This window comes from Polypterus senegalus, chromosome 5 (assembly GCF_016835505.1).
Source record: "Polypterus senegalus isolate Bchr_013 chromosome 5, ASM1683550v1, whole genome shotgun sequence".
Classification (NCBI taxonomy): Eukaryota; Metazoa; Chordata; class Cladistia; order Polypteriformes; family Polypteridae; genus Polypterus; species Polypterus senegalus.
In genome coordinates, this window is record NC_053158.1 from 143915149 (window position 1) to 144491864 (window position 576716).

Consider the following 576716-nt stretch of genomic DNA (forward strand, 5'->3'; position numbering starts at 1 on the left):
CGCCAAAGACGGCAGGGGGGCTTGCCCCTCTAGTTACAACATATAGTTATAATATTTATATGTTTTTTTGTCTAACGTTTATAATACATACTTAAATTTAGAATATTACATTAAAAATTTTCTCAAATGTTAGAAGACATTCAATAATGAATATTAATCACTGAAAATTAAGTGATGTGGCAAACACGTAGATGTCTTCCTTCCTTTGCCAGCTTGTACTGTAGTTGATTACCATCTTTTCGATTCCAGAAATTGTTTGGCTCTGAATGTTCATGGACTTTAGCTGTAGTACTGACAAGTCCAAAATGCCAAACTGAATCAAATTTCTGCATTAATACAAACTTCATCATAATTGGTAAAGTCCTTTTTTTCCCTTTACATCAGTAGCAGCTTCCTCCAGTTTGTCTGACTTCATTGACAAGGAACACTGATGAAAACTTTCACTTTCATCAATGACAGCTTTACACCTTTTACTGAAACTTGAAAACTAATGCGTTGTAATGGCCTCCTGAATGTAAACTGGCCTTGATAGTACAGTACATTAAGAACAGTTCTTGCCCTTTACATTTTTAACTAAGCATTAATACAAATTAATTGTCACTTATGCAAACAATATGTCTAATTATAAAAGAAGAATTACTGAAGTGAAATGTCAGAATACTCTGGTGAGAAGCCTCTGCAGAAGGCAAGGCTGTCAGAATAAAAAGAAAGTTGTAACTGCAAAGATAGACAGAGGAAAATGTGTAGACTGTAGTTCAGAGCGAAAGGCAAGGCACATAAGGGGAATGTCCAGTTATAGCCAGGCTGTAAGAAGTCGGGTGTGCTGTTATCACCGTTTGAACACATGAAAGTGTTTAGGTAAGACACGACATTCCCCACAAAGACGTGTATTGTTTTACTGAATATTAATTATATTGCTTAAGTCTGGAAACCTATTTCCATTTTCCAAGCTGGAAGGAGCAAATGGACAACTTTCATTAAATCTGATGATTGATTATAGCTGTAGCACAGCTAACGACTTGGTACAGAGTGGCAGAAAGATGGGACAACACACTATTTTCATAATCCTTACTCTGAAAAACTACAATACTATTTATTTTATTGGATATAGACATTCAGTCATGGTGCTACTAGCCACTTAATGAAGAGGCTGAGGGAAGTGCTGATACACAGTTTTCATTTGTTTTACATCCCAGCTATGTGTTTTTATAGTATATACCATGATGGCTGTTTTGACGTTTTATGCTAAATAGTTACAGATGCATGTTTTAAATCTAGATTATTTGTGATTCACTACTAGAGAAGTTTTCCAACCTGTACTGTTGAATCCATTACAAGTTATAGCTGTTTACATAAAAGCTTAGAAAACTCTACCAAAACTATTTGATTATGAATGGCCAAAAATATGATGCAAAAAAATTATTTCCAGTTTCTTTTGATTTCTATGAAAATAAATTACTGTGTACAGGAAAAATAATGAAAATCTAGTGCATCGCTTTGACTTAGGCATTAATTGGTTTTGCAAATATATACATAATTTTTTCTATATTCACATATTTACTCTTTGTTTAAGCTTACATGCAAATATGTTTGTGTTTTGCTTTTAGAGTCACTATATGAGAGGTAGAACAGAGCCTTTTGTAGTGCAAACACTGACAGTTAGAAAAATAAGAAAACAAATTTATAGCTACAGGCTTAGATATTAAAACATTTCTGAATACAGTGGCATATATGAAGTGTATTGCTTTTTGGGTAAGTATTGTAAATAATATTTGCATAAGATGATAAAAACGGGGCAGCCACGGCTAGACTTCTACACAGGCTAAAGATGCTCAGTCTTTGTTTTTCAAAGAAATGTTCCTACTGCTAGACTGGCCGATCTAGTCCTCTTTACCCCTTTCCCATCATCCCAGAGATAACTCATTGCATGCACCGAGTCACCCAGGATTAAAACGTCTCCAGTGAATTACAGGCAGTGACTGAGGGTGGCTGTTGCACAGCATCTGTGGCAGCAAGAGAGCTGTCAGAACAGAAAGCGTGTTATTAGGGGGACAGAACTTCATCAATGGTCAGTGGCAGCATTATAAATTCTAAACAGATATATCATTGTTTTATCATGTACCAACCTTTTGTGACCCTGTTTCTCTTTTTATATTTTTATGGTGTAGATCTTAATAGAATGTCTAAAATTCTGTTCACTAACCACTCTATGATTATGTACTTTAAGACTTCCTAACCCCTTCATTTCTACATTTGTAACCTCGGTCAGTCAGAGTAAAGAAACAGGCAGGAATTAAGCAATACATTTAAGTATTATTTATAAAATTACCAGAAATATTAAGTAGGCAGAATACTAAGTGAATATTGGCAAACCATACCCTTACAGCCTAAGTAGCACTGTATCTTGCATCCATAGGCGGCTCTCGACTTCTCCTCAATCTAGCTTGTTTTGCTAACGCATGGCATTTAAATGGAGTATTGAAACAGACCACATGTCTGTCTTGATATGGCTGCAGAGAAAGAGTTATCTTCATCATGGTCTTCTCTTCACGGCCAGATAGTGAGAGAGAGAGGTAAAGTCAAGGTGACTAACTTTATACCATTCATACCACAAAACACAAAACAATAGGTTTTCACAGTACAGAATGGCCTCTGATTCAAAAGCAATCATAAACAGCCATACTTTTGATTAACATAACAGAATTAATTTATATGTCCCTTCCTGTCTAGTTACCAATAAAAGCACACAGGTACAACTCATCCCCCAGTTGCTTTGTTTAGTCAGTTTATGGCCTTCCTGTGGTGGATGGCTTATAGGCTCTAAGTCCAAACACAGTCACCCTTGCCAAGCTCGTCTGATACATATTCCATCTCCCCCTCACCATAAATATCACTTTCTGAGTCAGTCCTAGACATGCCTCCTGAAACACTAATATTACATTTGCTTCATCTAGCTTATAAATAAAGACAGTAGTAGAACCCTAGTAGTTGGGTGTTGTGTTGTGTTAGCCATTATGAATGCAATAAGAAGTCAAGCAAAATGTATTTATCAGCTTATATGCTGAAATTACATCACCACCATCATGTTTAGATATTAGATATAATTTCAACTGAACCGAACAGGCAGAGAAACTTGTCCTGCATCACACATTGAAACAAATTGGGTCTGATGTCATTTATGAGGAGCTGTTGTCTTTCATGGCACTTATAGTATTAGACATTAAAATGTACTAATCATAAAAACCTTTACATAAAATGCCTTAATGACTATCCTGTAAATGGATCACAAGTGAAATGTGTTTCAGCTTACTTGTCAGGTGTTTGCATTTTGTTGCCAACAATTTTTCTGTCACTTCATACAGTAGTAAAAAATGATTTTTGAAAATAAAATCTTTCTGTACACCTTAAGTACCTGAGCAGAATGTTGTTGTTGAGAAACTAAAATTGTATCTAATACAATTACTCAGTTGGTCCTATTTATGTGTAATGAACAACTGGTAAAATTTTTGGTAACTAACCAAAAGTGCCCAAAGATCTGAAAACTGGTGCAAAACAAAACCAACTGATGTGTTTCTATTTTTATTTTATTAACAAAATTATCTACAGTACTCTGACATTTGTTTTCATTTTTCTCTTAATTTTACCTTAACAGGTAAAAATACCCGATTTTGTAACAATTCGTGGTGCCAGAATAATGTTTAAATATTTTTTCCACCCCTCTCTCTTGTCACTCTTTTTCTTTCTCACAATTGAAATTGACCAGACTTTCTTGTGTGTACTCTTTGACTTGGCTTACTCTGTTCTGATGGTTGTCAAGTATAATTTTAAGCTTTGGCATTGCATACTCTGTCACTGTTTACCTGTTGTGAGGGACAACATGCCGGAACCAGCATTCTAGCCACAGTTGTTTTGGGGTCCTTACCTAGATAGGACACCCATAACATGGAAGGACAGGGGGGACCAGTAATTCCTGCATATTGTATCCCCCCATACACTAGATGGCAGAACTCCTAGATATTAGTACCCATTTGGACACCAGCAGGGAATGACAGGAATTGTTTTCCAGGAGCGCAGCCTTGCTGGGGTCCATGGGTGATGCTAGAAGTCCTACAGGGAGTTAGGCTCCCTAATATCTGGGACTTCCGTATGGCCTGAAAGTGCTTCCAATGGGTGAAGTCCTTTCACCAAAGTATTCCCAGGTTCTCCTTCAAAGGGACAGTACTGCCATTGCCAGGCAAGTTGGAGCTGAAAGTGAAGATAGGCAACACTTGACTGGAGGAATAGCAGTGTAGTAGGGACAGAGAGAGAGAAGGAAAAGAGAAGAAACTTCCTGTGTAATCATTGTATAAAAGGTATTTTTGTAATAAACTCCCCTTTGTTTAAACCCAGGACTGTTTTGTTCATTTGTGTTTGGGTGTCCCCCCACCCCTCCAGCCTTCACACTATCATAAAGTAAAGGAAATTTGAAAATGGCATGTTAACCACAACAGATAGAAGCTGATGCAATACAATACATTTATGATGGTTTATGGGTAGTTTGAACACGCACAGAGCAGCACATTGCTGTTAGCCTAATTGAAGCTAAGGTCAAATGAACATGGATGCTCTGCTTTGGAATTTCACCATTGTTGAACAATGCGCTATAGTGATATTTCTTTGGGCAGAAGCAGTGAAACCCCAATTTGTAGCAAAAGAAGAGGAATGCTTTCAAACACAGTTTTGCTGCTCCATGACAACACATGCAATGGCCACAACGGTGGAGGCAATTTAACAGCTGCAGTGTGAATGCTTTGTTAAAAAATGCACAAAATATTTTTTCTGATTAGGGGGATCTTTGGGTCTGAAGGTCCCCACCCAAGGCTCTCGTGGCTTGTGGGGACATCTACTACTTCAGTGCTCCCTATTAAAACTACACTGTTCAGGAAACCCTGTCATATGTATGTGGTATGATAAAAATTGTAATCTTATAAGACAAGGACATTTCTATGTTATGCCTAGAACATTCTGTCAGGGTTCTACAATTTCATTTTTGCTTGTCACAATTTATCCAGCACAAAGCACCCAAAATTGACCCAACAGTACACAAAATGTGCCTCTCAGGCTTTACATTTTTAGGAGAAATGGGTTGTCTAGACAAGACCTTAGAATGTGATGCTAAATTCCTAAAAAACTCTTAACAATAAGCAGAAAAAAGGAACTCAAGTAAGGCCTTATTGTAGAACCCGCAAGGGCTTTCTTTCTTTACCTGAGCCTACACAGTTAGATGGAACAAAGAAATAAAAGAACAAATACATGCTGGAAAATATCAGTCTAAATGCAAATGTCCAGATAGAAATGTGCTTTAAAAATATCCCTAAACTAATAAAAAGAGAGAGTCCCACAATTCGAGCAAGTGGGTTCCAAAAATGGATGGAGAGATGAGAATCAATTTATATTAGTATAAGGTCCTCAAACTCAAAATCTGCACACTTTAGAAATTTTTATTTTTTATTTTTGTGAATTTCTTACCTTAAGGACAAGCTGTTATGGTAGCTGACCTTTTTAGTAAATTTGTATAATTAGATCCTTCCTAGAGTTTTGCCTCTGTGACCTGAAGCTAGAATAAAGTCACTGTCCTTCTTGTGTATCATAAAAGATGATTTGCATCCAAAAGGGCACCTAGCCATAAAACATTCTGCTCCAGTACCACTGAGACTGAGGACAAATGGACAACTTGACTGAACCCATAAAATGGCTATCAAAACTGGAAAAACATGAGAGAGAGAGTAAGAGGGATGGTCTCTAGAGACTCAGAAATGATCAGTATTTGTTCTGTCCATTCTATTTTTCACATTAGCTTTATTATTGCATGTAGCACTGTGGAAATGGGATTAGTGCTGCTTTCTCATGGGTCCACCTTTACTGAGACCTGCCTGCATGATATCACATCTAGAATTTCCAGATGAGTTGCCAGATGGTTGGGAAGAACCTATTCAAAGCCTTTTGAAAGACATTCTCCAAGGTGAGTGACGTGAATATTTTTTGTGTATATCGTCTGACTCGCATTTGTCAATCACCTTTTCATAGAGTTGCTTGGAGTGTTCTTCATTGTGTAAGTTGGGCCATGGCACTGATTCACCATAAGTTGGTTCTTCCAGACACAGGTGCATTTATTCTATCATCAGTATACATATGTTGACTTCACACAGGTGATCTCCGTTTAAATAATTGTGTGACTTCTAATTGGCTGCAGAGGTGATGATTTAAATGTGTCATATTAAAGTGGGTGAATACTTTTTTTTTGAATAATTGTTCATGTTTTATATTTAATTCATTTAGATCACTTTGTAGAGATTGGAAAAAAGTCAAATGTGTTTCATTGTTGTATAATAACATAATATGAAAATCTCCAAGAGGAGGATACTTTTTATTGGCACTGTAGATTAACTTGAGTCTGAATTACATTTATTTTAGTTATCACATCTAAAGTCAATTTAAAGCAAGTAACTACATTGCTCCAATTATGAAAATAAGTGCATTTTAATTCAAACCACTCTGTCCATTTTTTGAAAAGTTACTTGATAATTGCTCTTGGATTGTATTTATGTAGTATAAACCAGGACTCAAACCACTAAGTCTGTATATCATCACTGTAAAAATTCTAGAAATTTGGTTTAGAAATACTGCAGTTCTACAGTATACTTTAAATATTAACAGCTTTGCCAGATTCCTTGTAAAAGTACAGCACAGTGATGTAACACTAAGCTTAGCAAGATGCCAACTAATTAAAGACGGAAATGAGCTAATGGCAGCAGCTTCTATTTGACTGCAAAATGGATTTGACACAAAATTAGTACCTGCAGTCATTTCGTTGTGCTTGGAGTTCAGAAGCCTGTCATGGAAACATTAATGTGACTTTTAGGAAGGCCCTCACCCAATTTGCAAGGACTTGTTATGGGAACCACGGCAGAGGTTTAACCCAGTGCTTGTTAAAAGGTGCTTTCCTTATTTTGAACAATGTTAGAGGAAGTCTGCAGAAAGCTTTCAAAATAAATGTATAATGTTGGTTCTGTCTGCCCCCTGCTGGATGAAAAAGTCAGTTGTCTGATCATGTCACAATTTGTTTTGAACTGCAGAATTTTTTTATCAAATTTTTATTGATAAAATAAAAAAGGAATACAGCAAAAGAAAACTAGCAATAATAACTGAGATTATTTCACATTTAATATAAATGGACGTAAATGTAGAAGTTTGGTTGCATATGTTTCTGCCATCTATATATCTGAAAATGTTTCTAATTTAATTTGTTGCCAAATTAGGTGCTGAATGTCTCTGAATAATTGAAATGATTGGTTAAAGGGTAAATTTCATGACAGGGTCATCATGTCTCTTCAGAATAAGGGATGAGACCAGCAGGTCCTGTATACATTAGAAGTTCTAAAACACTCAGTGGAGTTGTGTAACCAATGGGGCACTAAAGCTCTTGGATCCTGATCTTCAGGCAGCTAAATCTTGAAAGATGAATTAAACAAAATTGATAGCTGTTTCCAGACTCTTACAGTCTAGAAAAAAACATTTCACAATATTGGTAAAAACCGGTACCATTTGGAGATGTTTTGGTATGCAACTGTAAAATCAGCAGTTTTTATTCTTTAAAAAGGATTGTTTTTTCTGCAATCCATGGCATTTATTTTTTTTTTGTTTGTTTGTTTTATTTTAATGACTTAATAAATATGCTGTGAGCAACAAGAAGCTTAAAAAGTGACAGAAAAGGTTTGGGAACCAGCAAGTCCTCTTTTTAATGCAGGTGAATTAAAAAGAAAAAAACTGAAATAACACATGAGGGTGCTCAAAACAATGGAAACCAAAAGAAGAGCTGCTGAGTGATCCTCTCAATCGTAGTGAGTCTGTATGTTGACAACCTCCTTCCAGTGCAGGATGGAATTAAAGGGCTGATTCCTGGAAGGGCTGGGGGCTTGGCCACAGAGACCTAGAAATGCCATCACTTCTCCTCCAGTCAATGTCCCTTTTAACTATAGACAGAAAAAAATGCTGCTTTAGCGAGAGTTCCCCCTCTCACCCCAGGGGTTGTATTGCTTACCTGTCAGGAGACCTAAAGATGTCTCCTTCTCTCACAACTTGATAATGCATAAATTAAACATGCTGAATTTGATTGTCTGTCTGTCTGGATTTTCCTCTAAGGATTTCTTTTTTTTTTCACCTTAAAGATATGCAAATTAGAAAAAGTGGTTTTTGAATATGTATATAAATGTTTGTGATAGACTAGTGTCCCATCTGGAAATGGTTTCTGCATTGAACCAACACAGGCACCAGCTTCCTGCAATCATTTATATCATATTATATTATATTATATCATATTACAGTATATACAGGGACATGGCGGCACAGTAGTTAGCAGTACTTCACGTATCATTCGTCCTGAGTTTGAATCATTGTTCTTATAGAGATTGTATATTTTCCAAGTCTAGATGGGTATTCCACCTACATCCCAAAACATGTGTATTAGGTTACTTGCTATTTCTGATATGGTCCTTATGTGACTGAGTGTGGGTGTACATGTGTGTCCTGCAATGGACTGGCTTCCAACCTGTACCCCAAATGTCCTCTAAATTCAATACAACATTTTCCAGAGTCTGCATCCCATGGTTCGATTTTCTGACCAATAAAACACATGCTTTTGAAGGTCACTTGTCGCTTTGAATAACAGATCATTTGGTTCTTTGACACTAGTATGTGCTGAGGTCTTCTCCTTCTTTCGGATGCTCCCATTAGGGGTTGCCACAGCTGATCATCTTCTTCCATATCTTTCTGTCTTCTGCATCTTGTTCTGTTACACCCATCACCTGCATGCCCTCTCTCACCACATCCATAAACCTTCTCTTAGGCCTTGTCTTTTTCTCTTCCCTGGCAGCTCTATCCTTAGCATCCTTTTCCCAATATACTCAGCATCTCTTCTCTGCACATGTCCAAACCAACACAATCTCACCTCTCTGACTTTGTCTCCCAAACGTCCAACTTGAGCTGACCCTCTAAGATACTCATTTCTAATCCTGTCCATCCTCGTCACACCATGAGGTAACTGACATATGTCCATTGCATACTAAAACCTTTAAACATCACTCATCACACACAAACAGAACTGGTTCTCTTTTTTATTGATGGTGATGAAAAATAATTGCATATATGTGATTTCCTTTGAAAAATGTATTGTTTTTAAAATTCACATAATCCCACCATATAAGGCTCTTTCCCTGAACAGGAAGTCTTTTCAGGAACCAGAAACATTTAAAAATGCGGGAACGTTTTTAGCATTCCCAATGCAAACTCTGTCCATTTTTAGTACACGGAACTATTTTTAGCTCCTAATTCAGAGTATGTACTTTTCGTTTAACAATGAACTATTGTGGGCGGGGTCCAGATGATGAATTGGGCTGATTGGTTGGCCACAAGCACTGGTGCCATTTTTAGACTCTATTAGTAGTTTAGACTTAGATTTAGTGGTAAAGAGAGAGCGTCATGCTTTACACAGCATCACTCTTCATGGCTGCCTCCCGGGTGTGCCATGCCATGCACAGCACTGAACCAATGATATCCTCAGTGAAGTCACGATTGCTTTGAAACAATATGGTGGGGGTCCCCCATGAACTCCTGATTACAACACACTATGCACGTATCATTCTACATAGCCACCTCCCTATGCGCCATACCATGCACCACATTGAAAGAATAACCTTTCCCTTGAAGTCCTGTGGGGGTGAGCGGTAGGTCCGTCCCACTTCACACCACATCACTCTTCTTTGCACATCAAATACTGTGTTCTGCATGAAGGTTAGGGGGAGTGGCCCAGGGTCTACATCATACAGGATCTGATCGGTTCCTGAAAACAAAGTTCCTGTAATGTGAAAGTGCCTTTACGTTTACAATAATCTTAAAAACAATGATTTAACTGTATACAGCAACAACAAAAAGACTCAAATTATTTTAGTTCTAATACTTAATGCTCAACCACCCATTTAGACCCAGAGCACTAGAGAGTTATTCTCATTCCAGCAACATCGGGTGGAAGGTGGGAATGAAACTTGGTTAATGTAAAAGTAGCAACATTTGTTGTTCATCTAAATTTTCTTTTTCAGTTTTTTGAGCAAAATAATAAGCAAAAATGTGAAGCAGTTTCATAAGGTCTACTGCTGTATATTTTTGAAATGTTATTTTAGTTTTAATGTCTATTAATGGGGATTATAATGGTATCCACATATTGTAATGAGAACATAAAGAGTGAGTAAAGAAAGCTACCTAATCATTAATGTAGTGTTCTTTTAAAAATATTGAAGTACTGCTTTTTATAATGATTACAAATTTTCCAGTTATTTTACAATGCATATTCAATGAATCTGTATTGGCAGAACATCCTGACAAATGATGAAATGCACATTGGTGCTCTTGTTTGTCATGTTCATCTGATTCTGATTATCCTGTATAGTTTATACAGAACTTCTGGTTCACTGCAGAGTGTGTATGCAATTATGCTCATTCAGGCAAACAAGGATAAATAAAGAAAAACAAGCTCATTCAGTTCCTCCACAGTACCAAAGTTGTTGATTTCAATCATAGAACAGCGCAAATCTTTTGGGAAATGAATCATACAAGAAATGTCAAAGCTTCATTCAAGATTTCATTTCATGAGTCAAGGTCGTCTTGTGTGAGAAAACAAAAGCTTTTGCAGTGTTTTAATTTTTCCAAAGGACTTTATATCAACCCAGCAATTGACAAAACAATTTTCAGCAGACAAATCTAGTAATGCAATGAACTCATTCCTTAAATATGGTGAAGGACCAATTTATGAAATAACTGAACTCTCATCTGAGGAAATAATACTACTAAAAGCAGGTAGACTGGTGTCAGAGGATTATGTGTGTGTGATTCAGATTATAGGAAAGATGGAAGATTTTATGATTTTGGAACACAACATGGTAGAGCGTGCCAGACATGCCAACGTGAATGTGTCAGGAATAGCAACCCTGTTGTGGCATTGTCTTTTTATTTCTTTGCCATGGCACATGCAACATTGATTGCAGCACTCAGATATGAGCTGCCACCTTTGACTGTACACCAAACCCAGACTGATTTATTTTTCTGTGGTCTTTATCTCATCATTTGATAAGTTAAAATTTGGTAATTCAATATTACTAATATCAAATCACACTCTTGCAAGCATATCCTGGACAATAAGGCACTTGTCTTGGACTGTTTTATTGCCATGGTCAACAAGGAGTGTCCAAGATTACTTTTGCTTTTACCTTGAGGAGCAAATGTTTGAAGTAATTTATCAAAGAAAAGGCTAGACTTGCCTCCCATGAAACTAATGGCAAAACAGTTGCTCTTTCTTTTATAATCCATAGTCACTAATTAATTTCTGCTTTCTGTAGCATCGGGTATGACTTTAAGTTTCTGCTTTCTATAGCAGATTCCCTGGTGCCTAAGGCGTGGCCTGTAACAAAAGTTTGAACAACCCTCTGCCCCAAGGTTAAAGTTAGTGTCACAGCTGAGCAGTAGAATACAGCCCATAGTGGAGCTAAGTTTGGGTGCTACACTGAGTGCGGCCAAAATAAACGAGCATGGAGTGCACGAGCAGGGAACACCATATGTGAAGGAACTGATCACAAACTCTAAGAGGAAGTGCTTTATGCTAGCAAGAGATGATTATAATATGAAACCTCAAAAACTGTTACTCGGGTACAGCCAGCCACGACAATGTGCAACTAAACCAATAGAAAGAAAAGGTTTATATAAAGAAAGAAATTTTTCCATGGGCCCTGAAGACTTCAGGTCAAAGTATCACCTCTGTCCTTTATAATGACAGGAACAAACCAAAAACAGTTTCATTACTGCCTTGTACTTTTTGCTCAAATGCTTAAAAATCTTGTAACCTTGTAGCTATGGTAAAAGCCAGCAAATGTATCAATATATATATATATATATATATATAGAGTGGGATGCAAAAGTTTGGACAACCTTGTTAATAGTCATTATTTTCCTGTATAAATCGTTGGTTGTTACGATAACAAATGTCAGTTAAATATATCATATAGGAGACACACACAGTGATATCTGAGAAGTGAAATGAAGTTTATTGGATTTACAGAAAGTGTGCAATAATTGTTCAAACAAAATCAGGCAGGTGCATAAATTTGGGCACCACAAAAAAGAAATGAAATCAATATTTAGTAGATCCACCTTTTGCAGAAATTACAGCCTCTAAACGCTTCCTGTAGGTTCCAATGAGAGTCTGGATTGTGGTTGAAGGTATTTTGGACCATTCCTCTTTACAAAACACAAAATTTGGGCACCGTTGTCATTTTATTGATTCCAAAACTTTTAGAACTAATTATTGGAACTGAAATTGGCTTGGTAAGCTCAGTGACCCCTGACCTACATACACAGGTGAATCCTATAATGAGAAAGAGTATTTAAGGGGGTCAATTGTAAGTTTCCCTCCTCCTTTAATTTTCTCTGAAGAGTAGCAACATGGGGTCACAAAACAACTCTCAAATGACCTGGAGACAAAGGTTGTTCACCATCATGGTTTAGGGGAAGGATACAGAAAGCTGTCCCAGAGATTTAAGCTGTCTGTTTCCACAGTTAGGAACATATTGAGGAAATGGAAGACCACAGGCTCAGTTCAAGTTAAGGCTCAAAGTGGCAGACCAAAAAGATTTCGGATAGACAGAAGCGACGAATGGTGAGAACAGTCAGAGTCAACCCACAGACCAGCACCAAAGACCTACAACATCATCTTGCAGCAGATGGAGTCACTGTGCATCGTTCAACCATTCGGTGCACTTTACACAAGGAGATGCTGTATGCGAGAGTGATGCAGAGGAAGTCTTTTCTCCGCCCACAGCACAAACAGAGCCGCTTGAGGTATGCTCAAGCCAGCTTCATTTTGGAATAAGGTGCTGTGGACTGATGAAACTAAAATTGAGTTATTTGGGCATAACAAGGGGCGTTATGCATGGAGGAAAAAGAACACAGCATTCCAAGAAAACACCTGCTACCTACAGTAAAATATGGTGGTGGTTCCATCATGCTGTGGGGCTGTGTGGTCAGTGCAGGGACTGGGAATCTTGTCAAAGCTGAGGGACGCATGGATTCCACTCAGTATCAGCAGATTCTGGAGACCAATGTCCAGAAATCAGTGACAAAGCTGAAGCTGCGCCGGGGCTGGAACTTTCAACAAGACAACGACCCGAAACACTGCTCAAAATCCACTAAGGCATTCATGCAGAGGAACAAGTACAACGTTCTGGAATGGCCATCTCAGTCCCCAGACCTGAACATAATTGAAAATCTGTGGTGTGAGTTAAAGAGAGCTGTCCATGCTCGGAAGCCATCAAACCTGAATGAACTAGAGATGTTTTGTAAAGAGGAATGGTCCAAAATACCTTCAACCACAATCCAGACTCTCATTGGAACCTACAGGAAGCGTTTAGAGGCTGTAATTTCTGCAAAAGGTGGATCTACTAAATATTGATTTCATTTCTTTTTTGTGGTGCCCAAATTTATGCACCTGCCTGATTTTGTTTGAACAATTATTGCACACTTTCTGTAAATCCAATAAACTTCATTTCACTTCTCAGATATCACTGTGTGTGTCTCCTATATGATATATTTAACTGACATTTGTTATCGTAACAACCAACGATTTATACAGGAAAATAATGACTATTAACAAGGTTGCCCAAACTTTTGCATCTCACTGTATATATATATATATATATATATATATATATATATATATATATATATATATATATATATATATATATATATATATATATATATATAAACTGCTCAAAAATTTAAAGGAACACTTTGAAAACACATCAGATCTCAATGGGAAAAAGAAATCCTCCTGGATATCTATACTGATATAGACTGGGTAATGTGTTAGGAACGAAAGGATGCCACATCGTTTGATGGAAATGAAAATGATCAACCTACAGAGCCCTGAATTCAAAGACGCCCCAAAAATCAGAGTGAAAAATTATGTGGCAGGCTAGTCCATTTTGCCAAAATTTAATTGCAGCAACTCAAAATTGTACGCAGCACTTTGTATGGCCCCTGTGTTCTTGTATACATGCCTGACAACATCGGTGCATGCTTCTAATGAGATGACAGATGGTGTTGTGGGGATCTCCTCCCAGATCTGGACCAGGGCATCACTGAGCTCCTGGACAGTCTGAGGTGCAACCTGGTGGCATTGGATGGACCAAAACATAATGTCCCAGAGGTGTTCTATTGGATTTAGGTCAGGAAAGTGTGGTGGCCAGTCAATGGTATCAATTCCTTCATCCTCCAGGAACTGCCTGCATACTCTCACCACATGAGGCCAGGAATTGTCGTGCACCAGGAGCCACTGTACCAGCATAGGGTCTGACAATGGGTCCAAGGATTTCATCCTGATACCTAATGGCAGCCAAGGTGCCTTTGTCAAGCCTGTAGCGGTCTGTGTGACCCTCCATGGATATGCCTCCCCAGACAATCATTAACCCACCACCAAACTGCTCATGCTGAATGATGTTACAGGCAGCATAATGTTCTCCATGGCTTCTCCAGACCCTTTCACTTCTGTCACGTGCTCAGGGTGAACCTGCTCTCATCTGTAAAAGCACAGGGCACCAGTGGTGCATCTGCCAATTCTGGTATTCTATGGCAAATGCCAATCGAGCTGCATGCTGCTGGGCAGTGAGCTCAGGGCCCATTAGAGGACATGGGGCCCTTGGGTCACCCTCATGAAGTCTTTCTGGTTGTTTGGTCAGAGACATTCACACCAGTGGCCTGCTGGAGGTCATTTTGTAGGGCTCTGGCAGTGCTCATCCTGTTCCTCCTTGCCCAAAGGAGCAGATACTGGTCCTGCTGATGGGTTATGGACCTTCTATGGCCCTCTCCAGCTCTCCTAGAGTAACTGCTTGTCTCCTAGAATCTCCTCCATGCCCTTGAGACTGTGCAGGGAGACACAGCAAACCTTCTGGCAATGACACGTATTGATGTGCCATCCTGGAGAAGTTGGACTACCTGTGCAACCTCTGTAGGGTCCAGGTATCGCCTCATGCTACCAGTAGTGACACTGACTGTAGCCAAATGCAAAACTAGTGAAGAAACAGTCAGAAAAGATGAGGAGGGAAAAATGTCAGTGGCCTCCACCTGTTAAACCATTCCTGTTTTGGGGGTCATCTCATTGTTGCCCTCTAGTGCATCTGTTGTTAATTTCATTAACACCACAGCAGCTGAAACTGATTAACAACCCCCTCTGCTACTTAACCGACCAGATTAATATCCCATAAGTTTCATTGACTTTATGCTATACTCTGATTAAAAAATGTTCCTTTAATTCTTTTGAGCAGTATATTTATATATATACCACCGTGCCACCCTGTGCACATATATATATATATATATATATATATATATATATATATATATATATATATATATATAGGGGAATAAGGAACTGTGGACTGCTGGGACAGGAACACCTCCGGTCAGGGGCTATAAAGGGCGGTGCCTCAGTCCAGACACTGAGCTGAGCTGGGAGGTAGAGGAGCAAGTGTCTGGGCGAGGAGGAGTGTTTGTGTGTGTGTTTAAAGAGATTTGTTTGTAGTGTGGAAGGTGCTTGGTGCACTGTGAGAAAAATAAAAGGTCTTGGACCGTTACCTGGTGTCAGGAGTCGTACCTGAGGGTTCGAGGGTGCACTACTGCCCCTACTACAATATATATATATATATATATATATATATATATATATATATATATATATATATATATATATATATATATATATATATATATATATATATATATATATATATATTATAATATTAATTGACTCTTCACCACAAAAAAGGGTTGGGGAATGACTCCGTGTATTGTCCAGCAGACAAGACAAAAGAAAATATATGAAAAAATGATCAAAATACTTCAAGAAAGTAATTGACAAATGGCAACAGAAAAATGGCATTTTTATACAGAACAAAATGGCTGGAGGAAATGATGTGGCAGGAGATGACGACATAATGGATAGACGGAAATGAGGCTATCATCTGCAGACCCGAAGTTACATTGTTATTGCAGCGGCATAAGTGACGTCATCAGAAGATGACTGAAAGTGATATCGTCTTAGGGTGTCGGAAGTGACGTCATTATCAGGGGATCAAAAGTGACATTTTGTTGAAGTGACATTGGGCAGCCTTCTTGGGAATCCAGAAGTTGAGGTGGTCAGTAAAATGGATTATTTGTCTAATTATGGTCTGATGAAAACGAGAGAGATGTCTCACTTACATCAGGGTTTGTTGTCTACCTCCTAAGCGCATGTGTGTGCCAATATAAACAGTAAGTATATATATATATAAATATATATATATAAATCCAGAAGTGCTGTTGGAAGAAGGTCGTGGGGCATCTTCAGCACTTCCGATTGTCCTATAAAACGGAGCCACCTCACTCCATTTTGGGAGCCAGAGTTGGGTGGAAGAGAAGGAAGCTTGCCAGGAATAGGGGAGGCATACAGAGAGGAAAGAAAAAAGAAAGAAGACAACTATACTTCTGTGTAGTGGTTTGAACTGTGCTGTACATATGAGAAACAGGGGAAGGTGTTTCCCAGAAGAAAAAAGGAAAATATAAAAGCGTGTGTTGCACTTGTGTCCTGCTTCTGTCTGTGTCGGGTTTGGGCAGCGGGAGCACCCTCTGGTGGCCACAATATATATATCATCTTACATGTGTGTATGGGAGACAGGATAAGGACTCTGGTGATGGTAATTACCTGCTAAATCAGTGGTTGGCGTTGTCGATTAATGTCTCCTCTCTTCCTTTCTCTGGAGAATAAAAGACTGAACGCCACTCCAATGCTGACGTCACTTCTTTTTTTCAAAATCTTGGACCCACCATTTCCTGCCCAGTCATCACATAATCCGGAACCAGCCATCTTGCTTCATTTCTACTCTGAGTTTCTGTCTGAAAAGGCGTAATCTGCAACCTGTTACGTGCTTTGTCTTTTTTCAGACTCTTGCAGTTATACGTGAGTCACCAAGGTTGTGCTCCTACTATTTAACATATTTGTGTCTCCTTTTTGACAGTATTTACAGTGCTATTCCTTTATCTCCATCTCCTGAACTATATTTTTCTCACTAAATGAGCACTGGCCTCAACTTACCTTCTGACTCTTCATTGTATGTGTTATAGGCAAAGAGATGGTTTTAAATCCAAAGCCCTAGAACTATTCCCATAGTCTGGTGCAACCCTTTTTCTGCATCAAAGCAACCAGGTTAGAATTATCTCCAGTGGCTCCTGTACATCCGAGCCCTTAATTGCAATACTATTGTGTGAAAATATGTACTGCATGCAGTTATTTACTGATTCATTGATATTACTTTGCAATAAATTAGGTCTAACAAGCACTAATGAATGGGAATGCATCTGACATCCATCTATTTATTCATTCTACTTTATTAAACATGCTTAATCCAATTCAGGTTTTTGAAAGCAAAAGGCCATCCTGGCAGCACTGGGAGTGAGGCCAGAAAATGTGTGTGGCAGAAATGTATTGCAGGATTATGCATACATACAATTAATATTTTTTTCCAAAAGCTGTTAACTGCCAAGGTCAGCAAAATAATTTGGAACAAAATGTATTTTTAAATTGTGCAGTAAGTTATAGACTTATTTTGTGTACCGTAACTCTCCCAAACCCTTACTTTAAAAATAGAATATAAACATTGGAAGAGAGCAGGAAATAAATTCTCAAATGATCCTCTTGATTTCCTTATCAATGTAAGCCCCCATTTTCAGCCATGGTCATGAACTTTAGGAAGAGAACTAAAGAATGATGTTGTGCACAACTGTTGGTCTCGCTCTCCATGACAGGAAGGAGCTGAACAATTGAAGAGAAAATCCTACATATATTTCCTATAGGTTTTTTAACTACAAGGGAAATATGACCAGAATTAAGAATGAATTTAACCATTTCAGGGAGTTTTTAATATGGATCATACAATTAGGGACAATCATTGAATGGAATGACATTTGATTATAATACAGAGATGATGCAAAAACAAATGTTCTTTCTAAAGAAACAATTGTTATAAAATAGATAAAGCTGTAATGATACATTGTTATACCTTTTTCATTATTGAATCTGTTGTCACATTTGCTTTTTTTTGTTGGTTTGGGAATTTTGTCTAAACAACAGTATTAAAGTTAACAGTAAAGTTACTGGTTTGCAGCAGTCCTCTGTCATTGTGTGGAATCACAAACAAGTTAGAAAGAGGGCTGAATCACTTCTGTCAGACATCCATTGTTTGTTTCCAGAGTTTCATTTGTTGACACCAGGCTCTAGATTTAGGTTCCTAAGGGTAAGAAGTATGAGATTTAGGAACTCTTAACCATAGGGGTGAATTGTGAATTGTGAATTTCCCCTTGGGATTAATAAAGTATCTATCTATCTATCTATCTATCTATCTATCTATCTATCTATCTATCTATCTATCTATCTATCTATCTATCTATCTATCTACAGTGGTGTGAAAAACTATTTGCCCGCTTCCTGATTTCTTATTCTTTTGCATGTTTGTCACACAAAATGTTTCTGATCATCAAACACATTTAACCATTAGTCAAATATAACACAAGTAAATGCAAAATGCAGTTTTTAAATGATGGTTTTTATTATTTAGGGAGAAAAAAAATCCAAACCTACATGGCCCTGTGTGAAAAAGTAATTGGCCCCTTGTTAAAAAATAACCTAACTGTGGTGTATCACACCTGAGTTCAATTTCCGTAGCCACCCCCAGGCCTGATTACTGCCACACCTGTTTCAATCAAGAAATCACTTAAATAGGAGCTGCCTGACACAGAGAAGTAGACCAAAAGCACCTCAAAAGCTAGACATCATGCCAAGATCGGTCAGTGTTCACGACTCCACCATAAGAAAGAGACTGGGCAAAAACGGCCTGCATGGCAGATTTCCAAGATGCAAACCACTGTTAAGCAAAAGAACATTAGGGCTCGTCTCAATTTTGCTAAGAAACATCTCAATGATTGCCAAGACTTTTGGGAAAATACCTTGTGGACTGATGAGACAAAAGTTGAACTTTTTGGAAGGCAAATGTCCTGTTACATCTGGCGTAAAAGGATCACAGCATTTCAGAAAAAGAACATCATACCAACAGTAAAATATGGTGGTGGTAGTGTGATGGTCTGGGGTTGTTTTGCTGCTTCAGGACCTGGAAGGCTTGCTGTGATAGATGGAACCATGAATTCTACTGTCTACCAAAAAATCCTGAAGGAGAATGTCCGGCCATCTGTTCGTCAACTCAAGCTGAAGCGATCTTGGGTGCTGCAACAGGACAATGACCCAAAACACACCAGCAAATCCACCTCTGAATGGCTGAAGAAAAACAAAATGAAGACTTTGGAGTGGCCTAGTCAAAGTCCTGACCTGAAGCCAATTGAGATGCTATGGCATGACATTAAAAAGGCGGTTCATGCTAGAAAACCCTCAAATAAAGCTGAATTACAGCAATTCTGCAAAGATAAGTGGGCCAAAATTTCTCCAGAGCGCTGTAAAAGACTCATTGCAAGTTATCGCAAACGCTTGATTGCAGTTATTGCTGCTAATGGTGGCCCAACCTGTTATTAGGTTCAGGGGGAAATTACTTTTTCACATAGGGCCATGTAGGTTTGGATTTTTTTTTCTCCCTAAATAATAAAAACCATCATTTAAAAACTGCATTTTGTGTTTACTTGTGTTATATTTGACTAATGGTTAAATGTGTTTGATGATCAGAAACATTTTGTGTGACAAACAAGCAAAAGAATAAGAAATCAGGAAGGGGGCAAATAGTTTTTCACACCACTGTATCTATCTATCTATTTAGTGGTGTAAGATTTTTGAAGTCCAACAGTTGTGGGGATCCTGCTGAGTTCTGAATTATTGCAGTTAGAATTCTTTGTTCTTATTAGCAGAAACCTCTTTGAATTGGGTACTGATTGTAACAAAGATTGTTATATGTTGTCTCTCTTCTTATTTTCTGGTATCTGGGTAGTAATATTCTATGTTTCGCACTTCCCTGATGCAAAAAAAATTCTGTCTGAGATAATAAAAGTTTACCTACCTACAATTTGAAAGAATAAATGTTTTCATTAATATACTACAGTGCCTGAGTTGAGACAGTAAAGTAGAAATATATCAAGTAGGAATGAGGGAGCTGAAGGAACATGAAAAGTTTATACAGTTTTCATTATTTAAACTTACATCTACTGAATAACAAGATAGTAGTTCTCTGCCAACTAATATTTCCACAATATCCAACCAAGATGTAACCTGATTATCCAGTACAGTGTCATGAGGAGCTCATAACTATCCCAGCAGCACATGGCAGAAATCGATCAAATGCACATTCACAGTAACGTTTACAGTGACAATTAAGATTCACCAATTAATTTTACACACAAGTCTTTTTTAAGAAAGCCCAAAGAAAAATGAATGTAGATACAGTATACAACAAAAAAGCAAAGTCTACACAGCCGGTGAAATGATTTCAACCCAGAAGCTATGAGACAGCAGCATGAACCACAATGCCTCTGTCAGCTCCTTTGCTCTAAATACTAGCAGTGAAATTAGGACATATTGTTATATAAAGAGTGTGAAATAAAAGAAAGGAATACCACCTTTCGCTTATTGGCTGTAAAACTTGTTTGTCTGTCCGGAGTGATAGGGGGTCAAGGCAGGCCAGGTCTTTATTTTACCATTTATTGTAAACAATATTGGAAAATGCATTACCTTGGTAAGAAAAGCCTTGGCAAACTAAGGTGAAAGCTGCAAGCTGTTCCTTTAGGGGCACACACTCCACTAAATTTTTAGCATATAACAGATGATTAGAATTACAGTTCATCTGGATCAATATCTAATTATTTTTCATGTCAACTTTATATTTGTTAACTTAGCCAAAAAGCAATTCTCAAATAAAGACAACAGACAATTACCCAAAGACACAAATGATAATTTCCAAAAGGGTTTCCTTTTTTATCTGGGCTGTAAAAACAATAAATCTTGCACAAAATGGTAAAAGAACAAGCCTTTCTTTTCCATGGGGAACCATAAACATATTCTTTGAATACGAGCTGCTGGCAAGCTTTAAGTACCTCTGTAAGATGTCAAAAATATAACACAACACACCAAGGATTATTTTTGCCACAAAGAAATCTCTCAAAATGAGCCATATTTAAATAAACGGCAAGACTTACTGTGTTAGCATTTCAATGCTTTAAGCTGCACTGATCAACTTGTCTTTGTACGCATTATATCTTAAGATGACACATGAATAAAATATGTAATGTACTGACACAATTATACATTTGCTTTCTTGTTTTGAAGAACTGCCTTGTGCTATGATTAAATACACATCAATCAGTTCTCTTGACCCATTATTTTGAAAAAATTTAAGAAATATAAATAAAAAACCAAAACCTACAATATCAGCAACACTCACAGCATAAGAAAGGGCTTCTCATACAAAGTAATGTTAAAAAGAAAATGAATATTAAAGCAGGAATATTGTTACAGCTGGAAAAATAAAGTTGAGAATTCGTTCCATATGCTGGTGGTCACTGACAGATCTTTAGGTCAACATTTTGTATCAGAGCATTACACTACATAAATGTGTTGGTGATGGGCTGTTTTATTTGCTATATACTGTACACCTCCTGCTTCTTGTTGCACAAAATGTTTGTGCTTTATTTTACGTAAGTCACTATTCATTGAATTTTCACTAACCCAGTAATGATTCCTGACATGTAAATTGATTTAAATGTAATCAATGCAAACCTGAAGCAGCAGGGGACACATTTTTAAAAATGTACATTATGTTTTATTTTAGAAATTGAGCTGTCAAGATATTGGGGAAGTTACATTTTAAATTTTTTGAAATATTTCTACAATTAATTTCCACACAAAAGAAAATCTTTGAAACAAAGGGTCAGCATGTACTATGATCCCCTGACTTGCTAACTTTGTATTAAAACCTAATATTTCCACGTTCCTTTAACACGATACATATTTTTTACATGGTGAGTTTTGTAGATAGTGTAATGGATGTACAGTTGTTACACTAAGTGCGCCACACTTGTCCAGAACAAACATGCCAAAAATGTTTTTTTATCAAAATTAATACGCTTATTATGCAAAAAGAGAGAGACAAATGATGGAGAAACACAAAGTAATAAAATAACAAACTGAAACCAAAACCCTGATGGTTCCCTGGGCCTCACAATAAGGTGTTCAGTACCTAGTCATGTGGGTGGCTGGTCCAATTACGCAATTGCTACAACTAAACTCTGTGCTGCAAGTGCCAAATGTCTTCCCTTCTCATCTCCCAGACTCTCACTCCTTCATTGTCTCCAACAAACTGGCTACACTACTTCCCTGCCAGATTGAGCCCTGCACATATAGACTCTAAACTCAGAGGTATTGTGACTAAGGGATTTAGGCCTCAGTTAAGAGTTTATTTCAGGCCAATATCCAGAAAAATGTCAGGGTCAGGAGTAATGCCATCACGCCTTCTCCCAGAGCTCCCTCTCTTGGACTCATATCCCCCTGAATTCCTTGGCACATTAAAAGGGCAAAACATACTTGATGGCAAAAGATCCCACTAAACTCTGCAGAAGCTCTCACCCACTTGGTGGCTTTTAGAGGTTCTCCTGGAATCCTGAATGTCCTCAAAGACTTTCTGGGAAATAATTACTTTTGGGACACTCCCTAAACCTCTAGTATGTTATGAGCTGATAGTCTGAAAACACCAGAGAATCAGAAAAATATTAAAAAATGCCAACTAGAGGGGGATATACCATTATAACCCTGGCTAAATATATTTTATAAAATAAAAAGATGTATTCTTCAAAATTGCTTTACAAGATCAAAGTAGATCCATGAAGCACAAAAGTAAACAAATTCAGTAATTTGAGTCTATTATCAATACACGTAAGCAGTTCATGAGAAAACTGGTACAATTACTGTAGAGCACAGATTACATCACCAAAAAACAATAATAATGACACAGTCAACAGGCATTTGAATAGCTGATGTTCTTAATACCTCAATATCACACTTCTGTTTGAATCTGAAGTAGGTGCTTATGATGATGAAGAAGAAGCTGTTTTCTTCAATGACTTAATACCTTTGTAAAACTTGAAAACCGTATTTTTTTTGGTATTGGAATAAAGACCAAAAAGAAAAGGGTCTGAAAACAAATGCAGCCAAATCTAACTAATGCCACAATGGAGAGTTGTGTCAAGCAGGAGTCTTTCATACTTCTGTCATTTCATTGCTCCCCTAATGGCTATGGTATTTAAGAACATGTATTGTATTATTAACTCCATCACTTCTATCTTCAAGCTAAAAAATAAGAAGGAAAAAAAAAAGGTGAAAACGATTCAGCAGCAGATATGATATAACCAAAATCCTGGCACCAGTAGTCTGGTTTTCATCCTGCAATTCCAAAACGCTCAGGGTGAGCATCTTTAAAATGGCTCTGTGTGATTGAGCATGTGTGTGACTGGGTCGTGAGACAGAGTAAGGAGTTGATCCTAATGGCACCCAACACACCATTCTTAGCAGTGAATGTTTCAGTAGAAACTATACATGCTGAAATCTCTGACAAACCCAATCACAGGTCTGAACTAGGACCTAAATATTAATGTTTTATAAATGAGCCCACAGAGCCTTGATTTATTAATTTGTCATGCCTTATCTTATGGTGAGTGTGTTATCTAAATCAGTTTTATCTTATTGGTATATATACAAGGGTGGTCTATGAAAAAGTGGCCATGAAAAAAGTGTATGCAAAGAGTGTACATGAACATGCTGAAACTGGCACAGAGATGTATCGATACACAAAGAGATTACTTTTAGCATCTTCTGTAAATGTAAATACCAAATTTGATAATTTTTTCTCTTCACTACGTAATGCAGTCATCTTGGTGGAGGTGGGCCACTTTTTTGTGGGCCACCTGGACCATTATGCTAGGACAAAAGATATGTAAAAGACTGTGCTTAAGCACCAAATAAGAGCAAATTAATTTTGTTTGCAGTTAAGTTTATATGCTAGCATGCATATGGAAATGAAGAATGGTAATAAGCTTCTATCTCCAATCTATAATCTTTAATATTCCCTTATTCTTATTATATGTCTTTTCATAACACATCAAATAGCCATTTTTGGAGAGGGAAGATGATTTGTGTGGAGGACTCTCAGGTTTTGATTGTATTTTGCCTCGAAACCCCCTACTCTAAAACTGACTTCAAGTTTTCTAACTAAAATTTGTATTCAAAAGAGCATATAAAGGATAATTTTGAAGCCATTTCTCCATCTTAGAGTATGGTAATGCACCAGCCTTACCTAACACTTACCCTGCAAAATTAAATCTAAGCATATTAAAAGTATTTATATCAAGCCATAAAATCTTGCTTTCCTTATTGTAAGATTTAATGACTTATGGAGAAATTTGTATTTAATATTGTTTAGTTTATTTTAAGAAATCTTGTCAAATAAATGTTCCTTACCCCATTGGCAAATTTGTTTGCTAAATAAAAGCAAACCAACTCCTTTTTCAAGTTTTATTTTTCTTTCTAGATTTTTCATATGCATTTTTGCAGTGAAATCTTGAGTTGATGTTGATTATCTTGTCTTGCACTCTTTAAATCTCTACACTGATCCAGCTAATTCACAGCTGTGAAGTAAGTCATGGTGGAAAGATTAAGTCAAGAAAGAAACTACAAGTAACTACAAAAGGCTGAAGAATGTATACCCAGATGCTGTAAGCAAAATGACATTCTGATGTCCAATGGGCCTGAAAAAGCGGAGTGGTGGCTCTGAGGCTAGGGATCTGCACTGGCAAACAGAAGGTTGCCAGTTCGAATCCCATAAATGCCAATAGGGACTCTGCTCTGTTGGTCTCTTAACCTGCAATTGCTGAGCACTTTGATTAGTGAGAAAAGAGCTATATAAATGCATCCATTATCCAACCCGCTATATCTTAACACAGGGTCACGGAGGTCTACTGGAGCCAATGCCAGCCAACAAGAATTATTATTATAAAAAAAAACAGTCAAGTGGTAAATTGGGTTAAAGGTAAAAAAAAATGAACGTTTTAAATCTATGACGGAAATAAATGAAGAGTTTTTTTTTTATTTCTTCTAATTCTTACAGTATCCCCCGCGGTGACATTTCTGTCAATCGCAAGTCACGAAGCATATAAGAAAAAGCTTTGAAATCTAGTAGACTCATTTTCTACATCCAGACAGCATATGGAAACAATAAAAAACAAATAGAAAGTTATTATTTATTGGGTGGAAATGTAAGTCTACCAAACTGAGCTCTATGTTACATAATGCATTTGTAAGGTAACTTCTAAATACTTTTCCTACAGGGAAAGAAGAACTGAACAATGCTAGTGGTATACTACCGAAAATAGCAGATTCAGTTTTATCAGCCAGAAACAAAGGTTAAAGCCTAAGCAACTATAAGACATGACAGCTAATAAACAGGATGAAAATATTACTGTCTGAGGTTGGCCGGAGCTCCTTCATTGGCCTAAACCTTTGCCTTTGCCTTGGCCCTCACTATCATTCTAACATTAATCAGGTGTTAGTCAGATAATGGGAGGGACAAAGGAAATAAAAGAGGTATTTAGAGCAAGCACTGAGCACTCTGCCTTTGTAAGGTCTTTTATGAACCTTCTTGGAAATTTGTTTTCTTTTGATTGTTGACTTTTTTGGCAATTTGCGGTTTGTTTCTGAGATTCCCTTTGGGATTGTTTATTTTAAATAAAAAATAACATTTTGCCCTTTAATTATTCGCCTGCCTTGCTTCCTCATTCAGGTCTGCATTCTAACCCAGGTTTACTCTGGTAGCCATGCTATACAGCTTTTCCAGCAGGAAAACCAACACTAAAGGACTGTGTAACACAGGCTCACAACTCTGTTAACACATGCCAAACACCTGAGACTATTGGAGGCCAGCAGCATCTAGGTTCTCTTAGTTTTGCTCCATCTTCCCTTCCTCCAGAAGACCATGACAAGTTACATGCTTTCTGGCACATTTCAAGTGGCTAAATCTTACAATACATTGTTGTAAGTTTTATAATTTAGATTAGTCTTTGATCCAGAAATGTAAAAAAGTAGCCTGATAAGAGACAAGACTTTAGTTCTCTTCAGGAATATGTTGTGAAATGGAGTCCTAAGCGCATAAAAATGGGTTTGAGGCCTCTAAATATAGGCACAAAGAAGGCTAGGATCTTGACTGGCCATCTGAGAAGAGACTCACCTCAGATTATTAATTGCTGGATTTGGCTTGGTTAAGTTTTAAGAGAGGAAAACTGGTTTAACAGTTCAAAATATTGAGAAAACCTCCTATTGACTGTAAACCACACACAGGGGCAAACAAAACATCTTTATAAATAAAGGATTTATTAGAAACAATAGAAAATCAGGCAAAAATTGTCAAAAGAGCAAAACAGGGCAAAAAAAGTTGTCTAATAGGCAGTCCTACAGCAGACAAGTCAGAATATGTAATCCAGCAGTAAAATCCCCAAATATTACAGATAATACTCAAAAACAAGGTAATCCAACCAGAATATAGCAGTTCCAGACAACTGCAATGACCTCCTGATCCGAGACCTAGCCAAAGAAAGGCATAAGAAGTGATGATAACATGGTGGCCCCACCCCCAAAACACAAGAAATGGTGTCCCTTTTAAAGAGACAATACATAACTAGAAACACAATGGAATGTACATAAAATGAAAAATAATAAATTAAAAAATGACAAAAACAACAAAAAAAGCATAAAATAGAGAAAATTACTGACCCATACATAGCAGGAATAAGAGGTCACCTGGAAAAGAAAACCTGCAGATACAAAGTCTTCAGTGCAGAAGTTGATGGGGGTGATGGGGCAGTATGGTGGAGTAAAGAGCAGCAATCTTAAAACTGCAAGGTTCAGATCTTGGTTTCTACACTTTTAAATTGTAAATGCAACTTATGTCTGCCAGGATTTTTCTTCATTATTTCTAGTTTTCTCCTAACTTTTGTGTAAAGAAATCTTTTTTATCTCATCATGGGTTAAGTTTAGCTGTGTTGAAGTTCCAAAAAAATGTTTTCCATGTTTATTTTCATGTGGACCATTTTCTGATAAGCATAAGGGTCCAAACAGGTGGCACACTGTTGCCAAACCCTTAAGAAGCCATGTTTCTTTTTTTCCAACCTTGCCAAATATTTATAACACTCCAAAACTCTCTTTTTAGTGAGTTTAACAGTTTTATAAAACTGTATATAAAAGGAAACTTTAAGGGTTTCATTCACTTCTATCTATTATTTTGTGATGTTATATTACAGTATACATAACCAATAGAGTGGTCACCTGCACCATGTTCATCAAACATGTACATATGAATTTCATTGCACTGTGTACACATGGCAATAACTCTGAAAGGAAATGATGACACTACCTTTTTATCAAAGCAAAACTTTACATTTTTGAAAAAGCTAATGCTATTGTACACCTTGTGGCCTGCAGAGGGCACTCCAGCCACCTAAACACAACCAAAACAGATGCAGGACACAAGTTCACCACACACTTTTTTACTTTTTTTCTCATGGGAAATGTTTTCCCCCATCTCCCACCTGCACAGCATAGTCCCAAGCACAATCACTACTAAAGCACACCTTTTTTCTTTGTTCTTCTCTTTGCTTTCACTCTTTCTCATGTCCTTCACCTCCACTACTCCTCCGGCAAGCTTCATCTCTCTCTCCCTCCTGGCTCTGGCTCCCAGAGTAGTGGCAGCTCTCTACTTTTATAGAGCACCCAGAAGTGTTCCAGGTGTCCAGTGATCTCTTTCCAGCAGCATTCCAGCAGCAGGGTGTGGCAGCATTCCTGCCATGAAGGGTTCAGCTGATCCCACAGATCTACCTGGCAACATCCATGAACTCCAACTCCCAGCATGCCCTATGGGAATCCGTGAAGCCACAGCAACTCAAGGGGGCTGCCCTCTAGAGTCCTGGGGAGATATTGTCCTGAGCCCACTCTCTTCCCTGATCCTTACATCACATAGACATCCCGTCCGCCACAACCTGCATATAGTTATTATGTGTGATAGAGATAAGCCATCATAAAACTCATTGAAACGCAATTTTTTAGCAAATGCCGAGTCACTGTTCTGACTAAGGATGACAATTTACAGTTTCTTGATAGCAGACATTAATTCCAGTCTGTTTTATGATGGGATACTTATAATTTTAGTCATTTTTTCCAACCCAGTGTCATGATTTGTAGCAATTTTAAATCAACATTAAATAAGTCATCGTTGAATCATCTTTGTAAAATGATCAAATGCTACTACTTTTTCCTGCTGTCTATAGGTTAAATTATTCAAGAAGTCATCCAGTTTATTAATATATAATTAGATATGTGTATTTGTTAAACCACATTAAACCAGGACATACAAACAAGCAGAGATTATGGTTCCAACCTTGAAAGGAGTTATGTCAATTATGGAATTTAATCCTGAGCAAAAAGAACAAATTCTCGATTCATGAGAGCAGAGAATTTGATTGTTATGAAAGATGTAATGTAAATGCATTTCAGCCAGAAAAGATAAAAAAAAAGCTAACATTAAAAAAATTACTTTAGATCACTATACAAATATAGGATACCCAGGAAAACAGGTATATTTATAAAATATGGAAAGTATATTTTCAGTTCCCATTTTTTCAGTATTGTTCCAAAAAGAAGATGGAGTTACACAGCATATGACCTACAAAAAAACTCTGACATACTCTTTGACTTATTTTTTCTCTTTATGGAGCAATTGCAGAATCCAACTTCCAAGAACTTAAGATAAACAGGCTCATTCAATTTGGCCACTGAAGTGAGACTACGTTTTTTTCTTGACTTTTATTTTTACTGTGTGATTCTTCAGTTTTGACAGAAACCTGGATTGTGTTGCGTGTAATCTATTCAGCACCATAAAAAACACATTTTTCTCACTTTTCTCTCCATTCCTCTTTCTCTCTCAGTTTGTATATTTATACAGTTGCAAGAAACCTTTGTGAACCATTTGGAATTACCTGGATTTCTGCCTTAATTACTCATAAAATATTGTCTGATCTTCAGCCAAGTGACAATAATAGACAAACACAATCTGCTATAACTAATAGCACACAAACAATTGTACTTCCTCTTTCTTCTTTAAAAATTCACAGTCCAGCCTGAAAAAATTATGGGAACGTTTCTATTTAGCCACTGATAGACCATCATTTAGCATCAATAACCTCTATTTAACCTTTTCTATAGGTGCTTGCTTTACTTACACAACAGTTAGCTGAAACTTTAGAATATACCTCCTTATATGTTTTTTCAATTCATTAACATTTTTCAGAGTTAAATGTTCTCTTTAGGCCTTGGCAAAACATTTTAACTGCATTGAGGACAGAACAGTCTCATTTGCCATCCTGTGGAAATACAGCAGTGCAAAATTCAGCATTACATCACAGGTATGGGTGGCACGGTGGAGCAGTGGGTAGCGCTGCTGCCTCACAGTTAGGGGACCCGGGTCCTCCCAGCATGGAGTTTGCATGTTCTCCCTGTGTCTGTGTGGGTTTCCTCCGGGAGCTCTGGTTTCCTCCCACAGACCAAAGACATGCAGGTTAGGTGCATTGGTGATCTTAAATTGTCCCTAGTGTGTGTGCCCTGTAGTGGGCTGGCGCCCTGCCCAGGGTTTGTTTCCTGCCTTATGCCCTGTGTTGGCTGGGATTGGCTCCAGCAGACCCTTATGACCCTGTAGTTAGGATATAGGGGGTTGGATAATGGATGGATGAATGTATGGATAAAATGGAAGACCAGTTAGGCAAGATTTTAATAATCATGCAGCAGAGTTGTATGAACAAAAACATATAATAAGAAGAAAGTTACTGTCATTGCTCGATTGTTATATGGAGAGTCATTGTGCCTTTTCAACAAATCCATATTAATAGTCAAACATGTTAAGTCAAAACTAAGACTAATTTCCTCCTGATTCTTTTTTGAAAGTTGCTTGAACACTAACCTTCTCCATAAGTTGTCTTTAAGTTCAACCATCTTTTATATTATCGTTGTCATGATGCTAAATGTCACATTAACCAGAAATTCAAGCTGGCAGGGCCCATGCAAACAATCACATGGAAAGGTGGCATCCATAAGAAAAAGAGACGTACCATACTAATGATAAATGATTGTAACAATGAAAGTAAAAACCAGGACTATCAGGAAACAACAGAAAAGAAGGCAATCTAAGTTCTAACACATTACTAACAACTGTGATGTTCTTATTTTAGCTTTCATAGCTTTGAGCTGTAGCACAAAGAAATAATTAGGCAAGATTTTTTACTTAGTGTATAAAGTTGACGATGAGTGAATACATCCATGCATCTGTTTTCTACATTCTCGTTTTTCTGTTCATAGTCACCGAGAGTAAAAATATAGAACAGATCAAATTGTTTATACTTTAATGCTGTACTCAATGTACAGCACTTCGGGCCTGTGTTTCTTAGAACAGACTGTAATTTAGATGTGGCTGTCCACATTTAACCCTAGGACCCAATACTCTATTTATTAATGATTCTGGCCACTGGCTTTCAGGCAAGATACTGAACAAACACTGTGGGTGTTTTAGAAACGAATCCAGTGTTTGGAGTGGATCTCATCACTTTGACACTTCAACTTCATCACCCACACATTAAACATACACTTAGCAGACAGAAGAAAGCGATGAGAAAGACTGCTGACGCAGATCTGAGGCCTGAAAATTACAGAAGAACACCAATGATGTTAAAAGTCATTGCAGTTGCTTAGACCACAGTGCTGTTTATTGTGACTCATTTGACTATTTTCTATATGGAGTTTACCATGCTAGTGTCTCTAAGATGTACTGTCCTAGTCACTTTTCTAGTGTAGAGCTGACTATATATAGAAAAAAGAGATTTTCTTTGCACTAAAATAGCTATTATTGTTAACAAAGATGGGTATTTTCTGCAAGCAAAAATGTAAATATTCTTTTCAAATGAAATACACAAGAAGGGAAATTATAAAATAAAGTAACTTGCAACTACTTTGAAAACACATTACATAGATTTAACTGAAAATAGCAAGAATGTTAGTTAACCATTAGTTCATTCATTTTTTACATTAAACTTTTTGAACTTTAAATTTGCTCAAAAATACAAAGAAAAATAATGTATGAAAGTATACACACAGATTGAAAAAGTGCTTCAAAATACTAAAGTAATGGAATGTCAAAATGACACAGTCTGACTTCTCTGAAAATTTCAGCAGAGATGACAATCTCATCACTCTTCTAAGTCAGTTTACTGTATAGTGTCTCAAAAAGTGAATATTGTCCCTAGCAACTCTCACATCTTTACATGGTCATGTCCATCATATTTTTTCATTACTCCCCATTACTTAATGGCATGTTGATCATTCTGCGCCCCTGGAAACAACAGGAGATCACAAACAACAAAACTTTAAAAAAATCTTAAAAGAACCAACAATGGATGAGACACTTGTCAATGGCAGGGTATACTCGCAGGATCATTATCATGATGTGTACAGATTAGCACTAATCAACGTGATACATCAGCACTCATCCACTACACTCAATCTAAAGTCAATTTAAAGTTATTAATTAATGTAGGTGCATTTTTTTGACAAAGTAATGGTACAATATAAAGTGATACATTTTGGGGATAGCATTCATGTACTGTGTACTGAGGAGTCAGGAGTACTGCATTAATAAGTAAGAGGAATTATTAACATTTTTACATTGATAGACAGCGTTTAAAAATCCTTAAGATGGATGGCTACGAGAGCTGAAAATTTGGATTCCCTAATTACCTCCTCTGCTTCGATATTAGATCTGCAGCTTTTTTCATATTACAGCTCTTAGTTAAGTCAAGTCAAGTTGGGGAGCATGTACTGGTACAGTGCATTGCCGCACCCACTACATGACGAAACAACTCGGGATCCCGGCTTGCAACCCCAAAGGCAGACATGTGGTCCAGTCGCACCCTCTGGAAATGACACTCTATCTGCCGCAGCCAAGTTTTTAGGTGCCTCATTCGGGACTCCATGAGCAACCACTCATTCGACACAAAGTCAAAGCAACGGCACCCAAGGATTTTCTGCAGAGACAAAGTACCAAAGGAGTCCAGTCTTCGTTTCAGGCAACCATATAGCAAGACAGGAAGCACCAGGACTCTAAAGACTTGGACCTTATTCCTTTTGCATAGATATCGGGAACACCACACACCCCTTTCCAGCGACCTCATGACACCCCATGCTCTCCCAATCTGTCTACTGACTTCACAGGAAGAGTCACCAGAGACATGAATGTCACTGCCAAGGTAAGTAAACCTCTCAACAAGGTCAACTCTCTCTCTGCAAACAGACACTTTGCTGATGGCTGTGTCCAAGAGGTCATTAAAGGCCTGGATCTTGGATTTTATCCAGGGCGCTCACAAGCCCAGACACTCAGACTCATCACTCAGTCTCTCGAGCACCCCGATTAGAGCTTCCATTGACTCCGCAAAGATCACAGCATCATCAGCAAAGTCAAGATCCGAGAATCTTTCTTCACCAACAGATGCCCCACATCTGCTGGACCTCACGACCTTGCCCAACACCTAGTCCATACAAGCATTGAACAGAATAGGAACAAGTACACAACCCTGACGAACCCCAGAATCAACTGGGAAAAACGCAGAGGTTCTGCCTCCACTCTGCACAGCACTCTCAGTAGCAGTGCACACCAATCACATCCACCAACCTCAAGGGGATCCCGCGAACCCTCAGGATGTCCTACAAGGCAGCTCGATCAACTGAGTAGAACGCTTTGTGAAAATCGACAAAGGCTGCAAAGAAACTCCGCTGATATTTGCGTTTGCACTGCATGAGAACCCCCAGTTCCAGGATGCAGTCGATGGTAGACTTCTTAGGTGTAAAACCAGACTGTTCCGGTCGCTAGTAGGTGAGCAAATGATCACAGATCCTATCGAGGACGACCCTAGCAAAGAGCTTATTAGATCATGATATTAGATCTGTAGCTTTTTTCATATTACAGCTCTTAGTTCTGATTTAAATCATTAAAGTACAAGAAGTTGAGATTGGCAGGAAGTTGTAGCTGGGTAAAGGAAAAGACACACTGCTGTGATTCCAGAACCATGTGACCCCAGAAAAACACAACATAAACACTGAGCTGAGATAAGGGATAGTGTCTCTTTTAGAAAAATGCAGTGAGTAAACAACACTGTGTTGCTTTTTTGTGAGAGAAATAGAAATACAGTAATATCTGGCAACATGCTCTACATATATAGAATTTATTATTTATAAAATTCCTATTAATTTAAAATAAAAGAGATCTGAAAAACATCATTCATTCATCTCTAGGGATATTACACAATCTCATAGATTGTGGATCCGGCTGTAATCCCATGAGTTTTGAGTTTCCCTGTCATGTTATACACTCAAATGTTTTGTTTTTATAGTATTAGGAGTATTTAGAATGCATAGAATTTTCTCTTTGGTGGACTAGGTAGTATAAAAAAGAGCAACACACACTTTTGCACCTGTTTGGGGCATGGCTTGATGGAAAATAAAAGTGAAGTGCTACTCAACGCCAAAGGAAAATAAAAAGTATTTTTTACCTCTTACACAACATTTCTTCCATAATTTAAACACTATGAAATGTCTGTTTTAAATGAAAGGTATGGTGAGATACTGCATTCACATTCCTATTTGATTGTCAGGTATTTTGCTGGAGACTGCATTAATTACCACCATTCAAGTAAATACTATTATGTTAATGGTTAATTTTTTATTCAGTCCGGTGTGCTCTTGAGAAAGAGGGGAAGTGTGTATGTGTGTGTGCGTGTGCGTGTATGTGTGTGTGTGTGTGTGTGTCAGTGCACCTTGTGAGGGCCTACATATTACTATGATGAAGAGTTTCTTAACCCCACGAGCATAGTAAATTACCTTGCACTTAACAAGAAGTGAACAATACACTGCAACACATGATACATTTTGTAATACATATAGTACTCAATATTTCAATCCCCTAAATCAAAATTCACTAAAAAGTCAGTCATGCTTGTCTTTTTGAGGTTCCTAAATGATTCATGATGGTCAAGGCTGAAGATATTTTTTAATGTTTGCTCTCAGTCATGAAACCCAATGCCACTCTTCAATGGGCCACCTTGAATCTTTCATCTCTCAGGCTTTTGGAAATTACAAATTGCACGAGAAAGTTTTTAATTTTTTTTCAATTTTGCAGACTGAAATACTGCACTTGGCAAGTTTCTCCTTGTTTCAGTTTATTTAACTGAACTGTCCCTTATGCTTGGGCTAAAAAAAATCAGTGAATCCTAAATCTGGACATTTGTTATTCATTTAAATTTCATCAGCACTGTAAACTTGAGCTGTGTGGTGCCTTTTTAAAAAAATTACTCTCAATTGACTATCTAGGGAAAGTAAAATCTGCAGGAAATGAAAGCAGTTTTAAATCCAAGACTTGGAAAATGAAGGTTGTAACTCTTAATAAGCTCATTTATATATTGTCAAATTCACTGGTTGAAAATCATATCACCTCTGACAATTTTGAAAAATGCAAAAATATCTCAAACATATATTAAATGCCTGCTATTGACAAATTTTGAGTGAGGTCATGCAACAATAAATTACTTTTGTATTATTGCTAGTGGCTCTCGATAAACTCTTGCACTATCCAGGGCTGCTTCCCAGTTTCTACCCAGTGATCCTGGGATATACTCTAGGCCCCCGCGACCATGAATTGAATTACTGTAAGTGGATGTGAGAATATAATGTAATGTGATTGTTACCAGCAAATGGTATGATGGCATAATGCTTAATGCTATGGCTCACAATTCCTTGGCTCTAGATTCAAGTGAATATTTACATGGCTTGTTAAACATTCCTACTGTGCTCATGGGAAGTTTCTCTGGGTACCTCACTAAGTTGTGTATGTCAGTTTAGAATGGGTGCATGTGTAACTATGTCTCTGAATAGACTGGTGTTCTGCTCCATCCAAAATTAGACCTTATACTACCAAGACAGCGCCTTGTTCTTGTAGAGCTGATTCAGGTAATGGACGGATAGATGAATGAAGATATTCTCTAAGGGCATACGGACTGAGGGTACAATATTAAGTGGCGCAATGTATTTTTGTTTACTGCATATTTCCTGTAAAAGCCAATGGGAAAAAATAATGATAATGATGCTAACAATACAAAAGTAGCCCTCACACCATGTTTACATTATAAACTACTAGGGGGCTCTGCCCCCTGCTCATTTCACTTGTCCACCCCTATGTTTGGTTTACTGGATATATAAATTAAAGAGATTGTTATTTTCATGGGAATTGTTACATATGCATTATTTTCACTTTTACTTTAAAAACTTTTGTAAAAACAATACTTGTCCTTCATTTCCGGCCCGAGCGCGGTTACATCTCTTTCTCGCAGAATGTATAAAGCTACTCGCATTATGAAGGTGAGGCAGCTGAACGCACACAAAGGAGATGCCGTTGGATAATCTGCTATCTTTCTGCTGCTGGCGAGCTGCCTGTTCTGCTTGTCGCATGTTTTAAGAGCTGGGTGCATATGATGCGTGTCTGCCAAAAGCAATCCAACAACTGCTAGGTTAGATGTCCGTGGATTTGTTTTAAATTATGGCTCACTGCCTTGTCTCGCGTGACACTGTAAAAAACAATGCCTTTATTTCCGACCCCAGGCGTGGTTAAATCTCTTTCTCGCAGGATGTATAACGCTGCTCACGTTGTGAAGGCGGGGCAGCTGCTGTTGTGCTGCCCGTCGATCATTTTAAAGCCTGCACAGTCGCTGTCCTTTTTGCCACTTCGTGTCTCTGCTGCTCACGTTGTGAAGAGGGGGGTTTAGGATGGCTGAACGCATGCAAGGAGGAGTGGTCGGATCATCTGCTGCGAGCTCCGTGTTTTGTTTGTCGCTTGTCATTGTTTTAAGAGCTGGGGGCAAGTTAAAGTGTCTCTCGCGGGTAATCGGATATACAATTTGAAAAGCTTATTTTTTTCTTTGGAATTGTTTCAATTTCATTATTTGCACTTTTACTTTAAAGCTTCATTAAAAACAATATTTGGAATTACCTTTTCTTCAAGATCACATTGAATTTTGATTCAGTTTTTGGAGACACATTGTGACAACGTTTAACTGCCCGTGAGTGAATATTTTCTAATTTATTTTTCTATTTTTCTAATATTTGTCCCTGTAATTTGTTAATTGTCATAGCAAAAGCTATTCTCATGGGAAACTGTAAACATTTTAATACGAATGGCACATCAAGATCTCATTTGGTGTTTAATGTAATTTGCGGAATATATACATTACCTTTCTTGTCGCCTGTTAAAATTTGCATCGCTTCTCCGTGATCATAAATATACACCTGACTGAATTGTGTTTTCTTTAAATTAATTTTGTTGTTGCTTAAACTGTTGCGGGACCACAGCTTCTTATAGTGTATGGTCCATTATTGTCTAAATCTACATTTTGTGCATTCAATGATGCAAAGCTGAAAAAACTTAGTTTTCTGCTATTTTTTCAATTACACCTGGTCCTGATGATTAATTTCCTTTTGTTAATGCTAATACAATCTTTACTATCATTTTTTTGATACTGTAGCGACTGACGTAATAAAGTGTCACAAAAGTTTTATTTGAACAATCGCCGACTTCATAACCCCAAACACAACTTTCTAGCACCCTCTGCAACCCCTCATCCCCCAGGTCTCAACCTCCACCCCCTTACCGCATCAATCAATACCCCGCTATCAGTCTTCCGTGCTGTTCTCCGCCCTCCCTCAATCGGACCCAACAGTCATTTAAAACAAAAAATGCTTCAACCTGGCTGGGAAGCTACAATACTTTCGAATTTTACTGCTTTCATATTCTTTGCCTTTCTCTGGATGTGTATAGCAACATTGTTTGTTTGAGCCTTTTGAATTCCACTGCTTTCATAATCTCTTATCTGCCTTTTTTCTCTCCAGCACTTTTGGGTCTCTTTTCTCCATGCTGCTCTTTCTTCTTTGCTTAGTCATTGACGTTTCATCTAGAACGCATTGTCCTTATACACTTTATATGTGCTGAGAGCACTGGATCTGTGTGTGCTACATGCCTTTACAAGACTGAGTGTTTTGCTGGCCGTGCTCTTATTTGATATTGTTTACGTCTCGTGGGTCTTTTAAGTGTTCTTCCGAGAACTTCCGAGAAGATCACGTCTGGTCGCCCTGTTTTTCCTTTCCAGGATTTTTTTTTTATAATAGAGAGAAATATTTTATTATCCAGGATCCCACAACTTGACTGCAGCTTTTTCCTTGTGTGTCACTATTGTGTAAGCATTGTTTAACTCAAAGTAACAATTTTAGATCCCATGACTTAACCCCCTAATGTGTAAATTGATGCATGCATATATCTTATTTGTAGGCTGCGCTTTATAGTACTCTGCTTTTGTATTGGTGTCACTTGTACATTCTCATTTTTTTCAGATTTTTTTAAGTTAGTTTCATATATTTTTGTTATTTTTTCTCTTCATGTGAGGTTTTGAAATACAAGAAATTAAATTGTTTCATTCTTTTTTTTTTCATTTTTCCCATCTTGTTCTTCATTTGGTGCTGCCATTTTTGGAGCTTTACTGTCTTCTGTGTTGTTACAATATAATGGCCACAATTTGTGATGTTTGACATCATCTAAGTGACAGGATAAAGACTGGGATTGCTCATTTTTAAATTGTCTGTGAACCTGGACACAAGCAAACTTGAACAATATTATTAGTGATATTTTTCAATTCATGATAAAAGATCATTTGTTTTTTCATTAGAGTTAACAGTGTTTGATTTGGGTTTGGGTAGAAGGTTCACAATCTGACTATTTATTTACAACTTTAGTTTTATATTTTGATTCCAGTTTTATTTTTTGTTTGTTTTGTCTATCTCTCTCTTATTAAGTTTCCTTTATGCATTTTAATCCTTTTATTTGTTCTTTAGACATGATTCTTTTGGACTCTGCTATTACATCTTGCCCTTCTAGAATTTGTTGCTGTTGCTTACTGCTTGACCCTCTCTATTCGGCTTGATTTTTGATCATTCTTTAGATTTTGCATGAAATTATAAAACAATGTCTAATGTACCTATTCGTAATGCCTGTTCCCAGACCTGCTGTCGTACTTCCAATTTTTGCTATTTGAAGCAGACAACTTTAAAAATAAATATATTTAACATGTTTAAAATTCTTTTTTCTATGACTTTCCTTTGTAATTTTGGGTGTTTAAAATATCAGGGATCATTTCTGGATGCGTGTTTTATTCATTTATAACTGTGGTGCATCACACTGATGGCACCTGCCAGCAACGTCCACAACTCCGGGTGCCTGGGCATGAGTATGGTGGCTGACCAGAGGAAGGGGGAAAGTGCCATGGGGAAGGAGAACATGCTGAGCCTCCTACGGATCCATTTGTGCAACACCCCACTTCTGGTACCACTTGACAAGCTTGGGTCACAGAGTTGCACAGGAGATTGGAAAAAGGGACCAGGTTTCCAAGGTACAAAATTGTTACTGCTGAACTGGCAGTTACAGACACAAGACTATTCAAAAGGGGATTATCTTCAGCAGGCAAGCACACAGGTTGCAACTGGAAAACTGGCAAATGTTGCAGTCCAGCTCCCCTCTCTTGGTTAAAAGTCTTTTTCTCAAGCATGTTCAGCAGCTCGGAAGCAGGAACTGGGCAGACGCAGTCAGGAAAGTGAGCTATTAGGTTGGATGGGGCTGGGTCTTTTAAATGTTCTAAACCTCAGGCAAGAAGCACATTTTGCAGTAAGCCTGCAAGCCTGCAGCTTATCCTGCAAAGGATGGGTAAGAGTGTGTTTGTTTCTCATTGAACTACTGTTTAAGAGTGAGTTTCTGAAGGGCAGCTCTAAGAGCGTATGAGTGTGCAGCTGCCGGCACTTTACAGTAGGAAAACAGAGTTTGGAACTACTGAACTGCACAAGAACGATGGTCATCGCCATTATGGGCCGCTAATTGATGGTAACAACAGTCACAATATTTTCAAACTACCACAGAAGCATTTTGTTTTCTTTGTTAGCTTTTTTGGTGGGTCCTTTGTCAAGATGCACAGTCCTGGAAATTGTGCTGTTTGTCATCTTTTAGCAGTAAAGACTGTGTAATCACCAGGAGAGCCACTGAGCCCCAAACTGCAGACACAATAAAGTCCAAACACACGTCATGCTCAGACAAACAGTTTTTATTGAGTCCTAACTCCTTTTTCACAATAATAATGACAAAAAAACACACCAAGCACAATTCTCCTTCCTACTCCAAGAGTATAGCCCACTGCCTCCCAACTCTCAGTGGGATTTCTTTTATGCTCAACCCAGGAATTCCAGTCTCTTGTCCCAGTCATCCAGAGCACTTCTGGGTTCTGCAGAAAGTCAGCCCTCTCCCAGTAGCAGCCTGAGGTGGTCCCCAAAGTCAGGGTTGTGCTTCTGCAGTCCATTTCCCATACAATCCTGTGGGTGTCTTTATTGGGTTTAGCCCTGAGGCACGCTGCCACCTGCCATGTGGGGGAATAACCTGTGCTGGCAAGCCCATTCTTCTGATCCTTCCATTGTGGCCTCCTGGCTGGGTATGAAACCTTCCCAAGGATGCCTTCCTTCTGGACACCCACAATAGCTAATAAATAAAAGAATTTTGTGTATGTGAATATAATGAATTATGGTCTGGAAAAATTTTTGACTGTGACTTTTGGTTAGTATTTGGACTTTGGCAATGATTATTTTGAGTTCTTGGCTCTTACATCATTGTTTCTTCTTCAAGCATATTTCAGATTCTTCATACTGCTCTATTCATAGCTCATACACCAACCAGCAATACTGAGGAGTATTGTGATTTTAATTTTTTCTATGGTGCCATTGGACTGCACTGTGTACATGTTCATCTCTGTGAACACAGCTGAGTATTGCATGCCTGACACTAAGAACCTCTGTGCTTAACGATGAAATTTAAAGGCCACCACTGGGTGATAGCCTACCTGAAATAGTTTACAGCATACCTCAATGCAGAGAAAACATTTTGAAAAAGGAATGCCTAGTAACAATAGAAAACAGTAACTCATATGGTAAATATTTAGACAGTAAGTAGTAGACATTGTATATGTACAGTTTCCTTGGGCATGAACAAGAATAGCTCCCAGGGGATGTGAGAAGAGTACATCATAACTAAATGCAATACAGCTTAGCTTGGTAACAGGTGTAAGGCCACAGTATGAACATGACTTACTTGGGATAAACTTTTGTGCATTTTGTGATGCATACATATTGGCTTGTATTCGTTGCAGTTTCTGGGGCAAATAACAATATTTATTTTTATATAGTGTGGAGGACTGCCGGCTTCCCATGCTGGTCCGCACCCCCAGGCCGCCAGGAGGAGCTCTCTCGACGTGCAGGATCGTGCCCCGAGGTCCAGCAGGGCCTTATGGACTTTGTAGAGTTTATACACAGCCCTGCTGGATACCTTGGGGACCACCAGGAGTTGCTGTGGTGGGGCTTATAGGCACGTGACAGGAAGAAATGTCGTGCTCCCGGGTTGAAGTAAAGGACTGATTGCCCTGACCCGGAAGGAATAAGGAACTGTGGACTGTTGGGACAGAAACACCTCCGGGTCAGGGGCTATAAAAGGGCGGTGCCTCACTCCAGACAACGAGCTGTGCTGGGAGGGAGAGGAGCAAAGTGTCTGGGAGTGGAGGAGAGAGTTTATTGTGTTTATTATAGTTAGTAGTGTTTTGTATGAGTAGTGTGGAAGGTGCTTGGTGCACTGTGGAAAAAAATAAAAAGTCTTGGACTTTTACCTGGTGTCTGGAGTTGTACCTGAGGGTTCAAGGGAGCACTAGCGCCCCCTACTGCCACAATAGCAATATATTGTGTATTATGCTATCTCATGGCATTTTACAAGTACAGAGTTAAAGAATAATTGCTTGCAAGATTGTTTTAGTTGAAATTATTATAATGGAACATTCATTCAGTCATTCATTTATTCATTCATTTATTTTCTAGCCCTACTATCAAACACAATAGGCATCCTAATCTGTACTTACTTGGAATGAAAGAGGAAACCAAGTTACCCATGTGGACATAGGAGAACATGCAAACTCTACACAAACTCGCACTTTTTACATGTGGCTCATGATGAAGAAGGAAGGAACCACTTAGCCATCAAAACTAAGCCAGGAGTCTCAAAAACAATTTAATCAAGATTGATATGAGGTATGCAGTTTAATTTTAATATAAGAAATACTGTATCTGAAATGCACTTTAATGTTTACTTTTTTGTTGGGACAGTAAAAAACAGACAGTTTTGTCCAAGTGAATGTTCAACTTTTAAAAATACAGATTTTATATGATATTGTTTATTCCTTTTACTACTCTATACAAAAAAGACGTTGCACCATGGTGGCTGATTTGCTTATTTAACAGGGTGTAGTTCAGAGAATTATATGCATAGGTCTGATCATGATCACAATCTGATAGTTCTATGGTTACCTACCAGGTAAGGCTCTTGGTTGTTCAACCAGCCAACAGACATTTGCCACGTCCTCTCAGCTGCGAGAAGCAGATCATAGACATCTTATATAGTACCTGCCAAATAATACTGTACAAAGAGTATATGACACATGGTTGGTCCTATTTGGGACTCATCTGGTTTATGTACTTTTGCTCCTACTTATGGCGATCTACACTCCGTCAAATAAGCGAAACAACCTATGTGAGAAAACATCTGACGCTTCGCCTCAGTCACTTACGTCCAAGGTTCAATCCCTGCAAGGGGAAGCAAAAGTACTGTAAACGCTGGCCCCGGCACAGACAGACGGACATCATATTGTCACCACACACCATTTATTTACAGTATTATTTACAAAGTTTGTGCTCACGTGCACCCCCAGTGCCTTCTCGCACCGATCTCCCCAAGTCCAGGCCCACAGTCTTTTGTGCCTTCCTGGCCGCCTCCCGTCCTCTCTCTCCAGTTCCGTCTGCTTCCTCCCGACTTCCACCTCTGACTGGAGGGAGGCGGCCCCTTAAATAAGGCTCCCGGATGAGCCCCAGGTGTTTCCGGCACCTGTTCCTTGGCCACGCCCCAGCGTGGCGGAAGTGCTGGGTGCCTTCCTGGCAGCTCTCCGGGCGCCACATAAAGTCTTCCCCCCGGCACTTCCTGGTGTGGCGGAAGTGCCGGCTCCCGGATAATTAGGCACAGGGGCGCCGCCTGGCGGTGGCCACGGGTCCCTACAGGGCTGGGCTTCCATGCCCTGTACCCGAGACCCCCTGCGTAACCAGGACGGACGCCCCACTCTGTCTGGAGGAGGCACTCGCCCTCCTCTTGTCCTCAAGCGTCCGGCGGGCTCCAGCCCCAGCCGCGGACCGTGCGGGACAAACCGGCATCGGAGCGCCGCCTGGCGGTGACCACGGGCCCCTACAGGGAAGGGCTTCCATGCCCTCAACCCGTGGCCCCAACAGAACCAGGACGGGCGCCCTGCGGTGTGGAGGAGGCACAAGCCCTCCTCTCGTCCTCCAAGGCGTCCCGGCCGGGCTCCAGCTCCGGCCGGCGACTGCATGGGATCAACCGGCATCGGGGCGCCGCCTGGCGGCAACCACGGCCCCTACAGGTAGGGCTTCCATGCCCTCGACCCGTGGCTCCCAATAGAACCAGGACGGAGCCCCCTCGCGGTCTGGAGGAGGCACAAGCCCTCCTCATGTCCTCCTGGGCGTCCCGGCGGGGCTCCAGCCCCGGCCGGGGGCCACAGTACGTATACCTGATGAGCCGCAAATAGGGCAAAACACACGTTGTGTACTCGTTATATTATTTGGCAGGTACTATATAACATGTCCATGATCTGCTTCTCGCAACTGAGAGGACCTATACCGGATGGAGCAGGTTGTTCGGCTCTTGGAGGCTAACTGATTGCTCATACTGGTTCACCTGTTGTTTGGAATAACTGTGGGTATTTCCATTAACCTGAGGTGAATTAAAGGGTATTCCTTTTGTGCAATCTTGAACTGAGCTGTTTCTGTACTTGGATGAGATTCAACCCATTAAGGGTAAAAGTAGAGGTGCTGGAAAGCCTTTTTGACAAAGGACAAAATGTGTTGATTCCACTTCAGTTCAAAAGTGATAGCCACACCAACAAATCTTAAGCTACTTACTCTTTCAACAGCATCCCTGCCAATGTAGATGGTATTGTGGTCATCCTTCTGGTTTTCTGAAGTCTATGACCAGCTATTGCATTTTGCTAACATTAAGGGTGAAATTATTGCCTGGCACCACTGAGTCAGCAGGTAGACCATTTCTCTGTAAGCCATCTCCTAATTGTTGGTGGTCAAACCAACTGCAAATTTAATGAAAGAATTTGAGCTACGCTTGGTCATAAAGTTAGAGATGAACAAGGACTACAGGAAAGTGCTTAGCATACTACCCCGTGGAGTCCCTGTTATTCTGTCCAAAGGCTAGAAGAGGATCAGGAGATGAAACATAATCAAAACCAGAAACAAATCGAAACAGAGATGATGAGACCTGTTGCACCAAAAGGCAATCTGAATGAACTTCTAGGGTTATGGTATCTTTAATTATTCTGATCTGCGCCACAAAGCAACACATTATCCATGGCATTTGAAACCACACATTCTCTAATCCCTTCAAGTCTTCATGAAGGTATTTTCTTTTCTAGAAACTTGTAAAATGTCATGGTATTACTAAAAACTTATTGTGTTCAATAAAATCATATTACAGTGGTGATTCATTGTTCTTTGTATAAAAACACACCTGGAAGTAATGGGTAACAATAACCAACAATATGCCAAAGTACATTCATTATGTATCATCTTTGTTTGGTTCTTTTCGATTTTCTGTTATTCATTATGTTTTCCTTCACTTCATTGTACTTTTTTAATATGTCGAGTGTCGAGTTCTGACCTTTAAGTCGATTAAAAGCAATGTAATCCATACCACATCTTCTAAACTTTTATCATGCAGGCTATGTCACTCTCAGTCTTCTTTCGGCTGCTTCCATTAGGGGTTGTGACAGGGGTTATTATTTCAATGCCCTCTGCATATTGTTCTGTCACATCCCACCACCTAAATGCCCTCTCTCGCCATATCCATTAACCTTCTCTAAGGCCTTCCTCTTTTCCTCTTGCTTGGCAGCTCCATCCCTAGCATCCTTATGCCAATCAATATACCCAGCATCTCTCCTCTGCACATGTCCAAACCAACGCAATCGCACCTCTTTGGCTTTGTCTCTAAACCATCCAACCTGAGCTGACGGAGAATTTTGAATATTGGCAACCATACAACCTGATAAATGGTGATGTGTAGTTTCAGGCGGCACACAAACTTGTTAGTTACTTAAAAATGTCTCTAGTTAAGGCATCATTTGTGGTCAGCTTTCTTCTGAACAGGCTGCATGCCTGTCTTAATATGGCTGCCGAGCTGTGCTCTCCATTGTGTTGTCCTTTCAGTTCATAGTGTGAGATGGTTATTCATCAGTTTGGTAAGAGAGAGAGAGTGAGGGAGTGAGCAAATTTATAGATTCTCTGTCCAACCCCTAGAACCAATAGGACGTCAGTTCCAAGCAGCCATACTTCAGACCAATGGGGGAATAGAACGTCTTCACACCTGCCACCCCCCCAAGACCATTTGTTGAGCTAAAGCTTGGCAGTTAGGCAGCCTGGCTTGCCTGCGGGAGGTTGACTGAGAGACTTCAGAGAAACATTAGCCAAACTTGTTTAGGACACTTCCCCCCAACTCTGTTGTAAAATTCAAAGAGACTCAGTCCTGGGGTTGTAAACATGAATGCTTCTTACTAATGTAACACTAATATTCCATTGCTTTGCCTAAGTTACAAATAAAGACATACTAAATATTTATCAAGTTATATGCAAAATCTCACATCATAACATTCTCCTGCATAGGATATAATCCACCTGTGTGCATCTTCCTCCACTCATGTACGTCACCCTGCGTTCCTCCCTCTTCTTAAAATATGTATTCACCACAGCCATGTCCATCCTTTTGACAAAATCTATTACCATCTGACCTTTTTAATTCCTCTCCTCATACCTACCTATCACCTCCTCATCCCCTCTGTTCCCTTCACCAATATGTCTATTGAAATCTGTTCCAATCACCACACTGTCTCTCTTGAGTACACTCTGCACCACTTCATCCAACTTACTTCAGAAATCTTCTTTCTCATCCATTGCACACCCAACTTGAGGGGCATGTGCACTAATAACATTCATCATCACACCTTCAGTTTCCAGCTTCACAATCAACACTCCGTCTGACACTCTTTTCACCTCCAAAACACTCTTGACATACTGTTACTTCAGGATAACTCCTACCCCATTTCTCCTCCCATTCACACCATAGTAGAACAATTTGAACACGCCTCCAATCCACCTGGCCTTACTCCTGTTCCATCTGGTCTCTTGCACGCACAACATATCAGCCTTCCTTATGTCCATAATATCAACTAACTTTCTCCCTTTACTAGTTATACTGCCAACATTCAAAGTTCCTACCCTCACTTCTAGTCTCCTAAATTTCCTCCTCTCCTCCTGCCCCTGGACACACCTTCCTCCTCTTCTTCTCTTTCAGCCAACAGCAGCCCAGTTTCCCCTAGCACCCTGTTGGCTAACCAGCAGCATGGAGTTAAAGAACTGCCTTGAAAAGGCTGACCTCAAAGGGAATTTCAAAGAGAGACCACAGCAGTGACCAAAATGGACTAAACTGGAAAGAGACTGAGGATGAAGACATGCCGAATGTAAGAGAGAGAGTGTGTCAGTGAAATAACAGATGACCACAACAAACAAACAGAAGTGGAGCAGGAAGGAGTGGAATTGAAGTAAAAGTTGGAACAGTCTGCAAGAAAGTTAGACCGTGTGTTCCATGGTGGTAGTGCATCTAACTATCCTGATTTATTAATGCTAATGTTACAACCTTGATTATTACAAATAAATGCTTAATAAAGTATATAACCAGACTAACATATCTGAGTGATTTGAAATTACTTTACCCTGATAACTGTCAACGTGTGGACCACTTGACTCACACTTAGGCACTTATGGTAGTCTAAAGACCACACTTTAAAAACTATTGTTCTAGATACAGGGTGTATGCATGAATGGGCCCTGTGGTGGACTGGTTCCTTGTCCAGGACTAGTTTCTACCTTGCATTATTAGGTGTAAGGATAGACTTTGCATCCCCCACAAGCCTGAATTGGATTAAATGTGTGAGAATGTTATGTTATTCCATTATTCAGTACCTGTAATTTTATTCTATAATTTGAATCTTCTATACCAACTGTGTATGGCAGTGTTACTGCTTCAGAGCTTCTGGAGAATGGGTTCTAATTCTGGTCTGACTACATTCTATGTGTCATTTACATTGTCTGCCATGTCTATGTCTGTTTTCACAAGGTACTCTGGATTTCTTCATGAAGAAGTGCACTTTAAGTTAACTGGTAACTCAGAATTGGCTTTACTGTATGTGAATGAGTGTGGATGTATACATGAGCATACCTTATGACTAGTACCACATCTAAGACTGGTCTCTGATATTGTCTTGACATGGATTAAGAAGAATTAGCAAATGATACAATGAATGAAGCCTGTGTATCATTTCTGAATTTACTGAATTATCAGTCTGTTCCCTTTCAAATAAACAAACATTTAATGATCCTGGATTTATTCTTATTAGTTTGAATTGCATTCTTGCTTTCTTGGTGACAGGATGCACTGTGAGAAATGTTATATAAAATGAATGATGACGCACTAACTAAAGCTGTGGAATGTTGTAAAATAAGCAAACAAAAATAGATGTAACCAGATTATATTGGGATTTTATGGTGCTCAAAACAAAGTGGAGCAGAGAACTGATTAAACAATGTATAATATTTTCCAGTTTGTTGTGACATACTGTATCATGAGTTGGCATGAAATTATGAGGCTTAGATCACAGATAGAAAAAGATTTTTTTTACCAGCTCTTTTCATTCAGTATTAGTTAAACATACTTCAAAACAATTCTAACAGTTTCTGAACTTTGAACACATTTCACTTTTCAGTGGTATCCAGCAGCCAGTTGGAGTTAAATTAAAATTCTTCAGGAAGGAAAAGTAGCTTACTGTTCACATGCTTGATTTGGAGCTTCTAAAATGGTGAACAGGATTTCACCGCAGTAATTACAATGGTGACTTCCTTAAATTGGCTGCAGGCCCATGGGAAAAAGCAGCAGACATCCAGAAAACAATGGGCCTTGAAATAATGAAGGTGCTCATTTTTTTACGTTCAACTTGGATTCCACATAGGGGATTGAAAATGAAGAGTAGACAGCTGATTAGTAGCTAATAATATATTTACATGGCCATCTGTGCCAGTCTCTTTCTCTAATACAACTGAATAACTCACATTTGGAAGCTTTGTTACAGTATCTATTCCACTTTCATGTAATTAAAAGTAAAATATAACATTTAAAGTGATGTGTGGCATGATGATGCACTTGCTAGTACTTCTGTCTCACACCTGCTAAAGCCTAGATGTGAATCCCTGTGACATTTCTACATTCTCTACATGTTTGCATGGATTTCTCTTGTGTTTTTATACCATATTCCTAAGAGTTACTTGTTGTGTTAGTTGACACCTTTAAATTGGTGGATATGTGTGCATTTGAGTGCTGTGTGAGAGACCAACATTCTATGTAGGCCCTATTCCTCCCTTGTGTCCAGTGCTACTGAGGTGGGCTTTAACCCATGCAACCCAGAACTGGAAACAATAGAACTAGTACAGAAAAGTGATACAGTAGGTGCATTCACTATGATTCTCTCAAACATCTCTTGAGTCTGTCTCCCAGCCTGAGCGCAGTCTGTGTGGAGTTGGTACTTATCATGTCTGCATAGTTCTTTCTGAAGTTTTTGATTTTCCCCCACTTCCTAAAGATTCACAATTTAATTTTTGATTGGCATACCTAGGTTAATCAAAATATTAATTTCTATGAGAATGTGCACAGGTGGACACAACCATAATTCAATTGAAATATTCACTTATTCATTAATTCATTCATGTTCCAAACCTATAGTATAGGGATGGGGAGTAGCAGGGTAGTAGCACTGAACTCATGATAGTAATCACCCTTACATAAGGTGCAAGTCCATCACAAGGAACACTGTTGAACACATTCACTTACTCACTATGGACCAAATTAGATTTGCCTGCCAGTCTAAACTAAAGTGCCAATAAAAAGTACACTACCTTGGGAGTTTCACATTTTGGATTTAATTTGGCTTTCTGATACTGATCAACAAATAAAACACTCTTTGATATCAGAATGAAAACAGATTTCTGCAATGTGGTCTAAATGATTGATAAATATAAAAAATAATTGATTGCATAAGTATTCAAGTCAATATTTAGTAGATGTGCCCATTTTAGCCATTCCATCCTTGAATCTGTGTATACAGGTTTCTCTATCATCTTGAACATCTGGACACTGTAATTTTTCTCCTTGTTCTTTGTAAAACTGCTCAAGCTCTGTCAGCATGTATAGGGTTTGTCAGTGAGCTGCCTTTTTCCAAGTTCAGCCACAAATTCTCAATTGGACTGATATCTGGACTTTGTCAGGGCCACTCCAAAAACATTAACGTTGCTTTTAAGCCACTCCTGGGTAACTTTGTCTTTATGCTTATGATCGTTGTTTGGCTGGAAAACAAATCCTCTACTAAGGCACACATTTCTTGCAGACTGCATTAGGTTTTCCTTCAGGATTTCTCTGTATTTTGCTGCATTCATTTTACTCTGTACCCCCACAAGCCTTCCATATCCTGCTACAAAGAAGTATCCTCGCAGCATGATGCTGCCACCACCATGCCTCATGGAGCTGATGGTGTGTTTTTAATAATGTGCTGTGTTTGGCTTATAAACATGTAGTCTGATGGTCAAAAAGCTTGTTATTGATCTCAAAAGACATTCTTCTGAGTGTTCTATGTGTCTTCTGTATATAATGTAACACTGTCTTTCTCTTTGCCACTCTCCCATAAAGCTGTGATTGGTGAAGATCCTGGTGAACAGTAGTTGTATGCACAGTCATTCCGGTCTTAATCACTGTAGTTTGTAACTCATTCAGAGTTATCATCAGTTTTTCACTTGCCTCACTCACTAGATCTTGCATGATCTCTCAGTTTTTGTAGACTGCCTGCTCTAGGCACATTAACAGATATACCACACTTTATCTATTGATGATTGATTAAACTGGACTCCAGGGAATATTTAGTGATTTGTACATTTTCCTGTAGTCATCCTCTGACTTGTGGTTTTCAATCACCTTTTCAGAGAGGTGCTTGGAGTGTTCTTTTGTCTTCAATTTGTAGGTTAGGTCTCACCACAAGTTGAACCTTCCAGAAACAGAACTGATACTCCTTGACTACAGACATTTAGCTGCAATAAATTAGGTGAGTTCTATTGTAAATCCAATTGGTTACTTTTATGTTGAGTTAAGTGTGTTATATTATGTCATATTAAGTGTGAATCCATCCATCCATCCATCATCCAACCTGCTATATCCTAACTACAGGGTCACAGGGGTCTGCTGGAGCCAATTCCAGCCAACACAGGGCGCAAGGCAGGAAACAAACCCTGGGCAGGGTGCCAGCCCACCGCAGGGCACACACACACACCCACCCACCCACACACCAAGCACACACTAGGGACAATTTAGGATCTCCAATGCACCTAACCTGTAAGTCTTTGGACTGTGGGAGGAAACCAGAGTACCCAGAAGAAACCCACGCAGACACGGGGAGAACATGCAAATTACACACAGGGAGGACCCAGGAAGTGAACCACTGCGCCACCGTGCTGCCCTAAGTGTGAATCAATTATGGGATTAATTATGTTGTGTTTTATTTTTGTAATTAATTTAGATCACTTAGCAAGGGTCTGTTTTTGTTGACCAGTGTCAAAAAAGACAAAGTAAACCCACTGTGATTTAATGTTGTATAAAAATAAAATATGAAAACCTCCAAGGGGACACATTTTTTGTAATATTAAAATTGTGTATTCCTAGTCTTTATTATAGACATAGAACAAAGAACCATTTGACACATAAAATATTAATATATTGTATACAGTTACACAATTGGAAAGTGGTTGCAAAGGCTGGAACAGGCCAATTAGTAGAGCACAGTTGAGACTGGACCCAGCAGGTTCATAAACTAAAAGTAAAAGTAACCCACACTGATGACTAAACAGCATCACAATTTCCAGTACAGGTGGATGGAAATCAACAAGGAACAGTCTGAACATTTGTTTAAATGTTTGTTCCAGAGGGAGAGAGAGGTCATGAAAGCCTGGGCAAATGGCGAGTCAATTCTTTCAGACCAAGAGGTGGCAGTCAAATCTTCCCACATGTGGACCCCTGCACTATAATATGGAGGCCTGGCAGTATGAATGGTAACTTAAGATTGCTGGGATATGTGAGGTAATCTGAGGGCGTACTGGTAGAATGGCCAACAAATTTATAAGGGTGTTGCAAACTCTAGAAGTGATTCTAGAATTATACTTTGGAGGTATTCAATTGGTGGGTATTAAGGGTTGCTGCTTGACAGTACGATATTAATGTTTGTATTTAAACATTGTTTGGGACAATAACTCAGTGGACAAGGAAGTAGTGCACCCAGAAATCCAAAAATAAAAAAATAGAGGAAGAAAAAGATATGAGTGGAAAAATATGTTGCTGCCTTGGCACTGTTTTAGTCAAGGGGGTTGGGGGGGGGGCTAATATTATGGGATCAGACCCTGTGTAGTCAAGCCAAGTTCTTCTTGTTGATTTCTGTTCTTCATTTGATTATATCTCTGTACAGTAAAGTGTTTTTTTACATTAATAATTATTATGTACTCTTGAGCCCCTTTCCCAGTTAAAATATTGTTCTCATAATAATTAGCACAGTATAGGCATTAAACTTAATATTACTAGGTCTTCTCCAAACTGATTTGATAGGATACTAGGTTTTAAAAGTAAACTGCATCCAAATTGAGAACGACTATTATAGAATAATTGACTATTGAGAACTCTTTTCTTTCTTAAGTTATGGCATGTAGGGCTCTACAGTTGTGTACTACTTTGGGATGGTCCACTATAAAAATGGAAAAGTAAAAGTAAATTTTGTTTGCTTGTTTACTGGGGTAAATTGACAAGATGTTATTATTACTCAGTCTATGATAACCTCCAGTAACTATTCACCTAGCTACAGTTGCTGTTCAGAAACAACAACAAGACTAAATATGCAGTAGGAATGTGGTGAAGATCTTATAAATCTACTGAATGCAACCTGGCATAGAACATTGCAAAGGTGGAAGAACTAAAGAAAGACTTCAACAAGTATGGAGAAGACTATATTCCAAGTACTTTTGGGAATCCATGGAATAAAGCATAAGGACTCCAGTATGCTCCCTGGAACATGCCTTCTTAATGTGTTTCAGATATACTTTTTTCTTTGCATTGGTACTGAGCACACAGATTGGCACAGTTTTGCAAATACATATTTCATTTGATCCATAATACAACATAAGGAAATCCGCTGTGGCGGGAAAAGAAAGACAGAGGTTAAGAGAGAAGAAGGCAGGAGGTGAAGAAGTCGGTGCAGGAGTGAGTGAGTGAGTGAGTGCAGGCTTGCTGTGATAAGGAGTGGCAGCTGGGATGCAAGCCCTAGTGGGGTGTTTGGCCAGCACCCAGGGGCACCCAGGGGCCCAGTTTTGCAGAGAAACCACAATCGAGGATGGTTTGCCGCATAACAACAACAACAACAACATTTATTTATATAGCACATTTTCATACAAACAGTAGCTCAAAGTGCTTTACATATTAAAGAATAGAAAAATGAAAGACATAATTATAAAAAATAAATCAACATTAACATCGAATAAGAGTAAGGTTCAATGGCCAGGGGACAGAAAAACAAAAACTCCAGACGGCTGGAGAAAAATAAAATCTGTAGGGATTCCAGACCATGATACCGCCCAGTCCCCTCTGGGCATTCTACCTAACATAAATGAAACAGTCCTCTTTGGATTTAGGATTCTCACGGAAGGGCCCGATGATGATGATGGTCACGTAGACTTCTGCCTTTTAATCCATCCATCATTGTTGGAGCATCATGAAGCTTTGAGTAGGTGGAGGTGGCGCAGGCCACCACCACAAAGAAACCGGAAAAAGAAACAGAAAGAGAGTAGGGGTCAGTACCGATTTTAGAGCCACCATGAATAGTTGTTATGATGAATTGAACATACAGAGTATCAGGATTAAGTTAAATTACGATTAAAATGAAGTTATAAAAAGGCCATGTTAAAGTAATGTGTTTTCAGCAGTGTTTTAAAGTGCTCTACTGTATCAGCCTGGCGAATTCCTATTGGCAGGCTATTCCAGATTTTAGGTGCATAGCAGCAGAAGGCCGCCTCACCACTTCTTTTAAGTTTTGTTCTTGGAATTCTAAGGAGACACACATTTGAGGATCTGAGGTTACGATTTGGAATATAAGGTGTCAGACATTCCAATATATAAGATGGGGCGAGATTATTTAAGGCTTTATAAATCATAAGCAGAATTTTAAATTCAATTCTGAATGACACAGGTAACCAGTGTAGTGACATCAAAACTGGAGTAATGTGTTCTGATTTTCTTTTCCTAGTTAGGATTCTAGCAGCTGCATTCTGCACTAGTTGCAAACGATTTATATCTTTTTTGGGTAGTCCTGAGAGGCCATGGATGGTAGCGGGAGTCAGAGGCTTGGGAGGGTGAGCCCCAGCATGAGCGCCCTGGTCGCTGGGAGACTCAAGCCTCAGTCTGGTGACAGCCCTACAGAGCCAGGGATCGAAGGTTACCAGACCAGTAGGAGAAGGTCAACTGCAGGTAGGGCATCTCCTCTGCTGCAGGGCCCGGATGGGAGAAGCAGGGGAGACGCCAGCTAAAGAAGGCACCGGGTTTTTAAAGGAGTGCTTCCTGGCATTGTTGTTTTAACCTCGCTTTAATGGATTTATTTATTGGATTATTTTAACCTCCACATTTCACCCTGGTTGTATGGATTATTCATTTATTGACTTTAGGCACTGCATTTTATTTGGACACTGTTTGGTTTTGACTGTTTTTAAAAAAAACACTGTTTGCACTTTGCAGCTTCCCTTTGCTTCGTTTGGTGTCCTCATTATCTAGCTCATCTAGTTACATTACCGACTGTGTTGGGTTCAAGGGCTCCCAAAAGAGAAGTGGGAGCATGAAGCAGAACCAGCATCATCAGACTAAGGCATTTCCACTTTTCCTGGATATTGTACAAGATAATAAACATAGAAGTAAAACACAAAAAATAATAGAAATGGCCTAGCATTTCAAAGTCCTGATTACTGACAAACTCTCTTATCTATTATTTTATTATTGGAGGAAGTGGGTTTTACATTGTACAGTAACATACAAATAAAGGATAATTCATCTCAGAATAATAAAGGAGACTTACCACAAATATGCACTTAGTCCCTGAGTTGCACATATCATGAAGTACATACATAAATATTTAAAAGATAATATGTATAAATAAAAAATACTTTTTAAAAACCACACTTAAATTAAAAAGTGTACTAAAAAGTGCAAAATAAGTCTCTCATACATCACTCACAAAATAAAAACACCCACACTTTTATTTTTCTAGTAATGTATGAGAGACTTATTTTTTACTTTTTAGTACACTTTTTAATTTAATATAAGCGTGGTTTTAAAAATTATTTTTTTATATATATATTATTTTCAACTTTTTAGTCTTGGGTTTGTTTTAGTATAATTTTGCAATCAATATTTTAACACTTCCTTTAATATTTCTATCTGTTACTAGCACCATCTATTGGTGAAATCTTGAACTATTCTTGATATGAAAATTTCATTTCTTAATTAACATGGATTAATTAATCAATTAGTGAAACTGATTCATGTATTGTCATCAGGAGTGAGTAAGTGTGCAAAATTTCAAGTCATTTGGATAATAGGAAGTGGGTTAAATATTACAAGATTTGTACCTCACCCTCCCAAGCCTCTGATTCCCGCTACCTTCCATGGCCTTTAATAAACAGGTTTTAAAAGAAGTTAAACGAAGCGTGGTAATAATAATAATAAACACATGGTAAAACAGAAATTAATCTCAATGTTTAAAGATAATAACATAAAGCCTGTAAAAACTGTAAGAATAAATCTGAATTCTGATGACCATGGATTTCTTTCTCTCTCACTCACTCTTAGGTTAGTTAACCACCCTATGACCTCACAATTGCTACATACCAAAGACATGTTCTCTTAAAATACTAGACACTTACAAATGTAAAAGAATATAACATTTATTAGAAAGTTTAAAGTGCTTCTGGTAAATCCTGTTGACAAATTAGTTGATAAAAAAATATTTTCACATTATACAGTGTACAGTACTGCTACTGAAATTGTTACTTTTTATTTTTAAAACATGGTCATTACAAAAAAATGCCTTTACTTTGATTTGAAGAAGAATTTTTTTTTAAATAACATATTGAAATGCATACAAATACAGTATAACTTAATTGATACACATCAAATGCATCAAAACAGAAGGGATACATAATCTGTCACAAATTCTGTGCAAAAAGGCATAAAACAGTGTTACATACGTCCTTTATTAACTAATGCAAAAAAACAGACTCATTCTGATTTGGTTGTTTTTGAACCACAAAAATGCATTTTTTATGTGATCTGGAGCACAGAGCAAACACTAAACATACACAGGATAAGGGGAAAAAAAGTAAACACAGCTCAATGCAAAACAATAAAGCCTGGAAGCCATGCGGTGGGCCCTCTGACAGAACACGGTAGATACCAATATTCATCGACTTTCTTCTAAGGTGCAAAATTACTTCTTATTTTCACCCCATTCTCCTTAAACTTCTACAGATTCTGCTCCACCTTGCAAGATAATCTTTACCTCTGGTCAGCTAAACTGTTGCCAACTGATGCCAACTGCCTATTAAACATTGCTCTTCAAATTCTAATATTGATGTTTCTGGAAAGTCTCTCATTTCTACTTGAATAATGGATTTTATTTCTATGAATATTAATATATTTGCCTAGTGCCAGTTAAGCAAAAACAGGAAACAAAAAACTGTCAAAACATAGGTGAGGTGGAATTGTGCTCAGACGTAACAAAGCTGTAAAACAAGAAAAATGCAAAAGATGCAGAACAAAGTAGCTGTTTTTAACTGAGAACAAGAAATCTGTTTAAATATTATTATAGGCATCAGACAACTTTTATGGATTACCCAAGGTTTTCTTTTAACTGGCTGAAATGTATTTTCTTTTAATTTGATATTTTTGTCTTTCTTTGAATATTATTTTTATATATATTTTGTTATTACATTATGATTTGAGTGTTTTGGCATGTTATATTTTGAACATTATTTTGGTTAAAATAGTTTTTGTTTAAAAATTATTTAGCATGTATATACACTGCTTGAAAATATTAAGGGGACACTTAATCATCACAGTCTAACACCAAGTCAATTAAGCTTTGGGGATATCAATCAGTCCAGTTAGGAAGCATAAGCAATTATGAATTAACTTCACCTGCTATGGTGCAAAATGAAATTGATAACCAGTGAATGGGAGAGACAACAGCAAGACAACACCCAAAAAGGGAATGGTTTTGCAGGTGGTAGCCACAGACAACTGCTCTCTTCTTATCCGTCTACAATGATTTTTCATTATTTTTGCATTTTGCTTTGTCTTTGTTACTACTGGTATCATGAGGTGGTACCTGCAGTCGATTTGGTTTGCACAAGTAGTCCAGCTCCTCCGGGATGGCACATCCATATGTGCCGTCAGAAGAAGGTATGTTGTGTCTCCCAGCACAGTCTCAAGAGCATGGAGGAGATTCCAGGAGACAGACCATTACATGAGTAGAGCTGGACAGGGCCCTAAAATGGCATAAACCCAGCAGGAGGACCAGTATCTGCTCCTTTGTGCAAGGGGGAACTGGAGGAGCACTACCAGAGCCCTACAAAATGACCTCCAGCTGGCTACTGCTGCGCATGTTTCCGACCAAACTGTCAGAAACTGAATCCATGAGGGTGGCATGAGGGCCCAATGTCCTCTAGTAGGACCTGTGCTCATATTCCATCACTGTGCAGCTCGATTAGCATTCACTAGAGAATACCACAAGTTGGCAGCTCTGCCATTGAAGCCCTGTTCTCTTCACAGATGAGAGCAGGTTCACACTGTGCACATGTGACAGACATGAAAGAGTCTGCAGACGCCGTTGTGAAGGTTTTGCAGCCTGCAACGCCTTCCAGCATGACTGGTTTGGTTGTGGGTCAGTGATGGGATAGGGAGGCATATCCTTGAAGAGTCACACAGACCTTTACATGCTAGGCAACAGTACCCTGACTGCTGTTAGGTACTAGGATAAAATCCTCAGAGCCATTGTCAATCCATGTGCTGGTCCAGTGTGCTCTGGGTTCCTCCTGGAACAGTACAATGACTGGCCTCATGTGGCCAGAGTGTGCAGGCAGTTCCTGGATGACAAAGGTATTAATGTCATTTACTGGTCCGCTCATTCCCCAGAGCTGAATCCAACTGCGAACCTGTGGGACGTTATGTATTGGTGCATCAAGTGCTACCAAATAGTGTCACATACTATCTAGGAGATAACTTTTCTATTTATTAGTTTATTTATATATATGCTTTGTCCCTTTTATGTGAAGACTCAGGGCATATGACATACCAGCTGCAGAACAACCTTCTACCTATAGGGTGGTCCAGATCTAATTATGCAATTTTCATTATACTATAACTTACTGTATTAAGTTTATTACATAGAAAATCACCTGAAAAATCCCGGACCATTGAGAAGTGTGTGAACTGACGACATGAAGAATCTTCTTTGCGCCGAACTCGAATCGTCCCCGCATAAATCAAAATCAACCAGATGATATGGATCTGCATAATTAGATCTGGACCACCCTGTATATATTCAAGGCAGAGGGGCCAGAATCTCCAGAACGGCATTGAGTTTTGTATTGTGAACATTTTCCTTGAGAATATTTTGATTTCCTGTTTTTCTATCTTTTTGATTATTGGACCTAGATGTATTTGCTCTGTATTGCCTTTAGACATACCATTTTGTGTTTAATTTGTTGTTCTTGTTAATAAAGTTTTAAAAGTTTAAAAATTTTCAGTCTGGGCTTTTCCTTTTTGTGTCCTATGATTTAGGGAAAGCCCATTTGAGATACTAAGCTTCAGAGAAGCATGGCTAGATATGGGAGGCAAGGTCTAATTTTGGCCGTTTTGAGTTTGGAGTCTGTTGGTAGGAAACCCTAAAACTACATTTGGAGGTTTAGGCTTCAATTTGTATTTTTAATATATTGTTGTACCTTCAAGCCAGGAAAACCACAACAACAAAAACTGCTAACTAATTATGACTACCAAGCATGTGAAAGTGATGGGTATGGCCATGGAAAAACATCAGGTAAAGAAAAATAAATGCAAATTAACATGCGACAGAGCATGATAACAATAGTTACTGCAATGAATAAAAAACAGGAAACACCAAAGTGAGGTGGGGGGTGGGGTGAATTAATTTTTCAGCTTTGCTTCTGACAGTGCCAGTAATTAATCAGACATTTTGGTAGAGCTCCCATTTTACTTCCCTTACCTTTCCCTCTATGATTGGGGGGGAGGGGGGTTACTAGTCATTAGATTTATATCAAGGTAACTGAAGTACACTCATTTTAAGAAAGAGAGTAATACAATTTATTAGTAAATGCAAGAATTACAGAATTGTGATAATTGTTTACATGAGGACTTTAAAGATGAGACTTACGACATATGAGATGGACAACCATATAACATGAAAGAGATAGGTCTTTGTTAATTGAGAGGTTTCCTCATGTTTCTTTATTTTAAAAGCCGTCAGTCTTGGTGTTTTTCTTTTGCAATCTTACTGTGGCATCATAGTCAGCTTGCCCTTGCTCACTTGATTGAAAAGACTTGAGTCGAGAGTGCTAATCTCCTGTGATTCAAAGTGATCTTGTTTCCATTTAGGCCTAAGCCTATAAAAGTGAAAACTTTGTTTGAGGAATTACTCATGACCTTGTTACACACTAAACATGAGAAACAAGTTTTTCTCTGAAAGTTTACTAAGTTTACTAAAAGTCCTAATGTATCTTGGCAGAGATAAAAGAGTTTTACAATAACCAGCTTTTAAGAAAATATCCAAATTATCTAGACTTGCCGTCTTGTTGCTCTGGGCTCTTGTGAAGGACTTTGCTTGCAGTGGAGTGCACTTGTGTTTGTAATATGGTGTTTTGTGGCATTCTTCAAATCCCCACCTCGCTTTAAGTGTTAATCACGTTCCTATGTCCTGACTAAATTCATAGAGAAGACTATGAATCTTTCTGAAAGAACAGTTTAGGCACTGAGGTTCACTTTTTGAAGTCAGGCTTCTTCTCTCACATTGAGATCAGTCACTGGTATAGTATTAAAACTTGGAGGAGCTGATCTTAAATCTAGTGGTCACTGATTGTATTCAGAGGGATTCAAAAGTAACCAACTCCATGTGCTCTAAGAAAAATACACTTTCAGGCCTCTAAGCAGGATTATTTCAGTTACCAGAAACAGTTAGGTGTATGGCCTCAAAGAAAGCAAAGAAATGCATGCACCTAGTTTAACATTAGAATTACCAGAGCCTATGAAAAAACTCGTAGATCTGTCTCACCTTAAATCGCTTCTCACCTCTCTGTCAGCATCTTTTGTCCCTTAAATGTGTTGATAAGCAGCAAGCAGTCTGCTATCACATCCCCCACCGGCGTACAGTTTTCTCAGCTCAAGTCTGTTTACCTTCGTGTCAGCTGCTTGGAGTTGTATAGAGTGAGAAGTCAAGCAAAATCACACCTTTTACAAATACTATATCGTTATTTGGAACACATGCATTTCATGTGTGTTCCGTGTCTACAACGATCTTTGTACAGTAAACACATTGTTAAAAAAGAAATGTTTTTCATTTTTTCGGTGGGGCAACGGTATCAACTGTTGACTGGTAATCAAAACTTCACGGGTTTGATCCCCGCCGAGTCCATTTTGACAAGTTAGCTGCTTTTATTCTTACTATTTTAGAATAAAAACATACATTTGATTTCAGTCTGTAACAGCCAGTGTAAATGTATGATACTTGTAAAGGTTAGCTTTGCTTTTTTTTTATTATTCAGTTTCATTCTTTCAGTCGCGTTGATGATCCTACCCTGCCCCCCCTCCCTATCTGACACTGCTATTTTCACATAAAGACGTGCTATAGCTATGCACTCTGTAGGAAGTAAGTAAATAAATCCAAATAAATAATTCGATCTGGCTTTTATGTAAGTAACATATAAATGTTGATATAAAAGTATAAGAAAACAAGTGCACTTTTATTCAAGACTATAACCGAAGAAAAAAGAAAGTCACAAGTACACTGCAGATCTTCCTGTGTTTGAGCGACACAGGCATGCTCAAAAAATACACATGTAATGCCACGAAAAGTGCACGCAGACACTTCAGTTTTCGCAAGCATTGGTACAAGAATGCAGTCAGTAAATAAACCAAGGACGGTGTATGTGCTCTAAAAAGAAGTCTGACTTGAACATGGCTTGGGAAATTGAAAAGTAAAAACTTTAAACACCTTCAGACAGGTACTGTGCCACTTAAGCAGTCATCAGACTGGTATTTGTGCCTCCATATCATAATATCATTTTAATATTAATCACAAAACTAATATCAAAAGCATAACATTAGCATCATAAAAAGACAAAAATAAAAGATAAAAAAGTCACAATACGATCTTCAACTGCCTGATGGCCACCACAAATGCCTATTTGCAAAGCTTAAGTCCTTCCATGGCTAATCAAGAAGCTGGAGCTGATGGAGATGATCTAACTGAACACATACTAATACATACTGGTAAGTATGTGTAACTGTATTTAAATTTACCATAACTTCTGCATATTTTTAATTCTTTTAGCAAGTTTAAAACTAACCATAAAAACCTATTGTATGCCAACAGCAGAAAATGGGTGAGCCAAAAATAATGACAAGAAATTAGGTGTTAGCCTAGCATGCGTTTGTGCCCATAACATTGTGTTGTAGAAGTCTAATTGTCTCTCTATATATATAAAAAAATCCTGGAATGGAAAAGCAAGGCGATCTTCTCGGAAGTTCTCAGAAGACATTTAAAAGACCCATGAGACAAAAAAGACTGGCCACAGAGAGTCTCGCGGGGACCGTAAACATGAGACTTGGTGCCAAGAGATTGTCCCAGGGCAGTCTCGCGGGGACGTGGGACATAAGATTCTTTCAAGACACGCCCTTCTTATCAAATAAGACAGCCAGTAAAACATTCAGTCATGTAAAGTCACGTGGCACACACAGATCCTGTCTCTCAGCAAAGAAGAAAGAGCAGCGTGGAGAAAAGAGACCCAAGGCATGATACATATGCAGAGAAAGGTACAGAATATGAAAGCAGTAAAATTCAAAAGTATTGTAGCATGCCAGCCAAGATGAAACCTTTTTTGTTTTAAGTGACTATTAGGTCCGATCGAGGGAGGGCAGAGTGCAGCACAAAAGACTGATAGCTGGGTGCTGATTGATGTGGTAAGGGGGAGGCAAGTCCCGTGGGAGGAGGGGTTGGAGAGGATGCTAGAAAGTTGTGTTTGGGGTTACACAGTCGGCGATTGTTAAAGTAGAACTTTTGTGACACTTTATTACATTAGTCGCTACAGTATCAAAAAAAATATAGTACAGATCGCATTGACGCAAACAAAAGGAAATTAGTTTAAGTCAGAGAATTCAAAAACGGTGTTTAACTCACATGTATTTATTGGTTACTTTGCAAAAAAACAAATTATTAACTGCTGATGATGTGGATCGTTTTGTCTGTGCTGAAATTCCAAACAGAGAAAATTATCCTAAATTATAGTACAAAGTCATTAAACACAAGTCTCACAGACCTCATTTAAAAGATTCAGCATATTGGGACACAAAAGATTCCAAATATTGTTTTTACAGAAGTTCTGAAATAAAAATGAAACTAATGAAATAGCAACAATTCAAAGAAAAAAAAATCTTAGAAGTGTGTATCTGGAAAACCAAACATGGGGGGTTGGCGAGCGAAGCGAGCAGGGGGCAAAGCCCCTAGTTTAATATAAGTTAATAATAATATAAGTGAATATTTGTGTGTTGTTATCTTTTTCAAATTACTGAGGGCTTTTCTGGAACATAACTTTACATACAGTCCAAATACTTGTCAAAATCCTAATCCTACAAAATCATAAATTTGTCCATTTTTTACCCACTATCTGTATACAACATGTTTTTATTTTTGTCCTATACTCATTTAATTCGGTAAATTGTCAATGAAGGGGTAATTTAACTAACAACTAAAACTTAACCTGAAACTGCAAAATTTCAAAGTCGAAGAAATTAGGGGAAACAAAATGAAAAGCTAAGCCTTTTGACTAAAAAAAGTTACAAGTGAAAGAAAAATTTAAAAGATGTAATATTGTACGTATACAAAATCCTGGATAATAGACTGTCTGGCAGACCACTGTATGTGAGAATCAAGGACTGAGTCTCTGATACGGACATGAGCAACACTGAAGCACATTAATGAACAGTCACGTCTCCTTTCCTCTTTATTCTATATACTTAAGACTATAAATCTAACACCAGGTCATGTCACTTGCCGAAATTCTTAGATGATTCTGAATAAATGGGATATATCTAAAAAGGGAATGAGACAGAGTATAGAAGTCAGGTGGAGAACTTTGTTTCTTAGTAAAGAACAAATTGCCTGCAACTTAACATCAACAAAAACAAGGAACAGGTTACTGACTTACACTGCACCAAAGACCCTCTCTGCTCGCTCACTATTCTGGGAGTGGATGTAGAGGTTGTTCACTCCTGCAAATACTTTGGGGTCCAAATCAATGTCTGGTTGAAATGGTCTTGTGACACAGGGAGACTACAGAAGAAAGAGCAGAGCTGACTCATTTTTTTCTTAAGAGACTGAATTTATTGAATGTGTGTAGTGACTTCCTGTTCTACAAGTCTATGAGGGCCTGTGTGATTTTACATGATATGGTGTGCTGGGCCAATAGCATTACGTTAAAAGAAGCCCACTGATTTAACAAACTAATTTAAAGGGCAATCTCAACTATGGGGTGCACTTTCAACCCCCTGGAGATAGTAGCAAAGGACAGAATAAGAACAATGCTGCACACCCAGAAAAGCTAGAATTCCCCCCTGTGGAAAAATAAAATTCTATCTCTACCTATTAGACATTAGGGCACAGTCCACAAACTTCACAATAATCCACCTTAACACATCAAAGAAAAGGTATTGTTATTTTTTCCTTAATAAACCTGTAATTTCAAATAATTCAACTTTAGATGGTAAATTTAGTTTTAAAGGAAAACATGTTCCTTTTGAATTTCAACTCTTCATTAGTTTTTCAATGCTTTTATATGCTAAAGCTAATAGATTCAACATCACTGAGATAGTAACTAGTTGGAATACCTACAGTGTTAACTAAATAAAGCATTCTGAAAACTTCAGAATAAAGTAATTACTTAAAGGCTTTCTCAAAAGTAAAATCAAGCAAATGGAAAATGCAAAACTCATCTAGGAGATAGGTTCTCAGGATCAGTGTTTTTGAATTTTGCATGTTCTTTTAATATTTGCTTTGATTTTTTTGTTAGTGCTCTCATTTTTCACCCTCATCTCAAATACCTATGAGCAAGGTTGTTTGGTGACACAAAAATGATTAGGTGTGTGCTGGTATAACAGTGCTCTGCAGTAGACTGGTGTCCTGGTTGGAAATGGATCCTGTCTTATGGCTGATGGCGCCTTTATAGGTTCTGGTAATCTGTGGTACGATCATTGGATTGTGTGAAAGAGAAAATGCATGTATACAGTGGTTAGTGTTGCAGTCTCAAAAGTTCTGGAAGAATAGGTTCAAATCTTGTTATGATCTTGCTGACTGTGTGGAGCCTGCATGTTCTGTCCATGTCAGTGTATGTTTTCTCTGGATAATCTTGCTTTCTTTTCACATCCCAAAGTAGGGCGATGGTGAGTCTTTATTAGCCTGTAAGGACAGTATGGTATATCATCCCATAAATGCCAAAAGTGACTCTGCTCTGTTGGGCCCTTGAGTAAGGCCCTTAACCTGCAATTGCTGAGCAATTTGAGTAGTGAGAAAAGTGCTCTATAAATGCAAAGAATTATTATTATTATTACTGAACCCCAGACTCCAAATACAACTACCACAGTCACAGTCCTGAGTCAATAAAATACTTTTTACTTACAGAAACAGTGCACCTTTTACAGGCTTTATTTTCTAATTGCCCAGCACAAACAGAACATTTCCTTTTCCAATTCTTTGCATTCTACTTAACTCATCCCAGTTGAATGTTGCCTATCCTTTCCCCCACCTCCAAATCACCAGGCCAAGTGGAGGACTCTTTTAAATCCCAACATGAGAATACTTCCAGTGCTCAATCAATTGCCTCCAGGAAACACTTCCATGTTACTTAGGATCACAACTGTCCTTGTGCCGTCTATATCTGACAGCTCCAAAACAGGGCAACTCAATGTAAGCACAAGTCCTATGTTGCCCTGTGGATGTCTATGGTGGGGCTAACCAGATGGGGTACTGCTACTCAGAGTATCAAGTGATGCTCTGCACAAAGCAGGCAGCCGCCCACTGTCTTGTCTTTTCAGGCTCCAAACCCTGTCTGATGTATCCTTCCATGCCTGCTGAGAGGCCAGCTCAGATGTAGCTGCTTCTGTAACCACATCCAGGAACAGAAAGGGAGTATGCCAATCCACCACTCACTCCTGGTATACCAGATTATGTCCAGTGATGAATTGAATCCCATTCAGGTTTGGTTCCTCCCTAGCATCTAATGCCTTTTGGATAGGTTCATCACATTCACACCCCTATATTGAAATATATAAGTTCTAACAATTTATTATTGAATATGTTAAAATGGACCTGAGAAAAAAATCTTTGAGTTTCATTCATTTCATTAAATATGAGGAGATGAAGTTAAATAATCCTTAGGGTAGAAAGATTTTTAGTTAGTCCTACCACTACATGACAGAAAAAGAATTTTGACATATGATGAATGCATAAAATGTGTCTAAATAAGAAAAAAAGCCATTAGACCCAGCTGTCCGTTCACATTAATAACATGAAAGTGAAAATTTCAGTCTGGTATGCATTGTGATAAACAAAAAAATAAAAAAAAATTCCTAAAACCAACCTGTGAGGTCACAACAGAAGTAAAATGTGGTAATGAAATCAAATGGTGTGGAAAATGGACACTTACATTTCCACTTTAATCTTCCAGGAATTCCACCACTTTGCATGCTTGCTAACAGTTTTCGTCACGTTTCATAGGTGGCAATCAAGATCATCTTGTAAAATCACTGAAGGCTTAATGCAATCTTAGTGGGCAATAATCAGACAAAATGTGTGATAATCAACTTTTGGGTCCTTGCGGAGTGAACAATTGCGTGTCATTTCATTTCAGCAATGCTGGCGATCCTCCAGAATAATTAGCCTAATTTAAATGTTTACATTTACAAATACTCCCTCTAGTATTGTGTCATTAACTTCAATCAAGAGCTAAGCTAGAGTGAGCGTGAGGGACGATTTCTTTGCAGGCTATCTTTGTTTGGTCTGTCAAATATCAATTTATCCTATCATAATTAGAAAACAGATTAACTCTAGAGATTTTACTATCAGCTATTAAGGTTTTTCCTTTCATTTGGTAAATTTAGTGGAACAGCTATCAACTCTTTTATTGGCTGTGAGGCTTTGGGTGGTCTTTAATGATGGTAGGCTGTTCTCAGAACACAAGAAAGAGTAATATAAGATAAAACCCCAAGAACAAAGTAATTCCCTTGGCTTTTACATTTTCATTGCCCTTTGTGATAATGGTTACAATTATATCGCATGAATTGTTATGACCACAAAGCATCCAGGTGAGTTTAACAGGTTTTATGGCATCTTGGAAAGGATATTATTCTTTATATAGAAAACCAGGCTTACTTACTATTTTATATAGTATATATGTAAAGATATAACAGTCACCAAAAAACAAGTATGCAGAAACCATTATAAATGGCAACTCAAATTTATTATCATGGACTTGTGTTATTTTTCATTAAGGAGAATACCATTAGGTTATTATATCACTACTCCTTTTCATTTGCACAATTATGACACTGATAAATAGCAGGTAGCAGGCCTTGCTATATTTAATATATCTGTAAATGATTCTGGAATCAAGTATGGTTAGAGAAGACAAGGAAACATTAGATTGATGTTATTTTTACACAGTGAAGTTTCTATAGAAATATTTAAAAGATAATTAATGCTACTAATTGTGCAGGATGTGAAACTAACTTCTCTGAGCACATCTAAGTAATGGTTCCAATTATTATTTTTTTTTATGTTGTCACTATAGTAATTTTATTAGCAGTAAATAAACATTATTTAGTAAATTTTTGGCTATTTGGTGGTAGACTCATGATCTTCAGAGTTTGGTTCCTGTATTGAGCCCCATGCCATTGGGAAAGGTTAGAAGAATCTGTTTGAAGAAATGAATGGCGATAAGTAGGCCTGATGGACTAGCTCTGGAATTCCAGTTCCATTGTCAGCTAAGCTGTTTCTACTGTGGTGTTTTCATGTTCTGCAAATATTTGTGTAGGTTTAGACTGGTGAATCAGTTTTCTTGTACAGTTCTATATTTTCAAACAATTGATGACTTTAAATTAAATTAATTTAAGTAACTAAAGAAAAATGTCAGGCTCTTAATAAACATCTCTTCAAAGGATCATGGCTATTGCCTACTTTGTGTTACATGTTGTTACACTGTGTTACATGCTGAAAATCATTATTATCTGGAAAATAAAAAATTGATATGTAAAATGTTATCAATAATATGCCACACACTGGTCACAGGAATCTTTGTAAGCAATTAAAGACATCAGAGATGAGGCTCTCATGCACTAAAAGACCTAGAAACACAACAAACTTAATTAGGCCAACCCTAATTAGGATAGGTTTCCATGAAGCTATCTTGTACCTTAACTGAAAGCAACCAAGCACTGTAATTTAATACTTATTTCATTAATAAATTATAATTTAAGAAAAAACTAACATAGGAAGAAAAAAACAACATAGAACATATGAATTTTATTCAATACAATAAAACAGACAGTCTCCTAACAATATTGATAATAACATGAAATAAAAAGTAAACTAGGAAAACTGAAATTACTAAAAGTATAATAGGAAAACTCAGATTACCTTAAGTCTTAGACAGGCACCTCCCAAAAGGACAAAGGCAGGAACACCAAAGCAAAAGAATGGTCTCAAATCTGAGAAACTGAATCGTTTAATAAAAAGTAATGCAAAAACGTAAAACCAAAGAAAACACAAACCTAAAACCAGAGAGGAGGGAAAGATAGAAATTCAGAGAAACAAGGAATCCAATAAGGAGGTACAGCTAAGCAGCAAACAGACTTGTTTAAAAAACCTGAAGCTGTACAGCTTCATAGTATAAATTGGGAAGATATGATTGAGCAAAGCTCTTTTTATTATCAAAACTGTGCCAATTGTACAATTGTTCCAGAAGCAATTCCAATAAAATGCACCTAGAAGGTTAGATGTGCAGGAGAAATGCTTTAAAAATGTACTTAATGGCTGGGGCCCAAAATAAGCCAGTGCTTAGAGAAGGCCACATCAAGACTTTAAAGAACCAGAAAGAAAGATCTGTGGGCAGAACTCCGAACAAACCATAATAGAAGGTCAGGATTTATGAACTGTGCATTCGGTTCACCTGTGGTGCATTGGCATAGGCAGTCACAACCAATTATCTAATCACATCACAGTTTATTATTTCACAAGCAGAAAAATTGTGGATTCCATATTGACACATTAAGCTCACATCCTAATTTTCAACATTTTTAAAAGGCACACAATAGTTTCTTCATTGTGATATTTTCTACACTCTATTAGCACATGCCTAGAAAACTCCCAAATACCTCCTTAGAGTTTACATTAAACAGTATTAATTGAACCTCATTGCAATAATACTGTCCAATGATACTCCATGCTAAAATAATCATTTCCTTTTATTTAGTTAAGTCTATAATGTGGTAACTGAGAGTCTTAAAGCCGAAGAAGACATATAGTAGGAACTTATTGAACACAGTGTAATTTTTACTTACATGTGCTAACAACATGCATCACTTCGCTGCTCTCCAGTGCCCATGATATACAAACATTTAGTAAAACACCTAACTTCAGTTTATTTATTGGAATATACAAATCAGCTTACCTAATGTACTACTTATACCTGTTTAAACATACCAAAAATAAAGGAGAAAAATAAACAACAAAATTCAACGGTCTTACAAACTATAATCCACTTCCACTTCTGATGCTGTGCAGTGATACACATTTTCTAACCCTTTAAAACAAATGAATGGAAATGGAAAATGAAATACAAAAGCAGCCTAATTGCAACATGAGAAATGAGTTTGGTGTCAATGGTTATTAATATTTGCTCCACTCCACAACTCCATAGTATACAACTCCATAGTATATGGAATATATATATATATATATATATATATATATATATATATATATATATATATATATATATATATATATATATATATATATATATATATATATATGATATATATATATGTACATATGGAAAATGAAAAGTGAAAATTGGAAAAGTAAAAAGAAATTACAAATGTCACATTAGTCTCAAAAATACACTGCAGGAGTAACAAAAGAAGCTGATCTTGGAGACTGGCTCTGTAATTGTACTTGGAAAAATTGGCTAACCTAAAGTATACAGTATAATTGCAACTAAGATAATAATTGGTGTATGCCTAGTTTTTTTCTGTCTTTCCCAACATGTGCATACATTATGATCATCTTTATAACTCCAAGGTCAATCATTCCTGCGTAATTAACAGAGATTTCCCTTTCTATGTCTGTTTATTAATGAAACATTTAAACACATATCATCTGACTTATGCTGCTGATTTTTTCACTCACACTCAAGACAGAATTCTGATTATCTTCACTGAATCACAGTTACTACCACTGAAACAATGATTTTTTTTATTCACAATATTTGGTCCTCTCTGCTTAGTCATATATTTTTGCAACTTTTATTATAGAGCCTGCATCACTGAATATTTACAAGCTGGCAGTAACAGATCAATCCTTTCAACAGGACTCCTAGTGTCTATACTCACTATTCCTAGATGATGACTTTTTGAATATGTGCCCTTACAGGTTAGCTTCTTGATTGAATTCTTAAACTCCAAATCAAAGATTTTAAGTTCATATCTTTTTGATTCTTTTAAAACATAACTGGAGAAGTCAAATAAAATCTTAATGTGTGTTAAGAGAAAAAAAAAACACTAGTGGGATATTACAAGTGACTGAATTAACTGTACCAAATGATGAGGAACGTGCATAGGAACTCTCCTGCAACTTTCAGATGCATACATAGAGTAAATAGAATAGCATTAACCATTTTAAATTCACTTTACAATGTTGTATGCAGAATCAAATTATAGGCCGTTGACAATCTATCAGGAGTTTCACACTTTCTCCCTGTGTCTGCATGGGTTTTCTGTGGGTGCTCTGATTTTCTCCCACATCCTACATTCTGTATGTATAGGTTATGCTGATTGATAGCTCTAAACTGACTCAGTGTAAGTATATATGTGTGTCCTGGCACAGTAGTTCATATATGCAGCTGTTATGGATTATCAATTTTTTGACAGGCACTTTTCCTTTTGCATGTTTTAACAGTCAATTTATTATTGCCATTATTTTTTTAGCATTATGAGAGTGAGATCACTGTGAGACCACTGTGTATTCTTTTTTGGGGTGGTTGCTACCATTTTGTATCATTTTGCATGGTCACAGTTCATGGTCACTATATCTCTTGCCAGTTGTGTGACGTAGAGGTATCATATTGAAAAATTGTGTCATTCATGGCTTACTGTCCTAGTTTTAACCCAATTTTGCACTGTATAGTCTCTTTCTTTTTTTGTCTAGGGAGGTTGCTAAAAGATGTTACCAAGAAGACTTGGAGTCAGGATTTTCTACTCATTTTATGACACCATTCATGGTTTGTGTATTGGGATTGGACAATTGTCATTTTACTGTCATTCTGCCTGTCTCAGACTAAGCCCCCGATCATCTCTTTTAAAATATGTTTATATCCATGGTATTAATTCTGTATAAATACTCTAGGCACCGGTTACAAAATGAGACACAACACCTACTATGCACTCAGTGCAGCTTGGATAGACTCTGCCCCAGCCACAAACCAATCCAGACAAACATTTATTTGAATACACAGGATTAAGAAATGGACAAAATAACATTTTTTTTCTTGATTACAGAATGGTGCATTCTGCATCTTCACTTAGATTGTAACATCTCAGTAATCGTAAAAATAAATAAACTTGTTAATTAGTTCATTTGGGATCATCAGCATAACTCAGGATACTTAAATCATTTACTTTCAATTTAACATTCCAATTGTTTTATAAACGTCTTCACTGATTGACCGTACTTCACTGTTTAGAAGCAAAAGTTCTTTACCATTTACTCTTACTTGACAATGGAAGACTGTTATTGCTCTTTAAGAGTTAATTAATAATGCTCCATTTAACACTGATTTCAAAAAAATTGCTGTAAGTTATACTATACATTTTTTCACCAATATTTGCAAAACTTTACTTTATATGACTGGTTTTGTTAATCAAGAAAGCTTTGAGGTCTACCAGAAGGACTATACAATTGGCAGATGTTACCCTTTAAAGCGCCATATCACTGTCTTTATAAAGGCCTGATATTCTAAAAAGCTACACAGTGTCAATATATAAAAATAGCTAGAGTTTTACTTTCTGCAACTGTAATATTGAGGTGACCATTTTGGCATCCTGAAAAAGCTACTCCTTGCTCATGAGCAACCACAGACAGGATGTTGTCAGTATGAACACACCCAACTGGGGCCCTCCCATAAGTAAACCCAGAGTAGAAAATCGACTACTTTGTGGAGATTTCTGGATTGAGATCTAACCATAACAACAACATATACCTAATACAGTAATAACAATACCAATAACAACAACAACAATAATAATAAAACGCCACAAAATTCTACAACTTATTCAAAATGAAGTTAATTATAGTGGGCACTTCACAAAATGTAAAATATATCATAAAATGTTATCTACTTATACTATCAGGTACTCACACTGTGCAATGGATGGCTCATATACTTAATATAATGCTATTTAGCCTTACCCAACTCTTTATCACTTTTTGCAAAAAGCCATTAATAAAATGTCTTAGGAAATGAGTTACATTGTTGTACTATATCCATTGTTCTGTTTGCTGAGTATTTAGTAATCAACACCACTCACAATGTTGAAATCCTTTATTTATTCTTATTGCTCTGACCATCTTTAAGAAGACACATCCTCTTTTAACAGGAAATCCAAGAATTCAAAATGGCATAATGTCATTATGGAAAAAATGACTGCTTCATTAAAAACCATGTCACATAAGTTTGAATGATATATATTTAAATGTTAATTTAGGAGCCAAAGCATTGAATTGTACACTAATAATAAAAAAGGCAAGTAAAAAACTAGTAAGGAAAATGAGACAGGGAAAAAAGGAAAACGTCAGAAAACATACAGAGAAAAAAAAGAAATTATGAAAAACAAAGTGAAAAGAAAGGAAAGGAAAGGACAAAACCCTAAACATCAACAACACACACTAACTGGAACAGCTACAAAGTGTGTTTTGAGGTTTTTTTGCTACCCCTATTCTTGGAAGCATTATTTAGTTGTGTTATTTCAAAACAAATATAGAAATTGTCCTAATAAATTCACATATAAATTTTAATTAAGTAAACCCACTGTGAATTTTGAGTAGTTTTACAGGTTTATCCCTTTGTTTATCTTTGTCAAAATTTCTATGGGATATCTGTCAACCAAGGAATCTAACTGGAAACTGAGAGATAAGAAGAATAAGAGAAAGTGCAAAGGACGAGAAAAGATACACTCTTAAAAATAAAGGCGCCAGAGCATTTTTTCATTGCAGTACTATAGAGGTACCTTGGTTCCCAAAAAATCCATCCACATGAAGGTTCCAGAAAGAAATTTTATTTATTTAGATTAGTGACAGGCACCATACAATAAATAACCATGGATAAAAGGTAACAGATTTGTGAAACATTAATAAACCATGAACTTAAAAGTATTCTTGTTGCATACAATAACACAGGTTTTCTAAATCTGTTAGTGTCCTGCTAGGTAGCCTGCCTTACATTAGAAGTTTCACTTTGTTTTACTTGTTAGTTTTTCGGAGTAGAAAGAACCAAGTTCATATGCAAAGCACCCTTCCCAGAATGAAATGCCGTTTTATCAAGCAATGGTCCTATGAAGACCCACACACCCCAATATATTTGCACCACATCTAATGTTAGTTCCTGCCTGCACCAATTGCTATGCGATTGGCTCCACCTCTCTATGACATTGAAAGGATAAGCATGTTAAAAAAATGTATAGATGGATATTCATTTTGTTTGTACATAGCCATCCATTCATTTAAAAAACCTCATAATTCACCTTCAGGATTAAAAGGAGTGAGCCTACTTTGGATGTATGGAGTGTGTTGACTTTGGACAGGGTAATAGCATAGCATGGTATACTCCGTTAGATTGGTAATACATTTAGAGGTGCAAATCAACCTAACCTGTGTGTGGTTGAAAACATCCACAATTAAATAGACTGAGCCTTAAACTATAACTAGGGCTCTGAAGCTGTTAAGCAACAGCACTACATCACCTTGGCCCCAGAAGAGAAATATACAAACTATTTTTGGTGTTTGAACGAAATACAAGACGCGTTAAGTACAGTTGTTTTAGGGCAGACTTATTGATCACGGGTTCCAAACCCACAACCCGTCCCAGTCAATTTGTATTTTCCCCCATGTCTCCGCATGTTTTTTTTTAATATGCACGCCGATTTTCCTCGCACTTCAAAAAGATGGTCAGGTGTTGGATTATCCTAGTGTGCGCACAAACTGTATTGTCGAGCTTGGGGTTTACTTTATTGACGTAGCGCAAAGTGGCACTTTAGAGATGACGTTGCCTCACAGCTCACTTTTGGGTATGAAGTAAGTTCTGAGCATCTACATTTCTGTATTTGGTGGTGGTTGGGAGCGAGCACTGATAACAACACGTTGTATTTGAAGAAGAAAAATCACATAACAATAAAACAAAAATATATATACATGTTAACTTACGTAAATCAGAAATCATTCATGTACCACAATAAAGATGAAGACATAACAGAACAGCTGATACCTGTATACAGCAATACAATACTGCACATTTATAAATCACAATATTATCCCCACTTTATTTTTGCTTTGCTTTAAAAGTAAACTGCGAATCCTTTGCTTCATTATGCTAATTTATTTACAGCTTTTACACATGCCGTCCTAAGAAAGACACTGTTTTTGTAAGAACAGCAGCTTTTGTAAGAACAGCAGCTTTTGTTCTAAAGAACCGGATAGAAACTTGACCAATCAGCGAGTCGAGAAAGGGTTCGTGCGGCCCCTAACTGTTTCATGATTGGTCATCATTTGCCAAAAGTCATAGTTTATCCCACCTCTCTCTTCCTGCTTTCGTTCTTGGCGCTGGATGTTGTTGAAAACAAAACTGTCAGCTGACAGGAACTTTAGACCTGGAAGTTGATATGAGAAGACTACAAAGAGGTCAATGGTGCTGAGTCTCCACCAGGCTAGTGCAACGGTAAGGTGAAATAGCAGAAAACGAACGCCTTTTCTGTAAACAACAATGCCTGTGGTGTGTTTCGTGCTTTCCGTAGTGTTTTGCGGCTGGAGATAATTAACGGGGCGGCGGAGAGGTGAGCTTCCTGTTTGGACAGCTGCTAACGTGCTGGTGGTGGATGCTTGAGGAAGTGTTGTGCTGAAGACAGTGGAACAGCACTGGGCCGTTAGCGCTGCTCATTCCTGTGTTCTACGAGCCCTTTCCTTTAAAGTAAAATATTGGTGATCAAGTCTTTAATCTGTTTCTAATAAAGTATTTTACACAATCTTTTATTTTGCAGTCATTAGTTGTTACAGTAGTAGCTTGTCTTTTACAGGATTGGTTTGTCGTGTTTTTTTGTTCATCAAGAGTACAATATAGCGCTTTGAACTTCCCCAGAGCTCCACATCAGCGCGAGCAAAGAGTCTTTCTCATAGTCACAGTGGTCTGTGACAATGTAGTTTCTTACTTAGCTTCTTACTTGTTGCAAAACTATTAACTGATTGACTTTGCCACATCGTCGTTGAATTATTATTTCTGTAGCTTTTCAAGCGCTTTAGAAATGATTAGTTTATAATTGAACTCTTTTGAACCATGAACGTATCACCTAGAAATGGACCAGAGCATTTGATGGGGCTTGCTTAGTGTCATTTTTCTTTCGTTTCTTTGTCGGTATTACATATTAATACGTGTTTGATACCTTTTACTATGTAGCATATGTAGTTACCTTAGTTTTCAATGTTTTACTATGTGTTGTTTGCTGTATACTGTAAACCGTGCCTCACATGATATCACCCCAAATAATAAATTAAAGCTTATGTTGTGTCAGTAGGTAATGAATATACATAATATAGTATATTTTTCTATAGTCCTTTTCAAAGAACATACCATTATAATAACAGTAATTTGTATAGCACTTTTTATACACAGGTTATAGCTCGAAGTACTTTACAAAATGTCAAAGAAATAGTTACAAGAAAAGAAAAAATAAATTATGTAAGAATAAAAATGAATAAGTAACAAAAAATAAGTCCATGCCAGTTCCCATAATGGAGATATATAATTCGTAGAAAAGTAGGGGCCTTATACACTACCCATCAAAGGTTTTTCTTCAGCTTTAATCAGTTGAAATTCAAAGAATGACCTAAATGGGGACAAAGGTAAGCAGTAAACTCCCAGTTTAATATTTTAAAGTTTAGGTTAGCAAAAACTGAAAAAAAGGAAATTTCAGAATATTACAAATAGGCCTTCTTCTAATAAGTTACAACCTAAACCTGTTCTACAGCAGTTAAAGTAAATTAAGCCTTTCAAGTTGAAGTAAACAATTTGCACAGGTGTCTCAACTTCTGTTGATTACTTAAAAACCCTGTGCCTGCCTTAAAGCAGTGTTGAAACAGAGAGGTCAGAGTGTTTAGGATCTTCTGGTCATTATAACTCAATAATGGAGTGTAACCAGTGCAATGTTCTACATTACATGCCTAGGTTCATGGGACCTCATGTATAAATGGTGCATACGCACAAAAATGTTGCATAAGAATGTTTCCACGTTCAAATCGCGATGTCTAAAGCCACGCGCATTTCCACAGTAGCTTATACCCTGCCGTATGCAAGTTCTGCGCTCGGTTTTGCAGACTGGTGGCATCCAGCATCAAAGCAGTGCTACTGTTCCTGTGTGGTTACCCTTTCTTTTTTAGATCCACGTCCCTGATGCGGCTTTTTAAATACACTGAAATTAACCGCATATTGTTTATTAGTTTAATGGATCTGATTGTAATTAACCTGTAACAATATAGTGGTCCACAGAATGGATATACTATTCCAAATACCATAACTACTTTAGCATTGTTACTCTCACTGCACCTTCTTCTTCTTCTTTCAGCTGCTTCCTTTAGGGGTTGTCACATAGGTTCATCTTTTTTCATATTACTCTCACTGCACCACTTGGTGTATTTATATCACTGTATCTAAGTGTGGATCACAGCTGTATAGCAGCTGATCGGAAAGAGAATTATCGGTATACAGCATCAAGCACACGCTGCCTCAGCCATGCTTTCTATTGAACTGCTCTTGTGGTTCAGAAACAGTTTCATCCCAAGAACTCTAAATGCACTCAATCAGTCCATCCAGTGCTCATTGTAGAATTGTTTGTACTAATAACTACAATTACCTCACTGTAAACTTGAAAATAGTTATATTATTGCACAACCTGAGCCACATTATAAAGAGCGTATTTACATATGATGACGATATCATTTTTAAAATGAAATGCAGCAAAATACAGTGGTGTGAAAAACTATTTGCCCCCTTCCTAATTTCTTAATCTTTTGCATGTTTGTCACACAAAATGTTTCTGATCATCAAACACATTTAACCATTAGTCAAATATAACACAAGTAAACACAAAATGCAGTTTTTAAATGATGGTTTTTATTATTTAGGGAGAAAAAAAATCCAAACCTACATGGCCCTGTGTGAAAAAGTAATTGCCCCCTTGTTAAAAAACAACCTAACTGTGGTGTATCACACCTGAGTTCAATTTCCGTAGCCACCCCCAGGCCTGATTACTGCCACACCTGTTTCAATCAAGAAATCACTTAAATAGGAGCTGCCTGACACAGAGAAGTAGACCAAAAGCACCTCAAAAGCTAGACATCATGCCAAGATCCAAAGAAATTCAGGAACAAATGAGAACAGAAGTAATTGAGATCTATCAGTCTGGTAAAGGTTATAAAGCCATTTCTAATGCTTTGGGACTCCAGCGAACCACAGTGAGAGCCATTATCCACAAATGGCAAAAACATGGAACAGTGGTGAACCTTCCCAGGAGTGGCCAGCCGACCAAAATTACCCCAAGAGCGCAGAGACGACTCATCCGAGAGGTCACAAAAGACCCCAGGACAACGTCTAAAGAACTGCAGGCCTCACTTGCCTCAATTAAGGTCTGTTCACGATTCCACCATAAGAAAGAGACTGGGCAAAAACGGCCTGCATGGAATATTTCCAAGACGCAAACCACTGTTAAGCAAAAAGAACATTAGGGCTCGTCTCAATTTTGCTAAGAAACATCTCAATGATTGCCAAGACTTTTGGGAAAATACGTTGTGGACTGATGGGACAAAAGTTGAACTTTTTGGAAGGCAAATGTCCCGTTACATCTGGCGTAAAAGGAACACAGCATTTCAGAAAAAGAACATCATACCAACAGTCAAATATGGTGGTGGTAGTGTGATGGTCTGGGGTTGTTTTGCTGCTTCAGGACCTGGAAGGCTTGCTGTGATAGATGGAACCATGAATTCTACTCTCTACCAAAAAATCCTGAAGGAGAATGTCCGGCCATCTGTTCGTCAACTCAAGCTGAAGCGATCTTGGGTGCTGCAACAGGACAATGACCCAAAACACACCAGCAAATCCACCTCTGAATGGCTGAAGAAAAACAAAATGAAGACTTTGGAGTGGCCTAGTCAAAGTCCTGACCTGAATCCAATTGAGATGCTATGGCATGACCTTAAAAAGGCGGTTCATGCTAGAAAACCCTCAAATAAAGCTGAATTACAACAATTCTGCAAAGATGAGTGGGCCAAAATTCCACCAGAGTGCTTCTAAGGGTGGCCCAAACAGTTATTAGGTTCAGGGGGCAATTACTTTTTCACACAGGGCCATGTAGGTTTGGATTTTTCTTTCTCCCTAAATAATAAAAACCATCATTTAAAAACTGCATTTTGTGTTTACTTGTGTTATATTTGACTAATGGTTAAATGTGTTTGATGATCAGAAACATTTTGTGTGACAAACATGCAAAAGAAAAAGAAATCAGGAAGGGGGCAAATAGTTTTTCACACCACTGTATATTGTTAATAATTAAACATGCAAGGCCATGGTGCTGCAGCGCTAGTGAGCCGCTGGTGCTCCGTTCACGGATTGTTCCTGCCTCGCACTGTATTCTTGCTGGTGCTGACGTGACACTGGAAGGATACATGGATAGAATAATTAAACTCCTGGACTACGGAGATATTTCAGTGTTCCTTAAAAGTTTTGAAGAATCAGCGTTCTAAGCTTACAGATGGCTTAATGTCTATTACAGAGCTGATTGTATGGTGATTGGGTATTTCGAGAAAGAAAAGTAAGGACAGGAATTGGAGGTTAGTACATTTGAAAGACAACAATAAAGTATTTCATTGAAGGTCGCACATGTCGCAGCAAGCATCTTGCGTGATTAAAATGGAAATTTCGAGATTAAAGTTGACATTTCGTGCTTTTTCCCCCCACTGCCTTTTTTTTCCCTCTGTACCTTAATAAGCTTTCATATGACACTCAGATGGTGGGCTACAACTCGCCTATTCACGGCGACTTTGATATCTGACAACTTCTTTTTTTCTTTTGGGCACCATGCGACTTTGTGAACTTGAGCTTTCGAGTTTCTCTGACACACTATGTCACTCAATCAGCTTCATTTTGTTGTTTATACCACTGTTTCAACCAACAAATAGTAAGTTTTTCCTTGCCTCCACTTGGTATTCGCTGAAATTCTATTTTCCCTCGGGCTTTTGCCATTGGCTTTTCATAGAACACTGAGCTTAAGGGCTATTTATATTGATTTGCATATTCAAAGAGGCATAATTCTGGGAGGAGTTGGGGTGGGGCAGCAGGTGCGTGCATTAATTTTCATGCAGACTGAGATTTATGTAGTGGAAGAACGTAGAAGCTGGCGTTCACACAGATTTATGCATCTGGATTTTTTTGTACGTAAGAACATTTTCGCTTTTGTGCTTACGTCATGTTATAGTGCGAATACTAAGCACGGCGTTATGCATGAGGCCCCTGGTGAATGTGGTTATGCATGAGGCCCCTGGTGAATGTGAACAAGACATAACATGTTGGTTGAATGTTTGTGGGTTTACTATTTGTAGAATTCTGAAGGTAAATGTGGTTAAAATATTTATAGTTCAGTATTGTACAGTATATCATTGTATAATATTATTTGGTTTCTACTAGAGCAGTCAAATATTTAAAATTTGTGCCTTTTGTCCCATGTGAAGGTAATATGTGAAAACTTCCATACCTCACTGAATATCTCTCAACTCTGTTTCATCAACTTTTTTAGAGGTCTGCAGTATATGTGTTACATTTTTCAATAAACAGAGGAAGTTAATGCTTTAGATTTTCTTTGATTCATAGACTTAAGTTGCGCTTACATTCATGGATTATAGTTTGCCGTAGATTTTGCTGCCTGATATCAAGAGTTTTTGACAGCAGCATCATGCATGTCTACTGCTATGTGAAAATTCTGTAATTCTGTAATATGGCACTCCACTAGTGTGGAGAATTGCTCACATACTAAAGTGATTTTAGCTGCAGGTGGAAGTTCCCGTCCCATTTTACTTTATGGTCCCAAGCAGAGTTGTGTTGTGGTGCAGCAATGTATTTTATTTTTATTTTATTGCAATCACCCAACATGCCATACAAGTAGATCAATTTTTACGAAAAATTGGATTGAAAACAAATCAACCTCCACCCCTGAGAAAGAGAGCATGGCCAGCAGAGTAAAACTTAAAGCTAGTAAAAATAAGTAAATAGATGAATTAATAAGTGAATAAAGATGAATGGAGAAGAAAAAGAAATGGGGAGAGAATCTGCTTCCTCAGTGATTTAAAAGCTTATTCTTAAATGTTATTGATTAGATCCTGCCAGGTTTTGAAAAAGTTCTGCACAGATATTCTAAGTGAGAATTAGATTTTTCCCAATTTCAAATAGTATATAACATCAGTTACCCACTGACTTAAAAGAGGAGAGTTAGGATTCTTCCAGTTGAGCAAGATAAGTATACATGCCAATAGTGTAGTAAAGGCAATTACAGTTTGTCCTTCTCTACTTTAAGCCCATCTGGAAGAACACCAAACACAGCTGTTAATGGGTTAGGAGGGATTGTGATACCAAGGCTGTCTGAAAGTTATTTAAAGATTTTGGTCCAGAATGATATTAATTTGGTGCAGGCCCAAAACATGTGACCCATTGTGACTGGAACTTGATTGCAGCGTTTGCAGTTTAGGTCTTGCCCTGGAAACATTCTGGACAATTTTTAAATGAGATAGATGTGCCCGATTATATAATTTTGAGTTGAATAATTGTATGCTTTGCACGTATGGTGCTTGAATGAATTCTGTGCATTGCTACCTTCCACTCCTTTTCTGAGGTATTGAGTGAGAAATCCTTTTCCCACTGTACTCTGGAATCTTTGAAAGGGAGGGACTGTAAAATGGTTTTATATATTGCAGAAATGCTCTCTGAGTCCTCAAAACAGCAATATTTTTTTCAGCATAGAGGGAGGTGAGAGATGAGGAAAATCGGGCAGGTTCTGTTTAACAACGTTTCTAATTTGAAGGTAGTGAAAGAAATGTGTTGCTGTAAAGTTAATTTGGGAATGTAATTGTTCATACACTGTGTGCACAATTATTAGGCAAGTGAGTATTTTGACCATATCATCATTTTTAATGCGTATATTCCAACTCCAAGCTGTATTAACTTGAATGCTTATTGGATTTAAGCACGTCAGGTGATGTGTATTTGTGTAATGAGGGAGGGTGTGGCCTAAGGAGACCAACACCCTATATCAAGGTGTGCAGAATTATTAGGCAGCTAGTTTTCCTCAGGCAAAATGGGCCAAAAAAGAGATTTAACTGACTCTGAAAAGTCAAAAATTGTAAAAGTCTTTCAGAGGGATGCAGCACTTTTGGAATTGCTAAGATATTGGTGTGTGATCACAGAACCATCAAACATTTTGTTGCAAATAGTCAACAGGGTTGCAAGAAACGTGTTGAGAACAAAAGACGCAAATTAGCTGCCAAAGATTTGAGAAGAATCAAACGTGAAGCTACCAGGAACCCATTATCCTCCAGTACTTTCATATTCCAGAGCTGCAACCTACCTGGAGTGCCCAGAAGTACAAGGTGTTCAGTGCTCAAAGACATGGCAAGGTAAGGAGGGCTGAAACCCAACCACCACTGAACAAGAAACATAAGTTGAAACGTCAAAACTGGGCCAAGAAATATCTGAAGACAGATTTTTTCAAAGGTTTTATGGACCGATGAGATGAGAGTGACTCTTGATGGACCTGTGGATCAGTAATGGCACAGAGCTCCACTCCAACGTGGAGGTGGGGTACTGGTATGAGCTGGTATTTTTAAAGATGAGCTAGTTGGACCTTTTTGCATTGAAGATGAACTCAAAATCAACTCCCAAACCTACTGCCAGTTTTTCAAGACACTTTCTTCAAACAGTGATACAGGAAAAGACCATGATTTTATGCAGGCCAATGCTCCATCACTTGCATCGAAGTTCTCACTGCGTGGCCAGCCAGTAAAGGCCTTAAAGATGAAGGAATAATGACATGGCCCCCCTTCCTCATCTGACCTAAACCCTATCGAGAACTTGTGGGCACTTCTTAAACGCTAGATTTACGGGGGAGAAAAACAATACACCTCTCTGAAGAGTGTCTGGGAGGCTGTAGTCACTGCTCCACAAAAAGCTGATCGTCAACAGATCAAGAAACTGACAGACTCCATGAATGGAAAGGCTTATGACTGTTATTGGAAAGAAGGGTGGCTATATTGGTCATTGATTGATTGATTTTTTTTGAAATGTCAGAGATGTTTATTTGTAAATTTTGAGGTGTTTGTTTATTATTCTCACTATAACAGATGAAAATAAACAAGTGAGATGGGAAAATTTTCATTTTTCCTTTAGTTGCATAATAAATCTGCACACTAATAGTTGCCTAATAATTGTGCGCACATATGTATTCCCCTGATGATGTTCACACTCACATTTCCGTTGTGAAACATTCAGGTTTCAGGTTTATTAACATTTTGGATTGACTGATAGCACTGTGTTTGTTCCATATTAAAATTAATCCTCAAAAATACAACTTGCCTAATAATTCTGCACTCCCTGTAGGATGCAAAGACGTTGTCTATGTACAGATCTCTGAGTGATTTAATCCCAAATGTTTTCCATATATTAAAAACTGCATATGTTTGCAAGGTTGGAAAAAGGTGGTTCTCATACAGAGGTGCCACAGATAAAACCTTCTCTATCTTAAAGTACTTCCTACATTGGTTCCATATTCTGATTGAGTGAAGCACAATTGGGTTGTTAGTAACTTGCATTAATTGGGGAACAAAGCTAGGAATATAAAGAAGTACTGCAGGATTTTATTTCTATTGTGGACCAGGCCTGTGTATGTTCATCTATTTATGTCCAGGTTTTTATAGTTTGCTGCCCAGTAATAAAATTGAAAGTTAGGTAGAGCCATGCCACCTTCTGCCTTAGGTCTTCGTAGGGTCGTTCTTTGGATACGTGGATGTTTTGAATTGTAAATAATTGAGGTTATGGTTGAATCCAATTTCTTTAAAGATATTTATTGATATATATTGGAATGTTTTGAAATAAAAAGAGAAGCTTCGGAAGTATATTCATCTTAACAATGTTAATTTTTCCAGCTAAAGTGAGATGAAGGGTTGACCATCTATGTCTTGCTTAATTTTTTCCATACACACAGCAAAATTGTTGATAAACAGCTTTGTGTTTACTTGTGATGTTCACCCCTAGGTATTTTAAACTGAATTGCAATGATAAAAGGGAAGGTGTGCTTGAAAATTCACTGGAAAGAGCACACTTTTATTCAAATCAATTCTGAGACCAGAAATCTTTTGAAATTCTGGTAGTGCTATTAGGACTGCAGGGGCAGTATTTAGTGGGTCTGATATATAGTACCATATCATCTGCATATAGAGACATTTTTTGTTGAAGTCATTCACTGATAATCCCTTTTATCTCATAAGCATTTCGACAGTGAACTGCCAGTTGGTCAATGGCGATTGCGAAAAGTAGTGCTGACAAGACCTTGTCTGGTACCACATTCTAGTTTAAAGTAGTCTGAATTAATGTTGTTAATACAAACTGAAGCTTCTGTATTGGTATACAGTAGTTTGATCCATACAGAAATGTATGGGCCAAACACAAATTTCTCCAATGTAGTGAAAAGGTAGTTACATTCAGTCATATCAAATGTGTTTTCTGTATCCAATGATAATATAATCTCTGGGGTGTTTGAATCTCTTTGCTGGTGAATATATTACATTAAACAGGCGTCGAAGATTGGAAGCTAAGTTTCAGCCTTTAATAAATTCAGTTTGATCTTGTGATATTACTGAAGGCAGCACTTTCTCCATCCTTCTATCTAGGACTTCGGAGAGTATCTCAACATCATTATTCAGAAGTGAAATTGGTCTGTATGATACACATTGTAATAAGTCCTTATTTTGTTTAGGAAAGACGGTGATTAATGCTTGGCGAAAGGTTTAAGGTAGAATTCTATTGTCTCTAGCTTCTGTGAATGTTGCTAATAAAAGGGTAGCTAGCTGAGTGGAGAATTTCGACAGGGTAGCCATCAGGGCCTGCTATTTTCCCACTCTCAAGTGACTTTATAGCATCTAGTGATTCTGAAAGGTTTATCCAATTCCTCTGCACTGAGTGTATCTATTTGTGGAATCAGTAATGCATCAGTGTATTAGCCAGTGAAGACATTGTGATAAAGCTGTATGTTACAATTCTGCTTTTGACCTGAAACAGCTCCATAAACTTTATGACCACCATCATGGAAAGTCTTTCTCCCATGGGATGACTGGGATCTTTTCCTAAATAAAGGAGTGGCATTGCACATATACTTTGTCTCCAAATCTGCTGCAGTCCAAAACTTTGTCACATTTGTCTGGCTTGATTGAGATGAAAGGACAACAGACCTTGGTTGGAAATGTTGTGGTGAAAATTTCATCATCAGAAGGCTTTTTACCTAAAATAAAAGCGATTAGGACTCGAGATAGACAGAGTTTCAAAGCTTTATTGCAGTAAAACAACACAAAAAACAACAAGGACTCAACCCAAATACGGCCAATTTGAGCTGAGCCCTGAACATTGCCATAATCATAGTTTTTATAATAATTTCTTATAACTTTAACCTTGTTCAATTAGCTCATTCTGCACATGGCCATGCTGTCTGTTGTTTATTCCAGTTTCTGTTTTTCTTATTCTTGATTGGTTCTTCAACTGGGAAGATGTCCTCTATTCCATATTTGGTCTTTCATGGTGTCACTTGCTCCTCTAGCCTTTCAAGCTATACTATAATATTGGCCTAAAGCTAAACTTTAATTAAAAAGAAATATTGTATATGCTTTCATTTAATCATTGCTTGGCATACTTGATTTGTCTTGATTTCTAATTTCTACACTAAAGCTAATTTCTAATATTTTTCCTAAAGTCTGAATTTACTAAGATTTTCTCTTCCTGCATTACAGTGTGACTTTGCTTACAGTAATAGCCTTTTGTTGCCTTTCTGCTGATTCATCAACCCAACTGGTTTCGCTACGTGCCTTCCAGAGCCATCTTCTCTGTGTTATCTCTTCCTAGCTTCCTAGTCTTGAATCACAGGTGTTCTCAAACTCTTATCCTGTTCTAAGCTGGTTTCTGGGTGTTAATTTCTGTTCTTTACTCACTCTGGAAATTTTGCTGTAAGCTTAAAAATAATGTAATATAACTGATTTTTAGTTAACTATTTGCTTGACCTTTCTTATTTGCTTAACACTCTAATTTATGCTTAATCTAATGTTTTAGAAGCTTTTAATTACTTTTTATGGCTCTTTATGTTAATGTGCTATTCTGTATGCTAATATAAAACAATTTCCTTCTACAGAAACAGTTGCTTGTCAACAGTGATATGTTGCTCTGGGTTGTAACTCAAAGCATAGTTCTCAACCAAATATTGTCCGAAATCTAAGCAAATCTGTTGTTTTTGACACATTCTGCATGGGTGTCTTTGCTTTCAAAGTGCAAATGCCACATAATAGTCTGATAGTGGTCATGGGGCATCGAATCTTTGATTGCCGTTACAAGGCAATTGGAGGGGTACAGGCAAGCTCGTTGTATCACATGAGCGTGACTGACAGATAAAAATGGAATAATTAATAAAAAAAACAAAAAAAAGTGGTAACTTTTACAAGTAACTAAAATTTACACCGGGTGTTGCTGGCTCAAATCAAATGTTATATTTTTATTATATTATAGTAATAATAATCGCAGCTCAACACTCAAAATGAGGAGCACCCGGATTCGGACCTGGAACCTCTTGGTTATAAGGCAGCAGTCCTTACCTCTGCCCCATCCAAGAAGACATATCAACTTTCTGTCGATTGACATTTGAGATTGGGTTTTTAACTCATTGACAGTAACATGTGAATTGAATGATTTTTTTTTCTTTGGTTATATTCTTAAATGCAAGGATCACATGTTTATTTCATATTTGGACTAAAGTCTTCACACATTATACACTTCACGCCATTACCAACATAACATGGAATATTTTTCTGTTTTAGGTGTTTGTTTGGCATTTCTTGCCCCAGATTCATTACACACAGATTAATATGTTTGAAGCATTTATTTCTTTTTATTTTGCTGATTGCGGCCTACAGGTAATGAAAACTCAAAAATCAGTATCTCCGAAAATTAGAATATTACATAAGACCAATAAAAAAAGATTTTTATTACAGAAATGTTGGCCTACTGAAAAGTATGTCCATGCATGCACTCCATACTTGGTTGAGGTTCCTTTGATGCAGTAATTCATGCAAATGCGGCGTGACATGGAGGCGATTAGCCTGTGGCACTGCTGAGGTGTTATGGAAGCCCAGGATGCTTTGATTGTGGCCTTTAGCTCGTCTGTATTGTTGGTCTGGTCTGGTGTCTCTCATCTTTCTCTTGACAATACCCCATAGAGAAATCAGGCGAGTGTACCTGCCAATCAAGCTCAGTGGTACCATTGTAATTAACACTAGAATCCCTAATGCCTATGAAAAAACTTGTAATCCTGGACCACCTTAAATCTCTTTGTACCTCTACATTCAGCGTCTTTTGTTTTGTAAATGTGTTGATTAGCGCAAGCAACCTGCTATCCCATCCCCCCTCAACCGCTGCTGCTCAACTTGGGCAAAAAGCTCTCCCAGCTGTATAGGGTAAATAATATATCATTATTTGGAACACATGCATTTCATGTGTGTTCTGTGACTACAAAGATCTGTGTAAGCATAGAACAGGGCCGCTTCTGGCCAAATGGGTGTCCTAAGCAGAAACTTACTTTTGTGCTCCCTCCCCCAAATATTACAGAAGTAAAAATAAAATAATAAAAAAAACACCTACTATAGGGGCCAAAATAGAACTTTATTCAAATAAAAGTAAATACATGAGGGCGCGTGCGTCATCACATGTGCTTAGCCTACTCTGCGTTCACCGTAAAATGCAATATATAATGCTTATATTTTTGTTTATTTGTATATGTATATTATTAATATTAATTTATTATTATAATATATAAAACGATTTTTGAACAGCTGGGATGGTGCCCCCCTGGGAGCTGGTGCCCTACGCAGACTGCGTACTCTGCGTATAGGGAGTGGTGGTACTGGCGTAGAATGACAGGAAATACAAGAAATGTTGAGCACATACGTAAAAGACAAACTTTTCTCATGTTTTCGTACTAACGACAACATTTTGACATGAAGTGTATAATGTGTGAAGACTGAAGTGTAAATATCAAATACACACTTTCACAAAGGGTACAAGTATAACAAAACAAGTGTGCTTATATTCACAAACATAATCAAAGAAAAAGTAATCAGTTTAGTGTATTTTGTTGGAACGACTGCTTTGGTAATACAGCGGTAAGAACTGCTGTCTTATAACCAACAGGTCACGGGTTTGATCCTGATTGCTTCCCAGAATTGACAATTTGAGTAGTGAGCTGCTCGTATTGGTACTATTATGTAATAAAAGCATACATTTAATTTGAGTCTGTAACAGCTGGTGTAAATGTATGGTATTTGTAAAGGTTAGTTTTTTTTTTTCTTTAATTCAGTTTTATTCTTTCAGTCCTGCTCTCCCAATCTGACACTGCTGTTTTTAAATAAAGATGTGCTATAACAGAGGTGAACTCTGATGAGGGTTCTACACCAGAAAAAGGTAACAGAGGACCTCTGTTACAAAACAGGACCTCTCACAAAAATCCTGTTTGTGATTACAGGTGCCGGTCATAAAATTAGAATATCATGACAAAATTGTTTTATTTCAGTAATTCCATTCAAAAAGTGAAACTTGTATATTAGATTCATTCATTACACACACACTGATGTATTTCAAATGTTTGTTTCTTTTAAATTTGATGATTATAACTGACAACTAATGAAAGTCCCAAATTCAGTATCTCGGAAAATTAGAATATTGTGAAAAGGTTCAATATTGAAGACACCTGGTGCCACACTCTAATCAGCTAATTAACTCAAAACACCTGCAAAAGCCTTTAAAATGGTCTCTCAGTCTAGTTCTGTAGGCTACACAATCATGGGGAAGACTGCTGACTTGACAGTTGTCCAAAAGACGACCATTGACACCTTGCACAAGGAGGGCAAGACACAAAAGGTCATTGCTAAAGAGGCTGGCTGTTCACAGAGCTCTGTGTCCAAGCACATTAATAGAGAGACAAGGGAAGGACAAGATGTGGTAGAAAAAAGTGTACAAGCAATAGGGATAACCGCACCCTGGAGAGGATTGTGAAACAAAACCCATTCAAAACTGTGGGGGAGATTCACAAAGAGTGGACTGCAGCTGGAGTCAGTGCTTCAAGAACCACCACGCACAGACGTATGCAAGACATGGGTTTCAGCTGTCGCATTCCTTGTGTCAAGCCACTCTTGAACAAGAGACAGCGTCAGAAGCATCTCGCCTGGGCTAAAGACAAAACTGCTGCTGAGTGGTCCAAAGTTATGTTCTCTGATGAAAGTAAATTTTGCATTTCCTTTGGAAATTAAGGTCCCAGAGTCTGGAGGAAGAGAAGAGAGGCACAGAATCTATGTTGCTTGAGGTCCAGTGTAAAGTTTCCACAGTCAGTGATGGTTTGGGGTGCCATGTCATCTGCTGGTGTTGGTCCATTGTGTTTTCTGAGGTCCAAGGTCAACGCAGCCGTCTACCAGGAAGTTTTAGAGCACTTCATGCTTCCTGCTGCTGACGAACTTTATGGAGATGCAGATTTCATTTTCCAACAGGACCTGGCACCTGCACAAAGTGCCAAAGCTACCAGTACCTGGTTTAAGGACCATGGTATCCCTGTTCTTGATTGGCCAGCAAACTCGCCTGACCTTAACCCCATAGAAAATTTATGGGGTACTGTGAAGAGGAAAATGCAATACGCCAGACCTAACAATTCAGAAGAGCTGAAGGCCACTATCAGAGCAACATGGGCTCTCATAACACCTGAGCAGTGCCACAGACTGATCGACTCCATGCCACACGGCATTGCTGCAGTAATCCAGGCCAAAGGAGCCCCAACTCAATATTGAGTGCTGTACATGCTCATACTTTTCATGTTCATACCTTTCAGTTGGCCAACATTTCTAAAAATCCTTTTTTTGCATTGGTCTTAATTGATATTCTAATTTTCCGAGATACTAAATTTGGGAGTTTCATTAGTTGTCAGTTGTAATCATCCAAATTAAAACATTTGAAATACATCAGTCTATGTGTAATTAGAACATTAGAACACTCTAGACGAGAACAAGCCATTCAGCCCAAAAAAGCTTGCCAGTCCTATCCACTTGTTTCCTCCAAGAAAACATCAAGTCGAGTTTTGAAAGTCCCTAATGTCTTTCTGTCTACCACAGTATTTGGTAGCTTATTCCAAGTGTCTATTGTTCTTTGTGTAAAGAAAAACTTCCTAATGTTTGTGCGAAATTTACCCTTAACAAGTTTTCAACTGTGTCCCCGTGTTCTTGATGAACTCATTTTAAAATACAAGTCTCGATCCACTCTACTAATTCCCTTCATAATTTTAAACGCTTCAATTATGTCACCTCTTAATCTTCTTTTGCTTAAACTATAAAGGCTCAGCTCTTTTAATCTTTCCTCATAATTCAACCCCTGTAGCCCTGGAATCAGCCTAGTCGCTCTTCTCTGGACCTTTTCTAGCGCTGCTATGTCCTTTTTGTAGCCTGGAGACCAAAACTGCACACAGTACTCAAGATGAGGCCTCACCAGTGCATTATAAAGGCTGAGCATAACCTCCTTGGACTTGTTCTCCACACATCGTGCTATATATCCTAACATTCTGTTAGCCTTTTTAATGGCTTCTGAACACTGTTGGGAAGTTGATAGCTTAGAGTGCACTATGACTCCTAAATCCTTCTCATAAGGTGTACTCTCAATTTTCCGACCGCCCATTGTGTATTCAAACCTAATATTTTTACTTTCTATGTGTAATACTTTACATTTACTGACATTAAATTTCATCTGCCACAAATCTGCCCAAGCCTGTATGCTATCCAAGTCCTTCTGTAATGATATAATGGATTCCAAATTATCTGCTAGTCCACCTATCTTGGTATCTGCAAACCTAACCAGCTTGTTACTTATATTCCTATCTAAATCATTTGTATATATTAAAAATAGCAGCAGCCCTAGCACTGACCCCTGTGGAACACCACTCTTAACATCGGCCAGTTCTGATGAGGTTCCTCGCACCATCACCTTCTGCTTCCTGTGTCTGAGCCAGTTCTGCACCCATCTAAAAACATCACCCTGAACTCCCACTTCTTTAACTTGATGCCCAACCTCTCATGTGGCACCTTATCAAATGCTTTCTGAAAGTCCATATAAATAATATCACATGCTCCACTTTGATCGTATGCTTTTGTTGCAACCTCATAGAATTCCAACATGTTAGTAAAACACAACCTCCCTCTTCTGAACCCATGCTGGCTGTTCAGAATAACTCCTGTCCTTGCCATGTGTTGCTCAATCTTATCCTTAATAATTCCTTCCATTAATTTTCCTGCGATGCATGTTAAGCTTACTGGCCTATAGTTGCTTGGACCTGCCCTGTCGCCCTTTTTATATAATGGGATGATATTTTCCATTTTCCAGTCCTTCGTTATCTCTCCAGTGCTCAATGACTTCCTAAAATGAATGAATGAATGAATCTAATATACAAGTTTCACTTTTTGAATGGAATTACTGAAATAAATCAACTTTGTCATGATATTCTAATTCTATGACCGGCACCTGTATGTTTTATGATGGTCTTTATATAAAAACATTTCCAGACTCTGGGACCTTGATTTCCAAATGAAATACAAAATTTACTTTCATGTGAAAAGAGAACTTTGGACTACTGAGCAATAGTCCAGTCCATTTTGTCGTTAGACTAGGTAAGATGCTTCTGATGTTGTCTCTGGTTCAGGAGTGGCTTGACACAAGGAATGCAACAGTTGTAGCCAATGTCTCGGATACGTTTGCTTTACATTGCTCTCAAGGCTGCTGTTAACCCTGTTGCTTATGTACCTTTTTCTCCCACATTTTTTCCTTCCACTCAACTTTCCATTAATATGGTGCGATACAGCACTATGTGAACAGCCAGCTTCTATAGCAATGACCTTTTGTGGCTTACCCTCCTTATGGAGGCTGTCCGTGACTGTCTTATGGACAACTGTGAAGTCAGTAGTCTTCCCCATTATCGTTTGGCCTCCTGAACCAGACTGAGAGACCATTTAAAGATTCGGGATACCTTTGCAGGTGTTTTGGGTTAATTAGCCGAGTGGAGTGTGACACCATGAGTCTACAATATTGAACTTTTTCACAATATTCTAATTTTCTGAGATACTGAATTTTGTGTTTTGTTTAGGTATAAGCCATAATCAGCAAAACGAAAAGAAATAATTGCTTGAAAAACATCAGTGTGTGTAATGAATCTTTATAATATTTGAGTTTCACTTTTTGAATTGAATTACTGAAATAAATTAACTTTTCGATGATATTCTAATTAATTCAGATGCACCTGTATACATCTCCAGGCACCTCACACCCAGATAAAGAGACTTGTGCTGAGAGAACTTCAGCTGCATTGGTGGGGGATGGGATAGCAGACTGCTTGTGCTGACTAACACATTTGCAGACAAAGACACTAGAATTACCAGAGCCTATGAAAAAACTCATAGATCTGGCCCACCTTAAATCCGTTAGCACCTCTCCACCAGCATCTTTTGTCCTCTAAATGTGCTGATAAAGACAAGCTGCAAGCAGCCGCCTATTCCATCCACCACCGACTTAGAACGTGCACAACTTCTCCCAGCTCATGCCTTGATTACCTGGGAGTGAAGTGGAGTTTTAGAATGGAAATAATAGATTGTTATTTGGAACACATGCATTCTATTACACATTTTTAAAATGAAACGTTTTTCATATTTTAGTAGTAAATGACAAAATGTAGGCATAAACTATAGAATGTATGAAGCCTGAAGTCCAAAGATCATGTAAACACTTTCACAAAAGGTTCAAGGAAAAGACAACAGCTTCCGTGGAATAGCGGTAAGATTTTCTGACTTGTAATCAAGAGTTCCTGGATCAATCTCTACTCACTCCTATATTTGCCGTTTTCAGCAGTGAGCTGCTCTTTTTTTTTCTTTTCTTCAGTTTTATTGTGTTCCTGCTCACGTTGAATTAATATGCACTTTATGGTCTATGATGTCAAAAAAACCAGAGACATAGATATATATGATATTTGGAATTATTAGTTTTATGACCTGTATAGTACATTTTGGAAAACTTTGTGGCACTGATGCAACATTATTCATATTCATTCGCATTACATCTTGCAGTTTGTAATCAGTGACCGTTTGTTTTTTTTTTTTTCCCCTTGCTTGTCCCTACATGTTGCTGTATGCTGTTTCTTTTATACTCCAGGACATGCAGAGGAAAGAATAGTACAGAGCAGCAACTTCAGCGCTATATGCAATCATCAGATTCAAATGTTAACAATTCACACACACGCAAGGATCGTCCTTCCTACATTTACAACGAGTATACCTGTTACAATGTACACACTTCTCTCTATGCTGTGGTTTCTATTACACACCTGAAAGAAAGAGACAATATATGTAAAACATCATCGCACTAATGCAATATTATTTGAAAGCAAACAGGGTCAGATCGGGTGTAAATTTATGCTGCCGCTGTTACTTAGAGTCAGATCAGGAGGAGTGGGATGACACTGACTAAGTTTACTTTCCTGGGGAATGCGGCTGTCTGGAACAGAAGCTTGTTGATGTTGAATCCTCTTTTTCTTTTTCCATCGTCTTTTCTAGTAAGATGCGACAACGAAGTTCCTCTGCAAGCTGACCCATGAACACTCTTCTTTTCTCAGTGATCTAATTATGCAGTTGTCATTACGCTATAACTTATTAAGTTTATTACATAAAAAATCACCCGAAAAATCCCTGACCATCGAAGTGTGCGAACTGACGACCTGAAGAATCGTCTTTGCACCGAACTGGAATCGTCCCCGCATAAATCAAAGCCATCCAGACGATCTGGATCTGCATAATTAGATCTGGACCACCCTGTATATGTGCGTTGATCACCGCCAGCATGTTGTAGCACACAGCAACTGGCCACGTGCATGTTCTTGTGCGTACTGAATAAGCTCCTGATCTGACTCGAAGTAATATCTATAAAATATAATATATATAATATAATATAATATACAAACCGGATTCCAAAAAAGTTGGGACACTATACAAATCGTGAATAAAAACTGAATGCAATGATGTGGAGGTGCCAACTTCTAATATTTTATTCAGAATAGAACATAAATCACGGAACAAAAGTTTAAACTGAGAAAATGTATCATTTTAAGGGAAAAATATGTTGATTCAGAATTTCAACAAATCCCAAAAAAGTTGGGACAAGGCCATTTTCACCACTGTGTGGCATCTCCCCTTCTTCTTACAACACTCAACAGACGTCTGGGGACCGAGGAGACCAGTTTCTCAAGTTTAGAAATAGGAATGCTCTCCCATTCTTGTCTAATACAGGCCTCTAACTGTTCAATCGTCTTGGGCCTTCTTTGTCGCACCTTCCTCTTTATGATGCACCAAATGTTCTCTATAGGTGAAAGATCTGGACTGCAGACTGGCCATTTCAGTACCCGGATCCTTCTCCTACGCAGCCATGATGTTGTGATTGATGCAGAATGTGGTCTGGCATTATCTTGTTGAAAAATGCAGGGTCTTCCCTGAAAGAGATGACGCCTGGATGGGAGCATATGTTGTTCTAGAACCTGAATATATTTTTCTGCATTGATGGTGCCTTTCCAGACATGCAAGCTGCCCATGCCACACGCACTCATGCAACCCCATACCATCAGAGATGCAGGCTTCTGAACTGAGCGTTGATAACAACTTGGGTTGTCCTTGTCCTCTTTGGTCCGGATGACATGGCGTCCCAGATTTCCAAAAGAACTTGAATCGTGACTCGCCTGACCACAGAACAGTCTTCCATTTTGCCACACTCCATTTTAAATGATCCCTGGCCCAGTGACAACGCCTGAGCTTGTGGATCTTGCTTAGAAATGGCTTCTTCTTTGCACTGTAGAGTTTCAGCTGGCAACGGCGGATGGCACGGTGGATTGTGTTCACTGACAATGGTTTCTGGAAGTATTCCTGAGCCCATTCTGTGATTTCCTTTACAGTAGCATTCCTGTTTGTGGTGCAGTGTCGTTTAAGGGCCCGGAGATCACGGGCATCCAGTATGGTTTTACGGCCTTGACCCTTACGCACAGAGATTGTTCCAGATTCTCTGAATCTTCGGATGATGTTATGCACAGTTGATGATGATAGATGCAAAGTCTTTGCAATTTTTCGCTGGGTAACACCTTTCTGATATTGCTCCACTATCTTTCTGTGCAACATTGTTGGAATTGGTGATCCTCTACCCATCTTGGCTTCTGAGAGACACTGCCACTCTGAGAAGCTCTTCTTGTACCCAATCATGTTGCCAATTGACCTAATTAGTGTTTATTGGTCTTCCAGCTCTTCGTTATGCTCAAATTTAGTTTTTCCAGCCTCTTATTGCTACTTGTCCCAACTTTTTTGGGATTTGTTGACACCGTGAAATTTTGAATCAACATATTTTTCCTTTAAAATGATACATTTACTCGGATTAAACGTTTGATCTGTCATCTACGTTCTATTACAAATAAAATATTGACATTTGCCATCTCCACATCATTGCATTCAGTTTTTATTCACAATTTGTTTAGTGTCCCAACTTTTTTGGAATCCGGTTTGTATATACATACACCAGGGGCTATTATTATTAGTTCACAGGGGCTCCATACTCTGACTGTGCTAGATACAATAATAAACATTTAAATATGAGTAATTTCACCTTGTAACATACCCTGTAAAAATAGTAGCTTTAGTCAGATTTGAATATAACTCTTTGATCTGTAATCTTGTATTGGTACAGTGTTTGGGAGGGTTAATATCAAAAGCAATATATAATAAATCATGTTTTTCATTAATGTGCAACACACAGTATTTACATTTACAGGCCTCATTTGCAATGAATTGAATGTTTAAACATTGTACAGTGACAAACAAGTAAAAAGGAATAATATGGTGAACTATGTCCACCCTTGGATTGTGTAGTATTTTGTACTGGAAAAGTACGAAAAAGAACCAAAAACAGTACTATACCAGCATTTTGAGATTTTTGGTAACCAAAATAAATGTCATCTTACCTCCTTCCCATTGCTTTGTGATGATTGGAAATTCTACACACGCGTCTGTATCTCTCTCGCTCACGTGTGTGTGTGCGGCTGTCTCTCTCTTGTGTGCATGCGCCTACCTGTGTCTCTCTCTCTCTCTCTCGTGTGCATCTGCCTGTGTCTCTCTCTCGTGCGTATTTGTGTGCGTGCCTGCCTGTGTCTCTCTCTCTCTCTCGTGTGTGTGTGCGTCTGTGCATCTGTCTGTCTCTCTCTCTCTCTCTCTCGCGCGTGTCTGTGTCTCTCTCTCTCGTGCGTGTGTTTGTTTGCGCACGTGTCTCTCTTTCTCGCGCATGCATGTATGTGCATGTGTGTGTGTGTCTGTCTGTCTCTCTCTCGCTCTCTTCTCTCTTGCTGCACTGGGAATGCACAGGGAGAGACTGAACACTTGTGGAAATCATCAGCGCGCACAAACCGAAAGGGAAACTGGCTTGTTCGTATACCTAGCGTGTGGTCGTGAACAGATGCAAAAGTTTGGCAAACTTTTTGGTCATAACTCGATTTGTACGTGTTCAAAGATATTCATGAACCAAGGTTCCACTATATTAGGTTCGTAATGTGTAAAATGATAACATAGTTTGACATTTAATAGGCTTTTTCTTAACACCTCCCACTATCCGACATTTTCGCTTATCCGATGTTCTGCCGGCCTGTTTATGTCGGATAAGCAAGACTCTACTGTATATCAAAATGGCCTTTCTTACCAAATGCATACTGGCCTAGTTGTACAATTCTGCCACATTTCAGCATTTAAACTAAACACAAAATAGTTTTTTTGTTGATGAGAGAGGCAACATATATAATGTATGTTTTTTGGCAAAACCTACTATAGGTTTTATTTCCAAATTAGCCTTCCACTGCAGCTCCACCTGTGTAGTAGTGAAACAGGACAAACTTTAAAACAAGAAACAAGTATCGCTAACTAAGCGGAGGCAAGTTACACTCCAAAACGTGGCGACTGGTGGAGCAACTTGAATGGAGGTTGGCACTGGTGTGAAGAAAGCCCTGCCTGGCTTCCTACTCCTGACATCATGCTTACCACTCCGCTCTGCCCGCAGCTGCTCTCTTGGATTAGCACAAATAAATCGCTCCTGCAAGCAAATTATGATTTTTAGCATGACGAGAGAAGGTACAAAATTAACTGGAATGTTCAAGTAAATTATAATTCTCTTGTGAAAAGCAGACAGACATTGGATTTATAAAATATGCATCCGGAAAGTATTCACAGCGCATCACTTTTTCCAAATTTTGTTATGTTACAGCCTTATTCCAAAGTTTTAAATGATTAAATTCATTTTTTTCTCATAATTCTACACACAACACCCCATAATGACAACGTGAAAAAAGTTTAATTGAGATTTTTGCAAATTTATTAAAAATAAAAAAATTGAGAAAGCACATGTACATAAGTATTCACAGCCTTTGCCATGAAGCTCAAAATTGAACTCGGGTGCACACTGTTTCCCCTGATCATCCTTGAGATGTTTCTGCAGCTTAATTGGAGTCCACCTGTGGGAAATTCAGTTGATTGGACATGATTTGGAAAGGCACACATCTGTCTATATAAGTTCCCACAGATGACAGTTCATATCAGAGCACAAACCAAGCATGAAGTCAAAGGAATTGTCTGTAGACCTCCGAGACAGGATTGTCTTGAGGCACAAATCTGGGAAAGGTTACAGAAAAATTTCTGCTGCTTTGAAGGTCGCAATGAGCACAGTGGCCTGGAAGAAGTGGAAGAAGTTCAAAACCACCAGGACTCTTCCTAGAGCTGGCCATGCATCTAAACTGAGCGATCGGGGGAGAAGGGCCTTAGTCAGGGAGGTGACCAAGAACCCGATGGTCACTCTGTTAGAGGTCCTCTGTGGAGAGAGGAGAACCTTCCAGAAGGACAACCATCTCTGCAGCAATCCACCAATCAGGCCTGTATGGTAGAGTGGCCAGACGGAAGCCACTCCTTAGTAAAAGGCACATGGCAGCCTGCCTGGAGTTTGCCAAAAGGCACCTGAAGGACTCTCAGACCATGAGAAACAAAATTCTCTGGTCTGATGAGACAAAGATTGAACTCTTTGGTGTGAATGGCAGGTGTCACGTTTGGAGGAAACCAGGCACCGCTCGTCACCAGGCCAATACCATCCCTACAGTGAAGGGTGTTGGTGGCAGCATCATGCTGTGGGGATGTTTTTCAGAGGCAGGAACTGGGAGACTAGTCAGGATAAAGGGAAAGATGACTGCAGCAATGTACAGAGACATCCTGGATGAAAACCTGCTCCAGAGCGCTCTTGACCTCAGACTGGGGCGATGGTTAATCTTTCAGCAGGACACAGCCAAGATATCAAAGGAGTGGCATCAGGACAACTCTGTGAATGTCCTTGAGTGGCCCAGCCAGAGCCCAGACTTGAATCCGATTGAACATCTCTGGAGAGATCTTAAAATGGCTGTGCACCGACGCTTCCCTTCCAACCTGATGGAGCTTGAGAGGTGCTGCAAAGAGGAATGGGCGAAACTGGCGAAGGATAGGTGTGTCGAGCTTGTGGCATCATATTCAAAAAGACTTGAGGCTGTAATTGCTGCCAAACGTGCATCGACAAAGTATTGAGCAAAGGCTGTGAATACCTATGTACATGTGATTTCTCAGCTTTTTTATTTGTACTAAATTTGCAAACACCTCAAGTAAACTTTTTTCAAGGAAAAGTGATGCGCTGTGATGCTTGCACTGTATATATAGCTTGCACTGTGTGTGTATATATATATATATATATATATATATATATATATATATATATATATATATATATATATATATATATATATATATATATATACACAGCATCACTTTTTCCACATTTTGTTATGTTACAGCCTTATTCCAAAATGGATTAAATTCATTTTTTTCCTCAGAATTCTACACACAACACCCCATAATGACAACATGAAAAAAGTTTAATTGAGATTTTTGCAAATTTATTAAAAATAAAAAAGCTGAGAAATCACATGTACTGGGGGGAAGAGGAGCAAGGAAACCCGGAGAGCTTCTGGGAGAATAGCCGTCACTTCCGCCACACTGGGGCGTGTCTAAGGAGGAGTGCCGGGATACACCTGGAGTCCATCCGGGATGAAATAAAAGGGGCTGTCTCCCTTCATTCGAGGCTGGAGTCGGGTGGAAGCAGGACAAAGCAGGAGAGAGAGTGGAGGCGGCCCGAAGAGGAAGGCATTGTGTGGCAAGGACTGTGTGAGGGTTTTGTGTGAGCACTTTTGAACTTGTAAATATAGTTGTAAATAAACGTGTGGTGGTGATGAACAACATGTCTGCCTGTCTGTGTCCGGGCCGTGTCCATAATATAAATATATATATATATATATATATATATATATATATATATATATATATATATATATATATATGAGATATACAGTGGAACCTCGTATACGCCCTTAATCCGCTCCAGACCCTTTGACTTGTACCAAACAGGACGTATACCAAACAAATTTTTCCCATAAGAAATAATGGGAAAATGATTAATCCGTTCCCATGAAAAAAAAAATTCCTATTGCTATTGGCATTTTATACATTGATGGGGTTGTATAAAGTAATTTAAACACTGCTTAATACTAAAATACATAAATACAAAAGCAATTAGATGAAATAAATGAAAATTTTACCTCACTTTACTTTTTAATAACATCTTTGTTTTTCACAATCGAGATACCGCCATTCTCGGCAAACGGTATGCAACAGCCATGTCCCAGTTACGCATGCCACCTTCATACTTTTCAACAATCAATTCAAATTTACATGAACAAAACACAAAATCACGTTGTGACGATGCAGGTTTGCTGTATGCTCCCATCTGGTGCCGGGGAGCCCTTGAATCCTACACCGTCGGTAATGTGCCTCACTGCTAACCTCATCGGTAACAACAAAGCAAGGGGATAGTGAAAAAGTATAAAGTGCTTTTATTAAAACAATTAACAAAACAAGGTGTTCAAATTAAAGTGCAGTCTCCAAAGTTCCAATAAATAATCCATAAAATCAGAAGTGAAACATGGAGGTTAAAACAATAGAAAAAGTCTTCTTAAAAACAACAAAGTTAAAAGCAGGAAGCATTCTTTAAAAAAAAAAAAAAACAAGAAGCCCGGTGCCTGCTTCCCAACTGGGGAGTCGCCCTACTTGCAGCTGACCTTCACTCCGCCTGCTTCAGCCACTTTATCCATGCGCTCTCTCTCTCTCTCTCTCTCGCGTCCGTTCTTTCTTTTTATTCCCCTTCAAGCCAAGGCGCTTCTGTTTATCAAGATAAGCAGCCCTCTCTCTCTCACTCACACAACCTCCTGTCTTTTTTTTCTTTTTACTGCCGTTCTAGTTGACTCGCGCTTCTGTTTATCAAGATAAGCAGCCCCAGGAACAATCATGAATGCGGACGGTCCCTTAAAAGTGCACTTTGGTGAGAAACGTCCACATCGCTAATCGCTCTGACAACCTTCAGCCACATAACCACCACGCCTCACCAAGCTGCGAGCGGTGATTATTTATTTTAAAGCTGGACTTTGACAGGAGCTGTGGACCCGCTATATCACACATGTGAAAGTTCACAGAGAGTTATAGCGCGGGTTGTTCACTGAATGCTAGCAACTGGCGTACTAACACTCGTGGGCAGTTGTGGTTTTGTCTCGAGAGAGGTAAACAAGGTTAGCACGCAAGTCGTATTCCAAACAAAGGTCGTATACCAAGCAAAATTTTTTGTGTCCAAACAGGACGTATACCAAGTTGGACCAAAGCAGACGTATACCGAGGTACCACTTGTAGATAGATAATACAGTGGCTTGCAAAAGTATTCGGCCCCCTTGAACTTTTCCACATTTTGTCACATTACAGCCACAAACATGAATCAATTTTATTCGAATTCCACGTGAAAGACCAATACAAAGTGGTGTACACGTGAGAAGTGGAACGAAAATCATACAGGATTCCAAACGGCCCCCTTAAACTTTTCCACATTTTGTCACATTACAGCCACAAACATGAATCAATTTTATTGGAATTCCACGTGAAAGACCAATACAAAGTGGTGTACACGTGAGAAGTGGAACGAAAATCATACATGATTCCAAACATTTTTTACAAATAAATAACTGCAAAGTGGGGTGTGCGTAATTATTCAGCTCCCTGAGTCAATACTTTGTAGAACCACCTTTTGCTGCAATTACAGCTGCCAGTCTTTTAGGGTATGTCTCTACCAGCTTTGCACATCTTGAGACTGAAATCCTTGCCGATTCTTCTTTGCAAAACAGCTCCAGCTCAGTCAGATTAGATGGACAGCGTTTGTGAACAGTGGTTTTCAGATCTTGCCACAGATTCTCGATTGGATTTAGATCTGGACTTTGACTGGGCCATTCTAACACATGGATATGTTTTGTTTTAAACCATTCCATTGTTTCCCTGGCTTTATGTTTAGGGTCGTTGTCCTGCTGGAAGGTGAACCTCTGCCCCAGTCTCAAGTCTTTTGCAGACTCCAAGAGATTTTCTTCCAAGATTGCCCTGTATTTGGCTCCATCCATCTTCCCATCAACTCTGACCAGCTTCCCTGTCCCTGCTGAAGAGAAGCACCCCCAGAGCATGATGCTGCCACCACCATATTTGACAGTGGGGATGGTGTGTTCAGAGTGATGTGCAGTGTTAGTTTTCCGCCACACATAGCGTTTTGCATTTTGGCCAGAAAGTTCCATTTTGGTCTCTATCTGACCAGAGCACCTTCTTCCACATGTTTGCTGTGTCCCCCACATGGCTTGTGGCAAATTGCAAACAGGACTTCTTATGGTTTTCTGTTAACAATGGCTTTCTTCTTGCCACTCTTCCATAAAGGCCAGCTTTGTGCAGTGCACGACTAATAGTTGTCCTATGGACAGATTCCCCCACCTGAGCTGTAGATCTCTGCAGCTCGTCCAGAGTCACCATGGGCCTCTTGGCTGCATTTCTGATCAGCGCTCTCCTTGTTCGGCCTGTGAGTTTAGGTGGACGGCCTTGTCTTGGTAGGTTTACAGTTTACAGTTTACAGTTGTGCCATACTCCTTCCATTTCTGAATGATTGCTTGAACAGTGCTCCGTGGGATGTTCAAGGCTTTGGAAATCTTTTTGTAGCCTAAGCCTGCTTTAAATTTCTCAATAACTTTATCCCTGACCTGTCTGGTGTGTTCTTTGGACTTCATGGTGTTGTTGCTCCCAATATTCTCTTAGACAACCTCTGAGGCCGTCACAGAGCAGCTGTATTTGTACTGATATTAGATTACACACAGGTCTATTTAGTCATTAGCACTCATCGGGCAATGTCTATGGGCAACTGACTGCACTCAGACCAAAGGGGGCTGAATAATTACGCACACCCCACTTTGCAGTTATTTATTTGTAAAAAATGTTTGGAATCATGTATGATTTTCGTTCCACTTCTCACGCGTACACCACTTTGTATTGGTCTTTCACGTGGAATTCCAATAAAATTGATTCATGTTTGTGGCTGTAATGTGACAAAATGTGGAAAAGTTCAAGGGGGCCGAATACTTTTGCAAGCCACTGTAGAGAGAGAGAGATGAAATGGAGGAATACATTTATGAAAGCATCTGCTGCAATGCCACATCTGCTTGAAACTCAGTTTTCTATATTTCTCAGTATAGTATAAAAGCATGACTACTTTCACAGTTTCTTTAATCACTGACACAGCAAAAGCAATATGGCTCATTCTCTTGGTTGCTAATTGGCGTTTTTGCAATTGAACAAACTCATTTTGAGTTTTTTGATAAGTTTGTCTATGTGGGGGAAAATTTGCAGCTGAATTGCTTAAAACAAAGGATAATCGTGCTAGTTTCTTCAGTTGTCTGCCTATTAATGCTGTTTCAGGTGGCTGAGAAAATTTGCACAGTTCATGTTTTTAATAAATTAAATTCTAAAATGTTAAATTCTACTAGTGTTCTGTGCACCAGCATGGTTATAGAAAAGATGGATTTGTTTTGGGGGAAATTGAATTCCAAAATGTAATAGCTAGATAGCATGTTTTAGGAAGTTACTATTAACCCATTAGTGTGACGTTTAGATTGGAAGAGAGCCATCTTCACACTGTTTCTGCTTGAAGCTTTCCTGTTGCTGTTCTGTGTGCTCGACCCAGCCTAAGGCAGCCTTTAAACGGATGGCTCACCATTTCCTGCATTCTACACCAGCACTAATTGAAATATGGGTGGCCTTGCTTATTTATTTTTATGGAATGCAGTGGGTTACATTTTTCATGGCATTTTCTCAGCAGTGCACAATTTCATATCCTGAAGTATTAAAATCTGATGTGGCCAGCACATGACGGTCTGTATTCACAACAAAAGTACATTATTTGGTGTGAATGTTCAGATGATTTAATTTTTTTTGTATTTTTTGCTTTATAGAAAAACTTATTAAAAGATTAGTTCATATTTTTACATAACTGAAAAAACATTTGGACTTGTGTTTTTATGGCCTTAAAAGAGTAATTGAATTTGAACAATAAAATTATTTAAATTAATTCAGCTCTATGTGCCTTTTCTATTAACAATTCCTTTTCTAATGATTTGTTTCATTTAAGTTTGTAAACTTACAGGGGGAGTAGAAACCTACACCTTCTTTAATACAGCTAGGATAGATTGGGGCTACCACCCTCAACTCAAGGTGCAGAGTTAAGAACTCAATGTAGGAAATCTTTTTAGAACAAAGAAATTAAGTACTTGCCACAAACATACAGACACCCAGTTAAATTAATAAAGGCATATAATCAATGCTTCTTTGTAATTCGAGTTTGGCTGCTATAATTGCTGCATTTGAAAATTTCAGTGTTTAAAGTTTGAAGATTGAGTTTTGTATTAAAATCAAAATTCACAAAGGTTTTTCTTTCAAAGTTTATATTAGTATGCCAGATTTTGTGGCATAGGTCAGTATTGCCACAGATACAAAGTACGATGAAATTCTACTTTCAGATGCTGATCAAAACTGTTCAAAGATTTGGCTGTTTTTATTATTGGATTTCAAAACTTTAAATGCTCATAATTGAATAGTTTGAATTCTTCCAAAGCCTAATCCATTTTTATACTAACAAGTGCAAGTTGTCCACAAAGTTTCATAAGAATTGGTTCATTTCTTCTTGAGTGACAATGTTCACAAAATTTTATCTTTAGATACATAAACTACACAACTGGAATGGATTTTTTGTTACTATCCTAGATTATTTTTTAAGTGTTTTTCAATCGAAAATCCGAAGTAATTTATTTAATGAAAACAATACTTGAAATATGGACAAAGTAACAATGCATTTTGAGGGTATAAATGTATTTTATACAACATGCATTGCAGAATGCTTAGTGTTATTTCAGTACAAAAATGTCATAATAATCTTTGAGTTATTATTTTATTATTTTAATAGTACCAAATTGGTACTTTTATATTACTCTGTTTTTTTCTTGTCAATATTTGCAACATACTTGCATCCAAATCTTAAATATCTATATAATTTATACAGTATTTCATTTATATTAGACATTGAAATAGTAGATGTTCTAAACTCACATTTTTCTGATATTTTAACATGTGAGGAAGTATATACCCAACCAGTGGTAAAAGAGACTACTAAGGAGGTACTGAGTGATTTGGAAATTGTAGAGGGAGAAGTACTGCTTATATTAAATAAGCTGAAAACAAACAAATCACCAGGACCAGGTAATATTTACCCTTGAGTTCTTAAGGAGGTTAGCGAGTTAGTTTATACATGTATAAACACTAGACGGATATTTTTAGGAAGTTACTGCACACTGAGGAAATTTTGAAGGACTGGAAAATGGCAAATATTATCATGTTTATATAAAAACTGTGACCAGGTATCACAGGAAAATGAATGAAAGGAGTTATTAAGGATAATATTGTGCAACAAATTGCAATAACGGGTTGTACTGAACAGTCAGCATGGGTTCAGAAGAGGGTTCTAAGAAGAAGCAACGAAAGGATATGATCAAAGTTAAGCATATATTATTTATCTTGACTTTCAGAAACCATTTGACAAGGTTCCAAATGAGAGATTGGGCATCAAACTAAATGAAGTGAGAGTTCAAGGTATTGTTCGTGGATTGGTGCAAAATTGGCTCAGACACATGAAGCAGTGGGTCACCTTCATACTTTTCAACAATCAATTCAAATTTACATGAAAAAAACACAAAATCACGTTGTGACGATGCAGGTTTGCTGTATGCTCCCATCTGCTGCCGGGGAGCCCTTGAACCCTACACCGTCGGTAATGTGCCTCACTGCTAACCTCATCGGTAAAGCAAGGGTATGGTGAAAAAGTTCAAAGTGCTTTTATTAAAACAATTAACAAAACAAGGTGTTCAAATTAAAGTGCAGTCTCCAAAGTTCCAATAAATAATCCATAAAATCAGAAGTGAAACGTGGAGGTTAAAAACAATAGAAAAGTCTTCTTAAAACAAGGTTAAAATAGAGCAGGAAGCATTCTTTAAAAATAAAAAAAACAAGAAGAAGCCCGGTGCCTTTTTACCTGGCGGCCCCCCTGCTTCCCAAAAGGGGAGTCGCCCTACTTGCAGCTGATGTTAACTCTACCTACTTCACTTGCTCGCTCTCTCTCACTCACTCACTCACTCACTCAACCTCCCGTCTGTTCTTTCTTTTTACTCCCCTTCAAGCCAACTCGCGCTTCTGTTTATCAAGATAAGCAGCCCTCTCTCTCACTCACTCACTCACTCAACCTCCCGTCCGTTCTTTTTTACGCCCCTTCTAGCTGACGCTTCGGTTTATCAAGATAAGCAGCCCCAGGAACAATCATGAATGCGGACGGTCCCTCACAAGTGCACTTTGGTGAGAAACGGCCACATCGCTAATCGCCCTGACAACCTTCAGCCACATAACCACCACGCCTCACCAAGCTGCGAGCGCGGTGATTATTTATTTTAAAGCTGGACTTTGACAGAAGCTGTGGACCCGCTATATCACACATGTGAAAGTTCACAGAGAGTTATAGCGCGGGTTGTTCACTGAATGCTAGCAACTGGCACACTAATGCTTGTGGGCAGTCGTGGCTTTGTCTCGAGAGAGGTAAACAAGGTTAGCACGCGAGTCGTATTCCAAACAAAGGTCTTATACCAAGCAAAATTTTTCGTGTCCAAACAGGATGTATACCAAGTTGGACTTATTCCAAAGCAGACGTATGCCAAGGTACCACTGTGTGTGTGTGTGTGTGTATATATATATATATATATATATATATATATATATATATATATATATATATATATATATATATATATATAATAAAAATATTCGGATAGGAACATAAATTACAATCTGGTTAAATTTGCAGATGAAACGATACCAAGCTAGATGGAATGGCACATAATCAGGCAAATTATTGCAGAAGGTCTTAGACAGCATACCAGCTTGGGCAGATTTGTGACAGATGCAATTTATTTTCAGTAAATATAATGAATTACACATGGGAAGTAAAAATGTTAGGTTTGAATAATACTGGGCAGTACGACCAAAATTCTATTTCATGGTACTTGTTTTGCTTTCATACTAAAGTGTCAGCAGGCACTTTTCGTGGCGTTACACACATTTTTGAACATGCCCTCTGCACACTACTTGTGACTTTAGGCTTTAGGAAGTAAGTAAATAAATAAAGGTTAATCGTGTCATAAAATGATTTCTTCAAAACGTCGAATGTTATTTATTTGGCACGGACATGCTCAAAAAATACATGTGTAATGCCACAAAAAGTGCATGTAAGCAGCGCATGTTGTATGTTGCATGGTATGTGCATTCTTGCTCCGATGTAGAAGGGAGCTGAGTTTACCTCTGTTACAGCGCGTCTATTTGAAAAGATGCGGGGGTGGTTTGTGTTTGGGCTTGTGAACGCGGCTGAGATAATAAAACTGACTAAAAAAAAAAAAATAAAAACCAAAGCTAACCTTTACAAGTATCATAAATCACATTGGCTGTTACAGACTGAAATCAAATGTATGTTTTTATTCTAAAATAGTAAGACTAAGAGCAGTTTACTTCTCAAAACGGAGTGGTGCAGGATCGAACTCGCGAATTATGATTCCCAGTCGGCAGCTGATTCTATTGCGCCACGGAGACAGTCATAATAAACAGGTGTCAATGTCGAATGTTGAGGCTTTTTGTTCCTGCTGTTATATTTTTAAATAGAAGCGCAATTGTTGTGTTAGATTTGTATCTTTTGTGAAAGTATTTCTTGGATACGTCAGGCTTCATACATTATATAGTTTATGCCTACATTTTGTCATCTACTAGTAGAATATAAAAAACGTTTCTGTTTTAACAATGTGTTTACACAGATTACTGTAGAAACGGAACAGACATGAAATGCATGTGTTCCAAACAACGATCTATTATTTCCACTCTAAAACTCCACTTCACTCCCAGAAAATCAATCAAGGCATGAGCTGGCAGAAGTTTGTGCACGTTCTAAGTTGGTGGGGGGATGGAATAGCCGGCTGCTTGCAGCCTGATTTTTATCAGCCCATTTAGATGACAAAAGACGCTGTTGGAGAGCTATGAACGATTTTAAGAAGCGATTTAAGGTGGGACGGATTTACGAGTTTTTTCGTAGGCTCTGGTAATTCTAGTGTTAATCGCTACACACTTCTTAGTGCAGAGGAAGTTTAAGAGGATGTGCAGGCAGCGATTGCTGCACAAAATACATTCACTTCATGATATTCCTGCTCTTTGACAATGTAGAATGCTAAGATAAATTTTCATGATGAAATGCATTAAAGCAGGTATTAAACATGCATGGTATTGCTGCTCCCTCGCAGTAAGCAGGTATTAAACATGCATGGTATTGCTGCTCCCTCGCAGTAAGGGGTCTCCAGGTGTATGTTCAGTGTAGAGAACTTTATGGCAGGTGTGACGAGGCTCCAAAAAACTGGATGTATGAATGGGTATCGCACAGGTTTAGCTTAAATATTGTGTAAATATTGCGTTCGTGATCTGGTGGTCGGAGACATGAACACAGAATTCAATGGATGTTTTTCTGAGTGGGCTTTCTTTATTTCATACATGCTGTCTCTGTCTGACGTACCTAACCCCCATTTCCTATCCTTCCTTTTTCTTTCTCCACATAACCAATCACCACACGATAAATGTCTTTGTGAAATTAAATCTAGTTATAAACTTAGACCATGGAGTGTTCAGAAGTTTAAAAAAATCTTCTTTACACATGTTTAATTATGCCATCCACTCAGGGTTGCACCCATCCCAGCAAGCATTGTGTGTGAGGCAGGAGCAAATCCTGAACAGAGCGCCAGCACATCGCAGGGTGAATACGAGCAATACATACACTAGCAGGGTCAATATAGCATAACAAAACCCCACATCCTACATGACTTTGAATAAAACTGAAGCATGGCGTTTAAACCTACCAGAAAAACATGTGAATTCAAGGCACGGAACACCCGGGACCCCCTTGCTGTGACGCATCAGTGCACCCTCCATGCCACCATGCCCCTACATGATTAATACATGCTTTAATAAATTTCATCATGAAAATGATATCAAGTATTTATCTAGGCATTCTAAATGTTCAGGGAACAGGAATATCATGAAATTAATGTATTTCTAATGGTGATCGCTGCCTTTGCCTCCTCTTAGTGCAAGAGGAAGTCAGTTCAAGAAGCACGTAGCGATTAACATGGCTCAGGGAACACAACACAAAGCATTTAATGTACTACATAACTTATGACGGGGTTTGAGAGAATCCAGTAAATTAAATATTTATTTTAAGGTGAAGTTTAGTTTACGATGTTCTACTTAAATGGCAAATTACGAGAATAAAATCAACATGTCGACTTTATTCTCGTTATAAGCATCAAGATTAAAATGGAAATGTTGAGAATACATTCAACATATCTTTACACTATTACACATTACCCAGGTACATTACACAGTATTGAAAAAAAAATAAAACAAGTACAACTTGGCTTGCCGTATTATCCAGTAGTATAGAAACAGTATTCACACATTTGAACATAATGGTCCACATCCGACTTTTTAAAATCAAAGTATTTTCAGACAAAAGACACGGCTCCTTTTTTCGACAAAAGTTCTTCTGTGTCATTATGTTTAACTTTATCGTCTGCTACAGCTTCAGTTTCAGAATGTTCTCTGTCCATTTTCACCATTCAATACCTACACTAATGCATGTACTCCTGTGCAGCAGTGAAAAAGGTCCCCCCTTAAACAGTTTCCCACTGCGCCACGTTATGAACATTATTTAGGCTATTTAAACCGGTGCTGCGGTATAAGAAAAATCCATATCATAACAAAAATAAAAAATGTTTTTTTTGTATGAACCAGTATACCGCCCAGCACTAGGTTTGAATACACAATGGGAGGTCTGAAAATCAAAAGTATACCTTTATGAAGGAGTATATAGGAGTTATAGTGGACTTGACACTATCAACTTCCAGACAATGTTCAGAAGCCATTAACAAGGCTAACAGAATGTTTTATTATATGGCACGATGTATAGAGTACAAGTCCAAGGAGGTTATGCTTAACTTGCTGGTGAGGGCTCATCTGGCGTACCGCATACCGTTTTGGTCTTCATTGTATAAAAAGGACATAGCATGCTAGAAAAAGTCCAGAGAAGAACGACTAAGCTGATTCGAGGGCTACAGGGGATGAAGGAAGTTTTTTCTTTACACAGAGAACCATAGCCACATTCAATAAGCTGCCAAGCATTTTGGTAGACTTTATGGTCTTTTAAAACTTGATTTTTTTTTATTTATTTTTTTTTGTATAAGAATTAGCTCAATACGACTGGTAAGCTTTATTGGGCTGAATAGCCTGTTCTCATCTGGATTGTTCTATTGTTCTAATGTTATTGTTTGAATATTCAAAAACTATTTATATTTTCAGTTAAATAATTTCAGTTTTCAACAGTGGCACCGAAAGTCTTTTTGTGCAGTAAGTTGAGGTAATAGATCATTGTAGGCTCTCCTGTTGAGCTCATTTGCACTAAACATGTTGGCACAAATAAGCAGTATGACTTTTCAGGTTCAAGTTTATTGTCACATGTGCAGAATACAGTAAAATTCATACTTGCATATCTATAGTGCATCCAGAAAGTATTCACAGCGCATCACTTTTTCCACATTTTGTTGTGTTACAGCCTTATTCCAAAATTGATTAAATTCATTTTTTTCCTCAGAGTTCTACACACAACACCCCATAATGACAACGTGAAAAAAGTTTACTTGAGGTTTTTGCAAAATTATTAAAAATAAAAAACTGAGAAATCACAATATCTTAATGACCTTATCTTAATGTTAACATCAAAACATTATCTGGTTTGTCCTGGGCCATTTAGCTTGAAGAATGAAAAATATTTGATTTACACCAAGCATTAACATTGGCTTCATATCTAGATTCCATCCTTATACAGTATACTGCAATTTATGATGATTACATTTGTACATGGCATTAAAATGCATCGCCACTGTCTGGATAAAGGTTAGATATAGAGGTCTTTGTATGTGTGTATAGCACTCTTGTGTAGGATTTGGGGCTTTAGTGGTTGCTTACATTTATCAGAACAGCACAGTACAGTACAGCTATTAACATTCCATTAGAGCAGAAATCAGCTACCTGTAGTGACTTAGCATAAAAATGTGAAAAAGATGACAAGCCAAACATGCAACAGGCTTATAAAGATGATTGGTAGCTAGACACTGCAGCCTCTACTTTGTTTACTTTTTAAAGCTGCAGAACTATCTGTGCTAGTCAACTTTATGTGCCTTACCTGTCTGTTACCACCACCCTTAGTGATCCCTTTTGGTTTTGGTTTGGAGTTTTGATTTTGTCTTAAGTCCTAGAGACAGGTTTTTGCATTTGAGAGCTGACAGACCATGAGTGCCCAACCACAAGTACAGTACTTTTAATGTGACTGTGAAGAATAAGGTGTTTTGGACATGACAAACCGAAGAGAGACTCAACTGTATGTGTGATTTATGTATAACAACAAAATGTGAAAAATTAAAGTCTGACATTGTGGACATTCTGTGAACTTGCCATACCTGTAAAGCCTTAGTGTGTTGTGTAGCATGTTATTTGGCTATTAGAAAAAAGGCAAACTCACAATACTTTGGAAATGTAAAACAGTGCTGGAAAGTAGTTATAGAGTCATCTAATTTGACGTACTGTGCAATAATTAATCTTATAATCTGACATACTGGGGCGATCTGTCACTATTTATAACTTTATCTTTTGTTAAAGGAGTCACACGTATTAAAAAACATTTATTTTGTTCTAATGGGGATGTGTATAGTGATGTGATGATGGCACAATGCATATTTTTCTCTTTAAGCTTGCTTCTCTCAGTTGTCTCTAACTAGGGGTGGCATTATTACCCAGGAGGTGATTTTTTTATTCCCTTTCCCTTTTTACCATTGTTACCCCCTTTTGTTTCTCCTTTAAAATCAATTAAATCAAATGTCAGTGTTGTCTATGACAGCTCTTAAGGAGGATAATAGGATGATAAGTTACATAGTCCAGTATGTCTAAGGAGGTTATACTTAAGCTATATTACAGACTTTTCAGACCTCATCTGAACCTTTAAGGTCTCTATATTACAAAAAATACATAGCCATGCTTGAGTAGGTCTAGAATAGAGTGGCAATGCTTATTCCAAGACTTCAAGTTCTTCTTAGTTTTAACATTTGGAGAGTAAGATGAACTGCACCTTAGTATGGTGAACCCCATCTGTTAATTTAAAATGAGTTATTTAACAAGACCATGGGATCAGAGATGGAAGCAGTGCCACCAAGAAATTATTCACAAACAGATAATTATTAAGGGTATTTGGAATTGTTACACTTTGGTGAAGGCAAGTTAATTTTGTATGTGATTTGGAGTGTGATTTGTAAAATGTAAACACTGTAACAGCCCCCATTAGAAGGATTGTGAACTCGGAATAACAAATGCATTTGGAGATATTTATTCATAATTATTTTATATTTTAAATAATTAAGTTTTTTTCACAAATACTTACTAGTCACTTGAAAAGAATATGAAAGAAATCAGATTTTGATGTGGGTGTTTTTAAAAATTAAGGGTCAGTTTGTGCATTTTGTTGGAAATCTCATTTCCTAATTGGTCAATCTCATACTTATCCAATTATTTTTGCAAATGTACAGAAGGACAAGAGACTGGAGAGTAAAGATTAGAGGTAAAGCTTTAGTTTTATTTTCCTATTTATGAAAACCAGTAAATGATAAGTTTATATTTACCCCTACCTGCAGAATTAATGCTATGTAGAGTTGAAGAACAGTAAATGTATATTGCAATATTGTAAGAAATAATTGATCCATTATGAAACTGTTTTATATTTTTTGATATGCACTGGAACAGTTTGCACCATATTAATCACTAGGGAAGAGAACTGGTTTCTCCAAATATAAGCATATTGTCCTTTCTCCAGAAGAGATTAACTTGTTCCCTGTAGCTAAGGTGTGAACAGCTGTCTGAATTGAAGGAGTTCAGTTAAGGTTGGCTGTTAGGCCAATATAGACTTTATAGTATTACCCATGGATCTTTTGTGTAGATGGCACAACAAAAATAGGATAGAGGTTGAGGCATGTGGTTTGCTGATTTAGTTGCACTGAGCTAGCTGTCTGGTGCTGCTCTGTTTAACCTGAGAGTACAGCTCAATATTTTCAACTGTTGCCATTATTGGTGGTCTGTTTTCTTGTTGTTTACAAGTTTGCTGGCAAAACCTTAACCTGTGCTATAACATTAATTTATCTTGTTCAAGCTGGAACTTGGAAAGGAAGGTTCCAGGTAATTAAGCAACAAAGCTACAATTTTGTTGTGATTCATATATTTTACTATGATTCATTTCATCCATTGTTTAAACTTGCACTGTAACTATTTCTGTATCTACAGTATTTACACTGAGCACTGGAATTTCACATGTATGGCAAGCTGTTTATAAAATGTAATGTCTTACTTTAAACAGTCCTAATTGCATTCTGATCTAAAATAAAATATATTGGATCTAAAATATAATTATGACTAGTTAGAATGTGAATTAGAGATACAGTATGTACAGCTGAAAGATATTTTCAGCTCACTTCCATGACGTTTTCAAGAGATCTATAATGATATCAGATATCTTTGTTTACATTTTGAATAGTTAAAATGGCATTTTTGGACATCAGAAATTACATTGTATAAATCTTCAAACATGTTAATCTTCTCTAGTCAAAATTTAATTAAAGACATGTCTAACTGAAAACTCTTCATAAGTCAGTTGGAAAATCCCTTTAGTTTTCACTACTGTTGATTGATGAGAATGACCAAAGTGTTTTTTACATTGAATCTATTGTATACACTTGTGACCTTGTTCACTGAATATTATCCTGAAAATTCACTTTGCAGCTGCTTAAATGAACATATTTTTTCCAGTGCCTTATGATAATTTGATAAGAAAATCGTTTATTGTTCTGCATAGTTTCATTGAACATTCTATCTTCACTGTTGCATTAAGCATTTTATGCTTCTTGTTATATAGCAGATCAGTTACTGATAGACACAGACCTGCCTGAGAGTGTCTGGGGAATTTAAGTGGAGGATCTTTAGAAAGTTGTTAAGGGTAGCATGATGTGGATAGTCCAGCTCAGTATTTTCCACTGTAACCTTCATAAATAGATGGAGTAAGAATAATATGATAGTAAACAAATAATTTGTGACTGTTGAGTATGCTGAGAATATAGCTTTATATTTTTTGGTTTTTACTTTTTGTTACCAGCATATATGGAGATGTTCTTTGATTTAATGCATTTGTTTCCAACTACTGCTTACCCATTGGACAAAAACAGTACATCTTGAAGAATTAGATTGTGCATTGGTGTTAATGTACAATTGCATTGCTAAGCATTAAACAAACTCTTATCATCAAGTTTGTTGATGACCCACAGTAGTTGATCTGATTACCAAAAACAACGGGGTATGGAAGTTAAGATTTCCCATGAATGGTTTAATGGTAACCCTTTGTTCTGATCATCATCAGAATTAAGCTGATTGTGAATTTCAAGAGTCTTAGAGGATGGTTTGTGCCTATAGATGTTAATGAGGCTGTTGTGGAAATGGTGAGTAGCTTGAAGTCCACATCATTGACAATCTATCTTTGTCCTTCAACACCTTGTGTCTTACAGTATAAGGAACGCTCAATAATGTCTTCACTTCTCTTTTTAAAAGGCTGAATAATGTCCATCCGTTTCTGCAGCTACTTAAACGTATGTATAGATGCATAGAATGAATAGTGAACAGCTGCATCACAGTTTGTTTTGGCAACAGCACTATGGCAGATCCCAAGACTCTGTGTTGGGTAATTGAAATGGACCAATTTGTCATTGAAAGCCATTTGGGCTAAAGTCTTCACACATTATACACTTCACATTTTTATTAGTGTAACATGGAAAAAATTTCTGCTTTAGGTATGTGTTCATTTCTTGCCTCACAGTTCCTTTCATCCTGTACTTACCCAGATCTTTGTGCACACGGAACACACATAAAATGCATGTATTACAAATACTTATATACTGTATTAGTTACCCTATACAACTCCCAAGAACCTCACGCGCAGATAAGGAGCCTTGGCTTGAGCTGTGAGAGGCGGGAATGGGACAGCAGGCTGCTTGCTGTTTGTGCTGATTGACACATTTACAAAACAAAAGATGCGAATGGAGAGGTGCAAAGGGATTTAAGGTGGGCCGGGATTATGAGTTTTTTCATAGGCTTTGGTGATTCTAGTGTTAATAACACTAGAAGCCTTATATTGTCTCAGACACCATACACCCTGGCAACAAATTGTTAGCCCTCCTGTTGTCCAGAAAATGGTATCACTGCATAAAAAATTAACCTGTTCTCAAACATTTTCTGTCTCCAGGTTATCACATTTTTAAGCAGTTTGTATTTCTAGGCTGTGAAACATGATACAGCTAAGTAATTGATTTAAGATCAAGAATTGCACTATGTAAACACCAACATTAACATCACATTGCACTGAGGAATGAATTATAAAGTATACAGTGGAACCTCGGGTCACGACTGTAATTCATTCCAAAACTGGTCGCAACCCGATCTGGTCGTGACCCGAAGTAATTTCCCCCATAGGATTGTATATAAATACAATTAATCCATTCCGGACCGTACAAGCTGTATGTAAATATATATTTTTTTAAGTTTTATAAGCACAAAAATAGTTAGTTATACCATAGAATGCACAGTGTAATAGTAAACTAAATGTAAAAACATTGAATAACCCTGATAAAACCTTGAACAGTGAAAACTAACATTGCAAGAGTTCACGCTATAGCCCTTACGAACCGCTCTGTAAACACTTTTTTTAATGAGTTATAAGCACAAGGGAAAAAAATGAACATTTGAAAAATCCATAATTTATACAAAAACTAACCATAAACAACCAAGAAAACTAACCTTGCATGAGTCGAGTTCTGGCATGAAGGAAGTGAGGAGGAACTGGGTGGAGAGGAAATTACAGTTTTGAGGTTAAGTCTGTGAAGATGCATGTTCGCTGCATGCTCCCATCGCTTCCAGGAACCCTTAAACCTGTCGCCATCGGTAATGTAGTGAGGCACTACAATGGAGCAATTGGATGGTGCAAAAAGTGCCAAGTGCTTTTATTAAAATCAACAAAACAACAAAACAAAACAATCAAAAATAAAGTCCAAATTAAAGTGCAGTGCTTTCAGAATCCTTCAATAAATAAATGATCCCATAAAAACAGAAGTGAAGTAGAGGTTAAACTCCATTGGAAAAAAGTCTTCATTAAATACAACGAGATTAAAACAATGCTCGAAGCATCTCTTTATAAACAAACCTGGTGCATTCTTTAACTGCCTTCTCGGCCTTACTGCCTTCTTTAACTGCCTTCTCGTGCTCTCTCTCTCTCTCGCTTGCGCGCTTTCTCTCTCGCTGCACAGGGAATGCAGAGGGAGAGACTGAACACGTGCGGAAATCATCAGCACGTACGAACCGGAAGGGAAACTGGCTTGTTTGTTACCCGAGTGTGGTTCTGAACAGATGCAAAAGTTTGGTGAACTTTTTGGTCGTAACCCAATTTGTATGTGGTCCGAGATGTTAGTGACTAGAGGTTCCACTGTATGTGGTTTATTTTTATATTTATTTTGGTTGTGTATTATTTTTATTAATTAATTAATTTATTTTTTATTATTTAATGGACATTGTTCTCTATAGAAATAATAATATTGTATGTTTAATAAATTGTTCCTTCTGTTCCTACAATATAATGTACTAGCCGATGCCCGCCGTGGCATACGCCGATGTAAGAATAAGAACGGAAAACGGTAAGAAAAGAATTCAGAAATCAAGAAGAAAGAAATACTTATTGAAAGACGCAGTTGTGAATAGGTGTTTTGCTGGAGACGACAGATAATGAGTCGAAAGATCTAACCCTAGAAAAAGCTATGTACAACTGACCATGGCAGAAGACTGGTTGTTGTAGATTAACGCAAATCTTTGCAAACGTTTGTCCTTGGGACTTGTTGATAGTCATGGAGAAGGCGAGTCTGAGTGGGAATTGTGTGCGTTTAAATTTAAAAGAGAGATTGGTGTTGGAAGGAAGGAGAGAGATTGTGGGAATGAAGATTGTTTCAGAATTTTGGATAGCAATCGGTTTGCACTCAATATTTGTATGTATTCGGGTAACGATGAGTCTTGTTCCGTTGCAAAGACCTTTTGACGGCATAATATTTCGGAGGAGCATAACTACAGCTCCCACCTTTAGATGAAGGATATGGGGAGGCATGCCAGTTGGTGTGAGGGTGTGTAAAAACTCCTGTGAGTACGTTCGTTGATCATTAGCATCGTCACTGACCACTGTATCTACCCTCATGAAGGTCACTTTTTCACCCTGTGTAAGATCAAGAACTTTGTTGTTAATATGTAGAGAATCGTCGTTTGTGATGCTCAGTACTGCTCTTGCAGCAAGTTCTTTGGGCGTCACAGTTGAGAAATTAATATCACCATAAAGTTGAGCAACTGTTGTTGTGGTAAACATTGAGAAGAACAAAGGCTTAGGAAACAACCATTGCAGTATAACGAAAATAGCAAGGTGTATGGGAGGCCGCAGGCAGCATGGGGAAGGGTTTGTAAGAGGACGAATAGGAATCGAGAAATGCTGTGTCAGCTGCGTGTGGGCGGGACCTGTTTTGAAGAGGAAGGAATGCGGTAGTCCAAAGGAGGAATAGGATTCGAGAAAAGCGGTGTGGGGGTGTATGGGAGGCCGCAGGCAGCGTGGGGAGGGGTTTGGAAGAGGATGAATAGCAATCGAAAATATGCCGTGTTGACTGCGTATGGGCTGGACCGTTTTTGAAGAGAAGCCGCAGGCAGTGTGGGGAAAGATTTGGAAGAGGACGAATAGGAATCGAGATACAACGTGTCGGCTACATGTGGGCGGGACCAGTTTTGAAGTGGAAGCAGAATGAACCAGAAGAAAAATATATATAAGAGATTTTCCTTTGTGCTCTTGCACCAGTGGGACTAGCAACTAATGCGTTTCATAGTACTATAAGGTATAATGGCAATAATAAAAATATATTTATATGAATAGCTGGGCGGCACGGTGGCGCAGTGGTAGCGCTGCTGCCTCGCAGTTAGGAGACCCGGGGTCGCTTCCCGGGTCCTCCCTCGTGGAGTTTGCATGTTCTCCCGTGTCTCGTGGGTTTCCTCCGGCGCTCGGTTTCCTCCCACAATCCAAAGACATGCAGGTTAGGTGGATTGGCAATTCTAAATTGGCCCTAGTGTGTGCTTGGTGTGTGGGTGTGTTTGTGTGTGTCCTGCGGTGGGTTGGCACCCTGCCCAGGATTGGTTCCTGCCTTGTGCCCTGTGTTGGCTGGGATTGGCTCCAGCAGACCCCCGTGACCCTATATTCGGATTCAGCGGGTTGGAGAATGGATGGATGGATATGAATAGCTAGTGAAAAATGTTTCTGCTAATGATGATTGGTTAAAGTCCTTGGAGTTGTAGTTCTTGTTATATTGCAATCGTACCCTCTATTCTTTAATCTATTATTGACTTTTTAAAAATATAACACATACTGTAAAATAGCTCAGCAGCCCTTGGACAAAAGTTGTCAGAAAAGATGTCCCTTATCTGCTTAAAAATCAGTACATTCAAGGCATTTAACAATAATTTTTGTATCAGAATGTGTAACATTTTTTCATTTTTTTTTCTTAGTGCTACACCACTGTTCCTCTACCATGCCAACCATTAGTGTATTTTCAGGTTCTATACTTTAAGATTCAAATGGTTTATATTTAACTGACACTCCTACTATAAGCATAAGGACTCCTCTCATAAACAAAATCTATAGCTAATGTTAAATTATATATTTAATTATTAATTTAATAATTTAATTATATATTAACAATTTATGTTGTGTATCATAATTAAGTATCCCTCGTCTTATTGCAAAGACCACAGTGATGTTCGCAATCCATTTTCAAAAGGAGAGAGCTGAGTCATGGCTTTTTCTTAATAGCGATAATCTTCATAGGGATATAATTGCAACTTCATCTTCATTCAAACAAAATGGGAAAAGTAAATTGTAGTATATTGCAGAAGAGAATCACAGTGTTTAATATGCTGGAAAACATAAAGAGAAAAAAAGGAAATATAAATTTGTGACCATAGTTTTGGGATATCGCAGTGTATCTGAAGATTCCCATTCTACTGGACCAGATAAAATTTCTGTAATAAAACTGAAACTGCAGACATGCTGAACTGTTACAGTTTCCTTGAACAGTAATATTAATTGGCATTGCAGTTGATCTTGTATGTATGTAATTGTCATTTCTCACAGGTGGCGTAGTGGTAGTGCTACTGCTTTGCAGTAAGGAGACTGTGGAAGATTGTGGGTTCCCTTCCCGGTTCCTCCCTGTGTGGATAGCGCTTTGAGTACTGAGAAAAGCGCTATATAAATGTAATGAATTATTATTTTTCCATCTTGCTTTGAATGCACATATTGCATGCTTTAGTAAAAGTACATACAATTGTATGTATTTGAATAATATTGAAAAATACTCAATTATTGGTTTTGTACATTAGTTAGTTGTGAAGTGCTTTCTGTGTTTTTAATACTATTGTCTTCATGAAACCAGTCCAGATAAGCAAAGTACATGTTAGTTTTTTGTACATTGTGCAGGTTACCCCTTCCTTTTTTAAGTGAAATGTTTGAAGTTCAAAGTGTTTTGTCCAGGATACAGGATCAGAAAGCATTGTGTTTGATTATGATTATAGTCTAATTCTCCATAGGTGGCAAAAATGAGGGAAAGCAACTTTGCCACTGAGGGGTTTTTTTTTTGTTTAATATAGTTTCAGAAGGAGTTCCTGCCAGAAGTAATTGTGTGAAAGAAAATTTGCATTTCTGCATTATATACCATATTTATGGTATGCCTCTATGTGAACAGTGTCAATTGTAATAATTTTATATTTAGATTTTTCAGTCAATAACCACTGCATTTAACAGATTGAGGCATTCTCTATGAAAATAAAGTGTATTTCCGAATAACTGGATGGATATCCAGACATGCCTTTTGAGCAAGTTCTACTGGGATAATTTTTAAATAGTTTTAGTAAGTTGCATTTAATGTACGATATGTTTTAATCATTTTATATTATTAAACTAGACATTAAGCCCGTTACAATAACGGGCGCTAGAATATTAGTGCATAAACATTAGTAGGAACAGTCTATATTAAATGGCAAGGGACCTTGACCTCATTCTGTTTCTTGTCTTAGTTTTTTTTTTGTCAAAAATATTTTTTCAAGAAGCCTAAAGTAAAATAATATAAAATAGAAACGTACATGACAATACAGTAAGTATAATTAATATTGCCTTAGTGTAAAACTTTGTAACAATCTGTAAGACACAATATCTGAAGAAGATATTTAGGTAAAATTTTCAGTTTTTTTACCTCATGAAATTTTTCTATACAATTTCATTATAGACAACATTTCTTGTAAATATTCTGTCTGAGTTTGGCAACAGTTTGCCTTGTTCAGGAATCTCTACAACCTTGACAACAACATCTGGACAACTCAACATAAAACTGACCATGGCTGAATACTGGTTCTGGCAAGTAAATGCCAACCTTTTCTAAGGTTTGCTCTTCTGAGTCTTTCTCTTTTAGCGTTTTTCTGACAGTCATTTTCTTTTTCTTCAATCGATCTATTTGCTCGTATTTTACTTTGTCTTTCAGTGTTTCTTTTGTTGATGTTTACTTGTTGAGCTGACCGTTCTTCCAGGAGATGTTGCTTATATAGGATTTGATTGTCTGTGTCTTTTGTCCTACTTGACGTGTCCTTTTTTTGGGTGGCATGTTGTTAGTAGATACATTCGTAATATTTTCTCCTACAGTAATACTGGCTTGTATGCGGCTGTAATTTGCATCATTTAATATGTCTTTAATTTTCTCTCCCAGTAATACTGGTTTGTATTTCCATAAAATGCCTGTAATTTTCTCTGACAGTAATACTGGCTTTGATGTCCGTAATATGACTTTAATTTTCTGTCACAACAGTGGGCAATCAGCAGAGTGTCCCCAGCAACTGATGTAATGTGTGGCGTTCTGCTTATAATCGTGCCGGTGGCATCTCCCCAGCAAGTATTTTAATCTGTGGGGGCGTGCAACTGATTATTTTGTGTGACGTCTCCCGAACAACGGATTTTATGTGCGCTGCTGCAACTACCCAATCAGCACTCTCCCCAGCAATGGTGTCCTTTATATCTTATCATACGCGGCCATTCACTGTGTGCCCAGCTTCCAGTGTGTGTGCTTTATTTGCTTATCGTGCGCGGTGGCGGCTAGGCCATTCACTGCGTCGGCCCACCGCGCCGAGCGCATGGGCGGGGCACGGTACAATGTGCGGCGCGGCCCACGCATGCGCACTTCACCAGAAGACACACACACACGGACACCTGGATGCACACAGGGGTTTTATTAAAGAGGATTTGGACTGATTCATCCTTCAACACTAAAGGCTACATATGCATAGCATGTTCTAATTGTTCTGTTTACGCTTCTATATATTACTATGCATTTTCCAGGAGCACTTTCAATTGTGCTGCTTAGTATATGTCTAGACACGGGCAACTAGAGTAAAGCTTCATGTTTTCAGTAAAGCTAGCCTCTTATTTTTGTCACTTACTAAACTGAATCTTAATCAGACTTATTTTTGCCCCACTGTTTCTAAGTGCAAGGTGCTGTTGTAAACAGTTTAAGGGTTGTAACAGAAGTACCCTTTATTTTAAATAACTCCTACCATGATTAATGCTATACCTAATTGCTTTATACATATAGTGTTTGTTTGGCCTATTTCGGAAATAGCAGGCAGGGAAAGCGGCTTACTTACTGTACTTTTATAGCTATATTTTTTATCATTTCTAGGAATTGAGCTTGATACTTGATAGGATTTGGATTCTCCTGACTCTGCATTTAATCTATATATTGGATTTATAACATAGACAAGTTATAGCCAAGTAGCATTCACATTGTGTTAAACCAAGTTGTCAGATATCAAATTAGTTTTCTTTCAACATAAGTTGAGTCAGTCCTTATTTGTCAGGTTATTGTTTTATTGTTTTCAAAAGTTCTCATTTGAAATAATTGTTTGTGTGTGTATTTTTTGATATTCTTAAACCTGCTTAATCCAGTCCATAGTCACAAATTTGAAAATGTGGTGTTACAAATATTTTGGGTACTAAAACCTTTGAATTCTAGTTGAAATCTAACATATTTTACACTGCGTCAATTGTTCAGCTGTTTAGAGTTCAGAGTTTAAATAAGCAGTAACAGTGTCAAGCTTTACCTGTTGAAATTCAGCTTTAAAGGGCAAGTATCTGTATTCTCATTTATGCTTTAATTTTATTTATTTAGTTAGTGCAGATTACAAGAAAAAATGTCATGAGTTGAAAAGAATATTCTGAGTAGATTTAAAATATGATTCCTGTAATTACTCATCAAGAGAAGTTCCTAAGGACTATTCCAGAGCACTGAAAATGCCTTAAAACAAAGTTAAGCACTTTTATTATGAAACAAAGAAAATATTGTGAGCCAGAAGTGCAATAATATAATTATTTTAATGTTTGCAGAACAAGTCATCCTCCAGATGCAAGTGTTTTGGTGTGAAGGATATTAAATAGGGAGGGCAAAACAAGGCATCTGACATAAAATTTGAAGAACTTTGCATACGAAAGCAATTGCTCAGGTGTATAACAAATTGTGTATTCACACAAGAGCAGCTTAAGTAAAGCTGTCATTGATAAATCAAGATCTAGATCTTTAAAACACTTGCTAGGTGTCATGTGGCAGATTCAGAAATTATAATAAGTTGAACACAATTTTATTATATGATAAGAAAAATATTTCAATTTATTTGGCCTATTGCTAAATCGTTTTGATACAAATATTAACTCTGCACATCCACAGGAGAGTTTTCAAATCGTGGAGGAACCTACTGCAGCCTAAAACAGATCTCAGATCTAAGAGATTTGGTTCTTTTGAAGAATGTGTCTGACATGGCTACAACCACATTAGTAGAACTTAAAAGCAAAAAAAAAAAAATCAAAAGTCAAAATCCAGATCTTGACGAAATTAAGAAAGTATGGGAAATGATCAGATCATTGATTCAAATTTAGGTGTCTTTTGCCAACTATATCTGTACTTCTGCAGTTTTAGTATGCAGTAGGGATACTCGATCATTTAAATAATGGTAGGAAACTAGAATTTTCCAAAAAAAATCCACCTGACTGTGAGGAAAACCTTTAGGCAGAACATGAAGGCTACAAAGAGATCAGCCTGAAATTAAAAACCATTCTTTTTTTTCCCTTTATTTATTAGCACACAGCACTGTACACATTTATAGACATCCATCCATCCATCCATTTTCCAACCCGCTGAATCCAAACACAGGGTCATCGGGGTCTGCTGGAGCCAATCCCAACCAACACAGGGCACAAGGCAGGAATCCAATCCCGGGCAGGGTGCCAACCCACCGCAGGACACACACAAACACACCCACACACCAAGCACACACTAAGGCCAATTTAGAATCGCCAATCCACCTAACCTGCATGTCTTTGGACTGTGGGAGGAAACCCACGCAGACACGGGGAGAACATGCAAACTCCACCCGGGAAGCGAACCTGGGTCTCCTAACTGCGAGGCAGCAGCGCTACCACTGCGCCACTGTGTCGCCCCCATTTATAGACATAATTAACTGAAAATGTGTTTTATGAGATTTTATTCTGTGCTACAAGAACAGCATGCAAAATGCGTAAAATATAGTTTAAGTTTTGAAAGGTTCTGGTAGTAGTGTAAATGGCTAATACATATAATTGTGGTGGAAAACAATTAAGTTCTAATACCAATGTCACCCATCTGCTCTGAGATTGAATAATAGCTCTTCATCAATTCACCACATTATGCTTTGGAGAATTTGAGCTATTTTGAAAAGAACATTCAAAAATTCCATTCTTTAGATGTGGTGAAGACTTGTTCTGAATGACTCATGGCTGAAATTTCTGTTAGATGTATAGTAAATGTATACATGTAGGATTTTGTTTTCCTTTTGGTAGCATAGAGGTTTTGCATTGATTGTTGGCAAACGTTCTTATTAAGTATGCTAAATTGCCATACTGAATAAAGAGTCCAAAGAACGTAATTACCCTATCGTCACTACCCCATTATTAACGCTGCATGTTTTGTTGTTTATGCATTCTTTATTTGTATGAAGCAAAACTAAACCATAAAAACATGTAATAGAGGAACAGGGAGATGCTGCTTTGCCAGATTAACCCGTAAGGAAAAGATTGGTACCTTTGTTGGAATTTAATCTGGATTATTAAATTTTCAGAATGATGCTTACCAGGGCGGGAGTATGGGTAGAGCATTCAGGATTGTTTAAGGGTTCAGATAGACATTTTTTGAAAGATTGTCAAATCTGAACATGACAGTGTTTGTGAAACATAAAATCTTACACATGTTGGTAAATTGAAAATCTGGCTATTGATACCAAAGTGTATTCCGAATTTAAATGTTTGCATAATAGTATTTGTAATCACTTTTATATTAAAACAATGTGCCATCATGGAGACTAAGAGAATGGTTTAAGTTGCCAGGTGCTACAAGCTATTGTCATAGTTGCCTCTTGTAGTTTACCTGTTTTTTTCAGCTAATTGTGAAAATCTGAAATTGCATTCCATTGCATTGATAACTAGGCCAAAGATAATTTTCATTTTAGTTAACTGTTAGTTTTTTATTCATTATCAAGAGATGCATTTTTCAAAGGAAAAAAAAACCTTTATTTATTAATGTTAATTTTGTAATTTCAGTTCTAATTTTTATATGTTATTGTGCTACTAATACCTTTTTAAATCTCTAAGTGTAATTATTTTACTAATTTTTTGGCAAATATATTTATTAATTTGTAATTATTGTAACAGTGAACTTTCAAAAGTTGTAATATACATATTTGTTGATTTAATTATGTTTGTAATAAATTACCTAAAAGTTAAGATTTATTGGAAAGCTCATGCCCTAAAAAAAAATTACAAAAATGAACAAACTGAAAAGGAATGTCAGTATGATCTCTATGTAGAATTACTGCAAAACTTCTCACTCCAGCTGAATTTTTAAATTCATTATATGAGGGATCAGTGTCTTGGCTTTTGTCAATAAAGAACAGATTTAATCCACTAAGCATGCATTTTGTTTAAGCATATCGAATAAATATTTCCATAATTAGCATGAATTGCAGTATTCAGTATTTAGGGCCCCCTTTAATTCTGTAATGTTTAATTGAATATTTTTTTAATTATAATAAATGTAGCGCCTAATGAGAACTACAGACAGTTTTTATTTTTAGTTTGAAAGTTAAATATAAGCTTTCTTTAGTGGTTGTTCTTAAATGTTAGGCATTTTTTATAAGTGCACCCTTTGTAAATGAGTTTCATTTCTATAATGTCATTTTCTTCATATTAGAAATAATGTACTTTTTGGCTGTTTTATATTACAGTTTACTGATAAATACTGTACAGTATATGTGGTGAAGATAGGTGGTTAAATTGCACCAATTGGCTTGTTATATTCTCGGTTAAACAAGCAGTTAGGTTTATGGGAGGAGAATGTTGCATATTACTGCAAAAGTCCATGACCAGTATGTTTTCCCAGCAGGGGATAGGCAAAAAACAAACACACACACATTCATGGCCCTGTCTGCACCCCCTTAACTGGGGTAGCGGCTGCGCAGAGTGACAGCTCCTAGACATTGCGTGCGAGAGAGTGTAGCCTGTGCTGTGTGGTCTGGGTGTGTGGTCTCCAGACTGGCCGAGAGGCTGCTAACAGGGTGGACGAGAAAAACCAACTATGTTTACTTTTCATTGGGCCTTTTTTGGATGCAGGAACTGTGCCCAACTGTTTTCTGGCCTGCTTAGTTCTACAAGAAAATATAGAAAGCAGGTTTATGGAGTCAATTTTAAGTGTATGATGCTATATCTGTTTTATATAGGCCAAGGTGACACCACAAATCTTTTATGCATAAAAAATGCTTTTTTAATCCAGTTTAGTGGTTTTTTTTTGTTTTTTTTTCTCTATTTTGGCATGTGTATTCATCTGTTTTTAGGGATTTAAAAAAGTCTTTGCATTAGTATAGTAAATATATTAGTACTTGTTTATAGTATTGTGTGTGTATTTACACACAAACTGTAGTTTTTTGGTTTTTCTTTTTAAACTTGGTTATTTTTTTTCCAACTCTCTGTATAATGTCTGTCATTCTCTTTGCCTTTCATGTGATATGTGGAATTCATTTTACTTGTTTATATGAGTCTTGTTTGTCAACAGTATTTTCCGAAGTTCCACTCAAAGAAAATAGAGTGACATTGGTTATATCACATAAACAGTTTTGTTTTAAAATTTTCTGCAGGGATATGTTTTCTTATTTTAATTGACATGAACTAAAATACCTTTTCAATTTTAATGCAGAAGGTAAAAATGACTGTTTCTGATAGGTTAATGACACAATCTAACAAACACTCGTATATGCCTCAGTACAATAATTCATTCTGCATTATGCCAATGAAGGGAAGAAAATTGTACTGAAATATTTGTGTAACTTCTGTTGGAAGTACTTAATGAAACAAATTACATATTTTTAAAGCTCTCACTTTTTAATGGTCACTTTTTCTAGCTGTATTTTTATAATACAATACAATAAAGGCTTAACTGATTATTATTATTTTTTTAATATTATGAACATTTGTGGTACCGGCGAAATATTTTTAGAAATATACATTAAAAAAGAAAAAAAAAAAAACAGCACCTCACTTGTCAGGAGTGAATTACTATAAGTGCATAGCTAAGTGTATTGTTTGTATAGCTGTGATAAATTTAATTGACAATGTTCAATTCAAAGTTTTGCTCTTGAATATAAGCTTCACCTTTAAAAACTGTACTTAAAGTGATGATCATAATGAAATGTTAGCAGCAATGTAATTTATCAGTTTACTTTATCACATTTTTGTCATTTTCTTGTTCGCATACTGTTATTAAGATTTGAGTCTTTACCTTACTTTTTTGGTCATTTACTGAATTTTTTTTTAATAAGTTAGGATTTCATTAGGTAATGCCAAAATTTAAACGTGTTAGTGCTGTCTTCAATTCCTTTTCACACTAGTTGAGAAACAGAAATGAAGTACAGATGTTTATAATATAAATATGATGAAGCTAATGCCAGTTTTAATTCGTTTTTCTGTATTTAACATTAATAAGTTTCATGACTTTAAATGAATTTTGAACAGTAATATTGCATTGATAACAGTAAAGAACAAGAAATAATACTTAATTTTAGAAAGCGCTCTTTTTATGCTGTTTTTGTGCGTCAGATTAACTAGATGCGTAAAAATTTGTGATTACTACAATGAATATTTTCCTTTAATGTTCACATGCTTCATCTGATTAAGCATTCCATTGGGTTTCTTCTTTGGGTTTGTGTGTGTGTGTGTGTGTGTATTTTAAATTTTTTTAAATATACACATACACAAACACATTGTTTATATAGTACAACAGTATCTGATGTATATCCAATACATATGCTGTACAGATACATTGGTACAGTTTGTTTTAAATAAAATTCTATAGCCAGCAAATTCTTTGAACATATTTACAATTATTTCACTGAGTCATATTCTTTTAGGGTGAATAGTGTCACAGCTAGTTTGCTTTCTTTTTTAGACAAGCCTGATTTCAAGGATTATAAGTTTATATTTGTTGATTTCAGATATTAAATGACATTTTTTTTTTTTTTTACTTTACTATTCTTTTGTGATCACTGTTTGGTTTTGCTTTCTTTATTTAGTATGTTCAATTGCTGCATTTGTGTCTGTGCTTCATAGTGTAATATTTAGTTGAATTTTTACAGAAATCTTTTGTACAAATTCGGTCAGAAAACAAAGATCCACTAAATGTGTGCATAAAATATAATAAAAAGTATGTGCCTGTGGAAAACTGTGAAAAGCTTGAAAATGTTTATTCATGGTTTAAAAAAGATTGAATGTTGTATGTTAATATTATGAAAACAGCATTCACAGAAAAATGTTTTAAACCAGGTGATGTACAGATAGAAAAATTATGATACTTGGTGCATCATTTTCCCATCAGATGCCTGTTTTTTAAATTAATATTAATGTTATATATATAATAATATGAAGAAATCAATTTATGGTATCCCTCATGTAACAGTTGTTCTTATTTGTAAGCATATTTGTAAAATTACAATTAAATTGTATAATAATTTATAGTATAAAAGATAATTCCAAACAATTTTGATTTATACTTCTGTGTGTTTTGTATTCAGAGCAGGTCTTCTAATGAAACATGAACATTTTCTATCTAAACACATACATTTAAGTTATATCTTAGCACCTATGCAGAGAAGCACTCAAATGTTGTGAGTCTATTCATTGTAATTATATACTATGTTTGTTTGTTTGCATTTGAAGGATTTATTTTAAAAGTTAACGTATACCTTTTTTAAGTGTTTGTTCATCTTTAACCCAGCTGTCATTTTAAGATCAGTATGCTGTGATTGTTTTTGAAGCTATTTTCTTTAACAGTTTAATTTGAACAATTTATTATGTTTCTAAATGAAAAAGTAACTAAATTATCCCAGCATTTGCATAAAGAGAATAGTACATTTATGTGGCCCTCCCACTGCGTAGACTTTTGTTAAAATGTATAAAGTAGTACTTTCTGTAAGACTATTCTTTTACCTAGCACTAAAAAACAATTCAGTAAGATTTTGTATTATGTGATTGCTGCTGAGATTTTATTAAGAACCACTGAAAATTAAATGATGGTAATAGATTTTTTTCTGTTTTCAACTAGGCAATATCCGAGTGTATTTTTATGTGCCATGCACAATCCATTTTATTTTCGTTAGTCATGAAACAAAAAGTGTTCATTTTCTGTCTTTACAGTTGTGTCAATTATATCAGGTTTATTTTTTTATTATTTTTATGCATTTACAGTAGTATCATATACTATCCACATTCTGTAATTTTTCTTTAATCCATGCCTATACAATTCTGGAAAAATAGTATAATTTTAAAAATTCACTAGTTAAGCTTTTCATCTTACTTGGTTTATGTTGTAGAAAATATATTCTTCATAAATTAACATAAAGTTTGTTGTATCAGTAGGTTCTGGAAGTTTGCAGCACCTATACTATTGCATCTGATCATGTCACGTATCCGTCAGCCTCCACTGGTCACTGGCATTTCTCCCAATGAGGGTGTGCCATGGACGAAGGTTACAATCAGAGGGGAAAATTTGGGCACAGGCCCCACTGATCTGATTGGTAAGTTCTACAAATGACAATGCATTGATTCTTGGTTTTTGAAAAATAGTCTGCATAGAAGTTTTTTGCAACTGAAGCAATAGTAAAATGACCAGTACTTTTATTTCAAATATAGATTTTTGTTTTATAGTTTTATCAGCTTTATTTGTTACAGTAGAAGAATAACATAAACAGAATTAAATATTATTGTACTAAAGATTGTAAGGATGAACTAAATATGTATAGAAATTATAGCTTTTTTTAAAAAATAAAATTTATACCTTAACTTGAAGATTTTAAATTTTACATTCATTTCATAACTTTGTATATAAGTAAGAAGTGGCCTTTCTTTTATTAATGAATGCTATTTCTGAATCTATTTTTATCATTTAATTGTATTGTGCTATGATTACTGTAATAGAATTTTCAATAGCTTTAATATTTATTAAATGTTACTTGCATATTAAAATCCACTTTAAATATGTATTAAAAGAAAGTTAAAAGAAAAAATGAGGTTTATGGGTTTCACTTTTTATTATATATAATCCTTGTTTTTACTATTAGCTTATATTTCTAAATGCAAGCTGTACAATAGTGGTAGAATGCAGACTGCAGCTTGATGGAGACAGAAGCTGCATTTATTCAGATTCTCAAAGTGCTGTTAGATTGTAAATGTCTTTGAAAATCAGTACAAGTTTTCTTGCCAGGAATGATTATATCCACATTGCACAATCCTCTTGTATGTAGTACACTTCAGTAGTATGTTTAGAGTAAATCTGCCATTCCAAAAAGTTACAAAAATGAACTTCTTTCCTATTGGCAATAATTCAAAATGAGTATTTTAAATTGTGACATTGTACTTCATGCCATGTTGGATTATTTTCGCTGGAATGGTTGTTAAAGCAACTTTTGTGCAAAGAGAAACTACTAGCAGTGAATATGTTATTGAATCCTTTTTATCTATGCAGAAATTTTGTTTTTGTGTTTTGTTTGTTTTTGTAAGTATATATAGTGATAATCTTTGTGTAAAGAAATACAGTTTGTTATTGGCTGAAAAATAGATAAATGGATTAAACATTTTGTATAAGTAAAAAAAAAAAAACACCCCCAAAAACACTGTGACCTAGCCTACTGTGTGCCTGGTTATCTGGTGCTTATTAGGCATGCTCCTATTTATGTTAGGCGCGTAACTGATAACTAGGAGTGATGCTATAAATACTACTGTGCTAAGCATAGGATTTAGTACCAGTGAGCTGCATAGAGAATAAACTACATTTTTATCTGGATTTATAGAATATGTCAAGTTTAAAATATAATTGTGTCTTTGCCACCAACTGTTTACTAAAAAGCATGTTACTGTAAGACAATGTTTCATTCTGTTCTTAATTTTTATTGTTATTGAGCATATAAATTTTATGACTTACAGTTATGACCACAGTAATGCTGCAATAAGATTAGTAAGGACATAAAAAGCAACATCTTTGAGTTAAAAGTTATTTTTAACAAACACCTTTCTCTCAAACAGAAATAAGTGTTGTGCTTATTTTAATAACTTTCTATAATATTTGAAAATAGACAAAATCTTTCACTTGGATTAATCCAGTAAAATTTCATGTGCTGTTTATCTGATAGCAATATCTACTTTTAGACTCCTCATACTGGATGCTATTAAAAAAATCTCCCTTTTGTCTTTTAAAATGCTTTTTGATTATTTAGATTTTTTTTTTTACCAATTTTGGCCATGTTATTGCATTGTCTAGGGTTATCAATTTGTGGACACAATTGTCTGTTGACTGCTGAATGGATGTCAGCCAGCAAGATAGTATGTCGCGTTGGACCTGCAAAAAATGACAAGGGAGAAATTATCGTTACAACCAAGTCTGGGGGCCAAGGGACATCGACTGTTTCTTTCAAAATTCTGAAGAATGAAAAAATAGGTAATGTCAGGATTATTCATTCAAAATTGCTGCATGCCATTTTGCTCGAAATGTTTTCCAATACATATGAATGATAATTTAATATACTCTTAATTATAGGTAAAAGAAAAAAATCACAAAATAATAACTTTTTGCTCTGAATATATTATTGATTTACTGTACTGTACTCATTCTCTTAAATATATGATCTTTTAAACTTTGAAGAACTGACACATTTTAATTTGTGCCCCTGCAAATGTTTTTTTTAAATAAAAAGTGTCTTTTAAATAAAAGAAATATAGCATTTTATGCTATTGTGACCCACAATAGGTTTACTGAATATAAATCTTGGGTACAGAGTAGTAAATTATTTGGGTATAGATGCCACTGTATTAAATGTATAGGAATATGCAAAAGTGGGCCCTGCAATGAACTGCTTTTTGTTTTTTTTCATTTCAAGTGTATGTTGAGTACTCCTGAGACAGTGGTAATAACATACTCAGGGTCAACACTGGCAGTTATTTAAAGCAGAGGTGAAAAGTATTTACATATGGTTGTTTTGTGTTGATGTGTATATGTTTCCATTTTGTTTTCTCTGTTTCTTAACATCAACAGACTGCAATTTGGAAAATAATTACAATAATAATTCTTTATTATATATTTGTACAACGCTTTTCTTACTACACAAAACACTTTACATCAAAAGTGTGGAGTCATTTCAATCCCCACTAATTTGCAGCATTCACCTTGATGATGCAATGGCAACCATTTTTCACCAGTATTCTTGCCACACATTAGCTGATGGTAGTGAAGGAATGAGAGACAGGGGATGATTAAGAGGCCAGAATGACTAGGCCATGGTGGACAGTTTAGTTAGCACATCGAGGTACCTTTAAATACATTTTTGTGGACCAATTCATAACTTTCCAGAAAAATTACAGTTTTAAAATACATTTCAAGATTTTTTTGCAATACAGAGCAAATGATTGAAATGTACAGATTTAGCTGAGATTAGAACTGAAATGTACATGTCCACAATTTAGATAAGCTGTTCCTGCCATGGAAATTATAAACATGTAGCACAATCTAATGTATTAGAATTTAATCAGTTTCAGACTTCTGTAGTTTGTTTTAGATATTCAATTCTGGTATAGGCATCTGTGTATATCAACATTGTTTTTTTGTGTGGCAGGCCTATCATGTTTGCCATTTATACTTAAGCTCTAGGCCAGGGAACTTTTGAGATTGTATGTTAAGGTTACATATTTCACAGTTCTGATTAAACAGAGCTTGTGTAAATTTGGGCCTCGACATAAAGCTCATAGTTTGGGAGATATTTAGACTTTTAATAACATCCGCTATAGCTTTTTATTTTTTATACACAGTCATATGAAAAAGTTTGGAAACCCCTCTTAATTGTTTGGATTTTTTTTTTTATCAATGGCTGAGGTTTTTAAAGTAGCAACTCTCTTTTAATATATGACTTGCCTTATGGAAACAGTAGTATTTCAGCAGTGACAAGTTTATTGGATTAACAGAAAATATGCAATTTGCATCATAACAAAATTAGACAGGTGCATAAATTTGGGCACCCCGACAGAGGTATTACATCAATACTTAGTTGAGCCTCCTTTTGCAAATATAACAGCCTCTAGTCACCTCCTGTAGCCTTTGATGAGTGTCTGGATTCTGGATGGTGGTATTTTTGACCATTCTTCCATACAAAATCTCTTCAGTTCAGTTAAATTTGATGGCTGACGAGCATGGACAGCCTGCTTCAAATCATCCTATAGATTTTCCATGATATTCAAGTCAGGGGATGTTCCTAGAAATTGAAAGACATACCACTGTTATCTTTTTTGTTGAAAGTAGAGTAAATTTATTATGCAGGTTGAGAGGGGTCCCCAAACTTATACTTATATATGATTAGAAGTACAGTTTAATGCCCAAATAAGAAATTATGTTCAATGAAACAATCCTTTGCTGCAGAGTCGGTCCTGAAGGGCCATAATGGAAACAGGTTTTTGTTTAAACCTGATTGCTTAGTTCAAAACCAGTCCTTGCCATAACAAAACCTATTTAATTGTATGGTTTATTAGTGTTTTGCCCTTTCCAGGTCATACTTACAGTGTAGATTTTTGTTTGCCTTTCCAAGGATATCATCCAAATGGCTTCTAACCTGAAGCTGATAAGTAATTCCCAGTCCTTCACTTTTTTCTCTTCAATTTCTTTCCAAATATTTAATTAAAGTAGACATTTCACAATGAATACACACAGGTGTAAGTGGATAAACAGGTTAGATGGAGAACTACAGGGTCCTTTGTGATTTGCCTCTTTTTGATAAGTAGGAACAATTTAAAAACAGTGAATGCAGCTGTTTATAACTAAAATAAGCAATTAATCTTAACAAGTGAGCCAACTAGAATGAAGCATAAAAATGTTGTTACAGCAGTAAGTACTTCAACTACAATAATTAATGATTAACTAAAAAGTTGAGTTGAACGTAAACTTGTACCGTGGCTCTTCAGGACAGATTTTGCAGGCCCCTGATGTAAAACAAACTTTTTGAGGAAAGTCCAAAACACATTTAAATTTATTACTGATATAGTTTATTCTTACTTAATGCAAATAATTTTAGACTCCATGCAGTAGACACAGTTTCTTGCACACACATCATTGGAGGCAAGGTAAAGTTTAGTTTATGTATTAGAAGTATTAACAAGAGGGATGGACATTTTCCATCACCTATGATGTGGGCAGTACAATGAGAAATCTTTTTCAATATACTACGTACAGTAAATGCATGTTGATTGGTATTTGGCAATAGTTAGTAAATGTATGACAAACGCAGGGCAAGGCTCAAGTGGACCTATGTAATGCTCCCTGTCTTGCCCTAGAAGAATTAACCTCAGATTTTTTCTGGAGTTGCCATCTGCTGTTAGTAGTCTTGTTCATGGCATAAAGCATCCAGTATTAAGTACTTGCCTTAGCATATGTACTTTTTACTCTTTTCTAGTTAATAACGTGCACAGCCACAACATAAGCACTGGGACAATGTGTAAACTATATTTTTCATGTTGATGTAATGTAATGATGTAATATTCTTGAAATGCATCAACTCATTGTCAGATAACATGCTGGCTTAGAAGGACATTGCTGCCAGTGGGATGAGTCTTTACTGTGGTAAACTCATGTTTTACTTTTAACTGTAGTGTTTAGATAACTGTTGATTGCCTTTTCCTGTAGTTACAAACTGAGTCATGGTGAGATTTTCATTTACATGAAATTTCAACCTTTCTTTTGAAGACAAATTTTTAAACTTTGTATTAATTACTTCTGTTAATGGAACATATGATTTATTAAAATGGCTTGTTTCTACTTTCATTTGCACATATTATACAGTAATGTATATGTTTAAGAACATAAATCTATTCTGTGATATCAGAAGGCATAAAAAAGCAAGTAGACATGGAATTCAGTTTATTTCCATGAAGTTTTTATTCTAATGTCTCAGAACCTGTGATAGTGTGATAGAACCTTATACTTAAGGTCTCATTTTGTCTTTTTTCAGATCTTGATCAACCTTCGGCAGTTTGGGTTGAGGAGATGGACTGTAGTACCATACGTATGAATAGGAAAAAAGGAATTTCCCCCTTATCCATCTCACCAAGTGATCCTCTTGGAATTAAACCAGAAAAGTGGGTATTATCTGTTTCTATAGTATATAATCAGATAATTTTATAACATTTGTATTGGGTTGTCAAAAGATTTTTTCCCTACTGTTATTGATAGAATAATATTAACAAAACATTGACGTGCCCCGTACCCTATGCTTGGCAGTATTTTGACATAGTTGGAGAGTATATTCACAAGTAAGCTAAAACGATTCAACTCACAGTAAAACATAAGCTGTACAAAATATAGATGCATGTTATGTACACCAAGCTCTCGATCACAGTTATAAAATTCTAGGACCCTGGCACCAAATTTTCAGACCATATATGGTAGTTATAAATGCAAATTATTTGAAAAATTCAGATCCCATTGTGTTGCAGTTCTTGGACATTTTTTGTAAAACACAGCATTAATTTATCATTTGATGCTTCAGCATACCATCTGGGGGATTGGTGTTTGAAGACATGTTTGAAATGTTTCTAAGTGACATTAGAATTACTGATAATGCATGAGCATCAAATTTTTAAATTATTATGAACAAAAAGCAGTAATATTAATACTACTTGAAGCATTAAGCCTTTTTTTTCTTTTTAGCTTAGAAGACGTTTCACCAGATGAAGGATATTTTTTAAATGGGTTAAAGGGTATCTGGCTGCTGATCAGCCATACTTGTTAAACTTACGCAAGGGCCTGGGTGTCTGTGTGTGAATGTTAAAAATAAATAAATAAGAAAAAGATTGCTCCATTTTGCTATGATACTGTATTGCCATACATGCGCGAGTAATGTGATTGTATGTACTGGACGTGCTGGTTTTCCAGCTACCAGCAGTTAATCCATGGCTATTCAATCACAAGTTTAAACTTGTTGCAATGAAGACCCATTGATACTGCAACTCTGAATTTTCAAACCCTGACCCCTGACTATTATTGTACTTCTCACTTAATTATCTTCTCATCTGCTTCATTCTGCACTCTTGAAGTAAATCTAAAAGGTCCCAGATGTCTGATTTACTTTTGAAAGAAATATAAGTGACAAGAGCTAAGTTAGAGGTTTTATTTTTAAAACTTTATATTGTCTCTGTTGCTTTGAAGGCAGATAGTTAAAAAAATGTTTATATAGAAATGAAATTCTGGTAAAGCTTTATTTTCAGTCACACTATTCTAAAATTTGCTTTGGTTAAATAATACAGTTTATATAGGAAAAAAACAGAGTAATATTTATGATTTATATGTAAGGTAGTCAAATAATCTCTATTGTCATTACTTGCTCATTTTGACAACTTGCCTACTGAATTATTTTAAAGTGTTGTTTGCACTTTTCTGGATTTAAAATCTTTTTCTAGAGAAGCACTTTTGTGCATTAAAGGATATTTAAAATAACACATTTTTAAAGACATAAACAGAGTGGGATTAAGAGAAAATAAGAATTAAGACAGGAGCAACATATTTTTTTCCATTTAAGTAATTTATTTCCTTACAAACCTAAACCTAACCACTCTGGCAGACATAATGCAATAAATAATGTTGAGTAAGCGGTGATAGTACTAAATAAAGTACTAAAAATAAAAAGTGGATTTAAGTTTTGCCTAATTATATTTTAATATGTTGTTTATGTACTAATCTAATATAAATTTTGACTCGTCATTGCAATGTTTGTAGATGCTGTAGAAATTCCAATGTAATAGCTGGTTTCTGAAAAATTTGTATTTGAACGTCAGGGTTCCTTCTCGTTATGACAGAAGTAATGTAATAACCTATTTTTTTGCATAAATTGAACAATAGTTTACTTGGTTCTTTGTGAGTGTGTCAAAGTAGTTAAATAAAATAAAATAATCCTTTTTTACAAGCAGTAAATTAAAGTGTTTAAGCACATATGAAATATAAAATTAGCAAAATTAATTGGTAATGTAGCCATTCTTGCTCTGAGGGTTAGTGTAATTTCTGTATTAGATACTAAGTAATTCAAAGAAATACTGCAATATTAAAGTGATTTTTGATTTAAAGAACATCTGAGATAAGATCCTAAGGATTTCTTGATGATCTAATTAATAAAGTGGTGAAAGGAATGAGTCAGCATCAGTAATTACAATGAAAATGTTCATGGAAATTTCTTCTGGCTAATACAGGAAAACATTTAACTCGCATGGAATATGGCGCAATTTTCAGAAAAGTGCAGAAAATAAGGTAGTATAATTCCAGTGTTTTATAAACAAGGCACATGACAAGCTCTGCTCATTTATTGTCTGCTTTAAAATCTTAAAGTGCAAGGTCTCTATTCTTTCTTTAATTATGTATCTTGTTCAGTTTATGTTTTGGACATAATGTAATGAAGAGTTTTTCCTCAAAGTTTAAAGTGCAAGGGCTTTCGCTTGAATTTGCTAAATAATGCTTTGTGAGACCATTTCTTTGCAGAATTAAATCCTTAAAAGTGAGATGGACTTTTTCTTTTCTTTTCATTTTTCTGTTTCTTTTTTTTTTTGATTTCTTGCCAGTTATGCAGATGAATGGAGCAGTCCCTAAATGCATGAAGTTTCCGTCTGAAGAAAATCCTTTCTTTTTTAAAATACAAATTAGAGTTAGTTGTCAGTCAAACAGGGTTCCTGTATGTCCAGTTTAAACATTCAGAAACGGAATAGTTGAGCTGGCCTGCTGGGATTTTTGCTTCCTTATCGTTCATGTTCTTTCATCTGCAGCCTTTATTATTAACAAAGCATATGTTTATTTAGCAGAAGTGCCTGAATATTGTTTAAATCATTTAAAATGAAGTACCTTCTTTCTTCCTCTCTTTCTCTCTCTCTCCCTCTCTCTTTCTTTCTCTTATGTGAGGGAGAGAACTTGTCATTATATAATATCAAGTTTCCTTTGTTGCTGTAGTATATTTGTTTTCAGTTCCATGTGATCCATAATTACTATCTTTTTTTTTTTTTTTTTACTGTGTCTAATAAAAGTATGATTACAGTTGTATTATAGAAAATAATCTGATTAAAATCTTGTTGATAATTTCACAATAATTTGGTAAATATTTTAACACTTTAAAAGTTAATCTGTCATCAAAACATTTCATTTAATTCTTTCAGGTAAACAAAATTCAGGCAGTCCCAAAGTTACATAGTACTTTAGTTCTTTAAAAATAATAATATTAAAGTTATTCTGGAGTTTCTGGTTTAGGTTCAGTAACATAAAATATCCAGAAATAATTCTAATTAAATATAATCTCTCACTGCCGCCTCCTTTCTCATGAACTCTCCTCTCTTTCCTAGAATTGTTTCCTTTCATACATTAAAAATGTATAATTTCAGATCTCTTATTAAAGAGATGGACATGCCCTTAACATGTGTAAGGCTATTACAGTTTAAACCTGCTATCAAGTGTCATTATTTTGAAATGAAACCTGTCACAGTAATCTCAGATAAGCATTTCTAATTTGGATAAAAACTTTAATATGTAGAGGTTGCGGGGGCATAATCCCTTCTGTAAAACGAGGCCTCTCCATAATGCTTAATGTATTTTAATATCTGTATTTGCTTATAGGGTTATTTAAAAATGTTGTTTCTGATTAGCATAGTTTTCTAAATGCTGTTGGCACTCAGTTACACTGCTTTAGGTTAGGCATAGTGTCACAAAATCAATATAATCTTCACACTTTTGGGATATGCGAGTAAACACAAATACCCAGAGAAAGCCCATTATAGATGTCCAGCTCTAGGAGTTAAATAGACATCCCTGAAGTTGGAAAAGCAGTAGAGTTAAATGTTATGTTTCCAACTTGTTTCAAAACAGTCTGATGCAGCTAGCATAGTGGTAGTTTTTCCATCTCCCAGTCTTGGAATTCACTTTAATTCTTGGCAAGTGTGCTTTCTGTGACATTTTTCACCCAAAGTCTAAAGATATGCAAGTTAGGCAGGCCAGTGTCTCTTAATCGATACAGTGTTAGTAAGTGTAGGATTATTACAGAGTTTGTCTTAAAGGGTACTAGTCAATTTTTAATAATAATAATACATTTCATTTATATAGTGCCTTTAAGTAAGTTTTACTTAATAATGTACTTGTACATGAGTCGTATTTTGCCACCTGATTGGGTGCTGTACATTAGTTCTGCATATTTGGATTAGATTAGAGCAACTTAGCTTTGTTAGTGCTGCTGCCTCGCAGTAAGGAGTTTGCATGTTCTCCCCATGTCTGCGTGGGTTTCCTCCTGGTGCTCCGGTTTCCTTCCAGTCCAAAGACATGCAGGTTAGGTGCATTGGTGGTCCTAAATTGTCCCTAGTGTGTGTGTGTGTGCCCTGCAGTGTGCTGGTACCCTGCCCGGGGTGTTTTTCCTGCCTTGCGACCTGTGCTGGCTGGGATTGGCTCCTGCAGAAACCCGTGACCCAGTAGTTGGGATATAGAGGGTTGGATAATGGATGGATGGATAGAGAAACTTAATTCAGCTGATTGGACTTAGCTATCATAATTTTCAGTAAATTCAACCACTTACATTCATTAAACTCTTATAATAACAAAAAATGGCACTTCTTTTTTGCTTTCTTTACAGAGCTCTTTGCCTATGCCTACGAGATGTGCTTTCTAAAATAGCTTTATAGAGCAAGAGATTAGTGACAGTCTTTATTAGCAGCATCAATTAAATTATAGGAAATAAATGAAAAACTGTATCAGGTAAGCTGGCCATTCATTTTTCTAACAGGTTATTTCATTATACAGTAGGCTTATGGTAAACTAGAAGACAACTTGACTGAGTAAGGTTGTAATAAAAAACCTTTCCCATAAATAAGTCTATTGTAAGATAACCTTATTTACACTCATTTTGGAGTTACTGATTCACACATCTTTGAAACTGAATTACCTGAATTAAACCTACAAGAACACTAGAAGAACATGCCCATTTCACATATTTATTGACTGTTCTAGTGATTCATGCTCAGGTGTCAAAATTGTGATCCATCAGTCCTCTCCATTTCAACAGGTTGCTAATTTAGCTCTTTAAAAAATATGAAAATCAGGGAAAGAAAAAAGTGTGTAAATCTGTCAACATACTGTGTACTGAAGTTCTGTTTTACTTCAGTATTTGTGCATTCTTTTACTGTAGGCCTATCATGCATTGCCACCTAGTGGCAAGTACTCAATAATATAATAGAAAAGCATTTTATGTCAGTTAAAACTGCACAGATACTTAATGAAGTTAATTAATGTCTTTGTTTTCTTTTTGAATATGATTATATAAAGAATATTAGTTTGACCTTTTCAGTTGTGTGAATTTTGTATATTATAGGCAAAAAGTCATTAGGTCTTTTTAAAGTAAGTCTAATTAGCAATAATTGCTTATTTTTTTCACCGATTTGTATGAATTGTGTGTGTATTTTGTGTGTGTTTGTTTTTTAATTTAATTTTCCTGAATCTCATTTTAATTTAAGAATGCTTGGGAGGAGAAAAAGATTATTTAAGTGCTGGCTCATTTCTACAGGTAGTGTCTTATTTAACTGCTTGGCTGCTAAAAAAAAGAAACTGTTTGGAATAACTGATAAAAGTAGTTTTTATATTAAAATAATTCATTATAGTTTGGTTTGTTGTAACAAGTATTATAGTAGACTAAGCAAAGCAATTTGGTTTTTATCCTCTGACTGTTCCCCATTTTGTTTTTCATTTGTAGTCAGTTGTGTAATAATACAGGTCTTCCTTTTTTGTTAGTTTGATTGTTTTTACTTGTTAAAAGCCTGGTTTTGTGTTCAGTTCTTTTAATAATGTTATTCCAAAACTATGGAACTTTGTCACTTCCCTCCTCCCATCCCCCTTTCGTGTACTCTGTAACTTGAAAATCCCTTCATTAACTGTCAATCCGGTTTGCTTCAGCCAGCCAAGAATGTAGCAAAATTTTATCTGGGAATCTGTCTTGAAAAATAAACTTAGGCTGTACTGAAGCAATAAATACATTTTACTGGCCACCCTTGTTCGTTTGCTTTTGGCTTAGAACGATTTCTGGATTGCAATTACAATAGAGTTTTTAATAACCACAGCATTAAGCACATTTTACTTTGTATGCTTTGAAAAAAGCTGCAAATATTTCTGAATTTTAAAAATAATCCTTCATATACTCGGGTTTTGGCAATTTTTAAAAGAAAGCAGCCTTACGTAGTAAAAGTATAACATTTGTTTCTTACAATAGCTGTTAAGGATATGGAATAGTTTTGTTCATGATGATAGTCCTACCAATCCTGTCAGAGATCTAACATTTCTATTATTTTATTATGATGTGTATAAAAATAATTATATTGTCATTCAATTAAATGACAATGGAAACTATTTTTTATTCAATATTATAACAGAGTATCTTTCTGAAGAATACTTTACCCATTGTATACATTCATTTATGTTTTTTTAACTCTAAACTATCCCTCTGTATACTTGTTGAAGAATAGGGCTTTTCTTCTAGTTAATTTTAACATCATTTCTTGCTGGTCAAGACCTTTGATGTTTACTGGTTTTCTTGGCATTATTGCGTCTAAATTTAATACCCAAAAATGGATAGCAATTATTCTGCTTATGTAATTAAAGAGCTGCCAATGACTGAAGAATGGTAAGTATAACACTCCAAATCTTTAAAAGAAAGTATTTCTATGAATAAAAATCTTTGTTTACACCAATGTCAACTAAATAAAACAAAAAAGGCGGCTTTAGAGCTTTCTCCCCAAAGAACTGGAATTTATATTACTTAACAAGACATTTTATGATGCATAACCCTAGAATCAATTTTCTTTTGTGCCCCATCTGTCTGTCAGCTATCATTGTACCAAGTTTAGATTTCCTATTCCATAGCATTACAAAGTTACACTGCTTTGCACAAGGTGCCCTTCCTTTTGGAAACATTTAGTCTCTTACATCAAAACAATCTCTCCAAATAACTGTTTCAGTTGCAGTTATATATTTTTTGTTTGTTTATTTCCAATAAACAAATGTTTTTTTTTCGGGGTCAACAAAGCTGTTGCACACCCAATTTATTACTTGCTTTTTATGCACAGCTGTGACATGTAGTATGAATGGCAACTATATATTATTGGAATGCTCTGAACCTCAGCTATTCAGTAGTAATGAACCTTTCACTGTATGTGGCCCAACTCAGGTGGGATCTTTGATAAAAGCAGATTCATTAAGCTGTGATGTATTGCTGGCCTCAACATAGCATGTGCAAATATTTTAATAATGAAAGAAAGCAAACAACGTAGGAACTTATGATTTATTTGAAAGACGGCCTTCGGTATGTAAAAATACCATTATTGCTTTTGATTGACTTGTGGATTTATTGCGACATACACAAAAAAGTTTGCAATAAGGCGGTGTACCATAAGTTAGATCAAGGTGGGCAACGTTGGACCTGGAAGGCCTCAGGTGCTGCAAGTTTTCATTCTAAACCAAGTGCTTAATTAGAAACCAATTGTTGCCAGTCTTATTAAATTTTATGGCTTGTTAGTCTGAAATTTTAGGTTCTTATGCATTTTTTTCCTTTGCAAAGATGTCATCCAAATGATTTGAAGCCAAAACTGATAATTTTGTCTGTGTTTTATTAAAGCAAATAGTGCATGATGAATCCCCACATGTGTAAATGGAAGCAAGTCAGATGGAGAACTGCGGACTCCTTTGTCATTTGCTTCTTATTGCTAATAAGGAGTCATTAAAAATGGAGAATGCAGCTGTTTAAGACTGAAATAAGCAATTAAGGGTGGGGAACCTTAACAATTGAGACCACTAAAATTAAGCATCAGAATGTCACTTGAGTAATAAGTGCTTCATCAGCAATAATTTACTTTTCATTAAGAAACTGGGTTGGAACAAAAACCTGTCATCACTGTGGCACTCCAGGACTGACTCTACCCACCACTGTGTTAGGTGATAGAAGTAAAGGTAAACTTATTTTTTCATTTTGGAAGTTTAATTTTTGTTGATTGCATATGGCCAAATTAGATTTTTTTATGGTATTTTTCAAATATAATATTTTTAGTGTGCATTGAGGTTGTGCTGATACTATGTCATATATTTTTAAAATATTTTAAGGATTTTCTCTTTGTCATACTGTGTAATATATACCACTTTTGTGAAACGTGGTTAGGAATAATTATTAAACATTGCCCTTGGTTCCTCTTGGAGGGTAAATACTGGTCTTGCGAGCATCACATCTGATTTACCTATTCGGTATGACATGATATAATACAGTATATTCACCTTGCAATACTGGGACTGCAGTTTGATTCCCAAAAGGGACAGATTGCATGTACTCCCCTTGCTGATAGGGGTTTTCTCTCATAACTTTCCTTGTGGACAATGTTGCTCAAATTGTAGTGTGAGCATATGGGTGAGGGAGTGCCCTTCAGTAAAATGTTATCTTTTTCATTTGGTTTCAGCTTTATCGCTACTGCTTCCAGCATCAGAACCTGAAAGTAGAGGGTTCAGAAAGTATATGATTTGAAGTTTCATGTTTTTCTTTGGTTTTTTGTTTTACAATCTTTCCACATAGCAAAACAGGTGTGATCAGGTGTTAACACTATGCAAAGTTCAGATTCTAGTTATTAGAGGTTTTTTCTATTGTAGCTTTGTAATGCTAACTGTTTTTCTTCCCTCTTCTCAGAGGAAAAGTAACGCAAAAAGAGCTGGAGAGTTTGTTTCCAAATATGAGTGGAGATTTCACCAATGAAAGTTTTTCTGCAACTTGGTACCTAATAGAGAATCATTCTGCAGCAAGGTATGTGTTCAAATTGCAGATGGCATGAAGTTATTGACTTTTGTAGTCTTAGTTTTTACAACCGTTCTCCCTAAATGTTCTTTAAAACACTTCTTTTACTTAGTTTCACTTTTGTACTGTAAATAATTGCTCTTAATAGGAGCAGTGAAAAGGAAGACAAGTGCCAACAGCCAATTGAAATATGTCCATGGCTTTCTTTTGCTAGGCTGACTTCTCAAATCTGTGTTCACTTATTTATAGAATTAAAACATGATCAGCATACATGACATTCAAGCATGCAACTTTATGATAAATAAATGTTTGATACAAACATTTTGCAGAATAAAGGCAAACACAGCAGGCAATTGGTTTTGTATCAGCCTTTCACTATAATCAATCATTCTTATACAGATTAGTCTATTCAACTATAGCTTAGTCATCTGTTATTCACTCTGTGAAGTTCATTCTGGTCTTATCAGCCAGCTGGTTCTCAGGAAATAATAGCTTTATAGTTATTTATTATGTAATTCTGTCTTTCTATTTTACAAAGGAATTGTTATATGGATTTTAAACTGCTAATCAATAAATTAATAAATAAATAAATGTTTAATACTTTCTTTAGGTCCTTTTCACATATAGTAGAAATATTTATACATTTGTTATGCTAGCAATCTGGCTGTTCCCCCCCAGACTTTAATTGCAGTGACCTATGTAGAAGAATAGCTATGACTCAACACCAACTAGCTGGGTGACTCTGAAAGCAATGATCAGATTATTAATTTCCAATTTTATTTAATTCCAATTTCCTTGATTAAAAAAATCATGTAACAAAACTAAGAATGTGTTTGCATTGTCTTGCTTAACACAAGTATATTTTTTCCTTGAAGGAAGACCTACTTTTGCCCAGAATTATATTCATTACAGAACTTTGTCAAATTTCTAAACAAATTAAAAGGGTCTTGAATTTGTTCACCAGGTACAGTAACAGGAAATGGACATTACATTTATCGTCTGCATGAATATACAACAAAAACTGGGTGTTGGCAACTTACAGATGTTGAATGTAGAAACAAAAATGAGATTAATGAAACGGAAAGACACAAGCAGGATAAATATTTATAGTTGATGGTGATCATGCATTGCAATTTAGACATTCTGTTTTAAACTTTATATATTTTGGTACTTTATCCTTTAAATATTTCTAATTAAAAATACTGGTGATTGTTTTGATTAGTGTAATTTATCATAGATGTTTTAAAAATAATGCTGTTTTACAATACATTTTGTTAACATTTTGCTTGATGATCTTACAACATTTGACACCATTTACTATAAAATAATATATTTTAATTGATTCTTTCATATGCACAGTGCTTTTCCCTGATTTCCTACATTATATGTGATATTTAAATCTAAATTCTCAGCTTGGGTCTAATGTGAAATCTTATGGTAAAAAAAGACATTATTTTGTGTAGCATCTAATTTCAAAGCATACATTTTTGCGTGTCACTTGCTTTCTTTTTTGTTCAGTTTTGCATTAATGTAAAAAAGAATTTATGTTAATTTACAAATGATAATTTAATGACCTTATAGCTTGAAATGTGGATGAAAAGAATGAAGACATTTAATGAAAGTTTTGTGACTTTGTTTAATTGAGGTAATTTTACTCTCTTCTAGTAATACTTTTGTGCAGTTTAATTTAAGCATGAAAACTAGTGATATCTTTAACTGAATCTGCCACTTGTATTACTTAATGTTTTTATAATTTGTTATATCTTCATCAAAGGTCTTCATTTTATGTGTAGCAAATGTAAATTAGTTTAAGAATAGCACTTCAAGATTTTTTATTTTGCACCATATACATTTAAACTTTTATGCGTAAGTTGAGGTCAGATTTTACAATATAGATGATGAATGAAGGAATATTTGAGAACAATGGATGTAATTCCATTTTAGTGTTACTTTTTAACTTTTTGTATTTCTTTTCCAAAGGCTCGGTGTACACTTTTTCTTTTTTATTACTTTTATTTTATAAAGAACATTTTTTTGTATTTTCTATGTCTTAAAAATTAATTTCTTTGATTTTTCTGTTATTTGATATCATATTTCCTCTAGTCACTATTTTTGTAATAATTTCCTTGCCAGTTTTGTTTTTTTATTTTATTTTAAAAGGCATATTTTGAAAATACAATATGATTCTCCTTTTCTGTTTTTAGCATGTAGGCAATGACAGCTTTGTTTCTGAAAGGAAATGACCATTCCTCCTGGGAACTAAAGATAACTAGATAGTTTGTTCATACTGACCTGCATTTCTAATAAAAATTAATTGCTAAAGCAATGAATGGAGTAAATTTTATAGTACATTTGTATGATCAAATATTGTGGAAACATTTGTGAGGTAAAGCATAAGAGGTTCCTTAAAAGTCACAGAAGGAAGTTTTAATATTTCAGATAACAAGAAGCATGCTTATAATAGATAAACAGTTAATAAGCTAGTCTCACTAATTTCATTCACCTGAATTTTTAAAAGTCCTATCTGTTTGTATCTTTTAACTAGCCTACAAGTAGTTTATACCTTTGGTAACAATCATAAACATGTGCTGTTTGCAAAGATGGAGAATAAAGTTGTCTGTCTCATTTCAGCTTTGATTAATGACCTTTGATACATTGAGTTACTGTGATATGGGGCTAAATTCAGCTCTTCAGCCTTTTGGCAAATTGTCATTTTCCTGCTATTAATGTATCAAAATGCCAGATGCTCTTCATCACCTTGAGTGAATGTATCTTTTCAATTTCTTTCAACTTGCTGTGAATAAAAAGAAGCTACATTTTCCCCAACTGTTTTTAAATTTCAGTTTTGATCAACTGAAAATGGCTGCCAATAACCTGAGAAAACAGGCCAGTAAGAAAAATGAAGGAAGCCTTTCATATGTGAAAGGAGGTCTAAGTACATTTTTTGAAGCACAGGATGCACTAGCAGGTATATTATCTAATACTGGCACTAATGTATTTGTTGTGTGTATGTGTTTTTTTTTTTTTAAACATTTTGGAAGCTTAATATTTCAGTCAGATTGAAGCTAAATGTGCAATATATACTAGTATATTTTATAAAAGTGAGTTTCACTTTCAGAACATGTTTAGCAATAATGGAGTTTAAATGGAATTTGATGTGTAAGTAAGAATATTAAAATATATAAAGTATTTTGATATACTGTATGTATCATGCATTACAAGAAAAACGTTCAATTTAAGTGAAACATGGCAAGTTCTGAAACATTCTTAAAGCACCCATTTTGTTTCTACACACATTGTACATGAATCAGTTTTTAGAGTATGGTGTTCTTGATTACAGATTAAAGAACGTAGAATGTTTTCAAACTTTCACTTATATTTTTATAGCATCTTATACAGCTTACACTTGCAGAGACCTGAGAACTTTAATCGACACATCTATGCTTGGCAGGGTTGGTGCATGTAGATCCAGAAAAGGAGCAAGGTGGCAGAAAGTTTGGCTATGATCAAAATGTTTTCAAAAGATGTGTTTTTTGAGGCACTTATCACATGTTTATGTTTAAATTCATCTTTAGGTTCCTTAATAGCATTCCAGTGCTGTATTTACTCTCTTCCTAATCAGCCAAAGCTTTCTGGTGTCCTTTTCCCCATTGCTTAGCTATTTCATTATCATCTCTGCCTAAAGTTCTAAAAGTGGAGACTTAAAACTTATAATTGAATCCTATACACAGCTGGCTCCTAATTACGCAGTATAAAATCAGATGGTCAATTTATTTGGTCATTCCCATTTATATTTCTCATTGGAATTCATAAAGGCTTATCTGGTTTTTAAATCTCCATTTACAGTGGTGTGAAAAACTATTTGCCCCCTTCCTGATTTCTTATTCTTTTGCATGTTTGTCACACAAAATGTTTCTGATCATCAAACACATTTACCATTAGTCAAATATAACACAAGTAAACACAAAATGCAGTTTTTAAATGATGGTTTTTATTATTTAGGGAGAAAAAAAATCCAAACCTACATGGCCCTGTGTGAAAAAGTAATTGCCCCCTGAACCTAATAACTGGTTGGGCCACCCTTAGCAGCAATAACTGCAATCAAGCATTTGTGATAACTTGCAATGAGTCTTTTACAGTGCTCTGGAGGAATTTTGGCCCACTCATCTTTGCAGAATTGTTGTAATTCAGCTTTATTTGAAGGGTTTCTAGCATGAACCGCCTTTTTAAGGTCATGTCATAGCATCTCAATTGGATTCAGGTCAGGACTTTGACTAGGCCACTCCAAAGTGTTCATTTTGTTTTTCTTCAGCCATTCAGAGTTGGATTTGCTGGTGTGTTTTGGGTCATTGTCCTGTTGCAGCACCCAAGATCGCTTCAGCTTGAGTTGACGAACAGATGGCGGACATTCTCCTTCAGGATTTTTTGGTAGACAGTAGAATTCATGGTTCCATCTATCACAGCAAGCCTTCCAGGTCCTGAAGCAGCATAACAACCCCAGACCATCACACTACCACCACCATATTTTACTGTTGGTATGATGTTCTTTTTCTGAAATGCTGTGTTCCTTTTACGCCAGATGTAATGGGACATTTGCCTTCCAAAAAGTTCAACTTTTTTCTCATCAGTCCACAAGGTATTTTCCCAAAAGTCTTGGCAATCATTGAGATGTTTTTTAGCAAAATTGAGACGAGCCCTAATGTTGTTTTTGCTTAACAGTGGTTTGCGTCTTGGAAATCTGCCATGCAGGCCATTTTTGCCCAGTCTCTTTCTTATGGTGGAGTCGTGAACACTGACCTTAATTGAGGCAAGTGAGGCCTGCAGTTCTTTAGACGTTGTCCTGGGGTCTTTTGTGACCTCTCGGATGAGTCGTCTCTGCGCTCTTGGGGTAATTTTGGTCGGCCGGCCACTCCTGAGGAGGTTCACCACTGTTCCATGTTTTTGCCATTTGTGGATAATGGCTCTCACTGTGGTTCGCTGGAGTCCCAAAGCTTTAGAAATGGCTTTATAACCTTAACCAGACTGATAGATCTCAATTACTTATGTTCTCATTTGTTCCTGAATTTCTTTGGATCTTGGCATGATGTCTAGCTTTTGGTCTACTTCTTTGTGTCAGGCAGCTCCTATTTAAGTGATTTCTTGATTGAAACAGGTGTGGCAGTAATCAGGCCTGGGGGTGGCTACGGAAATTGAACTCAGGTGTGATACACCACAATTAGGTTATTTTTTTTAACAAGGGGGCAATTACTTTTTCACACAGGGCCATGTAGGTTTGGATTTTTTTTCTTCCTAAATAATAAAACCATCATTTAAAAACTGCATTTTGTGTTTACTTGTGTTATATTTGACTAATGGTTAAATGTGTTTGATGATCAGAAACATTTTGTGTGACAAACTTGCAAAAGAATAAGAAATCAGGAAGGGGGCAAATAGTTTTTCACACCACTGTAAATATTTCAGTTGGACTTTTTGTTACTCTCTGTTTTATTGTTTCAATCTGATGGTAGCTTCTTCTCCCTTGTGTGTCATCACAGAACACCAGCAAGAGAAACCAGCATGAGGAAAGATTAGTAACAGTTTATAACAATAATGGTCATGGTAATTAAAAATCATTATAAACAGCTGTACCAGCAATTCTAATAGAAGTACAACTTTCTAAAATAATGGACCTACAAACTTGTGTAATTATTCTGGCTAATAGTGTACCTTTTTAGTGTATGTGCTCTATAGCTAAAGAATGTATCTACAGCATTTCAGATTTTTTATGATATGCACTTATTTTAAAAAAAAAAATTTTTTTTTTTTTGTTTTTGAATCTGGCGAAGGCATTTTTTTTTTGCTATCATTTTACACTTGCTTTATTTTAATTCTTTTATTTTATTTTGGGTGCTACCATTTTCTGGTCCCACTATCACAAAGCAAAAGTCCGTCACAACGAGGTGTGTCTTGGAAGTTGAGTTGTATGATATAATTGATGGCAACTGTATTTAAACTGGCACTGCATTGGTATGTGGAATATGGATGACTCTCTTAAGACATTAGTGCGCATTTTTGTGAAACAATCAATTTTGGTTATTATTTCCTGTTATTGACTATGATTAAGAGTTTACAACTAGGATTTGATGTTTTGGTTTAGGATTGATATAACTGCTTTGACCCTGCCTTCAGACCATCGGTTTCTTTTCCAAGGCCATTTATTATACATCATAGTATCCTGCTATTGAAAATCTTCTTGCCAGAACTATACTGCCTTATTCATCTTACAACAAAAATAGAATTGGGCAGACCGTTTGATTTTAGTTATTTCTTTATTACTGGCATGAACTTTGAAGGTGGCGTTACTTGTACCACATACCTTAAACCGAAACAGTGGACTTTTCTGCTTACCCACTAGAGTTGTCACAGTACCAAAATGCCCAACCTCTATACAGTACTTTGAAAAGTATTGTTATTCAATACCATTTCTGATATGGCAAATTAGGGGGTGTGGGATGCACATTTAAGTGAAGGTTTGAATTCTTTATTTACGAATAAAAAGAAATACGATATTTAAGATAGATTCTGCTTCACTGAATGCACTTTATTATAAAATGGCAAAAAATATCAGTAGTGGTTTTTTGAGATACTTCAGTACTAATTTTGTACCAAAGCTCTGAAAATGTAATGGTACCAGCTTTTCTATATTATCAGCAGTACCAAGAAAGTCTGTACTGCTCTTAGGTGACTGCAAGTAGACAAATTACTTCGGAAAGCACAATAATACATAAGTAAACTACATATAAAAATGCTTCACAATGGTAATACTACCAAAATAAAATGTATTTAGTGTTTAATTAATCGAAGAACAAGGCACAGCTCCCCTGTTAATACATCATGTTCTGTGTTAACAGAGATGTATAATCGCCAAAGTGCACAGTTAGCAGCATATACACTACTGATCAAAAGACTTAGAACTGCAGTTTTTCTTCATATGTATTCAGTTGAAATGCAGTGGATGACCTAAAATGGTGAAAAGTAAGTAGTAAATTGCCAGAGGTTTAAATTTAAGGTTTAGGTTAGCACAAAACTGAAAAAAGAAAATATCAGAATATTACAAATAGGCCTTCTGCAGGGAACAAATAATAGGTTACAACCTGCAGATGTTCTACAGCAAATAAAATACAAGTTAAAGCAAACAATTTGCACAGGTGTCCAAACTTCTGTTGGTTATTAAAAAGTCCTCTTTCTGTCTTAAAGCATAGTTGGAACAGACTGTGTTACTACACCCCCTAAAGTACTACTTGGGCAATATTCCAGTTATAATGGCAAGAAAAGGGCAGTTAACCAATGAAATGAGACAGAGCATTATTACCATTAGAAGTGTGGGCATTTTGTTTAGAGAAATTGCAAAAAAAAAAAATAATCAAAGTGTCCGAGAGTATTGTGTCCTATACAATCCAAAGGTAACTGGAAACTGAAAGAAACTCTGATAGGATGAGATCTAGCAAAACCAAAGTCACAACCCAATCTTAAGACAAGATTCTCAGGGCCACCAACTTGTGTTATAGGTGCATTACAGCACAACACCTTTTAAGCACAGCTTAACAGTGGTTGAAAAAAGCAAGTCTCAGTCCACAGCTGGGGCCTCATGTATAAACGGTGCGTACGCAAAGAAATGTTGCGTAAGAACTTTTCCACGTTCAAATCGCAATGTATAAAACCTACACTTGGCGTAAAGCCACGCACTTTTCCACGGTACCTCATGTCTTGTCGTACGCAAGTTCTCCGCTCGGTTTTGCAGACTGGCGGCACCCAGCGTCAAAGCAATGCTACTGTTCCTGTGTGATTACTCATTATTTTCATGATGCGGCTTTATAAATACACAGAAACTAACCGCATATTGTTTATTAGTGTAATACATCTGATTGTAATTAACTCGTAACAATATAATGGTCAGGAACAGCCATAGTATTCCAAATACCATAACTGCTTTAGCGTTGTTACTCTCACTTCTTCTTCTTCTTTCAGCTCCTCCCGTTAAGAGTTGCCACAGCGGATCATCTTTTTCCATATTACTCTCACTGCACGACTCGGAGTATTTATATCACTGTATCTGAGTGTGAATCACAGCAGCAGCTGATCGGAAAGAGAATTATCGGTATACAGCTTTAAGGACACGCTACCTCAGCCACTGCAAAATGTTTTAAAGCCTTTCCTGTACGGACCTCGCGGTTCAGAAACAGTTTAATCCCAAGAACTTTAAATGCATTCAATCAATTGCTCCTTGTAGAACGGTTTGTACTTATAAGTACAATCACCCCACTGTAAACTTGCACTACAGTTATAATATCTCACAACCTGAGCCACTTTATAAAGCGCGTATTTACATATGATGACGATATCATTTTTAAGGTGAAATGCAGCAAAATATGTTTGTTAAATTATACACATAAAACTTTAACTTCATTTAAATAATCTATATTCTTCACTGGGAGTGTCGTGAAGGATAGAATAATTAAACATGTACTACAAAGATATTTCAATGTTCTTTAAGCGTTTTGAAGAATCGGCTAAGCTTACAGATGGCTTAACTTCTATTACAGAGCTGATTGTGTGGCGATCGGTTACTTGGGGAAAGAAAAGCAAGGACTCTTGGGGCGGCCACGCCAATATATATTGAATATAAAACAGAAAGAAAATAACAACACAGCTAAAAACGCAGAGACAAATTTCGACAAAAGATAAATGCTTGTCATGAGCACGAGGCTCATGAAACACATGTTTAATAACGTGCTTTAGCTCCTATCATCATGAAAATGACATCACGTATACATCTCAGTATTTTAGTTATTCAGAGAGCTGTAATATCACTAATGTAATGGACTCTGTGTCCAGTTGGAGGAAGAGAGCCAGTTTAAGAAGCAAGTAGTGATTCACACACATAGAGCACATACGGTAGAAGATCAAATACAAAACAAAGCATTTAACGTGCTACTTTAATTACGATGTAATTTTGAGAAACTGGTTAATTAAACGATTTTAAGATGAAGTTTATAATGTTCTACTAAATGACAAAATAAACTACGTGATTAAAGTGGAAAATTCGAGATTAAAGTTGACATTTCGTGCTTTTTCCCCACCGTGTGCCTTTTTTCTCTGTACCCTAATAAGCTTTCATATGACACTCAGACAGTGGGCTTACAACTCTTCTTTTCACGGCAACTTTGATATGTGACTTCTTTTTTATTTCCGGCATTGTGCGATTTTGTGAATGTGAGCTTTCAAGTTTCTCCAACACGCTATGTCACTCGATCAACTTCATTTTGTTGATTATACCACGGTTTATTTGAACAAATAGTATGTTTTTCCTTTGCCTCCACTTGGTATTCGCTGAAATTCTTATATTTTCCCCGTGCTTTTCTCATTGTCTTTTCACAGAAGGCTGTGCTTAAGGGCGATTTATATTGATTTGCATATTCAAATAGGCGTAATTCTGGGAGGATTTGGGCGTTACAAAATCTTGGCGTGCACGGCGTTAGTTTTCACGCTGATCGGGATTTATGTAACGAAGAGCGTGGAAGTTGAGATGCACAGATTCCTGCATCTGGATTTTTCTGTGCGTAAGCACATTTCGGCTTTTGTGCTTACGCCATGTTATAGTGCGAGTTCTACGCACGGCGTTATACATGAGGCCCCTGGTGTTTCAAAAGCCAATTTTCTCCTTTAATGAGTGGGTTTCTTACTGCCACTTGCTCCGTCAAACCTGCAGCACAAATTCTTCAAAGTGTGCCGAAATGTAATATTGTCTACAGTTGACTAAGGAAGTGAAATCATTTCTAACTTCTTGGTCCATTCTTTTTCTGTCCCTACTCTTGCATTAACCCAATTCCACGGTTTACCTTATTTTCATGATTTTCTTTCTCTTCATGTTCTCCTGCCAGTACAGCCTATGCAGTGCCTAAATGTGATGGCAGAGGTCAACTGGGTACCTTGTGGGTCCAGATGAAACTGCAGGGAAGTCAGGAGTTTTCACTCCACTGACAAGTCCACACAGGCCCAGAGGTTTGAGGATACATCTTGGTGCCCTTGAACCAAACCCTCAGCTATCACTAAATATTCTCACTGCCTTGTGAGAGCACTAAACTGGTTGAATGATGTATTCTATCACTTTCTGGGAACTAATGTAGCTGCTCTGATCCCAAACTGCACTTGTTTATCATTTCCTGTGGACACTACCATCAGAGGGGTGTTTTGAGGTAAGCTACTTTTGATGTGACAATAAACCAAGATCAACTTGTCTAGGCTAGCAGTTCCTGGGGAGGACACTCTATCAATGTTATAAAACACTGGCATAACACAGGAAGTAGCAGTTATTGGAAATTATGTCATATTTTCATTTCTGGGGCCACTTTTGATGCTGGCAGAGATCATTACACCTCACTGGGCATCTCCTACCTGCCTTAAACTGGGCAGCACCCAGGCAGTAAGGTGCTGTCCCACTACAGTTTGCCTGCCTTGCTGGTGCATGGGGCACAGAGTTAATTTCAAAATGCAAGCTGCTATGCTATACTCCAGCTTCCTGTTTGGCAAGGTGAAATTACCAGACAATGTGTCCTGGACAATATTCATAAAGTGCAAGACACACGTAAACCAGCCTTCATTGACTGAGTGCTTGCCAGACTAAACAGTGATGTTACATGCCTTTAGGAGACTTACCTGGCAGACAGTAGTTTGATTAAGACTAACTACACCGTTTTTCTGCCTCAGTCAGACTTATGTTTACTTGCTACTTGTCAGCATTGTATGGCTCAGTCGATCTCCTTAGTACCTAAAGTTTTGAAATGTAGGAAGCCCATACTATTTAAGCACCTGCACAAGCTCCTATGTCTATGCTGGTAGAAGAATTATGTTTCATACAAAATGTGTTATGCCAGAATTGTCACCCTTTAAAAGAATAAAATAGAGTGAAGTGACTTTAACAACTATCGTGGAATCTTATTTCTCAATGCTGTGGGCATAATCTTCACTTGTATTTTCCTGGCACCCCTTTAGTGTCTTTCTCCCTAAGTGTTCTCTGAGTCAAAGTATGGGTTCAGGGCTGGCAGATCGACCATTGTCATGCTCTTTCCTCTTTCACAGCTGCAGACAAAGTGCAAGGAACACCAGATGACACTCTGTTGTATTTATAGATTAGAAAAAGGCATTTGAGTTGCTTGGTAGGATCTGACTTTTCTTGATTGTACAGAGGATCAGCTGTCCCACAAGGCAACTTAGCATGATTTTATCATTCAGTGATGTAGTGGACAGCTTCACTAGATTAAACAACAGAGAATAGAACCACATCTTTGTAGCACAACACAGAACAGCAAGATACTCCTGGTATAACAGGCTTGCGCACTCAGCAACCTCCAGTACAGCGGTGAAAACTGGACAGCATATTTTAACCAAAAATAAAGTTCAACAGCTTCCACCTATGCTGTCGCAATTACATTTTACATGTTACTTGGCAGGACCAAGTGAGCAATAGAGAGACACTCAAATGTGCTGGCATCCCAAGCATTTTCACTTTGCTCAACTAACGGACTCAGACATCTGAGCCATGCATGTTAAATAAAGCCACTGCCAAGAGTGGAGTACAAATTTCACTTGTAGTCAATTCACAAGAAAATTACACTCTACAGTGGAATTATCCAGCCACTCAGTGAAATGTGCCGTTTTTGTTTCTTTACTATTGTCTTTCGAGACACATGAATGCCGACTAGTAGTCATTGATATGAAATTCTGATTTAAAGTCTTGGGTAGATTATTCAATATCATATTGTTGAAGATTTTACTTGGCCTCACCCTGTACCATGTCAAATAATAGCACTCGTTACTTACCCTCTATGTAGTGTCTACTTACAGAAAGAAACCAGCACAGGTTATTTCTATAAGCAGTTTTCTCTGTGGAAAGTAGATGTTCTATAAAGATTGTATTGTTTCTACTCTTCTGTTTTCCCCAATTTCTTATATAATTATTTTCTGGCTGAGTAAGTACTAATGTCTTCACATCAAAACAGCAGAACAAAGAGGAAAGAAAAATTGAATTGTTAGTGATATACTGTATGTAATATCCTACATGTATTTTGAATCATGGCACAGAGAACTTCAAAAGGCTTAAATAGCCATGAAGCCTACAACGATCACTTAAGAGGAGAGGAGAACCATAAATCCCTTGGCGCAAAAGAAAGAAAACTTTTTACATTTATTAAATTCAATAAAGAAAAAATTTCCAAAGTAACAAAATTAAAAAAAAGTGCAAAATCCCAAAATAAGAAGGAATTTCAAAAGTAACAAAAGTAACTACTGAACAGTAAACAGACCACAAAAAGGAAATGCAATAATAAATCAAACATGTCTGCAAAATCAAGAAAGATAACCAAGACTAAATACCAAAAAGGGTTGTCAATGTCGCACCCTAACGCAGGTTTTTTTTCTGCAGTTACATTCTTGAATAGAAGTGCACTTGTTCTGTTATATTTGTACCTTTTGTGAAAGTGTTTATTTGATATTTGGACTTCACACATTATACACTTAATGTCTACATTTTGTCAATTATTACTAAAACATGAAAAACGTTTTTGTTTTAACAATGTGTTTACCTAGATTGTTATAGACATGGAACACACATGAAATGCATGTGTTCCAAATAACGATATAGTATTTATAAAAGGTTTAATTTTGCTTGACTTCTCACTCTATACAACTCTAAGCAACTGACACGCAAGTAAACAGACTTGAGGTGAGAAAACTGTGCGGCGGTGGGATGTGGTAGCAGGCTGCTTGCAGCTTATCGACACGTTTACAGGACAAAAGACTCTGACGGAGAGGTGTGAAAGGATTTAAGGTGGGACGGATCTACGAGTTTTTTCATTTTTTACATCATGCAAGAGCTCTAATAACAATCCTTAACAACTTTATTTAATAGCTTTATTTAAACAGCAGCTTACCATACATTTACATGCAAATGAAGGTGCTTTCCACAGATTAATCAACAAAAACAAAGATTTAACACCTTTACTATTTTTATTAAATTATTATTAAATACGATGATAGTTTCTAATAGTGGGTGGCACGATGGCGCAGTGGTAGCGCTGCTGCCTCGCAGTTAGGAGATCTGGGTTTGCTTCCTGGGTCCTCCCTGCGTGGAGTTTGCATGTTCTCCCCGTGTCTGCGTGGGTTTCCTCCGGGCGCTCCGGTTTCCTCCCACAGTCCAAAGACATGTGGGCTAGGTGGATTGGCGATTCTAAATTAGCCCTAGTGTGTGCTTGGTGTGTGGATGTGTTTTGTGTGTGTCCTGTGGTAGGTTGGCCCCCATTCCGGGATTGGTTCCTGCCTTGTGCCTTGTGTTGGCTGGGATTGGCTCCAGCAGACCCCTGTGACCCTGTGTTCGGATTCAGCAGGTTGGAAAATGGATGGATGGATAGTTTCTAATAAATGTGAGTATACTAAATACAAAATCATTCAGTTATTGTTAAGCAAAATGTAACCACTAAAGTGCAAAATAAACGTTCATTTTTATCAGAAAAAGGTTCTAATTAAAACATGTATACATTTGACCGTAGAACAACCAGGTCTAATTAATATTTATAAAAAATACAGTATCTACATTTTACCTAATAATAAAGATAATAATCATTTGTATTTATGTAGTGCCTTTCATACACTCAAGGACACTTTACAGTTCAATAAGAACATTAACAAGACAGTAGAAATGACATACAAGAAAATGAATAATACTCATTGAAAAGATGTGTTTTTATTAGGAGTTTGAAATGAATAAAAGATTTTTCTTCGCAAAAGCTGAGTGGAAGAGCATTCCAAATGTTAGGGGCTGTCACACTGAAAGCTTTGCCACCCATAGTTACTAACCTGTATTTAGGTACAGTGAGTAAGTTAGCGTCCGATGATCTTAATGCACGGGCAGGAGTATAAGGAAGCAGCAACTCAGACGATAATGAGGGGTTAAACCATCTTGGACTTTAAAGGTGAGAAAAGTAAGTGATGTGAGCAGATTTCTTAGTGTGTGTAAGTAAACAAGTAGCAGAACTCTGAACATACTGTAATCTATTGACATATTTAGTCGGGAGGCCATAAAACAATGCATTGCAATAGTTCAGACGGGTAGTGAAAGCACAAATGAGTTTTTCAGTACCTTTCACACTGAGAAAAGAATGGAGATGAGCAATGTTGCGAAGATGAAAAAAAGCTGTCTGTACTGTTGAGCTAATGTGTGTTTGAAAAGTAAGAAGCTGATCAAAGATTTCACTCAAGTTACGGACTGATGCTGAGGGTTCAACCAGGATCCATTGACGTCAATGTCTAGCCCACGAAGGGTAGAGAGGACAGATCTGGTACCAACTAATAAGATTTTTTATCAGGATTAAGTCGTAAAAAATTATCTGTCATCCAGTGATTGATTTCCTGAATGCAGTCAGTCAGTGCAACAGGTGAAGATGTTGCAGTTGCACCAACACATATATAAAGTTGTGTGTCATTGGCATAGCAGTGGAAGCTTAAACCATACAATGAATAATCTCACCATATGAGAGCATATAGATGTTAAAGAGAATTGGACCTAGAACTGACCCTTGAGGGATACCTTGTGTGAGTGAAGTAGTGGCTGATTTGTATTCCCTAATGAAGACATAATACTTGCGATCACGGAGGTATGATGTGAACCAAGAAAGAGCAGCACGAGAGATACCAATAGCTGAAAGTCGGGACAGTAAAATATTGTGGTTAACTGTATCAAACACTGTGCTTAAGTCAAGGAGAACTAGAACAGCGGCCATCCCAGAATCTGCGGTTATAAGTAAGTCGCTGGTTACCTTAACTAAAACTGGTTCAGTTATATGTTGGGCTATGATTGAAAATGCTCAAGCAGATTATGCAAGTTTAAATAATCATTGAGTTGAGCAGCAACAACCTTTTCTGAGATCTTAGCCGTAAATGGAAGATTACAAATTTTAAATGTAACGGATCTGAGCCATGTTTTTTAAAACAGGTTACAGTGGCAGTTTTTAAATCACTTGGAACAACACAGGCGCGGAAACAGCAAATGATAAAGTAAGAAATGGAAGCAGAAAATTTGTCAGTGCAAGCCTTAATCAGTAAAGTAGGGGTAGGATCTAGGTGGCAGGTAGATTGATTTAATTTAGCTATTACTTCAGCAATAGAAGTTGGTGTAGTGGGGTTAAATTTAGATAAATAAACTGTAGATTTAGAAGTTTAAACAGTCAACAAAGATGAGGAATGGTTAGTAAAGAAACTTTGATATATGGTCATAATTATTGACTGAAAATAGTCCAAAAATAGATTACAGTGCTTAGATTACAGAGGAATAAGGATTTTTAACAGCAGGTTGACAAAGTCTGTTAACTGTGTTAAAAAGAGATCTAGGGCGACAAGTACCAAAGTCAGTAATGGTGGAACAGTACTTTGGACGTGCAGCCGATAAGGCACATCTGTATTCCTTCAGGTGTTCAGTGGCGTGAACAGCCAGACCAGTCTTCTTCCAGAGCCTTTTCAAGCGGCGACCAGTTTGTTTCATGGTGCGCAATTCTGCTGTAAACCATGGAGATGTCTGGGTAGTAGGAACAATCAAGGATTTAATAGGTGCATAATGATCCAAAATTTGTGACAATTTGGAATTATATAGAGACAAAATCTGCATAGGGCAAGACAACCCAGAAACATCATGGAGACAGGAAGCACCAACAAACATAGAAAAGGATAACTGATCAATATTCTTGATATTACAATAGGTTATTTTAGATTTTAGACTTATTTTAGGGAGGGGATAAGTAAAACTAAATTTAATGAGCTTGTGATCTGAAATATCAGTAACAGTACCAGATGTACAGACATGTTGATTGATTGATTGATTTTGCTGACCAGTGGAACATGCAAGATCCAGAATATGGCCCTTAGCATAGATTGAAAAACCAACCTTCTGCACAAAACTGAAACAATCCAGTACTGAACGTAGCTCACAAGCAGATAAGCAGTCAGAATCCACATGAATATTAAGGTCGCCAAGCAAAATAACATCAGGAGACATGCCACAGACAAGAGTGAGTATTTCATTAAGTTGAGAGAAAAAATCCGGTTTGAAGTTTAGGAGGCCTGTAGATTAATATAATGTGCAGCGAAGCCTTTCCAGTGATTTTAACAACCAGGTATTCAAAAGATGTAATGTTATGAAAATCAACAGTGGTTGCTTTAAGACAATCACACTGAACCACGGCCAGTCCACCACCTCGGCCCTTCAGATGGGGCTTAGACAAGTAACTATATCCTGTGGGGGTAAGCAGATTTAGTTGTAAGTAATCACCTGGATTTTGCCACATTTCTACAAGGAACAGCATGTCCATTTTTTTTAGAAGTAGATAAGTCATTAAGAAAAGCAGTTTTATTAGTTAACAATCTGCAGTTCAGGAGCGCACAGTGGAGAGTTAAGTCAAATTATAATCCTTGGTTACTCCAGTCCGGTATCTGCGGCAGGTGTCTCAGACAATTTGTCTGCCTACTCCATTGTCTTGCATATAGTCTTTTTGAGAAAACAGATCTAACAGACCAAGTCATGGAAATAGTGTCGGTGGATGCAGAGGTAATATTAAAATGACGCAGAGAGGAATGGTGTTTATATTGCGGAAGAGCAATGCCAAGCTCCATGCATAAGCCGTAAGTCACCGCATCCAGTCTGGAGTGCATATGGTAAGCGCATAATTGTGTTGAAGAGTAGGTAATCATCTTCAGTAAAAGCAATAACAGCTACCACCACGTTAGCCAGAACCCATAAACTAACTCCAGTTGAGCAATAAACAAAGTCAGCTAAGAAAATCTTAATTTAGTCAACTAAGAAAGTAAGGACTTACCTACCAACCATGCTGGCTCAGGGAAAGTACAGGGGAGAGGGCTCGTGGAATATAGGCAGCAAACGGAATAAAACTTTACAAAAGCTCCAGCATGAATCCAGTGAGAATCCGTCCATAAACAGCATGAGCAAGGCAGAGGATGCAGTAACAGCAACAAAGCAAAACAGAGTAAAAAGACACCGGTGAGAAGTGGCAGCCAGATCGCACACAGCGTAGTCTCATCCGGAACTGGAAATAGGCATATGTTCATGGCAAACCATCGAGCAGAAACAGTTTGATGTTAATAAAGCTAATGAAAAGATATAAAACCAAATAAAACGGTCCATAGCAGTTTCTGCTGATTTAGGATGTAAATAAAGTTCTTAATTTCTGAATGTGATTTTATTTATTTTTTATTTTTGACCAGAACAAAACTTCTATGATGGACCATAGGAGAAAAATAAACCTATGGAGGGCCAATGTCAGAAGACAGAAATGAGCAAATCAAATAGTTAGGTCTGGTGGTAATCTGTTTCTGCATCATGAAAGTCAGAATGACCTAGGCCAACTGTTTACCCACCCTCCACTAGGCACAGGTTTCCAAGTCCTTCACATTTCCTCCTTTAACCCCAGGTGACTACAGAATTCAGCTCTTTGAGTAGCCACACACAGGATGGGAGCCAAAAACCATAAAAAAGAAATGGATTAATACTGGGTACTTATAATCAGATCAGTAGATTATGATATCATTAATGGAAGACTAGATTAAAAAATAGTTTCTAAAAGTTTTTTGAAATGTTCCACAGATTCAGTCTGACATATTTCTGTTGATAAATTATTCCACATTTTAGGTGTATAAGAACAGAAAGCTTCCTCACCATTTCTTTTATTCTTAGATCTGGGAATAATGAGCAAACCGGAATTTGTAGATCTAAGCCTTTGATTTGGTACATAAGGAAACGGGCATTCTGAGATGCATCTGATTTTTATGCCATGGAGAAAAATTGGATTATCTCAAGGTGACATAATAAACACTATTAATTGTTGCAGGACAAATAACTACTTAAGATAAATCTACTTTAGCCTAAAATAAAACAATCCAACAATCTTTTTGCAAACCTTTTTGAGTGCTTTTTTTGGCATTGATGGGGCCAGAATTTATTCTAGTAGAATTAGACACAAGGTAGGAAACAAACCTAGATTATTAAACAATTTATGATGCTCCCCACAGGCACTAAATCAACAAACAAATCATCAGTACTGAACAGTTGAAGAGGTGGTTTGTCAAATAAATTGGCTCATTGAAGAGTTAAAGCAATGTTAATGGTATGAACTATAGAAATTAAGCAGCTTTGGGCCTACAACAGGTAACCAAACTGGTTAAAATCCCATTAACAAGTGCTAGGACCTGAGATCTGAAACAGCAAGGAGAACTTGAAGGGCCCTAAGGTCACCATTGCATCCAGATCTCTTACTCCCTAATCCTGAGAAAGAGAGACGGATAACCTGGGTGTCACCCAGACTCTTGCTATCTTGGTATTTTCTTGGACTTCAGTTTTGGAGAAATTAATTGTAAAATCTTCTTCTTTTTTTAACCTTTTAATATTTATTGATATTAATGGAGACCTTGATGGGTTAGTGCTGGTGGAAAATGTTGGTTAAGGATTTATTTTGATGTTTTAGCCTGAAAAATAGCCACTTACCAATATTAAGAGGATCAGTATTTACAGGGTATATAGATTTTGTGGCTGACACAATTGTGTGGTCATTTGGCAGACATTTTGAGCAGATAGCTCATCTGGAATGGTTATAGTAGGATGCCCTGAACAGTAAGTCTTAGTTCATAAACAATTATATATTAATTTATCAAATCCTGTCCCTTTTTAATCTTTTTGGTGATCTTCCCTTATGAAATATTTGATGTTGTTTTGGCTACATTTTAATTACCCAATTTTATAGTGCTTCCTAATGTTTATTTATTTATTTATTTTTTAATTGTGGTGATTATGGTTTCAGTAAACACTGTTATTCATTTATCATTATAAACTACTTATGCAGTAACATCTAATCAGAAATAGTTAAGACAAAGTTAAAAAGCTTTCACTACTCTGTAGAAACTTGACATCATGTGTTTTGTTATGACCTTTATTTCATTATTTACTTTTAATGTTTGAGAATTGCAAGATTCTGATAGATAAAGAATCACAGTTACATGTTCTAAAGATAAAATTATGAAATTCTATTTTAAGTATTTATAACTCTGGACCTTAATAAAATGCTATAAATTACTACAAATACTTTTGACACAGAACTGAAATAAGTGTGCTCTGAAAATGGATGAAACAATTGGCTGGCATGTGGCATGGATTAAAAGTATAGATGCAAGACAAAAAAATTAACAGCATTAAAATAATATAAAACATTGGTATGTACATCAAAAACTATGAATGATAATTTTAATATGCAATAAAATAAGTTTGTTTCCAGAATTTAATAGGTTTAGAACCATCAGTGTAGGTATATGTGTGTGTATACTGTGTGAATGTGTGTGCATATTTATATATATATATATATATATATATATATATATATATATTATAAACATCTCTGATACTTAAAACTTGTCCATTTTTCTACTAGATTAATTTTATGTTGTTATATTTTCTGTGTAATGTTTATTTAGTTAAAAACCACTATCCAAGAAAATACATCTTTGTTTTTTCGATATTGATGAAATGAGCATTTTCCCCTTAAATAAAACCATTTGTCTTTATATTGTCTTTTTGTTCTATTTTAAAATCTTTGTAGGGGTGTCACAAGTTTTGTTTAGTCAGGAATTTCACATGTTTATTGTTTCTTCTGGTTTTGTTCCTGAATTTGGAAAAACCACCGGAATTGCGCAAATTAAATTGAGAAGCAGAGTTATTTTATTTTTGAATACCAAGTTTCTTAAAATAGATAAGCAGGAACAGTTAACTCTGCATCCACTGAATTTTATTGCATAGTGTATATAGTTAATGATGTATGGTATCTCAAAGGTGATTAATACACTTACTAAAGACGTGAAAGTGTGTTCATTTTTGAGGCATGCTATTATTTGGTCTTTGCTAATGCCTACTGTGTTTTGTTCTGTGGTGAATGCCAGTCTGACTTCATGTGAAGCTGTTTTACCTTACTATGTATGTGGCCTTCTGGTAGTGATTTCATAATTGATTAAGTTAAATCCTGTATTCCTCTTGAGCTTCATATTTTTTCCTCAAGTTTTGAACATTGTTTTGTGAAAAATCGTGGTAGTGTCCTTTGCTTTTTCTTTAATGTTTTGTTTTCAAAACATTTTGTGGTTGTCCTTTTTGCTTGCACATAACAACATCCTTACCTAGTCTTTTGTTCTAGTTTTAAATCTTAATTTACCATGTTTGTTTGTCCTCCTGACATGCATTTCCCTGATTCACAGTAGTTTTTGCATGTACACAATGTCGTAAATGTAGAAAGGACATTGCATATGTGTGAACTGTTAATATTTGAATTTGATGAGTGCATATAGCGTTGAACTGATCTCTCTGTACTATTCTTTCCTCTGCATGTCCTGGAGTACAAAAGACAGCATCATACAACAACATGTGAGGACTGGCAAGATTGGGGGAAAAAAAACACATGGTCACTGATTACAACCGCAAGATGTTATGCGACTGAATATGAATAATATTGCATCCGTGCCAAAATGTTTTCCGAGATATACTATACAGGTCATAAAATGAATAATTCAAAATATATATACCTACAGTTGTGCTTGAAAGTTTGTGAACCCTTTAGAATATTCTATATTTCTGCATAAATATGACCTAAAACATCATCAGATTTTCACTCAAGTCCTAAAAGTAGATAAAGAGAAACCCGTTAAGCAAATGAGATAAAAATATTATACTTGGTCATTTATTTATTAAGGAAAATGATTGAATATTACATATTTGTGAGTGGCAAAAGTATGTGAACCTTTGCTTTCAGTATCTGGTGTGACCCCCCTTTGCAGCAATAACTGCAACTAAACGTTTCTGGTAACTCTTGATCATTCCTGCACACTGGCTTGGAGGAATTTTAGTCCATTCCTCCATACAGAACAGCTTCAACTCTGAATGTTGGTCCTCACATTAACTGCTCGCTTCAGGTCCTTCCACAGCATTTCGATTGGATTAAGGTCAGGACTTTGACTTGGCCATTCCAAAACATTAACTTTATTCTTCTTTAACAATTCTTTGGTAGAACGACTTGTGTGCTTAGGGTCGTTGTCTTGCTGCATGACCCACCTTCTCTTGAGATTCAGTTCATGGACAGATGTCCTGACATTTTCCTTTAGAATTCTCTGATATAATTCAGAATAATTCCAAATATTAAAGATTCATTGTTCCATCTATGAAGGCAAGCCGTCTTGGCCCAGATGCAGCAAAGCAGGCCAAAACCATGATACTACCACCACCATGTTTCACAGATGGGATAAGGTTCTTATGCTGGAATGCAGTGTCATCCTTTCTCCAAACATAATGCTTTTCATTTAAACCAAAAAGTTCTATTTTGGTCTCATCCGTCCACAAAACATTCTTCCAGTAGCCTTCTGGTTTGTCCACATGATCTTTAGCAAACTGCAGACGAGCAGCAATGTATTTTTTGGAGAGCAGTGGCTTTCTCCTTGCAATCCTGCCATGTACACCATTGTTGTTCAGTGTTCTCCTGGTGGTAGACACATGAACATGAACATTAGCCAATGTGAGAGAGGCCTTCAGTTGATTAGAAGTTACCCTGGGGTCCTTTGTGACCTCGCCAACTAATACACGCCTTGCTCTTACACTGATCTTTGTTGGTCGACCACTCCTGGGGAGGGTAACAATGGTCTTGAATTTCCTCCATTTGTACACAATCTGTCTGACTGTGGATAGGTGTAGTCCAAACTCTTTAGAGATGGTTTTGTAACCTTTTCCAGCCTGATGTGCATCAACAACTCTTTTTCTGAGGTCCTCAGAAATCTCCTTTGTTCGTGCCATGATACACTTCCACAAACGTGTTGTGAAGAGCAGACTTTGATAGATCCCTGTTCTTTAAATAACACAGAGTGCCCACTCACACCTGATTGTCATCCCATTGATTGAAAACACCTGACTCTAATTTCACCTTCAAACTAACTGCTAATCCTAGAGGTTCACATACTTTTAGAGAGCAGCTCACTACTGAAAACGGTAAATATAAGAGGCAGTCAGGATTGAACCAGGAACTGTTGATTACAAGTCAGCAATTTTTACCGCTACACCACAGAAGTTGTATCGTCTTTGAATGTTTTCTGAAAGTGTTTATTTGATCTTTGGACTTCAGGCTTCACACATTATATAGTTTATGCCTACATTGTGTCATTTATTACTAAAATATGAAAAACATTTTTATTTTAACAATGTATTTACACAAATTATTGTAGAAATGGAACACACATGAAATGCACGTGTTCCAAATAACAATCTATTATTTCCATTCTAAAACTCCACTTCACTCCCAGATAATCAAGGCATGAGCTGGGAGAACTTTGTGCACGTTCTGCGGCGGTGGGGGGATGGAATAGCAGGTTGCTTGTCTTTATCGACACATTTACAGGACAAAAGACGCTGATGGAGAGGTGCGAAGGGATTTAAGGTGGGCTAGATTTACAAGTTTTTTCGTAGGCTTTGGCAATTCTAGTGTTAAAAAATACAATGAACAGCTTTTCTCCTGCTTGATTACTGATTTGTCCTGTTAGAGGATAAGTAGCTTTCTTTAATTAAGATGTTGGTTTCTACCACAGTTACTCCCTCCCCTTTCTAAATAAAAAAGAGATACCAAGGTCTGCTGTCCAGCCCATGTGTTTGAGGGTGAAATTGGCTAGATTTAAAGTATAAAGTGCTTGGAGTCCAATCTGATCCACAACAATTTTTTAATTATTCCAACCATGCTATCAAAAAACTATAGTTCTCCCATAAAATTACAAATGTAGCACATTTTTATAGACTTGTTTTTGATATTTATGTTTAACTGTGGCCAATGATATTTAGGAATTTAAGAGACACCTACATTATTTCAACAACTGATTAAAGAAACACTTCTTTAACTTCCACAAGTCTTCCCCACTCCATCTTTCCTTCTTGCTTTTCTGGTTCATCCTCTCCATCTCTCCCTTTTGCCTCTCCTTTGTGCCATTTTTGTTTTCCCTGTCTTGCCTCTTTTAGTAGATGATGCAATGTCATTCATAGAAATTAAACCATGTTAATAACATACTACTGGCAACTTAAAAGTGTGGCTCAGTTTATTTATGGCTTTTTGACCTTTAGATTTTGACACAAACATTTTGATACACTTTGCCAAGCAGGCATTTCTTCCTAGATGTTAAATTATTTGAAATACAATTCTGTCAATGACTTAAACAACAAAGCATACCATCACAGAATGAAAAATGTATTATGTATTTTAAAGTTCTCAGATGTAGCATACAGATGTGGTTTTTCAGATTTGGCAGGCAAATCAGATTATGTGGTGTAACAGTACATTTTATCTGCAATCTGAATTGGTCATAAAGACACTGTTTAAGGCCATGTACAATTTATTTGTTTTCAGTAAATGATATTTAAGTTTAACCACAAGATCATTTTTTGCATGATTTTCAGCCATTCACCAAAAGCTAGAAGTGGATGGAACAGAAAAAGTTGAAGGCTCAATGACGCGTAAACTGGAAAATGTATTGAACAGTAAGTCTCTGTCTTTCAGCCTTCCCTGTTTGCTTTTTAAAATTCTTTTGTATGTCTATTGATTGTTTGACTCCATTTAGTTTAACAAAGTTATTTGTTTAAAAAAAACCCTGAATATTAGAATGTTGTTAAAAAGCAATTTATTCATCAAATAATTGTATTTAAGAAGTATGTTTGAGAAATGGCACACAACTTTCACTTACAGATGTATAGAAGTGGAGAACAGAAAGGATATAGTTGTAAATAGATGAGAAAAGGTGCTCAGTGAGTTACTTTAAAAATATGAATGAGTGGGACAACAAGTGGTATGTTAAAGGTCCCACCTTCCTAGCTTAAAATGACAAAAATATGCTCAAAATTACATCAGATCTGCGTTAGGGTTGCAGTGGTGTGTGCAGTTTAAAATTTGCTAAATGACACACACACACACCTCTGGGAACATGTTCAACAGGGGTGGGTATCACACTATGCAATTTTGTGCTGGAGATCAGATGTCCTCTAACAGTTCAAAGTGAATGAAAGTAGGCATATACAATGATTTCATTGTCTCATGCAGTTGTGTGGTGGGGACATTAGGTGAGAATTTACAGTACCCAAACAATTTAATTCTTTTTTCAAACAACATTGAGTGAATTCCACAAAAAAGAAAAGGGAAATGTTATGCTTAGTACAAACATGCAGTTCTATCAGTAATTTGTAGCTGCTGGAAAATTTTCCTTACTGTGTTTTATTTTAAGACCTGGGGCCTCTTGTATGGAAGGTGTGTACACACAAAAATGTTGGTACACCCGTTTCCATGCTCACCATGTATAAAAACTAAACTTGGCGTAAAGCCACGCACAATCTCACGCCAGCCTTAACCTGTGCGTACGCAAGTTTTTGGCTCAGTTTTGCAAACTGACGGCACCCAGCCTCAAAGCAGTGCTACTGTTCCTGTGTGGTTTCCCTTTATTTTTTAGATTCACATCACTGATGTGGCTTTATGAAATACACTGAAATTAACCGCATAATTTTTATTAGTTTAAGACATCTGATTGTAACCAACCTTTAACAATATAATGGTGCACGTAATTGCCAACATATTCCAAATACTATTTCTGCTTTAATGTTTTTGATCTCGGTGCACCACTCAGAGTATTTTAACCCATTGTATCTGAGCGTGGAATCACAGCTCTACATTAGCTGATTGGAGAGAGGTTTATCGGGATACACGACTAGCACATGCTACCTCTGCCATATGCACAGTCTATTTGAACAACTTCCATACGGCAGACTCTTCAAAGCCTTTCCTTTCAGGACCTGGTGGTTCAGAAGTAGTTTCATCCAGCTGTAATCAGTCCAACACTCAATCAGTCCATCAAATGCTCCTGGTAGAACTGTTTGTACTAATAAGTACAACTACCTCACTTTAAACTTGCACTACTGTTGTAATATTGCACAACTTGAGCCACTTATGCTTGCAAATGTTTTTTTTATCATATTATTATTGCTGTTATTTTATCATTTTATAGGATAATAAGTTTATGGAGGATTTGCATATTGAATCTTATTGTACCATACAATAAGAATAAAGGAATTCAATTAAATTCAATAGAAGAGAGCACATATTTACAAATAATGACGAGCACTATCGTCTTGGAGCTCTTGATATCATTTTTAAGATGAAATGCAGTAAAGTATGTATATTACATTATACAGATAAATTGGTGCCCCGTTCAAGGATTGTTCCTGCCTCGCGCTGTATGCTTGCTGGGAATGGTGCGACCCTGGATGGATTGAATAATTAACCATGTACCGCAAAGATATTTCAGTGTTCCATAAAAGTTTTGAGGAATCAGCGTTCTAAGCTTAGACATTTAAATTTTTTTAAATTTATTAAACAACTTATTGTGTGGCAATTGGTCACTTGGAGAAAGAAAAGGAAGGACAGGAATTGGAGGTTAGCATGTGTCAAGAGGCAGTACTACTGCAATAAATTATTTAATTGAGTGTGCGCATGGCGCAGCAAGCATTTTGCCTGAGGGAGGAACAATCTCTCGAGGGGGTGCCAGCGCGTCGCTACCACTGCGCCACTGTGCACTCATGTTTAATACATGCTTTAATTCCTATCATCATAAAAATTATATCAAGTATACATCTTGGTATTTAAATTGTTCAGTGAGCTGTAATATAATGAATGTAATGTATTTTGTGTTCTGTCAGCGTAAGAGAAAGTCCGTTTAACACTAGAATTACCAGAGCCTACGATAAAACCCGTAGATCCGTCCCACTTTAAAACGCTTCACACCTCTCCGTCAGCGTCTTTTATCCTTTAAATGTGTTGATAACCTGCAAACAGCAAGCAGTCTCCTATCACATCCCCCACCCCACACAGTTTTCTCAGCTCAAGTCTGTTTATCTGTGTGTAAGTTGCTTTGAGTTTTATAGAGTGAGAAGTTGAGCAAAATGACACTTTTTATAAAAACTATATCGTTATTTGGAACACTTGCATTTCATGTGTGTTCAATGTCTACAACGATCTATACACAGTAAACACATCGTTAAAACAGAAACGTTTTTCATGTTTTAGTAATAATTGACAAAATGTAGACATGAAGTGCATAATGTGTGAAGCCTGAATTCCAAATATCAAAGAAACACTTTCACAGAAGATACAAGTATAACAGAACAAATGCGCTTTTTTCCATGATTATAACCGAAGAAAAAGAAATCAGGTTAGTGTTGCTTGTTGTCCTAACTTCTCAAGTAGTGTACTGGTTAGAGCTGCTGACTCCAATTCAGAAGGTTCTGGGTTCAAGTCTTAACGTCTCCTAAAATAAACATTTTGAGTAGTGAGCTGTTCTTATTGTTAATATTATACAATAAAAGCATACATTTGATTTGCGTCTGTAACAGCCGATGTAAATGTATAGTACTTGTCAAAGTTAGCGTCTTTTTTTAGTTTTACTAGTTTTACTTTATTTACTTACAGTTGAGGCCAAAATTATTAGCCTCCCTGGAATCATGGAACATTTTCCTAACCTTCTTCCCAAAGTTTGCAACATTGATGAAACTTGATATAATCAAACATCCACCAGTGCTATTTACTAGCTTTTGATACATTTTGTAATATAAAATATATTTTTGTCTTGCTTTATATCAAATATAGTAAAAAATGGGGTGGTCTAAAATATTAACCCCATGTTAATGTTTGTTTTCAAAACACACCTACAATAATTAACCAATCAGCTTTGAAACCACACCTGTGCAATCAATTGAATCCTAACAACACTCAATCAGCATAAAAAGACTCCCAAGGAACAGGGCTCTTGAACACATGAGAGGGACTACTGTTACTGACCATGCCAAAGACAAAGGAAATCAGTCTGGAGCTCAGAAAGAAGATAGTAGAGGCTCATGATAAGGGGCAAGGCTACACTGCCATTTCCAAGCGATTCACAGTGTCTAGAACTGCTGTACGTTGCATCATTGCCAAGTACAAGGAGACAAATTCTGTTAGAAACAAACCTGGCGTGGCGTAAGCGCAAGATTTCAAGAACTCTGGAGAGAAAAATAGTCAGAGATGTCAACAAGGAACCCCGGACTTCTGCCAAGATGATTGTTGCTGACCTGGCCTCTTCTGGAGTTGATGTTTCAAGGAACACAGTTGTGAGGGCTCTTCACCGTGGTGGGCTTCACGGCCATCGTCCCAGAAGAACCCCTTTACTCAAAGAGCGCACATCACAGCCCGACTGAGGTTTGCCCGTGAACATTTGAAATGTAAAGATGATTTTTGGAAGTCTGTGCTTTGGTCTGATGAGACTAAACTGGAACTGTTTGGGCACATGGATGTTGCTTATGTTTGGCGAAGAAAGGGACAGGTCTTCAACCCTAGGAACACAGTTGCCACAGTTAAACATGGCGGTGGGAGCATCATGCTGTGGGGCTGTTTTGCAGCCTCAGGCACAGGGAGCCTTGTTCGGGTGCATGGCATCATGAAAAAGAAAATTATGTTGACATTCTGAGGGAGAATATGCAGAAATCTGCTCGTAGTCTAGGCTTAGGTCGTCGCTGGGTCTTCCAACAAGACAATGACCCAAAGCATACATCAAAATTAGTTCAACAGTTTTTCAAGGATACTAAAACCAAGATCTTGGAGTGGCCCGCACAGAGCCCAGACCTCAATCCCATTGAGAATCTGTGGCGAGTGCTCAAAGTGAATGTCCATGTTCGGAAACCACGCAATTTGGACCAGCTAGAAAAATTTGCAATGGAGGAATGGACCAAAATCCCTCAGGAGACCTGTGCTAATCTAGTAAAGACCTACTCTAATAGATTGTTGTCAGTTGTGGCTCAAAAAGGGTACAGTATTGACTATTAATGGGCATGGGGCTAATAATTTTGGATGTCTCATTTTTGCCATTTCTTGTTTCCACTCAGTGTGTCAATAAAATATCCAAACTACAATTAGTGGACCTTGTTATTTTGGACACAGATACACTTTAAAAAACAAACATTTGTTGTTAATGGTCATTTTCATATTGGAATCAGGAGTGTTGCCTAATTTCATAAGGGGGCCTAATAATTTTGGCCACAACTGTATCTTCCTACAGCATAAAGTCACAAGTATACTGCAGAGCTTCCTCTGTTTGATCGTCAAGGGTTTGCTCACAAATTATATGTGTAATGCCACGAAAAATACCTGCTGACAGTTTAGTACGCGAGCAATGGTACGAGAATGCGGTTAGACTTTTTTTGGGCACATACACCATGCTAGTGTTTAGATCTGGACGGTGTAGCGTTGGCGAGCTCTTTAAGCCGTGCTGTTTCTTTGAAGGACAGGTGATTGGCAGGATGACGCCGGACTTTCGCCTTTATGCCTGGTGCAGCTGCGTTGTTCTTATATGTGAGTGGACGTTTCTTGTGGGGAGGGCTTCTGTTTCCTCTTATCTGCGTTCACCTCTGTTATAGTGCATCTTTATTTGAAAGCAGCAGTGTCAGATTGGGGCGAGTGTGTACAAATATATGGGACATTGGGTATAAAATTAATCAGAAAACATCAACGCACTAATGCAATATTATTTGAAAATGAACAGCATCAGATCAGGTGTAAAATTACGCTGGCGCTGTTACTTAGAGTCAGATCAGAAGAGGTGGGGCGAGAATTGGAGCATGATTGTCATTGACAGAATAAAACTGGAGCTTATTCAGTGCAGCACCTCAGTTTTGTCTGATTCATGTTCAAGCTTCCAGACACACACCCCCCACCCTTCTGATCTGACGCCGTTTTCAAATAAAGACGTGGTACAAACGTGTTTTGTTACACCCCCTCTTTATTTGAAAACCGTGTCAGATCTTGTGCACGAACGAGACTGGGAAAGCTGTGGACGTGGATGTGAGTGTTGAGCGTGACTGAGAATGACTTTGGATGTGAATTTTTTTTTATTCAGTTTTATTCTTTTTTTTTTTTTTTAATTAATTTTATTGTTAGTTGGTCTCGTCCGATTCGAGAGATGGACGTCTGAAGTGGAGCTCCGCTAGGTGCAGTGTTATTTTTCATATTATTTGCTTATTATACTGAGATATCCTGTATTTATTCAACCCAAGAGGGACTGCTACAGTATATGTAAGCACATATAAACATGGCCAACAAGAAAGGGGGTCCGAAAGAATCGAAAACTAAAGCTACACCCAAGCTAAGATCAGCAAGCCCTAGTTCAAGATACGGCCTTTCAGAGACAGACCTGGATCAGATTGGCGAAAGTACAGACTCCTCGGGACCACCGTCCGCTACATCGTCGCTGGCTGAGAAGCGAAAAAGGGAGCGAAGGTACGATTGTGAGTGCAGATCTCGATAGCTCGCCAATTTGAGAAGATCACCTGAAACTGGAAAAGGCCTTGCAGTCCACGCCTTCAATTACTCCTCGCGAGCCGGGAGCAGCGGGGACACCGGCTACAGTAGAGCCTGCTGCTTCATCTACAGTACAAGAAAGCACAATTGAAATGTCTAAACTGCAGGTGATGTTCGCTGAGCTCATGCAAGATATAAAGAAAAGCGAGAAGGCTAATGAGAAAGCAAGGGTAAAGGCAAATGAAAAACTGAGACAGGAGTGGAATCGGGCAAATGAATGGCTGCGACAGGAATTGCAACAAGCAAATAAAACGCAGCGGCTGGAATTGCAACAGGCAAATGAAAGGCTGTGATAGGAGATGCAACTTGAGCTGCGACAGGTGCTGGGTAAAATTGAAGAGCACATTCCGGAAAACTCGGTAATAAAATATTACTGATTAGATCCTGCCTTTTTTTGAAAAAAATCTATACAGATCCTCTAACTGATTATTTGATTTTTTCCAATTTCAAATAGTATAAAACATCAGTTTCCCACTGACTTAAAAGAGGAGACTTAGGATTCTTACAGTTTAGCAAAATAAGTCTGCATGCCAAAAGTGTAGTGAATGCAATCCTAGTTTGTTTGACCTTCTCCACTTTAAACCCATCTGGAAGAACACCAAACACAGCTGTTAATGGGTTAGGAGGGATTGTGACACCAAGGCTGTCTGAAAGGCACTTAAAAATTTTGGTCCAGAATGATGTTAATTTGGTGCAGGCCTAAAACATGTGACCCAGTGAGGCTGGGACTTGATTGCAGCGTTCGCAGGTCGAATCTTGCCCTGGAAACATTTTGGAGAGTTGTAGGCGAGACAGATGTGCTCGATATATAATTTTGAGTTGAATAATTGTATGCTTTTCGCTTATGGAGCTTGAGTGAATTCTCTGCATTGCTAGTTTCCACTCCTTTTCTGATATATTGATTAAGCGATCTTTTTCCCAGTGTCCTCTTGGATCTTTGAAAGGGAGGGACTGTAAAATCTATACTAATAAAAGGCAAAGCCCTCACTGACTCACTCATTCACTCACTTACTCATCACTAATTCTCCAACTTCCAGTGTAGGTAGAAGGCTGAAATTTGGCAGGCTCATTCCTTACAGCTTACTCACAAAAGTTAAGCAGGTTTCATTTCGAAATTCTGCGCGTAACAGTCATAATGGTTGACAACGTCCGCCATTTTGAACTTTCTTATTTATCGCCCCATCATCACAAAATTTGGTAGGCGGCTTCCCTGCGCTAACCGAAACCGATGTACATACTTATTTCGGTGGTATGATGCCACTGTCGGCCGCCATATTGAACTTTCCAACGTCACTAATTTTCCAACTTCCCGTGTAGGTAGAAGGCTTACCCCATCTTCATGAAATTTGGTAGGCGGCTTCCCTGCGTTAACCGAAACCGATGTACGTACTTATTTCTGTGGTATGATAAAGAACTGTCACTTACCGACTGGTTTCCATGCCCGGATATGGCAACTACCTTTTCCATTCTCTTTGTTACATATTGCACGGCCATATCAGGCTCACTCTTGATATCCGGAGGAACATTGTGTCTTATGTATTGAATGACTGGGACAGGTTCAAGGTGTGAACTGATGACGGTACAGGAGATGATTATACTACACAGGAGCACTATAACAGTGAAATGCTTAAGCCCTTCACCTATGGTTCTGCATGTGAGTTGATGGCTGCCGCTGAATTGTTTGGTTGTCGCTTTCAAGTGTACTGAAATGGCTAAATATTTTACACCTTTGGACAACAGCCAATGCCTCTTAAATATCTTAGATTCACAGGTGACGATTTCAGTAGTGGACACTTTGATGTTTATGAATGTTTAAACTCTCAAAAGCTGGATGTGAAGTTATCGATGAAACCGCTTGTATGCTTTCAATGCTTGACAGATGCCGAATGTCACTTCAATACAATTACTGCAAATACTGTCGTAATTGAAACAAACCGTGAAACTCAAACCGATTATGACAGCAGCAATCCAAGCTGTGAGATTTGAAACAAGATTACTTTTCACATGGCCAACTGTACGTTGCATGCTCAAGAGTATGCTCAGCGCACAGCTTGGTCACATTACAACCGGAGGGCCGAACTGAAAACGTGGTATACAAAGAGATCCATAACAAATAACTATTGGTATTTTCCCTCAGTTTAAAAAGGTTTAATTTTCTTCTTAATAAAAATTTTATGGCAGTACTTCGCCGCTGCGAAGTGCGGGTATTTTGTTAGTAATTTTATATATTGCAGAGATTGTATCCTTGAGTCCTTGAATTTGAGCAATATTTTTTCCAGCATAGACAAAGGTGCAAGATGAGGAAAATCGGGTAGGTTCTGTTTAACAAAGTTCCTAATTTGAAGATACTGAAAGAAATGTGTAGCTGGAATGTTAAATTTGGAATGTTCAGCATGAACGTGAGTGAGAATAAAACTAAAAAAAGACGGCAACTTTGACAAGTACTATACATTTACAGGGTTCACCCACAATAGCGCAATAGACATATGCATCCCGACAAAACCGCAATGGACAAATGAGCGCCGACAAACCCGCTAACTGGTTTTCGACAAATGTGCGCCGATAAAATCGCCACGACAAAATCGCGAGAGGGGCCAAGAGAGTGGGATGAGTACGTGCGCATTATGTACACATTATGTGCTAGGTTATAACTGTTATAACTGCTGATGGCATGCCGCGAACAAATAACACAGTCGAGGGCTGGCATAACGCGTTGTATACAAAGCGGAATTACCAGCAGTCAGGCAGTCAGCAAGTGTAAATACGCTCAACTATCAAGACGTCTTGCTGCAATTCTTCCTACATATGCAGGGCGTGATCTTAAGGACTATCTGCGTGCTGTGCTGATGGAATGCCGCGTCTCATAATATTGACTTCTAAAATAAACATATATGCTTTAAAGTAGTAATTCATATTTAATTAAACTTTCGCGATTTTGTCGGGACGATTTTGTCTGCGCAATTTTGACGCCACGTTTTAATCGGCGCTATTTTGTCTGTGCTCATATGTCTATTGCACAAATGTCGGGTCACACATTTACAGCGGCTGTTACAGACGCAAATCAAATGTATGTTTTTTTTAATAAAAGACGCTAACTTTGGCAAGTACTATACATTTACAGCGGCTGTTACAGACGCAAATCAAATGTATGTTTCTATTGCATAATATTAACAATAAGGGCAGCTCTTAACTCAAAACGGTAAACTTGAGAAGCTGCCAGCATCCATCCCAGAAGGTTTTGATTGGGAATCAGCAGTTCTTAGCATTGCACCATGGATAATATTAACAATAAGAACAGCTCACTACTCAAAACATTTATTTTGGAAGATGTTAAGACTTGAACCCAGAACCTTCTGAATTGGAGTCAGCAGCTCTAATCAGTACGCTACTCGAGAAGTCAGGACAACAAGCAACACTAACCTGATTTCTTTTTCTTCGGTTATAATCATGGAAAAAAGCGCATTTGTTCTGTTATACTTGTATCTTCTGTGAAAGTGTTTCTTTGACATTTGGAATTCAGGCTTCACACATTATACACTTCATGTCTACATTTTGTGAATCATTACTAAAACATGAAAAACGTTTCTGCTTTAACGATGTGTTTACTGTGTATAGAACGTTGTAGACACGGAACACACATGAAATGCAAGTGTTCCAAATAACAATATAATATTTATAAAAAGTGTAATTTTGCTTGACTTCTCACTCTATACAACTCTAAGCAACTGACACGCAGGTAAACAGACTTGAGCTGAGAAGACTGTGCAGGGTGGGGGATGTGATAGCAGACTGCTTGCTGTTTGCAGCTTATCAACACATTCAAAGGACAAAAGACGCTGACGTAGAGGTGTGAAGCGGTTTTAGGTGGGACGGATCTACAAGTTTTTTCGTAGGCTCTGGTAATTCTAATGTTAAGAAGCACGTTGTGATTCACACACAGATTACATAGAACACAGAATACGAAGCATTTAACATGCTACTTTAGTTATGATGGGATTTGAGAAACTAGTAAATTAAACGATTTCAAATTGAAGATTATGACAGTCTACTTTAATGAGAAAATAAGCTACAAGATTGAAGTGGACAGTTTGACCTTTTTAACTGTGTCCCTATTTGTTTTCTTTTCTCTTTACTCTAATTTGCTTCTGTATGACATTCAGATGGTGGGCAATGATTCGCCTTTCTAAGGCGACTTTGATATCTGACAAGTTCTTTTTTATTTTGGGCAGTGGGCGACTTTCTGAACTTGAACTTTCGAGTTTCTCCGTCACTCTGTCACTCAATCAAGTTACTTTTGTTTTATTGTTTATACCACTGCTTAAACCAACAAATAGTAAGTTTTCCCTTGCCTCCACTTTGTATTTGCTGAAATTCTTCTATTTTCCCCATGCTTTTGCCATTGTCTTTTCACAGAACGCTAAACTTATGGGGCTATTTATATTGATTTGCATATAAAAATATGCACAATTCTGGGAGGAGTCAGGGTGGGGCGGCAGGCGTGTGCACAAGTGTTACTTTTCAGGCTGGCCGGAATTTATGTAGCAGAAGTGCGTGGAAGTTGAATCTGAATTTTTTTGTGCGTATGCACATTTCCACTTTTGTTCATACGCCATGTTTTAGTGTGAATTCTACGCACACCGTTTATGCATGAGGTCTGTGATCTTGATGTTTTTCCAAAGAACCATCATAAAGAGATTGGTTCTTACAAATCAACCAGTCTATCCTCCTTCCTGTGCTTCCACAAACATTTTGCGGTCATGTTTGATAAAGCCTAAACATAGAGTAATTTCCTGAATGGTCAAAAGAACTGAAGTACAGAAACTGCTTCTATGACATCTCACACTTGTTGAGTTTAAGCAAAAAATACCTGTTTTTTTTTTTGCTGTATGCATTTGCATTTCCCATGGGATTTATAAAGTTTATCTAATCTAGTGTTAGAAAACAATTCTGCACCTGTAAGCCTCTTGGAATGCATTGGAATGATTCTCTCATACCTTGTGAGCAGTGATTTTACAACTTGTGATTTTGTGCCAATTTGAGAAAGCAATCATGAGCTTGGAAGTCAGTCTAAAATCACATAATGTACATTCACACTACAAAAAATTATTTATCTACTTGAAATGTTTTCCTTACCTTCACTAAAGTCAGCTTGTATTTGTAGATAATTCTAAAAGACTTAAAATAATGTGCACCTGTTAAGTGGTTATTTTTCTTAAATATCCCTTAAGTTGTGTTTTGCTCTGTTATGTGGGAAAGATAACAATTTGACCTTTTTACTTTTTATATCTGTGTGGTGGATTAGCTTTTTGAAGTACCTAAGGAGTCGTTAACCTTTTTGAAGAAGAGCTACATTAAGTACATTTTATTTTAAAATATATATAACTATTGAGCCATTTTAAGGTACAGATTAATAAAATAGAATTTCCTATTTGCATCCTTATATTTCCTGTATTTTATTTATATTTCTGTTGTAATTTGTTAAGATGAATCCACTTGTGTGGCTTTTCTCATTTTGTGCAAATTATTCTTGAAAACAAGTTTTAATGACATTAAGGATTGTTGCCACTGCTGCTAGCTTTAACATCCTATGTAGTCTTTTTAGAATAAGCAAACCATTGGTAAGCCAGTGTGTTCAATGCTCTGTGATCATCTCTGCACAAGACGTACGTCAGTCTATCACGAAGGAAGAAAATTTTGTATATCTTTGAAAGGAGATGGAGATGGGGTGGGGTGTTCCTCAGTGAGGCAGTGAAATTGATGGGTCACAAATCCCCATCGCTATCCCAAAAGATTTTCTCAGATTGTTACAACCAAAAGTGATAACACTTTATTTTTGCTGCATGCTATAACTGATCATCACCTGAACTGGTAAATTTGTTGTTTGAAATGAGTTGAAGGTCGATGTTTGTGGTTTATCAAAAAAAGAACACTTTGGAGAAAATGCATAATGTTGCAAAGTGCACTAAAGGTCTTGGCTCAATTTTGGAAAGTATTACAGTTGTGTGTAGAAGAACTAACTAAGGTACTGCATGATTTAGCTGTTTGTGAATTGTTATATATTCCTACCAAAGCTATTTTGATACAAAATATGTTTCTGTATTTTATTTTATAGGAGCCAGTGTTTCTGCTGATACTTTATTCCAGGAGGTTTTGGGTCGCAAGGACAAAGCAGATTCTACAAGAAATGCTCTCAATGTTCTTCAGCGCTTCAAGTTCTTGTTTAACTTGCCATTGAATATTGAGAGGAATATTCAAAAGGTAATACTGTATGATTCATAAAACTGAAGTGTTTGTGAGAAATTATCTTGGTACTGGTGGACATAGAAAAGTACAAAAAAATCTCATGTAAGTTGCATGGTCACTAGATGATTATGGATTTTTAATAGTGTCATTCATTTCCTAACCAGGCTGAGAATAATGGGTTGCACACCTATCTCTTTCATTTTTATACCTTATGTTTTTGTTTAGTTTAGCATATAGTTAGTTTGTGATATACTGTACACTTTAATTCTTCCAATTCTTCTATAACTAAACCTTTGAGAGTTAGCCTACTTATGACTTTTTGTTGTGAATTAACATTTCCAGAGTACTGTAGGACATTTTAACAATTAACATTTTTAGTTTAAAGGGATTTTTCTAAAATGTCTTTAAGATACGGTAGCAAATGCAGTCAATGAATATTTATAAAAAAAATGGTCTTTGTTCACAATGGTAGTATTTGTTTTAATAAAAGTATACTGGTTTTAAATGTAATATTCATTTTCTTTGATTTGTCTAGGGTGACTATGATGTTGTCATCAATGACTATGAGAAGGCTAAATCTCTTTTTGGAAATACGGAAGTACACGTTTTCAAAAAAGGTATTGTTAGATCTCCTATCCTGTTTTATTTATATTTTCTTCTGTTTTAGATTTGTGGTGTCACCCTTAAATGAAAGAGGTTGTAGACGTACAATGTAGCAACCTACCCAGAGTATAGGAAAGCATAGAGAAAGCACAAAATAAAACAGAATAAGCAAAAGTATCTACTGAATGATTTTTGTTTTAATTTCTGGACCTATTCAGTTTTTATTATTAATGTGAAGGGCATATGTCAGTTTTCTCTTATTTCCGTATCCATATGAACAAGTAGAAACAAACTGAGATTCTTACTCAAAATGTCTCTCATCACAAAAAAAAAATATAATAACCATTGTGACAGAAATCCAGGGTTCTTACCTGGCCAGGGCATCTTTGTAAATGAAGGAATTGTGGAGCAGAAATGCACAGGTTGCTGCCTCCTCCAGTCCCCTGTTGGGTTCTGTGGGGGCTGCCAGGGGGAACTGTAGAGCCTTCCACCACACCTGGGAGTACTTCTAGACCTCGCTACTGAGGCATATAGAGTACTCCCACGTACAGTATAAAAGGAGCCACCTGCCTTCATTCGGGGTGGAGGATGAAGCTTGCTGAAGGAGTGGAGGAGGAACAAAGGTAAAGCTTTTCCCCACATCAAAATCAATCCATGTGTGTTGCTGGTTTTGTGCCTAGTGTCAGTTTGTATTAGGTTTGGGGAGCTGGTATGCCCCCTGGTGGCCACACCATAATCATGTCATTATGAACAATTCAGAGAGTAAACCTTCGGACAATACACACAGTATACATATTAAATTGTCACCTGAACAAAAAGGCTATCTTTGTTATAAAACTTTGTTTAAAATACAAGCTATAAATTGTCTTTTAATGTCCTGATGCTGCATCTTCGTCTGATAGACTGAAATAGTATGACTAGCTGATAACATGAACCCTTGCAATAGACAAAATAATCACCCTGTAAAACAGAACCCATGAGATTAATTTTGTGTCTTGGATTCTAGTGTGTGTTATCAGTAGCATCCAGCTTGGACATTTAGCCCAAGTCCAAGTACAACTCCAGAGTTGCGACTGATGTTTTGAGAATGTGGTTAATTGTGTTTTTTTTTCTTCTCTAGTTTATGCTGAAGTAGAGACCCGTATTGATGCTTTAAGAAAACTTCTTCTTGATAAACTTCTGCAGACTCCATCTACCTTGGTGGATCAGAAGAGATATATTAGGTAACACATTTTGAACCAGCTCCTTACTTGACTTGACCTGTAGCTGTAGTAAGAGTGGTAAATGTTCATTGTTTTGGCGTAGAGGATAAAGGATGGATTACTTCACAAGTCTTTCAAATTCAGCTTGTATTACATAGTATATTTTCCCCTGAATTCAACAAAAGAAAAGAATCAACAGCCTTTATTGCTGATATATTTTTTAACATCTCAGATTTAAAATTAGTGAGAAGCAAATTAATTAATGTAATTGGAGAAGCTTTAAATATAGAGATGTAACCAAATATAATGAATGAAGAATGCTGTGTTATCTTGTGGTACCTTGTCTGAACTGCACCACAGGCAATTGTATCATTTCAAAAATTATCATTAATATGAGTGTACTAGGTTCAAATTCCACAAAGTGAAAGTTTTAAATAGCATTCTATCTGTAAAGTACCTGTCCAAACCCAGTTGAAGACTTGTCTACAATCTTTTCTTAAATTACTGAATTTAAGTTGAACATTGTTCATACTTTATAGGTTTTGAACTAGTATTATTCTGAAGTGTGTGAATGTGATGTGTGCTTTTCAGGCTATTATCCTCACAGAGAAAATTCAAACTAAATTTCTTTTGTAGAAAATGCAAACAGTAATAATAATACATTTCAAGGGCACATGCAAGATAAAACCTTGCATCAAAACATTATAGACAGATACTCAACAAAAATGTATACAACTGAATTCTATCCTTTTAATAAATATTTTATGTGTGATACTGTGTAATGTTTATCCTTTTCTAGTGTACTATTCAGTGGTAAAAACATAAATTGCTGTTAATGATTAAGAAGTGAACTGATCAATTCTACTTCCTAGCAATATTAATATAACTAATATGAAATTGTGAAACTAAGAAACAAAGTGGTTGTTTTGGATACATTTTGACCTTTTTTTATTTTGTAAGAACTTTATTGGCTTTACAGTAGTAATGGCTTTTAGATTATGACATTGCACCCAAGTCCTTCAAAGGATGATTGATGTATTTCCATGTTTGCACATTGTTCTGTATGTGAAGTTTGCATGTTCTCCCATGCAAAATGGGTTTTTCTTCTACTTCCACAAAGACATGCATAAGTACTAAAGTACTGGGTTACTGGCTCCTACATTCTGCACACAGATATGATTGTTTTAGGTTTTTTTTTTCAGTTTAATCTCTATCCATTGATGACTTTTATTGTGCTTTCAATAAAGTTTGTGATGTGTTGTCGAATATATCTTTAAATATGCTGACGGAAGTGTTGAATGGAGGTTCCCTTTTGTTTGGTACTAAAAATATAGGTTTTGATTTGTGTTGGACTTAAATGGCTCCAAAAGACTAATGGGAAGGTTAAGCAATACTTGAAAAAATTCTAATTTTTAACAATAGAGTCAATGAATTACATAAGCACAAATCTGTTATAATCACTAGAGGCAAACAACTTAGAGGCTACAACACAAACAGTAAAACAAATAGTAACAACAATAATAATCCTCGAACAGATGTTAGATAGAGAAAGAACAAACAAACAAATTAACTTGTCCCCAGGGGGAAATTTGGCACATTCATTCATATATTGTATGCTCTTATGACCGCACTGAGCACAGTAATAGAGTAATTTTAAAAAATGATTTGCTAATTTACAAGATATTTCTCAAAGACAATTACCAAAATATTTTTTTCAAATAGGTGTCTAGCAGTTTAGCAATATTTACTTATGTTGGCAAAATAAAACCCAAAAAACCAGTGTTACTCAAGCTAAAAAAATACATATACTGTACATTAATTTGTCATTAACTCAGGGTACTGCTTGGGACAGAGCTGACCATTCTGTTTTATTACACCTGGAGCCTACATTACTATTCAGATCATTATTTCAAAGTAGGACTTTTACACAAAAAGTGATCCAGTTCACCATCATTGTTTAACTTCAGTTTTCAATTTTCTTTTGTCGATATTTTTTTTATTATTAGAAAGATTGTTTGGGAAATAATACATATAAATAATTGGGAAGAAAAGTGGGACCAAATTACCTTTTCAAATTCAGTCTTGCTTTCCTGTAAAAGTCTGGTGCATACATTATTCTTCTTACTGAGGTAAAGTGGTATGCAGTTCTCTTCTTTTTAACCCTTAACTACTTGCACTGGTCCATCGTCCTTTTACATGTACCTACCAGCAGCATCCACCATCTATCCTGTGCTTGATTCACTACAAGTACAGTGTTGCAGTGGTTTCCCTCCCCGGCTAGTTTTATGAGTGAATACACGGTGCATTTGGAACACAGTGCGAGTACTTACGTATGTAAGACAACGATGAGATGTTCTTTTTGCAATGAGTTTGTCTGCAAAGAATATTCAACAACTGAAGTGATATGTGATACATGTGTAAATCCTGCAGTGGATGAAAGTGTGACTGTTGACGAATGAACACGGGAGAAGTGGATCATGTTTATTTTCAGATTGTCCTAGACTGTGTCATACTATTCAGTAATATGGTATTAAATTACAATAATTTTAGACTGCACATGTTTTTAATGTAATATTTTATATTACAACCCCACAACATGCATATAAATAGCCATTTTAACACTGGTGCATAAAGTACTCCACACGAGTACTTATGAAATGAGAAATGGTGCGAGTAGTTCAGGGTTAACCATCTCTGATACTTACCTGCATCCTATAACTTATACCATGTCACAAACCTGTTACAGTTTGTCTTTGTCAAAGTCGTTTGTATGCAGTATTATAATAGAATTACAAATTAATATAAGGAAATTCTGATTTTTTTTTTCTGTCTCCAAATAGCGTGTAAAATAATGGTTTGCAAAGATCATGAATTATCACATGTAGTAATAATGTTGGTGTCACAGCAGTCTGTGATCTGCTGCATGTAGTGAATAAGCTATACTATGAGAAGAAACATTTAAAACAGAGCGAGAGGAATATACAAACTAAGTGCTCGTATAAGTAGGAAAAACAGCTTTCATACCAATGTGGCGAACCGAGATATGCAAATAATGATATGAAAGTACTGTATCAGTGTGTAGTGTGTATGCACGTACTCACACACATTCATACCATATCTGACAGAATGAATGAATTGAGAAAGATGTCAGGCTAGGTTACTGGTTTGAGAGGTCTATGGCTTTGGGAAAGAAGCTATTGAGGTGTCTGTTAGTTTTAGTTTTAATTTACCTGAAGCATTTACCAGAGGGGAGTTTATGGAAAAGTAATCAGCAGGGTGAAATGAGTCTGTGATGATACTTTTGATATGGTTAGTAACACAAGATGTATACAGGTCTGCAACAGATGGAAGGGTACAACCAATTATTTTCTCAGCAGACCTCATGACACACTGTAATTTATTTTTGGAGTGTGCCATTGCTAAACCAAACCAGACAACAATGGAGAATGTGATTACACTTTCAATTATGGCTTTGTAAAATTGAACTAGGATTGACTGGGAAATATTTAATTTCTTTTGTTGGTGAAAGAAGTATAATCGCTGCTGTGCCTTTTATTGATATAGGTGGTGTTAAGGTCCCAGCTGAGAGTGTTTGTGATGTATGTGGCTAACTGATACATTGTGCTCTTAAGCAGCACAATGTAAAGGAGTAATGTTTCTGTCTGTTTGTTGCCTTGCACAACAGACTTGTCCATTGTACAGTAGCTTCTAATATGGTTCTCTTCTTAAAAGATGTATTTCAATTAGAGTGAATGCATTTCTTTATCTAACTTGTTTGAAAGTTGCCCTATTTTTCTTCTATATCTGCATGATTCAAGAGCACACATGTTTCTCATCCATGCAGTATTGAAACTGTATAGTTTACTAGCATAAGGTATCCTACAGAAGGAAATGTGTAGCTTAGAAAATGACAATAAAACAGCAGTAGCAAAAGTTCACTATCCATCTTTTCTGTGTAAAACCACGTTTTGCATAGGAGTTTGTCCTGTTATTCCCATATTAAATTAATTTGATTGTGACCATTGCCAAGCATGAATCGCATAAATACCAGTATGTGGCAAAGAAAAGAATAAGCAGGACTGAAATTCACTTAAAAAAGCTTCTTTCTTGCACCTTTATACACTTTCATATATATTTAAAATCAATTGGATTATTTAAATATTATAAAAATTACAATATACAGACTTCACTGAAACTGCACCTAAGCTGAGAGTTAAACAAGAATGTACACAATGTAAAGTGAAGTTCAAAGGTGCACTTATTCATATGTTCAGAAATCCTTCAGAAATCAATTTTTTTATCTTTGTCAAATGTGTCTTAAAGTGTTTTATTAATGGAAATTAGGGGACAGCAACAGACATGAAATGCTTTATTTAAAATGGTGAATTTAAATAATTTTTTGTGATGCATCTACCCCCAGAAATCCATTTTACGTTCATACACCCACTAAAATTAATACATTGAACAATTAACCCTAAAGTCATAACAGCAGTTTTCCTGTGCAAGAGCTTTATTTTCAGGAACCAATGAGTTCCTGTATGAAGTAGGCCCTGGACACATGTGGTCCCTGTACACTTTTGCTTGTTGTGTGCGCAACAGGAACTGTAATCTTATGTAAAGTATGTAGCGAATGCCCCCACAGAAATTGCTTTATGTGGTGTACAGTGTAGCGCACCAGGGAGACAGCTATAAAGAGTAATGCAGTGTGAAGTGTGATGCTCCATCTTCTCCTATAATTCTGTAAAAGTCCAAACTACTACCAGTTTATTAAGATGGCATAAATGGTTATGGTTAACCAAGCAGAACAAATCGCCTGAGCCCCACCCACGATAATTACTGTTTGAATGAAAAGAAAAAAAAAGCAAAAGTACTACAAATGACTCGAGTTCCTGCTGTGGGAATGATACAAATGTTCCTGAGTTTTTTAAGAAAATCCTTGATTCCTATGAAAAGTTCTGGTGGTGGAAAAGCACCTAATGTCATTTGTTTTCCCAGAATTTTTCATACTAGCTTAATGTATGTTTTTTTCACGTTACTCTACTCTTCTGATACTTTTACCCACAGTGAGCCCACACTTAACCCCATTTACCAGGCTAGGAATGAAACGCTAACCTATGGAAGTACATGCATGTCTTTATTACTAAAATCAGTATTTATAAAATAGGCAATTTAAATGGAAAAAATCTAAAAATATTTAGATGTCTTTATATGAACACATCATTATTAATGCCATCGTAAATGTATTTTGTGCTGAGTCCTGTCTTTCGTAGCGTTGTCCTGTTTACATGGTCTGATTGTATGTAAATATGCTCCCCTGGAAACAATGGGGGGAAGGATAACACTGTGGAACTGTGGCCCCTCACGATAATTGGTCCTGTCAATTTCATCACCTGCATCTGATCATTTGCTATTTAAACGGAAGGACAAAAAGAAAAAAAAAAATCTCGTTCAACTAGACCGCCATTCCGCTACAGAGACAGGAGAAAGCACCGCTTCAAATCATTCACACCTTTGTCTACCTACCACTTTCAATGCCCGACAACAACAGCTTTGTACCGCCAAACCCCGGGGTTCTGGATCACGCCACGTACCAAGGATAAACATGGTGAGACTGTTTCTTGTTGTGTGAGGAAAGGAGCAAGCCATCATTTTCATCTGTGTACTTTCCGTAGGACTATTTTTCCAGCTGAACCAGGTTCACAAACATTATCCATTTTCTGTTAAATCTCCTGGACTTTTATGTGCGTTTCATACTTTCTGTTTGTCTTATTGAGTTCGTGTTCATTGTCGGGTCAAGGGAGGGTTTGTATTATATGTTAACTTTGTGCTGCACTTTTTCTTTTTATTATTACTTTCCACCGGACACTTTTGGGGTTGAGTGTTATGTTGGGGTTGGTTAGGGTGTGATATATACTGTATATTGTTTGGAGTTTGTTCATTTATTTTTTCGTCAGTACAGTAGACCCCTGCGAAGTCGTGGTTCAGGGTTCACGGACTCAGTCGTTCGCGGATTTTTCCTATTAATTGTTAGCAGAAAACGCAAATATCCTCCGCAATTTTTTTATGGCTTTTTTCGTGGCGATACTGTGCTGTAGAGAGAACGGGAAGCAATCACTGAGGGAAACGCAGTTTGGGATGGTGAAAGTAGCCAATCCGAGAGCATTATTCATTTCTCCTTGCTGCTGATTGATTACTGCACTGTGACAGGACTCTAGCTGAGTGTCCTCATTGTTATTGTATTCATTTTGTTATTCTTAAACTCACACAATATCGCCGAATCGCCCTGCACCTTCTAAGGCTTCTGGCACTGAGCCTAAGCGCCAGAAGAAGTTTAAAACACTCCAGGAGAAGGTTGAACTTCTGGATTTGCTCTGGGAACTAAAAAGCTATGCTGCAGTAGCGCGCCACTATGGCATTAATGAAAGCATCGTCCGCTACATAAAGAAGAATGAAGCAGCAATCTAGAGTGCCTTATCTGTAAATTTCTGTGATAATGCCAAAAAGGTAACGACCATAAGGAATAAAAATATCGTCAGGATGGAATCTGCCTTGGCATTGTGGATCACTGACTGCAGGAAGAACATCCCCTTGGACGGTAGCATCATCTGTGAAAAAGCGCGGATATTGTACCAGGCGTTCGCTACAGGAGACAATGTAGCAACCTCCCAATAAAATGTTCCTGAAACCTATAAAGAAAAGCCAACATGAAACCCCACCAGAAGAAAACCCGTCCAAAGATACACCTCCTGAAGCGCCTGAAGAAGAGGTGCAACCCGAGGAGTTTTAAATCCTCTGTACTGCACAGCTACTTCATCATCATCACCATCAATATCATTCGTCATTGGTGAGTACCCGTACATTTTACTGTATTTTAATTAAATGAAATTATTATGTATTTACTTATAACAAAGAAAAAGACAGCGCATACCAAAGAAAACGTGCTTGCATGAATTACAGTACGTATAGCGGTAACATCGGTATTTTACATTCTAGCACCGCGGAAGACATAGCAGTACAGTACTGTACAGTATTCAGATTTATCTTTACATTCTGTTTTTAGGTAATGTATTATGGTAATTTTTTAGGTAATGTATTGATATATTAAGCTGAGTTTGCAACGAAATTAAAGTGTTTTGGGGGTGTACTGTATTTAGGGTTTAAACTATAAAAATAAGCATTTAAAAGGCATTTTTTAACCACATCCAAAAGTCGCGTCTTTTCACAATTCGCGGGTGCTCTATGAACGTAACTCCCGCAAATTTTGGGGGTGTACTGTATATATTCACTTTATTGTTTTACATATTGTTTTGTTTGTTGGCTTATTTTTGATCAGCGATTGGGGTAAGTTTATTTGGAAGAAATACGGCTTGCCGGGTCTAATGTCCTCAGCTTGCCAGGCCACGGGTCTTGGTGGTGTAGCTGCCGATTTGACTTGGCCGTTACAATTGTATGCATTACCAATGCAAACTCATTTTTTTCAGATACCTGTCCGACCTCCATGCTCCAGGTGATCCAGCATGGCAGTGCATTGTGGCACAACACAAGTGGATTTTGAAGTTGATGCAAAATTGTAAAGACACTTATGTTACAGAACATAAAGGTAACATTTTTCATTTTAATTCATCTGCTTCTTCTGTAATATGAAATAATGAATATTCAACTTGGTTTATCACCCTAGTAAAATATATCCCATTGACAAATTATCACACGTTGCGTCAATAGAAATTGGGATACAACAATCATAACTATTACATTAATCTACCTTGACTTTTTAACCTTTTTTCTTGCGCTACAATACTTCTGAATGGTTTGCAGTTGAATAATACAAAAAATCTTATTTATGCCAGTAACAAAAATTTCTTCATGATAAACAAGTAAAATAAAAGCCAGTAACAAAAAGATTCACACCAAATTAATAACTGAAGTTTATCAGAAGGCATCTTGGGAAATTTGGACAACATGATCATCTACTCTAATAAGACCAAATTTAATCACAAAGCAAAAATAATTTTAGAACAAGCCTTAACACTTTACGCCATCCTGAGACCAACATACATACCACACATCATTTTGGTGGCAGAATATGTGTCCTTGAATACTTGTGAAGATAAAGGGTAAAATTGATGTGGCAGACCCAGAAAAATCCTTGAGGAAATTGCTTCAACTATTCAGCAAAATACTGTACATCTGATTTGGGATCAAGTAGACCTTTTCATTGAATGGTTAGAGAAAACATACAGCCAGCACCATACTGGAATAATTAAAAACAAAAGCTTAATATTCTTGAGTTACTTAGTCAAAGTTAGGACCTCAGTCCGAGTGAGGATATTTGTTATCTGTGTCTGTGCCTAGGTAGCATCCACATAACGTATGCCTTCTGCCTGTGATAAATCATAATATTCACTAAAGGGTGTGAAATAATGGAAACATTTCTAATTTTTATTTATCATTAGTTATTAAGGAATTGTACATTTTTTGTGTTTCCTCATACATTATAGAGCTTTTGTTTTTGAAGAATGGCAAGAAATTTAAATTAAAGACTCCATGTTGTAACATAATTAGATCTGAACACTTTGGATAGACAGATGAATAACTTGTATTTTTAAATTTACTCTTTACTATTTCTGATTATTTTCTTTAACTTTGTCTTGCACAAATATTCTTTTTCTGTTACAATTAGCGAGTAGTGACATTTTACATTTCATTTACTTGCTTTGAAGTGCTGTTTTTCTAATGTTAAAAATGTGTATGATTCAGTAGTGGTTCAAATATCTTTAAAGGTTTATATATTTAATTTTATTAAGAATATTTCATATTGTATATCAATATCCCTTTGACCCTGAATGTGAATAAGTAGGTTCAGAAAGTTGATTGATATCCTGAATTAATACGAGCCTTGGTTTATTCTGTATTCCAAGGTAGCAGCAGTTTTATTGTCATGTGTACAGAGTACACTTGGTTCTTGTATGTCCAGCCTACTTTGATGTGCTTATTTTGTAACAATAGACTCGTTTTAACTGTATGTAGTTGTATCTAACATAACTAATGACTCATCTTGAGGCATATTTTCCTTTATCTTATATAGTATTGCTTTTACTATACACATACTGTATTCCAGAGAATTAGGTAATTAATAGTGTTAATTTTGCACAAAACTACAGTGCCTCCGGAAAGTATTTACAGCGCATCACTTTTTCCACATTTTGTTATGTTACAGCCTTCTTCCAAAATGGATTAAATTCATTTTTTTCCTCAGAATTCTACACACAACACCACATAATGACAACGTGAAAAAAGTTTACTTGAGGTTTTTGCAAATTTATTAAAAATAAAAAAATTGAGAAAGCACATGTACATAAGTATTCACAGCCTTTGCCATGATGTTCAAAATTGAGCTCAGGTGCATCCTGTTCCCCTGATCATCCTTGAGATGTTTCTGCAGCTTAATTGGAGTCCACCTGTGGTAAATTCAGTTGATTGGACATGATTTGGAAAGGCACACACCTGTCTATATAAGGTCTCACAGTTGACAGTTCATGTCAGAGCACAAACCAAGCATGAAGTCAAAGGAATTGTCTGTAGACCTCAGAGACAGGATTGTCTCAAGGCAGAAATCTGGGGAAGGTTACAGAAAATTTTCTGCTGCTTTGAAGATCCCAATGAGCACAGTGGCCTCCATCATCCGTAAGTGGAAGAAGTTCGAAACCACCAGGACTCTTCCTAGAGCTGGCTGGCCATCTAAACTGAGCAATCAGGGGAGAAGGGCCTTAGTCAGGGAGGTGACCAGGAACCCGATGGTCACTCTGTCAGAGCTCCAGAGGTCCTCTGTGGAGAGAGGAGAACCTTCCAGAAGGACAACCATCTCTGCAGCAATTCACCAATCAGGCCTGTATGGTAGAGTGGCTAGACGGAAGCCACTCCTTAGTAAAAGGCACATGGCAGCCCGCCTGGAGTTTGCCAAAAGGCACCTGAAGGACTCTCAGACCATGAGAAACAACATTCTCTGGTCTGATGAGACAAAGATTGAACTCTTTGCTGTGAATGCCAGAAGTCACGTTTGGAGGAAACCAGGCACCGCTCATCACCAGGACAATACCATCCCTACAGTGAAGCATGGTGGTGGAAGCATCATCCTGTGGGGATGTTTTTCAGCGGCAGGAACTGGGAGACTAGTCAGGATAAAGGGAAAGATGACTGCAGCAATGTACAGAGACATCCTGGATGAAAACCTGCTCCAGAGCACTCTTGACCTCACACTGGGGCGATGGTTCATCTTTCAGCAGGACAACGACCCTAAGCACACAACCGAAATATCAAAGGAGTGGCTTCAGGACAACTCTGTGAATATCTTTGAGTGGCCCAGCCAGAGCCCAGACTTGAACACGATTGAACATCTCTGGAAGATCTTAAAATGGCTGTGCACCGACACTTCCCATCCAACCTGATGGAGCTTGAGAGGTGCTGCAAAGAGGAATGGGTGAAACTGGCCAAGGATAGGTGTGCCAAGCTTGTGGCATCATATTCAAAAAGACATGAGGCTGTAATTGCTGCCAAAGATGCATCGACAAAGTATTGAGCAAAGGCTGTGAATACTTATGCACATGTGATTTCTCAGTTTTTTTATTTTTAATAAATTTGCAAAAACCTCAAGTAAACTTTTTTCATGTTGTCATTATGGGGTGTTGTGTGTAGAATTGTAGAAAAAAAAATGAATTTAATCCATTTTGGAATAAGGCTGTAACATAACAAAATGTGGAAAAAGTGATGCGCTGTGAATACTTTCCGGATGCACTGTATATTCTACTTTTTTGAGTTCTCCTTCCTTTTGCTATTTAAAATAAGTCAATGTATATGGGCCTGAATTAATTGTTTGTGTAAAATAAAAAAAAATGAAAGTACACTATAATTCAGTATATTGAGAGGATATTCGTACTGTATGTAGTAACATAAAATAGATGCATATTTTTAATCCATCTGCATTAATGCATTTAGACTGCAAAAGGGAAATAGAATATTTGGAGAACATATTTCACTGTAGGTTCGTAGGGCTGTTACTAGGGGATTTGGTTGAATGGTGTGAGTAAAATGTTTTGTTTTGGATTTTTTGATTTTCTGTTTTTAAAAGATTAATAGAGCAAAATTAATAATTTATGTATACAACACATGCTGACAAATTGTGACTTCGTTCCTTGTGTAATGTGAGTCTAAAACGATAAAATAAATAGTTTAGAATTTCTTGATATTTTAAATTTGATCATATATTGAAGGTGATATGATTGCACCATTTTGAGGCATGCTGAAAATGAAAACAAAAAGCCTTTTAGAAATGTTAACCTTATTCATTACCAGGCTGCTGTGGTAACACTGACAATAGTTTCATGCTTAACTTGTTTAGACAGAAAGCAATCATGGGTGGTCAGGTTATGGAGCAAGACAAGGTCTAGCTGTTTGTACAAAAAAGATGGTGTTTAAGTAAGGCAAAGGAAGTCTGATTTTATTTTATTTTTTTTTTGGAGGGAGCAGAATCTGCACATCATCAGCATTCCCTTTCTAGCTTAAAGGGTTGTGAGAAGTTCCTCTTAAACAGTATGAAGCTCTGCAGGCTAAACAAAAGACAGCTGAGCAGCTGGAACAACATTTAGCTTTATCTGTCTTTAATAAAACACATCTACACACAGTATTTATTATACAATTATTCATTTCCTTTTCTTAAGCATATATAATGCATAGAGTGTCATGTGATGATTGTGCTTAAGCTTTCTGCATCATTGTATTATTTTATTAGAGGATACTTTATTTTTTAATCTGTCTTATTTCCTACTGTTTTACTTGTCCACTTTTACATGTTAACTTGCTCACTATATTTTTTCTCCTGCCTAATTTCCGTGGGTTTGATATTCACAAATTTGAATTGAACATAAAAAAATAAATTCAACACGCACTTTATTTAATTCTTTCAGAAGTTGCCCTTGTTTATGTTTCATTTTTGTTTAAGTATTTTTTATAGTTTATCTGAATATTTGTTCTGTTCTTATTCCTTCGTATTATGTTTTCTCATTTTCTTTGCTTAATTATTTTAAATATTATTTAAAATTTTCACTTAAGCAAAGTATACATGACATTTTATCTATCTATATACCTGCCTATCTATGTTCGTTTTCCTAATAACATGAGCCTTTTTATATTTTAATTGCCTCAAGTCTAGTTCAGTTTACAAGGAAATTAGAAATGACATCTGAAGCACTCTGGGCCATGTTAGATCAACTAGTTACAAAAATTCGGAAGAATCTAAGCTTTCTGTGAACTTTCATAATCCTCCTTCTCAGTGTGAAGTCCTCCAGCGCTATCTGCTGGTAGGTCAGGCATTAGCAAGGTGTAGGTAATAATTTCCAGATGTATTCTCCCACAGAGCAAACAAGTGCTTTGGTTCCCAGCAGTAGTGTAGAACTTGTGTCAAGTGAGATCAACAGCCAATCAGAAGTGACTTTCAGACCAGGTGGACGTTGCCATTTTTGCTCTGAACAAAGACATGTTCTGTAAAGCACAGGCAGTTTGCGTCAATAACTAAGCAATTTGTTGTAAAATAATATGTGATAATATTTATTGCACAGCAATATAATAGTTTTTACGCTTAAGTAATTTAATTTGTATGAAATTCACTATGTATACAAAATGCTCTATTTGAAATTCTCATCAGCAAAATGTATTTCTGAGAGTAGATGATTTTGAGCTAGATTGAGATTCATTTTAATCATCCTATTGAAGATTTGAAATTATATATTTTATTATCCTTTTATTGACTCCTTTATAGTCGGACTGAATATTAAGAAAATGTTTCATGGTTATACAAAGAGTTTTAAAATGAGAAGTCAGGGAGATGTTGAACATGCAAGGAGAATTAATCATTTAGCTGATTGAGGGTGGTGGTATTTAAACATACTTAATAATACACAGTGCCCTCCATAATTTTTGGGAGAAAGACACACACCAGATACTTTTTTTTTTATCAAGGTACCATTAATTTTATAATATACCCAAAGCATTACTAATGTTGCAAGTAGCTATTACTTCTTGAAATTACTTATTTATAATTTATTATTCACATTTGTACTCAAAACTCCATTTTCAGCATCCATTACACAAGTATACTAACAGTAAACTCTCTTAGCCCATTCTTAATGTTTAAATGTAATTGTGTTTACGTTTCTAAAACCTGTTATTCTGTTCAATATAGCAAGTTAATTGTCTGTTCTTGGTTTGCAACTTGCTGATTAAGCGTTCAAAAATGGCCAAAATCAAAACCACTTTCTCAAGAAATACATCTGTTTATTTTTTGTTTTGTGAAATGAAAGTTGTTGCATGTGACAAATTGTCAATAAACTGCTGTTGTGAGAGAACAGGGCAAACTGAGTCTAATCTGGATAGAAAAAGAACTGGAAGCAACTGATGCTCACTTGCACAAGAGGATAACTATATCGAAGACTGCAGTTTGAGAAACAAATACCTTACAGGTCCCCTGTTTCCTGCTTCTATAAATGGTTTCTGTCAAATACCGGTGTCCTCTGCAAGTTTATTTATATATGCAGAGTGTGAAATTTTATTTTGTTTATTTATCCATGTGCATTTCTGGTTTATTTTTGATTTGGTACCAGTATGTCTTTTTATTCTTTTTTCATTAATATCTGAAACAGCTGGATAAAATTTATCTTTTTGGATAAATTAAGGCAAATATTTATTGAGGTATCTTTTTATGTATTGTGGGATATGGCCCGGACACAGACCGGCGGACAGCGATGGTTCACCCAACACACGTTTAATCATAATCTACTATTTACAAATAAGTGCAACACAACCCCCAAAACTCCCCCAAAAATCCAGGCCTCACAATGCCTTTTGTCTCTCTCTTCAGGCCGCCTCCTTTTTTCTCCTCCCAAGACCTTGTCTCGTCCTCCTGACTCCAGCTATCGAATTGAGGGAAGTGGCCCCTTTTATCCCCACCCGGGCGTGCTCCAGGTGCCTCGCGATTTGCTTCCGCCGGCACTCCCCAGTGTGGCAAACGTACTGGCTGTGCACCTGGAAGCATTCCGGGTGTCCCTGGTCTTCTTTCCCCCAGCACTTCCGGGTGTGGCAGAAATGCTGAGGGCCAGGGCTCCAAAGGCATTGGGGCACCCCCTGGCAGTGACCACGGGCCCCTATAGGGCTGAGCTTCCAAACTCAGTTTTTGTGGTCCCCAAAGCCATTAGGGCGGTTTCCCCCACGTGGTCTGGGGTAGGAATAAGCCCCCCTCCGGTCCTGCAGGGCGTCCCGGCTGGGTACCACCCCCAGCCACCTGTGACAGTATGTAATCTTTTTATCGTGCTATCCAACTGGATCACCATTTTTTCATTAGACAGATTCACATACATCACCTCATTCATTTAAGCCATGCAAATTTAGAGTCAGCATTCAACTTAACCTGCTCATCAATGGAATGTGCTAGTAAAACAAGCATAACCAGAGAAAAACCCATGTGTGCATGGGATCATGTTCAGACTCCAAATGGAGGGTGAGTGGAACAGGATTGAGCCCAGTTTTCAATGTAGCACTAGTGCTGACTAACCTCTGTGCCACTGTTTCTTTTGATTCTCAATAGTAATACAGATTGTAACATTCAGCATTCATCAGCATCCCTGTGCTTTGGACTTTACATCCTATACAGGACTGATTTACATCTTGGTCGTGTTTTTCCAGCTCCTTTCAATACAGACTGGAATAAAAGATTTGGCTTTGTAAATTGATTAAATAAGTGATTTTATAAACAGCTATCCCACACTTTTCCTTGTGTATTTAATTTTTTTTGTTAGATTTAATGTAGTTAGTCATTGTGGCTAATGATGAATGTGCTGCGCTATGAGAAATAAGATTTAAACCTCAGTTACAACCATTCATTCCAAATGTCTTCCTAAGCTGCCCACCGAAAGTCTCCATTTGGATTTTTTTACTAAATTATTTGTAAACAATTAATAGCAAATTTGTGGTAATGTAAAGTGGAGTCGGATGGTGGTCAAAATAAAAAATCAAGATATCAAAATCACTATATAATGTTTTTGCAATACATTTTTAATTTAGTGCCAATATAAAACTAATGAAAAGAATCAAGGATGACAATTCAAAGAATGTACTGTAATGACATTGTTCAAGTACAAGTGATTGAGATTTGTTTTGGTCACATTTACTTTTTATAGCACTGGTATGTGTGTTTATTTTGTTTTGCTCAGAGTGATTTTTTGAACTTTTGTATCCTTAAAGTTTCAGAATGTTGTGTGTGTTTATGACTAACAGACTAGCAAAACTTTGTTTCAGGCAAAGTTGTGGATGTAAAAGTAGAGCTAACTATATAATGTGTGTGTGTGTGTGTGTGTATGTATATATTGTGTGCTTATATTTGTGTGTTTATGATTGCAGGGCCTGGAGTCCTTCTCAGTCCAATGATGGACCTGGAAAATGATATTCGTTCTTCTTCTATCAGTCGCTTGAGTCAGACTACATCTGTTAAACGAGGAGGCAGCTTCCAGTCTCCACGTGATGAAGGTATGTTGTTTTTTTTTTTTTGGAATGCCATGGCATACAGCTTTTAAAATTTAAAGGAATATCCCAGTAACTTAACTATATCCGCTTGTTTTGTTTACTGTCATTAAAATTCCTTTAAAGAGGATTTTTCCTTTGTTCATTTGTTTAATACAGAATTAGATGTGTTTTATTGTTTGTATATTAGAAAACTAGCAAAATACCCGCGCTTCGCAGCGAAGAAGTAGTGTGTTAAAGAAGTTATGAAAAAGAAAAGGAAACATTTTAAAAAGAACGTAACATGATTGTCAGTGTAATTGTTTTATCACTTATGAGTGTTGCTATCATCAATGATTTGATTATCATTATTTCTTTCAATCAGGTTGATATTTGGAGGATGTGTTGTGTTCAAGTTATATTTCGTGCTTATCAACCGCTGTAAAGATAACAGGTTTCATTCATCGAAGTGTTCACTACCCAAATCGGTACAAGTGAATCTAAGATGTTTAACAGGCATTCCCGGTATTAAGTTGTGGATTTGCCTGCAAATATTTAGTGGTAGCGTGCCTATGAACTTTATTTAAACTTAAGCTTTACAGATTGCTTTCCTATTGATATGTCTACAAAGGCTTGTTCAGATTCAGAGGGATGTTCCTTTCTTACTGCATCAATAAACAGCTCGTCCTCCTCTTTATCTGAGACATCACACACTGCATTCACGGGTTTACCTTTCCCTGTCCTGCAAAGGCAGTTCACATGAGCCGCTCGGAGTATACATGCATCGAAGCTTCTCAGCTGTGCTTGTGCTATCTCGTGCGATCTCGCGATGTCCACAGCTTTATTTAATGTTAGCTCCGACCCGGCACTTAAAAGTTTCTCTCACACTTTTGCTGAGTTTGTGCCAAACACTATTCTATCCCTGATCATCTCATCTTCGTTTGCATCAGCACAGTCCTACACCCGCAAATATTTCGCGGCACCGTGGCTATTGGATAGCTGCTGATGGACGGCCTTATATGGGCAGGCACTCAATTCCGTGGGAGGTGTGACGATAAGGGACGCAACTCCACCTCACACGGCGACCGAGCTGGAGGCCATGGCCATATATATGTACGTAAGTAGGTTACAGTTATGACTGTTACACGTAGAATTTCAAAATGAAACCTGCCTAACTTTTTTAAGTAAGCTCTAAGGAATGAGCCTGCCAAATTTCAGCCTTCTACCTACACGGGAAGTTGGAGAATTAGTGATGAGTCAGTCAGTCAGTGAGGGCTTTGCCTTTTATTAGTATAGATTAAAAATCTTTATTAGCTGTGGAGAAAATAAATAAATAAAAAATACCTGTTTCATTTAATAATTAAAATCATCAAACTAAAACAATGTACTATTTACTTGTAAATTATATTAAATGTTTGTCCATTCAGACTTGAAAAATGAGAAATTGGACAAGTGCTCCAGATTTTAGCTGAATTTAACATGCCAGATTTCGCTGCCTGTCATACCATTTTTATCAAGATGGGAACAACCACATTAAAAGCAAGTTTTGTTTTGAATAACTTTTAACCAACCATGTAAAATTATTCTCACAATTGCCAGTGGTATGTGAGCAGGGTAGAATGTTCAGCAGCCATCAGCCAACTGTTTTTTTTTCAGTTGCTGTGAGCACATTGTGAGCTTCATTTGAAGTCTCTGATTGAGATGGAATCAAACTTGATCAAAAGTGGAGAAGACACAAGTGTAGTAAAGTAAGGTGTTTAATAATAAAGTTAGCTAGTTTGGAGGAGAAGGTGGGTGATGTGAAGTGCCTGGACTGGACCTTGGCTATATTCACAATTAAGTGAAACAAGTGCTTTTTTTTTTGGAACTTTGGGCTCAAAGATGAGTGGGAAAAGATAATGTGGATCGAATGAATAATGTAGCTATTTGTGTTCCCTAATTTATATCAACATTGCAAGGAGAGAACAGCCTCTACAGCTGCCACTGTGTCTATGCTAGACCAAATATGCTTGGAAAAAATACCATATTTATTGCAGAGCATGGCGAAACTGTTAGAGGGCTGAAATGTTTCTCCTGAGGAAGTGGTGCCATCTTTCTTTTCATCTACTAAAATATGCAGTACGACAATTGGCTGGATTTTATTTATAATCTAAAAAGAAATGGGAAATAATAGTTTATGCGCTCAATTTCCTTAAAAGTATAAATTTTATTTTAAGTTATTTCATTAGTTGATTTTATTGTTTCTGTGTGGTAAAGTGGGGTCTATGGCTGAGAAAGGTGGCAGTTTTAATAAATAAATAATTCTAATTGCCGCACTCGTGTCTCTGGATTGTTATCATGGCAAGAGCGTTTCCCATATACAATGTGGGAGTGGATGGCCCTGCACTTAGTGCATATGTGCAGGATCACCTACAATGCTAATTGGTGCCGGGAGCTGCTGATTGGCACAGCTGTGTCATGTCCTGTTTTTAAAGGGGAACGCAAGTGTGAGCTGGGGGTGGGGGGGGAACACCAATTTTAGGAGGATCGAGATGGAAAATAGACTAGCCAGTATAGACGCAAAGGGGGGTTAGATGGAAACGGAAGACATAGAGGCAGAGATGGAGAGTGTAAGCGCCTAGGCTGAATGGAGTGAGGCAGGTGGTTGGAAGTGAGCCTCAAAGCTGTGGAAGCCAGAGGCTGTGAAAATGGCACTCCCGTTGAGCACTTTCTGGGGAGTAGGAGCAGCCCAATTGACGGAATCAGGTTGCCCTGTGTTCGCTAAGGGAAGGGCATCGAGGAACGGAGCTCCGATATGAAGGCTGACTAAACCTAGCATCTCTCATCTCCTTATCCTCTTTGGACCTTGATGAAGGAGGAGACACCTGCCGATAGGTGCAAAAGGAAGCATTGGGGCTCACTGTTTTTAGGGACTGTCTCTGGTTTAAATGTATTATTTATTGACCTGTTTTTAACCTTCACCAGCACCTTTTCATTTTAAAGGATTATTTATTTATTGGACACTTGTTTAAGCACTGCACAATTTGTTAGGACACTTTTGTTTTTGAATTGTCTTTTGTTAAAAGTACTGTTCACTTTTTCACCTTTACTCCTTACTTTGTTTGTGTTTTGTCCTTCTTTGTCAAGCTCATCTGGTTACATTTTTGATGGTGTCAGGTTCAGGAGGCTCCCAAAGAAGAGTGGGAGCTTGGAGCTGACCTGCACTATCACATTTTGATCTTTCAACAATCTTTGTGGTAGCTTGCATTTTGTTTCATCACTTCTTCACTTGTGGTGATCATTTTTGCAACCTTGTCCTCTATTACTTGTTTCCATACAGTTCCCGATATTTGCTCAATTATGATTATGTTGTTTCACTGTCTTTTTAAGAAGCTCATTAAGTTTTTGTATTTTTTACACATTTATTTAACATGAAGGTGATGTAATTTTCTTTTCAGGTTTTGCTCTAGTTATTCTTTTGTCATAGCAAAAGAAAGCACTTGACATTTGCTCATGAAAGGTGTTCATTGTTTGCATTATTTTTTTATAATATAGAAGTTTTCCACAAAATAAATTTTCATGTAAAGTAATTGTATATGTAATAACACCTGGTCCAAAGTTTCAGTTTTAGATATGCATCTTGGTTTATCCATGCTAAATGATAACATTCATCAACCAAGAAAATACTTTGCAAGATAAGTAATGATCTTTTTGTCATCCACTGCATCATCAAAACCCTTACATTTTTTTCTGTATAATTTTAATTGTGCTTTATTGATTATTTTGATTCTTATTTTTGGGAGGCTAAAATTATTAAAAAGTTCATTTTTAAAAACTTTCTATAAATTAAAATGCAATAAAACAAAATATGATGAAATAATAGTGCATTAGATTTTCATCTTATGATAGAAAAAAATTATTAGTTTTGTATGGATTTTGATGATTTCTCTTAGATAAATATATTTTATGAGATTCATATATTTTTTAAATTACTAAGTACAGTGCATCCTGAAGGTATTCACAGCGCATCACTTTTTCCACATTTTTTTATGTTACAGCCTTATTCCAAAATGGATTAAATTCATTTTTTTCCTCAGAATTCTACACACAACACCACATAATGACAACGTGATAAACGTTTACTTGAGGCTTTTGCAAATTTATTAAAAATAAAAAAATTGAGAAAGCACATGTACATAAGTATTCACAGCCTTTGCCATGAAGATTAAAATTGAGCTCAGGTGCATCCTGTTCCCCTGATCATCCTTGAGATGTTTCTGCAGCTTAACTGGAGTCCACCTGTGGTAAATTCAGTTGATTGGACATGATTTGGAATGGCACACATCTGTCTACATAAGGTCCCACAGTTGACAGTTCATGTCAGAGCACAAACTAAGCATGAAGTCAAAGAAATTGTCTGTAGACCTCAGAAACATGATTGTCTCGAGGCACAAATCTGTGGAAGGTTACAGAAAATTTTCTGCTGCTTTGAAGATCCCAATGAGCACAGCGGCCTCCATCATCCGTAAGTGGAAGAAGTTCGAAACCACCAGGACTCTTCCTAGAGCTGGCCGCCATCTAAACTGAGCAATCAGGGGAGAAGGGCCTTAGTCAGGGAGGTGACCAAGAACCCGATGGTCACTCTGTCAGAGGTCCAGAGGTCCTCTGTGGAGAGAGGAGAACCTTCCAGAAGGACAACCATCTCTGCAGCAATCCACCAATCAGGCTTGTATGGTAGAGTGGCCAGATGGAAGCCACCCCTTAGTAAAAGGCACATGGCAACCTGCCTGGAGTTTGCCAAAAGGCACCTGGAGTACTCTCAGACCATGAGAAACAAAATTCTCTGGTCAGATGAGACAAAGATTGAACTCTTTGGTGTGAATGCCAGGCACCACATTTGAAGGAAACCAGGTACCGCTCATCACCAGGCCAATACCATCCCTACAGTGAAGCATGGTAGTGGCAGCATCATCCTGCGGAGATGTTTTTCAGCGGCAGGAACTGGGAGACTAGTCAGGATAAAGGGAAAGATGACTGCAGCAATGTACAGAGACATCCTGGATAAAAACCTGCTCCAGAGTGCTCTTGACCTCAGACTGGGGCAATGGTTCATTTAAGCACACAGCCAGGATATCAAAGGAGTGGCTTCAGGACAACTCTGTGAATATCCCTGAGTGGCCCAGACTTAAATCCAATTGAACATCTCTGGAAAGATCTTAAAATGGCTGTGCACCGACGCTTCCCATCCAACCTTATGGAGCTTGAGAGGTGCTGCAAAGAGGAATGGGCAAAACTGGCCAAGAATAGGTGTGCCAAGCTTGTGGCATCATATTCAAAAAGACTTGAGGCTGTAATTGCTGCCAAAGGTCCATCGACAAAGTATTGAGCAAAGGCTGTGAATACTTATGTACATGTGATTTCTCAGTTTTTTTATTTTTAATAAATTTGCAAAAACCTCAAGTAAACTTTTTTCATGTTCTTATTATGGGGTGTTGTGTGTAGAATTTTGAGGAAAAAATTAATTTAATCCATTTTGGAATAAGGCTGTAACATAACAAAATGTGGAAAAAGTGATATGCTGTGAATACTTTCTGGATGCACTGTATATAAGAAATACTGTGGAGACAATAGCATACTATTAGAAAATGTATTACTTCTGCCAGACAGATGTATATTTTTGCATTTTCACATCTGACCTTATCATTGCTTAAGAAGCAACTGTGTAGAACATTTTTTATCCACTATGTAGAACATTGTTATCCTCTGTCTCTAATGATTGACCTTGGACAACGTTGACAGGACCTTGGCTATAATCATATAGGTCTATTTCACTCAAAATTTTCATTATACTACAAACAGTTTTATTCTGGTATTCTATTTTCCTCCCTTATATCTATGACGAGCATGCTAGGCGACTCTGCTTTTATCCATTGTGAGAGTCTTTTACAGTGTTCTAGCATCCCATCCAGGGTTGGTTTCTGCTTTCCATCAAATGCTGCCAAGAATGGCTTCATGACTCAACAATCCTCACATTGTATTGTTGGTAACATACAGTACTTGCAAGGAAAGTAGTACAGCCTTGTCAAGTGAGTATAGGTTCCATAGGAGATGAAAGGAAATCATAAATTAATTAAAAATGTACCTGTTGAAGGACCCATCTGCAAAATGGGAACTTTTTTTAATGACTTGTGGGAGAAGTAAAGAGTTACAAGTGGAAAATGAGGATAGCAGGCATGCAGGTTTCATTTCTTGTGTTCCTCTTTGAATGAATGCTGTAAGGCCTGCTCCTGGCTTTGTGGAGTGTGCTATCCAAAATATGGAAAGGGTATGCTCTATAAATGAAAAAATAATAAATTCCTGAAGCTGGAATCTGATGCAAGCACCAGCATAGTTGTCTTTTGTACAGGTCAGGTGTATTTCAGTGACACACCAGATGAATGCTTGAGTACACTACAGAAAGTTTTCATTTCTGTCCTTGAATACAGTATTATTTTTATCTTCAGTGCGATGATAATTTTTACGTATTTTTTTTTTCTTTGTTTAAGAGATGCATAAAAGTAATAACACAAAACACAGTGCAAAAGGTAATCTTTAGATAATTTTCCTGAATAGTGAAACATTCCTTGCCTTAATATTTCTGTTCTGCAGTAAATTTATACTGACCTGGTGGGGGGAACATCCAGATAATGTAACATTTCTCTTTGAATCCATTTTCTTATCAGGTCAACTGAAAATACTTTCTGAATTAATTGCTTAATTGTTTTACACAGAATTGCACAGTTTATGTTTGCCTTATTATTATTATTATTATTATCATTATTTATTTATTTTTTTAGCTTTTCGCTTCAAGGGACCTCAGCAAGTAATGTTTGTTGAAAACTTAACTGATGTTGTTATCAGCCAACTGCCTAACTTCTGGAAGTTGTGGATTTCCTACGTTAATGGGAGCTTATTCAGTGAGGTATTATTTGATTTATTGAAGAGATTTTTTCTAATTCACGGGTTCTTTTTTTTCTTCTTCTACTGTTACTACTTCCATGTCTGGTTTCATATTTTCATTCTGGCTATATTTTGGCAGGGTAAATGTTTAGGTCATTATTTGATAAAAGGCTTAAATTTATGGGTAGATATTGCAATCATTATGGAATAATGTCAGTGCTCAGGTTTAATACTGTTAACATCTTGTATATGTGTTAGTTGCAACTTACTCTTTTATTATTTTATAATTATAGACTGGTGAAAAATATGGTCAAGTTGAGAAATCTAAGAAAAATGCAAGGCAAAAACAAAATGACTTCAAGGTAAGCAATAATATATATTTAAAGAAACTCTCCTTTCTAGATTTTGCATTAAAACAAAAACATTTAAGTGTGTAAAATACTGTATAATTCAGACAGCCTATCATATATACACACCCACACATACATACATACATACATACATACATACATACAGTACAGGCCAAAGGTTTGGACACACCTCCTCATTCAATGTGTTTTCTTTATTTTCATGACCCTTTACATTGGTAGATTCTCACTGAAGGCATCAAAACTATGAATGAACACATGTGGAGTTATGTACTTAACAAAAAAAAACGTGAAATAACTGAAAACATGTTTTATATTCTAGTTTCTTCAAAATAGCCACCCTTTGCTCAGATTACTGCTTTGCACACTCTTGGCATTTTCTCGATGAGCTGCAACAGATAGTCACCTAAAATGGTTTTATAGAATGATGCTGCCACCACCACCATACTTCATCGTTGGATGGTGCTGTGCAGGTGATGAGCTGTGCCTTATAAACAGTAATTACTGGGGCGATTCAGTTAAATCTTGTTTTCATCAGAACAGAGCATCTTATTTCTCAGAATCCTTTAGGTGCTTTTTTGTAAAGTTCCATTGGCTTTTACTAAAGTGAGGCTTCCATCTGGCCACTCTGCAATAACACCCAGATCAGTGGTGTGTTGCAGTGATGGTTTTCCTGGATGTTTCACCAATTTCCACACAGGTTCTCTGGAATGATATTTCTGTTTTTTATTTTTAATAAATTTGCAAGATTTTCTAAACTCCTGTTTTTACTTTGTCATTTTGGTGTATTGAGTGTTTCTTCATGAGAGAAAAGGTTAATTTAAACAATTTTAGCATAAGTCTGCAACAAAACAAAATGTGCAAAACTTAAGGGGTCTGAATACTTACTGAATATACTGTATATATTTTGTTTATAAATCTCTGGCCAGTATATGAGTGAGGTCAGTGGATGGATGGGTGCAAGATTTTCCTTAATACACTTTGCTGTATTTTAATTGTGGTGTGACTATATATCGCCCATTTGAACTTTAGGATTTAGAAGTGTAAGCATAGTTTGAACCAATCTTTTAGAAAGTTTATTTGAAAAAAATTCCAGAAAGTACACATTTTTGTAAATAACAGTATGTGAAAGATAGGGGACACCACTGAATACCAATCCCTGGGTACAACTCACAGACAGTCACAGGCTCAAAATAGAGGCCTTTATTATAAAAATACCTCACATATGGCTTCTCTCATGTTACACAAGCACAAGTAGAAACAAATTTCTTTCTTTCTTCCTTCCTTCTGTCTCTTCTCTGTTTTTACACCTCGTTCCAGTGAGTGTTGCCTTCCTTCCTCCTGACTCTGTCTCCCTGGAAGAGGTTGGACAGCTTCCTTTTATGGCTGACCCGAGAGTACTTCCAGTGCCAGGGCATAGCGCAAAGGAAGCACTCCTAGGTCAGGAGGCAGTCCTGAAAAGTAGGGATTGTGAATCCCCTGCAGCTACCCTTGGGACCCAGCTGGACGAACTCTCAGCACTACAAGTCTCATCATGCCCTGCAGGATTCCACATGGTTATTCTGGTTCTGAGATGCTGCCATCTAGTGGATGGGGGATATAAACATTAGGAGCTTTCCCCCACTGCTCCCTTATCTTGGTCTCCCATTTGCTTAAGCTCTCTTACTCATCCTGGCCAGGGTGCCAGATAATACTGCTTGGCACTTACAAGTAATATAAAGTGTTTTGTTTTTTTTGGTATATTTTCTGTCATAATTAAGTTATATAAATTTAGTGTAATAGTATAAACCACTTGTAAACCACTTGTGGTTCCATGTTAAACAGGCTTAATTCAGAACTTTTTGGCTATTATCATTCCTGCTGGCTGTAGCTGAATGTTGAAATGTTCTGTTTGGTAGAAAGCTGACGGTAAGATTATTTTACAAAATAACAGTACATTTTACAGTTTATTCATTTTACAGCAAATGATTCAGGAAGTCATGCATTCTTTGGTGAAGCTCATCCGTGGTGCTCTTTTGCCATTCAGTCTAAGTCAATTGGAGCAGAAACAGTATGGTGGATGGGAGCTAAAGTCTGAACTTTCAGGACAATGGTTAACCTATGTTATTCATACAGTAAGGTAGGAACTCACTTAAAAGCAATATAGAACTGAAATTTATGTGTATTTGCTATGCATTTTTTTGAAGTACTTCTCATTTTTAAACTACAGTGGTACCTTGAGATACGAGTTTAATTCGTTCCGTGACCGAGCTCGTATCTCGAATCAGTTTTCCCCATTGAAATTAATTGAAATGAGATTAATTCGTGCCAGCCCCCAAAAAACCACCCCAATTTTTTGTTAAATATTTTCAACATAAGAAAAATGTATTTATAATGAACAGATATTGTATACAAACAACATAAAACCTAATACATAAAAGAGAATCTCAAGAAATAAACAGATGTTGGCGAAGCCGATTAGCCTATTGTAATGTTTTTTTCTTTCACTTTTGGTTAACTTAATTTTCTTCTTCACTAGTTTTTTTTTTCTTTTTTGCCACGCTTTCCTCACTTTCATTCTCAAGGCGTTTCAATAGAAACCTATCCAAGGAGCTTTGTTTAGTCCTCCCGTTTAGAATGTTTCTGAAATGAGTTAGGCAAGTGTCATTAAATAGCGCCGCTGCACTATCAGTTGTAACTTTTTCAGGATGTTTCTTTTCAATAAAGTCGAGCGTTAGGCAAGTGTCATTAAATAGTGCCGCTGCACTATCAGTTGCAACTTTTTCAGCGTGTTTCTTTTCTTTAAAGTTCGAAACTTTTTCCCACATTGCAAACACTTCCTTTATCTCACTTTATGAGGTAACCTCCGCCGCGATACCGATCTCCTGCAGAACCTCCGTATGTTGCCGCGTCTGTAGTTCCATGAACTCCTCCGTCATCAGTTCCTCGGAATGTGCGGCGACAAACTCTTTGATGGCTCATATTTCGAATTTTGGCTCGTAACTCAAGGCAAATAATCGACCTAGTGACGGCCCATATCTCAAAAAACTCGTACGTTGGAGCACTCGTATTTCAAGGTACTACTGGATATAGATCTAGAATTTAAGCAAACCTCAAAAAAGAAATTAATTGTGTATGTGTGTGTGTATACGTATATACACACACGTACATATATATATATATATATATATATATATATATATATATATATATATACATACATATACACATATATGTATACACATATATACTGTATGTGTGTGTGTGTGTGTGTATATATATATATATATGTGTGTATGTATGTATGTATGTATGTATATATATATATATATATATACTAGCAAAATACCCGCGCTTTGCAGCGGAGAAGTAGTGTGTTAAAGAAGCAATGAAAAGAAAAGGAAACATTTTGAAAATAACGTAACATGATTGTCAATGTAATTGTTTTGTCACTGTTGTTTGTGATGAGTGTTGCTGTCATATATTTATATATATATATATATATATATATATTTTACACACACACACATAAACATATATATATATATATATATATACACATACATACACACATATATAAACATATATATACATATACATACATATCTACATATATACACACACAGCTATTTCGTATCAGTGCAATACGCTGCTTGTTAAAACGGATAACTCCCGCTCTTAAGTGCAAGTCTGCGTGGATATTATGAACTATAAAAGCAGCTTCACTTGAAATCACTTTGTGATTGTGCACGGGTAAAAACGTCCGCTGAAGTGTCAGATTCTTATTTAATTCTTCTGCTTTCTGTATCTTCTGCATTGCATTCAGGTCTTTCAGGTTACCCTGATGTTTTGTCTCATAGTGCCGTCTTAGATTAAATTCTGTAATTACAGCCACATTAGCTCCACAAATGAGACACACAGGTTCAGTAAACATATACTCAGCCTCCCATCGGTTTTTAAAGGCTCTATTTTCAGAATCAACTTTTCTCTTCAGCATTGTGTGAGCTAGCTTCGCAATAACTTGCGCATCATAAGCTAGACTTGATTAACGCGTAAGTGTTCGCAAGCAGCTGAAGCGCTGCATTATGGGATCTGTAGTTTATTGTGTTACCAGCGCTTCATATACCCGGGCCATTAATAACAATAATACAGTATATAAAATAATCTCGCAGGCCGGATATAATTACACGCCGGGCGGATGTGGCCCGCCCTTGAGTTTGACACATATGGACTAAATAGAACTTGAAAAGATATATTTTTTCAAATGTGATCGCGCAATTCAGATAGAGTTGACGCGCACTACAGCCTGCATGCCTCAATAAGTCATCCTCCCTCGCTCTTACTTTTTTACCGTTCATCTAATGAATACACTGAGTATGGCTTTACCAAAACAATCATTGATGGCCAATAAAGTATCCATTATTCGAGTATGTAGATCGGGATATATATATACATATATATATACCCGCGTATCGCAGTGGAGAAGTAGTGTGTTAAAAAAGCTATGAAAAAGAAAAGGGAACATTTTAAAAATAACGTAACATGATTGTCAATATACAGTATTTGTTTTGTGAGTGTTATTGAGTGTTGCTGTCATCAAGGATTTGATTATCATTATTTCTTTCAATCAGGTTCGTATTTGTAGGATGTGTTGTGTTAAAGTTACATTCCGTGTTTGTCAATCGTTGTAAAGATGACAGGTTTCATTCATCGATTCGTTTCTTACTGCATCAATAAACAGCTCGTCTTCTTCTTTATCTGAGACCTGACACACTGCACGCACAGGTTTTTTTTTTACAATGTCTTCCTTTAGCGGGACATTGACTTTTTCCACCGTGTGCTTTGTTTCCGCAGTAGCTGGATTTATGAATATGCTTGTATGTATCAGACGCTTCATATTTTTTGCTGCCTTTTCAATTGTGTAATTCGGTTTTGTTCAGCTCTTTGGAACTGTTGCTTTTTGGCTGTGCACTGCGTCAGTTCACGTGAGCCGCTCGGTGTACATGCATCGAAGGTTCCCAGCTGTGCTGGTGCCATCTCGTGCTATGTCCATGGCTGTATTTAATGTTACCTTAGTCCTGGCACTTAAAACTTTCTCTCGCAGTTTCGCTGAGTTTGTGCCAAACTCCACCCTGACCATCTCATCTTCCTCTGCATAAGCACAGTCCTTCACCCATGAATATTTAGTGGGAGTTTGCTATTGGATTGCCGCTGACGGACGGCCTTATATGGGCAGGCACTAAATTACAAACGCCAGCGGCAGCCTGTCTATGAACTTAATTTAAAGTGTAGGTTTACATCGTGCTTTGTTTCAGTAGCAGACCTCATGAATATGGTTGTATATGTCACTCGCTCGCTTCTTATTGTTTCGCTGCCTTCTCAATTATATAATGCATGTTTTCTTCAGCGCTTTTTGGAGGTCTTCCTGGTTTTCTATGTACTGCGTGATTATGTGGGAGGCGTGATGATGTCACACGAAACTCCGCCCCCACGGCGTTCAAGCTAATCTCCATTACAGTAAATGGAGAAAAATCCAGTTTTGAGCTTCCAGTTATGACCATTACGCGTAGAATTTCAAAATGAAATCTGCCCAACTTTTGTAAGGAAGCTGTAAGGAATGAACCTGCCAAATTTCAGCCTTCCACCCACACGGGAAGTTGGAGAATTAGTGATGAGTCAGTGAGTGAGTGAGTGAGTGAGTGAGGGCTTTGCCTTTTATTAGTATAGATATGTATATATATATATATATATATATATATGTGGATGTGTGTGTATATGTATGTATGTGTATATTTATATATATATATGTGTGTGTATATGTATATATGTACATATGTATGTATGTGTGTATATATGTATATATATATGTGTGTGTGTGTGTGACAGCAACACTCATAACAGTGACAAAACAATTACATTGACAGTCATGTTGCGTTATTTTTAAAATGTTTTTTTCTTTTTCATTACTTCTTTAACACACTACTTCTCCGCTGAGAAGTGCAGGTATTTTGCTAGTATATATACACATATATATATTTACATACACATATATATACATACACACACACACACACACACACACACACACACACACATATATTGTGGACTAAGCCTCGGACACAGACAGGTAGACACGTTGTTAACACCACCACACGTTTATTTAACACGAGTATTTACAAGTCTTAAGTTCACAAACCCACAGACTTCCCCAAAAGTCCTGGCCAACACCACACAATGCCTTCACTCTTCAGGCCACCTCCACGTCTCCTTCCAGACTTTGTCCTTCCTTCTCTCCCAACTCCAGCCCCGAATGAAGGGAGGAGGCCCCTTTTATTCACACCCGGATGTGCTCCAGGTGCTTCCTGGCAATCTCCCGCTGACACGCCCCCATGTGGTGGAAGTGCCCCGGGTGTCCCTGCTCCTCTTTCCCCCAGCACTTCCTGGCGTGGCAGAAGTGCTGAGGCCCAGGGATCTCGAAGGCATCCCGGCCGGGTAATCTTCACAGCCATCTGCGACTATATATATATATATATATATATATATATATATATATATATATATATATATATATATATATAGTGAGGCTTTCCAGGACACCACCAGTCAGAAACCACATCTTTATAAAATTCACATGTTTATTAATCACTAATAAACTCAGCTTTACAGTCCCAAACACAGTGCACAATGCTCCCAGCAATAATCACCACACTTTGGGCTTCTTTCTCTCAGTCCTTGGCCGCCTGTCTCCTCCTGGGAGCTTCGTCCTGCTCCCACTCCTGACTCAAGCTTTCAGACTGTAAGGAGGCGGCGCCTTTTATTCTCGCCCAGATGTGCTCCAGGTGGCTGATGACGATCTTCCGGCATCATTTCCTGGTGTTGTGGAAGTGCTGCCCTTTGCCCCGGAAGCACTCCGGGCGTCCCTGGCAGGTTCATCCGCCATCTTGCCTGGTGTGGCGAAAGTGACGGTTCTCCAGGTCCTATGAGGCTTGAGGCGCCCCCTGGTGGTGGACACAGGTCCTTATGGGTTAAAATCTCTTTGTCCCTTTCCTGTGGTCCTCTCTTTGGCCAAGGCGGTTGCCCCCTTGTGACCCAGAAGCTATTACTGTCCCTTTCCGGTATATACATACAGTTATGTCCATAAATATTTGGACAGACAACTTTTTTCTAATTTTAGTTTTGTACATTACCACAATGAATTTCAACTTTAATTCAGTGGATTGAACAAATAGATTACTTAAAAATGTGAGGCAACTAAAGAATTTTTTTTAACACAATCCCTTCATTTCAGGGGCTCAAAAGTAATTGGACAATTGACTCAAAGGCTATTACATGGGCAGGTATAGGCAAGTCCGTCGTTATGTCATTATAAGTTAAGCAGATAAAAGGCCTGGAGTTGATTTGAGGTGTGTTGCTTGCATGTGGAAGATTTTGCTGTGAACAGACAACATGCAGTCAAAGGAGGTCTCCATGCAGGTGAAAGAAGCCATCCTTAAGCTATGAAAACAAAAAAAAAACAATCTTGAGAAATTGCTACAATATTACAAATGGCAAAATCTACAGTTTAATACATCCTGAGAAAGAAAGCAAGCACTGGTGAACTCGGCAACACAAAAAGACCTGGAGTTCCACGGAAGACAACAGTGGTGGATGATTGCAGAATCATTTCCATGGTGAAGAGAAACCCCTTCACAACAGCCAACCAAGTGAATAACACTCTCCAAAGGGTACGCGTATCGATATCCAAGTCTACCATAAAGAGAAGACTGCATGAAAGTAAATACAGAGGGTGCACTGCAAGGTGAAAGCCTCTCATAAGCCTCAAGAATAGAAAGGCTAGATTGGACTTTGCTAAAGAACATCTAAAAAAGCCAGCACAGTTCTGGAAAAACTTTCTTTGGACAGATGAAACGAAGATCAACCTCTAACAGAATGATGGCAAGAAAAAAGTATGAAGACGGCGTGGAACAGCTCATTATCCAAAGCATACCACATCATCTGTAAAACACTGTGGAGGCAGTGTGATGGCTTGGGCGTACATGGCTGCCAGTGGCACTGGGACACTAGTGTTTATTGATGATGTGACACAGGACAGAAGCAGCCGAATGAATTCTGAGGTGTTCAGAGACATACTGTCTGCTCAAATACAGCTAAATGCAGTCGAATTGATTGGGCGGCCTTTCATGATACAGATGGGCAATGACCCAAAACATGCAGCCAAAGCAACGCAGGAGTTTATTAAAGCAAAGAAGTGGAAAATTGTTGAATGGCCAAGTCAGTCACCCGATCTTAACCCAATTGAGCATGCATTTCACTTGTTGAAGAGTAAACTTCAGACAGAAAGGCCCACAAACAAACAGCAACTGAAAGCTGCTGCAGTAAAGGCCTGGCAGAGCATTAAAAATGAGGATACCCAGCATTTTGGTGATGTCCATGAGTTCAAGACTTCAGGCTGTCATTGCCAGCAAAGGGTTCTCAACCAAGTATTAGAAATGAACGTTTTATTTTTCATTTATTTAATTTGTCCAATTACTTTTGAGCCCCTGAAATAAAGGGATTGTGTTAAAAAAAATGCTTTAGTTGCCCCACATTTTTATGCAGTTTTTTGTTCAACCCACTGAATTAAACCTGAAAGTCAGCATCTGAGTTATTTCATTTAAAATTCATTGTGGTAATGTACAAAACTAAAATTAGAAAAACGTTGTCTCTGTCCAAATATTTATGGACATAACTGTGTGTGTGTATGTATGTGTGTGTGGGTGTATCTATACTAATAAAAGGCAAAGCCCTCACTGACTGACTGACTCAGTCACTCACTCACTCACTCATCACTAATTCTCCAACTTCCCGTGTAGGTATAAGGCTGAAATTTGGCAGGCTCATTCCTAACAGCTTACTTACAAAAGCTGGGTAGGTTTCATTTTGAAATTCTACGCCTAATGGTCATAACTGGAAGCTATTTTTCTACATATACTGTAATGGAGTTGAGCTCGAAAGCTGTGGGGGAGGAGTTTTGTGTGACATCATCACGCCTCCCACGTAATCATGTGAACTGACTGTCAACGCAGTACGTAGAAAACCAGGAAGAGCTCCAAAAAGCGCTGAAGAAAACATGCATTATATAATTCAGAAGGCAGCGAAACAATAAGAAGCGAGCGAGTGACATATACAACCATATTCATGAGTGCTGCTACTTCGGAAACAAAGCACGTGTAAACCTAAAGTTTAAATTAAGTTCATAGACAGGCTGCCGCTGGCGTTTTGTCATGCCCACGGGTAATGCGGGATACAAGTTTAATGAGAGGACGCAGGATATAAACGAGAGTTTTGATCACTTTGTAACTAAGTTAAAATTGCAGGTGAGGGGCTGTGCTTATGCAAATTCCGAGAGACTGTGTTTGTGGGGGATTGACAGTTAAGGTGGGTGGGGGAGTCACGTCATCATCTCCCCTCCCATTCACCTCATTTCGCTCTGAGCTGCGCTCCGCAGCTAACGCAGTGTTACGACTTTGTGACGCTGCCACCAAATACAGAAAAATCCACAAGTTAATACACACGCTGTGTCTAGAGTTTCTCCACACTGAATCCTCCAGGCACTACTTACAAAAGGTTACATTGACAATCGTGTTATTTTTTAAATGTTTCTTACCATTTAATCACAAGCAAAGGGGAACTTCTGTCAATGCATGATTTCCTGGTACAACGATTACATTGATCATCGCTTCCCAATTCATTTTACCCTCGCACCCCCTTGGTTTGAGAAGAAGTATGAAAAAATATGAGGTTAACACAGAAAAACATCACCAATTGAAGCTTTATGAATAATCGATTTGCCATCAATAATTGTTTTGGTAAAGCCATACTCAGTGTAACCCTCCTTCCATTCTATAATTTTTCCGCCACTAGCCATGATTAAATGAACGGTAAAAAAGTAAGAGTGAAGCGAGGGTGATTTATTCAGGCAGGCAGGCAACAGCTCAATAGCTCGAATTTGGATATAAGTAGCTTCTATTTAGTCGCCAGAAATATCTTTGTTAGGAATGGAAGTTGAATTTAGTCTTTAAATTTCTATGGTAAAGAAAAAGTTATGCAATGATGACTACATTTAACTATATAAAGTCAAAACTTGTATATATAAAGTCATTCGCGAATATATAAAGTCAAAACTTGATTATATAAAATCACTGTCGGAATAAATAGTCAAAACTTGAATATATAAAGTCAGCGCTGGAATATATAAAGTCAAAACTTCAATATATAAAGTCAGCGTCGGAATATACAAAGTCAGCGCTGGAATATCCATCCATTTCCCAACACGTTGAATCCGACCACAGGGTCACAGGGGTCTGCTGGAGAAAATCCCAACTAACACTGGGCGCAAGGCAGGAACCAATCCTGGGCAGGGCACATGCATCATTTTCAAAACATTAACCGAACAGTGTTTTTTTAATTTATTTTTCTGAATACGTTTTTGTTAACTTAGTTCAGTTCAGAGTCGTTTCAATCAATAGATTTTGACTTTCACTTTATATATTCAGGACTGACTTTATATATTCCGATTTTGACTTTATATATTCCAGCGATGACTTTATGTATACCGACGGTGACTTTATATATTCAAGTTTTGACTTTATATATTCTGACAGTGACTTTATATATTCAAGTTTTGACTTTATATATTCGGGAATGACTTTATATATTCAAGTTTTGACTTTATATATTCTGACGCCGACTTTATATATTCACAAAATCAATTTATATGCCTGCCTGGCACTTCATAGTATATATGTGTGTGTATATATGTACATATGTATGTATGTATGTATGTATGTATATATATATATATATATATATATATATATATATATATAAGCAACACTCATGACAATGACAAAACAATTACATTGTCAATCATGTTACGTTATTATTAAAATGTTTCCTTTTCTTTTTACTTCTCGCTGCCAAGCGGTATTTTGATATAGATATATATATATATATATATATAGATATATATATATATATATATATATATATATATATATATATATATATATATATATATATATATATAGAGAGAGAGAGAGAGAGAGAGAGATATGACAACAACACTCATATCAAAGACAAAACAATTACATTAACAATCATGTTACGTTATTTTTAAAATTTTTCCTTTTCTTTTTCATAACTTTTAACACACTACAGTACTTCTCTATTCTGCTAGTATATATATATATATATATATATATATATATATATATATATATATATATATATATATATATGCATGCAACAGAATGGAATAGAAAAAAGAAAAGTTGAAAAAAAGGTGTTACCCTAAATAAAACTTAATAATAAAGTTTTCTGTTGTAACAACAATACATTTAATTGTGTTTTCCATCCAATTTTTAAAGGTCAAGCTATGAAGCACTGGCTGCATTGGAAATACCCAATGACTTACTGCAGGTTATTCAGGATCTAATCCTGGACCTCAGAATTCGTTGTCTAATGGTGACATTGCAGCAGACTACAGAAGGTGAGAACCTATTTTATTTTTAATAAAGATTTCTTAACAAGTCTTGTTTTAATAGTTTAAGTAAACTAAATTGTCCAAAGTCATTTGCTATTTAACTTTCATAAAATCTACTGTCATTTTTTTGAGATCACATTTTTATAAGCTGTTTTGTTACATGTAAATACAAGTTTTTTTAGATGAACTGAGATTGAGCTGAAGCCAAAAAAATTTTTTTTTATTAAACATTTTATTAATTTTTTTAAAATCAAAAAGCATTCCATACACGAAAGTGAAGTTTAACAATACTAGGTTTGAAACAAAACAATCCCCACCCATGAGAAAGAGAGCTGGGGCAGCAGAGTAAAACTATAATAATAGTAAAAATATGTAAATAAATAAATGAATCAAAATAAATAGAATAAAAAAGAGGGGAGAGAATCTGCTTCCTCAATTTAAATGCTTATTCTACAATGTTATTGATTAGATCCTGCCAAGTTTTGAAAACGTTTTGTACAGATCCTCTAAGTGAGAATTTGATTTTTTTCCGATTTTAGATAATATGTAACATCAATTACCCACTGACTTAAAAAAGGTGAGTTAGCATTTTTCCAGTTGAGCAAGTTATATAAGTCTACGTACCAATAATGAAGTAAAGGCAAATACAGTTTATTTGTCCTGGCTGGAACTTGATTGCAATGTTCGCCAGTTGGACCTTGCCCTTGAAACATTTTGGACAATTTTAAATGAGACAAATGCAATTGATATATAATTTTAAGTTGCATAGTTGTGTGCTTTGTGCATATGGAGCTCAAGTGAATTCTGTGCATTGCTACCTTGCACTCCTTTTCCGCTGTACTCTGGAATCTTTGAAAGGGAGGGACTTTAAAATGTTTTTATATCTTATGGAAATGCTACCTGAGTCCTCAAAAAAGGTTGCTCTCATGCAGAGGTGCCACAGATTAAAGCTTCCCTATCTTAAAATTCTTCCTACATTGGTTTCATATTCTGAGCGAGTAAAGCACATTTGGGTTGTTAGTATATTTGCTATGACTTGTACTTATTGGGGTACAAAGCAAGGAATATAAAAACGTACTACAGGATTTTATTTCTATTGCAGACCAAGCCTGTGTGTTTTCATCTATTTGTGTCAGTGTTCAGGATTTTATAGCTTGTATATTCGTTACCCAGCAGTAAAACTGAAAGTTAGGTAGAGCCATGCCACCTTTTGCCTTGGGTCTTTTAGGGTCGCCATTTGGATACGTGGATGTTTTGAACTCCAAATAAATGAGGTTATGGTTAAATCTAATTTCTTAAAAATGATTTTTGATGTATATTGGAATGATTTGAAATAGAAAAACAAGCTTAGGAAGGATATTTATCTTGACAATGTTCATTCTTCCAGCTAAAGTGAGATGGAGGGTTTGACCATCTATGTGAGACTTGCTTAATTTTTTCCATGTCGACAGCAAACTTTTTTTGATAAAGAACTTTTTGTTTATTTGTGATGTTAACCCCTAGTTATTTAAACTGATATGCGATGATAAAAGGAATGGTGTCCAATCTAATATTGTGTTTCACAGAAAAGAGCACACTTTTGTTCAGATTAATTCTGAGACCAGAAATCTTTTGAAATTCTGTAGTGCTATTAGGACTGCAGGCACAGTATTTTGTGGATCAGATATATACAGTACTATATCATCTGCATATAGAGAAATTTTCTGTTCAAGTCATTCACTGATAATCCCCTTTATCTCATAAGCATTTCTACAGTGAGCTGTCAGTGGCTCAGTGGCAGTTGCAGAAAGCAATGGTGACAAGGGACGTCCTTGTATAGTACCACATTCTAGTTTGAAGTAGTTCGAAGTAATGTTGTTAATACAAACTGAAGCTTCTGGACTGGTATAGAGTATTTTGATCCATGCACAAATGTTAAACAGGCATCAAAAATTGGAAGCTAAGTATCTGCCTTTAATAAATCCAGTTTGGCATTGTGATTATTACCGAAGGAAGCACTTTCTCTTTTCTCAATTTCACTGATTAGATCTGATACCCTTTTGGTTTCCAGTTTATTTTTGTGTGTAAGACATGAGATAACCTGTCCTCTTAAGATAGCTTTCAGAGTTTCCCAGAGTATTCTTGCAGAAACCTCTGAGGATGTATTTGTCTCTAAAAAAAAAAAAAAAAATGATTTACTTGGATATAAATTCTGTATAGTTCTCATCTGCTAATAAAAGTGGGTTAAGATGTCATCTGCATATTGATTTTAGCTCCATTATCAAAGGGGCATGGTCAGAGATAACAAATAGCATCATACTTACAAGGTTTAATTGTAGGTAAGAAATTATTATCTATAAAAAAATAATCAAGTCTTACATAGTAGTGATGCACTAGTGAGTAGAAGGAATATACTCTTGAGTTTGGGTTTAGAAATCCCCAGGGGTCTGATAAGTTGTGATCGGTTACAAACTGTGTAATTGTTTTTGCAGTGTTAGATGTCATCGCCCCTGTGGCAGGAGACCTATCTAGGTCTGTATTTAAAACACAATTAAAGCCCTCATTGTAATTTTATGTGTGTTCACAATGGTAATGGACGCAAATACATTTTAGATGAAGCCCCTATCATCCACATTGGATGTGTAGATATTTATCAGAATCACTTTACAGTTAAATAAATTTCCCATGATAATCACATATCTCCCTTCAGGATCAGATACTACATCTGTTACTACAAATGAGATTGTCCTATGTATAAGTATTCCCACACCTCTAGTTTTCTTTGTAAAGCTGGAATGGAATATTTGGCCAGTCCAGTCTCTGTGCAGCTGAAACTGATCCTTGCTTAATAAGTGGGTCTCCTATTAAAATACTATTTTAGCATTTAAACCTGTTAGGTGAGAGAATAGTTTCTTTCTCTTTAATTTCTGATTCAGCCCTTTAACATTCCAGCTCACAAAGTTAACGGTTTGGTCATGAAGGTATTGCTGTCAAACTTTTGTTGTCATTTTGTAGTCTTAACTTAAGATAAGACAGCTTTGACCTTAATTTCCAGTTTTCCCAGGAGTTATTGCCATGCAGCCTATTGTTACATTGGCACTTATAATTATAAGGGTTGAAAGGATAGTTTAGATATAGCTTACACTCTTTCTCTCACCCCCTTAGTCCCCCGCCCCTCATTACGCCACTCCAAGTGAGGCTAGACCACACTCAGGGAATGATGTTAAACAGTAGCCCTGGATAAGCATAGTAAGCCCTAATTCAATAAACCAAGGGTATGATGTTAGGCCGGAGTTATACTTCACGCGACGCATGCTAAAGCGGACGCTCCTGCTATATAGTGGAACCTCGGTTTACAAGTAACTTGGTTTACGAGTGTTTTGCAAGACGAGCAAAATCTTTTAATAAATTTTGACTTGATAAACAAGCGATGTCTTGCAATACGAGCAGTATGGATACACTTTGTCTGCTTAGCGTCATGTGATCACAACTGAGCTGATGGTTCTTCTCTCTCACGGTTCTTCTCTCTCACGCGCACGCGTCTCTCTCTCCTTATCTCTCTTGCTCGCACAGCGCGTCTCTCTCTCTCTCTCTCCTTATCTCACTCGCTTGCTTGCACTCGCCTCTCTCTCTCTCTCTCTTCTCTTGAGGGCAATTGTCTCCTATTCTCCGTTTGAGTTTGTGCCTCACTCATATAGTCAACATCCATACGAGCGTATACTGTTTACTACAGCATTGTAACTGTGTGTGTGTGTGTGTGCGCTGTGAAGTGCGCCCCAAAACACGAAGCTCAGTCTCAGTACTTTAACACCACCAGCCGCCTTCAGCTTGAAACAGCAACATTTATTGTAGCGGGATCTTTATAATGTTACTTGTATTACCCATTGATGGCAGGCGCTTATAGCATGTCTGTGATCTTTTTGGATGCTCTTATACGGCGAACTGCTACAGCGCTGGGAGACTGCGATTGCTTTGGGACACTCTTCCGCGTGTCGTCTGGTTGGGTGGAATCCCACATGAGTTTAGAAACTCACTCACACCAACCATGATTCTTTTTAAAGGTAAAGTGCAGATTAATTTGTTTTATGTATTTTTACTTTATATTTTGTATTAATCATTTTTTTATGAATAATTTTGGGTTGTGGAACGAATCATCTGAGTTTCCATTATTTCTTATGGGGAAATTCGCTTTGATATACGAGTGCTTTGGATTGCAAGCACGTTTCCGGAACGAATTATGCTCGCAAACCGAGGTTCCACTTGTGGAAACCGTACCCCCAAACACAGACAGACCGACACCAGGATGTCCATAACACACTTGTTTATTTAATTTTCCCACAGCAACCACAATGCCTTCTCTCAGCGACTCTCTTTCTTTTCTTCTTCTCTTTTTCTCTCTCTCGACCTCCTTCCTCCTCCTCCTCACAAGCTTCGTCTCCTTCCTCCCAACTCTGGCTCAATGTCTGGAAGGAGGCAGCCCCATTTATCATGACCCAGATGAGCCCCAGGTGCTCCCCTTGACGTCACTTCCTGGTGTGGCGGAAGTGTCCGGAAAGCACCTGGAAGCACTCCGGGCCTTCTTGGAATTATTTCCGGCAGCACTTCCTGGTGTGGCGGAAGTGCTGCCATCCAGGATTCTCCAACTGTCTGGGCCCCCTGGCGGGGGCCACGTCCTCTCACGGGCATCCCAGATCCATCTTTATGGCCCCCAAATAGACCCGGGCGGCTGCCCTCTCGTGGCCGAGGAGAAGTATTGTCCTAGTTGGGGACTGTCCAGGCGTCCTGGCCGGGCAGTGTCATCGTACATCTGTGACACACTGTACAAGCGTTGTAGTGTTTATACTTGCGCGCGTACTCTACGTAAATCTGGAAGAATCCACCAGGTGGCAGTGCGAGATATTATCACGGTGAGAACATGTTCGGCTTCTCTGTGTTGTGAATTGCCTAGAACACCTATTAAATTCCGATGACACCTTACAGCAGTATCTCTGACAAAAGATGTTTTTTGATTAAATCCATCAATCCAGGGATGTGTCCATTCCAGCAAGCATTGGGCACGAGTGAGAAACAATCCCTGGACGAGGCCTCAGCTCATCGCAAGGCGAATACAAGCACACTCATACACTAGCGTCATTTTAGCGGCACCAAATCCCCAAATCTGCATATCTTTGGAAGGAAACCAGAGCACAGTGTGGAATACAAGCAGGAAATACCAGCAACATAACTCCCTGAGAGACAGCAGTGCTACTGCTCCGCCACCATGTCACCCCCATGTGTGTAATTATTCCCCCCATGTGTGTAATTATTAACAGTATTTATTATTTAATTGAAATTATATGTAAAATGTAACATACACACTTTAATGCATTCATCATGAAAGTAATATCAAGTATAAATCTAAAGGTTGTAAATGTGCAGAGAGTTGGAATATCATACGTTTAATTTGTTCTGTGTGGTGATCTAAAGTAAACTACGAGGATAAAGTGGACATTTCAAGATTAAAGCCGAAATTTCCACTTTAATCACAAAATACACGTTTTCACTGTGTCCTTTATTATTTTCGCAGTGGCTCAAATACAGCGCTATACATTATGTTGCTGTTGTGAAGTTGCAAAAAAAAAAAAAAGGCACAAAAGATGGTATGTGAGACTTTTAAAATGTATCGTGCCATTACGATCAGGAATATGCAACGCTTGAATATAAAAGCACCACGAATGCGTCTGTATGTTGACATTTTGCTTCACCACATCGAACCATTCATCAAACAGTGAAGCACGCACATTGATCCCCGTAGGATCTGCATAGAGGCTTTCTCTCACATGTAGATAGTAAACAGAGACTCTGACATCCCGTTCTGACTTTTTGCACACTGCGCCCCCCGACTTTTTGCTGGTATTGCAACTCGTGCACACGTCGCGTTAATTTCTGAGGACCTGGTCAGAGGACGCGTGAAATGAATGCTGGGAACGTGTGGCAGCCATGGTGCGGGCGCGTACGCATTCTGAGCGTGAAGTATAAACTGGCCCTTAAACAGCCTCCTTAATTTAAAAAAAAAAAAAAGCATACATATACAAATATATTTGTAATTAAAACATTAACAAAAAATGGCTGAGAAGTAAATAGAATGTATAATTATGGTACCAGTATCATTGCAAGCAGATCTAACAGCCGGGAAGATCTTCTTTGCCATTCCAAGACAGAATGCAACCCACGATTGTATTTTACTAAAGTGTCGGGATAATTTTTTAGCTCTTTTTCTGCTTTCTCTGTAGAAGTAAAATGTAGAGCTTGCCTTGAATGTCCACTTTCAGTTTGGCAGGATGCAATAGGCTGTATCTGATCTCAGCTTTCCGTTAGTGCTGTTTAATGTTGTAAAATGCGGCACGTTTAGCAGCTGTTGAGGGTGAAAAATTATGGAAAATATGAATGTGTTTATTTTCAAATATAATCTCATGTTTTTGCCTGAGATGTAACATTATATATAATTTAAATTGTAATTTTTCAAAATGCATGATGAGAGTCCTAGGTTTAGAGGTATATTTTGTACCTGTAGATATAAATGTGTGGTGGTCAGTACTGCACTGTCTTCGTTTGTACCACTGTCTGTCTTTGCACTTACCTACAATGTTTGCACCTGTTTGTACACATGCCCTTTATGGTAAAATGTGTAGCATTTTTCTGCAGTTCTGTGTAGCACTGTGGTCCCTGAGGAATGTTGTTTCGTTTCTTTGTGTACTGTACTAAACTGTTTTTGGTTAAAAAGGACAATAAAAAGCTACTACTACTGCTAGTACATCGAAACAATATGAAAGTATATTTTCTGAGCTCAATTCATATTTTTTTTTTTTTTACACAGTAATTGAAAACTAGTCAAAAGAAAGTATGGATTTTTTAAAATTTCTGTTTCATTTTTGATTATTTGTAGTTGGCATTCTTGGCATTATTTTAGACAGATCAAGAGGACCCCCTATCTTTTACATACATTTTATGCATATGTTATGTAAAATTCTGCTTCCTTTTATCTGATTTACATTTTTGGAAAAATTATAATGGGTAATTAAAGTTTTGAGAAGTCATGGGGGTTGATCAGACATCTGTGGAACACCATCTGTATATGCCAACCTTGTCCTTTCAAAGTTAGATAAAACCCTTAGTAATTCTGCTTATCCTCTGCACTGTAAGTTTAATGTTGGGTATATAAGTGATAGCATCTTGGCTTAGAGCAGGGGTGGCGAACTCCAGACCTAGAGTGCCGGAGTGGCTGCAGGTTTTCATTCTTGCCATCTTCTTAATTAGTGACCAGTTTTTGCTCCTGATTACTTCTTTTAATTAACTTGACTCAGGCCCGATAGTTGTTCCTTTTTCTTTAATTAGCAGCAAAACAATAATGAGACACAAAACAAGCCACCACATGACCAGCTCCCCTGTGTCCATTACACAATATCTGAAATTAAAGAGAGGTGATGGCCTTGGTAAGGTTGATCTCTCAGGTCACCAAAACATTTTGACGGCGCTCTTAGAAAGAACAGAAAAACAGCAGTTTTCAAAATGTGTGCTGTGGCAGAATGAGAGCAATGACCCAAAACACAGTTCACAATCTACAAAGGTATTCATGCAGAGGGAGAAGTACAATGTTCTGGAAAGGCTGTCACAGTCCCGACTCAAATATCATCGAAAATCTATGGGATGATGAGAAGCAGGCTGTCCATGCTCGGCAACCATCAAATTTAACTGAACTGGAGAGATTTTGTATGGAAGAATGGTCAAAAATACCTCCATCCAGAATCCAGACACTCGTCAAAGGCTATAGGAGGCATTTAGAATTTGCAAAAGGAGGCTCAACTAAGTATTGATGTAATATCTCTGTTGGGGTGCCCAAATTTATGCACCTATCTAATTTTATGCTGCATATTTTCTGTTAATCCAATCAACTTAATGTCACTGCTGAAATACTACTGTTTCCATAAGGTATGTCATATATTAAAAGGAAGTTGCTACTTTGGAAGCTCAGCCAATGATAACAAAAATCCAAAGAATTAAGAGGGGTTCCAAACTTTTTCATATGACTGTATATCTGAGCACGAGTAACATTTCTTTTTGTGTCAGGGAAGAAAACTTTTATGGCTCAATACATGTAATTTTAGCACCAGCTTTGCAAGAACTTGCACCTACTGCAGAATTTAAACATAAAAAAATCAACCAAAGCCCCATTATTAAGGACATAATATTAAAAATAAAGCTACCATTTAATATTATCTGTGCTTTAAATTAGAATATTTGCATATTTTAACTAACACTCTGATTATGTCTCTGTATAATAGTGGGTCTAGCATTGAATGAACCTAAAGTAGTTGCTCATTTAAATCATATATAGTATGGTAAAACCCAATCATCATTTTTGCCAACTCACTTTTCAGTTCAAGGTCATAGGGACCTAACGTTTGCCCTACTATAAGGTGGTATTGGACATTGCGGAGCACATTTACTATACAGTGTTCTAACCCTCATTCATACTAGACCAATTTATATTTATATTTAACCTGACGCCAACACTTTTATTGTAGTCACTGAAATTTACTTCTTGCATAATTGTTTCTAGTTGTGGATATTGTTATGTTAACTTTGCTGATAAAGACAACACTATTTTGGTCTTTATATTTTATGCTAATAATGCAAATTTCACAACTTATAAAATCACTCTTGCATACTGACTTATTTTGGGATCTCAATTAATTGTATTGCCATTAGTCTTGGATGGTGACAACGGATATGAAACACAAGTATGCTTTCTTTGAAATTTTTTTATTAGCTATTGTTTTACTTCCTCTTTTCACCATCAGATTTAATGCAGTTAACTAGTACATCTCGCACACTGTCACTTCATCAGTAAATGCCTATCTCATCTTGAAAAGCCACAGTGTTCTTGTAGTCTACAGCTGTCTTCCCAATATTTTCTCATATGTTGATCAGCAGCTTTGAATTATCCTGATATGAATCAAATTGTATGAATGAGTGAATAGTGCTAATTGCAATAGTCCGGTACGTCATATAGCGTTGGTTCTCCTTCATAATGCCTGATACTAAGGGGGTGGGCTGTAAGCCTTGGGACACAGCACATGAATTAACAGTATTTAGCAAAATTGTGGAATGGATTGATAGTATGTAGGTATCAATAGTAGAGCAGTATATATTTTTTTTAATTATAAGCCAATACCCTTGAATGCTGATGCATCTTTTTTTTGAAACCTAGATGTTAAATCCCTGGCTGAGAAAGAAGATTGGATTGTTGATAATGAGGGCATCACTTCAATGGTATGTACTGCATCACAGTTACAGATTGGTTTTATAAAGACGAAACTGTCCCAGAAGTTTTGTTTATTTTTAATCTAGGCATTTTTACAGCTTTTTATTTCATTTTATGGTGGCCAAATACAAGCATATTACTAAAAATATTATATTATTTAATTTATATTTATATATATATTTTTTTTTTGACATGAATGTACCTTTTGTGAATTTCCCCTTGGGATTAATAAAGTATCTATCTATCTATCTATCTATCTATCTATCTATCTATCTATCTATCTATCTATCTATCTATCTATCTATCTTTTAACAGTGATCAATTTTTATAATCCTAAAGTAAAGAAATGAAACATCATTTTAGAAAATTAACTGCACACAACTCTTGCAGGAGATGTTCTTTTGGACATTGTTGTATTTTAACAGTAACCTTTACATCAGCTATGTTGCTTTAACAGGAAGTAGTTCAAATTAGGTCATATACCAATGATAACACCAATCCTGTTGTCTTGCCTCAACTTCTTAGTTAAATTCAAGTCTTTAACTGGTCCTAAAATGAAAGGATATCATGTCCCTAGTGTTTATTCACTGAACCTTTCCCAACTGAATGTAAGGTTTTAAAGATGGATTGCTCCAAACTAATCTTCTGTTTTATTTTGCATGAACTGGTAAATAGCTAGTTTGTCAAAACTAGGGGAGTCAGACATAAAAGAAAAGCAAACATTTTCTATGTCCATCCTGAAGTTAATGAAAACCCTTTAAAAAAAACCCTGTTTTTTTATTGATCCCGGAAGGACTTGGACCTTTAGTAAATCTTGATCCTGTGGGGTTTTGATTATGGCAAGTGAAATAATCGAATAAAATTAATGATTTCAAAATTCTAGCAAATAAGTACTTGTGTTTGACTCCATATCTGGCTCTTAAAACATGAACCACACTCTGGTGTAATTTGACCAAGGCCTTGTCATCAACAGTGGGGTAAGGTAAAAACATTTTTAGTGGGAAATGCCTCAGAATCATCAAAATCCTGACTGATGACTATCTTGCATGTATTGAAACCCAGGGGACTGCCACAACTCACTGCCTAAAAGGAAAACTGAAGTAAATCCTAGTGTGTAGTCCATATTTGAACAGGTTCCTTAAGTAACTAGTTCTAATACAGTATGTAGGCTTAATTCTTTCATTTCCAGTTAATCAACTATGTGAATAAAAAAGGTTTCATTTCAAGTTATTTTCTGCTTTGAGCCAAAATACTGCAATACATTAGGAATGTATAACTGTCAACCTATTTTTTAACAATTTTTTTTTGTTTTGTTTTAGCCTTCAAAATTTGAGCAGTGTGTATTTCAAACACTACAATCACTTAAGGAGCCTTTGGAGTGCAAGACAGGAGAAGTTAATGTAAGTAATCAAGTCTGCTTTTATGTCAGCTGTCAAGGTGTATGTTAGTGACACATACAATTTAAGAAATTCACTGGATTTTGCACATGTAATAATACTTTTGAGACTGAGCTTATAAATGAAATGGCAGATATTTGATAGAATATTTAACAATTACTGTGAGATTTTGCATCTTCAAGGGTAAGTTTCATCTCAAAGTCATCACCAAGTGCTGTTATGGCAATACTGAATGCTATTTCCAAATTTCTTTTTCTGTGCTATAGAGAACTGGACAGTAATAACTGAAAAAAAATCACACTTAAAATTGCTATAATTCTTTCAATATACAGAAGCTTATTTCTTTCACAAAGATACTCCCTGCTACCAGTGGATTGATAATGCTTGTGTTTGCTTCAATGAGAGAGTTCATGCATGTAGTATACAATCAAGTGGCAAGAACTAAACTGATTCTATAGGCATCAGTTTATCCTTCTAACCCTGTTATCCAGGGCTGCATCGTATGGAAGCTAGAACCTATGCCAGTAAGCATCAGGTGTAAGCAGAATGAATACCTAGACAGCATGCCAGTCCACCATAGAGCGGGCAAGCTTGCAGACACAGGCTAGGGCTAATTTAGCATTTAGCATTTTGGGGGTGAGGACCAGTTTTATTTCCAACAGGATGGAGCAGCTTCCCTCTACTATCATGATGCAAGGGTCTATCGTAATATAATCTGCCAAACAAATGGATTGAATGAAGAGGTAGCCCTCGTGTTCACCAGACCAGACCTCATGTTTTTTTTTTTTTAAAAAGGGTTCATGTCAAACATAAGGTTTATCTCGCAGAACTGCAACAGTGCCTGTACCGGAGCAATCAGTAGTTCGAACACTTGTGATAACTGACTACATTTGTTTTCTCTAATTTGAATTTTAAATCTTGGATGTATCTTATTAAACCTTTTAAGTTCAGCCCCAGTTACCCTTTTGGAGTAGATGGTATTGCTCCAACTTCTTTGCTGCCACACCCTATAAACACTGGGATCTCTTCTATACACCAGAAGTATGATCAGGTCAAGCAGTGAGCCTGATGGAGAAGCAACAAGTTAGGGTCTTACAAGGATTTTTAAAGGAAAGAATGGAGGGCTTCCCATTGGTTTGTTGGATGCATATAATCTGATTGTTTTGACTATTGGTGTAAAGTTCTGTCCATTAATGTGACTCATTCTTGAGTTATGGTCCTTTGTTTGAACTCGAGTGTACAACTTGTGCTTCTAAGAGTTGTGTCTAAATGTTACTTGGTCTATGATTAATCATCAGTTAAGGCGCAAAGTCCGCATTCCAAAGAAGAACCCCACCATTGTAAAAGAGGCATTTTATCTGGCAGTAAGAGTGTCTGGTAAAAGCTTTTAAAGTCAAAACTTGTGACGTAGCCAAATGGATATTGCCACTCTGTCCTAAACTAACTGTCATTATTTTAGTAATTACTTTTTTTTATTTATTTAGGGCAAGAAAGCAAAAAAAAAAACAGACTATATATACACATGATGTGTAGCTGCTTCATTTACATATTTGTCTATTATCTCACAGAAGTAACTGAAGTATTTATTTTGTGTAAGTTGGATGTTAGTTAAAAGAAATAGTGCAGTGTACCAACATCCCACCAGCTACATATACCCTAATTTGAAGGCACCAACATCTTGGTTAGTAAGACCACAATTCCACTAACCTTCTGAATTAAGCTGTTAAACGTAAGGGTTGATTATAATGCTTACACATGTGAATAATGTCTTAAACACAAATGGTAATTAACACTAAGATATATAGCTTTCAGGCATCTCTCATTTTCATTGTTCCTTAGATACATGTTACTGTAGATATACAGTATACATCTTTGGTTCTGGAAAATCTGCCTGACTGTAGTTATGCTGCAACATCATAGAAGTCTTGTTCAAGAGGAACACTGAGAACACCCAGAATTTAAGTATTTCATAGTCATTTTGCAGCAGTAAGCAGATTAGCACATTCCATTACATTGCTTTGCTGTTACGTTAGACTCCATCTATTCTTGCCATTAAGAGCACAGCGGGAAAAATAAGTATTGAACATGTCAATGTTTTTCTCATTAAGTATATTTTTAATGGGGCTAGTGGCATGAAATTATCACCAGATGTTGGTAACAACCCTAGTAATCCACACATACAAAGAAATCAAAACCAATAAGTCCATCATTTAAGTTGTGTAATAAAGTGGAATGATACAGGAAATAAGTATTAAACATACTTACTGAAATTCATTTAATATTTAGTAGAAAAGCCTTTTTTGGTAATGACAGCTTCAAGATGTGGAGAAACTAGTCACAAGTATTGCTCAGGTGTTATTTTGGCCCATTCTTTCACACAAACTGTCTTCAAATCCTAAAGGTTCCGGGGACATCTTCTATGAACTCTGATCTTCAGTTCTTTCCATATATTTTCAATTGGATTCAAATCGGTGATGGACTGGGCCATTGCTCTGAAACCAATTAAGAGTTTCATTGGATGTCTGATTGGGATCATTGTCTTGCTAAAATGTCCATTCTCGTTTCATCTTTAGCATCCTGGTAGATGGCACCAGATTCTTATCAAGAATATCCCGGTACATTTCTCCATTCATCCTTCCTTAAATTAAATGAAGTCTGCTAGTACCATATACTGAAAAAGAAAACCACACCATGGTGTTCCTACCTCCAAACTGTTGGTATGGTGATTTTGGAGTGATATGCAGTGCCATTTCTTCTCCAAACATGGTGTGTGCAATGACATCCAAAGAATTTAATTCAGTCTCATCTGACCAGACTATGTTCTCCCAATATTTCATTGGCTTGTCCAAATGTTGTGCAGCAAACTTTAAACAAGCTTCAACATGCTTTTTCTTAAGTAGTGTTGTCTTATTCAGTGAGCGTGCATAGGGGCTATGGTGGTTGAGTGCAGTACTTAATTGTTTTCTTTGAAGTAACTGTACCTGCTAATTCCAGGTCTTTCTGAAGCTCTTTGTGAGTGGTCTTTGGCCCTTGGACAATTCTGATTATTCTTTTGACTCCTCTGTCAGAAATCTTGCAAGGAGCACCTGGTCATGGCCGGTTTATGGTGAAACGATGTTCTTTCCACATCCAGATTATGGCCCCAACAGTGCTCACTGTGGAACATTCAGAAGTTTAGAAATACGTCTGAAACCAGTTCCATCAGTGTGTTTTGCAACAATAAGGTTGCAAAGGTCATGAGAGTCTCCTTTGCTTTTACCCATCATGAGATCCTTCATGTGAGACACCTTGGTAATGAGAAATCTTTTTATAGGCCATCAATTAGGACTAAACCACATGATATTAATATTGCATTGATAGGGGGGCATGATTGCTTTCTAAATACTGACAGATTTCAGCTGGGTTCTTGGCTTTCCGTGCCTTTTTGCACCTCCTTTTCTTCATGGTGTTCAATATTTTTTCCCCTCTGTGATTCCACTTTATTACATAGAATTTATGGACTTATTTGTTTTGATTTCTTTGTATTTGTGGATTAATTGAGTTGTTACCGACATCTGGTGTAAATTTCATGTCACTAGCCCCATTGGAAATATATTTACGGTGGAAAAACATTGATGCGTTCAATACTTATTTTCCCTGCTTAAGGTACTTCAGGATAGGTAATTTTTTTGATTATCTGCATTATCAAAAATATTCCAAATAAGAAACATTTCTTCATTAAACATAGTGTCACAATTAACTTAGTCAAGACAAACATTTATGATTATAATCTTTATATTGAAATTTCAGAGGCAGTACAATACAATTATGTGTTACAATTTTATCACATTATCAATTGCTGTATGTTTTTAGATATTACTTTTATTTGCCCCTCTCATAAGAAGTTAAAAAAATAGAAGAACAGAGATTTCTTGAAGAATCATTTTCATATTTTTTGAATAGCTGGGTGGATGCCAGTGGAGTCATTTTTTATTATTTGACATAAATTATGTCACTAATTCATTAAATGCAAGTACATTAGTCTAAACATTAAGTAAGACTGCAGGTGGCAGTATGTGGACGGTGGTTTGAGGAAACTGCAGGGGAAAAAAATACTCATCTAGAACGTCTGAGTTGTGGACAAAAATGAAAGCATGCTTGCAAAAGAGACTAGTGCCTGGCTGCATCTTTGACAAGGTGAATCAAATCCTAAATGTCTTTTTGAACGTTTTTAGATATGTGTTTGTATTATTTAATTTTAAGGAGTTAATCCGTGATAAGTATTTTCTGTGGTGGCTTGGTTTTGAATTATACCAACAATGGTGAATTAAATATTTTCTTGCCATTATTAGGTTAAAGTTTTAGTCCTCGAAGTTGCATTTTTGACATTTATTTGATTTTTGGGTTACTGTTTTAACGGCTCTGTAATGGGTAAAGGGTGCAGTTTTTGAAAATGAGATGTATTCTAAGAAGCACATTCTCTTGTGGCAAATTGTGTCAGATATTTTAATACAGAGGGATATATGTAACATGCATTTAAGTATGTAGTTGATGAAAGTGATATTAGGTCAAAATGTTTCCATTGCTGATGCAGATTCTCTTTTAGTTTGGAATCCTTACAGTTTTTCTGTAAATTTGGCATTGTGTGTATAATAAACAGAGCTTACATCAGACCATGCTGACAGCAAGGAATAGTATTTATACTTGCAGGTACAGGCTGGAAATTGGGGAGAAAGAATGCTACATGCTCGCTTATTTGGGCTGTTATGGATGTGGGTCTGTGAAAGCGCATTCCCAATAAATGTGAAAAGTGGCCACCTTTGGCCACAATACATATGGAAAAGTCGACATGGACAGAGGCATCAAGCCAACCCTGTACCAATCTATCTATCTACAGTATACAGCTTGTTTACTTCATTTGACCAAGTGTGTTTTGTTATAAGTTAAATATTATTTAAGTTGTTCACTTGATTCAATTTCATGTTCATTTTACTCAATATTTATTTGTGTACATGAGAAATATATACTGTAAGCTAATGTATGTGATTATATATTATCATACAGTACAATTGCTTGCATTCTAGTATATTATACAATACAATACAATTTATTTTTGTATAGCCCAAAATCACACAAGAAGTGCCGCAATGGACTTTAACAGACCCTGCCTCTTGACAGCCCCCCAGCCTTGACTCTTTAAGAAGTCAAGGAAAAACTCCCAAAAAAAAACCTTGTAGGGAAAGAAACCTTGGGAAAGGCAGTTCAAAGAGAGACCCCCTTTCCAGGTAGGTTGGGCGTGCAGTGGGTGTCAAAAGAAGGGGGTCAATACAATACACAGAACAGAACAAATCCTCAATACAGTATAAAATAAAAATTTTAAAAGCACGTAGCAGAATTTAACAGTAGATGATATCCCATAATATGATTTGGATATGTTTAGATTCTTGGAGACCTCATCCATCAAGCTGCCTCCCCCATTTGGCCATTCTACGGCTGAAACAGCGCTGGACCAGCCAATCTGATGAAATGACCCCTCTTTCCCACGATTCCTGCGATCCTCCATCAGGGATGACTTTACCTTAGGCAGGCAAAACAACTTGGCAGGTGGGCCATGGCACCAGGTGCCATATTTGTGTATAGAGAAGAGAAACAGAATAAGTGAGGGTTAGTATCCAATTATAACTATCATGTTTCTTATGTTTTAGTGCTAATGACTGACAACAGAGATGCACTCTGTACAGTTAATCAGCAGCTCTAGTCAGGATATGCTAAACTGATGTAGTGAGTCTTCAGCCAGGATTTAAAAGCTGAGACCAAAGGGGCATCTCTTATAGCAGCAGGCAGACCATTCCACAGTTTAGGGGCCCTGTAACTAAAAGCTCGACCTCCCACTGTTATTTTATTAATCCTTGGAATCATAAGCAGACCGGCATCTTGAGATCTTAATGTGTGCTCTGGTTTGTAAGTCATGATAAGTTCAGACAAGTAAGCCGGACCTTGGCCATTTAATGCTTTATATGTTAAAAAGAGGATTTTGAAATCTGCCCTAAACTTAACTGGGAGCCAGTGTAAGGATTTAAGAACTGGAGTTACCGTAGGTACTCGCATATTAGTCGATCTCGCAGATAAGTTGAGTGTATTTTTAAGCTGAAAATTACGAAATTTGTTATGACACGCATATAAGTCAAGGATAAAAGTTGGGTTTTTTCATGGCCCATTGTCTTAATATGTACGGTCTTCTCACCAATACCGGCTACAGTTCGATTCCCCGGCATATCAAATGTCATTGGCGTTTTATCCATGTTACCAATGTTACTGAGATCAAAGTCATGCCTTTGTCTTTACTTGATAATAAATTTATGAAAGGAACTGACCTTTTCTTCTATATCTTTCGGCAGCGAATGAACACTCGCTGGCAGCTGTGTGGTAGCCTGGTTGCTAGGCCGGGTTTTTAAAGGATTGCTTTTCTATTTTATTGATTTTTAAACCTCCATATTTGCTTTATGGATTATTTATTTAATAAAGAGTTCTTTTGAATCACTGATTTTGATTGACTGTTTTAAATAAAAGCACTGTGCCATTACCCAAATTCAATGGAAAATTGTGTTGCCTTGCGGATAAGTCGACCCTGTTTTTTTTTTAATGAATTTTAAGGCATAAATTTTTCGACTTATACGCGAGTATCTACGGTATGTCTTCGTATTTTCTTGTTCTTGTAATAATTCTTGCAGCCGTATTTTGGATTAACTGGAGGCTGAATAAAGAATAGTTTGAACATCCAGTGAACACCGCATTGCAGTAGTCAATCCTACTAGAAATAAATGCATTAATTAATTTCTCAGAATCCTGTTTATTTTGAAAGCGCCTTAATTTCCTAACATTTTTAAGATGGAAGAAACTTGATTTGGACAACTTTGTAGTATGCGCTTTAAATGACATGCTAGAGTCGAAGAGAACTCCGAGATTGCGGGCTGATTTAATGAAATTAATGGTGATTCCAACTGAGTTAAATGATGACAAAATATTGTTGTGATCAGTGTCTTTCCCTCGACAACAAATAAAAACATCTCTGTTTTATCAATTTTTAAAGACAAGTAGTTGTCATCCATGCACTCGTTTAACTCACTCACACAACTAATTAAAGACAACATCAGAGAAACTTCATTTGATCTAAATGAAAGGTATAACTGGGTGTCATCTGCATACGAGTGAAAAGTAACATGTTTCCTAATGAGAGATCCCAGTGGAAGCATGTAAAGTGAAAACAGTAAAGGTCCCAGTACTGAGCCCTGTTGGACACCATATTGATCTTCTGTGTATAATGATAGGGTACTGTCAGCACATTTCTGTACATATTGGAATTGATTTGATAAATAAGACCTAAACCAAGCGAGTACGGTGCCTGTAAGCCCAACATAACTATCTAGCCTGTGCATAAAAATAGAATGGTCAATGGTGTCAAATACTGCACTTAAGTCCAACAACATTATCCTCCACTGAGTAATTTTCTGCAATATCACTAAACTGTAATTTACATGGAAGTACTGCATGAACTAATCCTTACTGATATTTAAACATATACATCATCTATGGAAAAAATATGGTCTTATTTAATTTTTATGTTGTCATTTTTTATTGTGTGTCAGCTGCTATTTTTAAAGATTTATAGCTGCAGTGATGTGCCCATAGCACTGGTAAAAATGTGTTATTTCAGGTAAATTAAATAAAAAGTGTACTCAGTATGGAAAAATTCTACATGATGTGATTTTAATGATAATAAATTTAAATGGATTGAACTGGAAGTGTTGCTGTGTTATGCTGTGTACTTGGTTTGAGTATGATTTTCAAAAGGTTTCAAATGTCTTTTTTCTATTTCTATCAAATAAAACAAATTCTAATATTTATTTATTTTGCTTTCTGAAATTGATTTGAATATATAATGTAAAAAGTTGCAATCACTGCCTTGCCTTGCACATCAGCTATGGAATGTTTTCAGCTCATGTACAGGGAAACTGTAGATGATATTTTCACAGTTAATACATAGCATTGTATTTAATAACATTAAACAAAATAAGTTTCTGTGCCTTTTAACTTTAAATATTTATTGAAACTGAGGACTTTTGGAGAAAGATTTGCAAGAATACAGAAATGGGTGTGCATTGATACAGACTGTTACAATGTGTGCATTTTATAAGTTAAAATATTTTTGTCAGTTATTTGCTACTGATTAAGCATTCATTATTTTGATTATTCCTGTTTTTCTCTTATTATGATAAGCTTGCAAGCAACAAAATATGTTGACATTCCTCTAAAATGCCTTTACATTTAATTATTTCCTTTAGATTTTTCAACAAGAGAGAGCCCAAGATCAAGTGTCTGAGCTTTGTATCGGAATTATGAAGGTACAGTGACTTTAGTGGCTATCTTTAAACCTATTATAAATACAAAGATGAATATATATGTATGCCATCATTTTCTGAATCTGCTTTAACAAGTATTGAATGGCACCGAGCTTGGGTCTTGCAGCAACAGGCAAAAAACAGGAACTAGCAGTAGAAAAGATGTCAGTGTATCACAGGGCACACACACTTATAAACTCAGTTACACCTGGCTAATTTCAAGTTATAAATTAACTTTACCCTTTTTTTAAGTAAAATTTAAAATTATAAAGGTTGATAGTCCATTTTCTTGGTGTTTTATTGCAAAATTCGATGACATACACTTGCCAAAGCGTAATTTTTAAGTTTTTACAATTTTAATTAAAGGTATCTCACAACATTTATACTCATTTTTTGTGATAACGTTTATGGTGGTAACAGAATGAGTTGATCAGATCCAGCATCTCAGATCCCAACAACAGCCTTCATCATTTTCTAGTAAATCCATGCCACTCAAGAGGCCAACTAAGAAATATTCTCCTCTCTAGCATGTCTTAGCTCTTTTTCTAGTAGTAGTCTGTGCCTAGTACACCTTTCATTGAAAGAAACAGGAGGCATCAACCTCTCTTGATCAAGATGGGCAATATTTTTCCCTTAGATACTCTCAGATAGATGATATCATTGTAAGCTGATCAAACAGGAGCCCAATTTTATCCACTTAAACCTAGAACTTTAATCTTTTGGTTGCTACCCAAAGCACATTACAATAGATATGATGTTGATTAAGAATTTATGAAAAATGTGTACAGGAATATAGTTTCTGTTCTGATACCTCCATCCAGTGCATTGTCCTCAGAACTACAGCTCATGCACCTGCACCAAAGTGTGATCAATCTCCTAATTGCCTCAACCACTACTAATATACAAGAGACCAGGTGAACTAAACTCCCCAGCTTGCGTCACGTTTCAACCTTATTTTCAGAGAGCATAACAAACTACAAAAGAGGATTTTTGTATTGTGAGATTCGAAGGTGATGATTTATATCCAAATTTTTTTGCCTCAGCTGTAAAATAGTGTGTGTCAGATATCATTTAGATGTTGCTAAAAGGATGCCAATATGCTGAAATAGCCATGATTCATCCCTGACATTTGCCATGGCACTGAAATAGTTATTATAAAGCTAATGTCACATTATGCAGCTTTTTTTCGTTTGGTATTTCAGACTTGCTGACTGGTCCATATCAGTTTACACAAATGGAAATTGTTCAGCATATCACATTTACCAACTGCTTGCTGACCTTCGAGCACAGTCTTATTCACCCCATTTTTGGCAGCCAATAACGAGCTGCCACATAGAGAACATGCTGTACAAATTGTAAACAGCTGCAGTGTTTACCCATTTTTCCTTGTTCTGTTCTGTTGTGGTTTGTTAAACAGGAGACACCAGACAGATAGGTTTCTCATATAGTGATGAGATCTCAACCCCTTGTGTTCCTTATTCGTCATCACTGCATTAAATGCATTGTACTTCTGGATTAGCATCCTTTGGTTTTGAGCTCACATACACACAAATCTGCCCTTATGAATAAAGATCAAATTAAACAGGTTTGATTTAGTCAGAGTTAGTTGTGGACTAGTTGTGGAGTGAGTTGTGGGACATGTTCCATTACACGACAGACATTCACGGGACTGCACCCCTGAATACCTCCAACTTGATATTGTTGGAAAAGTCGTTGAGTGTGACGTGGCCTTAAGTGTATAGTATATTTAGTTGTTTAAGCTGCATTCAAAAATGTTGTCTTTGCAAGCTTGTATTATATATTTCTTATTTGAGTGCTTAGATAACCCATGTTTCTTTTAATGTTATAATTTTTACATTTCATAATTATAAAAAAAAAATCTTCTTGCTTTTGGTTTCTTACACAGGTGTTTGTAAATTGCATGGAACAGTTAAGCAGTAGACCTGATGGTGACATTGACACATCACGGTACGTATTTTTTAAAGACACTAAAATTGTCTTAATACAATACATTTATTTTTTACTGATCATTTATTTTTTTAACCTTGAGCTTTGGGTTTAAATCAAAGTCGTCATCGACTTTTTGTTTTAAAGGTAAACAAAAATATGTAGGCCTTAAAAGAGGCATTCGGACTCTATTCTAGTTACCCAAAATGAGTATAAAGAATTATCTGGATAAAGTGAAACATACCCAATGGATGACCGCAACCTGCTTTCAGACACCAGAAATTGAGAAACATAGGCATGTAGCACAAGCCTATGTTGTGACAGTCACATTCCTGTAAGAGACCCACTTTGGTGACATGGGAAATAAACAAAGAGGTAGAAAGAGTAGATATATAGAAATCTGCAAGGATTGCATCTCAGAGTATTGTTGAAATTAAAGGAAGTTAAAGAAAAAGAATGGATCTGTTTATATGAAACCAGATGAACATGCATAAAAATGTAATGGAACTGATGGAAGTTCTATGCATTTTTTTTCCTGGCAGGACAATAATGGTGGCAATGCCGTAGTAGGGTGTGGTTGAAAAATGGCAAAATAACTAGGTTCAGGTAAAAAAGATGCAATAAAGGCAAATAGGCAAGAGGTTTCAATTTTATATAGGTGCAGAATAAAAATAAATGTGAATGTGTATTATAATTACAAAAATTTGATGTGCATTGCATAAAATGTTAAAGTGAACATTTTGATTGATAGTAATGTGTTTAAGTACTTCTGGAAAAATATAAAACTGAAGCTGAATAATTAGAAGTATGAAAATAACAATTATCTTCTGAGAAAATAGATGACGGTTACTGTAGGTCCTAGACAAATGAAGTGGAGAATGCAGCTGGATTGGCGTGAAAAACGTCAAAACACCCTGGATGGTCATGGGATTGACATCATTCTGCTCAAAATAACCATAATGGCAAATTATCTGATTTGTAGAAGAAATTCCTGTTAAGTATTTAATTAGTACATCATGCTACTTGCGATGCAAGCCTGTATCTTTTTTATATGCAAGTAAGATAAACATCACAACACCCGATCAAGTCAAAATTTTGAGTTTCTTCAAAAAAAAATTCCAAAAATGTGTCATTTAATGTGAACTACAGTATAAACACACAGACCTATAGTTCTCAAAGCGCCTCTCACAAAGCACATCACCCCAAGCCACTCCATTGAGGTTGCTGCAGTGTCCTTCACTGGAAGCTAATGTTGTCACAACTCTTTTTTTTTTTTAACAAAGATGCTGTTTTTTCTTTTATTTATTTATTTATAATCCTGGTGCTTGGGCAGCCAGTCTTTTCTGGGAACAAAGTTGTGAAGGAAGCACGCACCTCCAGTTCTTCGATTTTTGCATGATGTGTGAATGACTTGCATTTATGATACTTATATTGTGTGGTTGACCTTGGTATGTGTGCTTTGTTCTGTCATCACAGTGTAAAACGTTTGGTTATTGGTCGACCACTGCAATGTGCTTTACTGTCAGCACCGCGTGATTGCACAGAGGTTGTTGTGCTGCAAACAATCAGTTGGCTCATCCAATGTGCTTCACTCTCAGTGCAGCTTGCATCACCACTTGCTGTGTCTATGTCTGTACAGTCATTGATTTCCGGTTAGCGAAGGTGTGCCTCCACACCTGCTTACCATGAGAAGGACTCAAAGCCAAATTTCATAGCCAAGGTATACCAAATGACTAATTGATGGGTTGTGTTGCAGGTGTCACAACCTAAGCTCTGGATTGAGACAAAGATCAAGCTTCAAGACTGAGTGGCTCATGAGTTTTTGTGTGACAGATGGACATTCCTTGCCATTTTTTATCTATCTATAGATAAAGAATATATAGATATCTATAGATATAGATACATTTATAGATAGATGCAAGCAGAAAAAAACAAAGGTATAAGAAAAGCATACATGATGTACTCTGTCTTGTTAATGTTTTGTTCCCCCTCTCAGTGCATGACATTTTAGTCTAGTGGCCCCCCATGGAAATTGTAGCATGCTTTAGTATATGATAGTGAGGATGTTGGGGACTACCCACAGAGGTGTATGTTACCCTTGGAGATCAGAGCGCATTTATTTTAGTATATGATATAGAGGTGTACCATCCTGACAAATTTCAGCTTTTTAACTAAATGGAAAATAGTATTTTGGTTGATGAGTCAGTGTGTTTACGTGCACTTTAATAACCCAGTTATTCACAGAAATCTGATTTCTAAAATGCCATGTATACCCTTTTTCCAGTTAGAGAAATCAGGTTAATTTAGTCTGGGAAACCTGGTTAGCAGAGGTTGATTTGTCCATGAATACCCTAAATTATGTGACCATGTAAACTTGAACTGGGTTGCTGTTTAGGATTTTGTAGGCTGCGCATGTCCATTGCACTCGGTCAGCTTGCACATATATTAGATTTGACCACGCTTTCGGGGCCACAGGTAGAAGCTTCCACAAAATAACAGCAAATGTTCAGGTGATTGTATTATTCCTTCTTTGACCACGCTTTCAACAGCCACAGGTAGAAGCATCCACAAAATAATGGCAAATGTTCAAGTGATTGTATTATTCCTTCTTCTAACTCAGTATTTCAGAAATCACTAAATGTGTGTTTTTGAGCTGAATCTTACAGTGCTAAACTTAGCAAATCAATCTCGAGAGCAGTATAGTAAAACACATATTATATAGTCCGATTACTTTTTGAAATAACAAGTAACCTAAAGCAATACTTACTGAAAATTAAATACCTGCATTATTATTATTCCAGCAGCACTGGGTGTAAAGCAAGAAGTGCATGTGCCAGGTCCTTTGAAACGCTTAATCACACAGCCAAGCAGAGAAGATTGTGCTGCATGCATCCCAGTAATAGAAACCTGTAAATAAAACATTAATTTGAATGAACATTTTTATAAAACACAAGAAATTTGTATGTTTAGTTTCAGATTTGGCCAATGATGATGTTTTAACTTTTTTTCTCTCTCTCTCTCTTCTTCACACTGCTTAATGACATTGGGGCATTTTGACAAAGGAAAACTCCAGAAGATTACCTGCCAATGTAAACACAGATTTTTAAGAAACTAGGTTTCTTCCTTACACAGTGGCTAACAGAATTGTTAAGCTTTTAAATGTAACTCACCAGGAATTTTCATTAATAAAACATGAATATAATAACCTTTTACTCTCACAATATTATTGTTCAAAAAGATTTCTTCATTCTGCTTTTCCTTTTGAAAAATGATATTTTGTGAATGGCATTTTGGTAAGATTGTGGTTAGTGTTCCTTCCAGAAAACACTAGATTAATGTGTTTAATTCATTGCCTGCACTATGGTTTTTTTCCCATTTTCTAAAGAATTTTGTGCAAGTTTAAATTGCTGTTTCTTGTCTTGAGCCTGGTTCTGTAAGGTGTGCTTCTCCACTCTGCTACTCTAGAATTAGGTTAAGTACAGAGGATACATATTTGCTTTATGAACTTTGGACACTTTAATTTTCTTACATACTGTATGGCAAACATTTCAGATAATTTATATGCTGCATATTATTATCATCACCTTTAAGCAATTGCATAATGAATTTATATTTTCATCTCCAGGGTTTCAGTTGACCTCACTTCTCCTGACCTTTCTTATGGTATTCATGAAGATATTGGTCCCACTCTTGTAAGTATGACAGTATAATTGTATTGGTTTATTTTTTTTTTTTTTTACTTAAAAGCAGTTTTTATAGTTTCTGTTGTTTTTGTACATTATTGATTTAAAAGAATTATGGATTCAGTACAGTGATATACATTTATTCAGAAAAAAAGTATTCACAAAGTTTTGGTTGTATTGCAAATATTTATCTTGAATTATTTTGCAGAATATAAGTTCTTAAGTCTTAATTCAAATAATAAATAAAATATTTGTATTCTTAGTAATGATTCTAGGTAAGATAGTATTGTGCCACTTATTTTCATATATAATTAGGCCACTCTTGATACGAAAGTGCTTGCTATATGCTGTATTACAGTCAATTGATTATTGTTATATGATTTCTGGCAAATCTAAGTAAAGAATGTTGTTTTCAATTAATTATGTTGCTAATCAGTGTAAACTTACACACTTTCTACATTGTGTTCCATCTGGATGGGTGTATATAGATAGGCATCACAATCAAACATATATTGAAATACTTAAACTAAATTTCAGTTCTCTTCTGGAACAATAAGGCAGCTGTCTCTTCCTGATTTGTTAATGCAGAATAGAAATGCCATGGTCAAAATTAATATTTTTTGAAAGTTAAAGTTAAAGTTTAACACATCCAGTTGTGCAAATTTATATCTGTAGTCAGTAATCTTATCTTTTAGGTATAATAAGAAACAAGGATACAGTAACCGAGGCCCTTAAAATGTAAGCATTTGTGCTTTGGTATTTTATACATAAGTCTATGCCTTTTGGCTTTTTCGGTCTTCGTAAACTTATGTATCTCTTTGAAGTTATTCAAGATAAAAAAATCCATTGCACCTTCATCAATAACTTTTTAAACTTTGCTGCAAAGTGTGAACTATATCTCCTGCCATTACTTAACTAGTAGACTCACACATATTGTTAATGCTTTAACATCCCATTAATTTATATTCCAATAATAAGTCATCAGCTACAGTATATTATGTTTATGCCAATATTATTAAAGACTGAAAACACTGGCTACAAGGTCAGCAAGCCATCCTTTTAGCATTATTTGGATTGCCAGGGACACAAATGATTGTTACCATTCATACATTTCTTGTCCAGCTACTCTTGACTTCCTTTTTTTTTTTTATTTCTTGTTAACTTTGAGAGGTGGTTTTACTGTAGAGACCACATCATTATTTCTCTTCCTTTTTACCTCTCATACAACACTTGACCTTTGCACTAGACCTTTTTTGAATACTCAGTGGCTAGAAACAACACAACATTTCTATCAGAATTTTAAGACCAGTACCAAAATGCAAAGTCTGTGATGAGCTATCAAGGAGCCACAAAAGGAAGCTATATCAGTGTTGTTTTCAATTAGAAGGATGAATTACTTGAAATGTTTCTGCCTGAATACTTAGCTTATCGTTTCAGTTTCATGATAACTACTTAGACATAAGGCAGCATTGTTTACCATTTCTTTTTCAGAATTGTCATTTACTTTATTTAATACAAACTTTTTATATCCCCAGCTTGAGATATACCCCAAATGTCCACCTAACAGACTGCCTCACAATCTCTTTGTTTTGAGATGGAGCAGATGTTGATATACCAGAACTAAATAGAGTTCTGAAAAGTTCCTTTTAAAGGTTCAGTGTAATCATTTTGAAGTAACAGGATAGAACAGTACGTCATGTCGTGGTGTGTGATGCTCCGTTTCTACAGTATATTGTTACTAATTCACTGTTAAAAAGGCACTGGCTTTATCAACTAATTTCTTCAGGTTCCGTTCTTTTCTACTTTCACTGAGGCCCTCCAGGGACAGCACATCAATATTTCTTCTTACCAATATCCTAGGACCTCATTTATAAAACTGCATGATTTCTAGTGTGAAATACACATACACCAAAAAAATGCGATTTATAAAATCTGGCGTAAGCACATTTCGACTTAATCTACCCTTTATGAATCACAGTCATTTTGTAAATGGGCGTTCGTAAACATGCCTCAAATGTTGCCCGGTTGCCATCCTGAAACAACCATATATGGACCATGCTAATAAACCTCATACAGATGCAGCAACGATGCTGCAGACTGTCATTGACTGGTAGACCAACATCCCACATGACTCCAGTATTTCAAGATAGAAGTTCTCCTCTCTAAGTTAGGGACACGCAAAGAACCTTTATTTGGTGGCCTAAGTTCAGGTGTCAGCAACAAACACAAATATGCTAAATGGCATCATGTTATTGCTTCCATGAATGTTAATAATAATAATACATTTTATTTATAGGCGCCTTTCAAACACTCAAGGACACCGTACACTTTACACAACACCCAACACACAATACAGTACAGTGTTTACATAGAGAAGGCAAGTTTAAAAAGATGAGTTTTAACTGAAGACTTAAACAGAGAGAATGAATTAATGTTTCTAATCTCAGGAGGCAGTGCATTCCAAAGTCGGGGGGCAGAACGACTGAAAGCTCTGTTCCCCATTGTGGAAAGACGAGCAGAAGGAACAGTCAATTTAATTGAGGAGGATGATCTAAGAGTACGAGAAGGGGTGACGATGTGGAGAAGGTTAGACAGGTATGGGGGGGCTAAATCATGAATAGCTTTAAAGGTTAGCAGAAGGATTTTAAACTCAATGCGGAACTTGACAGGGAGCCAGTGAAGTTGATGCAGAACAGGAGTGATGTGGTGAGTAGAAGGAGATCTCGTGATAATACGGGCGGCTGAGTTCTGGACTAGTTGAAGTTTGTGAAGAGTTTTTTGAGGGAGACCAAAAAGAAGAGAGTTACAATAGTCAAGGCGAGAGGTGACAAGGCTATGAACAAGAACAGCAGCAGAGTGAGGGGTGAGAGAGGGGCGGAGACGGTTGATATTACGTAGGTGGAAGTAGGCAGATCGTGTAATAGTATTGATGTGTGAAAGAAAGGAGAGGTTATTATCCAAGATGACACCAAGACTTTTGGCCTGAGAGGAGGGGGATAGAGTACAGTTATCAATTTTAATAGGGAAGTTATGGGATTTGGATAATGTGGATTTTGTACCAATAAGAAGGATCTCTGTTTTATCACTGTTGAGTTTAAGAAAATTAAATGTAAACCAGTTTTTGATTTCGCCAGACAGTCAGTAAGGGTGGTAGGTGGGAGGGTGATTGTGGGTGAAGTTGAAAAATAAAGCTGGGTGTCATCTGCATAACAGTGGAAATGGATATTATATTTCCTGAAAATATTGCCCAGAGGAAGGAGATAGATGGTGAACAGAAGGGGGCCCAGGACAGAGCCTTGAGGCACTCCTGAGGTAACGGATACAGAGTGAGATGAAAATGATTTGAGCTGTATGAATTGGGAGCGGCCAGAAAGGTAGGATGTGAACCAGTTATAGACATTGTGGGTGACACCAATGGAAGATAGTCTATTGAGAAGAGTGGAATGAGAAATGGAGTCAAAAGCCGCACTCAAATCAAGTAGTATGAGGATAGAGAGTAAGCCGGAGTCTGCTGCCATGAGAAGATCGTTAGTTATTTTGATTAATGCAGTTTCTGTACTATGGAGTGGGCGGAAACCAGACTGGAATTGTTCATACAGGTTATTCAGGGATAAGTGAGAGTGGAGCTGTTTGGCTACCACTTTTCTAGGATTTTGGATAAGAAAGGTAGGTTAGAGATCGGCCGCAGGTTGTTAAAATTAGATGGATCGGCCGATTTTTTAAAATTGGGGTTACTACAGCAGTTTTGAATGAAGCAGGAACAATTCCAGTTGAAAGAGAAGAATGGATAATAGCAGATATAATATGGAGCAGAGATGGAAGGCAGGCTTTGACAAGTGATGTAGGTAAGGGGTCAAGCAGACAGGTGGATGACTTAGAATGAAGGATTATATCTGATATTTCTAAGGTGGAGGGAAGTTGAAAGAAAGAAAAAGGGTGAGTAGATGGGAAGAATTCAGAAGGAGTAGTGTGAGCGGATTGCAAAGCAAGATAGTGGTGGATACTCTCGATTTTGTTCATAAAAAATGACATCAGAGAATTACAAAAGGCATAAGAGTAGAGATATGATGGCCACAAATCAGGGGGTTGGGTGACACGTTTGAGGAGTGAGAACAATGATTTAGTGTTGCCTTCATTCATGCTGATTATATTAGAATAGTAGGCAGATTTAGTTTGATTAATACAATCCTTATAATGTGAAAGATGGTGGAAATACATATCTTTGTGAACCGCGAGCCCAGTTTTTAATAAAGTCGCTCTAATTGCCGGCCTTTCGCTTTCATGAGACGAAGTTCCGGCGTAAACAAGGGGGCAGAGAGGGAAAATGAAACAGACTTTGTTTTAAAAGGGCAAGAGAATCCAGAATATGATGAAGGCTGGTGTTATAATGCAAAATCAACTCATCAGCGGTAGTTAAATTAGGAGTGGCAATATGTGATTCAATACTGGATCGAACAGAGTCCAAATTAATGTTCTTGATATTGCGAAAAGTTATTGTGGGGTAGCCGGGATAGATATAGAGAGTTGAAGATTAAAAGAGAGGAGAGAGTGGTCAGAGAAAGGCAGTTCATCAGTTGTATGATCGAGAGAAGAGACACCAGAGCAACAAATTAAGTCCAAAATGTGTCCTTTTGAATGAGTGGGGACCTTGGTGAACTGTTTGAGCCCAAAGTTCTCCAGGCAGGACATAAAGTCTCTAGTAAGAGGGTTATTTACATTGTCCATATGAATATTGAAGTCACCCAGCAAAATAATATTAGGGGAGACAATGACAAGCTGAGCAAGGAAAGCAGCAAAGTCATTTAAAAAGTCACTATTCGGTTTAGGTGGACGATAAACAGCAGCGATGACGGTAAGCGAAGATCCAGGTAACTTGCATACTGTACATTCAAACTAGTTGAAAGCAGGGACAGACATCGGCAAAACGTTCCACTTCTCGCGGTATAACATCGCGAGACCTCCTCCGCGGCTAGTGCCACGAGGTTGACAGATGTAAACAAATCCCGGCGGAGTGGATTCATTGAGTTCAGAAAAGTCATTAGGTTTTTGCCAAGTCTCAACTAAGCAGAGGAAATCAAACTTACGATCAACGAGGAGATCCTGAACAAGAGACCCCTTGTTCGTAAGTGAGCGAATGTTCAGTAGTCCGAAGTTGAAGGTGGTAGTCCCATGGGTAGTAGAGGTGTTAGCCGACCTAGTTAGGCTGGCAAGCACACTATGGTCGACAGCCCGATCAGCGTGGCGAGGAGGACGGCGAGAGTTGGACCAGAAAGACTTTATTGCAGACGAGGGATCCTGGTGGACCGTTCGTCGGGATCCACGATGAATGTATCTCCGACGTGGTTGGAAGATGATGTCCAGATGGAGATGCAGAGAAGCAGGAGGAGGCGTTGACATGGAGGGACGCAGCCGGAGAAGTTCAACAGCAGAATACTGGAGCAATCCCAACGCAAACCGATGTACAGGCAGTAGGAGAGCCCAGATGATCACAAACCAGGCAGTAGTCCACATATTTGTCGGCGTCAGGGTAAGCAGACCCAAGACGATCAAACAGAGTTGCAAACAAACAAAGTTTTACCGGTGAGCAGCGGCAGCCAAACGCGCCAGCGTCCACTCAACCGGAACCGGAAGTTTTTCAAATCACGATCAATGAGCTCCAGCCACACCATGCCTGAAGTAAAATAAATAAATTAAAAGGTCTTATCTCTAGGGATGAAATTGATCAATGGTCACCAACAGTGTGCGTGTAACAAAAAAAATACAAGTATGCTCTCTGATTTTGATCTGCAACTGGCATCTATAATTGGAGATGACCTTTTAACATTAGATTTTTGCTCCTGATTCAACCATGTGAGGTTAAAAGAATTGGCAACTACATTTTTTAAACTTGAATTACAAAACATGTATTCAAAGTAAAGATTGTGTCACACCCCATTAAAAGGAGGTGAAAGGGACTACCGTTAAGTGAGTTGATAATGAAGAGTCATAGGAGATGCAGATTTCAGTACTCAAAACAACTGAATCAACAAATCTGCCTAACAACATTAGTAAAAGCACAGACAAGGCTGCATAACATCCACCTTCTGACTGCCTATCTAAATGAATAACTAAAGAAAGTTAACATTACTGTCTAACTGGAAATGCAGACATGCCATACCAAAATATAGACACTGTCTTTAACTACATGCTAATATCCATAGGACCAAAATGCTTATCTAAACTCCATTATGCCATATAGTGATGCAATAGTCAAAATGATAGAAGGATGTCATAGCAGACAGAAGTACTTAATAATTGCGTGGAGCCAAGTAGCTGCAGTGGTCTACATGCATGTCTGTCTGTCTCTTATGATGTTGCGCTCATGACAATGTACAAGTTAATCATTAAGCTTCAATTACCTTATGCTACTGTAACATCTGAATAGATAACAGATATTTAAGCTTTTTGTTTCTCACTACATCTTTTCTTTTGCTAAGTTTCTTTTGCTCTATCCTTGAAACCCCTGCCGTTTAAAGTGCACAGACTGGAGGAATTGAGAGCAGGTGTTTAACACTAGAATTACCAAAGCCTACGAAAAAACTCGTAGATCCGTCCCACCTTAAATCCCTTCTTAAATCGGTTCACAGCCCTCCGCCATCGTCTTTTGTCATCTAAATGTGCCGATAAAGATAAGCTGCTAGCAGCAGGCTATTCCATCCCCCCACCGACTTAGAACGTGCACGAACTTCTCCCAGCTAATGTCTTGATTGATTATCTGGGAGTGAAGTGGAGTTTTAGAGTGGAAATAATAGATCATTATTTGGAACACACACATTTCATGTGTGTTCAGTTTCTACGGTAATCTGTGTAAACGCATTGTTAAAACAGAAACTTTTCCATTTTTTAGTAATAAATGTTACAAAATGTAAGCATAAACTATAGAATGTGTGAAGCCAAATGAACACTTGTACAAAAGGTTCAAGGACGATACAACAGCTTCCGTGATGTACTGTTAAGATTTGCTGTCTCAGAGCACAGTAGGCTTACCGTACCTCAGAGACCCGAGTTCGATTCCCTGCTGGGGTGAAAATGTTATTTTTTTTTTCTTTTTAACCTTCGCTGCTCTGCCTGCCTGAACTCCCTGTCTATCTATAATGTAATAACAGTAATTTTATTATTATATAGCAGCTTCCCTGTCTGCCAATCATATAGTGCCTTTCCTTCCTATCTATCTATATATCTATCCCCTTAGTTGTTTTTTTTTTTTTTATATATCTTTTATACAGTGCCTATGGGGTGCCAAACATGCAATTACAATGATTTTCGGAATACAGTAATCCCTCGCTATATCGCGATTCGACTTTCGTGGCTTCACTCTATCGCGGATTTTAAATGTAAGCTTATCTAAATACATAACACAGATTTTTCGCTGGTTCGCAGACAATGCGTCTTTTAATTTATGGTACATGCTTCCTCAGTTTGTTTGCCCAGTTTATTTCATACAAGGGACGCTATTGGCGGATGGCTTAGAAGCTACCCAATCAGAGCATGTATAATATATTAACTAAAACTCCTCAATGCTATAAGATATGCTTCCCGCGCGGTGCTTGATTATTTGCTTGTCTCTGCCTCTATCTCACCCTCTCTGACATTCTCTGCGCCTGACGGAGGGGGTGTGAGCAGAGGTGCTGTTTGCACAGAGGCTGTTTGCTTAAAAGATACTGCTGCTCCTCTAAAAAATGCCGCTTTATTGCGGTGCTTCGGGCAAACTTAAAAGCACACGTATTGATTTTTTGATTGTTTGCTTTTCTTTGCGAGCGCTCGCTCTCTCTCTTAAATTCTCTGCTCCTGATGCAGACACTCCTTTGAAGAAAAGATATATTTGCATACTTTTAATTGTGAGAAAGAACTGTCATCTCTGTCTTGTCATGGAAGTTTAAACTTTTGACTAAAGGGTGTTATTTCATGTCTAGAGGGCTCTAATAATGTTAACAGTGTGGGAGAGTTTATAAGGGCTTAAAATATATAAAAATAACTATACAAACATATGGTTTCTACTTCGCGGATTTTCATCTATCGCGGGGGGTTCTGGAATGCAACCCCTGCGATCGAGGAGGGATTACTGTATATAAAGTCATTCCTGAATATATAAAGTCAAAACTTGAACATATAAAGTAATTCCTGAATATATAAAGTCAGGGTCAGAACTGGGTTGATTCTAGACAGGCATATATGAGGGGGCAGACAGAAATGTGAAGGGGGCACATGGTGACGACGGAGGCGGGAAAGGGGTGGGTGTGCTCTAGATAACTGTTTTTGTCATATAATTGGATTGCACTTTGCCTCTACCCTAAGACCTGTCCAACTTGGGTGTCCCACCTGAAGGCTAAGCTTCTGCTGGTGTAGCTCTTAGGGTCACTGAGGCATGCAAACTCCCTGACCACAATAAGGTGGCAATCCCTCAGGAGGAAAACTGAAAAATAAAACAACAAAAAATAAAATATTCCTCATCAAATTATAACAACTAAAAACATGAAATTTGCCTTAATTGGATGGCCTATATCAAATATACTAGCAGAATACCCACGCTTCGCAGCGGAGAAGTAGTGTGTTAAAGAAGGAAAGAGAAAGAAAAGGAAACATTTTGAAAATAACGTAACATGATTGTCAATGTAATTGTTTTGTCACTGTTATGAGTGTCGCTGTGATATATATATATATATATATATATAGCAAAATACCAGCTTAGCGATGTCATGTGTTAAAGAAGTTATGAAAAAGAAAAGGAAACATTTTAAAAATAATGTAACATGATTATCAAAGTAATTGTTTTGTGTATTTGGTGACAGTGTCACAAAGTTGTTTTCGGTAGCTGCATCAGAAAATGTACCACGACGTCTGACACGCCTCCTTTTTACTGTTTTCTCACAGCTTGGATTGCTGCTGTCATATATATCCACACACACACACACACATACATACATACATACATACATACATATATATATATACATACATATATATATACACATACATATCTTCATATCTACATATCTATATACATATCTACATATACATATATATATATATATATATGTATATATATGTATCTATATATATATATATATATATATATATATATATATACACACACATACCTATTTACATCATATATACACACACATACATACATACACACAAACAAATTATATATATGTATGTTGTGTGTGTGTGTGTGTGTGTGTGTGTATATATATATATATATATATATATATATATATATATATATAATAGATAGGTGTGTGTGTGTGTATATATATATATATATATATATATATATATATATATATACACATACATATACTTGTGTGTATGTTTGTAGGTGTCTATATGTGTGTGTATAGCTTTGGTCACTGAGTGCAAGGGAAAAATAATAAAATATAGTCTATAAGTTATTAAACAGTAAAACATTAACGTTTTAAGAAGTACAGGTACATTGAGCACTACTGGAGTGGTTGGGTAAACTACATTTTAAAGACTGTGTAACACAACAGGTAAGTAACTAACAGCAGCTAAAATGTATATGGATCATCTCTCGGTAGTAGATCCCTTTTGAAAGGCGCTACACGACGGCTGTGGTATAGAAATTACATTTTCTATGTGAACGCTCAAATTTGTGCCTCTGGTAATGTGCCTTACCGGCAATTAAAGAAAATTAGTTTTGTGTCCTCTGCAGTGTTAAGAGAGAAAGGCTTTGGTTTGGGATAAAAGGAAAAAGGTGTAAAGAAAGGAAAGTTGCCTTTTTCTTTTATATAGTATAGAGAGATGTGTTCGCTGACGTTATGATCGCCTTTTGGGGACAGTCGCGTGGGTCTTGTGTAGACTGGTGAGACGTCCCGCCATTAATCGGCTGTGATGGCACTGTCAGTCCTCCACTCGTATGCGTGTCTTCATAATCCGAGCTGAGGACCTCATAATCGTATCGTGCAAAAGAAAGTGTGAATCGCCTTAATATTATTTTGCCGTGGTGTAGAAAAGGGATCCCGTGTTTGCACTTGTCTGGGCTATAGCGCAGGGGGAGGAAGAAAAAAATTAAAAGTGCTCACTTTGACTTAAGGCAGAAGCGCAGTCAGCGTCTCAAAGGCCGGCACAGCTATGCACGCGCTGGCTGCTCGACTTTTGCTGGGCAGGAGACCCCTTTTGTACACACGCTCATGATATCAAAAGTCTCAGCGCTCTTTGGAGGTAATTCATATATTATATATATAGCAAAATACCCGCACCTCGCAGCGGAGAAGTAGTGTGTTAAAGAAGTAATGAAAAGAAAAGGAAACATTTTAATAATAACGTAACATGATTGACATTGTCATGAGTGTTGCTGTCATATATATTCCTGCCTAAATAAGTCACCCTCGCTCTTACTTTTTACCGTTCATTTAATCATGGCTAGTGGCGGAAAAATTATAAAATGGAAGGAGGATGGCTTTACCAAAACAATTATTGATGGCGAATCGATTATTCATAAAGCTTGAATTGGTGATCTGTTTTTCTGTGTTAACCTCATATTTTTCATACTTCTTCTCAAACTAAGGTGGTGCGAGGGTAAAATGAATAGGGATGCGCTGATCAATGTAATCGGTGTACCAGGAAATCATGCATTGACAAAAGCTCCCTTTGCTTGTAATGCAAAGTGTGATTAAATGCATTATTTTTAACGCTTATGGAGCACATGCATCAAGCTTCTCAGCTGTGCTTGTGCTAAGAAAAGGAAAGATTTTAAAAATAACGTAACACGATTGTCAATGTAACCTTTTGTAAGTAGTGCCTGTAGGATTCAGTGTGGAGAAACTCTAGAGACAGCGTGTGTATTAACTTATGGATTTTTCTGTGAGTATTTGGTGGCAGTCTGACGGTTGCTTCGAAGACAGCGTTAGCTGAGCTCAGCTCAGAGCGAAATGAGGTAAATGGGAGGGGAGATGATGACGTGACTCCCCCACCCGCCTTAACCGTCAATTCCCCACAAACACAGTCTCGGAATTTGCATAAGCACACCCCTTCACCTACAATTTTAACTTAGTTACAAAGTGATCAAAACTCTCGTTTATATCCTGCGTCCTCTCATTAAACTTGTATCCCGCATTACCTGTAGGCATGTGAAACGCCAGCGGTAGCCTGTCTATGAACTTAATTTAAATTTTAGGTTTACACCTTGCTTTCTTTCCGAGGTAGCAGCACTCATGAATATGGTAGTATATGTCACTCGCTCGCTTCTTATTGTTTCGCTGCCTTCTCAATTATATAATGCATGTTTTCTTAAGCGCTTTTTGGAGGTCTTCCTGGTTTTCTACGTACTGCGTTGACAGTCAGTTCACGTGATTACGATGATGTCACACGAAACTCCGCCCCCCACGTCTTTCCAGCTCAACTCCATTACAGTTAATGGGGAAAAATACCTTCCAGTTATGACCATTAGGCGTAGAATTTCGAAATGAAACCTGCCCAACTTTTGTAAGTACGCTATAAGGAATGAGCATGCCAAATTTCAGCCTTCTACCTACACGGGAAGTTAGAGAATGAGTGAGTGAGTGAGGGAGGGAGGGCTTTGCCTTTTATTAGTATAGATTAGAACCCAACAATAACACTTCTCACTATTGCCAATACTAACAAAACTAAAAAGGGTAGGCCAAGTTATAAAAAAAAAATCAATTCACCAAGTCTTGAAAAATAAAAAATAAAATAAAACATCCATCCAGATCTTTACAGCCAACGACATCAAATGTGTGTTATTTGGATGGCCTAATTCTCAAATAAATTTGCAAAGTAAAGTAAGAATAAAATAAGACCTGTCAATATAGCCAATGTTTACAAAACTAAAAAGGGTTGGCATAGTAATTAAAAACAAAACAATTCACCATGTCTTTTCCTACAATTCTCAAACTAATTTGTAGACCACAACAGATTTAGAACAGAACATTTGAACTTTTTTCTTCTTTTTTGTCTTGTTTTCAGCTTGTCTTGTTTTACAAGCAATCCTTACTAAAATCGCTGTGATTTCAATAGTGTATGAAATGAGAAAACTTGAGTGCAGAGTTGAAAGCTGAGGCGGGGCTTTGTGTCGGGGTCTGACAGACAGACAGACACAGGTCCTCCAGTCGGCTCTATGCAACAGACAGGCCCCGACACAAAGAAGAAAGAAACACTTCTCTACCAGACTGAAACTGTGAGAAGAACAATGGACTAGTCCCCCATTGACTGTACAAATACAAATGTATTTTTTAGTTGTTGTTAATTATCTCACGAGTCGCTGTGCTTTTGACGACAGAGATTTGCTGCTTCCTCAAAGCCTGCCGCTGTTGCGCAACCCTGCCTACTGAGAAACCTGACACCGGGTCATTTGCATACTAACAGTGATTGGATGTTTAGCTGGGGGGAGGGTGAGTGGGGGATCTCTGCCCAGTGCTGTGTGAGCTGCGGACAAACAGTGCACGCCGAAGGAACGAGCGAACAAGAGGTGAAACCTATCATCTCATTTGTGCATTTTCCAGTGGATTTTTCAGCTACTGTAGTAAATCTTGTCCATATTCAGTTTGTGGGTTATCTATTATTTTCTTTCCCAACTTCTAAAAGTTTGATTTAAGGGGGCAGGACGTTTGTTTAAGGGGGCATTGCCCCCCCTTGCCCCAGCGTAGAGCGTCAGAATATATAAAGTCATTCCTGAATATATAAAGTCATTACCGAATATATAAAGTCAGCGTTGGAATGTATAAAATCAAGAGTTAGAATATATAAAGACATTACCGAATATATAAAGTCAGCGTCAGAATATATAACCTCATTCCTGAATATGTAAATTTAAAGTCAGATTATATTGATATTGAATGAAATAACTCAGGCACATTTTTAGTAAACTCAATGAGTTCCTAATACAACGTAATGAACTAAGTTAACAAAAACATCTTCAGAAAAATATTTTAAAAAGACCCACTATTCAGTTAATTCATTCAAAATGATGTATGTGCCCGGCATTTTGAACACTATATTTATTTATTTATTCCTTTTGTATGGGTGCATTTTTGGACGAACCTCACAAGCTTGATCGACTGAGTGGCTTCTGTCGAAGTTTACCTTTCACTAGTACGAATGAAATGACAAGCATGGAAATTTTATATATTTGGGAATATTTTTATATATTCCAACGCTGACTTTATATATTGAAAAATGAGTTTATATATTCCGACACTGACTTTATATAATCAGGCTTTGACGTTATATATAATCGGGAATGAATTTATATAGAGAGACAGACAGGCAAAGAGGGGGGTGGGTACATGTGCGTTGTGCAGCAGGATCAATGCACATGTTGATCTTTTTTTTCTTTCAGTACATGTGTCTTCCCTGTTTATTTATATATATAGTAACTTCTCTGCCTGTCTGTCTCTGTATTATGCCGTGCTCTGTCTGTCTGTGTGGTATGAATCTTAAAAATAACAGTTATAAGGACACTTGTTCATGTTAATTGCTGTCTCAATTGTTAAAAAATATTGTAAAAGGAGCATCCCACATGAAAATATAACGATCTCATTAACTGACAGTGCATACCAATTTATACATTTTATGTCCGTTTGAAGTTAAAAAGAAAAACAAAAAACATTTTCTCCCCAACGGGTAATCAATCTCGGGTCTTTAAGGCACAGCAAGCCTACTGCCTTCTGAGTCAGCAAATCTTGCCGCTAAGCCAGAGAAGCTGTTGTATCGTTCTTGAACCTTTTTTGAAAGTGTTTATTTGATGTTTGAACTTCATGCTTCACACATTCTATAGTTTATGCCTACATTTTGTAACATTTATTACTAAAATATGAAAAAGTTTCTGTTTTAACAATGTGTTTACACAGATTATTGTAGAAACGGAACACATATGAAATGCATGTGTTCCAAATAACGATCTATTATTTCCACTTTAAAACTCCACTTAACTCCCAGATAATCAATCAAGGCATGAGCTGGGAGAAGTTTGTGCATGTTCTAAGTCGGTGGGGGGGATGGAATAGCCAGCTGCTTGCAGCTTGTCTTTATAAACATATTTACAGGACAAAGGACGCTGGCAGAGAGGTGTGATGGGATTTAAGGTAGGCCGGACCTACGAGTTTTTTCGTAAGCTTTGGTAATTCTAGTGTTAAGGGAGATGCAAATGTTCCAAAACTGAAATACTTTGGGTTCAATGCATTTCAGATTAGGGATGTCTACATGGGTATTGGTATATATACTTAACACAGAACTCTCAGATCTGACTTATAGGAACAAAATTGCTCCAGTGAACATGCACAAAAAAAGTTTTTTTTTTAATTAACCTTTCCATGTGAGTGGGAAAACACATTTAATTAACATTAAATATTTTTATACATTTTAAAAAATATAAATGCAAAATGTAAATAACATGAATAGCATTAAAATATTTTTCCAAAACAGGAACTGTGTATTATGTAATTTAAAATGAAAATTCAGTATTTCAATGCCAAAGGAATATGTTTTATAAACTCTATAATTGAAGTATCCAATGTAATTTCATTTTTAAAGTAATTCAACCCATATAAGAGTGATGTTTATGCTGTTGCAATGGCATTGAATCAGGGTTTCCACTCTTTCCCTTGATAAGCAAAATTTCCTCTTTGGCAATTATAGCAGTCTTATATTCCTGTAGAAAGCTGGAAAAGGTGAGCAACATACCATCTGTCGATCTTGTTGCTCACCTGGAGAAAAGGGAAGAAGTAATTTCCATAAAAATGACAAACTCTGGGTCTCTGACAAATAAAGCAGCAATGTTTTGATTATGTCTGAACCAAATTGGAACTTAAAGAGTAAGTTTGGTATTTTTCAAGTCAAAAATATTTTTTCACAATCATGGTGTATATTAATTTACCAGTGTTCTAAAGCGAACCACATTGTATACATTTAGTAAGTTAAAGAATGCCATGGATTTACTCAATGCTAGATCGCTAGCAAACAAAACTTTTATTCTGTAGGACTTCTTAACATCTCATGATATGAATTTTATGTTTTTGTCTGAAAACATGGTTGAATGAAGGTGAGTTTGCTCCCTTCTCTGAACTCTCTTCTCCTGACTGTACGTTCTTCAGTTCCCCATGGATATTCTCCACAGATGGAGGTTTAGAATCACTGTTTAGATGCAGATTTAACTGTTGCTGTATTTCATGTGTTGCTTCTACAAGCTTTGAACTGTAGCTGTTTGAGATTATGTTATTATCCCCAGTGCTCTGTGTGGTGATATACTGACCGCCGATATTTAATAATACAGATTTTATCACTGAATTTTCTGACGTTCTGGTTTGGGTTATGCCACATTATGACAGCATTTTAATTGTAGGCAATTTTAATATTCCAGACAAATCCCTGATCAAAGACTTTATAAGTGTTATTGAGTCTTTTAACCTAGTGCAATCTATGAGTGTTCTAACTAATAAACAGGAACATACTCTGGACCTGGTTTTATCCCATGGGTTATCAGATTCCTTAACTGAAGTGTGTAATTTACCTATTTCTGATCATTGTCCAATATTACTTAATATTACTGTGCCTTGTTTTAATGTAAAACCATGAATTGCTGCACATCATGCACAGTGTATCACCTCAACAACTGCAATTGTTTTTTCTTATGCTTTTAAAGAATCTTCTTTATTTAACAATCTTCTAATTTCAGTGTTGATGAAATCTTCAGTCAGTTTCAATATACATGCATGTATATTTTGGACTCTGTTGCTCTGTTTAAGAGTAAACGTAAACCTAAGTCAAAGCCTTGGCTTAATAAAACCACTCATGCTCTTAGACAAGCATGTAGGCGTGCTGAACGAAGGTGGAAGAAAGACAGCCAATCTGCATGTCTCTCAAGGCATTTTTATTTGATTGTTTAAGAGAATATCAGAAAGCAGTCAGAGATGCAAAGTCACATCATCTCTTGCTGGTCTAAAATAATTTTCATATGCCGCAGACTTTATTCAACACCATAAACTCTGTAGTTAACCCAGGTGATTCAGGTCGTTTCACAGCATATCCTAATGTTTGTCAAGACTTTTTAAACTTTTTTGTAAACAAGATCACTGCCATTCGATCATCTGTTATTTTACATGTATATGATCATTATGGCCCCCAAGTGTGTTTGACTGTTGATCACTTTTAGCCCATTTCACTGCTTCAGTTAAAGGAACTGGTTAAATGCCTGTGGCCCTCTAATTGTCCTAATGATATTATTGATTTTAAAAGTTTGTTATTGGTTTTTAAATGCCTAAATGGACTGGCGCCTTTTTACTTCTCAGATCTTTTAAAAAATTTACACCCCAAAGAGGGCACACAGGTCATCTACCAGGTGTTCCTAGTGGTGCCTAGATCAAGGTATAAACAGAGAGGTGACCAGGCTTTTTTTGGTAGCTGCTTCTCTTTGTGGAATAGTGACTTTTGTCACATTTAAGTCATTACTGCAGACATAGTCCTTCACACTAGTTTTGAATCTTTGATGTGAGTGAGATGTCTTTGTCCTTTAATTTATTGTCATCATGCTGCTGTTATTTTATTTTACTTTATCAATCAATCAATCAACATTTATTTATATAGCACATATACAAAAAAATGTAGCTCAAAGTGCTTTACAAAATGAATAGAAAAATAGAAGACACAATAAAAAATAAAAAAGTCAACATTAATTAACATAGAATAAGTAAGGTCCGATGGCCAGGGTGGACAGAAAAAACAAAAAAAAACTCCAAAAGCTGGAGAAAAAAAATAAAATCTGTAGGGGTTCCAGACCACTAGACCGCCCAATCCCCTCTGGGCAAAATAAACACTTTAGTGATTGATACTTTTGTGATAAATTGTATTTATTTATGATTGTACAGCAGTTTGGTCAGTATTGGCTGTTTTTAAATGTGCTTTATAAATAAACTTGACTTAACTTGACATACATTTAAACAAACAACTAGCCCACTCTTGCATTTTATAATGGAGCGAAAGAGTGATGAGGTCCCAATATGAAATAAAGCCTTGAAGCTCACAGAATAACATCATCTTTGAAGTAGCAAAGGTTTTGATTTAAGAACATGTGCCTTCTACATTTCTGAGACATACGAATGACAACAAAAGTGAAATGGAAGTATTAAGTTTTATCACAGATATTTATACTATTTTATACTATTTTATTGAGTTAAGGATACCGGTAATTGCCAACTTAGGACCACGTTTCCTTCTGATGGACCCATTGTATGTCGATCTAGACTTACAGCAGACCAATATATGAAGTCAAACTTGATTGTATGTATATTAATTTATAATAAATTCCTTAAATCATATTGTTTGTTTTATATCTTTTGTTGTAATTCATTTTTTAATTTTATTATTTTGTTTCATTATTACTATTGCTTGCATGGATGCTGAACCTTTAACAGCTTCACAAATCCTTTCTTACATCATCAGTGTGAGCCTTTCCCAGTGTTCATTGTGTTAACTGTGAGAGGAAGAATTGTTCCAGCATAGTTTGGGAACTCATTTGTTTTCTATTGTAACATTTCAGCCTGTTAATAATAATCATTAACAAATTAACAAGTTCAATGTTATTTTGTTACCCCTGTGTTGCAATTTGCTCAAAGTGGCACATTGTAAGTCACAACACAGAAGCTTTGGAGGTTAGCTGGATTCAAAGCCAGAGCACAGCAGTACAACAAGTACTGGTTACAATGGGATAACTAAAAGTCACTTGCGATTGCATTCTCTTTCTTTTCTCCCTCATACTGTACTGCTTGATCAGCTTCATTTCTGTGTATACATCAATTTCCTTGTTTTCCTGTAATTGTTAGACAAAAGTAACTGAACATAGTCGAAACCGCTGCAGTTAATAAAACTAATATTGAGATGAATAAGTCTCAGCATCCAGAGCTAGTATGGCAAAAACTATCCTTTGCCTGTGAGACGCAGTAGCTGTTGAAGGTCGACAACTACGTGTACGTTTCTTGCTTGCTTGTCTTCTCACAACAGGCGTTGTGGGTGGACTTGTGACAATCTGTCCTTTGCCAAGCTATATTCTGCTTTTTATTCTACTCCAGGGGTTATTGTCTACTGTGGCTTGTAAAACCAGACAGAACTGTGTTCAAATCAAATGCCTATTTTTTCCTAAACACCTACTTTTCACCTATTACATTTTGTGTGTTTATTTTATTTAGTTTATGCAGCTAGATTCATGCTAAGAGGCATCAAAAGAGTTACATTGTACTTTATACAAATAAAAATAAATCTGAACAGAACTGATTACAGTGCATTCTATTTTTAATGAAAGTCATACATTTTTGAAAGAGCCAAGCACCTTCACATGCAAGGTGTGACACACAGAATAAAAAATTATTCAGTAAAAAAAAGCTATGCTCTTCATTGTGCTGTCCTTTTCAGGTCATGGTTTCAGATGGTCTTTCATCAGTTTTGTAAGAGAAAGAGAGAGTGAGGCAAAGCAAGCAAATTTATAGGTTTTCTGTCCAACCCCTAGAGCCAATAGGACGTCATGGTACTTAAAAGCTTCTGATATAAGGCAGTTCCAAACAGCTATACTTCAGACCAATGGGGGAAATAGAGCACCTTCACACCTGCCCCCAAAACCATATGTTAAGGTAAAGCTTGGCAGTTAGGCAGTCTGGCTTTCCTGTGGTGGTTGACTGTGAAACAGCAGAGTAACACTTGCCAAACATGTTTTAGGCACTTCCCTCAAACCTATCGTAAAATTATAAGTAGACAGTCCTAAAGGGGGGGTGGGGGGGGATTGTAAACATGAATGCTTCTCATTATTGTAACACTAATATTACATTGCTTTGCCTAAGTTACAAATAAAGACATACAAAATATTTATCAACTTGTATGCAACATTTCACATCACAACAGGCATCAACATTCAATGTTAGACTCTGCACTTGACAATGACTTTCCAAGGTAAATTCATGCCTATGACCCTGAAAGGTTGCAGTGGACAAAGATGAGCAGTGAAGTGAAGAATACAGCCAGTCTCCTTTTAAAATAGGTGAATTTCACAACTTTTTGCATTTAAAATGACATGGATTTGTTGTTTTGCAATGAATATACAAACACAAGAATTGGATCAATATTTGATATCATTGTTAGCTTAAAACATGAATGATTTCATCAAGTTTTAAAGTTTTTTATTTTTTTTTTGTGGGAGCCAAATGAAGGCCACAATTCCCATGGTTGAGCAAACCATGGTGCTCCTAAAGGGGCCAACGATTGTAGAATCTCAAATGATAAGGTGTGATAATAATTTTTTTGTAAGTTTAGTATAATAATTTTGGTACAATAAACCAGTCAGTGTTTAACTAGGATCTTCTCTCCCTAACCAGAAAGGACTTTATACGTGTTTGACCTAGTCGGTGTTTTTTCACAATATAATAATGAAAATAAACTAAATTATATACAGTATAATGAAGAGGAAAAAAACAGCAATGTAGCATAATAGTAATACACAGAAATGGAACATAAAAGATTCATTTCATGGCTGCCAACAACAGTCGAGATAAAACAAAATTACCATAGAAATCACAAAAGAAATAAACTGCTTTCTAGGAGTACCACAAAGTTCTATATACTGAACAATAAGTTAATCAATGAACACAAAAGAACCAGTTTATCAAAGTATATAATTCTACTGTATGTATATTATTCATAACAAACGAAGAACAATCTTTGCATGGGAAAAAAAAACATAAGGGAAAGAATCGCTTCATAAAACCCAAACCCAGCCTGACAACTCAAATAGAATTAAAATGAAAAACAGATAACTAAAATTAATTCACAGTCACCATACACTCTTTGGCCACTTTATTAGGTACACCTTGCTAGCACCAGGTTGGACCCACTTTTGCTTTCAGAACTGCTGTAATTCTTTGTGGCATAGATTCAAGGTACAGGAAACATTGCTCAGGGATTGTGGTCCATATTGACATGATAGCTTTGTGCAATTGCTGCAGGTTTGTCGGCTCCACATTCATGATGGGAATCTCCCATTCCACCATATCTTAATAGTTCTCTATTTGTTTGAGATCTGGTGACTGTGGAGGCTATTTGAGTTCAGCAAATGCATTGCCATATTCAAGAAACAAGTCTCAGTTGATCTGAGCTTTCTGACAGTTTGTTATTGTGCTGGAAGTAGTCATCAAAAGATGGGTACACTGCAGTTATAAAGGTATGGACATGGTCAGCAACAATACTCAGGTAGGCTTGTGGCATTTAAACGATGTTCATTTGGTATTAAGTGTGCCAAGAAAATATCACCCACACCGTTACATGACCACCACGAATGTGAACCGTTGATACAAGGCTGGATGGATCCATGCTTTCATGTTGTTGATGTTAAATTCTAACCCTACCATTTGAATGTTGCAGTAGAAATTGAGACTCATTAGACCAGGCAATTTTTTCCAATCTTCTTTTGTCCAATTTGGGTGAGTCTGTGCAAACTGTAGCCTCAGTTGCCTGTTCTTAGTTGACAGGAGTGGCACTCAGTGTTGTCTCCTGCTGCTATAGCCTGTCTGCTTCAAGGTTTGACATACTATGCACTCAGAGATACTCTTCTGCATACTTCAGTTGTAACGAGAGTTACTGTTGCCTTTCTATGAGCTCGAACTAGTCTGGCCATTCTCCTCTGACCTAAAAATGGAATAAGTTGATAGTATTTATCTTTGTTTCATTTTTTTATTACGCAAAATCTGTTTCAGGTGTGTGTAGACTGTTTATATCCACTGCATCTAATAAAAATGTATAAAAATGTAAAATAAACAATCAGAAAATGAATACAAAGTAAATATAACAATAGACAAAACAGTGTGAGACCACTAAATCAACTGATCAGTCCTAGACTTGTGCAACAGTTATTGAATAGAATATATCATGAAGCCTAAACAAGCATAACATAAAGAGAAACTGAGTGAAATGTCACTAGATTCCTGACCCCTTCATGTTATGTGAAGTGTAGGTCTGGGTGACGTGTTTCAAGGGAGAAACTCTATCTCAGGTCACATAAAACAGTACCAAACTTAAAAAAAACATAACAAAACGTGTAATCCCAGCCCACCTTAAATCCCTACACACCTCTACCATCAGCGTCTTTTGTTTTGTAAATGTGTCGATCAGCACAAGCAGCCAGCTGTACCATTCTCTGTTTTCACAGAGCTCCGCTAATGGGCAAAAAGTTCTCCCAGCTCAAGCCAAGGTTCCTTATTCACATACCTAAAGCAGAAGTTTTTTCCATGTTATACAAATAATAATGAGAAGTGTATAATGTATAAAGACTATAGTCCAAATATCAAATAAACGTGCACTTTTATTGAAGAATACAACCAAAGAATAAAAAAAGTATTTGATTTACATGTGGCTGTCAATGAGTTAAAAACTCAAGCTCAAATGTCAATTGACTGGGAGTTTACAGATATTCTTGAATGGTGCAGGGGTAAGAACTGCTGCCTTATAACCCAAAGGTACTGGGTTCGAGACTGGGTGCTCCATGTTTTGAGTAGCGAGCTGCTATTATTATTATTTCTACAATATAATAAAAACATGCATTTAATTTGAGTCTGTAACACCAGGTGTAAATTTTGGCTACTTGTAAAATTTAACACTTGCTTTTTTATTATTCAGTTTTATTCTGTCAATGATGTTGACGTGGTACAACGAACTTGCCTCTCCCACTTGAGTTAATGGCACTTATCTCCATGATTTTCACAAGAGTCTGCACCATTCAAAAATATGTGTAAATTCCCTGTCAATTGACATTTCAGCTTGAGTTTTTAACTCATTGACAGCCTCATGTAAATCAAATGCTTTTTTTTCCATTTTTCCATCTATACTAATAAAAGGCAAAGCCCTTACTGACTGACTGACTGACTCACTCATCACTAATTCTCCAACTTCCCGTGTAGGTAGAAGGCTGAAATTTGTTTGGCTCATTCCTTACAGGTTACTTACAAAAATTACGCAGGTTTCATTTCGAAATTCTATGCGTAACAGTCATAACTGGAACCTATTTATGTACATATATACCGGCCATAGCCTGCAGCTCCGTCGCCGTGTGAGGCAGAGTTGCATCTCTCATCGTCACGCCTCCCACGTAATTGCCCATATAAGGCCGTCCGTTAGCGGCAATCCAATAGATACACTCTACCGCTAAATATTCGCGGGTTTAGGGCTGTGCTTATGGAAAAGAAGATGAGATGGTCAGGGTGGTGTTTGGCACAAACTCAGCGAAACTGCGAGAGAAACTTTTAAGTGCCGGGTCTTAGCTAACATTAAGTAAAGCCGTGGACATCGCACAAGATAGCACAAGCACAGCTCAGAACCTTCGATGCATGTAGTCCGAGCGGCTCACATGAACTGACAAAAAGCAAGAGCTCCAAAGAGCGCTGAACAAAAAAGCATTACAAAATTGAGAAGGCTGCAAAAGAATATGAAGCGAGTGACGCATACAAGCATATTCATAAATGCAGCTACTGCGGAAACAAAGCACACGGTGGAAAAAGTCAAAGTCCAGCTAAAGGAAGACAGTGTAAAGAAAAACCTGTGCATGCAGTGTGTGATGTCTCAAATAAAAAGGAAGACGAGCTTTTTATTGATGCAGTAAGAAAGGAATCGATGAATGAAACTTGATATCTTTACAACGGTTGACAAACGCGGAATGTAACTTGAACACAACAATGGATGGATGAATGGATATATATGAATCCAATTTAAAGTGCATGACACTAGAATTTTTGTTTGCTTATGGCACAGTTTGATGTAACTATTCTTGTTTGTTATCTTCATCTACCTCATTAAGTAAATTGTTGCATTTCTTATGAACACCCTAAATTAGGGCATCTTACACTAATTCAGGCTTTTTACATTTAGAAGTTATTTTCCCTTGAGTTCAGTGTCAAATTTCTTTTTAACAAAAACATATCAGTATTGCTGACATGAAACAGTGTATTTAAATAACCCCAAGAACATTCTTTATTTAAGACATGCAATTCCTGGCTATAAGATTCCTAGTTTTACATCTTCCAGGAAATTTTAGAATACCCGTGTTTAGAATACCTTGTTAACAAAAAAAATGTTCATACTTTATCATTGAAAAATTGTCTTATTGTCATACAATGGGAAAGCCAAATATCCATTTTATGCTAATTGAGGGGTGTAGATTTCAGTGTTATGGACTTAAAATGGGTGTATAACTGTACAGATTGGGGGACAATTTCCATCACTCTTTTCACCCAATAAATAACCACTGCCCCAGTTAAAAAAAAATATTTAATTTCCCTTTACAAAAGAGGAAAGGGGAGGTTATGGTAATTTCCTTTTCTTGCAATTGTGGTTATTCCATTGCCACAGCCTGTATTTATTGTGACTATTATACTTTAGAGCAAAATTACTCATTTTCTAATTACAGTGTTGTTTTAGGTGTCAATCATTCACCTAAAACAGAATGTGTTCTGCTTTCAGCAGATAAACAATCTTGAAAATAACTCTTCTCTTTTGGTGTTTGAATAGAAATGTCATGTGGCTTAATCAACCCCTGTCACTTGGAATGTATTTCCTAAGCTCATTCTACTTTGAGCTTCACTGCAAAATACGCTAAATTTAGTCATTTGTTTTTACAGTATATGCAGGTTAATAAAGCCTGAGTGTTCCTGAAAGCTCAGAGTAAATCTCCTGTGGATAACACTTTCTAGTCTAAATGTGTGGAGGCTGGTTTGATCTTATCTTGTGATATAAGGACTGACCTTACCCCCAAATGCTATGATAACAAAAGTGAATTTTATTGAAGGAAATTATAGTATATAGATTTCTGTCCTTTAGAAAGACGTATCCTGCAGTGAAACTGTCATTTAAACTTCTGTCTGAAACCAATCTTATTAATTACTCCATCTTATTAAATGTGATTTTTACCTTAGTAGATTAATGTGCATTTTTGATGAACCATCTCTGAGACATAACACATCCCAGGCAACTGGTTTTCTTATTTACCGCCCTTTATCACAAGCAATTGAGCCGAAGAAGGATGGTGAGTTTGTACAGAGCATATACTGCAAAAAATGCTATGCAATAACTAGACAAAGAAATTTTAAATAGGAGTTGTTTTGCATGTATTTAGCAAATAAACTCTGCCAAAGGGGTAAGCAAAATTTACTTAACAATATTTCTTAAAGTAAGCTAAATGGTCATAAATACTAATTTTGGATAAATCAATCATTCTTACAACTTGGAAAACTAGATTTAATGTCATAATTTAAGTACTTTTCACTTGGCTTGGATTTCATTTTTTGTAATGTACCTGTAGTCCAGAGGTAATGAAATGTGGATTTGTGCATACAGTATATCACTTAAGTAAGGGTCTTGCAAGTTCACAGTCACAGTTCAATTCTGAGACTTTCAGGTGTTTTATCTAATAACCTAAAAATGATGTTTGTAAGGCAAGTATTTGGACAAATGTAGGTTATTCTACTTTTTAACCATTTTACTGATGAAGAATGCCTTAAAAATGAAGAATTGACACTTACACTCTAACTCTGTGCATATAAGATGACATTGTGTGAATTTAGATTACTGCCAAATGTCCATGTGTGAGCACCACACATTTTGTAAGCACAAGTAACTTTTGAGCACAGAAACATTTTGTGCTCACACGTAGCACATTCTGAGTGCAAGTATTACAATTTTCAAGAGTCTGTAAACATGCTTTATGAGTGAAAGCAATAATACACGTGGTGTTACTTCCAAAAGTCATTGATCAAGCACAACAAATTCCTTAAACAAAAGTTGCATTTTGAGAGCATGCAACACATTTTTTAAGCACATGTTGAACATTTTGACAATGAATGGGACCAGTTTCGGCAGCATGAACACAAGACAAGAGCCATGCCAAGGTAAAGTGCCAGTCCATGGCGGAACAAATTAAAGCACACACACAGCAACACATCAGGAGAAATTAAGAGTCGTGAATCAGTCTAAATAGTGTGCTGACATCTAAATTCAGTACACAGCGGTTCCTGAACTGAATTATCTAAAACTAGCCAACCCGCGGCGTACCATATGCCGCATAATCAGGCCGGTTTTTTTAATGATTTTTAAGCACAGGGAGAAAATTAACATTTGGAAAATTGGTACTGCCTGCTCATGTGCCCACCTCCAACTTGTCACTTGAGTCGTTGTCATCTTTACACAGTCCAGATGCACCTGTGACTCACGTAGACTTTTCATTGCTCTGTGCGGTTTTGGCTGCTTTTCTATATATAATCCACCAAGACACCCGACCACGGTAGTAGCGAGGTGGGAGGGGGGTGTGTACAAAGGATAGGGACGTAATGACTCACCCACGCCTCTCTGCGCTGGGTAGGCACACGCTCAATCTCATGCATAATTATTTATTGAATGCTAAACACTTCTGGAAAGACACGACGCATGTTTGCCGGGGATGCGAATTGCTGTATGTAGCGTGTAAAACAGTTTGCTATGGTGCATGCGGTCGTGCGTCGTAACCGAAAACTCGGTTTTTAAAGACTGCTTACTTCATTGTGTTTTAACCTCAGTTGTAAAGTATTGTTTTAAGGATCCCATGGGATACCCCTCGCAAAACCGTTTTACACGCTGCATATGGTGATTCACCTCCACGAGAAACATGCCTCTATGAACAGTCAACGTGGCTCGGAGGTGCATGTAGCCTCTACGACAGACGAATATAAATGACGCTGTTTTTTCTGTGTCGTCGAGTCCGAGTTGGTGGCCGTAGCTCTGCGACTTGTCGTTGTATCCAATGGTCTTGGAGTTGGTGGGCGTGGCTCCTTCCTGCGTGCGCCATAGGTGTCTTTCTTGTCAGCGGCTTAGTAAATCCACGCCCCTTCTGGCGTGCTTTCCATGGGTGTCTTGCCTTAGTGAATTATATATATAGATTCCGGCATGCTTTCCATGGGTGTCTTGCCTTAGTGAATTATATATATAGATAATTTAGCTGTCATGAAGAGATGTTTGGTTGTTTCTGTGTAACAGCTTAGGAAGAACCTTTACTACACACAACAATACAACAATCACATTAAATGTTCAGATACTGAACTGGCATCCCATCCAAAGTTGCCCCTTGGCCTGCTTTAGAGATAGACACCACCTACACCCCTTTAAAAAATGTTATATTTCAAATGTAATGCCACTTTTAATGCCACATAACCGTGTGGGGGTGTTCAGCCAATCAGAACACAAACTATCTCATTATGTTTTCTGCCCTGAAGGGGTTTTAATGGTTTAAAAAAAAAACAAAAAACAAAAAAAACAAGAGCTTAGATGTCCTTCTGGAGTGTGTTTATATTGTAAGAAAAAGAGAGAATAACATACTCTTTGCCTTAACCCATCAAGATTTTCTCTGTACACCTAGCTCATAACTTTCGAAAAAGTGGGGTAAATTGGTGATTACTTTAAAAAAAGCTATTAAAAGAGAAGATGTGCAGAATTGAATCTAAGAGGGCATATTCAACCCAAAGGTGAAGACAGTAATAGTAATGTATGCCTGTGATGTATTAACTACCAAATTGCTAATATATTACATTTTTCAAATTGGAGTAGAGTTTAAGAAATTTAGGTATGTGGTGATGGAATGTGTGGGGTTTAGCCATTAGTGTCTCAATGTCAATTCACCACATGGGCTTTGTTCCATTCTGTCAGTTGTTGTGTGTGATTTGTCAGCGCACACCAGGAAGTTAAGCAGTCTCTCTATGTATGGCTTTGAGCCCTAAATCCTAGCCATCATCAAAATATACTTTTTAAATACTATTAAAATAATGTTTTAATTAAAACATCCCACAAAAACAGATTTACATCTTTCTATTGATTGTTATCCATACAGTGTGTTATATCTTTTTACTTTTGCTATTTAAACATGCACTGAAATTACAACTGATGTTTGAAGAAAGCCAAACCAGACAGATAAGGTATCACATAAAATTCTGTTGAAGGTAATACTTTGGTGGAACCGATTTTATGAATCTGTGTTTCATGTACATCTCCTTGTCCAAACAATCAAGAAATGACAGCCTTATGCCTTCCATTTCCCCTGCTTTTACCTCCTGGTTCTTTTCAAGTGCAGTATGCTAGGGTGCAGTACCATTTGAATAAGGAGTGATGCTGTGGACTGAGTTGAGAGTTAATGTATGTAAATACTATCAAATTTGCATTTAATTTATATTTAATATTTCATTCTAAAAAGAGTTTTCAGCTAAAAGTCACCCAAACCAATTTAAAGTATGAAACCAACTCCGTTCAAGTCCTGAATGATGTTGGACTGTTTGGGGGCTTGCTTTGCCTAGAACTGCCACCAAGAGGTGTACATCTGGGGGAAATGCCAGCTAATTGGACACTTCAAGCTCAGGGTCACTAAACTAGAGACGTATGTATTAGTCTTTAATGTAGTAAGGAACTTGCAGATCTTGCCCAAATAACCTTTAATAGAGATAGTGTACATCCCCATTGTGATGCAGGATTAATCTGCAGATTACAGAGTTAGGAACAGGTGGGTCACAGTCATATGTAAACACAAGAGTATAGATACATACTGCAAGGGGTATCAACTCCCAAAGTTGGAGTGTGCAGCTGTTTTCAGTACCTTGCAAAGCTGAACAGTAATTCTATCCCTAACTGTCAGTCAGGTCAGGTCGAGTTGGGGAGCATACACTGTTGGCAACCCCCCAGGCAGACACGCCGTCTAGTCCCACCCTCTGGAAATGACCATCTATCTGCCGCAACCAGGTGTTACGTTGGCATCCCCTTTTGCCTGGTTCAGCCACTTGGGTCCTCAACAGTGAGGATCCTGTGAATTGTATCACCCTTAGGGAATTGTGCCACATGGCCATAGTGCCATTACTGACGCTTCCTCACAATAAAGGTAATATGCCTCATTCGGGACTCAAAGTCAAACCAGCGGTACCCAGCGGATTCTCCAAAGAGACACAGTACTGAAGGAGTCCAGTCTTAATCTCAGGTCAATTGATAACATCCATGTTTCAAAACGATACAGCAAGACAGGAAGCACTAGTACTCTAAAGACTTGGGCCTTCATCCTTTTGCATAGATACTGTATGGGGAGTGCCATATATCCCTTTCCAGCAACCTCATGACATCCCCCATGCTCTCCCAATTCATCTACTGACTTCAAAGGAAGAGTCACCTGAGACAGGAATGTCACTGACGAGGTAAGTTAACCTCTTGACCAGTTCGACAACTCTCTCTGCAGACAGACACACTGATAATGGCTGTGCCTAAGAGGTCATTAAAGGCCTGGATCTTGGTTTTTATCCAGGGCACTCGCAAGCCCAAACACTCAGATTTCTTACTCAGTCTCTCGATCAGAGCCCCAATTGACTCAGCAAAGATCACAGCGTTGTCAGCAAAGTCAATATTAGTGAATCTTTCTTCACTAACCGATGCCCCACAGCCACTGGAGACCACAACCTTGCCCAACACCCAGTCCATGCAAGCCGTGAACAGAGTAGGAGTATGAACAAACCCCTGACGAACCCCAGAATCAACTGGGAAAAACACAGAGATTCTGCCTCCACTATGCACTCCACTCGCAGTACCAGTGTACAGGCCAGATATGATATCCAGCAACCTTGAGGGGTTCCTGCAAAGTCTCAGGATGTCCCTCAGGGCAGCCCAATCAACTGAGTCAAACACTTAATGAAAATCGACAAAAGGCTACAAAGAAACTCTGCCAATATTCACATTTGCTTTCTATGAGAGCCTTCAGTGCTAGGATGCGGTCGATGGTAGACTTCTTATGCATAAAACCAGACTGCTCCAGTCATCACCTGTGTAATCTCAGTGAGATTGGGTGGATCACAGCTAATTGGAGGATTAGCTTCAAGAAGCATGGACCCAAAGTTATCCAATGTCCTAGCTGAAGGATCAGCTTTAAACAGCTGCTTAAAGTAGCCAGCCTAGTGTGTCACAACTGCAGAGTCATCCATAAAGACCGTTTCATCAGCCGCCCCTACTGCAACCCTCCGAGGAACAGATTTGGATGTGCGTAATGCTTTGTTTCCTTTGTTCCTTCTAGCAGTAACTAGAATTGTCAAGGAGGTACTTAGTGATTTTGAAATTGGAGAGGGAGAAGTGCAGCATAGCTTAAAGGACATGAGATCTAACAACATGCCAGTACCAGACAGCATTAATCCTAGTACTGTATACTTAAAGAGGCTAGTGACTGGAAGTATACATTTTACATGTTTATTTTTCAAAAATCACTGCACTTGGGTTAAAGTCCTGAGTACTGGAAGCTAACAATAATTATTCCATTTTTTAAAAAATGTGACTCGACTAATTAAAGTAACTATAGGCAAGTAAGTTTAATATGCATCATGGGTACATTGATGGAAGCAATTATTAAGGGAATGATAGATTGTTTACAAATAAACATGATCTTGACATTTGACAGACAGCATGGGTTTAGTTGGGGAATATCATGTTTCACAAATATGCTAGAATTCTTTAAGGAATGAACAAAAGCATACAACCAGAGATGCGTACGTGATATTACTTCCCTGGATTTTTCAGACAGTTGTTAATCATTAACGTAAAAAAATTGCCAATTTAAGGTGCATTATGTAGGTGGTTACAAAATTGACTTAAACAATCTGAGCAAAGAGTTATGGTGAGAGGAATTAAAAGAACATACAAGAAATTTTATAAAGCAAAATAAAGAACACAAAAATAGACGTTGGCAGATTTGAGGGTGACAAAATTTAGTGAAGTTAATGTGAGATATTACACATAGGAAGTAAAAAATGTTAATTTTAAATACATGACGAGGGGTTTAAAACTTGAAATTACAACCTATGAGATGGACCTATATACAGACAATGTACTGATGTCATTAACACTAGAAACACAATGGGCAATGCCATTGGACTTTGTGATTTTAAGCTTATAATTATTTAATTAATGCCCCAGTTGTTGTAACTATGATTGATATATTTGTTTGTTTTTTACGCGCAAGACCCCCTATTACTGCTACAAGCCATACTTTTAAATACTGATACCCAGGTGTGAATAGCTGTGTCTCCTCTAGCTTGCACTTGACCACATTTGCATACTCATTTGCTATATTGAAATTCTGTCACATGTATCAAATGCACACAATGATGTAACAGCAGAAGCATACTCAAATCTTGTGATTTCTTTTCCACTGCACAGTGTCTCACAGCATATATTTACTGTTTTGCTTCAATATCAATCACTAGACACATTTTGTTCAAAGCTCATACATCATGTGTTATAAGTTGGGGCAGAACAGACCTGTTGTTGAGCAGTTATTCCAGATGAAATGTTGACGTACTTTCACTCAGTGCACGTCAAGCAAACCTGACGAATCTTGAACTTAATTTTGAATAGTTGCAGATGTAAATGGCAAATATATTTATACTAAAATAGGTTTAAAATGTCTGATATGATTTGTATTTATCTCAGTTTTTACATCAAAATGTACTGATAGTTCAGTAAGGGTATTTTTTTTTTAATATCCACTGTTTATGTCAAAGTGACAAATAATTTTGTTTCCTTCATATGACTGTAAAATGGTTCCCGGATTTTAGGAATGTTCAGTGGTATTCTACCTGAAAGTCATACAGACTTTAAACTTTCTTTAGTTTTTAAATTTCTCCTTGACTACTTTCTGTTCAGGTAATTCCAATATTAGCCACTAGGTGACATAAGTGGAACAATTTAAATGAAAAGAATATTCAGGGTACATAAAGGTTTTAGTCCTAAATGGTAACTTGAGAATGTTGCTGTACATGTAGTGAAATGTATGATATTTTTGCTGATGTTATGTAATCCAGCGTAGTTCTTTCTTTTTTTGATGGTTTCTCTTTAATCCCATATTGAATTTGGGATTAGGCATCACCCTGCTCTTTATAAAATATCATCTAATTGTAGCCTTTTAAAAAGAGTTTATCTTTGAGTCACCTGGATATTACCAAAATGCTGTTTTGTTGTGCCTTTTAGGCAATTTTTTGCCAACTTCTTTGTTGCCACTACACAAATTGAATCCAATATGACCTAAAATTTCTTTTTTTTCTGTTATTTAAAAACTACTGTAGTTTTTAAAAGTGCTTTGAGTATCATAAATGTAGAAAAATATTTAAATGTTCTCTCTGTTTGTGTTTAGCTATTTTCTTCCACATTACCAGATTTTATCAGACCTTGTGTCAGTTTCATTTACTCAGACAGTTGATGGGAAATGTGAAACACAAGCACATGTTCTTGGATTTTCCTCATGTCATATAATCCCACATTCGCCTTTCTTGCATTGTATCGTATGTTTTCCCTTTTCTCATATTGTTCCCTACTTTCTTTAAGCTAACACATAAAAATGCTTTGCTTATCTTGCAAAGCTCTGGCCAATTTGTAATCTGGAGTTCTCTGACTTACCCTTGCCTCTGCTAACATTAAGCATTCTGATATTGATAGCAAGCCCAAAACTGCTTTATAAAAGGCAGCTAAGCAGCTATACTCATCTAGTGCCAAGGGGTCAGTGATAAAAGGCAAATGTTCTTTGAGATGAGACAAGTGCATTGACATGCTCCCCCTTTATTATAGGGAACTGCACAAGCATGTTATTAGCCTTGCAATAAATCCACATGTTGCCACTATCCTGGAAGTAGTTGTAGCAGGAATGCTTTCCTTTCTGCAAGTATAAAAACACTTATTCAGTTCTTTCTTCTCTCCTTGAAGTTTTTTTGGAGCTGGCTTTTGAAACAAGTGTTAAAATTGTTACACATCACACTACCAAACCCATGTTGTAAGCATGAAGTAGCAAGCCTGAAGTAAGTTGAGGAACATCTTGTAAATATTAAGAAGATGAAGTTTATGAATATTGAATCTTATAGAAAGTCCTTCTTCTAAATATGTTGGTTTCTACACCACTAAACATAAACATGCTTTCAGCAACTCTTAGAAGTCTATGTTGCGTTAGCTGATTCAGGTCTGGCACCCATCCACAGTAAGTATTTGTGTTGCTGGTAGTCCAAAATATCTTTCATGTTCATCGCACAGCTGATGGCCATTTGTTCTTGTAAATTTAAATGCGAGAGATCTTTACATATGGCCACATCCAGTAACAGTTGCCTTCGACACATTATACCGCATGATTGGCTAAAGCAAACTGCCACATCTCCATGTGGGTGAGAATTGCTAAACTGAAAATATTCAGCATTGGGTAGGGTAAACGGTGATGTATATCAAACTTATGGATAGACAAATAAGTATTTTTAGTATAAATATGAAATCAGAGGATGTGTTTAATTGGTTAAAGACCTGTAAAAAGATGATGGAACACTTAAAATCATATTTGTTGATTTCAGCACAAAATACATATTTATTTCGGTTTAAAAAGAGTCATTACAGAAATGTCAGAATGCATATTTGCTGTGACACAGGGAAGATCATATCAATACTGTTACTTTGAGCAACACTTCAAGGTGCCATTCATTTATTACTTGGATAGGAAGACTGTTTTTTGTGTGCTTGAGGCGATTAGTGGAATGCCTGCATGCATTTTCAGAGCAAATATCAAATCCTGTAACACTGCTCATCTCAAAAATCTTGCAGTGGTGCACTCCACAGACATTCCCACATTTTCCATTCATTCATACGCAGAAGTGAAGGTTTGAAAAAGTTGCTGCAATTTCCAGTGTAACAGAGATTCATTATCATTCATCCATAAAGCAACAAAGGGATATGCTGGCCGTTTTTAATATGTGTGCAATAAAACATTAAACCTTGGTAAAGAGTTATATTGAGTTAGCATCACCACCCATCCCCTGTCCACTATCAAAAACATTAAATTGTAATATTTCATACAAATTGTTGACTCAGTTAAAGCAGTTTCTTGACTTTCACACAATACAACCTGTGCCAGCACAAAAGCATTGTATAATAGAAATACTATGCGACAACAAAAAATTAAGAATTTTTCATGAAAATCACTTGGTTCGCATACCTTAGTCTAGAAATACCTATGGTTATATGCACTAGTGCTGTATGAAGAAAAAAAAAACAGTGGACCTTCAGATTTCCAGTCAAGGAAAAAAACATTACCAATATTCATTCATACTATTCAATATCCCCACAAGTCTTGCACAAAATAATGTCAACTGCTTGCATATACCCACTTTTGTGGGCTACATTTAAAGCATGAAAATGTTCAAGTCATTAGAACTGGTAATAGTTTGGCAGAATCCAGAAACCACACTCTTGTCCATTCCCAAATAAACTATGGAAGAACACTCAAATACTAGTGATAGAAATTGCACTTACTACTACATAAAGTCAATCTGAGTTATTAAAAGGACACAGCAGCTAAAGGCAGTATACCATTGGGAGAAATCCTCTTTAGTGAATACACAAAAATTGGCACTTCATTTGCTTAACTTGCTGAATCCATTTGTTCTTTCAGTTGACTCCAGTTGTCCATTTCTGTTACCCGACTATGGTATGTGTCAATTTTTTTCAGTGTCCCAGTTGGACATTGTAGATTCAACTGTCAAGAAGTGAAAGCTATATCAAACCTCTGAGACACTGTCTAGAAATAGTTGTGCCTCAAAGCTTTCTGCACAAGCAAGAAGGAAAGACAAACAATAAAGCCATTATTCAAGCATATCAGGAGCTTTCACAAGCTATGTCAGTAGCTAGTCTGTATGGGAAAGTGGTACTCAAAAATAAAGCACGCTTGGAGTTTACCAAAAAGCCAAAGAGTGATTCAGTTGTGATGTGGGAGAATGTCTAGCAATTAAATTAGACCAAAATAGAGGTGTGTGGTATGCATCTATATATCACCATGTAAGTTAAATCTGATTAAAACAAAAGAAAGGATGAATGGTGGGAAAAAAATGCTGTAAAAAAGCCAGTTTTAATCTATTTCAAAAATATATACAGCTTTCAGTATGTGACAGTTCATCTTTCAGTAGAATCATGTTTCCAATCACAAGGCTAAAGTAACCTTGAATTACCTCAGCAACAAAAAGATGAATGACCCCTAGTCAAATCCTTTATCTCGATTCAATTGAGAATCTGTGACACCATTTTAAAACTGAGGTGTACTGGCATCACCTTACTAATCTGAACTTGTTGTAGCAAATATGTTTTGAAGAATGGGCCAATATCTGTCCTAAACAGTATGCCAAGCTGATGCATGCTTGCCCTAAAAGACATAAAAGTTGTTATTGCTGCCAAATATTAAAGGCGACCAAAATATTAAAGTGTAAGGGTTACATTTGTATGCAAACTGTGTATTTTTCTTTGTTTCTTAACATATTTTCAAAAGGAAAACAATATTACATTAAAAAAAATAATAAATTTATGTTCCAGTGATTTGAAATAAAAATATCAAAATTTCAGTGTATGATTTGTTACTCGGTACAATGAGGAAATTGTTCATGGGGCTGAATATGTTTGCATGGCACTATATATGCATATACACATTTTATTACCGTAGTATTTCCCTCTACTTACCCTTTACCTGTTTTCTCAAGGGTAAATGTTCTCGTCAAGTTCGTTATCGGGTTGGTCTACTGTTGCACTTTAAGATGAACACACACACACATAGATAAACACACACACAGACCCTAACCACAACAGTACCCTATGAATGACACACACACGCTGATCAACCCTTAGCACTTTAAACCACACAAGTGATATAGGAATAACAGCCTGTCATTCAGCACTTCAAGAGACTTACTTATTTTCGGCATGAACAACATACAATGTTTTAGTGATATCTCAGACCTAAATATTAGTTTTGGTCTACAAGAATACATTTAAACATACAAAGACTCAGCACTCTTGACTATAGGCCATTTATCAGCCAACAAGACCTGCTTTATCGTACTGTCCCTAACTATTGTGAATTTTCCCTCTGGGATTAATAAAGTATCTATCTCTGTCTATCTATTGAGCGGTGTGCTCACTCTCAGCCTTATAAACCCCACAGCACAGAAATAATGGCAAAAATCCGGCTGTCACCAGGTGCTCAAAGAAATCTAACATTACTTCAATCACTCTAGACATTAAGACAAAGCAAGAAAGTTAAAAGCAGCATGGTATTTATTACAAGAATAATATTAATACCACTGGAACAAAGAATAATAGAAAAATATGTACTGATCGGAAAGTCTGAATATATACAGTATAGTCTTTAGAAAAAGCTTACGAAAAAAAGGTAGAGATGACAAGGATGAATGTCCCAGGGAGGCGTTTGATTTAACACTAGAATTACCAGAGCCTACGAAAAAACTCGTAATTCCGTCCCACCTTAAACTGCTTCTTAAATCCCTTCACACCTCTCCGCCAGCCCTTTGTCTTCTAAATGTGCTGATAAAGAGAAGCTAGGAGCAGCCGGCTATTCCATCCCCACCAATTTAGAACGTGCACGAACTTCTCTCAGCTCAGGCCTTGATTGAGTATCTGGGAGTGAAGTGGAGTTTTAGAGTGAAATAATAGATCGTTGTTTGGAACACACGCATTTCATGTCTGTTCCGTTTCTACAGTAATCTGTGTCAACACATTGTTAAAACAAACGTTTTTTATATTCTAGTAGTAGATGACAAAATGTAGGCATAAACTATATAATGTATGAAGCCTTAAGTCCAAATAGCAAAGAAACATTTTCACAAGAATAACACAATTGCGCTTTTATTCAATCATATAACTGCAGAAACAAAAAGCCGCCTTAACATGCGACATTGACACCAGTTTACTATAACTGACTCCGTGGTTCAATAGATTCAGCCCCCGCTTGGCGCTAAGGATATCGCGCATTAGTCGAGGTACGGCTGCAATTCTTGAGAGACGACCTACCAAAAATTACTGCAGGGATGCGAGTTCGAATCCCACTCAAGGCACATTGCCGAATGGAAAAAAAAAAACTTTCTCTTCAACGAACGGTGCTTTGAATCCTACATTGCAGTTGTAGTTTGTTTATTTTTCTTTTTTGATTAAACGAAAACTGTTTAGTGTATGATTTGTCAAGGAACACACAGACAACAAGCAAAGTTAAAAATCACACTTAAACAAACTGCCTGCCCATTCTATTGAATCATAATTATAACAAATAATAATGCATTTCACTTCCTTATAAAGTGCCTTTACTATCGTCTGAGACGGCTGCACAGCATAATCAAGAAGGATAAAATAAAAATGAAAGCACAATAAGATTTAATAAATAATAGTGCACAGCTTTGTGTTTGTATATATTTATAACATTTGGGAAGTAATATATTCTAGTTGATGCTGACAATTAATTTGAAGTAGGTAAAATTAAATATTTGGAAATATTGCAAAGTAAACAGTTAACAGCAAACACAGCACTTATATATATAGCATTATATATATAGCATTGTCTGAGTATTAAAGGTGTAGGTCTACTTTATAAGCATAATTTATAACATCAATGTTAATATAGAGTATTATTATTATTCTATATTGGCCTTGATATGAACGATTTGTGAAATTAGTGTTAAGTATTAAAAGAAAGCATACCGGTCTCTTGTTTTTACAGGTACATATATACACAGTGTATATATAATTTTTACTGCAGTAATTCATTGGTCTTTATATACCAGAAAGACTTTCCAAGAGTCTTTTGTAGGAAATATGTACACATAGTTGATTTATCATTTTCAGATAAAAATGAACTCGCCCAAACAATTCAGTTTAAACTTTTTAAATTGGCAAAGATAAAGTCAAGAAAAAAAACTTTTCACTTTCTATGATTTGTATTTTTATAATTATAGAGCACTTCATATTATTTTTAAAGCTCACTATGTAAAATTGAACTGATTATACAATTCAATGTTTATTATATTTATAGATTATTATACCTGTCTTTACACTTGTTGCATAAATATTTAATAAATGTAATAAACTTAACCAAGAATGTTTAAAAAATCATTCAAAAATGTGCAGGTAAATGTAATTATATCTGCACAAACTGACATTCTTGAAGTAGGTAAAATAAATATTTGGAAATATTGCAATATTGCAGAGGGAAATGTTTATATACTTAGTGCAAAATAACTATATGTGTTCTAGTAAACAAGCATAATTAACTATATATATATATATATCTATAATATATATGCTATTCTACTGCATGATATATAACTATATATATATCTATATATCTATATCTCTCTCTCTCTCTCTCTCTCTCTCTCTCTCTCTCTCTATATATATATATATATATATATATATATATATATATATATATATATATATATATATATATATATATATATATATATATATATATATATATATACATACATACACTCAGCAAAAAAAGAAACGTCCTCTGACTTTCAACTGTTTTTACTTTCAGTAAACTTAATGTGTAAATATTTGTATGAAAACTAAAAGAGTCAACACCATAAGACATAAACTAAAAATGTTTCACAATGTGTCCCTGAATGAAGGGAGGCTCAAAATCAAAAGTACCAGTCAGTATCTGGTGTGGCCACCAGCTGCTTGAAGTACTGCAGTGCATCTCCTCCTCATGGACTGGACCAGATTTGTCAGTTCTTGCTGTGAGATGTTACCCCACTCTTCCACCAAGGCACCTGAAAGTTCCTGGACATTTCTGGGGGGAATGGCCCTAGCCCTCACCCTGCGATCCAACAGGTCCCAGACGTGCTCAATGGGATTGAGATCCGGGCTCTTCCACTGCGAGGATGATCAGCTGTCCTTCCTGTCTCCCTGTAGCTGTCTTAGGCGTCTCACAGTGCGGACATGGCAATTTATTGCCCTAGCCACATCAGCAGCATGCCTAATGCACGTTCATGCAGATGAGCAGGGACCCTGGGCATCTTTCTTTGGGTGTTTTTCACAGTCGGTAGACAAGTCTCTTTAGTGTCCTGCGTTGTTAGAACTGTGACCTTAAATGCCTATTTTCTGTAAGCTGTTAGGGTCTTAACGACCATTCCACAGGTGCATGTTAATTAATTGATTATGGTTAATTGAACATGCATGGAAAACATTGTTTATTTGGATTTTTAAAACATTATTGTTGAAATACACAGTCCTGAAAAAGGGACATTTCTTTTTTTGCTGACTGTGTATATTATTATATATATATATATATATATATATATATATATATATATATATATATATATATATATATATATATATATATATATATATATATATATAATTAACTATATATCTATAATATGTATGCTATTTTACAGCATGTATATCTATAATATATATGCAATTCTACAGCATGAGTAGAATCATCTGAGTATTAAAGGTGTAGGTCTGCTTTATAAGAATAATTTAGTGTTAAGTATTAAAAAAAAAAAAAGCATACCAATCTTTTGTTTTTACAGGTACACACATATATATATATGTATTTTATTGGTCTTTTCATACCAGAAAGACTTTCCAAGGGTCTTTTGTAGGAAATATGTACACATAGTTGGTTTTCTCTATGATTTGTATTTTTATAATTAATGAGCACTTCATATTAGTATTTTTAAAGCTCACTCTGTAAAATTAAACTATGATTATACAATTCAATGTTTATTATACCGTATTTATACATTATTATATCTGTCTTTACACGTGTTGCACAAATATTTAGTAAATGTAATAAACTTAACCAAGAATGTTTAAAAAAATCATTCAGAACATGTGTAGGTGAACGTAAATATATCTGCACAAACCGACACTAGTGAGTAACATTTTTAGACAGTTCAAAAGGCGCACACAAATCGCGAAGCGTCTGTGTGTGTGTGCCGACTCGAAGAAGCTTTTGCAGAATACATTAACTGACGAGAGGTTGGCCCGCCCTCTCCGAAGTTTTGGTAGTCGTGATTCGTCAATTCTTGGTAGCAGAGCGAGCCGTCATTGGCCAATTCTTGGTAGCCGAAACGGGCGCGATTGGTCAATTCTTGGTAGCCGATACGGGCCGCGATTGGCCCGTGCTTTCAATTCTTGGTAGAATCTTGGTAGCGGAGAGCAATCCGATTGGTTCTCGCTACCAAGAATTACCTCGACTCACGGCTGCTGGGAGGGAATCAAGGGGTCAAGGGTTCGATCCTGCGCCCCTCCGTTTTGAGAAGTAAACTGCTCTTAGTCTTACTGTTTTAGAATAAAAACATACATTTGATTTCAGTCTGTAGCAGCCGGTGCAATTTATGATCTTTGTAAAGGTTAGCTTTTTTTTTTTATTCACTTTTCACTCTCTCAGTCGCGTTCAGAATCAATCCATACAACCCCATCTGACACGGCTGTTTTCACTAAAGACGCGCTATAGCTCTGCAGTGTACCACGATGCATACTAACGCCCCCACCCCGCTGCCGAAGCTGCCTTCTTCGTATCTCACCGTCACTTGCTTTTCTTTTTATTCAGTTTTATTGAGTGTTCCTGCCAGTCCCGCATGTTGCTGTATGCTTTTCTTTTGCACCCAGGACATGCAGAGGAAAGAATGGTAAAGACCAGTAACTTCGGCGCTATATGCAATCATCAGACACTCCCCATCTGCCCGTGTCGTTCAAACACAGGAACATATATTGGTGTAAAAGTATAACAAAAGTGCACTTTTATTCAAGTGCACTTTTCCATCGCTTTTCCTGTAAGAAGCAGTGTACACACTTCTCTCTATGCTGTGGTTTCTATTACACACCTGAAAGAAAGAGACAATATATGTGAAAATATAATCGCACTAATGCAATATTATTTGAAAGCGAACAGCGTCAGATCGGGTGTGAATTTATGCAGGAACTGGAAATTCTCTGATGGGACCTTCCCCAGGGAAGAAAGTACAGTGTCAGGTGCTCATTCAGTGTAATAGAAACCATAGCACAGAGAGTTGTGTGCACGGCAATATGTACGCGTGTCGTAAATGTAGGAAGGACGGTCCTTGGGTGTGTGGGAACTGTTAATATTTGAATGTGATGATTTTATATAGCACGGAATGAAAATCAGCACTTCTTAGCATTGCACCATGCAAGCTGTCGTATCAATCGCCTACTGTAACTTGCTTTCTTTTTTCTTCGGTTATACAGGTAGTTTTGAATAAAAGTGCACTTGTTTTGTTTGCGAAATGAAGTGTCTGCGTGCACTTTTCGTGGCATTACACGTATTTTTGAGCATGCCCGTTTGAGCAGTATAAAAGTATTGAAAAGTATAACAAAACAGCGGGCAGATGGGGAGTGTCTGATGATTGCATATAGCGCCGAACTTACTGCTCTTTACTATTCTCTCCTCTGCGTGCCCTGGAGTACAAAAGAAACAGAATACAGGCGCTATAGCTCTGCGTTGTAGCACGATGCATACTAACGCCCTCCCCCCGGTTCTGACACAAAGACGCTGGCGAAGCTGCCTTCTTCGTATCTCACCGTCACTTGATTTTCTTTTTATTCAGTTTTATTGAGTGTTCCTGCCAGTTCCCGCATGTTGCTGTATGCTGGATATGTTCATATGTATTGTCTCTTTCTTTCAGGTGTGTAATAGAAACCACAGCATAGAGAGAAGTGTGTACACTGCTTCTTACAGGAAAAGGCGATGGAAAAAGTGCACTTGAATAAAAGTGCACTTTTGTTATACTTTTACACCAATATATGTTCCTGTGTTTGAGCGACACGGGCAGATGGGGAGTGTCTGATGATTGCATATAGCGCGAAGTTGGTCTTTACCATTCTTTCCTCTGCATGTCCTGGGGTGCAAAAGAAAAAGCATACAGCAACATGCGGGGACTGGCAGGAACACTCAATAAAACTGAATAAAAAGAAAAGCAAGTGACGGTGAGATACTGAAGAAGGCAGCTAAGGCAGCTTGCAGCGGGTGGGGGGCGTTAGTATGCATCGTGGTACACTGCAGAGCTATAGCGCGTCTTTAGTGAAAACAGCCGTGTCAGATGGGGTTGTATGGATTGATTCTGAACGCGACTGAGAGAGTGAAAAGTGAATAAAAAAAAAAAAAAAGCTAACCTTTACAAAGATCATAAATTGCACCGGCTGTTACAGACTGAAATCAAATGTATGTTTTTATTCTAAAACAGTAAGACTAAGAGCGGTTTACAAAACGGAGGGGCGCAGGATCGAACCCGTGATCCCTTGGTTCCCAAGCGGGGGCTGAGTCTATTGAACCACGGAGTCAGTTACAATAAACTGGTGTCAATGTCGCATGTTAAGGCGGCTTTTTGTTTCTGCAGTTATATGTTTGAATAAAAGTGCAATTGTGTTATTCTTGTGAAAATGTTTCTTTGCTATTTGGACTTCAGGCTTCATACATTATATAGTTTATGCCTACATTTTGTCATCTACTACTAGAATATAAAAAGTTTCTGTTTTAACAATGTGTTGACACAGATTACTGTAGAAACGGAACAGACATGAAATGCGTGTGTTCCAAACAACGATCTATTATTTCACTCTAAAACTCCACTTCACTCCCAGATACTCAATCAAGGCCTGAGCTGAGAGAAGTTCGTGCACGTTCTAAATTGGTGGGGGGATGGAATAGCCGGCTTCTCTTTATCAGCACATTTAGAAGACAAAGGGCGCTGGCGGAGAGGTGTGAAGGGATTTAAGAAGCAGTTTAAGGTGGGACGGAATTACGAGTTTTTTCGTAGGCTCTGGTAATTCTAGTGTTAACAATCGATGTTCATGATGCCTTTCTGACGACCAGCGCTGTCTTCGTCCGTTTCTCTTCTTCTCTTTGCTTCTGATGTTAGTTTCAAAATGAGGTATATTTATTATAAAGTTTCATGCCATGGTTTAACAACACATGAATGTTCCGTGCACCTGATTGGCTGGCTGTCAAATGATTGATGAATTAATTTACTGTCCGTTTTCCCAAACAACAAAACCTTTAATGTACTCTGAAGTGTCAGTAGTTCTTTCTTTCCCGGGCTGTAAACCAAACTATTGTTCCAGATGTCCATCCATAAAGTAATCAATAGCCTGAGGTATCAGCTGAGCATCCTTTACCAGGCTGTAAACCAAATTAGCACTGAGCTATGAACAACTGTTATAAAAGTGAGGTATAAGGAAGAGGATATGTCTTTTTTTATTATAATGCCTCCTACATCTGAATTCATCTTGTTGGGATAGAGCAAAATATAATACAGAGTAAGATGTAGATTTTATACACCATAACACACATGTAAGGTGTTTATATACAGTATGTATTAGTAGATAAATAATTGGGGAAGTGTATATAAATCTATTTAAAGAACAAATCACAGAGATGCTTCCCTGACAAAGTTCAGTATCACCCACCTTCATTATCTAAAAATGGAGGTAACAGCACTTTCAAAGGAATACAGAAACAATTCAGAATTTAAGACTATTACATTTCATTTATTCTAGCTATCATTGGGTAATGTTAGGTTGAGGATGCCCAGTTTACCACAAATGCCTTTAAAAAATTACAATTACAAGTAGACTGCAGAGCTTCCCATGTACTGTACATATACAAAATACAGCGACGGCAAAAGTGCAATGTGCATTCTTTCTCCAATGTAGGACCCTCATCATCATCTGAGTTCACCTCTGTTATAGGATGTCTTTATCTGAAAATAGCCGTGTCAAATCGGGGGAAGCGTGAACGCAACTAAGAGAACCTTTGCAAGTATCATACATTAACACCAGTTGTTATAGACTCAAATCAAATGTATGTTTTTATTCTAAAATAGTAAAAATAAGAACAACTCACTTCTTAAAATTGAGTCGTCCGGGGTTGAACCCGTGAAGATTTGATTACCAGTCAACAGTTGTTACCGTTGCGCCACCAAAGCAATCGTATCAAAGGGGTGTCAATCTCACACCCTAATGCGGGTTCTTTTTCCATAGTTATATTCTTGAATAGAAGCGTGCTTGTTCTGTTATATTTGTACCTTTTGTGAAAGTGTTTACTTGATATTTGGACTTCAGCCTTTACACATTATACACTTCGTGTCTACATTTTGCAAATTATTACTAAAATATGAAAAATGTGTCTGTTTTAATGATGTGTTTACATAGATTGTTGTAGACTTGGAAAACACATGAAATGCATATGTTCCAAATAACAATATAGTATTTATACAGGCTGCTTGCTGCTTGTCGACACATTTACAGGACAAAAGACGCTGACGGAGAGGTGCGAAGGGATTTATGGTGGGACGGATGTACAAGTTTTTTCATAGGCTTTGGTAATTCTAGTGTTAATACTTGATGATACTCCACACTATATACAGTAAGAAAAAAAAACTAATAGCAGTGACTGTGGAAAGAGCATGAAGGGACATGGCATAAGAAAAAACTTCAAGAACATCGCATAATTGTCTGTGAGCTAGAAAAGGCAAATAATGCAAGGCTTGTCTAATCTGGAGAAAAATAAAGAAGTCAGTATTTTTTACAAAACTGAACTGTAACCTTTGGAATATACTTTATGCCTTCAGAAATAGGTAGTTGGTGGATGGAATGCAAGAAAAGAAACACTAAAGAGTTTTGGTAGTCTGCCACCTACAGTGAAGCAAAGGCAATTAATAGCAACAGATTAACCAATAGGAACAGGTTCATCCTGTTGGTCTTTATCTTAATTAACAAGAGAAAATCACGAAAAGAGGCATTCTGAAGTAGTGCTGGCATTTCAAGAATCATTCAGAAATGTGTTGTTGAGGTAAATCCCAGTGTTAAATTTCAACAGTTCTTAAAAATATTTTGAAATCAAAACCTGCAGTGTTTAAATTTAAAATAATTACATTATTGAACCAAAATATAATTAAGTTAAATTTATTGTTTATTTATTTACAATGTTTTTTGACATATATATATATATATTTTCTTTTTCTTATTTGCCTTTTTATTTAACTTTTCCATGAGTGTATTCCACACCTTAACTAGCATCAGTTTCTTTTGATAAATTAAAACTATCTCAACCTTACTGTTGCAGTGCATTTTATTTTTATTGATCAGAAAAATACATTCTGTTACATTAATTATTATTTTTTCTTGGTACCGAGTTATTCTGTGGTTTTACTGTATTTATTTTATTCCTATTAAAAAATGGAGAATGCCCTTTGTAAATTAGTTATTGCTTACATTTGCCTTTGCATAAATCTTCTGTACACATTGTGACATTAGCTTTATGTGAAATTATAAACTTTTCTTAGTTAGAAGCAAACCATTACTATGATCACCATTATACCTTGAATGACTGTACAAATAATTGTTTTTAATGGAATTTAAAACAAATCTCTATATTATAATAGAATTTATTTTCATTTAATTGTTCACGTTATAAATTTCTGTGTTAATTGTTCCAAAGGTTTACATTTTATTAAACTGTGATAGCTATGTGTGTCTGTCTGTTTGAATAAGTAACATGGTACCCAGTGAATCGATTCTCTTGAACTTTGACCCACATATTCTTCAAAGATATTTGTTGGAAAAGTTTACTTTGACTTCCCAAGAAGAGTACACTATATACATTTTTGAAATGACAAAATCTCCCATTAAAACACATTAGTGAATTTACAAACTCATCTTATTTTTAAAACAAACATTCTTTGTGACTCCAATTATAGATTAGTTTACTGTTTTAAATTTACCTTGTCACTTTGAATATTTTATATATTTTCCTCTGTTACTCATAGTGGGGATCAATTTTATAAGTTAGTCATAAAGCTCTTTATCAAAAAAATTTCGCCGTCTGCATGGAAAATATTAAGCAATACTTGCATAGATGGTCAACTCTTCATCTCAATCTAGCTGGAATAATTAACACTGTTAAGATGAATATTCTTCCTAAGCTTTTTTATTTCAAAACATTCCAATATACACCAATAAATCATTTTTTAAGCAATTAGATTCAACAATATCCTCATTTATTTGGAACTCAAAAAATCCACGTATCCAAAGAGCGACCCTACAAAGACAAAAGGCAGAAGGCAGCATGGCTCTACCTAACTTCCAGTTTTATTACTGGGCAGCAAATATACAAGCGATAAAAACCTGGATACAAATAGAAGAACATACACAGGCTTGGTCCGCAATAGAAGTAAAATTCTGCAGTACTTCTTTATATTCCCTGCTGTGTGTCCCAATAAACACAAGTTATCACAAGTTTTTGTAAAAATTGATTTTCTATGGAGTGATTGCAATAAAATGAATAAAATTTCATGAAAAAAATTTTATAAGTTAGTCAACTGCCGGGAGAGGCGCATGCAAACTGCATCTCTGGTACACCAGATTATTTCTTCTGATGCTTGAAGTAATTTATCTTTAATAAAAAAAAATGCAAATATCACTTTTCAATTAAAAAAGAATTTATGTAAGCGTTACTCTGTAAGCATACAGTAAATAAGCATGCACTCATTGTTTATTGTACATTACACTAATAACAAACTCATGGCTTCAGTATCTGCTCATTATGATTCAATGTTTCACTATCATTACAGCTTTTTCAACAAAGCTCCAGAAATGCTGTCTGTCATGACTGGAAGCAGCCAGCAATTTTATTTTGAAACTTCAACCTATTTTAACTGTTCAGATGCATCTTTCAAAAATATGTTTAAAAATTTGAAGTACAATTAGTCATAGTCCCTACACAACAAACAATATTAAATTTAACAGGAAATCAATGTGTCATTTTTACATTATTTGAATTGGACTCTGTTCTCTATGAAAGCTACTCAACCACCACAAACTTATTTGGGCTACTTTTTGACTGCATAATATTGTAAAGTGCTGTGGAAAAGTGTGTGTTTAATGTTTTATAACACATTATTGCATTTTGTTATCACTATTTTTTTTCATTGTGTCTCCTTGTTAAAAAATATTTCATAAACAGATTGGCGAAAACTGACACTTTGATGTAAATGTAAAAAAAATAAAATATAAATAAATAAATAAAATGCCCCAGTTTGAAGTTGGCTGAATGCATCTGAATGTCACTCCATGCCTATGTTTTCAAAGTTTTTTTTTTTTTGTTTGTTTTGTTCTTTCTTTGCAGGAGAAGCGATTGCTAATAATTGTTAGTAACTGCCAATATCTGGAAAAGCATACTTTTATTAATTTGGTCGAGCACTTTGAAAAGCAGGGTTTTCCAGGGTCTGAGAAAATCTCCCGGGTGAGTAAAAGGAAGGTGATATACAATAATTAATAAATTACGTCGATGGATTACTTTATAGTTATCATTTTGTATGTCATTCGGGTTATACTTCTCAACTAAATACATACAATTTTACTCGCTAACAGAACTCAATTTTTTCATGATAATATGACAGTTCAAGGCTTCCAGTATAATCAAAAATGCAAATAATAAGTTTGCTCTGTCATTTGTTACTTTAACCTGCACATAAGTTGAAATTTCACAAAAGGTTCAAGGATGATACAACAGAGGCAACTCCTGTAAACAGATTTCCACGCTCAATATGAATTGCGATCCTATGGTTTACCCACTTTTATTCCCTTACGGAGACAATGGCTGGTACAAAGATTTACAACATGTTCCCGATAAAAGAACCGCCAAGCGAAGAAAGGCTTACATTGCGCCAATTTTACGCGTGCAGATTAGCAATGAGGAATATATATAGATTTTGCACTCCAGCGGCAAACTATTCCAACAGTACGTCGTAGATGCGTATGTTAAAACAGAGGTCGCGCATCTCAACTATCTCAGATTAGATCAGCAAGATTTGCGTGTGGAAAAATTTAAAGGACTGTCAGATGCACTGCAAGCAAACGCTGAAAATAACAACGTACTTGTAGGCAAAATGATCATATTACCGTCCACATTTCCAGGAAGTTTAAGATACATGCAACAAAACTATCAGGATGCCATGGCCATAATACATAAATTCAGACAGCCTCATTTATTTATCACTTTCACATGTAATCCAGCTTGGCCGGAAATTCTACATGCACTGTCGGATACCCAAAGACCGGAGCACAATCCTGATATTGTAGTACGAGTCTTTTGGATTAAGCTGCAGGGATTACTTAGAGACATTCTACACAAACATCTATTTCAGGTTGTTATTGATTATATTTACGTAATCAAATTTCAGAAGCGCGGCCTTCCTCATACCCACATGCTGTTTACTCTTCACAAAAATTCTAACAACCAGTCTTCAGCCACGGTCAGTTGTACGTAGCTTTTTCTAGGGTTAGATCCTTCGACTCATTATCTGTCATCACCACCAAAACACCTATTCACACCTGCATCTTTCAAGAAGTATTTATTTCTTCTTGATTTCTGAATTTCTTTCTCATCATTTTCCGTTCCTATTCTTACACCACCGTATGCTACGGCGGGCTTTGGGTAGTTCATATTCATTCGCATAACATATTGCAGTTGTAATCAGTAACTGCGTGTTTTTTTTTGTTTTTTTTTTCTTCCCCCGATCTTGCCAGTCCCCACATATTGCTATATGGTGGTGTTTCTTTTGTACTCTAGGTCATGCAGAGGAAAGAATAATACAGAGAGGTCAGTTCACTGCTATATGCAATCATCAAATTCAAATGTTAACAGTTCACACACACATGCAAGGACCATCCTTCCTACATTTACGACATGTGTATCTGTTGCATTGTACACACTTCTCTCTGTGCTGTGGTTTCTGTTACACCCCTGAAAGAAAGAGACAATATATGTGACATTTTGAAGAAATCATTTTATGACCTGAATAGTACCAATCAGAAAACATCATCGCACTAATGCAATATTATTTGAAAACAAACAGCACCAGATCAGCTCTAAATCTATGGTATTTGAAAAAGTTAGCTTTTTTTTCAGTTTTGTTCTCTCTGTCACATTGATGCTCTCCCTTGCCACCCAAATCCCCCCGTTTCTGATCTGAATCTAACTAACGGCGCCAGTATAAATTCACACCGATATGACAAGGTTCGTTTTGAAGTAATATTGTATTAGTGCGCCGTTGTTTTCTGATTGGTATTATTCAGTAAAATGATTTCTTCAAAATGTCACATATATTTGTCTCTCTTTTTTGCCCAGTGCTGCGTTGACATCTTGCACCAGAAGGTGTGAGCTTATTCAGTGCGAGAAGGGGCACGCAGCTGGCCGGTTGCTTGTACTATAACAAGCTGGACCTGGTGGTGATCAACGCACTGTACAAGGCATGCACATGGTCGAGTGAAAAAAGAAGAGTGTTTATGGCTCACCTTGCAGAGGAACTTCGTCGTCGCTTCTTACAAGAAAAGGCGATGGATAAAACAAAAGAGGATGCAACATCGACAAGCTTCTGGTCCAAGACCGCAACTTCCCCAGCCCCTTCAGTGTAATGGTAACGGAGCACAGAGAGGTGTGTACATTGCAAACAGGTACACATGTCGTAAACGTTGAAAGGATGGTCCTTGGGTGTTTGTGTGAACTATTAACATTTGAATCTGATGATTGCATATATCTCGGAACTGACCTCTCTGTACTATTCTTTTCTCTGCATGTCCTGGAGTACAAAAGAAACATCACCATTCACCAAAATGTGAAGACTACTGGGCAAGATCGAAAAAAAAACAAAAAACACGGTCACTGATTACAAGCGCAAGAAGGTGCACGAATTAATATATGAATAATATGAATAATGTTGCATCTGTGCCGCAATATTTTCCGTAATGAACAATACAGGTCATAAAATGAATAATTCCAAATATCATATATACCTATGTCTGTGTGTTTTTTATGTCAGTGCGGCTTTGACATCATGGACCATAAGGTGCATACTAATTCAACGTGAGCAGGAACACTAATTAAAACTGAATAAAAAAAAATCAAGTGACGATGAGAGATGAAGAAGGCAGATTCACCAGCATTTGTGTGTCAGCTTTTATCCCTCCTGATCAGACAATTTCCAGTTCCATTTTCTCAAAACACCACTTACATCTACAGTTATTCCCAGATTTAGATAAAAAGTAACTGCGTCAGATCTAGGTGGGGTTTGGGGTGTTGTATCGTGATCGTGACTGAGTGAAAAAAAGCTAACTTTTACAAGTCCTATAAATTTACACCGTCTGTTACAGATACAAATCAAATGTATGGTTTTATTGGATAATATTAAGAATAAGAGCAGCTCACTACTCAAAACTGCAAATTTACTGGCGAGCTGGTTTTGTACTCACGACCTCTGGACTATAAATCGGCAGTTCTAACCACAGCACGGAAGCTGTCCTATTGAACTTGTACCTTTTGTGAAAGTGTTTATTTGATCTTTAGCCATTAGCCTTCATACATTATACAGTTCATGTCTACATTTTGTCATTTATTAATAAAACGTGAAAACATTTCTGTTTTAACGATGTGTTTACATAGATTGTTGTAGACACAAAACACACATCAAATTATTTCCCCTTACAGTTCTGGGTAGCTCACTCCCAGATAATCAATCAAGGCAGTAACCGGTAGAACTTCTTGTCTGTTCTGAGGCGGTGGCTGGGGTGGTATAGCAGGCTGCTTGGGCTTATCGACACATTTAGAAGACAAAAAACACTGATGGAGTGGTGTGAAGCGATTTAAGGTGAGCCAGAGTTTTTTCGTTGGCTCTGGTAATTCTAGTGTTAAGTAGAATACTAATTTTGGTATGTGATTTAGGTGCATAAGGGGTTAATAAATATACTGGCAACCTGCATAAACACTAGTTTGGTCAAAATTAAAATTACAAAATCTGTTTTAATGTTTATTTTTTTTACTTTCATTTATTTCTTACAGAGTCCCATAGGTGTCAGGCCAAAAAAAAAATTCAAACAAATTACATAACTCATTTGAACTTTCTTATTTCAGGAGCTATTTATTTTTCCTGGTATGTAGTGTAGTGAACCAGAACAGGAAGATTATATCCAGCCAATACTTTCAGTCTACTCTACACTGTTTAGTGCCTTTATCGACCAGCTTTTAAACTTACCTTTTCTTTTATTAATGTTTCCACCACTGACTCTAGACTATCATTTTCACTGAGAACTTCCATAAACCCATTCTTATAACTTCTCCTGTATTTGAAACTCTGTGTTAGTTCTCCTCAAAATAATTGTTTCATCCGCAGTGGTCTTCTAACTAGTCGTTCTTCTGGTTCACTGAATTAAATGCACACCTTACCGTACTCTTACACTTCACTAAACCGTATGCCAAGAAAACCTTATGGGGCTCCATAATAAGAACTGGACTACAACGGGAAAAAATAATGATAATCTGTTTCAACGATGAATACAGAATGGGGCTCTGTACTGTTGAAATAAGAGTCAGGGAATAAAATAAAAGTAATTTATTCAAACAAGTTCATAATCCGTTTGAACTGATTTTTTTTGTTTTTTGCTTGACACCTATGGGGCTCTGTAAATTTCAAATTTTCAGAATTTTTGTTTGTATTTTAGTTTAAGTTCAGGAAATTATTTTTTGTTAACAACATACAGTAATCCCTCCTCGATCGCAGGGGTTGCATTCCAGAACCCCCCGCGATAGGTTAAAATCCGCGAAGTAGAAGCCATATGTTTGTATGGTTATTTTTATATATTTTAAGCCCTTAGAAACTCTCCCACACTGTTTAGAAATATTCTCCGCACATTTATACAGTAAACCCTCGTTTATTGCGGTTAATCCGCTCCAGACAGATAAATGAATTTCCACGAAGTGGGATTCTTTATTTATAAATCTAATATTTTTGCAGTTAGAACATAGAAAACTTGTTTACGGCCTTCTAAATACGTTTTTTAACATTATTAGAGCCCTCTAGACCTGAAATAACACCCTTTAGTCAAAAGTTTAAACTGTGCTCCAGAGAAAAGCAAACAATCAAAAATCAATGTGGGCTGTTAGAGCTTTGAAGTGTGCAAAGCACCACGCGGGAAGCATATCGTATATCATTGAGGAGTTTTACTTAATACGTAATACGTGCTCTGATTGGGTAGCTTCTCAGCCATCCGCCAATAGTGTCCCTTGTATGAAATCAACTGGGCAAACAAACTGAGCAAGCATGTACCATAAATTAAAAGACCCATTGTCCGCAGAAATCCGCGAACCAGCGAAAAATCCGTGATATATATTTAGATATGCTTACATTTAAAATCCATGATGGAGTAAAGCCGCGAAAGTCGAAGCGCGATATAGCGAGGGATCACTGTATATCATTTTAGTTTTCTGTAACAGGAATAACACTGGCACTATATGTTGCCTGGATAGTTCTTGAACTCCTAATAGTTTAAATTGGACTTGGCAGATTCAGAAATAAATTGATAAATCTGTATTTCATGTAGCACGCTTGAAATATTATATGACTCATAGAGCTAGTTTTTCCATTTATGTTTTATTTCTTTATTTTTGGTTATTATAGGTTAGCATAGAGTCTATACGAGACTTAGATCAGCGACTCTTTGAGACTTACATTGAACTTAAAGCCGATCCCATTGTTGGATCTTTGGAGCCGGGAATTTATGCTGGTTATTTTGACTGGAAAGACTGTGCACCACCAACAGGTAATTTTTTCTTTATTTTAGCAATGAATAGCATAATATGTTGTAACTTTTTCATTTCACTTATCTATATTTTAGCATCCTTATTTTTCTGAATGTTTTAGGGGTGTAGCTAGAGGTTGTGGCAGAATTGGCACTCCAGCCACCATAAAAAAACCTCACACTGTTCCTTTCCATCTGAACTAGTGTGGTGCTGAGGTGTCACCAATTACATGGCTACACTCGGGTCCTAATCTGGGTTCCTGAGTTGATTTGTCATGTGGTGGGTGCGGCAATGCACTGTATCAGTATCTGTTCCCAACCCCTCTTCTAGAAGTTGTGTGGAAAAACCAAAAGAAGTCTCAAATGTGTTCTAACAGGTTAACTATGGTACTTAAAATGTAGGTTAATTTTTAGTGTCTTAACTGTTAAAAAAAAAAAAAGAGACTTAAGGAAGTTTGTCTTCACAAATAAAGAAATAAATATAGAAAATAGTAAAATTGCATTAAAATAATAAATACAAAAAATGTAACCTATTTTAAAACATTTTTGAAGAAAATTTCAGAGCAGTAATAGTATTTTTAATACATTTGTAATGTGTTCTGTTTTATTTTCTGGTATTTCTTCAAAAAATGGTGAGTAATTTGTTATTTTAAGAAAAAAAAGTCAAATAGTGAAGTTGAATGGATGTGTTTTAAGAGCAAAATGGAAAATATTTATGTACGATTTATTGTAAATGTCATTTTATAGTCTACTAGCGACTGGGAGCCCGATCGCATCGGGCTACAAATTCTACATTTGTGAAATCCATACTTTTTCTGCAAAGAATTATTTGTTTTTTTAAGTCCTTAAAATGATTTTGTTATCATGGCACTGATTTGTGCTTAAAATAGACCTTTTCGGCCAATGTAATGAAAAGCTTCCTGTTTAAACAGGACTGCGAGACGTGAACTCAGCTCTTCGGCGCACCTCATTTGAATTTTTTCAGCAAACAAATTTTTAAAACAAACCATATTTTACGACTCTAATCAGAGTCGGAGTAATAATTATATTGGCGTGGTCATTTTAGATCTGACATCGGCTAAAATTTAAACAATGACCGTTGTTAATACCCAGCCATCATTACTCAGTTTGCCAATAGATGTCAGAAGGACGGATGCCAAAACCGAACTGCCCAAAGATAATTTTGGCCTACCAAGCAAATGGCGATACGATGTAAATTACTTACGGTTCTGGAGCTGTCGAAGGGTTTAAGTCAGTCGATGATGTTAGTCCTGGAAAGTACGCCCCACCAAACCAGCGTTCCAAAAACCAACTGAACTTACTGTTATCTGCTCAAACCAACACTTGACTTACCATACTCGGCCATCCAGCGGCGTCACTGAAGCATTCGAACATTCTTAGCCAATCATGCAATACTGCGTCCGCGTTTGCCATGTTATGTTCTAACTACAGAGGCAGAGTCCCATTGCATGGTTCTAACTTGTATTGAGTCGAGTTATTGACGCGAACACCATACATTCAGGGTATTCACATGAACATCATACATACGGATAGTGTCAAATTATATATAAGGGTATTGAAATACATTAGAAAGAATTACATGGAAAAGTAAAAAGCAAAAAAGATTTTTACACTTTAATACAAATTTCCTTATACTAGCCAACCCGCGGCGTACCATATGCCGCATAATCAGGCCAGTTTTTTAATGACTTTTAAGTACAGGGAGAAAATTAACATTTGAAAAATCGGTAATGTAATAAATCAGCAAGAAAAGCAACATTGTAACAATGCACAGAACGAACCAACACACAATCGTCTGTGACTGAAAACTGGCGCACCGTCCTCTCACCTTCTCCTGCCAGACGGAGGGATGCGAGTGCACTGCGCTCAGGCGCGGAGTGTGGAACGGCAGAAGAGGAGAAGGACGTCCACTCCGCTCCCTCCGTCATGCTAGTCTGCTGATTTGTCGTTCAGTATGCACTGCCCACTCATGTGCCCACCTCCAACTCGTCACTTGAGTCGTCGTCTTTACACAGTCCAGATGTACCTGTGACTGATGTAGAGTTTTCATTGCTCTGTGCGGTTTTGGCTGCTTTTCTATATATAATCCACCAAGACACCCGACCACGATAGTAGCGAGGTGGGAGGGGGGTGTGTACAAAGGGATGGGACGCAACCAGTGGGAGCGTATGAGTCACACTTAGTGGGAATTCCACGGTTTGCAGCCCGAATGGGGTTCAACGGCTTACCCACGCCGGGTAGACACACGCTCCATGTCATGCATAATTATTTATTGAATGCTAAACACTTCTGGAAAGACACGGTTGTCTAAAACGGGCTGGTGTGAGAATACAGCAGTAAGCAAATGAAAAGGTGGAACTCTGGAGAGAGCAAAATACAACACAATAGTAAACCCGCGGCATTAAAAACGCTGTATAATTATTTATTGATGGTTCAACACTTCTGGAAAGACACAGTTGTCTAAAAAGGGTTTGAGGATACAACAGAAAGTGAATGAAAAGATGGAACTCTAGACTTTTCATTGCTCTGTGCGGTTTTGGCTGCCTTTCTATATATAATCCACCAAGACACCCAACCACGGTAGTAGCGAGGTGGGAGGGGGGTGTGAACAAAGTGCAGGAGCATCTAAGAAGACGCATGTTTGTCGCGGATTCGAATAGCTGTATGTAGCGTGTAAAACAGTTTGCTATGATGCACGCGTCGTGCGTCGTAACCGAAAAGTCGGTTTTTAAAGACTGCTTACTTCATTGTGCTTTAACCTCAGTTGTAAAGGATTGTTTTAAGGATCCCATGGGATACCCCTCGCAAACCGTTTCACACGCTGCATATGGCGATTCACCTCCGCGAGAAACGTGCCTCAATGTAGCTCGGAGGTGCATGACATGCACATGACATTAACCTGACCTGCACTGCATGTGGCCTCTACGACAGACGAATATAAATGACGCCATTTTTTTCTGTGTCGTTGCGTCCGAGTTGGTGGGCGTGGCCCTGCGAGTTGTCGTCGTATCCAATGGTCTTGCAGTAGGTGGGCGTGGCTCCTTCCTGCGTGCGCCATAGGTGTCTCACTTGTCAGCGGCTTAGTGAATCCACGCCCCTTCCGGCGTGCTTTCCATGGTTGTCTTGCCTTAGTGAATTATATATATAGATATTAAGAGATTTAGTGTAGTAGTATAGGATGTACGCTAGACCAGTTTTTAAAAGTGAAAAATGTGAATATTATGTTACAGCTAACTTACCTGCTAACCAGAATATAATGAAGCACATACTAATTGGCAATTTCAATGAGTAGGTGAAATGTTATTGCCAGTTTTGAATTAGTGTTACCAAAACCTGATACTGTCTGTTTTAGATTTTATGGAATATTTGAACAGTTAAGATATTCCATAGGATTAAATTATATCAGTGAGTTAACACCCTTGGCTACATGTGAATTGCCAAGTAGGATCGTGTTCCAGGAGTGTTTTAATGAAAAGAGAACCCAATTTGTAGTCTGTTTCCTTATATTAAATGAATTGTACTAGGCCTTAAATATTTCAAAGACTAAAATCTTTGTTAGAGTGGTCGCAACTGGAGCACATTGTAATTTCATAATATTTGGACAAACCCTTAACTGATTTTCGTTGCTGGCACATGATTAATCCCTGGAGAAAATGAAGAAACAAGAATGTTCAGCCTAAAGAGTGCCTCTGTGTAGCCAAGTACATTGCACCCTGGAATTTAATTATTTTCTTCTCAATAACAGTGCCCAAAGCACCACAGCCACAATATCACAGGCAAGTGAAACACCAATCACAATAATAAACACAAATCTCAATCTCTCTCTCTCTCTCTCCATCTATCTTCTCCTCCACACCTCCCAGCAAACTTTGGTCACCTCCACCCGACTCTGGCTTGTTTGCTGGGTCTTCAGCAGTCCTTCATGTAGTTCTTGACCAGGAAATGCATCTGTCCTTCTGACCACATGACTTCCCAGCACTTCCAGGTCAGATGAACTTGACTTTCCTTCAGCCCGGAAGTACTTCGGGTCTTCCATCACCATGACTTGGGAGTAGTTCCGGACTATGCAGAAAGTAGAAATCCACAGGTCTTCCTGCAGTGTCTCCTAGCAGCATCCATGGTACCCAACAGGGCTGTGAAGCCAAGCTTCAGATGCCATAGTGCCCTGCAGGAATCCGGGACACCGCTATGCCGCAGGGAAATCACCATCTAGCATCTTGGAGAGGCAATGGCCCAGGGTAGCTGCCTTCCCCCATCCTTCCATTCCTTGGGTGTCCCGGCCGGGTTGAGCTACCAGCTGTCCATCACACAATCCAGTCAGATTAAACATAACTAATTATTATCTATACTAATAAAAGGCAAAGCCCTCACTCACTCACTCACTCACTCACTCACTCATCACTAATTCTCCAACTTCCCGTGTAGGTAGAAGGCTGAAATTTGGCAGGCTCATTCCTTACAGCTTACTTACAAAAGTTGGACAGGTTTCATTTCGAAATTCTACGCCTAATGGTCATAACTGGAAGGTATTTTTCTCCATTATCTGTAATGGAGTTGAGCTGGAATGACGTGGGGGGGCGGAGTTTCGTGTGACATCATCACGCCTCCCACGTAATCACGTGAACTGACTGTCAACGCAGTGCGTAGAAAACCAGGAAGACCTCCAAAAAGCGCTTAAGAAAACATGCATTATATAATTGAGAAGGCAGCGAAACAATAAGAAGCGAGCGAGTGACATATACTACCATATTCATGAGTCCTGCTACCTCGAAAAGAAAGCAAGGTGTAAACCTACACTTTAAATTAAGTTCATAGACAGGCTACGCTGGCGTTTCACATGCCCACAGGTAATGCGGGATACAAGTTTAATGAGAGGACGCAGGATATAAATGAGAGTTTTGATCACTTTGTAACTAAGTTAAAATTGTAGGTGAAGGGGTGTGCTAATGCAAATTCCGAGAGACTGTGTTTGTGGGGGATTGACAGTTAAGGCGGGTGGGGGAGTCACGTCATCATATCCCCTCCCATTCATCTAATTTCGCTCTGAGCTGAGCTGTGCAGCTAACGCCGTCTTCCGAAGCAACTTTGTCAGACTGCCACCAAATACTCACAGAAAAATCCACAAGTTAATACACACGCTGTCTCTAGAGTTTCTACACACTGAATCCTCCAGGCACTACTTACAAAAGGTCACATTGACAATCGTGTTACGTTATTTTTAAAAACTTTCCTTTCTTAGCACAAGCACAGCTGAGAAGCTTCATGCATGTGCTCCATAACGCGTTAAAAAATAATGCATTTAATCACACTTTGCATTACAAGCAGATTACATTGATCAGCGCATCCCAATTCATTTTACCCTCGCACCACCTTAGTTTGAGAAGAAGTATGAAAAATATGAGGTTAACACAGAAAAACAGATCACCAATTCAAGCTTTATAAATAATCGATTCGCCATCAATAATTGTTTTGGTAAAGCCATCCTCCTTCCATTTTATAATTTTTCCACTAGCCATGATTAAATGAACGGTAAAAAGTAAGAGCAAAGCGAGGGTGACTTATTTAGGCAGGCATATATATGACAGCAACACTCATGACAATGTCAATCATGGTACGTTATTATTAAAATGTTTCCTTTTCTTTTTCATTACTTCTTTAACACACTACTTCTCCGCTGCGGTAGCGGGTATTTTGATATATATATATATCATATAATATATGAATGACCTCCAAAGATCGCTGAGACTTTTGATATCATGAACGTGTGTACAAAAGGGGTCTCCTGCCCAGCAAAAGTCGAGCAGCCAGCGCGCATGCATAGCTGTGCCGCCTTTGAGGCGCTGACTGCGCTTCTGCCTTAAGTCAAAGTGAGCACTTTTAATTTTTTTCATCCTCCCCCTGCGCTATAGCCCAGACAAGTGCAAACACGGGACCCCTTTTCTACACCACGGCAAAATAATATTAAGGCAATTCACACTTTCTTTTGCGTGCCATCACAGCCGATTAATGGCAGGGACGTCTCACCAGTCTACACAAGACCCACAGCGACTGTCCCCAAAAGCCGATCATAACGCCAGCGAACACATCTCTCTATACTATATAAAAGAAAAAGGCAACTTTCCTTTCTTTACACCTTTTTTCCTTTGATCCCAAACCAAAGCCTTTCTCGCTTAACACTGCAGAGGACACAAAACTAATTTTCTTTAAATGCCGGTAAGGCACATTACCAGAGGCACAAATTTGAACGTTCACATAGAAAATGTAATTTCTATACCACAGCCGTCGTGTAGCGCCTTTCAAAAGGGATCTACTACCGAGAGATGATCCATATACATTTTAGCTGCTGTTAGTTACTTACCTGTTGTGTTACACAGTCTTTAAAATGTAGTTTACCAACCACTCCAGTAGTGCTCAATGTACCTGTACTTCTTAAAACGTTAATGTTTTACTGTTTAATAACTTATAGACTATATTTTATTATTTCTCACTTGCACTCAGTGACCAAAGCTATACACACACATATATAAAAGCTATACACACAAGTATATGTATGTGTATATATATGTATGTATGTGTATATATATATATATATACACACACACACACACACACACACACACACACACACACGTACGTACGTACATACATACATACATACATACACACATATATATAATTTGTGTGTGTGTATATATGATGTAGATAGGTATGTATATATATATATGTGTGTATATGTAGATATGTATATAGATATGTAGATATGAAGATATGTATGTGTATATATATGTGTGTATATATATATGTATGTGTGTGTGTGTGTGTGTGTGTGTGTGTGTGTGTGTGTGTGTGTGTATATATATATATATATATATATATATATATATATATATATATATGACAGCAGCAATCCAAGCTGTGAGAAAACAGTAAAAAGGAGGCGTGTCAGACGTCGTGGTACATTTTCTGATGCAGCTAGACGAGAACAACTTGGACGCTGCCGCCAAATACACAAAACAATTACTTTGACAATCATGTTACATTATTTTTAAAATGTTTCCTTTTCTTTTCATAACTTCTTTAACACACTACTTCTCCGCTGCCAAGCGGTATATATATATATATATATATATATATATATATATATATATATATATAGATATGAGAACAACACTCATATCAATGACAAAACAATTACATTAACAATCATGTTACGTTATTTTTAAAATTTTTCCTTTTCTTTTTCGTACCTTCTTTAACACACTACTTCTCCGCTGCGAAGCGCGGGTATTCTGCTAGTTATGATTAATTGTCACTTGTTAAATGTTTTGGTGTTTCATTAACATTCTAGTCTTTTGAATAAACAATTAAAAAGAAGTAAACAAATGTGTCAAAATAACACGATTTTTGCTTGTATGTGCTGTAAGTTGTTGTAAGTCCGTTGTTTTTGCTATGTGATGTAATCATAAATGTCTTATCAAATTTGTAGTGCCAAACATCCTTGCTTCAGTTCAATCATGGAGGATTTTTTCCCTTACACGTTGCACTTACCTTCACACACTAAGTTATTTCTACACATTTGCTTAGTAGCAACAGTGGGTTCTTTCTTTCTTTCTGTCCCAGCTACATTCGTGTTCAAGTCACTCCGATTACAACACAGGGATGTTTCCATAGAGCTAAAGGATATGTTATGTGCACAACCAGCTCACACATTCTTGTATGGCAGCCAGTTGATATACTATTTTTTAAATTGCTTTACCCACATAAAGGAAAGTCGGAAAGTGAAGTATGTCTTTGAGCAGCTTATATATTTTTTAAATCATAAAACCTACTAGCAGTTAGCAAGTTAGACACCAATGTTCTGTTTACACATAATAAGCAAAAAACAGCCAGATCTGTAACACTGCTGAAAAACTGGTATATCACTTGGGCCCACAATTTACCGTGGCAAGAAATCGTAAATTCCGCGGCATGCTGCGGCTCGGCAAATGCAGTACCAGAACTCCGTAAGACTAATTCGTAACCCAAGCAAAATAAATGCAATTTTTTTTTATTCTTAATCCTTAATAATAATCAATCATAATTCGTAATACTAATCAAATAGGTATATCAAAGCGTTCCATCCGAACATTTTAATCCACAGATTTGCTTTAGGCAGACGATGCTGAAACATATGTAGGCATAATATTATTCTCAACAAACTATCGAATACTGTTTCTAAAGTTATTGTTTATTTATTGTTGAAGAAAACGGCATTGTAAGCTTTTAGGTTTTCTTGTAATATCATAGTGGTGACAACACCGATCCATATTTTGAGAACAAATGTTCCACATCAACAGAAGAGATTGGCAACGCAACGTAAACTTTAGCAAGAGCTGCTAAGCGAGGCAGTATGTCCTCTAAGGCATGCCAAAAATGCAGTGATATCAGCTGGAATTACTTCACGAGATGCTATGTCCAGATAAGCTTGCCATTTATCTGCTGCAGCCATCATTGTTGGCACGGATTGTGCATGATCAGCAAAATTCTTCGAAAAGAGTGGTTGCTGTCGTGGATCAAATATTCTCACAGATCTGAATAGGTCTATTGCCGGCTGTTTGGTCGAACAAAATATTCTTCAAGTTTAGCAGCAGCATTGTGCTTTGCATCTTCACAGCTGCTGGTTGCAATTGGAAATCTGGATGATTTCAGGCAAGACAGTAAGTCAGACACTTTGTTGTAGACATCAACAACCATGAATGACTGTGCCTTAAAAGAAGTCAGAGTGTTCATAATAGGCTGGCAGTGCACAGATACAAATTCAAGTTCAGCTCTCAGCTCATTAAGTTTATCAGTACTTTGCAGCAACGCTGACAGCCTCTTTAACTGGACTGTAGCTCCACTGTGTTCGATTTCAGTAGCAACGAACGAGATGTTAATGAGATGATGCAATAGGCTAAAGAAAGAACTTAAAGATGTAATCAGAACTAATCATACTAATATCAATATGCCTCAAATGGTGAGATTTCATTCAGATTTGGTATTTTCCGCGGCAGTTAGGTTAATTCCGCGGTGTGGCGTTTTACTGCTGCAAAACCCTAAATTCCGCTGTGTGCCATTAAATTCCAATATACATTAATAAATCATTCTTTAGGCAATTAGATTCAACAATAACCTCATTTATTTGGAATTCAAAACATCCACGCATCAAAAGAGCGACCCTACAAAGACAAAAGGCAAAAGATGGCATGGCTCTACCTAACTTCCAGTTTTATTACTGGGCAGCAAATATACAGGCGATAAGAACCTGGACACAAATAGAAGAACATACACAGGCTTGGACCACAATAGAAGTAAAATCCTGCAGTACTTCTTTGTATTCCCTGCTATGCGCTCCAATAAACACACGCTATCGGCAATATACAAATAACCCAATTGTGATCCACTCACTTAGAATCTGGAACCAATGTAGAAAGCATTTTAAGACGGAGAAGTTTCTATCTGTGGCACCTCTGCAAGAGAACCATCTCTTTCAACCTTCACAAACATATGCAGTTTTTAATATCTGGAAAAAATTTGGAATTAACTTGCTTAGAGATCTTTATATAGACAACGTCTTTGCTTCCTATGAACAATTACATTCCAAATTTAACATTCCAGCTACACATTTCTTTCACTATCTTCAAATAAGGAACTTTGTTAAACAGAACCTTCCAGATTTTCCTCATCTTGCACCCTCATCCATGCTGGAAAAAATATTGCTCAATCTCAAGGACTTAGACTCCATCTCTGCAATATATAAAATCATTTTACAATCCCTCCCTTTCAAAGATCCAAGAGGACACTGTGAAAAAGATCTCTCAATTAATATATCAGAAGAGGAGTGGAAAGTAGCAATGCAGAGAATTCACTCGAGCTCCATATGCGCAAAGCATACAATTATACAACTTAAAATTATTTATCGAGCACATCTGTCTCGACTAAAACTCTCCAAAATGTGTCCAGGGCATGATCCAACCTGTGAACGCTGCAAATTAGTTCCAGCCTCACTAGGTCACATGTTCTGGGCCTGCACCAAATTAACATTATTCTGGACAAAAATTTTTAATTACCTTTCAGATAGCCTTGGATTCACAATCCCTCCTAACCCATTAACAGCTGTGTTTGGGGTTCTTCCAGAGGGGCTTAAAGTGGAGAAAGACAAACTAATTGTGATTGCATTTACTACACTTTTGGCACGCAGACTTATTCTGATAAACTGGAAGAATCCAAACTCTCCTCTTTTAAGTCAGTGGGAAACTGATGTGTTATATTATTTGAAATTGGAAAAAATCAAATACTCAGTTAGAGGATACAGACGTTTTTCAAAACATGGCAGGATCTAATCAGTAATATTTTAAAATAAGTTCATGAAGCATAGAGAATTTATTAATTTAGGTATGTTTAAAAGCTGAAAAATTTTTATGCCGTTTGGCTTGCTCTCTCTCTCTCAAGGGTGGGGATCGATCTGTTCTTAACTCTATTTTTCTTTTTGTAAAAACTTGATTGCTTTGTATGGAGTGTAATAAAATTAATAAAAAAAAAAATGCCGTGGTAAATCGTGGGCCCTATACATCACTTACGTTGATTGACATTGTTGCCAACCTAGGAATGAAAGGTGGTTGCCAATTTCCTCCAAATAGTTGCCAATGGCAACCATTAATGTTAGGTCCTATATGTTCTATTAAAAATATGGAATCTCTTTGAAACATAAGTATTTAGCTAATTGTTAAAAAAACAAACAGAATAACCTATTCACATTTGTTGGTGGCCTTTGTTTTACAAAGGTTAAAGTAACATGTTTTACAGGACTGCGACCCATACACACGTTTCCACTAAAACTGTGGTATGATTCACTTCATTCCCTCTCTCTCTCTCTAAAATCTAGTTTTATTACATCCAAGTCAGTAATTGTTTTTAGGAACCTGCCCAACAGCTGTAGACTCCATTAAATATAACCTTTTTTGAACTGCGAATAAAACAAAAGTGTCATTTTATTTTTGTGTCTCACAACTGATGTTTGTGTATTCCAAACTGATTAAGGGACATGTACCCAGGCAATATATCTTTTAATGCCTGACTTTATAGTGGTCAGCATACAGTAATCATTATACCTTCTGAAGAGGGGGGAGGAAAGAGTATCCCACCTTGTGCAAATACTGAAAAAAATAATATGGCTACCTCTCTCCTAGTCTTTCTCCATAAATGTCATTACTCAATGCCCTTTGATAATCTACGTTAAAATAGCATGTTGTGGCAGTTATGCCCCCCAAGTGACAGGTTTAAACTGTTATTCCTTCCACATTTGTACACACTCTTAAACTGTCTTCTGCATGTCATAGACTTGACAACTATTTTTTATTCTAACACCCTGCCTTATTATGAAGAAATAGAGAAATTTAGAAATTGAGTGTGCTGCTAAGAGACATAAAAATAAAAAGCCTAATTATAATTGAGAGATGTTTGACACATTTAAACTATAGATTCAGATGTAGCAGAAAATGCAATAATGTGGCACATATAAGTACTTACTGGCCAAAGAGAAATTTAAAATAATACAAAGAAATTGTTTTTGTTAGAAATGTGTTGTTTTAAATGTGCAGTTACTACAAGGCATTGTATTACCACCAAATATGAATTTTAAATATAAGCATGATTGTGTTCTAGTTCATTCCATGTTTTACTAACACTTGAGTGTTCATTTTTTTTAACAGTGTACTTTTTTTTTTTTTTTTTTTTTTTAAATTCTGCCTGAACCTGTACTCCCCCTTTTAGTCAAACAGTATTTTCTGATGAAGTAGCTTTAGTTTTAGCCATGCAAAGTTCATAGCAAAACATTTGTCACTTAATGGTTTTGACCTTTACTATGATTAAAGTGATGACACTAGTTCAAGGTTAGTGAGCAGTAATTATTTTTCAAGGAGAAATTTTAGACATGGAAACGTAAAATAACCCTTTCGGACTTATGATTAACATTTCTTTTTTCTTATGATTAAATTTTATTTTTTGGCTACTGTAACAAATGTATATAGAAACAGTATCATTTAAGTCCTGCCTGGTTCTTTTGACAGAAACTTTATCGCGATGCCGTTGTCAAACAAACTATTCCACTGACATGTAGGTACTGTATTTTATCATCCTTGACTAATATTAAATGCAAAATCTTTGAACTATTGTTTTATCAAACCTTGTATATTATTTATTTGTGTTTTAAACAAAAGTCATTATTTTTCGTAACTAATTGCATCTTTGGTTTGAAGTCTTATTCCCTACATCTATATTAAATGAACCATTCATTAATATGACCCTTTAGAGTTTTGAGCCATCATTTCATTTTTTTCTGTCAGGTTTCATGATAGCCTTTTCCATACTTTTTGGATCATTCCATCCAAACTGTGTAGTTACTTTCAGATAATTATGGTTGATGAAGTGTTGTGCTGTCTCTGAGCAGTCAATGTTGCCATTGTAGCAAACATGACATTATTTTATAAAGTGTACTTAATTTGTTTGTGCCTGTAATTGCTGGTCATGTATTATGAAAATGTTTTCCCGTGCCATGCTTTGTGCTTGTATTACACTTCCTACTTTGTCCTGGCCCAGTACGGAAATCTCCCCTAGTGCACTTAAAGTATGGTGCTGAGAGACAATGCCTTATGTCAGTCCTTGTATGGACTTACCAGTTGTTCCCTTTAATGAAATTCTAGGGTAACTCTCTGCATCCTTCTCTCCAATTGAAATCCCATGTTTCAACATCCGGTCAGTTCATAAAATTAATTGTAACATCTAGGAGTAGATAATTAAAGCATCACTTCCCATGTAGAGTATAGTGCTCAGGCTTCAACAATACTAATTGATTTGAATGCTGTAACACTTCCAAATTGTATTATCAAAATCAAAAATGATTCATTGATTATGTAAAATATTTCACTTTTGCAAAACTTAAAATTGAACAGTCTAGTCCTTTCAGATAATATGCTGATATGCAGTATACTGAATTGCTTTTGGAATTACAATAAAAACTTTAAAAAATATGATTTATGTTAAACATGTGATTCATCTGACACATTTCAGTAGTGCATCAGAAAAAGTAGTGAAATGTATTTCAGAATACTTTCAAATCAAATAGCTATTAGGAAAAAAGTTAACTACAATTACTTATGCTGATTCCAGTGTGTTTTGCTTCTAACTGGTTTTGCAGTGTTCTGTGGTCTTAGCAGCATTCAGTTGAGAGCTGCATGAAAAGGAAGATGCAGATTATTTTTAAACTGTGTCTGTTCTTGTACTCCCCCTTTTAGTCAAACAATATGCCACTTAAAGAGCTTTAAGCAAGCCAGTCTTTGATATGACCTTTAATGTGATAAAATCAGTGAGACCAGACCTGCTTTTGTCTTCTTGTCTTCTTTTTTAGAGGGGAAATTTTATATATGTGTGTGTGTGAATAATATAATAAAGTAAAAAAAAATCAACTAAGAAATTATTAATCTGCCAAATACAGCAAAGGAGAAAAATTAATCCAGGCAAGAGGGATCCATTTCAGCAGTCAATAAAGCCACATCATGATGCCGACACCTACGCTGTATCTGGATATCAGCCTGTGCAGAAGCCCAGTCTCAGATAAAAGAAGAAAAAAAATCCAACAATCTATAACAACAACAACATTTATTTATATAGCACATTTTCATATAAATAATGCAGCTCAAAGTGCTTTACATGATGAAGATGGAGAAAAAAGACAAAATAAATAAGAATTAAAATAAGGGAACACTAATTAACATAGAATAAAAGTCGGGTCCAATGGCCTGGAAGGACAGAAAAACCAAAAAAAAACTCCAGACGGCTGGAGAAAAAAATAAAATCTGCAGGGGTTCCAGGCCACGAGACCGACCAGCCCCCTCTATGAATTCTACCTAACATAAATTACCTCAGTCAGTCCTCAAGGTATTCAGGGTTCTGGAAGAACTTGATGATGACGTTCATAAGGAATTCTGTCATTTAATCCATCAATATAAGGTGCTTTGATCAGGTGATGGTGGCGCAGATCGCCATCCCAGAAAACCGGAAAAAGAACAGAAGAGAAAGTAGGGGTTAGTACGGATTTTGAATATGAATACCATGAATAATAATGATAATTAATTGAATATACAGAGCATCAGAATGAGAAAGCCATGTTAAAGTAATGTGTTTTGGGCAGCTTTTTTTATTTATTTATTTATTTTTTTTTTTTTTGTGCTCCACTGTATTAGCCTGGAGAATTCCTATTGACAAGCTATTCCAGATTTTAGGTGCATAACAGCAGAAAGGCTGCCTCACCACTTCTTTTATGTTTAGCTGTTGGAATTCCAAGCAGACATTTGAAGATCTAAAGTTACAATTTGGAGTGTAAGGTGTAAGACATTCCGAAATATAAGATGGAGTGAGATTATTTAAGGTTTTGTAAACTATAAGCAGGATTTTAAAGTCAATTCTAAATGACACAGGTAACCAATGTAGTGACATCAAAACAAGGGTGATGTGCTCAGATTTTCTTTTCCTAGTTAAGATTCTAGCAGCTACATTCTACACTAGTTGCAATCGATTTATGTCTTTTTTGGATAGTCCTGAGAGGAGTGTGTTACAGTAATCGTATAGTCGACTGAAAACAAAAGTGTGAATTAATTTCTCAGCATCTTGCAATGTTATAAGAGGTCTAACTTTTGCTATATTTCTTAAGTGGAAAAATGCTGTCCTAGTAATCTGATTAATATGTGATTTAAAATTCAGGTCAGAGTCAGTAGTTATCCCTAAATTCTTTACCTCCGTCTTGACTTTTAATCCTAATACATTGTTTATTTCTAATAACCTCATTATATCCATTATTCCCAATCACTAAAATTTCTGTTTTCTCTTTTAGTTTGAGAAAATTACTACTCATCCATTTAGAAACACAAGTAAGACATTGTGACAGTGAATCAAGAGAGTCGGGGCCGTCAGGCGCTGTTGATAAGTACAGTTGTGCGTCATCAGCATAGCTATGGTAGCTTATGTTATGCCCCGAGATAATCTGACCTAACGGAAGCATGTAAATCCAAAAGAGCAGCATACCCAGGATAGAGCCTTGTGGAACACCATATAGAATATCATTGAAGTATAATTACCACAATTTACAAAGATTTTTCTACCTGTCAGGTAGGCCCACCCATTGACTAAGGCAATTTCTAAGAATATTGTAATCAATGGTATCAAATGCGGCACTCAGATCTAAGAGGATGAGAACAGATAAACGGCCTCTGTCTGCATTTACCCGCAAGTCATTTACTACTTTAACGAGTGCAGTTTCTGTACTGTGATTTGTTCTGAAACCCGACTGAAACTTATCAAGAATAGCATGTTTATTGAGGTGGTCATTAAGCTGCATAATGACTGCCTTCTCTAGAATTTTACTTAAGAAAGGCAGGTTAGAAATAGGTCTAAAATTTTCAAAAGCAGAGGAGTCAAGATTATTTTTCTTGAGCATGGGTTTAACTACAGCATTCTTAAGACAGTCTGGGAAGACCCCTGTATCTAATGACGAGTTTACTATGTCAAGAATACTATCAATTTGTATGCCCGATGCTTCTTTGAAAAAACTTGTTGGTATTGGGTCGAGGACACAGGTGGAGGGTCTCAGTTGAGAAATGATTTTATATAAATCAGGTAAATCTATTCTGGTGAAAGAATTGAATTTGTTTAAAATGGAGTACTGGGGTTTAAGTGGTTCAGTATTGGGGAGATGTACTATATTATTTTTAATATTATTAATTTTTTGATTGAAAAATACAGCAAAAGCATCACAAGTTTCACTGGAAGTTGTTTGGAGGCATTCCATTGAGTGACCTGGATTTAGCAGACGATCAATCATAGAGAATAAGATTCTGGCATAGCTAGCATTGTTGTTTATAATTCTAGAGAAATAACAGCACCTCTCAAGACGGACTGTGTTGTTGTACCAACACTTGGTAATCCAAGATTAAATTGATATAGTCAAATTAGTCAGTTTTCAGTTCCATAGGAAAAAAAGAACAGTAAGACAAACAATTCAAATTATACTGGAGAGCAGCGGCAGTCAGACGCGAAAGTGATGACTCAAGATCAGGGCTTTAACTTGACTATTCCAAAACATTCACCTTTCTGTTCATTGCTTTGGCTTTACGCTTAGGGTCATTGTCATTCATACTTGACATGAACAGGTTCTTCTGCAACATTGTGTGATATTTGTATCCATCCATTGTCCCTTCAACTTTGACAAGATTTCCAATCCCAGCACATGATAAACACCCCATAGTATGATGCTGTCACCACCGTATTTCACCATAGGTATGGTGTTTCTTGAGGCATGTATAGTGATAGCTTTACACCACACATACCTCTGAAGGATGGCCAAAAAGTTATATTTTGGTCTCATCTGACCCGAAAACCTTCTACCACATCTTAACTGGGTCTTTCTCATGCGTTGACAAAAAGTTATATTTTGGTCTCATCTGACCCAAAAACCTTCTGCCACATCTTAACTGGGTCTTTCTCATGCTTTGTAGCAAATGCCATACATGCCTTTATTGGGACCTTTTTAAGGAATGCCTTCTTTTTTTGCTACCATTCCACAGAGGCCTGTTTTATGTAGAGCTGTTAAAATTGTGGACTGATGCACCTTTACTAAAGTTTCAACCAAAGAGTCTTGCAGACTGTTGGATTTTTAGTAGCCTGTCTCACCAGTTGACGTGTTGTGCTGATGTGTAGCTTTTAGAGACGGCCTGTTGTAGTAAGAGTCTGGGTGCTATGATGAACCTTCCACTTTCTGATGATGGATCCAACAGTGCTTAACACTAGAATTACCAAAGCCTACGAAAAAACTTGTAAACCCTGTCCACCTTAAATCTATTTGCACCTCTCTGTCAGCGTCTTTTGTTTTGTAAATGTGTTGATAAGCCCAAGCAGCCTACTATCCATCCCTCTCACCACCACAGAAACTGCAAAAATCACTCTCCCAGCTCAAACCTTGTTTATCTGGGAGTGGGGTACCGGGAGCTGTATAGTGTAAATAATATATTGTTATTTGGAACACATGCATTTCATGTGGGTTTCGTGTCTGCAAAGATCTATGTACGTGTAGCTTGACAGAAATATTGAACACAAACTTTTCATATTTTAGTACTAACGACAAAATTTTGAAATGAAGTGTATAATGGTGAAGACTGAAGTCCAAATATCAATTAAGCACTTTTACAAAAAGTACAACAAAACAAGTGCGCTTTTATTCAAGACTATAACCAAAGAAAAAGAAATTGGGTTAGTGTACATCATTGTTACGACTGCTTTGATAGTACAGTGATCCCTCGCTATATCGCGCTTCGACTTTCACGGCTTCACTCCATCGCGGATTTTAAATGTAAGCATATCTAAATATAGATCAGAGCATGTATTACATATTAAATAAAACTCCTCAATGATAAACGATATGCTTCCCGCGCGGTGCTTGATTGTTTGCTTTTTTCTTTCTCTCTCACTCTCTCTGCCTGACGGAGGGGGTGTGAGCAGTGGGGCTGTTTGCCTAGAGGATACGGACGCTCCTCTACAAAATGCCGCTTTATCGCGGTGCTTCGGCATACTTAAAAGCACATTAGCACGTATTGATTTTTTGATTGTTTGCTTTACTCTCGCGCTCTCTCTCTCGTTCTCGCTCTCTGACATTCTCTGCTCCTGACACACATTCTCTGAAGAGGAATATATGTTTGCATTCTTTTAATTGTGAGAAAGAACTGTCATCTCTGTCTTGTCATGGAGCACAGTTTAAACTTTTAAATAAAGGGTGTTATTTCACATCTAGAGGGCTCTAATAATGTTAACAGTGTGGGAGAGTTTATAAGGGCTTAAAATATATAAAAATAACCATACAAACATATGGTTTCTACTTTGCGGATTTTCATCTATCGCGGGGGGTTCTGGAACGCAATCCCCGCGATCGAGGAGGGATTACTGTTCAGCGGTAAGAGCTGCTGACTCATAATCAACAGGTCCCAGGTTTAAGCTTGCCATGTCACAAAATAAACATTTCGAGTAGTGAGCTGCTCTTGTTGTGGAAGCATGGATGGTATACTGTTTTGGGCTTATCGACACATTTACAATACAAAAGACGCTAACGGAGAGGTGCGAACAGATTTAAGGTGGGTCAGGTTTACAAGTTTTTTCATAGGCTTTGGTAATTCTAGTGTTGTTGGTACATTCAAACTCTTTGATATTTTTGTGTAGCAATTTCCTGCCTTGTGCATTTCAATAACTTTATTTCTCTCATCAGCAAAATTCTCCTCTGTCTTCATTTTTGCAGTGATTGCCCAACAGAGACTATGGGACTTACAAAGGTGCTTTTTATATTCAGAGACATATGAAGGGCTCACAAGTAGTACCTATTTATGTTTAATCAATATCAAATCACTGTCACGTTTGTGTCATTTGTGATTAATTTGTAATTTGTGTAAATTTAGAGCTTCTAAAAGCAGATGTTTAATTACTTACACAAACACTAACTTCTGAGGTTTTCTCTTTCAGTTAAATATCTACAGAAAATAGCTTATTTTGACTTTGAAAATGTATTACTTAAGTATAAGAGTTCAAATTCAAAATACCAAATAGATAAATATGTGTATAAATCTTACATCATGCAGAATATTATGATTTTCAAAAGGATTACCATATATAATCACATTTAAGTCGGGTCTTAAAACCCAAAACATCAATCATAAAATTAGACCACGACTTACACACCCATTCAAAAATGCGACACTTCAAATTTATTTATTTATTTATTTTACACTTTACTACATCTTTTTGCCGACTCCAATCTCACATCAATTTCTCAGATGCATCGAATTTTGTTGCAGCAGCAGTGTTACCAATTTCTTTCGCCACTTCAGCAAGTTTAATTTAAAACCTGGTCCATATTTTCATCTGATCGAACACTCCATAGTAGTAAAGGGATGCTCTTACGATAAAGGTGTATGAGGGTGTGTGATACAAAAAACACAAATCAGTGCAAACGTTGCTTCGGAATAGTTTAGGCATTACCATGTGGTCATGTAGGCACAATTCATAGAAAAAAAAAAGGTAGTGTGCTCCGTGGTTACTCTCCCAGGTGGGCCTTAGCATATCATAATCTGTAAGACCAATACTGTGAACTTTCCGCATTCAACTTATACGACCAACATTATAAAATACCAGAAATTATACGGTAAAATCAAGTCCTGACTTCTCCACGGGAGAACTTATACAGCAAATAATTTTGCACATCACTCAAATATGTAATATATGTACAGTGTGTGTGTGTGTGTGTGTATATATATATATATATATATATATATATATATATATATATATATATATATATAAAATATGTTGTGAGTTTTCTGAACTCTCTTAGGACCCCCACCCTCCAAACGGGACGACACGCCAAAGCGAGCCTGTTGCCACTGTGGAGGACTGCTCCTTTTTGGCCGAGGCAATCACAGGTTCTCACAGCACAGCAGTAGAGTGCTGCAGAAACAACTTCAAGCCAATCGAGATCACACTACTTTACTGCTGGGAACAGTATAACTTGGCCACTGACCTGGCCATGACTATACCCATTTGCTGTCTGTGTATAGGAGAGTGGTAGCTCCTGCTGCAATAAATAACCCTGATGTTCCTTTTTCAAGTGGGGGGATAAAAAGCTGGTTTTGCTAAGATGTTGAGACTCAGCCTCATGTTCTGAGTTGCGAGACAGCGACTCATGCATCACAATATACTGTACGTATATATATATATATATATATATATATATATATATATATATATATATATATATATATATATATATATATATATACATTTATATATATATATTATATAATATATATATATATATTATGTGTATTTATATATATATATATATATATATATATATATATATATATATATAGCCTAGTAATATTTCTGTGCTAATAAGATACTTTGTGAGCACTTAAAACATTTAAAGTTTTCTTCCTTGGTTGCCTCTTTTGGTTAAGATTGCACATATAGGACTAATTAACATATATTATCTGTTATATCTATGCACACACTGTTACCCGCCACAAACAGAACTTTTTGTAAGATTTTAGATTAAGAAAAGAATATAATACAGTGGCTAACACCTTCTAAATCAGTAGAAAAAAACATCATAGTATGTACTATTAAATATGGCCTCATGTGCAAACAGTTCTTGTGAGTATATTGTAGTTAGCTTGTTAAAGGGAAAATGCATTCTTTTTGAGATTTATGTTGGATTATCATTAAAGTTCTTACCTGATCAAGTGTCAGTACCCTTAAGCATATTTAAATCTGTAGCTTGTTTAAAAAAAAAAAAGAATTGCACTTTAATAATCCCAAATTACTTTGCTCTTCCTCATAATAAGCCTTACTTACTTTATAATCAAATCATCTTCCTCGTCATTGCTACGATAATCTTTTTTTAAAAAGCATTGACTTAATTTTTTTTGTGTCTCCTCTCATTTGGCCTTTTGGATCCATAGTCATTCTGTCGTTTTTCTGTGTAACTGTATTTCTAGATAACTGGATATCCCGAACAGCAGCCGTTAGTTCCTGTATGGTTTTGGAGCCATTAAATAATGAGTCTGCTACGTATAGATTTGCTTGTTTTATAATTTCTCCATTGCCAAAAACATTTATTTAGTTTTGTAAGCAAAATCCCAATTTGTTAAACAGGTAGCGTTTCAGGCTTTGTGATACATTTTAGGAAAATTATTTTTTCGAGTCTCCTTTATGAATCTCAGCTCTAGCTGGTCCTATACTTTACAATACATAAATTCGACATTTTTTCTTTTTTGCTATTAGGATGGCCCAGTTTAACTGCAGCTGCCATGTCCGCCGGAGTGGGGGAACCCCGCAGTGGCAATAGTCATGTCCAAGATGAGCCTGGCAATGAGGACACATAACAGATAAGAGTACAGTGCATAGTGCTTTTGTTAGCTACAGTCAAGGGTTTGAAAACCAAAGGTGCCAAAATGTAGTGACTCTTGTTTTATTTTCTGGACTTTGCCTCTTTAAAATCCTGCACTGGATAAACAAAGTGTATTCTAGTATTTTCTGGCACAAGACATTAACTGACTGTGGATGGAACTTAAACACAGTTACAGTCACAGATAACAACACTCACTTACTGTATGCTGGACCAGTTGTTTGCAAGGTAGCCCTCAACACAAAATTGTGGGATGGAAGATGAGAGACAGATATTTTAGAAAAAAATCAATTGTATTAACTGACAGCATTGTTTCACTGTGTGTTTTGTAACTTTTATTTTTTTACTTGAATGTTTTCTATGTTTACCTTACCCATCATCTGTGTTACATTTATGATACTGTTACAAAGTATCAGTGAATTTAGGATGCTTATTTTTATTTTGAATTGGATTTCTTGCCTGGGGCCATCTTTTATTTATTTATTTTTTTTTGGTACACTGTATTAATCCCAAGAGAACCAATGTTGACCTTTGAAAGTCAGAGTGCAGTGTCAGCCATTATACAGTGACCATGGAGCAATTTTCAGGTTAAGGTTCTTGTTCAAGGGCCTAGAGGAGTAGGATCCCTTCTGGAAGTAACAGTGTTTGAACCAGCAACCTTCCAGATACCAATACAGATCCTTAACCTCATAGATTAACTAGAAATGGGATCCCAAGGCTGAGGTCACCATGCGTCCCACCATGACCTTCCTTTTAATACAAGCTCCATTCCTTTCCTGCCTCTCTGCACCTTACCTTCGGTTAGTGACCTGTAACAAACATTAAACATAAATCACTGTGTGGCACTTAATGCCCACAACATTATTTTTTTACAGTGGGTACGGAAAGTATTCAGACCCCCTTCAATTTCTCATTCTTTGTTATATTGCAGCCATTTGCTAAAATCATTTAAATTAATTTTTTTCCTCGTTAATGTACACACAGCACCCCATATTGACAGACAAAAAAGAATTTTTGAAATTGTTGCAGATTTATTAAAAAAGAAAAACTGAAATATCACATGGTCCTAAGTATTCAGATCCTTTGCTCAGTATTTAGTAGAAGCACCCTTTTGAGCTAATACAGCCATGAGTCTTCTTGGGAAAGATGCAACAAGTTTTTCACACCTGGATTTGGGGATCCTCTGCCATTCCTCCTTGCAGATCCTCTCGAGGTCTGTCAGGTTGGATGGTAAACGTTGGTGGACAGCCATTTTAGGTCTCTCCAGAGATGCTCAATTGGGTTTAAGTCAGGGCTCTGGCTGGGCCATTCAAGAACAGTCACAGAGTTGTTGTGAAGCCACTCCTTCATTATTTTAGCTGTGTGCTTAGGGTCATTGTCTTGTTGGAAGGTAAACCTTCGGCCCAGTCTGAGGTCCTTAGCACTCTGGAGAAGGTTTTTGTCCAGGATATCCCTGTACTTGGCTGCATTCATCTTTCCCTCGATTGCAACCAGTCGTCCTGTCCCTGCAGCTGAAAAAACCCACAGCATGATGCTGCCACCGCCATGCTTCACTGTGGGGACTGTATTGGACAAGTGATGAGCAGTGCCTGGTTGTCTCCACACATACCGCTTAGAATTAAGGCCAAAAGTTCTATCTTGGTCTCATCAGACCAGAGAATCTTATTTCTCACCATCTCAGAGTCCTTCAGGTGTCTTTTAGCAAACTCCATGCGGGCTGTCATGTGTCTTGCACTGAGGAGAGGCTTCCGACAGGCCACTCTGCCATAAAGCCCTGACTGGTGGAGGGCTGCAGTGATGGTTGACTTTCTACAACTTTCTCCCATCTCCTGACTGCATCTCTGGAGCTCAGCCAAAGTGATCTTTGGGTTCTTCTTTACCTCTCTCACCAAGGCTCTTCTACCTCGGTAGCTCAGCTTGGCCGGATGGCCAGCTCTAGGAAGGGTTCTGGTCATCCCAAACGTCTTCCATTTAAGGATTATGGAGGCCACTGTGCTCTTGGGAACCTTAAGTGCAGCAGAAATTTTTGTAACCTTGGCCAGATCTGTGCCTTGCCACAATTCTGTCTCTGAGCTCTTCAGGCAGTTCCTTTGACCTCATGATTCTCATTTGCTCTGACATGCATTGTGAGCTGTAAGGTCTTATATTGACAGGTGTGTGGCTTTTTTCTAATCAGGTCCAATCAGTATAATCAAACACAGCTGGACTCAGATGAAGGTGATCTCAAGGATGATCAGAAGAAATGGAAAGCACCTGAGTTAAATATATGAGTGTCACAGCAAAGGGTCTGAATACTTAGGACCATGTGATATTTCAGTTTTTCTTTTTTAATAAATCTAAAACAATTTCAAAAATTATTTTTTTTTGTCTGTCAATATGGGGTGCTGTGTGTACATTAACGAGGAAAAAAATTAATTTAAATGATTTTAGCAAATGGCTGCAATATAACAAAGAGTGAAAAATTGAAGGGGGTCTGAATACTTTCCGTACCCACTGTATACCAATGCAGCAAAGACAATTTTTACTCCAAATATCTCAAGCCATAGAAGTGTGCACTATGAAGCACCAGACTGGCATTAAGCAAACTATATTATGTCAAGAACAGTGACATAGGGAATAACCACTGTGAACTAGTTGTAAATTCCACAGTATGATCAACTGACCACAGTATGGTCAACAAGACTATTTCCACAAGTCTACACAGTAGCCTTTTTCCATTCAACCAACAACATAAAGAAATCCTTATGCAAACCTTGTGTGAATGCATAACACCAAATATTGGGACCTGCCTTTAGAATATTTTCCTTCTGTCAAATCCAGTTGGAGGATATCATTTGCAAAGGACATCAGTGGTAGAAAGTTTAATGTTTCTTGTCAAATTGTAGTCCTCAGGCTGTCACTTAATCATTGATTTTTTTGTGTTATTTCCCTTACTGTAGGGAAGAGAACCTTTTTTTTTTTTTGACCTCTTTTGTGTATACAGAAATGTATTTAACACTGAACTAATACAAAAGAGATTATTATAAACACCAGTAATAATATTAATAATATTATCTACTTGAAATTCGATTGGGATATTTCTCAGGGAATATACCATAAATAAACATATAACCTAGGCATTTTTAGACCTTTTTCAAAGAAGTTAGGCAGTGACATTTGATGTTAGACTTCCTTAACTTCCAATAGTTACCTATAATCATTAATTATATTAAAATGTAGAAAGAGGTGTTTACTGTTTTTGCATGAATCGTTGCAATAAAATAGAGAAATTGTTATCAACAACACAAAAAGAATTTGTAATCAAGTATTCTTTACCACTGTTTACAAATGTAGAATTTTTAAATAAGTTTAAGCAGCAAAATAAATTATAAGGCAAAGCTTGCAATGAAACTGCTCCAAAACATGAAAAGCATTTGTTCCTATCCCCACTTTTGCAGAAACATGAAGCTGCAATACATTAAACCATATATTGGCATAGTAGACACAGATTATTAAACAAAGCTAATAAATTGAATTTAAAAGACTATAATTGTTATTTAATTAATGTATTTGGATTTCTAATACCTGAATATGTCTATTTTATATACAAAATACATGTACAAATATGCAAAATGGAGATGAAGAGATGGCGATTGATCCCACACTGCCCCAAACATACCTTGCATAATGCTTATATGACTAACTAATTTCCCACCATTATCTTGCACAGTTCAGGTATGTGGGTTGTTATTATTATTTTTTTTTTTTTTCCTTTTTCACTTTAAGACTCTCAGGTTTTACCAGGGAACTTTGTTAATTCTACTCTCACAGGCAAATGTTAGAAATATATTCCAAAAAAGGTCAATGAAAATGTTAAAATGGTCACTTCTTGATACACAAATGAGTTGCCTTATGGCGAAAATGTAATACCTTAAATCATTTTTTGTTATTGTGTTTTAATTAATTATGTCACTTACTGTTAAGCAATTTACTCACTGGACCTTAGTTTTTTACTTCACTTATATAAAATGGAGTAAGAAAATGGCAGTTATTTGATATTATAAGGATTTGTAATAAAGATGAAGGATGGAACAGAGATACTCAACTACTAAGAAATTTGGAAATTAAAACATGGAAGCAGTATAAATTTAAAGCATAATGAACATGTGTGTTATTAGTTGATAAGTCATGTAGCATTCTTCCCAGCAAACATTATTGCATATAAGTTTAAAACTGAAAAAATGAAATTAAAAACAAATTCCAAGAAAACAGTTTGTTTAATTTGAAAGTTCAACCACATATAGCAGGTCTTCTTTAGAATTTCTAACTGTTAAATAATAAATGCATTTTATAACTTCAACCCTATATATATATATATATATATATATATATATACACTAGGGGGCTCGCCCACCCCCGGGTTTGGTTTACTGGATAAACAATTTAAAGAGTTTGTTAGTTTCATGGGAATTGTTACATATGCATTATTTTCACTTTTATTTTAAAAGTTTTGTAAAAACAATACTTTATTTCTGGCCCCGGGCGTGGTTACCTCTCTTTCTTGCAGGGCGTATAACGCTGCTCGCGTTGTTAAGGGGGTGTGGCTGAACACACGCCAAGGAGATGCAGTCAGATCATCTGCTGCCTGTTCTGCTGCTGGCGAGCTGCCTGTTCTGCTGCTGGCAAGCTGCCTGTTCTGCTGCTGGCGAGCTGCCTGTTCTGCTGTTGGTGAGCTGTCTGTTCTGTTTATCTTGCTGCCTGATCATTTCAAAGCCTGTACAGCAGCTGTCCTTTTGACACTTTGTATCTCTGTTACTCGCGTTGTGAAGGGGGGAGGTGAGGGTTAGTTGGCTGAACACACACTAAGGAGAAGCTGTCTGATCATCTGCAGGCTTTTTGCTGCTGGGTGAGCTGCATGTTTTCATGTCTCTTGTCGTTATTTTAAGAGTTGGGAGCACATGAAGCATGTCAGCAGCAATCCAACAACTGCTAGGTTAGATGCCCGTGCACTTGTTTTAAATGATGTCTGACTGCCTTGTCTCACATGATGTTGTAAAAACAATACTTGTCCTTTATTTCCGGCCCCAGGCGTGGTTAAATCTCTTTCTCAGGACGTATAATGCTGCTTGTGTTGTCAAGAGGGTGGGGGATGTGGGGGGCGGCTGATCACATGCTAAGGAGGTGCCGTCGGATCATCTGCTGTCGCGCTGCTATCAGTCTTCTGTGCTATACTCCGCCCTCCCTCAATTGGACCTAACAGTCGCTTAAAACAAAAAAGGCTTCGACCTGGCTGGGGCACTACAATACTTTTGAATTTTACTGTTTTCATATTCTTTACCTTTCTCTGCATGTGTATTGCGCCATCATTTGTTTCAGCCTTTCGAATTCCACTCCTGTCATAATCTCTTATCTGCCTTTTTTTCTCTCTTTTGAGTATCTTTTCTCTGCGCTGCTCTTTCTTCTTTCCTTAGTCGTTGACGTTTCATCTAGAACGTATTGTCCTTATACGCTTTATATGTGCTGAGAGCACAGGATCTGTGTGTGCTGCGTGCCTTTACACAACTGAGTATTATTTGATATTGTTTGCGCCTCGCGGGTCTTTTATGTGTCTTCCGAGAACTTCCGAGAAGATCACGTATCGTCGCCCTGCTTTTCCTTTTCTAGGATTTTTTTTTTATAATAGAGAGATATTATTAAATTGTCTGCAAAATAGCCATGTGAAAGGAGCACAGATAAATTATATAATAGAAAAGTAGTGATCAGGTGCCTTGGTCCATCTGTCCATTTTCTGAATCCACATAGCTCAGTAATGGGTCATAGTGTGATAAAGAACATGTAGTAATATCTCCTTCAAACATCTTAAGATGTCTTTCTAATAAGGCAAACAAGTGAAGGAATTTGCTTTTAAACTAAAACCAAAACTTTATTCAGTACATGTACTGAAAGTGCAATACTGTATAATTGAAACTGCCTTCTGTACTAAGTAGTGATTTTGCATTGGCATTTGCTACTGGGTGATGATAAAACATGACACTTCAATATCCAGTTCTCCAAGCTGGCTTTATTATGGGACATTATTCAAAATGATATGATTGAAGCAGAATAGCTTGTATTGTATAAAAGCACACCCCTTCTGTGTGTTTCTTGTTTTAACAAAGATATTCCTAAATGAAGATATCCATTAGCTATGTTTTTTTTCTAAAATAGTACACAGTGTAACATAGAAGTACATATTTAACTGTCACTAAAAACCAAATTACTACTCCAAAATAAAATGTATTTATAGAGTAATACAAATAATTTTACCCGCATTAAAAAATTATGGTGTAAGTGTGTAACCATAAAGTCACTTTTATCTTTTACATAGCAATAAATAGTTTTGTAAAGCTGAAGCTTCTGGTAGGCTGAGATCAAAATAGACACCAGAATATACTGTATTTAGGAAAATACATGCATTGTATTACAAAAAAAACAAAATAGGCATTTAAAATGTTTTTGTTCTATTATTTTTGAAAATATATTTTCCTGTTTACATGACTTTGTCATTTTTATATGCTAATTGCAAAATAAAAGTTGAGGTGAAAATTGGAAAATGTGGTTGGGCAAGTAAGTGTTGCTTTTCCAACTTTAACCCCTACTTCCTTTGTATCTTTGTTTTGTTTCTTTATTAAAAAAAAAAAAAAACTACGCACAAAAGGAGAGGATAGCACAAATAAACTTCAGAAAGAACAGGTTCACTAAGTTTTATTATCATGCAAAACAGCACATGATGTTTGACAGGAAATTGTTCACGGAAAAAAAAAATGTACCTCTCCTTGTCCTTGGGGAAGCACCATTTAATTCAGAATTGTTGACAGTGTTAACAGACTTAGACAGTTGGCAATTTCACGGAAATAACTTGTCATATGTATATGTAGTGTTTTTTTTTTTAAATACATGTGCAGATATATTTGATTATGCACACTATAAGCACATATATTTTAAAATGTGTTTCTGATATTTAGATATCTAATGTTTTTCTTTAAAAAAAACTTTTCTTTGTAGACCTATATGTGTGTGCAAATATATATGCAGTATATATGCAGTATATATATATATATATATATATACTGCTCAAAAGGATTAAAGGAACACTTTTTAATCAGAGTATAGCATAAAGTCAATGAAACTTATGGGATATTAATCTGGTCAGTTAAGTAGCAGAGGGGTTGTTAATCAGTTTCAGCTGCTGTGGTGTTAATGAAATTAACAACAGATGCACTAGAGGGGCAACAATGAGATGATCCCCAAAACAGGAATGGTTTAACAGGTGGAGGCCACTGACATTTTCCCTCCTCATCTTTTCTGACTGTTTCTTCACTAGTTTTGCATTTGGCTACAGTCAGTGTCACTACTGGTAGCATGAGGCGATACCTGGACCCTACAGAGGTTGCACAGGTAGTCCAACTTCTCCAGGATGGCACATCAATACGTGTCATTGCCAGAAGGTTTGCTGTGTCTCCCTGCACAGTCTCAAGGGCATGGAGGAGATTCTAGGAGACAAGCAGTTACTCTAGGAGAGCTGGAGAGGGCCATAGAAGGTCCATAACCCATCAGCAGGACCAGTATCTGCTCCTTTGGGCAAGGAGGAACAGGATGAGCACTGCCAGAGCCCTACAAAATGACCTCCAGCAGGCCACTGGTGTGAATGTCTCTGACCAAACAACCAGAAAGACTTCATGAGGGTGACCCAAGGGCCCCATGTCCTCTAATGGGCCCTGAGCTCACTGCCCAGCAGCATGCAGCTCGATTGGCATTCGCCATAGAATACCAGAATTGGCAGATGCACCACTGGTGCCCTGTGCTTTTTACAGATGAGAGCAGGTTCATCCTGAGCACGTGACAGAAGTGAAAGGGTCTGGAGAAGCCATGGAGAACATTATGCTGCCTGTAACATCATTCAGCATGAGCAGTTTGGTGGTGGGTTAATGATTGTCTGGGGAGGCATATCCATGGAGGGTCACACAGACCGCTACAGGCTTGACAAAGGCACCTTGGCTGCCATTAGGTATCAGGATGAAATCCTTGGACCCATTGTCAGACCCTATGCTGGTACAGTGGCTCCTGGTGCACAACAATTCCTGGCCTCATGTGGTGAGAGTATGCAGGCAGTTCCTGGAGGATGAAGGAATTGATACCATTGACTGGCCACCACACTTTCCTGACCTAAATCCAATAGAACACCTCTGGGACATTATGTTTTGGTCCATCCAATGCCACCAGGTTGCACCTCAGACTGTCCAGGAGCTCAGTGATGCCCTGGTCCAGATCTGGGAGGAGATCCCCACAACACCATCTGTCATCTCATTAGAAGCATGCACCGATGTTGTCAGGCATGTATACAAGAACACAGGGGCCATACAAAGTGCTGCGTACAATTTTGAGTTGCTGCAATTAAATTTTGGCAAAATGGACTAGCCTGCCACATAATTTTTCACTGTGATTTTTGGGGCGTCTTTGAATTCAGGGCTCTGTAGGTTGATCATTTTCATTTCCATCAAGCGATGTGGCATCCTTTCGTTCCTAACACATTACCCAGTCTATATCAGTATAGATATCCAGGAGGATTTCTTTTTCCCATTGAGATCTGATGTGTTTTCAAAGTGTTCCTTTAATTTTTTGAGCAGTTTATATATATATATATATATATATATATATATATATATATATATATATATATATATATATTTGAGTGATTAGAGTGGATTAATGATTTAGGTGGTTCAATTCCATACAGAAAATTGTCTTTGCAGAGTTGAAATTATAACATTATAACAGAGGACCAAATCTACAGATATTTTTCTTGGGTGCAGGACTAGCCTTGTGTGTACACTAGCAAATGCAGCTTCTGCAGCCTTGCCATTCGTACTCGGTCACATCAGCTCCAGCAAGTAGGGTTATGCCTCATAAATAAATTGGAAATAGCAGAGGTTCCTACTTAAGAAACATCTGTACAATGGAAGAACAATGCAGGGTGTCAGCTAATATATGAGGAGTTTTCCCAGCTCGATAGGTTATATCTGGGAAACCTGTTGTGATATGGCTCCCTGTTCATTGCAATATTATGCTGTTGACCTTAGGAGCTGAAGTTCAGGACAGTAAGACGCCTTGAGTTACTAGACATATGGCCTCTTGGAGTTCCACGGGCTAGCCCTGATCTTGGGAATTATTTACCTTAGTGCTACAGCATGGATTTTGGAGGTTGAGTGTAGAATTAGGAGTTCAAAATGGTGAAAGGCTAGAGAAAAGAGAGAAACATGAAAATGTGATTAGGAAGAAACCTGCAATCATTAAAAAGAGGTGGACAAGTGGACCAATTACCCAACCTGATATCTCCATAATACTTTATCTTTTTAAGTCTGTAATACCCTGTAACTTCTGTATTTACTATATTTGTTATAACTATTTATTTTTGTCATTATAAACTATTTTTTTTTTTATTTATTTTTATATCCTTGGCATCATTTAAGTTTGTGGACAGCTAAAGCACGCCCTATTATTAACAGTGTGTTTCAAATGGCTTTCCTTTGGTCATTTCAGTTTCTCAAAGTGCAATATATTTGCTTCAATATTGTGAATAAAATGATTATCCAGACGTTTTATGAGTTAGTAAGTGTGCGCTTTACCTAAATTACCTGCCTTTTCATTGAAGCTGTGATTCCTTTAAGCATCTCCTGCTTCCTGGATTAATTCTTTAATTTAAAAAAAAAAAAGCATCTTAGAATGTAAATAAAAAGTAACTTAAGTTCTGATTCACTGTACCTGTGCATCTAAATACAAGTATACAACCAGGTTGTCCAAGTAAGATCATGTACAATAAAAACTGAATTTTTATTTATTATGTGATTAGGAAGTGTAATATAATTTACTACATACTGTATAAGAGTATTAATAGTCTTATCATTTTTCTCAGGGATTAAATAGCACAGTAAACATGGTAATACTTATAGGATAAGAGAAATATATAGAATACTAATGGCATACAGTTATATTTAGAGAGATCATTTTTAAATTCCAGATAAATAATTGTGGATGGCCAAATCAGACATGTGTCCTAATAAAGACCAGTTAAGGATAGATAACGCAACAGTTTTGATTTCCTATGTGAGATTAGTATTAGTATTCAATTTAATTGACACAATACAGATTATAATAATGGAAAATTCAAAGGAAATTAAAAAATGTATATATAGTGGGTTTGATAATGGATGGATGGATATTATGCTTCCAGACAATACAATAAATCAACATATTAGTATTTAAGAAATGGATAACAGTAAGACTAAATGGTGTAAATATCTTAATTATTTTAGAACAATTTGGGACTATATTTTATACTATAATTTATATAGTAATAAATACTGTAATTATATTTTGGTTCCATTTATATGTAATGTGATGAGCACCTATTGTCAACGCCATTCATGTCTGTCTGTCTGCATGAAACAATTTGTCTGCAACTTGACTGATTTAATTGAAATTTGGCACATTTTGTCATGGAAATTTATCGAGAAAGTTCAGCTTTAATATAAGGTCTATCATATAGAGCAAGCTGCACACGTTTGTGAAGTTTCAAAATCTCCCATTGAAAAGCATTGGCAGTTTTCTAACTTGTCTGTTTTACAGTGAAAACACCGTGCAACACTGTGGAACTTTCAGTTCAGATTAGTTTACTGTTTAAAATTTACCTTGAGAAGGGGTGACTTCAACTTGTATTTTTTGCATATTTTCCTCTTTGACTTGTCTGACAGCCATACCAGATGGCATAGCAAATCCCCAATAAAAAGCAAAAACAAAAAGCCATTTAGAAATGAATGTAAGAAGAAAGGAATTATGCAAGTATCACTCTGTAAGTATAGAATGAACAAACATACTAAGTATTTACATTATAATAAAAATAACCTTACAACTGTTTTATCTACGCATAGTAATTATTAAATGCACAGATTTGTCAATATAATTTATCTGCAAAGTTCTGAACTTGCTCTCAATCATGTTCTGAAGCAGTCAACAGTTTTAATTTTATATTTTAACTCTTCATCAGGCATTTCTTTCAAAAATGTTATGTTTTAGAAATGTAAGCTGCTGTTTGTCATAGACCCTCCACAACCAACAACTAACAAAAGCACCTCAGTCAAAACCATTTTTATATTACTTCAAATAGAATCTCCTTCCTGCAGAGCCGTCACAAGCATATTTGAGGTAGGTTTTTATATATTGTAAACTACTCCTGAAAGCACTTTATTATTATTATTATTATTGCATATGACTCACTGTTAAAAATTTAATGAAATAGATTTTGATAACTGAGTCATTGATGAAGAAATGTAAAATGCTTCAACTTTCGAATTAGTTAAGGAAGTTCCCAAATATATCTGAATGATATACCACAGGCACATTTTCTAACTTTATTTTTGTATAGTACAAAACATGAATATACAGAACAGGATATAGGTAGCACTTGAGCAAATGATATTTTGGAACTGCCATAGACTGGAACCATGATCATGCCTTCCATCCATCCATTTTCTAACCCGCTGAATCCGAACACAGGGTCACGGGGGTCTGCTGTAGCCAATCCCCGCCAACAAAGGGCACAAGGCAGGAACCAATCCTGCCAACCCACCGCAGGACACACACAAACACACCCACATACCAGGCACACACTAGGGCCAATTTAGAATCGCCAATCCACCTAACCTGCATGTCTTTGGACTGTGGAAGGAAGCCGGAGCACCTGGAGAAAACCCACGTAGACACGGGGAAAACATGCAAACTCCACGCAGGGAGGACCCGGAAAGTGAACCTAGGTCTCCTAACTGCGAGGCAGCAGCACTACCACTGCGCCACCATGCAGCCCATGATCTAGCTTTCTGACTATTAAATGCAAAATGTTGCAGTTTTTCTCCAATATTTTCACAACTAAATTTACTTTTCAGAGATGTCAGATTTTTCTGGAGATCCACTAATGAAAACCAGTTTTCTTGTTAGTCATTTGGTGACTCAAGTAAGGACATGTGTGTATATACTTACGGTACCCCACGGCTCTGCCCACGTAGAAGTGAAACAGGACAAACTTTAAAAAATCAATAATCAAACCGGTATCGCTAGCTAAGCGGAGGCAAGTTATGCTAGGTACAAAATGTGGCCAGAGGTAGACTAATTCGAACGGAGGCTGGCACGTGAGTGAGGAGGGCCCTGCCTGACTCCCTACTCCTGACATCATGCTTCCCCCTCTCCCCGGCCCGCAGCCTCAGTCAGCATGTCGCTGCCAGATCTAAACACTAATATTGAGAGTTGCTCGCGTATTGAAGTGACTTTAGCTGCAGTGGAAGTCCCATTTTACTTATGATGCCAAGCAGAATGATGTTGAAGTGCAGCAGTCTATTAGCCAGCAATGAGAATTTGTGCCAAGAGATTTAACCATGCCCGGTGCCAGAAATAAAACACAAAGAGTAGAACAGTTGCTGTACAGACTTTTAAATGTTCAAAGTGCCGTGCGAGATGAAGATCACTCGGCACAGCGGCAGCAGCAGCAAGCCAGCATCTGATCGAGTAAAGAGAAGGTTAAAAAAAAAAACTCTTTGTTTCCCATTGTATCACTGTTTAAGAGGGGGTTTCGGAGTCTCCTTCTTGTGCGTTCAGCCCCCCTTCAGCCGTTCGGACGTGATGCTGGAACATACATACATACATACATTGACTTTTATTTATATATATATATATAGATATAGATATATAGATATAGATATATATATATATATATAGATATATATATAGATTAAAAATGTATTCATTTCAAACCAGTGAAAATATAATTCACAATTAGAAATTATAGGTATGATAAGTAAATTAATTATTGTTCTCATCAACTGGCAATTTTTTGTTGCTGATTGAACTAAAAAAGTTCAAAAGCTAGCAAATTCAGTTTTACTGCAAGGCAAACTGAGACTATTAAGTTTTCCCTGTGTCTGTACAGACTACAGAGCACTTCTAACTATATTAAATTTGAAAAATAAATAGTAACTGGGACAATTAATCAAATCTGCAATACAATAAAGACCTTTTAGACCTTTTTCAGATTGTTCATTTGCAGTAAAGTGGTCACAACTTGTGAATATGCTTATGAGTTCATGGGTTGATATGAGACAACATAGCACTGATTAGTTAGTAAAAGATTCTAGCATTCAGAGAAAAGATAGATGCATAAACAATTATAATACAAAATACCCTGTTCAAAATGTGATTTTAAAGACAATCCACTGGTGACACCAATATATAAAGTTGAATAAATAATACAACCTGTTAATTTAGCTTCTTATTTGTTAGTTACATAAATTGTATTTATCAACATGCAGCATCTTTATCACTCTGTAGTAAAGGAAAGTGACAAACTAAGCGAAAATCAACAGCCAAGGCTGGTCAAGGTCAAAGCCTTATCATTATGATCACATACACACATTATTTCCACATGTGTGCGGAGAAAACTATACAGCCATCCCAAACAAAATATTCAGAAATATATCTAATTATTGACTTAACCTTGTAGAAGGAAAGAAGCATATCTTCCTTTGATTTTATGTATTATTTTTTAAATTATATTTCCCTTTTCATTGGTTAAATTTGATAGTGTATTAATTTTAACCCTTGTAAAGCATAAAGATACAGTAGCTGTATTTCCATTAATTGAATGTGCTTTCACTCACTTTACTCCCTTCTTTAATGTATTTGCTAACTTTATGAATTGGAATTAGAACTCCAAAGATAAGTTATAGCTTTTGCCTTGTTAATTTGGAAGAATGACTTATGTCATTAACATTTTAACATGTCTTTTCCTTATATTTAGGTCTTAAGAGCATTTATCCATTTGGTATACCCTTTCTCCCCAACAAATCAGATTTCATACTTTAATCTACATTTTATATTGTGAGGCACAGAATTTTATTATGGTACTCAAAAGAGTTTCCCATGACATGATATATAGTTGTTCTTATTTAAAACGTATTTAATCGTATTTATTAAGCAGAAGCTTTAAAGGGAACAGTTAGATTTAATCAGCGGCAAGCCTTCCTGTTAAGATAGGGTAATGGTTTAAGTTTCAAGAGAATAGCTATAACTGTGAAAAAAGGTTTGGGTTATGAGAATCCTGAACAATTTAGATGCTTGCATTGATAACCAAATAGCGAAGGTCAGTACCATATCAAGGTGAGAGCAAATGAAGGTTTCTTTAATGATTAGAAGCAGAATGGCTACCCATGCCCGAAACACTTGCTCAGAGAAAATATTTTTTTCACATTATTTTTTTTTCAATTTGTTTACATAGTTGTAGTGAATTCGGTTTTAATATATCTTGAACATAATAATGTAAAATTGGCATTGGCTGTCAAGAATCAATTATACTTTTCATGTCATTAACAAAAAATAATTTGTGGAAGCTGAATAATTGTCCTTGTGCTGTTCATATTTCAAATGAAACTTTTACAAAATAATTATCTAATAGAATATGATAGTCTGAAGAACATTTTGACTTTTGATTATAAATTACATGTTTACATAATGTAATATATGTATATTTTGCCTTCAGAAAAGTTACATTTATCAATAGCATCCAGAGCAGTGACTCGCTTACTTTTTCAAATAGAATAATTGAAGTGTCTTAATGTGTAACAAAAATATAAATTAACTGGCTGATGACTCCATCTTAGTGTCAATGGCAACTGCACTGTTACTGTATGACTCCGTAACATATTTATTTTCAGAAATGGAAAGTTTAGTCACTGTATTTGCTGTTTGTTCTTTACAGTTATTTACGCATTAAATCCATGTTAGTGTTTCTGTTGTATGACTATCCTTAATGTCTACTGTCCCAGTGCTTTCTAGTGAACACGAAAGAGCAATATTTTTTGTACCATTACCTTAATTTTTGACTATTGGCAATCCACCATCTTTCATGTTCTTTTTCCATTTTCACTCTGTCTGTTATTTAAACTCTTACGCTAATCTCACTGCCATATGTAGTCATGTCTTCTTAAAATGTGTTCATTCTTGAAATTCTAAAATTTCTTGCTCTGTTCCTGTGATACAGCAAAGACCCAACACCCAGAAAATCTAAATTAATGAAGACTTTAAATTATCTGGTTGAAACTCCAATATGGAATTAACACTACAGACTGGGCCATTAATTAAATTTCATCTGTTGTACCATGCTGATCATATTTACTGTTCTACCAACAAAATGCTTATTTGAAAATATACAGCTTACATTTTTCTTCAGTCACAATAATATGATGACAAAAGGCAAATGTAATCTATGGTACAGTATATAGTAATAATACTTAAATTAGTTGTTCAATTTAGACATTAGTGTCTAGATAACTTTTCCAAAATAGTCTTTGTTCTTTGTTACTGGCAATGCATTACCTGCAAAGCTTTAGAGTAATGTCATATTTTTTGTCATACCTCTCAAATGCCTTGGGCCTCTGTAGCAGAAGTATTATTTTATATTTCTGCTTCTTTTTCAGGCAGCCCCATTCAGTACAGTAGCCCTGCAAAATAAGCCCACATAAAGAGTCAAATCTTAGGAAAATGTAGTGTCGCACACGCATTAATGTGTCCAACATGCTCAGAAATTGCATGCCAGTAACTCAAAACTAAGTCCACTCTTTAACCTATAACCTTACACTCAACCAATTAACTGGCAAACATAGCTGTTATTGGAAAGGCTTTTGTATTAATGTAGTATTAAGTATAATCCTTCATAGGCCTTTTTTTGAGCTCATTTGCTTCTGAATATCTTTTTCTCGTAGGTCCCTTCTGCAGTTTATTTATTAAACTGTAAAGATTATCAAAATTTGTGCAATTCATGGAATGTCTCAATGTAAAATTTCTGTTCTCTAGCAGCTGAGTAGGCACTATAATTATCAATTAATAACTCAATGATAATGAATTACAGAAAAATATGAAAACTGGAGTGCGCATAGTACATATTATTCATTATTTCCAGTCACGTTAATGCCTTGTCATTGTTTACATCTGTAAAATATAGCTGCTTAGAATGAATTTTAAAAGTGCACTTAGAGTTTGTGTGTGAGCTGTTCATCATATATTAAAATTGTATTTTTTAAAAAAAAATTTATTTTGTACTCTGAAAAAATGTTTATTTTGTTGTTAAAAAATTGTAAACATTTGATTGCAGTAATTTTCTAGTGGAAGAAATCCATGTAAAAGTGAACACGTGTTGTTGAGTATTGTCTTGTTTGGTCCAGTGGGGAATTTCCAGGTATGCAGCTCGTGCAAGTGGGTTATATGAATATGCTGTGTGGGTGGGGACACTTTCTATATGTTACTGCATTTCAGTAAAATGTCAGAAAATAAGCCTCAGCTAAAAAAGTTCATTTTTAACACATTGAATAACTTAATAAGCATGTATTTAACTGGTAAAATAATTTGATATAACATCTGTGGTTTTACTTATCTAGCTCATATAATTCCAGCATTATGGCAACTGTTTTATCAAGTTGAATATGTGAGAATTAAAAAATAAAATGGATTTCAAGATCTGTGTTTAAAGTGTGATTAGTGAAATTAGTTTAAACTTTAATGTAATAAACTATAGAATCTTTATGAATTGCTACCATATTACTTTTAGAAACCAAGTGGTTTATGGGCCCTTATGTGTCTTTATTCATTCCAAAAGCACTGATTATTAAACTCTGCCATATTGAAGAAAAAAAACATTTCTTGTTTTGTTTATTCATTTTTTTCTCTTCTTGTACCTACTTATATGTATCTATTTTTAAAAAATTGAAAATCCAAATTTGTGTAGTTATTGGTGTGCTCTAGAAACCTAAACTGATTTTTATTTGTGTGTTATATGTACATTGATATACTTCTCAAAATACTTAAAATATGATATTCAGAGAATCTGTCACTGCCAATGATATTTGTCTAATTGTATGTAATATTATTATCGGTAACAGGGAAGTGCAATTCACATACTATAATGTGTCAGTATTCCCCTAACCCATTCTTGTAGCTCATATTGAGTATATTTTCCCAGAGCTGGTGGTAAGTTTATAGAAGGCAGTGAAGCAATAAGAAAAGAGCATACTGACTTGTTATCATTGCTTAATTTGAAACAATGAATTTAATAAAAGTGTTCTGGTTTAAGTTGCTTTCAAGTATTTCACGAGCATTAACTGCCTGTTTTAGCCATTGCCCTTCGATACTTTGCCAAGGTTATCATGTATTTTCAATAATTTTCAAACAACAAATATTAGGTTTTGACACGTTTTTAAGGAGCATTATTGATTTATATTGTCATTATTTTCATGTGTCCAGAGTGCAATGAAATTCTTCCTTACATGTGCTAATCAACATTCAACATATCGGCACCCTCTTGTGCCTTGATTAGTAATTATAGCAAGTACTTCAGAATTTCTGCCATTCTTACCCGAAATGTTACCTTTACCTTGAAACATCTGTCTTCTTTAACTGAAAAATGTCAGAGCATATTTTTCATTATCAGACAAACAGAATAAGGAAATGTATATTAATGGAATCTTCAGTGCAGAGTACAAGCAGACTCTCATCCATCACGCCGTGCCACCTATGCAATATATTAGTTTAGCAGTATAATTCCTGATCCTGTGGGATTTTAGCACTTCTTACAGAAAGAATGAAGACTTGTGATCACCCCTCTGTGAGCATAAGTGGATTAACACCAATACCAAAAAATAAGCCATTTTAAGTGGTCAGTTAGGTGTAATGTTTAAAGGAATGAGATACAAAATGAAAGTATATCAATAATAATTAAAAAAAAAAAAATTAAGTTGACTTGTAATAATTACAATTGTAACCCTCTTCACTGAAATAATACAATTTTCCTCAATACAGACTCTCTTGACAGCAAAGTTTAATTCTTATCATAATGTTTACCATAACAATCCTTTACATTAAGATTTTTGGTATATTTTTAAAGAAAAGCATATTTGTGTAGCCTCTTACTATTGTTTGCTTCGCATGCCTTGCTGAAGTGATATGTCAGTATTCATTACATCCACAAGAGGGTGTAAAGAGACAAAAATAATGTGTTTACATACACACACTGCTGCAGCAATTTCAGTATGTCTTTTTTCTCAATTTTTTTTTTAATCAAACTTTTGTCTTTTAAGTAAAGATTATTTTCCTGTAATAAGTTGCTGTATTTTTGACCATTCTTTACACATCATACATAATTAAAGATATGTCCATCATATTGTTTTATCTTATATTGAAACAATTCATTGATCCATGAACCAATTTAATTACCTTTGGGATACTGGGATTGGACACTATTCCAGCAGCATCAAGCTCAAGTCAAGGACTAACCTTGAATGGACCACTAGTCCATCAAAATGGTTTTAAAGTTATTGTGTGTAATGTAAAAAGTATTATAATGCACCAGATACCCCATAGTGTGTGCTTTTTTAAGCCTTTGACAACACCAGAAATTGCATCTTACACTTTGAACCAACATATAATCTTAAGAGTTGAGCAAAACAACATTATTGGAATCAAAACATATTTTTCTTGGTTTTCTTTGTTTTTTTTTTCCAGTTTAGCATTACAGATTTATGTTCATTACAAAAAGGGAATTTGTGCTGTTTGTTTTTGTTCGTGGCATCATGTACAGTAACTTCTGGTTGTTGAAACCCTGTTCATTCACTCATCAAAATAAATTTCTTATTGACTATTATTTCACAGGTGCAAATTTTCTTCAAATTAAGAAACTCACTACATGCAATACACTTTCAGGAGACAGATTTTATTGTTCTGAAATACAGTAATTATAAAATAAAGGTTGCAACTTCAAAATTCTTGTCTAATTGTTTTTTAGATCACTGACCATGTTGTTTGAACTTTCAGTTCTTGTCTGTTTTAGTTTTATTTCAAACATGCTAGTATGCTCTACAACATTTTTTGTAATGTGTTTTTTATTGTAGGCATTAGGTTGACACTTTTTTTTATTATTGGTGTGAAAAATTTGTTGTTGCTGTTACCTTTATCATTTTCTTGATTTGTTCCTTTAGCTTACCTTTCACATTTTCAATAGGTATTAAGATCACTTAGAATGGCCATGCTCAATGTCCTGCGAAACTTTGAACAAGGATAAATATAAAGGTCCATGGTTAAATAGAATGTAGTAGTTCTCTTATTGAAACTTACATTCATTCATTCACTTATGTGCTTCTTTTCTTTTACGTATGTATGTATGTGTTTATCTGTTTAATGTTTGTTTACTTTCATTAAGGCTACATGCAGATAATTATATTGATTTAAACTAAGGAATAAGCAAAATATTATTTAACATGGGACTCTCTTTCAGATGATTCCTTGTTGTATGTAGTGTTTCCACATAGTTTTTTTTTTTAATGTAACAATATTTTGTTCTGTTCTATTACATTCTTTATAAACATATTTAAGATGAAAGAAGAGACATTCAAAATTGAAATTTTAATGCTGGAGAACATTGGCACAAATGTGGTAATTAGCTAAATTCCTCTTTATGAGCTGTTTCATTATCTTTTCTGATTGGGGAAGCATTGTTTTCACTGTGGTCTTCTGCAGTTTGCGTTCATGAGCTAATGTTAAATGCTATGTGGGAGTGCTCTACAATACTATGCACAGTAGACCACAATGCCCTAAGAAACTGTTTCATTGAACTTTCTGCTTGTTCTGATTTTTCTTTTCTCAGATTAAGAGAAAGTGTTACTACTCCTACACTTACCTTTACATTTAATTTGTAAACATGACTAAATGCTTCATTCATTACGTTGTACACATTGGTTGAAACTTTATTTACAGTATTGATTAAGAATTTTAGATACAGTTTGCTGATTAGTATATTAAATTCACATGTTTTGTTCTAGTGTTTTACAAATACACAAGGTAATTTTTGATGTCTGGAAGACAGGGCTTCATCTGTACAGTAGTACTTTTTTTTACCTTGAGGGGAATGAAATTAACAGGGTGCTGTCAACCTGCTGGTATTTACAGAGATTAAATTGAAAAATCAAAATTTCCTGAAATTTCCTTTTTCCTCACATACCCCACAGTATCAATTCATATCCAATGCTTGTTAGTTTGACTGATGACCCTAAATTTGCCTTGTATATGTGATTATGTTGTGCCATATACTGATCTCCATTTAGGTTTGATTCCTGATTGGGCCTGATACTACTGGAATGGGCTTTGGATCTAAGTTAGCTTCTAATTAAAAACTAGGAGGTATAAATTTAATAATATTACTGAAAGACTGCAGAATAAAGAGTTTAGTGTTGAGCATTATGATTACTATTAAACTACTTTAAGTGCTTGGGTTTTGTTTAATCACTTAAATGCAGAAAGTCTTTTGTCATTCAATACACTTTTCTCTTCGCAAGAATTACAGATTCACCATTTTGGGCATTTTACCTTAGAACATGACTTCAGTCAGTCAGACTGTATAAAAGTTTGGGGGTTTTATGGTACTACTCCAGCACCAGAAATTTCTATATCACCCATTGTTTTTGTTTAAAAACAGTTCATACTTTGACCGTTATTTTTAGATGCATTCACTTAAAATGCAAAAGTAACTACTGTTTTTATCTTGTCTCAACATTCTTATGAAATAACCTAATTCCTAGTGGTAGGATTTGTATAAAACTTGATACACTTATTCTTAAAGGAAATTTATCAGGAAAGTTTGATTTCTTGTTGAAATATCTGGAATAGAGCATACTGTAAAAATGACTGAAATTTCATAAACTCCCATTTAAAAAGCATCAGGATTGTTTATTTTAGATTATGTTTTAAAACAGAGAAACCTGAATTAATAATTAATTCACTATTTCAAATATATTTTGAGAGAGGTTATTTCTGCATGTATATTTATTTTATTACACAACTCATATCCGCTCCTGAGAGAAAAAGAAATTCAGGTTTATTTATTTGTCATATATAGGTTAACACAGGGTCAACATACAATGAAATGTGTGTGACGAGGAAAAAACAAGTCACTCAGCCTAGTTCCAATAAAGCTAAAAAATAATAAAAAAAAAATTACAAGTTAAAAATAGACTAGCAATATAAAATAAAATATGTACGTTTAAAAGAACTTATAGAGCAATATGAGTTGAATGAGCAGCAAGCACAAATGACAGTTATTGCACAGATAATGTTTTATAAAGTGCAGATGCATGTTCCAGTCAGTATTCTGAGTGTGTGCAGGTACAGTTTGTGTGTGAGTAGTGGAATGTAAATGTTGTGCAATGTAGGTGTGATGTAAGTGTATAACCCTAATTCTCAATATAAGTAATTTGAATGTCGGAAGAGAGCTGCACACGTGGCTAGGAATACTTTGTCATCTGTGCTGCTTATATAGATGAAGGAAGACTTCAACATAGATTTTAACTCTTAAAGTTTATGTTTAAGAAGTATGAACTACAAATACCCATAGACCCTACATAAGCAATAATTAATAGCCCATCAGTGAGTGCAATTTTTACATAATTTTAAATGAAAACAAGTGTCTGTGAAATTTGTTTCAGCCAAAACAAACATATTTTTGGCTTGTTTGTAACTACATCCATCCATCCATCCTCTTCCGCTTATCTGAGGTCGGGTCGCGGGGGCAGCAGCTTGAGCAGAGATGCCCAGACTTCTCTCTCCCCAGCCACTTCTTCTAGCTCTTCCGGGGAAATCCCGAGGCGTTCCCAGGCCAGCCGGGAGACATAGTCCCTCCAGCGTGTCCTGGGTCTTCCCCGGGGCCTCGTCCCGGTTGGACATGCCCGGAACACCTCGGCAGGGAGGCGTCCAGGAGGCATCTTGATCAGATGCCTGAGCCACCTCATCTGACTCCTCTCAATGCGGAGGAGTAGTGGCTCTACTCTGAGTCCCTCCCAGATGAATGAGCTTCTCACCCTGTCTTTAAGGGAAAGCCCAGAAACCCTGCAGAGGAAACTTATTTCAACCGCTTGTATTCGTAATCTCATTCTTTCGGTCACTCCCCATAGCTCATGACCATAGGTGAGGGTAGGAACGTAGATCGACTGGTAAATTGAGAGCTTTGCCTTATGGCTCATCTCCATTTTCACTACGACAGGCAGATGCAGAGCCCGCATCACTGCAGTTCCTGCACCGATCCACCTGTCAATCTCACACTCCATTCTTCCCTCACTTGTGAGCAAGACCCTGAGATACTTGAACTCCTCCACTTGGGGCAGGATCTCGCTCCCAACCCTGACAGGGCACTCAACCCTTTTTCGGCTGAGGACCATGTTCTCAGATTTGGAGGTGCTGATTCCCATCCCAGCCGCTTCACACTCAGCTGTGAACCAATTCAAAGAGAGCTGAAGATCACGGCCTGATGAAGTAAAAAGGACAGCATCATCTGCGTTGTTTGTAACTACATTGTATTTTAAAATACTGTTTGAAAAAACTATTTTATGTACTGTACTAATACATGTAATATACATTCCATTATCACTGTTACTTAAATATGAGATCTTATATAGAGCATGCTGTAAAAATATATGAAATTTCAAAAATTGTTTATCTTAAATCAGTGAAGCATTCTGTGAACTTAATTACTAATAATTTACTCTTTCAGATATGCCTTAGGAGAGTTAATTTCATCTTATATATTTTTCTCTTTTACATATCTGGTAGTTGATCCTGACAACAAAGCAAATCCTTAATATAAGCAATTAAGATGGCAACAGAGTCGTGCAAACAGCTGAGAACTTGCAGTCATGTCATCTGACTGGGTCCATGGGCAAATTTTATTATAGATTGTATAAAACCAGATCATATCACTTGCAGAAATTCTTAAATGAATCTGCACTAAAGGGTGTGCTGACAATGGATTTAAGGCAGAGTAGAGAATCTTGTTTCATGGTGGAAAGAGATCTGTCTGCTACTCAGCACCAGTAAAACCAAGGAACTGTTTTTTGCCTTTTTGCCACACCAAAGAGTCTCTATGTTATGTTACTATATTAAATAGTGGATGTGGAGATTGTGCACTTCTGTAGATACTTAGGGGTTTGAATCAGTGACAGACTGGACTGCTGTAGAAACCTAGAGGGGCTATATAGGAAAGTACAGAGCTGACTTTTTTCCTAGGAGACTGCACTCCTTTAATATAGGTAGTGACATCCTTTGCATGTTCTATATCTGTGTGACAGACAATGTGATTTTCTATGCTGTGGCGAGCTAGATTATAACATCATTTCAAAAGAGGCCCATTCCATCAATTAATGAAGAAGGTAGCCTTAGGTTAGAAAAATTCCTCTGAACGTGCTGGAACTAGTAGATGAGGAAAGAATAAGGACAAAACCGATGGCCATTTTCAATAATACTGCACATCCTTTGTGACACACTATTAATAAGTACTTTAGTGAACCAATTAGTCGGCCATACCTACCTAAGGTGATATACTTTTAAAATGTGTCATTGTGACTGCTCTTTTATCATTAGCCAAGTCAGAATTTTTTGCACCTTTTTTTAAGTAATTCAGTGAGTTTTAAGGGGTTGTTGTTGGGACAAATAAAGATAAATGTCTGTCTATCTAAAACCGCTAGCAATGAATTACTCAATAAAATATTTACATCAGCCTTAGTGACCAGAAGATATTTCAGCTGTTTTTAACTACATGATATACACTCACCTAAAGGATTATTAGGAACACCATACTAATACGGTGTTTGACCCCCTTTCGCCTTCAGAACTGCCTTAATTCTACGTGGCATTGATTCAACAAGGTGCTGAAAGCATTCTTTAGAAACGTTGGCCCATATTGATAGGATAGCATCTTGCAGTTGATGGAGATTTGTGGGATGCACATCCAGGGCACGGCTCCGTTCCACCACATCCCAAAGATGCTCTATTGGGTTGAGATCTGGTGACTGTGGGGGCCATTTTAGTACAGTGAACTCATTGTCATGTTCAAGAAACCAATTTGAAATGATTCAAGCTTTGTGACATGGTACATTATCCTGCTGGAAGTAGCCATCAGAGGATGGGTACATGGTGGTCATGAAGGGATAGACATGGTCAGAAACAATGCTCAGGTAGCCTGTGGCATTTAAACGATGCCCAATTGGCACTAAGGGGCCTAAAGTGTGCCAAGAATACATCCCCCACACCATTACACCACCACCTTCAGCCTGCACAGTGGTAACAAGGCATGATGGATCCATGTTCTCATTCTGTTTACGCCAAATTCTGACTCTACCATTTGAATGTCTCAACAGAAATCGAGACTCATCAGACCAGGCAACATTTTTCCAGTCTTCAACTGTCCAATTTTGGTGACCTCATGCAAATTGTAGCCTCTTTTTCCTATTTGTAGTGGAGATGAGTGGTACCCGGTGGGGTCTTCTGCAGTTGTAGCCCATCCGCCTCAAGGTTGTGCGTGTTGTGGCTTCACAAATGCTTTGCAGCATACCTCCGTTGTAACAAGTGGTTATTTCAGTCAAAGTTGCTCTTCTATCAGTTTGAATCAGTCAGCCCATTCTCCTCTGACCTCTAGCATCAACAAGGCATTTTCGCCCATAGGACTGCCGCATACTGGATGTTTTTCCCTTTTCACACCATTCTTTGTAAACCCTTGAAATGGTTGTGCGTGAAAATCCCAGTAACTGAGCAGATTGTGAAATACTCAGACCGGCCCGTCTGGCACCAACAACCATGCCATGCTCAAAATTGCTTAAATCACCTTTCTTTCCCATTCTGACATTCAGTTTGGAGTTCAGGAGATTGTCTTGACCAGGACCACACCCCTAAATGCATTGAAGCAACTGCCATGTGATTGGTTGATTAGATAATGAGAAATTGAACAGGTGTTCCTAATAATCCTTTAGGTGAGTGTACATAGAATGCAATATAAATATATTTTATTCACAGCAGCATTGTACTATCACTGTCATCTTTGAATATGACTAATTTTAACAAATATATTTAATAAATAAAAAGGTGATATCCATCCATCCATCCATCCATTTTCTAACCCGCTGAATCCAAATACAGGGTCACGGGGGTCTGCTGGAGCCAATCCCAGCCAAAACAGGGCACAAGGCAGGAACCAATCCTGGGCAGGGTGCCAACCCACCGCAGGACACACACAAACACACCCACACACCAAGCACACACTAGGGCCAATTTAGAATCGCCAATGCACCTAACCTGCATGTCTTTGGATTGTGGGAGGAAACCGGAACGCCCGGAGGAAACCCACGCAGACACGGGGAGAACATGCAAACTCCACGCAGGGAGGACCCGGGAAGCGAACCCATGTCTCCTAACTCTCTAACTTTAATGAAGTAAATAAACAAAAGTTGAAAATGCTCCAACTGTCAGTGAACTATGTCCACAAACACACATGAATGTTAAAAATCGTTTATAGATTTTCTAACTTGTTTATATATGCTATCTGTTTGATAACAATATGTTAGATCATTTGTTAGATGAGAGAAGAAAAATTGATTATAACAATTATTTTTGAAGAGTTTTTATATTAGCAAAATAGCCTCATAAAATTTCTATTTTGCTCAAAAATAGGGACACTGTTTAGATAGAAGGTGAAAATTATTTGACTCAATACTCATCCAGTATTAGGAAATATTCAGTAAATAATGTGACCTCCCAAAATTCTTGGCAATATACTGTATTTCAAAATCTCTATCTTTTTAACGTTGTAACTACTTAGGTGACTCATTGTATACAGCATATCCGTTTGTGTACTACTTCAACTTGTGTATTGTTATAAATAATACATTTGGTTATGCAGTCTACCTGTTCTGGCTGCTAACACAGTAATTATTTCTTAATTATAAGATATTGTCTTACTGGGTCTATTTTTTGACCTTGTATTTTTGAATTCATTAAAGAATGTGTTGAAAAAATAGCTGGTCATCATCCTTATTCTAAATTGGTTTGTAATTTAGAACATCAAAGTGAATATTGAGTTACATAAGAGTGCGAGTGGGCACCCGGGCAGGAGGGTCCAGTCAAGCAGACAAGCATCCCGGCCAGGGGAAAGAAAGATTCCAGACCCAGAAGTGATATACAGAGGGGATAGATGGACATCCCACCGACAGAAGATGTCGCTAGACACTCTTTATTCCCCAAAGATGCTCGATGAAAGTGGCCCAGGATATCTGTACCTAGTATGAAATCAGTAGGGCATGTTGGAAGATGTAGTCCAGCAGAACAGCCTGCTGTGTGTATCTGTGTTTGGGGCTCACTGGTGCCCATTTCCAACACATATAGTAATTCCTTATAGGACTGATGGGGGATTTCCACTGTGTCATCAGATCCTCAAATGCCTCTGAAACGCATTATTTCTCTTTTATCACCTTTCATTCCGTCTAAATATGCTGATACAGTCAAGTATAAAATTACCTGAATGGAGTTACTTGTTTTGCGATTGACAAGGAAGTACACTGTAATCTTTTTATCTGTTTGATACTATATTTGTAAATTTAAATACATGTAAAGTAAACATTTCTAATTCAGGAAAAATTATCTGTCCTTCATTAGAAAAAGAACCATAACAAATGTTTTTTTTTTTTTTTTGGAGATCATTATCAATTCTTAGCTCATTCCCTGTAGGTATGAATATATACATTTCATTCATTGATTACATCTTGCCTGAAGATGGGGCCTGAGTTGCCTCGAAAACGTGCATATTGTAATCTTTTTAGTTAACCAGTAAAAGGTGTCATTTTGCTTGACTTTTCTCTACATTCATAATGGCTAACATGGTACAAAACCATAGTACTAGATACATTTCAAACTTAACATATAATTATGAGAGATGGTTTAGTGTCTACTGAATAAAATTTGAATAACTTTACAAACAACTTTATATTGCTTTTTTTTGTTTTTTACACATTATAACATGTATTGCACCCAGTTTTGTATGAGTTGGGAATTGTGCCAGTTCCCTGTTGCAAATGATTGAAATTTGAACAAGTGACATTAGAATACTTGCACATACTTACAGTAATCATTCAAGATTGTAAGGCTTGAATAATTAACTTGTGCTGATAATTTTTGTGTCAATTTTGGAATATCTGTTATTCTAACCCTCTGTTCATACTTTTACTTTATTTTATTTCAAAATAATTTGTCAACATCTTAAGTACTCTCCTTGCTGAAAAATATTATAAAATTATCTTAAAGTATTTGTACTCACAACAGTCTAATGACCACTCAGATAATTCAGCAAGGGCACAATCTTTGCCATAATTTGAATTTCTAAATATTGACTCTGAACATTATTTGTTATTTCTGACTTCTAAAACTGAGGTTGTGTTTGCTTTTTGTTACTATTGTAATAACTGATGCACTTTAGCTAAAGTGATTTTTGATATTAGAGATGCATGCTGTTATGTAATGAATGACATGAAGATAGCTAATCACTACTCAACACCTGCCTGATTTTAAAATAGATCTCATGATTTTACAGTATGACTTTATTATGTCAAGTGTAAATGCTTATAGTTTCTGACACTCACAATAAGACCTTTAATACAAGAAAGAAATAGAAACCCGTCTGTCCAGTCAATTTTTATATATGCATGCTAAAGATTTTAGTCATTAGAAATATAAGACTGATATGGTTCTAAATTGTTGGCACCATGGCATAACTTTCTCTCTTTCAAGCCGTAAACGTATTTAAGTTTTAGGAATATCAAAAGACAATTAGAGTAGGTTCAGTTTGAATCATAGCCATAGCTTTGCTCCTTTAACTGCTGATTCCTTTATCTTAAATGTAGTGTGGCCATCTGCAATAAATATTTGTAGTTCATGCTGGTTAACTAAAAGGGCTACTCACTACTCAAAGTGCTTTACAGATGCTATACAAGGAGGACCCGGGGCGTGAACCCATGATCTCCTTACTGCAAGGAGTTTTTCTGTTTTTTTATACCTTAATGGATTAAACGGTAGTTAACATTTTATTTATTGCAAAAGAAAAACTTCTTTTAACATTCTCATCTGTTTAAACACACTGTGGTAAAGGTAAATGAAAGTTAAACATGATATGGGAGTTTGTGGCTTTAAAAAGAAGAGGAACTGTAACATCCATGCATAGGCTATTTTTTTTTTTTTCCACGGTCCTGTGCAGTATGATTTATTGTCATTATCTCTGCTGAAATGCTTTAAACAAGCAATCATAATCTTATAATATGAAAGCCTCAGTTTAATTATTTAATAACTCTATGCATTTTAAGTGTATTTCATTGATGAACAGGCATATGATAAAAGTCAATTTATAATTCATTTTTGGTTAGTAGATCATGCTTCTGTGGTTTAGATAGGTTCAGTGGCTGCCTGCATTCTAATATTCATCCAATGTTTTTCATGCTGCTAAAAATATTAAATGTACATTCCCACTTATTGTTGGATATAATCTTACTTTATAACATATAACTAAGTTATAAGTAGCTGTAATTTAGGTGTTTTTCGCTTTCAATCTCATGTGTGAATTTTCAGTCCTAGCCTTAGAGGGCAGATAAACATGTATTGATACATTTTACATGTTGTCTTTATTTACCCAATGCAGGGAGGGCATTTTATATTTGCTTCCAGAGTAGACTTTATCTCCATTCAATCCTATGATCAAAAAATAAAGGTTTCTGATAATGTGAGCATGTTTTGTCATGCTGGAATATGCATTAACTTATTTTATTGCATTTGAATATTGTAACAGTTTTGCTGCACACCCAAACATACCCCCTCCTGGGTGGGAACCTATCATTTTTATTAATTCAGACCTGGAGTAAAGTGAAAATACTTCACCTGATGAGTCATAAATATGTTTCTCTAGCATGGGAACAATTGGTCAGTCATTGTTTTTGTAGGGCGGTGACGTCACTACTCGGCATAATGCAGCAGCTTTATTATTGTGTTAGTTCTGTTACAATCTCCTTTTACCCTTAACTCAGCCATTCATAGTGAATTATAACCTCTTGGAATAATGTAAAAGGTTTATGCTGTGCCCCCTTCTAGTTTGTCCCGTGAAGGATTTGATTCTATCACCGAGTGCTGATCTACTTGATGTATATGAAAGGGGAAACCTTACCTGTTGAACCTAAGGAATATTTAAGTAGCCTAGTAAGCTATGGAGACTCTTTTTTATTGCAGGTTGTTGATTCAGACCTTGTTGTACATATCTTTCACTTCTGTGTCTTAAGTTGTTTTCCATGAGTAGCTGTAATTGAAAGAGCCCTTAGAGATGTGTTATATGTCTTAAGAAGCCTTCAGTATGTAAATTTAAAATGTATTCAGTCCATTTCAACGCATTATTGACATTACGTTATGTTCAAACTCTAGTTATAGTATCTTAATTTTGCTTTTTTGTGATTGTATGATTTTTCACAAGTGTTGTGCATACATTTAATGTTGTAAGAATACAGATTCATAACACTCATTGTGGCCTCAACAAACAGGAATGGGAATCCAGTAATGCCTATGTTGAAAAACAGGTGGTAGCATGACTTTGCTAGACCTATGAAAAAACTAGTTGCTAGCAAAAAAATTGATACATTTTTACTTTAAGAGCACTTTTCAATGTACTTTGCTCTTTTAAGTACTGTTCTCAGTATGCTTCAAAGTGAAAACCTGTTCTAGTTCCTTAATGGGTCATAAAAGGTTTTAATTTTTACTTACAGCCACTGAGAATAAGCACTGTATTCAATTGAAAAGAGAAGGAAAAACTTTTTTTTTTTCTAGTACCTTTTGGCAAATTATGTAAAATAAGTGTGTCCACAGCAACCGGTTTATTTTTAAACTGCTTGAAATTTTAAAATTACGTCTTTCATTTCCTTTATTTGTTGTATATTTAACCTGAACAGATAATTGTTCACATTTGCCCATTTTGCATTTTACATAGTCTGATAGTTTGACTAATTTTAATTGTTTTTCTGTGCTTTTATTAGCATACCTTATTTGATTTTCCTATTTTATACAGTGCCCTCCATAATGTTTCTACATTTCTAGATGTTGTGACCGAAACATTTGCAAATACCCTTAAATTAAAGTCTGCAATGTGCATTTTAAACACGTCTGAATTGTTTGATTTGTAATTTAAACTGTGGAGTAGAGGTGTTAGTCAAGGAAAAATGTGCCTTTGTCCCATACATTATGGAGGCCGTTTTATTTCAGTATTTTCGAAACAACAGATTGTGTGTAGAGGAAATTGGGGTCCGGGGTTTGGGCCTTGATCTCTTTATATATGAAGCTACAGTGGTGTGAAAAACTATTTGCCCCCTTCCTGATTTCTTATTCTTTTGCATGTTTGTCACACAAAATGTTTCTGATCATCAAACACATTTAACCATTAGTCAAATATAACACAAGTAAACACAAAATGCAGTTTTTAAATGATGGTTTTTATTATTTAGGGAGAAAAAAAAATCCAAACCTACATGAAAAAGTAATTGCCCCCTGAACCTAATAACTGGTTGGGCCACCTTTAGCAGCAATAACTGCAATCAAGCGTTTGCGATAACTTGCAATGAGTCTTTTACAGCGCTCTGGAGGAATTTTGGCCCACTCATCTTTGCAGAATTGTTGTAATTCAGCTTTATTTGAGGGTTTTCTAGCATGAACCGCCTTTTTAAGGTCATGCCATAGCATCTCAATTGGATTCAGGTCAGGACTTTGACTAGGCCACTCCAAAGTCTTCATTTTGTTTTTCTTCAGCCATTCAGAGGTGGATTTCCTGGTGTGTTTTGGGTCATTGTCCTGTTGCAGCACCCAAGATCGCTTCAGCTTGAGTTGATGAACAGATGGCCGGACATTCTCCTTCAGGATTTTTTGGTAGACAGTAGAATTCATGGTTCCATCTATCACGGCAAGCCTTCCAGGTCCTGAAGCAGCAAAACAACCCCAGACCATCACACTACCACCACCATATTTTACTGTTGGTATGATGTTCTTTTTCTGAAATGCTGTGTTCCTTTTACGCCAGATGTAGCGGACATTTGCCTTCCAAAAGTTCAACTTTTGTCTCATCAGTCCACAAGGTATTTTCCCAAAAGTCTTGGCAATCATTGAGATGTTTCTTAGCAAAATTGAGACGAGCCCTAATGTTCTTTTGCTTAACAGTGGTTTGCGTCTTGGAAATCTGCCATGCAGGCTGTTTTGCCCAGTCTCTTTCTTATGGTGGAGTCGTGAACACTGACCTTAATTGAGGCAAGTGATGCCTGCAGTTCTTTAGACGTTGTCCTGGGGTCTTTTGTGACCTCTCGGATGAGTCGTCTCTGCGCCCTTGGGGTAATTTTGGTCAGCCGGCCACTCCTGGGAAGGTTCACCACTGTTCCATGTTTTTGCCATTTGTAGATAATGGCTCTCACTGTGGTTCGCTGGAGTCCCAAAGCTTTAGAAATGGCTTTATAACCTTTACCAGACTGATAGATCTCAATTATTTCTGTTCTCATTTGTTCCTGAATTTCTTTGGATCTTGGCATGATGTCTAGCTTTTGAGGTGCTTTTGGTCTACTTCTCTGTGTCAGGCAGCTCCTATTTAAGTGATTTCTTGATTGAAACAGGTGTGGCAGAAATCAGGCCTGGGGGTGGCTACGGAAATTGAAATCAGGTGTGATACACCACAGTTAGGTTATTTTTTAACAAGGGAGCAATTACTTTTTCACATAGGGCCATGTAGGTTTGGATTTTTTTTTCTCCCTAAATAATAAAAACCATCATTTAAAAACTGCATTTTGTGTTTACTTGTGTTATATTTGACTAATGGTTAAATGTGTTTGATGATCAGAAACATTTTGTGTGACAAACATGCAAAAGAATAAGAAATCAGGAAGGGGGAAAATAGTTTTTCACACCACTGTATATGAAGGGATGCTGTATAACTTTATTTTATTTTAGTTTTTGTATTGCATTGTTGATGAGGAATTACATCCTGAGGCAGAAGAGGTGGCATATACATAACATTTTCCTTTCCTAAATCCACCTCTAGCTTACATTAACAATTACGTTCTGACAGAGAAGGAAGCAATGATCATTTCCTAAACTACATAAACCATATTTTTCCAAATATAACTGTAAATCTGAAAATAACAATCGGTACACAGTCTAATCAATCCAATTAAGATAAAAGCACTTCTGAGCTTTAATAAGCCTAATACAGTTTGTCAATTCCTCTGTTATTTCAAATACAGTATTAGATTTCAAGATGCACAAACTACTCATTTTAACTACAGTCCTAGGTAAATTATTCTATCTGTTTACAGTTGTCCCTGAAACAGCTTTAAGCATTTGTGTGAGTTATACTCTTTACAGTTTTATGTTGGATGACTTATTTTGAAGTGTTGTCAAATATATCTCTCTATTATAAAAGGAAATCCTGGGATAAGACTTTCTTGGAGATAATTTCAACTCTCGTGAGAGATAATTTCAGGTCCTGCGAGATCAGATTGTTTGCCAAGAGATTTTGACAAGTCCCGCCCTACTCTCAAACATTTAAAACCATGCCCACAGTCCAATCACTTCTCATTCGTGTGAATGCTATTGTCAGACACAGTTCCTGTGCTCTCAGATCCAAGCAGTGTCGGAAATAATACAGACTAGAAGAGAAAGTAGAATGTTGTAAAGAGGTTCAAAAACGGCGCGATACACGGGCAGAGCAGGTTAAAGATACTAAAGTACTTTAGTACTAAAGTACTAAAATTGGAAAGTCTCAAAAAACTGATAGTAAAAATCACATTAGCGCTAACAAATGGAAACTATTACTCAGTGAAATAACAGAACAGTGAAAAGAGTTCGAATATATGGACATAAGTGACCTGACAGAAATATGTACAGTAGTTATTGTTCAATTTTAAACTTGGTCGGAGACTTGTAGATCGTCTAATTTGTGTTGTCATTGGAATATGACAACACAAATGCGAGCGGCAGAGATGTGAAGTGGTTGGCGCATAGCACAAGCTAGGTTTTGATGAGCGAAGTGAAATTTTAGAGCACTTCATGCTTCCTGCTGCTGACGAACTTTATGGAGATGCAGATTTCATTTTCCAGCTGGACCTGGCACCTGCACAAAGTGCCAAAACTACCAGTACCTGGTTTAAGGACCATGGTATCCCTGTTCTTGATTGGCCAGCAAACTCGCCTAACCTTAACCCCATAGAAAATCTATGGGGTATTGTGAAGTGGAAGATGCAATACGCCAGACCCAACAATTCAGTTGGAGAGTTAAAGGCCACTATCAGAGCAACATGGGCTCTCATAACACTTGAGCAGTGCCACAGACTGAACGACTCCATGCCACGCCGCATTGCTGCAGTAGTCCAGGCCAAAGGAGCTCCAAGTAAATATTGAGTGCTGTACATGCTCATACTTTTCATGTTCATACCTTTCAGTTGGCCAACATTTCTAAAAATCCTTTTTTTGCATTGGTCTTAATTGATATTCTAATTTTCCGAGATACTAAATTTGGGACTTTCATTGGTTGTCAGTTATAATCATCAAAATGAAAAGAAATAAACATTTGAAATACAGTAATCCCTCCTCGATCGCGGGGGTTGCGTTCCAGACCCCCCCGCGATAGGTGAAAATCCCCAAAGTAGAAACCATATGTTTGTATGGTTATTTTTACATATTTTAAGCCCTTATAAACTCTCCCACCCTGTTAACATTATTAGAGCCCTCTAGACATGAAATAACACCCTTTAGTCAAACGTTTAAACTGTGCTCCATTACAAGACAGAGATGACAGTTCTTTCTCACAATTAAAAGAAAGCAAACATATCTTATCTTCAAAGGAGCGCCGTCATAAAGGAGCGCCGTCAGGAGCAGAGAATGTCAGAGAGAGCGCTCGCTAAGAAAAGCAAACAATCAAAAATTCAATACGTGCTTTTAAGTATACAGAAGCACCGCGATAAAGTGGCATTTTGTAGAGGAGCATCCGTGTCCTCTGTGCAAACAGCCCCTCTGCTCACACCCCCTCCGTCAGGCAGAGAGTGAGAAAGATAGAGAGAAGCAAACAAGCACCGCGGAAGCATATCTTATAGCATTGAGGAATTTTAGTTAATATGTAATACATGCTCTGATTGGGTAGCTTCTAAGCCAACCGCCAATAGCATCCCTTGTATGAAATCAACTGGGCAATCAAACTGAGGAAGCATGTAACCTAAATTAAAAGACCCATTGCCTGCAGAAAGCGGCGAACCAACGAAAAATCTGTGATATATATTTAGATGTGCTTACATTTAAAATCCGTGATAGAGTGAAGCCGCGAAAGTCGAAGCGCGATATAGCGAGGGATTACTGTACATTAGTCTGTGTGTAATGAATTAATCTAATATACAAGTTTCACTTTTTGAGTGGAATTACTGAAATAAATCAACTTTGTCATGATATTCTAATTTTTTTTTTTTTTTTTTTATTAATTTTATTACAATCAATACATAGCAATCAAGTTTTTACAAAAAAAATTATGTTAAGAACAGATCGATCCCCACCCTGAGAGAGAGAGCAAGCCAAACGGTGTAAAATTTAAGGCTTGTAAAAATACCTAAATTAATAAATTCTCTGTGCTTTATAAACTTATTTTAAAATATTACTGATTAGATCCTGCCATGTTTTGAAAAAAGTCTGTACAGATTTTTATCCAATGATAATAATATTTCTGGGGTGTTTGATTTAGTTGGTGAGTATATTACATTAAACAGGCGTCGAAGATTTGAAGATAAGTGTCGGCCCCTAATAAATCCAGTTTGGTCTTGTGATATTACCGAGGGGAGCACTTTCTCCATCCTTCTAGCTATGATTTTAGAGAGTATTTTAACGTCGTTATTCAGAAGTGAAATTGGTCTGTATGATGCACATTGTAATAAGTCCTTATTTTGTTTTGGAAAGACAGTGATTAATGTTGGCGAAAGGTTTGTGGAAGAAATTGGTTATCTCTGGCTTCTGTAAATGTTGCTAATAGGAGGGGAGCTAGCTGAGCGGAGAATTTCTTGTAAAACTCTGCAGGGTAGCCTTCAGGGCCTGCTGCTTTTCCACCTTGGAGTGACTTTATAGCATCCAGTAATTCTGATAATGCCAGAGGTTTATCGAGTTCCTCCACACTAAAAGCATCAATTTGTGGTATCTGTAATGTATCCAGAAATGCATTAGATTGTATATTGTCTTCTTTAAACTCAGTAGTATATAGGGATTTATAGTAGTCTCTAAGGTGTACATTATATTTTTGTGTTCGATGATTTTATCTCCGTTCGTGTTAGTGATTACCGAGATTGCGTTGCGTACATCTTGCTTGTGAATTTGTTGCGCTAAAAGCTTATTAGCTTTCTCTCCATGTTCATAATAATGATGTCTGGATTTGTTATTCTAATTTTATGACCGGCACCTGTATGTACTGTATTATTTTCTAGTGTTAGAAAGTTGTAATTATATTTTCTGTCCCAAGTCAATAACCAAAACTCTTCTGTGAGAATGTCAGAGTCAAAAAGAGAACTAAAATTCATTGTCAGAATGAAATACAGTGGGTACGGAAAGTATTCAGACCCCCTTCAATTTTCCACTCTTTTTTATATTGCAGCCATTTGCTAAAATCATTTAAATTAATGTTTTCCCTCATTAATATACACACAGCACCCCATATTGACAGACAAAAAAAAAGAATTTTTGAAATTGTTGCAGATTTATTAAAAAAGAAAAACTGAAATATCATATGGTCCTAAGTATTCAGACCCTTTGCTCAGTATTTAGTAGAAGCACCCTTTTGAGCTAATACAGCCATGAGTCTTCTTGGGAAAGATGCAACAAGTTTTTCACACCTGGATTTGGGGATCCTCTGCCATTCCTCCTTGCAGATCCTCTCCAGTTCTGTCAGGTTGGATGGTAAACGCGGACAGCCTTTTTAGGTCTCTCCAGAGATGCTCAATTGGGTTTAAGTCAGGGCTCTGGCTGGGCCATTCAAAAAAAGTCACAGAGTTGTTGTGAAGCCACTCCTTCGTTATTTTAGCTGTGTGCTTAGGGTCATTGTCTTGTTGGAAGGTAAACCTTCGGCCCAGTCTGAGGTCCTTAGCACTCTGGAGAAGGTTTTTGTCCAGGATATCCCTGTACTTGGCCGCATTCATCTTTCCCTCGATTGCAACCAGTCGTCCTGAATCTTATTTCTCACCATCTCAGAGTCTTTCAGGTGTCTTTTAGCAAACTCCAAGATAGAACTTTTTGGCCTTAATTCTAAGCAGAGAATGGCAGAGGATCCCCAAATCCAGGTGTGAAAAAACTTGTTGCATCTTTCCCAAGAAGACTCTTGGCTGTATTAACTCAAAAGGGTGCTTCTACTAAATACTGAGCAAAGGGTCTGAATACTTAGGACCATGTGATATTTCAGTTTTTCTTTTTTAATAAATCTGCAACGATTTCAAAAATTCTTTTTTTTTGTTCTGTCAATATGGGGTGCTGTGTGTACATTAATGAGGGAAAAAATTAATTTAATTGATTTTAGCAAATGGCTGCAATATAACAAAGAGTGAAAAATTGAAGGGGGTCTGAATACTTTCCGTACCCACTGTATTTGTCCAAAGCCCTAACTCTATACATTTATTTAAAGCATGTTGATTTCTGGCAGAAATCCAGTGTACATTTCTCCAGACAAAAATACCATTCATTCACATAATACTGTACTGTATATTGCAATCCATCTAATGAGAATTCAGAATGTTCCGAACCACCTATTCTGCACCAGTTAAACAGAGTTAGGTATAGCATAGATAACCAAACTTCTTCTTTCATTTTGATTGTGGTATATGTGTGTGCCTGGTTATGTTAATAGTATATAAAATTAGCCACTAATGTCTTGCTGTCTATACTGGTCTGTGCATAATAATAACAGTTCTCAGCAGTTTTTTTTTTTTTCATCAATGTTTCCGTATGATCTCCCTATGAGCACTTTTAAACTGGTCCATCTGTCTTCTCTATTAATGCATCCTAAACCCTTTTTTTTCTTATTTTATGTCCAGTTACGTCTTTTATTTAATTGTAGCTAAAGAACCTCTTAGTTTTAATGAATGAATTTCCTATTTTATTAATCACCTTATATGTAGTGGGAATTTATATGTTTGTTGGTCAATGCTAGCAATACAAATGTAATGCCTATCAAAGCCATTAATCACTACAGCAGGAGACCAACGATATGCAAATGAGCATAAGGATGCAAAGAAAACATCCTGCAATATTTAGAGAAATGTAAGGCAGTTAGCAAAACATAATCAACTTTCTCAAATCTTCTGTTACAGGTTAGATTATAAAATTGTATTTCTACAACAAGGCTAAACGTCGGGGTCAGCACCTACCAGGAGGGTAGTTTTGACATTATAAAATTCTTGAAAAAGGTAAACTGTAATTGTATTTTAGGTCTTTTACCTGTTTTATTATAATATGTAGAAAGAAACAGGAACAGATGACCAGAAGAACCATGACCGTAAGGAAATGGGACTTTTCACCAGCACGGTTTATTGGAGAGGAAATTTGTGGTGGTGACTTTCGCTCCTGTTTTCCATAAAAAGCTTTCTTATAGAGACAAAATTGTATTCAAAAGTTTTATATAAATAATTTAGTAAACTTTCTGTTACATATCATAGTTATTAAAAGTTTTTGCTTTAGTTTAATGAGTTCTCTGTGTCTTTTTATAAGTAGTTTCCTCTTTGCTCTCTCAAATGAGTCATAAGCACAGAAACATTAAACATCAATATTGTCTGTTTTCAAAAAGATAATGTATCATTCATTTTGTGCATTTTTTTTTTCTAAAATAAACTGCTGTCAGGATCTCTCACTAACATAGAGGACACCTTACTTGCATGCTTTGTTATTTTTTGCATGAATTAATTGCACTTTTACCCCCAAGCCATTTCTCTTATCTGTCCACCTTTCTACTGCAATCTACGGGCCTTTGGCTCAGATTGCTTTCCTTCAAAGATCTCAGTAGAGTATATTAGAATGTGCTTTTCTTTAAATCCAACTCATGGGACACATAGCTAGTGTTGGCATTGCATATGCAAGGAAAGTTCAGTTAAATGAGTTCAACAGTGCTATAAGCCTAGCTTCTTACTAAACCTGTATGCAATCAATCCTATACCCTGCACCCATGATTATAATTGTATTGGCATGGTTTTAATAACTCTGGACTGTTTATTGGCTGACTTTCATGAAATCAGTGTTCACATGCCTTGGATACAGTGCTCTAATAACACTATTGATTATTTTCGTTCAAAAACTCTGTAGTTTATTTCTATATTGTGGTTTCACGCTGTATGCTTTGAAATTCCTGGGTTGACAAGCTCCAATAACAGCACTTATGCACAAAGTCTGGACAACAGCTAACAACTGTTTTAAATTCAGTACTGATGGATTGCTAAATAACTTTTTATTCATAACTATATTATTTATATGTTTTTAAATTTACTGTATTATATTGAAGGAACTGTATGGATTATGTCTTTTATGAGTATTATATACATTACAAGTACTAATAGCTGGTATGTATTATGTATCACGTTAGCAAAATATATATTAATAATATATAATTAATATTATGCTTGCTTTACTGGGTGCAAATGTTTGTCTATGTGACATATATCAATAAATCCACTCAAATATTTAAAACCATGACTTGACCCTGATGTTTGTAGTACATGGTTGAAATATTATTTGTTTTATAAGGGTAGGCTTTGTATAACGTCTTTATTTATTTTTCTGCCCTAGATTTTCCAAGTAATAGGTTAAAATAGCTTTCAGTTTATGATCTGGAATTAGTTTTAATATTTCTTTAGAAGTTTCCAATCCTGGGTTTCTAAACATGGTTTCTTCTTTTGTTCTTTCTGAAAACATTTTCCAAAACAGGATTCACATGAGGAAATGAGTAAAGCTGTGGCAAATGTTGTATGTCATTTACATATAAAGCACATGTGCTCTGCCCTTTGAATTATGTTTCTACTTTTTGTTATTTTATTTAAAAATACCCTGTTTATTGTAAAGAATTTCTTGCTTTTCCATTTAAGTGGGGGGAAAAAAACAGCATGAATTTCTTGGTAGATTTGGAAATAAATTTAAAAAATTGATTAAAATAATTGATCAATTCATATTTTTAAATCCACCTATACCAACCTGTACTGGATAACCGTTTATTCTTATTTTCTGCACTTGCTTATTCCAACCCATGACCACTGGGGAATACAGCCATTCCCTGTGTCACTTGGTGCAAGTCTAGAACAATTTATTAGCAGGATGTCGGTCCTTTACAGGCTACACAGTTGCGCGCACACACACACACACAGGCGCACCCATCCTGAAGCAGGGCTGTGTAGAGTCACCAGTTAATGCAAGTGTGTTTAGGATATGAAAAGGAACTAGAAAATTTGAACCCAGAGCTCTGTAAAGCAGCAGTAACCACTGTGCTCCCAAAAAACGGAAAAACTGACCTGCAGAATTATTACGTAACTATAGGAGCTGTTTTTAATATGGACCTCTACAAATATTAGCTGCAAGAAACTCAAAAAAGGGGTCAAATCTTTGTTTATAATATTATATGATTATAATATTGTTTAGTGGTGTAAAGCTTCATATTAAGCTACTGCACAGGATTAATATCAATTGTAATTTTAAAGCATTTTACTGTTAGTGAATATTTTGGTGTAGTAGAAATATATGCAGTTACAGCAAACTAGGGCAAAGAGTTGCTGCCCACAGATTTACAAATCTAAATCAAAAACTAAGCCATAACTATACATTAAGCATTTTAATATATCTCTAAACTGAAAGTAGTGTAAAATACAGAATTTGTGGAATGCAGAAGCTGTTCTTTATTCAAATTATTAGTCTTTGTTCCTGAGAAATTAACTTTAAGCTAAAAATTAAAATTTCAGCCAAGCTACTTTACAAAAAGTCTGTGTCTCCTTAACTAGTTGTGTGCCATGCTCAGTATGATAAATACTATCAAAGCAAGGAGCTTACGATATATTATAATGGGAGCAATTGCAAATAAATAGCTTTCAGTCTTTAATTTTGTCTGATGTTTGTACATGGCAGCAGGAGAATTCTTCAGAAGTCAGTAGCAACTTTCTAATTTTATTTATTAAACATCAGCTGTTTAAATTGTCTTCTGATTCACACATTAGAAGCCTTGATTATTAATATAATATATATATATTATATATATATTAATATAACATAATGTGGTTGTACAAAAAACTGAGGAGGAAATCCTAATAGGTGTTTGTAAAGTAAAATGGGTAATAAATATATTTTATTTACAATTAACTTTAGCTTACATGTAAAGAGATTTTGCTTCATGCAATCAATACTAAACAAAATTTATTATAAAAAGCTATGTTTTAAGTGATTCATCATTCAAAAAAAATACGTAAGAATCTGCACATTTCATATACAATGTTTGTGGATCTAATAACAAAGGTGTTTAAAGAACCTAATTGTAACAAAATTGTATAACACTCTTTAGGTTACACTCAGTCAGGAACTTTTTACTGCATTTTTGTGTTCATGTTTTGTTTTTTATACTACTGTGGGTTAGTTGCGCTGCTGAAGGAATACTATCAGTACTGTGTGCCTATGCATTACATTTACAGCAAACTGTTCCTTCAGTTCTTTATATGCAAGGGTATGGATAGATACTGCTAGTGGTAAATGCCACCTCCTAATATGTTTTATTGGATTGCCAAAATTTATAATTGAAATGACACCTTGAGGTTTCCCTTATTTCCTTTTTTGTATAGTAATACATTTTAAATGTTCAATAATTAATAAATACGATTTTTTTGCAAACAGTGTTCTAAGCAGAAACTGCAATTATTTAGTAAAGTACAGTAATGGTTTGCACCTACATTATTGTGCTGTAGTTAGCCACAGAATTCACTTAGGTATATTTTAGTAGTACAAATAATAGTACAGTATGCTGTTTAGACATAAATATGGTCTGTGCTTGACATGAAAATCGTCAAGACAAAACTACATGCAAAGAGAAACTTCCTCATAATGTGTTCTGTTGAGGTTGCCCACAGTAACACAATAGAGAGAAAAAAAAACAACTCATTTTTCACTTTCACGGTCTGTATTGAAAATATGAAGGATGAATTTTTTTTTTTATTAATTAAAGCAGAAGTTTTCTGAAGTGAGAATACTGTTTTGGATAATTGGGAACAAGTATGGGAAAAGAGAGACTACCGATTTTAGTGGTTTTTTGTGTTGAGTGCAGTGTTCCGTGTGGTATGATTGTTACCACAAAAATTAATATAAACATTAATTTTGATATAAAAAAAAATGGTGCCATTATTATAATAATACCAACCAGAGGTAAAACTTGGTATGGAATATAAAGGAATATGCACTCTTGCTTTCCTGGTGGTAGGCAAGTTTTCAGGTGTTTCATTGTTGACTTACCATTTTTATCATTGATTTAACAAAAAGAAAGTTTTTTAACTATATTACCCTGCACCTTTCTTAATGCTAGTGATTCCATTGCCTTGGCAGCTTCAAAGCATTATTAAGTGTTCAGCACTTTTTCAGTCAGTTTTCCAAAGTGGCCTGAGAAACTTACAAAATGATTTTATATTTTCATGACTATTGTAAAATTAAGTACTAGGCCAAATACCTGACATTGCCCAGGTATATTTGTAGAATGGGTTAAGAAAAGGAAGCAAAGGTTTATGTGTTTTTTTTTAATGATTTTTAAATGTTATTGCTAGCTGTCCCATCTGTTATCCACACTGCCACCTTGTCTCTACTCTCATGAGTCTAAAATATTAATAGGTTCAGTTGGATTCCAGAATAATTGTCACTCCTTGCTGAGTTGTAATCATAAATGATGTCATGTCTGACTCATCCTCTTAATTTAAGGTGGAGAATTTGTAGTGCTTAAATTATGAAGAAAAGCTTGCAATGTAGGAGTTAAATAACCCTTTGATACTCCTTTGTGTTGCACTGCACTTTCATTCTCCATCAAGTCTCCCTCAGCCCCCCACCACGTAACAGTGTACGATATTCCTCTCTATATTATAGAAGCAGCATGCAGCCGTGCCCATGCAAGTAATGTTAAATTAAGTTCTTGTCATTTTGTCTTCTAGTCTGGTTTCAGCCTGTTCAGATGTTTCACTTGCTCTGAGATTGCAGGTGGCACTGGTGTGTAAACTGTAGCACACAGGATAAAAAAGACAATGGGACTCACCAACCCCTAAGCCCAAACCCCCCAAATCCAGTTGAAAATTTTGGGTTTCAAAGTAGTCTTATCTGTATGGTCCTAGAGAGAAATTGTCGAAAATTTGGTATCGATCAGTCAAAAATTTTAGGATTTTATAGAGGACATACAGATTATTTTATATATATGTGTGTGTGTTATATATACAATTAGAAAGAAGGAGAGCAATATACTAAGTAATTGAGTGCTTTCTATTGAAAGCACATCAGGTTTTAATGTTTGTAGTTTATCTTAACCCTTTTTAAGTCAATAGTTATTAACAGTTATGGACTGGACTGATGTGCAGTTTTTTATGGTCGCTATAAATGGATGAATGAATGAATGAATAGCTAAATACCTTGATAATTTTGCTGCAAAATTCTACATGGCTGTTTGCTATGCTTCAAAGTTTAAAAGTTTTCTTTTCTATCTCAGGAAAACTACCTGTGTCGGATACAAGGCCTCTTCAAATGAAATAAGAAAATAATTTTTTACTCTCATTACCAGTGAAAAGAAGCAGCAGTTATTTATGCTGAAAAGTTATTTAATATGCATGAAGTTAGAGCAGCAAAACAAATATGGAAAGCATGGTTACCAAGGAATGAGGTTTGTTTTTCAACTGCCAGTTATGACCGATAGCCAAGTAAAACAGACAATAAAATGTTAATTTTGCTAAAGTATAAATGCAATGATTTTCTTATTAGGTAATATTTTTAGATTAGAATGATTTTTTTATAGTTGGGTGTGTTCACTTTAAGTAGTGATTGGTCTTTTGCTAGAAAGTTACTTTTGAGAATGTGTTTTCACATATCATTTTAACCTTTCATATGTGTTACTACAGTTAATAAAGGAACTGAACATTATCAGTAATCTAGGGATTTGGTATGAAAGTGTGACATCTAGCACAGCTGAAACTAGCATGTGTAAAATGATTTTTGGACACCTGCATAACAGAATACAACATTATTGTAAAATACTTACAGTGGAAACTTAAATTCTGATATTGTTTTATTTAATAATCTTTTGGTCGGTAGAAATCATTTCAGCAAAACAAACTGTGTAATTTTATAATTTCTCATTTACATTTGTGAAAACATTCTTAAAAATCTTGAATGTAAATAGCTATATCAAATATGAAAACATAAAGCAGGAGATAAAATACTTCTGATTTAACTTTTTTAGACAAAATAAGATGTGATCATTAATATACATTTCTTGTAGATCTTTTGTATTTAAAGTATTAAATGTGAATGTGCTATATATGGGTCAATTGCACATTTTCCTTTTGTTCTCATTCATGTTGGACCTTAAAAATTCTCCCTTGTTGACTCGACATGCTTGGTTTCTTTTGTGTTCATGTATTTGCAGATATGTGTGCATGCACATTGTCTCTGACAAGTGTCATCAATCTAGTGTTCTTTCTGTTCATTGTACCATATACTGGTGCAGTGTGATTCTGTTCAGTATGAAGAAGTTAAGCACAGCATCTTAGCATTATTTGAACCTGGGACACAGCCCTGTGTTTTTTAGTGACTATATAAATTCAGTCAACAGATACACATATACGTTTATTTTAGATGAAATTACATTCAGTTGAGAGGAAAGGTGTTTTCATAATTTGTCACGGAAAAGTTTTTAGACTTCTTTTGTTTTCTTGTTACTTCCATAACCTTTTTTTTTTGTATTTTTTGTATTCTTTAGCATATCAAATGGGAAACATGGGGTACAAGTTTGAGACATGTTCTGCTGGAGTATGTTATGAACATAGATTAAACTGTACAGAAAGGGACTGTCAAAATAGTTAGGCGGTGTTTGTTTTGATTTTTTTAAGTAAATATTATGTTTTTCAGGTGTAAGAAACTACTTAAAAGAAGCTCTTGTGAATATTATTGCCGTACATGCTGAGGTAAGATAAAGAATAAAATTGCAATTCTTGATATATTTAAAGAATATTCCATTTTGAATAGTTTTGCTATTTGTTTTGTTTCTTTGTAACATTGTAGCAATCTGTTGAAATGCTAATAAAAGTGTTGCTCTTAATGCCACTACAACTGTTCAGAAGATTTATTACTTTTTTAATAGAATATACAGTATACACCATTCAGTTATCAACAAATACTGTAATGAAAACCCATTCAGTCCTAGATAATTTGTTCAAAAATTGTTTTCCTGCAGGACAACAGTAAAAGTCGCACATGCACATAGGATGCACAGTTTGTAAAGCAAACACTCTTTCTATTATTAATCTTTAATAAGATTATGTAAACCATAAGGCATATTTACAGTTACCTGTTAAGAATGTGTTCCATATTCTGACAATATATTTCATTCAGTATTATTTTTTTTTTCATTTAGGTATTTGCAGTCTCTAAGGAATTGGTTCTAAGAGTGATATCCCGAATTGTGGAAGCTGTTGCAGAAGAAATGAGTCGGTTAATGCAGTGTGTTTCTTCTTTCAGTAAGAATGGCGCTTTGCAGGTATGCTGGATTGAGATGATTGAACTGATTATAATGGGACCAAGCGAAAATAGTAATTTCATACAAGATGTTCTTTAAGAATTTCACCTTAAAAAGTAGATTTGTGTAAAAAAAAAAATCTTCACAAGTGAAAAACCTTTAATATGAAAAAATAAAATACACAATTTCATCAAGGTGCAGTATTTTAAAAATGTATATAAAAAATTAGACTCATGCGTTATTTAATCTCTCTGCAGAATAATAAATGCTTCAGTTCTGAGTAATTTCATCATTTAACATGAAATAAATTTTGGTTTTTTAGTGGCTTGTGGGGCAGAAAATGTTCATGTTTTTACTTTTTTCTGCAGAATTTACGAGCTGACCTTTGTGCGCCATATTAAACTACACTTTGCCCCTATGAAAACCGGTAGACATTTTTTTGCAAGAGTTAACCGATAAGCATTCAGTAATTCGACTTACAATCTTTTTTATCAATCATATTTATCTCATTTAAAATTTCCAAAATGTACCTAAGCCATGATTTGACCTATGAATGTTGCAATCTAGCTCCAGCATCACTGCACCACATGTTTTGGGGTACCAAATAAACATAATTCTGGACAAAAAGCTTTGAATGCCTATCAGACAGCCTTGGTGTCACAATCACTCCTAACCCATTAGTAGCAGTGTTTGGTGTACTCCCAGATGTGCTTAAGTAGAGAAGGACAAACGGATTGTAATTATCTTTATCACACTTATGTTGTGCAACTGGAAGAATCCCAGCCCACCTGTTATAGGTCAATGGGTATTTGATGTTCTAAACTATTTGAAATTAGAAAAAAATCTAATTCTCACTTTGAGGATCTGTTCAAACCTTTTTTTAAAATATGGCAAGATCTAATTAAAAAAATTTAATAATAAGCACTTCATTTGGGGAAAAGGACATTCTCCCTTCTTTGTTGCCTTTAAAGATGTTGGCTCTAATCTCTTTTTCTCAAGTGGGTGTTGAATTCTGGTTTGTTTAATTTGTTTGTATGTAATGTAATATTTATTGTTGTATAAGTCAGTATTCATAATATAGATATTTTTTTCTAAAAGTAAAATCAATTTAAAACATTTAAAAAATAATTTAATAAAAGAGTTAACCAATGATAATGGTATCAAGCTCTAAATTTAAACATATGCTGCCTATCTCCATTGTGTAAGGTTGCTTGCACACATGTCTGTTTCATTTGGCTTCATATTTTAGTTATTGAATTATAAGAGACACAGCAAAAAAAAACTACTCACTGCAGATTTGCTCTTTACTATCTTAGGCAGATTTCCATCACAAGCACGTAGATAATCAATATGTGTTTGTTGTGCTGTTTTCTGTCTACACATATTAACACCCACGATTAAGGTACTGTCATAGCATATAATAATTAAAGAGTTTTGACCTTTTTAAATACATTAGCAGTACTTTTTCAAGAGGTGTGAAACTGATGCTCAAAAATCGGTAAGAATGGTTAGAGCAAGAGTGAAGAGCTGCAAGCAAACAAGATGTTTGGGACATGCCATTAAGGTGGATGGAGAAAATGGGAACAGGCACTAGACCAAAAATTATTTTGCTCTGAGTTGTCACCAGCTCAACCTTTCTACATAATAATAATAATAGTAAATTCTGAAATATATAAGAATAACTTGGAAAATAATGTTTAGCACTCTTGATAGTAACGTTACTACAAGATTTAGAATTCTAATGTTTTTATGTGTATTCACATAAGGTGCAACATTATATCTGCTGACCTGTTTATCTGTCAGCCTGTCTTCATGAAATAACTGATGAGATTTATTAGAAAATTTCCATTTTCATTGCACTATCTTGAAATTTTAAAAACTGGAAATTTATGAAACTGTCTTAAAAGAAATTATTGATTGACACTTTCAAAATTAAATTGATAGAGGTTATTTCAACTTGTATACTCTGCACTTTTATTCATCAGATCAACAGCTTCACAGTACAAGTTTTTGAACTCCCAGCCAAGGACTCATTGTCATGTTACCTGGTGGTGTGTGATGCTGGCGAACTTTATCATGTTTTTCATTGGAAATTTTTTTTTAAATATTTTTTAATTTCATTTTCTTTTTGTTTAATTTATATGTAAGGATTTTTTATTTATATTTAAAAAATATGTACTGCAGTTAGATATAGGCCTCCCACAACCAGAAAATAACAATACATTAATTGATGAAAGGTTTATACTGAACAGGGTGAGCCAAAAAGAAGTACCACATTTATTCTACAAAAATGCTACAAAACCAAATAAATTTAATTACGACACAGTACAAGGGTATTCAAAATGGATTTTTTTTCACTGTGTTTTAAAAATGCATTTTTTAAGGTGGTGGCCATTATTAGCAATATACTCTTCAGGATTTGTGAATGCTCGCATGACTCGTTCATCCATTTCAAGGGGAATACTGGTGATCTCATTGCGAATAGCCTACTTGAAGGCTTCAAGGTTTTGAGGTTGGTGTGTTTATACCTTTGACTTGAGATATCCCCACAAGAAGAAATCGCATAGAGTGAGATCAGGCAAACATGAAGGCCACCCTACATTGCCGCGTAGGGAGATCAGCTTCTCCGGAAACCTCTCCCACAAAACTTGCATGGATCTTCGCACCGTATGAGCCATCCAGTTGAAACTAGGCATCCACCACATCCATTTCTTCCAGTTGGGGCCACAAAAATTCTCTAGCATTTCAATGTATCATTCTGAAGTGACAGTAACAGTCTCCCCAAACCCCCAAAAAAGTAAGGGTCCACAATGCCAAATTCTGTAACACGCTCACTGTACAGGGGTCTCTGAGGAAGTTCATGAGGGTTCGTTTCAGCCCAATTGTGAAAGTTTTGCTTATTTACGCAACACATCAAATGGAACTGTGCCTCGTCACTGCACATGGCAATGGCATCTTGATGAACAGTTTGCAGAATGTTCACACACAACTCTCTACGGTTCTCCCAGTCTCTCTCAGTGAGTTCCTGCATTACCATTATTTTGTATGGATGGAAATTAAAGTCCTCCTGCAAAATCCTCCTCAAAGACATGTTGGAAATGCCTAAGGCACAAGCATGTTTGCATGCTGAACGCCTAAGAGACTGAAAAATTGATGCCCTTATAGCTTGTATGTTCTTAGGCATTCGTACAGTCTGAGGGCAGCCCGGAGATTTTCTGTTCAATGTCGTTCCCATCTGTCTAAATTTAGCCACCCACTGAAGAATTGTTTTCCAATTTGGGACGTCACTGTTAGGAAGAATGCTGAAGGGCTTTCAGAAGGCACGTTGCGTAGTGATGATGGATTTGTTGTTTTTGAAGAATGCTTAGACAGCGAAACCTTGGTGCTCACCAGACTAAGACATGTTGCCGACTGAAAACTATCGTCTATCAAAGGACGCCCCAATACACCCCCAAAAACCACTAGGCTACCTCTACCTCACACAATGACCAAACAACAAAGCCTAATATTTCAAGCAATAACTAAACATAAATGCCCCTGTCTACCCCATGCGATTGCTGGTCTAGTTACTACAGACTTCTTTGACCTGATCATCTCCTAAACAAACCACATTCCTTCTCAAAACTCTGAATTTCCTTCTACCTATCAGCTGAGTCCTTGTCTAACAGTTACTTACTAACACAAAGTTCAAAGAAAATCTTGCCTTTAGGGCCCCCAATTATTTCTTGCTAATCTGGGGCAACCACTTACAAATTATTCACTGACAATTTAAAGTCCTGGTGCTGTATAGGTATGATTCCCTCACCGTGGAACTTCTGCATGCTCCCCAAACATAGAGCTGTACTGGATAGAACCATACTTGCTTGTACCTTTGCAAGGCCACATCATACTGACTTCTAATGGCTTGGGAAACAGTAACAAAATTAGAAAGCCTATTTTTATGCAAAACTTGCAATGTTTATTGTTCGTAAGCATTGTCTTAGATGAACTTCTGATTGCAGGTTATATTAAAGGCTTTTCAATAAATATGGAGTTCACAGGTCTGAATTCTTAGGTTGGAACATTTTTCAGTGTTTGTATTTAATTTCATTGTCATATATGTACTTGTGACTTAGGTCTATTAAAAAAAAAAATTGTGTGAGTAACTGCATCAGATATTTACATTTTTTAATCAGTTCACTTTGGCAAAAATGAAATACCAGAAAGCAACAAAGTTTGGATAGAAATCTGTTGCTGGGAATCAACAATGACAAGGTTTAAATTTATAATGTGATCTTTTCTGCACCTATGAAAGTGGGAAAAAGCAATACATTAAATTATTCCCTTTTACATTACGAATTGTGAATGAAACTTGAGTTTTATATGTTATTTAAATTAAATCTGCCACTGTTGTTAATATGTTAGAGTTCTCCTTTTTTAGCGTTTGAATATGATGCTTTCAGAGATGTACTGTAGTAATCTGTAGCTTCTGTCCAGTCAACATTATTTTATTCTTAGCAGTCTTCTATTTACCTTTTTTCTCATTGTGGTTGATTACTTAGGATTTCTGATGTTAATATTTGTCTCAACATTGAGGGCAGTAACACATCTCCAGAAAGTTGGGATGGGGGCAACAAAAGCCTGGAAAAGTAAGCAGTACTAAAAAGAAACAGCTGGAGAACATGTTGCAACTTGTTAGGTTAATTGGAAACAGGTCAGTAACATGATTGGGTAGAGCAAATCTAGAGAGGCAGAGTCTCTCAGAAGTAAAGATGGGCAGAGGTTCACCAATCTGCATAAAACTGTGTCTATAAATTGTGGAACAATTTCAGAATAATTTTCCTCAACATAAAATAGCGAAGACTTTGAATATTTCATCATCTGTAATACAAAATGTGATCAAAAGAGTCTGAGAATCTAGAGAAATCTCTGTGTGCAAGGGACGAAACAAAAAATCAATATTGGATGCCTGCGATTTTATAGTCCTCAGGCAGCACTGCATTAAAAACAGGTATGATTATGTCATAGAAATCGTGACATTGTCATTGACAAATTTAGGTTGAAGCTCAATCATGCAAAGAAGAAGCCCCATGTGAACATGATCCAGAAAAGCCACTATCTTCTCTGGACCAATGCTTATTTAAATGAACTGAGGCAAAGTGGAAAACTGTTCTGTGGTCTGACAAATCGAAAGTTTTAATTCTTTAAGAAAAAAAGGACGTTGCATCCTCCGGACTAAAGAGGAGAAGCATAATCCAGCTTACCAGTGCTCACTTTAATAGTGCTCATCACTGATGGTATGGGGCTGCATTAGAGGCACCATTAAGGCTGAAAGGTATTTACAGTACAGGTTTTAGAGCAACATATGTTGCCATCCAGACAAGGTCTTTTTCCGGGAAGTCTTTGCATATTTCAGCATAACAAAGCTAAACTGCGTGCTGCATCTATTACAACAGCATGGCTTCGTAGGAAAAGAGTCTGGGTGTGGAACTGGCCTGCCTGCAGTCAAGACCTTTCACCAACTGAAAATATTTGGCACATCATGAAGCGAAAAATACCACCAAGACGACCCAGAACTGTTGGGCAGCAAGAATCCTGTATCAGACAAGAATGGGACAACATTCCTCTCCCAAAAGTCCAGCAACTTGTCTCCTCAGTTCCCAGACACTTATGGACTGTTATTAAAAGAAGAGGGGATACTACACAATGATAAAAAATGGCCCTCTCCCAACTTTTTTGAGAGGTGTTGCTGCCTGCCATTAAATTCAAAATTATCTTATTTTTTTCTTAAAATTGTACATTTTTTTTACTTTAATATTTGAAATGTTTTCTGTGTTCTGTTGTGAATAGAATATAGTTTTATGAGATTTGCAAATCATTGGATTCTGTTTTTATTTACATTTTACACGGCATCCCAACTTTTTTAGATTTGGGGTTGTTACTTTTAACTTTTAATGTTTTAATGGTCTTTTAAGTGTCCCTGAGGGGTTCTGAAGCATGTGCCAACTATGCTTGACTATTATTGTGACCAAAAATGTGCCATAAGTTGTGAAGTAGTCTGGCTAACCACTGTGCCACCGTGCCCCTAACTACAAAATATACAGACAGCACACCTGAACAAAATACAAAAAATGGTCACAAAATAGCAGTTATTGAATAAACAGTGTTGTGCATTTATAGAGAAACTGGCAGTTTCCATCGTTCAAAGTCACAGCTATAGCCATTACTGGAATGTCTTTTTTTTATTTTCGCTTAGATACTTTTCACTTTTTCTCCCATCAAGAAGATAGGAATGTCTTGTAAGTAGTAGTTAATCTTTTTTTATTGTTGTTATTTTACCAGAGCTGATTCTAATGTGTGGAGGGGGAACGGCTCCTTTAAGGCTTGTTTTGACTGATAGCTGCAATGCATGTATAAGTAGCTATGTGGTGCTAATGAGAAACTGACCTAGAGCACAGGGATCAGTATTATATATCCAGTGGTAGTACTCATAATATTCTTATTATTGTCAGTTAATGTAGTTTTGCGCATGGCTGCTGTTGCTCTGTGATGTCAAGCTGCCCTTGCAAAGCATCACGGGTCACTGGGGAAAAAAAAAATGTTCGTCTAAGCTGGTTGAACTGCGAAAATATTTGACGAACAAGATCACCAGCAAATACAGCATATTTGCTGTGAAGAAAGTTTTGACAAATTTTGTCACTTAACACTGCTAATTATGATTCTAAATGACTAAACCCCAAACCTTTTTTTTTTAATTTTTGAACATACACTATACATTATCAGCAAAACTTATTTATTACAGCAGTATACATTATATGAAATAATGGTTAGTTAACAGTTAAAAGTAATAACACATTTTTACAAAAAATATGAAATAATTCCTTAAAATTTACTTTTTCCTCCATTAATTTAAATGGCCACCTTAATGTTGAGTTGCATACCAAAAGTAACCTCAGGTTACTACTGTTCGGTCTATAAATATTTGGACAGAGACAACTTTTTTTCTAATTTTGGTTCTGTACATTACCACAATGAATTTTAAATGAAACAACTCAGATGCAGTTGAAGTGCAGACTTTCAGCTTTAATTCAGTGGGGTGAACAAAACAATTACATAAAAATGTGAGGCAACGAAAGCATTTTTTTAACACAATCCCTTCATTTCAGGGGCTCAAAAGTAATTGGACAATTGACTCAAAGGCTATTTCATGGGCAGGTGTGGGCAAGTCCGTTGTTATGTCATTATCAATTAAGCAGATAAAAGGCCTGGAGTGGATTTGAGGTGTGGTGCTTGCACGTGGAAGATTTTGCTGTGAACAGACAACATGCGGTCAAAGGAGCTCTCCATGCAGGTGAAAGAAGCCATCCTTAAACTGTAAAAACAGAAAAAACCCATCCGAGAAATTGCTACAATATTATGAGTGGCAAAATCTACACTTTGGTACATCCTGAGAAAGAAAGCAAGCACTGGTGAACTCAGCAACGCAAAAAGACCTGGACGTCCACGGAAGACAACAGTGGTGGATGATCGCATAATCATTTCCATGGTGAAGAGAAACCCCTTCACAACAGCCAACCAAGTGAACAACACTCTCCAGGGGAAGGCGTATCGATATCCAAGTCTACCATAAAGAGAAGACTGCATGAAAGTAAATACAGAGGGTGCACTGCAAGGTGCAAGCTTACTCATAAGCTTCAGGGATAGAGAGGCTAGATTGGACTTTTCTAAAGATTATCTAAAAAAGCAAGCACAGTTCGGGAAAAACATTCTTGGGACAGATGAAACCAAGATCAACCTCTACCAGAATGATGGCAAGAAAAAAGTATGGAGAAGGCGTGGAACAGCTCATTATCCAAAGCATACCACATCATCTGTAAAACACGGTGGAGGCAGTGTGATGGCTTGGGCATGCATGGCTGCCAGTGGCACTGGGACACTAGTGTTTATTGATGGTGTGACACAGGACAGAAGCAGCCGAATGAATTCTGAGGTGTTCAGAGACATACTCTCTGCTCAAATCCAGCTTAATGCAGTCAAATTGATTGGGCGGCATTTCATGATACAGATGGGCAATGACCCAAAATATACAGCCAAAGCAACCCAGGAGATCATTAAAGCAAAGAAGTGGTAAATTCTTGAATAGCCAAGTCAGTCACCTGATCTTAACCCAATTGAGCATGCAATCTCCAGGTTCCTGGAGTTGTTTAGGGTAAATAATACAGTATATTGTTATTTGGAATACATGCATTTCATGTGTGTTCCATATCTACAAAGATCTGGGTAAGTGTAGGATGAAAAGAAATGTGAGGCAAGAAATGCTGAACACATACCTAAAGCAGAAACTTCTTCCATGTTATACTAATAATGACATGAAGTGTATAATGTGTGAAGACTTTAGTCCAAATATCAAATAAACACCTGTGCTTTCGGCTTTGGTAATTCTAATGTTAAAATATGAAAGCATGGTATAATATTGTTTTCCATTTGTTTACATTTATAGGCAAGGCTGGAAATATGTGCCCTGAAAGATGCCATTGCATCGTACCTTTCTTCTGAAAGCATGTAAGTTCTTAATTCAGTGTAATAAAAACAAGTGCACAAATATAGACATGAATTTGGGTGAAAACTGCAGTCACACGTAAGTCTTTTAAAGGCTGGTTTTACTAAATGTTGATTTTCACCAATGAAATAATAGTATTCATGTGGCATTGGCTAAAGACAGTTATGACCACTAATTAGTGTCAGTGGGAATTAACCCTGCTCTGGTACCAAGTGTTCTACTGCAGGGGGGTACTTATTCACAGAAAGTGCTTAATTCAATCTATTTATCATTTAATGGCTGTCATTAATACTTGTTTAAAATGTATTACTTTTGTGTAATCATTTGGCTTTACTTTTATGATATATGGGATTTTTTTTTTAGAATGTGCAATATAATTTTGCATAAGGGTGTTTCTTTGTACCTTTAAAGAGAAGTAACAAGAAACTTTTATTTCTGTTACAGTGAAGAAAGTTTAAATTGAATTTTGTGCACAGATTGCACAAGTTGTGTAGAGTAGAATCATAATAAAAATTGGCACTCCTGTTATCTTTTAAGAAGAGAAATGCATAATTTTAAGGTTAGAAAGTTTTAAAACTGATATTTAATTAAAGGTAACACCTTACTTAATGAGTTAGTTTTTCCTAGATCACAAGCTATATTAAAAAGAAATTTTCCCATGGTTTGTGAAAATCTTTCAAGGTAAACTTTTCTAAAAATTGTACTTGATTTGCAATGCTGTAAATCAATGCATATTTTTGTTATTTAGTGTCAAGTGTCTTCTAGTGTAAGTGAACAGTTTGATGTGTAGGCATTTTTTCAAGTGTACAGTAATTTAGGTTATAGTTTATGAATATAAAACAAAATAGTTTTCATTTGCCTACCTGCATTCCATTCATGGAATTACTGTAGAGTGAAGCTAGATTCAAAGTGATATTAGCAAGCAGATTCCTTAAACTGTTTTCCATTTCCAGTTTGTTTTGTTTTACATCTTTTAGAACACCAATGCCAAAAGATGGCTTTGCATGGTGAAAATGTATGTTAGCACTCTTCCATACTCTGTTAAAGCTGTTTGTTCTGCAAAAATGCTAGCAACATGCTTTGCTTAGCAAATGTGCACTTTGAACTAAATTTAGGAAACAAAATTTGTATCTGCTACAATGACAAGATCAGAGGTTGTTTTTTCCCTGTACTCAATGTCTCTGACATTTTCCTATTCATACATTGGTCATATTACTATAAGGTTGAAAAGGATATTTGTTTTAGCCACAAAAATGAAGGAAAACTCTGCACAAACAACTGAGTGTTAGTGTAGAAAGTCAAACTACATTAAAGACCTCAAGAACATTATAAAGAAAAACAGCAAAAGTTTATTTAATGACATACTGAATGAATTCATTTCTGATAGTATCAACTCAAAAATCACAGTAGGCTTCTACCACATGACTTTTTATATTACAGTATGCTCACCGTCATCATCAATACAGGTAGTCCCCAGGTTATGGACATCCGACATATGACTTACGAACGGGACCACAGCTGCGACGCATGTGCCTCAGTAACTGCCACTCTATCATCTTCGACCTGGGGACGCTGCAAGCGGTGGCTTGAAAGGACTGATTTTGCTGCTCGCGCAGTGTAGTGTCCCTCTGGTTGGCCCCTGGTGGCAAGCGGTGACTCATGGTTCATAGTCACTAGGGCCACAGCTATCGCTCATGTGCAAGACAGAGGCTTGATGGGGCGGATCACTGCCCGCCGACTACACCAGAGCAGCTACTGCTCCTGACTAGGCGCAGGGCTGGATGGAGCGGAGGGGGGCATTTCACTGCCCGCCCATCACACACGGCTGCCCCGTTCGTTCTTGGTGGGCAGGTTGTAATGCTGCAAGCGTTCACCCAGTTGTGGCTGAATGGAGGCCATTGAGGGTGAATGGGGTGGCGGGGGGTAGCATTGTAGTGTGCCTCGGATGGCTTCCTGTTGAATGGGGGCGGTGGTGGGCGATTCACTGCCCCCACCTGTGGCCGCACCGTGTTCGTTCTCGGTAGGCGGACGCTGCAGGCAGCATACTGTAGTGGAGGTGACCGTGTGGTGGGCGATTGATGAACCCCTCCTTGCCGCCCCCATTCATTCTCAATAGCAAGCCTGCTTGTACCGTTACACACATAGCAGGAAGTTGTCTCTCGTTCAGTACACCAGACGCGTTGATGACGGGTACCTTTCTGCTGTGATAGTGTGTACAGTGCTGTGCAGAAGAGCTCACCCTTCACAAATGTCTCTGAAACACAAATCTGATGGAATTGCTCGTGATACAGTAAAGAAGAGAAAAATCATCACCATTGAAATTAAAGTAGAAATAATAAAAAGGTCAGAAAGAGGTGAAACTCCATTTATTGGCAGAGCAGTTGGTTACAGTTGGTCAACAATAGCATTTATTAAAATAATGTACCTGTTCCGACTTACATACAAATTCAACTTAAGTACAAACCTACAGTCCTTATCTCATATGTAACCCTGGGACTGCCTGTATTTATATTTTTGTTGTGAACAGCTGTATGCTAGATCACAATTTAACTCTGAGGTTAGCCTCTTCTTCTGTGTTCCAGTTAAGCCACATTAACTCCTAACATGCAACTGGGAAACGAAACTCTTTTTCCAGAACTTGGGTTTTGGTAGACCTTCTACCTCTAAATGAAAATAGTTCTTTTTTCTTTTAAAAAATGCAGCCTTTCATGGCTTGAGGTTTACAAAGCTTCATTGTAAAATTAGTGTAGCCCTATATTCAGTAACTTGGGTGAGGTGTTTCAAAAAATGTGTTATCCATTTGTGTTTGGATTAGGACCTATTTGTAAAGATTTATATAAAAAAAAAAAAAGCTTATGGTCATATTAAAAACAAGTTTGACTCATAATTCAGCATTCAGAGAGACCTTTTCAGAGCAGTTTATTTGCTGTACTAATTAGAATATTTTAAAAAACAAGCTCAAGACAATGCGATATATATAAAATGTAAATATCTAGACATATAGTACATACAGTAAATAGTTTTTTTTTTCTTTCAAATAAAGTTTTTAAAGCTCCTATAAGTGGCAATGTAAGTAAATAGTAATGTATTAATGTGCATTGCCTTAAAGAAAAGGAAAGCTTAACTTTAATCCGCAAAGGTTTCAAAGAAAATAAAATTCAGTATTGAGTTCAGTAAGACATTGTACTATTATTCTCCAATCCTAATAATAGCTAAAGGCATCTTTAAGCAGATCTGTCCTAGGGTGCCTAGATTGTCAATACCTCCAAGGTCCAAGTCTTGCATTTTGGCTAGGAAATACATTTACATGTACATTTTAATGGTATTTGACAATTTCCAGTCTGAAATGAAGTTGTGGTACTCCTGTAAATAATATTTTAAATTAATCTTTGAAGTATTTGTTTACATGTAACATTTTGATTTTAGGCATTCTGATTCTGTTTATGTTTTGCCATACCCATTTCTGATATCTTTTTTTTCCTTCCCTCACAGTCACAGCTTTAAACAGGCTCTTGAAGCTTTGCCTCAGCTACAGAGTGGAACAGACAAAAAGTATGTTAAACTGTTAAATCATGGTCATATCTCTATGTGTAAACCAAAATACAGTTTTGTAGCAGTATAATGTTTGTAAGAACTTCCTTGTTGGTAAGTTTATACATCCCATTATTTTAATAGTAATTTAAAACATGCAATACATGCATATTTCCATGCTTATTTCTTTTTAATAACATCAGAGACATGTAATTCAAGTTTAAAAGCTGTCTGAGAGCTATTTAAAAACATGCATAGTATAATTTTTGTCTTCTGAAGCAAACTTTGTCAAGTACAGATACTGCACATGTTACTGCATTATTTATTGGGCTGTATTCAAAATTAATACGCTGTTGTGTTCCCACAGGTTACTAGAAGAACTCTTGAACAAGTTTAAAAGCAGCATGCATCTGCAACTGACGTGTTTTCAAGCCCCAACTATCTACCCAGTAAAAACATAAGCTTGAAGAGACATATCTAAACATGTAATTCATGTAATTAATTTTATGTTCTTGTTTTAAACCCTATAAGTAAGAACACTGTTCAGGGTTTTTTTTTTTTTTTGATTGGTGTGCATTTACTGATCCCTTTTCATTTTTTTTTTTTTTTTACTTTTTTATTTTATTTTTTGTTCAGCTAGGTTTTAAATGTGGAAATCTACTTATCTATTCACTAAAGACACACTGATGAACTGCAGTTAATGTTCTGCAAACATGTTCTTATTACAGGCTTATACTTTGGACAAAATGATCAAATCTGTTCTTAGTACTAAACAATTATTATGTTGATACCAAAATATTCTTACAGATTACAATTCTGTTACAGAAGTTACTATTTGTACTGAATGACTGACTTTCGGTAAGGAGTGTGATATACATACACAGAAGATGTAGGGTGTAACAAATCATTTTTTCTTCATTATGTATTAAAAGTCTTTATAATGGGCTCATTTTCATGTTTGATATTTATTATGGAGAATAATGAAATGAAAAATGTTCATTCTTGTTTTAGAGTTAGGCTCAAATGTTTAAGAAATCGAACACTAGTTTACTTCAATTTGATTTTTACCTTGCACTACTAATGTTAGCTTTACTTTATTAAATACTGCAAAGAACATACTAACTACATGACTGTATTTGTATATTTAAGAATTTGCATTATCTATTTGATAAACAGTCTTGTGAATAATAATACATGTTGGTTAAAACATAACATTCACTGTTTATCCTTAGAAGCTATAATTAATGCACCATTTGTTTTTAATTTTACAATTTGGATGGTATTGAAAAGTTAATTCAGGGAAAACATTGTGTTTAATTTAAAAAAATCTAAATGTTTTTTCACTTAGAACAGTGAAATACCAGCTTTGTCATTAAGGAATTCAGCACAGACTGGACAGGAAAGGGTAACACACGCACACTGTCAATAGTTTAATCTCAGACTCAAATTCCAAAATTGAGATTGACCCACGAATATATATACCACATTTAAGGACATACAATTACTTTTTTTGTTTTATACTACCAATTGTGCAAGTGTGCATTGTACAGTATACATTGCTGATTAGGGTAGATTTCTTTCTACAAATCCCTTTTGTTTTAATCTCTTTCTTAGTCCTAATTTCTGTAGCTTTTCAGTGTCACTTGAATATCAAATAAATGGCATGAAGTATATTATTCAAAGGAGTACTCGGTTGACATAAGTATTTTTGAACTTTTCTTGTATTTTGTATGTTACCAGCATTTACTCATTGTTTTAGTTTATATGAGATTATAATGATCACATTATTACCTTTCATCCTACTCTTCAACTGATGAATAACTGCCTTATCACAGATGTTTAAAAAATTAATAATTTAATATTTTGATTTAGTTTGGATATATTCTGAATATTAAATTCTATTTGAAAGTTATATAATCATTATCTTTGTTAAAAGCTCAATGAAACATGCTGGTTTGTAAGGATTAATGTTTTGAGAGTTTGGTTTTTAATATAGTTGTTTTTTTAGTTCTACACAGTGTTTTCTCTTAAACCTTATATTGTGCATTGTGACTGACTTCTGTTTATTATATATAAACATATATATGTTATATATACATATAAGATGTGATTTAGTATCTGCCAAATAATACAAAGAGAACATGACACGTGTTTCGTCCGTATTGGGGCTCATCAGGTGTATGCCCCTTATGGGGTTTGAACCTCGGACATCAGCGCCTGAGGCATAGCATCTGAATAGATGCCATGGCAGCTGGTTCACTGATTTGGCATGATGAAGTTCAGAGTATTACATTCTTTTCAAGTCTGAATTGCAATCTGATTATTGGGCGTTTTCATGCCAGGTAACACTTGTGGTTGGTCAGCCAGTCAGCAAACATTGACATCTGAGGTTCAATTCCTGTAAGGGGATGCAAAAGTGCGTATAAGCCCCAGTAAGGGCAAAACACATGTTGTTTACTCTTTGTATTTTTTGGTAGATACTGTATCACATATCTATGAGCTTCTTCTCGCAACTGAGAAGACGTGGTGGATATTTGCCAGGTGGCTGACCAGCCACAAGTGTTACTTGGTAGGTAACCACCTAATAATCAGATTGTGATTCAGACATAAAAAGAATATTATATATAATATATATATATATATATATATATATATATACACACTTCTCAGAAATTAAGGGAACACTTAAATCATATATCAGATCTCAATAAACAAAGCACTCGAGGAAAATCTTTACTGAGTAATAATGTATTTAATTTGGCATTTAACATTTGGGCATGCTTCTGATATGGCAGTGAATGATGTCCTGGGGGATCTGTCCACAAACCTGGATAAGGGCATCAGTGACGTCCTGGACAGTCTGTGGCACTACTTGGGGGCGTCAGATGTACTGATACATAACATCCCAGAGGTTCTCAATTAGATTAATGTCTAGATAACCTGTAGCCATCTGGAGGTCATTTTTTAGGGCTCTAGCAGTGCTCTTCCTGTTTGTCCTCATATAAAGCATCAGATACCAGTCATGCTTCTGGGTTGATACCTTTCAATGGCCGTGTACAGCTCTCCTCAAGTAATGGCCCTTCTCCTGGTATCTCCTCCAAGAACTGGACTACTTGCACAACCTGAATCGGCTGCAGGTACCGCCTCATGTTACCAGTAGTGACAAGGACACTAGGAAAACACAAAACTTGAGAAGAATCAGTGAGGGAGGATAAGGAGAGAACAATTGTCTATAGCTACCACCTGTAAAACCATTCTCTTTTGGGGGTTTGTCTTGCTGTTGTCTTTCCTGTGCATCTGTTGTCATTTTAATTTCCACTAAATCAGGTGAAGCTGATAAACAATCCCTAATGCTTCCTGATGTGCATGTGTGTGTGTGTGTGAGTTGTGTGTGTATATATACATGGTGCATTTTTTTTTGAAAGACAATATAAACACTATAGGTGTAAGTTTATTTAGGCCAGTTTCTTGGAAAAGCACTTTTTTTATACTAAGCCTAAATAATATATAAAAGCAAGTAGTTAACGGCCTTGGTTCCTGTAATTGCCCATCAGTTCCAAGCACTGTATGTCATATAACCCAGCTCATTTTCTTTTACACATTTTAACCAGCAAATGAGTCAGATATATGCATAAATTACTGTACAGAATCAATTCTGTTGTGTTATTTTTTTAAAAAAGGGCTTTATGAAAGCAATATGTTTTTATTAACAAGCTGCTTCTGTCAGTTATATAAAAGATGACAGGTTTATTATTATTTCATGTATCTTCATCAAAGAGAGAAGACAAAGCATGAGAAAAAACAATAAACATTTTCATGTGTTACACAACCCGTAAACATCTTAAGTGTTGGTTGGATGCAGTGTGCTAGTATTGTACCTTAATCAATATATCCTGTTTGTTTCAAAGTAATCCTTAAACTCTGTGAAAATGTAAATTCTGTCTTAATATGTACACATTCTGTTTATTTGGATGCAACATCTGCAAGATTTTACATTAATTTCTCATTTAGAATGTTTCAAGCAAGCTGCAATTAAAAATAAAAGCAATAGGTGATATCACTGCATTTACATTTGTACACAGTTCACTTTCCTACTGATGCATATTTCATCCCACAAGCAATGAGGAAACAATTGTGAATGTAGCTTCCTTTTAAATACCACTAAATAACTGATAATAGCATTTTGATATATGCAGGAATAGGTTTTCATCACTTTGTTTTGGTACGGTATTTTTTCCTCCTAATTTCATTAGAATTGAAGGATAATACATTTGAATGATGTTGTTGCTTCCTGTGTAGTATGTTTAGAACCTTTTAAAATACTAGTGTTTTTTCTCAACAATTTATCATCTGATTTATAAAGATTTACACGTACAAAACATTTTCATAATGAAATAAGCAATGAAATATTGTTTCTCGTAAGACATAAATAGTAATTATTTTCCCATGTTTTTGGTCTCTTCTCTAATACTTATTTTGTAAAAGATTGTGGCACATTTCTGTTATGAGTCATGTTTCTTGGCAGAACATTACTAGAATAAAAACTGTGCTATTCTTAGTGCAGTGTGACAGGTTCCCAGCTTTATTGCATTTTGGGTAAAGGTAGGTGGTAAGGTTTGTGTGTTGGGACACTCATTACCTTTATTTAAGTTGTACCAAAAAAATCACTTGCTTGTCTTTTTTTATATTAGCATGCAAGAAATATACATCTTACCATTATTTTTGAGCATTGCTATTGTTGTGGTTTTGCCTTTTTTCCCTTCCAGGGCTATTTGAGCTTTGATTTTCAAAAGCACCTCAGTGGGTGATGCAGTGCTGTGCAAATGTGTTTATCCCCTTCCTGATTGCATCTATTTGTACTTATTCATAACACTCAGTTATTTCTGCTATCCAAACAAATTCAGTATAATACAAAAGACAATCTAAGTAAACACAATGCACAGTTTTACGTGATCATTTTATTTATAAAAAAATAAGTTCACCAACACCTATAACACACATGTGAAAACGTTATTGCCCCTTCGGTCATTCAGTCAATTAATTAGCCAAGTTTTAATGACAATTAGTTAAATTAGATTAGACACCTTGACTGTTGCCAGTCCTGCTAATTCTAATCACTTACAGACGTTCTAGAAATGTGATGTTGGTCAAAAGGTCTCACACTATGCCTTGATCAAAAGATATTCCAAAAGACCTAAGAAAGTTACTGAAACTTATAAGTCTGGAAAGGAAAGCAATCTCTAAACCATGGGACTTCAGCAAATCACTATGAGAGCCATCGTCTCCAAATGGAAATCTGCCCAGGTGTGGCAGGCCTAGCACAATTACTCCCCAGAGTGCATAAAAAGCTCATGAAGTCCCAGAAAAACCCAAACAAACATCTAAGGAACTGCAGACTCTCTCTCTTTGCGCTCAGGTAATGTCAGCACTCATGATTCCACCATTAGACACACACTGGGCGAAAATAATATAAATGGAACTTAAAAGCTCATCTGACTTTTGCGGGGGGAAAAAAAAAACTTGATTACCGCCTACCCCAACCTTTGGAAAAATTTCTTTGGACTGATGACTTAAAAATGGAACATTTTCAAAGGCTTGGGTCCTGTTGCACCTGGCATAAGCTAACAACTTTCCTCAATAACCACATGATGCCCACAGTCAAAAATGGGGTAGTAGTGTGATGGTCTGGGGATACATTACTGCATCAATCATGCTTAAGCATAATTGAGTGAAGCATGAATTCAGCTCATTACCATAAAGTACTGGTGGAAAATGACCAGCCTTTATTCTGTGATCTGAAATTCAAAGACAGTTAGGTTATGCAGCAGGACAAAGCACATGAGTAAGTCCACCTATGAGTGGCTGAAAAAAAAAATGAGATGTTGTGGTGGAACCATAAATGGACAGGCCATCTCCTTAGCAACTAGGCCACAAAGATCCAGTTGTAGATTCATCCATCCATCCATTTTCCAACCCGTTGAATCTGAACACAGGGTCACGGGGGTCTGCTGGAGCCAATCCCAGCCAACGCAGGGTGCAAGGCAGGAACCAATCCCCGGCAGGGCGCCAACCCACCGCAGGACACACACACCAAGCACACACTAGGGACAATTTAGAATTGCCAAACCACCTAACCTGCATGTGTTTGGACTGTGGGAGGAAACCAGAGTACCCGGAGGAAACCCATGCAGACATGGGAAGAACATGCAAATTCCACGCGGGAAGTGAACCCAGGCCTCCTAACTGTGAGGCAGCAGCACTGCCACCGTGCTGTCCCAGATGTAGATTCAGACTGTGCTTAATGTCTGTAAAGTGGAAGTCTGTGCATTCCAGTTGTTGGCTTGAACATAAGCACTTTCATTCTTACATTAAAATCAATCTAAGCCTACTTTCATTGGTTACAGTCAGTCTGATCAGAACCTCAGGAGGTGTTGGAAGTGTATATAGGCAGGCAGCCCACTGGTGTTTATGCTGTCAGCTCCACTATTGATAAGACTCTGGCAAATGTAAAAGTTTATTTTAGTCAAACCAAACACAGAAGGGTTGTAACAGCAATTTACTGTATATTAAAGATGAATATGCATTTTTATGATTCTCAGAGGCTGGGATGCTGTTAGAGTGGTTGCTGCCTCTAATTTTCAAACTGCTTATCCCAGTAGAAAGTTATGGGTAACCAAAGCATAGTTACAGAATCTGGAAGAAAGCATGAGCCAGACAAAAATGGGATGCTGCTGCCTCAGAGGGCACACACACTCCTACTAAACACCAATTAACTTTAAATACTCGTGTTCTTGATGCGAGAGGAGACTGAAGCACCAGGAAAAATGTAGACAGGGCCCATGCACTCCTCGAGCCAGAAAATGAACTTGTGAATCTAGAATTGTATAACAGCCACAAACCACTGAAGCATTTGGAACACTATAAATTCAATTAACCTTTCTTTGTTTTTTCCTGACTACAGATATCCTGTACAAGTAACAACAGTAGAGAAAATTATGTTTCATCACCCAAGGCTTAATTCTTCAACAAAACAATGAAAGTATTATTTACAAAACTGATTTATTATTAAACTTTTTTGTGACAATTCATATTGTAATCATAATTAAGACCTTATGATGTACATCTGGTTACAATATATATTGACAGCTGCAGTATTTCCTATTATATTCAGAAAATGTTTAGAACTTTTACTTCTTTCCCAAATAATAAAACAAATGTTTGAACAACTCTGCATTGATAAATAACATGGTTACTGTTTATTAAAAATAAATGTTGGTTTGGAGTCACTTCCCTAAACTAGACATGTGCTGTAAATTTGACGGCACAGAAACTGAAACAATCCGCATTTGTGGTGGATAACTTTAACCAGTGGCTCTGAGGCTTAGTTATAAACCAATGCATCAGAATTAATTTCTTAATCCTTATTATATTGGGAAAATATGAAGAAGTAGTCTTGTCTTTTTACCATTGGTGCATGATTTTTTTAGCTTAGTTTCAGAACACTTATAATTAAAGTGTACATTCAGAAAATTGAAAATGGATTGTGAAAATAAATATTTGATAACAATGAATTAGTAACATGAGCATTTGATAACAATTGTTGGCACAGTGTGTGAGGTTTCTCCCTGCAGCACAACATACACATTCACAGGTCTTTGACCCTGTTTGAATTCCTGTATGGAATGCTCCCTGCCACCCTGAATGGATACATTAATCAAAATGTGGATGAAATCATTATAAGATGTGGGGTCTTCACCCACATTGTTTTTTGTTTTATATTGTCTTCTTGTCAGATATCAGATCAGAATGTTGCTGACTTATAAACCTGTTTGTTCTATTCATCTCTGTGGTGTTTTTGTGCTGGTCTTCTGCAACTCCATAATACAGCTCTCAAAAAATGCTCATGATGTTTGTTCTTTCTAGTTCAGTTTGTGAGGCACCGTTTTTATTGTCGGTCATATTCTAAGAAATTAACTGGGTCTCATTTATAAATCTTTTCATGTATTCAAGCGTAATGGTATGCATATGACAAAAAAAAGGAAAATGCTTACACCAAAAAAAATCTGGCTTATAAAGCCTGGCATGCACACATTTTTATGCAATTTATCCTTTGTAACTCACATTCATCTTGTGAATGTGCCTCAAACTCCGCACAGTTGCCACAGCAAAAACATCAATATATATTCCACGCTAATCAACCTCATACATATATAATGAACAGATTTTCCTGTAAGGTTGAGACAATGGTGGCAAGTGAAGAGAGGCAAAAAACAAAACTTTGAAGACTTAAAAATAGAAGTTACCATCTCTGACGTAGAGGAAAGCAAATAATCTTTACTTGGTAACCTAATTGGAGGAGTCACCAACAAACACAAATATGTTGGAAGTGACAACCTGTTAACTGTTGCCGTGAATTTCATTAGCACTATCAGCCACACCATGCCTGAAATTTGGGATGCCTTATTATGTGCCATTATGCCAGAGTAGTCTGGAGATGCAGATGAGAAGTGAGCTGGGAGTTCAGGGTTTTCAGGGGGATATTGATAGAAATTTCTGATTAAAAATCAGTTAGAAAATCTACAGTACCTATGTATTCATTTCACAAATGAAGCATCACATCCTCAGGCTGCCTCACAGTGGGAATGGCAGCCACCTCAGTAGGTGGGTAGGCAGCAGGTTCATCTGGTTCCATATCAACGAGATCAGGAGATGGCAGATTGCAGACCTTCATTGGCTGGTGTAGCAGCCTCCCAGCTAATGAAATTTGGCTGCTATATTCCTGAACTCTCGGCCAGTTAGTTTCCTGTGGTAAATGTCTGTTACCAGAAAGCGAACTGTTGCTAAATCCTTTATATAAACAAGTACAGTGTTTGTCTTTTTTATACTGGGCCTCATTCAGCACGTAGCTCAAAGAGAATTGTTCTTAGAAACCTAATTCAGTTTATAAGCAAATCATCATCATAGACAAAACAATCCTGATAGTCCCTGAAAGCTTGCTCAATTCATATATGTCAATTTGCATACTCTTCAAGCACCATCACACAAAACATGTTGTGCTAAACCATAAAACTATAAATAGGCTGGAGGGTGTAGGATTTAGACCTTTCTATATGCAAGGAGTGAATCACACCAGTGTTTTTACTTAATGCAATTATTGACAACAACTGATTGCAGTGGTTTATAATCTTGAGCAGTGACAACAGGTAGTCTATAAAAACTGAGGAGATAGCAAAGAAAATAATAGTAAAAATAAATACACAGCAATGGCCTTGTTAAAAAGCAACTACAGTAGAGTGCATATGTACATCATATTTATCACTTTTGAGGTTTAATGTTTGTCACATCAAAGCACATTCTAATAATGGCTTGGTGATATGATATGAATTATTACACATGTGAATCGTCACTTAGCTGGTCTGGCTGATTTTCCTATTTTATCAAGGGTGTCATCATTCTTCACTTACTCCAGAATGTTGTGTTTCAGAGTTGCCATAGATATATGCAAGTTCTCCTATCAGTTTTTCTGTTTAGAAATCTCGATTTTTGTGTGGAAAATTGGTATGCACATTTCGGGCCTCTGAACCTACATTACCAGTGTCAACAGTGCCTCCTATTGATCCCAGTACTTTTAATTCCCAATCCTGTGTACCACCCTGTTTGTTGAAGCTTTACTAAAAATGTATTTTTTCTTTTTGTATCTTTTTTTGCCCTTCTTTGTAGTTTTATACAGCAGCAGTGGCTTCTTTCTTTGTATAGCAGCTTTTTGTACAAGGAGGTGTCAAGCTAAAGTTAGAAAGTGGGATTTATTAGAAAATGGAACAAACTTTAACAAAACTAATAATGCAGTTTCTCAGTGTAGTCTCCACCCTTCTCAGTGCACTTGGGCCACCTGCCTGGAAGTGCCTGGATTCCTGTTGAATAAAAGGTTTTGTCTTGTCCTCGCAACTACTCGTGCACCACTTTCTTCACGTCATCATCTGTCTTGAATCGACAACCTTCCAGATGTATTTTTAGTGGTCCGAAAAGGTGGAAATCACACAGTGCCAAATAAGGAGGATGTGGCAATACCTCAAACTTCAGTTTCTCCACACAAGCCTTGGCGTTCTTGGCAGTGTGTGGGCTGGCATTGTCCTGCAGCAAAAGGACTCCTTGAGACAGCAGTCCTTGGCACTTGGATCAGATAGCAGGCCTCACATTGGTCTCCAGCAAGTCACAGTAACTTGCACCCCTTGGCATGTAGTGTTCGACAGTAACTCGGGTGCACGAGTGGTTGCAAGGACAAGACCAAACCTTTTATTCTGCTGGAATCCAGGCAGGTGGCCCAAGTGCATTGAGAAGGGTAGAGACTACACTGAGAAACTGCATTATTAGTTTTGTTAAAGTTCGTTCCATTTTCTAATAAATCCCATATTCTAACTTTAGCTTGACTCTAATTCATATTTGCTGTTAAGACCAGTCTGATCTTCTTACAAGTACCTTGTGGTATTTGACTGAGCTGCATTTTTTTTTTTTTTTTATTCCTAAGCTTTCAACTACTATCAGGAGTCATCATCAGAGGAAAATGATTAGATATATAGGAATCATAGGTAATATATAGCAAATAAAGAAGTGAGGGTAGGTGGAACTGGGAGGTTCGGAGGGTGTTAGCCATAAAGTCTTATTTACATGCGCATGTACTTCTTTTCAAGCCTGCATATGATGGGTTCATGTCCAAATGTCTGTTAATGCTATTTTCATTGGATAGCCATGTTTCAGCCAGTTCTCTGGCACTTTTCGTATTAACCTTGAATTTTACTTGCACTGAGTCCTGTTTAAATGTGTGTCCAATTGAACTTGTATGTGTGTAAATCAGAGACTGTGGGTCATTTCTTCTGACGGCATTGCGATGTTGCAGTATGCTTGTTTCGAGTGTTTTAGATGTTTGTCCTACGTATACACATAAATATTGATTGACTGCTTCTGAACGTGCTATTCACAAAATAACTCTGAATATGTAGCACCTTTGTCGATCTTTTTATAAGAGCCATGCTGAAAACAGTGAAAAGAATCTTCACTTTTAGATTGCTAATTTTAATATTGAAATCATATCTTTAAAAAGTATTGATATTACAGTAAACCTAAAAATAAAAGTTGTTGCTGTGGAACATTAAAGTGACCGTAAGGCTGTGATACCTTGTAGAACTGAATCTATTATGTAGGCTTCTTCATTTCTAAGGAGTAAGCTAAAGCAAATAATAATAATAAATACCACAGTCATTTTCACATGTCTTTTTTCTCAGATTTATTGTGAATTTGGTGCTTTCCAAAAGATTTTAACCAGAAACTTGCTGTATTGCTTATTTTCAGTTTTATTAGTCTTTTATCAACCAAAAAACAAATACACATCTAAATTAATAATTTTCACTTAAAACTAAAATTGTTTAACAGTTTCAGCAAAATGTTCCAAGTAAAATGAAGTTTTTTTTTTAAAAAACATTCCTTAGTGTAAATTAAACATCGTGCATTGACCTACACAGGTTATTGAAGATCATACTGAAAAATTATCCTTAAATCAAGACAAGATTAATAAATGTTCACTGATGTAATTATTTTTAGCCATGCATATAAATGTCTGCAATGACTGGAACAACCTCCTGTTTTTTGTCTGACCGCATCAGAAACTGATCCAGTCGTGCACAATCCTTGTTAGTTAGCACATGCAATTAAGAACATCAATGTACTACTGTATGTACATGTGACAGTAATAACCCTATAAACTTATTTTATGTGTATTTTAAGTTCACTAATTCCCAAAAAGCACATTTAGGAATTGCTGAAAGCGGAACAGATTAGCAGCAGCAACCACCCATAGACCCTGTAAACATATGTATAGAAGTAGTCGGGTATTAAAAATAAAAAATGTATTTTAAATACAGTATGAGGGATATAGTGGCATCCATGCAATGGTGCCGGGATACATGATACCAGATTGGAAGAAGCAGGGATTGAAAATGAGTGAATTAATTATTTTAAATAACTATAGACGTCATGGGTATCCTCTTTGTACCATGCTGGCAGTACAGGCTTCAGCGCCAATGGATGAATAACATTACAAATACAAATCTAAATTTCTGCATTTTTTTTTTAAAGTTGGGTGTTGAGTCAGTATTTTTAGGGTAGATTGGACACCACTACATGATGAACACTCTATCATGATACCCTTCATGACACTACCACCTTCTGCACTTGATTCTTCGTATAATTATAGATATTTAAATACACCATGCAAGGCTTAGTTCCATACTCTTTCAATGTATACTGTAGCAGGCCTTCATCAATGTCATTTTCTCAAAGTAACACTGGAACTCTTTTGGGTGTTTCTTACGGATTTTATAGTGTTGATCACAAAAATTGCCTTTACGGTTTCCTATCACATACCATTTTACCACAGTAACCTAATGTATTTATTTTTCTCATATTGTAAGTATACATATGCAGTACAACACCTACTGTACAATTTGAACATCTGCAAGATCTAAAACTAGTGACGCCGCTGCTAGGAATGCAGTTAAGATCTACCAAGTACTGTTGTTTCATTTTCGAATGGGGTGCCCTATAGAGTCTCATTACGATAAAAAGAATTGCCTGCTCCATAAGCTTTTGCATCCAGGGCAGAAAAGAGTAATACACAAATCACTTGTCACTTTTTGCCTCCTCTTAATATAAAATTTGGAGTAATGCAATTTCATTGAAAGCAGTGAACAAGGAAGGTGAAGGATTTCGATATCGGAGGTAGATGTTTCCACAAGCAACTGATGTCGAGATCACAGTAGGCAAATTTCTTGGTCCAACAGTCATCATCAATACCAAGAGTTTGGAGATCTGCTAGTGGGGCTGGGGGAAAATCGCATGGAAGGCATTCAACTACAGAGCACCAAACTACATCCAGCTGGTTAACAAACTCCATCAGTTTTTTAAAACCATAAAGGGCAACATATCCTTAAAGCTTTTCTTTTTCTACATTCACACTTTGACTTCTTCTCCTCTTCCCTGCAGTCACTGACTAATATGGTGAAAAGTTTCACCAGGACATTCCAAGGATAGAAAAGCAGTATCAGGGCAAGTGGAATCCATTAATTCTGGCTGGCTGTAATAGTGCTGCTGCTTTGCGGTAAGGAGGGTTCGCTTCCTGGGTCCTCCCTGCATGGAGAGCACTTTGAGTAGTGAGGAAAGCACTATGTAAATGTAAAGAATTATTATTGTTGTTGAACATTTAAACAAGAAGCATCATATAATGAGTACAAATGAAAATCGGCAAAATACATTTTTAGCTCTGATAAACTAATGCAATGTTTCAGCATCATTGGGTGATTCAACAGGCTAAAATTAATTAAAACTTAATTCCATGCTTCTCCAAATTCCTACGTAATACTGTCAATCTGAAACTATATTTGTGGTTCAGCTGGCAGCTGTCTATCATAATCACCAAACATTTTTCAGGAAGCAAAACTTTTGAATTGTCTGCTGCAATTAAAGTAATGTTCTGTTTTGTAGTGGCAGGGCATTTTTCATATTCATGGATTTTGCAGAACTAAAGGTGAGTGACCTCTGGAGCTAGAATTAAGTGAATCTGCATAATTTAGGATAATTCCAGCCCGATAAAATGACCTTGCTTCCCATGAGCATATAATATGAATGAAGGACATTATGAAAGCCAAATGATGAATAAAAGAACATGGTTCCTTTACAATTCATTTTTTATTTTTTTTATTAAGTTTTTGCTCTTTGTTCTCATTAATTTAGCTTTAATGGGATTCATATCATTATAATTTAATAAGTAAATCTGTGTTAAAATGTGAATAAATTAACTTCTACCTGTGATCTCAGGTTAGTACAAGTTGTAGTGGTATTGTCATTTGTACAGAAATACTTGTACGTCTGACCAGCATGCTGCACACTTCATTGTAATGTATTGACTGACAACAGTATCAGTCCCAGAACTGATTGTTTTAAAAATGCAGTAATAAACAGTAGTTGAAAAAGAAGGACCCCTTCTATCACTCAACAATTTTCTCCTCTCATAGCTTGCATTATGGTACATGAAGCATTCCTGCCACTTAAGACATCTACCCTTTTTTTATAGTGTATGCTCCCTTAATTGCATCCAAATGCTGATGATTAGGGAGATGTGATCTCATGTGCACTGTAGTGACTTTCCCTTTTCTTGTACACATAACTGCTTTTTGAATCTTTATGTCCTATTTTAGGTGGTCTTTGGTTATATGCATATTTTGGGGGGTTTTCAGACTTTCAGCTGTCCAGTCACCAAATGACTGGACACTAAGGCATATTTAGCAAGATAGGTTCTATGCAGCGCTACTAATTTTGAAATTAAATTAGTTAAAGCGATTTGACTTTTAAGACACAAAATCTTTTTCCCTTAGTATATGATAAACCACACAATCAGTTAGATGTGTTCAGAAATGCCTTAAAGATTACATGCAATTACTTAGACACATTAGAAGATTTTAATTTTCAAGTCAGTGCTGCTGGGCTAGGCTCTGGCTACCGTGGACTCCTCGGTGGTGCAATCTTTCCAGAAGGCACAGTGGCTATTTTTAGACCTGCCCCTGACCGCAGATGTAATGCCATGCTGTGGCCCAGAAGTTATTCTGCACGTGAGTTTAAGGGTGCTCGGCATATTATGGTGCTTTGAAAGAGCTGACTTTCAGGGAGTAAGACCAGAGCTCAGAACAAGAAGAGGGAGACGTTAGGCACTGGGCTGTTAGGTGGGCAAGCACTGTAGATGCAGATGGTCCTAGTGGGTGGTGCACTTTTAATTAACTTCAATCTTCTTTGGTGTTGTCTTAGATATGGTGCAACATTATAAGACAGTGGTTTTCAAATTCTGTCCTGGTGGCCTGCCATGACCAAAAGTTTTCACCCCAACCAATTTCGCACCCTGTGTCATTTCTACTTCTTAATGATTTAATTATTTAGTTATCTGGCTGATAGAATGAAAGATTAAAGACTGAAAATTAAAAAGAAAGTAAACTTCTGATCTGACAGTTTCACTCACAGTGAGGCACTATTCAGGTATATTTCTGCCGGTTTAAAGGAGCCCTAGTAGCTTTTCCTGACCCACTTCTGCTGAATAATTTATTAACTGAAAGTCCTTGATGTTAGTGTGTCAGACAGAGGATGTGTAGAATTGTTCATGGTGACACTGAGTTTTGTTTTAATTCTCTTTTTTTGCTGCCTACAGGCGGCCCAGAGTGCTTCTCATAACTGACCTTGCCCTTTTAATTACCGTATATACTTGCATACAAGTCAGGTCTTGAAACCCAAAAACTGATCATAAAATCAGACCGCAACTTGTACGCCCGTTCAAAAATACGACACACTTAATTTTATTTTTTTTTCACTTCTTCTTCCTTCCTCCAATCTCGCACCAGTTTCTCAGATGCATCAAATTTTGTTGCAGCAGTGCAGTTTCTTTCGCTACTTCTCTGACTTTTAATTTATAAACAGCTTCATATTTTCTTCTGATCGAATGCTCCATCGTAGATGAGGGATGCTCTTACGGTAAAGGTGTATGAGGGTGTGAGATACACAAAACACTGCAAACGTAGTTTCGAAATAGTTTGGGTATTGCCGTGGGTCACGTAGGCACAATACATAGAAAACAAAGGCAGTATGCTCCGTGGTTACTCTCTCAGGTGGGCTTTAGCATATCATAATGTCTTGGACCAATAGCGTGAGTTTTCCACATTCGACTTATACAACCGACATTGTAAAATACCAGAAAATATACAGTAAAATCAAGCAACGACTTATCCATGGTATAACTTAAGCACGAGTATATACGGTAGTTTGTTCATTCAGTGGGCCTCTCTTGAATTGATGTTATTGGCCCAGCACACCACAGCATAAAAAATCGCACCGGCCTTCACAGCATAATGGAAGGTGTGAAGGATGTCACTACACAAATTAAAGGAAAACCCCCACATAAGGAATGAAGAGCCAGCTCTGCCCTTTTTTATATAGTTCCTCTGTGTTCCAAGACCAGTCCAGCTTGTCATTGGTGTGGACCCCCAAGTACCTCTACATCCACTTTTTGAATTGTGACCGGAAACAGAGGCTCTTTGGTGTAACAAAAGTCAATAACCAGTTCCTTGGTTTTGCAGACAATTCTTTCTGCACTTCTCTGTCTGACTCCTGTATTCTGTCTCATCTCCTTTATCAATACACCCCATAAGAGCAGAATCATCTGAAAATTTCTGACATGACCTGGTGTTATATTTGTCGTCTATAGTGTTCAAAAAAGGAGACAATACTGTTCCCTGTGGTGCTACAGTGTTGTTGACATCCATATTAGAAACAGAGTCCTCGAGTCTCACAAATTGCAGTCTGCCCAACAGATAGTCCATTGTCCAGGACACCATAGGCTTATCCACCCACATATTTCTGAGTTTACCCCTTAACATGGATGTCCAGATGGTATTGAGGGCACTAGAAAAATCAAAAAACATAATCCTCACAGTGCTGCCAGCTTTATCCAGGTGAGAGTTAGCATTGAGGAGTAGACAGATAACTGCATCCTCCACTCCAATTTTTGTCTGTCCAGTTGGTTTACCACAAGAGGACTTGTATAGTCCAGGACCAATCTCTCAAAGGTCTTCATGATATGAGACATTAAGTGCCACCGGTCTGTAGTCATTAGGTGACAACATGTAAGAGGTTTCTGTAGCAGTGGCACTTTAGGGACAGACTGAATAGGTGACACAGGACACCACAAAGTTTTTAGTACAGGCCTTAAGAACTTGAGGACTGACCCCATCTGGCCGCATTGCTTTTCCTGTATGTTGCTCTTAATTATATTCATAAGAAGTTCATAAACACTTCTGTTCATTGGCATTGCCTTACATTCTTACACTCCTTTAGTCATTTTCTTTGCAGTTTACCCTTTTTTTATAGTGTACGCTCCCTTAATTGCATCCAAAAGCTGATGATTAGCAATGTGCAATGCAGACACAGAAAGCAAGGGAAACAATTGCTTCACTGCCATTTTCACTTGTCTACTCATTAAGAAATGTTTTCTTTTTTTTAGAAATGAGTGGACCAGTCAATATGGCACTGAGCTAAGTGCCCCCACTTCCTCCTTTAGCTTTAAATGTTGTCAGCCTTGGATACAGTTAAGGGATCAAAACTATACAAAATGAAGTAATAAAACAATCTTGAAGAAAACTCAAGCACAAATATTTCAGAACTGGTTACATTTAGAATTTAAAAGATCAGCTCACTAAACACATTTAAAAGTAAGAATGATGCACTTATAAAACAAGTGAATTACCAAGTAAGGACACTTGGCAATGAACAAAGTTGGCAACAGCAGGGCACAAAATTTGATTAATGGCCAACAGTGTTGTGTAAAGCACCCAGCAGCCATGCTTGAGTAAAAAGTAGAGTTTCCTTTCTGAAAATATTGAGCATTGGGTAGCGTCTTGGGATTGCACACGTATTGTAAAACACGAGAAAAAACATGAAGCAAAACGTTGTTATGACATTTAGCCATTTTAAGAGGAGATTGTGCACTTTGCTCCTCCACTCATCTTCTTTGCAACATCTTTCAGTGTGGGGGAATGGACCCGTCTTATGGAAAGTCATCACCAAATGCTGCTCTCAGTTTTCTGTAGACAGCTAGGCAATATTAACTGAAAAGGGCACTCTTATGATCGATTATATTCTTTCTCTATATGGAAGCTTATTTCATTATTTAAGCAGTCACTTCCACTATGTAGCGACACACAACCAGCTCACTCCACTCACTCAGAGTTAGAGGCAATCTGTATACCGCCCTTTCCCCCCTTGTGGGCAGCAACACATCAGGAGCACAATCTCAACTGCCATTTTTCTACCAAACATGCAAACTGTGAAAGTCTACAGGCTCAGTTAGTGCTGCATCTGTGGTCTGCACCTTTGCCTTTTGTTGTGCTGCACTTGTGTTGCGTTGGGTGTTTGGGGGAGCTCTGTGTCTCCTGGTGGTCGCAACAGGCTGTCAACTTACAACCACGTTCAGATCTGACTGCCAAGTCATAAGTTGATCCTGACTTAAGATGGGCCGGTATATGTAGTCAGACCTCACCGTATGTATAGTACTGTATAATAAATCCCTTAAGTCATATTGTTTGTTTTATATTCTTTTTTATCATCATTCTTAACACATTGTGTAAATTTTGAGTTTGAGCACTCATATGTTTTCTGCATTAACATTTCATCCTGTTAATAATAAATATTAACAGATTATGGAGCTCAGTGTGGTTTTATTGCCCCTCCAATGTAGTTTGCACGAAGTGGCACATCGTGAGTTACAACATAGAAGCTTCAGAGATTAACTGGATTCAAAGCCTGAGCACAGCAGATACTGGTTACATTGGATTAACTTAAAGTCACATGTGATCGCATTCATTTTCTTTCCTCCCTCATTCTGCTTCATCACCTTTATTTTTGTCTCGAGATCCAGTTAAATGAAGAATCACGCATGTAATAATTCATATCACCGAGCTGTTATTATAATGTGCACTGATGTGTCAAACATTACCCTGAAAAGTGATGAATATGATATAGAGACTAAGGGCAGCACGGTGGTGCAGTGGTAGCGCTGCTGCCTCGCAGTTAGGAGCCACAGGTTCGCTTCCCAGGTCTTCCCTGCGTGGAGTTTGCATGTTCTCCCTTTGTGTTTCCTCTCACAGTCCAAAGACATGCAGGTTAGGTGCATTGCCAATTCTAAATTGTCACTAGAGTGTGTGTGTGTGTGTGAGTGTGTGCCCTGCGGTGGGCTGGCACCCTACCTGGGGTTTGTTTCCTGCCAGCACACCCCCATGACACTGTAATTAGGATATAGCGGCTTGGATAATGGGTGGATGGATGGATGGATGGATGGATGTAAAACAAATGTAACTGAATGTAGTTGTAACCGCTGCAGGTAATAAATCGAGATGAATAAGACACGGCATATGGAGCTGGTGTGGAGAAAACTGTCATTTGGCTGTGAGACGTGGTCGTAAGATGCATATGTCGTAAGTCAGTGACTACCTGTATTATACAGGGCTGTCTTAACGTATGGGCACAATGGCATTGGCCGGGGGCCCCAGGAGCATAGAGGCCCACAATATTTCTGATGCCTATGTATGCTTCTGTTTTGCTGTCAAAAACAGGGGCCCCAGCACACTACTTTGCCCGGGTGTCTATGATGCTGTCAAGATTGCTCAGCATGTATATACTTTACAAAAATGTTTTTACACGCCCAAAACAATCAGGCAACCTTCTTTTTATGTGGGATTTGTATTTACTGTCACTAAAGTATAACCAAGTAACGGCAGCTAGCATTCAGTGTGAGCAGACATTTTAGAAATTGTATCCTAGGCAAGAGGGCCATACAGGCTTTCCTAGCTTTAACAGGAATCCATACATTCCTGAAACCCCTTCATGAAGTGACTTTCCACAACCTAATTCCAAATAATTTAATTGGAAAACATTTTAAATGTTCCCTAACCCCACAAATTGGCCCCATTTTCGTTTAAATATCACAGATCTTCTTGAAAATGAACAGAATTAGTTTAATTATAAAATTACTCATTAAAGTAAACTCCATTAAAACATTGCCCTTCTTGTAGCTTTACCATGACTTTATTATAATAGTTTCACAGTCAAAGGAACGACCTTTCTGGCTGTTTCACACCTGTTTGGGATGTGTGACACCCAAGAATAAATGTGGAACTCGCATTACACGTGCCACAGCAACATGAATACAAAAACTCACCTCATTGCCTCCTCCGGTTCAAGCCCCACTTGCTTTGACAAGCTGCCCAACCTCCTTAATTGATCGGAGCGCTAGATCCCTGTAGCCAGACTCCATTAATGGGGGGGAGATAACTGAGAATGAAGACAGAGACTGCACATGCCAACCTTTAGCCCCACTCACTTGCTATGAGGTGCACATGAATGATCGCTTAGATGATGTGGTGTTGATGTTAGCATTGGCGGCGTATATCTGATTCTGAATATTTGTGAATTTTCATAAAGTTCTGTTACTACCAGAAGAGATCCCACTCTGTTGGGACCCTTGAGCAAGGCCCTTAACCGGGCAATCGCTCCAGGCTTGCTGTATAAATGGCTGACCTTTCACTCTGACCCTAAAAGGTCATGTGAAAAGACAATTTCCCCTTGGTGATTAATAAAGTATATTAAATCAAAATCAATCAAATAAAGCTGGAGAAATCTGAATTTTAGATATCTGACTGAGTGCAGCACTGTTTGCATTTTCTTAGTGTATTTGTTCTCTGGTTTAATAATACAATAAAGAATGTGACTTATAAAAAAATATATCAAAGTTAAAGTAGCCATTTGTCTTAGAAAATATAGTGAAGTAAAAATGAAAGTACAAGGGGGAGTGAAGCTAAATTTAGAAAATGGGATTTATTAGAAAATGGAACAAACCTTAACCAAACTGATAATGCAGTTTCTCAATGTTGCCTCCACCCTTCTCAATGCAATTGTGCCACCTGCCTGGAAGTGCCTGGATTCCAGCAGAATAAAAGGTTTGGTCTTGTCCTCACAGCCACCCGTGCACCCGAGTTACAGTCGAACACTACCTGGCGAGGGGTGCAAGTTACTATGACTTGCTGGAGACCAACGTGAAGCCTGCTATTCGATCCAAGCGGCGGGGGACTGCTGTCTCAAAGAGTCCTTTTGCTGCAAGACAATGCCCACCCACCCACACAGTGCTAAGAACACTAAGGCTTGTCTGGAGAAACTGAGGTTTGAGGTAATGCCACATCCTCCTTATTTAGCACTGTGTGATTTCCATCTTTTTGGACCACTATAAAAAAAACATCTGGGTGGTCGTCGATTCAAGTCAGATGACAACGTGAAGAAAGCACTGCATGAATGGTTGCGAGGACTAGACAAAACATTTTATTCTGCGGTGTAGCAGTCCTGTGCCACTAAGATTCTCACTATTGAAGAGACGGTGATTTATTTATTTATTTTGGTGGCAAGTCCAGGGACACAGCCAGCCTTGGCCAAACCCGCACGCACTCACAAGCAGAAACAAAAAAGCCACCGGTAATAAAACAGCAAATAAAGAATGTATTAAACAATAATAAATGAAAACAGCGATCCCACCCCAGTACCTTTAGGGCGATATATAATAATCACGAAAACAACCCTCAACTTAAACACTCACTATAAAGTCAATGGAAACGGCAACAGATGAAATGCAGTGATGGAGGTATATCAGCACATTGAATGGGAATGTAAAGATATTCCTACCGGTATTTTGTGGTGAAATGAAGATGGATGAATGGGGTCAGGAGTGTTCCTTTCTTCAGAGGATGACAACAAATCCTCGGACGGTCCTCATGTGCAGGAAGACACCGGACAAAATAAGAGACGATCCAGGACAAAACAAGAATCCACAGGTTTCAAAGCAGAAGATAGACAGACAGAAAACAAAAAATACTTCTTTTTTTTCCTTTTGGAAACACTAGCCTCCTTTTAAATGTTGCGCCAGTCTCCTTGTAACCAACAGCCCCTGCACCCTCAGCAGATGACCAATCAGAGCAACTGCAGGGTCTGCTGGGAGTTGAAGTTTCAAGCACCGCTACAGCTTTGTGGAAGATAGATGACACTATAACGTGTTAATCCAACACAAAAAGATGCTAGAGGCACAAGTCCAAAAAGCACACATGAATTTTATTTACAGTGTCCCAAACACACACCTTCTTTACTCTTTATCTTTGCTTTCTTATTTTCTCTTTATCTCGCAGTTCTTTTCTTTCCTCCTCCACTCCTCCTCCTGACTCTGGCTCTTGGAATGCTGCTGGCTGGCCTCCTTATATAGGTCGCCCAGAAGTGCTTCACGTGCTCATTGACCTACCTATTACCGGTTTCCCGGGATTCCCAGACATTTTCATTCCCGGGAATTAAACTGCTGTAATTCCCGGGAACGGCCAAGCTCGCATATATAGCGTGTAAAGGTGTAAAAATCGATCAAGAAATAAGAGTTATAGTTGAAAATAATTAACGTTTTTTTGGCCCACGGTATAGTGTGTTGCAGATTGATTCAGTCAAAGAGCAGCAGTCGTCAGTCTCCCGGCTCACGAATGCCGGGACAGGGCAGACTTCATTGACATCTGTCAGACAACAGCTTTGAACAGCAACTTGAAATTGCAATGCGTCAGTCTGTTGCATTCGCATTATCTGTGCCAAGAAACTTAGTATCATAGAATAATGACAAGAAACTGGATGCATCAGTAAAAGCTGAAATGGCGGTGTTTCAGAGCAACGGCAAGCGCGGGCGTTGTTTAGAACAAGTGTATCAGTATCTGATCAGGTAGATTGCGTTGCATTCAAAAAAAATGTTTTTAAACGTTAGTCAATCATATATCCTCCCTATGGCATTTGCCACTTGATTGACATACAGGGCGGCCAGTCTGACATCTCTTTTCTTCTAACACACTGGTCATCCATCATGCACCCATACAATCAGATTGTGATTTAGACTACGAATGCCATTAATGTAATTACCCCGATGTACATGCTGTGCTGTCAAATAAACGAACCACACGCAGTGGCGCAACGTTAAGGGTGAAACACGTGTCGCGTACTCTTTGCAGTATTTGACAGTAAAACTATGCAATATACAGTGTATATACTGTATATATATATATATATATATATATATATATATATATATATATATATATTTTAATGTAGGTAGATCATTTCGACCTGGTCATTTTAAAAGTAGCACGCAAGCCAAAAAAATGTTGGCACCCCTGAACTAGATACATGTACTTATATGACAGCATGAACTGCTTGTAGATACAGTAAGGTTAGTCTTTTATTGGTGTCAACATATTGCAGTAGTTTTATTAAAAATAAGTGTCGGTCGTTCTAAAACCGTTCACATGTGAGACGCCCGTGCACTGTGTCATCCCCAGGAGCCCGGGATTCCCGGGAATGACATGCGGGATTCCCGAATTCCTAGGAATGGATAAACCCATCTGGGAATGGATTCCCTAGTCGGGATTCAACATCTCACTGAAAATCAGAGTCAACATTTGAAATCACAGGCTGATCCAACTTGTGTGAATTTCATCACAGCAACACATAATGTGACTCAGTAGTGCGTATGGCCCCCACATGCCTGTATGCACACCTGGCAACATCTGGACATGCTCCTAATGAGATGGCAGATGGTGTTCTCGAAGATCTCCTCACCAGACCTCGATCAGGGCATCAGTGAGCTCCTGGACAGTTTGTGGTGCTACTTGGTGGAATTGGATGCGCTGATACATAACATCCCAGAGATTCACAATTGGATTCAGGTCTAGGGAATGTGCAAGCCAGTCAATGATATCAATGCTTTTGTCATCCAGGGGCTGGGCATTGTCCTGCACCAGCATAAGCTCTGACAATGGCCCTGAGAATTTAATTCCAGTACCTAACAGCAGTCAGGGTACTATTGCCTAGCTTATGGACTCTCCAAGGATATGCCTCCCCACACCATCACTGATCCACCACATACAGTTCCGTCATGCTGGAAAATGTTACAGGCTACAGCACACTCACCATGGTGTCTCCAGACTCTTTCCTGTCTATCACATGTGCTCAGTGTGAACCTGCTCTCCTCTGTTAAGAGAGGGCACCAGTGGCAGAGCTGCCAATTGGGGTATTCTCTAGTGAATGCCAATCAAGCTGCACTGTGATGGGTTGTGAGCGCAGATCCCTCTAGAGGCCTTTATGCCACCATTATGGAGTCTGTTTCTGACAGTTTGGTCAAAAACCTGCACACCAATATTCAGATGAAGGTCATTTAGGGCTCTGGCGGTACTACTCCTGTTCGTCCTCACACAAAGGAGCAGATACTGGTCTTGCTGCTGGGCTTTATGCCACTCTACAAGGTGGTCCAGATCTAATTATGCAGATCCAGATCGTCTGGATGACGTTGATTTATGCAGGGACGATTCCAGTTTGGCGCAAAGACGATTCTTCATGTCGTCAGTTTGCACACTTCTCGATGGTCCAGGATTTTTCAGGTGATTTTCTATGTAATAAACTTAATAAGTTATAGCGTAATGAAAATTGCATAATTAGATCTGGACCACCCTATACAGCCCCATCCAGCTCTCCGCGTGTAATGGCTCATCTCCTGCATGGTCTTGAGACTGTGCCAAGAGACACAGCAAAACTTCTAGCAATGGCACGTATGCATGTGCCAACCTGTAGGAGCTGGACCTGTGCAACCTGAATCGACTGCGGGTACTGCCTCATGCTGCCAGTAGTGACAAGAATAATAGGAAAATGCAAACCTAGAGAAGAATTAGCCAGGAAGGATAAGGAGAGAGTAATTTTCTGTGGCCACCACCCGCAAAACCATTCCCTATTTGTGGGTTGTCTTGCTGTTGCCTCTCCAGTGCACCTGCTGTCACTTTCATTTGCACCAAAGCAGGTGAAGCTGATTCACAATCGGTTATGCATCCTAACTGGACAGACTGATATCCCTAAAGCAGGGATGTGCTGTCAGGGGAGGCAAATGTGTCCACTGGTCTATGCTATAAATTAGTTTAGTGTAATCATTTTGATCATTTTTATAGTCAAAATTGCTGAATTAGCGCATTTCTTGTTCAAATGCAGGGGAGAAACGCGAGGTGCGGCAGCAATGAGCCTCACCTCACCTCGGACTGTGCTCTCCCTCACATACTGGGTTGATGCGTGCAATTGGCATGTGCCTGCTGCTGTCTCTCTGTATGTCACCAATATAATGTTTGCAGACATGTTTATTATACACCCTGACTTCCCACTGTCTGGCTAATATCTTTACTAAAGGTGTGTGACATATTTGGTCTTGCTGATCAGACATAAAACCGCAGTGAAAAGGCAGAAGGGAAGGCATGCAGTACTGCACCGCACCGAAGGGGGCGCATGTGAGCTCAACAGGTGCTTGTTGCTGCTCTTCTACGCAGAGGCGCCAATAACATAGCAATATCAGAAAGTCAAGTGCACTGCAGTGGTCCGTTTGCTTTTATTTTTTGTACCGACTGCCAAAATGGAAGAAATAATATTTTTAAAACTAAAGGAAAATAAGGAGGACTTTTACAAGAAAGTGACAGATTTTCGTGGAGAAGGATAGGCACATAGACTTAATTTACAAATAAAGGTAAGACCATAAACGGTTTTCAATTTTATATATATATAAAAAGTAAATATTGTATTTAAAAACTCAATTTTGACCTTAAGTGAAATATTCTTTTGTTTTTCTTGTTATCATTTTGTTGAACAGTCTGTATTAAAATTGATTAAAGCATCATAATTAAAAGCTTTAAAAAAACAGCTAAATATTTCAATTACGGTCAAAATTGAAATCCGTCTTTTTTGTACACCACTCTATACTTGCATTTGTATTGAAGGAGTATGAATTGTGCAATTGCAATGGCAAATTTAGAATGCATGCAGGGTGCGGAGCAAATGCGCTCTGTCCGCTCTCTGTCGCCACTATAAATGTAACGTTCTTTCTTAGCCAAATATGCGCCTTACCTATGTGTGTGTAAAGAATGCTGATGAGATATGAAACATAACCAGTAGTCAACGTGCATGCTGTCAACTGAATAGCGAATAAGTTACTGTTCTGGGTTCATATATTTGTAAATCTGACTCTGAAGGAGTCAGTGCCTCACCAGCCATGAACCTCACTGCACGTCACTGCCCTGAAGTTTAACTGACTTGGTGTTAGGCTGTGATGATTAAGTGTTCCCTTAATTTTTAGAGTAGTGTATCCCCTCGCTTCACATTATCTGTTGGACAGAGACTGGAAGACAGCTGAGGACTGCTTACCATTTGTCGTCCCATTGACTCCTTTCGATGATGTGACAAGGTATGGAAACCAGTAAGGAGTGCATCAGGTACGTTGATTTGTGTTTTCTAAATAAATAAGTGAAGTTTTGTGTTTTAATGCATTCTGGTTTATGGGGGTCATTGGTCAGGCATTCAAGTATCAATTTCACCCTTTACACGACACAATCTCCTACTAAGAATGTGTTTGGGGGTAGAGTGGGGGCTCAGCTGCCCAAGTAAGTGAGTGAGTCTGGTATCTCAGCAGCTCTGAGCCTCCACCCTGGAGCTCCTGGAGTTGACCTAATGGATAGTCGTCGTTATTTGAGCCAGGTAACTCTCCCACAACTCTGTTATACCATAGTGTTGACCAGCTGACCTCCATTGCAGTCAGCTCCACCAAGTTGAAACTCCTGGATGGGAGCTGCCGGCTGCAGAAGTAAGTAAGAAGTAAGCTAGTTTTGACAAGGGGAAGTTCAACAGCTTAAAAGTGATGATCTATGGAAGACTTCATGGTATGCTATCCAGGGTTTGCTCATGCATTTGAGAGGAGTGTAGATGGACTAGGCTAGGACCCCAAAATCATATGATTTAATTTAGTGAAAAGTGGAATAAAATGGCATAGCAGAAAACGTCAAAACCCAGTGGGCAGCATGGTGCCTGCCAAATTGCAGTTCGATTAATAAGCTGTTGGTTGTCCTGGTGCTCTTTCACCACGGCGATGGTCATATAAAAAGATTCGTCGTTGTGCTGCTAAACGGAGTTTCTTTCCCATCACGATCACGACCCGAGTTGTAACTGAATGAGTCGAACGTTACAGAAATGACTCGTATAACTCTCCCCTTCACAATCGGGAAGAAGGTCAAGTGAGCCGCGACAAGTCACCATCATGTAACAGTTACACGAGCTCAAGCGCGCATTGCGATTCAGGGGACGCAGAAAGCAACGCCACTAATTCGAAGGTGTTAGCTGATTCACTCTCACCGACGACTTTCTCTTCCTTCTCCGCATCCGTCACTGGCTCAACAAAAGTGAAGTGCTCTGCCATAAAAAGACGGAAACTAAGTTTACAGTAAACAATGCCAGGGTCTTTACAGAAATCCGTAAAGAAGGTCACTTGGTCCTGCCCATAGCTACAATGTGCTGTTTTCCTTGCACTGATCTGTTTTTTTTTTTTAAATGCCAAAGTTTTGCACTTCAGTTTTTAACAGTAGAATTTCGACACATTTGGTCAACACCATCACCTTTGTCGCTATAAATAAGAAAAATGCGTGGCTGGGAGCCATTCCTGGACGGGATTATTCATTTGTAATATTCGAGCAGAAGAGCATTTCTCACCATGTTTTGTTCTCGCAAACAGATCGCTATCCTTAATTCCAGTATTCCAGAAATTAGGATTCGACCCCCAAAATTTTGAACTTGACCAAGCGGGTAAGAAAGTGGATAGATGAAAGTGACCAGAACAGTATTTGTTATAGTGCAATATTACAGGCATGGTTTGCGGTATTTTTGAATGCGATGCCTTTATTAGGATGCGCAGGTTCGAAAAAAATGGAGGTACTGTAAAATCACATGACACATCACCTTATTGTCAAATCTGCTCTGTTTCAGGGTCAAGGGGTGCAGCACTGGGCGTCAATCCATTCGAGGGCGCACTTTGGATTTGCCAGGTAACCAAAGCTGCAGGTTTTTAGAAATGCGGAAGGAAACACCACATAGACACGAAGAGAACGTGCGAACTCCACACGGACAACCTCCAGGCAGGGGATATGTGAGGCTGCACCAAAATGCGCCAAATAAATAAAATGCAATTGCTAGAAAGGAACGTCGCAGCCCGCTGTAAATGCTGCATGCACGACGCCTGAAACTAAATAGCCCGACGTCCCGTTCGCTGATTATTCATGGGGTTTCAAACTTTGTTACTACGCGGGGTTTTAAAGTGTGTGTGTGCGCGTGCGCTCCTTTGTTTTTCTCTTTAACCACACCTTACAGCAGGTGTAGCAGTGCTAAACGAAGTTTTACACACATTTACCACGAATGTTTCCTCTGTCGGGGTTGTGATTTTTTTTTATGTATCTCCCACATCTTTACAAATTAGATTTGCTTTACATATTCTCTGACTGTCTAAAAATGTAAATACCCAGGGTTTAAAAAAAAAATATATATATATATATATATATATATATATATATATATATATATATATATATATATATATATATATATATATATATATATATTCGGGTCATTCTTTGCGGTTTTTGACATGTCAAGCAACAGTCATAATAAACGGACAACTGAAGGAAATGAGCGGTTACGTTTGTTCCAAGCGAGCCTAACGGACACCAAACGATCCCGAAGTGAACAGTAGTAACGGTGTGCGGGTTTCGCAAAACCGAAGGAAAACAACTACCAATCGTCCCGTAATGGGTTGAATTTATTTCTAACTTATTTTTAGCAGCCGCTGGTTTGAAGATTATTATTATTATTATTATTATTATTATTATTATTATTATTATTATTATTATTATTTTATTTTCTGAAGTGAAAGTTCTCCCAGCGCCTTTAAGAGTCTAACGTTTAAACTGTACCCGCGGCATCAGTATCCATTAACTATTCCAACCAGTGGCGTCAATAGGCGGGGGCATCAGAGGCTTACCCCCCAAAATATATGGCATCCCGCACCGATCTTCTTTTTGTTCCCAGCTGTAAAGACCCGGATCTTTGCGTCTCCCCTAGTTTTTAGCCCATGATCACTGCGCGATGGTGAAACTTCAAGGGGAAGCCAAACCTTCTGCTGTTCGATTTTTTTGAATTGAAGTAATCTGAGAAAGACTGCCCGCGAAAATCACTTAAGGTTCTGGTGTCTTATAATCGTAACGACGCCCCTGCTTCCAAATGGCATCATTTTTTCACAGAATTCGTTTATTTAATTTTTTTTTTACTTTTAAACTTGGACGACCTTCCTTTTATCATAGCGCCCTTTCTCCGCTTTGTCCAGCCACCCTTCCATCTACGTCCCAGTCTCTTGTAACCACAATGCGAGGAACACTGAAATACAACAGCACGAGGGTGTGTCCCTTTTGCATTTTAATGCGTTATTACTGAGTTACCGAAATTATATTTTCAGATTTCAAGTTATAGTCCCCGATTTTATTCGTGACTCATCTCGCTGATGCAGTCTTACTGCTCGTTGACTCAATGCACACGTTTCACGACATTGGCTTAGTGTCGGGTAATTTACGGGATCTGCTTAGGGTCCCCATATTCCCCTCCTGTGTTTACTTGTGTATATTTTAAATTATTCACATCGCTCTGAAACCACAATGCATTCTGTTATCTTTACTTTGGGGAAGAATTTATGATCTTGCTGACGGTGCAAGGAGCTATATAAAATACGGACCATTCTATTTCGAGTAGCTGTCTGCGCTCTAACCTTAAAACCCCGCGCCCATTTCCAAACGCAGATCAAAGAAAACACAAAATGACATTCGATGTGCAGGTAATTTGGTAGTCTTTACACTCAGATCTGGAACTTCTCAAAAGTGCAAGTTTCGTTTTGATGTTTTACTGAAAAACGTTGTATTTATTTATTCGTTGTCATGTCTGTTAGGTCATTTACTTACTTACTCGATTTCATGTAACCGGATTGGTTGCGTTTTTACGATTACCGAGCAAAAATAACAATGCAGACTGCGTTTATCAAAGTTGCAAGTAAATACATTCTAAAAAAACCTTTAAAGAATCTTTATTTAGATTCGTAACACATATAAATAGTCACGCTGATAACGGATTTGTGAAATGCCAATGGGTTCGAGAGTGTAAAAACATTCCTGCTGCATAATATACAGGATAAGATTAAGATTTCTTAATCTGTCAGTATCCTGCTAAGAAGCCTGCCACTGTAAAAAATAGACTAAACTAACTGTATTTATCGCTGTAAAACTGGAATACAATAAACAGTTAAAATAACAATATTAAACAGATAAATATAAACGCATTTACATTTAAGCGATGTTAAGCTGTCAATATCAATGTGCAAGACTATTCAATGGATAGTAGTTGTACTGTCGTAAACTCATAATTGCATAAGGTTCTAAATTTGCAAATAGTATATTTGCATAAGTGATCGCCCGCTTTGCAGCAAAGTTGCAAATTATTCATTATAACTCCCCCGTATTTTTGCACTGTGAGAAAAGAAAAGTTTCAGGATGCCTAGCCAAATAATATTTGGGTATACTGAATTGTTTTGTGATTAGGAAGCTGATTTATGCAGAGATAATTTCAATATACGGCCGAAATTGTAGCAACGTTTCCTTCTCCACTGGTAACATGACTTGCGTCTGGTAAACGGTGGCTCACATCCAAAGACTAGAACGGTTTTGACATTGTTTTATATTACAGTATTAGGTAATATTGTTAATTCGATGCAGGTAAGTTAACTGTGTATTGTAGGTATATTATAAATAAAAAATTTCGTTACAGAACTACATAGCTTGAGTTGATTTGATGTGACATAATTGAAAGATATAAATTAAAAGCAGAAAGCAGAATGAAACAATAAAACCTAATATTAATGATGCCAGAACTTTAATCGTTGGCTTGAATTAATTAAAACAGTACACTGCTTTATGCTCCTGCTTGTTTTTTGATGGTTAAATTACAACCAAATGTTTTACTATAAGACCTGGGTTCATTTCCCGGGTCCTCGCTGCGTGGAGTTTGCATGTTCTCCCCGTGTTTAGGTGGGTTTCCTCCCACAGTCCAAAGACATGCAGGTTAGGTGCATTGGCGATTCTAAATTGCCCCTTGTGTGTGTGTGTGTGCGCGCGCACGCCCTGCGGTTTTGCTTCTACCCTGCCCGGGGTTTGTTTCCTGCCTTGCGCCCTGTGTTGGCTGGGATTGGCTCCAGCAGACCCCCATGACCCTGTAGTTAGGATATAGCGGGTTGGATAATGGATGGATGGATGTTTTACTATACATTAAAGATTTCTGTTTTTTCCCACTTATTAGTAACCTTTCAAACTCTAAGGAACAATTTTTATATGCAGAAGACCCCTCCCTGAATTAAATATTTCTTGCTCAATCAATGGTCCTATGAAGAACTACACAACCTAGTAAAGTGACATTTTTTTTTCGAAGAGTGCTAGTAGGGACTGAGATTACAACGCATGTTCTTTAAAGGAACCTGCATAATTACCATGTTTTTTATGTTGTATATTATTATTTGTGATGCATTGCGTGTGTTGAAATAAAACTACGTCTTTATTTAATTCTCTAGTCTCCACGGGTGGAGCAGTGCAGGACCCAACTCCGGACTGGACGCCATCTTTCTTATGCCACACTCATGGATGTGCCCACTTCTTCTTCTTCTTCTTCTTCTTCTTCTTCTACCCCTTTTCTTATTGCTGCTCTCCATGGCTCTGCAGTTCTGTCTCTTGGCTCTCTTTTTTCTTGCGGTTATCCTCTTGCTCTTTGTTGCCCTCGTTCGTACTGTGCTGCCTATTTTACTGACCTCGGCACCTGCTCATACCATCTCAGAACCGATTCTTGAATTTTGTCTTTAATAGTCCTTACTTTCAGCTCCTTTCTGATTTCTTCATTACACCTTCAATGTGAAAACCTGCCCCCGTTTCGTCTTAGACACTTCATCTCCAGAAGCTTCTGTTTTCCTATCTGTTGCTCTTTCACAGTCCACGTTTCTGCACCATGCGTTTGAGTTGTTCGTAGAGAAATGTTTTCATCTTCACTGATATTGCAATAATGCAGGGGAGATTTGCAATATTATATTATGGGATACCCTGATTTGGACACACAGGTTCAGAAAGTTGATGTACTTAGTCTGTTAATCCAAGACCACTCCTGTCATCTTTTGCTATGAATTGTCTGCTCCCGGCAGCCTTGCTCATATTGTACAGAATGAGTGCCAGTCCATCCAAACAGAAAATAACTTACACTAGGCTGACCCGCCGTTTAAGACGACCGATTTTTAAGTGGACCATTTCTTAAGGCAATTCAATATGTAGATCAATTTGGTATTTTATACAAACTCATTAATTTGGTTATATTGCATTTGAGCGGTATTACTTTAATACTCGGAGTTTCTGTTATTTTTGTGATGAAATTGAAACTTTTTTTCTATATTGAGGTCGCCCTTTTGAACCCCCCTGATATTTACTACGCGGTGCGACATTTGTACTCCATCAACATTAATTATTTCCAGCGACATCATTTTGTCTATTATTCCAGCACATCGCGCACAAAAGCAAGGGAACGATGGGCGCACCAGAACTCTGCTCACATCATGTCACTTCGTACCGCAAGCTGCAAGTAGTAAGTCTGTGATAAGCGGAATACGGCAGCGCTTTCCACTCACGGGACGGAAGGACAATCCCAACCACTTTTATATAGTAAGAAAGAAGAAGAAGATATCGCACAGTCTGGAGTAGAAAATCATCTTTTACCTGGAAAAACAAAACTACAAATCCCATCGTGCATTGCAAAATGGACGGGGCGTGTGTGAAACTCCGCGCCTGCGTAGCACTCACGGGACGGAAGGACAATCCCGACCGTTTTTATATAGAAGGATGCTATGCATGAACATTTGCTGGATGCTGTTCAACCTAAAATCAGAATCAACATGATATGATGAAACGCCATCGCCATTCAAACAACCGCTACAACAGCAACAATAAAATAACTTTGTATGAACTGCGACATGAATGAATTCCAGAAAACACAGATAAAGACAAAACGGGCTGTCAGGATAAGAGCATACTTAGCAAATACTTCTCTAAATTCTCTGAAGCTGACCTTTTTGACAGAATCTCTGCTCTTATGCTCTCCACACTCTTAAAAAGAAGGTTCTGTAATGGTACATTACTGGCTGGTCTGGTTCCCCATAGAACCATTGCTTGACAAAGAACCATTTCAATTCTGGGAAAGGTTCTTTTCACGTAAAATTGGGTCTTTGTGCTTTGAAAGGGTTTCTAATAAGCGGACAAAACAGAAATCTTTAATTTATAGTAGCAGGATAGTAACAGATTGGGCAATCTTAAACTTTGCCTGTGTGATTGTATGTAGCAGGAGTCCTTTTAAGCTCTTGAATCCATTGGTATTTCACAAATATGCTATTATCTTTTCTGTTGTGGATCTAAATTAAAAAAGGTTCTTTCTGGAACCTTCTTGATGGTTCTTTTGGGCACCAAAAATGGTTTCCTTGTGGCATCGCTCCAAAGAATTACATTGGCGCTTTTATTTTTAAGAATGTAGAAGCTAACTCCTAGCAACAAAGCTAAAATGTCACATCTAGGCCCTTAACCTACCTGAGTATGATGTTAACCTGCATCAAACAAGCCGGTCCTCCAACTTGCAGGGAAAATGTGCGGGTTGGTGGTGGGATTGGCACTCCAGCCATCCAGTGTCACCCACTCCACTCGGGTCCCAATCCAGGTGGTTCTTTATGTGGTGGGCGTGGCAACTTCTCTCTCTCTCTCTCTCTGTAATTGGACACCTGAGATTTACCCACCATTTCATTGTCACAACAACAACAACATTTATTTATAAGGCACATTTTCATACAAAAAAGTAGCTCAAAGTGCTTTACATAATGAAGAAAAATAAAAGACCAAAAAGAAATTAAAATAAGACAACATTAGTTAACATAGAAAATGAGTAAGGTCCGGTGGCCAGCGAGGACAGAAAAAAAAAAAAACTCCAGACGTCTGGAGAAAAAAATGAAATCTGCAGGGGTTCCAGACCACAAGACCGCCAGTCCCCTCTGGGCATTCTACCTAACATAAATGAAACGATCCTCTTTGTAGTTAGGGTTCTCACGGACGTCCATTCCACTGTCACCCTGCCAGGTACTCTCAGTCATACACATGTATTTAAGTCAGGTGGTCTTAACCTTTGTTGGCATACACTCTTAATAATACTGGTTCTTTAACGGCACTTTATGGTTCTTTAATGGGTTGTGTGGTTCCTTGTTGAACTATTGCTTGACAAAAAAACATTTTGTGCTTGCAAAATGTCTTAATATGTAGAAAAAAAACCTGAAATTTGACATGTATAATAGGCTAGCAAGAAACTAACAGGTTAAGAAAACCTGGATTATTGTACAATGACAGTCCTGTTAAAACTTCGACCCATTGGTATTTCATAAATCTGTTACCATCTATTCATGGTTATTGACTGTATGGAGTCTGTTACGGAGCTAAGTAAATAAAAGTTCTTTCTGGAACCTTCATCTGGATGCGTGTTTTGGGAACCAAAAATGGTTCCCCTATGACTTAATTCAGAAGAACTGCTCTGGCACCTTTAATATTAAAAGTGTACCTGCGGCCTGTGGACAGCAAGTGTTTGACCACGTGTCTGAGTGGCATAACTGTTAGTTCTTTCAGGATAAAATGTGCAAATAGTCCTGCTTTTAAAGGCATATTTAATTTGTATAGGGTGGTCCAAATCTAATTATGCAATTTTCCTTATTACGTTTATTACATAGAAAGTCACCTGAAAAATCCCAGACCATCGAGAAGTGTGCGAACTGGCAACATGAAGAATCGTCTTTGCTCCGAACTGGAATCGTCCCCACATAAATCAAAGTCATCCAGACGATCTGGATCTGCATAATTAGATCTGGACCACCCTGTATAGACTGATAATGAACCATGTGAAGTACAAGTTTGTTCTACTGTTAACCAACAATGTGTGCGCCGCGCCAAGATTAGCATTTACTTGTTAACACACTTGCAGATGTGAGTGCTATGTGACATTTATTGTCAAGATTTTTCACAAATCATTCCTTAGATAGTTGGTGTTGATGGGGCAGTGATGCACGACTATGGATTGAATTAAGTGAGTTTGAGAATATTACGTTATTTGTCAGTTAAATAATGAGTGGAGGACCTAAATTAGCTATGATTCATGGAAATTAACCCATAAGATCTACATTTCCATCAACAACGGTATGAAGCAAACTATTTCTCTTTCAGTTACTCATAATTAACGTGAATGAGTTGGATGATGGATGGATAATTAATGTGAACCAATTGAGGTCATCACATAAAAAATTATGTGATGAAGAGGGAGGAGAAAGTTCATACCCTGGTCGATGGTGAAGTAAAGCAACTTTGCTAAACATTATGCCACACATCCAGCCACAAAGCACTCTCCCAGCAGTTTGATTTTCTTAATGGATTAATAATTCATCTGAAGCTTTCCAGTAGTTGGAAACTCATCCTGCACAAACATTAAAAATCTTCTAGCACACCGTGACTAAATGAGAAAACTGCCCCCGTAAAATGTACTGTTCTTTAACTATGTACGTCATTAGGCCCTTCTCAACATCTACCCTTGTCCAAGTTTGAATTGCCTTTTGAGCATGTTATACTGGCTGTCTAAAACATGGACAGTGTAAAGCACCTACAGATATTTACAGGTTCTTCATTACTTGTAATATTTATTGCCCAGTTTGTATATCTGGTGCATGTCCAGAGCTGTTTCTGATCTCTGCCTTGTTGATACGCTCCCAATTGAAAAACGCGTTTAAGTGGGTTAAACAGGATTGGAGGATGAATTTAGAATCACACAGCTAAGAAGCAAAATCATAAGCATTATAAAACACTTTAAGTGTATATGCAAGTCCACTCACCATACATACACTTTCAAAAGTTACTTTGATACGAGAGTTAATTCTGACAATATTGGCACCTCTTTGTAGATTGTCCACTTGGGATTCAAGGTTCTTTAGATTTCATTGCTATATCCTCTCTTCTGAACTCACTTGTCCACTTCATGATCTTGGGGTTCTGGAGCCAACTCCACGATCATCGAGCCAAGGTAGGAAACAACCCCGGATGGGTGTACTGGAATTTACACGCTCATTCATACTGGGCCAATTCAAAGACGACCGATCAAGAATAACCACTCTGTGTCCTGTGTCTATGCCAATTTTGTGGTGGAATGGCAAATAATCGAAACAACTTGAATCATTACAGAGGGACTTGGACAGCATACAGACTTGAGCAGATTTGTGGCAGATGAAATTTAATGTCAGTAAATGTAAAGTATTACACATAGGAAGTAAAAATGTCAGGTTTGAATACACAATTGGAGTTCTGAAAACCAAAAGTACATCTTGTGAGAAGGAGTTTGGAGTCATAGTGGACTCTAAGCTATCAACTTCCAGACAGTGTTCAGAAGCCATTAAGAAGGCTAACAGAATGTTAGGTTATACAGCACGATGTGTGGAGTACAAGTCCAAGGAGGTTATGCTCAACCTTTATAATGCACTGGTGAGGCCTCATCTTGAGTACTGTGTGTGGTTTTGGTCTCCAGGCTACAAAAAGGACATAGCAGCGCTAGAAAAGGTCCAGAGAAGAGCGACTAGGCTGATTCTAGGGCTACAGGGGTTGAATTATGAGGAAAGATTAAAAGAGCTGAGCCTTTACAGTTTAAGCAAAAGAAGATTAAGAGGTGAAATGTCTGAAGTGTTTAAAATTATGAAGGGAATTAGTAGAGTGGATCGTGACTGTGATTTTCAAATGAATTCATCAAGAACACAGCTACATGGTTGGAAAATTGTTAAGGGTAAATTTTGCACAGACATTAGGACATTTTTCTTTACATAGAGAACCATAGACTCTTGGGATAAACTACAGTATACCAAGTATTATGGTAGACAGTAAGACTTTAGGGAGTTTCAAAATGCGACTTGGTGGGGTTTTTTTTAGAAGAATTAAGTGGATAAGACTTGTGGGCTTTGTTGGGCTGAATGGCCTGTTCTCGCTTGGGCTAATATATTTCTTTGTGACACACTTAAACAGGCACACAAACTTCTCACTATTGTGACCAGGCTGGATTCATACTCTATCTCTGGACATACAAAGGTGGTGTTTTCATGGAGTCCTTCAGGGCGGCTTTATAGTTAATGTCAATCTGATATGGGCTGAATGCTTAACTGGTCCTCATCTGTATTTATTTGTTAAAGAGCTTCTGTAAAAAAACAAATTTCACTTTGGGGACAAATTAAGTTCTATCTATCTATCTATCTATCTATCTATCTATCTATCTATCTATCTATCTATCTATCTATCTATCTATCTATCTATATAATTTCGGGACTACCTTCTGTATAATAGCTGTTGTTGAATTGATATGTTTCACGTTTACCTTTTACCACCACAGTGTGAAATACCTGTAGTCTAATACATGTGCTTTATGTTTCTAAGAAATTATCTATATTTTCGATATCATCATATTGTTGTTTTTTTTATTCTGAGGTCACGTCTTGATTGTTTATAAATATTTGTCTAACGTTCAATCAAAATAGGAAACTGACACATTTTATTAAAAACCGGTATTTAATCATCTTTATCTATTTTGTAATACTGCGCAGGAGTGATTTCGTTAAAAATGGTATAGTTTAGTACGTAAGGATGGATATTTTATAGTCAAAAGAAAAATAACTTTTTTTTCATAATATCTCTCCATCCAGGTTCTAACCCTCGTAAGTCCAACCATAGCTTCTACGGATGGCATCGGGCGCGAGGCTGTTACCAACCCCGATCGACACAATTGCCACTCATTAGACGCGCTAATGCAGCCTCTTCACAGACTGTTATCGGGCCACTTTCGAGTGACCAATCGGCCCATCCTGCTAAAATCTGGGATGAGTGCTGGCACTTGATTCACCGAAAAAAAATCTTGAGCGTACAAAATACGAGTTAAAAAAAAATACCCAAACTGATCTCTTTGTATTAAACGTGAAAACGCCAAATCCAATAATTCTATCGTGAACATCGTCTGTCGCGGGCTAAATCCTGAAAAAAGACCTTTTGAAATTACTATAGCAGCACTTAATTGTCGGCGTAAGGAAAGTGCCCTGTACGCGTGCGCACTAGCATAGAGGCGGGGCGCAGCATCAGGTAACACCTGCCCGGCCCGTCAATGCGAGAGAATACAGGCGACTGCTGCGGTGCTTGAAAGATGCAAACGGAAGGTTTAGCGCTGCTAGCATTTTAGTATTCGTCATGTAGCAAATATATAAATATTGCACAATTTGAAGAATTAGAAACGAGCATTGCAATGAAAAATCCGAACATGTTTTCATTCATCTTATTGTTAATTCAGAGGTGTGTTTTGACAGCCACCTGGCATTTGAATTTAGCGTAGCCCGGCAATCCTCACGTCAGCAGCCCATTGTCGGGTGAAATGTTGAATTGAAAAGTGATTGCAGTTTATCCCTCAGTGACGTTTAGGTTTACACTACTTAATTCTCACTAGCCGCATGGGATTATATTAATGGAACGAGAACTTTGTGGTTAAGACACTTTTAAGAGAGATTAATTTAAGGCATGCACTGTAATTTTCAGTTCACAATTAATGGGTACCTAAAGTCCGTTCCAAACAGTTAGTTATCTAAGTCGAACCGACGTTGCCATGCAGCGTTTTATTTATTTAGTTCTTTCAAATACTCGCCGTATGATTACGTCTGCTCAGAAAATTAACGGGTCAGACTAGGTAACCGTACAGTATTTCTTTAAATGCATCAGGCAGCCAAATTACCCGGAAAGAGTCAAAAGGGTTTATGAGTAAGGACGTCGATACATAAAGCCATTTGCTGTCATTTAAAAGAACTGCGAACCCAAGTGTGTGCACCTTTATTTATAGTGAGTATCATTTTACAAGTATTTGTGCATACAGTGTTGAATACTTTCCCATTTGGGTTAAGGAAAAGTTTATAGCAGTTCTGCATGCCTGAGAAAGCCTAAACGTTATACTTAACTGAAGGATCTTTTACTGTGATATTATTATTACCATACTTTTCATCTGTACACTTCCATCTACTTTACATCGTTTTTATTCTGCACACACGTCTATACACACTCTTGGGCCAGGTTAGATTGACCAGATAACCAAACCAAAAAAACCCGTGCAGACCTAAGGAGAACTAATTCCAAATCGTCAGGGATTTGAGAATGCAAGGTTTGTAATTGCGTTTATCTTTAACTTGTTACAGAACTTCGAGCCTGCACTCAGTGAAGAGCACTATTCAAGAATAAACTGAATTAAATTTAATAAGGGGGTTATGATATTTGAGATGTAGATGCTCTGCAGAGAGGAAAATGGGGTCCTGGTGATCTTCTCAGCAGTCTTTACCACTCTCTGCAGGCGTTTGCGGTCCATAGCAGTAGTGTTGCCGTACCACACGGTGATGCAGCTGGTCAAGACACTCTCAACAATGCAGCTGTAAAAGTTGCTGAGGATCTTAGTTGACATACCAAACGTCCTCAGCCTCCTCAGAAAGTACAGCCGCTTGACCAGCTGTGTGGTGTTAAGTGTCCAAGTGAGGTCCTCACTGATGTAGATGCCCAGGTATTTAATGCTGCTCACCCTCTCCACTTCAAGCCCTCAGATGAACAGTGGTCGGTGAGGTCTCCTCTCCTTCCTCATGTCCTCTATCATCTCTTTCGTCTTGTCTGTGTTGAGGGTGAGGTTGTTGTCCTCACACCATGACGCCAGACTGTCCACCTCCCTCCTGTAGGCCACCTCCTCCCCACCAGTGATGCGCCTAATCAATGCGGTGTTGTCTGCAAACTTTAGGATGATGTTACCATTGTGGGAGGCGACACAGTCGTGGGTGAACAGGGTATGATTTAGCTATGATTAAGTAATACATTCCAAATATGAGCAAAGGAATTATTTATTGGTGTAAAATGTGGCTACACTTGGGTGTTCTATAGTGTTAACTAAAAGCCATATTCTCTGGGCATGGAGTGCAGCCATTGTCAAATGGCATCTTTTGACTCATTTAAACATTGTGCAACAGCTCATCAATGAAATCAATAAATTTTGATACATTTATTTTGCAATTAAGTGTTTATTGAGAACCAATGAAATAAGCTATTTGATAGAAATTATTGTAACAAAACAATTTTATGAGGTTATGTTAAAAAGAAAATAAAAACCCCACTGATACCCCACCCTATTCTTTCAAGGTATACGTTTATTGTAGAGGATGATGCTGTCTGATTTGACTGAGGAGAAGAGAAGTGGTGTCTCCATGCCCAGGACATCCCAAGTCCCATAGGATAGGTTCAGTTATCAACATGGATGACTCTATGTTTGGTGTTGTACTAGATCTACCAATTGATGCCATTTATCAATACTGGTCTCAGATGCACCATTAATCCTACCTACCAAGAGCTCTAAGTGGTTCAGATTGAGCTAATATGCTTTCCAAGCATGACGAGAAGAGAGCTGATCTGGCAAGGGAAAATAGCTTTTCTTGCATATAAGTGGGCTTGGGCTGTTTGGTTACAGAAATAATATGGCAGGCAGTAGTGGTTAAGGCAGTGGACTTCAGACCCTAAGGCTGTGGGTTCAGATCCCGCTACTGACATCGTGTAACTATAAGTAAGGCACCTGACCTGCCTGTGCTCCAATTGGAGAACCAGAAGAAATGTAACCAATTGTATCATAAATGTTGTAAGTCGCCTTGGGGAAAGGCGTCAGCCAAATATGTAAAGTAAATATTTGAGGTAATAGAAGTATATATAAAAGTGGAGCTTCCCCAAAACATAATGATGGAAGGTTTGAAATAGACGATAGCAGGGATTTGAGGTCAGCTTCCTAGCAATTCATCCCTAGGGGTCAGGCAAAGCCCTTGTAGTAATTTTAAATAGATAATTTGAGCGATGTTTATATCAGTTATGAATGCTTGGCAAAAAGAAAATTTAAGTGAGGGAGAGAAAGACCAGTGGTGATTGGCTGTGTATAGTAAGATAAGCAGACTATTTTCTAACAGCTAACTACAAAAAACGACTTTATGTGCAGTTAACTGAAGCCATACATTGTGAAGTCAACTCCCACAGCAAATGCCTGACCATTGTAATACTGTTTGCCTCAATTCGACTTCTTTTTTGTGTGAGTTCATGTAAAATGTATTTACTGTCATTGATGAGACTTTGAATTAAATTATTTAAGTCTCCCAAATGTACGGGACAATAGAAAGCACCGCCTATAGCTAACTAGAGGCTGAAAATGTAAAATATATTCAAAGCAACAGTGCAGAGGTCATTAGTTTAAATGGTATTGACATGAATGTCCAGTTGTATTGTAAAAACTGACAGTTTGTTGATGCAAAAAATTATTTATCAGGAGTGACTTTGGGGCATCACAGCAATCACAGAAGCTGCAGCTTTCTTTGATTACTAAATGTGCAATATATGTTTGCATATGAATTTATAATCTAGGAATTCTGTGGTTCGTTCTTGTTTATCATTTTCAAATGCACTTCATATTGGTGCTGAATACTTGATTTAAATGTTTTAATATATGATTTTTAATGTAAACATATAAGTTTGTAATCTTTAATCATGCAACGTGCAAATTCAGATCTGTAATGTAGTGAGACATTGGTCTGTTACAGACTGTCTCACATCGTCTCTCGTTTTCTTCATAATGGACACATCGTGTTGTGACAGTTTAGGGCTTTTCCGCTCCCTTGTACCCTCAGACCACACGTCAGACACCAGATAAAAGTCCAAATAATTGATTTATTATTATAAATAAGTGCACAAAGCACACACCTCTCCACAATTCTCAAGAAACAATATACAATAAATCACAATCCTCCTCTCCCAGATGCTTAAACTCAGCTCGTCCGTCTGGGATTTCCCAGAGTCCTTTATAGTCCCTGACCCGGAAGTGTTTGTCCCTCAGTCCATGTGATTTTCTATCACTTCCGGGTCAGGTAAAAACTCCTTTTTTTTTCTTCAGCCCAGAAGTATATCATTTCTTCCGTTCCCGTGACTTGGAAATACTTCCGGGCTGTACGGAAAATATAAATCCCTGGGCCTCCCTGCAGCGACTCCTGGCGGCCCCCATGGTATCCAGCAGGGCTGTGTATTATAACTCCACTGTCTATGATTCCCTGCTGGCATTCGGGGCACCTCTATGCTGCAAGGAGGGCTCCATCTGGCGGCCTGGGGGTATTGGCCGGCCATATCTCACAGTGTGTATATGTGTGTGTGCGTGCTATTACACATCAACTATTGAAAAGACCCCCACTGACTTTGTTACATGTTCTTCTATTTGCAGACAATTAAATAAAACCACATTTTGAAGCTGGTTTGGTTTGAACCCACCACCAAGCCGCTCATGCTGAACGATGTTACCGGCAGCATTATGTTCTCCACGGCTTCTGCAGACCCTTTCATGTCTGTCTCATGTGCTCAGGGTGAACCTGCTCTCATCTGTGAAAAGCACAGGGCACCAGTGATGGACCTGCCAATTCTGGTATTCTATGGCAAATGCCAATTGAACTCCATGGTGCCAGGCAGTGAGCATAGGGCCCACTAAAGGGCATCGGGCCCTCAGGCCACCCTCATGAAGTCTGTTTCTGATTGTTTGGTCAGCGACATAAAATTGGGTATCCATCAGACCACCTGTGTTGTTTGATTTATGTTCAACTTAACGACTGGGAACCATTCTTCATCTTGATAGCACCATAAATATGTCAAGCTTTCCATGATCTGAGCCTATTTTGTTTTACGCTTTTTTTTAAATGAGGTATATTCATGGCCCCGCGCTCATAACAGATGTGTAGGCCTAATAGTGTGTTTGCTGCATTTTATTTGCAGATCATCAGTACTTGTTTTCATCAAAACTGTATGTCTTCATCTGGATGCAACTGTCTTTTTTGCCCCATATAACAATTAGAATGCTTTCACAGTGATACTCATCGAGCCAGCATTGGGGTTTGAACTGCCTCATTAAGGTTACCTGTCTGATCGTTTTTTTTTGCCTGTTACACAGAGGATTGTTTGGGATCCTGTGTTTACAAGTTTTATTGTGACCGGTTTTATTCCCTGTAACTGCAACAATCACCTTTGTTAAATGAACTGGCCTTTCTTTTTTAAGTTCGACACACAGCAAAGAGGAGCAGCTGCTTCAGTGCCATTTTAATTGGTATGCTGACTTGACAAATGAGAGACCATTCAATCTATCAAGACCATTTCTTTAGCTTTAGTTTTAAATGCAATTCACCTTAATGTTTGCTGATTTTCTCAAGCACATGATCCCCTCTTAAGCTGACAGAATGTTGCCAGATCTACTTTAGCAATGTCTTTGAGGATTTTAAATACCTAGATTAGGTCGCCATGCAGTCCTCTCTTTTTGAGACTAAACAGGTTTAATTATCAGAGTTGTTAGGGTAGGGGTTTTCCTTACGTTCTGGGATGCACTTGGTTGCTCTCCTCTGCACAGTGCTGTTCTGTCTTTCTTGTACTGTGGTGACCAAAATTGCACACAATTCTCCGGATGCGGTCTTAATAGTTCATTATATAGTTTGTGAATAATGTTCCCTTGACTTAAGTTGAACACTTTTTGTGAGATAACCTAATATTTTATTTGCCTTATTAATTGCTTCTGTACATTGCTTAGTTGACCAGGATAGGGTCTGCTGAAGTGCACCTATTAGCCAGTTCCTTGTATATAACAAGTCCGTCACAAACACCTTTTTTGTGTCACATGGTGATAAGTGACTATAAGGCATTATAGGAAGTCCTTAAAGCTGCTATCCTAAAGTGTTACAAAGTTCTCTTGCAGTCAGAAACACAAATTGAAACATTTTGTTCCCGTCCTCTCAGCAGTGATTCAGCACCTTGGTTAGCAGCTGTTTGGCATGGCTGATCTGAGTGGCCTGCTTTAACAGAAGACCTCATTTAATTGTACACAAAGCAGAAACTGACTTGAAAATGATGCTTTATCTGGAGAATGAGCAAAGGTGGCTCTGTAGTTAGTCTAGCTGGTACTGTAATGCACTGCATATTCCAGTCTTGGTCAAAAGGGAGCTAAGAAGCATGACAGAGGCAATTTAGCACTAACAGCTTTATCCTATTGTTCTCAAACCTAAGATTCTGCTTATATTTAAAAATTAAGACTTATCTGCATTGAAAAGTGTTCAAAGTTGTTTCATATAACCATAAAAATGTATATCTGCTGGTCACATTTTACTTCTTTGACTGGAGGAAGTATTAATCAGCCAACAATTTACTTCTATCACTTACATACATTTCTGTGATTTGCTTAGTTTTTAAAGACCATTTCTCTGTTCACTTATTGATAAAACACTTGTTTTCTATAAAATGTCTAAAGCTGACTTGTCTTTTTTTTAAAAAAGATACAAACATATTTCTCTTGTAACTAAAGTGAACCTTAGCTGTTTTTAATGAATTGATTATTGCGAGAAAGGAGCTTGGTTATCTTTTAAAGTTGTTTGGGTTTCTGACGCTTCCATCTCGATAAAATGTCTCCATTGCTAGTGGTGAGGTTCTTTTTAACACGGACAATGCCTTCTTCTCTTGCCTATTTGGTGTGTGGATAGAGCCATTACTGAAATGAATAATGCATACTAGATATTAAAACATTACTGAATTTTCATAGCTGTTGTTCCAATACTGTACTGTAAGTTCTTACAATAGATAAGTTGGATAAAGGTTTAAAATTGTATGACCATCCATCCATTTTTTGTTCAATTCTTGTATAAGGCCAATCTTCAAATAGAAAATCAGTAAGGACACAGAGAAAATGTGCAAGTTTCATAAAGTGACCATATTGCAAATCTTACTCATGTTCTTGGAACTGCACCACTGTATGGCTCAAAATGCATCTGAAGGTTTATTTATTATTTGATATATTTCTTATTGTATTCTTTGAAGGGTTACATTTAAATTTAGAACAGTATAATCAGTCAAACAGTTGCAGATTTCATAATTGTAGACATTTAAAAAGTTACCGTATGAACATTCTTACCATCTTTTGGTTTGTGTTCCTGTTAACTTCATGAAATGTCTTGTAGCAGTGTTCACAACTATTGTATTCTCAAAAAAATCTTGTGAAGTCCAACAATTGACGGGACTGTTTTGAGTTTCCAGTTAAACTATAGTGAACATGGCGAGAATAATGTAGGTATTTCACTCCTTGAATTAATACTTACTTCTTGAAAGCCATGCTCCCTAAATCTCCTCTCCCTAACCAATGTGTTGAGTATAACATTTGATCATTTGGGTCATTGGTGTTGACTGTCTTTTGAGTGCTGGCTTTATTATAAATTTTTATCAGGAGACCCTTTTATCTGTTTGGGTTTAGTACTAATAATAGTGAAATGCGTTTATATTCCTATATGTACATGTACAGTGGGTATGGAAAGTATTCAGACCCCCTTCAATTTTTCACTCTTTGTTATATTGCAGCCATTTGCTAAAATCAATTAAATTAATTTTTTCCCTCATTAATGTACACACAGCACCCCATATTGACAGACAAAAAAATGAATTTATGAAATTATTGCAGATTTATTAAAAAAAGAAAAACTGAAATATCACATGGTCCTAAGTATTCAGACCCTTTGCTCAGTATTTAGTAGAAGCACCCTTTTGAGCTAATACAGCCATGAGTCTTCTTGGGAAAGATGCAACAAGTTTTTCACATCTGGATTTGGGGATCCTCTGCCATTCCTCCTTGCAGATCCTCTCCAGTTCTGTCAGGTTGGATGGTTCAAAAAGTTCTATCTTGGAGTTTGCTAAAAGACACCTGAAGGACTCTGAGATGGTGAGAAATAAGATTCTCTGGTCTGATGAGACCAAGATAGAACTTTTTGGCCTTAATTCTAAGCGGTATGTGTGGAGACAACCAGGTACTGCTCATCACTTGTCCAATACTGTCCCCACAGTGAAGCATGGCGGTGGCAGCATCATGCTATGGGTGTTTTTCAGCTGCAGGGACAGGACAACTGGTTGCAATCGAGGGAAAGATGAATGCGGCCAAGTACAGGGATATCCTGGACAAAAACCTTCTCCAGAGTGCCAAGGACCTCAGACTGGGCTGAAGGTTTACCTTCCAACAAGACAATGACCCTAAGCACACAGCTAAAATAACGAAGGAGTGGCTTCACAACAACTCTGTGACTTTTCTTGAATGGCCCAGCCAGAGCCCTGACTTAAACCCAATTGACCATCTCTGGAGAGACCTAAAAATGGCTGTCCGCCCAACGTTTACCATCCAACCTGACAGAACTGGAGAAGATCTGCAAGGAGGAATGGCAGAGGATCCCCAAATCCAGGTGTGAAAAACTTGTTGCATCTTTCCCAAGAAGACTCATGGCTGTATTAGCTCTAAAGGGTGCTTCTACTAAATACTGAGCAAAGGGTCTGAATACTTAGGACCATGTGATATTTCAGTTTTTCTTTTTTAATAAATCTGCAACAATTTCAAAATTTTTTTTTTTGTCTGTCAATATGGGGTGCTGTGGGACCCCTAATGAGGAAAAAATTAATTTAAATGATTTTAGCAAATGGCTGCAATATAACAAAGAGTGAAAAATTGAAGGGGGTCTGAATACTTTCCATACCCACTGTATACCCGGCCAATTTAGAGCTGCCACTCATCCTTATCTGTGTGTCTTCAATGGGTTTGGAAAGCACAGACATGGGAAGAACATAGAAACTGTAAATCCATACTGTCAAATCTGAAACTACATTTGCGTTCAGCAAAATATTCGACTATTGTATCCAATTTGTATGAAAATCAAAGATCAATATGGCCACCTAAGCAAATGATAAAAAGATGATAAACCAGATCTGTCAGATCTGTCTGAAGGCGCTGGTATTTTTTGCTGCAGCAGTCCAGTAATGCTTCAGAATTATCATTTGGGCAGACTCACTGCCTGAGTTTAGAATTAACTGAATTAAATAATAATCCCAATGTATCTGTGGGCTCCCTGGGTGCTGCTGAGAAATCATAGGTGTAGGAAGACTCTCACACTTTCAGGGAAGGATCTGCAAAGAATGGAAAATCATGCAGCAGGATGTCACATTGTGTTTATCAATGTTTTCTACTTTTTACAGCAGGATTGTGGAATCTTAGTTTCCTCAGTGGCCATTAACTTTGGTACCTGCCAATTTCTTAACTTAAAAAAAAATCTTTGAGTTTGTGAACACGTTATTTAATCAAATATTGTGCTTTTTGTTGCTTTTGTCAATCTGCTTGTTAGAAATTCCTTATAGCCATAAATTATACTTTTCTGGGAAAATCAAATAAGCGGAATAAGGAATGAATAGAAACTGACAACCCCTTAACTTTTTCCTTTTTTTTCCCCAAATGACCTGTTAAAAGCAACTAGCTAATGGTGAGCATACGCTTATAGGTGAAAATGGCACTGACTTACCTGATTAGTTGTAGACAAACTTATTTGCCAGTCACAGTTAATGGTGAATGAAAAGACACAATAAAGAACTTCACATTCTTGATAATAAAGTGACTTAAGATACTTTAAAAATGGTGGAAAGTTAAGGGGCTTTGTTGCAGTTTGAGTCATGGCAGTAGTGCGTATATTTCTGAGTTTCAAGAAGTAAATGTCATTATTAAACATAGGCAACAAAAAATGATAATACATTTTAAAAATTATTGCAGCCGGTGGTCAAGGTGGCATTTTGGGACTTGCATTCCTCATTCTTATTCTGCAAAGATCTGTTGGCCATTCTGAATACCAGGTAGCAGTAAGACCACGAGCAGACATGTCAGACCAGCCCAGAGAATTCTGACTCTGGAAATTGCATCTATTATAATGACAGCAATTGACCAATCTCAGTTACCAACTGGGCCTGGACTGATGTATGGTTTTAGCATTCTGGATTGATTTGGACCAAGGGTGGGCCTTTTTCAGTTATGAGTTCTATGTCTTACTTTTGGTTCATGACCTTGGGCAACACAGAGTCAGAGAGTTCAGCTGTGCTGTATAACAGCTGAGGAGGTCTGGTTAAAAATCCCAGGCCAGTTGTGGAGTTTACACATTCACACTATGTGTGCATTTTTCGTTCTTATCAAGCCAGTTGCTGACTGGAAATTGACCTGGTATGGAATATTCTGGATGTGTATGTCAGCATGCCTAAGGTGAGTTACTTGTAGCCCATCCACAGTTTGGTCCAGTCAGCTGGTGAGGCTGAGACCCTAGTCCCCACAATCCATGGATAGATTAAGTAGATGGATGGATGGAGTGATGGATGAATTAATGACTGATGACCACAAGCTTTGCACATGGACAGTGTGGAAAATGATGAGGCCAGAACAACATTACAAGTTAGCACAGGTTTGGAATAGCCAGTCTCACAGTGGTTGGCACCATCACTAACAACAGACCATTTCTTCTGCTGCTAGTTAGGTATGGTTATCACACAATGATATACTGAGGAGACCCTATATCCCAGTCTATAAAAATGTAAACTAGGCCTGCCTTTTTGAAACTTTCAATGCAGTAATATTCAGTCGATTTCTGTGAGCTCCCTGTGCGATTTTTTTTTGGCATTTTATGTCTTTGAATATTCTTGTGATTTTGTGAAACATCAATCACAGTTATGGAGAGAGCGTTTGCACAAAATTAGTGATGATTAAAAAGTTATGAGTCTTATTTATTAACAGAAACACCAATAAATCTAAGCAAGTTTCATTGTTCAGCATAATTTCAATTACTGCAGTTGTTATAAACCTTTTCCATGTCAGTAAATAAAATACTGTATTTTGCCTTGCTTGTGCAACTACTGCTCTTTAACTGAGTTCACATTTTTGGCATTGGGGATCCACGGCTTTGTAGAGTAGTCATTAAACTATTGTTGTTTCTGTGTTTACGCCCATTTTTGAATGTCATCATTTTGTTTTATTTAAGTTTTTTGTTTTATTGGTTTAACTCTCATGTCATTTCACCACCATTTTGTGGCTTTTTTAATTGTTATGGCTTTCTTGTTTATTGGGTGTAACAAAAAGGCGCTATGTAGGCACCTGACCCAACACAGACTCACACCGGAGACACGTATAAAAACAAGAAACTTTTATTTTTCTTCACCTGTAGGGCATGTCTTCCCGTGTCCCAAAGCAGACAAAAACACCAACATGCACAGTCCTCTTTTGCACCACCACTTTTCCTCCAAGCTTTGTCCTCCTCCTCCTGACTCTGGCCCTTGAGTGGTGGCTGCTGGCCCCTTTTGTAGTCCACCCAGAAGTGCTCCAGGTGGTTGACTCCCGAATTCCAACTGCACTTCCAGGTGTGGCGAATACACTGCCCATAATGGCTCAGGAGTCCTGCCTGCAGCACTTCCTGGCGGCGCCGGAGGGACCCAACAGGGCTGCACCCAACTCCAGTTCCCATGGAGCCCTGCAGGAAACCGACGCACCACTCCAACCCATGGGGGCTGCCATCTAGCCAGGGGGGGGTATTGCACAGTCCATGGCTTCTCCCCCTGAACATATAGCAAAGGGGCGTCCCAGCTAGGCATGGACCCTGGCCGTCTGCCACAGGGAACTACACAAGTTTCTACTATGTGATTCCCATCAAGTGATGATGTTATATTATGGTTTTCAAGGTTTCTGAGACCAAGGAATATAGTGCTTGTATTCCTCTTTTTCAGTATTGTGTTTTTAACGTTAAAAACCTTGGATGATCTTCTGCAGCACCATCTTGTTTTCCTTATGGATGTCACAGGATGGTTCTTGGAGGCCACGTGCTATAACGTTACTATGTGCCGCACATACCTAATTGATCCATGAATGGATTTCTAAAAGAAAAATCTTTGAGTCATTTTGTGTTATTAGTTTTTGATATTCAATATTTCCGATATTCTTTTTTGTCCTCCGATTATGATTTACATCTTCTGTTTCTTGGGTCATGTACTCTTTCTAGCTTATTATTTACCTTTCAGTTTTCTGAGTACAATTCTATCTACATGTGCTTAGCTTTCTTATTTAATTGCTGTCACCCTGGTTATGACCCCTGCACGCATTTTAACTTCTCCATGCTATCTCCTGCTTCTGTTTTCTCTCTAAATTGCTGTTGTCTTGTGCTGGCAGTACATCATTGCAATGTTTTTCGCACACCATGGAATACTAAGTGTTCTGCCAGCATGAATTTGATGTAGGGAAGTGAGAACAAGAAAAGTGGCACATTGTAAAGGTAGCGATTGAGCCGAGAGTGAAGAGCGCAATGGTGGATGGTGGCTCATTTGGGCAAGTGATTTTTACAGCCCTAGCATTAGAATCTTTGGATGGTCGAAATTTTCTATAATGTTAAGCACATTTTCATGCCAAATTCATGCTTTATAAATCTTGACGTTTACATTAAAATTGCTTACATGCAATTTGGAGCATAGGTATGCTTTATACATGCGGCCCCTGGGGTCTCATTTTTTAAACTTTTGTATATGTGCACCAAAAAACAGGAAAAGGGGTATTGCAATAAAAAAAAAATACAAATACAATTTATAAAACCTTGTGTATGCACATTTCTACACAATTTACCTTTGTTTGGTGTCCTAAGTGTGGGAGTCACCATGTATATTGAATGCCAAAATGTTACTGCTGCTGTAAATTTGTGGTAACCTCTACCAGCTGCACCTGCCCGAAATAAAAAAGGTCCCGTCTCAAGTTACAAAGCAGATTGCTTGTCATGGCAGAACGTATGTGTGCGATGGGGGAAGTAAAAATAACATCTACACTTTCTGATTTCGATCTGCGAATGGCATATGTAATCAAGGATGCTGTATTATGCAGCATTATGCCACAACAGTCCTGATTTTAGTCAGTCTCATCTTGGCATCACAGATGACTTGTATATTAATGGAATGAAGCAGCTTCATACTTTCTTGGTGTCCTTATTGAAATATTTATTATTATGTTAAGAAAACCAGACTCTGGTGCAAAGTGTGTTTTTATGTTGCTCATCACACCCACACCATAAAGAAACTGAATATCAACCACTTTCCTCTTGCCAGAAAGCCAGTCATTGTTAAAATCTGGATATGAACGAGTAAAGCCTGATTTTGAGCAGTCTGTCTTTCTAATGCCAAGGTCAACTGACTGTTGGAACCCTGAATCGACTCATAAGGGTTCTGGGCAAAAAAAAATCTAAAAACAGATATCCTTTGTATATGATTATTTGCATAGTCTTCAAGCTGTATTGTGTCAAACCATTAGGCTATGAATATGCTAGAGGGCATGAGATTCAGAGCTTTCTGTACACAAACCTGTGTTTGTATTTAATAAAATTATTGACAAAAAAGTGATTGCCTTGGTTTCTAATTCTGACAAGAGAAAACAGGTAGACAATATAAGCTGATGGAAAATCCAGGTAAGTTATTCAGTGCAAATATGCAACTGGCCCTCTTAAAAGGCAATTAGAATAAAGTCCATCCATCCATCCATTATCCAACCAGCTATAGCCTAACTGCAGGGTCACGGGGGTCTGCCGGAGCCAATCCCAGCCAACACAGGGTGCAAGGCAGGAAACAAACCCTGGGCAGGGCGCCAGCCCACACACACACGGGACAATTTAGGGTCACCAATGCACCTAACCTGCATGTCTTTGGACTGTGAGAGAAAACCAGAGCAACTAGAGACACAGGGAGAACATGCAAACTCCATGCAGGAAGGACCTGGGAAATGAACCTGGGTCTCCTTACTGCAAGGCAGCAGCGCTACTACTGTGCCACCCTTAGAATAAAGTCTCTAGTCTATATCATATTCATCACTTTTTAGTGTAACGTTTGTCACATCAGTGCACATTATAATAACAGCTCAGTGATATGAATTATTACATGCGTGATTCTTCATTTAGCTGGTTTGGCTACATTTCCCTACTTGACCAATTACCCTTTTTCTTTGAAATATTGCGTATGGATGGGTCAGAGTAGTTTTAATGCAAGTTCTCCCATTACGTTTTTTTACATGGAAAGATGCATCTTTTTGTACGTATGTAAACATTATAAATCTGATCCCTGTGCCCTCATGTACAGGGTGGTCCAGAACTAATTATGCAGATCCAGACCGTCTGGATGACTTTGATTTATGCAGGGATGATTCCAGTTCGGCGCGAAGACGATTCTTCATGTCGTCAGTTCACACACTTCTCAATGGTATTTATATTTCGAGTAATAAACTTAATAAGTTAAAGTGTAATGAAAATTGCATAATTAGATCTGGACCACCCTATATAAAATCTTACTTTGATTTCATACTAAAATTTTGCTTATGTAAGAAAGGCAAAAAAATGGGGTACACATAAAAAAATCAGATGATACAAAAATGTGTGTATGGCAGGTTACACGGCAAGTTCTTTTAAAATCCCAAATCCACATGTGCACACGGGGACGCACTTATAGACACTGCCTGTCTGTATCCATGTATGGCTTAAAAATGACCTTTTCGAGTATGTATAACCTAATCACCATATACATTTCTCTTATGTTCCTGTGTGACGTCTACTCTACAAACCATGGAAGAACAAAGGAAAAAGGCAGAAAAAGAAACTGATGTGGATGTGAACTTGAAGTATTATTGACTGAAGTGGAGAAGCGAAAAAACATTCTGTCTGCTGGTCTCCTTGCAGGAGTTATCAACAAAAGAAAAAATCAAGCGTGGGAGCAAATGACTGCTGCAGTAAATCCTACAACATCAGAGCAGCACTCTGTTGCTGAAAGGAAGAAAAAGTGGCACAAAGGTTCTTATACAAAGTCTGGAGTGAAAATGAGAATTGCAGAACACCTACATTGACTGTATGCTACTGGTGGGGGTACCGGTACTCATGACGTCAGTCACTTTGACCTGCGAGTTGCAGCTGACAGCCATCCGTGGCATTTTGCTACACTGTGATGAGGATTCCGGTGTAACGCATCAAGATGATGTGCTTGAATTCATCTATTTTACCTTGTTCAATATCACATTTCTATAGGCTAGTTCAATAATCATGGCCAAATGAAGCACAGCATAACTGTTCAAGTTCCAATGAACACACCTGACCAATATGTGCCCTTACATTTGTTTATTTTATCATTTTGCAGATTACAATTTGCCAAGTGGGGAGTGCAAGAGCAATGTGCCATCGTCCAGTGTCCAGACCTCCAGCAGTGTCAGGCGACCCATGCGACATGTTTTGACTGATTAGGAACAACTGGCACAAGAACAATTGGCTGATGTCTGTGCCATCACGATGCAGCAAACCTTTGTACGGCTGTACAGTAGTGTGCTGCCCAATGAGTCCAAACATTGCCATCTAACTCTTGTGAACAGATAGGGGCACCAATACAACTCCAGGTTCAAATTAAAATATTTTAATCCACACAGCTCTATTCAGATAATAAACACAACCAAATACAGATGCCCACCACCTCCCAACTCTGATTCATTTAGGTGTGGTGGTGCTGAACTTGGCATCATTTCCAGTAGCACATTGTGGCTTGTTGGAAGCACTTCTATCCTTACCTAAGGAACCCTATAGGGCTGTACTTCTGGACTCCAGTTCCCATGCAGCCCTGCGGGTGTCCAATCTGAGACTGAGTGCTACCTGTTGATTTAGGGGAATGGACTGCTTTTGGCTTCCAGCTCTCATCATTAGATTAGTCCTTCCAGTATCCCAGCCAGGATGGGAATTATAGGGCGTCCCGGCTGGGTAATGTCTGTAACTGGGTCATCCTTCTGGGATGCCTGTCTGTCCTTTTGGGCAGGTATACTCTTAATGAATCAATGGTCCATTCTATCACTGATTGTGTGTGGGAGCACCTTTCATTATATCTCCTCCCCTGTGGTGTTTGCAAATTGGTGAGTTTCTCATATTGGGTACCCACGTTTACCTGAAAGAAAGATTATAGGTGTTTTTAATGTCCGAAATTCAATTGTGCTCATATCAATTTGGCTTGCTTCTCAAGAAGCCAACCATCACACACCGCATGACTCTGAATTCTGCACACCAAGTTACTGTTTGATATTATGAAGGATTCATGTGTTGAGTCAGGCTACCTTGCAGCAACGTTAGATGCATTTGAGAATCACATATTACTTGGATGTTTCTTTTTAATAAAGTAAATTCGTTCTGTGATGGTGCCTTTATTTCAGCATATGTGCAATCAATTACAAATAATGGCATTAGGGAAATCAGCAATCAATGCTAATTGCCTTTTGATCTTGCCTTTCTCTCCTTTACTGCAAGGAAATTGAATTTATCTGGGTGCCATCTTAATTATACCATCCCAAACAGATGGCATGACACAGCCCAGCAATGACTGCGAGACCCCTGACCGGGCAGTCGGTTCAGTTGCCAAATAGCTCACGGTTGTTAACACCTGCAATGGGACAGGGATTAAGTGATTTCTGCATGATGGTTGCCAATTCAGCACACAACTCCAGAATGATGACTAAGAGTTCTAAGTTGGCTCATTAGCCAGTCATCATCATGAGCCAAAAAATAGTCACAATCTCAAAAAACTGCCATCTTGTGTATTGCCTGTCATTAGCAATATCCTCCAGAGCTAAAACTGTCACTGCCAGTTATGTCATCCAATACACAGAATATCATTTTTAACGATAAAATAGATCAGCTACATACTGCAGCAGTTACTATTAAGCATATGATTTAGGCGTTACTACCAACATTGAAGACAGCTGTATTTAGAGCGCATATCAGTTAACTGTGATCAAATTAGTAAAAGAACACTGGAGTGCCACTTGCCCCTCATTGAAATGTGCAACAAAATGAAATTTAGGGTTAGTTTCATTGTTCAGCTGCCACCAAAAAAGTTTGCACAGGACTTACAGATGGTTGTAACATAGCATTACTTTAAGCCATTTTCCAGGCTGAGTTTGTGTTTCATAAATCTCAACTTTTGTATAAGAAATAGCTTGCTGTACACATGATCCCAAGTGTAAGCAAGTCTTATGCATGATGCCTTGCAAATTCTAAGTGACCATTGTGTTTTTTTCCCCTCGTATCACAATAGTACAATTTTCAACCAGGTGCCCGTTTTGGGGGGAAGAGTGGGGGCTATTGGGATGTGGCAGGGCAGGTCAAAGCTTAATGCTTTCCAAATAACTTCTACAAACATCACAGTAAATCTGTTAAATGTTATGTTAGGTGAGCTTTTTGAGGCATGTTATCAATAATGTCAATAATGAGAATTGGGATTAATAAAGTATTTATCTATCTATCTTCTGTCTATCTATCTATCTATCTATCTATTGTGAACGCTGGCCCGGACACAGACAGACGGACATCATAATTTCACCACACACCCTTTATTATATACAATATTTACAAACTTTGTGCACTACCAACCCCAGTGCCTCCTGCACCGATCCCCCAAAGTCCAGGCCACACAGTCCTTTTGTCTTTCTCTCCTGGCCGCCTCCAGTCCTCACTCCAGCTCCGTCTTCCTTCCTCCCGACTCTCACCAATGACTGGAGGGAGGCGGCCCCTTTTATGGGAACCCGGATGGGCTCCAGCTGCTTCCCAGCACTCCTCCGCAGACACGCCCTTGTGTGGCAGAAGTGCCGGCTGCGCACCCGGAAGCCGTCCGGGTGTCCCCTGTCGTCTTCCCCCCAGCATTTCCTGGTGTGGCGGAAGTGCTGGGCTCCAGAGCTGTTCAGGCAGCGGGGCGCCGCCTGGCGGTGAACACGGGCCCCTACAGGGCTGGGCTTCCATGCCCCTTACCCGAGGCCACCAAGATAACCAGGGCGGACACCCCCTCGTGGTCTGGAGGAGGTACTGGCCCTCCTCCGGTCCTCCTGGGTGTCCCGGCCGGGCTCCTGCCTCGGCCGGATGTGGCAGATGGTCTGGAAGTGGGGCACCACCTGGCAGTGACCACAGGGCCCTACAGGGCTGGGCTTCCATACCCTCTACCCGAGGCCACCAGCGTAACCAGGACGGACGCCCCCTCGCGATCTGGAGGAGGTACAAGCCCTCCTCTGGTCCTCCTGGGCATCCACGCTATCTAATATGGAGAACCCCTTTGACATAAAAAAAAAAAACTGAAACTTTTTGTCCCCGACTTAGAGACCTTGAATGTCTTTAATGTTGGAAAATCACTAATCTTCAACTATTTAAGTTTTTATTTGGAGCATGGGTTATTCATAATTTCATTCCCAGTTATGAGATGCTCCTTAAATCTTACCCAGTCCAGATTCATTAGGGCAAGGTTCTCCTTTTAACACTGGATCCAGTAATCACCCATTCTGCACAGAATGCACTTACACAGACCTTGCTCATGTTTAATTTTTTGTGATTCATATTTAATCCTTATAGTGTCTTCAAATATTTTCACAATGGTAATATTTTCTTTTGTCATCAATGATGAGGCCTATCCAGACACTGGATGATCTTCGAGAGACATCCTTTCATGACAGAATTCTGTAGCCTATGTCTTGACTCTGCCATATCAAAGGCATGGTCTTCATACATACTGACTTGGTAAGAATGAGTCTATGAAGGTGTCCATATTATTCTCCAGCATTACAAATTCAAAGATAACACAGTACGTATGTTTGTAGTTTTCAGATGTCATGTTGACTTGTTTTTCAAGCAAGGAACATATATTATAAATCACAGATGTTTGAAATTTACAAATCACATATTTTAGTACATAGGAGCTAACCTTTGGCTACTTTTAAAATCCACACTATGGAATACCCGTTTCAGGCCCATCCATCCATTATCCAACCCGCTATATCCTAACTACAGGGTCGCGGGGGTCTGGTGGAGCAAATCCCAGACAACGCAGGGCGCAAGGCATGAAACAAACCCTGGGCAGAGCGCCAGCCCACGGAAGGGCACACACACACACACCAAGCACACGCTAAGGACAATTTAGAATCGCCGATGCACCTAACCTGCATGTCTTTGGACTGTGGGAGGAAACCCACGCAGACACGGGGAGAACATGCAGACTCCACGCTGGGAGGACCCGGGAAGCAAACCCAGGTCTCCAAACTTTGAGGCAGCAGTTACTACAGGAGACCAGTCACTTTTATAACTACACTCCATGACATATGGCCTCTTATATTGCCAAACTGGAATTCTAAATAATACAAATAAATTCAGATGTACTGTAACTCTTTTCTGGGCTAATAAATCATTGATTTACTTTGTGTTTGATTGCATATTTTACACCAGTTCTGTAAGGTGATTTTTATGCCAGTTCAAACTATTGTAATTTGGCTCTAACTGTAAACTGAGTTATTCTTTTCCAGTACCAACCACATGTTTGGGTTTATGCATATCAGCCATGTAGTATGCCAAGACTCCCAATATTATAGTTTAAAAATGCCACTAAAAAACAGGTGTTAACTATGTTGTTGTTTGGGTCAGGTTGGGGAGCCCACCTCACAATGAATCCGCTGGAATTGACCATCCAGCCAGGTGGTATGAGGGCATCCCCTTTGCCATTCAACTCCTCAACAATAAGGATCCTGTGAGCTGGATTACCCTCAGGGAATTGCACCAAACAATGCAGGTAATGTGCCTGTTTCAGGACTCCATGAGCAACCGCTCATTCGACACAAAGTAAAACCAGTGGTACCCAAGGATTCTCCAAAAAACACAGCACCAACGGAGTCTAATCTTTGTCTCAGGACACTGGATAACGTCCATGTCTCTCAACCATATAGCAAAACTGGAAGCACCAGGACTGTAAAGACTTGGACCTTCGTCACGAGATATCATGAGCACCACACACCCCTTTCCAGTGACTGCTTGACCCCTCATGCTCTCCCAGTCTGTCTACTGACTTCATAGAAAGAGACATCAGAGACATGAATGTCACTTCCAAGGTAAGCAAACCTCTCGAAGAGGTTGACATTCTCTCCACAGACAGACACACTGCGGATGGCTGTACTTAAGAGGTCATTAAAGTCCTGGCTCTTAGGTTTTTATCCAGGACAATTGGAAGTCCAGACACTTTGACTCCTTGCTCAGTCTCTTGAGAGCCCCGATCAGAGCTGCCGTTGACTCTGTAAAGACCACAGAATTGTCGGCAAAGTCAAGATCAGTGAATCTTTCTTCACCAAGAGATGTTCCACAGCTGCACCCCAAGGCCCTGCCCAACACCCAGTCCATGCACACACTGAACAGAGTAGGAGCAGAAGCGCACCCCTGATGAACTCCAGAATCAACGGTGAAAAACACAGAGGTTCTGCCTGCACTCTGCACATCACTCACGGTACCAGTGTATACTTACAGTATATTTATAGGTCACCACTTTAAAGCTTAAAGGAAAAGAACAATATCATTTCAGGTTTACTTTAATTTGAATAAATATTCTCGTACCAAAGGGGAAAGTATAAAGGTAGATTTAGCAAGATATTTTACATTGAAAATGCAAACAGGAAATTAATTTCCAAAACACTAGGTGTAAACAAAAGGAAACTGCACACTCTCCTGTGAGTTGTTTTTCTGATGTCTAACAGTTTCGTTCTATATTTAGACAGCCTGCCAACCCACGATTTTTATTGAAAACTGTGGGTTCAAAGGAATTTGGCTTTGTTACACTTTTAAGTAAAAATTTACTGTAAGCAGTAGTAATTTCACAAAATAGGGATTTTTTTCTATCTGTTACTTTTCCATCAGTGAGAAAAATAGACTTTGCCTCAGCTTGAGAATATACTAGGTATATTAAAAAATCGATTCCTTCTTTTTCGAAGGGCATCTCGAAAATTGGTATATTTTATTGCTGTTAATGCAGATTTCATTTGCTCAACATTCTTTTTTCACATTACAGCATTCATCGCTTTTTGGAGGAAATTAGCTATAAAAGATTTCAGTTTCTTAAGCCTTTTGAAGCATATAGATATGATACCGACTGGTACACTTGTTTTTTCCCCATGCAGACTACAGAGATCACTAATACTGTAATACTTGTAACAATATGAAGAGAGCACAGAGCTCATTTGGGTTTCAAATGGTGTTTCATAATATTTATTTTTCAGCAGTTAACTTTCTAGATTTATGTTATTTATAGTATTTATTTAGGCAATTAGTTGTATGTAGTACTTTAAAAAAGGTGGATTTTTATTATGATCTATTCAGCTGATAGGCGGCATAGCACAATCAAAGCAGAATCATTTCTGTGGTTTAGTGTTTAAGGCTTTTGGGTTCAAAGCCTGAGGTTGAGGATTCAAATCCTGCTACTGACACTATGTTAACATGAGCAAGACACTTGACCGGCCTGTGCTCAATTGGAAAAACAAAAGAGCTGTAACCAATCGCATCTCAAATGTTGTAAGACACCTACAGTAAAGGTGGCGGACAAATAAGAGTCTTTCCTTCAAAGATTTGTGAATTGTGAAAAATAGACTTTGCCTCAGCTTGAGAATATATTAGGTATATTAAAAAAACGATTCCTTCTTTTTTGAGTGGCATCTCGAAAATTGGTATATTTTATTGCTGTTAATGCAGATTTCAGAGAATTCACTCGAGCTCCGTATGCGCAAAGCATACAATTATTCAACTCAAAATTATATATCGAGCACATCTGTCTCGACTAAAACTCTCCAAAATGTTTCCAGGGCATGATCCAACCTGCGAACGCTGCAATCAGGTTCCAGCCTCACTGGGTCACATGTTCTGGGCCTGCTCCAAATTAACATTATTCTGAACCAAAATTTTTAATTACCTGTCAGACAGCCTTGGACACACAATCCCTCCTAACCCATTAACAGCTGTGTTTGATGTTCTTCCAGAGGGGCTTAAAGTGGAGAAAGACACACAAATTGTGATTGCATCCACTACTCTTTTGGCACGCAGACTTATTCTGATAAACTGGAAGAACCCAAACTCTCCTCTTTCAAGTCAGTGGGAAACTGATGTGTTATACTATTTGAAATTGGAAAAAATCAAATACTCAGTTAGAGGATCCGTACAGACTTTTTTTTAAAACATGGCAGGATCTAATCAGTAATATTTTAAAATAAGCTCATAAAGCACAGAGGAAGCAATTATTTCTGTATTTCTTTGTCTTCTGCATTCATCTCTATTGACTTATAAAACTTATTATTTTAGGTATGTTCACAAGCCTTAAATTTTACGCCGTTTGCCTTGCTGTCTCTCTCAGGGGTGGGGATCGACTTGTTCTTAACTCAATTTTACTTTTTGTAAAAATTGATTGATTTGTATGGAATGATTGCAATAAAATTAATACTGTAAAATAAAAAAAAAAAGATTTGTGAATTGATTTGTGAATGTACTGTATAAAGAAGAGAATTACATTTACAACAGCCCTAAAACATAAGTGCTGCGTTAAGGTACTCATGGTGTGTAAAATCACAAATGAAATAAGCCTTAAATGTACAGAGTGGACAGATTACTGACATGTGGGATAAAAAAAATGAAAATACCAGATTACTGACACATGGTTAAAAACACAATAAAGTCATTGAAACAGATAATCTCCACATCCCGAGTGGAAGGGTTCAAGATGATAGGCCTTAGAAGTTGAAACATTTGTAAAGAGATGGGTTTTCATTGTACTTTTAAAATATCTGAGAAGAAACTGGTAATTGTCTTTGCAGGGTCAGGACTGAGCAATAGTGGCCAGCACCTTTGAAGCTGCACAATAATTCATCATCAGAACATCAATTTAGTCTGGCCACAGACATCTGACTGGTACATATTATGAGATGCCAGGATTAAAATCTTATGTCATCCTGGTAAGTCGAAACTGAAGGGGTCATGTCTGATAAGGGCAGTGAGTAGTAGCCACTGAAGACTGATCAAATAGGGTACATCCCGGGAATGTGACTGAAACTTGTATGCTATTCTCATTTGTGCAGTCCTGAAAACTTGCAGAGGCTAGAGATTGGATTAGGAAACATCTGTAAATTAAAGTAAGCAAAATGTTTTCAATTTTGCTGTGGATTAGTGTTTAAAGTAATATTATTTAGAATTTTTTGTGTAAGGTTAAGTGCCAGTCAATACTAACAAAGACATCAGATGTAAATATCTTTTCTAAATAAAAGTAAGCAAAATGTTTTCAATTTTGCTGTGGATTATTGTCTGAAGCAACAATACTATTTAGAATTTTTTGTATAAGGTTACTGCGGTGGGCTGGCGCCCTGCCCCGGGGTTTGTTTCTTGCCTTGCACCCAGCATTGGCTCCGGCAGACCCCCGTAACCCTGTAGTTAGGATATAGCGGGTTGGATAATGGATGGATGGGTGGATGTAAAAGGTTAAGTGCCAGTACATACTAACAAAGACATCAAATATAAATGTCTATTCTAAATAAAATTGCCTTCCTTGCATTAGTGTAAAAATGTTCAAAAGTTATTTATATTGGGAATTTGTGAGTTTGTAGAGCAGCCCCTATACAGAAATTTGGAATTTAAGACATTTTGTTAAATGAAAATCTCATGATTTCATAGTATTGAATGAAGTGTTAAATAAAGATGATGGTGTGAGGCATAAACATTACAGAGGCAATAGTGGATATCATTCTAGAGGCCTGGGTTCACATGTGGAATGGAGTGGAATTTTTCCTGAATGTCCTGCTCTTTGTGTGGCTTTTATTCCAGGCATTTGTTTTTCTCTCCCTTCCTTAAGACATACATATTAGTTTGATTGGAGACTCCATATTGGCTCCCTATATGTGATGCTGACCTTTGATGGACTGCCATCTGCCACCATTGCCTCCTCTAAACCCTCTAGATGAAACAGACTTCAGAAAATGAATTAAATATATTATATAAAATAATTAATACATCTTTAAGAACTTTCAAATTTGTTTTTTCTTCAATAATACTAGTAGTGGCTCACAAGACTCTGTAGAAAAAATAATAATAATGGTGTAGAAGAGTTGGCTGCACAGTGCCTCCAGTATCACCACCTATACTGTTTCCCAGGGCAGCTATATATTCATTCAGTTAGTGGGATAAAAAAAAGACAATAAATGGATGGATATTTCATTGTTTTGTGTAAAGTTACTGCTACAGTAAAGCACATATTTGCAGATCAGAAACTCTCATTTCTGTCCATACTATTTGCCAGCATCTAAGCTGGATCCAGTCAACCTTGAACTGGACACAAGTCAATTGCAGGGCACCCTAACTGACATGCTCACAACAACACATCATGAGCCAGTCTGGGCCACCAAGTAGCGTAATATGCACATCTTTTGGCAACCCTCATAAACCCTGATGAACGTTTGCATTCTGCACAGACTGGAATTTGAACCTTGATGTCCGGACAGCATTACCAGTTAATGAAGTGCTGTGCCTCCTAGCAATTAAATTTTGTGTTATCTTTCTAAATTTCATGCATATAGACAAAAGAAAGTTTAAGTGCTTATATTAGTTACATTTGTTTCTAAATGACTATGATTCCTGGGATTAGAAGTTCTTGAAATATGACTAATAAGTAAATCATTGTTTTACATGTTGTTCTAACTCCTTCCTCTAAAGAGCCCTTCCTTTGAAGTCTGAATCATATGAAATACAAATTTTACATTCCCCCACTTGAACAAATTTATATTTTTTAAAAAGGTTTTCATTATTGCCCTTAACTGAAGTATGCTAATTAAGCTATATTTTCAACAAACTAAGGATCATGTTAGTTTTATTTTAGTTAGTCAATAAGCATCTTTCAGTTGTGCTTTTACAAATTCATTCTTCAGAAGCCATTTGTAGATTGTTTCCATTAGTGCTTCTCATTGCACATAGATTGGAATTCCACATGTTTGTTGTTGGATGAGAGGCAGTTGATAGTAACAATACCAAATTTAAAATAGATGATCACAAAGGGGCAATAGCCTAACTTTATCTAATTTTAATATTATATTCTTCTTCTTCTTTCGACTGCTTCCGTTCCCACAGCAGATCATCTTCTTCCATATCTTCCTGTCCTCTGCATTTTGTTCTTTTACACCCATCACCTGCATGTCCTCTCTCACCACATCCACAAACCTTCTCTTAGGCCTTCCTCTTTTTCTCTTACCTGGCAGCTGTATCCTTAGCATCCTTTTCCCAATATTCCCAGCATCTCTCCTCTGCACATGTCCAAACTAAAGCAACCTCGCCTCTCTGACTTTGTCTTTAAACTGTCCATCCTGAGCTGACCCTCTAATGTACTTGTTCCTAATCCTATCCATTCTTGTCTCATCCAGTGCAAATCTTAACATCTTTAACTCTGCCACCTCCAGGTCTTTCTCCTGTTTTTTGGTCAGTGTCACTGTCTCTAACCCATATAACATAGTCGGTCTCACTACCGGCCTGTGGACCTTCCCTTTCACTCTTAACCTGTTTCTCACAAATCACTCCTGACACTCTTCTCCACCCATGGCACTCTGCCTGCACTCTCTTTTTTACCTCTCTTTCACAATCCCCATTACTCTGCACTGTTGATGCCGAGTATTTAAACTCATCCAACTTCACCAGTTCCACTCCTTGCATTCCCACCATTCCACGGCCTCCCTCTTATTTACACACATGTATTCTGTCTTGTTCCTACTGACCTTCATTCCTCTTCTCTCTAGAGCATAACTTCACCACTTCAGTGTCTGCTCAACCTCCATCAGCAAAGATCATAGTCCACAGGGACTCCTGTCTAATCTCCTCTGTCAACCTTTCCATCACCATTGCAAAACCATAAGGGCTAAGAGCTGATGTTTGATGTAATCCCACCTCCTTGTTGAATGCATCCATCACTCCTACCACAGACCTCACCACTGTCACACTTCCCTCGTACATATCTTGTACAACTCTTACATTCTTCTCTGCCACTCCTGACTTTCTCATAAAATACCACAACTCCTCTCGAGGCACCCTGTCATATGCTTTCTCCAGGTACACAAAGATGCAATGCAACTCCTTCTGGGCTTCTCTATACTTCTCCATCAACACTCTCAGAGCAAACATCACATCAGTGGTGCTCTTTCCTGGCATAAAACCATACTGCTGCTCACTAATCATCACCTCACTTCTTAACCTAGCTTCCATTACCCTTTCTCATAGCATCATGCTGTGGCTCATCAGTTTTATCCCCCTGTAGTAACTACAGCTCTACACATCCCCCTTATTCTTAAATAACGGCGCCAGTACACTTCTTCTCCACTCCTCAGGCATCCTCTCACTTTCCCAGATTTCATTAAACAATCTAGTTAAAAACTCCACTGCCATCTCTCCTAAACACCTCCATGTTTCCAGGTATGTCATCTGGACCAACGGCCTTTCCATTCTTCATCCTCTTCATAGCTGTCTATACTTCCTCCTTGCTAATCCATTTCACTTCCTGATTCACTGTCTCCACATTATCCAACCTTATCTCTCTCTCTCATTCTTTTCATTCATCAACCTCTCAAAGTACTCTTTCCATCTGCTCAACACACTCTCCTTGTTTGTGAGTACATTTCCATCTTTATCCTTTATCACCCTAACCTGCTGCACATCTTTCCCAGCTTGGTCCCTCTGTCTAGCCAATCGGTACAAGTCCTTTTCTCCCTCAATAGTGTCCAACCTCTCATACAACTCATCACATGCTTTTTCTTTAGCCTTTGCCACCTCTCTCTTCACCATAGTCTTATCTCCTTATACTTGTCTACTTTCTACATCTCTCTGACTATTCCACTTCTTCTTCACCAACCTCTTCCTCTGTATACTCTCCTGTACTTCCCAATTCCACCACCAGGTTTCCTTTTCCTCCTTCCTCTGTCCAGATTTTATGCCAAGCACTCTTCTTGCTGTCACCCTTACTACTTCTGCTGTTGTTGCCCAGCTGTCTGGTAACTCTTCACTGCCACCCAGTGCCTGTCTCACCTCCTCCCTGAGCTCAACCTTGCAGTCTTCCTTTTTCAACTTCCACCATTTAATCCTTGGCTCTGCCCTCACTCTCCTCCTCTTCTTGGCCTCCAATGTCATCCTACAGGCCACCCCCTATGCTGCCTAACTACACTTTCCCCTGCCAGCACTTTGCAGTCTTCAATCTCCTTCATATTGACCCTCCTGCATAGGATGTAATCTACATGTGTGCATCTTCCTCCAATCTTGTATGTCACCCAATGTTCCTTCCTCTTCTTAAAATACATATTCACCGCAGTCATGTCCATCCTATTCACAAAATCCACTATCATCTGACCTTCTTTATCCCTCTCCTTGACACTACACCTACCCATCACCTCCTCATCTCGTCAGTTCCCTTCATGAACATGTCCATTGAAATCCGCTCCAATCACCACTTTCTCTCCCTTGGGTACACTTTCGGCCACTTCATCCTACTCAATCCAGAAATCTCCTTTCTTATCTATCGCACACCCAACTTGCGGTGCATATGCACTAACGACATTCATCATCACACCTCCAATTTCCAGCTTCCTTATCATCACTCTGTCTGACACTCTTTTTAACCTCAAAACACTCTTGACATACTGCTCCTTTAGAATAAACCCTAGCCAATTTCTCCTCCCATCCACACCATGATAGAACAATTTGAATCCACCTCTAATCCACCTGGCCTTACTCCCTTTCCATTTAGTCTCTTGTACATGCAATATATCAACCTTCCTTCTCTCCATCATATTGGCTAATTCTCTCCCCTTACCAGTCATACTGCCAACATTCAAAGTTCCTACCCTCAGTTCCTCTCCTCCTGCCTCTGGACATTTCTCCCTCCTCTTCTTCTCCTTCTTCGGCCAATAGTAGCCCAATTTCCACCAGCACCCTGTTGGCTAACAGTGGTGATGGCGACCATTGTTAACTTCGGCCTCGACTGATCCGGTATGGAAATCTTTATTGTTGTCCACCTATTGATCTGGCAAAATGTTACACTGGATGCCCTTTCTGATGTAACCCTCCCCTTTATCCAGGATTGGGACTGGCATGAAAAAACACACTAGTTTGAGCATCCCTTGTTGGCTGGGTTATATATTTTTAATATTATATGATGCCTTAATAGCTGAAAAGTGGTCCAGTGTAGTGCAGTCCTGAGGGCAAACTTTCCAATAACTATTGGTCTTAGATATACATGTGTGTATAAGTTTTTTGGAGCACTCCAGATTCCTTCCACACCCCAAAGCTGTGCAGGTTAGGTTGGTAAGTGACTCTGCATTGGCCTTGTGTGAGTGAGTGTGTACTGTAATGGACATGTTCAATCCAAGGCTGGTTACTACTTTGAGCCTGTAGCTGCTGTGTTAAGCAGTATGTTCTAATAAGTGGGTTAAAAGAATGGGTGAATAAATGAAAAATCAATAAATATGGGCACTCACATAATCTTGGGACTGGCTCTACTTGCAAAGTAAAAGAGTAATACTGTAAATTATTGGTATCTTGGCAAGATTTTTGTAAGATTCACAAATCTATTTTAAGACTTACCTCTGCCTTTAATGTGGTTTCAATGATAATATGTATACCAATGGGAAAGTGTGATTGTCTCTTTTCTGCCTTAACCTTTGTTAGTTATCGTGGGGAATTCACTGGGTGCCTAGGTTATAGAAATAATTGATCTCTCCACAAACATAGTGGTTTGGGGAATGGGAACCCTTATTGGTTTTCATTTGCTTCCCCTAAATTCTGTCTACTTTTGTCAATTCCAGATTGGCACAGAAGTACAGTGGTTAGTGTTGCTGTGTCATAGCTTCTGAGACCTGGATTCGATGTCAATTTTCCTGACCCAAACAGTTTTTCCAAGTAATCTAAATTCTCCAGACATCTCTAAGATATTATGCATATTAGCATTACTGAGTTTTTAAAATTAATCTATCATGAATGATTGTAACTGTGTACAATAATACTACCACAGACTGGCATTATGTCTAGGATTGGCTCCTGCCTTGTGTTCAAATGATTACAGAATATTCTGTCACCTCATGACCCTTGTGATGAAAAAATCTATTTTAGAAAAAGGATTAAAAATTATTGCAGTAATATACTTTCTTCCTTTTTATTATGTCCTATCAACAGCTTGTACACGTGGATGCAAAAATTTGCATTAATAAATGTAGCTGTGAGATTAGAATACAGAATATACACTAAAATCACATTGTTTCATTTTTCTGTATAATTTTATTCAGTACTCATGACTTTTCTCTTTTCTTTTTTTACCTTTATAATAGACAACTAAGTCATATAAGAAACAGTTCTCATTTAACCCAATGACCTGATAACAATCTGTACATGAGAGAATAAATTGACTTGACAAGGGTAAGCATTATCCATCCATCCATCCATCCATTATCCAACCTGCTATATCCTATCTACAGGGTCACGGGGGTCTGCCGGAGCCAACCCCAGCCAACACAGAGCTCAAGGCAGGAAGCAAACCCCGGGCAGGGCGCCAGCCCACCGCAGGGCACACACACACACACCAAGCACACAGTAGGGACAATTTAGAATCGCCAATGCACCAAACCTGCATGTCTTTGGACTGTGGGAGGAAACCCACGCAGACACGGGAAGAACATGCAAACTCCACACAGGGAGGGCCCGGGAAATGAACCCGGGTGTCCAGGTAAGCATTATGGCTTCAAAAAGAAAAACTGTTTGGTTTCCCTGCATGGAAAATTGAAATACACTTATGCAACTTTTTTAAGATTGATCCTTGCTTAGTGTTTTGGCTTGGGCCAACACGTTTCTCTGGTTATTTAGACTCTTGTATTTCCAGTGACATCTCCATCTCCTTTTATATTCTGGCTCAAATTACCCTTTGAACAACTTCCTTGCCTCATTTTCCTATCAATATAGCAGAGGTGATACATACACATTAGATGAAGTACACCATGTGTGGTGCTAGAAATAAAAACAATTGAAAATGAATGAATAGTTAAGCAGTGAAAAGTACATTAAGATGGTGAGAGAGGATGCAGGATAAACTAAAATTCTAAGACAGCACATGTGCTATGTGTTAACTGCCTGGAATAATAATTGCTTTTGTTTTCAGGTAACATGAGGTGGGTGAATAAATCTTCAAGTGCACCACACACGTTCTTTCTTACCATTTTATTTATGAACCATCTGAGAGTTAATCTAACTAACCTTGTCACTCCTTCAGTAATCTTCTTCTTTTCTTAGTTAATAACTAAGTAAGAGTGAAACAGAAAAGAGAAGAGCAACTGTTTAACAACTTCTTCCTCACAGCTAACAATATAAAGACAGGAAATTTAAATTATGTACATTGGTTTCTTTTCACTCTTATACTTTCACAGGGCTTGCTCATGATTAAACTCGAATAGGGCAAAGCTAAAATCTCCAGTTAATGTCATGTGCTCATCTTTGTAATGTTTGTGTGGGAAATTGGAGTAGCCAGAGAAAACCAGTGCATATATGAGCAGAGCACGGCTTCTTCTCCTAGTCAGAATTTGGATCCGTATATCTAGAAGGCTGTGGCAGCAGAAGTAAATGCTCTGCCACCTCTAAGGTCAAAGGGATTTTATGAATCACTCAGCTATTTCTAAAAATGGCCTTATTCACAGTGTGCACTATAATGGTGAAAAATGCACACAGTTACAGTATGCATCGATAAATCAGATGGCTGTCCTTTCATACTATGGGGTATTATAATATGCGTGCTGTTTGCACCATAGCCACAGTCAAACCAGGCAAGTCAGCGTAGACATATAATTTGAATGTAATTTTGTCTTCTTGCACAACAGGTACAGAACTTACGAACTGGCATTAAAGTTACAATAAAATATATAAGTTTCATACCTTTTCTGATTTTCTAAGAATTCTCGAAGATTTAGATTACTATTACAGAACTATATAGTTTCTATATTTAATGTTCTCACTTCCAGCTCTTTTGTTGTTCAGTCAATCTGAAACTTTTTAAAGCTGTGTACTAATTTTGAGAGCCATTTGTCCTTAAGGATGTACTTTTTGGCCCAACAATGCTTTGATGTTATTTTGTTTCTTCACTGCCAGTAATTTGTGCAAAACAAGATGTTGCATAATCCATCCATCCATCCATTATCCAACCCGCTGAATCCGAACACAGGGTCACGGGGTTCTGCTGGAGCCAATCCCAGCCAACACAGGGCACAAGGCAGGAACTAATCCTGGGCAGGGTGCCAACCCACCACAGGACACACACAAACACACCCACACACCAGGGCCAATTTAGAGTCGCCAATGCACCTGACCTGCATGCCTTTGGACTGTGGGAGGAAACCCACGCAGACACGGGGAGAACATGCAAACTCCACGCAGCAAGCGAACCCGGGTCTCCTAACTGCGAGGCAGCAGCGCTACCACCTGTTGCATAATGTGACACTAAATTAGTGGTATGTCTTACAAACGGTGGTATTTTACAATGTGTTTAATGTATACAAAAATGTTATTAATTTGGTTAAAATTCATTGAATTTTATATTGTAAATCCATCAATATAAACTCCTGTTTTCCATAGCTTTATATAATTATATGCAGATTCAGTCTTTATTTTCCAGGATTGTACAGGCCTAACAAAAAAAAAAACCTTCTTAAAAACTAAATGTTATATCCTCATCATTTTTTTTCTTCAAAATATGAAGGTCTAATGTCATATTTTATTGGGTATTGATGCCAAAAATTGTACTCAAGTAAGAGTAGCTTTACTTCAAAATAATATTACTCAAGTAGAAGTAAAAAGTAGTCATTCAAAAAATTACCCAAGTAAAAAAGTATTTGGTGAAAAGCCTCAAGTACTGAGTAACTGTTTGAACATAATAAATGATTTATTTTTTAGAAATGTTGTAATAAGACAGACAAAAATATAAAATAATGTGCACATTCTGCTGTTCCCTAATAATAAAATAAAAAAATGAGTAAAAATAAATAACATCTTTACAAAATAAAGATGCACAAATAGCACAAAGTTCCAAATCTAAGTTTTTCACAATTGAAGCCGATACCTACAGTAGGTAACATGTATGTCTGAACACTGACAGTATAATACTGCATATTCACTTTGTGGTGTAGCAGCTCCACGGCTTCAAAAAAAACCCAAAAAAGGCCAGTTTCAAATCCATGAAGCCATGTTACTCTCCGTGGGCGGAATTGCACGACCGCGGGGAGTTAATGAGGTAGTTGGAGTGTATATATATAGTCAGCATAAAAACAAAAAAGAAGGGGGAATCAAAGAAAAGGAGAAAAGAGCCAAGATAGAGGTCGGCCGAAAGGAGCTCGTGGCTGCTGAGTCTCTGCCGGCTACGTGAGCAATGGGTGAGCCAGGAGAATGGGAAGGAGGTGGGCTCAGATCAGGAGGAGTTAATCTGCATTTTAAGCTCAGATTTTTTTATGGATTTTTTTATCCTTACTTTTCACAATGATTTTTATGGATTTATTTATGTACTGTTTTTTAGAACACTGCACCATTGACACTTTTGTTGATTTTGCTTTTGTTTTGACTGGTTTTTAATAAAAGCACTTGAGCACTTTTTCCACCATCCTCTGGCCTCATCAGTGAATTATCCTCATATGTCAGCTCATCTTGGTCGTAACTATCGACTGTGTGGGTATATTTTACCTGAATATTACCGGATATTTAGGATTCCTTGATACCGCTGAAACACTTAAAAAAGAAAACTAAATTCCATGAAATTGAAGGAATAGCAGAAAGATCTTGGTGTCAAGCTGCCATAAGTGATAAAAAGCGATGGGCTGCCTTACTAAGCGCTGTGTATAATGTTAGTACTGGTATGCAGTGACGGGAAAGAGTAAGAAAGAAAACAACAGCAAAAGAGATTGGAACCCCACTTAAGTTATAAGTAAAAGAAAAACAATATATGGGGAAATATTACATTTAATGCTTTGTATGGATATGTTGAAATGAATAAAGTATTAAAAAAGTGAAAAATGTATATATTGATTAGGAACTCCGTTTTGTGATATTCATGGCCACAGGTTGGTGATTTGGCTTTAATGTGAAGCAGCTGAGTCTCAGCAACTAAACTTCAGCAATCTAATTATAATTCTAAACTTGTAATCAAGTTTATCCAGGGTCATCCAGTTTAAAGTCACATGAGACATTAACATAGTTTAATTATAGAAGTTATCCTTTAATTCATTCATGACTCAACCCAGTTAATGCAGTGCAGGGTCACAAGGGGCTGAACCTATCCTGGGAGCATCAGACGCTTTAGAAGAATCAGCAATGGTCAGGGCACTCAGTCATGATGGGACTCATCAATTAACCTATCGTGTGTCTTTAGGACATGGGGAGAAAAAGAGTATCCAGAGACAAATCCAACGCAGACACAGGGTGCACATCCAAACTCCACATAAAAAAAGTGCCCTGGAAGGTTTTCATAGCAATGACTTTCTAGCTGTGATGTGGCCACACTATCTACTGCACCACTGTGCTGCTCTGTGTACATACAGCATGCAATCATCAGACTCTACATAAAAAAGGAACTGTACCGAATACTGTCAGAAATTAAATGGGGAAAATAGCGTCACTTAGTTTTTAAAATAAAATGAATGAAGGGTGGTATGGTGGCGCAGTGGGTAGTGCTGCTGCCTTGCAGTTAGGAGACCCGGGTTCGCTTCCTGGGCCCTCCTTGCATGGAGTTTGCATGTTCTCCCCATGTCTGCGTGGGTTTCCTCCCAGAGTCCAAAGACATGCAGGTTGGCGAGTCTAAATTGTCCCTAGTGTGTGCTTGGTGCGCCCTGTGGTGGGCTGGCGCCCTGTGTTGTCTGGGATTGGGTCCGGCAGACCCCCATGACCCTGTAGTTAGGATATAGCGGGTTGGATAATGGATGGAAAATGAATGAACTTGAGATTGTCAGTACTGACTACTTATAAATAACGTCAGAAACTAAATGTAATGTTTTACTATCTTTTTCTGGTTTTATTTATATCTTGCCATTTTAAATTGATTTTTGATAATGTCGCTATTTTCATCTTTTTGAATTCTAAGTGATATGATTCTATGTAGTGTTTGACCAGATAATGGCTCCTTGAATCAATGATAAGCCAAAATTACAAAAAACTATCTGAACTTAATTAAAAATGACTATTGATTTAAAGTATGATTATATTACTCATCTTTGCACGTCAAGTGACTTTTGAGTTTTGTTATACCCTTTCTTGGTATTACACCCATATTTACTTCTCCAGTGTAAAAAACTGTTCCCCTGTCTGATTTAATTCCCCATTTGCCTTTAAAAGACATTTGTCACTTGTATTTTCCTCAATTGTGCATATTATTTATATTTAATAAAGAGATCCAAAGTGACTACATTATAAAATTAATCTTAATACAAAAGCCTGCATGTGTTGATGAGTATATTTCAAGTGTATGAAGAAAGAGTGAGCTCTTCATCCTAATCATTCTTTACTCATTGTACTGTATATATCACTAAAACTCTCACTCCTGCCTATAATTGTGAAAGGTCCTACTGCGGATCTATTTACTCTAAGTAACCACGTATGTTAGTCGTGATTTTTCATTATATAACTATAATTATAAATTCAGTGCTCTTTTTCCTTCTTTCAGTAGTCATCTTTAATAATATCTTTTTTCAATAGCACTTTAACATCAATTAAAACCCAGTTTTCCAGAGGATTCATTTGACCTGAGTGGGATTTCATTTTAACACTACTTTTTACCTGAGCTAGTAAAGTGATGAAAACTTAAAGGCACTTAGGTGAGAGAAAGGTGTCCATGACTCACTTTATTAATACACCAGTAATGGTGCGTGCAGTGAATACACTTGACTTGAGCGTTCATAGTTTTCATACTCTGTACGTTTAGCATTCATTTGCTCAGAGGTTGATGCGCTTGTTGCTTCCTGAGCAGCTCTTCTTTTCTCCACCATAGTTGGCCTGCTTCTTCTCTTCTTTAGTCAGCATATTTTCGTGTTAAAACTGATTAAGACAGTGGTTGTGTTGCAATTACTTAGTATGTTTTCTTTAATTTTTCACTTAAGTCTTCAATCTGCCTCAAGAATGATTTAAGATATGAAGAGGTAGAGGAATTGACGGCGAAGGTGGTAGGGAATGAGAACAGCGCCCATACACATGTGCCGCTTGGCCACCCTGCTGGCCGCTGCCGAGAGTTGATTTTTCAATAAAACAAAATAAAAATAAAAAGAGGAATAACCTTGGAGGTCAATCATCACCCGAAAGCGGATAGTAGACGTCATGTAGTATACAGTTAGGTCCATAAATATTTTGGATAGAGACAACTTGTTTCTAATTTTGGTCCTGTACATTACCACAATGAATTTTAAATAAAACAACTCAGACGCAGTTGAAGTGCAGACTTTCAGCTTTAATTCAATAGGTTGAAAAAAAAGATTGCATTAAAATGTGAGGCAGCTAAAGCATTTTTTTAACACAATCCCTTTATTTCAGGGGCTCAAAAGTAATTGGACAATTTAAATAACTGGAAATAAAATGTTCATTTCTAATACTTGGTTGAAAACCCTTTGCTGGCAATGACAGCCTGAAGTCTTGAACTCATGGACATCACCAAATGCTGGGTTTCCTCCTTTTTAATGCTCTGCCAGGCCTTTACTGCAGCGGCTTTCAGTTGCTGTTTGTTTGTGGGCCTTTCTGTCCGAAGTTTAGTCTTCAACAAGTGAAATGCATGCTCAATTGGGTTAAGATCAGGTGACTGACTCAGCCATTCAGGAATTTTCCACTTCTTTGCTTTAATAAACTCCTGGGTTGCTTTGGCTGTATGTTTTGGGTCATTGTCCATCTGTATCATGAAACACGCACAATCAATTTGACTGCATTTAGCTGGATTTGAGCAGACAGTATGTCTCTGAACACCTCAGAATTCATTCGGCTGCTTCTGTCCTGTGTCACATCATCAATAAACACTAGTGTCCCAGTGCCACTGGCAGCCATGCACGCCAAAGCCATCACACTGCCTCCACCGTGTTTTACAGATGATGTGGTATGCTTTGGATAATGAGCTGTTCCACGCCTTCTCCATACTTTTTTCTTGCCATCATTCTGGTAGAGGTTGATCTTGGTTTCATCTGTCCAAAGAATGTTTTTTCCAGAACTGTGCTGGCTTTTTTTAGATAATCTTTAGCAAAGTCCAATCTAGCCTTTCTATTCTTGAGGCTATTAGTGGCTTACACCTTGCAGTGCACCCTCTGTATTTACTTTCATACAGTCTTCTCTTTATGGTAGACTTGGATATCGATACGCCGACCCCCTGGAGAGTGTTGTTCACTTGGTTGGCTGTTGTGAAGGGGTTTCTCTTCACCATGGAAATGATTATGCGATCATCCACCACTGTTGTCTTCCGTGGACGTCCAGGTCTTTTTGCGTTGCTGAGTTCACCAGTGCTTGCTTTCTTTCTCAGGATGTACCAAACTGTAGATTTTGCCACGTAATATTGTAGCAATTTCTCAGATGGGTTTTTTCTGTTTTCGCAGCTTAAGGATGGCTTCTTTCACCTGCATGGAGAGCTCCTTTGACCGCATGTTGTCTGTTCACAGCAAAATCTTCCACATGCAAGAACCACACCTCAGATCAACTCCAGGCCTTTTATCTGCTTAATTGATAATAACATAATGATGGACTTGCCCACGAAATAGCCTTTGAGTCAATTGTCCAATTACTTTTGAGCCCCTGAAATGAAGGGATTGTGTTTAAAAAAATGCTTTACTTGCCAAACATTTTTATACAATCATTTTGTTCAACCCACTGAATTAAAGCTGAAAGTCTGCACTTCAACTGCATCTGAGTTGTTTCATCTAAATTCATTGTGGTAATGTGCAGAACCAAAATTAGAAAAAAGTTATCTCTGTCCAAATATTTATGGACCTAACTGTATGTGTACCAGATTTCAGGTCAATGGGTTAAACGGTTTGCGAGCTACAGGTGTTTTAAAACACCCGGACAGACAAATGAACAGCCACAGTAGCATATTATACAGTGTATATAAAGAAAAATAAATGGTTACTTCTATAAAAACAATCAAATGTTTTAGTGTTCACTCCATGCGCTTCCAATAGATGTAGTGTAATTAATTACAAACAAAGCTTAGGAAGAAATCAGGTGACATTTTAGCGTGGAAGAGACTTCAGGTATTTACTGTGACCTGTTTGCATAACAGCAAGAAGATGCGTAAAGAACCCAAATATATCAATGACCAAAGGTAAAACTTTATCCTATAAAGGACAGTGTAGCATAATATTGTCATACTCTAAATCTATTACTGGGATGCAAGGAACCAGAGCGCTTCCCAGGAGCATTGGAAGTGTACTGGTCAGGCATCAGTCTTGGACAGTGCACCAATTCAGTGTTCCCAGTTAATCCATACTTGAAATGGGTGATTTGGGGAAAAAATCCAGCCAGATGGTAAGGTTCCACCCAGACAACTACACGACACTGGATTTGAACCTACTGTCTATGATATACTGTATAATCTGTGAGAAATAACTGAGCCTATCAGAATAAACAACAAAGCATTTTAAAAATCACAGCACCAGGACAGGATGATTTTTTTTGTTAAATATTTACTTGGGTGCCTCAAACCAAAATAAGGTATCCGGACATCTCCACTTTGGTGACTTACTTGAGTGCAGGTGCACTGGGTTTAAGTTAAAAATGGTAAGGAAACGATAGTGTGAAGGGTAAACCACTATTTTAGGGAACTTAGACAGCTTTTTATATACTGTGTATTTTAGTTATGATCATGTTCTGCATTTTTTTCCAATTTAGTGTTAGAACATGATTGCGGACATTATTTATTACAGTATTTGATTTTCATTGCTATCCAAACCGGTAGTGAATGTCTGCAGGAGAACACTGTGTAAAATGTACTATATTTTAGCCCTAATGTTAATCATTAATAAAGAAATACAGTATATAGTTATCTTTAAAACCAGTTAGTCATTTTCTAAACCCTTTTGTCCTGAATGAGGTTGTGAGGGGTGCTGAAAAGCTAAGCAAAAATTACCATTAAATAATGCAATGTTTCTACCTGATTTATGTTCCTTTCCTTAAATAACTATGAAACAAACTCTGGACTGGGCACATTTTTTTAAATTGGCTGTTAGTTTTTGTTTGTATAATAGGAAATATTTTATAACTAGGGACACATCCGGACCAGAACATAATCTAACATTTTAAAACCCAGTTCAATTAAGGGCTCCAGTGATAGAAACACTGGAAACATCCAGTGTAAGGCAGGAAACATGCATGGACAAGATGCCAGTATACTGACTCACCCACACCCGGTCAGTTTTCTCCAAGTTCTACAGTATAGTACTGGTTGACACTCTACTTGCTAACTTATTCCATGTATCTACAGTTGTCTGTGGGAAGGAAAGCATTCTAATGTTTTTGCCAAAATTACCTTTAACAAGTTTCTATCTGTATTCCTGTGTTCATGCTGAAGAACGCATTATAAGATAACTGCGGCAGTCACCATGCCGATTCTCTTCCGAATTTTATACACTTAAATCATGTTGCCTCTTAATCATTATTTTTTTAAGTGAAAAGGTTCATCTTCTTTGACTTTTCCTCAAAAATCATACATCACAGTCCAGCAATTAGCTTCGTTGCTCTACTATGGAGTTTCTTAGTGCTTATATGTTTTATGGTTTATTTTGGCATGTTAATTGCAAGATACAAATGTTAAAGTTATAATATCTTGTAATGTATAATTCAGTTAATACTATCATCTAGTCGTTTTTTTGAAATTATAAATGAGGCCTGTCCTAAACTTACTTCTCCCATCCAGTCACAAGAAAAGTAAGCAAGGGAAATAGAATGGATTTGGGAAATATATTAATAAGATGACTACAGTGCAGTTGCTGCACTGTGATTTCGACAAAGTCTTCAGGAGTCATAGTGGTCAGCAGCGTTAAGGGTATTGGTGTGATCAAAGGGAAACAGAGGTATATATACAATACTGACAATGTCAAAGCAGTCATTCACAATGAGAATAACAGTGAACATTTGGATTCAATAGCAAGCTTAAGGGTGAAGAGTTCAGTAAAACTGACCAAACAGATACATTGGTGGTGTGACAGATGGAGTCTTATCTGCTTTACAGAGCCTAATTATCGCATCTGTTTGGTGCTCTGCCCCTGCCTCTCCTATGGTCTAGCTAGGGTTCTGGCTCTGGTTCATGCATAGTTTTCTTTAAGTTTTTTTTTTTGATTATATTTTTATTGCATATTGCATAATTTAGTCTTGTGTGATTTAATGGAACAACACAGTATGGCAAGGGCTAAATAAGCGACAGAGCTCAGCTGACGTCACTTGCAGTGTTCCGAAGCGGTACCTGCTCCGCCAAGGCTAGGATTCTCCTATTAGCTCAAGCTGATAAATGTCTGTTTCTGAAAACCATTGTAATCCACACAACCTGTGTTTGTGGCTGTGTAAATCTATGAAATTAGATGGTTCTGGTGTGAATTCTTGGCAATACCCTTTTAAAATCCTGTCGATTATGCCATGTGGAGGGGTAGAGTATGGTACAGTGGCACTGTGCAGTATGGTGGGACCTGAGAGTGAGAGCTCGGCTTACATCACCAGGAAGCACACCGCTTGCAGTGTTCAGAAGCAGTAACTTCTCAGGCTAATGAGTGTGTTCCTCAGAGAGTTGTAATCAAGACATTGTGGCTTTGCAAATGGACACTGTCAGCTGCCACAGTGTAAATCTACAAATGGAAATGGCTTAAGGTGTGACACCATGGCAATATGTCTATGTGTTATATTTTGAATATTATTTTGTTTATTAATTATTTGTTAAGTATTTATTAAGCTAAGGTATTCATGTGTAGTTATGTACTTTTTCCCTTTAAAATAGAACTACCATGATGGTCAGGAGTGGGACCCCACTCTGCCTATTTAGTGAAGGTCGTTTTTTCCTACTTTTTGTTTAGATGTTTAATGAATCTTTGAAAGATTAAAGAACTAAGTTTTGTTTTTTTCCTGAAGACCAGAGATTTAACATAATCTTCATATCTGTAGAGCAATTTTATGTAATTTTGTGATTTCTTCTAAACTTTAAATCTTTAGGCTCATTTTAGGCTTGAGCAGGCCGAAGCCTGCATTTTAAGCTGGTTCTAGGCTGCCTTGGGTGATGATGGTTTTTCGGGTTTAGACCAATTTCCTCATTTATAAAGCCGGCATATGCTCAAAAAGAGGCTTGAAATGTGTGTACACAACTCACACAAACGTTGGGATTCATAAAGGATAACTTGACCGGAAAATGTGCTCATATCAAGCATATTATATCCCAAAAGTGACGAATATGATGCACAGACTGTATTTTAGTTCCCTTTTAAGAGGACCGATGCTGTGTATTTTCACTGTATAACTTTCTATAGTTTTTGCCGGATTATATAGGCTAATTATTGTCAGTTCTAAGGAACCTGGTCGATATGTCAGGAATATTTCATCCAAGCTTCAGCTTCATCATACCTGCTGTGCTGGAAGCCGTTAACTTACCAAGGCATTAAGCGAGACACTACATTCAATTTTCATATGATGTGGGTGTACATACATAAAACATAACCATTTTTGCCAATATAAAAAGGCAATTTACAGCAGTGCCTGGTTCTCCTAATGCAGTGCTTCTCAAATGGTGGCTCCGTCAAGGGAGGGCGCGTTTGACCTCGGGGAACATACTTTTTTATTTTTCTTTTAAATTTTTTTTTGAATTTAGAATGCACTTTAAATCTTTTCTGTTACATTTAATAAAGCTATTCTTTGTTGTAAATTGGTCCATATTTCTTTCTTTTTTTATTCTCTTATACGCTAATAAGGATACAGTGTTATGCAGAGGTGTACTTATAACAATTTTATAGACAAATGATACTATTTATAGTCGCGCGGGGGGCGCGAGATGTTTTCTTCTTCCTAGGGGGGGCATGACAGAAAATAATTGAGAAGCACTGTCCTAATGAAATTGGAGGACTTTATTGCACTCCTATTGCAAAATCTTAATCTGCTTTTGTTAACTTTGAGCAGTGACATTCCATTAATACACAAGTTATCTGAGATACCAAGATGTGGCTGTGAAACACTGTCTCTGAGGCCTGAGTCAATCTATACTTCATTTATTTTGAGCCAAATGTCAGACACTGGCGCCTAATGCCATTCCTGGACCACCATATTGCTGAGGAGATGCGCTATAATGCCACGCATAATCATGTGCTCTCAGTCGTGTAGCACAGCCAGATACACTTGATTGCAGATGGCAAAGTCTTGCATGTCAGGAGGGAGAGGCTGCCGTAATAGCCAATGAAGTTCTCTGTCATCGTGATTGCATATGCATGAGGTTGATTAGCAGGCTCCATATATGGATGTATCAAGGCAGCATTCGACACGTGTTCCCATATGCATATTTACAAGGTGATTGTGATTTATAAAGGGTAAATAGCACCGAAATGTGCAAATGCCAGGTTTTATAAATGTTATTTTGTTTTGGTGTGCACATATTTTCATGCGAAATCCATGCAAAGTTTTTAATTGAGGCCCCAGGGGAGTACTATCTAGCTTAGGGTTTTTGAAGCCTACACCATTTTTGCTATTCCTTTGTTGGGTACTTTTCTTTCTTTTTTTTCTCTCCCTTTTTTCCTTTTACGTGATAAAGTTTTCCTCCTCCTCCAATTAAGAGTTGATCCCAGGGACATGTATTCTCTAATTATATCTCATACTCAGGTTCTGAGCTAATCATAGCACGGTTATCTAAAGCCGCTTTTCCACTGCATAGTACGGCACGACACGGTTCAGTACAGCTCACCTTGGTTCGGCTCAGTTCGGCTCGGTTTGTGTGTCGACAGCAGTTTAGTACCGCTTTAGAGCGGGCGGGATTATTCACGTGTCGTTAGAGTTGCGCCGCCTCTACTGCAGTGACACCGTGGAACTTTTACAACAACACACAGACAACGACAACACTTTAGCTCGAAGACGCGCAAGGGTAAGCATCTAAAAAAAGCACATCACTAGCTAACTTTTATCACTGTTGCAAAGCATAAAATGAACTTAACTGCCAGTGTAACATTAAAATGCTGATTCTGTATATTACAGATCTTCCACATTTTGCAAAAAAGTCGCCGCAACAGACCATCTGTTTGGACATTTAACCGTGCTTCAGAGTGGTGGGATGTGATTGTTCGGTTTTACAAACACTCAGTGGCTGGAGAACTTTCGAAACTTCCGCTTGTCTGTACCTTTAAAGAAAAGAATAGCCAGTGACGCAGTAATGACGATTTTCTCTGGCCAATCAGTGACCAGCAGAGTTTACACGTCACATTTTGGTAACGGTTCGGCACGCTTGGAACCTCGGCTGAGGTGGTACTAAAAAAAGGACCAGGTACCAGGTACTGTTCGCAGTGGAAAGCCCCGCAAAAGTGAGCTGTACTGAACCGTGTCGTGCCGTACTATGCAGTGGAAAAGCGGCTTAAGAGAAAAATAAGCAAGAATTTAGCCTCAGTTGTTTGCTGTGCACCTTTAAATTCAATTTGTACTTGTGTCATGACATATACTTATTTTTTCCTTCACTCTGTCTGTATTTTTTTTCTTCTCCATGGCCCTAATACGCTTCCATAATTTTGACTTCTGGGTTGGAACCTTTTGGTAATTTTCCTTGCAGACATTGGTTGTGGTTTTGGTTTTATTTTTGCCTTTTTTTGATTCAGGTGTCAATATTTAGAGTGTTGAATATATTGCTGTGTGTAGTAAAGACCTTTGACGACTCTGAATAAAGGTTGGATTTTGCTTTAACCTGTTGTTTGGTATTTAAAGAGCAGTATTCAAAGTTTAGTAGACCTTATGACAGGGTCTTGGGATTCACAGTGGTCTTACCTCTGTCCATTTCCTGACAATATACAGAAGCTACAAGAAGATTAATAAGGTGTTAGGAAACATAGCATAGGGTGTCAAATACAAACCAACAGAGGTTTTTCTGTAAGCGATATAAACCAGCAGTGAGGCCTAGTCTGGAATATGGTGTGCAGTTCAGGACTATGAGGAAAGATTGAAAGCTGAATATTTTCAGTTTAAGCAAATGGTGGTTGCGAAGCTACATTTGAGAAATATTCTTATATGCTCATTGGATTGCAGCTATTGTTTTAAAACATGTTCTTCAACAAAAATATTTAAACAAAATGATATATTAAATTTGGCACCAATGTTTTTCCTTCACTTAGGCTGACAAGGTATGTTTGACTAAATTTCCCTTTCTCATCATAATTGTTCTTAAGTTCTTAAATAGAAATGGGAAATGCACTTTGCTTTAGTACAGTCAGTGAAAAACACGCTCTTATCAATTACTATGCAGCTTTTCATGATGTCTCTCAAAAGATTATTTGTGGAAATGTTTGTTTTGAGTGATGATGTAAAAATTGGAGGGGCAACAACACATGTTAGAGTTGAGAGGTCAATTCAAGATCAAACTGGGAAGCGTTTTACTTCCACTTATATGGAAATTTGGTAATAGGGTCAAAAATTCACTATTGAGTTAAGTTCAGATTCTGATTCTATGATTTTCAAAATGTTGAGAAAAGTTGATTGTAGCACAGTGTTTGTTCGGAATATGTGTGTCTGTGGAAAATCAAAATTGATTTTCATGTCTTAAAATTGCTATTTTTGACAGAAATTTATTTTTTTACGTTGTGTAGACCTCTTGGGTGTCTGTAAACCTGCAAAGATAGAACATTTTAGAGATAATTGCCCTGATGTCAAGAACGATGTACATTGATAACTCCCAAAAAAACAGACATATCGTCTTCATTTGACTTGTTACAAGCTTCAGGACTACAGGGTGGTCCAGATCCAATTATGCAGATCCAGATCATCTGGATGACTTTGATTTATGCAGGGACGATTGCAGTTCGGTGTGAAGATGATTCTTCATGTCGTCAGTTTGCACACTTCTCGAAGGTCCGGGATTTTTCTGGTGATTTTCTATGTAATAAACTTAATAAGTTATAGCATAATGAAAATTGCATAATTAGATCTGGACCACCCTATGTTGTTTTGGGTTAATCCCTGTATCCTTCAAAAATAACTGTACCTATGTCCAATGATAGTGAAATTTACATGGAAGTACTGTGTGGAAAATTCCATACTGATTTTCTTTTCCCTAAAGGAGTTATAAGAACTCTGCGGTGGGCTGGCACCCTACCCGGGGTTTGTTCCTGCCTTGCGCCCTGTGCTGGCTGGGATTGGCTCCAGCAGACCCCCGTGAGCCTGTAGTTAGGATATAGCGGGTTGGATAATGGATGGATGAGTTATAAGAACTTCATACTTTAACACCTTTTAAAACTGAGTGAATAATATATTTTGCATCTCAATCATTGATTAACTAAATGAGCCAGATGTACTTTGTGATATCCTCTACTTTGTATGAACTGTGTAAAATTTCTTATGTTGTTGCTATCATAAAAAAAAATGTTATATCATCATTTAGGTACAAAACAAGTGCAGATATAGCAATGTTTATTTTTTTATTTTGTGCCACAGAAATAAGCTTGTCAATACTTAAATGTAGTAAGACACCTTAGAAAGTATAGGAACATTATTAGCTTACATTAAACATATGATATAAAAGTAAAAAGGGTAGATGTTATCTGTCTCCATTTATCCATTTACAAGTGAAGATAACTGATGATGAAATATTCAGTAAGCTGGCTTCAGTCTTCTGTCCAATCCTGGCAGTACAACCTCTGACTCCCTGCCACGCTCTAATGGAAAGTGGTATGGATAGATGAAGCATCAGGACCCAACAGCCTTTTCAAAGAGAGAAGCTTGTCATCCATTTAAAGGTCTATATAGAGATAGCTGTGTGAAATCAGAGTACCAATACTTATGAAACTTGGTTTTAACTTGGTTGTGTGTTATTTAGAAAAGCATACATGTGCAGTGTAAAAAGTGAACAATACAAAGATTTATAAGATAATCTACTAGTACACATCATGGAAAAAATAATACACTTGTTTTTCTTCACAGAAAACAGCTAGAAAATGGGTGAAATGGGTGAAAATGTATGAGTAAGAAAATAAACTTCTTATCTCTGACTCCTTGAAGATTTATTAATATGAATCACAGCTAAACAGGAATTCAGATTTTAGATTTTGATATAACATCTGTGAAGCACTGGTGAACAACAGTACCATTTAGGTAGAGAAAATTTAAATTATAACTAAAATAATGGTGACCTGAAGAAAAAATGTATTATCAATGCTTTAAATAGTGTACTCTTTAAAAAAAAAAAAAAACTTTTTGGGGCAGTACAGTAGTTTCTAAAGTCAAACACTTACACATCATGCTTTTCATGCTGTGATAAAAAGCCATTCTTGTATTTATTCATCCCTTTTTTTCTAACTCATATGTCCATTTCAGGATTGTAGGGGTTTTATTTATTCTTCTAGCATTGGGGGGCACAAGCAACAAACCATTTGACAGAACCCCAGTCCATCACAGTGCACTGTTACACATATACCAGCTAATAGGTTTTAGTTTTATTGGAGTCCCTGTCCAGGTTCCCCTGTGAGTTAAACAAAACATTCCTTAAACATTTAGTTCTTATTTATCATATGTACATGTTATTTATATTCTAAACATATAATGTGATCAAAAGCACACATGGTAGGTATTGTTTGATTCTTTCATACAGATTCAACGGTAAGACTATCTCTGTTCCTTACCAGTTAGCCTATTTGATGTCCACTAGACCAATTTTTACGGTACTAATAAAACTGGAAAATTACAGGACTCTTCTGGAAAGTCGCAGCTTAAAGTGTGACAGATTTAATTTCTCTTCTGATCATGACTTTAGCAATCAAATTTAATGTAAGTAAATATAAACTTTAATGTAAGTAAATGTAAGCTATTACATGTAGGAAGTAAACTGTTAGATTTGAATACACAGTGAGAGCTCTGAAACTTTAAAGTACATTTTACGAGATGGACCTAGACAAGACAGCAGAATCATCACCATCTTAATACAGATGTTGTAAAGAATCGATCAAGAAAGCTAATAGGATGTTAGGTTGTATATCACAATGAGTGGAGTATAATCCAAGAGAGGTTATACCTAAGTTATATAATGAACTAATGAGGTCTCATCTGGAGTACCATGTTCAGTTTTAGTCCCTATATTACAAAAAGACAGAAACACTGGAGAAAGTCCAGAGAATGGCGACTAGGCTGATTCTGAACTAAGATGCATGAGCTGTGACGAAAGATTGGAGGAGCTGAACCTTTACAGTTTAAGCAAGAAGAGATTAAGATGGAACATGACTGAAGTATTTACAGTTATGACAGGAATTAGTACAGTATATCACAGTTGTTACTTTCAAATAAATTCTGCAACATGAACATGAGGACACGATTATAAATGTTTTAATGGCAGATATCACACAAATGTTGGAGATGGTGGAGAGTAGGGCTTTAGGCACCTTCAAATCTTGTTATTTTGGGAAACCCAAGAGAATAAGATGGATGAGCTTGTTGGGGTGAATGGTCTGTTGTTGTCACAATTTGTCTAGTGTTCTTATCTCCTAGTTTATGTCAAAATGATTTTGTTCCAGTAGTTTCCTACTCTGTGCAAACATTAATCTATGGAAAATTAATTTGTTCAGAGTACCCATAACAATGACCAATCCAACAATAATGAACCTTGTCAGCTTACAATTCAGGTACTTTGAAGAGTGCGTAATAAAACCTCACAATGAATGTTTCCTTTTGAAATTAATTTCTTCATCCTAGAGTGATAAAAAGGCTGTAAAGTCCACAGCTATCGGGAAGTAATTAAAACCTTTCACGCTATGTAAATGGCAACCTTACGATCAGCATCCAGAGACTGAGAAGTCACAGATCAATGAAGACATTGGTCACTGTGCAAACTAACCCTGACACAAGAGCTCAGGCTCACAAATTATTTTTCCACATCTGTAACTATTTATGCAACACCAACCAAAATATCACTTCATTTGCACATTTCAGATTAGGTTATTTGGAGAATGTAAATTAGCCCCAGTATGGAAGTGTATTTTTGGGTTTATGCACGTGTGTGTGTGCCCTGGGATGGATTGTCTATGCGTCCAGAACTATTTCCAGCTGAGCATGCTCCTTTCCCAAAACCCCAAACTGGTGTCTTCAGTATGTGCATACGCATGAGGCCAAGATTACAATTTAAGCCTGCACTGTTCCTACTGAAACAGCAGTTTAAGCTTAAGAAGCGTAGAGTAACCAGGAATCTTATAGTACAAAGCCAGAAAATAGACACAATAAATAAACAAACAAAACCATACATAAGTTTTAGATTGTGTATTCCACACTATATATACAGTGTGATCTTTTACCTTCTTTTTATATATAATGTTATGCAATTCATTTTTTGGTGTATATCCTGACTTCGTGTACAGTATGTAGGGACGTTCTCTGCCCTTGCTTAGTTTCGGGCTTTCCGTCCAAAAACAGGAATATATTGTCTATAGGTCTGCTTCCAGCCCACTAGTTAAGTAATTGATTGAGTGGATTATTTATTCTTTTCTGTACTCATTTACTAACATGGATATAAAAATGTATTCCTATAGGTTTAGGCCTTGTGAACAATTTCAATTTTTTTCTCGTCTTGGATTAGTCTGTGTTCATTGAGAGTGAAAATATTGTTTTTTTTCTTTTAGTCCTTCTTACTCTAGTGTTATCATTTTAGTTTCTTTTAACTTCATATTTACAGGTTGGTCTGAACTTGGCCTTTCAATTCTGTTAAAAAGTTTAAGCACCAAATTCTTTATGCTTGAATTCCATGTGCAGTGATAATACTGTTTGTTTATTCTAGTATGTGTGCTGCCTTTTCATTTCAACTAAATCATTTGCTGTTCTGGTGGTGTATTTAAAGTTTTATTCTGACATGAAAAAAAATAATAAAATGATGACACCCTTTGGTTCAATAACTTTGCATGTTCTTGTCATCATGTTTCAAAGTTATTGTTTCAAGTTTTATTCTAGCACTATTAATAATTCCTCAAAACTTTTGTGTTTATGCTCCAAATTTGCCCCACTTTATAACCCAAAGCAAATAAGTTAGATTGCCTTTGCATTACATAAAAATGTTGATTTTCTAAAACGGGGCAGTACAAATTGAATGTTTTAGACTGAATGTAAAGCACCATGTAAAATGCAAAATATTTGATTGATTTGATCAAAGTGATAAATATTATCCATCCCGCTATATCCTAACTACAGGGTCACAGGAGCCAATCCCAGCCAACACAGGGTGCAAGGCAGGAAACAAACCCTGGGTAGGGCGCCAGCCCACCACAGGGCACACACACACCAAGGGGACAATTTAGGATCGCCAATGCACCTAACCTGCATGTCTTTGGACTGTGGGAGGAAACCCGGAGCACCCGGAGGAAACCCACACAAACACAGGGAGAACATGCAAACTCCACACAGCGAGGACCCTAACCCTAACCCTAACCCGGGTCTCCTTACTGCGAGGCAGCAGAGATACCCACTGCACCACCGTGCCACCCAATAAATGTTATGTTCTGCTTTTTTTTATACCTATTATTTCTTGTGTACTATTTCGTATAAAGGATTGCCTGGTTGGCAAGGGTCACTAGGCACAATGGGTCACAGAAATGGCAAGGGAAAATGGGGCAAAAATAAGCTCACAATGGCAGTGAGAAACAAGTCAGTGGACAGGTTTCATCAGTGTGTGTATAGAGTGTCCTTGAAGATTATTAAGCTAGGCATTGGTTAGGGTTAGGGTGACAAAGGAGGGCCCCACCTTCATCATGCTCGTCAAACTTCTCTAATCACCTTTATCATCATGGAAACATGCTACTGGTTTTCTCATAGTGTAATTCATAATTCCACAAACCATAGCTGCCAGATACTCTGTTTAGGACCATGGTATGGTTTAATTCATTGTGGTATCAGCAGCTGGGTAGGCAGTCTCTGCACCAATTATTTGTCCTGTCCATCTTTTTAAGTTGCTTAACTGAAAAGATTTTCTTTTCTTAATAATTTTTATAGTTACCACTACATCTGATGATCTTCATACCAAAGCAGGCATGTGATGTGTAAGTTTTCCTGTAAAGGGGCTTTTAACAGCTTTGAAAATCCAGTGTTAGCCATTTCTCATGTCATTAATTCTGTTATCTAATTTAATCTCTTTTTTCAGGGTATGTCTTGCTTTTTTGAGCTTGATGTTCTTTTAAAATAAGACAGTGTTCACACCCCATACAGAATGCCACAGTAACCACAACTTGGAACGTAACAGAAAGGGGATGTTGAGTTAGGGCAGAAATCTCCTTTATCTCTAAAAATAACTGCACTCATGTTGGAAAGGACATCTGATTTATTATCCCAGTCTGCTGGTTTGTCTGTAAATTTGTCCTTTATGTCACTGAAATTACTAACAACATGGGCAATCCCTTTGCAAAATGTTTATGAACAGTATTGTTGTTTTTTCCTTGAATTAATTTAGTGTGCAATATCAGTTTAATCTATGTATTAAAAATATATGTAAAACATCTAACCAGAAAACCATCTAGATTTCCTCAATCAGTTTAGATAGTCAAAGTTCAACCAACCCTTCCATCATGATATGTTGCTTGAATAACAAGAAGAGAAATATTTAGAAGGAAAGTCGATGTGCTCATTTCCCGTCTATTATTTTTTAGAGCCTGCCTGGTGAAATCAAATGTCATTTTAACCTACAGTTCAGATAAAATCTAAATCTGATGTGTGATAAATTTGCACCCTTTAAAATATTTTAACATCTTACCTCATTGTGGGCTGAAGCCTATGACCCCATATTGGTCATCCCTCAGACATGCTGCAAAAGAAATGGATTTATTGTGCAGACCCTAAAAGAATGTGCCTTTAATTTGTCAGGCTACATTACATCTTGTTTTGTGTATTGGTAGTGATATCACTGCACTGCCTTTATAACTAGTTCATTCCACAAACCTTAGGGTCTTTTTCCTCTGCTGTGTCAAGCTATATGAAAACTAGAATCATTTAATTATCAAAGGTGAATGCCAGTAAACTGTGAGGCATTTCTTACTATGAGCACACAGAGATTCATTTTTCTCCAGAATTTATGTCTTGTTGATGTTTTGTTCTGTTTTGTGTTGTGACCAATAAATTGACATACACTGTCTATATGTGGGCGGCATGATGGCACAGTGGGTAATGCTGCTGCCTCGCAGTTAGGAGACCTGGGTTCACTTCCCGGGCACTCCCTGCATGGAGTCTGCATGTTCTCCCCGTGTCTGCGTGGGTTTCCTCCCACAGTCCAAAGACATGCAGGTTAGGTGCATTGGCGATCCTAAATTGTCCCGTGTGTGTACTTGGTGTATGTGTGTGCGTGCCCTGCCTGGGGTTTGTTGGCTGGGATTGGCTCTCACAGACCCCCGTGACCGTGTACTTAGGATATAGCGGGTTGGATAATGGATGGATGTCTATATGTTTAAACTTTCTATTCATACATAGGTTGAATGCAAAGACTTTTGTTTAAAGCTTGATGTTATAGAATAAATAGAATAATTCTTGATAAAATTCAAGTTCTGTTTGTTGTATTAAATGAATGATTATCTCAATAAAATGTGCACTCATATTTGAAGATGAGACCAGTTATACTGCCATTATTGACTTCCTGCATTCACAACGTTTTGGGATGATTGTAGAAAATATTCACGTCATATATATCATTCATCTGAATAATGTTAATTGAAATACTAATACAGATTGGCACTTTAACCTTTTATTTATCTATTTTTAAGATACTTGCACTTTGTAAAGTTAATTAGGACAATTTTCTTTACCCTAAATTGTGGTAAATGTTTTCTCTGTAATAAATAAGGACATCAAGTTCTATACTGAGGTATGTATAGAGGTATGTTGCTTTTATGTGCCATGAAATTATTGAATATGCAAGGTTAGTTAGCCACTCAATGATAAAATCTGACTGTACAATGTTCTCCAAACATACAGTAGGAAACATATTACTCTGTGGGAGGCTCATATATACCATACTGCAAATAGTCTGTGAATGCAACAGTCGTTTCTTTGATTCATCTGGATTATACTTGGGGTATTTGAAATAATCTTCTGTAGAGGATAAAAGTATAAGAGCAGGAGAGAGGGTGATTGATGAGGGAAAGGAGAACAAAAGAGAGAAAAATAATAAGGGAATGCAGCTTTGTTGAAAACAAGAACTAAACAAAACCAGGAATTTACAGCCTGACTTGGTTTGATTTGAGTAACACCATTTTCCAAAAACACTGGACTGCAAGAAAAATTAAGTGTTCTTGGCATGTGTCAAAACCGGTTTTGTCTTTTCAGAATCTCTTTTATAAGAACAAAAAGGTTTTCTTTTATAACAACAGTGTGCTCATTCTAGAGAATGATGTTAATTATGATGTGAGAGAAGAGCAGCTGTAAATTCTTTTCTTGAAAAAGTTGGTTTATCCTTTACTAGCAGTATGACAGCAATTCCTGTGGTAAGGCTTATCAGAGAAAACATTTAGTGCTCCACCATAAAATGTCACATTTCCTTCTGGAAAAGCTGTTGTTATTCAGTAGATCTAAATGTGCCTTGATTTCTGTTTGGACAGTATTTTAATTTTTTGTCCAAGAAAATACACACTAAATAGACGTTTATGGTAGAAAAGTGAATGTCTTTCATTAGCACAATTATACAGCATGTGACATATAATGCAACACATACACACACGTGCACACATATCTTTATATATAATATGCTACCGTGGCTGTCCGTTTGTCTGTCCAGGATTTTAAATCACCTGTAGCTCACAAACTGTTTGACCTATTGACCTGAAATTTGGTACACATATACTACGTGACGTCAGCAACCTCTGAGCAAACAAATACTAAACGTATAGAGAAAGAGGATGAAAACTATGAATGCTCAAGTTAAGTGTATTCACTTAAGTGTGTATATATATAGTCAGATTGTGATTCAGACTACGAATGCCTTGAATGTAATTACCCCGATCTACATATTGTCAAATAAATGATCCACACGCCGTGGCGCAACGCAAGAGGCTTTGCCTCTAGCGCTGACGTCTGAGGTTCAATTCCTGAGAGGGAAGGTAGTAAGTGTGTACGCTTGATGACAAAACACGTGTCGCATACTCTTTGCATTATTTGACAGTAAAACTATTTCAACCATATATATATATATATATATATATATATATATATATATATATATATATATATATATTGTGGAATATGGCCGGCCAGTCATCCCAGCCAATACCCCCAGGCCACCAGGTGGAGCCCTCCCTGCAGCATGGAGGTGCCCCAAATGCCAGCAGGGAATTATGGGTAGTGGAGTTTTTATCCACAGCCCTGCTGGATACCACGGGGGCCGCTAGAAGGCGCTGCAGGGAGGAACAATGATAGTTTAGCCTACAACCTGGAAGTGCATCCTAGTCACATGGACAGAGGAAATGATGTGCTTCCGGGTTGAAGAACAGGAGTTTTTATCTGACTCGGAAGTGTTACCAGTCACATGGACAGAGAGAGAAAACACTTCCGGGTCACGGACTATATAAAGGACTGTGGGAGATCCCAGAGTTGAGCTGAGCTGGGTGGAAGGATGGCAACGTGTCCGGGAGTAGAGGATTGTATTGTTATTGTGATTATTGATTATTTATATGAGTATTGTGGAGTGCAGGGTGCTTGTGCACTGCATTATAGTCCGAATAAATAATAATTGGACTTTTACCTGGTGTCTGGCATCTGATCAGAGGGTTGAAGGGGACGACAGCGCCCCCTATCTGTCACAATATATATATATATGTGTGTGTATATACAGTATATATATATATATATATATATATGTGTGTGTGTGTGGATGCATATATAATACGGATGTTTATTGCATATATAAGGGGACAAGGTGGCATAGTTTCAGTGCTCTAATTTGTTTGCATGTTTCTTTGCGTCAATTTTTTTGGTTTTTAATTGTGGATTTCTTTTCTAAGTCCAGTCTCATGTCAAAAATGTTGCTTGTAAGTTAACTGGCAACTCTAAACTGGCACAACCTGATTTAGAGTGGAAACGTTTATGCATGCAACATCATATTTCTTAGAAGTCACATTGTTGATTCCCCATATGTAGCATGGAGTAATTGCCTGTGAAACAATTTAATAAAAAGGGAAAAAAAATCTGAGAATGTGCAGCCTTATTATTTACCTGAAATGTAATGTAATGCATTGTATAACTACTGGCAGTAAATAATAAAATGTTTTAGTATAATTAAACATAACAGATTAGTTGCTTGGAAAGCAACCTGATTTCTTGATCTCTTAAGATAAATTCATACTTCACTATTATGAGGGAAACAAATATGTTTAAAAATGGCCTGTTTAATGGTTTGTTGTACATAATTTTACTTGTAAATCGTCCACCCATTCAATTTTCAAACCTGTGTTCTTCCATTATAGAGTAGTAAGAAATGGGCCCCTGTGCTGTCATCATTGGGTGAGGAGACAGAAATCCACCATAGGCTACACTCACACCTATACCCTCAGCAATTCACCCCAGGACAATTTAAAGTTGCCAGTTGACACAGCAACTAAGTTTGTGAAGTGTGGAAGAAAAACCTGAACATCTGGAGAGAAGCTACAGAGATACTGAGAGAGAGACTAGGCCAGGAGAATGACTCTCCAGGGTTAGAAAGTCAACAGAGCTAACCAATGCCATGTTTGCCATTTGTCAGTTTTTAAAAATCTCACTTATTCTATTATATGCTGGCAAGGAGCTAGGTTCAATTAAGGTAGTGTGAATTTGGCCCGGACACAGACAGGCGGACATGTTTTCTTAAAACCACCACACGTTTATTTTACAGTATTTATAATTAATACAATGGTCACAAAGACCCAGTCCAGTGGTCACTCAGACCTAGTCACGTGCACAAACCCCAAACCAATCACGGTCCTGGCCACAATGCCTTGTCTTCGGGCCGCCTCCACAGCTCCTCTTGCCTCGTCCTCCTTCCACCCGACTCTAGCCTCGAATGAATGGAGACGGCCCCTTTTATAGAGGACCCGGATGAGCCCCAGGTGTTCCCGGCATTCCTCCTCTAGCCACGCCCCAGCGTGGCGGAAGTGCCGGCTGTCCTCCCGGCTGCTCTCCAGGCGCCGTCATAAATCTTCCCCCCAGCACTTCCTGGTGTGGCGGAAGTGCTGGGGCAACAAGTCTCCAAGACATCAGGGCGCCTCCTGGCGGTGACCACGGGCCCCTACAGGGAAAGGCTTCCATGCCCTTGACCCGTAGCCCCCAAAGCAACCCGGAAGGCAAACCCCACGTGATCCAGGCAGGGCTCTGACCCTCTTCCGGTCCCTCCTGGCGTCCCGGCCGGGTCATGGCCCCTGGTATCCCTGACAGTAGTAATAAACCAAAGGCAGGAATACTGTATTGGATGGAAATCTAATAATTCAAAAGATAAGATCAAAGTTCTAGGTTTAATTCATATGTACACCTCAGTTAATACTGTATTTAGCAATCAAGCACTAAATAGAGTATGTCCCAGCAGAATGCTCGTGCAATTCACATAATATTCTCAAACACACTAACACTCCCTCATATTAAACCTTTTACATACAGTATATAAATGTACATTGTATAACCACATAGGTTATATTGTAAATAAGAAATGACTTCAATCATTAACATATCAGAAACATGACAATAGCAATTGTATTACCGTTATAACAAAGATTTTACCTTTCTAGCCAGTTCAGGGTCACGGGGAATTGGTGGCTGTTCTGACAGCATTGGGTGCAAGGTGGAAATCAACACTGGCAGGGACACCAATCCATCACAGAGCACACCGTAACACAACCCCACACTTTTTCACACTTGGCAAATTTAAAGTTGACAATTTAATGTGCACATTTTTGGACATGAAGGGATCAAAAAACACAAGGACAACGTACACACTCAATGCAGGCTGGTTTTGTCCAGGTTTTTTTAACCCCAGGATAATGTAGCTATGAGGCTGCAACTCTATCCACTGTGCCACCATGCCACCATGCCACTCTGATATCTGTGGAAATGATCATTCTCAAGTATTTTGTTACATTGTTTTTTTGGAAAATTATTCTGTTGTTTTGTTGTAGTACAATGAAAAAGTCATTACCACTCTCAATTCTAAAGGCACAGGTTCATCTGCAGATTCTACTGGGTTAGATAAGTAGATGTTTTATTTCCTTCCACGTTCCATAGAAATGTGAGCTGTACTAATCATCAAATTAAAAATATGGTTGCATGCATAAGTATGGAATATGATAAACAGTTATCACATCCAGGGTTGCTTCCTGTTTACATCTGTTGATACATGAATAGACTTCAGCTTCCTACAGCCTTATAGTGAATAGAACCAGTTCAGGAGACGTGTAAATGAGTATCAGTTTTGTACTTGACAGCCTCTGCTTATCTAAATGCTTTCCTGTAATAATGAAATCCAAATGTATTAAGATGGGAAGACATCATTTGAATTTTATAATGCCACCTAATGCTGCCAAGGATAAAGACAACTTGGCATCATAGCTGTTGTGCTTCTGAAGAATTCACTAATTATAATCTGTGCTTACACAGAGTGAAAAAACAAAATCATAAGTTCACGGGATTTGCTAAGAAATTTGAAATATTACTTATTTTTTAATAGAGTTTTTTTTTTTGCCATCACTGGGACAACTAAGCTCACCATGTTAAGGGTTCCCGTAAAATGAGAAGTTATGGTCTTTCATGTCTCACTCATGGGAAATGCCCATGAAAATAACAAGGGCAAAGGCGCACGAGTAAATACGTTCCCTGAACGTGGAGATGCCACTGCAGTGGAAAGTAGCAGCACATTTACCTTTTCCTCCCTGCCACTGTTATAATGCGGTGCACTGATCTCCCCAGTTATGTCATTCAAGTGTCATTTCCTTACCAGAACCCAACTTCCTGCACTTGCAAAAAGCAGCACAACAACAAGAAAAAAAATGTACTTTATTCGATTCTCGCTAAGATCATGTCTGCTTCTAAAAATACTGTACAGTTAAATTTAATGTAAACAGAAACTCCAAAACAAATTATATATTCATTTATCTGTCAAGTGGCTTAATTTATTTTATATAAAGGGACACCTGCTTTTCTAAAAGACCAGTTTATTTTATCTTTATCCATTGCATTCGTTAGAAATGCAGATGGAGAACATGTGAATTTAAAATCATTGCTATTTTAGTTTTAACATTTTTATAACTCAGTCTTCTTACGTCACAAAAAAATAGCATCTGTGTCAGTCACAACTGAACATACCAAAGGCACAAGTGGTCACATTCAAGACACATATCTCCACTAACGTGCCTATACAGAATATGAATGCAACAGACACTGTGGCATAGTGGCCCAAGGCTATCAAATTTAACTCCTGCCCCAGTCCCTAGCCATGTGAAATTTGTTAATTTTCCATTTACCCTCATTTGTTTTCTCCAGATACACTGTTGTTTACTTAATATACATTAATGTGTGAGTTAATTTAACTTTTATCTCAAAATTGGCCCTGTTTGAATGTGCAGTTTTATACATCAACTAGCCGACCCGCGCCGCATAAATTATTCATTGATGGGTGAACACTTCTTGAAAGACACAGTTCAGCAATCCCCTATGGCGGCGGCGGCCATCACTCCGGGTTTGGTGTTTGTCTAACAAAGGAAAAAAAGAAGGGGCACTGAAACAACAGGGAAAACAGAAGCTTGCAAGGACAAACAAAGACTGCAGCAATGAGAGAGACCTGTTAGCAAAGCAAAGCAGCCCGAACCGAGAAGAACAATGAAAAGTCACTTTTGACACCCACTGCACGCCCAACCTACCTGGAAAGGGGTCTCTCTTTGAACTGCCTTTCCCGAGGTTTCTTCCATTTTTCCCTACAAGGTTTTTATTGGGAGTTTTTCCTTGTCTTCTCAGAGAGTCAAGGCTGGGGGGCTGTCAAAAGGCAGGGCCTGTTAAAGCCCATTGCGGCACTTCCTGTGTGATTTTGGGCTATACAAAAATAAACTGTATTGTATTGTAATGTGGCTCAGAGGTGCATGTGGACTGTAGCAGAGACCAAAATGACTGAGGATGTGTTTGGTGAGGTGTTGGGGGCGGGCACATGCCTCAAGAGGGAGGGTGGGCGTGGGAGGAGGGTTAGAGTTGGTGGGCGGGGCTCCTTCGTGCATACCCCATGGTCGGGCAACTTGGTCGATTATATACGTATATAGATGTGCTGTGTGATGTATGGCGCTCTATCCAGGGTAGGCTTTATAATAATAACAATAATAATAATAATACATTTTATTTATATAGAACGTTTTTCTCTCCATGACCCTGAAGTTGAATAAAGGTGTCTCATCTAAAGGGTACTGGATTTTAGGAAACAGATAACTGAAGTACAAGAATAATGTACGTACATGAGGTTATTACACATTTTGCATTATATTAACTGATTTGCATTAAAGTGCAGTTCTTCAGTGTAATGACTAGTATGACATCGTCAGTAACACAGTGACATAACATTAAATTCTCAACCCATTTTTAGGTCGTTGGGGTCTAAAAATGATCCTGACAGCAAGGGTGCATGGCAGGAACCAGCCCTGGAAATTCAACTGCACACACGCTCACAAACAGGGCCAATTTAGAGTTGCCAATTAAACTAACATGCATAACTTTGGATTTGTGAGGACCTGAAGACATGGGCAGAACGTGCAGACTTCACATGAATAATAACCAGGCACAAGATTGACGCATGGTGTAAGGCAAAATTTGTTGGCCTCCTGTAATAGTAGAGGTGGGTGTCCCTTTCAGTGGAAAAAAGCATTTACAAGGGAACCCCAATGTAGTGTTCCCATATTTAGTGTTTTCACACATTTCATAGGGTGGCACGGTGGCACAGGGGTAGCGCTGCTGCCTCGCAGTTAGGATACCTGGGTTCGCTTCTTGGGTCCTCCCTGTGTGGAGTTTTCATGTTCTCCCCATGCCTGTGTGGGTTTCCTCCCACAGTCCAAAGACATGCAGGTTAGGTGCGTTGGCGATTCTAAATTGTCCCTAGTGTGGGTGTGGGTGTGTGTTCCCTGCGGTGCGCTGGTGCCCTGCCCGGGGTTTGTTTCTGCCTTGCGCCCTGTGTGTGCTGGGATTGGCTCCAGCAGAATCCCTGTGACCCTGTGTTAGGATATAGCGGGTTGGACAATGACTGACACATTTCATATTTTTTTTGGATGCGGTTGTTGAACATGAAACAGGCATTGTCTGAAGAAGTGCAAGTCTTTTAAGGCCATGTTCACCTTTCACACTGATTTTTGCCTCATATATATATATATTTTTTTTTTTTTTGACTGCTCAAATTAATTTTGTGACTGATTTAAATTTGAGTACAGATGTCTGTCCCGAATGTGATCCACATATGCAAAATGAATAAAGCAATGTTGTCAGGTAGATACTGGTTGCTTCACGTTGTTTTAGTGCAGAATGAATTCATAAGGTCATGATCGCAAGGAACAGAAACAGGAACAAAAGATCAGAGCTGGTGGCTTGTGTGGATTTATCACTGCTGATGGTCTGTACATAGAAACAAGTGGCCCCAAAGGACTGATGAGAGTGCAATACGACAGTTTGGATGCAAAGCCGTTTTTTTTACAAGAACAGTGTCAATCCTTTCTGAAAAGTTTTGATTCCATATTTTTTTGCTAATCCCACTTCTCCAAAAACATCAGACCTGTGTCACACCATTTCTTCAACATTGCCATTGTGATATAAACATTCCAACAGTTCTTTGATCAAAGCAGAAGTATAGCTTTATGAAAACTATATTCTTCAACATATCGTTTCCCTTAGGTATTGGTATTCTCTGGCTCATCCTAAGGGTTGGTGGGATTAACTAAAACCAGTAATCCTCCATTCAAACATGTCCTATTGTTATAGTTGTCCCGTGGAACAGGCATCTTTAAATAGTCTTTGCTATTAGAGAGCGCATGAATATCTTGTGATAGTCTAACTTACCATCCAGGTTTAGTAGAAACAGCAGATTTGTCATGCACAAAGTGGGTTACGACAATGGATAGATGAACGCATGCATATGATGCAGGCATAGTGTTATATAAGTGAGTGTGAACTTGGGTGAGAAATTCACATACGTAGGCAGTAACTCCCTCAGTTGACACGTTTAGTTACTGGACATGCATTCGGAGGAGAGCGTACAAGCAGCTTAGACATTTGAGATAAAACAAAATCCCTTAAACTACCACTCTGGTGGCCCACATTAACTCACGCATTGGAGCTGCTGGACACAGACTCAGACCACTGGATTGAAATGGCAAAGTATGTCCCTCTTAGTCTGTTAAGCTAAAGGAGAGCTCATCTTTTGCCAGTCCCTTTCTCCATTTCTGCCTTGCTAAAGTGAGTGTATGAGCGCACCCTGCACGGCATCCATAATTGTTTCCAGGTTTTTTCCCCAAGTCGAACTGCTTCCCCAATACAATATAATTTATTAAATAGGTTCAGAAAATGGTTGAAAGAATAGGTGGCTGTTCAGCTGATTTGTGCCTCAGAATTGTCCTGTTCTGAGTGAGTGTGGGCATAAATGTGCCTTAGTATGCTCTGTCCAGGCTCAATGCTACCTAATATGCTCTAAGTCTCCTTTAAACTTTACAAGGGGAAGCTGATATAGAAAATGGGTGGTAGAAGTAAGGATGTATTTATGACTAGGCACAGAGTTTCATTGTTGCCTGTAACCCCTATTTAAAAATGTAACTGAAATGTAAAATTCTGATACATTTGTTCCATTGTTGTATTGCTGCTGCCGGATATTTATTGTCTGGAGCAGTTTATTTGGATCTGTTTAATTTTTGATATGAGGCCATTTGGAATTACCCAGAAAGATATGTTCCAATAATACAGTGGTGTTTTGCATTATCATGTGTTTTTCCTGATTCGTTTTTTTGTAATATTTACAGCTTCTGAAAGGTGCCCCAGTTCATATCAGATACATTGAATACAAATTTCCTGTTAAATCCTTGGTGGTACAGTGCATGTGTTTAATGCAGTTAATGATTGTGCATTTAACATAGTGCTGATATAAAATAATCAGTCATTTTTACTCTGCTTAGAAACTGTCAGCTTGTAACTGAAAGCATCATGAGGGGCTGTCCCACACACGCCCGAAGTGCTGGTAAAGCTGACTACAAAATTACTAACGAATTCAAAAAAAATTCACTTTTGCACAAGTACTTTGAAGTGGGTTACAGTAGATATATTCATTTCAAAATTATGCTTTTTGTCACATCACTAAAGATCAGAGGATAGGCTACTAATTGGTGAGTGCGTACAGCAAAATGGGGTGCTGTGGAGGATTGGTGCATTACTCAGTAACTGTAATCTCCAAAAGATTTGACTTTATATCTCATGCAAGGTTTTCAAATAAAAACCTCAAATATTTTATAGTAAAGAAAATTAAATATGAAGTAATCTTCGTGTTCAACAGAAAGAAAAGCAGACATTTATAAACAATCAGTAAACTTCCATTGCGTGTGGCCTATAAGAGGCACTTGCAAGATGACCCCTGAACCCCAAAGAATGCCAGCGTATAATGCCTGTATGATCGTGTTAAACCGTATTCCTTACAGAGTACAATGAATATTTTAAGCAGTGATATAGAGGAATTAGGGCACACTTGAAAGAGACATCAGACATGCAAAGATTGTTATATTAGACAGAGAAAAGGTAACCAAAGATCAAATGGTAAAACAAACTTGTGAATCATATCGTGGACAGAAAACCTGGTGCAAAAAGTAAGGCTAAGAATTTTAATTGCTGAAGAATTTGCTTTCTCATGTAGCAAGTGTTTCCTTAATATGTTTCATTCTCATTCTGGTGTGTGTTCAGACTACCAATTTGGGTGTTTTTTTGGGTGTATTTATATATCTGTCTATTGATTTATTTATTTAAAGAGCTTCTACAAAAAGCCAAATTTCCCCTGAGGACAAATGAAGTTCTAGCTATCTATAAAATTCACAGATACTTACGTAAATGCAGGTCCATTTTCAATAGCCTGGCCATGGTGACATCGCAAAATACATTCCAAGTGCATGCATGACCTTAGAAACAAATGGTATTGTGAGAACTGAATTCTAAAATGGCGTGAGGGTATCAGTGGTGAAAGCTGTCAAGTTGTCCAAAGTATCTAAACTCAGATTTATTATAGCAATACATTATAATTTATAGAGTAGATATAGGGAATTAGAGAAGTACAAAATAATGAAAACACAATAAACCTGCATCCTAACTGAAAAACGGGTTCAAGTTCTATCTTCTTGGCAGGGTGGCTGGTCTACTTTCCCATCTTTTTCTGCTACATTCAGTCTTCACATCACTCCTTCTGAATTCCCCTCTCTCTTTCTCTGTCTAGTTGAGTTCTTGTCCACACAACTTGTGTCTTTGTGGGCTGCTTAGGGTGGTAGGTTATTAAAGCCCCAGTACGGAACTACTTCCATGAGAGGCCATTAAATTACTTCTAGGGTCACAAATGGCATTGGAAACTCCTAGCATTCCAGGTGTACCCATCCATCCATCCATTATCCAACCCGCTTTATCCTAACTACAGGGTCATGGAGGTCTGCTGAAGCCAATCCCAGCCAACATAGGACGCAAGGCAGGAAACAAACCCCAGGCAGGGCGCAGTCCAGGTGTACCTCCAATTCTAAATATCATAACTCCTTTAAAGTGCTACATTCTCCCCAGGGCATTTGCCCACAATGGGGATTAAGAAGCCACGTATAAGCTTGAGGTACTCATGACCTACATTCTGCAAACCTCCACTGTCCTCCATCTATATTTAGGTCACAAAAATGGTTATTTTGGAACATAGTACACTGTGTGGTTCATTTTCACTTACCACCAGGGCATCTTCTTGCCTTCAATTGCAGAGTCTATCAGGCCAATTACTGCCAATTACCACCAATTACATGTGTTATATAGTTGCTAGTGTGTTGTAACAAAGCTGACTTTAACAAGAAGTAAAAACAGCCACAGACTGTTATTTAAATTAGCAGCTCAGTGGGGAGAGGAGGGACGGTAGGGGATAAAAAGGTGAGTGAACATTCTGCAGCCACACTATCATCATCTTAGAATGACTGCTAATTATGCCACACTAAGGCAACCAAACTAATTAAAAAAGCAACAAAAATGAGCATACTGTGTACATTGTGTCAGCACTGGTGTGCAGTGTGCAGTGCTACACCCAAATCGTGTCTGTGGTTCTTTCATAAAGTGGTATTTATGAAGGTGTGTCAGCAGTTAGAGTTCCCCAAATGTGATCTGTTCTTCAAAGAATGATTTTCTAGTGCCACCACTTTAGTTAGTTAGTTCCAGGTACAGAAACCAGGAAGTGTGTACTGCGGCACTGCTCAAAAGAAACAGGGTCACCTTTCTGCTTCACACCAACAACGACAATAATCCTAACTGCTTTATTCTAAGTGTTTGTATTTTGCAAAAAAGAACTACAAAGATTACCTGTACATTGGTTATGTTAAATTTAACATTTTAGCTCACAATACATGATTTTCCCATCTTCTTTAATACTCAGCTAGATAATACTGATCAAAGTTTGCCAGCAGTACCATCAGCCCAAACAACATAGCTTCACAAGTTAGTATTGTCACATGTCCCAAGTACAGTAAAACTGTTCCTTGTATGTGCTAATCAACATTTCACAACTCACCACTCTTCAGTGCCATAATCAATGATTATAACAACTTTACCTGGAAACTCCTGGCTTCCATACCTCAAGACTTATGTCTTTCTTAGTACCTCAAAGCACTTCTTATGCAGTCTAGTGAACTTGTGATGCTTATTTGCGCAAAACAAAAGTGATCCATGTATTTAATGAAAGTGCTTGAATATGGCAGCTCGAGTCTTGTTGCTTGCATAACGACATAACATGAAAACAAGCAGTGACCATCATATAGCCATGGCCTCATTAAAATTGTTCCCAAGTCATTGGAAGTTCCACATAATTAGCAGGTGCCATGTGAAACATGGCTAGCTTCAAAATCTTGGAAAGAGGAAGAAAGGAAGGGCAGTTGGAGATGAGAGGTAAATGCACTGTTGTTTCTATGTGCTAATGAACAAAGAAGCCCTGTGACCTTCACCTGTTGTAAATAGATAAAAATGATACATGATTTAATTTTGTTATTAATGTTAAATGTTATTCAAAACACTGTGTTGATTTTTGTTTGATATTTGATGCCTCTGAATCATTAAGCTTATTTCCACATTACTGTTACTTTTCAGGATATCATTGAAAGAATAAAATCAGTACAGAGAAAAACAATTCCTGATGTCAAACTGGAGAAATTCCACAACAGCAGAACAAGAGTCATTTCAGTTAGTTCTTCTCAATTGTTTCTTTAGAAGGACAAGTAAGATCTAGCATAAGAAAAAGGTGGTTGATGTCCATGTTGTATCTGGAGGAGGAGAAAGTAAAATAAAGGGCAGAACCCCTTAGGAAAGGGAGGAAAGCAAGACGTCTATAGCCACAAAAATGTTATAATAGTGATAACTGTGATTAGGTCCACCTATGTATGACTTTGTATGAGATAATGAAATCTACCAAGTGATGGTCTAACTGTTTTCATGTTACTTATCATTGCAGTTTGTGCATTTACTGCTTTATTCTACAATTCTTTTTTGTCTTTTTTTAGAACTACCTGGGAATGAATTATGAGATGGGAGCCACAGGCATTCAAAATGAAATCCAGGTTCAGTTGGTTAAATTTAGGCACTCCTCAGTTAGCTTCAAGTTCTGAGAGACTGAATATTTGCATAAGGCACCAGGCTCCTTCTTATTGTTAAGATCTTTATCTGTTACATTTCTCCGCAGACTGCCTAATTTGTGTTGCAACAAGTGGCAGTAGAGGGACGTGAAGCATTCAGGAGCTCTTCATTGAGACGTGACACCAGATTTCAAAACAAAAAAGTTGTTGGTCATAAGGTGGTAGGAAGAAAAAACACATTGGTACTTTCAGGTTGGTTCAAAAGCAAAGGCCTCATGGTGCTGTCCTGACAGCTCAGAGTGCCATTGCTGTCCCATTTTTCATTGTACAACAAAGGAGATAGAGGAATATGTGAAGGAAGTGAGATGGTGGAATTCACAACCAGAATTAAGTTGGTTAGACTTGTGATATTGATTGATGGTGCTTCAGAGTTTGTCTTACAATACATTGAATTCTTAGGAATTTCTTGGACAATGCATGAACTTGTGGCAGACAGACTTCTCTAATTTAAAAAACAATGTTTTTTGAAAACATCCAATAGAGTCTGGCTATAGACTCTCAGCACACCCTGTGGTGTCAATTTGTTTCCAGACCCTTCTCAAAACATCTGTGAAAAATGCACACCAACCTATTAGTAATCTATAGTCTCTCTTTCAACCACAAAAAGAGGCAAGCAATATAAACCCCCCTTGTTAGTAACTGACAATCTGGGGTTCACAACTAAAATTTGATGCAGCACTGTCCATTATAAATTGACGATTCTACTCGTCAGTGGTGGTTTGTGCAGCAACCTCTGGGCTGACAGCAAAACTTCAGCATATTCAGCCTTTTTCCACCTTAGGTAGTGTGGTGATATCTTCAGTAAATCTAAATTTGTTTACATTCATACAAATCCAGTATTTGCCTCCATGTATCAAAGCCAATTCCATTAACCTACGACTAAAAATGAATAATTTTGTCTAACTGTAGTCTAGTCTCCAATAGTAGATACCTGAAGTGTACAAAGACTGTCATGACGTGGTATCTTCCACATGACAACAATGATGTTATTCCTCCAAAAGGCTTCATTGGCCAGGCCAGGCCTCCTTTGCCTGCATGGAAAAGGCCTCACCTCAATATGCTTAATCCCATCTCCACTGGCCTGCCTCAGCCTTGCAGAGCCAAAAAGGGCTTTAAGCCTCAATAATAAAATAAAATATCCCAAAAATATATCAAAAGCCCCAAAAGAGGAGGGATGACTGTAAACCCTCAGCTTATATAGACTTTCCTAAAAGGCAATCCACAGCGAGCAATTCACAGTCCAGAAAATCGGAATCCCTAAAAGAGAGCAAGAAGGTAACAGGTGTGCCCATTGTGCCCACTGGCACTTTGGGCACTAACAAAGTTCATCTACCCTTCTCTATACTTGGTTAATTTCTCCACGGTTCCCTAGGTCATGTTCATGCTGCGCAGCTCTTTTCCAACAGTACGCCGCCTCCATGTTGTTTTTGGGCAACCTCTTCTTCCTCTGCCTTCTGGAATCCAGTGTAGAGCAAATTTGGTGATGGAACCTGCATCAAGCCTCAAGTCGTGGCCTATCCACCTTCATCGCCTTGTCATCAGAATGGTGTTTATGCCAACTTGGTGGCACTGGCCAAAGGAGGTCTTGGTTGGAAATATTCTGTGGCAATAAGATATGGCATATCCTTCTGAGGCATGTTATGTGAAAGGATGACAGTTTGGCAATATCACTTCCCATTATTCTCCAACACTCGGATCCATGCAATAGTTCTGAGAAGGTACAACTCTGATAGAGGCGCAGTTTGATGTGAATACTTTACTGAGCTGATCTCCATACACAGTTCATAGTTCTGAAGATGTTTCTTGCCTTACTGAGCCTGCTCTGAATATTGCTTCCGGCGCCTCCATCTATTCTGACTACACTGCCGAGCTAGGTGAACATGTCTGTGATTAGTTAGTCCTGCCCCTTAATCTTAATCAGGCACTGGATTCTCTATATTTATGAACATTGACTCCATCTTTTTCTGCCTTACCGTCAGCCCTACTGTATTAGCAGAGGTGTTCAGGCGATTTGTCTTCTCCTGCATATGGTGGTGTGTGTGTGTAACAGCATTGCGGTATTGTCTGCAAAGTTTAGATCTTCAAGTGCTGTGAAGGCTGTCCACCTAATGCCTCTCAGTGTGTCACTGGTGGTCTGCCACATATTCTAGTCAATGGCAAGACTGAACAGTATAACAGACATTGCATATCCTTGCTGCACACAGGTTTTCACTTCAAGATGCAAGTCATTGTAGCCCACACTAAGGACAAAGAAACTCTTATTAAACTCACCAAATGCTGAAGAATTCCATACTTTCTCAAGATATACCAAATACTCTATCAATGAACACTGTCAAAGGCTTTTGCGAAATCAAAAAAAGTTATGTACACTTGCCAATCTGTACAGTGCTCAATAATGTTGGGTAAAGCAAATATCTGGTCAGTACAGCTTCTCCTTTTCCAAAAACCTTCTTGCTCGTTCCTCAGTTACTTATCTACTGCTTCTGATATTCATTTGATGCTAGAATCTTACTGGGGATAGAAAGGAGTGTAATTCCATACGAGTTATTATAACCACTGAGTGATCCTTTTTTTGTAAATTTGATTATGATAGTCTTTTTTTATTCCTCCGGGACCTGAGCTTCCTCCCAGGCAGTTCTAAATAGAGGATGGAGGATAGCGGCTGCGAGTCAAGTCTGCCTTGAAAAGTTCAGCATTTAAGTTGCCATATCATGGGGAGTTTCCATTCTTTAGTGATTTCACTGATGCTATTACTTCTTATTCTCCTGGTGGTTTCATGTCAATATCAAGGTCTTCTTCTGATCCAACAAAATCAGGAATATAAGTTTCACCAAAATAAATGATCTTCATCTCCTGAGTCTTCTTGGCTGAATTATATAGCCAGAGGTAGCTTACGTGTCATGGCACCTTCTGAGGCTCCCCCAACAACAAGAAACATAAGCACATTCAAAGGGACAGAACATAATTACCAGTATATACAGCACAAAAATGCATAAACACATGAAAAATAGAATTCAAAAAGAACACAAGCAGTAAATATGAAAAAAACAGAAAATATGAAAAAAGAAGCGCTATATCCATGGGAAGATGAATCCAGGTTATAAACATACAGTGATCCTCAGGAATATCAAACTCTTAATTGACATTGATGACTTTACTTGAAGAAAAAAAGTCCATTCCACTTGCACTGATTGCACTACAATCTGCTTTGAAACAATTCACATCCTTCCAACAGCAGTTTTCACTCTCAATTATATGTTTACATTTAATGCAATCACTGCATTTAAAATAATTAATCAGGTTTAGTGATAGTAACACTAAAGCATTGATCTCTGAGTTATTGATAATGGACTCTCCCAAATCCCAGAATAATTAGATTGTACATAATGTTTTTAAGTGATACCAGCTGTCAAGCTATATAAGACTTTTATTAAACTCAGGTATGTTAGACATATCAAATTTACAGTATTCACTTAACAAAGCAGCAAGGTTGTTCCAAATTACAATTTGCCAAACTGACAGAAAATGCAAAATATATTTAAGTATATTGTTTAGAAGAATTCCCTAGCTTCTATATTATTTTTAGCCAGAATACAGCAATTTTTCAAACCATATCTATATGTTCTTGCCCACTGTCATTTAGTGTCTGAAAAATGACATTACCCTTTTGCTAATGAAGGCCGCACAAAAAAAACAAAAAAACTGGAAGATTTTTATACTGAGCAGCAGCTGTAAAGGGGTTTCTAGACAAATGATTAAGTCTCATACCAGCTTCCTTCTCATATGATAGAATCCACTTCCACCATCCTGCTTTCACACTTGAAGAACATTGGTTTATTCCTATTTTATTTTTTCAGAATATGTTCTTTCAAAAGATCATTGGCAGTGAAGCAATGTGTCAACATCTCCCTAGTTTTCAGTTACAGTAACCGATTCTTTTTATATCAAAGTCAGCATAACATGGAATGTGGCACACTTACAAGTTCAAGTACCAGTCTGCTAGAAGTTATTGTCTGTCATTGTTACGATGTGTACTGTATAACATGGTTATTGTACACAAGTTCTTAAGGGTTTGACCATCATTGTAATTATTTTAATATTTTTGTAAAGTAATAAATAGAACTTGCCCTGTTTATCATAAAAAATGTAAAGCATTATTTTTATAAACTAACAAGCATATTATAAAGAGGGTAGCAACTACAGAAAAGACATTTTCAGAATCATTGGATAATTGAATCATTGGTAACAGAATCATTAGACTTTGCACCTAGATAGGAAAGAGGCTGGTGCAGAGTGTGGAAGTGGCAACACAGGTTGAGAACATTTACCTGCAAGCAGGTGGTTCGCCTCCACTGCTAAAATCCATTGACCTGGATGTATCTCTTTAAGGATCCTGGGCTTAATCAGTTCATTGGGTTGGAGACAGTGAGTGTAGATTGTGTTGCCTCTAAGCCCAAATCAGGTCATCCAGTTTCATGAATGTGGAGGCAGAGGACTAGGTAGATAAGAACATGTGGAGCCACATTAAAGGAGTCATCGAAGATCAAGGGTGTGGCAGCAGCATTGGAGGGCTGCGTAATAAACAATACTCATTTTTTTACACTAAAATATTAAATTTATGTATATGTGTTCCCAACTTACTGTCAAACACTACATGCCAAGGGGTATTACAGGCACTAGTGTAAGTTACTGTGACTTGCTTGAGGCCAATGTGAAGCCTGCTATTTGATCCAAGCGGCGAGGACTGCTACCTCAAGGAGTCCTTTTGCTGTAAGACAATGCCAGCCTTACACACTGCTAAGAACAACAAGGCTTGTCTGGAGAAACTGAAGTTGAAGGTATTGCCACATCCTCCTTATTCGCCAGATTTGGCACTGTGTGATTTCCACCTGTTTGGACTGCTAAAAAAACATCTGGGTGGTCACTGATCCAAGACAGATGATGACGTGAAGAAAGTTGTGCACGAGTGCTTGCAAGGACATCCCATTTTCTAACTTTAGCTTGACTCCACCTCGTATGTATGTATATATATATATATATATATATATATATATATATATATATATATATATATATATATATATATATATATATATATATATGTCACAAAAATAACCAATAGACATATAAAGGTTTGGGGCAGCCACCCATGTATTATGCCCTGGCTGCAAAAGGTTAAAGTTTTCAGAGTTGTTTTCAATACCAAGTCCAAAACCGAACTGATCATTGTGAGAAAAGATGGTGGCTTTAAAGGCCGGTGGAGGAAGAGACGTCTTCAAGACTGGAAGTGACATCATCACAATGTTCAGGACTGAAAGTGACATCATTACAAGTGCTGGGACCAGAAGTGACATCTTCAGTGGCACCGGGACCGGAATTGACATCTTCAGAGCCGCTGGAACCCGATGGGATTCCCCGAGAAAGGTCTGCAGGGAACTGAGAGAGACAGTCAGCGCACCTCACCACACCCTGGTTTGGTGCAGAATTACAATTACTCAAGCCCTTTTGCAACTCGCACGTGTGACAATATATATATTGTGAGCTGGGGGGCTGAACGCACCCCTAGAAGATACAGACAATCCTGGGAAAACCCCTCCTAAAAACGCTGACTGACCAACGATTTATACAGGAAAATAATGACTATTAACAAGGTTGCCCAAACGTTTGCATCCCACTGTATATATACAGTATATATAGATATATATGTATATATACATATATATATATATACTGTATATACATCCCACTGTATATATACAGTATTATATATACTGTATATATATATATATATATATATATATATATATATATATATATATATATACAGTGGGATGCAAACGTTTGGGCAACCTTGTTAATAGTCATTATTTTCCTGTATAAATCGTTGGTTGTTATGATAAAAAATGTCAGTTAAATATATCATATAGGAGACACACACAGTGATATTTGAGAAGTAAAATGAAGTTTATTGGATTTACAGAAAGTGTGCAACTAACCTGGATCGAGCCAACATTTTTGGACTTTTTTATGATGTTCTACTTTGTCTTCTACTCTTTGTCTTTTATTTCCGCCCCTGCTTGGGGAGCTGAGAACACAGGAACTGTGTATGACAATAGCATTCACAGGAATGAGAGGTTAGTGGACAGTGGGTGTGGTTAAATCTTCTATATATATATTGTGGTGGGCGGCTCTGTCCCATGCCCAACCGGGATGCCCCTGCACACTATATTCAGAGGGAGCAGCCCTGGACAGTACAATAACTCCCCCTGGACGCTAGATGGCCACCCCCCTGTGTTGGAGCAGTGCCTCGATTTCCCACAAAGCTCCATGGGAATTGGAGTTGGGTGCAGCTCTGTTGGGTCCCGCAGGCACTACCAGGGGGTGCTGTGTTTGGGACTCCTGAGCCCCTATGGGCAACATGTTCATCACACCCAGAAGTGCAGCCGGAACTCAGTGATCAAGCACCTGGAGCACTTCTGGTTGAACTATAAAAGCAGCTAGTGACCGCCACTCAGCGGCCAGAGTCTGGTGGAGGAGGACAAGGTTGCCTGGAAGAACTGGTGGTGGTGCCGAAAGGAGAAAGTACTTGGTGACTGCTGTGTGTTTGGGACTGTGTATTGCCTGTGGGGTTCACGGGGAAGACGTGCCCCATAGGTGAAGAAATAAATAAATATTCTATTGTATTTTATACGTGCCTCCATGTCATTATGCCTACTATGGGATGAAATCTGTTATGATGGGAAGAAGCATTACAAAGATGACATAGTAGCATCTTACAACACCATGATGGAATTAGAAAATGTCAAAAAAGTTTCTTCAGGACATGCCATGAAAAGAAGCAGCAGTAGTAGCAGTGAGACTAGGGTCAGTCTCATAATGCTTATGGCATTCCCTGTGCTGGTTATACTTTCTAGGCAGACCACAGATAGGCAAATACCTCTCAAAGCACCACTAGTGTTGATCAAAGAAAAATATATCTTATAGCAAAATCAATTATACTATTAATTCCAATGATCTTCATTAACAGTGTGTTAGATTTCGTCAAAGTGATTATTGTTAGTGCGTCTAGCATGTCACTGGCCAGAAGAACAGTGGATTGTGTCAAAATCCTTTCTGTGATATTGTAATTCCAAAGAAAAGATAGGAGAGACTGCAGCATATCAGGCTCCTTATACAATATGTGCAATTTTATTGTATGTATATATATATATATATATATATATATATATATATATATATATATATATATATATATATATATATATATATATATATATTTGTATTGCATTTTTTGAGCTAAACATTTGTGACACTTTACATGACCTGCGGTGGCTCATGAATTGTTACTTTTGCTCTGCTTGGCATGAAAACAGAAGCGGAATTATTTTCAGTTTGAATTTTTTTTAATGGGTACATATAATTCTTTGTGAGTTTTTCCTGTGCATCTGTGACTTGTTTCCTGTTTGGTGAGCCAAAGCCTAAATATTATAAAAAATCAAATGTGCTTTGAATGTGGGTTTTGTGATTGCGCGGTTTGTGCACAGGGAGATCAACAGCCTTCTTAGATGTCATCTTTCTAGCATAGCCTTTTAATTTGTAGACAAATCCTATTCATTATAATAGATGATCAGTAGTTTATTAATTAAAATATACCATGTATATATTGAACTGTTGTTGGTTTAAGTATATTACAAACACTTTTTTTTAATAAAATAATATATACAGAAACATAAAAGTCATATCTTTTCATTTAATAATGGAATTTAAGTGCAGTAGAGTTTTGGGCCAACCAGATCACCCTTCACTTTTCACCACTGCAGGATTATTATTTTTACAATTTTATCCTATCATTCAGCAAGGAGACTACCAGCTCCAAAAAGGCAGATCCTGAATACAAGATTTATTGTAAACAAATTGTTCTTCTTCTTATTTGAGTCATTAAAAAAAATTTTGAGTTGGCCAGAAACATACTGTAGCTACTTTGTATAGTGCTTGTCATACAGAGCAGTAATTGAAAGTTAAAAAGGATATTAAATAAAAAACAGTGAAGTTATTCTTCTGTACACATACCAGTAGTGCCAGAGTGGGTTCTAAGTTAACCACAAAGCCTTTCAGATTTTATCTCTTGAGACAGATGCATTATAGACAGCATAGCCTGTCAGTCAATCTAATAAAGACAAAAAAGCAGAAACAGCTGATATTAAGGTGTCTTTATCTTAGTGATCCAGGATTATGCCTTTTTTTAAATACATAGAATCATTTTAAAGATCTCAATGAATATTATTATAACAATAATGGCTTTGTGAAATCTATTTTCTGTATCTGTATGATTTGTTGTGCAGGAACATACATTTAAAAATGAGCTGTTTTGTCTGCGGACAGTATTCTAGAAAGTGTGAAGATGTCATGAAAAGCCAGAATCATGGGTTCTTGAAAGGCTTCTTCAATTCTAATTAAAATGCTGTTCATGTAAAATCTAGTGATGCACAGTGAATTTAGAGAAGATATTAAAATGGTGCTTGGGCCAAAATCTAACTTTAAATAATGGAATCAAAACATAAGTGACTTTATGGACTTTGTTACATCAATACATTAATCAAGATTTACATAGCACAAAAGGAAAAATAAAATTACTCATAACAGCAATGGACATGTTGTTAAGTTTACTAGTAGCTGTAGGAACAGAGAGAAATAACAAAAAAGCCGAGAGCACACTACCTCTATGTGAGGCGGGTGTTTCCACGCTTAAGTGCACAGGTGAGGAATTGTCAGCATCCATAATTGATGCCAGGAACACCTTAGCCACGTCCCCATTATATACAGGAGCGCGAGTGCGGATGGGGAAAAAAAAAAAAAGGATTGGAGTGAACAGAAGTGAGGAGGAGGAAGACAGGCAAGGCTGGAGAAGTAAAGAGCCAGTGCAAGATAGAGAGAGTGTGAGCGATCGAGAGGAGACTCACTAGTGTTTAGCAGGCAACTGGAAGGAGAGCCCCCTGGAAAGGGTGTTTGGCCAACACTCGGTGGGGCTGAAGGAAGCGGTCGCTCCAGCTAAGAGATCAAGGAGCTGAAGTGACCTGGAAGGTGGTTTGCTCGCCGCATAAGGCCACAGCAGGCAGCAGGGGTCAGGAACATAGACATAGAATTACTTGACGGCACATGACCAGCAGCATCGTACGTCAACGTTGCCGCCATATTGCGAGTGGCAGTGCTGTGGAGTGAAGTAACGAATAATGTGCTGCTTGGGATTGCTGTATGCTCCATACCAGATCCCGGGAGATTACTTTTCATAGGTAAGGCTGAACAAATGTTTTGGATATATTTGGCCATTAGAAAATCCCATTTTATAATCTTAGCACTGAAGGTCACCTTACTATAAAATTAAACAACATTAGTAAAATTAAAACAAGAGAATGATAAATCAAAAAGCAATAATTAGCAAATAAACAAAGATGACTGGCAGTAACAGTGCAAAATTCACAATTGGTATGCCAGTTTGAAAAGATACGTTTTGAGGGCAGTTTTAAAATGTATTATGAATCGAGCTGACGTATATGAGAGGGAAGAGAATTCCCGAGTTGAGGAGCACTACGAGAGACACTCGAGCTCCCATAGCACTGAGTCTGACGTGTGGTACAGAAAGTAGAGCTGCAGATGAGGATCTGAGTGAGCGAGAGGAGTGTAAGTCTGTAGGAGATCAGTGAGGTTGTGGAGAGCTTTAAATGTTAAGAGTAGTGTTGTGTATTGTATTCTGTAGTTAACAGGGAGCTTGTGAAGCTGAGAGAGAATAGGTGTGATATGTTCGGTGGATTTAGAACAGCAGGTTATTATCCTGGTAGCAGAGTGTTGAAGAAGTTGTAAGCCATGGATAAGTTTTTGTGGGATACCAGATAGAATAACATTACAGTAATACGTGAGGTGACTAGGGCATTAACAAATACTTCAGTACTGTGTTGCGTAAGAACAGGACGTCTAGAAATGTTTCGGAGATGGAAGAAGGCAGTCTGAGAAATGTTACTTATATGGGAGGAATTATTTAATAATAATAATAATTATTATTATTTAATAATTGCCATTATTAGTATGTAAATGGATATAAATAATTGCATTTAAACGATTCGCCAAAATCTGTTGTACGTAAACGATACTGTTTTAAATGTTATTTTCATCAGAAAGCCCGGTTTCCACATCTACCTGTATTAGTTTAAATGGCACTTTTGCCACTCGCAATATGGCGGATGCACTGACATATCGTGTCGACTGGGCAACACAGTGAATGCGGCGTCTATCTATATATGTCTAAGGTCAAGAAGGCTTAGAGCGATCCCCAGCCCTGGCTGTTGGAAAACTTAAGTGTCGGTCTGACTGAGCCAGGGACTGACAGGCAACCGGACGTGTAGAAGGACAGCTGCAGTCATGGCGAACTCCTCTGGTGCTAAGCCTGGATGGGAGAAGCAGGGGAGTCGCCAGTAGAGGAAAGCACCAGGCTTTGTTTTAAAGGACTGCTTCCAGCCATTGCTTTAACCTCGTTTTTAAAGCATTGATTTGTATATTGGATTTTAACCTCCACAATTTCACTTGCTTTTAATGGATTATTTATTTAATGACTTTGTGATACACTGCACTATTTACTTGAACACTTTCTGTTTTTTTTGTTTAATAAAAGCACTGTCTGCACCTTTTTGCACCATCCCCTTGCTTTGTTGTGTCCTCACTGATCAGCTGATCTGGTTACATTGCCAACGGTGTCGGGTTCAAGCGCTCCCAAAACGAAGATGGGAGCATGAAGTGAAACGCACATCGTCACACCGAGACTCTACCACTCTACTAACTGCACATCTTGCAACATTTACTCAATTTTAAACATTTGTTTTATTAACAAATGGGGATTTTAAATGAGGAAATTTTGCATACAAGCCAAAAATGGTACAAATAAATACATGTGTAAGATGAAAACAAAGAGATTTTGAGTTAACCATGAATTGGATTAAGCAGTTTTAAAAATGATCTGTTACCGTTGACACATGGATGGCAAATATATTGCTGATGATCATTTGTATTTAAACTTGGACAAGATGAAATATAAAGGTATGTATCTCTTTTTATATCCTTGAAACCATGGAGCCAGATTGCTGTCCTATTTGTGATTGCCATTGAAACACTCAATTTGGTTGTAAAGCTGCACAATAATTTCTGAAAGTACATAAGAAACCAAAGATTTATGACTTCTAATTTTATCACGTGCAGCAGATTATGAATGATTTGCATAAAATTTCAAATTTTTATGGAATATTTTTAGTTTGTAATCTTAATTTCAGTGCTTTCATTTAATTTTTGTTTTAATTATGCACACATTTATCTGCTACAGAAGGTCTTGCAATTGGACCCGTTTTCAAACAATTTTTGATGAGAACAGATCATTTAATGCAACAATGCTTTATAATGTGTATGCAACATTTACCCTTAAGTTTCTTTCTGTGTCCTTGTTGAAGAACTTATTTTAAAATAACACCTTGTACTAATACTCACCATAATTTTAAACACTTCAGTCATGTCATGTCTTAATCCCTGTTTGCATAAACTAAAAAGTTTCACTTTTTCTTTATAATACATACTCCACAATCCCAGAATGAGCCTGGTCACTCCTCTCTGGACTTTCTCTAGCACTACCATGTCTTCATGGTAATACAGAGACCAAAACTGTTTGCACTACTCGGGATGAGGCCTACGAGTATGTTGTATACCTTAAGAGTAAGCTTCTTTGACTTGTACTCTGCATATCAGACTCTGTAACCTAATATACTATTAGTCTTCTTAACCAGTTTTGTACACTGTCAAGTGCATGGTAAAGCAGGAAATAATAGTTTTAATTGGAAATATTTAACCCCACTGACTAAACTCTAGGGCCATTTTATAAATAAATGGTGTCATTTTGCAAAAAAATTAAAAATTGCATTTACATACAAAAGCAGTATTTAAAATGTTTCTGTTGTCACACGTGTGATTGGGAGGCAGCTAGAGTTCCTGAATAATAGTAGTATCACACCAGACCAGTGGGCGGTGAGCTGCACTAACTCTCTCTCAATCCTCTGTAGACCATCCACGGGAAATCCCACAAGGTTCCGACACCATTGATGACATCACTTCCAGCTCCGGTGCCATTGATGACATCACTTCCAGTACTGGCAGCATTGAAGACGTCACTTCTGATCCCAAAGGTGCCACATTTGGGTTCGGCGCTATTAGCGACATCACTTCCGGTTGTGGTCCCGATAACGTCACTTCCTGTACTGGCCATTAAAGCCGCCATCTTGCCTTCATACCATCAGTTCTGTTTTGGACTCTTGTGAACATCTCACTTAAATGTAACCTTTTGCAGCCAGGGCATATTATATGGGTGGCTGCCCCTAACCTTTTTTGATGTCTTTTTTTTGTCATTCTTGTGGCACCGTACAAGGACCAGCTTGCTGAAGTAAAAGGTGCAGCAGACCTCCAACAGCTAACAGTTATTTGTTAATAGTGATGAGTGAAAGATCAGAGTTCTGTTTCGTAATACAATTTCACAAACATTTCCACTAAAATTCTTTGTAGTTGTAACTGAAAAACATGAAAATCACTAAAATTGTGTTTTTCAAGTTTTTGGGGTAAAAGGCAAAGAATGTGGCTCCCTAAGGAATATTACATGGCTGAAACTGCTGTCACTGTCCTTTATCACCCTCAAATGCTGCTGCTGCCACTCTAGTCATCCATGGCTCCTTTTGCGTAGCTCTACATTGTGTCATCTGCCTCATGTCCTACTTGCCTGCACATTCATGCTTCTGAATCTGCCTGTGCGACTCACGTAGGGTCAGAGGTAAGATCATCTACATTTACTTTCCCCAACTCCTTAAGCTGATCCCTCTGGAGGCTCACCAGCAACTACAAAACCAGACAAATGGATTTTAGCTGAGAAGTACCAACTCTGTATTGTTTGCAGGTATGTGCTCCCTATCTGCACCCCACTTTCCACACTCTACACCAGAATAAATTGTACCATGCTATGGCACTTGAAGAAAAAGTTGCAGGTGACATGAAAATATTTGTGCTAGTGGTGCAAATTTCACTGGTTGCAAAACACCATTAACTTGGCAAAATCCTTTGGCAAGTAAAACTCCAAATGTGCAGCAAATTAGTTTTTTTGTGACTCATTTCACACATCAGTACTTGTTAGTGCAATTCCTTGTTACATTTCTCACATTAATTTTACTAAATATATTTGAAAACTTACAGATTTTCTATATTTGCATTTCAAAGCCCCACAATTCTGCCAGTGATCCAGAATAACTGCTCACCTATGAAGTATAATAGCAGGTGGCATGAGCACAATGGCTATAAAATATATATACTGTAGTAAAAAGAATATGTGCAAAATAAAAAAATGTGTAAAATAACAGTAATAAAAAATGAGTGCTTAAAGGTTTCATTTTATTTTATCCTTCTGCAGTAAGTATAGTAGGAAACTGTCACTTGAGAGGTCATTAAAAACAGTTATTTTGATATGTAATTTTAATGATGTTCAGAAAAGAGCATTAAGATGCAGTAGCCTATGCTCCCTCACCAACTGCAGGCCCAGAGTGGCAAAGTAATTTGTCACCCCTTGCAGAAGAAGTAGTGTGCATCACTGCTTGCATGGGATTTAAAAATAGTAGTGTCCAAAGGTGTTCTCTCCACTCTGACATGAAGTTGAATATAAAAGAGAGAACTGTGGACATCTTGAGCAAAAGAAAGAGTATAGAGATAATAAAAAATGAAAATGAGTGAGATGGGGAGAAACAGCACTGAAGTAGATGTTACTATGGTACTGAGTGAGACATTCGTCTATACTACTTGCAGCATACCAGTGTGAAGCTTAAAAGGTTAGGGTAAGGCAGAATGTTGTTCACAGGTTTACTGTTTTTCTATTTATTAATAATGATTTCACTTTACTCTTGTTCATTAACACTGTTGGCTGTGAACCTTCAGTATGTGCTAATACACAGCAAATTAAACACTACAGTTACAGTTTACAAGAAAGTCAGATGGTGGTAGCTTTAGCCCCTTTCCTCGTGGACCTAAATTCATTTACTGTATTAGTGCTGATGTCAGGGAACACCCTGGCTGTTATAAATAAATGCCTAAGTAAGTATATAACGGACTGACATATTTGGGAGATTTAAAAGTCTCTTTGTGCTCTGATGTGTTGATCGTCAGCTTGGGGAACTCTTGACTCACGCTTGTGGATCATACAGTAGGTGTTCAGCTAATTGCTAATGTAATGTGGCAGCTAACATGTTAATCATTTCAGTTAACCAATTCATAAACCATCAAAGAGATTAATAATCACTGACTGTGTTCAGACATGTGATGTTTGCACAACTGGTACTGCAAAACTTTATATATTTTTTATGAATGTGGCAAGTTTTTATCAGCACGCACTTCAATTTCAGGCTAATATAACCGCCATCCTTCTGTATCTGGTAGATTGACTCATTTAATAACTATGAGTTGCAACAGTGCACAAGAATACCACATTCTACTCAGTCCTTTTTTCTTCAGGCTGCCTCAACTCCTCTCTCAAAAGCTCCATCCTTTTCCACCTGACTCCGACTCCTCGAGTTGTGGCTGCAGGTTCCTGCTATAGCCCATCCGGAAGTGGGTCAGGTGGTAATTAGCCTAATTAGGCTTCACTTCGGGGGGGGCTGCATCACAACCCAAATGGGGTCATTAAGTTGTTCTACCCCCCCCTGGCAATGACCACAGATCCCAAAAGGCATGAGCTCTGGTGTTCCACGATTGTGGCCCCGATACTACCTATGGGGGCTGCTCTTGCACCCAGGGAAAGATAGTGCCTCTCTCCCAGTCTGTCCTTCCAGGCACCCTGATGGGGCAAGATCCCTGTTCATCTGCCACACTGCCCCTCCCCCAGCTGAAGCCTGTAGGGCAAAACGGCCTGTCCCACGAGGGCTGTTTGAGAGGCTTGGGTGCCGGTATATCCTGGGTCATAGTTCCACCCTGAAAAAGAGAAACAAAACAAGGGCGGGGAGATTCAGCCACGATGCCATCCCATGGTGTCCTCCGTAATCGTATATGGACGACATCTCCACTTGTGGCCTCGGTTTTGGCAGTTAAAGCACCGGCGCTTCCTTCTATGTCCCCGTGCCCTCTGGACATGGAAACAGGACAAGTATCTCTGCTTCACCTTGTCTCCAGCCAGGCTTGGGCTTATCTCTGCACCTGCAGAAAGCGGCTCTCAGGCCCACACTGCACCTTGTTAGGAGATTCAGTCTTCTTTTGGAGTTTTCCTTTTTTCACTCTGGGGCAGAAGTTCACCGCCACTGCCTGCCTTACGCTACCAACAGGAGGCCGGCATACATCCTCCACGCCCTTACCTGCATCACGAGGGATATCCAGACCCTTCCCTGCCACCTGCTCCATCAGGCCACTCCCCATGGGGGTGGGACTCCAGGTGCTCCTTCACAAACCATGTTTTTCTCTGCAACAGCAGGCTCCCATCCTCCTTGGACTTCACCCCACCGTTGGCTCCAGGATCGGCATCCTTCGGCCAGTCAAATGCCTCTGCATGGTCTCTCCATACGAGGTAGGCACCCGGAAAACCACGAATCACGCCCCCAGGCAATCCATCCCAGTGTCTAGTACCTACCTCTGGAAACCCTTTTTCTGGGGTTAGCATCCATGGCCTGGCCACTTCTTCAGGCCTGCCGGTCCTTTTGTCAGCGACAGGCTTTCGGCCACCTGCTATCCATAGGCCACGCCTGGCCATCTTATCCATTGGGGAAGTACGGTGTCTTCATGGGCCTAGTACGACTAACAAAAAGAAACTGAGCTGCTTGCACAAAGTGTGTGTTTGTGTCGCGGGAGCACACGTGTCACACTGCTGCAATGGTGCGTACCTTGCGCTGCCGTGTTGGGCTGCTCTACAAATTACTTACTGGGTCCCTGCCTTGCACCAGGCAAAGAGTCCCATCTGGGATGCCATGTGAAAGATCAGCCTCAGCACAGACAGACACGAACTCCAAGTGTACAAAACACGCACCGTTTATTTACAGACCACACAACACCAACAGAGTGCACAAGAACACCAGACTCAACTCAGTCCTTTCTCTTTCTTCAGGCTGCCTCCTCACCTCTCTCATAAGCTCCATCCTCTTCCACCCAACTCTGGCTCCTCAAGTGGTGGCTGCAGGCTCCTCTTATAGCCCACCTGGCAGTGCTTCAAGTGGTAATTAGTCTAATTAGGCTGCACTTCCGGGTGTGGCTGCATCACAGCCCAAACAGGCTCATTGAGTTGTTCTGTTCCCCCTGACGGTGGCCACGGAGCCCAAAAGGCATGAGCTCTGGTTTTCCATGATTGTGGACCCGATACTGCCCATGGGAGCTGATCTCTTGCACGCAGGGAAAGATAGTGCCCCTCTCCCAGTCTGTCCTTCTTCCAGGCGTCCTGATGGGGCAAGATCTATGGTCATCTACCACAATCTGTTTAAAGTTCGAACTGCTAAATCTTTGGTGTGTTGTGTCTTTGAACTGTAAATTCCACAACATGATGTCCCTGAAGCATTACATTGACACCAGGGTTGACTGTTTGAATCTAACTTGACCAAAGACTTTTGCCAGGTTTTAGCAATCTGTAAATTGCATGCGTCTCCATATCATGTGCTTGTTTTACAAAGTTGTATCATATGGTGATAACCTCTATCTCATTGAAATGGCCTATAATACCAGTGTGCATGTAAGTACTAGTTTCAGCCCATTTTATTTGAACCATTACTGAGAAGCAAGGATATATCACTTTATATCCTTTGCCAGGACATCAAATCTGCTGGTTCATCAACCCTTGGTGGGCTGCTTCTTTAACAATGTAGGATGCAACATACTTTCCAGTCTTTCCAGGACATTTCCAGATTCTGAACAAAAATGATAGACATGAAAGGTACTCTGTAAATAAACTAGCAGACCTAGTACTTATTAATAACCTGTCACACAAGTGAAATAAACGTGTTGTCTGAAGGGGTAGGCTCTTTTACAGCATTTTGCAGTATTACATACCTAGTTTCACAGGAGTACCCTCCAGTGACGTTTGAAATTATGGATTTGTCAGCATAAACTGCAAACCAAAATTTTTTCATTACAGTCTTTTAAAACCATACTGTGTTTCCTCCTCATGGAACTCTTTTAAACCAAATGAGGGATGCCAACCTTTACATTCTGTACAACCTTCTTTAACTTCTTTGTATGGATTTTTACCCCCATTTTCACTATATCAGTCTATTTCCAGTGAAAGTCAAGGACAAGAAAAACTAACACACTATAAGCCAGGGGTGGAGAACTCCAGGCCTAGAGTGCCGCAGTGGCTGCAGGCTTTCATTCTAACCCTTTTCTTAATCAGTGACCAGTTTTCACTGCTAATTAACTTTTCCCCCATCACTTTAATAGCCCGGTTAGAAGAGTTCAGCCCTCTGAATTGATTCCTTTCTTCATTAAATGACAGCCAAGCAGAAATGAGACGTGAAACGAGATAACGGATGACCAGCTAAACTGGGGCTTCAAACTCCAACCTAATTTCACTCCAATCACTTTCTTAGTGAGAAGCCAATTCTTGCTGTTAATTAAACCCGTTATTTAATTCCATGGCTTGTTGCTGCTCTCATTCTGCCACAGCACACATTTCAAAAACTGTTGTTTTTCTTTTCTTTCTAAGAGCACCATCAAAATGTTTTGGTGACCTGAGAGATCAACCTTACCAAGACCATCACCTCTCTTTAATTTCAGATATTGTGTAATAGGCACAGGGGAGCTGGTCATGTGGTGGCTTCTTTTGTGTCTCATGATTGTTTGGCTGCCAATTAAAGAAAAAGAAACAACTATGGGGCCTGAGTCAAGTTAATTAAAAGAATTAATCAGCAGCAAAAACTGGTCACTAATTAAGAAGATGGTAAGAATGAAAACCTGCAGCCACTGCGGCACTCTAGGCCTGGAGTTCGCCACCCCTGCTATAAGCCTTACGTAATACACGTAATACACAACAGCAGCCATTGGAACCAATACTTTCAAGTGAGAGCCAAGATTCTTAACCTAATACACTTTTATCTCCTGATCAACCCACTCGACAACTTTGCTTATGTAAATATTTAAAAGACTTTTCTTTGGCTTGATAATGCTTTCTACAATTAACAGTATTATTAACGTTACTGTATATAGTTTTCTGGTTCTGACATTTCAATGATAGAAATGAGGACATTTCTTTGAGGAAAATGGAATAATAGATTAAGGTTAAATGTTTGAATACAGAGGGTCTGTGTTTTTTATAATACTCAAATTTGTTTCCAGGTAGACGGACATTTTTTGGTGCACTCAGAACTTTGCTTGGGGGTATATGGGGAATATAGAGAGTGGGTGAGCGGTGGTGTTCAGTACATAGAGGTCTGGTTCGGTTTGGCTCCTTTTGGAAAATAACAAAGCAAATTACATTCCTGTCAACAGCCTACTTTGTGAGTGTTTTTTCTAATGTTTAAAGGAAGAAGAAATAAAGAACCCTAAATGTGACACTATCACAATTATTAGAATACAATATCACACATATAACTCCAGTTAATCTGTATTATTCTTGACAGCACTAAGACTAGTAATTTTAATGTTTTATGTTTTTTTTTTATTAGAATTAACTGTGGGCTAGAAAATTCAATGCCATCTTGTGTATTTATATTAATACTGCTGCCTCTTCCTTTAATCAAAGCTATAAACCTTAAACTTAAACTCCGTGCCTCCTGCTTCTATCCCCTCACTTAAACGGTTCACAACTAACCTACTCAATATGCCTTACCAGTACATTGGTGCCCCTCTGGTACTTACGTAACACATCACAGAAGAACAGGTCCCATCAGTTTCCAAAATGAGCCCCTCTGCCTTATACAACAATTTGAGCAACAAGTGAAATCTCCCAGTCTGCTAAGTTTATCTAAATTAGCTCCTGGCACCGGCAGAAATTCAGAGAGGACCACTTTGTCTGTTCTACTCCTCAGCTTAGAACTTAACTCTTTAACTGTGGATTGCTAAACTGGCAACCAGTCCTTACCTGTGTCATTTGTCTAACTTGGACAATGAAAAGTGAATCCACTCTTGTTCTGTCCAGGAACATAGCCACCTGCACAATCCATTTTAAGAATTCAATAAGCATCAAACTTGCATCTGGTCAAAAATAACATGGCCATTAGTCAAATGTATAAATAGACTCATAGTGGAATGAGTTCCCAATTCTTCTAAAAGAATTAATACCCATACTTGGAAAAAACAAATTCTTTGAGGTTTAAAAGTGCCCTATTTATAATATAGGACAACTGATGCCTAGGTACTTTTCATATAGTATATTGATTAATCTATGCCAATCCAGCTTGTTATGTAAAAGGTTTCCAGTATTTCATCCTCTCTGAATGCTATCTCGACAGCACTTCTCTACAAACCTTACTCACTTAACCAGAATTTTGACGTTTTATTTACAGGTTGATCATCTTACTAGACAGACATTAATAGATACTGCTCCTCTCTCTCTAGCTCAGGAATATGTGCAAAATGCTCTTTCCTTTTTCATTTTTTGTCTCTTGTCTTGGGAGTGTGGTGTAGATGCAGTTGGGGAGAGAGAGTATAGGTAATTATTGCAGTATAATACTTTCACTGTACAGTATTTGTGATTATTCTCACTTTTATTATAATTTATTATAATGCTCTCCATCCATCCATCCATTTTCCAACCTGCTGAATCCGAACACAGGGTCACGGGGGTCTGCTGGAGCCAATCCCAGCCAACACAGGGCACAAGGCAGGAACCAATCCTGGGCAGGGTGCCAACCCACCGCAGGACACACACACACACACCAAGCACACACTAGGGCCAATTTAGAATCACCAATGCACCTAACCTGCATGTCTTTGGACTGTGGGAGGAAACCCACGCAGACATGGGGAGAACATGCAAACTCCACGCAGGGAGGACCCGGGAAGCGAACCACTGTGCCACCGTGCTGCCCATTATAATGATCTCAAATCTCAAAAATTTGCTGTATATATAAAAAGATGTGCAGCAAAGAAATGTCAACTTCAAGATGCAAAGAATGGCAAGAATGCTTAAAATCCTATAAAAGTAAAGGGTAGCGATAACATTGCACTATTACAGGTTAGAGCAATCAGTAGAGGTGGACTCTCTACATATTGCTTAATACATCTCCCGCACACCATCTGGTAGTAGAATAAAGACAAGAGGAAAAATACATTTAAAGACAGGTAGGCAACAGAAGTATGATGAAAAAAAAAAGAAGATTGCTGAGCCAAAAAAAGATATCAGAAATGAGTGTCAGATGGTAGCGGAAGGCAAAGCAATGACAGGGACCAGGTGTTAATAGATTACATCCAATAACAAAAGCAGGAAGCAGATGTGGGAACCTGCTGAAAGAAAGCATGCAAGTGGCACAGAAGACAATACATGAATTGGCCAGAAGGAAAAATGAAAAATTGTAGAGAGCAGCAGCCAGAGACAAAGAGCTGTTAACCAAATTAAGGTGAAGTCAACCAAGAGGCATTCATCAATGCTTATTGAAAGTAGAAGCGGCAGACGTGTGTTGCAATTGTGGCCACAAGTTTGCTAAATTAAACACGTCACCAAAACAGAGAAAGTACAGTGATGGTAGTTTGCAGGCGAGCCAGCTGGAGAGAAAGAGATTGAGAGAGAGAGTGAAGGAACATAAGCAGGAGGAAATGAATAAATACAAGTCTCAAGTAGCCATGCAGCAGTTCTTTTAAAGAATTAAATTCATTTTCTAAACAGGTATAATAGTGTATTTAAAAGTAGAAAGTAGTGATTCATGTATAAAACAGTTGTTACGTTTCTCTTCAATTGCTGTTTCTTAAAAATAATTTTAAACTAATACAAGTATCTGAACCCCAAGAGTGTAACTTTAACGCAATATGCTCCTCACATATTTTAAATGTTTGCTAGTTACCTTCCTCAATTTTAAAAGATATATTATTTTTTTTCCTAACATGTAAAATGTGCCCTTGAAATAAAGTAATATAAAGAAACATTCCTCTCAAATTAATCACAAAATGTAAAAAGAAGATTACACGTTCCTCAGATGATGAGAATTATGATGGAAAATTACTTAATGAAATATAGCAAACGTATCTTGACTGGGTGAAATACAATATACTATAACAGCTAGTCAGTTAATTTTCTCTAAACTACAGTACTTAAAAAATAATGCGCTTGGCACCAAAAAAATCCTGTTGTACACCTTCTACCTTTAAAAAACACTCACCTCAAATGTTGCTTTACCAAAGCATTATCAAGATTCCCTTCCATATTTGTTAGCACCTAAACATGGGGATGGGATTTTTTGGTTGACAGCATTTGGTGTTAGGCCAGTGTGATCAGTGAGACTGGTGAATGACCAGTAGTGTTTATAAGAGAAATTTGCAAAGGAGTTTTTCACACTGAATTTGCTTGGCTTGTCAGTGACCTTGTTTACAGAATATGTTCCTGAAAGCTTGTGAATATATTTAAACACAAAATGTGCAATGCAGAAAGAAACTGGAAATATGTTGCTGTATTTGTGTCTTAAAGACTTGTATGTGATCTGTATATAGTACATGAGCCTGCCCTTTAATAGTATTACCCAGAGTGCTGTGCAGTTGAAGGAAGGAAGGAGTGAAGACTCCATGCGATTTATCGTTGCGCTAATTTGGTAGCAGTGGCAATTGAAGAAAAAAAAAAAAAACCTGTCCTTTTTGGTTCAAGAGGGACGAGTGCCTGCTATGGAATCTGTGGTGGCCAAGCTTAAGTGAATTTATGCTTCCTGTTGTCGCTGTCTGCAAGAAATTTTACTGTTCTAAAATACTATTATTCTTATTTCAGGGAGGCACAGTGGTGCAGTGTTTAGCACAGTTTGGCCAAAATACATGGTTGGCAGACACTTCCCTAGCCCTCAGGGACACTTAAAAGTTCATTGCAGCAATATAATCCACTCAAAACTAGTTCAGTTTGCGATTCCCTTGCATTTAGCCAAGTTCTGTAAGATTTCTGTGATTTTGTCGAATTAGAAGCAAAGTCAATGAAATGGGGTTTGCTTATCACTAATTACAAGTAACGACAAAGACTTGCTAAGAGGAAAGTAGCATATATAGAGAAAGAGTAAAAACAAGCTTCATTCAAAATCACAGTGCAAATATTGAGATATGGAAAAGTTCTTCTTGGTAAAATTGCACTTTTATGGTACCACTAATAAAAAAAGCAAAGTGATAGTAGAGACCTCGTTGTGTCTCCATGAAGTAGATCTGTTATGAGATAACCAGGTATCTCTTCAGTATAGTGAGTCTCCCACTAGAGGAGAATCTGTTGTGGAAAAAAACTTTCCTCCATCTTCAAAGAAGGCAGTTAAGTAACCCAGATGAGAATGCAGGACATCTCTTTATTTGCACTGACTTATGCACAACTGTCTCAGTCAATGGAGTGAGCAATCAGTTTTCTGATTACATCACCTCATCTAATACGTTATGTCATCTGAATCTTAATATGCAGAAATTTTGCAGCTCCTCCAATCAATTAACACCACCAGTAATTTCTGACTCTTATTGATCCTCCCATTACTCTGAATGCTGTTTTCTGGAATGCACTTTTGATCTTAGATTCATAGGAGGGGGTTATGGGCTTTACCATTAGTTTATTCCCACTTTCTTAACTGGGGGTTTGTTACTCATTTACTTCATTCTAACCCTGGAAAATCACATTGATAGCTTCTCTAAGAGAAAGCAGAGACCTCTTGTACTTTCAGATTTAAGTTGCATTTAGTTAACCCTTGAGTTATATTCAGTCCCTTTCCTTGTGTTTAATAAATCATTCTGTTATGGCTTCATATATATATATATATATATATATATATATATATATATATATATATATATATATATATATATATATATATATATATATATATATATAGTGACAGATGGGGGTGCTATCACTCCTTTGAACCCTTGTCCAAGATGCCAGACACCAGATAAAAGTCCAAAAGTAGACTATATTTATTCTGCACAGTGCACAAAGCACCCTCCTCTCCACAATACTCATTAAACCAATCAATAATCACAATACAATAAACAATCCACCACTCCCAGACACGTTGCCACCCTTCCACCCAGCTCAGCTCGCCGTTTGGGAGCTCCCACAGTCCTTTTATATTCCCTGACCCAGAAGTGTTCCAATCCCCAGTCCATGTGACTCCTATCACTTCCGGGTCAGATCAAAAGTCCTTTTCTTCACCCCGGAAGGCACGTCATTCCCCTTGTCCATGTGACTCGGACATACTTTCAGGGCGTATGGCAAATAAACATCGTTCCTCCCTGCACCGTCTCCTAGTGGCCCCCATGGTATCCAGCAGCATAAAGACTCCAGTGTCCATGATGCCCTGCTGGTCTTTGGAGCACCTCCATACTGCAGGGAGGGCTCCACTAGGCGGCTTGGGGGTATTGACCGGGATGAACAGCCGGCCATACACCACAATATATATATATATATATATACTTGTAATAAAATATACAAGACTATTACATATTAATTAAAAATTCCATAAGTCAAACCTGTGGACATTTTACTGGGGAATAATACATGCATTTCCTATAAAATCCAAATGCCATAATGAAATTTTAGCAGCTGTATCTAAATGCGAGCTGACGGCTTATTTTACAAATCAGAAAGGAACGACCGAAGGGAAGTGTAAAAATAGGTGGTTTCTTTATATATAATCAGTAATTGTGCAATGTGTATATTATTATTTTGATTAACCAACCATTTACTTTACACCTAACTCTAACCACAAGATCTAAAAATAATTTGGCAAAAAAAAAATTTAGCATGGTGCAGTCAGCCAAATAAAAAAAAAATTCTCTTTCTCTTTTTTGTTGATTAAGGTTGCATATTCACTGATGTTAGTTTGTAAGTGCTAGACTAAGTTATAAACAGAAACAGACACTGGAGTCTATACCAGAGGAGTACAAAACATTTACCAATTACATTTACACAACAGGGACTGATACAGAAGCAATATAAAAGAAGTAAGGTTTAAAAACCATGAGCATATTGGAAAAATAAACTACACAAATAAAATCAAGAATAGCCAGAACCTTGCAGAGTCAAAATCTAGAATTTAATTCCACTTTGGTGCAGGTGCCTTAGTTGTCCAAGTCTATACTAATAGATCATTGGCAATCAGGAACAAGTCAAATACTCATATATACTGTAAGGAATATGCCCAATGAGAAGGAAAATAGGAACAAGAATCACGGACACACAGCTTGGAATTTAGCTGACAGTGCAGACAATCTTGAGCAGTCCCCAGGTGGTTTTCATGAGGACTGTGGAGAACACATACTAGATAAAGGGTAAGTAGATATACTGTACATATAATATATACAGTAAGTATAGAAACTGAATGAAACAAACAAGTAGCTGTCACGCTGTACAAAATAAATTAGGAACAACTAAATGAGAGAGAGAACAGAGCTGTAGGTTTGTGTCCAACAGCTCTCAGACAAACCAACCCAACAGACCTTCAACAAGGTGCAGTCATCTTTGCTGACATCTGATGGATACTATAAAATAGCACCTTTTTTTACTTTAGATAACTGAATGCTGATGAGGTAGAATCCTTTTCTTGTTTGTGTGATTTTGCTTTACAGGTGTATGGCTTTGGTTTTATTTTCTTGTCGCTGTGTCTTACAATAGAGACTTTCAATGACTTTGGATGACTTTTATGAGTCATGATTTACTGAGATTTTAAATTGTTCTAAGGTATTTTTACTTTTTTTGTAGCCCATTATTTTGTAAATGTAATTTCTATGGCTCATTTTGGTTTACATATAGGGTGTGTCAGGTCTCAGTAGCTCCTGCTATTACATTAGTTTATAGAACTGAATGAGTGCAATTTTTTTAATATTCCAAGCAAATTTGATTTAGTTTTATTTGAGTCAAATTGAAAACTACTTTGAGGTGGTCTTGAATAATTCAGAAGGGAACTGAGAAAAAGTGCCTGTCACATTTCTCTGTTCAAATATCTGTGGTTTGATACTCCGTCCATATTTGACTGCCACAAACATGCACTTTAGGCAACTTCCTATATTTCATATAACAATGGCTAGCCTAGTCCTGCTCAGGGGAATAGATTTTAAGAAAGAGTGGCAGAAAATGTGTCCTATGGTAAATACAAGATCTATAGTTGCCTGTAGAGCATGACACAAAGGGCATATTTTGTATTTTCCGGAGAACAATGCTAGTTCTCTAGCAAGACATGTTCATACACAGACTAGGTTAAATATTAGAATGGGTATGAACCACAGACATCAGATAAACATTACAGTTACTATATCTAACTTGGACCAATGTGACACCATACAGTGTGTGATTAACAATAAAATAATACATAATCACTCTTATTATACCTGCCACACAAAAAGGAGTGGAGGCATCAAAAACAACACAAGGCAGATCTGATCCCTTCATATTTGTAGACCTACTGAGCTGGCCTGATCCTAGGAAGCCTAGCCCCAAACTTAAATGGCAGGCAGATTTAAAAATAGCTAAGTATCTCCAATGTTCAAAACAAGAGAAAAGGAAATCCATGAAAAGCTCAGATGTAAAGATAAAACTAAAATTTTTTGCATATTTAAGTCTTGTAAGATTCAAAAAAGAAGCATAAAAAGTAAGCACAGTAAAGAAGCAAAAAACAGGTAAAAAGACAAACAAATCAAATAATTGCAAAACAGATACAGTATCTATCTAAAAGTTGAAGCAGGGGTCAAAGATAGACTGTCCAAATAAGAAACACAAAACTCACACAACAAGAATCAAAAGCCAAAAAAACACAATTCTGAAGCTACAGTGCTTCTTCCTTTATACAGCTCAGGGTAGTCGCCAGCTACATCTTTCTGGTTCCTAGTGCTCTATATAAAGGGGACAGGGCCAAAAATAAATAAAACCACTAACTGTAATTTTAACATAACATAAAACAGGCACAACATTACTAAATCTCTCTATTATATAAAAAAATCTTGGAACGAGATAAGACTTTTTTAGAGAGACGAGACGTGACTTTCTGAGAGAGACACTTTCTCGTCACACGAGACAACACTTTGTGCTAAGAGATTCAACCACGCCCGGAGTCGGAAATAATAGGCAAAGAGTAGATAACAAAGTAGAATGTCGTAACTGATTCAAAAATATTGGCATGATACACATGCAGAGCAGGTTAGAGATAATAGAAGTATGAAAATTCAAAAGTCTAAAAAAAATGATTGTAAAGATCGCATTAGCACAAATAAACGAAAGTTATTACTCTCTGAAATAATGGAATAGCAAAAAGAGATGCAATATATTATTCGAATTTAAACTTTAAGTCAGAAACTTGTAGATTGTCTAATTTGTGTTGCCATCAGGGGAAAGTAGTGTTTCTTCCCAACGAAGAGGTGTATTGGCAAGAATTAAAAGATTTGTTGTTTGGTGAAAGTGAAATTCACATACGTTGTAATGCTTGGGTCACAGAGTTGCACAGATACACAGGAGACTTTAGAGACAGAAATGTCATTCAAGCACTTCAAACAAACATAAGTCGCTTTCAGGAGTGAATCGAGCTCTGTGTGTAATTGGAGGGGACAGTTCCGTCTTCTCAATTAAAAGAATAGAAAATCTTCCTCTTCATAGGGGCACGCCTCGGCAGTGCAGTGGGACAAAAGGACAGCTGCTGTACAGGCTTTTAAATGTTCAAAGCACCACGCAAGATGCAGATCACACGGTATGCAGCAGCAGCAAGCCAATAGCAGATCAAGCAAAGAGGAGGTAAAAAAAAACTATTTGTTTCCCATTGTATCACCGTTTAAGAGGGGGTTTTGGAGGAGCGACTGCATCTCCTTGGGGTGCGTTCAGCCCCTCTCTTCACAACGCAAGTAGCAGAGATATGAAGTGGCTGGTGCGTAGCATAGGCCAGGGGTGGGGTTGGTAAGCGAAGCAAGCAGAGGGCAAAGCCCCCTAGTATTATATTATTGTAATGTAATATAAGTGAAATAAAACCAAAAACAAAATGAATAACATACTTTAACATGAACGTTATTCAAAAAATAGCACACTGGCTGAACCATGGCATAGACATAAATATTAGGGAAAAGGAAATAACCTTACTGAAAGTAAAATTTTAAAATATGCTTAAGTAAAGAGACAAAATATTTGATAGTACATCTGTGTTTCAGTGTCTCGGAGAAGAGGTGAATTTTTACTTCTGTAAGAATTATAAAGAGTTTTCAGATTTAGATAGATAGATAGATAAATAGGTAGATAGATATAAAGTTATGGGAAAGAGCAGTGGAAGCTACTGTAGGTTAAGAAGTAAGGTGATGATTAGCGAGCAGCAGTATGGTTTCATGCCAAGAAAGAGCACCACAGATGCAATGTTTGGTCTTAGGATGTTGATGGAGAAGTTTAGAGAAGGTCAGAAGGAGTTGCATTGCGTCTTTGTGGACCTGGAGATAGTATAAGACAGGGTGCCTCGAAAGGAGTTGTGGTATTGTATGAGGAAGTTGGGAGTGGCAGAGAAGTATGTAAGAGTTGTATAGGATATGTACGAGGCAAGTGTGACAATGGTAAGGTCTGCAGTAGGAGTTACGGGTGCATTCAATGTGGAAGTGGGATTACATCAGGGATCAGCTTTGAGCCCTTTCTTATTTGCAATTGTGATGGACAGGTTGACAGACGAGATTAGACATGAGTCCCCATTGACTATGATGTTTGCTGATGATATTTTGTTCTGTAGTGATAGTAAGGAGCAGGGTGAGGAGACTCTGGAGAGTTGGAGGTTTGCTCTAGAGAGGAGAGGAATGAAGGTCAGTAGGAACAAGACAGAATATATGTGTGTGAATATGAGGGAGGTCAGTTGAATGGTGAGGATGCAGGGAGTAGAGTTGGTGAAGTTCGATGAGTTTAAATACTTGGGATCAACAGTACACAGTAATGGGGATTGTAGAAGAGAGGAGAAGAAGAGAGTTCAGGCAGGGTGGAATGGGTGGTTAAGAGTTTCAGGAGTGATTTGTGACAGACAGGTAAAGAGTGAAAGGGAAGGTCTACAGGACAGTAGTGAGGCCAGCTTGTTATATGGGTTGGAGACGGTGGCAATGACCAGAAAGCAGGAGACAGAGCTGGAGGTATCAGAGTTAAAGATGCTAAGATTTAAACTGGGTGTGACGAGGATGGACAGGATTAGAAATGAGTACATTAGAGGGTCAGTTCAGGTTGGACGGTTGGGAGACAAAGTCAGAGAGGCGAGATTGCATTGGTTTGGACATGTGCAGAGGAGAGACGCTGAGCATATTGGGAGAAGAATGTTAAGGAAATGGAGCTGCCAGGTAAAAGGAAAAGAGGAAGGCCTAACAGAAGGTTTAAAGATGTGGTGAGAGAAGACATGCAGGTGATGGGTGTGACAGGAAGATATGGAACAAGATGATCTGCTGTGGCAACCCCTAACGGGAGCAGCCAAAAGAAGAAGAAGAAGATAGGTAGATAGATAGATAGACAAAGCTCTGTTTGTTCCCAGGGGGAAATTTGGATTTTTATAGATGGAATTTTTTTATAGTACACCTTTTGTTACTACAGTGCGGAATGCATTTTACTACTTAAATAGTGTAAGAATTAATTCAGGCTGTCAGACTGTTCACTAAACACTCATGAAATTATTTTTATTACTTCAAGACATTCCTCCCTCATTCCTGTCTCTTTCGCGTCTGATTCAGTCTAATAAATAGAATAGATTTTGAGTTTTTATGCAGAATGATAGAGAGTACTTCAAAGGGAATTTTGGAAGAGCTGTCAGATAGGCTAGGATCAAAAGGTAAAACCCAAAATCATCAAACAAGTTTGAAAGGCAAATACAAACTCTACCTCAAGAAACCAATGCTTGTAATACCTAAAAGGGAATTTCTCTGGAGAATATTGCTCAATAGTTATATATTTTTACAGAGAGAGTTTTCCTTATTTTTGTTAAATCTAAATGATACACGGCCAACCTCGTATAGCTGGCTACCTGTGATCTTATATGTAATGTGCAAAACACATGCGCCTATCAACACACAGTGGCACAACAAAGAATGGGAAACACACAACAGAAAGCCATATTCAGACATGATGTACCTCAAGGCTTTGAGCTGGGACCAATTAATTTATCTCCTTCTTGGCCTTTTGGAGATGTCACATAAAAACACAATATTACACCAACTTTGTTTTTATGTGTTGTAACACTCCAATGCATTTTTCAAAAATACCAAGCAATGTTTCTTCAGTCATATTGTTATTTATTTAAAAGTAACATGAAATAGATGGTAATTATTATTTGTCTATAAATTTAGGGAAAAAAAAATCTTTTAGGGGGACAGTATTTTTGCAATGATAAGGTGTGCAAACCATACTCTAAATGACCTCTGTCAAATATCCACTATATAGTAATGTCCCAATTACATGTACGGTATAGCATATATACGGTAATACACATGCAGAACTATGTACTGTAAACCCCAAATGTATTGACTACATACATAAAATATACCAGGTTTCCCTTTGCATCGTCTGCAACTTTAAAACTCAGTATCATGCTCTCATGTGTTTTATTTTATTTTATTAATGGTCTGTTGGTTTGGGGATTTCACTAGTTGCCAAATGAATGAGTAGACCTGGTCTTCATTCCTTGTAGCTGTGTCAATATTTACTGCGGAGGAGATGTACTGCCAATTTGCTTTAATGTAGAATTTAATTGCTGCCTTCAGCCTGTATTGCTGTCATTGGTAAAGACTGGTGGTGTTTCTTCATTGGATATCTTAGTTTTGATTTATTCTTAATGACAAATGACCTCTTCTAGCTTTTCTGCCACTGGTGGACTGTTTGACAGAAGAGGACTCTGTGGGCCTCAAGACCACTATGGCAGTATGTGTTCCCATCCTCCTCAACAAGATCAGAACATGGTGCTACTGGTATAAGCTGGTTCCCAGTTTCCTCTGACCTATTCTGTCCACTAGTAGATGCAGATACACTCCCCCACCTGCAGGTCAAGAAGATCCCTAGCTAAACAATCAAATGTGAGCTTTGCTCCTTGCCTTTCCAGTTGCAACTTGTCCTGTACTCTACCCACAATGCAGGACTTGAGCAGCTTGTCTGAAACATTCACCTTTCAAGCACTGTACAGGAATGGATTACATTTTCATTGTTTTTCTTCACTTTTTTGCCCAAATTCTTAACTGGCTGATGCAGAGCTGCAATTTATGTCTGGAAGAGGAAGTGATATGCTGAAAGTCCCAGTCTCTAGCAACACACTTGAGCTATTTATAGGAATGGTTTGACCCATTATTGGATACCACATGATCGTTTATCCCATGGCTCTCTTAACAGTTAGTACTAATTCTTTACCTGAATCCTGAAACAACTCAGTGCTAACAATTTGCCATGTACAAAGAGCTGATGGGACATCATTGTCTCTTCTTGTTGCTCATTTTCATTCCATGCAGAGTATTAGTTGACAGAGTTCTTGATCTTTCTTCTCATGTTTGGCCAATAGCGTGTCTTGAGGTCATGGCTATGACAGGCACCTACCGTTATTAATCTCGGTGCACCACCCAGTGTATTTTAATCCACTGTATTTGAGTATGGAATCAAATCTCTACAGCAGCTGATCGAAAAAAGGATTATTGGGATACAGCATCTAGCACATGCTGCTTCGGCCATGTGCACAGTTCATTTTCCCATTGTGAAAGGCGCTATATAAGTGCCCGACCTGGCACAGACTGACGCAGAGGCACATACAAAGTGATAACAAAGTTTTTATTAAATCTTCAGCTTTGAGACACGTCTTCCCCATGCCACACAGCCCAACACAGTCCCAAAGCACCAATACCACCAAAACACTCTTTCTCCTGTTCCACCACTCCTCCTCAAGCTTAGTCCTCCTCCTCCTGACTCTGGACCTTTGAGTGGTGGTGGCTGGCCCTTTTTATAACCCACCCAGAAGTGATCCAGGTGCTTGACCACTTGGTCCTGATTGCACCTCCAGGTAGGGCTGAAGAATCGTCCAGCCAGGCTGCTGAGTCCATGCAGCTCCCCCTAGCGGCCATCCAAGCCCCCAACCAGGCTGTGGAGGACTCCATCGCCCATGGAGCCCTGCAGGTGGTTGGGGAATCGCCGTCGGCCAGGGAGGCTGCCACCAAGCGTCACAGGGGAGGTACTGGACTGCCCATGGTGGCTCCCCCGGAACATAAGCAGCAGGGGCGTCCCTGCCGGGCATGGAACCCGGCTGTCCTTCACAGTGCCCCTCCCTCAGATGAGGCTTGTGGGACTCATGGGCCTGCCCCTCGAGGGCCGGTCCTCTCCAGGACAGGGAGTCGGCATCCTTGGCTCTGCGGCTGTGCCTTGTAAAAACATAACGAACAGGTCTGGGAGTGCTGCCCCAATGTCCCTGCCACTCGGACATCCTCTCTGGACCTCAACACTTCCAGATGTGGCCACCGCGGCCGCAGTTAAAGCACAACCGACCCCCTCCAGCTCGACCCTTCCGGGAGTGGAAGCATGCAGGAAACTCCTGTCCCTTTGCCCCTCCGCAGCGTAGCCCTCCTGCACCATCACACCAACGGGCTTATGCTGCACCTTGTTAGGAGTTCCCGACCTCTTTGTCCGGGTCCTCCTCTTCCTCTGGGGTGTACTGATGGTCTGAGACTCCTTATGGGAAGAAGGGAGACCATGTGTCGTCTGCACTCCTTTAGACGACTGCGAGACCGGTGCCGGCAGAGGGGACGGAGTTGTTTGGCAGCCGACATCCACCGGCTGCCTCTCCGCACATTCCTCCGCTACAGTGTCGGTCCACATGGCGGTGTCTTGTGTAGTGGGCGGAGTGGCCTGGCAAGCAGCACTGATCATAACTGCAGCCGTTGCGCTCCGCCCCCTTTCCTCTATTGCCCAGGCTTCACCTACCTGAACTGCTGTATCCTGCAGGCTAGAGGATGACGCGCCGTGTCTGCTGAGCCACCCAGTAATGGCTTCCAACGGCGCGCCGAGCTTCTTGTCCAGACCCTCCTTCGTCTCCTGCAGGACCTGGAAAACCTTAACCAAAGACTGCAGGGACAGGAGCACAGATTGCACATCCTGTACAGCCCAAGAAAAGTCAATACATTTGGTTGGCGGTGGACTTGGGCTCCCCTCGTCCCCTCCCACTGACCATGAGCCATCAAGGCGTTGTAGGACCTCCGCAGTCCCCTGTGGGTGAGACTGAGGTAAGATTGAGGAAGTTAGAAGGCTTACTGCGCGACTCAAATCTTGGTGTAGGGTAGAAGGGTATTGGTTTATTGGGCATTGGGTCTCCTTTTGGAAAAGATGGGACCAGTTCCGCTACGATGGGTTACATCTGAACCAGGGCACCAATGTGTGAGGCATATGTGTAGGTTAGTTGAGGATTTTTTAAACTAGGGTATGGAGGAGCAATGAGTTTTAGACAGGCCAGGTTTAGAACTATACATGGAGGATCAAACAATTGTGAAAAAATGCATGGTAATACAAATTCTAATGCAATGTTTTAATGCAAAAGTAAAATGAGTAACATGTTAAAAATAGCTTGTTTTAATGCTAGAAGTATCAAAAATAAAACAGGTGAGTTGGAGTTGTATGTAGCGGAGCATAATTATGATATTATAGCAATAGCATAAACCTGGTTAAATAACAAAGATGGGGATGAGTATAGCATAGAGGGATACACATTTTTAGGAAGGATATACATATCAGAAAAGGACATGGGGTTGCTGTTTATGTCAAACAGAATTTCAATGCAAGTCCTCCAGTTGGATGAGGAGCCTCATCTTAATGAGTACATCTGGCTTTGTCTGGAAAGCATTAAGGAAATAGGCCTTAGTTTAGGAGTGTGATATAGACTGACCAATGCAGAGTGTAATTTCAATACACATCCTTTTGGTAATTTTAAAAAGACAAGTTTACAGGGGAATGTTATACTCATGGGGACTTTAACTACTTGAATATTAACTGGGATAACCTTGAAAATAATTGAGCACAAGAGCAAGACTGTTTATAGAAATTTTCAGTGACCGGTTTTTAATACAGTAACTTAAAACACCAATGTGGAGTGAAGCCTGTCTAGATTTTGTAATAATCAGGATAGAACTGAGGGTATAGAGGTGATTAAACTGCTAGAGTTAAGTGACCATAATATAATACAGTTCTCAGTGTTTTAGAGAAGTGTGGATGCTAAGACTAAAACTGTTAAGTTTAACTTTGGTAGGGCAAATTTTGAGCAAATGCGGCAAAGTCTAAGGAGGATAGACTGTGGGTTAATAAAAGTTGAAAAAGAAGCTGCAAAGGAGAGAGAGCTGTGTAAGGTTTATAAGACTAATAACTCCAATGTTAATCATAGAGCATATGAAAACATGAGGGCATCCATTAATTAGGGAGGCTAAAATGCAGTTAGAGAGGAATACAGCAGATAAGGTGAAAGATAACCCAAAGAGATTCTTTCAGTAGTTTACTAGTAAAAGAACAGTCAAGGAGACGGTGAAGTGCATCAGGAATAGTAAAGGGAAATTAAAAAAATACAGACAGTCAAATAGCAGATGCTCTAAACTCACATTTTTCTGAGGTCTTCACATGTGAGGAAGTAGATAACCTCCCAGTGGTAAAAGCGGACTACTAAGGAGGTACTGAGTGATTTGGAAATTGTAGAGGGAGAAGTACTGGTTAAATTAAATAGGCGGAAATCAAACAAATCACCAGGATGAGATAATATTTGCCCTTGAGTTCTTAAGGTGGTTTCCAAGTACATACAGTATATAAATGTTCAACGCATTTTTTTTAGGAAATCACTGTACACTGGGAAAATTCAGACAGACTGGAAAATGGCTAATGTTACCCCATTATATAAAAAGGGTGACAGGGCAGATCCGAGCAGCTATAAACCAGTAAGATTAATGTGCATCACAGGTAAATTAATGGAAGGAATTATTAAGAATAAGATTGACCAACACATCACCAGAACAAGAGTTTTACTGAACAGTCAGCCTGGGTTCAGAAGAGGGAGGTCATGTTTTACTCACATGCTGGAATTCTGTGACAAAACAACAAAAGGATCTGATGAAAGTGGAGCATACAGTATCTTGACTTTCAGAAAGCATTTGATAAGGTGCCACATGAGAGGTTAGGTATCAAACTAAAAGAACTGGGAGTTTAGCGTGTTGTTTGTAGATGGGTGCAAAATTGGCTCAGACACAGGAAGCAGAAGGTCAGGGTGTGAGGAACCCTATCCACAGGGGTTAGTGCTAGGGCTGCTGATATTTTTAATATGTATTTGGATAGGAATATAAGTAACAAGCTGGTTAAGTTTGCAGATGATACCAAGCTAGGTGGATTGGCCGATAATCTAGAATCTGTTGAATCATTACAGAGGGACTTGTGCAACATACAAGCTTGGGCAGATTTGTGGATGATGAAATTTAATAAGTAAATGTAAAGTATTACACGTAGGATGCTCAAAAGCCATTAAGAAGAATGTTAAGTTATATCGCACGATGTGTGGAGTACAAGTCCAAGGAGGTTCTGCTCAAGCCTTATAATGCACTGGTGAGGCCTCATCTGGAGTACTGTGTGCGGTTTTGGTCTCCAGGCTACAAAAAGGACATAGCAGCACTAGAAAAGGTCCAGAGAAGAGCAAGTAGGCTGATTCCAGGGCTACAGGGGTTGAATTATGAGGAAAGATTAAAAGAGATGAGACTTTTCAGTTTAAGCAAAAGAGGATTAGGAGGAGACATGGTTGAATATTTAATATTATGTAGTGAATTACTACAATGGATCGAGACTGTTAATTTAAAGTGAGCTCTTCAGAACAAGGGGACACAATTGAAAATTTGTTAAGGGTAAATTTTGCACAAACATTGGGAAGTTTTTCTTTACACAAAGAATAATAGACCAATGATTTAAACTTGTAAGTAGTGTGGTAGACAGTAAGACTTTAGGGACTTTCAAAACTAGACTTGATGTTATTTTGGAAGAATTAAGTGGATTGGACTAGTGACTTTGTTGGGCTGAATGGTCTGTTCCCATCTAGACTGAAATTGGATTTCAGCTGGAAGGTGTTTTGATAGGTCAATAGAAAACATTGTGATAACTTTCAAGCCTTCACTGCATAGGGTACAGTTCAGTGTGGCCAAGGTAGTACAAGCAAATTGGGCTAAGGTTCTCGCATATTGAACCTGACAAGAATGGTCTCTGGTTGGTTTCCACAATTTCAGATTGAAGTGGATGCTTTCTAAATTCCATTATACACTGTCTTCTAAGCAGCAATAAGGAATTCAGTCAGTCATCGTCCAATCTGCTATGTCCTAACACAGGGGTCTGCTGGAGCCAATCCCAGCCAGCACTGGGCACAAGGCAGGAACAAATCCCAGGCAGAGAGCCAGCCCACCACAGGGTATGCACACACACACACACAGTAGGGACAATTTAGAATCACCAATGCACCTAACCTGCATGTCTTTGGACTGTGGGAGGAAACCCACGCAGACACGAGGAGACTATGCAAACTCCACACAGGGAGGACCCAGGAGGCGAACCCAGGTCTCCATACTGCAAGGCAGCAGTGCTACCACTGCGCCACCGTGCCGCCCGTAAGGAAATTATGATGGCCCAAATATAGCTTTAATTTTTTTTGCTTGGTAAATTGGCTCACATCCAGTGCCAGTCTCATTTTGCCATTCCTGCTCATTAAATCACGTCACCCCATTGTTAAACTGGAGTTTCTGTTTACTGTTATGTATCTAACAATTGACAAATCATTTAATTTCTGTGTACTTTATAGCTCCTGTGCTCTCAGTTGAATATATCTGTGCTCTGTTTATCTCCTCATCATCATATGCTGAAGAGATTTCCACTGTGTTTAACTGGAAAAGGTCTGATCGTCTTGAGCTCATCATGCATATTTTACAACAACAACATTTATTTATATAGCACATTTTCGTACAAAAAGTAGCTCAAAGTGCTTTACATAATGAAGAATAGAAAAATAAAAGACACAGTAAGAAAATAAAATAAGTCAACATTAATTAACATAGAATAAGAGTAAGGCCCAATGGATAGGGTGGACAGAAAAAACAAAAAAAATCTCCAGACGGCTGGAAAAAAAATAAAATCTGTAGGGATTCCAGACCATGAGACCACCCAGCCCCCTCTGGGCATTCTACCTAACATAAATGAAACAGTCCTCTTTCGATGTAGGGTTCTCACGGAAGGACTTGATGATGATGGTCACGTAGACTTCTGCCTTTTAATCCATCCATCATTGTTGGAGCATCATGATGCTTTGAGTAGATGGTGGTGGTGCAGGCCACCACCACAGAGAAATCGGAAAAAGAAACAGAAGAGAGAGTAGAGGTTAGTATGGATTTTAGAGCCACTGTGAATAGTTATTATGATGAATTGAACATACAGAGTATCAGAGTATTTAAGCTAAGTGGTTAGAATATTTAAATGTTTATGAATGAATGTCTGAGTTGTTTCCCCCTCCATTTATTTACAGCTTTCAAACAATATATTATTTAAAGGTTTTGTTTCATACTTGTTTGATATATTTCTCAAATGTGGATAATATAGTTTCCACATCTTTTTTTGCTGTGTAGACAAACTACGATTGCGCTTATAAATTTATCAGGATTTAATTCCCATTACTGTCCTCAATGTGGTGGCTTGAATCCCACTAAACATTTTGTACTACCTTGATGGAATTATAAATATTCAAATTCAGCTCTAAAAATGTCCCAGTTTTACTTAAATCTCTACATGTCATCTGGAGGTGGTATGTTGGGAGCCATGTTCAGTAGATTTGCTGGCTTACTTGTCTCTCTTGTAGTCCTTGAAGCCCTGTGCTTCAGACAGCACTTAAGCCACCTATCATGGAAGTATTTCGTAACTTCAGTGTAATGCTGGCTTGACTATAAGGTCAGACACTTCTGAAATATTTCTAAAGCCAAGCATAGAAATAAATCACACAGAGCCCTTCATCATGTGAACTAACTATATTCAGCAACAATCAACAAGACTCGTCCAAGACAATAAAACAGTTGTCAGCATGAAGACCCAGAACATGACACATTTAACCACACTCCCACCACATGTATTGCCTTAATACCTAGTATTGTACTTCCTCCAGATTAGAAATATTGCAAATTCAAAGTGATTTCCTAATATGCAAAATATGCCTTATTTGTATGAAGCAGAATTCTCTACTGTATTTCTTTATTGAAAATTTAACTGGAGTGTTTCAATTCTTCACTTACTACTCTATGGTTCATTTAATTCAAAACTTGGCAGCAAGGAGTATAATGAGAAGTAGGATGTCCCACTATATAACCCCAGTTCATAAAACACAAGATTAGATTAGATAAACTTTATTAATCCCATGGGGAAATTCAGAATATTAATGTCCAGTTAAATTTTGAGTCAATTACAAAATCCTCATTTTGACATAAAAATTTGATAAAACTTTACCTTATCAAAAAACAACAACAACAACAACTAACGCCTGTAGTCCAGAAGGCACATTGTGATCTGAAGATGCAGGCCTTCTTAAAAGTCCAAGGATAAATACAACAGTAGAAGACATTCTTGAGAGACCCAAAACATTGTAATAGCCTGTCTACCAATATTAATAATTCCCAATAAATCTCAGTGTTTTTATTAAGGTTAAATATCAGTTATAAAAATGTACTGTAGTTGTATTAGAGCTGCTACTGATGTTGTTCAGGTTGCTGTTTAAGAACTGATGAAATATACGTTATTGGGGTTTATTGAGAAGTCCTTCCAAACCTCCTTATCTTCTTGTTATTATGCAAACAAATTTTGAGTTATTGCCTTTTTAGTTAGTTCTTAATTTAATTAGTGCTAATGTAAAATGTTATGATACTTGTCATTCATGTGAGGGGTTACTTAATTGTATATTACTCTGTCATGGACCTCTAAAATTTCATTTCCATGAATTGAGAATGTTAGAAAGACATTTTATATACATCTTAGTTGTTTGGTTTGCACTAACCTTCCCTTTCTGTTGTAAGTCTGTCTCTTTAAACAAGCCCACAAGGCGCTTGACCTCACTTACACCAGCTATCTTGTACAATCTTAATTTCTCTGAGGTTAGCTGCACTTTAGGAGGTCTGACACTCACCCTAAAATATATTTTAATCATCAGAATGAGAGCTGATTCTTTTTTCTTTCTTTTTTATTACCAGATGAGCAACACTTCATTTCTCTGTATATGATTTTTTTTTAATATACCTCAGTTTTTTTAAAAGGTGTCAAATTACCAAATTTTTCTGTCTAATTTATATCAGTGGATCAAGTGGGAAATCATGTGATGGAGGTGTTTATTAAATGCTCACTTGTCTTACTCATATCTAAAAAAAAAATAAGTGAATAAATAATGCACCACACTGTTTATTTACAAGCAGTTACTGAAAACAATCAGCTATGGTCTTCCTGTAGCTCTTTGGCGAACGGGTCTTTCCCCTCCCCCAGTCACAGCAGACAAATACCAGAGGACCTCGTGCACGTGGGTTTTTACCTGAATCCTGTGTTTTCCAGCAAGAGGGCCAGGAAGCTGTGTGGGTAGCCCACCGTGTCTTTGTCACAAAGATTATTTTAATTTACGGTAAAGTTAGTCACTGTGCAAGCTGTGAGAAAACTGGCCTCTCAAAGACAGGATATTACGCACATCAGACCAAGACAGTAAATCCAGACCGAAGACACTGTAAAATTTACCACTGCCTAAGTTAGCAGCAGCAGTTACATTCACAAAAAATAATGAACCACATCTACACAGACGCTTGCAAATGTTAATACATGTGATGTAGAAATGAACCATTCGGGAGGGCATAACAACTCATTATATGAACAAGTAGGTACACCTAATAATATTTAAATATTTCTTTGATTCTCTACTATAAAAGAGTCAAAAACACTTAAAAATGTATTATCAAAAATACCAAAAATAGGTATATTTTATTCCCTTTTTGTGTTTTTCTTTGTGAATATATCAAAATCAATCCATAATCCAGAAACAAAAAACAGCAAATAATTGCTTAAAGGTACAAAGAAAAAAAAAAGCAAACCAGAGAGTCTTTTCTTATAGCACTCTTCATCTGTTTGTGGACTGTATAGATTTCAATTTAAGCATTGTAGCAAATGTCCATCAGTGATTAAAATGTTTGGGAAGTTTAATAAATGAAAGCAATAAATTCTGAATCCTTTGTGACTCTAATATAATACTAATTTGTTTTCCATGATAATTGTTACATCTTTTCAGCATTTCTATAATGTACAAATTACAGTAGGTTTATGTTTCCCTGAGAAAAAAGATAATAATAAAATATTGATTAAAAAAATACAAAAATAATGAATGAATAAGAGCAGGGTAGTATACCCTATATTTAGTTTTCTCCATGTCTCTTTATGAGAGAATATAAACATTTTTCTTCAGTTTTGAGGAACAAATATTGTAGATTTACAAAAATCATTTGCGGAAAAGTACTTTTTAGTTTGTCTCTGTCAGTTTTCATTGTTCATTAATTTTCCTTTCCACGCCACCTTCAACAGAAATTGGCTTCAGTTCCCATTGTTCATGTAACTTCCCTTTTATCTTAAGACACAATTTTGAATCCTCCACAGAAATTTTGGAACCTTGAGTATCCATTGGTGTTCTACCAGATCTTTTCTAAAACAATCTTAGTCATGCCTTCATTCCTGAATCGAAGGATGGTGAATGGATCTTTGGTAGTTCTCGGGGCTAGCAATGTGTTCGGGTAATTCATATCCTCGAATAAAAGGACTGCTGTTGTGCTGAGCGAAATAAAACAACTGCTTGGCAAAAAGGGGCTCTACCTGTAAAATGAATCGATTAGAAGAAAGGTTAGACAAATAATATCCTTTACCTATTGACAAAGTCAAATTACCAAATCACTAAAAGGTAGGCATTTTATTGTCTTGTATTATTTAGTTAATTCCATCTAGTACAGAAAAACGCTGAGTCCACTTTCTCACATCACACTGAGGGCTAGCATTTTGATTATACAGTGTATGTGAGTTGCCTTAATTCACCCACCCTTAAGGTTTCGCTATTTTCAGAGATCTACATTTTCAGTGTGGCTTTTGCCTGGCTACAAGGCTAATGTTAAATGTTGTGCTGTCCAATTCAATAAATGTTTGAAAAGAACACAGCTGATCTAGATCATAGACACAAAATTCATTCATACAAATTTGAATGAACAAACCAAAATATTACTTTCTATTACATATAAAAACTATAAACAAGACATATTGCAGTAAACGTTCGAGAATCTGTTTATAGCTTACTTCGGTGCAAACAAGATTTTTTTTAAAATATGCATATATGTACTTTGCCATCACTTTTATTAATAACAATAGTAATGCTTTATCTATTTCTGAAATGCACTTTTCCATTACAGCTTTGTGGAGATCTAGAGACTAACACATCATTATCAGGCACAAGGAAGGAAGCTACCCAAGTGTCCCTCACAAAGCTCATTCAAGTACATGCACACTCTCGCACATACATCGTCAATGTAAAGTCACTAATCAACGACTGGTACATGTCTTTTAGATTTGGAACGAAAACCAAGTACCATAAGAAATACCAATGGAGACAAAGAAAGACATTGTCACACATATATACTGCCCAAGTAACAGAACTCTATACTGTATTGTATTTTGAAATATGCATTATGTTGTGTGGATAAGGATCTGAGCTGGTATCTGGAAGATTACCTGTTCATATCCCATTACTGCCAGAAGGGATCCAACTCAGTTGAGCCTTTCAGCAAGGCCCTTAGCCTGAAAATTACTTAAGGGGTGCAGTACAATGGCTGACTCTGCACTCTGAACCCGAAAGGTCATGTAAAAAGACAAATTCTTCTCAGGGAGTAACAAAGTATATCAAATCAAAAAATCAAACATGATGTGAAGAAGAAAGTAAATAATTTGGAGTTGTATGGAGAACAAATATTAGTAATGTTCATGTTTTTGATGAGTGGGGAAGTTGTTCATATTAAGTGAAACACTGCTTATGTTATAAAAACAAGGAAAAAGATCAAGTCTCGTTTAAATATGAGGTTCTCTTCAGAGTGTAGCTGAAACAGGGGAGTCAAGAAAAGTTCAACAGCTAAGCAAAGAAAATGGATTTTGAAGTATTGTTTCTGATTTCTTTACCAAGATTATTCTTTCATTTATAAACGTTTAAAAAAATGAATGATTGAAAAAGAAGTGCCTTAAAATAAATAATAATGAATGTTTTCCGCCTCGTGTGGAATTGTTAATTTACAACAGGACTAATATACCAGAACAAATCCATGAAAGGTACTTTTTGTTTAATATAAGTATGAGATAAAAGAAAGAATGACTGAGTAGTATTTAATGCAGTAGCATTGGTTCCATATTCAGCCATTAATACAACATTGAATCAAGGAGTTTTAAATCATTTATTGTTAAAGTGTAATTATCAATCTGCGTAATAACATAAGATCACTTATGGCATGTCAGAAATGTATGTAAAAAGTGAAATATGCACCTGTACTTGTGGAGTGCTTGAGCTGATCTTCTGTATCAAAAGATACAAAATAAGTTGAAGGTTATTTTATAATGCATGTTAATAGTTAATTAAAAAAGATAAGATTATGGGATTTCACAGTTGCTTCTACAGCATACTATGCAGACCCTGTATTGACTCAAGGACACTTGGTATTCAGTTGAACCCATTCAGTGTGGTGTTTTATTCTACTGAATGGTAAATCTTCTCTCCTCTACTGTTCATTATTTTCATGGTGAGAATATCTAGGAGCAGTTGAGGTTTGCAGAGTTTGGGGACCTAACAGTTGCGTTCCTGCTGTCTGCTGATGATGTTGCCCTCTTGGCCTCATCAGGCACTGTGTGATGTGCTTCAAATGTATATTATCTTCTCCAAATATGAAGCCATGGTCCTTTTTGCAAGCAGCTGCCCCAAGAGGAGTTCAAGCAGCCTGGACTTTTGTTCCTTAGTATGTGCAGAGGTGAGCCTGAGACAATGAATCAGTACAGTAGCAGTAGTTTAACAAATGTTTTACTGAATGTTCAAGTACAAAGCTATCAACTGACCACTCAGTCTGCATTACTGTCCTCACCAATGGTTACGAGCACTTGGTAGTGAATAAAATAATGAGATTCTGAGTACAATAGACCAAACTAAGATTCCTAAACATTGTTGCTGGGCCCGTTCTCCGTGACAGGGTAAAAGGTGAACCTAGGAGAAGAACCACTTTTTCTCTGCATCAAGAGGAGCCAGTTGACATGATTGAGCTATGTGGTTACAATGCCCCCTTATCGGGTATAAGACAAAAATGAATCATAGATGGGCTGACAATCAAATGGCTCTTTTTACAGTGGACAACTTTAGAGTCACTTGTTAACCTCACATACCCTGATTTTGGATGTTAGAGAAACATGGAGAAGACACAAGCACAAAATGAGACAGCATGCAAAACACCAAACAGAGAGTCGCCAGGCAGGGAGTCAAACACAAGACTCAACGGCTATACCGACAAAAGTGTTTAAAACAAAAAGCATGCTGACAATTGTGCACATAAAAATAGTCACAGCAAAAACTGCACACAGGTAATGGATTGTTCTTTCCATTTTTGAGTTGCTGTGGGGCAAAGTGCAGGATTGAAATTTAGTGATCACTTATAAGAATAATAAAAAGCTTTGCATGTACCCTAAAATGATGTTAGCTTTACGTTTTGTGCCTTGTAATGAGGTGACCACTGCTTCTGAAGAGCTTGTGAATACTTTCCCACCAAAGCTACAGATATCCAAATTAGATATGTCCATCTTAATCGCTATCTGCAACAGCTAATACCAACCTATGGGTGCTGCTTTTGGACTTTTTGTGAGGAATTGTGCATAATGTGGCACCATACTGTATATTGCATGGTACAAGTATGCTTTTTTTTACTTGTTTTAATGGTTTTACTTCATTAATATGTAACGTTTCTCCTTGCTTTAACATGTTTTGTTTAGCCATGTTTTCTGTATTTCATTCACATTACTTTCATAAAAAGTAACGGCTTTGTTGTAAAAAAAAGTCTTTTAAAATGTAAAATCTCAGTTCAAAGGAGGTATATGCAACATATCATAGATAACATGAGGCAGAATTGCTAACCACTGCATGACCATGTTGATCACTGATGCAAAATGTAGATATAAGTTACAAAGATGCTTTTAACAGAAGAGAAAAAATAACATACATGTGCTGTGATAAGCTTCTTCTGTCTTTGTGGGTCAGGGAATTCATCTCCGAAGCACAACACAATCTGGAAGCGAGGAACCAAACGTCCATCATGTGCATAGGCCTGAAGTTCTGTAGAAAAAACGAGTCAACATTAAAGAGTTGATTTTTCTGTTTTCACAGATTTTGTCAATCAGTGGGATTCTGATGAATAATTTTTGTTAAGTTAAATCATTCACAATTACAGGTTGACAATCCTTCTGGACATTGTAATGTCTGTCCGTCTATATGAAATAACTCAGCTCTCGGTGGACCAATTTGAGATTCTTTAAGGAAATTTGCCTGGAATGTTTCATTTTCATTGTGATATCTCTAATATACATTTCAAAATCTACTATTTAAATCCACTGGTGAATTTGCGATCTTGTCTATCTTAAAACAGAGATTCTGTGCAAGTTCAATTTTGGATTAGATTACTGTTTCAAATGTATCTTGTGAGATGTTACTTCAACTTCCATGTCCATCAGCCATTGCAAACAAAAAAATGGATCTCCAGTACAAGTTAATCAAAAGCCTGGAGAGGCCTGCATGTGAAAGCTGGTTGTACATCAACCCACTTTTCCTACCGATTGAGGTAAGTAAAAAAAAAAAGACATTCCCTTCTAAATATATAAAACAGGAAAGGAATCAAGTAAGCCTAGAATTAACAAATATGTACTTAGTATTTATGTTTCACTGAAAACATCATTACAATTGCATTATATTCAGATTATAATGATTCAGTATTTCTTTGACATCATAATTTACTGGCAAAGCTTCACACTTAGTCTCCATCAAGGTATGAAGTAGCCAGCAATTTCAACAGAGCTCTTAACTAAACAAATGAATCAACTTTCAAATCAGTTAACTATGCCCCTAAATGCACTTGTTACAGTATACATACACTTTCTAAGTTGCTGTATCTGGAGCTGATTAGTTACTTAAGTGGAGTTTTCTATTAGGTACTTAAACGTATTTATAGTAATTATTTCAGGTACAAAAATGAATGAATCCATGGTTATTTACATTATGCCTGCTGGTCATTTGTATTTCTCCTCCTCATAATAACATAACTCACAAGGGTGATGTACAGTACTTTATACCTTTAATTGCTTTTTAAGACAAATGGAACTTGCAATGATCTAGCAACAATGAATTAAATATTCCTCTTTGTTGATTTTATCTCTTTACTAATGTTCTCTTTGATTCCACAACATGGCATTAAATGTTTGGGTAAACCATAGGCAGTGATGCAGTTCACTTTCTGATAGAAAGCCGCATGCAGGCTTCATTTGTTAGTTTGCATATAACTGGCTACCAGGAGGGCAAATAACACTGCTGATTATTTTATTAAATAATTCCATTATTGTGTGGCATGGTGGCACAGTGGGTAGCGCTGCTGCCTCACAGTTAGGAGACCCAGGTTCGCTTCCCGGGTCCTCCCTGCGTGGAGTTTGCATGTTCTCCCCATGTCTGCGTGGGTTTCCTCCCACAGTCCAAAGACATGCAGGTTAGGTGCACTGGTGATCTTAAATTGTGTTTGGTGTGTGTGTGTGTGTGTGTGTTGTCTGGCGCCCTGCCCAAGGTTTGTTTCCCTGTGTGGAGTTTGCATGTTCTCCCCGTGTCTGCGTGGGTTTCTTCCGGGTACTCCGGTTTCCTCCCACAGTCCAAAGACATGCAGGTTAGGTGCTTTGGTGATCTTAAATTGTGCTTGGTGTGTTGTCTGGTGCCCTGCCCAGGGTTTGTTTCCTGGCTTGCGCCCTGGAATTGGCTGCAGCAGACCCCTGTGACCCTATAGTTAGGATATAGCTGGATGGATGGATTCCATTATACTAGACCTTACCACTCAGAAACTGTTGGGTGTCAAACAGCTTGCAGATCTGTTCTTTTTCAAGCTTATTAGGTCGGTCACTGTAGGGTGCAAGAGGTCCTTCCCAATAAATACGACTCTGACAGAGTCTCTTGGCATACAGTCCATCAGGGGTCATCCATAACAATACCCCTCTTTCCAGGTGGTTTGGGAGCTTCTCCATCCCTTTTCTTTGGGAAGTTGGAAAAGGGTAGGGAAAAAGCACAAGGTCCATAGAGCTATGCAGAAAGAGTTTGTCATCGGCACTTGAGCACGAGGATATTCTGCAGCCATCGGGACTTGTTGTTGTCATCTCTTTGACCATCATCTCTCTGTAGTACAAACAAATGTGTATACGACAGTCTGTGGGGAGAAAGAATTGAATAAATGAAGAGTAGACAAGGGGTCACTTGTTTGTGATCAGAGAAACTGACTCCTCCCTGTGTTAGTCAAAAATATCAGAACCACATATTAAGCTGTCATTGAAATGCAATTCATGTATCTGACAACTGCTTAATCTAGTTGGGTGAAAACCTAGAGACTGTTACTTAAGTGATCAGCATATCCCTAGATAGGATGCCAGCCCAACACTGGGCAAAGTCATGTATACAACAGCACCTACATTCACACATACTGGAGGCAATTTAGAATTATAAACTGAACTAATACACATACATTTGTGATTTTGGGAAAACAAGAATCTCAGAGAATAACACACACAGATATGATGAGAACACGCAAACTACTCACTAATAAACTATGAAAGAGCATTATTAATCACTGTGCCACTCATCAATAAAATGATTATTAAATGAAATATATTCAACATGAGTCCCTTCATGGTGGCACAGTGATGGATTTCCAGCAGGACCTGGTCTATGTAGGGTTTTCACATTATCTGGATATCCAGATATATTTTCTCTGTTTCCTCTCACACCTTAAAGACACACATATGGATTATTTAGTGACTCTAAATGTGCTCTCTGTGACTAAGTACAGGTGTGAATGAGTGTGGTATTCTGGTATTTTGTCCAGGATTAGGTTGTCTTTTGTATGTGCTGCAGTTTAAACTGGCTGTGGTTCCTTGTGACACAATACTGGAAAAAATTGGATCAGAAAATAGTTGGGGTCATCTCAGCTGGTGTGTGCTACTGTCAGAGTAGACACATTTATGAAAGAAGGGAAAGAAAATGAAAGATACACACACATCTTAGAGATGGGGATAAATGAAAAATGAAGGCAGCCCAAAGACATTATAGGCATGCCTTTGGAGGTAATGCAGATTTTAAAAAGATAAATGATTTGGGCACAGGTTTTATATCATTACTGGACTTGATCTAGAAATCTGAACTGGGACATGCTGCTCTACTATATTTGATAAATACTGTGTAGAAATGGCTGTTTCACTTACACTCCACTGACACTCAAAGTGAATCAGAGCAAATACTGAATTGTTAAGTGTTTTCCTTTGGCAAACTTAAAGAAGAAGGTAAAAGTTGTAAGAATTACACAGAGAAAATACAATGTTTATGAAAAAAGCAACCGCAAATACTTAAACTAGATTTAACATTAGCGCAATTAGTTGAGCACACACAAAAACATTTCATGTCATTGAACCTTCAATGTTCACCCTTGTAATATTCTTTTCTATTTGTTATATTTCATGTGATTAGCGATGGCAGCATGTAACTGTGAAGTTTAACAGCACTAGCTCCCAGTGTTGTTTTCTTTGAGTTTACTTAAGTTTTCACCCTGGTTCTCCAGGTTAAGGACTGTTGAGTTGAACTGTGTGGCTGAAGTGCCTCTGTATGAATGTGTTTTCTGGTACCTTTCCATGGGGTCAAATCCGAACTACTGCAGCCCAAATAGACCACAACCAATGTGTAGAGGGTTCAGAAAATGAATGAATAAAACAGAAACCTCTCATTTCAGTTGCCCATAACTAACACTTTATTTTAAAATCTGTATTCGCTAGCAGGCAATATTATCAGAGTAAATGACAGACAGTGATCCTAATGCTGTTTCTGAGAGACGAACAAAAGTAGAATTTCACACACATACACACCAGCCAGCACAAAAACAGCAGGATAAAGTCAGCACTTTTGTTCACAACCCTATATAATGAGATTTCCATTGAATTCCTATATGCATCTCATTTCCAGTTTTTGTTCACTTCTGGAGTCTACAGATATGCAGCACTGCAATTAAACAGCCAACATGTGCTTAATGTGGGCAACATAATTATTAACTATGCGTATGAGCAAAGAGCTTAAGAAACTTTGATAAAATAGAAACCTGAAGTAGAGCGATATGTGGTTCAATGATAGGAAAGAAAATAAATGAGAAAATCAACAAATGTCAACAGAATCTTAGGAAGAGTTCATACGATAAACACAGTGTTTTGGCTGCTGGTGAACTAAAACAGAATCAAGATGGAAAGCAGTTAAAGTGATTCATGGGAAACACCAAGTGAACAGCAGATTAAAATGATGCACAGAAAGTAAACAGCCAAGGAACATGTAAAGCAGTAAGACAGTTGTAAGATAAGTGCTCATTGATCTGCGCTGAGATATGTGTTTTATTCAAAGCCATCGGTGAAAACATTCTTTTAATCAGAAAAATGTAAAGCTCAAAGTGTAGAAAAGTGACTTTAGAATTTAACATTATGGGCTGGAGCTGCAATAAATGATGCAGAATAATACTGACTCACCTGTAAGTGCGAGAGCTTCCGCAGATCTCATGGCAGGGTCCAATGACAGCCCCTGTGTTTGAGACTCGCTTGATGGACAGGCATAAAAGGATCCTGTGATCTGATATCCTGTAACAACATGGGGACAAAAGTGAAATGTATTAGCACTTTAAAATCTTTTTCATAGTCAATGGTATTTTTATAATGTTCACAGGATGGTAAGCTACATGAGTTTACAGGCAACAATAGAGGACCAGATAGTATTAGGCAGCATAGATTCCTCTCATAAAGCACTCAAGGGCAAATCCAAAAGTGACCTGCAATGTTCTTCATTTCAAGTTCTGCCTACCTATTTGGCAACACAGCACATTTTTTGATAAACATAAAAGATGACAATCCTAACAAACGCCCAGTTTATATTGACTTGATGGAAAATAACAGAAAGCTAGGCACCCATCCAAACAATGTTGTGTAGTGGCTAAAGCACTGGACCTAAAATCTAAAATTTGTTGTTTCAGTTCCTGCCTGTCTCTCAAAAACGTATGTAAATAACTGCATTGAATCCTATACTTGCAAGCTGCCTTAGATTAAATCAAAGGATAAATACACAGTAATAATTTTCCATTAAAGGTTTTCAGAGATATTAAAAAGAATTAGATCACTACTTGCTCTATCCACTTTACAGATATAAATCACATTAATTATTTCTGTTCTGCCATTCCATCCAAGATGGGTTCCTGCCTCATGCACTTTTGTGCAAGGAAAGGCTTTGGCCATTTGACCAAAAACTGGTTAAATGGGTCAGAAAATCAATAAAGGAATTTCTGCTAATTAGGATCTTAATTTAGTATGTACATAATGAGAAAAGGCATTGGCTGCAACCCTATTCAAAACTAGACAACCGTGCACCCAGCTATGAGTTTTCTGAACCTCTTTTAACTAGCACATAGTTATGTAGTCAGGCAGTCACACAAGCAATGTGCCAGAATTACTGAACACAAAGTGTGCAAGTTTAGTTCCTTCTTCTTACCCTCAATGTAAACCGGAGTAAGTCACTTACTTTTACTGTGCTCCAGCAGTAACAACATGCATTTCAACAGGATTACTGCATATCTAAACTTGTAAAATGCCTTAGTTAAGTGTGATCGCTGTCAAAGGTTTTTATTGGTACTGTCTCACAAGCCAGGAACCAAATCTGAATGAGTAGCCAAAGTATCAAATGGCACCCTCACACATAAACTCACACTTACTTGTAGAGAAAACACATCAACTCTACAAAGACCCACGGCTCTGGAGCTGTGAGGCATTAGTGAGAAATAAGTGTCCTATCATGGTGTCTTATGTTTTGAATGTGCAACAGTTAAAAATGTTCTGGCCCAGGGTTTAGACAGTCAAAAACTATAAATGAATTAATCAACCAATCCTCAAATTTCTAACCATCTTTTTTTACAGAATGCTTCTATTCTGTTTTTAGGGCCTATCATCACAAGGCAAGAACCAATCCTGAATCCAGTAGTAGTCCATCAAAGTGCATACTTACTAGTATGGGGTCAATTAAGAGTAACCAATCAGTCCAACCTGCACATCTTTGAGATATGGGGAAAGCAAGTGACAAACACAAGCAGTCACGAGAAAAAGAAGTAAACTTCAAACTGACCATTTTCAAACCATAGTATATTGACCATAACAGAGTCTAAAATCCAAACATTTGTGGAATCTTGAGCAAGTCATTTAAAATAAATTTGCTCTGATTGCTGAAATAGTATGCCTAGTGTTGTATTTTACCTATGCTCTCCCCGACTTGGAGGAAACATAAGCTCAACAATCACATACAGAGTAGGTGCTTCAGAAATAAGTAAAACAAGGCTCACCATTTTCGCATGCCCCTCCTTGCCAAGGATGATTTCGTGTTGGGTATGAGCACGGACTGTAAGGAATTTCTGGATGTGGCTGCTCTGGGACATACTCTCTCCAGTTGCGTTCATGTGGAACCATGTAATTGGGCACCTGAAAGTATGACAATAAAATGACTGTCTGCACATTTATTAGTTTGATGAAGTGAAAGCTTCATGACTTATTTTTGATATCTGAGCAGAATGTGAGGAGTCTGAGCAGGCGTTCTCTTTGCTGAGATTAGTAACATACCACTAGAAGTAATGTTTCCGACCACATTATTGTAAAGTAACAGTCAAATTAAGGTAAGCAAGTGTTTATTCTTACTTCTGTGCAATTTACTGATCTCTATAACTATCTTTAACTTAGGGTGTCACTGTTGCTTCTTGGCTGAATCTTCTACATACCACACGTCTTAAATATGATACTTGTGTACTCTTATTATACCAATTACAGGTAACACTACAGATGGGTATATATCAATCCATTCTGTTTATATACTTCATGTCTTCCTGTTTATGTTCCTATTACATAACTACTGTAAGCTCGACATTACTGGACAAAAAGGCAAGTGGTTATACAGTCATCACACAGTGTGGCCATTATATGGAGGACTGAAAAGGTGCACGTAGGAAAATGGTGTCAAACCAGCAAGTAAAAGAATAAACAAAAGATGAATGCCATTCATAGAAACTTTGAAGTTTTTGGGTGCACATCAGACTCCTTCTTCATATTGTGGTTCAGGAGTATTATTTACAGAAGCATCAGTGACTGTATTTTTTCTGTGTTTCATTCCCACGTATAGACCAATGATGGACTCAGCCCCAGTAGCGTATCTACTAACCATTTTTTATTTTAAACCTGTTCTCCTAGTGCAAGATTTTTAAGGTTTCGTTTAAGTGTGAAATGAAATACTGCATGATGAGCATTATTAATGAATGTTACACCACACAACATCCACAAATTTTGTTGCAGATAAATCATATTTAGTAAGTCTGGTGCTACAATGATTATAACTACTACTTCACAGCACCAGCAAACAGAGTCCAAATGTCAATCTGGACACAATCTCGGCAAATTTTGTATCTTCTTGATGCATAGATGTAGATTTCTTTCAGTTTTACTTCTCACATGCCAAAGATGTGTCTTGCAGTATTGCAGTTAATATGTTCAGGGTCAACTGCCCCACTATGTATGAGTGTGGATCTGTGAGTAAGTGTACCCGGCAATGGATTAGTGATACTTTTAGGATGACATCCTGCCTTGTGCACAAAGCTAGTAGGACAGACTGTGACTCCCCCCAAATCAGAAATTAGATCAAGCTGGTTTAGTGATTATATGTGTGGATGGATAAATCACAATTGACTTTGTTATATACAGTACTAAGTAATATTCACAGTTATCTTTAAATATCGGTGTTATTTCTGATTTTTCATTAATATTCCGTATTTGTGGGTCTACTCATCCATTTTCTGAGCTACAAATTCTGATTCAAGCTTGCAAAAAACTGGAAACGTTCCCAGTAACATCATATTCCAGTTCGGAAACAATTGGGATGGGGAGCCACTTCACTGCTCTGCCTACTCGACACACATTTATGTTAACTCATACCGGACCAATTTACAGTCATCTATAACGAAGACTGCATATGATTGTGAACTGAGACAAAAAGTGGAGTATCTGGAGAAAGCCCACACAATGGCAAACAAAATGTGCCAACTCCTCAAAGCCAGTGACCTGGGCTCTAGAGATGTGAGGCAGTAGTGCTAACTACTGGCACTATTTTGTATATAATTTTGTTATTCAATTTTTTTGTAATTTCTCATTATGCCTCACAGGGAAGAAGTGAGTGGAGATTCAAAGTAAAAATGAGTTGATAGCCTTCCTTTTAATGATCACCACTGGATTTCACATCAGACAGGCAGCACTGTTTGGCTGTCAGTAGGAAATGTCAGCCTACCTAACAGTTATAGGAAATGAGTAATATAAGATTTGCCACCATTCAAGCTTATTCAGTAGTTCTGACCTTTTACTTGGAAATGATTTTTACATACAGGACCCTTTATCAGATATGGTTTATTCTTCAAAGAAAAGGAAAACAGTGTTGCGCTTTAGACTGTTAAAGCACTCAGATAGACCCTTACTTTAAGATTCAACCTCCCTGCCTTAGGCAAAATGCTTCATTCAGAAAATCCAAGCAGTGTGGAAATCATTTTCTGATTAATTTAGTGAGTCTATTCATATCACATTGAAAATAGACAGCGGTGTAATAAAACTATTACATAATCATACTGACCCATCCTTGATTAGAAGGCAGGATCTTACCTGAGTCTGGAGAGAAGTGAAGGAGGGGTGGACAGGGTAGCTGATGGGGTTCATGTGGATGGACTGCTCTTCCAAACCAAGCTGCTTTGCTCCTAGCGTTGTAAAAAACTAAATGATTATGCATGCAAAGTCAGTCACATTTTAAAAATGTCTGAGCCTCTGTTTCAAGTTGGGCTTTCTCTTGAAGCACCAAAAGCTGCATTAAGATTAGCTTTCTATTCTTTTGAATGAAAATAATCTACAAGTAAATTAGAACTTGACCTTAATATCTCAAGCTAAGGAAATATCACAATTCAAAGTGCTAGTATTTTTAATGCAGAAACACATTTAAAGTATAGTTTTTTAACATTATAAAGATTGGTGCCAACTACATATTGTGTCACGATGACCCTGCCATTCATACTCAAGATGATGACCAAAATACATCTACGTTTCATACTAAAACTAAATATGCACCGTCACGCACACCCAACCACAAAGACAAATGTGAAAGGACTTACCTTTCTTTGCACCTTCTGGTATAATCCTGTAAACTTTGTAAGGATCAGAAATATCCAGCTGACTTCTCTCAACCAGCTCCTCAAAATCGTTACTTTTATTCAAGGCACATCTTAATCTTGTTTTCCATGTTGGAGGATCTGGTTTATCAATGCCCTCTCTGTACTTCCCTTTGAAAAGCGCCCATGCCTACACAATAATAATGGTGTGAATTTAGCTTCTGTCAGTGTCATTGTAGACCAAGTAAAACACCAAGAACATGACTTGCATCGCCTACTCTTTAAAACGAAACAATGACAGAGGAAAAACAATCACATGCATTATTCTTCATTTACACCTCAGCATACCAGTGACTGAAGTGGCTGAAAACGGTATCACTACATCTCCTGAGTTAAATTCATAAAGGAGAGAAGTACAGTACTCAGAAAGTGTATGCACACAGTAAACAATGATGAGAGATAGGATTTGCTGGAAATTAAACCAATCCTAGCAAATTATGTTCCGGTTTCATTAAAATAATATGTGAAATGATCCTGAAATTGGAGTTTTAAGATAAGCATGCACTACTGAACTCACGTGTAGAGTCTTCGGAGTATGCATGCATGTTGTGACACTCGACGCGGTTAGCTGCATGCCATACAGTGCATGAAGTGAAAACACCTTACAATACTCTCTGTTTTAGTCAACAATCTTCACATTGTTTTTGCCGCTGGTCAAGAACAAAATGTATTAAAAAAAAATAATTTCTTGTCCAGCATTCTAAAGATGTAAAATTGGGTGAAGGCTTGAACACGGAGTGTATACTGCACTCTCACATGGCGAAAAGTGAAAAGGAGCCATATAGTTGATACAAAGTATTGATAAGTTACAAAAGTATAAGCTAGAAAGGAAAACAAGCGGCACCCAAAAAAACATCTCTATGACATGTAGGTCACATTGTGCATTAAACGGCGTGAGAGTTTGCACACACATCACTACTTGAAATCTAAACATTAATTGCATATTTTTAGGCTTCTGAGCTACTCCAAAAAAAAATTTACATTGTTGATATTTGTTTGGCCACATTCTACTGTATGCAGCAAAATATCCATTACTACCTTTAAACTGTGCATTATAGCTTATTTGAACTTTTTGAATCAATGACTGCTGTCACGTGTTAATGACTGGGTAGAGGAAACCAACAATGCCTCAGTGGTATAAATAACATCAGAATATTACCAGAAATTAATGCATTCAGTGCAACTATACCTTGCAAGCACAGAAATGGTGTAGCAAAGGTACTGCTTTAGAAATTGATGTTTTTGTCAAAGTGTACAAACAGCATGTCTCTAATTTTTCAAAGGATATACTTTATTATACTTTGTATGTCTCAATTAAAAAGAGAATAATTTAACTTATGTAACATTTGGAATAAATACACATAATGTATATAAAGAGAATAAGTATTGTAAATACATTAATTTACAGATTGTTGAAATTCTTATATTCTTCATATACTGTATATAGAAGTTAGGGAAACAAAATACTGCACAATAGGAAACACTTTTTAAAAGTGTGCGTTGACTTAACAACAGAAAAGATGCAACTACAATAATGGATTAAAGAAAGTAAAACAGAATAACAGAAAAAAGTAATAAATCTGTTTGAATTCACATTCAACCAGCTCTTGCTAATATCATGACCCCTTGTTCTTTTATAAAAGAGCTGAGAAGGTAATATGACCACCTTGTCCGTTTCTGTGGTAGCTGGAGTGGTGCTAAATAAGTGGCTCCTAAATATAAACCTATTCTCACATTATTATACTGCACGATTACTGCACAGAGTGCACATACTGTTTATATATATATATATATATATATATATATATATATATATATATATATATATATATATATATATATATATATATATATATGAGCTGAAGTTTAAACTTAACAGTTTAAAGGTTTCATGATGAACACATTATAATGGACCAAGCATCTTACAAACTGAAGGCATCTGGTACTTTTGACAGATGAGTGTCAGGAACCAGAGTCATGCATGTCTAATGTATAGCTAACATGACATAACATTCTCCCACCTGCATAATCTAAATTAAGGCTTTGGCGGGATTCCCATTGCAGGGTCCACACACACAAACGTACTCGCACGCTGGGCCAATCTGAAGTCACCTTGCACCCTCACGCACAAGATTCTGATGATGTGGGAGGCAAACGGCAATACCCCGAGGAAAATCCAACTCAGGGTCGCGGGATTGCACGCAGATAGATGGATCTTTCCGTACCTTAAAGAGCGCGGCGTCCTCGTCCCTATTGTAGTCTTGTTTCCCGGCATGCTTCCATGGGATCCTGAAAATGCTCTTCTCATCATTCTCCCAGACCAGTCCCGGGTATTTGCCGCTGTCAATTTGCTCGATGAGCCACTGCCTCAGCTTTCCATTGCCACAGTTGACCGACATGCTGAGGTCACTGTCCAGGTTCATCTCTGCGAGCAACACAAGAAGCTGGTAAAACGTCTGTCGGGATGAACTCTTTGGTCACTGCTAACACTTAAGGTGAGGCAGAGACACATATTTTATCTAACAAAATTAAAATAAGAATATTTGTCAAAAATGTTTAAAGACTCCAAGTAAAAAAAAAATGGACCACTAACAGTAGGAGTTAGGGCCCAGCAGCAGGTGTACTGCAGCGTGCCAAGAGCCTTACACGGCATTTAGGAGGCAGGCGTGCCGCGCTACGCTAGGCGCCTCCAGGACTATCATGTCATTGACAGCAAGAGCACGTCTATCTGCACATGGCAGCAAGTGAGCAGTGAGCGATCAGGAAGAGCCCGGTTTCTGCAAATGGAGTTATGTATCGCTGTCATTTCTGCACCCTTTCTTTTTATGTAAATGTTTAGGCTGTATTCTTACCTCTTCTTTTTAAGGATCTTGCGATTTCAGAAATTTGTCAGAGTCTCACCCGAAACAAAACGAGTAAAGGGAACTTTTGTTTCTTAAATAGTTTCATAGTAAAGAGGCGTGACGGTGGGAGGAGCTTCTACGAAATTTGAGGTTGTATCTAACAGGATGTTGGATGCGTTCGTTTCGATGAATTTAATCAAGCTATGATAATGAAGGCGAGAGAGAGAGAGAGAGAGAGAAACGCTCTAAATACTGCGATTGCTAGTAAGCCGAGGGAAATCCCACGACCACTGAAGCAAATATGGAAAGTTCGATATAATTTGAAAAGACAAATATTCCACTGTGCGATTTAGACAGTTAATTTTGCGCTATAAAATAACAAGAGTACAAAATAAACAAATTGTGATTTCACTGTAACGTGCAGTCTTGTGAAGGTGCATATCGCAGGGTAATGCGATTGATTTGGTGCTAGCAAACAACACACGTGGAGACACTCAGCTAACTTTGAAAAAAAAGCCCGTGACTGAATGATGGCGACTTGGCTTGATATAACGATAAAATAACCATCATCACTCGTGTTTTTAAAGTAAACATTTTAGTAGTTTGTTTCTTACAGGGACAGATGTCCTCCGCATCGGAGCAGGTTATCATCCCGTTAGTTTACATGAAAGCATTAAATACTAGGTCGCCACCTTCTGGTGGCAAAAATTGTGAACACCTACAAGAGGTGTACCAAGCGGAGAAAGTTAACGGTGTTTAACGTCTGTTACTGTCAATAATAATAATAATATTAATAATAATAATAATGATCTGAGGATAGGTCGTTGCTTTATTCGTATGTATCATTACATGTGTTGCATCACCCAACAAAAGAAGTCTTAGTAAACACCGTTTTATAAGAAATTACGTTATGAATTTGACCCGAAAATTAAAAGCCAGCATAGTTTTCGGCATTTCTGACTTGAAAACCCCAAACTTTAAACCTGATATTACTTAATATACAAGTCCACTGCCAACACTGAAAATTGTCGCGAAAGTAAGAAAGTAATGTCTTTATTTTAGCTATATACTGTTTCAGAATAGCAGCACAAGTGGTCGTTTCTCTCGTTGTGGAGATCGCACGTTTTTCCCGTGACTGCAAAATCGTCCGCCACATTTATAAAACATGCAGATTCAGCTAACGGGCAGTTCTCAACTGGCCGAGATGGCGTGTGGGTTTGTACGGTGGATTTGCGCCGTCCAGCGCTGTTTCATGCTTTTTGACCACCCCTGTCGGAATGGGATCCGGCCACCTCCCTACCCAACACACAGAGCCATAAATTAGAAACAAGAATATTATAAAGCTTTTATTGCTCCTAATTTTTTATCTTTAAGATGGTGTATATTAGTTTAACCTACACTCTTAAAAATAAAGGTGCCTACTGGTAATTCGGAGCGATGCCATGGGGGAAAACATTGCTGGTTCCCAAAAGAACTTTCTGCATGAAGGTTTCAGAACCTTTATTTACGTAGATCTGTAACAGGCTCCATACATAACCGTGAACAGACGATAACACATCTGTAAAATACCAGTGAGTTCACTTTTTAAAAGAACTCTTGCTGCACAAAACAACACAAGTTACGTGCAGAATTCTTTGTATTTTATAGTATGGATTTGCATTTCCCCACATATTAGGAACTTTTAAAAGCCACATGAACCAATTTTGTATGGAAAGAATCTTTCATAAAATTAAATGGCACTTTGTCAAGGAATAGTTCAACGAGGAACCACACAACACTGTAAAGTTCCATTAGAGAACCAAAGTTTTTGAGAGTGTACCAGTAAACGCATCACGGACAAACCCTATAGTTATACAAATACATTCATGAGTTAAAAAGCAATAGTAGTGCACTTTTAGGGGTCACATTGTATTTCAAGTAAAGAGACGCGCCGCTCGTATGAATAATGTTAAAAAATTACGTTTAATTCGACTTGGACAGCCGTAAGGTGGCGCTGTCGTTAAGAGACCGGGTTCAAATTGAAGCCCGGTAAATGTCCGCGTGCGGTTTGCATGTTTGTTTTTTTCTACTTGTACTCGTACGTTTGCTCGATTAACTGTCAAAATGAAGTAAGTGTGTACATGTGCACAGTTCCCGACTCGCGTCCGATGCTGCTTGAGATCCTGAATTATATTATGCCGGATAAAAAATGGTTTGATGGGCGCTGCTTCCTGCAGTTAAAGCAAGAAAGTGAAATCAAAATTATCATATGAAAATCATATATTATGGAAAGTACTAATTAAAAGCAGATACAGAAAGAACAACAGTTTAGATACGCAGGCATACTGTTTAATTTAGTGTGCTGTGATCGCATGTTATATACTGCATGCCGAGAGTTCCAGTGATTTTGCAAATTGATTAATCACATTTATACAGCAAGCACGTTAAATATTATAGCAAAGCACCGCAGTATTTAATACCATTAGCCGGGAAGTCATGTTAATAAACTCTGGGACACTCTACAGTATATGAACCTGTCTGTGTGATACATGAGCACTGAGCTGATACATTGGAAATACGTATCATGCAATTTCTACTCGGTGATGTACTGAAATAAAAGAAATAATGCTATAGAAAGAGATCTCATCATTGGCCAGCTCGAAAACTACCGTTTTTTTAAAAGAGCATTCATGGACACTTTAATTGTGCATAAAATTGTGAGACTGTAACTTTCAGGTTGGCTTAAAACGTAAAACACACAACTCGATTTCTTTCTGTTTTGAAAAATAGCATTACTGGTAGTGTATCTCATTATATGCGGAAAAAGCTGTCGCACTTTGTAGACGACATTTGCTCAAATGTTACGTTAAGGTTTTCAGTGTTTTAGGGGCAAATAAGTAGATAAACATCTGTCGGTATGTATTTACATTGTATTGTACTTTTTTAGTAATGTGAATTGTTTTAAAGAGGGGGTATCATGGCGCTATACACACTGACTGGTGATCACTGCAACTGTTACAAAAAAGAGTGAAGTCAGATGGGTGGCAGTTAACTTGACCGTTTATTTGTTTGTTTGTTGTTTATTTGTTTGTTTTTTACAGGGCGCGTGGAAATTTCAGCGCACAGGCCATCCCGGGCTCCTGTGTTTAGTGTGACAGCAGTGCGCCATGTCAAACATGTGCAGGTATGGTGGGCTGGAGGATTAATGGCCATGTAAGTGGGACTCTGAGTGCTCTCCGATTCCCAAGACCATACAGTAGATTGAAAGGTTTTGATAATAAACCAATGAATTCATTATACTGTAATATAGCTGTTTCTGGAGTTAGCATATCATACAGATTTGATCAAAAGTAAAATTAAAATGATTGTAAGTGCGCTGGAGAATCGTAGTACTGACTAGGGGTCATATTTCTTTGCCACTCTTCTTCATTTTGGGTAATATATCTTTTATCATTGATATTAATAAGATCCCCCGCATTTCAAAAGAGATGAGCCCTGGCTTTGCTAGGGGGTCCTGAGCATGACTCTATCCTGTCCCTTTGCCGTTTCTGTGCCATTTAGAGGCACCAGAGTTTATCTCCGATATCAACAGACGTATTATCCTGGGATGTTATCAGTTTTTTTTTTTTTTTTTTGTCGAATTGTTAAAATAAAACAGGGAAATGCTATAAATAATGTATCGTTCATGGTTCGCTGAAGGTTAGCCAGTGACGTCCGTTCTGTTTTTATGATTACTTAATTTTTGTTTCCCCTGCTCCTTTTGCTCACAAACCAGTTTTTACAGTAAGGTGCAGAAACACCTGACTCTGTTTACGATCATCCAAGCAGCGCAGTGTATGCAGGGCGACGGAGCTCACTAAAGCATTAAGGGGGCTGTTTAGTCCGCGAGAACTTCTGCGTCTTTGTAACCCTCAGCATTTTCTCACGTTAACACTAGGCATACAGCAAAAATACCACTCCACTTATTCATGCTTTGCTAACTTCATATTGACAAATAATGACCAATACGCGTCATTCTGCGTCTTGTCAAACATTCGTAAAGAATGGCGGATCCTGAAGTTATAGTTTACAGACATATTACAGACGTTTCTTCTTACCGACAACATATTAGAGGTTATTGCCTTAATGATTACAGTAAGTCTGAAATCGGAATCAGTGTACAGTTAGTACTTTTCTCAATGTCTTTTTAAGCAGGTTTTTTTTTAAACATATTCATAATCAAATACTTTTTTGTCATTACATTGCACTGCTAAGATGGAAGGTAACGGTATTAAAGTGAAACAAATAAGGTTTTTAACACAACGCAGGTTATTTTATTGATCAATAATAAAACATTTTTTATTTTGATGGCACTACATTCCTCCTGGTATTTTATATTGTAATATCAGCATCACATGCACGCATCCCAGTGTACTGTATTTATACATTATATAAGGTTTATCTATACTGTTTATACCAAATAATACTGCAAGAATACACACAATTGTGTACATAAAAGCTTACAATAATACACACACACACATATATAGAAATCCATAAATACAGTATACACACCTATACACATACACACACACACACATATATATATATATATATAAATTACACACATAAAGATGTACAAAATGATATATCTCAATGCTAAATTAGATTAAATGGATCAAGTATGGATGGATGGAGATTTATGTTAGTGTATTTATTTGATTTAGCAGAACGAAAACTGGTAGAGTATGCAGCTTAAGAAGTTATATCTTCACCTACCTGCCAGTTTGTCAGTTTAGTGGTCTACTTGCTGATTCTTGAGTATCAAGCAGCATTTTTAAATCACAATATAAAAAGAAGAGTTCATTACATCAGCGGCAGCTGCATGTCTTCAAACTGTAGGCTGAAGCGTTCTGATTAAACTGTTTTTTCCAGGGTGCATATATTTTTTAAGCTTTATGCATGGCTACTCTTGTTTAAAAAATTAACAGGAAGAGCACTTGTAAAGTTTGTTAGTCCTCAAAGTGAAAAGTTTAAGAGAGCATTCTTTGTCAGAATGATGACAAATGTGATTGCGTGTAACAAGGTACAATACAATCCAGTATGAGAAATACCCCTAAAACTTTCCAGACAAAGTGAAAGCTTAATGGGCAGGAGTTAAACATTCATGCCTGGGGACGGACTGATCACTGGAGCAAAAGGTAGACATGGTCTTAGGAGAAGAAAAAGTTCCGTTTGGTATTGTGGTACCCACCATGGCTTGTTTACATAGTCAGGGGCATCTTGTCTTTGTAGGCTTGGCATGCTTTCTGTGTTTTTGTGTGTCTGTCTGGGCCTCAACTATAGATTCTGATTCTCATTCACAGTTAGAAAACAAACTCAAAGTGTATGGTTGCATTCTTTATGTGCCCTGCAATGGACTGCCACCAGCCTGTGTTGTTTTCTTTCCTCGTACCCACTGTGACCAGGACAGCTTTGGATTCCCTAAGGCTTTCACTGGATCAGGTTGCTACAGGTTCCACTTTAAAAGCTTAGCAACAATAAAAAGATAAAAAAAGTTGCGTATTCTTTGGAAGACACAAATCAAAAAGAACCTGAAAAAGAAGTCATATGTTGAAACAGGCCAAAGCAAACCACATCTTTCAACACCAGCTTTATTAGCTGGATCATATTTGCAGATTCTTCTGCACTACAGATAATGAATACATCCCCTTGACTTTTTTGGCCTTTCCTTTACTTTTTTAACCTAATGCGAAACACCACAGATGAGGATGGCGGTCAAAGATCCGTTACCAGAAATCTTTAACCCACATTGTGGTTCTGCCTCCTGAAGGCCCCACCAGACACGTCAACAAGGATTGAAAATACTCATAACACAGTTAAATTGTGATGAACACACATGTCAATGAATGACTTTGCTTCCTGCTTAGATAAAGTGGAGTCATTTTTATCAGCTACTAGCCATCCCCTGCGGCTCTGCCCACGTAGTAGTAAAACAAGAAAAACTTTAAAAATCAACAAACAAAAAGTTATCGCTAGCTAAGCAGAAGCAAGGTACACTCCAAAACGCAGAGGTAGACCGACTCCCCACTCCTGACGTCACCCTTTCCTATCCCCTCGGCCCACAGCCTTTGTCTCAGATTAACGCAAATATATTGCTCCTGCAAGCAAACTATGATTCTTAGCGCGATGAGAAGAGTCGCAAAATCAATCGTACTGTTCAAGCAAATTCTAGAAAAAAAACAGATCCAAATCCATAAAGTAGTTCTCTCGTTTGGTAGCTAAGTGGATGTAAGGTACACTCTGAGGCTGGTGCAGGAGTGAGGAGGGCCCTGGTCCCCGTTCCCTTTGTTCACTGCGTCTCTCTTGGATTCGCACAAATAAATTGGTACCGCAGGCAAACTATGATGCATAGCACGATGACAGAAGTTGCAAAATCAACCAGAATATTCAATGAAATTATAGAAAAAAAAAAAACAATCTAAATCTGTTAAGTTGTTCTCTCATGAAAAGCGGACAGGCAGGCAGACAGACATTGGATTTTATATATATATATATATATATATATATATATATATATATATATATAGAGAGAGAGAGAGAGAGAGAGAGATTTAGATGAAAATGATGAGATCTCTGACATATAAGTCATGGATCAAATTATTAGCCAAATTATAAAGTACTAGATAGCTGACGCCCCTATGGTGGTGTAAGAATAGGAACGGGAAATGGTGTATTGCCTTCGTCAACCGTTTGTGTCAAGAAATAACCCACTGATAGGAACAGGCAGTTTCTGGATCAGAGGTGACGTTGTACAAAAACCCATCAACAGAGAAGATACTGTCGTACATTTTATAACAAAGGCTTAGGAAACAACTATCGCAGTATAACGAAAATAGCAAGGTGTATGGGAGGCCGCAGGCAGCGTGGGGAAGGGTTTGGATAGGAATTGAGAAATGCCATGTTGGCTTGCTGTGGGCGAGACCGATTTTGAAGAGGAAGCAGGACGAACCACAAGAGAAATATACATGAGAGATAATTTGCCAAAAAGGTCTTCGAAAAGCAATACATGTGTTATAGAAAAAGTGAGTGAAGAATGTACAAGAAGGTATATGTGGACACCCCTTCAAATTATTATGTTCAGGTGTTTAAGTCACACTCTTTGCTGACAAACATTGGTGTTAGCATAGGTCACACTGAAAAGGTCAGTGGCATTAAATATGGAACTGTCATAGGATGCCACCTTTGCCTCAGGTCAATATTTGAAATTTCTGCTCTGTTAGATCTGCCCCGGTCAACTGTAGGTGCTATTATTGTGAAGCAGATGTGTCTAGGAGCAACAACAGCCTGGCCACAAAGTGGAAGACCACGCAAACTCACAGAGCAGGGCCACCTAGTGCTAAAATGCATAGCATGTAAAAATTGGCTATCCTGTGTGGCATCACTCACAACAGAGTTCCAAACTGCCCTGGGAAGAAACATCAGCACAAGAAATGTGTGTCAACAGCTTCATGAAATGAGGCTGTACACAAGCCTAAGATCACTATATGCAATGCCAAGAGTCATCTGGAGTGGTGAAAAGCACACCTCAATTGGACTCAGTAGCAGTGGAAATGTTTTTCTCTGGAGTGATAAAACAGTAGGTTCAGCAGTCCACATTTGCAGAAATCAGGATTTTTTAAAAATTTGTAACACCAGTCAGTACCTGTTGTGATGAAGTGCCTTCTCATACTAAGATAATAAGTGAATGGACTGGATGTGACAAGAGTGACTGTTTAGAGCATACTGGTCTTTAAATGTGCACATCCCATGATGTTACTGGGTAGCTCCAGGATCTGAGGACTTCCAGTCATCCCATCAAAGAAAGCAGATCATGTTTTGAAGCACCCATGTTGTGTTTTTTGAAAAGACAGAGTAGACTGTGAAAATAATACTTTACTGCTATTATTACCATTATACACACAGACACATATATAGGTGAGATATGTCATGTCATGTTGTCACCAATGTCATGTTTTTTGAAAAAACAAACACAGCAATACAACAGGAGAGCTTCATATCTGCCGTGAAGCTCAGTGAAGAAAGGAGATGAGTTGGGTTGTTTTACAGCTTTAGGAGCTGAAGGCTTCATGAACGTTGAGCCTCCTTTGTACTTCTGTTCATCTTATGCTCTTTTATTTTATTTGTATTTGTTTTCAGGGTAAAACTGAATCTTTTTCAACAAAATATACATTTAACTTTTAATCTTTTATATAAATAGGGATTTTTTTCTATATTATTTTCAGTAAATTTGAATTTATTTTTTGTAGAAAACAAAATATTTTTTTCAACAATGTAGGCTATGAATAAAATGCCAATAACAAAAGTTCATGGGACACCTGCAAGAAAGTATTCATGTGTCAAGAAGAAGTGTTGTAAAATGACACCTCCCAGAAACTCAGTCACATACAAAGCAGGGGTCGTCGCTCGCTCTGCTGGCTTTAATATGCATATTGGACAAAAGTTGAGAGAATCCCAGGGCTGCAGATGTTCAACATGTGTAAAAATGAGAGTTTGCACTCAGTAGGATTTGGCATTGAGAATCTGCATTCATGACTAAACTTTAGCGACATTCACTTATTTTAGAAGTCAGTTATTTAAAATGGTACAAGGGAAGCTTAACTTTATACTTTATACAGGTCATAGGATTACAGTGCCTACCTTCATGAATATTATTTAGTCAAGAAGAATAACAAAATAGTAATAACTGCAGAAAAATAATTCTTTGTACACTTAGATAAACTTTTCTTTTTAATTTAAAATATGAAATTGATAAATATCCACACAAAATTCCGTAAGATATTGTATTTTATATAAATCATATCTGTATCAAGTCCTGTGCAAATTAATGTTAATTTTGTGACAACACACTGTTCTGGACCTCATTACTTGAGTCTTTAGAACTATTTTTTTTACTTATTCTGTATTATGTTTTGTATTCTATTTACAGACCAAAATAACTGCTCAAAATCATTTAAGACTTTACAAAAGGGGAATTTAGTTAATCTGTTCCTAAACAAAAGCAAAACATGCTAGTAATGGTACCTATGATAAAATAAACGAACTGTGCATGCAGGAACTCTCTGAGTAAAATAAATATGCAAAATGTTGTCGTCAGTTGAGGGAGGGACAGGGCCTGACAAAAATGTTGGGGTGCCAGCCAGGCCACCCCATTTGCTTGCAAAGTAAAAGAACTGAGAATAACAGGCACTTGAGAGTGTGATGCATCAACAAAACCAATCTTTAGCCATTAGATTCAAAATGATATGCTCTGGATAGTGGTCTAGACACAGCGTGGGAGCTCCACAACTTATCTCATGACTGAGACACCACCTTTGGAGTGCCCCACTTTTATAGCTCCTGGACAGGGTCAATTGCCCTCAATGTGTGTCTTCTCTGTGCTGTGGATGATAAGAGAGTTAGTAATCATGCCACCAGTGTCCCAGGGTGGTAGTGCTTACCTCAGATGAGCCTGAAAGGTGACCTTTGGTCGAGCATGCGTGACAACATATCTTAACATACCATAACATTCTCATACTTGATTGATCCAGTGCAGTCATGGAAGACCAGAGCCTACCCCAAAAGCATTAAGCATCAGACAGGAGTAAGCAATATAGTGTCTGCCTATTGCAGGACCCACATGATCAACCACCCTCACATGAGGCCAGTTTAGAATAACCATTTCACTTAAAATGCACATGTTCATTAATTAGGAGGAAAATGAAGAGCACTCAGATAAACGCAGTGAGAACATGTAGACTCCACACAGAACACAAACACAGGACGTTGGACTGGTGAAGCAACCGCAGCACTAACCACTGCCCTGAAAAGGGCCCAATCCACTACAGGGATAGTTAAGGACATGTTTGTTTGAATAACCTAATTCTAGATTTCTTAATGCCGTAACTTAAAGAAAGCCCTGATGATGCTTTGAAAAAAGAATTAGAGTCAGAGGATAATCAATAATCAGAGGATACCTCTTGTTGGAGTTATTATTGCAATGACATTTTTATTGTGGATACTAAATTGCAATTATTTAAAAAATAATTGAAAGAAATGTCAACAGGTGCCTTTTATCTAATATTAGGTTTGGCTAAAAAGCTCATAAAATTCAGGATGAAAGCATTTTAAAGTCACTTAGTGTAGCTGCCATACATACTGTATGTAACTGTATTAGATATGCACTTATCAGTTATAGCATTTGACTGTTCTTGACTTGCATGCATGAGCCCAGAGACCACAAGAATTCATCTGGTTTTCTTTATTGTTAATATTAACTTATTTTCTTGATTTCTTTTATTATATTGGCAGCATGAGCCAGACCACTGTTAGATCTACTTGGTCCCTCTCTTGCTGTATGGGTTTTCCTCTCATATTCCAAAGTTGTGCCAGTTTGGTTCATTGGTGACTGTAAATGATAGAGATATGAGATATTTATCTGCTTTTTGATATGCGGCTAGGTTATGACTACTATGTTCTGAGATTTACAGGTAAGGAAGACTGAGATTACTAAGCAAGTTGGTTAAGATGTACTCACTAATCTTGGCTCAGCACGGTCGTCAAATGTTGCAAGTTGTTACTGAGCTCTGTATACATGGCAATAATGACCTTCTAACCCTAGAACTGCTGAGCACCTTAACATTTCCATCTGCAAGTGAGAGATGGACAACAGTTAGTAACTGATCAATTTACCTCCATTGAAACAGCATCACATCCGGACACTTGCATGACCAATACACAGGCACCAACCAAAAACAATCAGTCAGAATTCATGGAAAAGCTGAGCTAAACAGCAATAAATATTTTGGGAATAAGAACTGTGAGACATTAGTGAAATATCAAATGTATTATTATTTGGCTTTCTATAGATGCTTCTGTGGGACTAATTTTATCCTTTCAATGAAGTTTAATTTGTTAAAATGATAAAAAAAAGTGCAATGAAAAACATTCCTGACCCTTACTGATTTCCTCTGGTGTTTCAAATATTTAACCCAAATGTTTTCAGGACTTTAGTCAAACATATTAGTTTTTATGTGATTTTTTTTTTACTTTTCTCATTTATTGAACCCCAACTGCCACTGTGTGAAAAAGTAAAAAGTAATTGCCCCGCCTTACGTATAACTTGTTGTGCTACATTTTGCTGTAATAGCTACGACCCAGCAGTTCCTATAATTCAATATCAAGCAGTCTTTCACTGTGGAGGAATTTTATCACACTGCTCATTGTAGATCTGCTTAAATTCAGAAGCACTAAACATGAACTGCTTGATTCAGGTACTACCACAGCATTTCTATTGAGTTTACTTGTTTAGCCTTTGAATTTTGCTCCTTTGCAGCCATTCCAATGTGGACTTGCTGTTGTGTTTTTGATCATTTTCTTGTTGCATGGCCTAATGTCACTTCAGTTTCAGTTCTGAGATGGATGACCAATTTTGCAATATGGAGCAGAATTATGGTTATTTCATTTATAACAAGTCATTCAGGTTCCTCTCCACCATCACACACCCACAACCATGTTTGAGTTCTGCTATGATGCTTACTCTTATAGCTTTAAATTGAACATTGTACAAACTATGTTGTCCAAATAGCTTCATTCTGGTCTTATCTGTCCATAGATATTTTTCACAAAAGACGGGAACCATTTAGGTGCTTCCTAGCAAATGATAGACAAACATTTACAGCATACACTGCTTGATTTCCAACTTATTAGTTTGCAATGAAATCAATTTTTGGCCATTGCCTTTACGATTGTGTAGTCACGAACTTGGGCAAGGGAAGAGAAGCCTGTAATTTTTTGGATGTTTTTAACCATTCTCTGTGACTACCTGGGTTATTCGACACTGTACTCTTGGACTAGTTTTGTCAGGGAAGATTTATTACTGTTCCAAGTCTTTTCAGTTTGAAGATTACGGCTCTCACTGTGGTCTGGTGAGGTCCCAGAACCATTGAAATTGTTCTCTATCCCCTAATTGATATCAACATTTTTTATGACGCTGTTTGTTTAGGAATTGCTCTGACCATGTCTTTATGTGCTTTTTTGACTCTTACTATTTCACACTGTGACAACTTGTGTTAGATAAATTTGTTCATTGATTAAATGTGGTATTTGTTGACTCAGGTGCTCTTTGTTATGAATAGCTGAAAGTATGCAGTGTCAAAAAGTGTGCTATCGCCAAACAAATCAGAAGAGGGAAAATACTTTTTCATGGTACTGTATGTAATGTTGGCATAGTGGTGTAGTGTTTATTACCACTACCTGATAGCCCCTTGAGAATGGCTTCAAACGTAACTGGCTCCAAACCTTTAGAGCCTTTAATTTCCTCATCCCAGAATTTGGTAGTATTTGGGGATTAACACAATGACAGCCAGGTCAATACAGGTAGTCATTGACCGATGACCCGGTTCGGTTTCTGACGGACCAGTCATAAGTCAATCTGGACATAAGACGGACTGATATATGTATTCAGACCTGATCATATGTATAGTACTGTATAATAAGTCTCTTAAGTGATATAGTTTATCTTATGTTACCCCTTTTTATTACCATTCTTAGCACGTTGCGTAGATTTTCCATCTTTTTTTTTGTAAATAATTTTTTTTATTATGTTTTGTTATTACTGTTACTAGCATGGGAGTTGAACCTTTAACAGCTTCACAAATCCTTTCATAGTCTGTGTTATGTTACATCATCAGCGTGAGCCTCTCCCAGTGTTCACTGTGTTCACAGTGAGAAGTGGAATTGTACCAGCAGAGTTTGAGCACTCATATGTTTTCAGCTTTAACATTTCAGCCTGTTAATAATAAACATTAACAGATAAAGGAGTTCAGTGTGGTTTCATTTCCCCTTTGTGGCAGAAGCTTGTATTCAAAGCCAGAGTGTGGCAGTACCGCCTGTGCGGTGAACACTGGTTACAATAGGAGAATCTAAAGTCACATGCCATCGCATTCATTTTCTTTCCTCCCTCATACTGCTTGATCAGCTTCACTTTTGTTTTGAGATCAATTGCTTTTTCTCCTGTAATTGTAAAACAAATGTTACTGAGAGTAGTTGAAACCAATGCAGGTAATAAACTGAGATTGTGATAAATGAGTTACGACATATGGAGCTGGTGTGGCGAAAAACGGTTGTTTACTTGTAAGACGCGGTAGCGGTCATAGTTTCGAATGGTCATAAGATGCACAGGCCATAAGTCGATGACTACCTGTACTGCTTGTGCTCAAACCATGACATTTATGGTGAAAAGGCAGCCCCAAATTGTCAGAATGTGAAGTAAATGAAATGAGCTTTCTTTGTCAACAACAAATCTTTGTGCATTTGCTTTATGTTCTTATATTTTTGTTTTGTTTCCTGCATCGTTATAAAAGGACTTCATCCTGTACTAAGAAATGGCTGGTGTTCACTTCTGTTCAGCACATTAAAGGTTTTTTTGTACATACTGTGTATAAAGGGGATGTGTGCACCTTTGATAGACTATTAAATGATGGTACAGACTTCATGTACCAATGGAAAGGACGAAAGGTGTCAGACTTAATATAGCATTTAGGGTGACTGCCACTAGCTGATACAGCCCAAATACTTTGTGTTTTCTAAAAGAACCGTCACCCCTCAAAGCAGGTGTTGGTCCTAAGAAAGTATCATAGATAGACGTCAACACAGTGCCAATAAAAAGTATCTACCCCTTGGAACTTTTAACATTTTATTCTTATACAACATTGAATCACATTGGATTTAATTTGGGTTTTCAGACAATGGCTAACAGAAAGGAATTTTAAGTGTCAAAGTGAAAGCAGATCTTTGTAATGTGGTTGAAATTACTTACAATCATAAAACACAAAATAATGGATTAGATAAGGGTTCTAGTCAGTATTAAGTAGATGTACTTTTCTCAGCCATACCACCTCTTAAGTCTGCGTGGACAAACTTCAAAACTGCTCACACTTTGTCAGGTTGCATGAGGATCAGGAGTGAACAGCCTTACTCAAGTTCAGCTAGAAACTCATAACTGGTTTTGAGATCTGGACTCTGACTGGGCCACTCCCAGGGCCGTTTTAAGGCATGGGCCCTATGCTAATCTAAGTATGTTGTAACTTGCTGAGTGGATGTGTAGGTAGGAGCCCCAATGCACTGCTTTGCCCGGGGGCCTATAATGCAGTTAAGACGGCCCTGGCCTCTCCAGGACATTAAAATTGTGTTTTATGTCATTCCCGTGTAGCTTTGGTTTTATGTTCGGGATTGTTGTATTGCATGGTAAACAAATCTTCTCTCAAGTCACAGATTTCTTGCTTACTGTGTCAGGTTTTCCTCCAGGATTTCTCTGTGTTCTGCTGTACTCATTTTACCCTCTACCCTTACAAGCCTTTGCGGATGCACTTGAGAGAGAATGATGCTGCCACCACCATGCTCTACGGTGGGGATGGTGTGTTTTCATAATGTACAGTGTTTAGCTTATTCCAAACATGACCTTTATTCAGAAGGCCGAAAGCTCATTGACTTCAGGATTTCTTATATCCCTTCTGACAAACTCTAGACAAGATATCATGTGTGTGTTTTTTTGCTTTTTTTTAATAGTGGCTTTGTCTTTGCCATTCTCCCATAAAGCTGTGACTGATGAAGCACCCGGGCAACAGTTGCTGTATGCACAGTCACTCCAATCTCAGCCACTGAAGCATATAACTTCTTTAGAGATATCATTGGTCCATAGGTGGCCTTCCTCACTAGTCTTCTTCTTGCAGGATCACTCCGTTTTTGTGGATGGTCTGCTCTAGACAGATTTACAGCTGTGCCATACGCTTTCCATTCCTTAATGACTGAGTTAACTGGACTCCAAAGGATATTCAGTGGCATACTGTAAAATTTAAAAATCACAGAATTGATCTTATAGATCATTAAAACAATTATGATTTGGAGACATAAGGCACACTAAAATCCCCATGCTAACATACAAGGAGCTAATTAGTAATAAAAAAGAAACGACCCAGTGTGTTATACAACAACCTTTTATTAATTAAAGTCATAGTCGTTTAGCAGAAATAGAGACAGGAGTTCAGCAAACTTATTTTAGAAGAAGATCGATGAAACCTTGTCAGTTCTACAGAAGCTTGGCACAGCTCCATACAAGAAAGTTCTCATATTTTCTAGAGTTAGATAATATAAAATATCAGGTAGACATTTAGTTTAGGGATTGCAAAAATGCATTAATTACTGATATATTTTTATTTAATAAGGTCTTAACAAAGACTTCTTTTATACTTAATAACACTTAAAAGGCATCAGTAAAGTAGTTATTCATCTCTGCATTATGGCCTGCTAAAATAACTACACTTTGCAATAGTTAGAGGTGGTTTAAGTGAGACATGTTTCTCATGATATTGCAGATTTCAGTATAAGACCTGTGACTCCTTCATATTCACAAGTAATTATACCAGAGCATCAAAGGCTTTTAATATACCACATTAAACAGAGATGAATAACCATCTTACTGATGATTTATAAGTGTTATTAAGACCTAAAGAAGTCTTTGTTAAGGTCTTGTTGTATAGCATAATCAGGTAGTGACATAACACATACATTTATATGCCATAAAATATTCAAGTGTGTGCGAAGCAAATCAGGCAGTGCTAGAAAGTTTGAGTTGGAGTATATCTGCATGAAAGTTCTGCTCCTGCATAATGCAAATCAGGCAGGTAGCACAGATTGGCTAGCTCCCTCAGCTGTCTGATGCCACACTGGTCATCCAAAGCATCATGGGCTCCTGAGGAGAAAGATGTTTGTCTAAGCCAGCCTCACTAAGAATTTTCAGGGTAAAATTCTGTGAACGATATCACCTGTTAATATATTACATTTTCTGCAAAAAACACTTTGGCAAATGTTTCAAATGAACACTAATGGTCAGTTTATCACCAAATAGGCTAAAGTCATTTGGAATAACTCTAAATGCTTATATCCTATACTACTTGATAGATAACAAAAAATCATTTTCCAGCAGGTCTCTTATTGTAAATAAGATAAGATATTGTAGATTGTAGATCCCAAAAAATATATCCGAGCAAGGCAGGAGTTACATGGTATTGTATACAACAATGGTCCAATTCCTGATAGTTTATAGTTTTTATATGGAGGAGTGTATCTAGTATATGCTTTTCAGTAATATTATGCGTTTTGCACAAATAGAAGAAGAATAAATGTTTTGAATAATAGAATTTCACTCATTGTCTAAGATATTGATAACAACAACATTTATTTATATAGCACATTTTCCTACAGATAATGTAGCTCAAAGTGCTTTACATGATGAAGAAAAGAAATAAAAGACAAAGTAAGAATTAAAATAAGACAACACTAATTAACATAGAATAAGAGTAAGGTCCGATGGCCAGGGAGGACAGAAAAAAACAAAAAAAACTCCAGACGGCTGGAGAGAAAAAAATAAAATCTGCAGGGATTCCAGACCATGAGACTGTCCAGTCCCCTCTGGGCATTCTACCTAAAATAAATGAAACAGTCCTCTTTGTATTTAGGGTTCTCATGGAAGGACTTGATGATGATGGTCATGTAGACGTCTGGCTTTTAGTCCATCAATGTAGGAACATCATTAGGACAGCATTTTTTCACTTAAGAAACATAAGTAAAGTTAGACCTCTTATATCACTGAAAGATGCTGAGAAATTAGTTCACGCATTTGTTTTCAGTCGACTAGATTACTGTAACGCACTCCTCTCAGGACTACCCAAAAAAGATATAAATCGTTTGCAACTAGTGCAGAATGCAGCTGCTAGAATCCTAACTAGGAAAAGAAAATCCGAACACATTTCTCCAGTTTTAATGTCACTACACTGGTTACCTGTGTCATTCAGGATTGACTTTAAAATTGTTTATGGTTTATAAAGCCTTAAATAATCTCGCCCCATCTTATATATCGGAATGTCTGACACGTTATATTCCAAATCGTAACCTCAGATCCTCAAATGAGTGTCTCCTTAGAATTCCAAGAACAAAACTTAAAAGAAGTGAGGCGGCCTTCTGCTGCTATGCACCTAAAATCTGGAATAGCCTGCCAATAGGAATTCGCCAGGCTGATACAGTAGAGCACTTTAAAACACTGCTGAAAACACATTACTTTAACATGGCCTTTTTATAACTTCATTTTAATCTTAATTTAACTTAATCCTGATACTCTGTATGTTCAATTCTTCATAATAACTATTCATGGTGGCTCCAAAATCCATACTGACCCCTACTCTCTCTTCTGTTTCTTTTTCCGGTTTCTTTGTGGTGGCGGCCTGTGCCACTACCACCTACTCAAAGCATCATGATGCATCAACATTGATGGACTGAAAGCCAGAAGTCTACGTGACCATCATCATCAGGTCCTTCCATGAAAACCCTAAATACAAAGAGGACTGTTTGACTTAGGTAGATTGCCCAGAGGGGACTGGGCGGTCTCATGGTCTGGAACCCCTACAGATTTTATTTTTTTCTCCAGTCTTTGGAGTTTTTTTTTGTTTTTCTGTCCACCCTGGCCATCGGACCTTACTTATTCTATGTTAATTAATGTTGACTTATGTTTATTTTTTATTGTGTCTTCTATTTTTCTATTCATTTTGTAAAGCACTTTGAGCTACATTTTTTTGTATGAATATGTGCTATATAAATAAATGTTGATTGATTGATTGATTGAATGATTGATTGAAGAGGTCGCCCACGTAACATCTGGCTACGGCAGATAGAATGTCATTTCCAGAGGGTGGGACTGGACCGTGTGTCTGCCTGGGGGGTTGCCAACCGGGATCCTGAACTGTTTTGACGTGTAGTGGGTGCGGCAACGCACTGTGCCAGTGCATGCTCCCCAACTTGACTTGACTTGATCCCAAGCGTGATCATCAGTTTGGGCAGCGGTGGAAGGTGGGATGTGAACTGAGCGGGATTGTTGGTGCAGGAACCCCTGTCAATCCACTACCATTATAAACAATAGGAATTTGTGACCCACTGGTAGCAGCCCATGGCTTGAAAGGGGGCCACAACCCCCTGGTTGAGAAGCACTGGTCAGTATGATGGACATTCCAAAGGGTCTTTATTTTCCATAGGAAAGATATTGATTGATGCCTGGCAGAGGGTGTAAGGTAGAACATTGTAATCTTTTGCTGTATAAAACTTGGCTAGCATTAATGGAGAATTTATACTGTAGCATCCTTAATTTCAGTAAGCCTTAGGATTTTGTCTAGTTCCTTAAAAAGCATTGTACTAAGTTATGGTAATTCTAATATATAAAGTTGTGTTAACATGACCATCCACTTCATTGCACTCTGACATACAGTATATAGAGGTTTATAGTATGCCTTAAATACATTAGGTATCACTTTATTCTCACTAAATTTGTTATTTCACATTTTTAATCTGTGCTTTTCTATTGTGCACTTCCTTTTTAGTTATTTGTTGACCTAAAATGACATTAGCTTTTTTCTCTGTGCTTCTAATATTAGTGAATGACTTCAAGATTAGTGTTCTAGTTCTCCTGCAGTCAAAATATAAAATACTGCTTGCAATGACATCCTATGCCACTAGGTGGTTATGAATATTCTTTATGTACTTTTAATTTTCAATTCATTTTTATGAAATAATAATGATGTAATTTGTGTCCTCAGATATGTTTTTAATACCACCCAAAGTGTTCCTGCTGACATGTCTGGATTTGCATTAGTCCATATAAAAACCTCAATCTGAGAGATGATAAAATGAATGAATTCATCATCCCCAGCAGTACTTAATAGGAGTTCTCTGGTCCGTATCTGGACCCAAACACAATTTAATCTGAAAGATGAACAAAACAAAAATTTTATTATTTTGGTTAATGTATTATTGTCTGGATATCACCACCTTATCGTGGAGGAGAGGATTGAGTGACTCAGTGACCTTGGAAACTATGTTGTCCAGAGCAGAAGCTCCATGTATGGCCTGACCAGGCAAAATTGTTCCTGGTGAGGGGTCAGACAAAGAGTGATTCACTGCCCCTAATAATGCAACTCCATAAAGATAGAAAGAGTACCCTAGTATGGGGTGACTGTGGCCTCCTCCTAGAGCCAGTCCAGGGAGAAGTGTCCACAGGTGAGAGTCTAATGGTGGATCCTATCATGAGGCCTCATCAGACACAACTCAAAAATGTGACGTGGGACTGCCTTACTGTGGGCCCATCTCCTATAGGAGGGACAGGGGCTGGTTACAATATGACCTGGGTAGCGGTTGAAGGCAGAGGCCTTTGCGGACCGGAACTCAGACACACAAATTAACACTTGGGACGTGGAATGTTACTTCTCTTTGGCAGAAGAAGCTGGAGTTGGTGGGTGAGGTGGAGAGATATCTACTAGATATAATAATAGAAAAAACACTTGTTTGGTTCTGGCACAGAACCTCTCAAAGGAGGCTGGACCATCCTTTACTCTGGAGTTGCCTGGAGTGAAAGGCGTTGGGCAGGAGTGGGCTTCTTATTGAGTCCCTGCCTGGTTGATACTATGTTAGAATTTGTCCCAGAGAACCAGAGGGCTGCCTCTGTGTGGCTGAAATGTCAGTTTGGAATAGAAGTCCTTCTTGGAGTCACTGGATGGGATCCTGGAAAAGATCCCAGCTGGGGACTCTATAGTTTTGCTGGTAGACTTCAATGCCCAAGTGGGTAATGATATAGGATGAGATGGAGGATTGGGAGGAATGGCTTCCCTGATCTAAACCTGGCCGTTGTTTTGTTGTTGGACTTCTGTGCTAGGAATGATCTGTCCATAATGAACACCATGTTTGAACATAAGGTGGCTCATAAGTGTATTTGGTACCAAAACACCCTAGGTCAGAGATCTATGATCAATTTCATAATCTTATCATTGTATTGGGGGCCATATAATCTGAACACTTGGGTGAAGAGGGGCAGAGCTATCAACTGATCACCACCTTGTGGTGAGTTGGGTCATATGGTGGGGGAGGCACCCAGACAGGCCTAGAAAGTCCAAGTGAGTAATGAGGGCCCTGTCAAGAAAACATTCAACACCAAGCTCCAAAACAGCTTTTCCCACATCCCAGGTGAGACTGGAGTCATAATGTCTGAATGGACCTTGTTCCGAAAGAGCTGCGATCTGAAGGCCATAGGTGCCTCTTGAAGTGGCAGCCTAAGGTCCCAATGGTGGACACTAGAGGTTAGGAATGCCATCAGGCTGAAAAAGGAGCCCTTCCATGTATGATTAGTACAGGAGACTCTCAAAGCAGCAGAGAGAAGTACTGATGGGCCAAAAGGGCTGCGGCCCTGGAAGCAAATACCTGGGTGTGGGAGGAGTTCAGAGAGACCATGGATAGTGACTATCGACTGGACTCAAAGAGGTTCTGGCAAACCATCAGGCAACTCAGAAAGTGAAGGCAAGGATTCACCCAGGCTGTTTTCAGCAAGGGTGGAGAAGTGCTGACCCAGACTAAGAATGTTGTCTGGCAGTAGAAGGAACACTTTGAGGAACTCCTGAACCTGATGGACATGCTCTCTGTAGAGGAGGCAGAGCTAGAAGCTGATGGGGAATCAATGCCCAAATCCATAAGGGAGGTCACTGAGGTAGTTAAGCAACTCTCATGTGGCAAGGCTCGGTGGTGGATGAAATCCACCCAAAAACACTGAAGGCTCTGGAAATTGTTGGGTTGTTATGGTTGATACACTTTTTCAATGTTGCATGGTCATCGGGAGCTGTGCGTTTGGAGTGGTAGACCGGGGTGATAATTCCCATTTTTAAAACGGGGGACAAGAGGGTGTGCTCCACCTACTGGGTGATCGCACTTCCTCAGCCTCCCTGGAAAAGCTTATGCTACGGTACTAGCCCAGATGTGGAATGTCAGACCAGGAGGAGCAATATGGATTCTTTACCCTCATGAGAATTCTGGAGGGGACATGGGAGTATGCCCAAAAAGTCTACATGTACTTTGTGGACTTAGAGAAGGCATATGACCATGTTACTTAAAGGATTCAGTGGGGGGTGCTGGGAAAAAATAGGGTTCTGGGGCCCCTAAAAAGGGCTATTCTGTCCCTGTATAATCACAGTGAGGGTTTGTCTGCATACTCAGAACAACATCAGCACCGATTCCAATGTAAAGTAGCCTAGGAGGGGAGGTGGTCCAGTTCGGTGGCCAACTGCATCACTGATTTTTGCAGATGACGTGGTACTGTAGGCTTCATTGAGCTGTGAACTCCCACACGCATTAGCTTGTTTTACAACTGAGTGTGAAGTGGCAGGGATGAGAATCAGCACCTTCAAATCTGAAGCCATGGTCCTCAGTAAGAAAAAAATGGACTATTCTCTCCACGTAGGAGGTGAGTTATTCCCTTAAGTTGGGCAGTTTAAATACCTCGGGGTCTTGTTCATGAGTGAGGGGGATTGAGAGATCAACGGACAGATTGGGGTGGCAAGTGCAGTTATATGGTCAATATACTGATCTGTAGTGGTGAAGAAGGAGCTGAGTCAGAAGGCAAGCTTCTCGCTTTACCAGTCGATTTACATCGCTAACTTCACCAATGGTCCTGAGTTTTGGGTAATGACCAAAAGAATAAGATCATAGGTACTAGTGGCTGAAATGAGCTTTCCCCAAAGAGTGGCTGGGCTCCATTAGAGACAGGGTAAGAAGCAGAGACATCCAGGAGAGGCTCAGAGTGGGGCCGTTGAACCTCCACATTGAGAGGAGCCAGCTGAGGTGGTTTGGGCATCTGTTACAGATGCCTCATGGATGCTGTCCTATGGAAGTTTTATGGGCATAACCAGCTGGAAGGTGACCTCAGGGAAACACCTGCTTGCTGGGAAGATTATATCTGCCAGATGGTCAGGCAATGCCTTGGGATCCCACAGTATGAATTGGCAAGTGTAGCTGGAAAAAAGGACGCATGTGCTTCACTGCTAAGACTGTTGCCCCCACGATCCAACTTTACGTAAATAGTGGAAAATAGATGGATGGAGTGGATGTTTATTTGTTGTTGGCCAACACAAAAAAATAGCACAATGTAAGCTATTTGTCTTCCAAGTACGTGTTACTGGTGTTCTTGTATCTGGTTCAATTTCAGAAGTTACAATTGATAAAGACAAAGCCCTTTGTAATTATTGTGAGAGAAGAGAATACCAAGAGAAGTGAACGTGATGCCAGAAAGCAAAATTAATAAACATAAAGTACTGAAACACCACCTAACTGCCCAATTTTTGACCATTTCCACTGCTAACTATTTCATACAAGGATTTTTTTTTAGAATTATCGACTAAGGGATACTAAACATCAGTAGCATATTTACCACAGAGATAAATGGCTTAACCCCAGGGTTGACCCTCGTCACAAGGTCCTTGACCAAACGGGACACACAGTGCCCCAAAGTGCTGCTGAAAACAATACATAGGAAATTGGTTAGGTGACCACCCAACCACAGTTGCATGTCATGTGACACTCCAGTGCAATAAAAAGGTAAATTAAATAAAAAAATAACCAAAATGTACAACAACACCACTTTGTCTGTGAACTTGTTAGCTGTATTTAGACAGTATTAGCAGCTCCACCTAAAAAATCTGCCATTCCTCAGGTTATAGGAAGGATATTCTTGGCAAGCTGACAATGGTTTAAATTTGTAGAATAAAATAAAAAAAAGAAAAGGAAAGTTGACAATTTTTCATGAAACAGCTGTCACTGTAAAGAGTAGCAATGTGAAATGTCACTATAACATCAAATACACACATTTTGAGGAAAACTATCCCCAGGTCAATAGGATAACAGCCACAAAATTAATCCAGCTAGAGTCATCAAGCTATAAGCAGAATAATTATTAAACCAATGACTTAGCAAGAGCATGCAACGGAAGCCTTGCTAAGATGTCTGTGGGTCTTTGAGAGAATATAAGAAATCCTTCTCAGATGCTGAAATAATAAAAGAATGCATGAATAGTGATATAAGCTATGCTTGTCAGGAAACTAAAGGATGCAATAACAGAAAGTCAAGTACCCTATTTAGACTCTAGTGTAGCAAGACAAACTGAAATACTTGCTGAAAATTTGCTTAAGCTACTTAGTTATACCATTAGAAAGGAAAAGTTAACTTTGCTAGCTGTGAATGAATCAATAGACAGCACATATAATGCACAATTGATTGTCTTTGTTAGAGGTTATGATGATGAAAAGGCAGAGTTTTGTGAGGATATTTTCTGCCTGAAAGCTCTTCATGGCCACAGAAGAAGGAAGACCTTTATGAAGCAATAATGCAGATGCTGAGTGAGAGAGAGAGACTGACCTGAAGCATGAAGTGTCGTTAGCTACTGATGGAGCACCATCCATGACAGGACATGAGAAGGGATTGGTGAAATACTTGAAAGATCATCATCCAGACCTGATATCCTATCAGTGCATAATCCATCAAGCAGTTTTGTATGCCAGTTTAGGCAAAATGTTCTCAGCCGTTGTGACAACAGTGATAAAACTTATCAGTTATTTGAACGCTTCACCTGCAATGCAACATTGGTTATTAGGTATATTCCTAACAGAAGTCAGTGCAACATTTCCTGATTTACTTCTCCCTATAGAAGCAGAGCGTTGGTTCATTTTGGGTCATTCAGAAAGAACTGCTAACTTTTCTGTCTGAACAAAACAATGCAAAATAAACAGTTTGTGGATTTCATGCAAAATGAAAAGAAAACAAAGTTATTGCTTTTTCATCTGATATAACATCCCGTCTCATTGACCTAAATGTCAAGCTCTGAGGTAGAAACACCACAATATGTGACCTCATATCAGCAGTGCGTTTTTTCCAGAAAAAAACTGAAGGTATTTCAATATGAAATAAAGAAAGGTCTGCTTCAATTCCCAAAATGTTAGTCACAAACAAAAGGAAAAGATCACCTTCAGAATTATGTTGAGTTCCTGCAGAATTTGTCTGAAGATTTCAAAACTTGCTTTGAAGATTTCGATCTGGGAAAACAAGTCCTAGTGTTCATTGAAAACCTAGTCTGCAGTAAAAGGTGTCACAGAATTCTCCATGGACGCTCAGAAAGTCTGCCAATGGGCTAGTGCTGCTACAATGTAAACTGAGTCGATTGACCTCCAAGAAAACCTTCTTCTGAGGGAAGCTCACTTTGACCATGTCACTTTCTGGACAATGATGGTTACTGTAGCAAATGTTCCATTCCTGCAAAAAAAATGTCCCTTCAAATTCTTATCATGTTTGCGTTGATATACTGCTGTGAATTAGCATTTTCTACTATGACTATGAATAGGTTCGTCAACAGCCATTTGGATTAGTGTCTCCACTTTACCTCACCTTTTGTGCCAAATTTTAAAGGCTTGCTTACAGATAGAAGGTGTCATTTTACTCATGAGAACTGCAATGCTTAATTTGCACATAGTTCTTAATTTTTTGGAACATTGTTTTAGACATACTTCTGTTCAATGTATATTTGTTCACTGGACTTTAGTCCTCCAGAACTTTGTCTCAGGAGAAAATTTGGTAACTGGATCTTTAAGATTTAGATATCAGTACCAAGGCCCTAGAATTAAAGGATTCTGTTGCCCAGTGATTTAAATTCCATAACAAGGGGAGCATAATCAGAGATAACAATTGCATCATATTTACAAGATTAAACACATGACAAAAGTTTTTTTAAAAATAGGGAGACAGTCAGTTTCTGAATAACTATGATGTACTTTAAAAAAGAGGTACATTGCCTTGAGTAAAAGTAAAAAAAATCTTCATGAAATTGAGAGATTAAAATCTTTTTTTTTTCCTTTACTAATTTTATTGCAATCCATACAAAGCAATCAAGTTTTTACAAAAAAGTAAAATTGAGTTAAGAACAGATCGATCCCCACCCCTGAGAGAGAGCAAGCCAAACAGCGTGAAATTTAAGGCTTGTAAACATACCTAAATTAATAAATTCACTGTGCTTTATGAGCTTATTTTAAAATATTACTGATTAGATCCTGCCATGTTTTGAAAATATTCTGTATGGATCCTCTAACTGTGTATTTGATTTTTTCCAATTTCAAATAGTATAACACATCGGTTTCCCACTGACTTAAAAGAGGAGAGTTTAGGTTCTTCCAGTTTATCAGAATAAGTCTGCGTGCCAAAAGTGTAGTGAATGCAATCACAATTTGTTTGTCTTTCTCCACTTTCTTTCAAGAAGTGTAAGATAATTCCAGCAGTTTTGGATATTGTGTTAGCAGACCATCTACAACAGGGTCAAGTATGCAATTAAAATCCCCTTCAAATATGAGTTAATGCAAGATTATATTAAGAATTGGCACTAAAAATTTGACTATTAATTCTTTATCATTTGACTACAGTGTATATATGTTAACCAGACCTATATTGTTTTTTAAATTTCTCTTATCACCAGAATATAGAACAGGGGTGGCAAACTCCGATCCTGGAGAGCCACAGTGGCTAGAGGTTTTTCAAATCCAATCCTCACCAGTAACAGATCTTATTTAATTTAATAGCTTGTTAATGTTTTAACTCTGGCATGTCAGTGAATTGTTAAATCATATTATTTGTTTTTCTTTCTAGTGATCTGAAGCCTAAAATTGATGTGTAATTTTCAGTTTCTTTACTTACTCTTTAGTTTCCTTTAGAGTACTTAATTATACCAAATAGTGAATAATGAAAACACATTAGTAAAAATGGAGATAAGCTAGATGTAGAACTGCTGGTTCCTTTGTCATTTGCATCTTATTGCTAATAAGAAGCAGTTAAAACAATCAATATAGCTGTTTAAGAATAAAATAAGCAATTAAGGGTTCAAAATCTTAACAAGTCGGACAACTAAAATGAAGCAAAAAATTTTCACTTGAACAATAAGTGCTTCATCAACAATTAGTGATTTGTCATGAAGCAACTGGGTTAGAAAAAAAACCTAAAGCCACTGTGGCCCTCCAGTACTGATGTTGTTCAGCCCTGATTTAAAGGGTCTGAGTCTTAAATAGCAAATAAATTAAATGCAGTTAATTAGTAGCAAAAACTAGTCACTAATTAAGAAAATGGTTAGAATGGAAACCTGTAGCCACTGTGGCTCTCCAGAATTGGAGTTGGCAACCCCTGAAATAGAACCTTCTGGATCTGCTATTTTCACAGACGGCACAAAAGAGAATGCCCAGTGAATTAAAAATTCCACACTCCTAAAAATACTTGTCATACTTGTCATAAAACAGAATGCCTTTTTAATTGAAACTGAACCATGGTTGTTAGATGCGTCTCTAATATAAACCCAGTACCATATCTGGTCTCCTGGAACTGAGATGTGAACATATATTTAAGCTCATGATTGAGGCCTTTAACATTCCAGGTTACTAATTTTAATGACTAGTCAGTATTCTGTGTTTTTTGTTTCCTAGAGTTTGCCTTTCTGTTTAGAAGAAAAAAATACATCCCTAGATAATTTATCTTCCAATGAGATTTTACAATTAAAATGTCTAACATTGCCATTGAATATAATTTTTTGCTAACTGCACTGTGACATTTACAACAGCCCTCCCCCCATTTCTGCCAACATCATGAAAGCTCTGACCAAAGTCATAAAGTAGTAGGGTCACATAAAAAATTAATGAAATGCTCCACCCGCCCAATTCTTGCTTCCTCAAATGAGACTAAGATCCCCTCCAATCTTACCTCTCCAGGGGCCACATGTACAAACGGTGCATACGCACAAAAATGTTGCGTACACCCGATTTTATGCTCACATTGTGATGTATAAAAACTAAATTTGGCGTAAAGCCACATACATTTTCATGCCAACTCAATCCCTAGCATACGCAAGTTCTCCGCTTGGTTTTACAAACTGGCGGCATCCAGTGTCAAAGCAATGCTATTGTTCCAGTGTGGTTTCCCTGTGTTTTTTAGATCCACATCCCTGACGCGGTTTATATCAAATACACTGAAATTAACCGCATATTGTTTATTAATTTAAGGCATCTGATTGTAATTAACCTGTAACAATATAATGGTCCACTGAATGGGCAAACTATTCCAAATACCATATCTGCTTTAGCATTGTTACTCTCACTGAACCACTTGGAGTATTTATCCCACTGCATCTGAGTGTGGAATCACAGTTCTACAGCAGCTGATCGGAAAGAGAATTATCAGTATACAGCATCAAGCACATGCTGCTTCAGCCATGCACACAGTCTATTTGAACTGCTCCTATATGGAAAACGCTTCAGAGCCTTTCCTGTTGAGACCCCAATGTTCAGAAACAGTTTCATCCCAAGAACTATAAATGCACTAAATCAATCCATCAAGTGCTCCTGGTAGAACTATTTGTACTTATAAGTACAATCACCTCACTGTAAACTTACGATACAGTTATGATATTGCACTTTATAAAGTGCGTATTTACATATTATGACGATTGGCTTCTAAGTCGATTTAGATTTCCAAGCGCTATCTTCTTGGAGCTCTTCATATCATTTTTAAGATGAAATGCAGCAAAGTATGTTTATTACATTATACAGATAAAATTTTAACATCATTTAAATAATCTATACTGTTAATAATTAAACATGTGAGAACACGGTGGACAGTGGTAGCGACGAGCTGGCAACCCCACCCCCCGTTTAAGGATTTTTCCTGCCTCACGCTGTATTTTTGCTGGGGCTGGTGCGACACTGAAAGGACAGATGGATAGAATAATTAAACATGTACTACAAACATATTTCAATATTCATTAAAAGTTTTGAAGAATTGGAGTTTTTTTTTTTATTTTATTAATTTTATTACAATCCATACATAGCAATCAAGTTTTTACAAAAAAAAGAATTATGTTAAGAACAGATCGATCCCCACTCATGAGAGAGAGATCAAGCCAAACGGCGTTAAATTTAAGGCTTGTAAAAATACCTAAATTAATACATTCTCTGTGCTTTATAAACTTATTTTAAAATATTACTGATTAGATCCTGCCATGTTTTGAAAAAAGTCTGTACAGATCCTCTGAGTATTTGATTTTTTCCAATTTCAAATAATATAACTCATCGGTTTCCCACTGACTTAAAAGAGGAGAGTTTGGGTTCTTCCAGTTTATCAGAATAAGTCTGCGTGCCAACAGTGTAGTGAATGCAATCACAATTTGTTTGTCCTTCTCCACTTTAAGCCCCTCTGGAAGAACCCCAAACACAGCTGTTAATGGGTTAGGAGGGATTGTGAGTCCAAGGCTGTCTGAAAGGTAATTAAAATTTTTGTCCAGAATAATGTTAATTTGGTGCAGGCCCAGAACATGTGACCCAGTGAGGCTGGGGCTTGTTTGCAACGTTCGCAGGTTGGATCATGCCCTGGAAACATTTTGGAGAGTTTTAGTCGAGACAGATGTGCTCGATATATAATTTTGAGTTGTATAATTGTATGCTTTGCGCATATGGAGCTCGAGTGAATTCTCTGCATTGCTACTTTCCACTCCTTTTCTGATATATTAATTGAGAGATCTTTTTCCCAGTGTCCTCTTGGATCTTTGAAAGGAAGGGATTGTAAAATGATTTTATATATTGTAGAGATGGAGTCTAATTCCTTGAGATTGAGCAATATTTTTTCCAGCGTGGATGAGGGTGCAAGATGAGGAAAATCTGGAAGGTTCTGTTTAACAAAGTTCCTGATTTGGAGATAGTGAAAGAAATGTGTAGCTGGAATGTTAAATTTGGAATGTAATTGTTCATAGGATGCAAAGGCGTTGTCTATATAAAGATCTCTAAGCAAGTTAATTCCAATTTTTTTACAGATATTAAAACTGCATATGTTTGTGAAGGTTGAAAGAGGTGGTTCTCTTGCAGAGGTGCCACAGATAGAAGCTTCTCCGTCTTAAAATGCTTTCTACATTGGTTCCAGATTCTAAGTGAGTGGAGCACAATTGGGTTATTAGTGTATTGCCAATAACGTGTGTTTATTGGAGCGCAGAGCAAGGAATACAAAGAAGTACTGCAGGATTTTACTTCTATTGCGGTCCAAGCCTGTGTATGTTCTTCTATTTGTGTCCAGGTTCTTATCGCCTGTATATTTGCCCCAGTAATAAAACTGGAAGTTAGGTAGAGCCATGCCGCCTTCTGCCTTTTGTCTTTGTAGGGTCGCTCTTTTGATGCGTGGATGTTTTGAATTCCAAATAAATGAGGTTATTGTTGAATCTAATTGCTTAAAGAATGATTTATTAATGTATATTGGGATGTTTTGAAATAAAAAAGGAGCTTAGGAAGAATATTCATCTTAACAGTGTTAATTCTTCCAGCTAGTGTGAGATGAAGGGTTGACCATCTATGCAAGTCTTGTTTAATTTTTTCCATGCAGACGACGAAATTTTGTTGATATAGAGCTTTATGTTTACTTGTGATGTTTACCCGAGGTATTTAAACTGTTCTGCAATGATAAAAGGTAGGGTGTCTAATCTAATATTATATGCTTGAGAATTCACTGGAAAGAGTACACTTTTATTCAGATTAATTCTGAGACCAGAGATCTTTTGAAATTCTGTGAGTGCTGCTAAGACTGCAGGCACAGAATTTTCTGGGTCTGATATATACAGTACCATATCATCTGCATATAATGAGATTTTCTGTTCCAGTCCTTCTCTGCTAATCCCCTTTATCTGATCAGTATTTCGACAATGTATTGCCAGTGGTTCAATGGCAATTGCAAACAGCAGCGGTGACAAGGGGTATCCTTGTCTAGTTCCACGTTCTAGTTTAAAGTAGTCTGAGCAAATGTTGTTGATGCAAACTGAAGCTTCTGGGTTAGTATACAGTAATTTAATCCATGCACAAATGTTCGGGCCAAACGAAGAATTGGAGTTCTAAGCTTACAGATGGCCTAACTATTACTGAGCTGATTATGTGGCGATTAGGTACTTGGAGAAGGAAAAAGAAGGACAGGAATTAGTACGTTTGAAAGAGACAGTACTGCTGCAATAAATTATTTCATTGAAGGTTGCACACAGCGCTATTACTGCGCCACCGTGTTCCCATGTTTAATACATGCTTTAATTGATATGATATGAATACTGAAATTATATCAAGTATACATCTCAGTATTTAAATTATTCAGAGAACTGTAATATCACGAATGTTACGGATTCTGTGTCCTGTCGGAGGAAGAGAAAGCCCGTTTAAGAAGCACGTAATGATTCACACACATAGAGCACATAGAATTTAACGTGCTACTTTAGTTACAATGGGATTTAAGAAACTAGTAAATTAAACGATTTTAAGATGAAGTTTATGATGTTCTACTTTAATGACAAAATAAACTACATGGTTAAAGTGCACATTTTGAGATTAAAGTTGACATTTCGAGCTTTTTTCTTACTGTGTCCTTATTTTTTTCTTTTCTCTGTACCCTAATAAGCTTTCATATGACACTCATACGGTGGGCTACGACTCACCTTTTCATGGCGACTTTCACAAATGACAACTTCTTTTTTTTATTTCGGGTACTGTGCGCCTTTGTGAACTTGAACTTTCAAGTTTCTCCGATACTCTATGTCACTCGATCCACTTCCTTTTGTTGTTGAAACCACTGTTTAAATCAACAAATAGTATGTTGTTTTATGCCTCCACTTGGTATTCGTTGAAATTCTTCTATTTTCCCCCGTGCTTTTGCTATTGCCTTTTCACAGAATGCTAAGCTTAAGGGCTATTTATATTGATTTGCATATTCAAAGAGGCGTAATTCTGGGAGGAGTTGGGGAGTGGCAGCAGGTGCATGCACGTGTGTTACTTTTCATGCTGACCAGGATTTATGTAGCGGAAGAACGTGGGTGTACGCACAGATTTATGCATTTGGATTTTTTTTGTGCGTACACACATTTGTGCTTTTGTCCATATGCCATGTTGTAGTGTGAATTCAATGCACAGCATTATGCATGAGGCCCCGGGGCTCTGCTAAATGCCTAAGGGCCTATAGTTTTAATTAATAAAAGATTGCATAACACAACAGGACTGTTTTATTACTAATTAGCTCTCTGGTTTGGGTTTAGGTAGGGGTGGGGGTTTTAGTGTGTTTATGATTAAAATTCATAACTTCTTTTTGCACTATATGGGATTGATTGTATTTCTGATGAAGCTGAATTTTACATTTAAAAAGTTAGAGTTATAGTAGTACTTTTGTAATTTAAATTTCTGAAACAAAATATTTTGAAAAAGACAATTTTCACTCCTGAATAATGATGTTAATATACTAATGAAGGTTATAGCTACAAGAATTGAGAATTGATTTCTTCTGTAATATCACAAGAAAAGAATTGACTTATTAAAGACAGACAGTTAGTGAATGTAATATCCTCACCCTCACACACATAATTTGACTCTGCAGTGTTTTATTATTCTTGGTTGCAGAAAAGGCCATTGACAGAACTGAATTGGTTTATTTATTTACCACACTATAAAAACCTGAGCTTGGCCCCAGTATACAGTGCATCCGGAAAGTATTCACTTTTTTCACATTTTGTTATGTTACAGCCTTATTCCAAAATGGATTAAATTCATTTTTTTCATCAGAATTCTACACACAACACCCCATAATGACAACATGAAGAAAGTTTACTTGAGGTTTTTGCAAATATATTAAAAATAAAAAAACTCATACATCACATGTACATAAGTATTCGCAGCCTTTGCGCAATACTTTGTCGATGCACCTTTGGCAGCAATTACAGCCTCAAGTCTTTTTGAATATGATGCCACAAGCTTGTCACACCTATCCTTGACCAGTTTCACCCATTCCTCTTTGCAGTACCTCTCAAACTCCATCAGGTTGGATGGGAAGCGTCGGTGCACAGCCATTTTAAGATCTCAACAGAGATGTTCAATCGGATTCAAGTCTGGGCTCTGGCTGGGCCACTCAAGGACATTCACAGAGTTGTCCTGAAGCCACTCCTTTGATATCTTGGCTGCAAGCTTAGGGTCGTTGTCCTGCTGAAAGCTGAACTGTCGCCCCAGTCTGAAGTCAAGAGCGCTCTGGAGCAGATTTTCATCCAGGATGTCTCTGTACATTGCTGCAGTCATCTTTCCCTTTATCCTGACTAGTCTCCCAGTTCCTGCCGCTGAAAAACATCCCACAGCATGATGCTGCCACTACCATGCTTCACTGTAGGGATGGTATTGGCCTGGTGATGAGCGGTACCTGGTTTCCTCCAAACGTGACGCCTGGCATTCACACCAAAGAGTTCAATCTTTGTCTCATCAGACCAGAGAATTTTGTTTCTCATGGTCTGAGAGTCCTTCAGGTGCCTTTTGGCAAACTCCAGGTGGGCTGCCATGTGCCTTTTACTAAGGAGTGGCTTCCGTCTGGTCACTCTACCATATAGGCTTGATTGGTGGATTGCTGCAGAGATGGTTGTCCTTCTGGAAGGTTCTCCTCTCTCCATAGAGGACCTCTGGAGCTCTGACAGAGTGACCATTGGGTTCTTGGTCACCTCCCTGACTAAGGCCCTTCTCCCCCGATCGCTCAGTTTAGATGGCCGGCCAGCTCTATGAAGAGTCCTGGTGGTTTTGAACTTCTTCCACTTGCGGGTGATGGAGGCCACTGTGCTCATTGGGACCTTCAAAGCAGCAGAAAGTTTTCTGTAACTTTCCCCAGATTTGTGCCTCGAGACAATCCTGTCTCAGAGGTCTACAGACAATTCATTTGACTTCATGCTTGGGTTGTGCTCTGACATGAACTGTCAACTGTGGGACCTTATAAAGACAGGTGTGTGCCTTTCCAAATCATGTCCAATCAACTGAATTTACCACAGGTGGACTCCAATTAAGCTGCAGAAACATCTCAAGGATGATCAGGGGAAACAGGATGCACCTGAGCTCAATTTTGAGTTTCATGGCATTTCATGTGCTTTCTCAATTTTTTTATTTTTAATAAATTTGCAAAAATCTCAAGTAAACTTTTTTCACGTTGTCATTAAGGGGTGTTGTGTGTAGAATTCTGAGGAACAAAATGAATTTAATCCATTTTGGAATAGGGCTGTGACATAACAAAATGTGTAAAAAGTGATGCGCTGTGAATACTTTCCGGATGCACTGTATCTGCAAGGATTAAATTATTTTGCACTACTCCAGAAGCCTTAGTCCTTTTTAATAATATGAGCTTTGGCTACTTTGAATTAAAGTGTGGAACCAGACAAGGCAGTCCCTTATCACTAGTACTTTTTGAGTTTGCCATTGAACCATTACCTATTCATCTCTTGTAACAATCAGAAATAAAGGGTATCATTAGAAAAGGTTTCAAAGAGAAAATATATTTTTATGCCAATTATATGACATTCTAAGTCTCAGACCCACCACCATGTCTTCTACTAATTTTAAAACTGCTAGTAGTATCTACTGGTTCAAAATTAATTTAAATAAAAGTGTGATTGTTTCAGTGAATTCTCTGGCATGTCAGATCAGGCTGGAGATCTAAAACTGGCACTATCTAACTTTCGGTTTTTACTAGCGGGTGGCAAATATTTGCACAATAAGATGTTGGAAAATGGCAGAAATCTGCAAATCTACTCTGTTTTGGTTTGTAACAGAAAATAATTCCTATTCTAAACCTTCCTTGCATGCCCTGCTCTGTACTCCAGTCAAAACTAATTATCATCATTTTACCAGCAACCCAGCCTTCCACCTCTAACCAAAGATATGGAATCAATGTAGGATACATTCTCAGGCAGAGGAGCCTTATTTGTTATCCCTATATATCAATATCATCGTTTTCAACCTTCTTTAACATTTCAGTATTCCACCTTTGGAAAACAATTAGATTTGTGACATTTAGAGATCTATATGTTGATAATGTATTGCACTCAAAATGTAATCCTACAGATACTCTTTTTTATTATGTACAAAATCTAAATTTTGTTAAAAGGAACATGCTCAATTTCCCACATCTCTCACCCATATCTATCCCTATTGGCTAGAGTATACAAACATTTTCAGGAATTTATTCTTTAAGGATCATAGGAAGTGATTAGAAAACGATCTCTTAGAGTTTTTGAAAAGGAATAGAATTTAGTCAATTATAGAAAGCCACAAGTCAACTAAAATTTTTTCACTGATTTCATATATCTTGTTTAAAATAACCTAAAATGTACCCAGGGCAGAATCCAGCTTGTGAGTATTGTTATCCAGTATGTACATCTCTAGGCTATATGTTTTGGGGATGTACTATATGTAAATAATTTTGGTAATTTTTTTTAACTTTTTTTTGGATACCCAACATTAGAATAATTTAGATGACAACAGGCAATTCAGCCCAACAAAGCTCACCAGTCCAATCCACTTAATTCTTCCAAGATAACATCAAGTTTTGCATTGAAGGTCCCTAAAGTCCTATTGTCTACCACACTACTTGATAACTTAGTGCACGTGTCTAAGGTTTTCTGTTTGAAGAAAAACCTGCTAAAGTTTGTGTGAAATTTCCTCTTGACAAGTTTCCAATTGTGTCCCTGTGTTCTTGATAAACTCATTTTAAAGTAACATTCTCCATCTACTGGACTAATTCCATTCATATTTTTGAGCACTTCAATCATGTCACCTTTTAATCTTCTTTTGTTTAAACTGAAAAGGCTCAGTTGTATAAAGATTTCCTCAAAACTAAAACCAAATCATTTATATTTATTAAAATAACAGCAGCCCTGTTACTGTCCCCTGAGGAACACCATTCTTAACATCAACCAGTTCCAATAAAGTTCCTTTCACCATAACCCTCTGCTTCCTGTGTTTTAACCAACTTTATACCCATTGTATAAACACCACCCTGAGCTCCACTTCTTTAAGTTTGATGCCCAACCTCTCATGTGATACTTTATCAAAAGCTTCCAAAAAATCAAGATAAATAATATCATGCAAGTACCTGTAACCCGGGTTTCGATGTAACTCTGGAAAATGTAGTGTACAACTGGCCATGGGTAAATACAGGGTCTGGCAAATAAACTCCGGCGTTATTAAATGTTTGTTGATGTGACTTGGTGATAGTCATAAAATATGCTAAACAAACAGGGAATTACCTTCACCATATTATAAAGGGAATATATTGTTTTGAGTTGTCAGTGTTATGGAATCCTCTTAGTTTTTCCTTCGTAATGTTTTTTGTTGTCTGGTAGTTTGCCCCTGCTCTTTAGAAAGGTTGTGTGTGTAATTCGTTTTTCATTCACTGTCTAGGTTCAAGACTTGCTGCTACTGGTCTTTGGATTATGTCGCTCTGTGATTTGTCACACATTGTCTTTGTTGTCTTAAGGCATCTTGCCTGTGCTGGTTGGTCTAGCATGATGTAGATGTTTCTGCTTCTGTGCGTTTGTGTGAGTATGTATGCTGGCGAGACCATTTCTGGTGGTCACAACTAGGCTGTATGTGCTTTTTTATTTTATCAGTCAGCTTATGTTGAAGTGAAGAGAAAAGGAGGTGTAAAATGGTGGTATCATAATGCAGTTTCAATGAGTAACAAAGTATGCACCGAATAAACAGTCAAAAATACCACAATCGTTAATTGGTCACATTGAAGAATTGAAGACTTTAAGATAAGCCTAAGACCAAAACACTGCTAGGAACACGGATTCCGCACCATAGTTGTGGAGGTATATAGTAGGTGTTGTTTATATCAAGCACAGATGGACACAAGCGAAATAATATAAGGATGCACCACTCTGAAGTATGCTTTTGTTGCTACCACATAGAATTCTAGCATATTAGTAAAACATGACTGTCCTCATCCAAACTCATGATGACTGTTCAGTAAAACTCCTTTTCTTGCCATGTATTGCTCAATCTTTTCCTTAATAATTCCTTTGGTTAATTTACCGGTTTATCATGGTACACTTACTAGACTATAATTCCTTAGATCTGTCCAGTCACCCTTATTACATAACAGTATAATATTTGCCATTTTCCACTGCTTCAGAATTTCCATAGTGCGCAGTGACTTCCTAAAAATACAGTATGCGTCAAGGGTTCATATACTCACTCGCTAGCATCCTTAAACACTCAAGGGTAAATATTTTCTGGTCCTGGTGATTTGTTTCATTACAGGCTATTTATTCTAAGCAGCACTTTTCCCTCTACAATTTCCAAATCACTCAGTACCTCCTTAATAGTCCCATTTACCACTGGGAGGTTATCTACTTCCTTACATGTGAAGACTTCAGAAAAATGCGAGTTTAGAGCATCTGCTATTTCACTCAATGTATTTTTTAATTCCCCTTTACTATTCCTCATACACTTCAACTCCTCCTGGTCTGTTCTTTTACTATTAAAATACTGAAAGAATCTCTTTGGGTCGTCTTTCGCCTTATCTGCTATATTCCCCTCTAAATGCCTTTTAGCCTCCCTAATATCATTCTTAATAGTCACCATCATGTTCTCATACACTCTACAATTCACATTGGAGTAATTAGTCTTGTATGTCTTATACAAAGGTTTTTTCCATTACGGCTTTTTTTTCAACTCCAAATTCACTGTGGAGTTTTTTTTTTTTTAATTTCCTAATTCCAATTTTTGGGATGTACTTGTCCTGCATTATCTGTAATCACATTTTTAAACCTGTTCCACTGCTCCTCATCTGTCACACTTAAAAGTTTATCCCACTGTTTATGCTGTGTCTTTGCCTTACCAAAGTTATGTTTAACAGTTTTGGTCTTTGTATTTGTGCTTTTCCAAAATACTGGGAATTTTATTATATTACTAGCCATGCCCCATGGCTCTGTCTGCATATTAGTCAAAAAGGACAGTGAGGAGGACCCAGGCCGGCTCCCCGCTCCTGACGTCACACTTCCCCCTACCCTTTGCCTGCAGTCTGTGTCGCGGATCAGTATGAATATATCGCTCCTGCAAGCAAACTATGATTCTTAGTGCAATGAGAGAAGTTGCAAAATCAAATGGAATGTTCAAGCAAATTATAGAAAAAAACCTGATCTAAATCCGTTAAGTAGTTCTCTCATGAAAAGGCACAGACTGACAGACATTGGATTTCATATATAGAGAGATGGTCACTTGACCCTAGTGGTTTAATCACCTTTATACACCCTTAATTCTGTCCTGGTTATTATAAAATACTAAATCTAGTAGCACACTTTGTTAAAAAAAAAACAGTCACTGATTATGTAAAAAAAACTGCTTCTCTTAGCCCAGTTAATATTGGGTAATTAAAGTCCACCATGAGTATAATATCACAATGAAAACTTGCCTTTTTAATAATATTAACATTGAAATTGTTGTCAGCATTGGGGGGTCTATAGCACACTCATTAAAATAAGGCCTCTTTCCAGATGAATCCAGATGTCCTCAGTAAGATCATCATCCAACCCAAGAAGGCTTAAACTGTTTGTTAAGAGCTTTTTAAACACCTTTAAGTTATGTGAAGGATCTCTGTTTCACCTTGCAGCTGGGACGTGAGAAATATAAAGAAGTCTGCACTTTGCTTATAAGTCAGCAAAAGTCTATCATTCTCTCTCTTGTGGGTGGGACATGGTGATAGACTATTTTTGAACAAATGATCCATACACACTTGCTGCAATAAAACAAATAATATATTTTTTAATAATATCGGGATAATAATAGATGGTAAGTATATAATGATATATAGATGAAGGACAACAATAAACACAAAAGATAAAAATTGATAGCTGAGTTGAACTTTTCATAACTTATGAATTATGATCTTTCAATTCATGTGACGACTATGGATGGATTCTTTAATTATATATATAGTTTCTAGTGCATGCACTGTAAAGGTGACATTGATTGGCTCACAACAAGTCTGCATTGGTTTACCCCCAGCATCCCACATGCAGTGTATGTGTGTGATTGTGCTGTGAACTTCAAACTGGATATATAGAAATCTATAACAGCTAAAAGGTGGCTTCACAAAGGTTATTACTTTTCAATTAATTACACCAATACAATTATACATTAGCTTGCTTTATACTAAATACTTAGTTACAACTAAGAGTTCTCAGGATCAAAGTATGTGTAGTTATGATCTAGTGTTGGTGATGCCTTCTTCCTTTCCTGGCCACCTTTTCCAGCACACATGGGAAGATCTTCAGCATATTTTATTTCTTTGTTCAGGAACTCTTCTCCTTCTTCACACCTTCCAGTTGTGGGCCACAGTAGGAGAATTGAGTTTTCTATTTGAGGTTTTACACACACCATGTCTTATTTTGTTGGCAAAGTTAACTTCTTCTGGATTGTTATGATCAGTCAATTTACACCCTTAGCAAGACAAACAGATGACTTTTATGTACAGTCTCCCTCCTGGTTATGCACTTCATTTCCCTTACCAGGGTTTAGAATAATGGCACCTGTGTCTAACTCCACAAAGAAGTCTTTAATTCTTCCAGTACAACACCAGGTTACCTTTTGGAGTAAAAGGGATTGCACCTGCCTTTGTTACAGCCACACCCATGGCAATGGATGCCTGCTGTACAGCAGAAGATACAACCAGGCTGAGAACATTGAGCCTGTAGATAGAGCTTGAATCTGGTGCTTGCAATGGTTTTAAAAGGGAAAAAAAAATGCTGTTGGTTTCTTGGGTTCACATAAGCCAAAACGTTTGATGACAACTGGTGCAATGTTTTGTCCATCAGTGTTGTTCATCGTAGTGTTAGCCAGAGGTGGGTAGTAATGAGTTACATTTACTCCGTTACATTTACTTGAGTAACTTTTAAAAAAAATTGTACTTCTAAGAGTAATTTTACTGCAACATACTTTTTACTTTTACTTGAGTACATTTGTGAAGGAGAAACGCTACTCTTACTCCACTACATTGGGCAACACTCGACTTGTTACTTTTTTTCCATTAGATATAGTACGCTATATTTTTGCCAGAGAGAAGTCGCCAGTGGATCTACTGCATGACTGTTTCACCAATCAGATGTAGCAACAATAATCACATGGCTCCGTTTCATAAATCAGACGTAGCCATGCAGTCACATGACCACACACAAACTGTCGCGGCATAAACTCCTCACAGAGAGCGGACAGGGAAAGAAAGAATACATGAAAAATGAGAGCCAACTACTGCTGAAGCTTAACTATCACTTCACTGAGTGAAGAACAAGCATGTTTTAACCAAACATGCACAGACAGTCAAGGTAAAGTGAGTACATGCACAAGGTGCCCTGTTCTAATGTTATTTTCTATCAGCTGTCCTATTTGGAGGGCAAGTGAATTTGCATTATTATACTGTCAGCGTAAAGCAGGGGTGCCCAGACTTTTTCGGCTTGCGAGCTACTTTTAAAATGACCAGGTCAAAATGATCTACCTATATTAATATATATATATATATATATATATATATATATATATATATATATATATATATATATACACACATATATGAGTATTCTTTATATGGGGTGCCAAACAGGCAAATATAATTTTCAGAAAATATAAAGTCAGTCTTCAGAATATATAACACCAACACCTGATTATATAAAGTCAGCGGCGGAATATATAAAGTCAAAGCCTGAATATATAAAGTCAGCGTCGGAATATATAAAGTCAGTGTCTGAATATATGAAGTCATTCCTGAATATATAAAGTCAGCGTCGGAATATATAAAGTCATTCCCAAATATATAAAGTCAGAGTCAGAATATATAAAAATATTCCCGATTATATATAACGTCAAAGCCTCATTATTTAAAGTCAGCGTCGGAATATATAAAGTCAGCATTGGAATATATAAAATCATTCCCGAATATATAAAATTAGGACAATTCACAAATAAAATGGTCTAGTTCCATCAAATATTCTCTAACTTCCTTGCTTGTCTTTTCACTCGTACTAGTGAAAGGTAAACTTCGACAGAAGCCATTCAGAGTTGATTGGGCTTGTGAGGTTCGTCTAAAAATGCGCCCATACAAAAAGAATAAATAAATATAGTGTTTAAAATGGCAGGCACATACATCATTTTGAATGAATTAACTGAACAGCGGTTTTTTTTTTTATATTTTTCTAAAGATGTTTTTGTTAACTTATTCCATTATGTTGTATTAGGAAGTCATTCAGTTTACTAAAAATGTACCTGAGTCGTTTCAATCAATATCAATATAATCTGACTTCAAATTTATATATTCAGGAATGAGGTTATATATTCCGACGCTGACTTTATATATTCTCTGACTTTATATAATATTCAGGAATGACTTTATATATTCCAACGCTGACTTTATATATTTGGTAATGACTTTATATATTCTAACTCTGACTTTATATATTCAAGAATAGTGTTGCAATTTTTGATGCGGATGAATCACCCTCAACATCTTCCCTAAATGGATAGCACTTAAAATGTAGCAATTGGCTCAAGTAAAGCCGAGTCTTGAAACCGTCTGTCAAAGTCTGACAATTTTCAATCTGCTCTGTGTAGCGTATGCTGTCATGTTGCGCACCTTCCATTGCGTCTCCAGCTCTGATGTTCCCCAAATCAAGGCGCTGCAGCTTTGAGGACAGATATTGCATTTTTCATTTGAAAGCATTAACTGAGCTAATCATATTGACCATGGTTTTGTCTTTTCCTTGCAGCTGTAAATTAAGCTATTCAACATGTTGGTCAGATCGGAAAAAAAAATGCTAAGTCTAGTAGCCATTGATTGCTATTAAGTTGCTTCTATTCTGCATGTTTAATGGCAAGGAGAAACTCCTTTTTCTCCAGCCAGGGGTCTCAAAAACTCAGCAGGAATTTCTCCCTAGCCATTTGCCTTAACGAAAGCCTCTTTTATCATCTCTCCATCTTGGAAGGACTTCTTATATTTAATTATTGAGTGACTCACCCGGAATGATGCTTCGGTGTGTCTGCCTTTGCTTTTGAATTTAGCCAAATGAAAAATGATGGTTGTCCGATTAACTGCGATTTTAGTTCCCTCTCCTTTCTCTTTCTCAGATCGCTTTTCAGAAGGAAGTCAGTTTTGTAGTTTTTATGAAAAGTTCAAAAGTGCCTTTCCACATTTTCCTTCTTTGGAATAGCAATGATAGATTGACAAATCAGACAAATGCACTTCGATTGTAACATTCTAAGAAAAAAAAAATCCTCTTCCAATTCCACATCCAGCCCATAACCCCAAAAAAAATTTTTTTTGAATCCCTTCTTTAGTCAATATAAATTGGATGGCTAACTAGATCACTTAGAAGTGTGTTAGAAGAAAAGAGATCTCAGACTGGCTGCCCTGTATGTCAATCGAGTGGCAAATGCCATAGGGAGGATATATGATAGACTAACATTTAAAAAAACATTTTTTTGAAAGCAACGCGACCTACCAGCACTACCTTTCCGATCTACCGGTCGATCGCGATCGACATATTGGGCACCCCTGGTGCACAGTATATCTTGTCACTATAAGCAGTTTGCACTGTTCAAACATACTGTACATGTTACCTACTGTAGGTATTGGCTTCAAAAGCTTTATTGTGAAAAACATTTGGAACTTTGTGTTATTTGTGCATCTTTATTTTGTAAAGATGTTATTTATTTTTACTTATTTTTTATTTTATTATTTGGAAATTGCAGAATTTGCACATTATTTTGTATTTTTGTCTGTCTTATTACATTTCTAAAAAATAAATAATTTATTATGATCAAACAGTTACTCAGCACTTGAGTAGTCTTTTAAGCAAATACTTTTTTACTCATACTTGCGTAATTTTTTGGATGACTACTTTTTACTTCTACTTGAGTAATATTATTTTGAAGTAACGCTACTCTTACTTGAGTGCATTTGTGGCTACTCTACCCATCTCTGGTGTTAGCCCTTTGTTCCTGATTAAGTAGATGAGGCATCAAAAAGACATCTCTGGGTGTCACTTTGTGATTGATCATTTTATCAGATAAGGCCCTCTTAGGAGGACTGAGACTCTTTACCGGATATTAAGAGTATCTGGCAGCTGCTTTTTAAGCAAATGCCATGTGTGCCAAAGCATAGCAAAATACAGTAGATAAAATGCCAGTCAGTCCCACACAGCAGCAACTACTTCCTGTTTTCTTTCAATCCTCACTCCATCCATCCATCCATTATCCAACCCGCTATATCCTAACTAGAGGGTCACGGGGGTCTACCTCACTCCAGTTGTAGCAAATTACAATGAAAAAAATCCGAAGAATAGGAAGGAAAATTTGGGTGCCAGCAGAAAACCAATATTTTTCACAATTTTATAGACTGTGAAATTGGTTTAGAAATGCCATTAAATTGTAAGTATTCTACTAATAAAAACAGGAATAGAATTGACTCCTACAAACTGTATCAAGTTAATTCCATTCTTATTGTAACTATATTATATTTTAAAGGAAATGAAAACATTTGGTGCTAGTGTTACTGTTTGTTGTGGGTTACAAAATCTGTACATTTTGGTTTATATTTCCATTATATTTTGCTCAAGACAAGACAACAGATGAACTATATTCACAACAAATCAAAGCATGTCTTCTTCCCTGTTATACCTCACTTTTAAAACAGCTGTTCCAACAAATAAACGAAGACATGCTGGTGGCTCAGGCCATCAATTGCTTTATAACCTGAAAAAGGATGGACATCTAATCATTTTACAGCCTGGGGAAGGAAGACATAGTAATACCTCAGAGAACACAAAAAAGTTTATTGTTTGGGAAAACGGACAGTGAATTCATTCATCATATTGACAGCCAGTTAATCATAATATCTAACAATCACATCTTGCAGAACCCCCCAGTAGAATTGTAGAATAAAAATGTCTGGTCTGAGGAGCAATATATCAAGGAAGGAGGGAGGAAGAAGAAGGGATGAAGAACGTGCGGCTGTTTCCATATGATCGTCAGAAAAGCATCATGAACAACTACGAGTGCTAGATCACAAGCCACCTGAGACATCCATCCTTGTCATCTTTACTTTTTCGTAAGCTTTTTCTAAAGACTATATATATCTAGACTTTACTATCAGTCCTATTTTCTATTATTCTTTGTTCCAGTGGTATTATCATTATTCCTGTAATAAATACCACACTGCTTTTAACTTTCTATGCTTTGTCTTAATGTCATGAGTGATTGAAGCAATAAGGTAGATTTCTTTGAGAACCTGGTGCAGCAGGAGGTTTGCCATTATATCTGTGCTGCAGGTGAGAGCTCCACCCCATAGTAGGGAATAGAATGTAAAGTAAGGCGTTTTGGCTGATAAATGGTCTATAGTCAAGAGCGCTGAGCCTTTGTATGTTTAAATTTATTGTTGTAGACCAAAAGTAATATTTAGGTCTGAGATATCATTAAAATATTGTATGTTGTTCGTGACGATAATAAGTAAGTCTCATGAAGTGCTGAGAGAGTGACGGGCTGTGTTATTCCTAAGGCACTTGCCTGGTTTAAAGTGCTAGAGGTTAACGAGCTGTGTGTGTGTCATTCATAGGGCACTGTTGAGTTTCTGTGTGTATGCATATAGCTATGTATGTGTGTGTTAATCTTAAAAATGCAACAGTAGACCAACCCAGTAACGAACTTGATGAGTACACTTACCCTTGAAGAAAACAGGTAAAAGGTAAGCAGAGAGAAATACCATGATAATACACTGTTGAAGCAAGATATCTGTGCAAAGCACAAGAGCAGGTCACACACGAATTACTAAATAGAATGACATGAATAAACAAGTGATAGATAGATAGATAGATAGATAGATAGATAGATAGATAGATAGATAGATAGATAGATAGATAGATAGATAGATACTTTATTAATCCCAAGGGGAAATTCACATAATCCAGCAGCAGCATACTGATACAAAAAACAATATTAAATTAAAGAGTAATAAAAATGCAAGTAAAAACTGACAATAACTTTGAATAATGTTAATGTTTACCCCCTCGGGTGGAATTGAAGAGTCGCATAGTGTGGGGGAGGAACGATCTTCTCACTCTGTCAGTGGAGCAGGACAGTGACAGCAGTCTGTCGCTGAAGCTGCTCCTATGCCTGGAGATGATCCTGTTCAGTGGATGCAGTGGATTCTCCATGATTGACAGGATCCTGCTCAGCACCCGTCGCTCTGCCACAGATGTTAAACTGGCCAGCTCTGTGCCTACAATAGAGCCTGCCTTCCTCACCAGTTTGTCCAGGTGTGAGGCATCCTTCTTCTTTATATTGCCTCCCCAGCACACCACCACGTAGAAGAGGACACTCGCCACAACCATCTGGTAGATGCTGCAGATGTTGAGGGACACCAGCCTTCGAAGGTATAGTCGGCTCTGACCTTTCTTACACAGAGCATCAGTATTGGCAGTCTAGCCCAATTTATCATCCTGCTGCACTCCCATGTATTTATAGGTCTGTACCCTCTGCACACAGTCTCCTCTGATGATCACAGGGTCCATGAGGGGCCTGGGCCTCCTAAAATCCACCACCAGTTCCTTGGTCTTGCTGGTGTTCAGGTGTAAGTGGTTTGAGTCGCACCATTTAACAAAGTCCTTGATTATACACATGCAACATGTATAAAATGGAAAAAGTGAAAATCATACATTAAAAGTAAAAAGTCTATGACAGTTGCCATACCAAACTGTGATACAGGTAGTCAGTATATACTCAAGAGATGTTAGTGAGGTTCTGGAGTGACAGATAGACTTTCTTCTGATTTTCAAAAGGTCAAGGTGCTGGTGAGGTTTTTTAAGAAGATACTGAATTGAAAGAGTGATCCTCTGTGATGTAGACCTCTAAAACATAAAGCTTCTCTGTCCATTGTAGCCTCAGTTATATCAGTAGGTTCAAACCCCAGCCCAAGAATCCTGAAGTTTACTATGAGCTCCTTTGTTTTGCTATTAGGCAGATTGGTGTTTCACTCTATTCAGCAAGAAGATTAACTTCCTTCCTGCATGCTTCCATATCAGTTTGTCATGGTTTGCAACACAGTCGTGCACTTTAATACAACTTAAAAGTTTACCCATACAGGATTAGCTGCACCCAATAGTGTGTACTTACCCAGTATTTTGTTCTCTGTCCCATGCAGTCCAACTACAGCTCCTTTGTTGCTTCCCTTCAACCGAATGCTTCTGAGGAAGATGGCTTTGAGTTCTTTTAATCTAAAGAAACTGTTGCTGGAGTAAAACAAGTAAGGAGTTGTCCAGTTTGCTGTCAAATTTTCTGTTTCTTCAAGTGCCAGAATGAAAGTCTCTTTGCCCAGTTGTTTAAGGGTAAGCGGCTCCAGTCACCTAATATTATTATTACTTACAGTATTTGGCTGGTCTACTTATCCAAGGCGACTTACAACATTGGAGATAGAATTGGTCACATTTCTTTTATTTTTTGCAGTTGGAGCAGAGGCAGGTGATCTGATCTCAGGGTTTGAAATCCTAGGTCCAAAGCCTAAACCACACTGCCTGCCTATTATATTAGCTTTTGGTTATAAAAAAAACAACAAAAAAAAAAACCCACAAATATTGTTTACATAAAAGTACTTAGTTGTACTTATTTATGCAATACTTCTGATATATCTGATTAACAGATGACATCATAACTGAGGCTCGTTCACTCACTTCTAGTTTATAATACAAAAGATGAACCTAATTTTATGCTGGTTATTTCGCATAAGAGCACCTCATTTGTCTGACCTTTTACTCCATTAACAATCAATCTGTAGTTTACACAATTACTATGTCAACAAATAATGACCAGTAAAAAAATTAAACAATGCAGTGCATAAAAGGTGAAGGATAGGAAAATTAAAAAAACTCAATTTAAAAGGCTTAAACATTAGAAAACGGGGAAAAAAGGCAACAAGGAAGTGTTAAGTGGTGAGATGACTGCTTGGATTTGACAGTTGGGTGAAAGGAGCTTGACAAAGCAGCTGATAGGCAACCTATCAGATTGTGAGTCAGATCGAGAATTCAGGTCAGAAACGTACAGTACAAGAATATGTGCTGTTTTGAGAGTTTCTCATAACATCAAATCAATATGTGTGTGTGTGAGTAGGTTTCTCAGAAATATTTGCAATGTTTTCACTGTAAAAGGCCTTCTATGAGAACAAAATTAATGTTAATGTAATCTTAATGACTACAGTCCAACAAAAGGTCATGGCAACCCCAAAAGAGTGAATGGCACAGATCTGGATTTTCTTCGACATTTTGCACAGCTTTCACATTACTGAACTGAAAAAAAATGCCATTTATTGTGTCCATATGGGTTGTGAACAAATAAAACACCCTACATGAGGAGTAAAATCCAGTAAAGTATAAGGCACATCAGAACTGACTTGAAGGACATGGAAACTTGTTAGCTTTACGTAAAGTTAGCCCACTTTATTAACAAAGCTTCACATTTCCGAGCTACAAAGTTTACTTTAAGGATTTTTTAGTGGAGGTCAACAAACTATCATAAACGGAGAGTAAAATCCAGTAAAGTCAATGTTGACCAAAATGACATTGTTGTGTTCAAAATGTGTAGCAGCTGTACAAAAACATTTAAACACTTTTTTTGCTTTTTGTAAAGTTAGGATACTAAAATACTTTACATTTCTCAGCTGAAAAGATGACACTTAGGATGTTTTTATGGGTTGTGAACAAACTACTACAAATGCAGCTGGAAATCTATGCAATCCAATTAGGGGTAGGACACAAAGGACATGGTGGAGTGCAAAATGTGACATTTGGAAATATTTTTGTTTGTTGTAATGTTTAGAAAACTGTACTGATCAGAAAAGATGATATCTAGAATGTTTTATGGGTTGCCAACAAAAAATTGTAAATTTATCTAAGAATCCATGAAATAGTGACCCAAAAGACATGGTAAGCTAAACACATTTTATAAGTTGTACAAATTATGGTATGTGTACCTTTTTTTCCTTTTTGTTAATTTGGGGAAATGTAGGAACAGTCAGCAGGTTTCATCTTGAGCAGATAAAATTTAGGGCGCTTTTACTGACTTCAAACAAAAAGTGTCAAACGTGACTAGAGGATGTTGCGAGGGTTAAACAGAGCCTACAACTGATTGTCCTGTAAATTTAAGAGGACATTCTAAGAATGATGAACTTTGATATCTCTACGGCAGGTTACTGAGGCCTCCAATATGTGGTATAAAGGCACAAACGTTTTAGTATTTGCAAACTTTAATCTTGTTAGCCACAAGCTGACAGAAAACATCACAATCATTTACAGCTTTATTTCTTGAATAATTTCCACCTACAGTTAGGTCCATAAATATTTGGACAGAGACAACTTTTTTAAAATTTTGGTTCTGTACATTACCACAATGAATTTTAAATGAAACAACTCAGATGCAGTTGAAGTGCAGATTTTCAGCTTTAATTCAGTGGGGTGAACAAAAAGATTGCATAAAATGTGAGGCAACTAAAGCATTTTTTTTAACACAATCCCTTCATTTCAAGGGCTCAAAAGTAATTAGACAATTGACTCAAAGGCTATTTCATGGGCAGGTGTGGGCAAGTCCGTCATTATGTCATTATCAATTAAGCAGATAAAAGGCCTGGAGTTGATTTGTGGTATTGTGCTTGCATGTGGAAGATTTTGCTGTGAACAGACAACATGCGGTCAAAGGAGCTCTCCATGCAGGTGAAAGAAGCCATCCCTAAGCTACGAAAACAGAGAAAACCATCCAAGAAATTGCTACAATATTTCGAATGGCAAAATCTACAGTTTGGTACATCCTGAGAAAGAAAGCAAGCACTGGTGAACTCAGAAACGCAAAAAGACCTGGACGTCCACGGAAGACAACAGTGGTGGATGATCGCAGAATCATTTCCATGGTGAAGAGAAACCCCTTCACAACAGCCAACCAAGTGAACAACACTCTCCACGGGGTAGGTGTATCAATATCCAAGTCTACCATAAAGAGAAGACTGCATGAAAGTAAATACAGAGGGTGCACTGCAAGGTGCAAGCCACTCATAAGCCTCAAGAATAGAAAGGACAGATTGGACGTTGCTAAAGAACATCTAAAAAAGCCAGCACAGTTCTGGAAAAACATTCTTTGGACACATGAAACCAAGATCAACCTCCACCAGAATGATGGCAAGAAAAAAGTAAGGAGAAGACGTGGAACAGCTCATTTTTCAAAGCATACCACATCATCTGTAAAACACAGTGGAGGCAGTGTGATGGCTTGGGTGTGCATGGCTGCCAGTGGCACTGGGACACTAGTGTTTATTGATGATGTGACACAGGACAGAAGCAGCCGAATGAATTCTGAGGTGTTCAGAGACATACTGCCTGCTCAAATCCAGCTAAATGCAGTCAAATTGATTGTTCGGTGTTTCATGATACAGATGGACAATGACCCAAAACATACAGCCAAAGCAACCCAGGAGTTTATTAAAGCAAAGAAGTGGAAAATTCTTGAATGGCTGAGTCAGTCACCCGATCTTAACCCAATTGAACATGCATTTCACTTGTTGAAGACTAAACTTCAGACAGAAAGGCCCACAAACAAACATCAACTGAAAGCTGCTGCAGTAAAGGCCTGGCAGAGCTTTAAAAAAGAGGAAACCCAGCATCTGGTGATGTCCATGAGTTCAAGACTTCAGGCTGTCATTGCCAGCAAAGGGTTTTCAACCAAGTATTAGAAATGAACATTTTATTTCCAGTTATTTAATTTGTCCAATTACTTTTGAGCCCCTGAAATGAAGGGATTTTGTTAAAAAAATGCTTTAGTTGCCTCACATTTTTATTCAATCTTTTTGTTCAACCCACTGAATTACGTTAAGTTGAAACATAAGATAAAGTGTAAGGCTAATGTGATACACTGTTTCCCAAAATCTTTACTGCCTGATAAGTAAAATGTGAGGAAGAAATGCAGAAGAAAAATCTAAGATATATGATTTGCTCTGGGGACAGACATGAAGAGCTAAATTCAACAAAAGGCTGCCACATTTTGGTGGATGAGCAAGTCTGATGTTATTTGAGTACATTATATTTTTCCAATTTGAAAATATAAAATATATCATGTCCCTAAGCTATTACAAACACGTCAGTTTTTAACATCTGCTTTATCCAAATGTGGACTATTGGAAGGTAAACAAGTTTACTGGCTCAGTCACTTTTTATAAGTTTAAATGCAACTATTAAAATCATGTTTTAGAATTTTGAGAAATACATTATATTTAAAGTTTGAAATATGTTTTACAAATGTATTCAAAAATGATTTGTACATTTGCAATTAGCACTTTTCATTGGGGCATTCCTACTTCCTTAATTTATTTGTTTAGCATTTGAGGGTAACTACATCCCAGATACCTGAATGTTGTTAGTAAAGGCCTGAAGCAGGCTGAAAGATCTTGGGTCATGCCCATTTTTTTTTAATTTAATGGATTTAATTCTGCTTGTTGCTTACTCTTTTGTGATGGTGTGCTGGTTCATGGACACAAAATATTCAGTTGAACCAACAATCACCATTACTCAACAAATAAACCCCAAGAATTACCGAAAAGGTGACATTCTTAAAATACAAAGAGCTGCGCATGCAGTCTGCACCACAGATTTGCTGTTTGATGTTAAGGAAGTGTTGCTGTTGTACAAATACTGAAAGAAGTGTACTGCAGTGAAACTGTAACAGGAGGATGTTCACTATGGACATTTAGAACAGAACACAAGGCATGTCGCTTTGTAAATTAGTAATAACTGAGAGACTTGCCTGTATGAAGACCTCACTACTAAATAACGTTGCCTGTCAGCTGATGAAAGAGGCTGACTGAAGCATGAGTGACATATGAGGGGGTGAGAGAAGTCAGCTGACTAACAGCTGAGCACAGCAGCACTGCCAAAAGACGGCATATCAGGATACATAAATCATTGTACCTTGTCATATCACTGACTGATAATCACGCCAAGTTCCACTCTTGTGAAAAAGGTGCAGTTGCGTGGGCTAAAAGAAGCGAACACAGAAGGATTTCAAAACAGCCTGGTCTGGGGATTACCAGTTTACATTTATTTTGCTTAGGCATCATTGAAAGCAGAAAATCTGCAGTTTAATGAAAGCATTTTTTCTAAGAAAATAATGCATACACTGTGAGTGTTGTTATGGCGCTCAGCTGGGCTGTCTGTAAAACAGTGATAACTATGAGGGATTCTTGTCTAAGCTTCTTGATTGGGTTTTACTGATTTGGGGAAGATAAATCTTTGCTATCAGACTCCTAAGTGATGAATGATCACTTCACTCGTACAGTGCACTCCATAATGTGTGGGACAAAGACACATAAAACCATTACAGACACCGATATTCACATTCACTTCTAGAGTACTCGCTGTAACTGCACATTTTCACTCCAGTCAGTTTCACAACCAGTTGGTTCTTTTTACTTTTACTTCATCTGACTATTTATTTACCAGGCATTTTTCTTCTTTTATTCTATAATCACAGAGCTGCACTGGAATGAGCTTTACATTAGTAGGAAATTTAGGAAGACATTTTACTTGTATGGCATAGTTTTAAATACACAACACTTTCCGTTGTCTTATTTCTTTCTAATTCACTTTATCCCTTAGTGTTTCCTCACTTATTCATATCAAAATACTGTCTCTTAACAAATAATGTCACTGAATGCTAATTAGAAGACAATACTTTAATGGCATATCCATTAACTTATGAGTAGTGTTTCCGCAAAGTGGTTTTCATAGCAAATATGCTGTTCTCCTAATATTTTCCTGCAAATTTGTCTTGCAGAAGGCTTAAATGAACATTTTTTACCCAGTGTTGGAAGACAGTTGTGGAGCTGCTTTGGGCGTGTATAATGTCATAACCTGATCAGTACTCCAGCCTTCCACCTGCATTTGTTTAAAGGATGGAACCAAACATATTAGGGATATTTTGAGTACTGCCCCCTGGGAAGATAATACTGACTCCTGTGCCTTGTTTTGTGGCGCTGCATGGCTGATTTGCTCACATAATGAACCTGGTGTTGTAGCTACAACTCAAAACAAGCCTTAAAGGGTCCCTTCCCCTTCTCCTAGGGAAAAAAAACAGAGGCAGCCCTTTGAAGAAATAAGAATAGTAAATGATTTATTACTGTATACAAGGTGTTTTTGTCTTCTTCATGGAAGAAAAATGAGCATCTGCACAAAGTGGAAACAAAAAGGAAATTCTAGTTGGTCCCAGAACCACAACTCCAAACAATGAAAGGAGCCAGTCTCATGAGGATGCTTTGTAACACACAGCTAAATATTATATATATGTCACGCGCTAAGGGGACAGCTGAAGTGCTCTAGAGACTAATTATTTCACCACACTAGGGGTTGGCACTGTGTTTTAATGCCTTTCTCTCTTCCTCCCTAGGCTAGGCCATTGCTGATGTCACTTCCAGTGTCCGTCAACCTGGACCTGCCTCTCCCTGACAGGATGACTGAAAACTGTAAGCTCCAACAATTTTATCAGTTCCATTACGAACTATTGCCTGAAAATACCTTTTCCTTGTTTGTTTGATTTTTCTTGTGATCCAAGTATAAGGGGTGCTAGGTTGAACCCCAAATTTTTACCTTTGTTTTGTCATACTCTTACAATATATACTGCATATACAGTCATATGAAAAAGTTTGGGAACCCCTCTCAGCCTGCATAACAATTTACTCTACTTTCAACAAAAAAGCCATGTAGCTACTGTATGTTTTAATTGGAGAGAAGGAGCTTCCGTCTGGTTACACTTTCATGAAAGACAAAATTGTACTTGCTTAATCTTCTTTCTAATGGTGGACTCATGAACTGTAATGTTTACCACGTTGACAGAGGCCTGCAGATGCCTGGATGTAGCTGGAGGCTCTTTACAAGTTCTGTCTGGATGCCCATTCGTGACGAGACTGACAACTGCCTTGAAAGTTCTCCATTTGATAATAATGTTTGTCTTTGTAGATTTTTCCAATTATTAAATATGGCTTTATAGACCTTATTGGACCAATGAGCTGCAGTTTCACTGAGATCAACACAGGTGACTTGTGTCTTTGGTATGGTTTTCTCAAGCCTGAACAATCCAAATCAAACTGCCAAAACTTCTACTTTTATATCTAGGAGGTACTGATTCCTGACCTTCATCTAAATCAACCTAGCAGCACATTGCTCTAAAGATGATCTTAAGTAATATGGAAGCACTAAGGATTGCTTACTTTTTCACACATCACCTTAATATGTTGTCTTTATTGTTTGATAAATAATATTGATTGATACAAACATTCTCATATCTGCTTAATTGAGTGACTAGGCAAAATGTGCTGTGTGCTTTTTATTACTTAATATCAGATTTCTTTAATTTTAGAACTTGGGGAAGACTGATACTTTGGTTAGTCATTTGTTCATAAACAATGTATTAATAAATACATTCATCAATCTAGTGATTAAATAATATTTATTTAACACAAAATATGTACACAAAAACATTTACAATTGAATACATATTTCGGTTAACTTCCACTTAACAGTAAAATTGATATTTTACATGTAAATATGAAATTCATGCCTTCTCTTCTGAGGATTAAATGGCTTGTTTTAGTTGTGTTTTTTCTTACCACACACCCACTTAGATGAGTGCTTACATATACACACACATCCAAAGCAAGCTGCCTTTCTCAGGCCGAGAAATATTAATGGTGTTAACAAAACATGGAACTGTGACACTTGCTACCAAATTCACATTTT

The 576716-nt window shown here is 37.4% G+C and overlaps 3 protein-coding genes across 7 annotated transcripts in view; 1 reads left to right on the forward strand and 2 right to left on the reverse strand.

Annotated features, from left to right (window-relative positions):
• Positions 1-73102: 73102 nt before the first annotated feature.
• exoc2 (exocyst complex component 2) lies at positions 73103-374177 on the forward strand. 4 transcript variants are annotated; one of them, XM_039753430.1, is made up of 28 exons: positions 73103-73195; positions 126734-126894; positions 128634-128810; positions 132361-132487; positions 141079-141192; positions 144027-144151; positions 164738-164818; positions 176821-176966; positions 177487-177568; positions 178675-178777; positions 186238-186356; positions 194201-194326; positions 201115-201239; positions 201511-201579; positions 203547-203704; positions 212973-213094; positions 222318-222379; positions 223691-223771; positions 232090-232149; positions 234053-234114; positions 237719-237785; positions 283828-283944; positions 289154-289295; positions 354415-354470; positions 354920-355042; positions 363501-363562; positions 367053-367112; positions 367459-369135. In XM_039753430.1, exons 2-28 carry the CDS (start codon positions 126777-126779, stop codon positions 367550-367552), a joined length of 2778 nt encoding a protein of 925 aa, XP_039609364.1. In that variant the 5' UTR covers positions 73103-73195; positions 126734-126776; the 3' UTR covers positions 367553-369135. The 4 variants fall into 4 exon arrangements, with proteins under 4 accessions (XP_039609364.1, XP_039609363.1, XP_039609362.1 ...); XM_039753429.1 differs by having other exon boundaries at positions 126737-126894; XM_039753428.1 differs by lacking the exon at positions 73103-73195 and adding an exon at positions 374053-374177 and having other exon boundaries at positions 367459-367576.
• A 133552-nt stretch (positions 374178-507729) lies between these two features.
• Positions 507730-529022, reverse strand: irf4a (interferon regulatory factor 4a). Of its 2 annotated transcripts, none has more exons than XM_039753433.1 (9): positions 528899-529022; positions 523544-523743; positions 521262-521448; positions 520762-520853; positions 518415-518550; positions 516565-516672; positions 513849-514217; positions 511986-512098; positions 507730-508572 (listed from the first exon to the last, which is right to left on the reverse strand). In XM_039753433.1, the coding sequence occupies exons 2-9, from the start codon at positions 523739-523741 to the stop codon at positions 508429-508431; spliced, it is 1347 nt and encodes a 448-aa protein (XP_039609367.1). In that variant the 5' UTR covers positions 523742-523743; positions 528899-529022; the 3' UTR covers positions 507730-508428. The 2 variants fall into 2 exon arrangements, with proteins under 2 accessions (XP_039609367.1, XP_039609366.1); XM_039753432.1 differs by lacking the exon at positions 528899-529022 and adding an exon at positions 524171-524240.
• A 47385-nt stretch (positions 529023-576407) lies between these two features.
• The window catches only part of dusp22b (dual specificity phosphatase 22b), a 144282-nt gene continuing 143973 nt past the window's right edge, over positions 576408-576716 (reverse strand). The window contains exon 7 of the mRNA XM_039753436.1: positions 576408-576716. This exon is cut by the window's right edge and continues 598 nt beyond it. The gene's annotated coding sequence lies outside the window, so the exon portion shown is untranslated.

What these genes read in the sequence shown, in the direction of transcription:
- irf4a (XM_039753433.1), bottom strand. Translation starts at nt 523,741, where the DNA reads ATGAACCTGGACAGTGACCTCAGCATGTCGGTCAACTGTGGCAATGGA. An exon ending in ACCAGAAGGTGCAAAGAAAG is followed by an intron (nt 520,854 to 521,261) that starts GTAAGTCCTTTC and finishes TTACAACGCTAG; the next exon opens with GAGCAAAGCAGCTTGGTTTG. An exon ending in CACCCAACAGTTTCTGAGTG is followed by an intron (nt 512,099 to 513,848) that starts GTAAGGTCTAGT and finishes TTTTTTCTACAG; the next exon opens with AACTTCAGGCCTATGCACAT.
- exoc2 (XM_039753430.1), top strand. Translation starts at nt 126,777, where the DNA reads ATGTCACGTATCCGTCAGCCTCCACTGGTCACTGGCATTTCTCCCAAT. An exon ending in AGGCCCCACTGATCTGATTG is followed by an intron (nt 126,895 to 128,633) that starts GTAAGTTCTACA and finishes TGCATTGTCTAG; the next exon opens with GGTTATCAATTTGTGGACAC. An exon ending in TTTGTATCGGAATTATGAAG is followed by an intron (nt 232,150 to 234,052) that starts GTACAGTGACTT and finishes TTTCTTACACAG; the next exon opens with GTGTTTGTAAATTGCATGGA.